Source organism: Schistocerca cancellata, chromosome 8 (genome assembly GCF_023864275.1).
Source record: "Schistocerca cancellata isolate TAMUIC-IGC-003103 chromosome 8, iqSchCanc2.1, whole genome shotgun sequence".
Lineage (NCBI taxonomy): Eukaryota > Metazoa > Arthropoda > Insecta > Orthoptera > Acrididae > Schistocerca > Schistocerca cancellata.
Window position 1 is genome coordinate 161,354,399 of NC_064633.1, and position 576,120 is coordinate 161,930,518.

The following is a 576,120-nucleotide window of genomic DNA, read 5'->3' on the forward strand; positions in this document are numbered from 1 at the left end:
ATGCATTTCCCTTAAATCACGTCTCCTTGGGAGTAGCTGATACACTAACACAACGTCGATTTACGTATTCTGTCAAGAGAGAGCACCATAGTTCATTACGCGAGAGAGGCTTTACAAGATTCTAGAGAATTTGGCTATTTTTCTCGAGATTTTTGAATGAGACAACATCCTGTCCCTGAGTGATAGACTGAATATCACAACTGCTGATGGATTTAAAAATAATACTAGATACGTTTTGTCACCTCTAGTGTGAATACAGAACTCTTTAGAATGTTTAAGGTTGGATTATTTTAATTTTTACATGAATAAGTTAGAAGTAATTAATGCCTTCATTGTAAACTAAGTATTCTTGCACATATGCACACGCACCCACCCACCTGCCTCTTTAGAATGTTTGAGATTGGATTATTTTAATTTTTACATAAATAAGTTAGAAGTAATTAATGCCTTCATTGTAAACTAAGTATGCTTGCACATATGCACATCCACCCACCCACCTGCCCACTCACCAACACACACACACACACACACACAAACACACACACACACACACACACACACACACACACACACACACACACACACACACACACTGTGATGCATACAGCAAAGAAAGGCAGGGAGTGCACTAATCATGAAACTCCAGACTGCTGGCACAATGTAAATTCTGTCTCGAAGTGCAATAGTCATGTGGAAACAGCGCTACCAGAGAGAAGGAGAGTGGGAGAACTGTGCTGCTTGTGTTCAGCATGTTTTAGAATAATTCACAATGGATCTAGTAAACATTCAAACCTATAAAATTTGTGGAAATAATTATGCCAGGCAATCTTACACGCCCAGATTTGAGAATTCAACATTTAAATAAATCCAAAATATCTAATTATGAGAGAATCATGAATTCCACTTAACAATAATAAACTCAGTCACTTTAAAACTATTTGGAAAATCAAAATTAGCTCCATTTGATGCTAAATTTAATCAAAAATGGCTGATTCATGTTGCAAAATGTACTTCCTTTGCCTGCTCAGTAGTATGAAGCGTCTGATGAGTAACAATATTGACCTAAATCTATGGCAAAAATTTCTTACAATTATTTTAGCCATAAGAAGAGAGTTTTAAAAACTGAAGCGTTTGCTGTAAATAAAATAATTTTTGATACTTTAAATGTCGGTTGATGTGACTAAAGGTAAACTTCGTTAAATAGCCTTAATCTCACTCATTCTCTTTCCTTATAATATGCCATACAAGTGATTTTCCGATCATGTAACAGTCACTTACAAGGCATTATGCACCTTTTATGAATCCTTAGGTCCACCTGTAACAGGACTACACAACTATATTTCACCTGTGAATGTGTTTTTCACGTATTTTGAATTGTGTCCATACACTGGTCACACTGCATTTCTCAGACTATAATTATGGTTTATTGTTGAACCTTGCTCTGTTGATATGGACGAGAATTGTGTAGTATACCTATTAAAACAGACTCATAGGTTTGTTGTGAAACAGAACATATATAATTTTAATATGAAGTTGTAAAACGTAATTATTGAGGAATAATCATCATTTTGTTGGATATGCATTGTCAGAGATATGTGTTCTAGCTATAAAATTTCTCTTAAACAGCTTCAAAATATTTGTTGCAAATACGATGGACGGTTAGATAACATAATAGCCAGACAGATATTCTAAGTTGCAAAACGATATTTAGAGTATCCAAGATGATAGATAATGTAATAGCCAGACAGAAATCCTAAAATGCAAAACGATATTTAGAGTATCCAAGACGTCACACTAGAGGTATGTGTTTTACCTCTGAAGAAACTGCTGTGATGAACAGTAATATTAAAACAAAGAAAGAATTCTGAAGTAGAACAGTTAATGTGAGTCATTGTACAGAAAACAGGAAAATGATTAGCCAGGAGGTCTGAAAGTTATATGTTTCTTGACAAAAATCAGAAACGTTTTTAATTATACAGCCCCTCTTATTAAATTTTCGAAATTCATGGCTACTAACAGAAAACGCAAACAATGTTTCTAGCCCCTTTTTGTATTTTTTACATGGATAAATATATACGTTCTGTAAGTTACACATCCAAGGGTGTCTTCTTATGTTCGTAATCCATAACCCTGAGTTCGGTGTGGGGCGGCGGAGGGGTGAAGTGGACTGCGGTAGTCGTCGTGGGGTTGTGGACCACTGCAGCTGCGGCGGGGACGGATCCTCTACGTCGTTTCTAGGTCCCCGGTTAACATACAATACAATAAAATACGATCCATTTGTTCTGTTCAAGAATATTTTTGAAATTGTGCTATACTTTCTTAGTAGCAAATGCTGTAGTTATTCTGTGATCGATATTTCTTTGGCTATGTTGAAACCACATGTTATCATTGCTTGCTTTGCTTCTTGTTTTCACTGTCATGGTGATACAACCAGTACTCGTCCGTAATGGTTAGCATCTAAATTTCCCTGACATGACTGCAATGTTCCTCTGATGCCTCAGTCCAGTGTGTAGCGTATCGACCATATTCAGTCAAAAAAAGTACGCCAGAACAAAAGTGAGTTGCAGCAGAGCCAGCTGCAGGCAGGCAAGGGTGTTATGCACTGCAAAGCAAAACACGGGGGACAGGCATCACAAAGCAGAGACAGCTGGATGCAGTTTAGCCGATGCTGCAAACGTTAGTGGAAAGGTGCAAGCCCTTCGTCACCTGCCACCACAGAAGTATTTAAAGGACATGCCTTAAGCCCTAAACGAACATAGTCTGGAGCGTATAAGTTCTCAGCCATTCATATTCTAAAACATTCTTGTCTCAGTATGACAGCCTTCATCACTAGCTTGTGACACCTGGAGCAACATCCCAGAATGCAGTACAGGGTCTGCTGTTCGACCACTGGACAGGGCAGCTTGCTCTGAGTCACGAGAACAGCCGCCGCAAGAGCAGAGAGCCACCTGCATGCTGGAGGGAGGTCACAGAAGCCCCTGCATAATTGTCAGCTGCGCTGTTGTGCTGTCATCATAGACACAGCCGGAGACGTCACTCGCAGGGGCACTCAAGTGATGCCATGCCGAGCCCCACTCTCTGCACTGTCAGCAATGCCAAACATCTATTGTCCCGCATAAGAGACAACTGGACGCCACCCAGCTGCCCCTGATGTACTACAGCCTCAGGCCGTAACGAAATTAATTAAGCCAAATCTACTGTCGTCATGACATCTCATTCCACTCTCCACAGTTTACAATCCATGGGTCATCTAACACTGATGCCAGATCTTCACATTCTTAGACAAACATTTGAATCCACAGTGTACAGATTGATGAGTACAAAAATTTTGATGGTATTTTGGTCATAGACAAAAGATTTGACGGTCATGCATTTTGTAAAGTAGAATTTATTGTGAGCAGATAACCACAGTTTTAGAGGTAATGGGAGTCACGGTTGGTTAGTTCAATTAGATCTGCACAGTGTAACATTGAGGGCCACTCAGCGCCATGTATGGAATCAGTTTCATTAAAATGTTATACATGTAATATTTGGGGGCATATGGCTAGGCAATTCTGGGAGTCGAAATGGATCATGATTAGACTTTATGTATTTTGTTTTATCGTCTTGTGAGTGTTAGTTCTCAAAATTAGTGTTATCAAGGACGAAACTTTGACAGAACCAGAGCTGAAAATTGTGTTAGAGCTGGAAGCGGTTAGCATATTGTTAGAAAATGTAACACAATTCACTGCAGATAATACAGAAGTGCATCGGTCGGTAGAATCGCGATCGTCACAGCGGAGTGTAGATTTGTCAGCAGCAAGTTTAATTGCTTCTTGTTCTGTTGAGGCAACCGAGGAAGTACAGGCCTTTGTGGGAGACCTTGGAAATCTGGCTGAGATGGAAGGTTTATCGGATAAGGAATTACTGAGTGTTGCAAAATTGGGACTAACAGAGGAAGTTAACTCTTATGTAGGGTATACGGAAGTTCTTAAGGGGGTCACAACAATGGTTCAAATGGCTCTGACACTATGGGCCTTTACTGCTGAGGTTATTAGTCCCCTAGAACTTAGAACTACTTAAACCTAACTAACCTAAGGACATCACACACATCCATGCCCGAGGCAGGATTCGAACCTCCGACTGTAGCAGCAGCGTGGTTTCGGACTGAAGTGCCTAGAAGTGCTTGGCCACAGTGGGTGCGATTCGGTTAAGGAGTGTGCTATATGGAGCTGGTATTTGCAACTCCCTCATGCCACCGCTAGATATTTCTCCAATATTTGTAACACATTCTGTCTCGATGCCACATCAGAGGTCCTGCGATATATCCACTTGGTTATAGGTGATGGTTAATTGAGATCACATACAGTAGATGGTGTGCTGATTGAGGTCGTAAGTAATGTACACTAGCTTTTCAGATCTCTAGTGTTATGCTTTCTGATAGAAATGCTGTCAGTGATTTGGAATCAACTCTTTCCATTCAACCACATACCTGCGTTGGATCCTATGGAGGAGTCCTTTAATGATTACAGCCTCTAGTGAATCATATTTCTGACACTCTCATATCTCAAAATGAGTCAGTCACCTTTTTTGAACCTGTCTGTTACAGTAAAATTACAACATGGTTTTATACATTCCCTATGAATCTCGCAACTGTTAGTCAGCTTCTGCCATGCCATCCCTGCAGCTTTGCACTTATGATCATTCCAATTTAAGTCGGAACTAAGCAGAAGTCGGAGAGAGCTATATCTACCACATTCTGCAATCTGTGTAGAAACAGGCTAAGCTGCGTTAGTGCAACAGGACTGTGTTTTGACCATTCAGTAGAAATGGGCCACATGTTCTCATAGCTCCGCCAACCATTTACAATGTGTAAGGTCAACGCCAAACAAGCCTGCTCCTGCAACACGAGGTAGTATAAAGACGTACGAACAGTTACAGTGGTGTTTTTCGGGAAAATCAGAAAGACTCAGCATCATACAGGTACCGTAGTCCGAAACAGATCTGCATTCCTCAGGTTCCATTCACAGAGAAAAAGAAACGAACTATAAAAGCTCCGCTAACTTCATCTGACAGAGAATGCAGATAAGATTTTTACTGCATCTCTCTCTCCTGATATATTGGAAACATATACCGTATGCATGCCGGCATCGAGCATCTGCGGCGATCCTATTAAATATACAGGTATTGATCCATTGCACAGACCAGTGTAAAGTGTCAATCCCCGTACTGTAGGGGTGATATATCCCACAGACTACCAGTTGGATGGAGGGTCCCTGTGTGATTGTTTGAAACATTGTCTTTTTCTGCTGTAACTCGCTTTGTACACTGCCATAGATTCTGTTTTTTCTGCCACAACTTCGAGGTCTGTATCAGGTTCTGAACTGACATTAACACGTTCTAATCTATTGTCTCTCACGGAAAACTAGACGTTGCATGGTGTAAATCAAGGTGTTGCTGCTACACACACACACACACACACACACACACACACACACACACTGGATGATTTTAAATAAAAGACAGTCACAACATAAAGAAACTGGAAGAGTTTTGCAGCGTCGTGGAGCGTTTCCAAACTGCTGTCTGAAGGTGATTGACGGCCTCTACATTTAAACTCATCTGTCTCAGTGACAGAATAGCTGGTGGTTCAGTGTTCCGTTTCGATTGATTCCTCATGTTGCAGTCATGTACGTGATCACTGTTTCAGTGGTAGTCATCCAGAGAAGGTGTTCCCCCTGCACCAAGACTCTTTCTCCATCTCAGACAAGCGAACTCAGTTAGTCGTTATGTGGTAATCAACAGCATACCGGTGAATGGATGGGATGGAAAAGACACCGTCGATATACTGGAATGATAAGCATCATAGTTGATAGTGTAGACAATTTTACCAATTTTGGCAATTTTACCGTAACTGCAACAGCAACTAATGGCATGCTCCCCAGATTCTGTATCATCGCTAAACCATTCCTTCTCTACTTTACGAGTACCACTGTGAATGTAGATAGATGACTGTGTAGTATGTCCATTCATTGTTAATTCCCGAACATATACATCAAAGTATACCAGACAGCGATCTACATATTTATAGCACTTCGAGCTTAGTGTGTAATTTACGATCTTTCTCTATGCGGTGGGAGTCACAGGCCATCCTCGCATTCTTAGGATGAATTTAGAGATTCAAAGATCTCCTCACACTATCTTTGACCAATCCATCCTGCAGCACTGTCACCGAATTCATCTGCAGCTGACCAGAGGTAGACCGCCACATTCCACGTTTTGTGGAGGAACAGCGCGAACTGAGGCTGTAACTGCTGTCCCACATCCTTCCAAGAGCACAAGATATCTCCAGATGCGCGGATGTCGAGGTTAGCATCACCTATCGGTGTATACTAGTAGATATGCAAGTGTTGTGATGTAATAGCAGTTGGTGGATTTTATGCGTGATGGACCTTCAGACAGACGAAGTTCGAGGCATTTTACGTAAATCAACTACGCTATCAATTGTAAAGTATTGTTCTAGTGTCCGGGATCAGTCCGAAGAAGGTCTTGGTAAGAGAGAACATGAACACATGCGCTCCCAAGGATACACGATTCTGCACATAGAACAAGCTATAATGTTAGATCGTTGCAGTTTCTGACCTGTTAGTCATGTGGAATGCAACGCAGTTAATATGCCAATGTGAGAAATATATTTCCAGCCCATGACATACATCCTTCTGGCAGGTTTCTCTACGATAAACTATAGCGACTAACTGTAAAATTAAAAAACTACTTCCTTAAAATGTCGATTCTGTGTGGTACATGCACAATATAGATTTCCAGAGACGTACAGTGTCCACTGTTCAAGGTCACAGTTCAGGTATTATACTATGCTCGCATCACTCGTATATAAAATGATCGCTAGTAACGGCGAATACCTCTTATAAGGAAACAGATAAACACATAGCAGCGACTTTTGACATGTGAAATTACACATCATGCCGCCACTAACTCTGTAAACAAGACATCTGCCAAGCAGATGTATACACAGGGATTGCAGTGCCTTGCAAACACCTGTCGCTAACTTAGAATCACCGTAGTTATGAAACTTAATACTCTATTTTACAGCCAAGATGCGGTAGTGGGGAATGGAGTACGTTCCATACATCTTCGTTCGTTTAGAGGAATATGTAGAAACAGGTTGGTCACGTTTCATCACACATGAGATGGAAGTCCTCTGATGACCGAGAGGTTTGCTGTTAACGATCGCAAGTAGACAGTGCTCTAATTCACACGCAGAAGACGCAGTTGTATACGAATCATTGGATGTTAGATGGTACAGAATAACGACGATAGAGTGTTGGGGTCACAGATGTGAATGGACCCTGAGGGATGCAGATCTGCTGTATGATGCTGAGTCTTCCTAATTTTCCTGATAAGAAACACCACCACAACTGTTCCTACTGTCCTTTATACTACCTCGTGTTGCAGGAGCAGGCTTCGTTTGACTCTGACCTTACACATCGTAAACGGGTGGCAGAGCTACAACAATATGTGCCCATTTCAACCGAGTGGTCTAAACACGGTCCTGTAGCATTAACTCAGCTTAGCCTGTTTCTAACCAGATTGCAGAATGTGTTAGATGTAGCTGTCTCCGACTTCTTCTCTGTTCCGAAAGCTGCAGGGACGGCACGGCAGAGGCTTAGGAGCAGTGACAAGATGTATATGGACTGTCTAAAACCACTTTGACATTTTATTTTAACAGACAGTTTCGAAAAAGGTGACTAGTTTCGACATATGAGCGTGCCAGAAATATGATTCACTAGTGGCTGTAATCATTAAAGGACACCTCCATAGGATCCAACGCCGGCCGCGGTGGTCTAGCGGTTCTAGGCGCTCAGTCCGGAGCCGCGCGACTGCTACGGTCGCAGGTTCGAATCCTGCCTCGGGCATGGATGTATGTGATGTCCTTAGGTTAGTTGGGTTTAAGTAGTTCTAAGTTCTAGGGGACTGATGACCACAGATGTTAAGTCCCATAGTGCTCAGAGCCATTAGGATCCAACGCAGGTATGTGGTTGGATGGAAAGACTTGATTCCAGATCACAGACAGAATTTCTACTGGAAAGTGCAACACTAGAGATCTGAAAAGCTAGTGTACATTTCTTACGGCCTCAATCAGCACGAAATCTACTGTATGTGATCATTTTCAAACAACCATCGCCTATAACCAAGTGGATATATTGCAGAACCTCTGAAGCGGCATCGAGACAGAATGTGTTACAAATCCTGGAGAAATATCTAGCGGTGGCATGAGGGAACTGCAAATACTAGCTTCATATACCACGGTCCTTAACCGAATGACTTTCTAAATTCGGTGATTTTATTACGAGTTTACACCATCAGTGACATGTAACTGCACCTTCGATCTGTTAATATACACTCCGGCGATCGTCGTCTATAATCAGTCTCACAGTATTCGTACGGAAAAGCCACTTCATTCGGAGGTAATGCCATGCCTCGATTTATAAGTCTTGTATAGTTTTTAACATGGATATCGTTACCAATACTTGTGAGCACCTGTAGAACCAAGATCGCTTGTGGCAGTTAAGTGTTTTTAACTCTGGTTGCTTGTAAGACATTTACGTTTCTCTTTCTAAGACACTGTGGTACCACTCGGAAGAAAAACTTATACACTCCTGGAAATTGAAACAAGAACACCGTGAATTCATTGTCCCGGGAAGGGGAAACTTTATTGACACATTCCTGGAGTCAGATACATCACATGATCACACTGACAGAACCACAGGCACATAGACACAGGCAACAGAGCATGCACAATGTCGGCACTAGTACAGTGTATATCCACCTTTCGCAGCAATGCAGGCTGCTATTCTCCCATGGAGACGATCGTAGAGATGCAACAATGCAATGTGGGGTGAGGCCGCCCTTGCCCTAATACTATCGAGTTGTCGACTGGAATGCAGGGTAAATGGACAGTGTTAGCAGCTAGTATAAAATGTTTCAGGAGTTGGCGGATGTGTCATGGATGGAGACAGTGTCGCCAGCCTCAGGCGGAACCAAATAAAGTAAGAGGAAGTAATAGTTTTAGAAGTAGAGGACTGGGGAAGAATAAAGTGTTAAACACCAACGGGGACCACAGGTCCATCTATGGTCATGTTCAGTAACATTGGATGCTATGAAATCGTATGTGTCCGCCGCTTGTGGTCTCGCGGTAGCGTTCTCGCTTCCCGAGCACGGGGTCCCGGGTTCGATTCCCGGCGGGGTCAGGGATTTTCACCTGCCTCGAGATGACTGGGTGTTTGTGTTGTCCTCATCATTTCATCATCATCCAGGAAAGTGGCGAAATTGGACTGAGCAAAGGTTGGGAAATTGTACGGGCGCTGATAACCGCGCTGTTGAGCGCCCCACAAACCAAACGTCATCATCATCATCAAATCGTATGCAGAGGTGGATTGTGTGATAAGTGGAATAGTAGGAAAAAAGAGTTGTACAGTATTATTGGACACAGGGGAGCATGTGTCAGTCGCCAGCAGTGGTGTGGTGAAACAGAAGCAAAGGGATCCATCATGGTACAGATTGCGTGGATTTCTTGGATAAAGATGTCACGCCATTAGTGTTGGTGACTGTGGTGTGCGTACTGTAAGACCTTCAGTACACACACCATCAGATTATTTGACTTGTCACTCTAACGAAGTAGGTGAGTGTCAGCAATATGTCTCCTGGTCTTGTCGTGGCGTGTTTATCTTCTGCCGTTAGGTCAGACGATAGAAACGCCACTTGCACGCTTAGAGTAGCAGATTGACGGTGACCAAAATTGACAATCTGAAGTTCCTTTGGTATTGGTAGATTAATCTTATTCTCACATATATCTCTGATACTTGACAAACATCACTATGTACAGGAATATGGTAATCTTATTAGGCGCAGACTGAAACTTGACTATAGACTGGTACAGACAAATGTAGATTCGTACAGACTGGTACAGACTAATGCAGATTGATACAGACTGGTGCAGACAAATGCAGACTGGCTAATCGGAGGTCCGTACACTCGTTATAATACCTCAAGCGTTCAGGTATCACTGCGCGAGTGTGATCCGCAAGGAGAAAAGCAATCTCATTGGCTGTGTTACATATTAATACACGGATCGGCGGAAGCAGAATTTGGTCCGTCTCTATGGCAACGCCATCTCGTAGTGCGAAGACCGATGAGCGCTGCGCCTGCGCTGTTGTGCTTAGCGGGGCGCGCTCTAGTGGGAAAGTTGTGTACACGCTGACTACGTGGAACTATGTACACAACATCCCTCCCTTCCGGGGGAAGAAACAAAAAAGCTTTTGAAGGTTGATTGACAAGCCTTTCTTTTCTGCTTCCTTGGTTTCCGGCGTGTGTATGTCTGTGGGTGCACACATGTTGCTCCCCGTGGCATTCGCCCGCGGTCCGCTAGGAAAACCCACTCAAAACCTACGGAACAGGGAACCGGAGACGCAAAAATTTTGTTACATAATTGCATTTCAACATCGGTACATTGGTCATAGCTTAAATCTAATTCTTCTTCGACGTCCATCTTCTCTGGGGATGTCGGCTGTGGACGACTGGTGTAGTCGGCTGCCCATGAAGGTGCTGCGTCGGCGTCGGCGGCGGTGTCTGCGGCGGCGGCGGCGGCGGCGGCGTCGGTGGCGGCGGTGGCGGCTACCGGTGACGGTGTCTGGAATCCTGCGAGCTGCTCGGGGTTGACATCTTCTTCTGAGTCTGCAAAATGAAAGAGCCTAGGAGTTCCGCCTATATGGGACTGCTGTCTTTGCTGCCGTAATTGATTAGTATGGCGAATAACTATGCCGCTTTGCGTTCTTATTCTATACATGACATTTCCAATGCATTCTACAATGATTCCTTGTGTCTATGTACGATTTCCTAATGTAGACAGTTACGAGGACTTTGTCGTTTACGTTGAATCGACGTCCTTTCGACGTTCGTTGATCATGTTCTGTATGCGTTGTGGGTTTTAGGATAGACATCAAAGTCCTGTTTTGTCGCCCATGCAGTTTTTCTGCTGGTGACTGTACCTCATGCGGAGTAGCTCTGTATTGTGACAGAAAAATTAATAAGGAATTCTCTTTGTTGTACTGTTGCACCAACTTTGTCATGTGTGCCTTGAACGTTCGTACGAATCGTTCGGCGAGTCCATTAGCCTCAGGGTGAAATGGTGCCGTCCTGTAATGTGCAATGCCGTTCATCTGACAGAATGACTGGAATTCTTGCGACGTAAATTGTTTGCCGTTATCGGTCACTATGATGTGAGGCAATCCTTCAATTGAGAAGATCTTTGACAACGCTTGAATTGTTGTCGATGAAGAAGTTGTACGCATTTGTAGTACAAAAGGGAATTTTGAAAATGCATCAATGACAATTAACCAAGAAGTTCCAAGAAAAGTACCTGCATAGTCAATATGCAATCTTAACCAAGGTTCTGTTGCCTGTGGCCACGGAAAATATTATCTTGGCGGAGCTGATTGATGCGTCTGACATAATTTACAGTTAGATAGCATTGTTTCAATATCTTTATCAATGTTCTTCCAGTAGCAATGTTCTCTGGCCATGCGTTTCGTGCGTACTATGCCCCAATGACATTGGTGTAACATTTTTAATACTTTATTCCTGAGAGCTTTGGGTATAACTACTCTTGTTTTTCCCGTTTCACTGTGAGCTAATATGACGCCTTTGTGCACTGTAAGAGCATGTCTCATGTTCCAATAAGATTTCACTTCTGGCTGAGCTAACGTGTTCTTATCGGTTGGCCATTCCGTAAGAACATACTGCTTTATCTTTGATAACACTGGATCTTTGGTCACTAACGTAGCTATTAAGGTGGCATTGACGGGGAAATTTTCCACGAATTCCTCACTGGTTACGTCTATCTGAAAACATACGTCCTCTGATTTGTCAAAATGTTCATCTTGACCCGTCGATAGACGTGAAAGTACATCGGCGTTGGCATGTTTTGCCGGCGATCTATATACGATCTCGTAGTTGTAATTAGACAGTAGCAATGCCCAACGTCGTAAACGCTGTGCTGTCTTAGTGGATACACTATTATGTGGTCCGAATATTGTCACCAATGGCTTATGGTCTGTGAGCAGAAGAAATTTTCTTCCGTATATGTAGTCATGAAACTTCTTCACTGCAAAGATAATTGCTAGTGCCTCTTTCTCTACTTGGCTATAGTTTCGTTGACTTGAGTTTAATGTTTTCGACGCGTATGCAATCGGTCGTTCAATTCCTTGATGTTTATGTGACATGACTGCACCGATCCCGTAATCTGACGAGTCCGCTGCAATAGTGATCAACTTTTGCGGGTCATATGTCGTAACACATTTTGCGTCTACTAAACTTTGTTTCAGTTTATCGAATGCGTGCTGGCATTCTTTGGACTAATTCCACGCGATCTGTGCGAAGCAACCTGTGCAACGGTTCGGAAATTTCAGCTGCTTTCGGTATGAATTTCCGGTAATAATTAATTTCACCTAATAAAGCTCTTAGTTGCTTTAAGTCTTTCGGAGCTGGCAATTTCTGTATTGCTTCTATATGCTGTGGTGTCGGACTGATTCCGTTATTTGACAATATATGTCCTAAATACTGAATTTTCTTGACAAAAAATATACATTTGTCCTTGTTGCACCTGATATTGGCCTTTCTGAGAACCTTGAAAAGTTCTTCCAGGTTATCTAGTAAATCTTGTGGAGAGTTTCCCGAGACGATTATGTCATCGAGATAGTTAACTGCGTTAGGACAGTTTCTAATTAATTGTTCCAAGTAACGTTGAAAGATGCTTGGTGCGCTAGCGATACCAAATGATAAGCGCTTGTATCTGTACAATCCAAATGGAGTATTTATTACCATAAACTTTTGTGCATCTTTGTCTAAAGGGATCTGCAGATATGCCTCCTATAAATCTAGTTTGGCGAAATACACACCCCCTGCTAATTTATACATCAGTTCTTCCGGTTTCGGAATCGGGTATGTATCTATAATGCAATGTGAATTGACAGTATTCTTGAAATCTCCACAGATACGTAATGATCCATTTGGCTTTTATTACAACGATTGGTGTTGCCCAGGCGCTACATGTGACTGGTTCGATAATACCATTGCTTTCTAAGCGGTCAATTTCTTGTTTTACGCGTTCTTTCATTGCGTAAGGGACAATTTTGGCTTTGCAAAACTTCGGCACTGCCTTCGGTATCAGCGTAATGTGTGCCTGGTAATCTGTTACACTGCCTGTCGCGGAGGAAAAAATATCTTCGTACTTCTGCAGCACTGTTTGTAATTTTCCTTTCGGAACTTCATGTGCGACCTGTTTCGCTTCATGGATTGTGGAGCCTAATTCGTTAAAGAGATCCAGACCCAGCAAGTTTGATGCCTTATGGGTGTTTACTACTGCTAAAGTAGCTGTCTTGGTAAACTGTTTGTAAGTTACTTCCGTCGTCAGTGCACCTTTGACTGGAATTTGTTCATTACTGGAGCTGTACCGTGAGCTTTCAAAATGCTGCAATTTAGGAGAACCTAGTCGTTTATGCGCGTGCAGATTTATGACAGAGATCGACACTCCTGTGTCAATCTGGAATTTGTTAGGTATTTTGTTCACCAGTAATGTGACATACAAAGATTTGTTCCTGTAGAATAGCATTAACTTTATGTTTAACTTTTGAAACCTGAATATTGTCTTGCCTATTCATATCGTCACACGCATTGGATGTATACTTCTTAAAATTAAGCAGTTTCTTATTGCTAAACTTATTTCTAGACTGTACATTTTTCTTATTACACACTTTTGATTTGTGCCCTTTTCGTTTGCAAAAGTCACAATGTGCGTTACTATAGTAACAATTGTCTCTGTGATGATTGATTTCACATTTAAGACATGATTTCAACTTTAGTCTTTCAGTGTGGGTGTGTGATCCGTTCGTAGATCGCGTGTGCCTAGCCTTGCTGTCCTGTGTACGGCCTTGGGTAAGCGGGCCGCGTTGCCCTCTTTCGCGTGCCTGTGTCGCGAACACGTCACAGCCGTCGTCTTGTGCCACACTCACAGAAGCTTGGCTTTGTTCGTGTACTCGAATGATTGGTAAACAATCTTGCAAGGACGCATTGATTAAACTAAGGAGCTCTTTCCTTAATTTCTCGTCTGGTGAATGCATTATGAGCATATCACATATTAAAGAATCTGCATAGGACTTTTTACACTTTTCGTTTTCACAAATAAATTTGCAGTTCCTAGTTAATCCTTACAACTGTGTAATCCATTCCGTGTATGTCTGCTGTGCCTTTTTCTTGCATAAGTAAAATTTATGCCTTGCAGCAGCGACATGCCTTTGCTTGGGGAAGTATATTTCGAGCAAGTCTTTAATAGCTGGGATTGACAAATTTGTCGGTTCACAAGTCGGATTCAGTTTTAAGATAAGTTTTTAGATAGCTGCGCTGCAATTTGCCAAAAAATAAGATCTTTCTTCTACCTCACCTGATATCTGATGTGTGAGGAAGTGCTGTTTCAAGGCGTGCTGCATAGTCCGGCCATGCTTCTTCCTTGCTGTTGTAAACTGCGAAAGGTGGTGGCGGAAGTTTAATTTGTAGCGGAGAGGCTACGGCAGGCTGCGACTACAAACGTTCCACTCTCGTAAGCAACGACTGTTGCGTCTGTTGTATTTGTGCCATTAGATTTACGATCTGCGCCGTGAGGTCCATGGTTATACGTGGTCATCCGTAATTGTGCTGAAATCTTCTGTTTCCTTAGTACCTCGTCGCCAATGTGGTGTGCGTACTGTAAGACCTTCAGTACACACACCATTAGATTATTTGACTTGTCGCTCTAACGAAGTAGGCGAGTGTCAGCAATATGTCTCGTGGTCTTATCATGGCGTGTTTATCTTCTGCCGTTAGGTCAGACGACAGAAATACCACTTGCACGCTTACAGTAGCAGATTGACGGTGACCAAAATGGACAATCTGAAGTTCCTTTGGTATTGGTAGATTAATCTTACTCTCACATATATCTCTGATACTTGACAAAAGTGTCTATACATTTATCTTCATCGCTATGTACAGGAATATGGTAATCTTATTAGGCGCAGACTGAAACTTGACTATAGACTGGTACAGACAAATGTAGACTCGTACAGATTGGTACAGACTAATGCAGACTGATACAGACTGGTGCAGACAAATGCAGACTGGCTAATCGGAGGTCTGTACACTCATTATAATACCTCGTGCGTTTATGTATCACTGCACGAGTGCGATCCGCGAGGAGAAAAGGTTCTACGTTAGCAGCAATCTCATTGTCTGCGTTACATGTTAATATGTGGATCGGCGGAAGCAGAATTTGGTCCGTCTGTATGGCAGCGCCATCTCGTAGTGCGGAGACGGACGAGCGCTGCGCCTGTGCTGTTGTGCTTAGCGGGGCGCGCTCTAGTGGGAAAGTTGTGTACGCTCTGACTATGCGGAACTATGTACACAACAGTGACAAAGACTTTTGCATGGGTATGATTCAGTTTCAGTGGGGAACAACAATGCCACACCATTAAGATCGGTGAATATAGACGTTTGCCTGGGTGCAATTCAATTTACACAATGTGTAAAAATTGTTCCACACATGAGTGAGGACTATGACATAAGTCTAGGATAAGATTTCTTACATCAGCATTGAGCCATAATCAGTCTTTGGCAACGTAGGGTGGAACCTGATGGGAAACTGTTTCAGGTAGGTGAAGACATTGCTAGTGTAGTAGAGTTGTGAGGGGAGTCTATTGCAAAGGACGATTAAACTGTGAACATCTATACTAAGACTTTATACGTACAATTGTATCTAAGGGTACTGGGAAATCACTTTGGGTCATTAGTAAGTCTAGCTGGCAGTATAAATTTTGTGTGCGGCAGAATTGTTAGAAGAGAATGAAGTATTAGATCAGGTGGGTTGCTTAGTTAAAAGAAGTATTGTATGCATACAAGAAATAAAGGGTGAAAAGAAGGTACCTGTTTCTATAGACAATTTTCGTGCAGAGGATGTAGGAATAGCGAAGAGGTTGTTAATCGCTAATATGGATATCCTGGAGGAAGAAGATTGGGTCATAAGGGAAGTCAGCCAGGCCTGACGCCTTGTAACTGCACTATGAGAAAAAGTGAAGCACCTAGAGGAAAGCAATAGTTAATGGATGGAAAAACTACTTTTGGAATTTAGGGATTTATTTTTTTCATTACCAGCTACACATATTACATAGCACCACATACCAATGGGAAATGCATTACTAGTCTACAGCACACCATAAAGACTGTCTAGGTACTTAGAGCCAATTTTGGAGAAATTTATCTATAAACAGCTGAAAGATAGAATAATTGACGAAAGTAATAATGCAAGGGGGGACAAGAATAGTCGTCATGCAAAAGAAAAAGAAGGTCATCGGATGTAACAAGAAAATAAAGGTTTTGTTGTGATTACAAACATCTACAAGCGAAAACGATACGGATCTCTACCCTTTGCCAAAAATAACACGATCTTTGGATCATTTAGGGCTACGCAAGTGAACCTCAGCAATGGATCTGGAGAGTGGTTATCACCAGATAGAGGTTGCATCGAAGAATCGACACAGAACAGCGTTTTCAGCACAGTGGGGACTCTACCAATTCAGCAGAATGCCATTCGGATTAAAAAATGCACCTGCAACGTTTCCGAAATTGTTGGACAGAGTACTCAGAGGTTTAAAACCACAGAAATGCTTAGTTTATCTCGACGACATAATCGTCTATGGGAGTGATATGGAACAGCATATGCAGCGATTAAGGGAAGTATTCCTAAAATTAAAAGCAGCGAAGTTAATATTGAGTACAGAAAAGTGAATTCTGTGAAACTTGAGAGTCTGTTAAGGAATTTGCCAGAGTGATTAGAAAAATATGGAATAGAGTACGGAGGGCAAATACACGAGCACTGAAGAAACAGGAAGGAGCAGTGGGCCAGACAGCAAGTCTGCCACGTATGAGATTGGGCAGTGGCTGATGCTATCAACTTCGTTTACGCCGAAGGGAAAGACAAAGAAAATTTTTGCAAAGTATCAGGGGCCAAACCAAGTGATAGAGACTATATCACCAGTAAATGTAGGATTCAGCTGGCGAAGAGAAAGGGTGGCTGAAACGTTTTCAAGGGAGTCTGTAAGTTATTCTAGAGATAAGAGATGTGGACCGGAAAGGGATAGTGAGGAGAAATGTATTAGAAGATAAACAAGAGGCTGTGAATGAAACGGTAAAGAGGAACCCTTATGGATTAAGACCTGGGAGATAGTCATTTAATATACACTCCTGGAAATTGAAATAAGAACACCGTGAATTCATTGTCCCAGGAAGGGGAAACTTTATTGACACATTCCTGGGGTCAGATACATCACATGATCACACTGACAGAACCACAGGCACATAGACACAGGCAACAGAGCATGCACAATGTCGGCACTAGTACAGTGTATATCCACCTTTCGCAGCAATGCAGGCTGCTATTCTCCCATGTAGACGATCGTAGAGATGCTGGATGTAGTCCTGTGGAACGGCTTGCCATGCCATTTCCACCTGGCGCCTCAGTTGGACCAGCGTTCGTGCTGGACGTGCACACCGCGTGAGGCGGGCTGCACGATGTTGGCGCGTGAGCGGAAGACGGCCTAACGGTGTGCGGGACCGTAGCCCAGCTTCATGTAGACGGTTGCGAATGGTCCTCGCCGATACCCCAGGAGCAACAGTGACCCTAAGTTGCTGGGAAGTGGCGGTGCGGTCCCCTACGGCACTGCGTAGGATCCTACGGTCTTGGCGTGCATCCGTGCGTCGCTGCGGTCCGGTCCCAGGTCGACGGGCACGTGCACCTTCCGCCGACCACTGGCGACAACATCGATGTACTGTGGAGACCTCACGCCCCACGTGTTGAGCAATTCGGCGGTACGTCCACCCGGCCTCCCGCATGCCCACTATACGCCCTCGCTCAAAGTCCGTGAACTGCACATACGGTTCACGTCCACGCTGTCGCGGCATGCTACCAGTGTTAAAGACTGCGATGGAGCTCCGTATGCCACGGCAAACTGGCTGACACTGACGGCGGCGGTGCACAAATGCTGCGCAGCTAGCGCCATTCGACGGCCAACACCGCGGTTCCTGGTGTGTCCGCTGTGCCGTGCGTGTGATCATTGCTTGTACAGCCCTCTCGCAGTGTCCGGAGCAAGTATGGTGGGTCTGACACACCGGTGTCAGTGTGTTCTTTTTTCCATTTCCAGGAGTGTATTTTTTTAGATTAGGTACAGATTTAGTGTAATTAGTACAAGCAGCTGCAGAGCAGCAGTGTGTTTTAAGGAGAGGAAAGTAATTTGTGTTTCTGCCCTTAGGTGAGATTTAGAGAAGGCGAGATGATGCAGTTCGCAGTGGGACTACTGATCTTCGTCGTGGTGGAAGCTTTATGGAATCAGCATGTGGAAGGGATAGTGCTGTTCGCTCTGTAGGAGGACGCAGTGATCACCAGTCATCCCTGGGTGATACACGTGGAATGCAACGAATGGGAGATGTGTAACGAGGTGAGAAGATTGGAAAAAGCATTCGACAAAGTCCGTCAGGGAACGAAAAGGAACGGAATACTCAAAGGAAGTGCCGGGATGTGTGAGATAATACATGGAGTGTTCGAGAAATTAAGGAGTGAGATGGCCGAAGTACTGGGGGTTATTCTACATACCCGAAGTAGGAGGGGTTGGATCAGTGCAGGAAGTCAGCTTAAGAAAACAATATTTGGCACTGTTGATGAGGAGGACATTCGAAGGATGAACGACACCGTAGAAGAGGTTAAGAGTGGGTGAAACGGAACAAGGACATGAGTGAGTGGCACACTACGCAGGTTGCAAGTCTACAGAAGGACGTATTGAATAACAGACGACTGCTACGACAACTGACTGGAGAGGTAACGTGGTCTGCCAGAGCTATGGAGGAGGGAGATAATCAGAATATCAGAGAACTACAAACCGAAATAGAAGTCTTGGGTAGAGAAGTAGTAATGACAGAATGGTTGCAATCCGTTAAAGATAGTGTTTCGGAAGCAAAAGGAAAGTAACAGAACTACATGAGGCTAAGCAGCAGGCTTTAGAGGTCAGCAGGGGGTAAACTTATTGTCGCCAGAGCGGTATTTAGAGGGTCTAAGGCAAGTACAGAATGAACTACCGCCCGAGTTGGGGTTGGTTTTGCTGCCAGAGCACAAAAACATTCCTTTTTATTTCAAGGCAGCCACATCATCGGTGAGAGCTGATGGAGCGAAAGTTTACATTTCCGTTTCTATACCAGTAGCAGGGAAACAAGCATGTTATGAGTGCTACACAGTTCATGCGTATGTCAAGTGGGAGATATTGAAGAAATTTGTAAGAGTAAAAACACAGCGACTATTGTTAATTGCAAAAGATGAGGGAAGATACCCGATGTAGAAATGAAGAAAGCAAAGTTACAGAAATTTTACCGAGGGGAAATTACAATCTGTTCGAGTATGGTAGTAAGAGAGGGGCAGGATTCCTGCGCAGTGAAATGGCTAATGAGATAGAAAGAGGAAAAACAGTGCAGCAAAGAAGTGAACGAACCGGAATTGTACTTTCAGCAGGTCGAGGCGCATTGGTTGTACTCTGCCTTTGACGGTTGTAGTGGCTAGTTATTTCGGACAGGGAAAGCTTACGTCAGTAAGGAGGCTAGAATTAAACGGGAGTGGTTTGGTATTAAATGGAACAGCGTGCGAGATAATGGGGCCTACTTTCCACCTGCCCCGTCGCGATTTCAGGGATAACTCATCTGAATATTTCTCAGCCTCGTTTGTATTGGCCAAAGGAACCCATAAAAGTGCTAGCTACCACAAATATAACCAGCTTAAATCAAACTCTAGGGCCGGAATTAATGCGGTATATAAATATGCTTCTGAACCAGCTGGTGGAACGAGTCTCCCTGGAAACCTTATTGCATCATGTAAATTTATATCGGGAAAATCGGTACTGGAAAGAGACGACATTGACTGTTGACAAACCAACCATCAGATCGCCACTTGTTGTGCAGAGCATAGTCCTTGTTTTGGTATGTAGAAGACGAAGCACAAGACTGGATTCAGACGCAGCCATGGTTCAGTTTCCAGTGGATTGGATACCCCAAGCATAAAAGCTGCAGAATGATAATGAGCGCACAAGGGGTTAATATTATGGATAATTGATTAATTTTAGCTTGTATGTTTGGAATACAGAATTTATTGTACAAGAAGCCTAGTAATGAAACAAGTTCCATGGTGTTTGACTTTAAGAAACAGGGCAAGGGGCCCTGTATAAATGTGTAAGATTGAGTGATAGGATTAAGGAAACCAACTGTTAGAATAATTCTCAAGAGGTGAAAGAGGGCCAGAAGGACTGGTCGCCAGATGCTCTAGTGTAAAGGATAGTGTTTGCTCGACGCAAAGGACCAGGTCTTGATAGAAAGGAGGGCAATGTAATGTATCAACCACATTCCGTCAAAAAGTACGCCAGAGTGGAAGTAAGTTACAACAGAGCTGGCCACAGGCAGGCAAGAGTGTTATGGATTGCGAAGCAAAACATGGCCGACAGGAGCTGCGAAGCTGAGCCAGCTGGGCACGGTATAGAAACAGCCAAGTATGCTAGCTAGCGGAAGGTCGGAAGCTTTTCCTCACTTGCCACCACGGAAGTGTTTAGAGAACATACCTTAAGCCCTGAACGAACGAAGCCTGGAGAATATAAATACTCAGCCATTCTTGTACCAAAATATTCTCGTCTCAGTGTCACAGCCTTCACGATGAGTCTGTGACACCTGGAGTGACATCCTGGAATTAGGTACAGGGTCCACTGTGCGACCAAGGGATGGAGCAGCCTCCCCTGAGTCACAAGAGAAGCTGCCGCCAGAGCAGACCCTGCTCATCACACAGTTGTCAGCTCCGCTGTCATGCTGTCATCACAGCTGAAGCTGGAGACGACGCTGGCAGGGGAATTCGTGTGACGCCACTCTCCGCCTTGCTCATTGCTTTTTGATCAATACTGGACGCCTATTGTTTCACATGAGACGCAACTGCACGCCTCCACCAAGTTGTTTCTGATGTACTACAGTTGAGGGGCGGAAAGAAGAAGGTAATTAAACCAAATCTGCTGTCGTTCTGATGCCTCATTTTACTCTCCACACGTGACAATACATGAGTCATCCAACAATGAGCTATTTGAATAGGTGTGAGCAGTCGCTCAACAAAGCAGGTGGCGACCTGCGTGATGCTTACAATGTCGAGAAAGTTGTTGAAAACTGATCGGTGACTTGTTTTCTACTATTGCTTCGATACTGATAGGGCGGTCTTTGAGTACCAGGACCACAACTGGTCTGGTGATTCTTCGTTATTCAGAGAGAGAGAGAGATGGTCTGTCACTTTCTACTACATCATCCGTCCTTGTTCAGTGTTCAGGCATACTGGCAGTGTCTACTTCACCTAAACATGGTTTCTTACAATTATGACGGGCATTTGCAGGAACTTTTCCATGGCGGGAGGCAAAATTCTAAAATTTTCCTTTTTGGTATAAATGAGTTGGTCAATTTCGACACATATCGTGCCACAAGAACTAAATTTTATCAGTGATACAAAAAACTTATCACATTCTAGAGACTGTATAATTATCTGCTCAATATATGAATAAAGTCTTTGTACCCTCTTGCCCCTATTGAGGATTGCTGCCACACGATTCCGCCATCTCTATAAAGATTAAGACACAAAAAGAATTGAAGACATTAGTAGCCAATGGGCATTAATTTATACAACTGGGGCAAGCTGAAAATTTGTGCCAGACCAGGATTCAAACCCAGGTCTCTTGTTTATTAGGCAGATGCTCTGACAACTACTGCATCAAGACACAGTGGTCACCACGACTGCATGGACTACCCTAGCACGCGTCCTGTCAGGCCCAAATTCTCGACTTACATAACACACTACAGATGATGTGCCCCCTCATTAGCCTCATTGCTCGCGGCATCTCGCCGATTACAGTAAGAGACTCAGCTCGGTGTGCATCGGCACCGAAGGGACCATTGGCCACAGTCGCCGTGATTGTACACTGATCAGCCAAAATATTATGATGACTGCCCACCACGACATCGAATGCCGCCTGGCGGCGTTGTGGGTACGTGACGTGGTAACAAAATGATGTACGCGAAGCAGACACCCGAACGGGGGATCACCCTAGCAAAGACATGGGTTTCCGAATGGGGAAATCCGTTGAGATACGAGACTTTGACAAAGACTAGGTTATTATTACGCAGAGCCTGTGGACGAGTGTCTAGAAAACGACGAAGCTGGTCGAATGTTCACATGCTACTGTCGCGAGCACCTACAGAAAGAGGTAGTGAAACCACCATTAGGCACGACTCTTCACAGAACGTGGGGTTCGGAGGCTTGCCTGCTCTGTAAAGTAGGAAAGATGCTGACCTGGGGCATCTCTGCCGAAAGAGAACAACGCTGGTGCACGCACAGGTGTGTTGGAACACACCATTCATCACACATTGTTGAACACTGAGCTCTGTGCAACCTTACGTGTTCACATGTTGATCCAACAACATTGTCAATTACGATTGCAGTGGGCACAGGACCGTCGAAATTCGACCGTCGATCAATCGAATCGTGTCGGATCTTTGGGTGGATCACATTTATGCTACTTTAGGTCTTTGGTCTCCACAAATGCTATCATCGAGGGGAACAGCTGCTCGAAACGTGCCACGGACGCAGGCTGGTGGGTTCAGTATTATGCTATGGGAGACATTCTCCCTAACTTGCAATGCGCCTGTGGTAGTAATCGAAGACACGTTACAACTGCGAACCACCAGTATCCCTTCATGGTTGATGTCTTCCCCGACGGCGGTCATCTTTCGACAGTATAACTGTCAGTGTCTCGGACCCAGAAACGATGGTTTAGGGAGCATTATAGTGAATTCACGTTGACGTCTCGACGACCAAATTCGCCTGATGTAAATCTTATGGAACCTATCTGGGTCACTATGGGCGTCATCACTGCGTACGGAAATCATGGCCTGTGCGTAGAAATCTAATGCCACGTACCCCGCCGGCCGCGGTGAAATGGCTCTGAGCACTATGGGACTTAACTTCTGAGGTCGTCAGTCCCCTAGAACTTAGAACTACTTAAACCTAACTAACCTAAGGACATCACACACACCCATGCCCGAGGCAGGATTCGAACCTGTGACCGTAGCAGTCGCGCGGTTCCAGACTGCAGCGCCTAGAAGCGCTCGGCCACTCCGGCCGGCAGGCCGCGGTGACCGAGCGGTTCTAGGCGCTTCAGTCCGGAAACACGCTGCTGCTACGGTCGCAGGTTCGAATCCTGCCTCGGGCATGGGTGTGTGTGATGTCCTTAGGTTAGTTCGGTTGAAGTAGTTCTAAGTCTAGGGGAATGATGACCTCAGAAGTCCCATGGTGCTTAGAGCCATTTGAACCATTTTTGAACCACGTACCTCCACAAACCTACCAACAAACAGTCGGATCCCTGATAAGCAGAATCAATGATGTATTTCATTCTAAAGGACAGACAAACAAGCTGTTAAGCAGGTGGTCATAATGTTTTGGCTGATCAGTGTTTCCACTGATGAGCGAAAACATTGTGACCACTGCCCACCACGACGTTGTATGCCGCCTGGTGAGGCTGAGGGCACGTGACGCGGTAAGAGAAGGACATGAGAGGAGCAGAGACGAACAGGAAATCATTCTAGCAACGATAAGTGGCGCGAATCGGAAATCCTCCGACTTAAGTGACTTAGAGAAAAGTCAGGTTGCCCGCATCTCGTGGTCGTGCGGTAGCGTTCTCGCTTCCCACGCCCGGGTTCCCGGGTTCGATTCCCGGCGGGGTCAGGGATTTTCTCTGCCTCGTGATGGCTGGGTGTTATGTGCTGTCCTTAGGTTAGTTAGGTTTAAGTAGTTCTAAGTTCTAGGGGACTTATGACCACAGCAGTTGAGTCCCATAGTGCTCAGAGCCATTTGAACCATTTTTTGAAAAGTCAGGTTATTGTGGCCCAGTACCAATGAGCAAACATTTCGGAAACGGCGAAGCTGGTCGGCTGTTCACGTGTTACTGTCGATCTGTGGAATACGGTCGAAGAATGCTGAAACCACGAGTAGGCGTCAAGAAGTTGGACGTCCATACTTCGTCACGCAATATAGGGATCGGGGGTTGCCCACTCTCTAAAACAGAATAGGCGGCGATCTGTGGCAGATCTGACGGCAGAGTACAGTGCTAGCGTAGGCACAGGTATTTTGGAGTACACCGTTCAGTGCATAGTGGTGAGCATGGTGTTTCGAGGTAGAGGATCCCTATGTGTTCCCATGTTGACCCAACAACATCGTCAATTGTGATTACAGTAGACTCGGGATATTCGAAATTGGACCGCGGAACGATGGAATCGTGTCACCTGGTCGGAAGAATCCCGCTTATTGTTGAACCAGGTCACGGTCGCGTCCCGGTATGCCGTCTTAAAGGCGAACAGCTGCTGGAAACGTGCAGCGCGCCACGTAGCAGGCCGGTGGGAGCAGTATTATGTTATGGGCGGCATTCAACTGTGCATCCGTGGGACCTGCGGTAGTAATCGAAGGCGCAATGACAGCAGCGGACTGCGTGAACATTATTAGGGACCACCTGTAATCCCCTATGTTTCATGTCTTCTTCAACAGCGGTGACAACTTCCAGCAGTACAAAATTATTAAGGCTTTCGTGGCCACTTGTTGACAAACTGCCAATTGGCTTCTGTCTCGGGTTTTTCGGCCGACGTTCATCTAACGATTTTACTGACATTTCGCCAGCACGAGTGGCTGGCATTGTCAAAGCTTCACCCTCCATTGCCGGTGGTGAACTGGGGCCGAGCTCGCGGCCTCAGACTATATGTACCTGGCGCGCCAACGTCCGAGGGCTTCTCCGCGGTCATTTCCGGTGCGGTTCTCCTCTTGCTACCTGCGGCGGTCGTTCGCTGCAGAACGGGAAGCCAGGATCCGTTTACCTTAAGGCTTTCCTCTTTCTTGTTAAAACCGCGTGTTTTTATATTTCTACAGATTCTCTGAAGAAGCGCGTGTGATAGTGCTTCTCTACAGCCAGAACTTCCGTGTCGGCGAATTTTATTACGTGGTCGGTCTCACTCAGTGCGTGCTCTGCCAAGGCCGATTTCTCCACCTGTCCCAACCTGCAATGTCGTTTATGTTCTTTGATCCTGGTGTTGATTGATCGTCCAGTCATTCCGACATAAACTTTTCCGCATGTGCATGGTATACGGTATGTTCCCGACATTGCAAGTGGGTCCTTTTTCTCCTTTGCCGATCTAAGACACTCTTTGATCTTCCTTGTCGGTTTGAAAATCGTCTTTACGCCGTGTTTGCGCAATATACGACCGATTCTGTCCGTCACTCTGGGAATGTATGGCAGAAAGGCCGTACCCGACTTTTCTTTTTCTGATTCCTTACTTCGCCGAGTGTTTGACTCCGTTACACTTCTAACATAACTTGTGGAGTACCCATTGCTCCTCAGAACACTTTCCAGGTGTTGCATTTCGCGTCTGAGGTGCTGCGGCTTACATATTCGTCCTGCTCGCGTTACGAGCGTATTAATCATGGCTCTTTTCTGGTTCGGGTGGTGGTTTGATAGATTGTGCAGGTATCGGTCCGTGTGTGTCGGTTTTCGATACACGCTGTGTCCCAGGTTTTCGCCATCCCTTGTGACCAGCACATCTAGAAATGGTAGTCTTTTGTCCTTTTCTGCTTTCATGGTAAATTTTATGTTGGCGTGGAGGCTGTTCAAGTGTCTTAGGAAGTCACCGAGCTGTTCTTCACCATAGCTCCACACTACGGAAGTATCATCGACGTATCTGTACCACGCCTTAGGTTTGCAAGTCCCCAAGTCCAGTGCCTGTGCTTCTAATTGTTCCATGAAGATGGTGCCCACCACTGGACTGAGAGGACTACCCATGGCGACGCCTTCCAGCTGTCCGTAGAAATCACAATTCCACGTGAAATAGCTCGTGGTGAGACTTACACCAAATGACATCCTGGTCAGCTTCGATGTTGTTTCTTTGTTTAAGAAAGTGCCTCTGAGTGACGCTCTGGAGCACGTCGGTTCCATTTTCCCGCAAGACATCACAAAGCTCTTCCATGGATGTCTCACCACGAGCTATTTCCTGGCTTCCCGTACTGCAGCGAACGACCGTCGCAGGTAGCAAGACGAGAACCGCACCGGAAATGACCGCGGAGAAGCCCTCGGACGTTGGCGCGCCAGGTACATATAGTCTGCGCCCGCGAGCTCGGCTCCAGTTCACCACCGGCAATGGAGGGTGAAGCTTTGACAATGCCAGCCACTCGTGCTGGCGAAACGTCAGTAAAATCGTTAGATGGTTCAAATGGTTCAAATGGCTCTGAGCACTATGGGACTTAACAGCTGTGGTCATCAGTCCCCTAGAACTTAGAACTACTTAAACCTAACTAACCTAAGGACATCACACACATCCATGCCCGAGGCAGGATTCTAACCTGCGACCGTAGCAGTCGCGCGGCTCCGGACTGCGCGCCTAGAACCACGAGACCACCGCGGCCGGCAATCGTTAGATGAACGTCGGCCGAAGGACCCGAGACACAAGCCAAATAGCACTTTGTAAACTTTCAGCAGGATAACTGGCCTTATCACATTTCCAGAATTGTCCTGCAATGATTTCAGAAGCATGTTAGTGAACTTACGTTGATGTCTTGGCTATCAAATTCGGCTTATCTGAACGGATGAAACTCAATTGGGACGCTATAGGGCGCGATCTCCGGGCACAAAAACCAGTCGCCCGTAATTATGTGAAGTGTCTGACCCGTGCGTAGGCATATGGAGCGACAAACCTCTGGAAAACCATCAAGTACTTGTCGAATCCATGGCACTCAGAATCACTGCTGAATTGCGTTCCAGTGATGGACCAACACGCTTTTAAGTAGATGGTCATAATGTTTTGGCTCATCATTGTATATGGCGCCTGTTCTTTTGGGCATGTATGAAAGAACAGGGACCAGATATACACGTATATAGCTGTATGGATTGTTGCAGCATTGTTCCCCTTAAGGAGCAGGAAACGAACTACCACACGATACTCTACGTTGCCAGTGGCATGGCCCATTTAGTTTGGACTTATCTAGAGGTCTGTTACGATATGTGGGCTCTACATGTCTTACCGTTGGTATCGATGGTCGCGTTAGAGCCGTTAGGACATTGTTTTGACACGCAAGCAGAGTTGCAAAACTACCGTAGTCTTACGTAGACTATCATAAGTAAGCATAGACTACGATATTTTCCCTAGTACCCTTGGTCAGTTAAAGTCGTTACCGTGTTACCTCTACGTTAGGTTAGTTGTTTACCAGTTACCTCATCTCTATCGCTTTTCCTGCGCATGCGATCAGTGTCTTACTAGATTTTCCTAGAAAACAGAAGTATAGAAACGTCTAGAAACGGAGCGAGAGTATATGAAGGGCCGCGTAACCTACTGAACGGTTTTGTTCTGCCTATTTAGCCTCAGATTTGGAAATTTGTGGTAAGGTCTTACGGGGCCAAACTGCTGAGGTCATCGGTCCCTAAGCTTACTCACTACCTAATGTAACTTAATCTAACTTACGCTAAGGACGACACACTCACTCATGCCCGAGGAACGACTCGAACCTTCGACGGAGGGAGCCGTGCGGACCGTGACAAGACGCCTCAGACCACGCGGCAACCGTGCGCGGCTATTTATCCTCATGTCTGTTATTTAAGGATAAACAATATTTATAGCAAAATTGAAATTGTCAAAGTGTAATTAACGTTTTATTCGATAATTGTTCATCAGTAACGTGAAACAGAAGGATGTTAAAAAGAAAATACAGGTTCATGATACGCGAGGGTAATCCCAAAAGTAAGGTCTCCATTTTTTTTATAAGTGCAGAACTCTGTCTGTGTGGCAGTTGGTCACATTGATATTGAAACGTCCCCTTTGTAAAATTATATAAGACTGTGCTTAACCTGACACACAATATTTTTAGCGCAACGCAATCTGACTATCAAAGATCCCTGCAAAAGAATGGCCGTGAGTAACATTAAACTATACCTTTCACGAATAACTTACCTCACAAAAATCTTCATTACTCGAACTACTGCAATACAGCGAGCGCCACTACTGCCAGCTAAATAAAAGATTTAAACTACAGAAGGCACTAACTACTGATAGGGATAGTTAGCAAATGAAAGATATTAATAGAGAACAAACAATGAATTTACCTTAATACGCTCCTGGAAATTGAAATAAGAACACCGTGAATTCATTGTCCCAGGAAGGGGAAACTTTATTGACACATTCCTGGGGTCAGATACATCACATGATCACACTGACAGAACCACAGGCACATAGACACACGCAACAGAGCATGCACAATGTCGGCACTAGTACAGTGTATATCCACCTTTCGCAGCAATGCAGGCTGCTATTCTCCCATGGAGACGATCGTAGAGATGCTGATTGTAGTCCTGTGGAACGGCTTGCCATGCCATTTCCACCTGGCGCCTCAGTTGGACCAGCGTTCGTGCTGGACGTGCAGACCGCGTGAGACGACGCTTCATCCAGTCCCAAACATGCTCAATGGGGGACAGATCCGGAGATCTTGCTGGCCAGGGTAGTTGACTTACACCTTCTAGAGCACGTTGGGTGGCACGGGATACATGCGGACGTGCATTGTCCTGTTGGAACAGCAAGTTCCCTTGCCGGTCTAGGAATGGTAGAACGATGGGTTCGATGACGGTTTGGATGTACCGTGCACTATTCAGTGTCCCCTCGACGATCACCAGTGGTGTCCGGCCAGTGTAGGAGATCGCTCCCCACACCATGATGCCGGGTGTTGGCCCTGTGTGCCTCGGTCGTATGCAGTCCTGATTGTGGCGCTCACCTGCACGGCGCCAAACACGCATACGACCATCATTGGCACCAAGGCAGAAGCGACTCTCATCGCTGAAGACGACACGTCTCCATTCGTCCCTCCATTCACGCCTGTCGCGACACCACTGGAGGCGGGCTGCACGATGTTGGGGCGTGAGCGGAAGACGGCCTAACGGTGTGCGGGACCGTAGCCCAGCTTCATGGAGACGGTTGCGAATAGTCCTCGCCGATACCCCAGGAGCAACAGTGTCCCTAATTTGCTGGGAAGTGGCGGTGCGGTCCCCTACGGCACTGCGTAGGATCCTACGGTCTTGGCGTGCATCCGTGCGTCGCTGCGGTCCGGTCCCAGGTCGACGGGCACGTGCACCTTCCGCCGACCACTGGCGACAACATCGATGTACTGTGGAGACCTCACGCCCCACGTGTTGAGCAATTCGGCGGTACGTCCACCCGGCCTCCCGCATGCCCACTATACGCCCTCGCTCAAAGTCCGTCAACTGCACATACGGTTCACGTCCACGCTGTCGCGGCATGCTACCAGTGTTAAAGACTGCGATGGAGCTCCGTATGCCACGGCAAACTGGCTGACACTGACGGCGGCGGTGCACAAATGCTGCGCAGCTAGCGCCATTCGACGGCCAACACCGCGGTTCCTGGTGTGTCCGCTGTGCCGTGCGTGTGATCATTGCTTGTACAGCCCTCTCGCAGTGTCCGGAGCAAGTATGGTGGGTCTGACACACCGGTGTCAATGTGTTCTTTTTTCCATTTCCAGGAGTGTAGTCATAATATATATAGCAGTTCATGACAAATTTCAAAACTCCGCCATCTCTCTCCCCACATCCACCACTGCTGGCGGCTCACCTCCAACTGCGCAACGCTACGCGCTGTTCACATGCAGCTGCCGCTGCCCAACACTACAATGGCAGACAACAATGCAAACTTGCCACATACTGCACACAGCACAGCCAGTGATTTTCATACAGAGCGCTACGTGGCATTACCAATATAAAAATCTAAACAGCCTACTTACAATAGGAAGAGTGCTTCACGCACTGTGTGTAAACATGCGCACGCCGCTGTGAGGCGGTCTGTCTTGGCTTGGGAGCGGTTGAGAATGGAGCTACCGTTGGATGTTACCGCCAAGTGCGAATTGCGCGCAGTTATTCGTTTTTTGAACGCAAAGGGCACTGCGCCGATTGCAATGCATCGCCAACTGACGGAAGCGTATGGTGAGCGTTGCATGGATGTCCAAAATGTTCGTATGTGATGTAGAGAGTTTGCAGTCTGCCGGTAAAGTCATGACAATTGTTTTTTGGGATCGGAAATGGGTATTGTTGGTCGACTTTAGGCCCACTGGGACCACAATTTACGCTGACTTGTGCTACGAGACTCTGAAATAATTCAAATGGGCAATTCAGAACCGGAGGAATGTTGAGCAAGGGTGTACACATTCTCCACGACAACGCTCGCCCACACATCGCTCGGCAAACCGTTGGTCTCCTGCAACAGTTTCAGTGGAACATAATCACCCACCCACCCTATAGTCCTGACATGGCGCCCAGTGACTATCACCCATTGCGTAGGTTAAAAGAATATTTGGCCGGAAAGCGATTCAGCTCCGACGACGAGGTGAAAGAAGAGGTTCATAACTTTCTGAACAGCATGGCGGCGAGCTGGTATGACATGGGCATACAAAAACTGCCACAGCGTCTACAAAAATGCATCGACATAAATGGTGATTATGTCGAAAAATAGCTAAGTGTTCGAGCTGTAAACTGATGTAAACCATTGTAGAAATAAACAGGTCTATGTACTTATAAAAAAATAGGAGATCTTACTTTTGGGATTACCGTCGTAGCTGTAGAAAACGCAGTTTCCTCAAAAAATGTAGAATTAAAAAAAAAATGGAAAACAAAAACATATCAAACACCGCTTCAGTACTTCGTCAAGTTTATATAAAACGTCTTTCTGTTCGTAATGAACAACTTTCTCACTTATCAGTAATAACACGAAACTGTCACCTTTGATCATGACGAAGAACGTTCTATTGAGTAGAAAGTAACATGTATTCCAGCCGGGCTGATTACGAAGTGGCCGTGCGGTTAAAGGCGCTGCAGTCTGGAACCACAAGACCGCTACGGTCGCAGGTTCCAATCCTGCCTCGGGCATGGATGTTTGTGATGTCCTTAGGTTAGTTGGGTTTAACTAGTTCTAAGTTCTAGGGGACTAATGACTTCAGCAGTTGAGTCCCATAGTGCTCAGAGCCATTTGAACCATTTGAACCGGGCTGTTTACAGGATCAGAATGTGTACGAGGCCGAAAAGGAACGTACCTGAAAACAAACAAGGAAATAACTGAAACTTCCTGGCAGATTAAAACTGTGTGCCAGACCGAGACTCGAACTCGGGACCTTTGCCTTTCGCGCGCAAGTGTACTACCAACTTTTTTTTTATTTTTTTTTTTTTTTGTTCGCTTTCGTTCGTTGTATCTGCTCGGGGCGGACGTCGTAAGACATCCGTTTAAGTTCGTTGTTGATCGATTAACTCAGTTTTTTCATTACAGAGGGCTGTTAACCCTCTGACCGAACACGCTGAGCTACCGTGCCGGCGACGCACAGTTCTAACAGCTTTACTTCTGCCAGTACCTCGTCTCCTACCTTCCAAACTTCAAAAAAATGGTTCAAATGCCTTTGAGCACTAAGGGACTCAACATCTTAGGTCATAAGTCCCCTAGAACTTAGAACTACTTAAACCTAACTAACCTAAGGACATCACACACACCCATGCCCGAGGCAGTATTCGAACCTGCGACCGTAGCAGTCCCGCGGTTCCGGACTGCAGCGCCAGAACCGCTAGACCACCGCGGCCGGCCTTCCAAACTTTACAGAAACTCTCCTGCGAACCTTGCAGAACTAGCGCTCCTGGAAGAAAGGATATTGCGGAAACTTGGCTTAGCCACAGCCTGGGGGTTGTTTCTAGAATGAAATTTTCACTCTACAGCGGAGTGTGCGCTGATATGAAACTTCCTGGCAGATTAAACCTGTGTGCCGGACCGAGCACTTGCTCGCGAAAGGCAAAGGTCCCGTGTTCGAGTCTCGGTCCGGCACACAGTTTTAATCTGCCAGGAAGTTTCATATGAGCGCACACTCCGCTGTAGAGTGGAAATTTCATTCTTGAAGGAAATAACTATTTTATTTAAGTTTTTTGTGAGTGAGGGCTAAAACTTTACTCCTATCTTTCGTATCGTGACAAAAGAAAATTGGTGGGCCTCGATCCCGGATTTCCTGCTTACCACGAAGAGTCTCATTGTACAGTTAGGACTTCCGAGTAGTGCCTTCCTGGGTATTAACTCTCAGCCTTACGTCTTCGCCTTCTTCTACTGAACGCCACAATCTGATAAAAATGTTCATAGTGTCGTCGCTGCCGTCCACGTGTTTCACGGTGCACGAGCGCGCGGTCGGCCTCAATTGGCCCCAACGAGGGGGGTCCGCAACGAGGCTCTCCGCTTCGCAGAGGCCAGAGGGGACGCAGTGGCGTGTCGCACCCGCGCTGGAACGGAACGGCCGTCGCTCTCTGTGCCAGACGTGAGTATTCCGCGACTCCGTCCTTACCCCACCCTGTGGCTGCCCGAAAAGAATTTCATTTGACGCGGAAGGGGCTACTGTCCGGGAGCGGCAGAGTACGCTCCAACTGACAGCTGTAGGACTGTGTAAAGTCGCTCCGCTTGGTTTATTAACTGCGTGTTATAACCGCCCACGTCGTCTTGTGCCGAGTCCACTGTAGCTTGAATGGATTTTTAAGTTTGTTTTAAATGCCCGACTTCTAATTTCACCACACAAGTCTCTAGCGTTGACGACGCGCAATACAGTTTGTTAAAGCGGAGTTCGCCGTTTTTAATTATTTTGCAAAAATAGACATAATGTCTTATGGGATAACAGCAATCAGTGATTTTATAATGTTACTTAAAATCCGTCTTGATTGCAATTTTTTTTTTTATTTTTTTATTATTCGTATGACCGGTTTCGGTTCATTCAGAATCATCTTCAGATCTGATATTTCAGTTACAGGAGTAACCCGTCCAAATCCAGCAACTTTCACATGCTACGTCACACGTTATTAATTATGTTTTTAGATTTAATTTTATTACTCGTACAGAGACTCAACGTTCCTCTGTTTAACAGCACGTCGTCAAAATAAGTATGAAATGCTAATGTCTTTGCAATACATAATGTCGACTATTGAGTTAAAGTTCGTACTTATTTTGCCATTTTTAGACAAGAGAAACCTTAAGCGCTTCTGCTTCTATAGTCTCAGTATCAAATGTTCACTAATTTCAATTTACTTCCTGTCTCGTTCAGTATTTAACACAAATTACATTGTAATTTTTCCTCCTATGTAATTATGTAGTTATGTAGTTCTGAATTCGTTCGAGCAATCAATCACTCATAATAGGAAATACAGTCATAACTCAGTCACTCAAAATGATTCAGAAATTTTACTTGTTAGAATGAAATCAGGCGATGATTCTTCTTCTCTGCAGGCTCGTGCTTTGCGGCAGTCTGCTAATCTGTACAAATAAAATGCCTCGTATTTTTGGGAGCGTTGTATAATCAGTCGGGAAACCTCAGATCAAGCGGATATTTGGCTTTGATGAAGTTTAACCTTCCGAAGAAGTAATGGAGCTCTTGGATTATTAAATGCAGGTTCGTATCCAGCCTTTCGGAAGTTCCCTTCTGATTAACAACTACGCAATATATCGATGAATATCATTAATTCTCAAATGTCAAATAAAGTAAATTGTTACCTTTTGTATGAAGGAGGAAAATATATATCTCCCTTTTAATCGTACAATTTCGTATCAGTTATCTTTTGTCATAAATCTCAATATTCAGATTACAATTCTTCAAACAATGCTGAGGCTAATCGGCACGAAGACAATCTCGGAAGCTTTTTTCTAACAACCACCAGAGAGAATACTACAAAGAATAATTATGCGCTCATGGCATAGGTATTGTATGAAACTACTTTGCGCATGGATTCTGCGAGTATGAAGATAGAAAATTAGTAAACGTCTTTCAAGGGTAGAATTGTATCAGAATAATTCATCGAATATAAAGAGATATTACAATATATCAATGTCATTTTAGAGATATTACGTCGGTTCCACACTAACGGAATAACACGTAATTGTCATTTAACATCACCTATTAATAACCTTTTTCTTATGACGTAAATGTTAATAAATGATCACTATCTAGGACGAAAGACGGATTGATCCTAATAATGAGATAATAGCTTTTAATGAGCCCGCAATCGTTAATTAAATAACAGTCACGTTCAAGGATGATATACGAACAACTTTCGTTACGTCCGTTTTCACGTATCTGTCAAAACTAATCCTGTCGCCCACAATTCAAATTAACACTGACGTTAACCCATTTTGTCGGAACATCTAATCGTAACTATTATGTGACAGTTTATTATAGCCCCCGAATTAATTCCTTTCAGATACGCGCACGACCGAACAGCAGAACGGAACACAAACGACTTGTTTTAACAACCGAACAACGCAATGACGTTACATTACGATAATGTCCGCCCAATGAACATCTCTTTGACTTTATCTTCTCTACTCTGCTTAATTAAATTATTCCTAATTACAGTTTATTCAGCTATTTAACGAAAACATCTAACAAAAAATAAAATAAATTTATCCCAACTTAAAAGACCCGTTATAGTGTCTCCAAGATATAGTCAACGATAATCGTTAAGATATGGAGCATGTCAATTGAACAAATTGTCCACTCACTTAAAAGATTTGAAGGTAGTAACTTTCTTGCCAATGCAGTTCTTTTATCTTGAAAATACTTAACTATCCGATGCTCCCTGGGTATGTATTTATTCCAGTCTTCCATTAACCACCTACTCTTTCTCCTCTCTCTGTCCATCTCCTCCTCCACCTATCTCTGCCTCTCTTTCCCTTCCCCCTCGTTGTCTATCTCCTCCTGCCCCCTTCGCCGGTAGTTCTTAGGCACACGGTAACTAATATGTGTACCACATTTGGTTAAAATCGATCCAGGGGTTTTAGGTTAGCTTTTACCCGTGGCTTTGTCTACGTACGCACATGCCAAATATATTTTAAACGTACTTCTACACATACGTATTTCACTTGGGCCTTTAGCGAATTTCGACCTGCAGTTTCGTTCTCACGCAGCTCAATGTTTATGACGTCGTATCTCCTGAAATATATGTACTACAATGAAATAATTTTGCTGGTTCATCCAGTGGTGTATGTGCCTACTCTCTGAGGAATGTGCGGTGAATAGAATTAGTGGTATAGAAGCAATAAAATTACAATGTAATCCATGATGCAGCAGTTTTTCACACGTATTGGTGTTTATCTCATGAACTACGTGTCGTACGATGATGGACACTGTCTGCGAAATGTGTTGTGAGTAGGGTTAGTGGCAAAGAAGTAATAAATTTAAACGTCTTGCATGATACGGTAATTTTTCACAAGTCTCAGTGTTCATGGCATCATATCTCCTGAACTATGTGTCGTACAATGATATAATTTTTCTCGTACATTCAGTGCATTATGTGAATACTGTCTGCAAAATGTGTCGCGTGTACAATTAGCACTAAGGAGGTAATAAAAGGTCATGCTTCATACTTCAGTTTTGCAGTATGAAAAGCGAAGATAGAGTAAGGAAAAAACGTTTTTCCTTCGTCATTTTGTGGGGGTCGTCAGCGCCAAAAAGTTTCGTAAGGGTTTGAAAACATATGTAAAGTTTGCTGCAAGTCTCTAAGAGCTCTCATCCTGAAATACTCGAGTGGGCTGCACTGTTTTTTCACCCCCTCTCCCTCTTTGACAGGTAGGTGGTCCTCACATCCACAGCAATGATTTCCAGACAGTGATATGTGTACCAAGTTTACTTGCAATCGGTCCAGTGGTTTAAGAGGAGATGTGGAGGTGGAGCATACCTACATACTACATACATACATACATCAATTTTTATATTGTGTGTGAATAAACACTTTATTCTTCTTAACCATACAATGCAGAGATTCACGGCCGGTGTTTACTTGAGTTTCGGGCTGAGAGGCCGCAGTCCATTTACCAAAGTATTCGCTGACATTTCGTCTCTGACTGTGGGAGACATCTCCGTACGTAAAATATGCAGAGGCCTCGGGGATTCGCTGAATTCACAGAGCCGCAGAGAGGACACTATCATTCCCCACGTGATGCTGACTGCGTCAATATCTCTTGCTGCCGCCAACGTTCTCGACTAAAAGTAATCGATTGACATTCTGTTGGCGCCTGACCGATGTCCATATTTTGGCTGACTTAACCCCTTCTTCTTTTATGCTGAAATTATTTTAGTGTTTGTGAGTCTAAACATTATCTCCACAAATACGCACATGATAACACGTCTTTGCTAAAATGCTCGTCTCACAGAATTTTATTTCGTGCTTCCCATCTCGAAAGACATGTTCTGCTACGGCCGATTTGTCAGTATGTTCCAGACGTCAGTTCCTTTTGTGTTCTGCTAAGTGGGTGTTAACACTTCCTTCTGTGGTATCAATGTATGCTTGCCCATATCTACGTGGATTTTGTATACCCCACGTATCGCTGATGTATAGCGTATATCCTCATCCGTTCTTTTATCTTGCTGTGGGTTTTAAGATCGTTTCAATCACATACTTCCTCAAAAATTTCCCGGTGAACGTAAGGGAACAGCTTACTATATCGCCCACGTTCCCCGAGCCCGGATTTTTTAACTAAGAGATCCGTAGAACCATGCTTGTCGCAGATGTGAATTCTGTATGTCAAAGGGAAAAAGGACAGCCTCCATGCATCAAAACTCATTTATGTGAATCATATTTGATTTTAAGACGTTGACTACACCATGCGGTTTTCCACTTAAACAATTACTCTAACGTAATTCGACTCGTTACGCATTGACGAGATGCACATAAAGGTTTCCCAAGGGAACGAAATTAGCTAATTTCTAAATAAAGAAATAAAGTGTTTATTTCAAAATGAAAGAAATATACAGTGATTGTCGACCTCCAATAAGAAAAAAATTGACCATTGCGACTAGCACTCGAGATCTGAGGGTTATGTGCAAACTTAATTACGTATATAGACAGTTCATCCAGTCCGGGAATCGAGAATCTCGATGATTTTTGCCTGTTATCGAGACTGATACGGGCGAGATATCGGTCCCGGATATTCTAGAACTTTCGAGAATGTATCAATTTTACATTTAAAGTCGGATAACAAACGACAGAAGAAATATTTTTCGGTGATATAATTACAGATTAACAGTTTTATGACTTTTTCATTTGCTTGTATTCTGACACCTTACTTCTAGTCAAATTTCATAATTCTAGGCTAACGGGAAGTACGCTATAGGTTTCAACGAGTGAGTCAGTGAATATAAAATAAGTGACATAAATGGCCGGATCTTTTGATTGTATTGTCTTAGAAGCCCCAGTTTTTTAATGCCACCAAGGGACCATTGACGTTCGTATGTGACACGAATTTCAGCTGACAGATCTGCCCGTTCTTGGGAAAAACAGATCTTACCAGAAGGACAGACAGACAGTCAGATAACAGATGACGAATGTTTTTCCGTGTGAGATAGTTACAAATTAACAGTTATCGGTTGTTTTTCTTTACTTTTCCTTTGGAATCTTTTTTACTGCCAAAATTAATGCTTATAGGTCAACGGAAGTTCCGTATCGTTTTGATGAGTGAGTTGGTGCGTCAAACTATGTAACATAATGGCCGTATCTTTTGACTTACAAGCTTAAGTGTTTCACACCGCCAAGGGACTACAGTGTGTGACTTAAATTTCATCTAGATGCATCTGCCAGTTCCTGAGGAAAAGGGGTCTTAACAGACGGACAGCAAAGTGATCATAAAGTGTTCCGAGGTATGGAACCTCTAAAAGACCATCGACACCTAGAACATATTTATGTAGCTAAATGACTTGCAACTACAGATTTCTAAGTGACTAATTCTGTTGAAGAATTTCCCTACAGTATAGAATGAGTTTTTATACTGTTTACGAGCTTTTATTTCCATGGGATGAGTGCGAAAAAGGTTTTTATACTGGGAAACCCAACCCCATCGACAAAATTTTGGAGGTAGCGAGGAATGTTTTCTGAGATTTTTGGTACATGCGGCTCGTTGCCTACATTGGCTCGTTACCTAGTAATAAATTAATTGTAATTTTAACGAAGCGGTGTTCCACATGTGACATGTGTTTCACCACGTATGTTTCATACTGCTGTGCCATTAAAAGTCAAAGTTGCTATACTTAGTGACGTCACTAGCCTGCCCAATGACTGAAACAGTACCATTCGACTTCTCACAGGTGGATTTATTTCGAAACATCAGCACTCTTGCCCAGTTTTTGTGTAACAGTTTCTGCTGTGATCCGTTCGATTTCAGTGTTCTTATTTCATTTTCTTAGTAAAAAAGGTGTCAAAAATGGTTGGCAGGTACAATATCGTAGTTTCTGGAATTATTCAAAGAGCGACCTTGCTCGTGAGACCAAAAGAACGAGTCGTATAAAATACTGTGTTTTGAAAGACCAACCACTGCTAGGAATTTTGAGTTGTTTGCGGGAAATAGGCATAAAAATTTATGTGATCGCCGCGAAAGAAAAAATTACAAGTACTCGAAACACGTACATGCAAGAAGATCCTACGTTTTTGGAAGAGTAGCGCGTCTGCACATGATACTGAAAAGTCAACTGTCGGTTGGTTTGCTATAAAGGATAGTATTTTCGTCTTTCAGTATTAGGTTATTTCATCAGGGAGTTCGTCGCCCTAGTATTATTCCTGAAGAACATCCATTTCCGGATCCAACGTTTCGGTTTTCTTTTCTTTGTATTTACCGCTTGCCTCAGCTCTAAAGCCACAAACTCCACCACAACGTTGATACCCGCCGAAATCATCTCAGCTCATGCCTTTTTGAAAAGTGGCACAAAGTACAATCTGTGGCGTTCTGTGTGAACGGTAGCTCACGGTATGTCCAAGTTGCTACACAGTAACATGTGGTCCACAGTTTGGTTACAACCAATATATGGAAAAACCACGTCGTTGGTTATTCTGAATCAACGAAAGTAAGCCTTCGCCTTTCCGTGTGCCGTTAACAGTGCTGTGAAATCTGATCACCAGATCTTTCGTAATGATTCCTCTTGCAGTCCATTACCATTCTTTCTTCCATTCTTGCAGAGCTGCTTACCGCAACACTTATGACAATTTCATGAAGATATTGGATCGTTTGATGTAGCCTACGACCTCTTATGATGCATATGCCTCTTTTTCCAGTTGATTTGCAAGTTCATTTCCCGAGTGAGCTTTAATCCCAGTGTAGCTACAACGCAGTTGCTCTTTTGCAGTATTCTTATTTTATTTCTTCTTTCTTCAAATATGTTTTTGATATGGTTAGGATTCCTCAAATAATTGAATGTTTTACTCTCCGTCAGTTCAAATGGTTCAAATGGCTCTGAGCACTATGGGACTTAACTGCTGAGGTCATCAGTCCCCTATAACTTAGAACTACTTAAACCTAACTAACCTACGGACATCACACACATCCATGCCCAAGGCAGGATTCGAACCTGCGACCGTAGCGGTCGCGCTGTTCCAGACTGTAGCGCCTAGAACCGCTCGGCCACCCGGGCCGGCCTCTCCGTCAGTATTATTGCTGTTCTTCGTAAGCCACGTAATGTGTTTAGCTTTTCGAAAGACTTTAAAAGGGCAAAGCGCTCTGCCTGATTGACTGAACATTGTATTTCATCACGTATGTTGGCTTTTTGTTGATGAAAACTGCTATGCCTGATCCTACTCCTTGTTCAGCTTTACTTCTGTCAGTGAATATTTCCTTCAAGTATTGCCTTCTGTTATTTATTTCGTTAAGAACGACATTATCATCCGGATGAGGCTACTGTTTATGAAGAACAATTGTTTCTAATGTTTGTTTACTATTTTCAGTTTTAATTTCATTCCCTTTGTTTTAATAATTATTGGTGTTATTCTCGACAGAATAAAAGGCAGAACTTTTAGGCTTTCGCAATTATGATGTTAAATAATCGCTGTACCCGTTTGTTCTTGCCGCAGTCTTACTGCCTTGTTACAGCGTCAATCCACTGGAGATGTATATGATAATATAGGTAATATTGTTCCTATGTAGATGCCTCTGTTGAGCCTCTGAACCAAGTCCCCAGTTGAGTCTTTCTGGTTTTCACAAAGCGTGTATTAATTTTGCACGTTTGTCTGTGACGTCCTGTGTATGGTCGCTGAATTTGAACTTATCGTCAATAATTACTCCAAGAGATTTTAATCTGTCAACTTGCTCTAACTGTTTATTTTTAAAAAAGATACAGACTTTTGTCTTATCTTTTTACTTTTCTTTTTTGTAGTACGACTTTAGATTTTTAATCATTGAAACGAATTTTGTTATTTTGAGTCCGTTCGTCGATTATAAGCGGTTTCAGCTGCAGTTGCGCTGCTTCCTTTTGTCAGTATTACCAAATTGTAAGCAAAGGCTATCGTTTGTATTTGTGTTAATTTAAGTTGAACAGTGAGCTGTACTACATGCTCCAGAATCCTGACCCACGACAGGAAAGCCGGCCGGAGTGGCCGAGCGGTTTTAGGCGCTACAGTCTGGAACCGCGCCACCGCTACGGTCGCAGGTTCGAAACCTGAATCGGGCATGGGTGTGTGTGATGTCTTTAGGTTAGTTAGGTTTAAGTAGTTCTAAGTTCTAGGGGACTGATGACCTCAGAAATTAAGTCCCATTGTGCTCAGAGCCATTTTGAACCACAACGGGAAACTTGAGGGCATCCTTCGGTTATTTTCCTTTCAGTGTTGCCGTTATAGACAGACAAAAATGCCATTTGACAGTCAAAATAAATTTTAAGCAAACTGTATAAGTTTTTAGGATACTGAAATTCCTGTAGAGCATTGAGAATGCTAGGCATCCAAGCAGCTTCGAAGGCTCCTTCTAAGTATCATTAACACGTACTGACTGTCAACAAATTTCTTTTCCGCACCTGCACAGCCCACAGTGCTTTTATGCGGAGTAAATCCCTGTTTCTTCTTGTTCCATAAGTGTTTTGAAGAAATAAAGTGCATTATTCTGTTTATTAGCGGTTTTCCAGGAGTTTCGTTCCTTTGTGCAGGAGATAGGTTGGGCGATGTTTACCAACTTCCGCACTATTCTCCTTGCCAGATTTTACTATTAGTACTACTTTTTCGGAAAACAGTGATGTATTAAGCAAGTGTTGTACAGTGCTGTTACATACTTTGGGAAAACGAGATTCGAAGGCGTGTTTGCCGGCCGGAGTGGCCGAGCGGTTTTAGGCGCTACAGTCTGGAACCGCTACGGTCGTAGGTTCGAATCCTGCCTCGGGCGTGGATGTGTGTGATGTCCCTAGGTTAGTTAGGTTTAAGTAGTTCTAAGTTATAGGGGACTGATGACCTCAGAAGTTAATGCTCAGAGCCATTCGAACCATTTCTTAAGGCGTGTTTTGCCGTTGATTCCTTTTCGCCAGGGCTATTATTTGGGTTCATTCTTTTTATTATTTCAAGAATTTTTATTCAGTAACATTTCCGTCATCACTATGCTCTACAGATTTCTGCGTCTGTTGAATTTGTTTATGTCGCTCGTTATTTATTGTTTCTTCGTCTGCTGGTGCCAAATAAAGAAGAAAGCAGTTGACTGTGTTCCCTAAATTAGGAGCGAAGGCATTATACGATTTATGCGTGATTCCATGTGGAACTGAGGCTGAGACTTTTTTAAATTTAATTTTTAATCAAATTTATGTCATAGTTTCCTAAATCTACAAAAGCTCAATTTGACTATCCCAAAAAACTTAACAGAGTTACAAAATTATTTGAGGAAATATAATGAAACAGATGCGGAACCTTTGCAGATGAGGTTGGAGGACACAAGTTTGCTTTTTATATTGGCAGCCATTTGAATTTAAGATGCTGTTCCACATGAGTCCCAACAGTGACAGTCCTTTGTCCCACCGCTCCCGGTCATCGATTGCAATTTTTATAAGTAAATATTCATAATGTTAAATTTATTTATATTTCATCACGTAGAGAATGGTTTTAATATTGTGAATTCAATGTGTTCAAAAGAAAGTAAGTGCATGATTAACAGAGTTCTTGTAAAATGTTGGTGTACACCAATGCAATATCCATTTACTGTCCCACTCATGACGAGATTTTAAAGATGATTAAAAGTTCACTTTTTAAACATCTGATATTTAGATTTAAAGGGAAGTATTCATACGATCGTCAATCAATCTTTAATTTCTTCCAATTTATACTTTTTTGTTGTATTAGCTTTTAACTGTCGAAAACTGTAATGAAACTGTCCCTCCGGTGACAATGGAGTTCCCCTTTCTTCAAAATTGTCATCTTCGTTGTACTTCAAATTTTTCCTGATGATAGACGATAGACTAGATTCCAAGGGTTTGATTTAGGCATTAGGCTACAACATTCCTTCAATGACTATAATTTTGCGTTTTATATAGCCTTAACATGATCCTTTTCGGTGAAGTACTGTATTGCCTTTTTCTGTGTATCCTAGGTTCATCATCATGTTTTGTCCTTTGATAAAGCTGCCTTAATGCATTTGTGCGTTTCTTCTTTTTTTCTTTAATTCATGTGTCCATCAGGGAAATGATAAAGTTCTGCACGTGTCGCTAAGAACTAGAAGATGGTATAAAATCTTTACTGCAGGCTGTTTCTAATATTTTTTCCAATCCATCAACAATTTTTCCGTTTCTGTTTCTCTTTCAGTTAGTTGGCTCGTCTTGTCATCTGTTTCCCTTGTATTCATTGCGTCGTTGTTTTGAAAATCATCACGAGAAAGCTCGTAAGGTATGTAATTATGAAATTCACTGAATTTTTCTTGTTTCGCGATGAATATAGTTGGAATGAAGTTTTTATGACGCATAGTCAAGTGTTTTCCTATACTAAAGCTAACGATATTATGATCTCAGCAGTTATTTTCTTCGCTACATTCCCACTGATGTCCTATGGGTAGCAGTGAGTGTTTCCTATTTCCTGCCACATATACTTCAGAAGTATTTGTGCCACTGGCTTCGTTCATAATTATTAAATCTCTGACCCATATCTTTACCTCTGTTGTTGGTTACGGAATCGTGCCACATGCCTGACCTAGCATTACTGTCTGTGCCAATGAAAATACCAGTACATTTCTTTATGGACAAAATTTCATCCGTTTTCGTAAATCAGGTTATCTGTTCCTCGCTATATCGAAATACATCATAACCGGATAGAATAGTAAGAACCCCTTTGTTATTTCTGCCACCACAGTATCCTTCTCAAAAATACTGGTTCAACATTATTGCATTTATTCCTTTGATAACGATTATGACCACGGTACGTTTCCTTTTGTTTTGTGCAGTGATAGTTTTGTAATCCCACGATGTTCTAAAGATTTTATTTTGTATTCAGTATCACGTCTAGGCAAATACTAAATCTATATTATTCTTTTCTTCTATAAACTGCAAAAGACTGCGTATTGCGACGCAGGATCGCTGCGGTTTTATCTGAACGCTCTTGATGTCCGGCTTGATGACATTATTTTCTGTTTCCAAGAAAAGAGACAGCCGTTGTAGCTTCTTTCACCCTGCGTCTTTTCTAACTCCAGTTTTAGGGCAATGATGTCATTTGTCAATTGTTTTGCTACAGGAAGTATATCTTTTAGAACGCCTAGTCACTTTCAAGAACCTTGTAAATTCTGTAGGAGAGAGAATTTCGCCTTCTTCGCAACTAGCTTCGTACTTTTGAGTCAGCAGTCATGGTCTCTGATGGTGCAGATTTTCATTCTGACATCGCATTATCCAGTTCACCCTTGTGTCTACTGGCCGTAGCCCGGGAGATGTTGCTTTCTGAAAGAACAGTGTGTACTTTTGGGCTCACTTTGATTTTTGTGTGGCAGTGGGAATTCGTTTCTATAATTTTCTACCAATGAGTCAACGTTCACTACCGATGGCTCACGAAGCTTAGCTGATGATGTCTTATATGTCGGAATTGAGAGTGTTTTGTCCATTGTACTTTTGCAACTTTGATTATCCTGTGCGAGATATTACCGATCAATAATTGATGCTTGAGGATCATTGATAGCTTCTGAACTCCACATGTTATGTTCTGGTGGTTCCATATAGGCAGAAGGGCAACGCTGCTTTGTGTCTTCAGGGAACAACTTCTGAGCTGTAGAAAGAGAGATGTCGAAATCTTGTTCCGTCCTGTGTGATATTTCCGTTGCAGCAAGCAGTTCCCGGACGGGTTGATTTGTAGATGTGGCGTGAAGTGCGGGGAAGGCACTGACGATACTTACGTCATTGAGTAGTTTTTCCTTATTTGTATGTATTAATCAAGTGTTGTACAGTGCTGTGACATTCTTCGCGAAAACAACATTCGAAGGCGTGTTTTGCCGTTGATTCCTTTTCGCCAGGGCTATTATTTGGATTCATTCATTTTATTATTTCAAGAATTTTTATTCAGTAACTTTACTGTCATCATTATGCCCTACAGCTTTCTGTGTCAGTTGTATTTATTTATGGTGCTTGTTATTTAATGTTTCTTCGTCTGCTGGTGCCAAATAAATAAGAATGCACCTGAATGTGTTCCCTAAATTAGGGGCATAGTCATTATACGATTTCTGAGTGATTCCATGTGAAACTGAGGCTGAGACTTTTTTTAAAATTTCGATTTTAATGAAATTTGTGTCATAGTTTCCTAAATCTACAAAAGGTAAAATTTACTATCCCGAAGAACTTAACAGAGTTACAAAATTATTTGAGGAAACATAATTAAACAGATGCGGCACCTTTGCAGATGAGGTTGGAGGACACAAGTTTGCTTTTTATATTGGCAGCCATTTGAATGTATACATCTGGTGGAAAAGCGATAGTGTGGTGTAGTACGAATTGCGTTCCCGCGGTGTAGCCATCACAGCTGACATTTATTGTCAACAACTGAGGCGTCTTGCGGACGCCATCTAAGAACAACAATCATGAAGACTACGTGAAGTGATGGTATTGCACGATAACGTCCGGACTCATTCTGCTAGACTGGCAAATAACCCTGCAAAGGAGTTGGGTTAGGAAGTCATTCCGCTACCACCTTAACCAGCTGATCTTGCGTTCTCAGATTTTCACCTTATCCGCTCTCTATCGAACTACTTTCAGGGGACTTCCTTTATGGATGAAAATGCACACTTACGAGTTCCTCGCCTCAAAACCACGAGATAGTGACAGTAGCGGAATCGAAAAGCTACGCCAGCGTTTGCATACTGTTGTAAACAGTGAGGGAGAAAATATTATTGATGACTGAAGTCTCTATTACGTGTACCTGTTGTGTTTATTGCAACTTAAAAAAAAGCCTTACGAGCATATGTAGACAATCCAATACTAACAGCACGCAATGCTAAAGATGTGAATCTAGCCAGTTGAAGATTGTCATAATGCCTGCAACCGGATACAACTTGAGTAAAAAAGTAAACATTTATTAAGTAGCAATATCTGGCACCTAATTTTCTCCCAAAAATTGACTGCATTTCGAGCAGACGTATGTTGGTGGCTTAGTTAACCATGAACAATGCGTTCTAAAGACTTTGACAGTGCCGGTGGAATACTGATGTGTGTTTAGTACGAGGCCACTGGCAAGTTCCTTGATGCATAATAGAATGGTGAGACTCTATTGGAAAGAAGATTGTATTCAGGGAATAGTTACAGTAGCACAGTATTACAGTCATTGATGATGAAACACAGAAATTGGATCGGGATTCAATACAACAGGCACCATGCTGACTTCTGTCCAGGCGAGTAACGCTGCAAACGGTTTGTGGTTGCAACCTTTCCTGGGAGTCCAGTAGCTGTTTCGGATGCACCACTGCACGTTTACTGTAACCCTTGGACCTTCACGTTGACGATGAAACACAAAAACTGCGTCGGGATTGATTATAACAGGCACGATGCCGACTTTTGTCCAGGGAAGTAACGCTGCAAACGGTATGTGCTTGGAACTTTTCCTGAAAGAACAATAGTTGTTTCCAATGCACCACTGCAGGTTTACTGTAACCCTTTGACCTTCACATTGACGAGGAAATACAGAAATTGCATGTGCTCTGAATACAACAGGCACCATGTTGACTACGGTACGGGGAGGTAACGCTTCAAACAATCTATACTTGGAACCTTTCCTACGAGTAAAGCAGTAGTTTCCGATGCACCACTACACGTTTACTGTAGCACTTGGACCTTCACATTTACGATGAAACATAGAAATTGCATTGGGATTGAATACGGCAGGCACCTAGCCGATTTCCCTCCTGGCATTAAAGCTTTAAATGGACTGTGCTAGGAACTTTTGTTGCCAATCGTGTAGTTGTTTCCCATGCACCACTGAAGGTTTACTGTAACCGTTGAACCTTCTCATTGACGATGAAACACGAAAAATGCATCGCGATTGGATACAACAGGTATCATGCCGTCTGTCCAGTGGACTATCGCTTCAAACGGTCTGTGCTTGTAACCTTTCCTGAGAGTACAGTAGTAGTTTCCGATGCACCACTGGAGATTTATTGTAACCCTTGGACATGATGAATAACGGAAACTGCAGCTGGATTGAATACAACAGGAGAGTAATGCTTCAAATTGTCTGTGCTCGAAACCTTCCCTGGGAGTCCAGTAGTTGTTACCGATGAACCACTGCATGTTTAGGACCTTCACATTGACGATGAAACACAGAAACCGCATCGGGATTAAATACAACACTCACCATGCCTAGTTTTGTCCAGGGGGGTAACGCTGCAAACGGTCTGTGTTTGGAACCTTTCCTGGGAGCCCCCGTGTGCAATGACAATGAAACACAGAAATTGCATCTGGATTGAATACAACAGCCAACATGCCGACTTCTGTCCAGCAGTGCAATGCAGCAAACTGTCTGTGCTTGGAGTCTTTTCTAGAAGTCCAGCAGCAGTTTCCGATGCACCACTGCAGTTTTACTTTAAACCTTGGACTTCCACAATGACGATGAATCACAGAAACTGCATCAGGTTTGAATACAACAGGCACCATGCCATCTGCTGTAAAGGGGAGTAACGCTTAAAACCGACTGTGATTGAAAGATTTTCTGGGAGTCCAATAGTAGTTTACGATGCACCACTGCAGGTTTACTGTATCCCTTAGACCTTTACATTGACGATGAATAACAGACACTGCATCGGGATTCAATCGAACGGGCACCATGCCAACTTCTGTCCAGGGGAGTAACCCTGAAAACCGTCTGTGCTTGGTACCTTTCCTGGGAGTCCAGTAATAGTCTCCGATGTTTTCTGTGGCCCTTGGACCTTGCGTTGACGATGAAACACAGAAATTCCACTGGGATTGAATCGAACAGGCACCATGCCGACTTTTGTCCAAGCGAGTAATGCTTCAAACGATCTGCGCAAACAACCTTTCCTGGGAGTCCAGTAGATGTTTCCGATGCACCACTGCAAGTTTACTGTAACCCTTGGACCTTCAGAATGACGACGAAACACAGAACCTGCATCGGGATTTAATACAACACTCACTATGCTGACTTATGTCCAAGGGAGAAACGTTGCAAAAGGTCTGTTCTTGCAACCTTTCCTGTGAGTCCAGTAGTAGTTTCCGAACCATCACTGCACATTTACTGTAACCCTTGGACCTTCACATTGACGATGAAACACAGATATTACATCCCGATTGCATACAAGAGGTACCATGCTGACTAATGTCCAGGCAAGTAATGCTCAAACGGTCTATATTTGGAACCTTTCCTGGGAGCCCAGTAGTAGTTTACGATGGACCACTGCACGGGTACTGTAACCTTGCATTGGCGATGAAACACAGAAATTGGATCGGGATTGAACACAACATGCACCATGCGGTATTTTGTCCAATGCAGTATCGGTGCAAGCGGTACGTACCTGGAACCTGATCTAGGAGAGCAATATTTGTTTCCGATGCATCACTGTATGTTTAGTGTAGCACTCAGACTTTCACATTGACGATGAAACACAGAAATTGCATCGGGACTGAATAGAACAGGCACAATGCCGACTTCTGTCCAAGCGAGTAATGCTCCAACCGTCTCTGCATCCAACCTTTTCTGGGAGTCCAGTAGTTGTTTCCGATGCACCACTGCAGGTTTACTGTAACCCTTGGACCTTCACATTGACGATGAATAAGTGAAACTGCCTCGGGATTCAATAGAACAGGCACCATACCCACTTCTGTCCAGGAGAGGAACACTGCAAGCGGTCTGTTCTTGGAACCTTTCCTGGGAGTACAGTAATAGTCTCCAATGGATCACTGCAGGTTTAGTGTAACACTTGGACCTCCACATTATCGATGAAACACAGGAATTGCATCGGGATTGAATATAACAGGCACCATGCCGACTTCTGTCCAGACGAGTAATGATTCAAACGATCTGTGATTGGAAACTTTCCTGGGAGTCCAGTAGTTGTTTCCGATGCACCACTGCATGTTTAGTGTAACACTCGGACCTACAAATTGACGATGAAAGACCGAAATTGCATCGGGATTGAATACTACTGGAGAGATGCTGACTTCTGTCCAGGAGAGTAAGGCTTAAAACAGTCTGTGCTTGGATACTTTTTTGGGAGTCCAGATGTACTTTAGGATGCACCATGCAGGTTGACTGTAACCCTTGGACCTTCACATTGACGATGATACACAGAAAGTGGATTGGGGTTGAATGCAACAGGCACCATACCGACTTCTGTCCAGGTGAGTAACTCTTCAAACGGTCTGTGCTTGGAGTGTTTCCTGGGAGTCCAGTAGTTGGTTGGTTGATTTGTGGGATGAAAGGGACCAGAATGCTATGGTCATCTGTCCCTTTTTCCAAAACTTCAAACACAGAATAAAAACGAACAATGGACATGACAACAGACGACATAGGAGAAGAAAGACGCAGACTGAGAGGAGACAAAAGGAAATAAAATCACACAGAGTGTGGCAGTTGTTGGCCAATCGTAGAGACAAAAAAGGAAAACCCAACCACCTAGAAACACACTAAAAAATAACACAGTCTAAAAAGTAGGCCATAGGCCAGACTCATAACAAAAAAGTGACAAACACTCAGATTGATAAAAACCTCTTGCCCGAATATATCGCAAAACTAAGCCTTCCATGGCCGTGTCATCTGTTAAAAGGGCACGGAGCGTATCAGGCAGCGCAAATGTCTGCCTGAGCCCAGCTAAAAGCGGACAGGCCAATAAAATGTGGACCACCATCAAAACCACCCCGGAGCGACAGAGACACAGGTCCTCACGGCGCAGTAAATGTTTGTGCGTCAGCTGGGTGTGGCCAGTGCGGAGCCAACAAAGGACAATTGAGTCCTTGCGAATGGCTCGCGTGGATGACCGCCACACAGTCATTGTCTCCTTGACTGCACGGAGTTTATTAGGTGTGGTCATATCGCGTCATTCAGCGTCCCAACGCGCGAAAACTTTGCGGCGTAAGACTGCTCGCAAATCGGTCTCCGGGAGACCAATGTCCAGAGTTGGTTCACTGGTGGCCTGTTTGGCCAGGTAGTCAACATGTTCATTGCCTGGGATGCCGACATGACCAGGGGTCCACACAAAGAGCACAGTGTGGCCGCAACGGGCAAGAGTATTGAGGGACTCCTGGACCGCCATACCAGATGAGAGTGAGGGAAACACTGGTCAATAGCTCATAAACCGCTTAGGAGTCGCTACAGATAACGAAGAACTCACCTGAGCAGGAGCGGATATACTCTAGGGCACGAAAGATGGCGTTCAGCTCGGCAGTGAAAACACTGCAGCCAGCCGGCAATGAGCATTGTTCGTAATGGTACCCCAGAGTGAGAGCATTACTGACATGACCAGGAACCATCGAACCGTCAGTGTAAACAACACCAGAGCCCTGATACGTGCAAGGATGGAAAGAAAGCGACTTCGGAAGGCCTCCAGAGGGACTGAGTCCTTCGAGCCCTGTGCCAATTCGAGCCGAAGGCAAGGGCGGGGCACTCTCCAGGGGGGTTTACGCAGGGGGGCCCGGAAAGGAGGTGGAAGAGGGAAAACTCCAAGCCCAGAGAGAAGCTCTGATGCGGACCGTGATCGTACAACCCGACCGGGGCCGACGTTCTGGGAGATGGACGACCGACTGAGGGAACAGGGGACGATAATTAGGATGCCCGGTCAAGCTACAAACATGTGTAACGTAAGTGGCCAGTAAACGTTGGCGCTGTAACCGCAATGGAGGGACACCTGCCACCACAAATTGGCTATTCACAGGGATGGTCAGGAATGCTCCCACTGTGAAGGATTAGGTCCAGCACATGCAACGCAGAAGGGGATGCTGAACCATAAGCCAGGCTCCCATAATCCATATGGGACTAGATTAAAGCCTGGTAGAGCCGTAAGAGGGTAGATTGGTCAGCGGCCCCGCCGGTGTGGCTCAATTATCATAGAGCATTAAGATGCTGCGAACACATCTGTTTAAGCTGCCGAATATGTGGGAGCCAAGTCAACTGGGCATCAAAAACCACACCCAAAAACCGATGTCCACACAGCAAGAAGTTCGCCGCCAAGATAAAGCCGTGGCTTAGGGTGAACTGTGCATCGCCGGCAGAAATGCATAACGCAGGTCTTGGCAGCCGAATACTGGAAGCAACCTGATTATACCTCGGACACTGATGAACGTGCCGGACGAAATGCACACCTCGACGCTCAAAGTTGGCGCGCAGCTCGTCATCAGACTGCAAAAGTAGGTCCCTATGGAAAATAATACCCTGAACCATATTTAAACTCTTATGTGGTGTGATGGTAACGTTAACATCCCACAACTTGTCACAAGCAAGTAACCTTCGTGACTGGGCAGAGAATACCGTTTTTAACAAACTGACCCAGAGCGCATTCTGGGCAAGCCCTCCACCTCCACAAACTTGTCCTCTAAATGCTCTACAAACTGAGGTTTTGTGGACATGAAAGAATCCCCATCAGCTCTCGTACAAACTAGCAACCAGGGCGAATAAATGTCACTGCCATCCTGAGACTTAAGCTCATCCCACAGTGTGGCCAGGGAGGGGAACGTTTTCGGATCGTATTTCTGAGCATTAAATTGAGCCCGAGAATGCTTAGAGACTGCTGGCGGCTGACCACTAGCGAGAGATGATGTACCATGTTTCATTGCGGGTCATCCGCCCTCATGCCACCCACTCCGACCAAGGGCCCACTGGCGCCACCCAGCCTCAGCAAGGGCAACATGGCAGGATGGCCATTGCCGGGAGTCCCGATGCTTCAGGCATCTACTCCTTGGCATACGTGGGGAGTTAACGGCGCAAGCATCAGCAGAGCGATCCCGGTGTTGTCAGGGGGCTATACAACCAATAGGGTACATGGTGGCCCCACCACAACGGACTGGCTACCGTGCTGGATCTTAGGTGCAAAAATGTCCAAGGTCGTCGTCTCAGCAAAAAGTAACACTGCACAGTGCATAGTGGTAATCGCACCCAGGAAGGTATCCTCGCCCAAGAGTTGGAAAACGAGCGAGACAGCATTGCGACGACGAGAAAGCCGGCTAAAGGTCTCAACGCACGACGGATACAGTGCACCATGTAAGGCGCCCTTCCCAATTGGCGTGCTCTTCGGAAGAATTTAGAAAGATGAAGGTCAAACCCGAGAGAAGATCATCACATAAGGCCGAAATTTTTGAGACTCCTTTTAGTCGCCTCTTCCGACAGGCAGAGGCGACTTACACCCAGACCCGCGGGAGGGGGTGATGCACCACTGCAGGTTTACTCTAACTCTTGGACCTTCAGATTGCCGTTGAGACACAGAAATTGCATAGCGACTCAATACAAGAAGCACCATGCTTACTTCTGCCCAGGCGAGTAACGCTGTAAAAGATCTGTGCTTGGAACCTTTCCTGGGAGTCCAGTAGTGGTTTCCGATGCACTACTGTAGGTTTACTGTCAACCTTGGACCTTCACATTGACGATGAATCACAGAAACTGCATGAGGATTGAATACAATAGCCACCATGCCAATTTCTGTAAAGAGGAGTAACACTTAAAACGGACTGTGCTTGGAAGCTTTTGTGGGAGTCCAGAAGTAATTTCCGAAACACTGCTGCGTGTTTATTGTTACCATTATACTTTCACATCGAAAATGAAACACAGAATTTACATTGGGATTGAGTACAACAAACACCACGCCGCCTTCTGTACAGGCGAGTAACGCCTCAAACGATCTGAGATTGGAACATTTATTGGGAGTGAAGTAGTTGTTTCTGATTCATCGCAGCAGGTTTACTGTAAGCCTTGGACCTTCACATTGACTTTGAAACACAGAAACTGCATCGGGATTGAATACATCAGACACCATTACGACTTCTGTCCAGTGGATTAACGCTGCAAACTGTCTGTGCTTGGTAGCTTTCCACGGAGTCCGTTAGTAGTTTCCGATGCACAACTGAACGTTAACTGTATCCATTGGATCTTAACATTGACGATGAAACACAGAATTGCATCGGGATTGAATACATCATGCACCAAGCGACTTTTGTCCAGGGCAGTTACGGGGCAAGCGGTATGTGCTTGGAACCTTTTCTGGGAGAGCAATATTTGTTTCCGATGCACCACTGCATGTTTAGTGTGACAGTCGGACCTTCACATGACAATGAAACACAGAAAGTGCATTGGGATTGAATACTAAAGGAGACATGCTGACTTCTGTCCAGGGGAGTAAGGCCTCAAATAGTTTGTGCTTGGATACTTTTTTGGGAGGCCAGTAATAGTTTAGGATGCACCACTGCGGGTTTACTGTAACCCTTGGTCTTTAACATTGACGATGATACACAGAAACTGAATCGGCATTGAATACAACAGGCACCAAGCCGACTTCTGTCCAGGCGAGTAACGCTGCAAACGATCTGTGCATGGAACCCTTCCTGGGAGTCCAGTAGTGGTTTCCGATGCCCAACCGTAGGTTTACTGTAAACCTTGAACCTTCACATTGACCGTGACTCACAGAAACTGCATCAGGATTGAATACAATAGGCACCTTGACATTTTCTGTAAAGGGGAGTAACGCTTAAAACGGACTGTACTTGGAAACTCTCGTGGGTGTCCAGTAGTAGCTTCCGATTCACCATTGCATTTTTACTGTAACTCTTGAACCTTCACATCGACAATGAACCACAGAAATTGCATTGGAATTGAATACAAGAGGCACCACACAGACTTCTGTCCAGACGAGAAATGCTACAAACGATCTGTGATTGGAACCTTTCCTGGGGGTCCAGTAGTAGTTTCCGTTCCACCCATGCAGATTTACTGTGGCCCTTGGACCTTGACATTGACGATAAAACACATAAATTCCACCGGGACTGAATAGAACAGGCACCATGTCACTTCTGTCCAGGGGTGAAACTCTGCAAAAGTTCTGTGCTTGCAATCTTTCCTGTGAGTCCAGTAGTAGTTTCCGAGCCATCACTGCACGTTTCCTGTAACCCTAGGACCTTCACATTGATGATGAAACACAGAAACTGCATCGGGATTGAATACATCAGACACCATGCCGACTTCTGTCCAGTGAAGGTCCAAGGGTTATTGCAAATCTGCAGTGGTCCATCGGAAACAACTGTAGGACTACCAATAAAGGTTCCAAGCACAGACCGTTTGAAGCGTTACTCTCCTGGACAGAAGTCGGCATGGCGCCTGTTGTATTTAATCCCTTGCTTGGACATTAGTCGGCGTGGTACCTCTTTAAGCAATCCCGAAATAATTTCTGTGTTTCATCGTCGATGTGAAGGTCCAAGGGCCACAGTAAATCTGCATGGGTGGAGCGGAAACTACTACTGGACTCCCAGGAAAGGTTCCAATCACAGATCGTTTGAAACATTTTTCATCTGGACAGAAGTCGGCATGGTACCTGTTGTGTTCAACCCCAATCCAGTTTCTATGTTTCATCATCTATATGAAGGTCCAAGGGTTACAGTAAACCTGCTGTGGTGCATCAGAAACAACTACTTCATTACCAATAAATATTCGGTTTGAGGCGTTACTCGTCTGTACAGAAGGCAGCATGGTGCCTGTTGTATTCAATCCCAATACAATTTCTGTGTTTCATTGTCGTTGTGAACGTCCAAGGGCTACAGTAAACATGCAGTGGTGCATCGGAAACTACTACGGGAATCCCACGAGAGTTTCCAAGCACAGTCCGTTTTAAGCATTACTCCCCTATACAGAAGATGGCTAGGTGCCTATTGCATTCAATCCTGATGCAGTTTCTGTGATTCATCACGAATGTGAAGGTCCAAAGTATACAGAAAACATATTGTAGCTCATCGGAAACTACCACTGGACTCCCAGGATAGACTCCAAACACAGATCGTTTGCAACGTTACTCGCCTGGGCAGCAGTCGGCATGGTACCTGTCGTATTGAATCCCGATGCAATTTCTGTGTCTCATCGTCAGTCTGAAGGTCCAAGGGTTACAGCAAACCTGCAGTGGTGCATCAGCAACAACTACTGGACTCCCAGGGAAGACCCCAAGCACAGACCGTTTGAAGAGTTACTCGCCTGGACAGAAGTCGGTATGGTGATTTTTGCATTCAACCCCGATGCAATTTTTGTGTATCGTCCTCAATCTATAGGTCCAAGGGTTACAATAAAGATGCAGTGGTGCATCAGAAACAACTATTGTTATCCCAGAAAAGGTTCCACGCACATACCGCTTGCCCCGTGACTGCACTGGACAAATGTCCACATGGGTCATGATTTAATTAAACCACGATGCAATTAATGTGTTTCATCGTCATAGTTAAGGTCCAAGGGTTACAGTAAACGTTCCGTTGTCTATCGGAAACTGCTACTGGGCTCCCAGGAAAGGTTCCGAGCACAGAGAGTTTGCAGCGTTAATCCACTGACAGAAGTCGGCATGGTGTCTCATGTATTCAATCCTGATGTAGTTTCTGTGTTTCATCATCAATGAGAAAGTCCAAGGATTATAGTAAACCTGCAGTGGTCTATCGGAAACAACTGTAGGACTCCAAATAAATGTTCCAAGCACAGACCGTCTGAAGCGTTACTCGCCTGGACAGAAGTCGGCGTGGTGCAAGTTGTATTCAATCCCGATGCAATCCGATGCAAAATGTGGAGGTCCATGTGTTACAGCAACCCTGCAGTGGTCCATCGGAAACTACAACTGGACTCCCACGATAGTTTTCAAGCACAGTCCGTTTTACGCGTTTCTTCCCCTTACGGGAAATGTCATGGTGCAGTTTCTGTGATTCACCGTCAATGTAAAGGTTCAAGGTTTACAGTAAACCTAGAGTTGTGCATCGGAAACCACTACTGGACTCCCAGGAAGGGTTCCAAGCACAGATCGTTTGCAGCGTTACATGCGTGGACAGAATTCGGCGTGGTGCCTGTTGTATTCAATGCCGATTCAGTTTCTGTGTATCATCGTCAATGTTAAGGACCCAGCTAACCTGCAGTGGTGCATCCTAAACTATTACTGGACTCCCAAAAAAATATCCAAGCACAGACCATTTGACGCCTTACCAATGCAATTTCTTCTTTTCATTGTCGATAAGAAGGTCCAAGGGTAACAGTAAACACGCAGTGGTGCATCGGAAACTACTACTGGACTCCCACGAAAATTTCCAAGCACAGTCCATTTTAAGCGTTAATCCTCTTTACAGAAGATGTCATGGTGCCTATTGTATTCAATCCTGATGTAGGTTCCGTGATTCACCGTCAATGTGAAGGTTTAAGGTTTACAGTTGTCCATCGAAAACCACTACTGGACTCCCAGGAAAGGTTCCAAGCACAGATAGCTTGCAGCGTTACTCGCCTGGACAGAAGTCGGCATGATGCCTGTTGCATTGAGTCCCGATGCAGTTTTTGTGTCTCATCTTGAATATGAAGGTCCAAGGGTTACAGCATAACTGCAGTGGTGTATCAGAAACAACTGCTGGACTTCCAGGAAGGACTCCAAGCACAGACCGTTGGAAGAGCTACTCGTCTGCATTCAACCCCGATGCAATTTCTGTGTATCATCGTCAATGTGATGGTCGAAGGGTTACAGTAAACCTGCAATGGTGCATCCTAAACTACTACTTCACTCCCAAAAACGTATCCAAGCACAGAGCGTTTGAAAACTTACTCCCCTGGACAGAAGTCAGCACGTCAATCCAGATGCACTTTCTGTGTTTAATCGTCATGTGAAGGCCCAAGGGTTGCAGTATACCTGCTGCGGTGAATCAGAAACAACTACTTCACTCCCAATAAATGTTACAATCTCAGACCGTTTGAGGCGTTACTCGCCTGTACAGAAGGCGGCATGATGTTTGTTGTACTCAATCCCAATGTAATTTCTGTGTTTCATTTTCGATGTGAAGATATAAGGGTTACAGTAAACATGCAGTAGTGCATCTGAAACTACTTCTGGACTCCCACGAAAGTTTCCAAGCACAGTCCGTTTCAAGTGTTACTCCTCTTTACAGAAAATGGCATGGTGCCTATTGTATTCATTCCTGATGCAGTTTCTGTGATTCATCGTCAATGTGAAGGTCCAAGGTTTACAGTAAACCTACAATAGTGCATCGGATACCACTACTGGACTCCAATTCTGCGGGTCTGTGGGTAAGAATAAGCCTGCGGTATTCCTGCCTGTCGGAAGAGGTGACTAAAAGGAGCCTCAAAAGTTTTGGCCTTATGTGATGGTCCCCTCTCGGGTCTGTCCTCCATCTTTCTAAATTCTTCCGAAGAGCGAGCCAATTGGGGAAGGCCGCCTTACATGGTGCATTGTATCTGTCTTGCGTTGAGACCTTTAGCCGGCTTTCTCGTCGTCGCAATGCTGTCTCGCTCGTTTTCCATCTCTTAGGCGAGGATACCTTCCTGCGTGTGATTACCACTATGCACTGTGCAGTGTTGCTTTTTGCTGAGACGACGACCTTGGACATTTTTGCACCTAAGATCCTGCACGGTAGCCAGTCCGTTGTGGTGGGGCCACCATGTACCCTATTGGTTGTATAGCCCCCTGACAACACCGGGATCGCTCTGCTGATGCTTGCGCCGTTAACTCCCCACGTATGCCAAGGAGTAGATGCCTATCTCCCTGAGGCATCGGGACTGCCGGCAATGGCCATCCTGCCATGTTGCCCTTGCTGAGGCTGGGTGGCGCCCGTGGGGAGGGCCCTTGGTCGGAGTGGGTGGCATCAGGGCGGATGATGAGGCGTGCGCGCCAACTTAGAGCGTCGAGATGTGCTTTTCGTCCGGCGCGCTCATCGGGTTCCGAGTGATAATCAGGTTGCCACCGGTGCCTTCATCTATTTATGCCCGAGGCAGGATTAGATAGAATCTGCGACCGTAGCAGCATCGTGTTTACAGGCTGAAGGGCCTAGAACCGTTCTGCCACACAGGCCGGCTCTATAGTTATTCTCGCTCACACTCAATTCTTTACATCAGTCACGCGTATCCCCGCGAAGCCAGAAAAAAATGTTCAAATTTGTGTGGAATCTTATGGGAGTTAATTCCTAAGGTCATCAGACCCTAAGCTTACACACTACTTAGCCTAAACTATCCTAAGGACAAACACACACACCCATGCCCGAGGGAGGACTCGAACCTCCGCCGGAACAAGCCGCATAGTCCATGACTGCAGCGCCTCAGACCGCTCGGCTAATCCCACGTGGCGCGTAGCCAGACACCCACGCGACCCGAACTAGTCCGAACATGGTTTCCGCGGACGGCGCCGTGTCATTTTTGTCTTAAATACTAAGTGTAAAATTTTGCTTCCGCCGTTTGCCGTAGCTGTTACGGTTTTGTTTCAGTATGAAGAAAACAGCGGCTGAGTCTCATCAAATGCTCTTAGGTACGTATGGTAAGGACGCTATTAGTGAAAGAAGCTAAAGTGAGTGGTTTCAGTGCTTCAAGAACGGTGATTTTAACGTCGTAGACCGGCATAGTGGTGGAAGAGAGAATGTTTTCGAAGATGCAGAATTGGAGACGTTGCTGAGTGAAGACTCACCTCAAACTCCAGAAGAACTGGCACGATTAGTGAGAGTGACACAGCAAACCATTTCAAAAGTCTCAAGGCTATGGGAATGATTCAGAAAGAAGGAATTTGGGTTCCGTGTGAGCTGAAACCAAGAGACGTTGAACGGCGTTTGCGTGTTTATGAACAGTTGCTTGAGAGGCAAACACGCAAGGGATTTTTGCATCGTATTGTGACCGGGGACGAAAAATGGGTTCATTACGATAACCCTAAACGTAAAAAATCATGGGGACATCCCGACCATGCTTCCACGTCGACGGCCAAACCGAATATTCAGGGCTCCAAGACCATGCTCTGCATTTGGTGGGACCAGCTCGGCGACATGTACTGTGAGGTGTTAAAACCAAGTGAAACAATCACAGGTGCTCGTTATCGAACGAAATTAATACGTTTGAGCAGAGGATTAAAAGACAAACGGCCGCAATACAGCGAGTGGCACGATAAAGTGATTTTGCAGCACGACAACGCTCGACCTCACGTTGCAAAAGACGTCAAAACATACTTGGAAACGTTGAAATGGAAAGTCCTACACCACCCGCCGTATTCTCCAGACATTGCTCCCTCTGACTATCACCGGTTTAAATCAATGGCGTATGGACTGGCTGACCAACACTTCCGATCTCATGAAGAAGTCACAAGTTGGATCGATTCGTAGATTGCTTCAAAAGATGAACAATTTTTTCGACGCCGGATTCGTACACTGCCCGAAACATGGGAGAAAGTAGTGAGCAGCGATGGAAAATACTTTGAGTGATACATGTGTAACCAATTTGTTTCATTAAAGCCTCAAATGTTGGGGAAAAAACGGCGGAAGCAAAGTTGTACACCTTGTAGTAAGATCTAGCTACCGATTATCAGATTCAAAGAAAGCGGAAATTAAAAGAGTCCTTTAACGTTGTTCAAAATTAACTTAAAGTTCAATCCATTACTACAAGTTAACTTAGTTAACAACGATTAAAGCTATGGAGACAAGTTCCACAAGAAGAGTACGACAGTACGACGGCGCCTGGGCACTTTGGACTCTCAATACGGCGACCAGTGATACGGTTTACCTTTATGCGGCGGCTTATTGTGAACAGATGTGCCAACAATAGCGAGGCCAACGACAACACTGTACGACACTCTCCTCATGTTAACACGTGTGTGTCCTGGTGTCTGGTTGTAACAGCCAAACCGTAGCCTGTACGTGAGGGTTCTTGAATGGAGGTGTCCAAATCCGTTACTCCACACAAAAGTTCTCTAGAGGACTCCTATCTGGTATCTTCTAAAGACGCCCGTCAGGCAACAGATGGCAGCACAGCACCAGGTCGTGGCCTCGATGAGCTGTTGTGGCGCTGTTGCGTTAAAACTGTACTAAAGCGAGGAGGAAAGCAGTAAATGCCATGGTTTACAACGGCCTGTAAGTCTTGCAACAGCACTGTCTTCAGACGAAATTACATCTGAACTCTTTGTTTAGGGGGCTCCGGAACGCCCTATACTTGCAATGTTAAAATAACGCTTATAAATTACATCTTTCCTCACAAAGTATTTGAGGTAGGAAGTTGAACTTTTTACAGATTATTTATTGGAATATGGGCTACAACTTAACACAGGGATTTTACAAAATTTTAGTTCAGTTATTAAAGATGATTTTTTTTCAACTGTAATGAAAATTCACAACATTTTTTTGCAATTTTTTATTTATATATTAAAAAATATACAGTTTTTTGGAAAAAGGCTGTGTTAAATTATGCAGAAGGTACTGTGTAACATTTACTGAAAGTTTGAAACAAATATGTTTGGAAGATCCTTAGAAAACATGTAATTAGTATGAGAAAATAAAAGTTTTGGGAATCGAGCGACAAAGATTGGATTAACTTTTTAGTGCATTCCAGGTCCATAGGATGGATTATCTTCATCCTCCTCCAGCTTCCTCTTGTTCCTCCTCCTGTTTACTCTTGGTTGTATTTCTAGACTCTTTACAGCCCTGTCTGCAGCCCGAAGGCGTTCGTTGTCTAAAGCAAGCATCGCTCGTACCATATTAGAACCTATCTTCATTCCCATAATTCTAAATACCTTGCACCTTACAATGTTGCCATCATTGAAAGTCGCAACAGCATCATACACACCAAAGTGAAGTGTTTCTATTCCAACAAATACAGTCTTGGGAATTCTCGACCATATAACACTATTTACACTTTCATTGGGGTTTTAAATTTTTCCGTGAATACACTTTTTCAACAGTTCAGGTGCTGCTAAGTCTCTGAAAATAGGTTAGCCACAACACATACTTTATCTCACATCACTAAAATGTACCTGATGAACACGGACGTTAATAATAACACCATTTGACAGCAGTTTAACAGCGCCACAGTGGATCACGCCCATGTAGAACACATTTCAAAAAAAATTTAAAAATAGTTGTAGTCTTCGGAATTGAATAAATTATATATCTATTAAAAGGTAATAGTCTGCAGATTCAGAAAACGCAAAAAAGTAAAAATTGAACTTTTCATGATTTGGAGCCTTTCCGGAGCCCCTTAATGTCACACCTATCACTTCTTGGTACGTTGATCCAATAATGCCTAATCACATCTTAAAGTAATAAGGTCGTCCTTATCGATGCTTTTGTCAAAACTTATTCCGCGCGGCAGCGCTTTCGGTCGTCACATTCGCGTGCGATTACGATGCGTTTAGTAATGTCATTTTCTATAATAATTGAGTGTTTCCATCACTATTGAAACCGTCTACTTTGTCCGTTGCCCCGATATTCTCTTTAATAAACAATTAATACTATTTTACAACAACTGAGGAGAGCCACCAGTGGTACGACCGTCTACTGCGGCCCCCGCCAACAGCCTGACTAGCAGCCGACACTGCTCAAGCGTCTTAACCAATCACAACAAAGGAAGTTCTGTGCTATTATATATAGCTAAAGTATTGCTGAGAGTGTTGAACAGAAGGCTCTATGGCGCACGGTATAAATGGACTAGAGAGAAAACATCAGATTTAGGGAACAGGAGATGCTATTGGACTGTTAAAATCATAGGCTAAAGGAATACTGAGAAAGGTAGAGAAATTTCTACTGTTTTTGTTGATTTGGGAAAAGCTTTTGACAGAGTACAATGGAACAAGCTGATGGCTATTTCGAAGAGGAAAGGAGTAAATTTGAAGGAGAGACGACTGGTACAGAACCTATGTTTATAACAGAAAGTAGGAATAGGGATCAGAAATGAAATATCGGAAGGACGCCGCACTGAAATGGATATTAGGGAAAGTTGTTGCCTCTCCCGTTTATTGTTATACATGGAACAGATTATTATGATAGGCGTAGATGGAAATATTTGCTGTTGACGCGGTATTAGTGGCAGGAAGTAAACTAACTATAAGCAAAATGCTGAAGTATCTGAATGAAGCTAATGTGAAATATGGGATGAGAATTAATGCAGCAAAAACGCAGTATGGTAATCAGCAAAGGAAGGAGAGAGGCAAATATTAAGATAGGACCAGCTATTATTAGCCGTGTAAGAACGTTTAAATATCACGGAAGTACTATCACTGAAGATATGAGACACAGTCAGAAGGTGAATACTTGCATTGCTACAGCGAAGGAGGTATTCAATAGAAAGAGGTGATTATTATGTGGAAAACCAGATAAAGGGCTGAGCATAAGACTTGGCAAGTGTTTTGCCTGGAGTGTCACACTGTGTGGGCAGAAACGTGGACACTGAGACGAAAGGATGAAAAAAAGAACTAGAAGCATTTGAGATGTAGATATTGAGGAGAATGGAGAAGATAAGCTGAAGGGAAAGAGTGAGTAACGAAGTGTGGAAGGAGATTGAGAGGAGAGAAGAGATACAAGATGGTAGACGACATCAAAGAAAGCGTAAATTACGCGAACCTGAAGAGTATGGCAGGATGGTAGGAGACAGGAGAGATTGGAGATTTATCAAGTGAAAACCTGCCTACGAGCAGAACACTAATGACGATGATTTGATGATGATGATGACGATATATAGCGGAGCCTTGCTTAGCCAATAGCAAACCAGAACGTTGTCTCCATGTGGGTGACACCGGGTCACGACATCAAAATGCCACACTGGAATCTTCTACTCAAGAGTGTAAGTCTTGTGAGATATTTGAGCATATTACGAATATTCGACACCCATTTTATAGAAGTGTTTTCACTGGACACAGGAGTGGCGCCATATGCCGATTCTGCATTCAGCATCAAGATGGACGTGTCCATGTGAGAACCTCCGAGGGGAACGAATATTCTCTGATGACATTCTTATTTCTCATATGGGAACAGCTCATGGTGTTGTGGTATGGGGTGCCACTGGTTGCACAATACGATCACCTTTGGTTTCCATAGCTGTTAATCTGGACAGCGGTAGGCGTTACAATGATGACATATTAAGGAAAGTGGTTGCATCCTATCATTGTGATAATTGCTAACGGAAAATAAGATCGCAACACCAAGAAGGTGTTTGTGACATAAACGAAAGTTGGTGGGTATGTTTCTACACCTGAAAGATGATGTCTGTTCTGATTTCACACCAATCGTATGACAGTGGCGGTTACTGCGCTTGAGGATCCAAAACAGGTTTGCTTTAAATCCATGCTGTAATGATCGTGAGCATTAGTTACCTTTCTGACTGGACCTGCTGAGTTGATGTTAGTCAAGAACGCCTTTAAGACAACGAAGACGCCATTATCGATATCTCACTGAGCTTGAAAGAGCTCGTGTAATAGCACTACGAGAAGCTGGATGTTCCTTCTGCGATATTGCAGAAAGGCTTGGCAAGATTGTAGCCACTGTACATGACTGCTGGCAGCGGTGGTCACGAGTATGTACAGTTACAAGACCGGGTTCTGGACGGTCACGTGGCAGTACCGAGAGGGAAGACTATCGTGTTTGGCGTATGGCTGCGGCGTATCATACTGCGGCTGCAATATTAATCTGAGTGGCAGTTGGCACCACAGTGACCCAAAAAATCGTTAGAAATCGGATGTTTCAAGGACAGCTTAGAATCCCAAATCACTGCCATTTGCCACTTCAGTGGTGTCAAGTGAGAGCTCATTGGGGGTCAGGGTGGAAATCTGTTGTGTTTTCTGATGAAAGCTGGTTCTGCCTCGGTGCCAGCGATGGCCGTGTGTTGGTTAGAAGGTGACCAGTTGAGTGCCTGCAACCAACCTGTCTACGTGGTGGACGCACTGAACGTACACCTGGCGTTATGGTCTGGGATGCGATTTCGTATGACAGCAGGAGCACTCTCGTGTTTATCACAAGCACCCTGACTGGAAAAGTATATGTCAACCTGGTGATTCGACCTGTGTGGTGTCGTTAATGAACAGCATTTTAAAAAGTGGCTCTAGGCACCATGAGACATAACAACGGAGGCCATCAGTCCCCCAGACTTAGAAGTACTTAAACCTAAGGACATCACACACATCCATACCCGATGCAGGATTCGAACCTGCGAACGTTGCAGCCACGTGGTTCCGGACTGAAGCGCCTAGAACCGCTCGGCTACCGCGGCCGGCGAACAGCATTCCAGGGAGTGTTTTCCGACAAGGTAACACTCGCATACTTACCGCTGTTGGAATCCAACATCCTGTATAGGATGTCGACATGTTGCCTTGGCGTGCTCAGTCACCAGATCTGTCACCGATCGAGCACATATGAAACGTCATCAGACGACAACTCCAGAGCCACAGCCCACAAACTGCCATCCGGCAGCTGTACAAGACAGTGAATGCACGTTTTCATGTTAGCATTCAACAGTCTGTCTGTTACAAGGGTTATCATTATACCAGCATTTACATTTGCAGTGGCTTATCTCACGCTTACGTTAACCTGTGATCTTGCAATGTTAATCACTTAAACATGTTACTGTGGTGAGCGTACTGTAAGATCTTCAGTACACACACCATCACATTATTTGACTTGTCGCTCTAACGAAGTAGGCGAGTGTCAGCAATATGTCTCGTGGTCTTATCGTGGCGGGTTTATCTTCTGCCGTTAGGTCAGACGATAGAAATGCCACTTGCACGCTTAGAGTAGCAGATTGACGGTGACTAACTTTAAACAGAACTTGATTAATTTTCACACACATTTATTAAAATAATAACAAGCATAAGAATTACTTAACTTGGTACTGGATGCTATTTACAATTGACAATCTGAAGTTCCTTTGGTATTGGTACGTTAATCTTATTCTCACATATATCTCTGATACTTGACAAACGTGTCTATACATTTATCTTCATGGCTATGTACAGGAATATGGTAATCTTATTAGGCACAGACTGAAACTTGACTATAGACTGGTACAGACAAATGCAGACTGGTACAGACTGGTGCAGACAAATGCAGACAAATGAAGACTTGTACAGACTGGTGCAGACAAATGCAGACTGGTACAGACTGATGCAGACAAATGCAGACTGACTAATCGCCTTGTTATAATACCTCGCACGTTCATGTAACACTGCATGAGTGTGATCCGCGAGGAGAAAATGTTCTACGTTAGCAGCAATCTCATTGTCTGCATTACATATTAATACGCGGATAGGTGGAAGCAGAATTTGATATTAATACGCGGATCGGCAGAAGCAGAATTTGGTCCGTCTCTATGGCAGCGCCATCTCGTAGTGCGGAGACGGACGAGCACTGCCCCTGCGCTGTTGTGCTTAGCGGGCCGCGCTCTAGTGGGAAAATTGTGTACGCGCTGACTACGCGGAACTATGTACACAACAGTTACGTAGACAGATATTTCCCAAAATTTCATTACTCTGCATTAATTATTCTTGCTGTTGCGTTTTTTCCCGACAGTGTTATCTTTCAACAAGAAACGCGCGAACTTAGTCTCGCCATCCAGCATGTTGCTGCCACAGGTACTACATTTCGCACACTGTATACCCCCAAAATCACCTTCAAATTTAGTTTTGTATTCATCCTACTGCAATGCGTATGCACAGTAGATAAAACTTGGTATTTGTCTTGGTATTGGCATTTTAATAGCCGGCATTGCAGACACACTTTGGCTTGTAGCTTCCAATTTACCCAAATGACAGTGGTAACGCGTGGTAAATGGAACCATGGAGACAGGACAAACGTTTGAGTAGCGTTCGTACGCGTTTCCATTTGGCTGCTGATCTCAACTTACTGAAATTTGCTGATGAAGGGTCGTACACTTCTCATGTCTCCTCAGTGCATTCATATGATGGATCGAGTGAGCGGCAGTCTGAGGCTGTTTGCTGATGCCGTTGTGGTACAAGGGAGGATGTCGTCGTTGAGTGATTGCAGGAGGATATATGATGTTTTAAACAAAATTTTGCAGCTGGTGTGATGAATGACAGCTATCTCTAAATATATAGAAACGGAAGTTAATACAGCCGCAGCGGTAACACCGGTTCCCGTCAGATTACCGAAGTTAAGTGGTGTCGGGCTGGGCCAGCACGTGGATGGTGACCATCCGGCCTACCGAGCGCTGTTGGCAAGCGGGGTGCACTCAGCCCTTGTGAGTCAACCTGAGGAGCTACTTGATTGAGAAGTAGCGGCTTCGGTCTCGTAAAATGACATACGGCCGGGAGAGCGGTGTGCTGGCCACTGGCCCCTCCATATCCGCATCCAGTGACGTCTATGGGATGAGGATGACACGGCGGTCGGCCGGTTCCGTTGGGCCTGTTCGGGAGGAGTTTAGTTTAGTAGAAGTTAATACAAATGAGTAGGAAAAAGACTCCCATAATGTTCGAATACCTCCTCAGCAGTGTGCTGCTTGATGCAGTCACATTGGTCGAATATGTAGGCCTCAGGCTGCAAAGCGATATGTAATGGAGCAGGCACGTAAGGACAGTAATAGGGAAGGCGAATGGTCGATTTCGGTTTATTGGGAGAATTTTTAGAACGTGTAGTTCATCTATGAACGAGAGCCTTCATAGAACACTATTTCGACCCATTCTTGAGTATTTATCGACTGTTGGTATCCCCACGAGGACAGAGGCAGGCTGCTAGATTTGTTACAGGTCGGTTCGTTCAACTCTCGAGTATTGTGGAGGTGATTCATGAACTCAAATGGAAATCCTTGAAGGGTAAACGACGTTCTTAACGTGAAACACTGTTGAGAAAAGTTAGAGAGCTGGTATTTGAGGCTGACTGCAGAAAGATTCTACTGCCGCCAACGTACATTTCGTGTAAGGGCCAAGAAGATAAGACAAATTAAGGCATGTACGGAGGCGCATAGACAGTCGTTACCACCTCCCTCGATTTGCGAGTAAAACAGGAAAGAGAATGACTAGTGGTGGTACAAGGTATTCTCCACCATACACCATGCAATGGCTTGCGGAGTAGGCATAAATATGTAGATGAAAAGAACTGACGTCAACTCACCCAATTTGAAAACTTTATTGACTGTGGTTAAATTAGCAGAGTACTGGTCGTGTGCAAGCTACTATCAGCAGTGTTTTATTTGCACATAATTACCCCAATGGAACAGTATATTAAGTTTTAAAATATGCAATCGAAAGTACTTATGTAATAAATAGTAATTGTGATGGTCCGCACTCAGTTCTGCAGTTTATACCGGCGGTACAGATTTCATCGCATGATATCCTACTCCCATCATCCTACTGTTCTGCGCTCATACGAGGGTCTCCTATTTTTTTATAAGTACAGAACTCTGTTTGCGTGGCAGTTGGTCACACTGTTATGAAGAGTGCTTCACGCGCTGTGTGTAAACATGTGCACTCCGCGCTGAGGCGCTGTCTTGGCTTGGCAGCCGTTGAGAATGGAGCTCAAAAATGGTTCAAATGGCTCTGAGCACTATGGGACTTAACATCTGAGGTCATCAGACTTCGAGCTACTTAAACCTAACTAACCTAAGGACAACACACACATGTATGCCAGAGCCAGGATTCGAACCTGCAACCGTAGCAGCAGCTCAGTTGCGGACTGACGCGCTTAGAACCGCTTGGCCACAACGGCAGGCAGAATGGAGCTCCCGTTGGATGTTACCGCCAAGTGCGAATTGCGCGCAGTTATTCGGTTTTTGAACGCAAAGGGCACTGCGCCGATTGAAATCCATCGCCAATTGACGGAAGTGTATGGCGAGTCTTGTATGGATGTCAAAAATGTTCTTAAGTGGTGCAGAGAGTTTGCAGCTGCATGGACCGAAATTCACGACGAACAAAGGAGCGGGAGACCGTCAATATCTGAAGAGACAGTGTTGAAGGTTGAGCAAAGCATGCGTGAAGATCGCCGGATCACCATGAATGATCTCTGCACGTTGGTTCCTGAGGTTTCCCGAAGCACCGCTCACAGAATTTTAACGGAAACATTGAACTACCGGAAGGTGTGCGCAAGATGGGTGCCATGCATGCTAACTGAGGACCACATGCGGGAACGAGTTGATGCTTTCCGCGCATTTCTTAACCGCCTTGCAGCCGATCAGGGTGACGAAACCTGGCCATACCACTTTACACCTAAGACCAAGCAACAATCACGCCAGTGGCGGCATCCTTCTTCGCGAAAGCCGCGGAAATTCAAACAAACACAGTCTGCCAGTAAAGCCATGACAACCGTTTTTTGGGATCCGAAAGGGGTATTGTTGGTCGACTTTATGCTGACTGGGACCACAATTGACGCTGACAGGTACTGTGAGACTCAAAAAACTGAAACGGGCAATTCAGAACCGGGGAAGGGGAATGTTGAGCAAGGGCGTACACATTCTCCATCGCAACGCTCGCCCACACATCGCTCGCCTAACCGTTGCTCTCCTGCAAAAGTTTCAGTGGAACATAATCACCCATCCACCATACAGTCCTGACTTGGCGCCCAATGACTGTAACCTGTTCCCTACGTTAAAAGAACATTTGGCCGAAAAGCGGTTCAGCTCCGACAACGAGGTGAAAGAAGAGGTTCATAACTTTCTGACAGCATGACGGCGAGCTGGTATGACATGGGCATACAAAAACTGCCACAGCGTCTACAAAATTGCATCGACAGAAATGGTGATTATGTTGAAAAATAGCTAAATGTTCGAGCTGTAAACTGATGTAAACCATTGTAGAAATAAACAGGTCTAGGTACTTTAGGAGACTTTACTTTTGGGATTACCCTCGTATTATTGTCATTGCCGTCTCTAAGAACGATTTGTCAGATGAATTATACAGCCGGAATTTATTACTCCAACTCCGCCCGAAAATGCCTCAGAAGGCCCAACGTTACGTATCGATAGTCACGTCATCCTTAGCTATTTAGCGTTAATGGATGTGGATATGGAGGGACATGTGGTCAGCACACCGCTCTCATAGTGGTTGTCAGTTTTCGTGATCGGAGCCCCCACATCTCAGTCAAGTAGCTCCTAAATTGATCCCACAAGAGCTGAGTGCACCCCGCTTGCCAACAGCACTCAGCGAACTCGGACAGTCACCGATCCATGTGCTAGCCAAGGCCGCGAGCATTTAACTTCGGTAATATGACGGGAACCGATGTTACCATTGCGACAAGGCCGTTGGCCAGTATCTATTAGGGGTACGACAAAAGCTTCTTGAGTCCTATTTAGGACGGAAAGGTTCCCTAAAAATCTTTCCCATAACTGCTCACTGAAATGCTATGATGTATTCTCAATCTAGTCCCACAGCAACCTCACCACAGACGCAATAAAAGAAATAACAGATATGCTCAGACTGACAACTGAACAAAACTACTTTCAGTTTGAGAAAGAATATTATCTACAAACTGATGGACTGCCCATGAGATCCCCAATATCAGGGACAATAGCACACATTTTCATCAGTCACCTAGAAAATCAGATATTTGAAAAGATAACCACAAATGAAAGTTTCAAAATCATATATTGGTACAGATACGTGGATGACATTATTTGTCTGGTAGATGAACCAAGTGAAAAAATAGATGAACTCCGTTCAGAAATAAACAAAGCTCATCAGAACATAAAATTCACACTTGAAAAACAAAAAGAAAATCAAATACATTTTCTTGACATTACAATTAAAAAAGAAAATGGCAAACATACATTTTGTTGTGAATTGGCAGGAACCAATTCACGGAGTTTGGAGGAAGCCGAAAGGCACGCGATTAAGCTCACGCAGGCTGGCATGAGGTCTGGAACAGGTCAGAGAAATAAGTCTAGCAAATAAAGTACGTAGTTGCTTGAATACTTAACTTTAATCCTCAATTGTAGAACATAGCTCTTGTTACTGTACAGGCTTTACAATAATAATTATCAAATGCTATGGCGCCTTGCTAGGTCGTAGCAAATGACGTAGCTGAAGGCTATGCTAACTATCGTCTCGGCAAATGAGGGCGTAGTTGTCAGTGATCCATCTCTGGCTAAGTCGGCTGTACAACTGGGACGAGTGCTAGGATCTGTCTCTAGACCTGCCGTGTGGAGGCGCTCGGTCTGCCATCACTGACAGTGGCGACATGCGGGTCCGTCGTATACTAGCGGACCGCGGCCGATTTAAAAGCTACCACCTAGCAAGTCTGGTGTCTGGCGGTGACACCACACATTTAACATCTTTAGAAAACCAACAGCCACAGACACAATAATACATTCCACATCCAACCACCCCCACAACCAGAAACTTGCAGCACTAAGACACATGTTACATAGATTAACCAGAATCCCACTCAGCAAGAGAAACTATGAACAAGAAATGAGTACAATCATACAAATAGCTAGGAACAACGGGTATGACACACATGTGGTACACAGGCTCAGTCAAAAAATAAAAACACAAATAAAAAACAAACACAACATTTCCAGAATACAAAAGAACTCACAAGCTGAAAACTTACAAACACACTCAACAAACACACACAATGACAACACCACACAGAAAAGAACCAGATGGTACACCATGACCTACACACATAAACTAACACACAGGCCTGGGCAAACCCTTCAATCACACCTAAGCCAGCCAGCTACCAAGAGGGACAAATTCCAACAGTCAGGAATATATGAACTTGAATGACAAAGTTGTTATGCAGTATACATAGGCATGACATGCAGGAATTTTGAAACAAGATACAAAGAACATATCAGATGTTGGAAGTATGAAACAAATCACTCCACATGTGCAGAGCATTTAAAACACTACAACCATCATCCTACAAACATGGAACAAGAAATGAAAATAATGAGAATAAGCAACCATGACAAACATCTTATACCTACTACACTTTTTAAAGGAAATGATAACATAAAACAAAAAAACTCTTCCCCACACCATCTGGACACACACACACACAAACACACACACACACATACACAATAAAAAAAATCGTACCACACCAAAATACAGACACACACACACAGCACAAAAAATATATATCATACCAAAACACACACACATACACAAACGCACAGGCAAATGCATGCACGAACAGACCACAGATACTTCAATAGTTACACTCATAAGTTTGGCAATAACATTCGATCTTTGGCAAAAACATTTGACGGTCGACAACAAAAACCAAAACATGGCATTAAAACAAGCGTTCAGTGCATAGTGCTGTGGAATGCCGAAAAAACCGCAAATTGGCGATCATAAGAAGAAGAACAACACCAAAAATGCAACAGGAGCGTAATATGTAAGAAATTGTCCACGCAACCTGCCACTGATGATGCCTTGCAGAAAATAAAGGCGAAACGCGTATGGCACGAAAATTGTGTTTTATTCAGTTGCTGTAAGACGGTCCATAAGTAAAAATTATCAATATACCTAGTCAAAGTATTTGAACATTACCAAAATAAAATGACTGATAACATCAATGGACAGTACTTTGCAATTTCAATATTGTACTTCTCTTGTTCTGTTCCTCAGCAGTTTTGTGGCAGACAGCGACCGCCATGTCCCTCGACTGGTGCACTACAGGCGCCCTGGTGGTTCTGGCAACGTGGCTGCTGTGGAAGTACCTGTCGTGGAACCACGGCTACTGGCAGAGAGTGGGGGTTCCCTGCCCAGAACCATCTGTGCCATTTGGGAACATCAAACATGCAATGATCGGGAAGAAACACATCACGGAGGTCATCAGAGACATCTACTGGTAAGTTCAAGAAAGGACTAATATCCTGCAATTTAAATTTCACGTTTATGGTGTGTCCAACACCTTCTGGGTCAAAATTGCCCAGGCGACAAAGGATCCTAAGCTAAGTGTTTTGAGATAAAGACCTGATACATAACATTTTGTTTTCCATATAGAACTTGCACAACTTTAACTCCGATCCACGCCAGTATCAGTGCTTGCGTGACAACGGTGCACAAAATATTGTCGAAGTTGCTCAGATATACATGTTGGCTGTTGTAGGATGAGGCAGTAAGTTTGAACCCTATATCTCACTTTGCAGCTGGTATCTTGGTGTCATACGCCATTGCCTTCGTGTAAAGACATAGGAGAAAATCCGTAGGAAGGAGATCATTTGGTCGAACTCAGCATTTGATACCCATATCTCCAGAGATAGGTAATTATTTACGAAGTGGGTTAGTGCCTGTCGTGGATAAATTACCATTCTCCAAGAATTGTGGCAGGATTTATCGGATGAGCACTTGTAACGTGCGCTATTCAAATGACTGGCCGCAAATCAATACTTTTTAGTTTATCTTGTGTATCTGAGCCAACAGTTGAGATATTGCTGGTGATCACTCCAGACATAGATGTTGTGGCAGTTGGAAGACTCACAATTTTTGTGAAACCAAAACTATCCTCCTTGAGGATTATCAAACTAGCAGTCTGACAAACTAAACTTAGTTGGTGAGGCATGGGCATTAGAACAACACGATAAGTGAAATACTGATCAGCCAAATAAACTAGTACACCTGCCAAATATCGTGTAAGAACCACCTTTAGCACGCAGAAGTGCCGCAACACGACATGGCATGGACTCGACTAATGTCTGAAGTAGTGCTGGAGGGAATTAGCACCATGAATCCTAAAGGGCAGTCCATAAATATGTAAGAGTACGAGGAGTGGAGATCTCCTCTGAACAGCACATTGTAAGGCAGGTATGCTCAATAATGTTCAATAATGTTCATGTCTGGAGAGTTTGGTGGCCAGCGGAAGTGCTTAAACTCAGAAGAGTGTTCCTGCAGTCACTCAGTAACAATTCTGGACGTGTGAGATGTTGCATTGTCCTGCTGGAATTGCCCAAGTTCGTCGGAATGCACAATGGACTTGAATGGATGCAGGTCATCATACAGGATACTTGCATACGTGTCACCTGTCAGAGTCGTATCTAGAGGTATCAGGGGTCCCATATCATTCCAACTGCACATGCCTCACACCATTACAGAGCCTGCACCAGCTTGAACAGTCCCCTGTTGACTTTCAGGGTCCATGGATTCATGAAGTGTCTCCATACCCGTACACGTCCATCCATGCAAGACTCGTCCGACCAGGCAACATGTTTCCAAGCATTAACAGCCCAATGTCGGTATTTGCGAGCCCAGACGAGGCGTAAAGCTTTGTGTCGTGCAATCATCAAGTGTACACGAGTGGGCGTTCGGCTCCGAAAGCCCATATCGATGATGTTTTGTTGAATGGTTCGCACGCTGACACTTGTTGACGGCCCAACATTGAAATCTGCAGCAATTTGAGGAAGGGTTACACTTCAGTCACGTTGAACGATTCTCTTCAGTCGTCGTTGGTCCCGTTGTTGCAGAATTTTTTTCTGCGTGCAGCTATGTCGGAGATTTGATGTTTCTTAGGTACACTCGTGAAATGGTCGTACGGAATAAATCCCTACTTCATCGCTACCTCGGAATGTTGTGTCCCATCGCTCGTGCGCCGACTATAACATCAAGTTCAAACTCACTTAAATCTTGATAACCTGCCACTGTAGCAGCAGTAACCGATCTAACAACTGTGCCATATACTTCATGTCTTACGAGTATATAGGCGTTGCCGAACTCAGCGCCGTATGCTGCCTGTTTACATATCTCTGTACTTGAATACGCATGCCTAAACCAGTCTCTCTGGTGCTCCAGTGTAGTTTCTTCAGCATAATAATAATTAACACCAACCCATTAACAGCGAAACTGGAGGCTACAACAATATTCGGTTTCTTGGCCAATAATACAAAACCAAAAACTGAAATAGCTTGCAGTCAGTAAATATTAAAAGCAGCCCTCAGACTGAACTGGGCTTTCATACATTTACACTTAAACTAAATACTAGATCTACTAACAACTCCCTTCAGCAGTTATTCACAATTAGCAATACTAGTACCAACCAACTATAACACTACCTACGCAAAATTAGCAATTCCAACTCTCTGTACGACAGCACATTCAGTTCTGGTTACGTTCACAAAGTAATAATACCAGAGAAAGTTAACACAGCTCTCGCTTCGATAAAACAAACTCACGTTCTGCACGCAAGCAAACACAGTAACCTCAGACCACCACATTGTGCACACAGTCCTTTCGTCTGGAGTAGGACTGTCGGTCACTAAAGCTTGAATTCTACAGCTCAGCCACTATTTTTTTAACATCGCCCTAGCCTTATTATTTTGCAGGAGGGACAAAAAAGAAAAGGCACACGTACAGCCGAGATAGTCGAACCGTCACACACCGCGACGGAAACACCTGCTCCTTGACGTTGGGGTTAGACATGATAGGTTTACAGCCCATCACCCATAAAAAAGCCATAAAATGAAAAAAATTCTCATCAGGTATTTCAACTAAAGGAGGAGTATTTAAAGAATTAGAACTGTAAGATATGGACGTAATATCTGTCATAGTGACAGATTTTCCAAAAGAAGAACGATCCTCAGGAAACTTGTCCCTAGAAGTTAAAAAGAAATATAAAAATCTATAAAATCTTGGAACCAAATCAATTACAGACTTTTGCAAATGGATATCGACTTGAGATATCTTTGTTTCGTGATGATAACTGAATATGCCATTACGGACGATACCGTAACTACTGAGAAAGACAATGTCTTTTTTGATCTGATGAGAACTCTGGAAAAGGTTGGAAATCGGAAGGAGGTGCTTCCCATTGGTAACTTAAGTGCTTTCAGAAACCCATTACGCAAAAGCTCCAAGACACACAGAAAACATGCAAATATCAGTGGATGGAGCATCTCTCCAAGTTGTTCAATATGGACGCATCGAACGTCAATGCACGCGTGAAACTCGTTGACAGGAAATGTCTGGGAAGACGAGGCAGCAGCCCGCTTTGCAAATCCGTCTATTGGGTTGCCTAATTGCGGACGTGGACCAATTCGATGCGACATTAGAGAGCGGATGATTTATCTACATGATCCCATAAACCTACCCCTTAGTGCAACTACGCCATGGCTCGTACTACAAATCGAAACTTGGAGAGATGATCTATACAATTATATATGTCATTTTTCTGTCTGTCTTGTAGGTTTTGTAGTTCTTGCACAATCGTTTTATGAAATCCTGGAGGCACTTATGTATAACCCTGTATGTGACCAACTTGTATTGATGTGGGACCTAATTGTCCCAGTGGTAATGATCATCGTGCAATTTCATATAATGTGTATGTGAAAATTCATGTGAGGTGTAAGGTGGGTTAATGATGTTGCAATGGCACCAAATTTCACTACACTTCTGGCCATCTCCACTGCGTACATGTCATACGATGGGACGATCGTCGCACACCCTCTTACCCACATTTTACCCCTTATTTTGACGCCTCAGACGCCAGGGGGTATCATAAAGGGTGTCAATGACACCAGCCGTTCTATTGAGGCGTTGATTCCCACACATTTTACGATCATAAACAACTATTCACAATATGATAAGCATACATGAAGAAAACGGCCAAGGTTCCCTCTAAACAACTACCCCTTTCCCCCCAGTTCAGCAACACCCTGGCCACGGTTGTTGAGCAATTTAAAAATGCACCTCTACAGAGATAGCCTGCAGCGAGAGACTTGGCGCCTGTAGATAGGCAACCACCGGGAAACCTCAGTTCGGCATACTTACTAACAGGTGTAAAGGATGACTCACGTGTTTTTTCCTGTGTAAGTACCGCGTGATCAAAAAGTCAGTATAAATTTGAAAACTGGATAAATCACGGAATAATGTAGATAGAGAGGTACAAATTGACACACATGCTTGGCATGACATGTGATTTTATTAGAAAAAAAAATACAAAAGTTCAAAAAATGTCCGACAGATGGCGCTTCATCTGATCAGAATAGCAATAATTAGCACAACAAAGTAAGACAAAGCAAAGATTATGTTCTTTACAGGAAATGCTCAATATGTCCACCATCATTCCTCAACAATAGCTGTAGTCGAGGAATAATGTTGTGAACAGCGCTGTAAAGCATGTCCGGAGTTATGGTGAGGCATTGGCGTCGGATGTTGTCTTTCAGCATCCCTAGAGATGCTGGTTGATCACGATACACTTGCGACTTCAGGTAACCCCAAAGCCAATAATCGCACGGACCTGGGAGGCCAAGCATGACGAAAGTGGCGGCTGAGCACACGATCATCACCAAACGACGCGCGCAAGAGATCTTTCACGCGTCTAGCAATATGGGGTGGAGCGCCATCCTGCGTAAACATTGTACATTCCAGCAGGTGTTTATCAGCCAGGCTGGGGATGATGGGATTCTGTAACATATCGGCGTACCTCTCAACCGTCACGGTAGCAGTTACAAACCAGAATCATTTCCTCGAAGAAAAAAGGCCCGATAACGGTAGATGTGGTAAATCCAACCCATACCGTGACTTTCTCGTCGTGCAATGGAGTTAGTTCTAGGATTTTCGGTAGCCCAAATTCTGTAGTTGTGGGCGTTGACAGACCCTCGGAGCGTGAAATGAACTTCGTCGGTCCACAACACGTTACTCAACCAATCGCCATCTTCCGCCATCTTTTGAAACGCCCACACCGCAAATGCCCTCCGCTTCATTAAATCGCCAGTTAACAGTTCATGATGCCGATAGATTTTGTGCGGATAGCATCGGAGGGTACGCCTCAGTGCCAACTAAACAGTAGTGTATGAAATGCCGGTGCGATGTGCGACTGCACGAGCGCTGACTTCCCTGTGCATAGACGGCCCCGCTACAGTCTCCATTTCTTCCTGAACTGTCTCAGCAGCATTACGCCTTGTGCTCGGTCGGCCACTACGGGGCCTATCGTCTAAACAACCCGTGGCTTCGAACTTCGAAATCATTCTCGCCACAGCTGCATTTGTCAATGGACCTTTACCCGTTCGAATCCCCTTCCTATGGCCGTGGGATCGTAATGCTGAACTAGCACATTCCCCATTCTGATAATACAGCTTCACTAAAAGCGCCTTTTCAGGTAACGTCAACATGCTGCGACTGCTGGCGCATCTGATTCTCTCTCTCTTTTTTTTTTATTGTAATTTTTGCACCTCACAGAGGCGGGCTGTCAGCAGCATAGTACGCCGCTCTTCAGCCTTAAGGGGTACAATCATATGACAAAGAGGCGACATAGACAATACAATGAAAATGGCGGGCAAAAAAAAAAGTAGAGACAAAAACCAATAAACATGAAGCCGTTCACGCTGGACGATAAAAACACTAACACTTGTTGGCACGGCTCACAGAACACGGAGGACGACGACGGCACATGTGAACAATGGAGTTGTAACTGCGAAAGAACGCGAAACACAAAACGAAGCACACACACGAGACACCGATGGCGATGATCTCCGGCGCGCGAATGTTCACTGAGCGTGTGCGAGTCCGGGGACCTGCCAAGAGAGGAGGAGGAGGAAGGGGAGTGGAAGTGGGAGAGGGGAGAGCAGAGATGCCATGGGCAGGGGAGAGTGGGGGAGGGAGGAAGGGGGAGGGGAAGCCCGGGGGAAGAGGGGCGGAGGAAGGGGGACAGGGGAAAAAGGAAAGAGAAGGGAGGGAGGGTGCCTAAAGGAAAGGAAACAGGAAGTGGGGGGAGGATCAAAGTTGATAGGAGGGGTAAATGGTAAATGGAAGGGAGGAGGACATCATCAGGGAGGGGGAGCTGGCGGAAGCCACCTCGGGAGAGGGTAAGGAGGGTGGGGAGATGGAGACCGGGTGGGACGTGGGAATACAGGCGCGGCAGCGGGCGGGGGTGGGAGAGGATCGGGGAGACGAGCGGGTGAGGAGGATCGAGTTTACGGGAGGTGTACAGGATCCGTATCCTTTCAAGGAAAAGGAGAAGGTGGGGGAAGGGGATGAGATCGTAGAGAATCCGCGTGGGGGAGGGGAGACGGATGCGATATCTGATTCTTTCTCTCATTACAGCTCCTTTTATACACGATTGTCACGCGCAGTCACTAACGTTTTGCTGTCCAGCGCCATCTGTCGGACATTTTGTGAACTCCGTTTTTTTCGGTTCTAATGAAACCCCATGTCATTCCAAGCATGTGTGCCAATTTTTACCTCTCTATCTACATTATTCCGTGGTTTATTAAGTTGTCGAAATTATACTGACTTTTTAATGTGCTCAACAACCACCGCACTAACAGTACTGACAAACTGGGAGGGTCCTAGAAGGACCCTTTCGCAATTCATTCATGCATGTGTCAATGTCGCAGCCCTCTATGATCACGCCACCTTTAAATTTCAACGAATTGCTTTGAACAGCCCCTTGTGGTTGGTTCCCACTCTGTGTACCAGCGTAAAAATTACGGCCGCATTGCACTCCAAATGCGTTTGATTACATTCAGTGGGGTTGATAGCTCACGATGTCCCTAGAGAAGGGCTGGAGAGACCGTGGAGTGTCAGCAACGTCAAGGATTATCAAGAATGTTGTCCTGGTACTCATCGCACTAAGAACTGTCGCTTTCAACTGAAAAATGTGTGCAGATCAACCTGTCATTGATGTCCTTTGTGCTGCTCCTGATACATTTTCGTGTCGGTTCTGAGTAGTGGTACGTCTGAAATATTTTCCTCTGTCACACATAAGAAAACACTTGATACTAATGGGGGACGTCGTGGTGCTAACCTCCTTCGCGGACGCGTCATAAGAAGGGGTAAAATGTGGGTAAGAGGGGTAGCGACGACCTTACCATCGCTTGACGCGTTCGCGGTGGCGTTTGGCAGAATTGTGGTAAAATTTATCGCCAGTGTGACGTACTTAACCCGTCTCACACCTTTTTTTTTTTTTGGTCATCAGAATACTGACTGGTTTGATGCGGCCCGCCACGAATTCCTTTCCTGTGCTAACCTCTTCATCTCAGAGTAGCACCTGCAACCTACGTCCTCAATTATTTGCTTGACGTATTCCAATCTCTGTCTTCCTCTACAGTTTTTGCCCTCTACAGCTCCCTCTAGTACCATGGAAGTCATTCCCTCATCTCTTAACAGATGTCCTATCATCCTGTCCCATCTCCTTATCAGTGTTTTCCACATATTCCTTTCCTCTCCGATTCTGCGTAGAACCTCCTCATTTCTTACCTTATCAGTCCACCTAATTTTCAACATTCGTCTATAGCACCACATCTCAAATGCTTCGATTCTCTTCTGTTCCTGTTTTCCCACAGTCCATGTTTCACTACCATACAATGCTGTACTCCAGACGTACATCCTCAGAAATGTCTTCCTCAAATTAAGGCCGGTATTTGATATTAGTAGACTTCTCTTGGCCAGAAATGCCTTTTTTGCCATAGCGAGTCTGCTTTTGATGTCCTCCTTGCTCCGTCCGTCATTGGTTATTTTACTGCCTAGGTAGCAGAATTCCTTAACTTCATTGTCTTCGTGACCATCAATCCTGATGTTAAGTTTCTCGCTGTTCTCATTTCTACTACTTCTCATTACCTTCGTCTCTCTCCGATTTACTCTCAAACCATACTGTGTACTCATTAGACTGTTCATTCCGTTCAGCATATCATTTAATTCTTCTTCACTTTCACTCGGGATAGCAATGTCATCAGCGAATCGTATCATTGATATCCTTTCACCTTGTATTTTAATTCCACTCCTGAACCTTTCTTTTATTTCCATCGTTGCTTCCTCGATGTACAGATTGAAGAGTACGGGCGAAAGGCTACAGCCTTGTCTTACACCCTTCTTAATACGAGCACTTCGTTCCTGATCGTCCACTCTTATTATCCCCTCTTGGTTGTTTTACATATTGTATATGACCCGTCTCTCCCTATAGCTTACCCCTACTTTTTTCAGAATCTCGAACAGCTTGCACCATTTTATATTGTCGAACGCTTTTTCCAGGTCGACAAATCCTATGAAAGTGTCTTGATCTTTCTGTAGCCTTGCTTCCATTATTAGCCGTAACGTCAGAATTGCCTCTCTCGTCCCTTTACTTTTCCTAAAGCGAAACTGATCGTCACCTAGCGCATTCTTAATTTTCTTTTCCATTCTTCTCACACCTGACGTGAGCTTTTTGACACTGGTCTCTTTTCCGCGTGTGTCGATATCTCGCAGTTTGAAGCACCGCCGAGCCTGCGCTTGATGTCGCAGGGCTCCACTCTTTTGTAACATCACAAAGGAAGGTTGTAGGCACCTTTGAGCCAAATATCAAACTTATGTATCGCAATGGGAAATAATTACAGCGTTTCGAAACATGTTGTGCTCTATCAAATTGATGATAACAAGTATTTTACATTTCGATAGATTATTCGAAATAACAAGCGCTTAATCATTACATGCCAGTTCGAGTGGCCCATGTGACAGTCACATCAATCCTTGTGGTTGTAGTACAGTGTAGAACTGTTTTCCACAAAACAATTTGGGATATGTCACATAATCTTTGTCCTGGTTCCTTCTTCCTCTTAGCACATCCTACAAGCGTTCTTGTTTCACCTTCAGTTTGCAGATGGTCCCCAGTAGTCACCATAGCTTTGTAAACACCACTTGAGCACCCAGCAGCTCTCTTTCTTTTGACAGTTGCACCTTTACTTCCAATGCCATCATTTACTCTGTAAGTCGGATAATAGAGTCAATGAGTGCCATCTTTTATGGCGAGAAATCTAGCGAGCAGTGACAGAACAACCTATATGTGAAAGCTGTAATTACAAGGTGCATTCAAGTTCTAAGGCCTCCGATTTTTTTTCTAATTAACTACTCACCCGAAATCGATGAAACTGGCGTTACTTCTCGACGTAATCGCCCTGCAGACGTACGCATTTTTCACAACGCTGGCGCCATGATTCCATGGCAGCGGCGAAGGCTTCTTTAGGAGTCTATTTTGACCACTGGAAAATCGCTGAGGCAATAGCAGCACGGCTGGTGAATGTGCGGCCACGGAGAGTGTCTTTCATTGTTGGAAAAAGCCAAAAGTCACTAGGAGCCAGGTCAGGTGAGTAGGGAGCATGAGGAATCACTTCAAAGTTGTTATCACGAAGAAACTGTTGTGTAACGTTAGCTCGATGTGCGGGTGCGTTGTCTTGGTGAAACAGCACACGCGCAGCTCTTCCCGGACGTTTTTGTTGCAGTGCAGGAAGGAATTTGTTCTTCAAAACATTTTCCTAGGATGCACCTGTTACCGTAGTGCCCTTTGGAACGTAATGGGTAAGGATTACGCCCTCGCTGTCCCAGAACATGGACACCATCATTTTTTCAGCACTGGCGGTTACCCGAAATATTTTTGGTGGCGGTGAATCTGTGTGCTTCCATTGAGCTGTCTGGCCCTTTGTTTCTGGATTGAAAAATGGCATCCACGTCTCATCCATTGTCACAACCGACTAAAAGAAAGTCCCATTCATATGTCGTTGCGCGTCAACATTACTTGGCAACATGCCACACGGGCAGCCATGTGGTCGTCCGTCAGCATTCGTGGCACCCACCTGGATGACACTTTTCGCATTTTCAGCTCGTCATGCAGGATTGTATGTACAGAACCCACAGAAATGCCAACTCTGGAGGCGATCTGTTCAACAGTCATTCGGCGATCCCCCAAAACAATCCTCTCCACTTTCTCGATCATGTCGTCAGACCGGCTTGTGCGAGCCCGAGATTGTTTCGATTTGTTGTCACACGATGTTCTGCCTTCAGTAAACTGTCGCACCCACGAACGCACTTTCGACACATCCATAACTCCATCACCACATGTCTCCTTCAACTGTCGATGAATTTCAATTGGTTTCACACCACGCAAATTTAGAAAACGAATGATTGCACACTGTTCAAGTAAGGAAAACGTCGCAATTTTAAGTATTTAAAACAGTTCTCATTCTCGCCGCTGGCGGTAAAATTCCATCTGCCGTACGGTGCTGTCATCTCTGAGACGTATTGACAATGAACGCGGCCTCATTTTAAAACAATGCGCATGTTTCTATCTCTTTCCAGTCGGGAGAAAAAAAATCGGAGTCCTTAGAACTTGAATGCACCTCGTATAAGCACTCTGCAAACCATTACCAGGCTGCCATTTTCCAGTGGAAGACTGATGCATAGAACTAACATGCGAAAAATTCACACCGGTTCTTTCAAAACCCAACATGGGACACACACGAGTCAATGGTAGTGGAAGGATTAAGGTAAATCCCTTGAAAGAGCACGGCGATACCCTAGCTCTCTTCCTCCCTTTCTTCTTATTATCTAGAGGCAGCACCTCTTTTTGGGTGCTCCTGTGCCCATCTGCATTTAATGTCTTGATACAGAGCTAAGCGACCGTATAGCAAGTAGGACACTAGTTAAACGAAGTGAGAAGCCTTTTGTTTGCTACAGCCAGATGGAAGGCCAGCCGTTCTGCGGCTTCTACCGCTTCCGGGAACCGCTGCTCCTTGTGAGGGACGCCGATCTGGCGAGGACGATGCTCGTCAGGGACTTCACGTCGTTCCATGACAACAGCTTCCACGTCGACGAGAACCTCGACCCGTTGTTCGCGAGGAATCCTTTCTTTCTTAAAGGCGAAAAGTAAGTATCGCCTACAAAATGATGCGTTTGGCTGAATGTCTTGTAAATCAGAATGCTTCATGTTAAAGGAAAACACTGCTAACTACGTATTTCATTGCACTTTTAATTCTTTTCTTTAATCTGATATTACACTGAGGTGACTTAAGTCGTGGGATACCTCCTAATATCGTGCCGAACCTCCTGGTCAGCGTAGTACAGATACTCGATGTGGCGAGGACTCAACGAGTCGTTAGAAGTCCCCAGCAGAAATACTGAGCCATGCTGCCTATACAGGGTGAGTCACCTAACGTTACCGCTGGATATATTTCGTAAACCACATAAAATACTGACGAATCGATTCCACAGACCGAACGTGAGGAGAGGGGCTAGTGTAAGTGGTTAATACAAACCATAAAAAAATGCACGGAAGTATGTTTTTTAACACAAACCTACGTTTTTTTAAATGGAACCCCGTTAGTTTTGTTAGCACATCTGAACATATAGACAAATACGTAATCAGTGCTGTTTGTTGCATTGCAAAATGTTAATTACATCCGGAGACATTGTAACCTAAAGTTGACGCTTGAGTACCACTCCTCCGCTGTTCGATCGCGTGTATCGGAGAGCACCGAATTACGTAGTGATTAAAGGGAACGGTGGTGGACCTTAGGTACAGAAGAGACTGGAACAGCACATTACGTCCACATGCTAACACCTTTTTATTGGTCGTAAACCTTTTCATATGACCCGAGTACAAATGACGGCTCCACCAATGCACTGCCCTTTTATACCTTGTGTATGCGAGACTACAACCATCTGCATGTTGATATCGCTATCCCAGGACTTTTGTCACCTCGGTCTATATTCGGGCCTTCAGGCTCTCTCTTAAATCAGTCCTCGATTTTACACATACACTATTCGTTTACATCATTGTTAATTATGAAATGACAATTTCATTATGATAAATACAGGCTGATTACAAAATAGTGGTTCATAGTGTTTGGACGAATGTATTTTACAAAGTGTTACATAAAAATAATGAATGCCGCGTTGTTTGAAAAACTAAATTTTTAGATGTCTTGCACATCATTGCTAATGATGTGCAAGACAACGTGCTCCCCTTGTATTACACGACCAACATCTCTGCGGAAGTAAAGTTCGACCCATACACGTTCGAAATGTCCCTATCAAATATTCACCAGCACAGTAATGATGGGATTATGGAATTCAGTCAATGTTGTCGGCAATGGTGGTACGTAAACACTGTCTCACATACAGCCAAAGAAGAAAAATGACAAATTGTAAGATCAGGACGCCTTGGAGGCCTCCTGATGACTGCCAATTCACCCTCAGCACCACTTTGGAAGTTCCTTGTACAAATGGCGACGCGCTCGTCTACAGCAATGAGAGTTCCGTCTTATTGTAATAATGCGTTTGGGATATCCGCTGTCAGTTTAGGAAGCCATACATTTGTAGATATACCTGTCACAGTTTTCCCCAGGAAGAAAGTAGGCCACCACACTGTGCTACGTGAAACAGCATAGAAGACATTTATCTTTCGAAAATCTCATTCAGTTTTCATTGTAATACTGTGATCTGCCTCATCCCATAAGCGGACGTTGCGACGACTCACTTGATCGTTTATGTGGAATTTCGCCTCACCACTGAACGCGTATTGGGGTGGGGGGACGTCATCTTCTATTGCTCCCTGTAGAAGTTCAAAATGCGGTGCAGTCGCTTTGCCATATGCGGCCAGAGTTGGTTGCGGAATGCCCAGTTCGCGATATGCAGATACAGTAGGTTTTTTGACTGCGAATAAACACCTCTTGTACACTTTCCACTGTTTCAACTGCAACAGCCTCGCGGGGTAGCCGAGCGGTCAGGGGCACCTTGTCACGGACCGCGCGGCTCCCCACGTCGGAGGTTCGAGTCCTCCCTCAAGCATGGGTGTGTGTCTTGTCCTCAGCGTAAGCGTTTAAGTTAGATTAAGTAGTGTGTAACCTTAGGGATCGATGTCAGCAGTTTGGTCCCATAAGACCTCACGACAAATTCCCAAATTTAAACTGCAACACCTAGTGTCCGGAGTTTCTGCTGTTACAGAGGTAATCTTTATTCTTGAATTGTCGATACTGCTTCAAAATGTATCAATTCTGAACGTGAGCAAATGGTGGATGGTTCGGTAATCGCGGTAATGGCAGTATTTGGTGTTTCAAGAGACACTGATTCGAAGATTTATATCGCATACAGCGAAAGCGAAAGAGACACCATCTCTAAGTCACAACGCGGACTAAAGTGTGTGTGACAGACGCCCGCTGAATATAATGACGAAAAATAAGGTGAAGACAGCTACAGCAGTCACTACAGAACTCAATGTCCCCTCGTGAACCCTGTCAGCACCAAAACAACGCGAAGGGAGGGGGGGGGGGGGGGAGGTTCATAAGCAGGGAATTGCAGAGCGAGGTGGAATTCCAAAACTCTTCATAAGTGATGCAAATGCCCGCAACAGGAAAACATGCTGCCGAAGCCATAAAACCTGGGCTGTGAAGCAATGGATGAAAGTCATTACGTCAAATGAGTCTTATTTTACACGGTTCAGGATTTATGGCCGAATTTACATGCTAGGAGCGAATCAGAGGAAAGTCCACTGGACCTGACGCGATACCAATTCGATTCTACACAGAGTACGCGAAAGAACTTGCCCCCCTTCTAACAGCCGTGTACCGCAAGTCTCTAGAAGAACGGAAGGTTCGAAATGATTGGAAAAGAGCACAGGTAGTTCCAGTTTTCAGGAAGGGTCATCGAACAGATGCGCAAAAGTATAGGCCTATATCTCTGACATCGATCTGTTGTAGAATTTTAGAACATGTTTTTGCTCACGTATCATGTCATTTCTGGAAACCCAGAATCTACTCTGTAGCAATCAACATGGATTACGGAAACAGCGATCGTGTGAGACCCATCTCGCTTTATTTGTTCATGAGACCCAGAAAATATTAGATACAGGCTCCCAGGTAGATGCCATTTTCTTTGACTTCCGAAAGGCGTTCGATACAGATCCGCACTGTCGCCTGATAAACAAAATAAGAGCCTACGGAATATCAGAACAGCTGTGTGGCTGGATTGAAGAGTTTTTAGCAAACAGAACACAGCATGTTGTTCTCAACGGAGAGACGTCTACAGACGTTAAAGTAACCTTTGGGGTGCCACAGGGGAGTGTTATGGGACCATTGGTTTTCACAATATATATAAATGACCTGGTAGATAGTGTAAGAAGTTCCATGCGGCTTTTCGCGGATGATGCTGTAGTATACAGAGTAGTTGCAGCATTAGAAAATTGCAGCGAAATGCAGGAAGATATGCAGCGGATAGGCACTTGGTGCAGGGAGTGGCAACTGACATTTAACATAGACAAATGTAATGTATTGCGAATACATAGAAAGAAGGATCCTTTATTGTATGACTATATGATACCGGAACAAACACTGGTAGCAGTTACTTCTGTTAAATATCTGGGAGTATGCGTACGGAACGATTTGAAGTGGAATGATCATATAAAATTAATTGTTGGTAAGGTGGGTGCCAGGTTGAGATTCATTGGGAGAGTCCTTAGAAAATGTAGTCCATCAACAAAGGAGGTGACTTACAAAACACTCGTTCGACTTATACTTGAGTATTTCTCATCAGTGTGGGATCCGTACCAGGCCGGGCTGACAGAGGAGATAGAGAAGATCCAAAGAAGAGCGGCTCGTTTCGTCACAGGGTTATTTGGTAAGCGTGATAGCGTTACGGAGATGTTTAGCGAACTCAAGTGGAGGACTCTGCAAGAGAGGCGCTCTGCATTGCCGTGTAGCTTGCTGTCCAGGTTTCGAGAGGGTGCGTTTCTGGATGAGGTATCGAATATATTGATTCCCCCTACTCATAGCTCCCGAGGACATCACGAGTGTAAAACTAGAGAGATTTGAGCGCGCACGGAGGCTTTCCGGCAGTCGTTCTTCCCTCGAACCATACGCGAGTGGAACAGGAAAGAGAGGTAATGACAGTGGCACGTAAAGTGCTCTCCGCCACACACCGTTGAGTGGCCTGCGGAGTATAAATGTAGATGTAGGTGTAGAACATGGAGGGGGTTAGGTAATGATTGGGCAGCCATATTGTGGTATTCCATGAGACCCACGGTTACTCTACAAGGCCGTATTACCGCAAAGGACTATGTGACCATTGCGGATGATTTTCACATGGTACAGTGTTTATTCTCCATGGGTGAGGCTGTGTTGCAAGACTACGGGACGCCTGTTCATACAGCTGGCATTGTCCAGGACTCGATTTGTGAGCACGAGAACCAATAATGGCGTCTCCCGTGGCCACCGCAGTCACCAGATCTCAGTATGGTTGAGCCATTGTGGCCTACCATGGAGAGAAGGCTCCGTGATCGTTACTCACCCCCTTCGCCTTGACGTGAACTTGCCACTATTTTGCAGGAAGAATGTTATAAGATTCATTCGAAATCCAGACAGAACCTGTATTTATGTACTTCGAGGCGACTGGGATCTGTTTTAAATGCCAACGATTTCCCAGCGACATATTAGGAACGATAACGTGTTGTGTTTTTGGTGTTTCTATATTTTTGTCCCACCCACCTGTACGTCTAAGTCTACAGCTGATGTCTTCTGACTTCTGATGCTATACAGAGTTTGCCTTCACAGTATTACGTCACGGATGCTGACGTGGCAGCATTGTATTGAGAGGCGCGGCTGTTTACAGGTGGAGGAAGCTACGCTCGCAGCTGAGTCCGTCCTTCACGGCGAGCCGCCTGAAGCCGATGTTCCTGCTGATGAAGGAGGTGTCCGACGACCTGGTGCGGGTGCTCAAGGACCACTCCAAGGCTAGCGGAGGTAGCTTCAGTAGCTGATACAGTGTTCAGTCTTTCATTTTCTGTGTATTTTCGAATACGCATCACGATTCACATCTCACATATGGCTGGAGCTTTCAGGAAATAGCCTAGCTGTGCCATACTTTGTTGTCATCAGCATGAAAGGTGTGTTTGTGTTTGAAAAGAGGTGTAAACTACCCTCATAGTTAGTAAAAAAGAAACTCTAAGACTATAAGATATTCAAAATTAAATATCTAATGTCGAAGAGAAAAAAGTAGCAACGAGATTTGACTCGAAAATTGTATATGAAAAAGGCACATAACTCAGGCTTTCATAAATTCGCCGCAGCAGAGGGAACTTTACCCCTGAATATCTTAATATGGTTCAAGAATGAATTCCTTCGCGAGTGGTATTGAATACTTCCAAGATACACACGCACACACACACACACACATACACACACATACACACACACACACACACGTCACCTAATTCCCATAAATTCCGGGGAGGGGGACGACGAGCTCTGTCTGCACGTTCAATTACGTCCCAGATGTGTGCGATCGAGATGTGTGCTGTCGAGTTCAGATCTGAGGAGTTGGGAGGCCAGAACATCAATTGGAACTCGCCACTGTGTTCCTCGAACCATTCCATCAAACTCCTGGCCATCTGCAATGGTTTATCTCGCGCTTATATTACTCTGTTATATTACAATGTTGATCGTTAAAATATGTTACCTAGACAAATTTATTCGCGATATGTCATTACTGTACATTAATTACTTTTTGGTATTGCGATTTTTTTTCGTCAATGTAGCATTCAAAGAAGGAACCTGCAGATAATAGCAGTGCAGAATATACTAGGTTGCTAACACAAAAACTATACACATCTAAATCTGCATGATTAATCTGCTGTCCACAATAAAGTGCCTGGCAGAGGGTCCAATGAGCCACCTTCAAGCTGTCTCTCTACCGTTCCACTCTCCAATGGCGCGCGGGAAAAACGAGCACTTAAATTTTTCTGTAGGAGCCCTGATTTCTCTTATTTTATCGTGATGATCATTTCTCCCTATGTAGGTGGGTGCCAACAGAATGTTTTCGCAATCGGAGGAGAAAACAGGCGACTGAAATTTCATGAGAAGATCCAGTCGCAATGAAAAATGCCTTTGTTTTAATGATTGCCACTTCAATTCACGTATCATGTCTGTGGCACTATCTCCCCTATTTAGCGATAATACAAAACATGCTGCCCTTCTTTCAACGTTTTCGATATCATCCATCAGTCCCACCTGATGCGGATCCCTCATCGCACAGCAGTACTCCAGAATAGGCCGGACAAGCGTGGTGTAAGCAATCTCTTTAGAAGACCTGTTGCACCTTTTAAGTGTTCTGCTAATGAACCGTAATCTTTGGTTTGCTCTACGCACAATGTGATCGTTCCAATTTCTGTTATTTGTAATTGTAATCCCTAAGTATTTATTTGCATTTAGGGCCTTCACGTTTAAACGACTTATAGCGTAATCATAATTTAGCCGCTTTCTTTTAGTATTCATGTGAATAACTTCACACTTTTCTTTAATCAGGGTCAATTGCCACTTTTCGCACCATGTAGATATCGTATCTAAATCATTTTGCAATTCGTTTTGGACATCTAATGACTTTACAACACGGTAAATGACAGCATCATCTGTAAACAATCTAAGACGGCTGATCACATTGTCTCGTATGTAGTTTATATAGATCAGGAACAATAGAGGGCCTATAACACTTCCTTGGGGAACGCCGGATATTACTTATATTTTACTAGACGACTTTCCGTCTATTGCTACGAACTGTGACCTTTCCGATAGGAAATCACGAATCCAGTCGCACATCCACTGGCACGCAGTTTGGTTAGAAGACGTTGTGAGAAACGGTGTCGAAAGCCATCTGGAAATCTAAAAATATGGAATCAATTTGACATCCCCTGTCGATTGTACTCATTACTTCGTGAGTATAAAGAGCTAGTTGTGTTTCACAAGAACGATATTTTCTAAATCCGTGGTGACTCTGTGTCAATAAATCGTTTTCTTTGAGGTAATTAATAATGTTCGAACACAGTGTATGTTCCAAAACACTACTGCAAATCGACGTCAGTGATAATTGGCCTGTAATTCAGCGGATTACTCATATTTCCCTTTTTAGGTATTGGCGTGACTTGAGCAATTTTCCAGTCTTTAGGTGCGGATCTTTCTGTGAGCGAGCGGTTGTATATAATTGCTAGATAAGCAGCTATTGTGTGAGCATAATCTGAAGCGAACCTGACTGATATACATTCTGGACCAGAGGCCTTGCCTTTATTAAGGGATTTAAGTTGCTTTGTTACATCGAGGATATCTACTTCTACACACATCAAAAAAGTTTTGTATCACATCGGTTCCCAGAGTTCCGGAACCTGTACAGATAATTGGAATAGATATCAACATAAACATCATTTTCACCCTTTTTATTTCTCATGAGAACCACACATTGCATGTTGTACCACCATACAGCGAGATCTTCAGAGGTTGTGGTCCAGATTGCTGTACACTCTGGTACCTCTAATACTCAGTAGTACGTCCTCTTGAATTGATGCATGCCTGTATTCCTCGTGGCTTACTATCCACAAGTTCATCACGGTACTGTTGGTCCAGATTGTCCCACCCCTCAACTGCGATTCAGCGTAGATCACTCAGAGTGGTTGGTGAGTCACGTCGTCCGTAAACAGCCGTTATCAATCTATCCCCGGCATGTTCGATAGGGTTCATATCTGGAGAACATGCTGGCCACTCTAGTGGACCGATGTCGTTATCCTGAAGGAAGTCATTCACAATATGTGCGCGATGGGGGCGCGAATTGTCATCCATGAAGACCAATGCCTCACCAATATATTGCCGATATGGTGACACTATCGGTCGGAGGATGGCATTCACGTATCGTACAGGCGGTACGGCGCCTTCCATGACCACCAGCGGCGTACGTCAGCCAACATAACGCCACCCCAAAACAGCAGAGAAACTCCACCTTGCTGCACTCGCTGGACAGTGTGTCTAAGGCGTTCAGCCTGAGTGGATTGCCTCCAAACACGTCTCCGACGATTGTCCTGTTGAAGGCATATGCGACACTCATCGGTGAAGAGAACGTGATGCTAATCCTGAGCGGTCCATTCTGTATACTGTTGGGCCCATCTGTGCCGCGCTGCATGGTGTCGTGGTTGCAAAGATGGATCTCGTCATGGACGTCGGGAGTCAAGTTGGGCATAATGCAGTCTATTGCGCACGGTTTCAGTCGTAACACGACATCCTGTGGCTGCACGAAAAGCATTATTCAACATAGTGGCTTTGCTGTCAGGGTTCCTTCGAGCCATAATCCGTAGATAGCGGTCATCCACTGCAGCAGTAGCCCTTGGGCGGCTTCAGCGAGGCATGTCATCGGCAGTTCCTGTCTCTCTGTGTCTCCTCCATGTCCGAACAACATCGCTTTGTTCACTCCGAGACGCATGGACACTTCGCTTGTTGAGAGCCATTCCTGGCACAAAGTAACAATGCGGACGCGATCGAACCGCGGTATTGACCGTCTAGGCATGGTTGAACTACAGACGACACGAGCCGTTATCTCCTTCCTGATGGAATGACTGGAACTGATCGGCTGTCGGACCCCCTCCATCTAATAGGCGCTGCTCATGCATGGTTGTTTACATCTTTGGGCGGGTTTTAATGACATCTCTGAACAGTCAAAGGGACTGCGTCTGTGATACAATATCCACAGTCAACGTCTATCTTCCAGAGTTCTCCGAACCGGGGTGATGCAAAACTTTTTTTGACGTGTGTATGTTTCTCATACTGGCAGTTGTTCTTCACTGAAATTCATGAATATTTACTTCGTCGTTTTTGGTGAAGGAGTTTCGGAAAACCGTGTTTAATAACTCTGCTTTTGCGGCATTGTCATCAATGACTTCACCGTTGTTGCCGCGCAGTAAAGGTATTGATTTCGTATTGCCACTGCTGTGCTTTATGTATGACCAGAATCTCTTTGGATTTTCTGCCAGATCGCGAGACAGAGTTTCGTTGTGTAAATTATTATAAGCATCTCGCATTGAAGTCCGTGCTGTCTTTCCAGCTTCTGCAAAACTTTGCCTATATGGGGGATTTTACGTTCTTTTAAATTTGGCATGCTTTTTTCGTTGCTTGTGCAACAGCGATCTCTCCAGTTTTGTGTACTGTGAGGGATCCCTTATTAATTTATGTGGTATATATTTCTCAATTGCCGTCAATACTATCTCTGAAATCATTACACGCCTTTTCTACGCTTACATGATCAGAACTGAAGAAGTTGTGACTCTCTCTTAAACAGGTGTTAAGAGCATTTTTAACAGCTTTTTTAAATAGATGTACTTTGTGTTTATTTTTGATGGTTGAGGGTGTTACGGTATTCAGCCTAGCAGCAACTTCCTTGTGGCCGCTAATCCCTGTAACCGTCATGGTACTCCCTATTTGTCCACGATTGTTTGTTTGCTAAGAGGTCAAGTATGCTTTCGCAACCATTTACGCTTCGCGTGGGCTCATGTACTAATTGTTCAAAATAATTTTCTGAGCTAGCATTCAGTACTATTTCGGATGACATTTTATGCCTGCGGCTGGCTTTAAACGTATATTTTTTCCAGCATCTCGAGGGTAGACTGAAGTCACCATGAAACGTCCCCTTAGAAAAATTTATGAATTACTGTGCTGATAAACCTCTTAAGTTATTTGCTTTTCAAACAGCTGAGCAAAACTGAACGTACTCAGACATTTCGCTCTTTACCTATTCTGATCAACACTAAACTGACACACAATATTTTTAGCGCAACGCAATCTGACTTTCAATAACACCTACAAAAGAATGGCCCTGACTAACATTAACCTATACCTTTCACAAATCACTTACCTCACAAAAATCTTCATTACTCGAACTACTGCAATACAGCGAGCCCCAATACTGCCAGCTAAATAAAAGATTCTAACTACTGAAGGCACTAACTACTGACAGGCATAGTTAGCATATGAAAGTTTTTGATAGAGAACAAACAATGTATTTACCTTAATAGTGTTCAAAAGTCATAATATGTATATCAGTTCATGACATCCAGTCTTACAAATTTACTGTCTCTGATGGACACACGTCCAGATCATCCGCTCTCAAAACTCCGGGATCTCTCTCCCCACATCCACCACTGCTGGCGGCTCACCTCCAATTGCGCAACGCTACGCGCTGTTAACAGCCAACTGCGCAACAGTATAATAGCGACTATTCCAACAATGCCACCCAGCCACAGACTGCACACAGCACAGCCAGTGATTTTCATACAGAGCGCTACGTGGCGTTACCAATATAAAAAGCTAAACAGCCTGCTTACAACCACAGAGTATAATTGTATGATTGGGGTACCTATTGAAAGTGAGACTTAAGTTTTCTTCGAACTGTTCAGCAACTATATATTCTGAGTCGTGGAGTCAGTAAAATGATCCAGTTAATAGTTTAGTCCAATTGTCAACTATAACCTCTACCTATACTATTTCGCAGGAACTATCTACTTCAATTTCACTACAAGGTAAACTACTTCTGACAGCAATAAATACTGCACCACCAACTGTATTCAATCTATCATTTCTGAACACTGTTTGGTCGTTCGAAAAAATTTCGGTTGAACCTATTTCCGGCTTTAGCCACCTTTCCGTACCTATAACTACTCGAGCTTCAGTGCTTTCTATAAGGGCTTGGAGTTCTCGTTCTTTCCCAACACAGCTATGACAATTTACAAATATAATGCCAATTGTTTCTACAACTGCCTTACTCTGTTATACCTGCCCCCTTTTAGACGGACGTCCTTCTGTGGTTTTCTGAGAGCCTCAAACCTAGAAAACCGCCCAGTCCCTTCCACACAGCCCCTGCTACCCGAGTAGCCGCTTTCTGTGTGTAGTGGACTCCTAACCAATTAAGCGGAACCCGGAAACCCACCACCCGATGGCGCAAGTCAAGGAATCTGCAGCCTACACGGTCACAGAACCGCCTGGGTCTCTGATTCAGACCTTCCACTCGGCTCTGCACCAAAGGACCACAGTAGGTTCTATCGATGACGCTGCAGATGGTGAGCTCCGCCTTAATATCGCAAGTAAGACTGGCAATCTTTACCATTTCCGCTAACAGTCCGAAACCAGAGAGAGTCTCCTCCGATCCAAAGCTACACACGTCATTGGTACCAACATGAGCCACCACCTGCAGTTGATTGCACGCTGGTTGTATAATATATGTCTTGCATGATTTATTATTTTATTTTGCTGCGCGGGATTAGCCGAGCGGTCTGGGACGCTGCAGTCATGGACTGTGCGGCTGGTCCCGGCGGAGGTTCGAGTCCTCCCTCGGGCGTGGGTGTGTGTGTTTGTCCTTAGTATAATTTAGGTTAAGTAGTGTGTAAGCTTGGGGACCGATGACCTTAGCAGTTAAGTCCCATAAGATTTCACACACATTATTTTATTTTGAACCAGCTAATGTTTCAGCAATTAAAATCATCCGTAGTTCAGTTATATTCATGTTATAAGAAAACTGATTGCAGAATGTGGAGGGAATTTCCAATATAAGTAAAATGCTATTTTGTTTGTCAGTAACATATTTTAGTTATTGTTTACCGATTGTGCAGCCTTACATATCACCCCACATAAAGTAGTTTTGTTGCACTACAGTTCAGCCACATACCCAGAGACAGTATAATTTATTGTTATGTAAGTGGGTGACAGCGCTGCAACACCCAGTTTTTCGTAAAAGTGTTTTCTGTATCTGCTCTTTTGAAATGTCTTTAATGTCAACTATCATATGTGTCTTAGTGTTTGTTACCTTCTATTATCATGAACTTAACTGATGAGTCCCTGTGTGACGACTTAAACTGCCTAGATGGTATGTTCTTGAATTTCCATTTTCGTGCAACTGCATTTGACATAATTAATACAGAAATAAATAAACAGTTCTAAAATCAGCAAAAAGAGAGCGCGAAATTGATGCAATTTGGGTTTCATAAGCTCATCTGTGGACCTCATCAAATGTAAAAGTTGATTACAAACGAAACTTCTATGTTTTGCTACGGCACACGTGACGCTAAACACTTCAGACCGCTGCGAAAAAACAATATCGCGTTGTATCCATCTGTAGTTATCAATAAAAGGTGTACAGCTTACGTGTACTGCCACGGTTTGAGGAAATGCTCCTCTCTTATACATAATTTTTTGGTACGAACTGTAGTTCTCCTTATAACTGTCTGGGTTAGTCAGTTCAAAGAGCGGAAGAAAGAAAAGGCTTGTCATCTCCAATAGGAGTATGCCCAGAAGAGCAAAAAGCTTTTGTGTTGAAGACACCTTTACTTTTCTGTTAAAACTTGGTACAACGACTGCTTTAATATATCATTTTATAGATATTATATGTGGTGTCATCGCCAGACACCACACTTGCTAGGTGGTAGCCTTTAAATCGGCCGCGGTCCGTTAGTATACGTCGGACCCGCGTGTCGCCACTATCAGTGATTGCAGACCGAGCGCCGCCACACGGCAGGTCTAGAGTCTTCCTACACTCGCCCCAGTTGTAGAGCCGACTTTGCTAGCGATGGTTCACTGACAAATTACGCTCTCATTTGCCGAGACGATAGTTAGCATAGCCTTCAGCTACGTCATTTGCTACGACCTAGCAAGGCGCCATTACCAGTTACTATTGATGCTGTAAAACAGGTACCGTCAAGAGCGATGTTCACCAATTATGGATTAAAGTTAAGTATTCCAGCAGCTACGTATTATTTTTGCTAGTCTCATTTCCCTGTCCTGTTCCAGACCTCACGCCAGCCTGCGTCAGCTTAAACGCGTGCCTTTCGGGTTCCTGTAATAGTGGATTGGCTGTCTTGCCAATCCACAACATTATACTCGTACATTAAAGTCCCCCCATCGTGTTTTTCTGTCTAGTGAAGGTTGATCTCCGGAACCAGTACAGGGATTTTGATACGTTTTTCACTAATATGTAGAATGATTTACGAGGCAAGTTTGTGTACATAATTTATTACTGCTACATCAGACAAGTCGTCGGTCCGTGGATACTCCTACAAAGTGGGGCGGCTCACTAGTCTTAAATAAGGTAATTTTATAGATGATGACAACGGTGATTAAATGTATTATTGATGATGATATTGATAATATTGTTGATATTGAATTTGATGATAATGATGGCTATTATCAATCGTTACATTACTTTCTTGCTGAGCCTAAATGTAACTGTTCCTTTCATATATCCAAAACACTGTCTTTTCATTGCTGTTACTATTATCATTATTTTCATGACTGCATAAAGCCTAACAACATTTTTTATAATTTATGTTGAGCACTATCCAGTTTTGCAATCCATGCAGCGTAAATGTTACACTTGTTTGATTAAATGTTACATAATGCCTGACACCCCTAATTCGACTAGGTGAAATGAACACATAAAAATTAAAAATGCTACAGTACGTATCCGTATTTGTTCCAATTTATGCGCCCAAGTATTTGTTTACCTCATGCAACAGGAGAACTACCGCTTACTGTGCACAGATTACTCGGACTGTTTCCACTGGCATGGTGATGTCCCTCCTTCACTGTAAGTGCCACTGATTGTTTCAAATGTTTCAGATGGTGTCGAGGCTCTTGGGCTATGTATGCGATACACGACTGACGTAGTGACTTCTTGTGCTCTGGGGATCAAAGGAGGCGCCCTCGATGACCAGAAGTCGGAAATGCTGGAGATGTTCAGTCTGATTTTGGAGCCCAACACCAACAGCTCCATCAGGTTCATGATCACCAGTGCCTGTCCCCGCTTGGCATCTCTTCTCCACCTGAGGTACCACCACTAATTCAAAGACGACGCCTTATACAATGGCGAAAAAAAGGCAACCCCAAAAAATAATTAATAAAGACAACGAAGTTTGGGGAGCACATTTGTCTAGGTAACATACTCGTATTTAAGTGATTAAGATAGCGAGATCACAGCTTAATGTAAGCGCAAGAATTGCCATTGCAGTCTGAACCGTACATTAATCATCGGTGTAACCGCCAGAATACTGAGTGTAAGCACGCAAACTTGCATCCATTGTGTTGTACAGGTGCAGGATATCAGTTTATAGGATGGAGCTTCACACCAGTTGCATTTGGTCGGTCAATACAGGGATGGGGAATGCTGTTTGTGGATGACGCTGGAGTTGTCATCCGATGATGTCCAATATGTTCTCTATTGGAGACAGACCAGGTGATCGGGCAGGCCAAGGCAACATGTCAACACTTTGTAGAGCGTGTTGGGCTACAACAGCGGTATATGGGCGAGCGTTATCCTGTTGGAAAACACCCCGTACAATGATGTTCATGAATGGCAGCACAGCAAGTCGAATCATCAGACTGACGTCACTCAGGATGCGTGGGTTAATCACGAGAGGGCTCCTGCTGTCACACGAAACTGCACCCTACACCACAACTCCAGGTGTAGGTCCAGTGCGTCCAGCACTCAGACAGGTTGGTTGCAGGCCTTCAACTGGCCTCCTAATCAAAACACGGCCATCATTGCCACCGACGGAGAACCAGGTGTCATCAGAAAACACAACCCCAAGCTGCCCTCCAATGGGCTCTCGCTTGACACCACTGACGCCGAACTGGCGGTGTTTTGGGGTCAGTAAAATGCACTCAACGGTGTGTCTGGCTCAGAGCTGTCCTCGAAGTAACCTATTTCTATCAGTTTGTTGAGTCACTGTGGTACAAACCGCTGCAGATGCAATACGAAGCGCCAGAGCCCAACGCCGAATACAGTGGTTTTCGCTGTCGGTAGAGCCACGTGACCGTCTGCAGCCCGGACTTGTTGCGGCTGCACTTTCCCGTTACCACCGCTGGCAGCAGTCATGTACAGTGACTACATTCCTGCCAGGCCTTTCTGCAGTGTCGTGGAAGGGACATCCATATTCTCGTAGCCCTACTACGCCACTTCGTTCAAACTCTATGTGATGGAAATGTCTTCGTCGCTCACTGGCAGCCATTGACAGTGGTGACGAACATCAGCTCACCACGTCCACTCACAAAGTTAAACAACGCTCACCACCGTTGCCGCATGTATTTAAGGCAAACCTGTTTTGCATCCTCATAGTGTCGCTACTAGAGCCACTCCTATACGACTGGCGCGAAGTTTGAATCGGCATCATCTTTCAGATGTAGTGGCCGCCCACCAACTGTGGTTTATGTCGTGCAACTCCTTCTTAGTGTCAAAGTTTTTTTTCCATCCGTTTATGTGTGTGTCTTTGTTTATTAATCGTACTACGAGTACGTCTGATACTATTTCCAGACTTCAAGAGTGTTTTTCTATTTCGTTATATTAAAGACAGTAAAAGGGCCCAAACCTATAGTGGTAAACTTTAATTAAGTAAACTTTAATTAAATATCACTCAGCCCTAAAAACTGGTTATCTACACCATCTGACGAAAGAAATTATGTACCTACAATAGGAGGGGGAAACGAAATGAAATTTCACTCTTTGAGAGGCTATGTGATGTTATTCCAGTCATTACAAAATCGAGTCAGATTTACGAAGGACGTGACAATACGACATTGCACCGTATTTGTCCTGCATGTATGGGATGAGTATCAAAATAATGGTTCAAATGGCTCTGAGCACTATGGGACTTAACATCTGAGGTCATCAGTCCACTAGAACTTAGAACTACTTACACCTAACTAACCTAAGGACATCACACACATCCATGCCCGAGGCAGGATTCGAACCTGCGACCGTAGCAGTCGCGCGGTTCCGGGCTGCAGCGCCTAAACCGCGTGGCCACCGCGGTCGGCGATGAGTATCAGAAGACCGTTGAATCCTTTCCTGAGCAAGCTGGACACAAATGTGGTAAATGGTCCTTTAGGTCCTGGATAATCGCAATGGGATGGAGGTTATGTACGCACTGACCCACCAAATGTTTTGTCTCAGACATATTTGGGGATCTTACTGATTACGGGAGTACCTCAACATCATGCACACGTGTCATTAGGACACATGCTACTGTATGCCTGGACGAACATCGTCCTGACGAAAAATGGCACTACGATATTTTCGCATCAGTGGTACCACGTAAGGACACAGGATAGCGCTAATGCACTGCTGTACCTTTAGAGATCCGCGAATCACTTCCATCCGTGGAAGGCCGGCCGTTGTGGCCGAACGGTTCTAGGCGCTTAAGCCCGGAACCGCGCTTCTGCTATGGTCGCAGGTTCAAATCCTGCCTCGGGCATGGTTGTGTGTCATGTCCGTAGGTTAATTAGGTTTAAATAGTTCTAAGTGTAGGGGACTGATGACCTCAGATGTTCCAAGTCCCATAGTGCTCAGAGCCAGCCGTCCGTGAAGTGAAACATACCCAATTGCTCCCCACACCATGACGCCAGGAATGACATTGCTTCATTTCTCCAAAACACTGAAAAACATTGCCAGAATTGGACTTCACCCGCGTCTCCACCACAGTCGACGACGGTCCATTGCTGAGTAGAAGGCGATGTCATTCATAAGCAGTCCGTGCTTCCCGATCGCGGCACTTCTCCAGACGTAGCTGTTTGCGTTGTGACATTAACTACAGCCTACGCATGGGATGGTAATTCTCCACTCTGGATGCTGCTAGTCTCCGACCAATTGTGCGGGATGACATAGAACGTTCCGGGGAGTTCATTACCAGTTCTCCAAAAAAGGTGGTGGTCAGACGTGGTAGACCGGAAACTTGACGATGCCCTCACGTCGCAAAGCAGTCCAACATCGGACCACCGTGAAATTCGTTTCCCCATAAATCTGGTAATTGCATGATACAACGAGCCAGCCAAATGGAGACCAGCAATGAGGCCCCTTTCAAACTCTGTTACGTACTGATAACGCTGTCTCAAATGCATACTCAGCACTCCGTGCCCTTCATAGAGATCACAAAATATCTGACACAGGTCACGTCCCTTGTATACTCTACCAGGCCTGGTAACAACAAAGACGAACATCGCCAATGAACTCTGGTGATGGGTTCTACCTTTCTTAGAGAATTGCAACTCTAATGATTTACATACCTGCCGTTGATATGTATGTGAACGTATTCTGGGTACTTTACTTTTTGTGTCACGTAGTGTATGTCTTAACTATGATGGCTGCACTTTATCTTTGAAGAAGAACAGGGACCGAACTGGACGTAGACCAGCACTGCCTAAGTCAGAGACAGTAGATACCAGTAGCATTTTTACTGAAATAATATTGAACTTCAGTTGACACTTTATTTTGCTACAATTCTGCAGTGTACAACATTCTGAGAACTGAACATCATACTACAAAAATACTACGTATCAAAATCGGACATAAAGGAAATGGGATTCTCTGATGTACCCCAAAGAGTTCAGAAATCAGAGGCACCCCAGTCGACCTCGACTAGCTATGGGACCACCGATCGGTTGATATTAATATCATTGGATCCATAGTTTTAGGGATGTTGTCATTAAAAGTAAGTAGCTAAATATATGGACCTTGAGTAAAACTGATCATTGATATCATTTATAATTGTACCTTTGTCTCGAAACAGTTAAGCTGTTTGCATGCACACACATTTTTAATGCAGATTGTCTTGTGTAGCTTTAATCGTGGGCAATGGCCTTCTCTGCTGTACTAACTCGTAACTTGAATATTTTGTGTAATTCTCTTTTACATTCCAAATCCTATGGAATCTCTATTGCATACCAAACATTTCGGGAGAGACTGATAAAACTGCAGGTGTTTGCACCATGTTTGAATGTATTCATCCAAAAAATTAGGTAAAGAGTGTGACTTGCAATTTTCCTGTATCTAAAATATGTAAACAATACCCTACACACTCATTCACTCGCAAAGACACACACACACACACACACACACACACACACACACACACACATTTATCCTTCAAAATGATGACTAAACACTATTGTGAACTCTAAGGCAAGTGCTCCAATGCTATTTGCATATAAGTTAAAATAAGGTGCTGACAACTGAGATTTAAACTTAAAGCTAAAATGATGATGTAGTAAAAGTAAATTGACTAGGCTTATAACTGCAGAAAATACATATTGGCTAAAATACTACACAAAGCAGACAAACAAACACACGCCATCTATTGGGGGAATGTAATTAATTCCACTATTAAGGCTTATTCTTTGTGTAAGATACAATGCACATTCAATTTAACTATGTCCACATCTAAATTGCTCTATGATGCTTGTCAAATGTTACAGTTTTATTTCCATATCTAAAATATGCAAAGAATGTTGACGTTTCAATTTGATGCTGTCTCTTGGTGGTTCATAGAACGAGTTGTCAACACTTGACGTTTTAGAAGAATTTCGGAGACAATGACTTCATCCTGATGATGTATCATTTGTTGTGACATCAGCAGCGTAAAATGCATCATGAAAAGAAAGACATACTAGCATTAGCATATTTGAAAAAATAAATAAATAAAGTTGTCCTGTTCCCAGATAATGTTGGCGAGTCTGACCATCATTGGTCATTGTGAGTGGGACCCAGCAGCAGTCTTCCGAAAATAAGAGGCACAGGGTGGACGATCGTAACAGTTTATTTCGGACCTTGAGGGAGGTAGCGTGTTTGTTGTAAGCATAGTCATAGTACAGTTCACAATTAATTGCCTTTTTCACTACTTCTTAACATACTGTTGATTACATCGTATCAAAGTAAAGTGTACTTCGTATCACGTAGTTGTTTATTAACTATTTTTAAAAACATAAGCTAATGGCAGTCACCCTGCAAATAATCTTTATTGTACCACACAACAGTATGCAGAGTAACTGTGATCATCCTGCAAAGTATCATTCCACACCCTGTAAACAGACCATCACTGTCCTAGGAGAAATGTTACTCACCCTGGGGGAACGGTGACCACCCAGTTGGAATGGTGGCCGACCAAAGGGAACTTTGATCACCCTTCAAAATGAACATCTTATGTCTTCCCCTGCACCCATTGAGAATGGTAGTTACTCTATAAAATGGGCATAATTTGCCCAGTGAACAATGTTGGTCAACCAGGGGGAATAGTAATCACTCAAGTGGAATGGTTATCACCCTTTAAAATGACCATCATTGTCCAAGGAGAAATGCTGGTCACCCAAAGGGAATGGTGGTAACCTAAGGGGAATCGTGGCCTTCCTGTAAAATCACCACCATTTGTCCACACTGGGAAAGAGGTCCTCTGGAGGAATGGCAGTCACAGAGGGGAACTAGTAGCCACCCTATGAATTGAATATTACTGTCACAGAGGAAGTAGTGAATACCATGTAAATTGAACATCGTTCTTCACCCTTTAAAGCGACCATCATTTCCCACCCTGTACACTGATCATTATTCTTCACCCTGTAAACAGACGATCATTGCTCTAAGCGAAATTTTGGTCACCCAGGGGACAGCCAAGGGGAATGTTGATGACCGTTTGAAATGACCATAATGTGACCTCCCCCACTTCCACGAAGAAAGATAGTCACTCTATTAAACGACCATCATTTGGCCCAGTGAAATAATGTTGGTCAACCAGAGGGAAAGTTAAAGGGGAATGGTGATGAGCCTTCAAAATGACCATCATTGTCCAAGAGGAAATACTGGTCCCGTAAGGGGAACGCTGATCTTCCTGTAAAATCACTACCATTTGTCCACAGAAGGAATGGTTGTCACCCTGCAGGAATGGTAGGCCTTCAGAGGAAACGGTTGTCACCCTGTAAACTGACTGTCATTGTCCCAGAGGAAATAGTGCATACCACGTAAACTAACCATCTTTCTTCACTCTTTAAAATGACCATCATTTTCCACCCTGTAAACTGACCATCATTGTCTCGTACAATAATTTGCTGGGTATTGGTGGTCTTTCACATATGCATCTACTGCCTAGTCATAAAATTTCATCTCACATTTGCGCACACAACACCAAAAACTGTATATAGTGTTTCCACATCTGCCTCATCATCATCATAATCAGTAAATTTCAACCATCTGACCTATATGTGACAGTAAATTTCCTCTGTTTCTCTGTAATGTTTATTTTAATGTAACAACATTGTAATATATCATAGATGGAATTAAAAAAATACAGATTTTCCTCAGTAGCTGACATTATCTCTTGGATTTATACACCACAGTAAATTTCCAGGTAACAAAATTATAATACAGAGGGAATGAAAGGAATTTAGTTTTTCACAGTAGCTGACATCTCTTCCAGTAGCTGACATGCGTACCAGTAACTGACATTTTCTTGGAGAAAGAAGGTTACAGCAAATTTCAACCATCTGACCTATATGTAAAACTGTGTTATACAGAAACTGACAGCATATTTTACCACACTGAAACTTAAAATATTTATGAGGATATCAGGAGTGATGCTCATACATGAACTGATACTTAAAGTTTCCCTGTAAATAACAGGAACATTCCTCAGCGTAAGAGAGAAGTTAGGTTAATGAAAGATGAATTGAATGTTGAACCTGTTACCAAATTTGTTGGTCTATCAGGAAAAATGCATGCTTTCAAGACAAAGTCTATTTACTTCGCTAATTCTTATAGACATGTGCACATTAGGCTGAAAGTTAGCCCAGCAGTAGCGTTCATGTGTGTTTTACAATGTTATAGAACCAATTTTTTGATGAATTTAAATTCATGTCAGACTGTGGTATTCAACTAACACACAGTTTGTTTCATTAGTGTCAATAAACAGTCTGTGTGTGTTTGAATAAATTATATAGATAATTTAGATGTGGAAATATGTAACTTTAAGGTCGATTGTGCTTGCATAGTTTTGTAAGGCAATCCAACTTTTGTCGTTAACATGTCCTGTATAATTGAAAGTTTTGTCACAAGTGCCAATATGCACTTTATAGAACTGTTAACTTGCAACAGTATGGCGATGAGCGTTTTGTGCTCAATATTTCATATGTTTGAGAAGTAATAAAATTTCGTTTCACAGCAAATTTAGAATTTTTGTTTGTGGTCAGAGAGCTGTAATTATATTTGTCTATTAACTACCTGCACGTGCTTTGTACTTGATAAATAAGATTATTTCAGTGGCAAAGATTTCATTTTCGAAAATATTCACCATCGTATTACGTGAAGTTTCATGTCTGTCTTTTTCCAGACACAGCTTTGGTCGTGGTTCGATGTATCTAGACAGTGCAGAAATTCTGCTTGTGTATGTGAAAATCTGCAGTATAAGTATAAAGATACACTGCAATAATATAAAATCTCCCTTCCTTTCTAAAATGGTGTTTCACCTATTCATTTGTCTTTTGGCTTTGTTGTGTGTGGATGTGGTATTTTTACATTGTTCGTTTTTATTAGATGTTGCTGTTGTTTAATATATAGTTGTTAATGGGAAATACAGGTTTAGAGAGGCTTGTCACCGTAGTTCTGATTGGTAAATATTGCACCCTTGGTCGAAAGTTCTTGTTGAACATGACCTCTTTTATGCACAACCGTTTGTAAGCAATTACAGCCAATCGGTATCATTGATTATATTTTTTTAGTGTAAAGCATGACACATTACGTTTGTTTCCCATCTATCTCAAAATTGGCTGTTGCTAAGATAAATCGTTACTGAAAAACTTGTAAGAACGTCAAATGTTGACTGTTCTATGAACCACCAAAAGACAGCATCAGATATAAATGTCAACATCTTCTGTGTATTGTGGATGTAGAGGTATTATTGTAACACTTGAAAACCATCACAGAACAATTTAGATGAGGGTGCATTGTGACTTGATACCAATAACAGGGCTAAATAACAGAATTAATTACATTTTTCCAGTAGCTGGCCGTAATTAGACTTTATTTTTCTGTGTGTCTGCTTAGCGTAATACTTTAGCTAACATTTGCGTTCTGCCATTATATGCTTGGTCAGGTCAGTTTTACTACATCGCCCTTCCTGCTAAACTTGAAATCTCAGCTGTCAGTTTAGCATATCATCTATAACTATGTAGACATGGAAACAGAACTGGAGGACTTGCTTTAGACTTCACTACTGCATTTTGGTGGATTGTGTGTGTGTGTTTGTGTATGTGTGTATATTGCTATCATATTTCCAGTATGTAAGTACTTCAAGACACACCCTTTACATAATATTCTAAACAAACACTTTCTACGTTCTTCTAATAATTTCAGAAGTCACTTTCTACGTTGCTCACATAATTCAGATAATTCGGATACATTTGAGCACAGCCAAAATGTTTGCTTTCGGAATACAATGTGATCATTTTAATGCCTGATAAAATACTACAGTCTGGTTTATTTAAATGTGCATAGTCATAGTTAAGTTACTTGATTATAAATTAAATTATTATAATAATGTAAATCATGAGTGACATAGTTGAAGGCTTATCAAATCATCGATCATGATGAATGAAAGTGACGGTTTCATTTTAATAGTGCGCTGATTTAGGCTGGAGAGGTCCAGGGGAGAAAGAAAGTGGACGGGGATGGGCATGAGGTTCATCGCCCTTTATGTGATAATGATGATATCACTGCTAAAGCTGATGACTTCACTGATTGGAGTGATGATGCTACTGATAAAGGTGCCTCGCTAGTGACGTCGCGAGTGGGATACGGTCGTGAGTCACATGTTTTATGGAATACTGCAATTTCGTATAAAATGCATGAAAGCCTCCACTAACTTAGCAGGTTAGCTCTTCGAGGTTCCTTATTCGAACATCTGTGAAATTTTGAAGTATTCATGAAGATCCTTTTCTACAGCTACCAGTCGTACATCACTATCCTCTATCGAGCCTTTGACGTTCGCGAGTGGGATACGGTCGTGAGTCACATGTTTTCACAGATGTTAATGAAGTGGGCGGGTTGGGGTCTTTTATGATCCAGAATGCCTATAGCACGCCTACTTACGTCTCTGTACTAATAATGATGCAGCTTAAGATTTAATTACTTTAAATGTTGTACCTGCAAGTCCAATGTAGTAACCTGCTGTTGCATTTTATCGCCTACCAGAACTCTTGTTTAATTTAAGCCCTAAGTCTACTGGGCTGGACCGATGCAGAAACCAATAGACGGTGGATGCATAAAGATGATGCGAACACTACCATTTAGTACACACTTGACACTCATACTAAGACACACGGACTGAAGCGTTCTGCAGAAATTACAAAATTTCAGATTTGATAATCAAACTATCATCAGCTACCGAAGATCTGGTTGTCCTCGAAGACTTGACATGCTGCATTCTCGTCCGTTTTTTGACCGTGTGATACACCAGAAGGAACTCAAGTAAACGGTAATGTGTTCCCCTTTATTTTCTAGGTGTTAGAAAGAAGTTAGCTATTATACGAATTTTGTGTTGTAATCATTTGTATCTAGATAGGTCGTTTTGTCTACATTTGTTGTTGCCTGAATTATTATCACTATAATTACCTTATGTCAAGAAAGAGCTATTTCACTTTCCCCGCTGACATCAGAATTAGCCTTATTTTTCGCAGGATTAGTTAATAATTCTTCTGTTTCTTTTTCTATTAATTTTTATTCTCTGCTTCTTTTCCCATTGCTGTCAATCTTTGTAGAACTACAGCGGAGTGACAAAACCCGAAAGAAAGTAACAGAAATAACTCTAAACTAGGAAGCATTTATTTATTAGTATAAACGCCTAGTTACATGAGCTAGAGCGTTCGCCAGCTTTGATTTTATCCATGCATCTCGAATCGGGTCAGACGACTATTAGGGAACCTGACACGTGGCGACATGTGCGCTCTAGATCAGAAGCTGTTACACATCGTTAGCCTAACAAGCAGCATGTTAGTAGAGCACACGGTTCGTTGACAAGCGTAGATGGTGGTGTCTATGAATGTATCCTGTCGCCAACAGCTTGTGTCGACATCGTCCGTTTCGCTACTGAGCCTGTGGTAGCGCATGAGAGTGTAAGTAACCTACAACCTGACCTCGCTGTCATCGTTGTATTGGATGGCTCTGTTTCCGTGTGGAACTGCCCAGTCTGATTCTCAGTTACGGCACCTGGCTGAGTCTGTTGTTGGTACTCCTTCCTGGATACCAGCGCTCACTGGCTAACTTATAATTAAAATAGTCTTTGGCATACCAATGATTTTATTACACCTTCTGCGACTTGATGGAAATATGTCGGACACGTAAGCTAATTTACAAATGAAACAGGAAACTGTTAGGAGGCATTTATGTCGCGAATAATTTCAGTGCCTAACACACCAGTACGATCATTATTTTCCCAGCTGTTAAATGACATCATCTGCTGTCTGTCACAGACTTTGTCTATTTTTGACAAATGGACTCCACGACGTTATATTTTGTTCGTCGCTTGAGTGTGACAAGTATTTTAGTGCATTTCCCATGAGTATCGAGTAAAAGCACTGCCTTCGTGATAAATACAGGCCTTAGCGGAAAGATAGGGGCAACAGAGTCAGCTACTCCACTGAGTCGGCGGATTGTGCTGACTAGCAGGTATTCATACAAAGTTTCGTGTTCTTTTCTGTTGGTATAATACCTATAAGCTGGCTGCAGAACTTATTATAATAAGGGGGAACTTGTGCCAGTTTTTTCCTTCTAATGAAGGATAGAGGAAGAGAGGGATGAAAAAATTTCGAGGGAAGTCTGGTAGTTACTTAGGATACAGGAGCCTGCATCCTACGTTTTCATGAGGACCAGATTTTTTCGGGAAATCGGAGAAACTCCACCTGATGGTAATTGTTGCTGGGGGCATCCACAACGTCTCGTATAAGTACAAATTGTAGCATAGATATTGGTGCTGCAGTTAGGCTTGTTCTGTTTTGGATTCTTTACTAGCAGTTCCTCGTAAAATCTTCAATTTTTAAAGTAATGCTGTTCCGTGCTGATTCCCAAAGTTGTCTATGTATTTATCCTCTCCCGACACTTTTCAGTACATACATCCAGTAGTTCAAAGAAAAGTCTAAGCATAAGTAATAAGTGTCTGTTTGCATCATTGTATAGGTGTGCCTACCAGTACCGGTTTGAAATGTAGCTTACTGGTGGAATCATGTGGTACTTTACTTTATGGTACTGTCTGTTAGTTCACAGCAGCTGTAACTATATACTTGTAATCCGTCTTTTTAATTTCGTTTGTGTTGAAATGCTACCTGAGACATTTGTTGCAATATCCCTTATCTGGAGAGTATACGTATGATAACGATGTACAGAATCCTGTTAGCAAGTTACTAGAATAATTTAGAATAAATTTGTCATATAAGGATACAAATAAATGGTTATTAGCTTCTCCTGAAAAACTGCGTTTTTTGTATGTTTGTGTTTTACCTGACTTCCTAACGACTGTTCTGTATTTATTTTATTTATTTAGCGTATGGCTCATAACATCACAGTAAAAATTACAGAAACAACACGATTAAAAAAAATCACATATGTATAAACAGAGCAATAAATTGTGTATCATACATTTTCATGTTCATTTTTTTAATGTGTGCATATATGTATGTATATGTATGCAATATTAAAAAGTATATTACCACGAAAACTAACTACAGAGTCGTTTTAAGTAATATACGTGTTTCCTATGTATGAAAAAAAGGGTGTGGTACAATGTCTAGCATTTTAAATTTCTGTTGTTAATTTCTTGTGTAAATCATTTAACAGCATTTTAAAATATTGGAAAAACAAAACTATATAAGTCGTGTTTAATTTCATATTTTTCACCAGGAAATACAATCACATATGTCGAATTTAATTTACGTGTGCTTCAGAATCTGTCGCGTCACTGCTGAGTGAAAGCATGGCGTCATAAAAGTTATGCTACAGCCTTGAGTTCACGAAGGTAATGGTACGAGTCATTGGATATGACCTCTATTTCTCAGGCAACTGAGGTAGCGAGCAAGTTGTTTTCTTTGACATATGTAACTGCCAGTTGTAATAACATTTCTTCTATTCTGCGTTCATAACAAAATTGTACAAAATTGTTTTAATGCTTGATAAAATACTACAGTCTGGTTTATTTAAATGTGTGTAGTCATAGTTAAGTTACTTAATTATAAATTAAATTATTATAATAATGTGAATCATGAATGACGTAGTTGAAGGCTTATCAAATCATCGATCGTGATGAATGAAAGTGACTGTTTCATTTTAATAGTGTGCTGATTTAGGCTGGAGAGGTCCAGGGGAGAAAGAAAGGGGACGGGGATGGGCATGAGGTTCATCGCCCTTTATGTGATAATGATGATATCACTGCTAAAGCTGATGACTTCACTGATAAGAGTGATGATGCTACTGATAAAGGTGCCTCGCTAGTGACGTCGCGAGTGAGATACGGTCGTGAGTCACATGTTTTATGGAATACTGTAATTTCGTATAAAATGCATGAAAGCCTCCACTAACTCAGCAGTTTAGCTCTTCGAGCTTCCTTATTCGAACATCTGTGAAATTTTTATCTTACAATTTGAAGCATTCATGAAGATCCCTTTCTACAGCTACCAGTCGTACATCACTATCCTCTATCGAGCCTTTGTCGTTCTTAAACGTATCTTTACAGATATTAAAATTCTTGTTTCGCGAAAGATAACTTGTTTTTAAGACAGCTCAGTTGTTTTCAAAACAATTGTAAGTGCGATAGCAACATTAGAAATCGATGATAGTGAGATAAATTTGGTTATATATGCGAATGATACCTTTTTGATGGGTCTAACACGTCTGAAATTTCATAACTTAATTCTCTATGTGCCGTCATCTCGTTGAAATTCAAGACCATCAATTTTTTGCTGAAATAGTACCCTTTCCTAAATTAAAAGGGAATTTAATGCACTGTTTAGTCATTTCTTAGAATTCAAATAGCAAATTGAATTCATTATGAAACTGCTACATATTTAATAATTCATTCTAAATTAAGTCCAGTTTTGTCTGTGCATGCATTAAATAAAACTATATTCTGAGTAATTCTTTTGGATTCTTAGAGTTTTTGGTCTTTCGTAATCTGTATGTTGTTGTTGTTGTTGTTGTCTTCAGTCCTGAGACTGGTTTGATGCAGCTCTCCATACTACTCTATCCTGAGCAAGTTTCTTCATCTCCCAGTACCTACTGCAACCTACATCCTTCAGAATCTGCTTAGTGTATTCAAATCTTGGTCTCCCTCTACGATTCTTACCCTCCACGCTGCCCTCCAATACTAAATTGGTGATCCCTTGATGCCTCACAACATGTCCTACCAACCGATCCCTTCTTCTGGTCAAGTTGTGCCACAAACTTCTCTTCTCCCCAATCCTATTCAATACCTCCTCATTAGTTATGTGATCTACCCATCTAATATTCAGCATTCTTCTGTAGCACCACATTTCGAAAGCTTCTATTCTCTTCTTGTCCAAACTATTTATCGTCCATGTTTCACTTCCGTACATTGCTACACTCCATACAAACATTTTCAGAAACGACTTCCTGACACTTAAATCTATACTCGATGTTAACAAATTTCTCTTCTTCACAAATGCTTTCCTTGCCTTTGCGTCTACATTTTATATCCAATCTACTTCGACCATCATCAGTTATTTTGCTCCCCAAATATCAAAACTCCTTTACTACTTTAAGTGTCTCATTCCCTAATCTAATTCCCTCAGCATCACCCGACATAATTCAACTACATTCCATGATCCTCGTTGTGCTTTTGTTGATGTTCATCTTATATCCTGCTTTCAAGACACTGTCCATTCCGTTCAACTGCTCTTCCAGGTCCTTTGCTGTCTCTGACAGGATTAGAATGTCATCGGCGAACCTCAAAGTTTTTATTTCTTCTCCATGGATTTTAATACCTACTCCGAATTTTTCTTTTGTTTCCTTTACTGCTTGCTCAATATACAGATTGAATAACATCGGGGAGAGGCTACAACCTTGACTCACTCCCATCCCAACCACTGCTTCCCTTTCGTGCCCCTCGACTCTTATAACTGCCATCTGGTTTCCGTATAAATTGTAAATAGCTATTCGCTTCCTGTATTTTACCCCTGCCTCCTTCTGAATTTTGAAAGAGTGTATTCCAATCAACATTGTCAAAAGCTTTCTCTAAGTCTACAAATGCTAGAAACGTAGGTTTGCCTTTCCTTAATCTAGCCTCTAAGATAAGTCATAGGGTCAGTATTGCCTCATGTGTCCCCATATTTCTACGGAATCCAAACTGATCTTCCCCGAGGTCGGCTTCTACTAGTTTTTCCATTCGTCTGTACAGAATTCGCGTTAGTATTTTGCAGCTGTGACTTATTATACTGATAGTTCGGTAATTTTCACATCTGTCAACACCTGCTTTCTTTGGTATTGGAATTATTATATTCTTCTTGAAGTCTGAGGGTATTTCGCCTGACTCATACATTTTGCTCGCCAGATGGTAGAGTTCTGACAGGACTGGCTCTCCCAAGGCTGTCAGTGGTTCCAATGGGAGGTTGTCTACTCCCGGCGCCTTGTTTCGACTCAGGTCTTTCAGTGCTCTGTCAAACTCTTCACGCAGTATCATATCTCCCATTTCATCTTCATCTACATCCTCTTCCATTTCCATAATATTGTCCTCAAGCACATCGCCCTTGTATAGACCCTCTATATACTCCTTCCACCTTTCTGCTTTCCCTTCTTTGCTTAGAACTGGGTTTCCATCTGAGCTCCTGATATTCATACAGGTGGTTCTCTTTTCTCCAAAGGTCTCCTTAATTTTCCTGTAGGCATTATCTATCTTACCACTAGTGAGATAAGCCTCTACATCCTTCCATTTGTCCTCTAGCCATCCCTGCTTAGCCATTTTGCACTTCCTTTCGATATCATTTTTGAGACGTTTTTATTCCTTTTTGCCTGCTTCACTTACTGCATTTTTATATTTTCTCCTTTCATCAATTAAATTCAATATTTTTTCTGTTACCCAAGGATTTCTACTAGCCCTCGTCTTTTTACCTACTTGATTGCTGCCTCCACTATTTCACCCCTTAAAGCTACCCATTCTTTTTTTACTTTATTTCTTTCCCCCATTCTTATCAATTGTTCTCCCTGAAACTCTTTACAACCTCTGGTTTAGTCAGTTTATCCAGGTCCCATCTCCTTAACTTCCCATCTTTTTGCAGTTTCTTCAGTTTTAATCTACAGTTCATAACCAATAGATTGTGGTCAGAGTCCACATCTGCCCCTGGAAATGTCTTACAATTTAAAACCTGGTTCCTAAATCTCTGTCTTACCATTATATAATCTATCTGAAGTCTGTCAGTATCTCCAGGCTTTCTCCATGTATACAACCTTCTTTTATGATTCTTGAACGAAGTGTTAGCTATGATTAAGTTGTGCTCTGTGCAAAATTCTACCAGGCGGCTTCCTCTTTCATTTTTTACCCCCAATCCATATTCACCTATTACGTTTCCTTCTCTCCCTTTCCCTACTAACGAATTCCAGTCACCCATGACTATTAAATTTTCGTCTCCATTCACTATCTGAATAATTTCTTTTATTTTATCATACATTTCTTCAATTTCTTCGTCATCTGCAGAGCTAGTTGGCATATAAACTTGTACTACTGTAGTAGGTGTGGGCTTCGTATCTATCTTGGCCACAATAATGCGTTCACTATGCTGTTTGTAGTAGCTTACCCGCATTCCTATTTTCCTATTCATTATTAAACCTACTCCTGCATAACCCCTATTTGATTTTGTGTTTATAACCCTTTATTCACCTGACCAGAAGTCTTGTTCCTCCTGCCACCGAACTTCACTAATTCCCACTATATCTAACTTTAACCTATCCATTTCCCTTTTTAAATTTTCTAACCTTCCTGCCCGATTAAGGGATCTGATATTCCACGCTCCGATCCGTAGAACGCCAGTTTTCTTTCTCCTGATAACGCCATCCTCTTGAGTAGTCCCCGCCCGGAGATCCGAATGGGGGACTATTTTACCTCCGGAATATTTTGCCCAAGAGGACGCCACCATCATTTAACCATACAGTAAAGCTGCATGCCCTCAGGAAAAATTACGGCTGTAGTTTCCCCTTGCTTTCAGCCGTTTGCAGTACCAGCACAGCAAGGCCGTTTTGGTTAGTGTTACAAGACCAGATCAGTCAATCGTCCAGACTGTTGCCCCTGCAACTACTGAAAAGGCTGCTGCTCCTCTTCAGGAACCACACGTTTGTCTGGCCTCTCAACAGATACCTAAGGTACGGCTATCTGTATCGCGGAGGCACGCAAGCATGCCCACCAACGGCAAGGTCCATGGTTCATGGGGGGAGGTAATCTGTATATCGAACTTTAATTCTTTCTAGCGTATAGGAGAATGCAATCTCATAATTCTATTCTGAAACCAAGATCTTTGTTCTTCTATCACGAAAAATTTAACCGTATCTAGCCGTGTGTACCAATTTAACAAGTTCACTCAAAATATTGAGTCGTTCATTTATGTTGGAGTGAGAGGATTACAATTTTTTTACGGTCTTAGTTTTTACGGCAACATTGTTCTGTGAAGCGAATGAACATGGAAAGCTATGTACAGTACAAGGAACATTGAGGTCAATGTAGTGTGTATCATCCATTACATAGTTTAAACTATTCACTGATTTGCTAAATTATAAACTCAGAAACCTCAGCGTGTGACTTCTGCTTTCTCACTTTGTGCTCATAACTTCAAGCGTAAAGTATGATACTAACTTCTTTAAAAAAAATTGAGCCATTGACTAACAAAGTGATTACTTTTCGAATTTCAGTCACCACATATTGTTCGCGCATTTCAGTTACAATTGTTGAGTTGCAGATTTCATAAATATTTCTCTGGTTTATGTTACGTCATATTAGTCTTTATGCTGTAACTTTCGACGAGGTCCTCTGTCATCATCGCGAACCGAGCGAGGTGGTGGCGCAGTGGTTAGCACACTTTACTCGCATTCGGGAGGACGACGGTTCAATCCCGCGTCCGGCCATCCTGATTTAGGTTTTCCGTGATTTCGCTAAATCGCTCCAGCCAAAGGCCGGGATGGTTCCTCTGAAAGGGCACGGCCGACTTCCTTCCCAGTCCTTCCCTGACCCGATGAGACCGACGACCTCGCTATCTGGTCTCTTCCCACAAACAACACACCAACACACTCAACATCATCGCGAGGAGTTATCTGTCGAACAAATTCACATGGTAGCACTTTCGTATGTAGTTGGCGGAATTATGTTTTGGAGACATTACAGAGTCACGGAAGATCTTCATGCTACCAGAAATTATGTCGATGTCTGGGACGAACGAACATTAGTAGCGATGCTGCGTCCGTTAGATCATCAGCCTATAGCACTTCTTCCTTTCTTCGGCACTGGATCGCATAAAATAGGCAGAATCCTGGGCAGGCAAGGCATCAGCCCGTTTTTCGTTCAATTAAAGAGATACCGTAACTAACAAAATTAAAGAGATACCACAACCAATGAAACAGAGCCTTTGTCTTAGTGTTCCTAGAATTTTAAATGAGGCATTCTAGACGTACTCTTTGGGATCGTTGCACAGAGCACCAACACCACATTAAATATAATGAATTAGACAAATCTTTAGTTTTTGAAGATAGCCTTCTAAACAAATACACGATTATGTATGATGAAATGAAAATCTAATCTCATGAGTCTATAGACTGGGAATCTGTCATCAAAGACATTACTGAAAGCACCTTCGAGAAATTTTAACCTCTTCATAAAAAATCACATAAAAACAAGAAAATAGTGGTTGCTCGTGATTTTCGTGTGGGTTTATTGAATATCTCTGCCAATGAACAGTTATTGCAATCAGTAACACTGACATTCAATTTAATTCTTGCTGTGAACTTTGCAACAACGGGATGTAAATGTTCTTAACTGCTATTGATAATATTTTTGTGACAAATATAGGGAAGAAAGTCATGTCATAAAACCAACTATAAATGGTCTACATGGTCATGACGTGCAGTATCTTATGTGAAATGTTGAAACTTGTCAGGATATAAAATCTATGGAATCTGAGTACAGGAGGGTAAAAAAAACAGTCAAAAATTGAGAATTATATGAAAGTGCTCAAAGACTTGAACTGGATACACGTTTACAATACTTCTGACTCAAATGGAAAAAGCAAAGCATTCATTAATAAAGTTACTTTCTCCTTTGAAAATTGTTCTCCCCTGAAGATAAATGACTAAACTATAGATTGCATAGAAATAAAGGTTTCATGTGAGACAAAAAGGAAACTGTTTCTACTATCTAGAAACAGTTCTGATGGTAGCACTGTAATGCATTACAAAGAATACTGAAAAACTGAAGCAAATAATCCAGGAATCTAACACTAAGCAACTATATTATGAGAAAAAAATAATTTCATCAGGCAATAAAATTAAAAAAGAAATTTAAGGGGTATAGTGAAGACAGAGACATGTAGGGCCAGAAAGGAAGAGGAACATATAGCTCTAAAAATAAATGAGACATCGGTAACAAGTAAATGTAATGTTGCAAACCTGATATACGAGTACTTTGCTTCCATTACTGACAGCTTGTGTTTATCAGGTTCAGTAAACAGTTCTTTATGATATCTGAGTCAAGTCTCTACAAATAACTTCAGTGAAATGGAAATGACATTCACTTCTCCCTAAGAAGTAGCATTCATAATGAAATCCTTAAAATCAAACTATTCTAGTGGTCACGATAACATATCAACAAGTTAATCAAAGAGGGTTCATGTGAGTTCGGTTCTGTCGTTAGTTATTTGTGTAATCAATCTCTTATGATCGGAACATTTCCAGGCTGGCTAAAATATGATAAAGTTAAGGGAGACAAAGAGATACCATCAAAGTATCGACCAATTTCAGTTTTGTCGACTTTGTCAAAAATATTTGAAAACGTTCTGTTCAAGCGTATTCTTCAGCACTTCATTACCTGTAAGAGATTTCCTTCCAGCAGATATATAACATATGAAGACATGCACATAGAAGGAGTTGACAGAGTTTAATTCCTAGGATTACAACTCGATAAGAAATTTAGTTGGAAAGGCGTACCACAGAACTGCTGAAGCACCTAAACAAGTGTGTAGCTGCATTGTGAATGATGTCAGATGTAGGAGATATGAATATTTAAAAAAATTCATGCTTTACTTACTTTCATTCTGTTATGTCGTATGGGACCATACTCTGGAGTAACTCTTCAAACCAAGCAAAAGTTTTTAGAGTCCAAAAGCGTGCAATAAGACACATTTCTGATGTAAATTCAAGAACATCATTTAGAAACCTGTTCAAAGAACTGTGTATTCCAACCATTGCTTCTCCATATATTTATTCGTTCATGAAATTGGTTGCAAATAATATTTCTCTATTTACAACCAACAGCTCAATAATATTATCGATACCAGGAATAAGAACAACTTAAAGTCACTTACCTTGGTCGAAAAAAGGAGTCTAGTATTCAGGAACATACACTTTCAATAAATTGCCAGCAACCATTAAAAACTTGGTTTAAGATAAAGTACAGTTTAAACAGAGTCCGCAAGACCTCTTGCTAGGAAACATCTTCTACTCTGTAGATAAATATCTTAACTGTCAGATCAGCTTAAGTAAAAATTTCTGTTAGATTTCAGTTTTGACGGTATTCAGTCGCAACAGTCAAGATAGGTTATTTTGTGTATTATTAATGTGCTAAAGATGCATAACAATGTTTCATTCTGACAGTGTATTAATTCTGTAAGTATTGTCAGTTAAAGTTTATTCTGATGTATTCATATATCTCGACAATCTCCTGACAAATGATCAAGGAAATGAGTATTATACTCACTTGTTCTATGTTTTTTATGTTATACTTTCTGACATGTTCCACACCCACGAGAATCATCTCGTTTTTGTGTCTGTGGACCGGAAACTGAATCTAATCTAATGTGAGATCAGAGTGAGCAACAGCAACTTTAACTGCCACAATTGCTATGTCCGTAGTAGTGGATGCAAACCAGCGGTAGACATTCAAAGGATATTGAGAAAGAAACTGAGTTGTCTGTCATCTAGCGGAATCAGCATCTCTGCTGCTAATGGTCCTCCATCAAGGACCTCAGTATAATCTCTGGTAACATATGGAAGTCCTATAAATTCGTGTCGTTTCCATGACATAATACACTAAGTACCTACGAAAATACGAGACGATCTATTACTCCGACAGTTATCTTTGAGGATGACGACAGTGGCACTTATTGAAAGCTTTAGTGTGCAAAAAAATCTTACACGACCAGAAATTCAAGAAGTATATATCTAAGAATGTCGCCTCAGATAACTACGCTCTACATCATAGATTACCGACCTATTTTGCGCATCGGAAGCAACCGAGTCCTTCGTGATAATAGTAGCAAAGGAGAGTAATGGCGTAGGAAAGATTCGCGTTGGGAAGGGGTATCGCCAAATGTTGGAGAATATTATCAAGAAGAACAGCACAGCTAAGCGACACTTATCTCAGAATTTAATTACCACATGAAAAATTCGTTTTTAAAAGTGTAGTGAAGTTGTATAGCTTAGGTTCCAGGGAAACTCCGATGGGTTGTTCACTTGCACGATTTACAACGTTTTCCTAGCTCTTACACACTGAATTTCTTCTTGCGGATCGTGACTGTTGCGTGTCATGTTTCGCAGTTTAGCGTAGCTTCTTAGTGTCTTGACTGAGACATTGGGGATGATGAGAGAGATAACAAATAACTTCTCTAGCATATGAGGAACACGTCGCGTACAGTACCAATCAGGGTGCCGTGTTTCACGTCTCCATCAAACGAACGGGTCAGCATTTACAATACCACATGCTCTCGCTCCATGAGATCCTGTGAAGTTGATTGGGATCTAATTCAAGAGACTAGTGTTTACTCTGTTGATCATTTATAGATCACAGGTATGGAGATACGTTCTGTTTTTGTAATCATAGAGCAACAGGCGTCGCTGAAACAGTGCATTTCGGTCCATCACCAATTCGTTGATCACAATAGAGGACGCGTTAGCATAGCGGAAATTAGCCGACCACATGGTTTGACGTCTGTGTATTCACTTCTTTCCAGAATCATTGCTAGTTGTATACAATGCTAGATTACCTAAGCAGGGACTTTGAGATGGAAGATCAGGTAGTTACAGCTGGGGGAACAGGAAACAGCGTGGCTATCAATCTAAGATGTAGTATTACGAGTGACCTGGATAAAATAGGAGCAGAAACTGGGCTTGCAAATGTGGGGTTTGTGGAGGTCTTTCAGCGCCATGATCGGCCCTGGGTAAACACTGCTGTAAGGCATGTTAACACTGCGCTGAACAGGATGCTCAAGACATCGGTAAAATCTCACGTAAGTGTTGATCCAGTGGATTCTACTGGTAGGTGGGAATAAACTACTCACACTCTGCACCTAAATAGAAGGGGGAAAGATAAATTAGCTTCTCTGTTAGCAGATACTGTATGGAGGGTCACAGTCACACAAGGGATAACCCATGTAGTTAATCTACATCTACATCAAAATTTATACTCCGCAAGCTACCCAACGGTGTGTGGCGGAGGGCACCTTACGTGCCACTGGCATTACCTCCCTTTCCTGTTCCAGTCACGTATGGTTCGCCGGAAGAACGACTGCCGGAAAGCCTCCGTGCGCGCTCCAATCTCTGTAAATTTACATTCCTGATCTCCTCGGGAGGTATACGTAGGGGGAAGCAACATATTCGATACCTCATCCAGAAACGCACCCTCTCGAAACCTGGACAGCAAGCTACACCGCGATGCAGAGCACCTCTCTTGCAGAGTCGGCCACTTGAGTTTGCTAAACATCTCCGTAACGCTATCACGCTTACCAAATAACCCTGTGACGAAACACGCCGCTCTTCTATGGATCTTCTCTATCTCCTCCGTCAATCCGACCTGGTACGGATCCCACACTGATGAGCAATACTCAAGTATAGGTCGAAGGAGTGTTTTGTAAGTCACCTACTTTGTTGATGGACTACATTTTCTAAGGACTCTCCCAATGAATCTCAACCTGGTACCCGCCTTACCAACAATTAATTTTATATGATCATTCCACTTCAAATCGTTCCGCACGCATACTCCCACATATTTTACAGAAGTAACTGCTACCAGTGTTTATTCTGCTATCAAATAATCATACATTAAAGGATCCTTCTTTCTATGTATTCGCAATACATTACATTAGTCTATGATAAGTGTCAGTTGCCACTCCCTGCACCAAGTGCCTATCCGCTGCAGATCTTCCTGCATTTCGCTGCAATTTTCTAATGCTGCAACGTCTCCGTATACTACAGCATAATCCGCGAAAAGCCGTATGGAAATTCCGACACTATTTACTAGGTCATTTATATATATTGTGAAAAGCAATGGTCCCATAACACTCCCCTGTGGCACGCCAGAGGTTACTTTACCGTCTGTAGACGTCTCTCCATTGAGAACAACATGCTGTGTTCTGTTTGCTAAAAACTCTTCAATCCAGCCACACAGCTGGTCTGATATTCTGTAGTCTCTTACTTTGTTTATCAGGCGACAGTGCGGAACTGTATCGAACGCCTTCCGGAAGTCAAGGAAAATGGCATCTACCTGGGAGCCTGTATCTAATATTTTCTGGGTCTCATGAACAAATAAAGCGAGTTGGGTCTTACACGATCGCTGTTTCCGGAATCCATGTTGATTCCTACAGAGTAGATTCTGGGTTTCCAGAAATGACGATACGCGAGCAAAACCCATGTTCTAAAATTCTTCAAGAGATCGATGTCAGATAGTTTTGCTCGACGACCCTTCCTGAAGACTGGGGCTACCTGTGCTGTTTTCCAATCATTTGGAACCTTCCGTTCTTCTAGAGACGTTCGGTACACGGCTGTTAGAAGGGGGGCAAGTTCTTTCGCGTACTCTGTGTAGAATGGAATTGGTATCCCTTCAGGTCCAGTGGACTTTCTTCTGTTGAGTGATTTCAGTTGCTTAATGGGGCCAGGCAGACAGGTTTTTTAGGTTAAAGCCAATAGAATAAAAGAAGCTTCATGTAAAGTAAATAGGAATAAAGCTAAGGGTAGTATCAATTTACTTCATCAAAATATCAGGCGTATGAAAAATAAAGTAGATGAGCTGTAAGTGTGTTTAGATTATTTCAAAAATAAGAATGAAATTGATATACTTTGTCTATCTCAACACTATGTAACTGTGGGGATGGAAAGTGTCGGTATAAACAGATTTAATTTAGCATCTTACATTTGCAGATATAACATGGAGAAAGGGGGAGTTGCCATTTACAGGAAACAAGGATATTAATACAAAACTGTAGAAGTAAACAAATTTTATTGCAAACAGCACTTTGAAGTATCTGCATGTTAAATATAGTTAGGCAATGTAGTGTTGATATTAACAACAGTGTAAAGATCACCATCACGGGATTGGGAGCTTTTCATAAAAAAATGACTCCCTGTTATGCTGTCTGTCAGATCAAAAGAAAAAGTTATTAATCTGTGGTGGTTTCAGTGTAAACTTTATAAACAATTCTGATACGAAAAGTGAACTAGAAGTGTTATTAATGACATAGAATCAGTGATCAATTTCCCTACATGTGTAACTCACGATAATGGCACTTTAACAGATAATATATTTGTGCAGCAAGAAGATGTAAAACTAGTACATGCTTTCCCTGAGATAAATGGATTATCAGACCATGATGCACAACTGATTAACTTACAAAATCTTGCAGGATGTACAGTATAGAAACAAGTAAAAGTGTAAGGTTGCTCAGTCAAGTATCTATAGAGCACTTCAGAGAAAGTTTAAGAAATGTTAATTGAGGAGATGTATATAATGAGCCAAATCCTAATGATAAATGCAATATATTTCTTGAAGTTTCAATATATTTCTTGATAAATTTATATTCATTTTTGAACATCATTGCCAAAAAAATAGTAAATGTGGCACCAAACAATTTTCAAAGAAATCTTGGATTATTACAGGTATCAAAGTGTCTTCAGAAAGAAAAAGAAAACTGCATGAGACAGCAAGAATCATAAAAAAAGTTGTCAGTAAATCAAGAAATATGTATGTTAGAGATGAAGTTAACAACATGGACAATAAAATTAAATCAATATGGAATGTTATTGGAAGGGAGACAGGAAAAGTAACCATTGGGGTAGGTAGTATTACTATTAAAGAGACTGAGATCATCTTAACTAACAGTATACAAGTAGCTAATGTATTTAACAACCATTTTTAAGTGTAGGGGAAAAAACTGGTGAGAATAGTGTGGTGTCACAGCCAGACACCACACTTGCTAGGTGGTAGCCTTTAAATAGGCCGCGGTCCGTTAGTATACGTCGGACCCGCGTGTCGCCACTATCAGTGATTGCAGACCGAGTGCCGCCACACGGCAGGTCTAGAGAGACTTCCTAGCACTCGCCCCAGTTGTACAACCGACTTTGATAGCGATGGTTCACTGACAAAATACGCTCTCAGTTGCCGCGACGATAGTTAGCATAGCCTTCAGCTACGTCATTTGCTACGACCTAGCAAGGCACCAGTACCAGTTACTATTGATACTGTAATCATGTACCGTCAAGAGCGACGCTCATCATTAATGGATTAAAGTTAAGTATTTCACCAGCTACGTCCGTTTTTCTAAAGTCTAAATTCCTTGTCCTGTTCCAGACCTCACGCCAGCCTGCGTGAGCTAAAACGCGTGCCTTTCGGCTTCCTCTAGTACCCGGTGTTGGCTCTCCTGCCAACCCACAACAAATAGTTCAAAAGAAAAAGCCAAGAAGTACATGGAAGAGTCATTTTTGAGAAATTCAGATTATTTTTCACCTAACAATCTCTTGTGAAATAAGGAAAATCATTAAATCTTTGAGAAATAGATGTTTTATTGGAGTAGATGACATCTCAAACAAGATATTAAAACAATGTGGAGCAGTTACAGCTGATGTTCTGAGTCACATATGTAATGTATGACTAACTCAAGATATTTTCCTAGACAGTTTAAAATACTCCAAAGTGAAGCCTTTCTACAGAAAAAGGGATACCACAGACGCCAATAATTACTGACCAATATCATTACTTGCAGCACTTTCAAAAATTGTAGAGAAAGTAATGTACTCAAGAATAGTTTGCCATCTCAACAGTAATGGGATGCTTAGTGAATCACAGTTCGGATTTAAAAAATGCTGTTCCACTGAAACAGCAGGATACAATTTCACCGCCCTCATAATACATTCTTTAAATAGTAAAATGTCACCAGTAGGAATTCCCTGTCACTTAGCCAAAGCATTTGATTGTGGGAACCATGACATTATATTACAGAAAGTACAACTCTATGGCATAAATTGAACAGCATATGAGTGGTTTACGTCATATTAGAGAGCAGGAAGCACGAAGTTTCTTTATATGGTTCAAGTGATTTAAAAAAGTTTGCCACTTCATCTGACTGGGGTAAAATTACATCTGGTGTCTCACAGGGCTTGGCATGGTCCCCCTCTGTTCTTAATATATGTGAATAACCTTCCTTCTTATTTGAAATAAGAAACTAAACTGATACTGTTTGCTGATGATACAAGCATAATTATTAATCCAGTAAAAGAAACTCCAATAGAAAATGATACAAATAATGTCTTTGGAAAAGTTATTAACTGGTTTTCTGCATATGGGCTTACCCTGAATTTTGAAAAAAAAAATCACAGTACATCTAAGTTTCTGCTGATAGGAGCACAGTTCCTTCAATCAATATAACACATCAACAGAAGTCAGTAGCCAGGGTAGAGCGTACTACGTTTTTTGGGTGTACATATAGTTGAGAGTCTTAATTGGAAAATCATAGAATAATATTTTGCAGTAACTCAACACTTAGGGAAAAAGTATTCACTGCTCAAAAGAAAGTGGTTACAATAATGTGTGGGTCTCATAGCCACACATCTAGTAGGCATATGTTTAAAAGGTCAGGAATTCTTACAACAACCTCACAGTACATTTAGTCAGTAATGAAATTTCTTCTCAACAACATGGACCAGTTTAAAAATAATAGTGACGTTCATGATTGTAATATCAGAGGAAAGAATAACTTACACTGTCATCTACTTAACCTATCTTTGTCACAGAGAGGGGTAAAATATGGTGCTGTAGAACCACTGGCGTCTGAGTTATCCTTACGGTAAATATTCCAGTCTGAACTTAGGATTTCGTTGCTAGTCACTCCCCGTTTCAACCAGCTTTCTGTTCCTAATACCATCTGAGCATTATAACATTCAATAAGCGATACTAATTCAGGAACCTTTCCTTGGATATTCCTGCAGTTTACCAGTATCATATTAACCTTTTCTACGGCCCGCATCTCGTGGTCGTGCGGTAGCGTTCTCGCTTCCCACGCCCGGGTTCCCGGGTTCGATTCCCGGCGGGGTCAGGGATTTTCTCTGCCTCGTGATGGCTGGGTGTTGTGTGCTGTCCTTAGGTTAGTTAGGTTTAAGTAGTTCTAAGTTCTAGGGGACTGCTGACCATAGATGTTAAGTCCCATAGTGCTCAGAGCCATTTGAACCATTTTGAACCTTTTCTACATCTGATCTGCGAGGACGTGATTTCTCTGAGAACATTGTGGCTGATGAAAAATCGATTGTGGCAGGCATTTCGCCTCTGACCCCAAGCGGTGATTTCTCTAACCTAAAAAGCTCCTAAGTGCACGCCAGACTTACTCACTATCCAACTAACCGCTTCCTGCGTGTCTTACTCTCATGACCTATTAAGGGAAACCCTACAATTCTCCATCAGATAGCGGAGGTCGAGGAATTCGCATTCGACACCGTCGCAGAGTAGTCTGAGCCTCTGATTGAATTATCAACTCCACTCCTAACCAGAGGACCGCGATCGGCCATGGGTACTCTTCTATAAATAGTAAGCTTAGCCTGCACCTCGCTAGCAAAAATGGCTCTGAGCACTATGGGACTTAACATCTATGGTCATCAGTCCCCTAGAACTTAGAACTACTTAAACCTAACTAACCTAAGGACAGCACACAACACCCAGCCATCACGAGGCAGAGACAATCCCTGACCCCGCCGGGAATCGAACCCGGGAACCCGTGCGTGGGAAGCGAGAACGCTACCGCACGACCACGAGATGCGGACGCACCTCGCTAGCTGCACCCTGCTAGTTGCCTTCACAAAATCAGCTATCTGCCGAGAGGAGCCGAGGATAGCCTCGGAATCCAAGCCGCAGGAGTCATTCCTGCCGACATGTGCCACTATTTGCAGCCGGTCGACCCAATGTGCTCGATAGACGCAGGCAGGGTCTCCTGTGCGTTATGGACGAGCCCCCCGGTGAACATACCGAGTGCACAGGCATTCTTTCCTGCCCTACATACTATTTCCCTGACGCGCTCTATTATGTGCATAAAGTTGGACCTCTCAATGACTAGAATACCCGCCTTCCGCACTTCTCCGGACTTGACAGAAATCGGCCGCTGGCTCAACAGGAGAGGCCTCCGTTGCTCTCTCAGAAGTACTAACAGTGGGTAGTACCTCGCTAAGGCGTAAGGAGCCAGCCTTGCGGTGAGTTATCTCTTTTGCCTTCCGCCCAGTGATGCACAAACCCACCACTGCCCCCACTCACTCTCGAATGAGGACGGACTGGTCAGAATTCCCGGAATTGAATTAGCGTGCAATAAAGTATAATATTTCGGTACACGATAACCACGTAACTGCGAAGTCCCAATGCGTCTCAACTAAAAAAGAATGTAGTGAAATTCTGCTAAACAGGTGTTAAGTCGGGCAGCCAAATAATCAAATAAAATTCGGGTACCATAGTAAAAAATTCACGCGACTTTTTCCAACACTGAAACCAGCAATAAATACGGCAACGATCGAAACACGCGAAAATATTCCTAATTTTGTGTCACAATTTAAATTTAACAAGAAAATTTTTTTGTACTTTACCTCAGAAGTAGAGCCTTCGACGCTGGTCGCTCTTTGACCTATCAAATGTGCATACAGTAGACAATACCTAAAAATCTCTAAAAACTATAAATCATGCGTCATCGCGACAGGCATAAAAATACTAGATTGCCACATTTAAAGTGCAACAGCGGTAACGCAGTGGTAACCGGTTCCCGACAGATCACCGAAGCTAAGCATTGTCGGGCTGGGCTAGCACTGGGATGGGTGACCACCCAGTCTGCCGGGCGCTGTTGGCATGCGCGGTGCACTGAGCCTTTGTGAGGCAGACTGAGGAGCTACTTGACTGAGAAGTAGCGGCTCCGATCTCGCAAACTGACATACGGCCGGGAGAGCGGTGTGCTGACCACATGCCCCTCCATATCCGCATCCAGTGAAGCCTACGGGCTGAGGATGACACGGCGGCCGGTCGGTTCCGTTGGACCTCCTTGGCCTGTTCGGGAGGAGTTTAGTGTTTTTTTTACAAATAAAGTGCAGGTTCCCAGCTCCCCACGGAAGTCTAGTGTGGGCTGTAATTATCATATGGCAGCGAAACTTGGTAGAGATGTTAATGCGGAACAGACTTACGCTGGAAAAAAATAGTTCAAGTTCTAGCCACCAGGTGCAAATCTAGAGCTGCTGATCACGTAGTTTTACAGATGCAGCATTTCGTCAACGCCTCCCGAGCTCATATTGAACCAACTGTATAAGCGCCGGTTAATAATAAAATAACATCATGCCTTTCTCACTTGTTTGACTTTTACTCCCGCATCCCCTTCTCTAGATATTGCATGTGAAACATTCTTTAATTCTCCCTTCCATTAACAGCGCCAGCTTTGCACAAGGTGGCCACAACTGGAACAAATTTTTTCCAGCGTAAATCGGTTCCGCATTAGCGCATTAGAATATTTATCAAGTTCCGCTGTCATACGATAACTACAGCCGAAACTGTATTTCTGTGAGTAGCTGCACTTTAATTATAAACAACCACTATAAATAGCAAAGCAATTGAAAATAACGTTTGCGTCTCTTTGAGCTACATCCACTCATGCCATCAAATTTATTGTGAGAAGAAACAAAGTTAATAACAGGCATTTTTATTATTGACCTGTTATTTAATCATTAATTTTATTAGTGATAATAACTTGTACATGCTATTTGGAAACGCGAGGAGAAAGCTGAAGTAGCTCGTTACAGATCTGATGTCATAATATGCATGTTATGGCTTAATCATTGATTCCATATTGAGTAAAATGGCTTTGAAGGCGAAACTAGCCATGGTACAAGTACGTGACTTCTGTTAGCAACTGTAGCGTCTGTCTGCTGCCTGTAGCTGTTATACCACGCTCATAGCTGTGCGCATGCGTACACAGATATGCTTTAAACATTTTTGCATAATTTCAAGAGTCGTAAGGATGATTTCCACGATACTGGTCATAAAAACAAATTAAAAGGCGTAATGAATTGGTCTCATCAATGTGAATAGTATGTTGTTATAACGTAGCCCGTCGGGAACATGTAGCTCAACTGTATTGTCGATAGCTCACCACATAGGAAAGCACACAACTCAATGGCCGCTAACTTGCTAAATCGCACGTAAACCAGTGGCGAACAAGCGACCGAATTTGCGAAATCTCACAGCCTCTCTTACAACAATTGCCAACCAAGTTTGATGGGCATCTCCATGACATTTACGCGTTTACTAATTGAACACGTGTCGAATCGCTCTCATTTTTTGAATGTTTTCTACATTCTCAACTAATCCTTTCCCAGACTGGTGCGCAGTACTGAAGAATCGGCTGAAGGAGTGTTTCTATGAGCCATTCGTTGCGTGATTGTTTCTTTGTTCATGAAGTTTGCAGGTATCGTTCTATCGAAAGGTGTTTAAAGTTATCAGTCTGTAGAATGGTTTGATACAAGCGTTTTCTTTCTTGTGTTAATCTTTCCATCAGTATGTACATATTACATCCAGCATTCTCGATTTTCACAACTTACTTCTTATTTATTGTCTCTTCTGTCTCTTTCTTTTTCCTATTTATTGCTCATTTTACTGCCACATTAACAGTTCTTGGAAGCTAATGCTAATGCTAACCAATTTCTGCTTCTGATAACTTGTTAAGAGTTGCCAACGTTCAATGCCCATGTTTCAAATACCTACCTATTTTGTACTTCAGCAGTCTGTTTAATTTTTAGCACTCTTCTGCAAAACAACATTTCAAGCGGTTCCAGTTTCTTTTTCTCCATATTTTACACAGTAAACGTTTTATTCCCGTGCAACCCTGCATTAGGGACCTCCCTCCTAGTTCTTCCCCCGTTAGACCCATGACCGTAGCAGTCTGGTCCCTTTAATCCCACAAACCTCCACCTTCCTTCGTTAAGTGAGAATAACTTCTGCTTGTAGAGTTCTTTGTCGTTGCAAAAACCATTCTTCACCTTCGTCTATCTACCTACAGTATCCTCCTTACTCTAGCCATCTTTTCAGTCTTGGTTTCTACGTAAGAAACTTCTTCTTCCTCTTTTTCTTTATCTTCTATGCTTCTTTCCCTACATCAACTTATCTTTAGTTAATTCACGCTTCGTTCGGACCCTCTATGTGCCAGTGGTTTCATAGTTTTTCACCATTGCTATCTACATCTTTTACTGGTAGTTCTTCATCTTCCTTTCTTCTGCTCTTCTCGTGTAGGATCTTTTCTTCTTTACCTGCTCTTCACCCAAAGCATGAAAGAAAAACCAGCTGAACTAGTTGACCTGTGTCTAAATTTACTTCTTCGTCTTACGTCACTCTCCACAGGCATTTCGGCTCCATTTACCTTTGCTTGAAGAGCACGAAAATTGTATTCGTTAGTTAGGCTTCGACTAATTCTTAGAGAGTGAACATAAATCAGGAGACTTCATGTTATATATTTGTAGGTTAGCTTTCTTCTCGCTGACTTTTTCGTTGAATATGAGGATTCTGGAGTATTTTTCACTGTTCTCCTGATGACATCCAGCCGTTTCTCTACGATTGTGTGTCACTTTTCTGCTGCTACCAAGAACTCAGTTTTGACAATTGTATCAAGATGTTGTAATTTAGACCCATAACACAACTGTTTATTGTTATACGGGTCCTTAGTTAGCTTATAAACGATTTTCATTTTCCTCTCACGCATTTTATTTGGAACCTTATCCGATTTGTTATCTTCTATCAATTCTCCTAGGTAAATGAATATCTCTATTATGCAGACTTTCCCTTCTCTAAAATCTAAAGTGTGTGGGGCATTTTCAGTGTTGATAATAAACTCAATGGGTCACTATGAGATTCGTAGTCCATCCCCTTTTGTCTAACTTTGAAGTTAGTTAGATTTTTCCTTTGTTGTTTCCAGGTAATTGAGAAAGATAGTCAGCCTGCATTCTCTCTTCGAACACAAAAATCTCGTTTACGTGAGATTTGTCCTCTAATTCTCACATAATTTTTTTCCAGAAGACATTTAAACAATACTGGACATAGCCTATGTCCTTGTCTCTCTGTTTTGCTATCCATTCTTAGCTCTCTAGGACCACGAAATGGGTCAATCTCAAAAAATTAGAGAGCCCTACATGTAAAAAAAGCCAACCGCCATACCACAGTGGTAACGCCGGTTCCCGTCAGATCACCGGAGTTAAGCGCTCTCAGGCTGGGCTAGCACTTGAATGGGTGACCATCTGATCTGCCGAGCGCTGTTGGCCAGCGGGGTGCACTTGTGAGGCAAACTGACGAGCTACTTGATTGAGAAGTAGCGGCTCCGGTCTCTTAAACTGACATACGACTGGGAGAAAGGTGTGCTGACCACATGCATCTCAATATCCGCGTCGAGTGACGCCTGTGGGCTGAGGATGACACGGCGGCCGGTCGGTACCGTTGGGCCTTCCAAGGCCTGTTCAGACATATAAAAAAACTACACGAAAAACCATATAAAATTTATGTTTTGCGGTTCCGTCAACTTAAGGACACTACATTTCGAAAAGCCATGTCGCCTTAAGTCAACCTTCCTTTACGATTTTTAGCAGTAGATGATATCTGTACTAGGTTTTATAATTTATGTAAAAATTTCAAACAGGCAGTAAGTCAATTCGTGTCAGGAATTTCTCAGGTGATAATCAATGGCTTAAAAAACAACAAGGAGCGGGAAAAGATTGAACTACATTTACTGTGTTGTATGTAATGACAATGTAACAAAACAGGATACATTTTTGTAGAAACATTAAATAAATCTTTATGCCGTGTAGTGAACTGCGATGAAATATCTTCCAGTTATTCTGAATTTTTACAAACAAGAAGTATATAGTAAAACGAGTCTCTCACAGCAGTTGTCACAGTACATTTTCTAAAAACGAAACTCTCAGTGCCCAAAATCTTTTCAAGCTTTGATGGGCTTTGTCTCCAATACCCAGTGCTCCCAGTTCCCAGTATACTATATTTTACACCAATAATCTGATATATGGCTTTTTAGCCTATGCTTTTGCTTTGCGTACGAAGTCCTGTTCTACTTCAAATTTCCCGTCCTTTAATTAATTTTTTCTTTACTGAACCAGTGAAAAATAGATTAAGCTACTAGTTTAGGACCTCCAGGGCTGTAGCAGGATTTTAAGAGACCATCGTAATTTTTGGCTGTTTAATTTTTTATTTATATAAACTGGTATTGCAGTTTCGGTGTTTTCAAGTGAAACACACAAAAAATTTCGTTTCAATACACTTTCAAAAATCTGCTCAAGCACTAAATTTTTGCTGTTTTTCACTCGAAAACGACTGAAGACCGAAATTGCCGCGGTAAATAAAAAATTTTAACTATCAAAGGTGACAGTGATGTCCTTTAAAAGGTTTTCTGTTATGCAACAATCCCTGTATAAGAAAAATTGCGGTGTGGTTTTTGTGACAGATTGATGCCGGAGGAGGTGCACAATTTCCTACGCAGCGTCGTGGGCCAGACGGTGGCTCGCCGCCAACATGACGGTGTCTACCGCAACGACTACCTGCAGATGCTGGTGGAGCTCAAGACAAAGGGATACCTGGACGGCGCGGGGCAGGTGCTCGCCGACAAGTCTTGTGAGTGTAAATCTTACAGTCTACTACGTTCTAGAACACAGTACAATAACACTAAGATACTAAGATGTAAATGTTTCCTAGGAAACACTTTATGCTACATATCAGTGATACTGAGTTGGTCACACACGTTAAGCCTCTGATTTGGAGTGTTTCTCTTCTATATGTGCTACATGGTCCACAACCTGTTGGATAGCAAAAGTCAGGCTTTCACAAAATTGTTTCTGTACTCACTTCAGTTCTAATATACTTTGTTATTTTGGAAGATGGATATCAACTGTAGGAGATCTCTGACAGGGTAGTAAGATCTACAGAGCGTACGTCCGGAAACGCGTGGTTTCCCCGCTGGAAGTTATTTTATTCATACAGTACATCAGCGGACAGCACGATATCTTGTGATCAAGAGCAGGTGTTCCAAGATGCGCCGATGGACCTAGAGGCGTCCAGCACACGCCACAACATGCTCAACCGTGCACCTGCAAATGCACCAGTTTGCGCCCAAACGCACAGTGGATAATGTGAATAAGTTTTTCTAGCGTATGAAAATGGTGCTTGGATTGGGTTGAATGTTACGAACAACCGGACTGCCTCCAGTAATCCATCCACTTCCTAAGGTGTTGTAGATGTCGCTTTTTACCGTAATGTAGAGTTGGACTCAGCATTGCCATGTAGGAGGAATGTCCTCCATAACAAATTCCTGGTAGCTTGTTCCAGCAAGAGTGAAAGTGACTGAAATCAGATACGACGTTTACGTACACTGCATATGGAGGATCATGTGTGATGAACACCTGCGCTACTCTCAGGCAAGCCAAGTGACCATGTGGAAAATTCTCCATTGAAACTGTTACTACCTGTATCACGTACATCACGTGTACGAATTATTGACGTACATTCATGTGTAGCATCAGTCCACTGGAAAATGCAGTGGCAGTTCAATGAAGAACGATTATTCCCAGCAGAAGATACCCAATAGCTACCGCTCTGACAATAAGGTCAACTGATACTGCTGATTTATGTCCGACATAACAGAGGAATTCTGTGCGGGCACAAATCAATGATGTAGAAGTTGATTGTCTCTCTTCAATGTGTATCATCTGAGAATGTGGTGTATGGCAGGAGTCCCAGGATTCTGGATGCATGATGAAAAAATCATCATAAATGTTCCTACAGAGAAAAGTGAGTCAGCAATGAATCCTTACACGTTGTGATACAGGTAGTAACACTTTGAATGGACGAAGTTCCACAAGATCGTTGGGTTCACCCAATATTACTTGGCCGTGTGACTGAGAATATCACAGGTGTTGAACCTACATGATGCAAAACATACGTTGTAAGTAGGTGTAGCTGATTTTGATGGTCATCCACTCCCACAAACTCGCCTATCTCCCGAAACGCGAAAACAGTAGGAGAGGAGGGCGAGGGTCTACTTGTTAATGTCACACTGAAGGCGAACAACCATCTGTCCCTTGTAATTAGATAATCGGTCGTATGAATGGTTTGGTGAAATTTCCCGCGACTTTCTCTCCTGCGCCAGTTTTTTTCATCACAGAGTCTCACTTGCACCAAATACCCTCAATTATTTGTTGGCTACACTCCAATCTCTGTCATCCTCTACAGCTTTTTTTTCTCTCTACGGCTCGTTATAATATCAGGAAAGCTAATTTCTAACTCCCTAACACATGTCATATCATCCTTTCCTTTCTTCTAGATAGTATTTTCTACATCTTCCTTCCTTCGTCTTATCTTACAGTCAACTTAATTTTCAGTATTCTTTTGTAATACCACGCGTCAGACTCTTCGATTCCTTTCATTTTCGGTTTTTACGTAGTCTAATATCGTATTAAGGTGCAACGATCGTATTTGATTAGTTCCCTATTCGAATTCTAGGTCATCGTCAACTACACTTTTATTTGAGTCAGTCAACCAATAATAACAAACATGCAGCAGCTCGAAGCCGTTGCAATCTAGGGAAACAGTAACGTCCTCTGGCAAGAAAACAGCGTCTCGTCCCATTGGAAGATAATTTACAGGATGTCGGTTGGTGTGACCTTGGTACAGGAACCACGCAACTCCGATCTTCATTGGACCTTATTAGTTATTTATCTTCTCAACAATCACTCCCTTGCAGTTTGATTGTACTTTTAAAAATCATACTGCGTATCAGAACATTTATCACTTCAGATGTTTGAACATTATCGTACTCATAGTTCGCCTAGAAGAGACGTTTAGATGAAGTCGTTTTCCACTGTGTGCTGCAAATTTCTTCACTTATACACTCCTGGAAATGGAAAAAAGAACACATTGACACCGGTGTGTCAGACCCATTACACTTGCTCCGGACACTGCGAGAGGGCTGTACAAGCAATGATCACACGCACGGCACAGCGGACACACCAGGAACCGCGGTGTTGGCCGTCGAATGGCGCTAGCTGCGCAGCATTTGTGCACCGCCGCCGTCAGTGTCAGCCAGTTTGCCGTGGCATACGGAGCTCCATCGCAGTCTTTAACACTGGTAGCATGCCGCGACAGCGTGGACGTGAACCGTATGTGCAGTTGACGGACTTTGAGCGAGGGCGTATAGTGGGCATGCGGGAGGCCGGGTGGACGTACCGCCGAATTGCTCAACACGTGGGGCGTGAGGTCTCCACAGTACATCGATGTTGTCGCCAGTGGTCGGCGGAAGGTGCACGTGCCCGTCGACCTGGGACCGGACCGCAGCGACGCACGGATGCACGCCAAGACCGTAGGATCCTACGCAGTGCCGTAGGGGACCGCACCGCCACTTCCCAGCAAATTAGGGACACTGTTGCTCCTGGGGTATCGGCGAGGACCATTCGCAATCGTCTCCATGAAGCTGGGCTACGGTCCCGCACACCGTTAGGCCGTCTTCCGCTCACGCCCCAACATCGTGCAGCCCGCCTCCAGTGGTGTCGCGACAGGCGTGAATGGAGGGACGAATGGAGACGTGTCGTCTTCAGCGATGAGAGTCGCTTCTGCCTTGGTGCCAATGATGGTCGTATGCGTGTTTGGCGCCGTGCAGGTGAGCGCCACAATCAGGACTGCATACGACCGAGGCACACAGGGCCAACACCCGGCATCATGGTGTGGGGAGCGATCTCCTACACTGGCCGTACACCACTGGTGATCGTCGAGGGGACACTGAATAGTGCACGGTACATCCAAACCGTCATCGAACCCATCGTTCTACCATTCCTAGACCGGCAAGGGAACTTGCTGTTCCAACAGGACAATGCACGTCCGCATGTATCCCGTGCCACCCAACGTGCTCTAGAAGGTGTAAGTCAACTACCCTGGCCAGCAAGATCTCCGGATCTGTCCCCCATTGAGCATGTTTGGGACTGGATGAAGCGTCGTCTCACGCGGTCTGCACGTCCAGCACGAACGCTGGTCCAACTGAGGCGCCAGGTGGAAATGGCATGGCAAGCCGTTCCACAGGACTACATCCAGCATCTCTACGATCGTCTCCATGGGAGAATAGCAGCCTGCATTGCTGCGAAAGGTGGGTATACACTGTACTAGTGCCGACATTGTGCATGCGCTGTTGCCTGTGTCTATGTGCCTGTGGTTCTGTCAGTGTGATCATGTGATGTATCTGACCCCAGGAATGTGTCAATAAAGTTTCCCCTTCCTGGGACAATGAATTCACGGTGTTCTTATTTCAATTTCCAGGAGTGTATGTAAAATTGGTCATTTTACAACTTAAGGTAAATCTTAAACGAACATTGCACAAATTATTAATGCATACATTGGGTATGGCATTAATAAATACAGTTTGTTAACATTATATATAATAAGTCTTGTGAAATGAGAACACACCTCAGGCAAACAATGTAAAACAGTTTTATTAACAAATGCATCAACCAAAAGCTCCTCTTTGGAGAAAAGTTGATCACTACAATAGTTTGTGAAAGTTCGTGACTGGCACTGAATGTACACATGACTGAACTGAGGCTGAAGCCCTTAATGATGGAAAGTGGAAGTCTGATATTCACTTGGTTGCAGAGCAAGGTACAACGTAAAATTCAGTTGCTAGAAGAACAATGTACGAAGATAAAGCTGACGTCTGCTTCCCAAGTCATGCTCGTTCCTAATGCTTAAGCCAAGTCCTGGTGACGATGGCGACAGACATTAGCGGCTTCCTCGGTCAGCGGTGGCTGGCGAGCGGCATGGCGTCAAGCACAGCGAAGAGATCTCTCCAGACCTCAACGAGAGTCTGGCTTGGAGTGGAATTGCTGCACCCTTAGTACCCAGGCCCCACAGAGATACAAGAGGAACTGTTCACGACCACGTGGGCCACGGAAGCAAACAGGTCGCAGGAGCGACGACCGTTAGCGGCACACACGTTGCTTGCTCTGACGCCTTTAATGTTAGGCAGCTCGCATGCCACAGGTATGAGAAGGATTGCAGGTCTGCCAGGCGAGCGACCCCTGCATCGCAACACAGGATGTGTCTACGTCGGGGCTCTTGGCAGGGGGGGGGCAATTTCAGGAATATTATTGTCCACAATCCATTGCCTCACAAATGGTGCTATGTGAAAGGGTGCATTGTCATGTTGATACAAACAATTATTGTCTCCGAACTGGCCCTGTACTACATGCAGCACATGGTGCAATTAAATATTTTCTTGTCCTTCCGAATTTACCGTTTTCTTATGCACAATAAGGGGACTACAGGTTTACCGCGTAAAACACCCCAAAACTGTAAGACAGTCTGTTCTGTACTTTATTGCTTGCACTACACACGATGGCAGGTAACTTTCTCCAGGCATTCAGCAAACATAAACCCTTCGTCGGATTGCCCCAGGTTGGAGCTTGATTCATTACTCCAAATCACTCGTTATCAGTCATTTTCTATCAGTGGATTCGCTCTTTACACCGCCTCAAGCGTCGCTTAGCACTGAATACAAAAATATGTCACTGCTTCTCTGTTGACAACACGATACTCCCCGGCTCCTTTTATACTGGCGAGTGAGCTTCTAGTGACATTTAGTCGTCAGTTCCGTATTACGTGAGGGTCTCCGCGTACGTTTTATCAGATAATGTACTGTGTTGACTTGAAAATCATGTAAAGAGCTAAACTGACGAAAGGCACTTACAGGATGAGTGAATTTCAATGGTCAAACAGACACAGGCCCACAGAGAAACCATTTGTGAGACAACTGACTACGTTGTTTATATACTCTGAAAGCATACTGTAAAACTTCTAAAGTCGTGTTTGCAAGTTTCTCGTTGGTATTTGAAAAATTGGCATGAAACTTATTTTGATATCGAAATACGTAAATCTCAGTGCCGGACGACAAAACTGTGTTAAAATTAAAATTTGACGGCACGTATGTGATGCTCATGCTACACAATGGGAAATCCAGACTAGCCAGTACATCAAACAACTTGTACGTGAGAGAGTAATTCGTTTTCGACGAAATTTGCGTACGCTATCTGACTGCAAAACAAGTTACTCAGATTAAAATGTTGTTCCTGAACACTGTTAATCTTTATCTGTGATCTTGCAAACAATGACTCTACCAGAACTGTTCATTTAATTACACAGCAAATGAACATAACACTTAAAGCACCTACCTTTCAAATAAAACTGCTTGAAAACTCACAAGATACCATATTTCTGAAATCTTTAACTGACTTAAAACCTCTGAAACGATAATTTTACAAATACACTTCAACAATTATTGCACCTTACAGTGGACATGAATTGTGATGATGGTTCAATTTGTTGCCTTACCTGTGCGCACGGAACGCTCGTGTATTCTGCATCCTGTTACTATTAACATAATGATGAAACTATCAAAAATCTAATTTCATTTACCGTACTTGCGATGTGCAATGCAAGACGGTATCTTATCACTCTCTATAAAAATGATTCTAGAACACACAACTCGCGATGTGCAATGCGAGCTTACAGAACACGTTCATAAACGTAAAGAAAGAAAAAATGAGAAACTAAACTAAACGACTCATAAATGAGAAGAAGACTCCAAGTTAAACTACGCTTCATTAAGCCAGAACAGCTACACACATTTTCATGAAGTTCTCACAACTAGATAAGTTAGCAACATATTTCTTAATAATTTTCCTGTGCACGATTACATTCCTTGACACTTGTTTCAATTATAAGACAAATTATATAAAACCATATACTGCATTATAATATTTCTGTAGTAAACTTCAGCCGTACGCAATGTTCCAACAGTCGAAATTACACACTTACAAATATTACCCTGAAATTTCCCGTTTTAACATTCTTCTACTGATATAACCTCGTTTTCTTTACTCAAAATATGTTAGTACAAAATTCTTCTTAAATAAGGCTGCCTCCACTACACGGCAGACCAGCTTCCATCCTTTTCAAACCGAGTACATAGCCAGTCTTACACACTCAACTTTGCTACTCTCTTCAAAAGAAACCTCTCTGACCAACAAGTGTGCTCTCAAGAACAGACAAAGAATATAACTGTATCGATACTACAGAGGCTGAGTACATTTATCAAGTTCGCAATTACATTCGAGTTCATGGCCAAGACTTCTTGAAACTCGACACGGCAAATACGACAGTTACCTTTCAATGAAATGATAATTAAATCAAGAGCCTAAGCTGTCGACAGGCGTTGATATAATCAACGGGGACAGTTAAAAATATGTGCACCGACCGGGACTGGAACCCGGGATGTCCTGATTATACGGCAGACGCTCCATCTATCTGAGCCACCGAGGGGACAGAGGATAGTGCGACTGAAGGGATTTATCCCTTGCACGCTCCCCATGAGACCCACATTCCCAACTTAAATGTCCACACACTACATTCGTAGTGCCCCTGCCCATTACACTCATTACTCACGGCAGACAATCTTACCGAGTCCCGTAAGAGTTCGGGCAGTGCGTGTGTATCCAGCCTGTAAGAGTTCGGGTAATGCCTGTGTATCCAGCACGGGACTCGGTAAGATTGTCTGCCGTGAGTAATGACTGTAATGGGCAGGGGCACTACGAATGTAGTTTGTGGAGATTTAAGTTGGGAATGTGAGTCTCACGGGAAGCGTGCAAGGGATAAATCCCTGCAGTCGCACTATCCTCTGTGCCCTCGGTGGCCATGTAAGTAGCAGATCCCGGGTTCGAGTCCCGGTCGGGGCACATGCTTTCAACTGTCCCCGTTGATGTATATCAACACCTGTCAACAGCTTAGGCTCTTGATTTAATTATCATTTGATTCAAAGAGAGCCGCATGGTCACCGATGGTATCTGTGCTTTCGGACATGTCCGAAAGAACAGTTACCATCTTCATACAGTTACCTTTCAGCTCTTCCTAACTACGAAAATCGTAGAGATGTGAAAAAATTACTGTATATTTCGGCAGAAGCGCAGCTGCCTCATCGACCAGGATTACTTAAGGATACTCCATTCGAGCAGCGTCAAGATGTGTCATATAACCTGACAGAAAGTCGGCAAATTTTGCTGCGACTATGAGAGAACACGACGAAATATTCGACTAGACAGCTGTAAACGTTGGTCAAGAAATAGAAAAGAAATCGAAATAATTCGAAACTCATTCAGGATACGGTATTGCATGCAACTGCAGGACCGACACATCCTTCAGCGTCGCTTATCGCCTTCCTTAACAGGTGCGAGAGTCCTGTGATTGCAACATGTAACTGTAATATACTAAACTACTAGTAGAACTGCCTTGCACTTTCATTAGTAGCAACAGTATTTATATCGACTACCACGCAGTTACTCTTTTAAACTATCGGTATTTTCCTAACGAGGACAGTTTTACATAGAATGAAGACCGATGGCCACAAATTAGCGATTATTTCATAGACCGTTCGTTTACCATGTTTACGAAGTACAATTTGCTCCTAGTGTCTTGAACTGTCAACTGTGTCGTCTTGCCCCATTAATTTCGAACAACCCGTACACATAAAGAAATTTCAGATCAAAGCAGGCGTTGACTTCATTCTACCGTTTCATACTTTGTCTGTTGGAAAACTAATGTGTCACGTAACTCACACAGTCCTGCCATTGCAGTTTTCACGGACGTGGACATCGCGGCGCAGGTAACGACTTTCATGACGGACGGCGTGCACACCAGCTCCACGGCCATGTCGTTCGTGCTGTACGAGTTGGCGCTCCACCCAGACGTGCAGCAGCGGCTGCGGCAGGAGCTGCGGGAAGCTCTCAGCAAGCACGGAGGACAGCTCGGCTACGACGTCATCCAAGAGGCCACTTACCTGGACATGGTCATCTCAGGTCAGCGCCTGCCTTACCTGCTTCTACGCATACCACTTTTGTCTTCGCAAAGTACACGTAGCTTTATGATACAGGGCAGTCCGAACCTAGAGAGTCAGAAGTACACAAACCGTAGAGTATTCCAAACTGGTTACCTTGACGTAAGGAACTAATGGTTGGAAACGAATATTTAGTTTCTATTAATATAAACGTCTAAGGTTATACCAAAAACTTCAACACACAGCAATTGTCTGAAAGGACAACCAGCAACCTATTAAAGACGATTGGTGCTTGTTGACAAATCTTCTTCTTCTACTATGCAGCATCATCCCCTCAAATTCTGCTGCACTATCCCATATTTGTCGAGAAACTTGACAAGCTTTCAGAGGCTTGAACGACACAGTTTCTCTTAACTTTGTATCCGCAGTGATGAACTGCTTTCATTCTTTTATATTGGTTTATCATCTCGCAAAATCATATGAAGTTTCAAAAGTATATTTCCACTTTCGACTGTTATTAGCCATCTTACGGTCATAAAAGCAGTGGTTGACTTAGAAGCATACTGAGAAAAACACGTTCTCACTGTGCTTGTGGCTGAATTTCTCCTCCCTTTTTCGATCTGAATATAACCAGTGATTGTCATGCGTAGTAATTTTCATTTGAAATTTTGCGATTATTCGAGATAATAAACCATTTTGAAGAGATATTCTCAATTACAGGAAGCCTCCATAATTATTTAAATATCGTTTTTTACTAAAAGTTCTTTGAATTAGCGATGCAAATGTTGTGGAAGCTTTAATTTGTATTGGCAGTAGAACCACAATCCCCCCCCCCCCCCCCCCTCTCCTCCGGTCCCCATAGAGAAGTTCTGGTATACAGAGTATCCCAAGAGGAACTGTCAATATTCAGGGATATCACGGGAATTATCAATCGAAGAGAAAAAAGTCGAGTAAACATGACTGTCAAATGCATACCTTCGGAACTAGGAGTACATATTAATCTTCAGTACGGTGAAACACATCTATCCTACTGCAAACTCTTTGATTTCCACATTTAGAGAGGTGGTAGTACTAACCAAAACAAGAAGAAAATGTTCAGCAAACGTGGGATGACGTGCATATTTTAAGACCAATGAGCACTTGTTAACAAGTGCTCATAGCTCTTAACGTATACATTTCAGAGCCCATGTTTGCACGAGTATTTTTGCTTCGAATGATCGTTCCTATCACATCGGTGAATACTGAGCCCCCCTCCTGGGACACTCTGTACGTGGGATACAGCGAACATTTCAGTGCAATTGTATGACTTACACCTCATCATCATCATTTTCTTGGGCCTTCGTCCCACTTCAACGCGGGGTCGGCCCTGTCTGTTACTATGGATGCGATGGTGTTAGTGTCAGAGGGTGGACAGATGCCCTTTTCGCCACCTCATACCCCTGGGACGGAAGTAGCGTCCCCCAGCTGTCTGTGTCTAGTGTAACATATGGAATAGTGCAAATGTTTTCAAATGTCTGCGAGTCGTGTAACTGAGGCGGGACGTGGGACCAGCCCAGTATTCACCTACTGGCATGTGGAAAACCGCCTAAAGATCCCATCAAGGCTGGCCTGCACACCGGCTATCGTTAATCCGCCGGGCGGATTCGATCTGGGGCCAGCGCGCCTACCTGGGTCCAGAAAGCATCGCATTAGCGCCCTTGGCTAACCTGGCGGGTAATTGTATGACTTACACCTATAAATCATTTATGAAAAATTTTGACACAAAAATTACGTAACTATAGTTTGGTATAACAAACAAATAGTGTTCATTGGTTGTTTCTTTTGTTTTATCTTTGAAAGTCCATCTTCTCATCTTTTATTAGTCTAATTTATATTTCTTATCTCCTTTGGCTAAATCAACTTTCATTGTCATGTTTTTCCGATTTCCTACAATATTTGAACACAGCATAAAAATCACTGGCGGGTTGCTTAATACAACATATACATAAGGTACTCATAACCTGTGATGGAGACTGCACAGGTAAGAGTCTGTTGAAGCCTTCAAGTTAATACGCAACTCACTACAAATTAACTTCTATAATAAAATCACGCAATTGTTTGTTTCGTATCCTGATCCCATGTAAAACATTTTTATTTGTCATAAAAAATCTAACCTAACCTAAACTAACCAAGCAATGCGAATGATTTGTTTATTCGTACAGTTTTAATTTTAATCAGCATAATAGTAAATATTCTTTGATATACCTTTTCCTTCGACATTTCTGCTGTTGATCTCTTGGATGCCAGAAGCATCTATTATACGTACAGGGAGCGGACAAAAATATGGAAATACCATGTGTAATACGTTGGCATTCAAAACAGCTTCAATTCGTCTCGGAGAGGACAAATGCTTGTATAGTATGATTCTCAAGGGCATTTTAAACCAAGCTTCCTGAACAGTAGCGGGAAGTATAGGTAACGATAATGGAAGTGGACAGCGATCAAGCACACTTCTCTCCAAAGCAGATCACAAATTCTCAATAATTTACAGGTCTTGTGACTGTGATGGCCAGGGCAGATGAGAAAATCCACCGTCGTGCTCACTAACCCAGTCCTGAAGGATGCGAGCTTATTGAATAGGGGCCCTATTGTGTTGCAATACAGCACCATCATTGAGGAATAAACACTGTACCACCATATGGACGTGACCAGCCAAAATTGTCACATAATATTTTCGAACTTGTAGATCAAACATGGGGCCCATGGAATACCGTGAAATGAATACCCAAATCAGCACCGAACCCTCGCCATGTTTCATTTTTCGGACACAAACTCAGACAGAGTTAATGTGAAAGAAGATTCATCCGAGCAAATAACTTTCTTCCTTTGCTGCATAGTCCAGGTTTTATGGCTTCGACAGCACGTTTTCCTGTTACGGGCACTTGCATCACTGATAAGTAGTTCGGAATTCCAACTCGCCCTGCAGTTCGCAGTTTATGGAGCTCTCTTCGTATTGTTTTGGTACGATAGAATGGCGAACGCGACATTAACTTCTGCAGGGACTTTTTCACCTGTCACACTCATTTTTCGTTACAATCCTCGTCAAGTACCTCCTGACACAGTCACTGAACACATACTTTCCTTTGCGTTGTGACTTAGCAGATAATGTTATTCCGTCTTCCTGTATATGGTATAAACTTCGATATGGTGCCACTAGAACTCAAAAACTTCAGCTACCTTGGTTACGGAAGCAGCCACCATGCAAGCATCAACAATTATCCCACGTTCTAAGTCACTTAGATCCGACTCAGTACTACACAGAACACTGTTCTGGCCACGGCTGATACTTGCAACGTATCGAGGACATTCCACGGTTGGTCAAATACAACAGGGAACCTGCAAGCTTGGCTAGTATCAGCACTTATGTTGAAGCACGCATTTATCGCGCTGTTTCGATATTTTTGTCCATGTGCTGTATTGTCTTCTATCAGTAACATGACATTCTCTTCACGCCAGTCCATCACTCACGTAATTCATGTCAACAATAGAAGCAGACATGGGAGCAGATGCAATCCTTCTGCAGTGCTAGCGGTGAAGTGGAGACCACGTATAGCTCCTTTGATTGTTCTCTAAAAGACCGATAGCCAGTGTAATACGAACGACTACTAGCGAATGCCATTCGAACGCGAACGAACTCTAGTGAATACCAGCTGAACACGAATGGAAACTTCACGAAGTTCCCTGAGATATCATCCCCTCCGCCCCTCCGCCCGCACTTTCTGTCATTACCTATAATTTGAAATGTGCTCTGTGAAGATAAGCTCGGGAACCACTGAGTGTGACGTCACAGAAAGACCCATGCCCGCGCGTGTGCAGAGACGCTGCGGCTGTTCCCTCCTGGAGGGCACCTGGAGAAGACGTGCACGGCGGCCTACCCACTGACGACAGCTGCCGGTCGCTCCGTGACGTTGCAGCCCGGCACCACAGTGGTCGTCTCCATCTTCGGCCTGCACCGCGACCCTCGCTACTTCCCGGAGCCGGACGTCTTTGACCCTGAACGTTTCTCACCAGACAACAAGGACCGCACCTCGATGCAAGCGTTCACACCTTTCGGATTGGGACCACGCTCCTGCTTGGGTGAGTTTGCAGAGGAAGTGCTGTGTTTTTAAGGCTCGATGCACGCGAGAGATTTATTATCGCGAGCTTGCAGCGTAATTTTCTTGTGCGGTTCAGTGTTAAACCAGTAATTCCCCCCACGATCCTTTAAAGAAGAGTGTACAAAATAGCTTAAAACTCTACAAAGTAGTTAATGTGTCAAGTAACTGACCCTAAGCATGTAAAACCTTTAAGACTCAGAACCATAATTACATTGACGGAAAAAGTCACAACACCAAAAAATAATTAATGTAGAATAATGAACCTTCGGGAATACTATACCGGGTGACCAAAAAGTCAGTATAAATTTGAAAACGGAATTAATCACGGAGTAATGTAGATAGAGAGGTACACATGCTTGGAATGACATGTGGTTTTATTAGAACCAAAAAAATACAAAAGTTCAAAAAAATGTCCGACAGATGGTTCTTCATCTGATCAGAATAGCAGTAATTAGCATAACAAAGTAAGAAAAAGCAAAGATGATGTTCTTCACAGGAAATGCTGAATATGTCTACCATCATTCCTCAACAATAGCTGTAGTCGAGGAATAATGTTGCGAACATCACTGTAAAGCATGTCCAGAGTTATCGTGAGGCACTGGCGTCGGATGTTGTCTTTCAGCATCCCTAGAAATGTCGGTTGATCACGATACACTTGCGACTTCAGGCAACCCCAAAGCCAATAATCATACTGGGGACCTGGGAGGCCAAGCATGACGAAAGTGGCGACTGAGCACACGATCATCACTAAACGACGCGCACAAGAGATCTTTCACGCGTCTAGCAATATGACGTGGAGCGTCAACCTGCATAAGCATCGTACTTTCCAGCAGGTGTTTATCAGCCAGGCTGGGGATGATGCGATTCTGTAACATATCAGCGTACCTCTCACCCGTCACGGTAGCAGTTACAAAACCAGAATCACGCATTTTCTCAAAGAAAAAAGGCCCGATAACGGTAGATGTGGTAAATCCAACCCATACTGTGACTTTCTCGTCGTGCAATGGAGATTCCACGACAGTTCTAGGATTTGTCAGACCCTCAGAGCGTGAAATGAGCTTCGTCGGTCCACAACACGTTACTCAACCAATCGTCATCTTTCGCCATCTTTTGAAACGCCCACACCGCAAATGCCCTCCGCTTCACTAAATCGCCAGGTAACAGTTCATGATGCCGATGGATTTTGTACGGATAGCATCGGAGGGTGCGCCTAAGTGCCAACTAAACAGTAGTGTACGGAATGCCGGTGCGACGTGCGACTGCACGAGCGCTGACTTCCCCGTGCATAGACGAACCCGCTACAGTCTCCATTTCTTTCTGAACTGTCTCAGCAGCATCACGCCTTGTGCTCGGTCGGCCACTACGGGGTCTATCGTCTAAACAACCCGTGGCTTCGAACTTCGAAATCATCCTCGCCACAGCTGCATTTGTCAACGGACCTTTACCCGTTCGAATCCCCTTCCTATGGCGATAGGATCGTAACGCTGAACTAGCACATTCCCCATTCTGATAATACAGCTTCACTAAAAGCGCCTTTTCAGGTAACGTCAACATGCTGCGACTGCTGGCGCATCTGATTCTCTCTCTCATTACAGCTCCTTTTATACACGATTGTCATGCGCAGTCACTGACGTTATGCTGTCCAGCGCCATCCGTCGGACATTTTGTGAACTTTGTTGTTTTTTGGTTCTAATAAAACCCCATGTCATTCCAAGCATGTGTGTCAATTTTTACCTCTCTATCTACATTATTCCGTGGTTTATTAAGTTTTCAAATTTATACTGACTTTTTGATCACCCGGTACATTTGTCTAGGTAACATATTTAAGTGATTAACTTTTCAAGGTAACAGTTTACTGTAAGGGCAAGATAAGCCATTGCAAATGTCAGACATCGGTGTAACTGCCAGAATGTTGCATGCAAGATGGAAACGTGTGTTTGCATGGTGTTATACAGGTGCCAGATATCAGTTTGTGGGATGTAGTTCCATGCCTGTTGCCTGTTGCACTCAACACAGAGTCGGTGAGTGCTGGTTGTGGATGATGCTGGAGTTGTCATCCGATCATGTCCAATATGCCCTCGAATGGAGACACATCTGGAGATCGAGCAGGGCAAGGAAACATGTCGACACTGTGTGGAGCATGTTAGGTTAGGACATCTGTATGTAGACGAGTGTTATCCTGTTGGGAAACCTCCTCTGCTATTCACGAATGGCAGCAGAGCAGACCGAATCACTAGACTTACGTACAAAGTTTGTCAGGGTGTGTTGGGTAGCCACGAGATTGATCCTGTTGTCGTACGAAATAGCATCCCAGACCATAACTCTAGGTGTAGATTCAGTGTGTCTGGCACGCAGACGGATTGGTTGCACGCCCTCAATTGGCCTCCTTCTAGCCAACACAAGGCCATCACTGACAGAACCAGCTGACATCGGAAAACACAACGGACCTCCACCCTGCCATCCAACTCGCAAATGGCGGTGGTTTCGGTATCAGTGGAATGCACACGCTACGGAGCATCGGGATGGGAGCTGTTCTTGAAGTAGCCGATTTTTAACAGTTCACTGTGTCACTATGTTGTCAACTGCTGCTCAGAATGCAGCTGCAGTTCCAGTACGATGCGCCAGAGCCGTACGCCAAACACGATGTCTCCCTTCTCGGTAGTGCCACGTGGCCGTCCGTAGCCCGGTCTTCTTGCGACCGTACTTCTCGTCACCTCCGCTGCCAGCAGTCATGTACAGTGGCTACATTACTGCCAAGTCTTTCTGCAATATCGCAGAAGGAACATACAGCTTCTCGTAGTCCTATTACACGATGGCATCTCTGTCGCCTTAAAGGAATTGTTGACTGACATCAACTCATTGGGTCGAGTATCAAAGATAATTAACGCTCGTTACTGTTGCACCGCGTATTTTTTTTTAAAAAAGAAAAACCTGATTAGTGACTTCATAGTGGCGCTAATAGTTCCACTTTTGCTGGACTGGTGTGCAATTTGAATAGACATCTTTTTTAGATGTAGAAACATGCCTACCACCTTCTTCTTGGTGTTGCGATGTTTTTCCCGTCAGTGTATGTTAGTTATATTAGTTTTGAATTATTCACCCACACACTAATGAAAAGTCAAAACCAAAACTCAGTGAGTATCGTCTCGACAAATTGCCCTCCCCTTTAAATAACAACTAATTTTTCATGCAACTCAGTGTTTGTGACATCACGTGTCCTGAACCATGTGTCATACAATGCTACAATGTTGTGGTACATTCAGCGGTTTACATGAATATTGCCTGAAATGTGTAGCAACTAGAAGCAGTAGCAAAGCAGTAATAAATCAAAAGATTATGCCTGGTCCTGAACTTGAATAGCGAAAATGTACTATGTGATAAACTTTTCCATTTATTTATTGTGTGTGTGTGTGTGTGTGTGTGTGTGTGTGTGGAGAGGGGGGGGGTTAGGTTTCAGCGGGAAAATGTTTCGATAATCTTTGAAATAATGTCTGAAGTTTGTAGGACCTCGCTAAATGTTCTCATCCATAAATACTGGATGAATACAGTCTGGATATTTTGCTCGCCGTGAATTACGCTGCCTCACGGTGTATACACAGTTTGTAACTGTAATAATGATCTTACTGTTTTTATCTTTTCACCTAAGATTATAGCCTCTTAATCTTTAGATTATGACAACATTTTAGATTTAAAAATCCGACCACTGCTTATATGAAATCCAAATGTACATCTCCATCTATAATCCGCAAGCCACCTTACGGTGTGTGGCGGAGGTTACTTTGTGTGCCAGTGTCACTCCCACCTTTATCTATTCCATTCGCAAATGGTTCGCGGGAAGAACCGTTGCTGTTATGCCTCCGTGTGGACACGAATTTTTCTCTGAGTTTATCTTCATGATATCTGCGCGAGATGTACGTGGGGGATAGCAATGTACTAGCTGACTCTTCTACGAACGTACTCCCACGGAAATTAAACAGTAGACCACACCGTGATGCAGAACGTCTCTTTTGCGTTGTCTGCGACAGCAGTTGGCTCAGCATCTCAACTAAACGCGCTGCTCTTCTTTTGATGTTTTTCTCTTTCCTCTATCAGTCCTGTCCGGTACAGATGAATGATGAGCGATATTCAAGTATTCATCCAACGAGTGTTTTGTAAGCTATATTCTTTGTTGACGGACTGGAATTTCTGAGGTTTCTTCCAATGTCTGACCTTTGCATTATTCGTGATTAGTTTTACGTGGTCGTTCCACATCAAAACTTTCCCTACAAGTGTTACTAGGTATTTTATGGAAGCAACTGCAATTGTATAATTCTGCAGTAACCGGTCTTTGTGCGCATGTTTTCGTAAAATTTTAGATTTGCTCGTGTTGAGAGACAATTGCCTCTCTCTGCACAAAGCGTCGATCCTCTCCAGGCCTTCCAGAACTTTAGTACAATTTCTTAGCATCACGACGTCTCTGTATACAACAGCGTCATCCGCGAAAAACCTTGTGGAACTTCCGACGTTATTTATTAGGTCATTTATGTACGTATTGTGAAAAATGGTGGTTCTACAGTGTAATGCATACATGCATTCCCTTCACGTGTTTAAGCCAAGTATTACCCACATTTATGCGATCGGTAATGCTCAGCAGCCGCCAGGCTACATGTACATTTAACAATTAAGCGTCAGCAAGGAACATTAATGATGAAATCATAGGAGGCAATGTTGTGCAACCTTAGTAGGGACAAGATCCGACTATTCGGGAGTAGGATCCTACAATCTGAGACGGTGTTCCGAGACAAACTTCCGTCACAATGTCCGCAAAGGTGACGTCAGATCCGCCTTTTTTTTTGGTCATCAATCTACTGACTGGTTTGATGCGGCCCGCCACGAATTCCTTTCCTGGGCTAACCTCTTCATCTCAGAGTAGCACTTGCAACCTACGTCCTCAATTATTTGCTTGACGTATTCCAATCTCTGTCTTCCTCTACAGTTTTTGCCCTCTACAGCTCCCTCTAGTACCATGGAAGTCATTCCCTCATGTCTTAGCAGATGTCCTATCAACCTGTCCCTTCTCCTTATCAGTGTTTTCCACATATTCCTTTCCTCTCCGATTCTGCGTAGAACCTCCTCATTCCTTACCTTATCAGTCCACCTAATTTTCAACATTTGTCTATAGCATCACATCTCAAATGCTTCGATTCTCTTCTGTTCCGGTTTTGCCACAGTCCATGTTTCACTATCATACAATGCTGTACTCCAGACGTACATCCTCAGAAATTTCTTCCTCAAATTAAGGCCGGTATTTGATATTAGTAGACTTCTCTTTGCCAGAAATGCCTTTTTTGCCATAGCGAGTCTGCTTTTGATGTCCTCCTTGCTCCGTCATTGGTTATTTTACTGCCTAGGCAGCAGAATTCCTTAACTTCATTGACTTCGTGACCATCAATCCTGATGTTAAGTTTCTCGCTGTTCTCATTTCTACTACTTCTCATTACCTTCGTCTTTCTCCGATTTACTCTCAAACCATACTGTGTACTCATTAGACTGTTCATTCCGTTCAGCAGATCATTGTATTCTTCTGCACTTTCACTCAGGATAGCAATGTCATCAGCGAATCGTATCATTGATATCCTTTCACCTTGTATTTTAATTCCACTCCTGAACATTTCTTTTATTTCCATCATTGCTTCCTCGATGTACAGATTGAAGAGTAGGGGTAAAAGGCTACAGCCTTCTCTTACACTCTTCTTAATACGGGCACTTCGTTCTTGATCGTCCACTCTTATTATTCCCTCTTGGTTGTTGTACATATTGTATATGACCCGTCTCTCCCTATAGCTTACCCCTACTTTTTTCAGAATCTCGAACAGCTTGCATCATTTTATATTGTCGAACGCTTTTTCCAGGTCGATAAATCCTATGAAAGTGTCTTGATTTTTCTTTAGCCTTGCTTCCATTATTAACCGTAACGTCAGAATTGCCTCTCTCGTCACTTTACTTTTCCTAAAGCCAAACTGATCGTCACCTAGCGCATTTTCAGTTTTCTTTTCCATTCTTCTGTATATTATTCTTGTAAGCAGCTTCGATGCATGAGCTGTTAAGCTGATTGTGCGATAGTTCTCGCACTTGTCAGCTCTTGCCGTCTTCGGAATTGTGTGGATGATGCTTTTCCGAAAGTCAGATGGTATATCGCCACACTCATATATTCTACACACCAACGTGAATAGTCGTTTTGTTGCCACTTCCCCCAATGATTTTAGAAATTCTGATGGAATGTTATCTCTCCCTTCTGCCTTATTTGACCGTAAGTCCTCCAAATCCGATTCTAATACTGGATCCTCTATCTCTTCTAAATCGACTCCTGCTTCTTCTTCTATCACATCAGACAAATCTTCACCCTCATAGAGGCTTTCAATGTATTCTTTCCACCTATCTGCTCTCTGCTCTGCATTTAACAGTGGAATTCCCGTTGCACTCTTAATGTTACCACCGTTGCTTTTAATGTCACCAAAGGTTGTTTTGACTTTCTTGTATGCTGAGTCTGTCCTTCCGACAATCATATCTTTTTCGATGTCTTCACATTTTTCCTGCAGCCATTTCGTCTTAGCTTCCCTGCACTTCCTATTTATTTCATTCCTCAGCGGCTTGTATTTCTGTATTCCTGATTTTCCCGGAACATGTTTGTACTTCCTCCTTTCATCAATCAACTGAAGTATTTCTTCTGTTACCCATGGTTTCTTCGCAGCTACCTTCTTTGTACCTATGTTTTCCTTCCCAACTTCTGTGATGGCCCTTTTTAGAGATGTCCATTCCTCTTCAACTGCACTGCCTACTGCGCTACTCCTTATTGCTGTATCTATAGCATTAGAGAACTTCAAACGTATCTCGTCATTCCTTAGTACTTCCGTATCCCACTTCTTTGCGTATTGATTCTTCCTAACTAATGTCTTGAACTTCAGCCTACTCTTCATCACTACTATATTGTGTTCTGTGTCTATATCTGCTCCTGGGTACGCCTTACAATCCAGTATCTGATTTCGGAATCTCTGTCTGACCATGATGTAATCTAATTGAAATCTTCCCGTATCTCCCGGCCTTTTCCAGGTATACCTCCTCCTCTTGTGATTCTTGAACAGGGTATTCGCTATTACTAGCTGAAACTTGTTACAGAACTCAATTACTCTTTGTCCTCTTTCATTCCTTGTCCCAAGCCCATATTCTCCTGTAACCTTTTCTTCTACTCCTTCCCCTACAACTGCATTCCAGTCGCCCATGACTATTAGATTTTCGTCCCCCTTTACATACTGCATTACCCTTTCAGTATCCTCATACACTTTCTCTATCTGTTCATCTTCAGTTTGCGACGTCGGCATGTATACCTGAACTATCGTTGTCGGTGTTGGTCTGCTGTCGATTCTGATTAGAACAAGCGGGTCACTGAACTGTTCACAGTACCACACCCTCTGCCCTACCTTCCTATTCATAACGAAGCCTACACCTGTTATACCATTTTCTGCTGCTGTTGATATTACCCGATACTCATCTGACCAGAAATCCTTGTCTATCTTCCACTTCACTTCACTGACCCCTACTATATCTAGATTGAGCCTTTGCATTTCCCTTTTCAGATTTTCTAGTTTCCCTACCACGTTCAAGCTTCTGACATTCCACGACCCGACTCGTAGAACGTTATCCTTTCGTAGATTATTCAATATTTTTCTCATGGTAACCTCCCCCTTGGCAGTCCCCTCCCGGAGATCCGAATGGGGGACTATTCCGGAATCTTTTGCCAATGGAGAGATCGTCATGACACTTCTTCAATTACAGGCCACATGTCCTGTGGATACACTTTACGTGTCTTTAATGCAGTGGTTTCCATTGCCTTCTGCATCCTCATGTCGTTGATCATTGCTGATTCTTCCGCCTTTAGGGGCAATTTCCCACCCCTAGGACAAGAGAGTGCCCTGAACCTCTATCCGCTCCTTCGCCCTCTTTGACAAGGCCGTTGGCAGAATGAGGCTGACTTCTTATGCCGGAAGTCTTCGGCCGCCAATGCTGATTAGCAACAGCGATCTGAACGCCGATTGGCCGCAAGTTTGGATATATATAGGGAACGAGAGAAGTGTCCTTATTGGCTGAGGGTGAAAGGTGGCGTGGTCTCTCTTGTCCTTCGGGAAGACAGGGTGAGTTAGTCACGAGGAGCCACGCGAAACGCACGGTCGAGTAACCAGGGCGGCTCTAAAAGAACGGTCGCAAGTGCATATTTCACATGTTAAACAAGATATAAAGTGAAGTTATTAGTCATAAGAACGCCACATGTCGTGGGCTGTGTCTATCATAATGTAAAGTCAGAAAACTGTGTTAATGTGTGTAAAGGGTCGAATACAACGGCGTAATCCAGAGCCGCCATGTTGCGAATACTGATTCTGTGACGTGTGTGACAAAGCAATTTCTGTATTAAAACAAGTGTAGTACAAACGTTGTTGACAATTAACAACTGGCATCCCTAAACACTCCACTTCAGCAGGATCACCACTTAGATGGAACCTGAGTACTGAGCGCTACTACTGTGCTATGAGGGACTTAACCGAAGCAGCAAGACACCACATTAGTGATACCGCCCAGAGAAGTACTTTCTTCTCGCTACAATGCCAATGAGGGTGTTGTAACAGGGCGGGGAAAATAAACGTTACCAGGAGAACAGCTCCAGGTGGAATATTCGTCCACATGATCGAAGTGATATGCCTATCTCTAGCGACGGGTATCGGATTGATTTGGTAGGTCTCTGAAGTACTTTCTGGTAAACCTGAGACACATTTTCTGGTGTGCGGATACATTTCACCATGTTTTTTGACTTGTTCAAAACGGATCCTCTCTGACGCCATTTTCGGAGTAAGCCTTGCATGAGACACTTTTTTGGCTCTCTGACACCCTTAAACTTCTCAGCGAACAAATGAACACCGTTTCCACTACTTTGTTGTCACGTAGCTTTACACAGAAGCACCCGCTGCTCCACTGTGAGTACCCTCCTTCGCTTTGCCTGCTCCACTCGCACTGACACAACCTGAACTATGCTCTGAACCCATGTAGACCGCGTGGCGGGCATACACGTGGTGTACGCTCGTGGGGTGTGGTTACGTTCATACACTCACGTCCAATCGTAACCACTCGTCCAGTCCACTTTTATTTGTCCCACCCTGCATAGCACTCCCTTACGTCTGTAGACTTCTCTCCTTTCAGAGTGACATGCTGAGTTCCGTTTGCTAGAAACTCTTAAATCGAATCACACAGTTGGTCTAATATTTTGTATTCTCGCATTTTGCTCACTAGGTGATGCTCGGACCTTTATCGAATGCCTTATGGAGGTCAAGGAACGCAGCATTTATCTGGGCCCCTGCATCTACTGATTTCTGGGTGCTGTGCACTAACAGAGCGACTTAACTTTCATACGATCATTGTTTTCGGAACCAATGCTAGTGCCTACAGAAACAATGAAAACAAATTTTTGCTGTTCCTGGAAGCCGTTAGATAAGCTATCTGCCACTGGGATTGGGTCCCTTGCCCCAGGATAGAGACAGGTGCTTAGTAAGATAGACCAGCAGAAAAATGTTTCTCTATTCGAGCACAAAAAAGGCGAATATGCTCCTGTTTAATAGACTTTGACTGAAAAGTGGGATACCAGCTGCCTCATTCTATCTTCCTCGGTACCACTAAAAATTTTTCCAAAAATTTTTGTATGTGAACATATTCGCGCTCTTTCTAATGTGTAACTTACATCTCACTCCCACAAGCTCCCCTTACTCTAATTCGCTTACAACTATTCCATCGCTATAAGTCGTTCTTTCACTCATTAATTTCGCCTAACATATTGTCATTATCTCTTTGTGTCTATCCGTCACTGTCTTCAGTCTCACAGCCACGGTCTCCTTCTTTCTGTCCTACCACTACAGTTCCGTCCCACTGTCACTGTGACCTGTTGCTCTCTCTTCCTGCTACTATCTGATCCATTCCTTTCCATTGCTGCTCTTTCTCGATATTGTCACTATCTTTCTATCACTGGCTCTCACCCACTTCCACTTTCTCCTTTATTCCTCTCTCACTGGCACTGTCTCCTTCACTCTTTTCCTAGCACTGTTCTGTCACTGAGTGCCTCTCTTTCTCTCACATTGCCATTGTCTCCTTCGTACCACAACCACTGTCTTCTAGCTTCCAGTATTTATTACTGTTGCATCTCTTTCCCAATGCCACTGTCTCCTTCCTCAGCATAAAAAGTACGAATACTTTCGAGTGCCAAATTTTTTGGGAATAATTTTAAAAGTGCTGAGTCTGGGGAACTATTGTAGAGATTTTGTTTGATACGGTCTAGTAATTCCCTGGACCGATATCTTGCCAGTATCTACATCGGAAACAGCCAACAATCATTTAGCTTCTCGATTCCTAGGATTGATGATCTACATATAGATAGATAAATAAGTTGGCACCGAAGCCTCAGTGCGCGAGTCTTAGTCGCACTTGGCCAATTATTTTGCCTTTGGAGCAACATAAATTCTGACATTTTCAGGGAAAAGACTGGCTAACACGTAACTATAACAGAAGTTACTCAGCTCGAAGTATGCTACAGAGGTCGCTTCAAAAAACTGCAAATGTTCTCTATTTGTGAGACACTTCTCTGCTTTTATTCATACGAAAGCGGAGCATGTCCTTTGTTTTCAATACTCACTGTGAGGACATTCTCAGGTGAGGTATATATATCCTCCGACTGGCTTTATCCATGCGAACCTGATAACGTTCCCCGAAATTCCGAGTACAAAGAATATTCTCAGTTTAACTCGTACGACGCATTAGTTAGTGCTTGCTGTCGTATGCGTACTGATTTGATACAATGGAGCCACACACGATACAACTGCGAAGAGCTGTGAACTCATCACGAAGACACGCGAGAGAATTGTATTCGCCAGTCACTGCTGCTTCACAACCATTTCCCCCGAGAAGAAGTTGTCTTAGTGCGAGAATCGAGCGGTACACAAGAGTTCCCCTAAGATACTTCGTTGTGGCGAGGGCAAACCAGGATTATAGAGAACGGCGGTTTTAAGTACTCATAAAAAATTCCAGTTCAGACCCTGTTAAAAACCTTCGTAACACCGACTTTCAAATCATTTTTATTGAAAGAGAAACATCTGATCACTTCCCTCTGGTAGCGGGGCCCTTGGCAGTATACACTTGTTCGTAATCATAGCAACAGTTGCCGTCGGCCTGCCATGGAAGCTGCCGGTTTGGTCGTTGATTGCTTATTGAAAAGGTGAAGAAATATTGTGAAATATGGGACATATATCACAAGGAGTACCAGATAAGGTTAAGATGAGAGCAGAATATTTATGAAAAGTTTTGTGATGGTTTTGCTGCGAAACGGGATCACAAGGGAAATGGTAAGAGCAAGTATCACTATTCAACGATTTTGTGTTTGTATTGTAATGGTGGCGTCATTGCTTCATTGTCGATATTCACAACTTGAAATAGCCATTAGCAGCAAGTGATTTGCTTCCTGACGATAGACTTTCGTCTGAATGTACCCATCTTCACCCAATAATAACCGTTTAAAATATAAACTGCTATTTCAACTGGTTCAGTATATAGCAATCACAGAGCCTGCTCTCTTCTGCTTACGTTCGTACAGTGTAGTATACACTGAGGAGACAAAGGTCATGGGATAGCGATGTGTACATACGTGGACAGTGGTAGTATCACATTGTTATTGTGGTCTTCAGTCTGAAGATTGACTCGGTGCAGCTCTCCATGCTACACTATTTCGTGCAAGCCTCTTCATCTCCAAATAACTACTCCAACCTACATTCTTCTGAATGTGCTTACTGCATTCATCTCTTGGTCTCTTTCTACGATTTTTACCCCTCCCCCATCTTCCACCCACACTTCCCTCCAATACTAAATCCGAGATCCATTGATGTCTCATAATGTGTCTCATAAACCGAGACCTTCTTCTAGTTAGGTTAGCTGCAACTTTCTTTTTTCATCAATTCTATTCAGTATCTCCTCATTACTTACGTGACCTGCCCATCTAATCTTCAGCATTCCTCTGTAGCACCACATTTCAAAAGATTCCATTTTCTTCTTGTCTAAACTGTTTATCGTCCACGTTTCACTTCCAGACATGGCTAAACTCCAGACAAATACCTTCAGGCAAGAGTTCTCAACATTGTATTCGATGTTAAAAAATTTCTCTGCTTCAGTAACGCTTTTCTTGCCACTGCCAGTCTACATTTCACATAATCTCTAAGTCGGCAATCATCAGTTATTTTGCTCCAAATTTTGTTGAAACAGCAAAACTCGTCTTCTACTTTAAGTGTCTCATTTCCTAATCTAATTCCTTCAACATCACAGGATTTAATTTGACTACATCCCATTATGATTGTCTTGCTTTTGTTGATGTTATTCTTGTGTCCTCCTTTCAAGACACTGTCCATACCGTTTAAGTGCTCTTCCAAATCCTTTAGTGTTTCCGACAGAATTTCAGTGTCACCAACAAACCTTAAAGATTTTATTTCTTCTTCATGAACTTTAATTCCTATTCTAAATTTTTGTTTGCTTGCTTGTACTGCTTGCTCAGTGTACTGATTTAACAACACCGGTGATAGGCGGCAACCCTGCCTCATTCCCTTCTTATTCCCTACTTCCCTTTCGTGTTCCTCGACTGTTATAACCGCTATGGTTTGTGTACAAGTTGTAAATCCATTCACTCCCTGTATTTTACCCCTGATACTTTATAAATTCAAAGAGAAGATTCCAGTCAACTTTGTCAAAAGCTTTCGCTAAATCTACAAATGCTGTAAATGTAGGTTTGCCTTTCCTTAAAGTATCCTTTAAAGTAAGTCCAGTAACGCTTCACGTGTGGTTACATTTTCCCGAAACCCGAACTTATGTTCCCCGAAGTCGGCTTCTACTAGTTCTTCCGTCCTTCTGCAAAGAATTCGTGTTACTATTTTGCAATCATGACTTATTAAGCCGATAGTTCGGCAATTTTCACACCTGTCAGCAACTGTTTTCTTAATAAAGGACAGTGCGTTGACGAAACTGTCATTTGTACTCAGATGAATTGCGTGAAAAGGTTTTCGACATGATTGTGGCTGCACTACGGGAATTAACAGACTTTGAATGCGGGATGATAGGTGGAGCTAGAGGTGTGGGACATTCCATTTCGGAAAGAGAGGAAATCGTAATCGACATGCGGACAATGTACGTGACGAGTACAACGATGATGATACGTGTTTAAGAAGTAAAAGTGATATTGAAACAGTTGACGAGCTGTGTAGTTCATCATCCTTGTCGGACAGGGGACCATAAATCCCGTCTCCAATGAAACGTAGTAAAGGACAATCGTTGTTGAAGGAGCGGGTGCTAAACATAATTACGTACAGGAAAGATAATCTGAACATAGTAAAAAAAAAAAAATTATGAACAGATCTGGATTAAGTCCGCAGCAATATGACATGTAGTGCGTAAGAAAAACATGAATATTCAAGGGAGGACAGGGCCCACTTGTTACAAAAATGCAGTTCTAGGCGCTACAGTCTGGAACCGAGCGACCGCTACGGTCGCAGGTTCGAATCCTGCCTCGGGCATGGATGTGTGTGATGTCCTTAGGTTAGTTAGGTTTCATTAGTTCTAAGTTCTAGGCGACTGATGATCTCGGAAGTTAAGTCGCATAGTGCTCAGAGCCATTTGAACCATTTGTTACAAAAATTTATATTTGCTCGTTTGGAGGAAGCTCAATGTAATTTGCAGGATGTGAATCATAGTGACCTAATAAGTTATGCATATCAAATTGCACGCAACATAAATTACAGTGATTTTAAGGGAAGCAGTGGATTATAGCCTAACTTCAAACAGTGCTACATAATTGGAAGAAGTAAGATAACGAAATTTCAAACAAAGTGTCACCTTGACCATGTTCAGGAAACTACGGAATCGGCCTGAAAATTGTTTAGATAACCTACTCAGTTGTAAGGAGGCCCGAAAAAGAAGAGAAAAATCAAATACCCGATAGACGGCGAGTCGTTGTTGCAGCAGAGGGCAGTTGGTATATGCGATTCGGAACAACAGTACAAGAATAGTTTTATTTACTGATTTTTGAGGCTTTATTTTGTGACGGCTAAACAGTGCTGCTTCATGAGACCCACTATTTGTCCACATGTGGCTACACATCAGAGGTGTAAAAGATTTTGAGAGTTGGCGAAGTTCTCTGGAACAATAACGTGTTTTAGACAAGAAGATGATTTTTAGTTCATTTCACTTTAACCATTCACAGTATGGTTTGAGATTCTAATCTATGATTTCATTTTATATTGCCGGCCGAGGTGGCCGAGCGGTTCTAGGCGCTACAGTCATGAACCGCGCGACCGCTACGGTCGCAGGATCGAATCCCGCCTCGGGCATGGATGTGTGTGATGTCCTTAGGTTAGTTAGGTTAAAGCAGTTCTAAGTTCTAGGGGACTGATGACCTCAGAAGTTAAGCCCCATTGTGCTCAGAGCCATTTGAACCATTTTGTTTCTACATGCTGACGGAAGATTGGACTCTAACGGAGCTCCTGGCATTGTGCAAAAACAAACACAAATTTTTCAGAGATGTTCATTGGCTGCACGGTATTCCCTTGGAATTATTAAGATAGTTGGAAGTACCATCAATGAAAGAACTATTCAAGCTGGTGTGCAGGACGTGTGAGGATTGCTATATAATCTCAGACTTAAAGAAGAGTAGAATAATGACAGCATCAATGAAAAAAGTTGCTGACAGACGTAAATATTACCAGAGTATCAGTTTAATGAGCCATAGTTGTAAATTCTGTTGAGAACTACTTACATAATGATAGAACTGCTGGCAGAGGACGACCTAAAGATAGAGCAAGTCAGTTCCTTAGAAATTTAGGAACATGCGAGGCAATAGCGCCCTTATGATTCGTATTAGGAAAGTCGTGCAGAGGGGCCAAGTGTTTACTGGAATACGCTACACTGAGGTAACAAAACTCATGGGATACCTCCTAATATGGCGTCAGTTATCCTTTTTCTCGGCGTTCTGCAGCAACTCGACGTGGCATGGAATTAACAAGTCGTTGCAAGTGCCATGCAGAAATATTGAGGAATGCTGCCTCTACGTCCGTCCATTATTACGAGACTGTTACGGTGCAAGGTTGTGTACACGAACTGACGTCTCGATTATGCCCCATGTCGATCCATCTGGGTGGCCAAATCTTTCGCTCCAATTGTTCTTCAAACCAATCTCTAACAGTTATGGCCCGGTGACCGGGAGATCCTCATCCATAAAAATTATATCATTGTTTGCGAACATGATGTCCATAAATGGTTGCAAATGGTCTCCAAGTACCCGAAACAATCATTTTCAGTCAACGATCGTCTCAGTTAGACTAGAGGGCGCAGCCCATTCCACGCAAACACAGCCCACATCATCATGGAGACACCAACCAGCTTGCTTAGTGCCTTGTTTACAATTTGGGTCCATGGCTTCGTGGGGTCTGCGCTACACTCTAACTCTAGCATCAGTTCTTAGCAACTGAAGTAGGGACTCGTCTAACTAGGCCACGGTTTTCCTGTAGTCTGGGATCCAACCATCACGGTCACGAGCCCAGGAGGGGCGCCGCAGGCGATGTCGTGCTGATAGCAAAGGCACTCGCGTCGGTTCCCTACTGCCATTCTGCATTAACGCCAAATTTCGCGTAACTGATACGTTCTTCGTTCGTGTCGCATTGATTTCTATGATTACGAGGTGCATTCAAGTTCTAAGGCCTCCGATTTTTTTTTCTCCGGACTGGAAAGAGATAGAAACATGCGCATTGTTTTAAAATGAGGCCGCGTTCATTGTCAATACGTCCCAGAGATGGCAGCACCGTACGGCAGATGAAATTTTACCGCCAGCGGCGAGAATGAGAACTGTTTTAAATACTTAAAATGGTGACGTTTTCCTTACTTGAACAGTGTGCAATCATTCGTTTTCTGAATTTGCGTGGTGTGAAACCAATTGAAATTCATCGACAGTTGAAGGAGACATGTGGTGATGGAGTTATGGATGTGTCGAAAGTGCGTTCGTGGGTGAGACAGTTTAATGAAGGCAGAACATCATGTGACAACAAACCGAAACAACCTCGGGCTCGCACAAGCCGGTCTGACGACATGATCGGGAAAGTGGAGAGAATTGTTTTGGGGGATCGCCGAATGACTGTTGAACAGATCGGCTCCAGAGTTGGCATTTCTGTGGGTTCTGTGCACACAATCCTGCATGACGACCTGAAAATGCGAAAAGTGTCATCCAGGTGGGTGCCACGAATGCTGACGGACGACCACACGGCTCCCCGTGTGGCATGTTGCCAAGCAATGTTGACGCGCAACGACAGCGTGAATGGGACTTTCTTTTCGTCGGTTGTGACAATGGATGAGACATGGATGCCATTTTTCAATCCAGAAACAAAGCGCCAGTCAGCTCAATGGAAGCACACAGATTCACCACCACCAAAAAAGTTTCGGGTAACCGCCAGTGCTGAAAAAATGATGGTGTCCATGTTCTGGGACAGCGAGGGCGTAATCCTTACCCATTGCGTTCCAAAGGGCACTACGGTAAGAGGTGCGTCATACGAAAAACGTCCGGGAAGGGCTGCGCGTGTGCTGTTTCACCAAGACAGCGCACCCGCACATCGAGCTAACGTTACACAACAGTTTCTTCGTGATAACAACTTTGAAGTGATTCCTCATGCTCCCTACTCACCTGACCTGGCTCCTAGTGACTTTTGGCTTTTTCCAACAATGAAAGACACTCTCCGTGGCCGCACATTCACCAGCCGTGCTGATATTGCCTCAGCGATTTTCCAGTGGTCAAAACAGACTCCTAAAGAAGCCTTCGCCACTGCCATGGAATCATGGCGTCAGCGTTGTGAAAAATGTGTACGTCTGCAGGGCGATTACGTCGAGAAGTAACGCCAGTTTCATCGATTTCGGGTGAGTAGTTAATTAGAAAAAAAATCGGAGGCCTTAGAACTTGAATGCACCTCGTATTTCACGTAGTACTTCTTGTCTGTTGCCACTGACAATTCAACGCAAATGCCACTGCTCTTGTTTGTTAAGTGAAGCCCGACGTCCACTGCATTGGTCGTGGTGAGAGGTGATGCTTGAAATTTGGTATTCTTGGCACATTATTGACACTGTGGATCTCGTAACATTGAATTCCCTAACGATTTCCGAAATCGAATGTCCCCTACGTGTAGCCCCTACTACCGTTCTGGGTTGAAAGTCTGTTAATTCCCGTCGTGCGGCCATAATCACGTCGGAAACCTTTTCACATGAATCACCAGAGTACAAATGACAGTTCCGCCAATGCATTGCTCTTTCATACTGTGTGTTCGCAATACTTCCGCCATCTGTATATCGCTATCCCGTGGTTTTTGCCACTCAGTGCATTCCAAATCCTGAACTTAATAAGGATAAAAGACATGATTCACAACTTATACAGAAACCAGACAGGAGTTCTGAGAATCGAAGGATTTGAAAGGAAGCGGTACGTGAGCAGGGACTGTGATATCTTTGCAAGTGATTCATTCTGTAGTTTGAATGGGATTTAAGGTAAATCAATGACAAATTTGGAAAAATGAATTAAATTTCAGGGAGAAGAAATAAAAGCTGTTTGATGTTTGCCGACGACAGTGTAATTCGGTCAGAGAAGCCAAAGAACTTTGAACGTAGTTAAATGGTATAAATATGAGGATTAGCATTAAGAAACAAAGAGGTTTTTAAACAGAGAAAATTGTTAGCATCTAACACAATTCTAAGTGTTAGGCAGTATATGCCGTGTGTGTAGCCTTGTATGGAAGTGAAACGTGAACGATAAATACAGCGGACAAGAAGAGAATAGAAGCTTCTAGATCTATATAACATATATACTCCGCTAGCTACCAATTGGTGTGTGGCGGAGGGCACTATTCGTGTCAAAGTCATATTCCCCCCTCTGTTCCACTTGAGGATCGCGCGAGGGAAAAACGACTGTCTGAACGCCTCAGTACGAGCTCTAATATCACTTATCTTTGAATGGTGATCATTGCGCAGTTTGAAAGTTGGTGGTAATAATATATGCTCTACATCCTCGGCGAAGATAGGATTTTGGAATTTAGTGAGCAGCCCCTTCCGTTTAGCGCGTCGTCTATCTGCAAGTGTGTTCCACTTAGGGGAGAGAGATTCTGAAATTGGCGTTTTTCTTTAGCTGATTTCGTGAAATTGATAATGTATCGTGCCCTAAGAGCCACACTTGTAGTACACCGAATTATTGTATGTCAAGCAATTAATACGTATCCAGTTGATGTTTTTAATAGATTACATTCATTCCTAAACGATATTCAGCTACATGAAAGTAGGATACCTCCGAAAACCACCCTCCAATTAGCCGATGGAGTAGATTTTCAGTAGCCTGGAACCGAACCAAGATGCTCGTTTTCTTCCTCTCTGACACATTATTAAATGACCATGTCCACTGGACTGCTAGATTCGTAAGTCTACGACTGCATTTTGCACTTTGTTGCATCCCACACAGTTTGACAAAGTATCAACTTTTGGAGAAGACATCTTTTCGATCATGAAATTTTTCAGTTTTTTTCTTCCTTCACTACAGATGCATATAGATGCACAGATGAACAGACTCACCAAGAATACGAAACGACCTTGTTTTTCCGGCGACTAGCGATTTTGCCTCTTTCCTAATGATGCAAGGTGTAAAGTGTAGCGAGTGCCCAATGAGGGGTTTAATCGACAGTAAGTGAATGATGTGCTGGGTAGTTATTGTGGTGTCACCGCCAGACACCACACTTGCTAGGTGGTAGCCTTTAAATCAGCCGCGGTCCGTTAGTGTACGTCGGACCCGCGTGTCGCCACTATCAGTGATTGCAGACCGAGCGCCGCCACACGGCAGGTCTAGAGACACTTCCTAGCACTCGCCCCAGTTGTACAACCGACTTTGCTAGCGATGGTTCACTGACAAAATACGCTCTCAGTTGCCGAGACGATAGTTGGCATATCCTTCAGCTACGTCATTTGCTACGACCTAGCAAGGCGTCATTACCAGTTACTATTGATACTGTAAAACATGTACCGTCAAGAGCGACGCTCATCATTAATGGATTAAAGTTAAGTATTCCACCAGCTACGTCCGTTTTTCTAAAGTCTAATTTCCTTGCGTGAGCTAAAACGCGTGCCTTTCGGCTTCCTCTCATACCCGGTGTTGGCTCTCCTGCCAACCTACAACAGTTATAACTTAGGTGCAGATACTCACAGAGTCCAGTGTGGGCTGTAATTACGGTATAGCAGCGAAGATTGGTAGATATGCTATGGGGTTTAAGCGGAACCGATTTACTCTGTAAAAAAAAAATTTTCAAGTTTGGCCACCAGGTACAAATCTGGCGCTGTGAACGCAAGAAAGACGTATACAAAAGTTTCAATATATAATGAATTAGGAACGTACGTGAGCATAAAACGCCAGACAAGTGAGAAAGGCATTATGTTGATTTTATTATTAAATGCTGCTTACATAATTTGTTCGATATGAGCACCAGAGACGTTGACGAGAAGATGTACAGCCCCAAATTTGGGCCTGGTGGCCAGAATTGGAACTAACTTTTTTCTAGCATAAATCATTTCCGCATTAACGCATTAACGCAGCCAACACTGGAGCTCCGTAAGTAGCTGCACTTTGATTGTAACCACATGGCATGTAGAGCAGGTCACAAGTGGTTCTGCGATGTTTTGTTGGTGATTATCGATTCATGACGTGACGTGGACCAGTTTATCGTGAACTTGAATCAAGACGTTTATTCCAACGTTCTTGTTGATCAAGTGTTACCCTTTCTCCTACATCCTCATCATGAGTGTGCTGTGGTCGTTCCCATCTTCCAAGACGACAACGGCTGTGTTTGCAAGCTGCGCCCGTACGTTCCGGCTTTTTTGAGCTCTCAGGCAGTCTATCGAACCTAGACTCTCCTGCTAAATCATCCAATCTCAGTGCCACATAAAATGTTCGGCACTATTTTGAAGAGTGGGTGAAACGTAATACCATATATGTAATTTCATACCTTTACGGGATCTAGCCATTGATGAGTAGCTTCAGCTGCATATGACATAGCTGAAGAAACTCGTGGATTCTCTTCCCTCCTGAATTTAGGCCATTAACAAGGCTACAGGTGGTGTTACACGGAATTAGCACGAAGTCTCGTGGAAGTCACTAATTTTTAATTCGGTGTGTTCGTGTTTCTGCGGGCTGTTGTGACTGTGGATTAAATCTGCCTCGTGATGATGCTGACACAGTATATGAGAAAAGAACAGAATAATGATGAGCGATGGTCACCACTGCAGTCTGCATTCTGTACAACCAATTTTCCTCTCCGGCTGGAGGAACTCCATGTCCTTGCTTGAGCTGTTACCAGAACTTCCTGGAAGGATGGATACTTGACTGTCAGTGCTGGAGCGTCTATCTCTCGATGGAATCAACAAACAGCTATGTAGACCAGCGAACTTGTGAGCGATTGTCGCCACTAAGGGTTAGATGAGACAAAATGACAACGGAAAGTAAGCCCTCTCTAAACGTCATGTTAATCCCTACAAGCTTGCGTCGGTAACTTCTGCTGCTGTGGGGATTCTAACATAATAAATTACGAAATGTTTTTTCTGCATGAAATATCATGGTATGCAGTCCATAAATCCCAAATTTGTGGGAAAAACGAAGATCCGAAGTCAGATGGTGGCTTTAATTTTCCGTCATAACTTATCAGGCGAAAATGATGGCTTTTCCACATAAACATAGCCTAGTTAGAAACTTATGTACATTGATTTCACTACATTTAATTAGCTCCAACAGAATTTCTTTAGTTGAATAATAATAATACTCCATTTCATTGCTTACGTTGTTCACGCTGCACAACGCGCTAACCTTCTGCTGATACCTTCTGCAATACGGTACGTACGAAATGACTGATGTAAAAGGAAGATCTAATTACTGTGACTGCCATAAACACTACAGTCAGCTGATTATGTAAGGATGCAAACCTCATAAAAAAAGCAAATTTCGTCAGGTGGACAGTCTACACCATTAACGGAAGTGCGTGGCCTTGATCACTCAGAAACGCAGAAAGTGTTCTTACAATGTAAATCGCTCATCGCAAAAACAATGATAAGAACCATTCGCATACAAATCTGCATGTGTTATCACGAGAGCCATTTGAATGCTCATTATTCAAGATCCAAGAAAGAAATTCTGGTAGCGAGAGGAAACAAAATATCGATGTAATGGGACCAAATCCACACATATTGCAATGTCATGACATATCGCTACATTTCCCTCTGTTTAAAATAATTACGCTGTCTGAACAACAAACACAGGTGAGCGATTTCGTTGATGTGGTCGAAGCAAAATGAAACTTTACCATACGACATGTGGCTAAAACTACTTTTTCACATTCAGCATCACTTCTTCATTAAACCAGTCCAATATCAAACGCCACAATAATTACATTTTTAAGCGATGATATTGGCACGTCAATGTCGCAACCCCTCTTTAGCCAAGCATAGTGCAACATAGCCGCGTACTTCGGTGAAGAAAGTCGATTGTATAGAACAGAAGGAAATCTGATAATGAAATGAAAATCATGTAGTTTTACTTGTGGTTTTTCACATTTTAGTCTTGGGAAATAGACTATCGTTCTTATCTAGAGCTTATACTGCATAAAGAAGCACACATCAAGAGGGCAGCATTATTTCGTTGTCTAAGAGTGTAACATCCCTGTTAGGAAAATGTCAATCTAATGTAGTACGATCTTAATGGCCTGTACGAGTATTGGCATCGTTGTTTTACATAACCTGTATTTGCAAAGAAAAATATACACCGTTATACACTAGGAAGTCCTACTTATATTACAAATATTTGTGAGATATGATGGCACGAAATTAACTTGAAGATGACGGTGGCTGTAAGTACTAATGAGAACTTTATTCCTAGAATAATCAATTATTGTTGACATTTGGGTCTAGCTAAGATAACCATTTTTAACATTCATATTTTAAGGGCGACTCTATCCAGCATAACTGCAGAGGCACAGCAGTAACTTGACAATTGTAACTAATTAATGTCCAGATTGTTTGGAAAGGGTTATAATAAATTCGTTCAGTGTATTTACTACGACTGCGAGAAAAATTATTTGTAATAAATATGGGTATTTCTCAAAGCAACATACCTTAATTCGGGAACGCTGTGGACTTTCCTAAGTCTTCACAGATTTTCTCAGAAGCCAACATTGAAGATAATTGACACCGAACATCGATGAAAACAGTTTAGGACGGAGATCCGTGGGAGGCATTAGAGGAGGGTGAATAGTGTCTCAACTTTACTTGGGATCATGTTATTCTCTTATACAGGTAATTGCAAAAGAATTAAGCAAATTAGCTGTTGCCGAGAAGTGTCTGGAGTAAACTATTGACACAAGATCCGACAAAATCAGCCTCTTGGTGCATGCTTCAAGTTTCTAAGGCAGCGTAATAAAGGAGTCTGTAGAAATACAAGAATTTCAACACTTTTAAAACGGAAAGGATTTTTCAGTTTAATAAAAACTTCGGATTTGGTATTTAGTTCATTAAGATCTTGGCGGCCATCTCATATGGTAGAATCGGAAAACACCCAGGTAAAGCGAGTTACACGAAATAATGACAAGGATAATGGGAAAGAAGAGGACGTCCAAGAGCATGTTGGGTGGGAAGAAGATAGCACACACAGCCCGTACTTGGAACATTACGTCAAATGACAAAATACTGTGCACAAAAATGGAACCGGTAAGTAGCACGAAATTTTAAAAATACCATTAGTTATGCTGAGACAGTCACGAAATCACAAAATTAGTACCATGTTCATCTGGCGAATAGATTCCGATACACGACTCCTACACTATTTGCTTCAAATTGTACTAGTGCTTGAGGACGCTGTTTTCTCCTTATGATTTTTAGACTTTTTATTCTGCTATTGTAGTTTAGGCACTACGCCATTGTCAAACATAAATATTCAGATTTTTTATTTTCCGTCTTGATTACTTTGAACCGAAACCGATCAGTTTACAAAATTAGAAAGTTAAATCCAGACGGATAATAAAAAATCCGATTTACAAATTGTGATTGCGGACTTTCTCCAAGGACATTATGTCAGTTTTTGCATGAATATTCGATTCCGTGTCATGGCACATTCACATACAAGTAAGTAACACGCGTTTGGGCCTTACGTTACTTGTATCAGTTGTAGCTGCTGTTGTCTACATTGCTGTAAATTGGGTCACAATTTCACCAATAACTTGTATCTGTTCCTGTCACAACAACGTGTATATGTCCTTGATAACGCAGCAGAACAAAAATTTCTCCATCGATAAGCTGAAAATCACGTTCCTTACAAAATTCGGATTACGAACACATATTTCTCCCTTAACCATTTCAGTTCGCCTATAAGATATTCGCGGTCTGAAGGCGAACAACGCTGTCCACTGATTCTACTCACAGCCGAGTTAGAGTCCTTGAACATCACGATTTTAGTGTTCAAGCTGGAGGTCTATGTTGGAACAACAGGAGGGTCCATTGGGATTTACGTTTCAATCTACATAATACTTAATGTATAACGTCTGAGCTGCAACTCCAGGTGAACAGTAACGTTTTACAGTTGGTGTTAAAATACAGCTGATAATCACCCAGAAGAGTTTCTTAAGGGCTGTAGCCATCCGACTTGGCAGGAAAAGCTTAAACACACAGGACTGACCCAGATGCAGAAAACTGACACCAAGAACTGAGATTCAGAAACTGGAAGCCTCTGATTATGAACAGCTGCTACCAGGAATGCCATTTAAAATTATCACATATATACAACGAGTACAGACTCTTAATAAATTTGAATGCCAATTTGCTGATCATGAGAGTTGGGAGTATGCCATTTTCATCTCTGTGTGTGTAATAACATACTGGATCTTATAAATGGTAATATCAATCCAAGATAACTCTCAAATACTGAGGAGTAGACAGTGCTTCTGTACTCCACGTCGGTTTTTGAAATGAAGTGCACACGTCTGAAGCAACATAGGATCTTATAGTATCGAGTTGTTATGGTGATACGCTTATGTACCATAAAGTGCAGTTGTTTGCAATCTTTCATCTGTCTGAAAGCCGTTATATTGATTTTTTTAAAACTCTGTCACTATGCGTGGGGTAAACATCTTGGGAATTATTTGTGAATAACAATCATATTATGGCGGCTATGTTGGAACAGTTTGAGACTCTAGATATATTTGTCTTTGTCTGTGATTTGTGGAGTCCTTGTATACAATACTTCCCTTAAAAATTCCGTTTATATTTGTTTTGACCTATCATACAATTCTTGGAATAGTGACAATTCTAGTTATTTGGAAATTACTTGTCTGAATGTGGTTTTCAGTTTTTATACTGTTGTGGTAGCATAGCCTACTATACGATGTATGATCATTTGTTAACGACTGTGAAGCTACTTAATTTAATGCCGCTTTTCAAGCGAATATTTGATATTGTTATTACTTTCCTCCAGAAATATTTACAATAATATCTAAGAATGGAAAATCCGGGTTGGAACAGCAACATGAAAGGGGATTTATTACTGCTCTTCTCATGGAGGAGGCGGTGAACAGCGGACAGGCGCATTTGGAAGTAGACAGTTGGATATTTTTTAGCTGTTGGACAAAGTCCGTCATCAAATGAAGACTCACACACATGCACAATTGCACACGCAAAGTCACACACATACAACTCACAAACTCTCATAAATATGACCACTTTCATCTCCATGCCCTGTGGACAGGCTATGTGTTTCTTCATCTGAAGAAGGACTTTGTCCGATGGCTAAAACGTCGAACAGTCTGCTTTTGAATGTGCCTGTCTGCTGTTCAAGCATCCTCCATGTGGATCATAGCAATCTATCCTAATTCATTCTATAGTAATGTCGCCTTTATTTCCTTATGTAAATGGACTCTATGTCTTTATAATGTGCATTGAACCTTTTGCAGGTCAGCGATTTGCATTGTCACAGGTCAAGATGGGCTTGGCGGCCATAGTTCTCAGTCTGGAAATATGTTGCACACCACTTACCTCCAAGTCTATCGAGATGGATCCCAAGTCTCTTCTGACTGCCAATAAGAATGGCTTATGGCTTGCTTTCCGACCTCTCACTACATAGGCGAAGAAGACTGACGAAGAAAATTAACGTCAAATTGTTCATGTTGATTTGTATATCTTTGCATGAGTTTAAAAAACTGCACTTCAATAAAAGAGCTCACTTCGTTCGAGTTTTTCTCTTGAGAACATTTTATGTCTGGTTTTCTTCAAATAGTGTATAGAAATCATTAACATCGTCAGATTATGACGTATTTTTAACATAATGTCGGAATAAAGATTGCTAACTTTGGACGACATGACTATCTTAGAGCGTAATTGCAGCAAAACTGATCTACTGGTGTAAATGAATAAATAACAGATGGTGATGAATAGCTTTAATCATCTGGTTAATTATTTACTAAGAACAATTATTTTGTAACAGTTACGTTGGAACAGCTGCAGATTCTACATTTATGTGTCTACCAGTGATTTATGAAGTTTGTTTTCAATAGTTTAGGACTTCTGTACATATTTATTTGGACCTGAAGAAGCATTGAGAGTATTTGATATAATAGAAGCTACAGCAGAAAATTGTTTCTGTTCCTTAGGGCTGGATTAGATATTTCCCAAGAGGAGAAGGTGACTGAAAATTTTAGTTCTCCTCATAAGAAACCACTTATTTTCGAAAGTCAGCTTAACATCTGTTTTTTTCATATTGTGGGGTAAGTTTTACCTGAAATGATGTGGATAAAAGTATGATTCAGAGAATGAAAAATCAATTTTGCAAGAGAGTGTGTATTACAATGTAACTTCTTGGCTGATTAAAATTACTGTCTAAAACTGGTCAACAAATGAGATAATGATAAGTGAATACATAATCCATTTTATATTATTGATTCAACAAAGTGACTGGACACTTCATGTCTATCTGACAGTTAAGGAACACAGAAGTCATCAGTGATGAAATTGTATGGTATACTGATTACCATTTAATATTACAACCACTATATCATAACTTACTATGTCGGGAATATATTAACACTTCGTCTGCCACATGCTTAGTGATGGATGTTGCATTGCCAGGCCAAGAGGGGCTACAATGTTAGGCGTGAGACTCTGTTATGGGTGACAGCAGCCACACGGCAATCAACATATTGAATGAAAACTTTTTTTAGTTCTGATTTTTGTGTCATATACATATGAAATTGAATACTAAGAACTTTCTTATGAGTTTTAAATGGAGATGATCTATATATTCAAATGTTGTATTTTCCATTAATATATGATTATATATTTATTATACTTTCAGAATAATTTAATCAAAGGCTGAACAGTGATTTATTTCGGTTACTCCATACATACCATAATAATATGGAAGTGTTTCAAATACAGAGGTCCTTATTTCTTAGGTATTATATGTGAGATAAATGTTTTTACATATTCTGGAAAATCTTACACTTGGTATTTCAGTTACTCTATACTTCTCATTTATAGTTTTAACACATGTAAAAACAAAAACTTGAGATGTCAGTCTTCATTGGGAGTTTTTGTAGTTTTCCAGTGTTTTCTACAACTGATTTATTTTTACTCTCAGAGTGTATGTATCAGTGGTATATAGCATTTGTAATTACCAATTGTGTCAAATTTCCTTAAACATTTGATTATTTTGATTTTGGATGCAAACAAAGCATTCATGTCTAGTTGGTAGAAGAGTATTTATTCTGTTGGTAAACTGTGACAGTTTTAAACATGACTCTAGTCTGTTAAAGAGTTTTATCTTAATACTACTAATAAATATATAACTCAATTCTTATGTAATTTTCTTCATATCTGAAGTAACTGCAGACATCTGCATGAAAGAAATCAGAAAGCACAGAGAATAAAAATCCAAAATTTATATCTACCTGTGTAGCTTGTTATGGAATATTCCACTAACCTTCAGTTTCTTCATTTCTTATAATGATAGTATTACTGCAAATACATTCATTTCCACTGCATAAAAATGAAATATCTAAGCTCCACAGAACAGATTGTTTCATTATTTTCATTGAGCACACATAACCAACATATTTTATGTACTCAGCATCTAGGCTAAAAATAGTATCTGAAACTTCTGGAAAAATGATTTACTGAGTTTAATATTGTTTCCTGTGCTTGTTTGGACTATCTCATTTCACGTTCCAGACATGGCCTGATCTTGATGATGTCTCTATGAATGAGAACTCTATGAAACTTTTATATGGTTTCACATTTATAGTAACAAATTTTCTTGAACACATATGTTTACACAAAACTTTCTAAACTTTACTGAAGAGAGAGAATAGCAAATCCTGTAATATTGCAAAATAATATGACATCTCTGTTATACTTTGGGATAAAATGGTGTATAAACTGTAACCATATAAGATATACAGACTTGGAAGTTAATGAATTGCTCAATGTGTTCCTTACCATAGAAAATTTCTGTTTGAAGTGAAATGATTTTTAATATATGGCCTTCAGTGATTGCTTATAATAGATGTCATGTATAGCAAAAGTATCTAACATTCAAAACAAATTTTTATCTTTGTAAAACCAATATTCTGATTGAATTTGGGATAGACATTTCGTTGCAATTTAAATATATTACATCTGCTCAGTCAATTAACCACAGATTTCTTACAAAAGCCAATAGCAACAGAAGCATCAAATAACCATGTGAGAATGTACAAATTTAGACTGGCAGCCGCTGAAAACTGCTTATTGAAAATAACTACTAATTTAAGTTCACAGGAAAATAATTCAATTAAAATTATCACCTATCTTTTGGCTTACAAATGTTTATTTTGCTTCATGAAACCATAAAAGGACAGCCTGTTATTATCTATGAAAAAGAAAAAAAGCAGTATCTAGTTCACAAATAGTTTCAAGACACAATAAAAATTTGAAAAAGAGTTTATAAAACTGTGGATGCAATTTTTAGATACAGCCAGAGAAAAGAGAAAGACTATCAGTTTGAACACAATATAAAGTAGCTAATAGTGTAATAGCAGGAAATATGCATAACAGAAGGGCTGAATGAGAATGAAGGCAAGATGTATATTTTGTATCTATTGAGTATCATGTTTTACGTTTTCTTTCTTCAAGTGAGAAAGTATTTACTTCAGTAAGAAGGTGGAACTGTGTAAAATAGAGTCAAAGGAAAAATGTCATACCATACATAACAGTTGTATGATATGCTAGTAAGACGTTTATAGGAAAGATGTATTAGATGAGTAGCAGATATGGGAAATGGGAGCACATGACTTGAGACACTTGTGACTCTCAAGAATGAAAACACCCTTTTGACGTCAGAATTTAGCTATGCTATGAGAGTCTGAGGACAATACTCTTGGACTCATGGAGAATAGGCCTGTAGGCTCTGTCATAAACCGAGGTGTAGCTGTCTATTGACATTGAATAGCTTACATGCAATACAGTTGGCCTGCAATGTTAAGCAAGGCAGAAAGAAAACTACAGTATTTCATTTGAGCTGACTCACTCGTTTGATGTGAAATGGGAAGAGCTATACTAAAAGTATATAGTGAATATTGATGCCAACGAAGATGAAATCGTGGGTCTGATAATATTTCGCGATATCGTAGAAAGTAATGTGTAATGCCGTATTTATTCCCAGTGAATTAGATCCGAAACGCAAAAACCAAGGGGCTTGGTTCGCTATTTTCAAAATAGGCTGGCAACTGAAGATTAAAAGTGTTATTTGACTAATAATGACATTGCGTTACTCTCACTTTTTGGAGCTAAAAGATTTTGTATTATACGTAGGTTAGTTATAAAACCTTTTGGCTAAGTCTTCATTAGTATGGTCTCTATTAGATCGGCTTTTCTTACATCAGCCTTACGTCTCCATTTCCTTATGTCTTCCTCACACGGAACGTAAAAGCCGACGTGGATGTAGAGTTATGTGACATTAATCCCTGTTGTTTCACGTTGAGGAAGTATTGCCGCACACGTTAACAAATTCTACGATATCTCGGCAAAGCGCAACGAACCGCTTAACCAGTAAGATTCAAGAACACACTCTACAGCACAACCTGAACTAGGGATACGCTATGTTGGATTTCGTCGTTTTCAGTTGAAGTCCATTTTTTGTGAGTTTTATGTTGTAACTTACGTCTTACGATTATGTGACATTTCGAAGCACCAGCTCAATGACGATCTCTCGGAAACACGACGTTGATTGTACGATCTTCTGCAATAAAATGACGGGGAACATCACCTTCTGGGTTTATTAAAAAGAGAAAATGAAGAAATAATTTTATGTTACGTGGAAGACTATCGTAAGTTTGTATCACACTATTTGAATAGCAATATTGAGAAATTCCACATGTCCAAAAAACTAAACTTGGCAGGAGATACAAGAAACATTTGGGGCCTTATAATTGTGCTGAAATTCTGGATTTTTCTCATTTTTCGTTCAAATGAATGTAGAGTGAAGAATATTAGTGAACTGAACACAATCATGATACGTTTTCTTGACGTTAAGATAAAATTTATTTTGTAATAAATATTCATAAATCATTACTTAGCTCATAAATCATTACGGTAATGGACAGAAATTAACCGACTTGTGCCTGTTTTCCATTCTCTTTGGAATTATACTCCACACACTCTTGTTACATATTTATATAAATGATATGCCCTCCAGTATTACAGGTAATTCTAAAATATTTCTGTTTGCTGATGACACTAGCTTTCCAGGAAATGATGTTGTGTGCAACACTAGTTCTGTTTCAAATAGTGAAGTTCATGACAAAAGTTCATGGCTTGTAGAAAATAAACTAATGGCAAATAAAAGTTCATGGCTTGTAGAAAATAAACAAATGCTAAATCACAGTAAGACTCAGTTTTTACAGTTTCTAACACAGAATTCAACAAAACCCGACGTTTTAATTTCACAGAATGGGATGATTAATGAAACTGAACAGTTCAAATATCTAGGTATTCAGATAAATAACAAACTGTCAAGGAAAGCCCACGTTCAGGTTCTTATTCAAAGAATTAATGCTGTTATTTTTACTATTCGAACGGTTTCGGAAACAAGTGATCGTTCGACACAAAAAGTAGTCTACTCTGCATATTTTCGTTCCCTTATGTCGTATGGTATTATATTTTGGCGTAGCTCTTACAATTTTCAAAGGATAAAAAAATGGCTCAAATGGCTCTGAGCACTATGCGACTCAACTTCAGAGGTCATCAGTCGCCTAGAACTTAGAACTAATTAAACGTAACTAACCTAAGGACATCACACACATCCATGCTCGAGGCAGGATTCGAACCTGCGACCATAGCGGTCACGCGCTTCCAGACTGAAGCGCCTAGAGCCGCACGGCCACACAGGTTGGCTTTTCAAAGGATATCTTTGCTCAGAAACGGGCGTTTCGGGCAATAAGTGGTGTAAGTTCGCGAACATCTTGTCGAACTGTGTTCACTAGTCTGGGTATTGTGACATTGACCTTTCTCAGTATATATATTGCCGTTTCTTGTTGACAATATAAGCTTACTCCCAAGAATTAGCAACTTTGACTCAGTTAATGCTAGGCAGAACCAAACTGAAGAGTTTCCTTATGGGTCACACCTTCTTCGAGGAGGTCCTTGAAAAATTAAGCTGAATCTTATGTTATATTGTTGATTGCGTTTACTTAAAGTTGTGGCTTGTCCTTTTTAGAGTTAATAAACATTTTATTTTATCTGTTATTACTTTTATGCTGTAATTTCACATACTGACACGTTCCAGGACATTGGAGATTTGCTCTTCAATTTGACCATACGAAACTAGACGTGGAAAATAAAAAAATAGTCTCAATCTTTGACATATGTTGACCAGTTGTGTATGTCAGTGTAGAAATACTGTTTGATTTCTTCTTTTGGTAGGAATAGCAGAAATTGCCTTAAGTGGTGCATGTATAGGCGCATATCGATTATGCTATCTGTTTAAAGCAGTGCTGGTAACATACAATTTTGAGAATGCCCACAACTTTTGTACATGTGAAGTTTCTCTTCGTTTTAGGTGTACAATGACTGCACAACAACAAAAAAACTGCCAGAACTTACGGAGTTTCTCTGTATTATGGTCAGCCTACGTATATGTTAAAAAGTACAAAATCACAGGTAACTTCGTCAAAAAAATGGGCGTGTGGTGTTTCTCAATATTGCATTTATTTTTAATGGAACTTCTTTGTATCATCATCGGCTTATATGTTTAAATTTCAAAATCACAGGTAACTCAATTTTGTCAAAACATGGGCATGTAGAAATTCTCAATATTGCAATTCTTTTGCAATGGAAGTATTATAAGGTGATGTCTTTACTTACTGAACAGGAACTTCCCTTTTTACTTTGCAACATGTCCATGGATATGTTTTTATTCGTATTTGCCACAGACAGAACAACATGATTAGCATATGAACAAGGGGAGGAATGTGTGTTTTAATAGACGTAACGTGGGAATTTACGTCCGTCCATTTTAGTAAACAAACTGTGTGGTTTGTGGGCCTGATACAGGCGACATCTGCAACTGGAGAAGGCTGAAACTGCAAATCACTTTAAGCAGGCACTGTGTCTCATGCGGTTGGTTTTAGATGCTTCGTTCACGTCGATGTCAACTACCTCGTCCCGTTTGAGAACAGCTTTACTTATCCTCTTCAATCACAAGATATCATATATGATACTGCCAGATTTTTTCTTTCCGGACGCATACGCAGCTGAGTCGTTTCTGGCCTGTGGTACCATGTAAATATACATCGCACTTGCACAGCTCACTTGCTCATCCTTCAGCCGAGCACCAAGAGGTGTCAGTATTAACTACAAATTCCGGATCCTGTAACTGCGCAGCATGTCTCGGCGAAATTGAGATATAGACAAAATTTTTTTGTAATTACAAGTGTTTTCAGATGATTTACTAACTTACTAAAGCTGTACAGATACTCCTCAGTCAGTGGCGAAGCATAAATTAATGTTATAACCGGTTTATAAGCTTTAAACTGTTCTGCATAATTTATGATACCTCGAGACCCAGTCCCAACTCTACGTCAGTGGAAGGGGGGCTATATTGTTTTTTGCTTGATTTCTCCAGCCTTGAGTGCCATGTTGAAAAGAATACCTCAAAATGCCGGGCACTTGGTTGCAGACGGCTTACCTTTGCAGGGCGAGAACAGTGCAAAGTGCTTCCCTGTTTCACTACTGATATGAATTGCATTACACATCTGATAAAAAGTAAAGTTAAATTAGGGCAAGTTGTGTCAACCTAATTCCAATCCATGTAGTAATATTAGAAAAAGCTAAAATACCTTGAAAAATTTTGCTATGGTAATTTTGTTCAAGTATTTCGAACTGCTTACTTACATTTGTTGAAAGTTTTGATACCAAATGTGTATTTTGATCTACCTTGAAATCTACAGCAAATATGAGAAATATGTGTAATATATATGTTTTCTTATAAAGCAACAAGAAGCTGTTAAGTTGTGTGTCTACTTATCTTTCTTAAGTCCTGAGGTATCATATATTATACCATTTATAAAAAGTGTAATATTGTTTCAAAACAAGTTTTGACTGCCATTCATTGTCAAATAGCATTAACACAAACCAGTTAACACAATAATAGCCCACATGTACTTTTAATATGTGCTCAGGACTGAAGAGGTTGTTTGTCTCTACTCTGTCTTTGTGTACACCATATGTAAAGTGTATTTGGGCACCTTGACATTTTGTTTTTGAAGCTGTTTAGGAGATGAATCGCTGCCAGCAACAATTTGTGGTACAGATGCTGTAATATTTATTTAACATACGAAGAACAAAAAATAATTAAAACCGCACACTCTGTCAAACAAAATAAAATTTTAAGCAGTCGTCTGTTTTAAACATACATGTATTTGCACACTTAATTATTTCACCAGTTTCTATAGTCCAATTCTGGTGCTAACATCGGCACATCGGCAGACAGTATTTGAAAACTTAAAAAAAAAGTGTTCTGGCGCAAACGCACTTTGACGTTGAAGGTTTTATGGGGATGAGTTAATATGATATCAACATGCAATGAAAGCTGAAAATTCGAAATTGTGAACTTTATTTAAACAATTAGCCACAAAGAACTTAAAAAAAAAACACATTGTGCCATACAAAGCATAATCGTACATAAATAGTTTATCTTGTTTCTTCGCTGTAAGAGGGCTACTCTTTGGAAGCGTTTATTGATTCTATCACTTTGATGTCTCCACTGGGATTTTCCCTAGGCCTCTCGAAGGGGTTTCACAACAGTGCTTTTTATTTAATTTGATTTCTTTCAGTGCAAGATTCAAGACATTCCACATATTTCCAAAAAATGTAAATTAGGATAGTGGGTTTTCTTTGGCTGTTTTACAGTGTTGTACATCAACCACATTACAGTCTCTATAACAGTATGGATATCACTACTACTCTGTTGAAAAACAATTTACCTACATTTCTACAGCGCAGCACAATACAAGGTTTGTATCAGAGTGTAGTGCATGTACCACTGTCTGCGGTACATGCCTAGTTTTTCGCGTTCACTCACATTTGCCTTCGACCGGTACTTGAGTATATCATGTCGCCTATTATTCCCTCACGGAAGTTTCTGACCGATAACAGCTTATTATGCTCCTCTGGACTAGCACTGAGTCATATTTGTGGTTGGAATTGTTATACACGTTTGACCAACAGTTCCATACCTGGGAAGTATTTTTATTCAGTTTGTGCGTTATTTTGGGTGTTGCAATGCCTTCAGCTCTAGTATCAAACTTGTCTGGTGCCCTGTAGTAAACAATTAATGATTTCATCCACTTTAGAAATATTTTACGTGTCCGCAGGGATGCTCTTGCTTATAATTTATAAAATTTGAGCAATTGCTACAACATGCTTGTATACAATAAAGTACTATTGGAACTTTAACCATAACAAATTCGGTAGTGCCGTTCAGCTCAAGTGTAACCAGCACTTAGGTACCTAAAAAGACCTTTCTTTTACTTTCATTCCTTCAGTTTTTTGTCCTGTATCAGTCGAGGGGCTTGAAGGAGAGCCAGAGTCCGTCCTTGGAATTGTTGAGTATGAACTTCGGGTCCATCTCGATAGGGTCGGACGTGCGTGGAGTTCGCGAGACATCGAGGTTCAAAACAACAGCGGCGACACCCATTTTCACCTGAGACAGCGCGAATCTCTGACCTGAAAATTTTTAAACAAAGATATTGGTTGCAGCACACCGTCTCAAGACTCTGTAATTTGAGTATACGTATTCCAAAATACAGTAAAGGCTGTCTATGAATATTCTCGACGTATATTCAGTGTTCAACTTTATGAGCATATGCATATGGTTAACCATAAATAAATTACGTTGTTGACGTGCTTATTATGCATAAGTAATGCATGACACATATTTTTGAAGGTGCTTACTATGTTGTTGACACGCTCTTTATGCATTATTTTTGAAGTTGCTTTCTACGCTAATCCTTACGGATACATGCACATCGTTAACCATAATTGAATTCTGTTGTCGACGGACTCTTTATGCATAACTAATGCATGATACACATTTTTGAAGGTGCTTACTACACTAATCCATATGAACACACGAATAGCGTTAACTATTAATGAATTATGTTGTTGAATCACTCTTTATGCATAACTAATGCATGGTACCTATTTTTGAAGTTGCTTTCTACACTAATCCTTATGAACACATGTATATCGCTATTGATAATTGAGTTATGTTGTTGGCGCACTCTTTATGCATAACTAATGCATGATACACATTTTTGAAGATGCTTACTACACTAATCCTTATGAACACGTGTGTATCGTTAACTATAAATGAATTGTGTTGTTGATACGCTCTTTATGCATAACTAATGCATGGTACCTATTTTTGAAGTTGCTTTCTACACTAATCCTTATGAACACATGCATATCGTTAACCACAATTGAATTATGTTGTTGACGCACTCTTTGTACATGACTAATGCATGATACACATTTTTGAAGGTGCTTGCTACACTAACCTTACGAACACGTGCGTATCGTTAACTATAAATGAATTATGTTGTTGATACGCTCTTTATGCATAACTAATGCATGGTACCTATTTTTGAAGGTGCTTACTACACTAATCCTTATGAACACATGCATATCGTTCACCATAATTGAATTATGTTGTCGACGCACTCTTTGTGCATGACTAATGCATGATACACATTTTTGAAGGTGCTTACTACACTAATCTCGTGTCTTCCTCTACAAGTTGAATCGCAACACGACAGCTGTGGACTGAGTTGCACCTTACACCACCGTACTGCTGAAAGCGCTGAATTCGCAAGTCCAGCAGTCAACAGCTGTGGCACTGTTAGTTAGGCAAGCCTATCCAGAGTATTCACACCAACAGACGCGCGGCACGCCGCTGTTGCTCAGTTTACGTCTGAGTCGCCCAACGTGACTTCCTCCTTGAAGGATCGCGCGCTACTGGCAAAGCTCTTTTAAAAGAACGGTGACCGTGCGCCAGTAGCCCTGCCGAAGTTCCGGACACTCAAGGGTATGAAAAAAAAAGCCATTGTTCCGATGTCTGTTAAGGGTCTGAATAAAATGAGTGCATAATTAAAAAAGACGAGTTCTTTTGAAATGCAAGTTGGCAGAGGGAGTGTGCCCACAGCATTGCGGGAGGAATCGAGCAGTGGCGTGCAAACTTGCAGTGCTCAGGGAATTGCCCAAACGTTGGACAAGCTGCGAGCACGGTGCGTAAAATCCTGTGAAACATCCTGCGTTGCTTTCCCCAGAAAATCAGCCATGTTCAGGAATAGCTTCCTGCTGACCTGACGGTAAAACGGTCGCTCTAGAATTTCAAGCTCGCATGAATGGCCATGGAACGCTCTGTGGACAGACGAAGCCCATTTCCGTCTTCAAGGACAAATCAATACGCAGAATTGCATAATATGGGCAACGAAAAATCCGCACGTACAGCAACCTGTACCGCTTCATTCTGCAAACGTGCCTCTCTGGTGCGGGTTCACAGCATCGTTTATCATAGGGCCGTAGCTTTTCGAGAAAATTAGTCCTGCGACTCCTGTTACCTGTACCGTCACTGGTAAACGCTGTGAGAGTCTGTTGCTCACCAATGTCATTCCAGCCCTTCAAGAGAGTGGATGTGTGGGTGGGATAATTTTTACGCAAGAAGGCACTCCCTCGCACACTGCACAGCCAGTGAAGCGGAAGCTGCAGTGGTATTTTAGACATGCTAGAATTCTCAGCCGCCATTTCCCTACAGCCTGGGCCTCCAGATGACCTGATCTTAATCCGTGTGACTTCCGGTTGTGAGGTTATCTGAAAGATGTGTTCAGTGCTCCAAATACGAACGTAGCTGAACTGAAGGCACGCGTCGTGCAACGCATTCTGAGCGTGACCTCTGAGACACTCAGGTCTGTTGTGGAAAATGCTATTTCTTAATTTAAGCTTATGGCAGCATATTGAACATGTCTTGCGCCAGACTCACGACAATTAGAAACCGATGTCATTCTGATTTTTATGCTTTTTTTTGCTCAGGACAAAACCCGATTTTTACCATCCGAAGTGGTACGACCTTGCCTTGAGGGATCGGCTTACCTAGCTAAAACTGCCACAACGGTTGACTGCCGAACTTGGGCCGTCGTACACATTCAACAACACGGGTGGTGTAATGTGCAACTCAAACTATAGCCATCGTATTGCGATTCATCTGTTATTTGTAGCCGATCCCACGTTTACGTTAAGACGCTTACAGCATCATCTATCGGTCAAATTTTCGTTAATTTTTTTATTATTGTTCCATGATGGTTAACCCTACGTCAATAATATGCTGTTAATATTTGACTTCTACAGCGTTTTTGAACTGGAACGTTAATTATGGACACACTGTGCATGTTGTTACTTGAAATGGTTTTATACGAGGTAATCTTTCAAATCGCTGTAGAAGTAACACCACTGGTTAGAATGCAACGGAATGTTATCAGAGAAGGAGGAAAACGTATGGCAGAATAAAAATAAATAGTTACAAAATGTAGCACGTTGCATAACTGATAGAAGTGGTTCCGGTGTCACGTTCAGAATGTGTTGCGCAATGCGTGCCTTGAATGCAGCTAAGTTTTCAGTGGGAACACTGGACACAGAATCTTTCAGATAGCCACACAGCCACGAGTCACACGGGTGATATCAGGTGATCGGGACGGCCAGGCTTTAGGGAAATGGTGGCTGAGAATTCTAGCACTTCCTATATGTCGCTTCAGCAGCTGTTAACTGGATTTGTAATGTGGGGAGGTGCGCCATCTTGCATAAAAATGATCCCATACACATCTGCGCTGTTGGAGAGCTGAAGTGACGTGGTTGCGCAAAAGACACTTACCAGTGAACAGGACCGGAAGCACTTGTCTCTTCGAAAAAATATGGCCCTGTGATAAATGAAGCCTTAAACCCGCATCGCTCACTGGCCTTTTCAGAATGAAGTGGTACTGGTTGATTTGTGTGTGGCTTTTCTGTTGTCATATTCGACAATTCTGTGTACTGACATATCCTTTCAGATGGAAGTGGGCTTCGTCTGTCCACAAAATCTTCCACGGCCAATCATTGTCCACTTCCATGCGAGCAAGAAATTCTAAAGCAAAGGCCTGTCTTGCTGGAAGGTCAGCAGGAAGCAAGTCGTGCAAACGGGTAACTTTGAATGGATAGCAAAGAAGGATGTTTCGTACGATATTACGCTCTGTGCTCACGGGTATATCCAATGTTCCGGCAACTCTCCGTGCACTACACGTTTCCACACCACAACTGGTCTTCTCCTGCATTGCTGTGGCCACTGCTTCCACTGACGTCGAATCAATTCGTTTCTTCCCTCTACCAGACTGCACACCAAAAGAAGCCGTCTTTTCGAATTTCCGAATCATTTTCTCCAGACCCACGGCAGTCATCGGACCAACGTCTTCTTTCAAACCCTTCAGTGTCCGGAACTTCTGCAGAGCCACGCGTGCACAACCATCATTCTTTAATACAGCTTTACAAGCAGAGCGCGATCCTGCATTGAGACGGCCATGACGAACGTAGCAGTCGCGGAAGGACGAAAAGCCGTGTACCCGGCGTGTTTATACCAACTTCAATGGGTCGTGTGCATGACAGGTGTTTTCATTTACGTATTCTGACACATAAAGCGCCATTTATGGATCAATTTTCACACTATCTTTTTTCTTCTGCCATACGTTTTCCCTTTCTCCGATAATATTCAGTAGCAATTTGACGTCATTCTGGCCAGTGATGTTATTTCTACAGCGCTTTCAAAGTTGTGTATTCCTCGTCCCGCGTTCCTGGGCAAAGGTTTGGTCAGATACGGCGTGTGGTATTGCCTGAAAGAGGAGCAGTATCTCGAAACCTTGAATCACATTAATATAGTGGCTACTGTTCATAAGAAGAGAAGTTCAATAAATCTGGTACCAGCAGTATGAATAGTTGAAATAATCCTTTACAGGAATATTACAGACGCTGTCAGTACACCACGTCTACACTTGCTCGTGGTAATCCAGCGCACTGAGGCATCTGGTCTGAAGCAAGCATGAACACCTGATACAAAGCTTTCATCGGAGATCACAAGGCGGCAGCTTATAATGCCTATGACTGTGCATGTGTTTGTTTGACAGCAGCATAAGTAACAACAACAGTGCAGCTGCGCAAATGGTCACAAGCGAAAGCGCAACGCATGGTTTTGACTTTTACTGAAGATTGGGCGTGGATCACTATCAGCATGAGGAGCGGAATGTGCCAGAGCGTTTCTGAAACACTCCAGGCGCCGACACATTGAGAACATGGGGTGTCGTGGAAAACTCTTTCGCGAGAGCTAATTTACAGTCTACTAAGGAACTATTATTTTTCTACCATTAGTGTAGTCCCGGAAGAACACCAACGCAATAGTCTTTCCGTGCGGCTACGCTCAGGTTAACGGTAAGCTGCTGCAAAAATCGCTCGTTGAAGCCAAATTGTAAACAATCCCAGTGAATTGCGAGACCCCTCTCACTTTTGCAAATCCTTTCATTGGGTCCGCGTCGATTAATTGGGCAGAGATAATGAGCCAGTTATCAACATCGCAGTTATAAATTAGCGTGTGAGTGACATGATAAAGGCGGATAAAATGAGCCATAGAAAATTAAACACAATTTTGTACAAGAACTGCTATTTTCTCTCTAACACCTTGTAGTCAGTTTCATTGCTTGTCGATGTATAGAAAATTATATTAATTGTTGATAATAGTTACCTGAGCAGGAATGAATACAACCTATGTTTAAACAAATGCAACAGACTTCAACGTAATAAGCATATAATTAAACAAATATTTTCTCCATAACATTTAGGTCATTTCTTGGATTCTGTATGAATGGTTGAGTCTGTCGTATTCTATTTGTTTAACGAACAAAAGTGAAACTAGTATTTCACGTATGTGGCGTAAGAAGAACTCTGACAATTAGCGATGTTGCTCGCTTCCAGCTATATAAGTACCGGTAATAGCTGCATGCGAAAACAACAGCCGTCTATAAAACTCTACGACATTGTCCAGTCAACGAAGACCGAAAAAGGTCGAGTAGGGGAAAAAATCGTGTAATCGCAAATTTTTGCACAGTGCTGGGGGAGAATGTCCTAAACAACATACGAAAAATCCAGACAAGTCTGGTATAAGCGTTGGGGTGGATGAATGTTTAAAGGTCACCTTTTCAAGTTTTTCTCGAATAACTCGAAAATCGCCACTTTTAGCGAAAATGTTTCGCAGTACAAAAGTAAACTACATTAACTTTCGTACAAAAAAGCTCCTTTTTTTCTCTAGCACTAATAATTTACGCGCAGCAGGCATGGGAAAATAGTAAATTATTAAAATAGTGTTTTAATGATATAAAATTAATGTTTATTCGGCACAAAATGCGTTAGCAGTACTCGGAACACTGACGTCGGTGATGCATATGAACAGAATCTACTTAAATCTCCGTTCACTGTGTAAGGAATGTGGCAGAACTCTCCATTACATTGAAAACAATATAGTCAACTTAACGCTGTTCTTTGCATTGTGTAAACACTCAGATATCGATAGTAACAACCTCAGGGCGAAACATGGCAGCGCGTTCTAAGCATTGTTGTGAGGCGAGGTCTGTCTGTGAGAGTGGAAGTAGTAGTGTCGGTCGAGAGCTCGGAGACAGAAGACAGAAGACTGCCCTCACGTCGGTGATGGCAGATCTCACCACACTCAAGGCCTGATTTCATTTATACAGCCAGAAGAGATTTAGATGGCTTAACTATGCTTGAAGATGGAATTCAAGGTAAAATTTGGAAGCATAGCGCAAAAGCAATTGCAGGGTTAGGCTCGTGATTGTTGGCCCGAGTTTCGCTTGTCAGTCAAGGAAGCCTCCTTATCGTCCAAATAATAATAATTATTCTCCATATCTAAATAATAAATAAATTCTGCGGTCATTAAATGTTAGTGTAACTTTGAAATTGAAATAATTTGTTAATTTGGCGCTCAGCCATTATTGACACCTATGTCATTCTAATTTTCATTATTAATACTTAGTCATGATGATTTATGAAGTGTTAAATAGACTTAATTTATGAAATCCTTTCTCACAAGTTATTTAGTAGTTAACAGGACCCAAGAAAACTCCTTTTTATTAAATTCATTCTTAATAACAATAAGCTTTAGCCGCTGCTGCTGCATGCTGGCGCGAATTGCTGTACACCACATGGAAAAAGGCAGTCATCTAAAGAGGTGAGTGCAAAACGTAGGGCCAAAACAGAGACACTGACACACCACAACATGTCATGTACTCTAATCTAGTAAACTCCGTTGCACAAGCCAGTTCTGTATCACTTGTAAATTCTTATCCAAAAAGGCAGCCAGATAGCTCAGTATCCATTGTTACAGGTTCATTTGTTCCTGCAATTTTTCATATTCGAATGCACAGTCAGATAGCTTATCCAAATGTCAGTACGAAGTTTTTCATGTAACGATCTCTTGAGGGCTTAAAGGACAGCGAAACTGACACTCATACAGCAGGCACGTAGTGTTATGCAGGTTAGATTCAGCTTACTGTTGGCTCAGGTGGCTTATCGACTCCACAGACGAACATAGGCATATATTTCTTGTAGCTACATTACATATTGGTTGCATATACGTTACAAGTGTTCCACATTGCCAGAGGAGAAAGTGTTTCTTACTGATACTATACGATAGCTGTAGTGCTCCTCTGGGAAATGCAGCTTCCCTGTGAGGGCTGCTCTTTTTTCAGTTTATAGATTATACATCCTCAGAATTTCCTGCCATACTCTCTCACGGGATTGGACAAAATACCTTCATTGAGCTCGTTCTTATGTGGTGGAGTTAATTTCAGTTTATTAAGTGAGTATTTATTTGCAGCTTTTAAGTGTGCTGTTATGTAATATATGTTCCTGTGTGTTTCATTTGTAGGTGTAATGTTGTCAGTGAGCTTATAGTGTTGGAGGAAAAGGGATTGGACTGGCAAATGTGGCACCTTCCTGCTGTCTATCATTGATATCTGGTTGCAAAGCTGTGTAATCGTGTTTCAGTCACTGGGCAATGCATTAATGTTTGACCAGGAAGCCCGGAAGATACTACACTTTTTTCGTCGTTAATTGCGTTATTGCATAAAAATTACTGTTGAGAAGCTGCTGACACTTGTAGAGTGAGCTGCTCTGTGAGGAGATTAGCAAGACGTCCACTGAGTATGTTAGAAGATGGACGTAAGTATTTCTGAATGGGACTGATCGTGTTCTAATCTAGAACAACGATCTGCTGTTATGCATTGCTTTCCGTACGTCGAAATATCTGAAGTTCTGTAGCACCTAGGCGACGTACTTCTGCCGCAGAGGGAGACAACGTAAGTCTCTGAGCCTCTTGAGATTGTGGGAGAACTGAGGCTGGGGCGATGCATTTCATACCCTCCATGCTGTCAAACGTATTCCAAACAGTGATAGTAGTGACTATCCTTCCGGATTTAGCGGCTTCTTAAGCGCAATAAGGGCTCCACACGCTAACTAAAGATCTTAATACCACCTCCTCCGTATTCACTGTTGGCTCTTCACGCGATGGCAGGTAACATTCTCCAGGCATTCGCCAAACTTCAACCACTGCCTCGGATTGCCACATGGTATAGCGTGAATCAACACTCCAGTCATCCACTGCATAATGGCATCGCCACCTAAATCGTCGCTTAGCAAATGTTCAAATGTGTGTGAAATCTTATGGAACTTAACTGCTAAGGTCATCAGTCCTTAAGCTTACACACTGCTTAACCTAAATTATCCTAAGGTCAAACACACACACCCATGCCCGAGGGAGGACTCGAACCTCTGCCGTGATCAGCCGCACAGTCCATGAATGCAGCGCCTCAGACCGCACGGCTAATCCAGCGCGGCGTCGCTTAGCGTTATGTGTTATGTGTAGCTTACGAGAAGCTGTTCCACTACTGTATTCCACCTCTTTCTGCTTGTGCACAGTCACTGTGCTAGCTGGACCGTTAGCAGCGCTATTGATCTCACGAGTGATTGCTTCCGCTGAATTGAAGCTACACTAATGGCCATTAAAGTTGCTACACCAAGAAGAAATGCAGATGATAAACGGGTATTCATTAGACAAATATATTATACTAGAACTGACATGTGTTTATATTTTCACGCAGTTTGGGTGCATAGATCCTGAGAAATCAGTACCCACAACAACCACCTCTGGCCCTAATGACGGCCTTGATACACCTGGGCATTGAGTCAAACAGAGCTTGGATGGCGTCTACAGGTACAGCCGCCCATGCAGCTTCAACACGATACCACAGTTCATCAAGAGTAGTGACTGGCGTATTGTGACGAACCAGTTGCTCGGCCACCATTGACCAGACGTTTTCAATTGGTGAGAGATCTGGAGAATGTGCTGGCCAAGGTAGCAGTCGAACATTTTCTGTATCAAGAAAGGCCCGTACAGGACCTGCAACATGCGGTCGTGCATTATCCTGCTGAAATGTAGGGTTTCGCGGAGATCGAATGAAGGGTAGACCCACGGGTCGTAACGCATCTGAAATGTAACGTCCACTGATCAAAGTGCCGCCAATGCAAACGAGAGGTGACCGAGACGTGTAACCAATGGCACACCATACTATCACGCCGGGTGATACGCCAGTATGGCGATGACGAATATACGCTGCCAATGTGCGTTCACCGCGATGTCCCCAAACACGGATGCGACCATCGTGATGCTGTAAACAGAACCTGGATTCATCCGAAAAAATGACGTTTTGCCATTCGTGCACCCAGATACGTCGTTGAGTACACCATCGCAGGCGCTGCTGTCTGATATGCAGCGTCAAGGGTAACAGCAGCCACGGTCTCCGAGCTGATAGTCCGTGCTGCTGCAAACGTCGTCGAACTGTTCGTGCAGATGGTTGTTGTCTTGCAAACGTCCCCATCTGTTGACTCAGGGATCGAGATGTGGCTGCACGATCCGTTACAGCCGCGCGGATAAGATGCCTGTCATCTCGACTGCTAGTAAAACGAGGCCGTTGGGATCCAGCACGGCGTTTTGTATTACCCTGCTGAACCCACCGATTGCATATTCTGCTAGCAGTTATTGGACCAACGCGAGCAGCAATGTCGCGATACGATAAACCGCAATCGCGACAGGCTACAATCCGACATTTATCAAAGTGGGAAACGTGATGGTACGCATTTCTCCTCCTTACACGAGGCATCGCAACAACGTTTCACCAGGCAACGCCGGTCAACTGCTGTTTGTGTATGAGAAATCGGTTGGAAACTTTCCTCATGTCAGCACGTTGTAGGTGGCGCAACCGGCGGCAACCTTGTGTGAATGCTCTGAAACGCTAATCACATGCATATCACAGCATCTTCTTCATGTCGGTTAAATTTCGCATGTGTAGCACGTCATCTTCGTTGTGCAGCAATTTTAATGGCCAGTAGTGTATTTTTTATGATCACCGTCTGCAGTGCTCGGCGGTCCCTGTGCGCCAGTACATGAGGTGTCCAGCAGGTGAAGTCTGGCTGGTCTTGGTTTGTCTGTGGTGGCTCCTTCGTGTATGCACAGCAGCAACAGTCAGTTTGTGCAGCTTTAGAACGTTTGAAATGTTTCTCAGGAGACAGCCAATGACTAGTCTACATTCGATGTCGTTGAGGTCTCCTGACCGACCCATTCTGCTGTTACTACTATCCCACTGACAACATAATACTCCCCGCCTCACGCCTCAACTTCTATTGCCGGGCAAGAGTAATAGAAGGCAGATTTCAGACTACCTAACAGATCAAAAAGGAAAATTTCTATTCCGACACTGACAATGTTGAGTGTTTATGGAAAAAGTTCAAGGCAATCCTAAAATGCGTTTTAGACAGGTACGTGAAGAGTAAAACTGTGAGGGACGGGAAAAACCCACCGTGGTTCAACAACAAAATTAGGAAACTACTGCGAAAGCAAAGAGAGCTTCACTGCAAGTTTAAACGCAGCCAAAACCTCTCAGACAAACAGAAACTAAACGATGTCAAAGTTAGCGTAAGGAGGGCTATGTGTGAAGCGTTCAGTGAATTCGAAAGTAAAATTCTGTGTACCGACTTGACAGAAAATCCTAGGAAGTTCTGGTCTTACGTTAAATCAGTAAGTGGCTCGAAACAGCATATCCAGACACTCTAGGATGATGATGGAATTGAAACAGAGGATGACACGCTTAAAGCTGAAATGCTAAACACCTTTTTCCAAAGCTGTTTCACAGAGGAAGACCACACTGCAGTTCCTTCTCTAAATCCTCGCACGAACGAAAAAATGGCTGACATCGAAATACACTCCTGGAAATTGAAATAAGAACACCGTGAATTCAATGTCCCAGGAAGGGGAAACTTTATTGACACATTCCTGGGGTCAGATACATCACATGATCACACTGACAGAACCACAGGCACATAGACACAGGCAACAGAGCATGCACAATGTCGGCACTAGTACAGTGTATATCCACCTTTCGCAGCAATGCAGGCTGCTATTCTCCCATGGAGACGATCGTAGAGATGCTGGATGTAGTCCTGTGGAACGGCTTGCCATGCCATTTCCGCCTGGCGCCTCAGTTGGACCAGCGTTCGTGCTGGACGTGCAGATCGCGTGAGACGACGCTTCATCCAGTCCCAAACATGCTCAATGGGGGACAGATCCGGAGATCTTGCTGGCCAGGGTAGTTGACTTACACCTTCTAGAGCACGTTGGGTGGCACGGGATACATGCGGACGTGCATTGTCCTGTTGGAACAGCAAGTTCCCTTGCCGGTCTAGGAATGGTAGAACGATGGGTTCGATGACGGTTTGGATGTACCGTGCACTATTCAGTGTCCCCTCGACGATCACCAGAGGTGTACGGCCAGTGTAGGAGATCGCTCCCCACACCATGATGCCGGGTGTTGGCCCTGTGTGCCTCGGTCGTATGCAGTCATGATTATGGCGCTCACCTGCACGGCGCCAAACACGCATACGACCATCATTGGCACCAAGGCAGAAGCGACTCTCATCGCTGAAGACGACACGTCTCCATTCGTCCCTCCATTCACGCCTGTCGCGACACCAATGGAGGCGGGCTGCACGATGTTGGGGCGTGAGCGGAAGACGGCCTAACGGTGTGCGGGACCGTAGCCCAGCTTCATGGAGACGGTTGCGAATGGTCCTCGCCGATACCCCAGGAGCAACAGTGTCCCTAATTTGCTGGGAAGTGGCGGTGCGGTCCCCTACGGCACTGCGTAGGATCCTACGGTCTTGGCGTGCATCCGTGCGTCGCTGCGGTCCGGTCCCAGGTCGACGGGCACGTGCACCTTCCGCCGACCACTGGCGACAACATCGATGTACTGTGGAGACCTCACGCCCCACGTGTTGAGCAATTCGGCGGTACGTCCACCCGGCCTCCCGCATGCCCACTACACGCCCTCGCTCAAAGTCCGTCAACTGCACATACGGTTCACGTCCACGCTGTCGCGGCCTGTTACCAGTGTTAAAGACTGCGATGGAGCTCCGTATGCCACGGCAAACTGGCTGACACTGACGGCGGCGGTGCACAAATGCTGCGCAGCTAGCGCCATTCGACGGCCAACACCGCGGTTCCTGGTGTGTCCGCTGTGCCGTGCGTGTGATCATTGCTTGTACAGCCCTCTCGCAGTGTCCGGAGCAAGTATGGTGGGTCTGACACACCGGTGTCAATGTGTTCTTTTTTCCATTTCCAGGAGTGTAGGTGTCCAAGGAATAGAGAAGCAACTGAAATCACTCAACAGAGGAAAGTCCACTGGGCCTGACGGGATACCAATTCCATTCTACACAGAGTACGAGAAAGAACTTGCCCCCCTTCTAACAGTCGTGTACCCCAAGTCTCTAGAGGAATGGAAGGTTCCAAAAGATTGGAAAAGAGTACAGGTAGTCCCAGTCTTTAAGAAGGGTCGTCGAGCAGATGCGCAAAACTATAGACCTTTATCTCTGGCATCGATCTGTTGTAGAAATTTAGAACATGTTTTTTGCTCGCGTATCATGTTATTTCTGGAAACCCAGAATCTATTCTGTTGGAATCAACATGGATTCCGGAAACAGCGATCGTGTGAGACCCAACTCGCTTTATTTGTTCATGAGATCCAGAAAATATTAGGTACAGGCTCCCAGGTAGATGCCAGTTTCCTTGACTTCCGGAAGGCGTTCGATACAGTTCCGCACTGTCACCTGATAAACAAAGTGAGAGCCTACGGAATATCAGACCAGCTGTGTGGCTGGATTGAAGACTTTTTAGCAAACAGAACACAGCATGTTGTTCTAAATGGCGAGAAGTCTACAGACGTTAAAGTAACCTCTGGTCTACCACAGGGGAGTGTTATGGGGCCATTGCTTTTCACAGTATATATAAATGACCTAGTAGATAGTGTCGGAAGTTCCATGCGGCTTTTCGTGGATGATGCTGTAGTATACAGAGAAGTTGCAGCATTAGAAAATTGTAGTGAAATGCAGGAAAATCTGCAGCGGATAGGCACTTGGTGCAGGGAGTGGCAACTGACCCTTAACATAGACAAATGTAATGTATTGCGAATACATAGTATGATTATATGATAGCGGAACAAACACTGGTAGCAGTTACTTCTGTAAAATATCTGGGAGTATGCGTGCGGAACGATTTGAAGTGTAATGATCATATAAAATTAGTTGTTGGTAAGGCGGGTGCCAGGTTGAGATTCATTGGGAGAGTCCTTAGATAATGTAGCCCATCAACAAAGGAAGTGGCTTACAAAACACTCGTTCGACCTATACTTGATTATTTGCTCATCAGTGTGGGATCCGTTCCAGGTCGGGTTGACAGAGGAGATAGAGAAGATCCAAAGAAGAGCGGCGCGTTTCCTCACAGGGTTATTTGGTAGTCGTGATAGCGTTACGGAGATGTGAAGCAAACTCAAGTGGCAGACTCTGGAAGAGAGGCGCTCTGCATCGCGGTGTAGCTTGCTGTCCAGGTTTCGAGAGGGTGCGTTTTTGGATGAGGTATCGAATATATTGCTTCCGCCTACTTATACCTCCCGAGGAGATCACGAATGTAAAATTAGAGAGATTCGAGCGCGCACGGAGTCTTTCCGGCAGTCGTTCTTCCCGCGAACCACACGCGACTGGAGCAGGAAAGGGAGGTAATGACAGTGGCACATAAAGTGCCCTCCGCCACACACCGTTAGGTGGCTTGAGGAGTATAAATGTATATGCAGATGTAGATGTAGATGTACATCTCTCGTCACATCTAGTAGTCAACTCCACACAACTTAGGGGTGTCCACATACTTCTGAACTGATACTGTAAATTTCTCATGGAATACTGTTCGTGGAAAAAATATTTTCGTCGTTTCTGGTTGTTTTTCATGTAACCCTGTAAATTACATTGCATTAAGAAAAATAGAAAACATCGCAGATGTTTAGGTATTGTTTAGCAGTGTGCTCACCTATGCAGGACCGCGGCCCAAGACCGAACGGCATGTAAGCCTTGAGCGCGGTGCGGTCCTTGTTGTCCGGGCTGAAGCGCTCGGGGTCGAAGCGCTCCGGGTGTGGGAAGTATCGCGGGTCCAGGTGGAGGCCGAGGATGGAGACGACCAGCAGGGAGCCGGTGTGCAGCGTGAAGGGGCGGCCGGCGGCCGTCGTCAGCGTGTAGGCGGCCGTGCACGTCTTCTCCATCGTGCCGGCCGGAGGGTGCACCCGCAGCGTCTCTGGACACGCACCACGAGTGGGCCACGTCAGAGAGTTGGCGGTGAATATGAGGAGGTGGACACAGTGTAGTTTGCCACGATCAACAGAAAACTTATTTCAGGCAACATTTGAATGAAAGTAACATATTGCAGCCCGCCCGGTTAGTCATGCGGTCTAACGCACGGCTTTCCAGATTGGGAAGGAGCGCCTGGTCCCTGGCACGAACCCGCCTGGCGGACTTGTGTCGAGGTCCGGCGAGCCGGCCAGTCTTTGCATGGTTTTTAGGCGGTTTTCCACCTATCTCGGCGTATGCGGGCTGGTTCGCCTATTCTGCCTCAGCTACACTATGTCGGCGATTGCTGCGCAAACAAGTTCTCCACGTACGTGTACACCACCATTACTCTATCGTGCAACAAACATAGGGGTTACACTCGTCTGGTGTGAGACGTTCCCTGGGGGGGGGGATCCACCAGGGGTCGAACCGCACAATAACCCTGAAAGAGTGGTTCGGTATCGGGTGGCGGAGGAGTGAAGTGGACTGCGGTAGTCGTCGTGGGGATGTGGATGTGGACCACTGCGGCTGCGGTGGGGACAGAGTCTCTCGGTCGTTTCTAGGCCCCCGGTTAACATACAATACAATACAACATACTGCAATGGAAATGCGTTTACTTCTGTGCCAAAAGGCAGTTCACATCTGCAAATCAAATCTGCAATGAAAATATTCCTTTAAAAAGTACATTTAAATATGTACATATTCTGATTTTCATGAACCATTTGCAGATGCTCGCCTCTGAATGGTACATATTCTGATTTGCATGAACCATTTGCAGATGCTCGCCTCTGAATGATTTTTAAAAAGCAAATATCTTGTTTTTTGAATGTAACGAACGTGTTACTGTATAATGCTTGCTCGTCTATATCATATTACGTATTTGTAACAGTTTAGTATGTGATAACACGAAAAAAAAATATGAATCGGCAACTGCAACATTGATGTTAAGTGTTTCACCGAAAGTTCTGATTTAATTGTTGTTTCACAATTATCTAAAATATATCAAATTACCATAACAGGATACAAAGGTATTACGATATTATCTTTTTAATTTTATCCATATTCTGCAGCTTAAAACGTAACTGTATTCAAAACATTGGATGACATGTTACTGCGAACAATTTTCGGAAAAGACTGGCAAAGACAAGAGGACCTAAGCTGGTATACAGCCATCACTGACAATATACCAATGTTGTTCAACACACAGCTAGAGAAAATTGCTTGTGACTGGTTAGAAGAAGCTTCTGGTTAACATGTTTAAGTGTAACAGCTACCTCAAAGAACCGTTCGCATAATGGATAACATCGCTGGAGGTAGGAATTAAACAACGCCTTCAGTCACAACATTTTCGTGTTTTATTAACTACACGATGCATTTCGGACCCTGTGGGCGCATCTCAGCTGTACTTTGTTTTAATACATGTTTAATTTCTTCTCCTGAATGATGTGAAATGCATGTTCCTGCCATGAAAAGGTTTAATGTTTAGGTTATGAATTTCGTAAGTCGAACGCGGAAAATATGTGCAAAATAGTAGAAAATGAACAGTGTAAACTTACCACATAATCCAAGGAAAGCAAAAGCTTGCAAAACGTTGCAACGTTTTGCACATATTTTCCGCGTTCGATTTACGAAAATCATAACCTAACATTAAACCTTTTCGTGGCAGGAACATGCATTTCACTTCATTCAGGGGAAGAAATAAAACATGTATTAAAACAAAGTACACCTGACGATGGACCCACAGGGTCCGAAATGCATCGTGTAGTTAATAAAACACAAAAAAGTTGTGACTGAAGGCGTTGTTTAATTCCTACCTCCAGCGATGTTATCCATTATGCTAACGGTTCTTTGAGGTAGCTGTTACACTTAAACATGTTAACCAGAAGCTTCTTCTAACCAGTCACAAGCAATTTACTCTAACTGTGTGTTGAACAACATTGGTATATTGTCAGTGATGGATGTATACCAGCTTAGGTCCTCTTGTCTTTGCCAGTCTTTTCCGAAAATTGTTCGCAGTAACCTGTCATCTGAGATTGGATGACTGAGAAGCACTTCATCTCTAGGTTAAGAAAAGAGTTTCGTAATGGTCCATCAGCGCTTCTAACGAGACACCGCCAGAGTGTAGTCGCCTCCGTAACTTGTATGTGAAAATTCGTTTAATTTCAGTCATGTGATTTCATTTTCGTAGACTTTAAGATAAGTGTTTCAAGTCTATCACTCCCCAGTCTTCACAAGGTTATCTTACGTCATCCACTGACTGGTAAACCTTATTATATTCTTTAGTTACAATTGTTGACCTTTTTAGTAGGGGTATCTCTACTATACCGAAAATACGGCCAGAAAGGAAGTAACTGTGTCTTTGTAATAATAATTATTAGTACTAGGTGCATTCAAGTTCTAAGGCCTCCGATTTTTTTTTCTCCGGACTGGAAAGAGATAGAAACATGCGCATTGTTTTAAAATGAGGCCGCGTTCATTGTCAATACGTCCCAGAGATGGCAGCACCGTACGGCAGATGGAATTTTACCGCCAGCGGCGAGAATGAGAACTGTTTTAAATACTTAAAATGGCGACGTTATCCTTACTTGAACAGCGTGCAATCATTCGTTTTCTGAATTTGCGTGGTGTGAAACCAATTGAAATTCATCGACAGTTGAAGGAGACATGTGGTGATGGAGCTATGGATGTGTCGAAAGTGTGTTCGTGGGCGTGACAGTTGAATGAAGGCAGAACATCGTGTGACAACAAACCGAAACAACCTCAGGCTCGCACAAGCCAGTCTGACGACATGATCGAGAAAGTGGAGAGAATTGTTATGGGGGATCGCCGAATGACTGTTGAACAGATCGCCTCCAGAGTTGGCATTTCTGTGGGTTCTGTGCACACAATCCTGCATGACGACCTGAAAATGCGAAAAGTGTCATCCAGGTGGGTGCCACGAATGCTGACGGACGACCACATGGCTGCCTGTGTGGCATGTTGCCGAGCAATGTTGACGAGCAACGACAGCATGAATGGGACTTTCTTTTCGTCGGTTGTGACAATGGATGAGGCGTGGATGCCATTTTTCAATCCAGAAACAAAGCGCCAGTCATCTCAATGGAAGCACACAGATTCACCGCCACCAAAAAAATTTCGGGTAACCGCCAGTGCTGAAAAAATGATGGTGTCCATGTTCTGGGACAGCGAGGGCGTAATCCTTACCCATTGCGTTCCAAAGGGCACTACGGTAACAGATGCATCCTACGAAAATGTTTTGAGGAACAAATTCCGTCCTGCACTGCACAAAAAAACGTCCGGGAAGGGCTGCGCGTGTGCTGTTTCACCAAGACAACGCACCCGCACATCGAGCTAACGTTACGCAACAGTTTCTCCGTGATAACAACTTTGAAGTGATTCCTCATGCTCCCTACTCACCTGACCTGGATCCTAGTGACTTTTGGCTTTTTACAACAATGAAAGACACTCTCCGTGGCCGCACATTCACCAGCCGTGCTGCTATTGCCTCAGCGATTTTCCAGTGGCCAAAACAGATTCCTAAAGAAGCCTTCGCCGCTGCCATGGAATCATGGCGTCAGCGTTGTGAAAAATGTGTACGTCTGCAGGGCGATTACGTCGAGAAATAACGCCAGTTTCATCGATTGCGGGTGAGTAGTTAATTAGAAAAAAATCGGAGGCCTTAGAACTTGAATGCACCTCGTATTAGTGCTAGGCAATATTATTACGCTGGAGCACAGGAGCACAAACTGTTGCTAATAGCTGCTCTGCGCTGGGACGTCTGGCCGTGACTGGAATGGAAATCACATGTCTCGAAACAGCATCTCCTACTGGCCGTAATGGACTGGTTCTCCTTTGCACGATATGTATATGTGTAGAAGTTCGTGTTTGCTGTGAACCATAAATTTTCACAAGCTTGTATCATGACACATATTCGAGTTCATTTACGTTGCGTGATGTATGTAGATTCTGCTTATTCTATATGGACCATTCCATTCTGTATCTCACTTTTTTTTTAGAATATGAACATGTTCACCTTTGCATGTCACCTCTTCAATATGTTCTGATTAACTCACTGTGAGAAACATTAGTCATCCTGTTAACGGAAGACGCTGGTCGTCTTGGAGCACAGCATATGATGTGTATCAGACAGTCGTGTGACCCTTGACGATGACTTAATTCACGGCAGTGAAGTTGTGTGTATGTGCCAGTCGGATGAATGGCATCAGCCTAGTAGTATGTGTTGACGTGGATGGATGTGTGACAAAATGGCGAAAAGGAGATATCGTGTTTCCATGAGCACAAAACGAATGAAGTTCCAGTTAGTTGGTATGTCAGTGCGGACTGTCTTGTGTGTCTACAAGGAACTGTGTACCACTCGCAGCCATGTAAGACGGTGTAATGGGCGATGTAAAAAGATGCTAACCAACAGGGACCGTAGGCGATTGTCACGCCTTGTGAATGACAATCGATTTCAAGCCTCACAGGAATTGCTGTTGTCAGTATATGCAGGTCCATCCCAATCAGTTTAGCAGGGAAAATTGTGAAGGGAGCAGTAAGCAATGGATTTTGGATTCGGGTATGTCGCAGAAGGCCATTACTCATAGCAGCGCTTAATGCCATATTTGTTCCGTGGGCCAAACACAGAAACTGGACCACCGGCGACTAGAGTCACAAATAGGTATGGCATTTGTTGCTGAAATAAATGGTTTTCAGTTGTATTGTTTTCTTTCAACGCCCGTTTAACAGGACTTTTACAACCGCAAAAAATAACTAGTTTATGAAATAACCGATTTTTCGTTTTTTATTCCCATTATTTCCTGTAGATACCGAACAAAGATTAAAAAATTTTGACTCTCTCAGTTTCAAGATACGTAGAATCAAAATATAAAATAGAGAAATAAAAGGAAACATAATCCTCCACCGTTTTTTGCTTACCTTGGTGGACAACTACAAAAATCACCAGCATTCTCCTATTGAATCTAATTTTTTTACTCTGCTCAAAAACCGTCTTGTAATCGGAGATCATGCCATTATTTACATACTACGAACAGTCAGTGCTAAAGGGTGAAAACTGAGGTTGAAGGACTCTATTTTTCGTGTTAATTTGTCCGTTTTCAAGGGCTACAAGTAGGTAAGGGCACGTTATATAGACACAGGCAGGGCATAAGCTGCTTTCTATGTTTCTTGTGAACTATGACTCAACTGTTAAGTTATAAGTTCTCTCCTTATATTATGTCCGAAATTTGTTGTGGCTTCTTCCGTTTTTAATCTCTTAAAGCATAGGAAACATGGTATTTCACTGATACCGCACGTTGTAAAATATTTCCGGACTAGGGGTGGACCCATTCTGAAATATAAGAGGCGTTCGATAACTAACATATAGAAGAGAGGGGGCTAGACTTTGCACATTGCACGTACACGTGTGCCTTTTAATAGGCCACACCACGTGGTAACGCTGTACCAATTTATATGCCAAGTGTTTGTTGCTCGTTACTGTTGACATTTCTATTAAAATAGCACTTATCGCTTTTCCCATCTTCTATAATAACGCAATATTTCAAATCAACGCAAATTTTACGAATAAAAATTATTCGTTCTTTAAAAAAGTTTTACTTAAAAGCAAAAAAAATTAGCACTGCAGCTATGGCTAATTGATTTTCGTTTTTTTTCACCTGGTTATTGGTAAAAAAATAAAAACAGGTTTTGTAATCCAGACCAAAGAAATACCGGAAAATATCGGTTATTCAGAAAAGAAATTCCGGTATCGATTTTAATCGGTCCGTTTTTCCCATCCCAAGCCGCAGAAGGCGCAATGAAGCGTCTAATCTGCAGTGTGTCTACAGTTCAGGCCAGATGTGGTTCTGCGAGACTTTGAAAGTGTTTTCTATAACATGACTGAAGTTTACGCATTCAGGTCACGCTTATAAGTAACTAGCGACCCGTCTCGGCCCCAGACGAACATCTCTAACGTGGAGAACACGGCAAGTGCCACAACCCGATTTCTCAGAAACTTCTCTCAGTGGAAGAGGGGTCAAATTAAGCGACCACGTGTCCCGTCTTATCCGTAGATACTCGACCGTTTCTGAGAAATCGACGGTCAACGTATTCGAAGTAATTCAGATGTCTTTTAGAACGCATTACTCTCAGCCGTAATGGAGACACAGTGGCTATATTTTTTTCTTCATTTATTTACCCAGTCTGTGGAAGATTACTACACAAATGTGTCTTATGAAGTAAAGGGATGCAGGGGCGTTATATTAAATGTTAAATTACAACTGGGTTTTGAAATAAGCGTCATATATGCACTATACAATACATGTATGTATGGTACTTTAAGGAGTTATAATCTTTTTAAATTCTCATCTTATTATCTGTCATTCTTTATATCAATATTTATATTTCATTCATACGTTTATTCTTCAGGAAGATTTGGTGCATTCCTTTGTATGATACCGTCCGTAGAAACATTCTAAAGAGAGATCTTCCGAACACCACGAGCATCGCACGAAGGCAGGTTTGCCACACCAACATTTCTTCGTATGAATCTCACTCGGGGAAGAAACTTTGTTAACATTGCTTAAAATTTCACCCGTTGAAAATAATTTTGCGGCAAATGGACCACTTTACCGAAACCGGCACTTGTTTTTGAGTATGAATCAAGATGCACTACAAGAATTTCGACGAGAACAATTTTAAATAATTTTCTCGTACATTTAGTGTTGTTTCTTTACCGAAAACTGGCACTTGTAATTGAATAGCAATCAAGATATCCTACAGGTTTTTCACCGGAAACGATTTCAAATAATTTTCTATTTCATTTAGTGTTTTTTTTCTTTTCTCGTTTTATAAAATTCATTCATCAGACATACAATCAGTGGACGAATAAGGACAACGCTATTTAAATACATATTGAAAGTATTCTTGCAGTAATATCTACGTACACAGGTAGATAAATGGAAAATAAAAGCAACAACCTGATTTCGAACACGGAGCCCAAAAGTGTGATGCTACGGCACTATCATAGCGGACGACCGAGTTACCCGCTAAAAGGCACATACGACGAAAACTTTGAGCCTCTTTTTTTCAGAAACGGTCAATATCTATGGATAAGTCGAGAAAAGTGTTCGCTTATTTTGACTTCCCATCCACAGAGCGAAGTTTCTGTGAAATCGGGTTATGGCACTTGCCGTGTTCTCCTTATAAATATCTTCGACCGGACAACTTGCCTGACATAGAGGTAATTTTGTTTCTGGCCAAATGTGAAGAGTTATGATTGAAATTCATAGAACAACGTTAGATAATTGAATATCACCATTTTCATACAATTTAAGCGATTGAAGCAGTGCACGACTAAAAAATTCTCACGGGGCACGAATGATACCTGTTCCATATTTAATTGGCGTTTCGAGTGACATCTCGAGGCAGTGATAGGAGGAGAGAGCCACCACGCCAGCAGGTTAGCACGAGTGCAAAGCCAGTTTGGCGGAAGTTGCAGCCATTTGCTGACCTCCAGAATACAGCGCCAGCACAGCATTTTTACCTACTGAGGTACAGAAACCAAACATCTGTTCTTATCAGCTTAATATCTGGTAAGTCCTGCTTCGCATATCGTTCAGCAAATCGGCTTCTTGTTAATGCTAGCTTGGCGTTGTAAGTCGAGCGGCCAGTATTTATGAATGATTCCGAGTGCTGCCAGTAACCATTATATGGCAACTGCATCGTTTTCACAGCAGCGGGGAATTTAATTCATCATAATTCAATAATCTACTCAATATATTTATATGGAAATGAGCGTACTGCATTGTGGGTCGGGAGTCCCACATTCGGGGAAGTTCGGCCACTGAGGGCAAGTGCTTATTGCATACGACGCCACATTGGGCGACTTGCGCGCCGGAGATGGGGATGAAATGATGATGAGGAATCGAACCAGGCCCCTTGGCGTGGTAGGCGGTAACGCTACCGCTACGCTAGGTAGGTGGACGATATATTTATAAAGTATGTGTACAAACATTCCTCGTGGATTAGTCTCTCTACTAGTCAAAACCGTATCAAAATCCCCACAGTAATTCTTGCGATTAGCCCAAACATACAGGCAGAAAGCACGGTGGGGGACTTCAGCCAGTTCAAAAGCTGTTCAAAATGAAGTATTAAATACTTCGACGGGTGGTCGTATGAACCAAAACAAGAAAAATAGGTCCAGTAAACATGGGCTCTAAAATTCATATCATAAAAACTATGAACACTAGTTCATTTTCGCTACTGTGAAACACATCTCTTCTATCACAACTTTTTCTGTATTGCGAACGACCTACAGAATACAGCAAACAAATGAGAACACATTACTCTGTTACTGAGCGTCTAATGCGATCTTCTTTCTATTGCATACGAACAGAAATTGTGAGATATCGCTAAAGGATGCCCGACGTCTTATAGAATCATGCACAATCTCTAAAATTTAAAGGTGGTCACGAGTGCTGACAACCTGCTCCTATATGTTTTGTATATATTGATGGGGCTTGCATATATAAAAGATTTCAAGTTTCCCCACAGTCACGTATCCAAGGTATTAAGGTCGGGAGAAAGAGCTGGTCAATGTACTGGATCGCCCTGATCATTCCATTGCCCATTAAATGTCTATGTGAATTTTTCTCGGACATTTTGGAGAAAATGTGCTGGTGCTCCATCACGCATGAACCACGTCTTCAGATGCTGTTCATATGGTATCTCCTCTAGCAGCGGAGTCGAGTCGTTTGATAGGAACTGACGATACTTTGCACCAATTAACCTGATATGCAGTATTTAAGATGCTACAAGTCTATCACCAATAATTCCTGCCTAAAACATTAACTGAAAATCGGCGCTGATGCCTTGGTCTTTCAAGTGCATCTGGATTTGCATCAACCCACACTGTTGGTTATGAAAACTGACAATCCTATCTCGCGTAATATGAATCTGGTCTGCGAACAGTATTTTTGTCGTAAAAAGTGGATCTTTACAACATCTCTGCTAAGGCCATTGGCAGTACTACATTCTGGAAGGCTGATATCGTGGCCGAAGGGCTTGGACACGCTGTACATCATATTGATATATCAACTGTTCCTGCAGGGTTGCTCAGGCTAGAAGATGACGAACTCCGAAAGATTCGACGTATACTAGTTCTGGGGTCTTCTTTCGCTCTCTCCACAACAGGAGTATGAATGGTACGACGTCCTCCAAGATTCATCGTTGTTGGAATTACGGAGCAAGAGTCTCTTAGTCTCTGAAAAAGATGATCGAATACTTGTGTATATGATGCTCCGAGTTTTTTTGCAGTATACAGGACATGATGTCGAAGGCTGCTTCCATTTGTCGTACCATAACAGAAGACCATATCTGCTATTTCCCGTGTGCAATAATAGGCCCCCATAATCCTGGTAAGTGCAAACATGAAAACTACAATGCAAAAGCTTTTCACAAATTTATCACAACACAAAGCGGTTCCATTACAGCTAACGTCTTCGCTGCACTTACACACATCTGTGTATACAGTTTACAGTGAGAACACTAACAGATCATTCATACCCGGGTTCCCGGGTTCGATTCCCGGCGGGGTCAGGGATTTTCTCTGCCTCGTGATGGCTGGGTGTTGTGTGCTGTCCTTAGGTTAGTTAGGTTTAAGTAGTTCTAAGTTCTATGGGACCGATGACCATAGATGTTAAGTCCCATAGTGCTCAGAGGCAGCCAGATCATTAATAAATGTCGTATCCATGGACAATAACAGAGGAATGTTTCCTCATTCTGTAGGTCGTTCGTAACAAAGAGCTCGCAGTCAAACAGATGTCTTTCACAGTAGCGAAGATGATCAGGCGCTCACAGCTGTTAAGGTATACGTCTTAGAGCTCATTGAACATTTTTTTCTTGTTTTGCTCCGTACTGTTGTTCCTGAATATCTGGAATACATCTTTTTAATACTCTGTGTATGAATAGAAGATATATGGAAAACATAACCATTGGCTTCTGCTGTAGCTTTCCCTGATTCACTTCAATATAATGAGGTGACAAAAATCATGGGTTAGCTGTATGCATATACATAGATGGTGGTATTATCGTGTACACGAGGTATAAAAGGGCAAGGTATTGGCGGAGCTACCATTTGTACTGAGATGATTCATGTGAAAAGGTTTCCGACACGATTATGGCCGCACTACGATGGCGGGAATTAATAGACTTTGAACGCGGAATAGTAATTGAAGATACACACTTAATACATTCCATTTCTGAAATCTATAGGGAATTCAGTATTCCGAGGTCCGCAATGTCAGATTTTAGACGTTACCTCTCACAGGGACAACGCAATGGTCTATGGCCTTCACCTAACGTCCGAGAGCAGCAGTGTTTGTGTACAGTTGTCAGTGCTAACAGACAAGCAACACTGCCTTAAATGACTGCACAAATCAATGTGAGAGCTGATTGTAGATTTCGAGTGTGGTGCAGACCCCTCCGAAGCCGTGGACCCAAGTTAAACAAGGCACTGTGCAAGCTGGTGGTGGCTCCACAATGGCGTGGGCTGTGTTTATATTGGATGGACTGGGTCCTCTGGTCCAACTGAACCGACCATTGATTGGAAATGGTTATGTTCGGCTACTTGGAGATCATTTGCACCCATTTATGGACTTCAAATTCCCAAATAACGACGTCATGTCACCGAGCCACAATTGTTCGCGATTGGTTTGAAGAACATTCTGGACAATTCGAGCGAATGATTTGGCCGTCCAAATCACCCGACATGAATCTCATCGAACATTAATGGGAAATAATCAGTTGGTGCACAACATTCTCCATCGGCAACACTTTCGCAATCATGGACGGCTAAAGAAACAGAATGGCTCAATATTTCTGTAGGGGACTTCCAATGGCTTGTTGAGTCCATGTCACGTTAAGCTGCTGCACTACGCTGGTCAAAAGAAGGTCCAAGACGATATCAGGAGGTATCCGATAATTTTTGTCCCCTCAGTGTATCCCAATCTAAAGATTTTACCTCACCTTGCTCCTTCAGTGTCATTATAATGTAAGTTATTCCTTAATTTCTTAACATGTGCACTATCGTCCTGTCGGTTATTCTTGTCAGTGTTCTCCACATGTTCCTGTTTTGGCCGATTATGCGGAGAAACTTCCTTTAATTTACAACATCCTTCTATGGGAGCACACCTCAAATCTTGGATTCTGTTCTTTTTCGGTTTTCTGACAGTCCATTATTTCCATGAATTCTTATCCTAGTGCAAATCGTTTTTCAGCCTAGTGTTCTCTGAGTGGACATTGCACTTTCTTCGTAATGAGCCAATATTGTCAACAACAAAACCCATGATGGAGGACGTGTACAGAGTGACAATTCACACATACACAATGTCCTACACGAAGGTCGTGAATTACTGCTCCAGAGCTGCCTGGACTCTGAAAGTGAGCAAAGTGAGAAAGCTATCATGTTTCATTTTCGGAGATCGTGGCGACTATTCCTATAGTGAAGATAGTAGCATTCAGTCTCTGCTCAAGCGTGATACTTCCAAGGAAGGATTTAACTCACCACCGTTATTATTTATTTATTTACTTGCTATTTTGTTTTAGTCTATTATCTATATAAAAGTACAGATCGAATGTTGCACATAAATTGGCATGAATATAGCACATAATACTTTTAACAACATTTAACAATATTTCAAAAGTGTTAGTAACAACTAACCATTATGCTGTTTAAGGAGGGTGGAGGAATCTACATAGAATATTTACATGAATAATAATAACAACAATTAACTAAGTCTACATGCTGCCATGTGACTATCAGTCACAAATATATATGTTCATCTCGAATCCAGAAGGAACACGCTATTGGTCTGTTACAGTTTACTGCATTGGTAGATCACAAACATTGTAATTTATAAATCTGGGCTACACTACGAGAATGCTACACTTCGGCGACTTGCGCGTCGATGGGGATGAAATGAGGATGATTAGGACAACACAACACCCAGTCCCTGAGCGGAGAAAATCTCCGACCCAGCCGGGAATCGAACCCGGGCCCTGAGGATTGACAATCCGTCGCGCTGACCGCTCAACTACCGGGGGTAGACACTACAGTAAAACTAAAAGACACTGCACTACTATACATGGTATCAGAGCCAAGTGGGATATCTCAATTGTCTAAATGGTTAGGCCATGGTGCGCTAAGCCGCAATTCAGGAGTCACAGGGGTTGTGCTGCTGTTCCACCCGAAGTGTAGAGATTGAGAGATTGCCGTCAAGGTCTCAGGAAATCCTTCTTGGATGTGCTATGCCTCATGGATGCCCGCTTCCACTATTTGATAAAATCAATGCTTCAGATTATTGAAGTTATAAAAGGTGCGAATATGAAGTAGAGATGTGAGAATTTCATTATCTTTATGATTATTATTATGTTCCAAAATTATAAAATTCTTTCGTGATTCAAACCGGTTAAGGTCACTCAAAGTACCTACTACTTTCATCGCAGTCATACAAAGACCAGTTTGTTTCCATATGTTTGAAGAGATATAGACAGCGTAAAGCCTATTTGATGAATGAGATATCTGATTGCTAAACCAGATCATAAATCAGAAACTGTACGTTGATCGAAACCGCAAGCGTCACTCTGCTACTCTTACGATTAGATTAGAGATTAGATTACATTAGTACTCGTTCCATAGATCATGAATACGACACTTCGTAATGATGTGGAACGTGTCAGGTTAATAAAAGGTGTCTATACAAGACATTACATTATACAAAATATTACACGACACTCAATAATTTTTAATTTCTTTTTTTTGTGGAGGTTGGGAAATTACCCACTTACTATATCCAAAAATTCGTCTAATGAGTAGGAGGAGTTGCCATTAAGAAATTCTTTTAATTTCCTTTTAAATGCTATATGGCTATCTGTCAGACTTTTGATGCTATTAGGTAAGTGACCAAAGACTTTTGTGACAGCATAATTTACCCCCTTCTGAGCCAAAGTTAGATTTAACCTTGAGTAGTGAAGATCATCCTTTCTCCTAGTGTTGTAGCCATGTACACTGCTATTACTTTTGAATTCGTTCGGATTGTTAATAACAAGTTTCATAAGTGAATATATATATTGTGAGGCTACGGTGAAGATTTCTAGCTCTTTAAATAAGTGTCTGCAGGATGATCTTGGATGAGCTCCAGCAATTATTCAGATTACACGCTTTTGCGCAATGAACACTCGTTTACTCAATGATGAGTTACCCCAGAATACGATGCCATACGAAAGCGGAGAATGAAAATAGGCGTGGTAAGCTAATTTACTTAGCTGTATGTCGCCAAAATTTGCAATGACCCTAATAGCATAAGTAGCTGAACTCAAACGTTTCAGCAGATCCTCAGTGTGTTTTTTTTTCCAGTTCAACCCCTCATCAATGCATACACCTAGAAATTTCGAATATTCTACCTTAGCTACCGATTTATGATCGAAGTCTATATTTATTAATGGGGTCATTCCATTTACTGTATGGAACTGTATATACTGTGTTTTGTCAAAGTTTAATGAGAGCCCATTTGCAGAGAACCACTTAATGATTTTCTGAAAAACATCGTTTATAATTTCACCAGTTAATTCTTGTCTGTCGGGTGTGATAGCTATACTTGTATCATCGGCAGAAAGTACCAGCTTTGCACCTTCGTGAATATAAAATGACAAGTCATTAATATATATTAAGAACAGCAGAGGACCCAAGACCGAACCTTGCGGCACCCTATTGTTGATTGTTCCCCAGTTTGATAAATCACCATTTTCTTGCATATTATGTGAACTGTTTATTTCAACTTTTTGCACTCTTCCAGTTAAGTATGATTTAAACCATTTGAGCACTGTCCCATTCATACCACAGTACTTGAGCTTATCTAGAAATATTCCATGATTTACACAGTCAAAAGCCTTTGACAGATCACAAAAAATCCAAACGGGTGACTTTCGGTTACTCAGAGCATTTAATATTTAATTAGTGAAAGTATATATAGCATTTTCCGATGATAACATTGCCAAAGCAACCACATATAACGTCCACAACTTTTACACGAAATTTACCCAAAGTAATGTAACTATGCCAGACACCTCTCGATAATATATCGATAATCAGACAAAGCTCATAATGTGTAATTAGTATAAACAGCAGTGAAACAAATATTGCTCTCTTTTGCTGTGCTCTTTCGCTCTTTTCTTTTTGCTCTTTACTCTCTTGCCATTGTGCTCCCTGTGTATGCTTGATTCATGTTACGCAATTAATGCTGCGGAAATGGTCATATGATGTCTTCCTTGGACTGTTACTTGATTATTTGCAACTGGAACTGTTATTAGATATCAGAATATCAAGTGCGTGCATGTGAATATCGAGCGTTTCATGTAGATGATCTTTTGTTTTAAATATTCGGCATCAAATGTCTGCTGTGTGGAATAGTGTAAGTTGACCTTTATATCTTTAAAATATACTGTTAAGATTTAACCATATTCATTTACAAACCTGTCCTTCCTTAAAGATTCATAATTTTGCGTGTTTTCTCAAATACGGAAGCATTTCTTTTTGTTGTTATAGTTTGCGTGCGCCGTTTCATCCGCCATAGTATTTTTTTGTGAAATGCGAATAGTACCTGCAAATCATCTTAATATTACGAAGTTCGATAATCAATTTAATACTAATTTCCCCTAGGAAACATACTTAAATTCACGGTCAGTAACAAATTTTACCAAAAGATTTGCTCTCCAAGCCAAAACTGTGGGCAGTTGCTACTTTCAGAGGAAATTACATCAACTTTCATAAAAGTTCAGAATTAAGTTAGTCGTTTAATGAAAGAGGCCCCAGTTGCTTTTAACGTTGCCGCCATTGCTTTTCATTTTAACATAAAAATAGTTTACAAGCCATAATTTCCTTCCATATTAATTGCACATAAAGTAATTAAATCACTATTAACAGGCGGTGACGTTACACATACTGTTCCAGTATATTTCAGCAGGTTGTGAAGAAAATAAACACATTGCCATCTGTTGCAGAATGGGTGCGTAGACAGGCGTTGTACGTGCTTGCCATAATCACTTCGTCAATACAAGCCCACTGATGCTTTCATGCAAGGCTCCTTCCCTTAATCCCTGCGTTAAAGCAGTCACACTCATTATCGAATCACAACAGTCGCGAGCAAAGCACGCCTCCCCCCCCCCCCCAGCGCTGCCCAAACGGAATAGACTGAAGCAGAACGCTTTGCTTTCCTTCAAAGCGCACCATGTATGGCGACCATGACATCGCTAAATATTGGCCGTAGCCACAGGCGACGTCTCAGAGACCTCACGTAGATACACTATGTAACCGAAACAGCCGCGAAGATACGGAACTCGATCAATGTGTCACTGATGCAATAGCGAAGATGGCTCCCGAAACGAAGCTACATACGAACAGAATATAAGGACGATGGACGATTATAATGGAGATGTTCAAATCACGACATTTGCCTACTACGACATTGCAAAGAGGGTACGTCAGGGAAGCTGTGAACATAAGTGTCGTCCTGGTAGGACTAAAAAATTAGCTGAAAGGGCCAAGAAACTATGAAGTGTAATCAGTGGTCAAGTAAACCATCAAGCAGGTCATCGACGGCTTCTCGGGTAAAGAGTTCAGCGACAGTAGGATCTGTCGATAAGTGACAGGCCTCCGTTATCGTGGCATTTTTGTTACCCTGTTGCCTGTCAGTTCCTTGCTGCCCGATGATCATAGTTGTGATAGTCATCGTCATTATGAATAACTGCGTTTATTACACTTCAGAGTTAGAGCACACTTCGCTATACACCTTCACTGTTCAGAAAGGGTCTTCCCTACAACTCCTCATAGAACGTTTAGAATATGCCACGGTCAATCCTTCTTGTACCTGCTCCCTGTCCCAGCTCGCAACATGTCAGTGCACCCTGTCCTCTACATGGAATAAAATCTTCCGGACTGGAACGGAAGTAGTTTGATAAGTTAACCTGAGAAATAAGCCAAGTGGCTTATTGATGTGGTCCCACGACGTACAGAAATCCTTAACTCTGTGACTATAAGTGTTTGAATTTTGAAAGCAGAACGAAACTGAATAATGTCTGCCAAATTCTACATGTCGAACAACCAGGAAATCCATATGGCCCTCCTGTTACGCGCTCTCGCGGACGCTGTTTCAGATTTTTATTTTGGAAAAAAATATCATATTTAACAATGCGTAAACATCAGTGGTATCATAAACTGAATCTTAGTTCCCTCAGACGAAAGTGAAAACTATGCACTGAGGTGACGAAAGTCACGGGACATCTACGTATTATCGCGTCGGAACTCCTTTAGCCCAGTGCAGTGGAGGAACTCGACGGGGCATGGACTCAAGAAGTCTCTGGAAAGTTCCCTGCAGAACTATTGAGTCATGCTGTCTCTGTAGTTGAGCATAATCGCGAAAGTGTTGTCGGAGCAGGATTTTGTGCTCGAACTGACGTCTCGATTATGTCCCATAAATGTTCGACGGGACTTAATGTGGGGGGTTCAAATGGTTCAAATGGCTCTGAGCACTATGGGACTCAACTGCTGAGGTCATCAGTCCTCTAGAACTTAGAACTACTTAAACCTAACTAACCTAAGGACTGCACACACATCCATGCCCGAGGCAGGATTCGAACCTGCGACCGTAGCGGTCGCGCGGTTCCAGACTGTAGCGCCCAGAACCGCTCGGCCACTTCGGCCGGCTATGTGGGGGGTTCCCAAATCATTTGCTCAAATTGTCCAGAATGTTCTTCAAACCATCGCGAACAGTTCTGGTCCGGCGAATGGAGCATTGTCACCCATAAAAATTCCGTCGTTATTTGGGAACATGAAGTCCATGAATGACTGCAGATGGCCTCCAAGTAGCCGAACATAACCATTTCTAGTCAATGAGTGGTTCGGTTGAAACATAGATCCTCATCCATAATTATGGAGCCACCATCAGCTTGCACAGTGCCTTGTTGACAACTTGGGTCCATGGCTTCGTGGGGTCTGCGCTAGAGTCGAATCCTACCCTCAGCTCTTACCGGATGATATCGGTACTCATCTGATCAGGTCACAGTTTTCCAGTCGTTCAGGAGAGGCGCTGCAGCCGATGTAGTGCTGTTTGCAAAGGCACTCGCGTCGTTCGTCGTCTGCCATAGGCTGTTAACACCAAATTTCACCGCTCTTTCCTAACTGATGCCTTAGTCGTACCTCCCACACTGATGTTCAGTTGGACCATTCCATGTAATCACAGCCGACACCATTATGGAGCCACCACGAGCTTGCTCAGTCCCTTGTTGCAACTTGCGTCCATGGCTTCGTGGGGCCTGCACCACGCTCGAATCCTACCATCAGCTCTTACCAACTGAAATCGGTACTCATCTGACCAGGCAACCGTTTTCCAATTGTTTAGGGTCCAACAGATACGGTCAAGAGCCCAGGAGAGGCGCTGCAGGCGATGTCGTGCTGTTAGCAAAGGCACTCGCATCGGTCGTCTGCTGCCACAGCCCATTAGCGCCCAATTTCATCGCATTGTCCTTACGGATACGTAAGGATTAAGCAGGTATAATAGCGCGCTGTTGCTTGTATATTAGCAATGACAACTGTACGCAAACGCCGCTGCTCTCGGTCGTCAAGTTAAGGCCGTCGGCTACTGCGTTGTCAGCGGTGAGAGGTAAGGCCTGAAATCTGGTATTGTCGACACACTCATGACACTGTGTATCTCGGAATATTGAATGCCCGAACGATTTGCGAAATGGAATGTTTTATGCGTCTAAGCTACTACTATTCCGCGTTCAAAGTCTGTTGGTTCCCGTCGTGCGGCCTCAATCATGTCGGGAATCTTTTCACATGAATCACCTGGGTACAAATGACAGCTTCGCCAGGGCATTGCCCTTTCATAACTTCCGTATGCGACACTACCGCCGTATGCATATGAGCATATCGCTATCCCATAACCTTCAGTGTATATCCAGCAAATAATAATGGGAGATATTGCGTGCAAATGGTAAGCACTACTCTGAGGTAAGAATTCGGGTGGGCCGCATCGAACTATTATCTGGAATGCGTTATTTATTCATATACGCTCTTATAATTATTTTAGTGATTTAAAAAGAAATTCAATTTATTTTGTATATAGATTGTGAAGTCAGTATTCTGTAAAATACGAATGGACTAGCTCCGATCTCCGTTGGCTTTGGGTTCCATTGTTCCACGAAATATGATAAATAAATGAAATACAAATAAAATAACCAGGAAACAATTGGTAATCGAAAATCAACAGTTGCCTGACAGATCCCGAAGCACATCAACGTCGTTAACGCATTCACGCTGGCGATGAGAATTGTGTGTCTGGCTGTGGGGCGGAGAGAATATTCGTGCTTTCCTTCATCTGGACGCTATGCTCTTTCTGTTTACCGACGTGGAGAGATGGTCGTATTGAAACACTATAGGCTGCTGTTCTAATGAGGTGACCTTGTTGTTGTGAAAGTGGCTTAATTCCAGTCTTTTATGACTATGAGAGGTTACATAAAATAATTTTACTATAAATTAATCACAAATTATGTGGTACCTCATTTGTTCAGAAAACTCTGTCGCTGAAAGGCCACATAAAATGGTAATAAACAGTTCGTTGCACCAGGATGAAAGGTAGTACCTCGTACCTCACTATACAGGGTGAGTCACCTAACGTTACCGCTGGATATATTTCGTAAACCACATCAAATACTGACGAACCGATTCCACAGACCGAACGTGAGGAGAGGGGCTAGTGTAATTGTTTAATACAAACCATACAAAACTGCACGGAAGTATGTTTTTTAACACAAACCTACGTTTTTTTAAATGGAACCACGTTAGTTTTGTTAGCACATCTGAACAGATAAACAAATACGTAATCAGTGTCGTTTGTTGCATTGTAAAATGTTAATTACATCCGGAGATATTGTAACCTAAATTTGACGCTTGAAACCTCCGACGTTCAGTTGCATGTTGTAACAAACACTTCATTGCAGGGGCCCAAACAGCTGCAACATACATCGCATTTCTACAGAATGATCTGCCAACGTTGCTCGAAAATGTCCCACTAGAAACGCGTCGACGTATGTGGTATCAGCATGATGGTGCACCTGCACATTCCGCAATTAACACTAGGCTGACCCTTGACAGGATGTTCGACGGGCGTTTCATTGGACGTGCAGGACGCATAAATTGGCCAGCCCGTTCTCCTGATCTTACTCCTCTGGACTTCTTTCTGTGGGGTACTTTAAAGGAGAATGTGTAGCGTGATGTGCCTACAACCCCAGAGGATATGAAACAACGTATTGTGGCAGCCTGCGGCGACATTATACCAGATGTACTGCGGCGTGTACGACATTCATTACGCCAGAGATTGCAATTGTGTGCAGCAAATGATGGCCACCACATTGAACATCTGTTGGCCTGACATGTCGGGACACACTCTATTCCACTCCGTAATTGAAAACGGAAACCACGTGTGTACGTGTAGCTCACCCCTCATGGTAATGTACATGTGCGTCAGTGAAAAAGACCAATAAAAAGGTGTTAGCATGTGGACGTAATGTGCTGTTCCAGTCTCTTCTGTACCTTTGGATCCCTACGTAATTCGGTGCTCTCCGATACACACGATCGAACAGCGGAGAAGTGGTACTCAAGCGTCAACTTTAGGTTACAATATCTCCGGATGTAATTAACATTTTACAATGCAACAAACGGCACTGATTACGTATTTGTTTATATGTTCAGATGTGCTAACAAAACTAACGGGGTTCCATTTAAAAAAACGTAGGTTTGTGTTAAAATACATACTTCCGTGCATTTTTTTATGGTTTGTACTAACCAATTACACTAGCCCCTCTCCTCACGTTCGGTCTGTGGAATCGATTCGTCAGTATTTGATGTGGTTTACGAAATATATCCAGCGGTAATGTTAGGTGACTCACCCTGTATTGCTGGTAGCACAAAAGCTGGGGTCGAGCGTGGGCCACCGCTGGTACACGAAGGCGTCACCGTATTTCACAGATCTTGTACGCGAAAACAAGAAAGCGTTATTTTGTAAGTTTTTATGCTGTTTGTTACTTTCCATGCCTAATTTCGTGATGAATCATTACATTGTGACTGAGTGTACGTATTTACCTCTTTACTAGAATGTCTCACTTGTTATTAATTCATACCGTTGATTTTGTATACTTTTAATTCCCCGACTTTTTATTATAATTTTCTTATATTTTTCTATTAATATCCACCAATATCTGATTTTATGCTTATATTACTATAGCTCGTTTGCACATCTAATGCTATACACCTGTTCATGTATATGTTATATACGTTTTAAAAACATTTTATTGGCTTTACTTTGCCGTTATAGTATCATCGACGGTTGTATGCTGGACTGTTGTACAGAGGCCTGAAGATGATGCTAATGAAGCGTCGAAAATGGTTGCTTGATTTAAAAAAATTTGGTAGAATTACGGCTGTTGGTACCGTTTACCTTCGATTTATTTATCAGCTTCTGTTCCGCATTCACGCCTACAGGGTCCTCTAAAATTCCCCATACAAATTTCTATGACTTTTAGAGGGTACTGAGTAGACAATATTTTGAAGTGGAACCCAAGTCCGGGAACGTAGCGTTTTCGCGCTACAGCCGTTTGGAAACGTGTTTGCTAGGTAGGTATGCAACAGGGTAGTTGTGGTGGGGAGTGATTACGTCGGATCGGCTTATGTCATTGGGCGTGTTGTTGGATGCTGTGCCACTGAAAGTCCGTCAAGACATGTGGTTTCAGCATGACGGTGCATGCGCTCACTTTTCACGTCGTTACGGCAATATCTGGACTAACGTTTCGTACACAGATGGATATAAAGTCGTCCAATCACATGGCCTCCACAGTCACCAGATTTGACTCCGTTGGACTGATTTTTCTGGGATCGCATGAAGATTAGTTTAGAAGACTCTCGTAGAGACAGAAGAAGGTCCGATGGCACGAGCTGTGGTCACTGCAGGACAGGCAGCAGAGATATCATGTGTGACAGAGCGTGTGTACCACATCATTTGTCGGTACAATGTGTGCGACGAACTTGGTGGTCGCCATTTCGAACCTTCCTTCTGATTGATCAGACTTCTAATCCTCCTTTGAAAAGGACGAAAACGTTTTAAGTGTAACTGTTAAGAACAGTGTTTCTGAAAATTAATTAAGTTTTCTTTTCGTTTCTTTGGTTATTAATGAGTCGAATTGTAAAACAGGTTATGTAGTGGATTATGTTTAATAAATTACTAGTTGTCACACTACCATCTCGTTTTCAAATGGTTGTAGACGAAAATGGTACGTTTGCACACATGACTTGCAATTCAAAATATTGTCTACTCAATTCCCTCTACAAGTCCTAGAAGTTTGGAATGGCCTGCGTATGATGGATCTACAGAAACTATTATGTAACTCGTCGAAAGCAGAGTTTTTCGGACGACAGCAGGCAGAAAATCAAGACAGTGTATCCAATGAAGAGAGTAAAAAATGGGTCAACGAAAGAAAGCGTGGAGGTTTGAAGGAAAGTGCAGGGAAAGGAAGCGGGCAGGTGCAGTGATGGGACATACAATACGCGGACCCACGCTGACCTGAGACCACCATGTCGAGGTAGGTGCACTCGTTGATGGCGTCGTACCCCAGCTGGCCGCCGTGCTTGTCCACCGCCTCGCGCAGCTCCTGGCGCAGCCGCTGCTGGATGTCCGGGTTGAGCGCCAGCTGGTACAGCGTGAACGACATGGCCGTGGCGCTCGTGTGGATGCCGTCAGCCATGAACGTCATCACCTGCGCCGCTATGTCCACGTCCGTGAAGACTGCAACAGGATTCGCCAACAAGGAGGCGCAGAGGTTGAAACGGTCGAGTAATTGGCACAAACTCTTTTCTCAGTGTCCGAATTACTCAGTGTCAGAATTAAAATTCCTAAATTAATTCGTGCAATGATTTGGATGGTTTGCTCTACAAGGGCTCTGTCGATTCCTTCCCCCATAAATACTGAAGCTTTTGATACCAAGATCGACTTTCAGCTGTGACATCATCAATGTGCCGGCCACGGTGGCCGTGCGGTTCTAGGCGTTGCAGTCCGGAACCGCGGGACTGCTACGGTCGCAGGTTCGAATCCTGGCTCGGGCATGGATGTGTGTGATGTCCTTAGGTTAGTTAGGTTTAAGTAGTTATAAGTTCTAGGGGACTGCTGACCTCAGATGTTAAGTCCCATAGTGCTCAGAGCCATTTCCATTTCATCATCAATGTGGCGAATCTCATGTACGAGGGGCGTTTGAAAAGTCCGTGCAAAAATAAAAACTACTTACGTGTTTGGGGTAAACCTTTTTTATTTTTCGACATAGTCTCCTTTTAGACTTATACACTCCGTCCAACGCTGTTCTAATTTGTTAATCCCTTCCGAATAATAGGAATTGTCCAAGCAGGCAAAATAGCTATTAGTTGCTGCAATCACCTCCTCGTTTGAATAAAATCTTTGTCCCGCCAGCCATTTCTTCAATTTGGGGAACAAATAGTAGTCCGACGGAGTCAAGTCTGGAGAAAAGGGAGGATGTGAGACGAGTTGGAAGCCTATTTACATCAAATTTGCGACCACAACTGCTGAGGCGTGTGCTGGTGCATTGTCGTGATGGAAAAGGACTTTTTCGTGGTCCAATCGCCGGCATTTTTCTTGCATTTCGGTTTTCAAACGGCCCAACAACGATGAATAATATCAACCTGTAATAGTTTTACCCTTTTCCAGATAGTCGATGAGGATTATCCCTTTCGAATTCCAAAAGACAGTCGCCATAACCTTTCCGGCCTAAGGAATGGTCTTCGCCTTTTTTGGTGCACATTCTCCCTTGGGAACCCAATGTTTAGATTGTTCTTTGGTCTCAGGAGTATAGTAATGTATCCATGTTTCATCCACACTGACGAAACGACGCTTAAAGTCCTGCACAGTTTTCCTGAACAGCTGCAAACCATACTTGCAACACTTCATACTATTCCGTTTTTGGTCAAGCATGAACAATCGTGAAACCCATCTTACGGGTAGCTTTCTCATGTCCAAATGTTTATGCAAAATATTACGTACCCGTTCATTCGAGATGCCCACAGCACTAGCAATCTCACGCAACTTAACTCTTCTGTCAACCATCATCATATCACGGATTTTATCAATGATTTCTGGAGTCGTAACTTCTACAGGACGTCCAGAACGTTCAGCATCACTTGTGCCCATATGGCCACTCTGAAAATTTTTAAACCACTTATAAACTATTCTAATCGAAGGTGCAGTGTCACCGTAATGTTTATCAAGCTTCTCCTTAGTCTCCTGAGGGGTTTTGCCTTTCATAAAGTAATGTTTAATCACCACGCAAAATTCTCTTTCGTCCATTTTTTGACAGTCACTCGACATCCTTGATTCACGCCGGCCGGGGTGGCCGAGCGGTTCTAGGCGCGTCAGTCTGGAACCGCGTGACCGCTACGGCCGTTAGTTAGGTTTAAGTAGTTCTAAGTTCTAGGGGACTGATGACCTCAGCAGTTAAGTCCCATAGGGCTCAGTGCCATTTGAACCATTTTTGAACCTCGATTCACACGCATGCCAAACACAAAGAAATAGACCAATATGGCTGAAACTTGGTGTGCGTTCTTTCCAAAGATGCTACTAACTAAACATGACCTCGATACACGCCATGTCTTGGACTTTGGACTGACTTTTCAAACGCCCCTCGTACATTGAATATGGTGACTATTACGTCACTCACGGAAAGGTGGCACACAACAACAACAACAAAAATATCAACAACAATTTCGTTTCACTAATATATTTGAAATTATCTAAAAACGATGATAAAACTAACGTGACCCCCAGAGAATTTGGAGGTTATGGGTTGGAGCGAATCGAACAAATGACTTTCCGTCCAGTCACATACGAATACGAATCAAAACAAAAATTAAACAAATCCCCATTAAACTATCTTTTAGGAGTACAACCAGGCAACTGGGTGATGTCTTCGGCAGCCGTCGATATTTCTGCAGGTGCACAGCCTGTCATTCTCAGAGGACAAATGTAACGAGAAAGCCCCCCCCCCCCCCTCCACCCCTACACACACACACACACACACACACACACACACACAGACACACACACACACACGCACACACACACGCTCTAAATACCAGCGCAACAACACAACCAAAGATGACCAACGTCACAAGTTATCGATAAAGAACAGCATTAACTCTGTCCCTTTGTTGTTTGACCAGGGAGAGGGCAGGATTCCACACAGAATCTAAGCAAACTCTTCCATATCTATTTATAAGATCACTTGCTAATTTAACCACAACTCCTCTCTATTCGGGGATAACATTTACTCAGCATTTTAGGAGACTTTTGGCACACATTCCATTAAAGTGTGACATAGTAGGCCTCAGCCCGCACTGTCGTCAATGTCCTAACTGCGCTGTGGACGCCACACTTTCATCCGCAGCTTGTGATAGGACACCTGCTGGGACGCGGTACACTTTCAACATAATGGCGAGCCCACAGCAAGCAGCCATCATTCGAGCTGCACTAACATAACTGGGAATAGCGACAGCATTGAAGTAAAATCAGGTCTTTTCGCATCAACTTTTTCGTGTGAACTTGCCGTGCCTAATGCAGAGTCTTTGACGTAATTTTCAGTTACTTCAGAACACGCGTTGATCGATATCTGCCTCTGAGAAATCCGCCTGTAAATTCAACATCTACTCTCACTCGAAATTAAATTTCTAAACAGTTTATAAAGTTATTTTTATGTAATCTTGTAGTATGATGTTGAGAAGGAATGTTCAATATTCTGACTTGATGTCTGCTTGTAACCATAACGACTAACTTGTATATCAGATTTGTTCATGTACTGCACAGCGTTTTTCATACATTTAGACTTCGAGAATTCATTATCTTACATCATTTTATTGACAAATTCTACCACATGTACCTTGCCTTCGTGTCTGAGTTGTTTCATGCAACTTACATTGTATTTTGATCATGTGCTACGTAGCACATTCTTGCCACGTTAGCATTTATCTTTCGTAAGAAATTTCAGCAGCTTAAGTAAGACGATGATGATGATGATGAGTCCCATACTCCTTTACAGAGCATAGGGGAGCGACGTGGGAGACCCGCGCCGCCTTACTAGGCAAGGTCGTAGTGGAGGTGGTTTGCCATTGCCTTCCTCCGACCGTAATAGGGATGAATGATGATGATGACGATGAAGACGACACAACAACAATACGATGTCATCCTAAATTATTCCTTTCAACACACAAGCTCTCTATTTTCCTGTCATCAGATGGTGTGGGCAATAGATTACTAAAACGTCTGTCCTGCACAAATTTACATCTACATCTACGTGATTACTCTGCTATTCACAATAAAGTGCCCGGAAGAGGGTTCAATGAACCACCTTCAAGCTGTCTCTCTATCATTCCACTCTCTAATAGCTCGCGGGAGAAACAAGCACTAAAATTTTTCTGTGAGAGCCTTGATTTCTCTTAGTTTATCGTGAAGATCATTTCTCCCTGTGTAGGTGGGTGCCAAATGAATGTTTTCGCAACCGGAGGACAAAACTAGTGATTGAAATTTCATGAGAAGGTACCGACGCAACGAAAAACGACTTTGCTTTAATGACTGCCACTCCAATTCACGTATCATGTCTGTGGCACTATCTCCCCTATTTCGCGACAATACTACAGTCTGATACCATAACGAATGAGCCTACAGTCTTTGTTCTAGTTCAGTTCTCAATTATATTACTTCCGAGTAACCCCCACCCCCCACCCCCCTTTCTCTTTTGTTGTGCTTTGCGCAAGGTTCGTCATTTCCAAACTAAGCTATCGCAGTCATATTGTGTTATTAACATTACAGATTTACTATTTGTAATATATTTCAGAGCATAAACTAAGTTCAACCTCTTTTTATGAACGGTGAGCTATAGTTTAGAAAGGAGTAGCAGGCTTACAACCAAAAGAGCATATGTTTTAATTTATGTTAACGTACAGAGAGCGTAAAAAGTACAGCAGCAGCTTTGTTGGGCAAGATCGCACTGCTAGCCACACGCAAACACATTGGCTCCCAATTTGCAAGAGCGCTAGATACGCTGTGGTGATCTGCTGCTGTTTTCACAGATGCACCAACAAGGCAGTCACCAAAAAAAGTATCCTCTTTGAGCACCTCATTGCAAACACGTGCAGCATTGCAGTACATTCACACACTTTCTGAACAATCACCCACGATACTACGTGGTCGTGAGATGAAACAGAACAAGAGGAAAACATGGTTATAGATAATTAAGTTGAGGAACTTAACAAATGAGCTGTTTACAACAGTGCTGTACATACACAATGTTTGGAGAAATGTTGTCGAATCTACGAGGGCGTTCAATAAATAATGCAACATTCTTTTTCTCGGCCAATTCTGGTTGAAAAAAATTTTAATACTGTCTGCGATATCCTCAGACATCACCGCGTCACCTCATATACATTCAGTAACCTCCGGTAGATGGCAGCGCTGTAACTAGTCTGCAACTGAGGTGCCTTCCAAGTAAAGAGTGGTTATTGAATTACTTTCGGCGGAAAACCAGACAATCGCAAATATTCATAGTCGTTTGTACAATGTCTACAGACACCAGGAGGTGGATAAATGCATGGTAAGCCCCTGGGTGTTGTATGGCTACGAAGTCTTTCGCGACGTATTTCTTGAATGAAAGTCTCTCGGTGTACATGCCGCGTAGCACCCCTCCCCCCCTCTTATGGGTCCTCATCCCCCATCGGCTACTTTCCCCCCTCCCCCCTTTCGCTTTTCCTGTCCTTCCCCCCTTCCCCCTTTTTTTTATTTCCACATCATCTGTCCAGTCCCCCCCCCCCCCCCCACCTGCTCTCGGTTGTGGTCTGTCGTCTGTCACATTTGCCAACCTTTTAGTGCAGTGTTCCAGTGAATGTTCAATGTAGTTCGTCTTTCTAGTGTTGCGAACAGAAACCATGTTGTCGCTGGGTGTGAATTTTATGTCTTTTGCGAACAGAAACCAGACTGTCGCCGTGTTTTTTAATTGTCTGTCTATTATTTTACCAGTCTGCTTCGTATGTATTTTATTCGCATCATCACCCCTTTGGTCTATGTTTTAAGTTCCACGATTTTTTCGCCATGTTACTATTTACGTCTCCGATTTTATCGCCTGTTTTTATTATTTATTCTCATCATCTTTTTAAAACAACGTCTGTAGGCTGAAGAGCGGCATAGTAAGCTGCTGCCAGCCCGGCCTCCTTCGGGGTGTGGGTGGGGGGTGGGGTGGGGGTGGGGGTGAATCGAAATTCAATAAAGAAAAAAAAAGTGCTGCGTCAATTCAGGATAAAACTCCAAGCGTTCGACCACTTCCCTGGGCGTTGTGTCTGTCATCTACAGAACTAGGTGAAGGAAGTCTGTGTGATCTCCCATGACCACGCCGACCACACAAGTCTGTGACGCCTGCAATGTTACAACATGCGTGCTCTCTTATTCCAGATGATCAATGAATAACAGCGCAGTGCCAGATTGACATCTCTGTTAATAGTGATGACACACTTGTCCACCAATTAGTGTATTCAAAGGTCTGAGCCCGTTGGGATCTTTGCAGTCTAACTGAACAGCATAAAGGGGAAAAAAAGAATATTTGTGCCGAATTGCTAGCTCGTTATCAGTCTGTCGGTGACGATCTCCTGTCACACATTGTCAGAGGCGATGATACATGGATTCGCAACTTCGAACCTGAAACAAAATGGCAACCCATGGAGTGGCACCACACAGTGTCTCCTTCAAAGAAGAAGTTAAAACTCTCAGATGGTAAAGTCACGGTTACAGTGTTTGAGCCGTGGCTGGCTCATGCTATGCATTGGATTAAACCTTGGTTGTTATTGTGTTGCTATGCTGTTATCCTCTCTTTCCGCGCGTGGCAGCAGCGGCGTGTATCGATATGAGCACCTTTGACTATCTTTGGCCTGGCGTTTATAGTTTGCAGCTGGGCTGTGTGCGGGCAGTTGGTCGGTTGACGTGGAGCAGCGAGGAAATCTCCACCGCGCATAGTTTGGCTGGGCCCCGCTGGCGGCCTCTATGCGGTGTCAGAGAGTGTGGTGCTGTTCCCATTGCTACGAGGTTAGTGGCTCACCGATCCTGGACATGAAAGTTGATTTCTGACTTAATCTACCAGCAAGTCACGACTGTTCACATTGTGTCGTTTGGAGTTAGTCAGCTGTTGGGATATTCCCGAGAGCAACAACGTGTGTTTTCATGTTGGCAAATTTTAGCCACCCTCCAGTGGAGTTTAACAGTACTTGGTTATTTAAACTGAAGTGCACCAGTGGAATCTTAGCCTGTCGGTGGGTCCGTTGACTGCCTGTCGGTTGGGTTGTCGTCGGATTGACAATGTTTGGGCCGACTGTCTGTCTCACCTAAGCGAGCGTCAGTGTTTAAATTCCAGGCCGACCCTCTGAACTTCTGAGTGCCCTTGGGTGTACTGCCTTTTCTTGTTTGTTCTTGTTGTTTGTACTTGTATGGCTTCCAGCCGATTTTTAGATTAAGGTTGTTTTGCCCTTAAAGCCGTCAGACGCTTTGGGCCTTCAGCCTAATTTAAGAACTGTTTTACGTAAAGCCTTTGACATTTTTAAAATTAATGTTATTGAGTCTTAAGTGTTGGGCCTTCAGCCGATTTTCAATTTAAGTTATTTTGAATTTAAGTTGTTTTGCTCTTAAGGTGTCAGATTCTTTTGACCTTCAGCCTAACTAAGGAACTGTTTTAAGATAAGGCCGTTTTTAATTTAAAGCGGTCTTTCCCTTAAGACATGAGAGTGTATGGCGCATTCAGCCGCTAATTAAGTTCCAAAACTAAAACTGTGTTTTTTTTAAGAAAAAATTGTTCTTGGCTCTTGTGATGTTTGATCAAATAAAAGGTTGTTTGTTGAGCGTAACTGACAGCCGCTTATTTTGGCCCTTTTCCATAACTTAAACTACCTGTCCTGTCCTGCAGGTTTAGTAGGGCGTTTCAGTGTTCTGGGTCTCTGAAGTTGTTATTATGTTCGATGTCCTCTGTAATGGTCAAACGATCAACTGCAATCTACGATGTGAGTCTCTTACAAAACTAATGAAACGATTACAGCGCCTTCGTGGCCATGCTAATGCCCTCCTCCTCCACGATAATGCAAGGCCACACACAAGTCTGTGCATCCGAGAGGAGATCACAAAACGCCGGTGGACTATTTTTCCTCATCCACCCTACAGCCAAAGTCTAGCACCTTCTGACTTCCATCTCTTTGGCCTGCTGAAGCGTGGGCTCCGTGGTAAGCACGACAGAAACGGTGGTGGAATTATAGATGCTGCAAGAACTTGGTTGAAATGCAGACCAACAGAATGGTAACATGATGGTATCCAGGTCCTCACATTAAGGTGACATAAGTGCATGTAACAGAGAAGATTAAGTTAAGAAACAGGGTTTCATAGCCAAAGAATTGGGGAAAAATAGTGATACAAATCGTGAATAAAATAGTCCTGCTAAGAGAAAAAATGTGCTGCACTACTTATCGAACGACCCTAGTACAATATCGTCTGTAGACAGTAGTGTAAGTCTAGTGTTTATGTAATCCTTGGCCTCGTAACATCTTGGCAATGTCTGTGGAGATCCACAGCTGAGTATACTTACAGCTCCTGTCGGCGAGCACCTGCCCCGCGCCGTCCAGGTACCCCTTGGTCTTGAGCTCCACCAGCATCTGCAGGTAGTCGTTGCGGTAGACCCCCTCGTGCTGGCGGCGGGCCACCGTCTGGGTCACCACAGTTTGAAGGAACTTTTCGAGGTCCTCGGGCATCAGCCTGCATTGTAGAAGCGTAAGCAGTTAACTTGCCGCGACGTTCACGAACGAAAAGTTGCAACGACGAAGTGGACACCGACAGTACTATTACACTACTGGCCATTAAAATTGCTACACCAAGAAGAAATGCAGATGGTAAATGTGTATTCATTGGACAAATATATCATACTAGAACTGATATGTGATTACATTTTCACGCAATTTGGGTGCATAGATTCTGATAAATCAGTACCCAGAACAACCACCTCTGGCCGTAATAACGGCCTTGATATGCCTGGGCATTGAGTCAAACAGAGCTTGGGTGGCGTGTACAGGTACAGCTGCCCATGCAGCTTCAACACGATACCACAGTTCATCAAGAGTAGTGACTGGCGTATTGTGACGAGCCAGTTGCTCGGCCACCATTGACGAGACGTTTTCAATTGGTGAGAGATCTGGAGAAAGTGCTGGCCAGGGCAGCAGTCAAACATTTTCTTTATCCAGAAAGGCCCGTACACGACCTGCAACATGCGGTGGTGCATTATTCTGCTGAAATGTAGGGTTTCACAGGAATAGAATGAAGGGTAGAGCCACGGGTCGTAACACATCTGAAATTTAACGTGCACTGTTCAAACTGCCGTCAATGCGAACAAGAGGTAACCGAGACGTGTAACCAATGGCACCCCATACCATCACGCCGGATGATACGCCAGTATGGCGATGACGAATACACGCTTCCCATGTGCATTCACCGCGATGTCACCAAACACGGATGCGATCATCATGATGCTGTAAACAGAACCTGTACTCATCAGAAAAAATGACGTTTTGCCATTCCTGCACTCAAGTTCGTCGTTGAGTACACCATCGCAGGCTCTACTGTCTGTGATGCAGCGTCAAGGGTAATGGCAGCCATGGTCTCCGTGCTGATAGTCCATGCTGCTGCAAACGTCGTCGAACTGTTCGTGCAGATGGTTGTTGTCTTGCAAACGTACCCATCTGTTAACTCAGGGATCGAGACGTGTCTGCACGATCCGTTACAGCCATGCGGATAAGATGCCTGTCATCCCGACTGCAAGTGATACGAGGCCGTTGGGATCCAGCACGGCGTTCCGTATTACCCTCCTGAACCCACCGATTCCATATTCTGCTAACAGTCATTGGATCTCGACCAACGCGAGCAGCAATGTCGCGATACGATAAACCGCAATCGCGACAGGCTACAACCCGACCTTTATCAAAGTCGGAAACGTGATGGTACGCATTTCTCTTCCTTACACGAGGCATCACAACAACGTTTCACCAGGCAACGCCGGTCAACTGCTGTTTGTGTATGAGAAATCGGTTGGAAACTTTCCTCATGTCAGCACGTTATGTGAATGCTCTGAAAAGCTAATCATTTGCATATCACACATCTTCTTACTGTCGGTTAAATTTCGCATCAGTGGAACGTCATCTTCGTGGTGTAGCAATTTTAATGGTCAGTAGTGTACATCTGACTGAAGAAAGCTGACGAATGTCTGGACGCTGCAGCGGGTCTGCGAGAAACCCCTGGGTAGAATGCAGCCCTCAGTTATCAGTCTATATGTTACACTGATATCCATTAAAATTGCAACACCAAGAAGACGGCAGGCATCAAATGCTGAAACAGCATGGAGCGTATTAGCTGCTTGGATATGCAAATGATTAGCACTTCACCACCTCCAGACAAAGTAGATAGAAGTAATGCTACTTACGTTATGTGAAGAATTAAATATTACGCTGCAGATATTTTTTTTTCTTTCTGAGTCGTCAGTATTCTGACTGATGTGATGCCGCCCGCCACGAATTCGTCGTTTGAACCAACCCTTTCATCTCAGAATAGCACTTACAACCTACGTCCTAAATTATTTGCTGGATGTATTGCTCTACAATTTTCACCTGCTACAGCTCCCTCTAATATCCTGGAAATTATTCAGTAATATCTTAACAGATGACCTACTGTACTCTCCCTTCTTATTTCAATGTTTTCCATAAATTCCTTTTACCGCCGATTTTTCAGAGAACCTCCTCATTCCTTACCTTACAAGTCCACCTAATTTTCAACATTCTTCTGTAACACCTCACCTCAAATGCATCGATTCTCTTCTTTGCCAGCTTTCTCACAGTCCACACTTTACTATCATAATATGCTTTGCTCCAAACGTACATCCTCAGAAACTTCTTCCTCAAATTAAGGCCTACGTTTGATGCTAGCAGACTTCTCTTGGTCAGGAAAGGCCTTTTGCCAGTGCTAGTCTGTTTTTTATGTCATCCTTGCTCCGTTTGTCACGCGCTATTTTATTGCCTAGGTAGCAGAATTCCTTTACTTCATCTACTTCGTGAACACCAATTCTGATGTTAAATTCCTCGCTGTTCTCATTTCCGCTACTTCTCATCACTTTCATTTTTCTTCGATTTACTCCAAGTCCTGATTCTGTACAAATTAAACTGTTCGTTCCCTTTAGTAGATCCTGTAATTCTTCTTCACTTTCACTGAGGAGAGCAATGTCATCAGCGAATCTGATCACTGATACCGTTTCACTCGGAACTTTAATTCCACTCTCAAAGCTTTCTTTTATTTCTGTCATTCTTTCTTCGTTGTATAGATTGAACTGTAGGGGCGAAAGACTACATTCCTGTATTAAACCCTTCTTAATCCGAGCTCTTCGTTCTTGATCGTCCACTCTTATTATTCCCTCTAGGCTCTTGTACATAATGTATATTACCCGTCTTTCACTATATCTTACCCCTACTTTTCTCAAAATTTCGAACATCATGCCCCATTATACATTGTAGAATGCTTTTTCCAGGTCTACAAATCCTATGAACGTGTCTTGAGTTTTCTTCAGTCTTGCTTCCATCATCGTCCGCAACGTCAGAATTGTCTCTCTGGTGCCTTTATCTTTCCTAAAACCAAGTTGATCGTCATATAACACATCCTAACTTTTCTTTTCCATTCTTCTGTATATTATTCTTGCAAGCAACTTAGATGCATGAGGTGTTATGCTGATTGTGCTATTAACTCCCTCACTTGTCAGCCCTTGCAGTCTAGGGGATTATGTGGATGATATTTTTCCGAAAGTTGAATCGTACGTCGCCAGACTCATACATTCTACACACCAACATAAACAGTTTTGTTCCCATTTTCAACAACGATTTTAGAAATCCTGGTGGGATCTTATCCACCCCTTCTGCCTTATTTTATCTTAAGTCGTCCAGTGCTCTTTTATATTCTGATTCTAATACAGAATCCCCTATCTTATTTTATCTTAAGTCGTCCAGTGCTCTTTTATATTCTGATTCTAATACAGAATCCCCTATCTCTTCCCTACCGACTTCTGTTTCTTCTTCTATCACTCACGAGACAAGTCTTCCCCGACACGCCTTCAATGTAATCTTTCCACCTATACACTCTCCTCCGTATTTAACCTCGGAATTTCCATTTTACTCTTAATATTACCATCCCTGCTTTTAATTTCACCAAAGATCATTTTGACTTTTCTATTTGCTGATGCAGATTCCGTTATCAACCGCAACTTCAGAATTATCTCTCTGGTGTCGTTACCTTTCCTAGCGTTCGCTACACTTTCAGCCATTCAGTGAATGTGGAACGTAGGAGGCTTATATGCAATGTAATATCTACATTATTCAACGCACCAGTTAAGCCACCACAACTGTAGCTTAGGGAAAGCTACACAGGTGCGGTAATAAATCGTCAGAAGCAATCAAACTTTTTGCCAACACAGAAGAAACCAATTCCACAATTTTTGCTAAACCTAAGCCATAAATGGCGAGAATCTTCAACAGATTCGTTTTCGAGGCAAATGTAATTGTATTTACAAAATATTCGTGTATTAGAAAGTCGTATGATATGTAAGAATGAGCAAATCGTTAGACTCCATAAAATTGTATTAAGTGTCCAGGGAAGTACCTATGATAATGACAACAGAGAATAAAAGAAATGTACCCTTGTCTTACGTGAAATCGCCGGCCGATGTGGCCGAGCGGTTCTAGGCGCTTTAGTCTGGAACTGCGCGACCGCTACGGTCGCAGGTTCTAATCCTGCCTCTGGCATGGATGTGTTTGAATGTGTTTGATGTCCTTAGGTTAGCTAGGTGTAAGTAGTTCTAAGTTCTAGGGGACTGATGACCTCAGATGTTAAGTCCCATAGTGCGCAGAGGCATTTGGACCATACGTGAAATATGTGTTTATATTCTCTTCATTTTAGCTCAATAAGGTGCAAGTAGACACATATTCAAAGGTATTTGTTCATGAATAAGTTGTAGCTTCTGTCACTGAATGAGTGTTATTCGGCTGTTTTTACATGTGTTTCACGACAGCTCACGTCCCTTGTTAATTTGATAACGTACGTAACGCAAAGATATAAATATTATTTCGTTAATTAAGTGATTGTCTGCGTTCTCACGCTTGGAGCGCTAGTGGCTCCTCAGCTGTCAAACAGTAACAACTTTCGCACCAGAGAGTTCGTGACTGTATGTGTTAGACTCTGGTACATCATTAGATCCCGCCTCAGCTCAATTCGAGACTTCATCAGTCATACGTGAGTGATGGTGTTCCAGTCTCTTGACAACCCGTGACCATTAATTTTGTTTTCAGTCGGGGAGAGATATGTAGGACGTAGTGCCCTGGAGAACAGTCGAAATAGAATCTGTATCGAGGTAGAAAGACTTCGAAGATAGTGTACAGCCACCAGCCTTAACATATCATAACACTAGCGGCTGCTGTTAAATTATCAGCTATGAGAGCTAGAGGAGACTGTGTTGGTTACCCAGTGGCACACCATACCATTGCGCCTGATGCTGAGGCTGTGTCACGATGTCGAATGCAATATGGCAAAGTCCATTCGCCTTGGAGACGCCACACATGGATTTGTCCACCGTGATGGTGAAGACGTCTTCACGGCCGCAGTACTTCCAGCGCGCCTCTCTCTGCTACTTCGCCGTATTGACAATCAGTGGTGCTCCAAACGTCGTTGCTTGTGTTGTTGCAAACATATCAGTCGCGTGGGACCGTTGAGATCCTGCATGGCGGTGAGTTCGGTGCTCCCAAACCCATTGGTCGAGGGATGCTGAACAAGCAACCATTAGTATCGCAGAATGGCAAACCGCAGTTTCAATATGGTACGTGTTGTGGCGTAGCAAGACAGCCACGCCACTCGGAAGTAGCCGAAATGCACGCGTACACACACGCCGGCTGGCGTGAGGTCTGAAACAGGATACTTAATGAATGCTATAAAGAAAAGTACGTAGCTCCAAGAATACTTAACTTTAATCCATCATTTGTATACAGCATTCTTGATGATACAAGTGAGACTCTCTATAGAAATGGTTAATGGCGCCTTGATAGGTCGTAGCCATGGACTTAGCTGAAGGCTATTCTATCTCTCGGCAAATGAGAGAAAGGCTTCGTCAGTGTAGTCGCTAGCAAAGTCGTCGTACAACTGGGGCGAGTGCTAGTACGTCTCTTTAGACCTGCCGTGTGGTGGCGCTCGGTCTGCAATTACTGACAGTGGCAACACGCGGGTCCGACATGTACTAATGGACCGCGGCCGATTTAAAGCTACCACCTAGCAAGTGTGGTGTCTGGCGGTGACACCACAGTACGCTCCTGCCGGTGTCGTATTCCGACACATGCTGGTAGACGTTTCTCCTACACGTTGCATAGCACAATCCTCTCATTTGCATGTACAATCATGTAGCATATTCATCCAAATTTAACATTTGTTGCATGTAGCCATTAAGCTATTTGCAGTGTCAATGGATAGCAACGTAAATTAAAACAAAGTGCTACATCTGAAAATCTTAGACAACAACAACACAGGTAACGGGTGATACGGACACCCCTAAACACCGCCTTTGCTAGCCAACGCCGGGACCTACTCTCTAAGAGACGGTTTAGGTGTTGATACTCCAGTCCTTTCATGGGCAAAAGCGATGAGAGGGTCTCGTGGACTCCTTGCAGACGTCGCAGGCGCTGTATTTCGCTCACTCGATACGGGCCAAACAAGAGTCCATTGTATTCAGATTGACACTAGCCAGTCCCTCGACCCACGTCTTCAATGTATCGATCACAGCACGTAGTCCGAAATCTGCTACCGACGTGCCAGTTGCAAGCTCTGCAGATGTCTTGCAGACATCACTGGTTTAACTACTCCTTAAGGTTTCGTATGAGTATGGTTGGTTGGTTGGTCTGGGGAAGGAGGCCAGACAGCGAGGTCATCGGTCTCATCCGATTAGGGAAGGACGGGGATGGAAGTCGGCCGTGCCCTTTGAAAGGAACCATCCCGGCATTTGCCTGGAGCGATATAGGGAAATCACGGAAAACCTAAATCAGGATGGCCGGACGCGGGATTGAACCGTCGTCCTGCCGAATGCGAGTCCAGTGTCTAACCACTGCGCCACCCCGCTCGGTCGTATGAGTACGCTCGTGGAGTGTTTTATGTTGGTGGAACTCGTGTTAGCCCACGACAAACATTTTATTGTGAGTATGACGCAGTCTTGAAACCGCATTTTGTGGCACATTAAACTCTAACCCCCAAGTCTCTTGCGTGCATCTGTTTTGCTATTTAGGATAGGATTTCCCACACATAGACGCCAGACGCCATATGTGGAGTATGCTGGAAAGCAGGTAGTTTGGCGTTGGTTTGTGATAGTCGGCGAGCAGCACGGTGCTCGTCGGAGGGCCCAGCGTTTTACCTCGACTCGGAGGCTGTGTCCGACGCCCCGACGCCCCAGCATATTCTGCTATCTTTCGGTTTGGATGGGCGAGCAATTGAGTTTCAGGGAGATATAACAGAAGGTGCAATGGTCGACCTAATTAACTTAGACACACACCGCCGCCTGGCGCTGTAACGGTCTCTGTATCAAGTAATATCTTATAGTAAACGGCCTATTCCATTATGGGGTCAATTCTCCGCTCAGTACGTTATAAGAATGTAAATCGGCAATTTACGTTATTAGTGGTAAATTCGCAATTTGTGCAAAATATTTTGGGCTAGGCGATTTTTCTGGTCTTGGATTCCAGATCGTAACAAATCCATTTAGTGTCTCAGTCAGTGGGTCTCTTTTCATGAGTTGGTCTCTTTAAAAATGGCTCTCAGCACTATGCGACTTAACATCTGAGGTCATCAGTCGCCTGGAACTTAGAACTAATTGAACCTAACTAACCTAAGGACATCACACACATCCATGCCCGAGGCAGGATTCGAACCTGCGACCGTAGAGGTCGCTCGGCTCCAGACTGTAGCGCAGGGCCGGCCAAACGCTGCACAATGTGCAGACGTGCTGCACATGTGCGCACGTGTGCGACAGCGAGCGACAGCGACATCTGTTATTAGACATGTGTCCTAAATGAACGGCGGCGGCTACACTTCCCTGTGCTACAAGCAAGAGCGCAACATATCCAGTCTCGTTTGCCCCTGGTGACCGTAACCTTAACAGAGAAGTACTGAGAAATGGCAAGTACTGTGAAAAAGCAAAGGACGGGAGATCTATGTTCTCAGTCATTTAAAAATTACTGGGAACTGCAATTCTTTTTTGCAGCCGTTGGTGAAAACTCACAGTGTTTGCTGTGCCGCTGAATAATAGGCGTCCAGCGTAAGTTTTCAATTGAAAGACACTACAATACATATCACAAAGACGAGTGTAGTGTACTCAACAGTGAAGAACGGCAAGCAAAATTAAATGTCCTTCAGAAAATGGATGAGACACATCAACTCGATTTTACTGTACATCAAAGTAACTGATACTTCTTGAACTCTTAGTTTCTTGTGTTATATTTATGTCTGTTTTACTGTACGCTGTACAATGTACTGTTTTCCATTTTCCAGAATGACAACCACACTAAATCTTCACAGCGAGCAAGTTTTAAAATCGCATTAAGAATTACACAATCTAGGAAACCCTTTTCCGAAGGGGAGTTTGTGAAAGGGTGTCTGATTCTGCAGAACTTGTGCGTCCCACGAATGTTACCAGGTTTCAAGAAATCAGTCTATCCAAACAAACAGTGACAAGACGTATCATTGCTATGGCCGGCGATCTGCACAGGCAGCTAATAAATAAGGCTAAATACTTTGTTGCTTCCTCTGTAGCGCTCGATGAAGCAACAGATCTTACAGATACAGCCCAGGTTGTGATATACATACGAGGTGTGGATAACGCACTTTGTGTAACAGAGGAGCGACATCTGTGCGTAGAAACATGCACTACATGAACGCTGACGGCTGCGGCGTGCACGCTGTGACCCGGAAGTTGCACATGTGCAAGAGCACCGCACGCGTACAGAATTTCTGGCCGGCCCTGCTGTAGCGCCTAGAACCGCACGGCCACTCCGGCCGGCCTGGTCTCTTTACTAAGGTCATACAGCCAGCTGTTTGAGAACATCTTGGCTGAGACAGAACATTTCGAGGCCCAAGTCTCCCTTACGTCATCAGCAATACCTGAATTTTGTCGCCATCATCCCATTCCTTTCGTCATGTGCGACAAGGTCAAGGGCGAGATGTAGTGTTGGCAGGAACTCACATTGCTTTTCCGGTTTTGTATAATTAGTGAGCCACCCCTCTGGCGATCATTCAGAGGTTAATTGACGCCATTCACCTTTATGGTATTTTAAACAGACTGTGAACATGCAATTGGTCGTGAACTCGTATCTGATTCCATTGCGGGAGAAGCTGTTGGCGAATTTGTCAGGGGGCGAGTATTTTTCCCACATCGACTTGCACGATTCATCCCTGTAGTTGCCATGAAACATTGCTTCTTAGCATTTCTTAATGCTCAACATCCCCTTTGGGATTTACCAGTTTGATCGTTTGCCCTTTGAAATTTCATCTGAACCAGGAATTTATGAAATATATTTGGAGCATTAAGGCCATTCTCTGTTCTGTCAGCTACTTTGTTGACATGTGAATCGTGGGCTCCATGTGAGAGGAGCATTTACGAAATTTCTCACGCAGTTTTCCATAACCTTCTCAAGAACAGCTTTTGTTGCATACTGGAAAAAGTAGTTATTTTGCTCTAAATGTTTATTTTTTGGGGGAAAATGGGCTTAGCAAATATAGCTTCATCCCCACCCAAGACTGCATCAGATCCATTGTCAACTTGCCAGTGTCCAAGAACCAGAAGACATTCCAATCCTATTGGGCAAGATTTCTTATTATGCTCAGTGTATTTCTCAGGCCATGCATGTCAGCCATCCTCTTACCCGGTTTCACCAAAAGAAGTCAAACTTGTGTGGTCTGTGGACTGTCAACTTACTTTTCTGTCCTTCAAACAGTGTTCGTACTTCCCTTCCTGTCTGACCTCTTGTACACCGGGTAAACCACTAACACTCGCCACCGATGCGCCCAAGTATAGCATTGGTATAGTCCTGCCATTTCGGAACCCAGGTGGCATTGAGCAACCCGTTCCTTACACGTCCAGGTGGAAAAGGAGGCACTGGTTATCATTTTCACAACAAAAATTTCATATGTTTTATGTCTGGAGTGAAGCCATTGATTTTATCACTGTGCCTCCGTCCTAAGCTACCAGATAGAACTGCTCACGAGTGGCAATATTTATTGCTATGACATTGTTACCAGTCGTCCTGCAGGAGGGGATTTGGCATGCCATACGTTTTTCTACTATGGGATCGCCTCACTGTTGTCCAGGGGTCCCCATGCTTGCCATGGAGGAACAACCTGCCAAGTAGCCATCTCTCAGGTGTTGCATTCTTGCATACAGCAGCTGCTGCATGTGTCACACCGGTGTATGGCTCGTATGAAGGGTATAGCACGGCGACACATCTACCGGGCAGTGATTGATCGTGACACTGGACACCTTGTGCAGGCTTGTGAAGCATGTGCATAGCATCAGGCTGTGCTGATGTGACAATTTTCTCCGCGGCCAGTCTTGGAGCACCTCTGGGACAGTGTGCACGTCCGCTCCGTCGGCCCTATTTGGGGAAAATGTGGTTGTCGATGGTGGATGGTTTGTCAAATTTCCCTTGTACAGCAGACTGTCCCCTGTGACATCAACAGCAACTATTTTTGCGTTGTCAGTCATTTTTGCTGTCGAAGACCCCTCCCCCTCCCCTTTTAACTCAGAAGTGGAGCAATATCAGCAAATTTTCAAGACCCAAATGAAGAAGGCTATGCTTTCCTTTCCAGCCACATACCTGGCGACACCGGTTAGTGGATGTAGAGCAGGAGAACGTTAGTGTTGGCGTCAACCATGGGGCCTCTAGGATTTGTTACACTGAGTCGCATGCCCCTAAACGTGGTGGCTCGCTACATTTTCCTCGTGGACCGTTCTTTGTGCCTAGTCCTTTGGCTGGCAGCATGAGTAGCTGTTGTGTGTAGTGTTGGGCCATAAAGTTCAGCATTTGTTTGCGGTGAATGTCAGTCAGGAGCAGCTAACCAGTCGTTCTAATAAGTTATGTTCACTACGTGTTGGACCCACAATTCGACTGTCTCTGCACAAGTCGGGCAGTGGGGTTGGTCGTGGCAGTTTACTGGTAACAGGCTCCAAATTGTGGCAGTGTCACGCCCCCACCGCACCCTACACCTTCCTACTTTCGCTCACGGATTAGGGTACAGCCAGCCACCACTCCCGGGATTCCCGATGCTGTTCCCCTGGAAATGGATCTTCCACCCTCCTTTCCCTACTCGCCTGCGGATGAGACCTCATCCCACCAGTGCAGACAGATCAGACGTTACGTCAGCCTCTTTCGCCATTCCGGCAGAGTCAGCTGGCTCATCATTGTCTACTTCAGCTGTTGGCCCACTGTTGGGGAATCTCGCAGCACCTCCAGTTTTGTGACGGAGATCTCAGCAGAAACTATCCCATTTTTGGTTCTGCAAGGCCTTTCAGCGTGGAGGGATCTGGTATCCCTGCCATTAGACGTACATATGGACGTAGTGTGGGTCCCGTAGCAGAGAAATGCAGAAAACTGTAATGGGCAGTACGTGCAGAGCGTCATAAAGGGCAGGACCACTGACGCAGGTGTGTCCTTGCAGATGGCATTAGGTTTTCAGTTAAATATCAGATGAACTAGTAGTGGAGTAAACGAAGTCCCGACAGGGAATATTTGGAGGGGGGAGGGTCCAGTTCCGATATTTGTTTTAGAGCTGAGGAAAACATAAAACATTGATCAGAACCGTGTGTCGTAATGTATACACTGACGAGCTATCAGCCATCCAAAGGAATTTTATGGTTTTACCCAGGATTCTTAAGTTGGGGGAAGATAGCTAACCATTTGAACAGCACGTGGATGACGGGACTGTCCCTAAAAATGGCGAAAATCGCAATATGGCCGACGGGGAATACTTAGAAATACTTCATAAGTACCCAGTAGTTCACAGTTTCAACGTACATAAAAACTGATCAATCAGAGTAATCCTGGCACTAAGGTGCATGTTTTGAAACATTGGTACCATGTACATCACAAATATTATAGAAATAGCAGTACATACCCTTACAAAAACCATTAACAATTAATATCCATTGAACTCATAATACAATTTTGACAAACATGGCATAAATGCTAGAGTAGGACAGTAGAATTCATTACTAAAAGCCACACACCTATATATATTTTATTCACGGAATTATTAAGTGTTTTATATGTTTTTAATTACGTAAATGTGACAGATTAACGTATTCTCCACGCTTACACAGAATATGAATGCAGCATGACTTTCCTTGTATCTTTCACTATGTGCCCATATGCCATATACATAGATTTTTATGTGTTTCCTCGTTTGTATAATTAAGTACTAAATTTGGCAATTATTAAACTTTTTCGTCACTGAAAGTGGTAATTTAAATGTAACGTTTGATACCACCATTGACCTGAGCGCAAAGAGACACGTTTATTGAACAGACCACCTTCATTGCTACGATTTTTTAATAACAGTTTCATGGTCATTCATCATAAGCATATGTGCACAAATTTAGTGTTTTATTTAATTGTGCATAGATGATTAAATGTAGGACAATGTGTATGGCGCAAGACAGACCGAGAAAGGAAGACCTTTCGTTTGACATACAAGGTGTCAGCGTGCGAAACATTCAACGAAACATCATCGATATGGGCTTTCGGAGCCGAGGGCCCACTCGTGTGCTCATGATGACTGCATGACACAAAGGTTTACGCCTCACCTGGGCCCGTCAACACCGACAACGGACTGTTTCTGGTATCGCGCGCCGCGGAATTCGAATCCGCGCCAGACGTCATGGACGTCGAAGACCCCTAGAGGTCGCTGCACCATCGCGCCGTAAGCTGTGGTGGCGCGTGCCTCCTGGCCCGCTTTTAGTGTGAGGGCGCCACAGTGGAACACGTGGTCCCAGCGGCCAATAGCGGCGCCCCCGATAAAGTATTTACGCGCCTGCCTCTCGCTCAGCCAGAATCCGTCTCCCCTCCCCTACGCGGATCCTGTACGATCTCATCCCCTTCCCCCACCTCCTCCTTTTCCTTGAAAGGATACGGATCCTGTACACCTCCCGCAAACTCGATCCTCCTCACCCGCTTGTCTCACCCATCCTCTCCCACCCCCGCCCACTGCCGCGCCTGTATTCCCACGTCCCACCCAGTCTCCAGCTCTCCACCCTCCTTACCCTCTCCGCCAGCTCCCCCTCCCTGATGATGTCCTCCTCCCCTCCATCTACCCCTCCTATCAACTTTGATCCTCCCCCCCACTTCCTGTGGCCTTTCCTTTAGGCACCCTCCCTCCCTTCTCTTTCCTTTTCCCCCATCCCCCTTCCTCCACCCCTCTTCCCCCGGGCTTCCCCTTCCTCCCTCCCCATATCTCCCCTGCCCATGGCATCTGCTCTCCCCTCTCCCTCTCCCACCCCCCTCCTCCTCTCTTGTCAGGTCCCCAGACTCGTACATGGTTAGCGAACATCCGCGCGCCAGAGATCAACGCCTCGTGTTATGTGTGCTGTCGTTTTGTGCTTCAGTGGATCAGTGTTATTTGTTCTGTGCACCTACGTTCACGTGTGACAATTTTCCTCTATGTATGTGTCCAAGTGTCTGAACAAATTTTATCTTGGACTCTACGTCCGTGAACAGCTCCATGTATTTTACAAAGTGTTTGTCTCTGTTTATATGTCCACCTTACTTTTCTCTCACATTGTCTTCATTTGTATCTTTTGTGTTTCTCTGAGGCCAAAGAGCGGCGTAGTATGCTGCTGCAGGCCTGCCTGTAAACAGGTTTAAAAATAAGAATAAAGGAAAACAAAATCGCTCAGCCAGCGAGTCTCAGGACACATCACCTAGCCTTAGACAGCTTATTTACTTTCTTGTTCTGTGTGCGAGTGGAGGTGGTTGTTAGGTTTTCTTGTGACTCTGTCGTTTCAATCTTCTTGTTGTTCGTTCTGTCGTTCGTTGGTCGTGTCTGTCCTCTCCTGTTGTGTTGTTGTTCGCGGGCCGCTCCGCGGGTCCCGCCGCGCTTTCCGTCACCTCAACCCCGTGACCGTTCCGGTCGCCGTTAACAACACTGTTGATGACTGGAAACGTGTTGCCTGGTCGATCGAGTCCTGTTTCAAATTATATCGAACGGATGGGCGTGTACGGTTACGGCGACAAGCTCATGAATCCTTAGAGCCTGCATGTCAGCAGGGGACTGTTCAAGCTGGTTGAGGCTCTGTAATTGTGTAAGGCTTGTGCAGCTGGAGTGATATGGGACTCTTGATACATCTAGATGCGACTCTGAAGGATGACACATATAAGCATCCTGTCTGATCGCCTGCATCCATTCATGTCCATTGTGCATTCCGGCGGACTTGGGCAATTCCGGCAGGTCAATGCGACACCCCACACATCCAGAATTGCTACAGAGTGTCTCCAAGTACACTCTTCTGAGTTTAAACGCTTCCATTGGCCACCAAACTCCCAAGACATGAACACTATTGAACATATCTCGGGTGCCTTGTAGCGTGCTGTTCAGAAGAGATCTCCACCCCGTCATAATCTTACGGGGTAGCCCTGCAGGATTCATGGTATCAATTCCCTCCAGCTCTACTTCATATATTAGTCGAGTCCATGCCACGTAGTGTTGCGGCACTTCTGCGCGCTACACGATATTATGCAGGTGTACCAGTTCCTTTGGCTCTTCAGTGTAGTATTGTAATTTATATCATGACTAAACAGTACTTGTTAGTCTTCTATTTAAAGCTATTTTCGTGCTTAACTGATTGAGTAAATCATCATTTCATTGCGATATAAATCCTTTGGTGTTGGCTACGTCAACCATTCAATATTATGTATATAACCTTTTTTATTGTTTTATTATTTACTGCATTGCAATTAGTGTTATTTAAATTCGCATTACTTGCTGATGTTTGGGTAAATTCGAGTAAAGGATTGCAGGATACAACTATTTCTGCGCCTGATTAGCTGCTGGGCATGAAAGCAGACATGTACAGCTCGAGCCTATGATGTTGCACGAGTCAATATTCCTAACAGAGCCGTCATTGCGAAACTGTCTCTGACACTTAATCTCGTCAAACGGATTTATATTTTAAACAGAATTAGGCAGGTCCATTCCAACTGAAGGCTGAGAAATATTTTTAATTTTATTCTGGACAGTATGCCACAGACAGAAAATGAATGCCTAGTGTGTGTAAAAGTACATTCGTCTATGAGTATATAAAGTTGACGACATCCTCGATATATATGGCATATCTGTGACGCTGAACTAGTAGGTTTATTTCGCATCAGACTATTTGTATATTTTATTGTTACTTTATGGGCTGACCTCTCAGCTACAGCAGCGACAGAAGGAGGCAACCTACCTGAGGCGTAGCATAATGGCCAAGGACGGGAATGTTGTGATGAACATGAACTTGAGGAAGGTCACGAAGCCCGGCTGGAAAAGCTTGCGGAACAGCTGCAGCATTTGCGCCTTCGGGTCCTCCAGGGCGTCTCCTTTGATTCCCAGCGCGCAGGAGGCCACCACGTCCGTCATATATCGCAAGCACACTTCTCTTGCTTCCATACCATCTGAAACATACATCGATCTTTTTTACATCTGCTATTGCGAGAAGACAATTGTCACTTCCATCAAAATAAGGGGTTATTTCAAGAACCAGTTACGAATCACATAGTAGTTTATCCACATCAAATGGACACTGGGAATTTTTTATTCCGTCGCAGAAATACCAATACAAAGAAAAATGTACAGAATACAGGAAGATTACTCCATGAATGACCAATTCAGATAACCTCAAAAACATTTGGAGTACAATGCCTCACAAAAGTAGTTAAGCACCGGAACATAAGGTAAGATGTCAGAGTAATTTCTGAAACATACGCACCATCGGTGGGTATGTAAATGATTATGGTTGCAATTTTCTGTGACTGATAGAATGGCCACTAGTGTTGTTCCCACGCCTGGTAGGGTATATAATCGGCGTGACGAGGTCAGATGATGAACGGTGACTGTGAAGGATACGAACATGCCTTGCACTTGTGTGAGGCAGCATTATCAGTATCTGGAAAAGTTTTAAAGGGTATGAAACGTCCCCTTAGAAAAATTATGAATGACCGTGCTAGTAAATTTCTACGTTGAAATTTCCTGGCAGATTAAAACTGTGTGCCGGACCGACAGCTTTAATCTGCCAGGAAGTTTCATATCAGCGCACACTCCACTGCAGAGTGAAAATCTCATTGTGGAAACATCCCCCAGGCTGTGGCTAAGCCATGTCTCCGCAATATCTTTTCTTTCAGGAGTGCTAGTTCTGCAAGGTTCGCAGGAAAGCTTCTGTAAAGTTTGGAAGGTAGGAGACGAGGTACTGGCAGAAGTAAAGCTGTGAGGACGGGGCGTGAGTCGCGCTTGGCTAGCTCAGTTGGTAGAGCACTTACCCGTGAAGGTAAAGGTCCCGAGTTCGAGTCTCGATGCGGCAGACAGTTTTAATCTGTCAGGAAGTTTCATATCAGCGCACATTCCGCTGCAGAGTGAAAATCTCATTCTGGAAACTTCTACGTTATTTTATACACAGAACGCTGGCTAAAACTGAACATATTCAGACAGTTCTCTCTTTACTTCTTCTGATCATCACTAAACTGGCACACGATATTTTTTTAGCTCAACGCAATCTGACTTTCAATAATCCCTACAAATGAATGGCCCTGACTAACAATAACCTATACCTTTCATGAATCACTAAACCTCACAAAAATCTTCGTTACTCGAACTACTGCAATAAAGCGAGCACCAATACTGCCAGCTAAATAAAAGATTCTAGCTACTGAAGGCACTAACTACTAATAGGCATAGTTAGCAAATGAAAGATTTTGATAGAGAACACCTAACGTTACCGCTGGATATGTTTCGTAAACCACATCAAATACTGACGGACCGATTCCACAGACCGAACGTGAGGAGAGGGGCTAGTGTAATTGTTTAATACAAACCATACAAAAATTCACGGAAGTATGTTTTTTAACACAAACCTACGTTAACACAAACCCAGCGTAAACACAACATTGAGTACCCCAGCTGGTGGACTTGCGTGTTAGCACCACCAACAGAGGCGTCCAGTTGTGCAGGGGTGTGTTTGATTGTGATCCGTCGATCACCTTGAATGAGAGTGTCCACACGTTCCAACATTGCAGGACTCACAGCTGTTTTTGTCCGGCCGACGCGTGAGAAATCGAACAGGTTGTTCGCGACCTTGTTGCGATGATGACAGACGCCTCACCCAACGTAGATATTCTGCAAGAGCCTATCAATATCTGCGATGCTCTGGTTTTCCGCCAAAAGAAACTCGACGACAACTCTGGCTTCGAACGCACCTTCGATACAGACTCCATTTTGAAGGCTAGATATAGCGACACAAGCTATCAGAACTTCATGAAACTACAGGGGCTAAAGTGGGAACATTCCATGATGTCCCACAACAAATACCTCATTTTTTCGACCGTAATTGGCCGAGAAAAAAGTGTTACATTACTTACTGCACACCCCCGGTGTTATGTTTTCGTCTTGCATTACATTTCTTATTTTTCAGTTACGGTCGTTCGTTAATAACAATATGTATAAGAGAGTCTAGGTACCGCTAGGCTAGTTTTAGGGTCCGAAGTACTCTGGTGGATTATCAGTAAGCATTCTGTTGGTATGCATGTTTGTATTATGCTTACTTTGTATTTTCATACAAAGTTCTGTTTTAGTACATGATCTACAATTATTGCAGAATACAACTCGTTAAAAACTACTGAATGAAAATACAGGAGCTATACTTAATGTCGAGGCAAGGACCGAACTCGGACATTAATGAGAATAGTTACATGGCTTACTATCCAACGTTTTGGCCACTCGCACAGGGAAAAATACTGTAAATTTTATTTCACTACTTTATTGTACCTCAGTTATGTTTTTACTGAAATGTTACGGTTCTTTTATGTTTTCACTTTTTATTTCGTTATTTTTTTTCCCACTGTGATTCTTATAGTATGCTTTAAGGCAAGTTACAGTGTACCTATTGAAATTTAACAAATAATTTTGGTTTAAATGTAATTTACTGCTTATTCTGGCTATGTATCTAGTGTAGTGAGTGTGTTGTGTATCCAATCAGAAGAAAATTGTCTAGTGATTTTATTAAACACTATTACATATTGCTTAATGCAACAAACACAAAATAAAAGCCGAGCGAGTTGGAATGATGGTTAAGACAATGGGTCTCGGATTGTCGAGAGGCGGGGGATTAAGTTCCGTCCAATCATCGGGATTTAATAGGTCCCTAAGTATTGTCTACTCTTGATAAAATGGTTAGCCCACCTTAAAGTTTCCCGATCTGACCGTAAACTTAACCTTTAGCTTTATCGCTGTATTATGTTCAAGCTGCTAACAGAAATAAAATACAGGAGTGGAGATTACAAAAGTTCACTTAACCTGTTCAACAAGTAGCACTGAAATGACTTGCGAAGTGTGTTTAAACTGTTCAGTTTGTATAGTTATTGGGCGATCAGCTGCAGCTCAGTCAACAGGAGATAATCACACACAACAAATGCTGAAATATACGATAAATTAAGGTGGAAGGGAGATTTTGTAAAATCATAATAGTACGGTAGCACAACTTTCACCATTACCTACAGGCAGTAGGGTGACTCAGAGGATTGTCAGGTATACTGCTACATGGCGAGCCTAAACTGTTCATCTACATGGCCTGGAGGCTGACTACCCATCGAGAGGGGGGGGGGGGGGGGCGGGGCGGTCGTGCTTGACGACATCTTGACAGGGGATCAAAACGTCAGAAAATAAGTCACAGTATGCTTTGCGTGCTGTTTGAAACGTCAAACTCTGTCTTTAGGAGCAGTTCTGATAGGACCATTATGGACCTTAAATTGTAGGGTACTGGCGTCTTCGTAAGTTCATCTTGGAGGTGTATCCCTACCAGTACAACCGTTCAAGCTCATAAAAGGCTTGGTTTTAATGGAAAGCGTCATCTTAGTGATAGTCCGGAACTTTTATCACCACTGGTTATCGACTCGCAAAAATCAGGGTAATATTACAATTTTGTATCATCATTATCTAATTGTGATCTCTCGATCACTCTCACGTCATACATAAAATGGATGTGATAATTTTTCCATCATTACACAGCCCAAAAGTTGTTTGGGCGCCGCGGTATTTGGAGCTAATTTGATTGATTCCCTGAATTTAATATGGCATTAGTTTTGGCTAAGAGCTCATATTTCTAACAGATAACATTGCAGTGAAATATATCTTATTTTGGTTTAAGTTCAATCAATGGACTAAAAAATACACGGAATTTTTATTATTATTTTATACAAATACTATTATATACGAAAATGAAGGACACTTCGGAATGTTCTTTTCCGTGACATTCTTTAACATATTTCTGAATAGGCTTTTTAAACTCCAGCAATAATCTGTCTGCTTATCCCATCTTCCTTGATAACAGCTCTTCGTAGCTTTAATGCACCGGTGAAATTATTCACCTTCTTCGTCACTGATGACTTCTAAGTTTTCAGGAAAACGGTCTAATTGGCTGTGTATATAGTGCATCTTAATACTCGCGTTACACTCAAGGGATTTGAAAAAGTTATACATCATATTTACTACTTTAGCATAGTTCACAACTCTGAATTTGTCGAGAAAACTTCCTACAACTTCAACAGATGAAGTCTTGGCTGTGCGCTCAGCCCCTGTCATAGAATTTACGAAGGCGGAATCCTTAATGAATTACCTCATTTGTGGGCTGTCAAATATTCCTGCTTTAATTCTTTCCGTACTCAAGTGAGGCTTGATATTGCAGTGGAGGAAAGACGTGCTTCTTTCTCTTTCAACAAAAGGTCGTTAATAACACACTTTTTCACTCTTAGGCCACTATCTACTAACCCAGTGCTGTGTTTTACTTTTCTATCCCAGAGGCACAAGAAGCAAGGATATTTGGTGGACCACTTTAGTCAACACAAATCACTCACTGATGGTTCAAATCAAATGGCTCTGAGCACTATGGGACTTAACATCTATGGTCATCAGCCCCCTAGAACTTAGAACTACTTAAACCTAACTAACCTAAGGACATCACACACATCCATGCCCGAGGCAGGATTCGAACCTGCGACCGTAGCTGTCGCGCGGCTCCGGACTGAGCGCCTAGAACCGCTAGACCACCGCGGCCGGCCACTCACTGATGTTCATGATTATTTCTGCAAGACAAAAGCTATGATGTTATGGTCTTCTTCCATTTTCATTGATTGTGGAAATGGTACTGAACTATTTAGTTCCCAATTTGTAAAAGGACACATTTAGAACTTCGTTTTGAGATGTCAGTAAATATGCCCCAGTCATCAGGAAGACTCATTCTTTCCAGAAATCCTCTGATTTGGTGAAAAAATAAAAGACTGTCATTTTGACAGGGGAAGAGTAGCAGACCCTTTTCTCTTGTCCAGTAAAAGATAATTCTGGTTCCTTGTTCCAGGAAATTTTTATCGTTCAACCTCGAAGTTAGTAAATCAGCAGCAGGCTGAGATCTCTGGTGATGTCATTTAATTCACCCTGGTTTGAAATGTTAAGGCATTCTTGACATCCCTCATAATCACTGTCACCTTCATTAGTATCATAATGAGAAAACTCGTCCTCATGGAACTCTGGTAACTGATGAAATACTTTTGATCGGCAGTTCCTCAGAGTGAGGAACGACTTGGAGAGACTAAATCAGAATGAATCATCTTACAGCGGTTGTCTAGATAGGTTCCATTATTATTTACTAGGCAGAAATAACAGTAATCGAAATCGTTTTTGGGTTTTTCTCCAATCTTTCGGCACGCCTTTTCCTGGTAGTCCACTGTTGTAAATATTCTGTACAAGTTTTACAGATCAGAAGCAGTGCCAAAGTTTTATCCTGATCAGCAAGCCTAACACGAAATTATCCAAGATAAACTCACTTTACAAAGTCACTAGCAGTTTTTCTGTTTAATTTGAACGTACATTTTTCCGCATATGTAGTAGGTCATGTCAGGATGATTTACAAAACTTCTTCCACTTGAACTCTTATATTTTATTCCAGAAGAATCTTCAACACAGTACGTTTCAAGTTAACTTTATAACAACTCTTTCCTAAATACATGTATCACCCGAGGCCAACTTCGCTCTACCGAGTACTGGAAGAACTGAAAAACTAACGCTGACTCTAGCGTTGAAGAACACTTAACCCTAAAACTCACTCTGGGGTCATAGGTGACCCCAATCATCTTTACTATGGATAAAATAATATTTCTATTTCTTGTAAAAATCCAGAATTTTATGACTTTCACTACACAGTATTGTAGTTCTCTCACAAAAATTTTTAGAGCGCTTGACGCAACATTTAAATCAATAATTAACAAAAACTACTGTTGGGGTCAATTATGACCCCAGATAGATTATATGTAACATTCATAGAATCTATAGATTATCAACTATCAATCTCTTTCTTAGGTATTTTGAGTTGGTAACAGTGAATTTAGGTGTTATTCACGTTTTACTCAGAACTAACCTCAAACTGGAAGTTCGTTTGTACGTTTGTTGTACGTTTGTTGTTGCAGTGTAATTTCAGCATGGGTGGAATTCGTTTTGCTCCTGGCTATAGTGTAGAACAAGCTATGGAAGACTTATTTCGTAGCAGTAGTGATTCATAAGGTAGTGACGCCGAAGATGATGGAACAGACACATGTAGACCAAAGTGATGAAATTTGTTTACATGAATTAGAAGAAAATGATATTCTTGCTGAAAATGATGACAGTGGAGAAGATGAAAGTGCAGTACTGGTAAGCAGGGGTCGGGATATTGCATGGAGTACAAAAGAACTATCAATCCGTAGATTTCTAATCCGCAACATACAACGATTTTCAGCATGTATTCCTAGTACAGTTAATGTTAGCTCAGCTGTTGACTGTTTCAGGCAGTTTATTACTAATGAATTGCTGTATATAATAGTTCAGTTCACAAATCAACGAGGAAATGAATTGAAAGTGTCTGAAAAATTAGTTGACTGGCGTGATACAGACAGATGCGAGCTTGTTTCATTTTTAGGCTTGCTGATTCTGTGTGGCGTACAGAAGAGCCGGGGGAAACCTATTGACGAATTTTGGGACTCTGAATATGGCACTCCTCTATTCCGTGCTACAATGTCGAGGAGGCGATATCAGGACATTCTGCGTTCACTTCGTTTTGACGACCGCATCACAAGACTTGAAAGGAAAGAGAGGACTGGAAATAAGGCTGAAGCTGTACAGGAAATATTTGATTTGTTTGCCGTGCAATGTCAAACATCATTTATACCTTCCAGCAACATTACTGTTGATGAACATCTTCGCGTATACAGAGGTCGGTGCAGTTTCAAGGTCTACATTCCTTCAAAGCCAGGAAAGTACGGCATCAAGATATGGTGCGCAGTAGACTGTGAACATGGTTATCTGACAAATCTTCAAATGTACACTTGAAGGAGTGATGATGTGAGAGAAGTGAATCAAGGCAAGAGAGTGGTCTTAGATTTAGTGCGTCATCTGGTTGGCAGTGGTAGGAATATTACCACTGACAATTTTGTCACGAGCTGTGACCTTGGCCAAGAATTGTTGAAAATGAAGTTGACACTTGTAGGTACTCTACGTTCTACAAGAAAAGAAGTCCCAAAAGAGTTTTTGCCTTCGAAAACTAGGGAAGAATGCACTACCAGATTTGCATACAGTGGTAAAACCCTATTAGTTTCGTATGTTCCAAAAAGAAATAAGGCTGTGCTACTCCTGCCAACACAACATCAATCATTTGAAGTGCCCAAAGAAAACAACTTGAAACGAAAACCAGAAATAGTGTTGTATTACAACTCAACAAAATCAGGTGTTGATACGCTAGATCAAATGAGCTCTTACTATTCTGTGAAAAAGGGTACAAAACGTTGACCATTAGCAGTATTTTATGATCTTGTCGATCTAGCTGCTCTCAGTGCCTACAGACTGTTCTGTGTTGCTGTTGAAAAAACAGAGAGACGTCTTTTTCTAATGAAGTTGGCCAAAGAAATGGCGAAGCCCCAAGTGGAACATCGTTTGAGTTTACCACAAGCAAGGAACAAGGATATTATTAGCAGTATCAAATGGTGTGGATTTGATGGTCTGTTAGACAATGGACATCCAGACGTAATACCCGACAATCAGAAGAGAAAGCGAGGCAGATGCTCCATTTGGCACCGATCAAAGGACACAAAATACAGCTCAACACGCAAAAAGTGTAACAAATTTGTTTGCAAGAAACATTCTGAAATAGTTGCTACTTGCAAAATATGTGCAGATGACTATGGTACGGATACCGGTTAGAATTATGTTTCCTGTTGACTTGTTCATCACATTTTCTGTAAATTTGAAGCCATTCTGAAACATTTATGAGTGAAACAAATTATGACTTAGAGTAATATTGTAACTTCTGATATGTAATTACTCTGCCATATGTAATTTAATTCTACTATGTACATACCTGTTAAAAAACCTGTGATGTGTGTCTAATTAATAAATAAAATGTAAACAAACAGTATTAAACGACAGTACGTTGTTCTCTGAATGATTATTACACACAGTCAATTATATATTGATTGAGGTCATGTATGACCCCAGATGGAGTACTAGGGAAATTTTAGCAGAGTGAGTCCTAGGGTTAAGTTACCAGATGCCTACCGCATCTGACGGATTTTCCTGGAAATAACTGGACGGCCGACTGACAATAAAGCCAATACACAGAAATCAATGCGTGTACAAGTTATTTAGAACTGCGCAAAATAGAGTTTGAACTGCACATATCGTATAGAACTGCACGCCTTTCTTTTTTAAACTGATCTAAACAGTAGAGCAGCTGCTTAAAAATTGATTTAATTTCACATTCAGCTAACCAAATACAGCTAAAATCAGTTCTAAAACCCCAGGGACAAAAAACTTTCTTATAGGCCTAAGTTATTCATTAAAGATGCCGAATTACGTTTTAGGCTCAAGCGCTTCGTCTTCTTCAGTCTAATTAATTCTAAGGTTTTAACGACATGCCTTGAGGTTGTGGTTCCACACCAGGGTGGTTTTCCCGAAAACGATGTGTCTGATTTCCTTCCCTATCCTTGTGTATTCCGAGCTTGCTACCCGGTTCTTTATCTCCAATCTGCATTTTATCGCCTTCGAAATAACGAAAAATTTTTTGTCTGGTCCTGTCTGTAATGTGCTAGCAGTTAACAGTATTACACATATTTTATAGGGCTCTATCGTAGGGAGAGGAGTATACTGTAGTTTTGAATCACTTTCATTCAGATTTCTCTTTTAAAATAAAAATCATCGTTTTCTTCTACTGGAAAAGTATGTAACTATTACCACTTTTTACTTAGTTGAAAGATATTTCCTTTATCTTCAGTCGTACGATTGCTTATTACCATTGAGATGACAAAAAATTAGCAACAGATTGTAATTTACAACGTGCTTCCAGACCGGAACGTCAACATTGGTTAAAGTATCCGACAGGTTGACAGGTATAAAAGAAATCATCATAACTTCTGAACGGTTTGCGTGAGGACGTTCAAACTGCAGTGTTGGCCGCATGCCATGATGGGAATTAGTATGCGCATTGTTGTTTGGTTTAGCGACGAAGCCCACTTTCATTCGGATGGGTTCGTCAATTAGCTAAATTGGCGCATTTGGGGGACTGAGAAACCGCATTTCGCGCTCGAGAAGTATCTTCACCCTCAACGGGTGACTATGTAGTGTGCAATGTCAAGTCACTGAATAATAGGTGCGGAATTCCTCGATGGCACGTTGACTGTGAAACGTCCCCTTAGAACAATTTATACATGTGAAACGTCCACTTAGAACAATTATACATGTGAAACGTCCACTTAGAACAATTTTACAAGCCTGTGCTTAACCTGACACACAATATTATTTAGCGCAACGCAATCTGACTTTCAATAACCCCTACAAAACAATGGCCCTGACTAACTTTAACCTATACCTTTTACAAATCACTTACCTCACAAAAATCTTCATTACTGGAACTACTGCAATACAGCGAGCGCCACTACTGCCAGCTAAATAAAAGATTCAAACTACAGAAGGCACTAACTACTGATAGGGATAGTTAGCAAATGAAAGATATTAATAGAGAGCAAACAATGTATTTACCTTAATATTCATAATTGACATCCAGTATTACAAAACTCCGCCATCTCTCTCCCCACATCCACCACTGCTGGCGGCTCACCTCCAAGTGCCCAACGCTACGCGCTGTTCACATCCAGCTGTAGCAGTTCATGACAACAATGGCAGACAACAATGCAAACTAGCCACATACTGCACACAGCACAGCCAGTGATTTTCATATAGAGCGCTACGTGGCATTACCCATATAAAAATCTAAACAGCCTACTTACATAGCCCCCATGCTCCCCACAAAAAATTTTACAAAATATTTTTGGGCAGTGGCCAATAAAGATTTGATAAAATTTTTCATAATTACAATAACAAAGATATCAAATGCACACACTTATTGATACAATGTTGGTCAACAGCTAAAATTTTTTCACAGTCAATAAAGACAGTCCTGATCATTCATCATAAGAGTAAACCTGCAGTTTGTTTGCTCAAAGTCTGAGCAGTAGAATACAATGCACACAGAAGTAGTGGATTTCCATGCAGTCTTGAAGAAGTAGTATTGTCCTTCCAACAGTAAGACAGTGCTGACTCTTGACATGCTGACAGGTAATGGGCCACAACAGAGCAAACCCACAGCAGAGTCAGTCGACGTTTCGAAGAATATTGGTAGGTAGGTCATCACAGAGTAGACCCACTGTAGTCCTGGTAGAGATTGTGGTATTGGTGGACCACCAGAGGTGCAGACCCACTGTTGTCCTTGTAGAAATTGTGGACAGGCCCACTGTAGTCCTGGTAGAGAGTATGGTATTGGTGGGCCACCAGAGGTGCAGACCCACTGTAGTCCTTGTAGAGATGGCCAGCAGCCATCTGTTGCGACTGTGCAGGTGCACAATCACCATTGAAGAGTCTTGCGGATAATAGAGCAAGTCCATAACCACCACTTGTGCACTCACAAAGTTTTTGGAATTGTCCTTAGAACCAGCAATGCTGTTATCCAGTCCCTTGCTGAATTATTAACACACGTGCAAACACTAACAGTCCCTACTTCTCACATATTGTCCATATACTATGACCAACAGAAACGTGTGCAGTGAAATGGAACTTACAAGTTACTTGATGAACTGCTGTCAATTAAAATTTTATAACATAAGAATACGATTACAAAGGTACAAAATACATCATTAAAAACATAACAATACAGATAACATTTGTAGTACAGGCTTTACAAAACAATAGAAATAAACATATACATCAGTGTTACAGGAATGATGACATGAGTACATACATAAAAGATCAGAATCACTTTTAAAAAATTCAACTTCACACATCTATGTAAGTAGGCTGTTTAGATTTTTATATGGGTAATGCCACGTAGCGCTCTATATGAAAATCACTGGCTGTGCTGTGTGCAGTATGTGGCTAGTTTGCATTGTTGTCTGCCATTGTTGTCATGAACTGCTACAGCTGGATGTGAACAGCGCGTAGCGTTGGGCACTTGGAGGTGAGCCGCCAGCAGTGGTGGATGTGGGGAGAGAGATGGCGGAGTTTTGTAATATTGGATGTCAATTATGAATATTAAGGTAAATACATTGTTTGTTCTCTATTAATATCTTTCATTTGCTAACTATCCCTATCAGTAGTTAGTGCCTTCTGTAGTTTGAATCTTTTATTTAGCTGGCAGTAGTGGCACTCGCTGTATTGCAGTAGTTCCAGTAATGAAGATTTTTGTGAGGTAAGTGATTTGTAAAAGGTATAGGTTAAAGTTAGTCAGGGCCATTGTTTTGTAGGGGTTATTGAAAGTCAGACTGCGTTGCGCTAAATAATATTGTGTGTCAGGTTAAGCACAGGCTTGTAAAATTGTTCTAAGTGGACGTTTCACATGTATAATTGTTCTAAGTGGACGTTTCACATGTATAAATTGTTCTAAGGGGACGTTTCATAAGTATGTATTGTGGCTGCCAGCGGAGTGAGTCATTGCCTATTGTCTCTTTGTTGGCACGCGTCGTTATTGGGATTTGGAGACCTAACTTCTACAAATTCATCGTGACGAGAGTGCTCTGCTCTGTTTAAATCTCGCCAGTTCTGATGCAATTCAGGTCTGTCGTTACGATTATATCGTCTGTCGTCATGTCGGTAGATTCGATAGTATCTTTCTTGTCGGTCACGTGGTCGAGAATTTCTTCCTGAATCGTAACTGCGCGCTGGACCGTTGCGTCTGAAGTTATCCTGTCTCCCTTGATAATAATTATTTTGGTTCCCATATTGTCTGTTTCTCTGATTGTCTCTGTGATAGTCATTACTGCGGAGAGGTGATCTTTCCCTGTAATTATTACTACTCTGCCAACGGTTGTCATACGGGTGGTGTCTATTTTGGTCACGATTTGTGTGGTGAGAATAGCCTTGTCGCGTCCAGTTATCGTTTCTGTCGTCACGGAATTGTGACGGATGTGACCTGTAGTGATTGTTTTCCTGTTTTCGCATCCCGCGACTGTCTGTGTCAATTTCTAATTCTTGTAACAGTCCCTGAAAAGCTTCAATGTCGTCTTTGCAACGTCCTGCCAAAATAATATGTCGTAAATGTTCAGGCAGTTTGATTAAGCAAATGCGGATGAGTTCTGAGGGGCTGTATGGGTTTGATAGGTACTGATTCTTGTGCAACATGTCTTCAAAATATTTGACAAGACTGGAAAATTCAGATTGTTCAAAGTGTTTCATCATCATGATGCTATGTTTTACGCGATCTTGTGTAGCTTGTGACCAATATGCTGAGAGGAACGCATGGTAAAATTCTCCTTCACTGTGACAATCGTGAATGACCGATCGCATTCTTACAGCTGGTTCATTTTCTAAGTAGCCACACATAAATTCTAATCTGTGTTCTAATGACCAGTTGGGAGGAAAACAATGAGAGAATTGATGGAGCCACGCTTGTGGATGAATGTCGTTGGCAGAATTCTTGAATGTTTTGAATTTACGTGTAGTAATGAACAGCTTATAGTCAAAATCATCATGTCGGCGAGTCACATATCGGTCATTGTTACGTCGTTTCGGCGGTTCCATCTCAAAATTCGGTGTACCTTGCCAATTTCTTTCATAATTACCGAAATGCCCTGTGCTATTATTTTGTGGCTTTTCCGTGTTTCTAAGTTCCTCTTCCCGTGTTGGAGCGCGAGTATCCTCTGAAATATGTAATTCTTGTATTACCTGTGTCAACTGATCTTGTACTTCCCGGATTTCTCTTTTGTACTGTGTATTGATTTGATTTTGATTTCGTTTGAATTTTCTAATTTGTTCATAGTCTTCTGTGTCAGTGAAGGCTACGGGTCTTGTGTCATTCAGATCATCATCTACCTTTGTAGATAAGTTAGTGACCTGATCCGAAAGTTCGGCTACTTTCTCCGATAGTGAACACATTTCCTCAGTGTGTTTTTCTGAACCAAGTTTCAGAGTGTCCATTTGTGTTGAAATCGAATCTACTGTGTTCTTTAAGTTTTCCTGAGTTTTTGCCAGTTGCGTAACCGAATCGGTAGATGCAACTGAGTCAATTTTAGCCCACAAGGTCTCATGATTTTCATGAACAATGGTTTGCAGCTCTTTTATGGCTGCTTCGTGATTCTGTAATACATTCTCATGACGCGAAAAAATAGGTTGGAAATGCTCACAAATTTGCGTTTTTACGTCATTACAGACTTTCTGACATTTCGATTCTATTTTATGTAACTCAGTAGTTAAATCTTCACGTGTTTGTTCAAGCATATGTTCCACTGAGTCTAACTTTTGAAGCTTTTGTTCCATTGTGTCTAACTTTAGAAGATTTTGTTCCATTGTGTCTAACTTTTGAAGATTTTGTCCCATCTGTCTCTGATTTTGTTCCATTTGTTGCATTAATTGCAATAATAATGTATTAGTGTCTGGAATCTGTTTCTCTATGCTTTTTGGCAGTGCGTTTTCACCGGCAGCATTCACATTTTGACAAGCAGAAAATGTGTCTTGACTCATTTGAGAAAACGGTGAGGACGCAAAACCTGAATCTACAGTATTTGCAAAATTGTGTCCTGTCATTTCGGATTCCTGAGGCGAGCTGTTGCCGACCGATCGATCGATAATGCTTCCCTGTTCACTACCTGTTTCACTGCCTACGCCATTGTCTGACGCCCGCTCCATTTCCCTATGCACAGTTACCAAATTACTACTTTGAATATTAGTTAACTCATTACATGGTGGGGCCAACACACTGCTTTCGTCTTCACTGTCATTTCTCAGTTTACTTTGGAGTCGAGTGTTACGTTTTTCACACGCCATTATTTTCACAATATTTCACACGATAACACAGAAAAGCACAATTTGAATAGCAAAAATAAGAGAACACATTAACATAGCACTGAAAATAATATCTAGTTAATTGCAGCTGCGAAATACTTGGTGCAAATCTACATGCATGCCACAACTGTTTTACTGTGCAACAATGAAAGTCTGCAACTACCCAGGAGATTCTCTCTACAATTACGCACTAGCAATAAACAAAAGCTACATTAAATACACAAACTACAAGAAAAAATCAGAAGATTCCAGTGAGGTATCCTAGGCTAAGGGTCGACATATGAAACGTCCCCTTTGAACAATTTATACATGTGAAACGTCCACTTAGAACAATTATACATGTGAAACGTCCACTTAGAACAATTTTACAAGCCTGTGCTTAACCTGACACACAATATTATTTAGCGCAACGCAATCTGACTTTCAATAACCCCTACAAAACAATGGCCCTGACTAACTTTAACCTATACCTTTTACAAATCACTTACCTCACAAAAATCTTCATTACTGGAACTACTGCAATACAGCGAGCGCCACTACTGCCAGCTAAATAAAAGATTCAAACTACAGAAGGCACTAACTACTGATAGGGATAGTTAGCAAATGAAAGATATTAATAGAGAACAAACAATGTATTTACCTTAATATTCATAATTGACATCCAGTATTACAAAACTCCGCCATCTCTCTCCCCACATCCACCACTGCTGGCGGCTCACCTCCAAGTGCCCAACGCTACGCGCTGTTCACATCCAGCTGTAGCAGTTCATGACAACAATGGCAGACAACAATGCAAACTAGCCACATACTGCACACAGCACAGCCAGTGATTTTCATATAGAGCGCTACGTGGCATTACCCATATAAAAATCTAAACAGCCTACTTACAACTGCCGAACGGAATGTGAAGGTTTTGGAAGATGATTTCATCCCCATTATCCAAAGTGACCCTAATTTCGACAAGATGTGGTTCGTACAAGACGAAGCGAGGTCCCACAGAAGTAGGAGAGAGTTTGATGTCCTTGAGGAGCACTTTGGAGACTGCATTCTGGCTCTGCGGTATCTAGAGGCCATTGCCATGGGCCTCGATTGACCGCCGTATTCTCCGGGTCTTCTTTTTATGGGTCTACGTTGAACACAAGCTATACAGCAATAAACCCAACAATTGCTGAGCGGAAAACAGCCGTTCAGGAGGTCATCGATAGCATCGGTGTTCCGACACTGTAGCGGCTCGTGCAGAATTCGTCTACGCCACATCATCGTCAATGTTAGCAGGCGTATCGAACATGTCGTAACATAAATCCGAATGTCTGTAGTGACGTTCATATGTTGAATGAAGTGTGCGCACGCCGTAGTTTTCTACTAATTTACGTTTTTTTCATGTAGTTCAATAGTTGTCACCCTGTATCTACGCGGTACATCCAAACGTTTCGAGACTGATTTTATTCCTGGCGTACCAACGATCTCAGCATAGTCACTAATGTGATAGCTTCAATCAACAACTTAGAAAAAAAAAAGTTGTGCATTCGCCAGTCAGTTGCAAGCGGGCAGTGTCAAAGGGTGTACATGTGATCGTAGTGTGTCAAACTGTTATGCTATAAGTCGCAGTGAAGGAACATCTTTAAATAAAGTGTTCGACTTATTCTTCCGAATGTTTGGGAGAAGAAAAAAGTGTTTGGAAAGCTTGTCTCGCTCACATTACACCTTGGCTCCTGAATAAAGAAAACGACGCGTGGACGCCTGCAGCTATTTATCTCAAATGCAAAACGTAGAAAATTCTTTTCTGTGAGAAATCATTAAAAAACGACAATGTGCAGAAAGTCACACGAAGGGCCATCACTTTCAGGGCACAACCGGCACTTAAGCCAATTGGATGTGTGAGCCTGGCAATATCTGAAAGAACGACTTTTTTGGCAGTTTCATATAGTTGCATGAACTTTCCGTGCGTCGTACTCAAGCAAACGGAGACGATGTAATACACCTAAGGCTTTAAAACCACCATATTAATTTTTCTCTATTTTTTTACGAATCCAGTGTAGGCACTTTTTGGACTGATAACAATGCACTGCTATTCTTTCCTCGCCAGAGAAATTATCACTGTGGCACGCCAGGGCTGTTCCTTACCTTTTCCAGCATTGGAGCCCTCCTTCTGCAGGGTCCGCACCAGCACGTCACACACTTCCTTCATCAAGAGGAACATCGGTTTCAGGCGGCTCGCTGTGAAGGACGGGCTTAACTGTGACCTCAGTTTTCTCCATCTGCGACAAACAACATTTGTTACCAGCTAAAAAGCCTCTCATTGCTCAATTACAGACTTTTCCCTTTCAATCAAGTCTGAATAAGACGCAACGGTAACCAGCGAGGATCTATTGCATAAATGAAGTAAAAGGTTTGAACGTACATTCAGTGTGATAAAACACAGAAACAATGTTAATTTATCGACTTCAGTGGTGGCTAAACCGTGTGGCTGTGAATTAAATTATTCGAGAAATACAGCAATCAGCCACTTTTTATACAACTCTATTTAGGCCAAAGGCCTTTCTGGCTTTGACCCATCTTCAGTTGACATAACACATTTGTGCCTTCATCAGCACTACGTTAGTATCCAGTCCATTGTGAACGCTGCAGCTGCCCAGTGCCAAATAACAATCCGTTTATCTATTATGTTTCCCAATTTTTAAATGCATTTAATTGATAGTTAGACGCTCTTACTTTTAATCTGCAGCTTTTATTTCATTTTGTCATATTTATATGTATAGCACACACACTTTTAGCAACACTGCTTCACTGACGCACCGAATAATTCACTCTGCGATCGACATATGTGCTTGTTTACATCGGAAATTACACTTAAAATTTTCTTATATATTCCGAAACGAACTTCTGAAGTTAGTTCTGCTTATAGACTTAATATTGTCGGTAGGACTGAAAATGAAGTATGTCTGATTACTTGCTTAATATCCATTGTATGTACAGTAATGAGTCGCGAGAGGTCGTTTGATAGGTAGTTTCTTAGGTAAATTACATAGATTAAGTACATTAACAATTACCATAAATGTTTAGCTATCTAGCTGGGTAATGACTCGCTAGCATTAACAGAATGTTAGTTAAATTAGACTGGACATTAAGAAAGTAATGTACAGTGTGAAGCATCCGAAACTTGTACCGCAAATATTGCGGATATGGAAAGTGCTATTGATGTGCGGGTTTCACAGAATGGTAGTCAGGGCCTCGTACTTTTAACAAATAAACAATGTGATAATACTTAGAAAGGGTATTTTTGTGGAAACATACAATTTTTAAATACAACATTGCCTACTGACGCTAACAAACTAAAATAGGCTAAATTAGAATGTCAGCAGTGTTTATTGCAGTAGTCTAGTGCGAGTCATTTACGAGATGTCGCACTTTGAAAAGCTCCCATACCGACACATGTACAAAACCTGTGGTACCACACACTAAAGAACACCACAAGTGCATACACTGGTTACTTGGATTCTGACCAGTAACAAGACAACTGCCCTTCCCAAGCTGTGTTCAAAACGACCATCGGCAGCGGCAGTGAATGCTTCTAGTCTAGCGGAGATGTCCGAGAAGGCAGCAGTGATACGTCGTTGCCTACCATCGGGTGTAGGTGATATGTCCTTGTAGACAGCGTCTTTCAGACTTCGCGTAGAAGGAAGTCTACATGCGTCAGATCCGGGGAAACAATTCTGGTTGGTACCAAAGGTTCCTCCTAGTCTGCAGAGGAACGCCTTGCAGCACACGTGGAACATGGTCTGTTAGGAGGCTGTGATACTTGGCACGATCTGTGTTCCGTCTATGAAACACGGGCCTATGACTTGATAGTTCACTATCGCACACCACACGTTCATATTCCACGAACGCTGACGTTCGACCTGGCGAAGCCAACGGGGATTGTCAACTAATAGTACGAGGTGCATTCAAGTTCTAAGGCCTCCGATTTTTTTTCTCCGGACTGGAAAGAGATAGAAACATGCGCATTGTTTTAAAATGAGGCCGCGTTCATTGTCAATACGTCCCAGAGATGGCAGCACCGTACGGCAGATGGAATTTTACCGCCAGCGGCTAGAATGAGAACTGTTTTAAATACTTAAAATGGCGACGTTTTCCTTACTTAAACAGCGTGCAATCATTCGTTTTCTGAATTTGCGTGGTGTGAAACCAATTGAAATTCATCGGCAGTTGAAGGAGACATGTGACGATGGAGTTATGGATGTGTCGAAAGTGCGTTCGTGGGTGCGACAGTTTAATGAAGGCAGAACATCGTGTGACAACAAACTGAAACAACCTCGGGCTCGCACAAGCCGGTCTGACGACATGATCGAGAAAGTGGAGAGAATTGTTTTGGGGGATCGCCGAATGAATGTTGAACAGATCGCCTCCAGAGTTGGCATTTCTGTGGGTTCTGTGCACACAATCCTGCCTGACGACCTGAAAATGCGGAAAGTGTCATCCAGGTGGGTGCCACGAATGCTGACGGACGACCACATGGCTACCCGTGTGGCATGTTGCCAAGCAATGTTGACGCGCAACGACAGCATGAATGGGACTTTCTTTTCATCAGTTGTGACAATGGATGAGATGTGGATGCCATTTTTCAATCCAGAAACAAAGCGCCAGTCAGCTCAATGGAAGCACACAGATTCACCGCCACCAAATTTCGGGTAACCGCCAGTGCTGAAAAAATGATGGCGTCCATGTTCTGGGACAGCGAGGGCGTAATCCTTACCCATTGCGTTCCAAAGGGCACTACGGTAACAGGTGCATCCTACGAAAATGTTTTGAAGAACAAATTCCTTCCTGCACTGCAACAAAAACGTCCAGGAAGGGCTGCACGTGTGCTGTTTCACCAAGACAACACACCCGCACATCGAGCTAACGTTACGCAACAGTTTCTTCGTGATAACAACTTTGAAGTGATTCCTCATGCTCCTTACTCACCTGATCTGACTCCTAGTGACTTTTGGCTTTTTCCAACAATGAAAGACACTCTCCATGGCCCCGCACATTCACCAGCCGTGCTGCTATTGCCTCAGCGATTTTCCAGTGGTCAAAACAGACTCCTAAAGAAGCCTTCGCCGCTGCCCTGGAATCATGGCGTCAGCGTTGTGAAAAATGTGTACGTCTGCAGGGCGATTACGTCGAGAAGTAACGCCAGTTTCATCGATTTCGGGTGAGTAGTTAATTAGAAAAAAAATCGGAGGCCTTAGAACTTGAATGCACCTCGTATATGTTTCGGTGGTTTACCTGGCCATGATTGGTAAATGTCTTCATAGCTAAACGAGATATATGATACATCTGGAGTATCCCGCCTTAATGCGCATGTACAGAAGTTAAGATGATTTTCATAATCGTTTCCATGCAGCTCTTCGTGAACAGAAAGGTAATAGTGATGGAACCTACGAGGTGCGACAATAAAGTAATGAGACTGATTTTCTTTGCAAGATGTGGCAACCCTGCAGGCTTGCGTAGACAGAATGTCTTTGACCTTGGTCTATAAGCTGCTTCTAGTCCAAGTGGCACATCGATGCAACTGCTCAGTTGTGAGTTATGCTGTAATACGTTAACACGTGTTTGTGTCTCTAGGCACGGAAAAGAACCGCATAATATTGCGCAATTGTTTGCCATTAATTTTTGCGTTAAATTGGGTGAAAACGCGACGACAACTTACGGTAAGCTTCAGAAGGCTTTTGGAGAGAAGGTTATGTTAAGAGCTCAAGTTTTCCGTTGACATAGATTGTTTACGTGAAGGCAGAACGAATGTTGAAGATGAAGACCGCAATGGACGACCATCAACTTTACGGACGGATGTCTACTTTGTCAGGGTGCGTGAACTCGTACGATCTGATCGAAGATTATCCATGAAAATGATTGCTGAAGAACTGAACATCAATCGAGAAACAGTTCGTCTAATAATAACTGAAGTGATAATTGGATTCTGCTTCGCGATAATGCGCCATATCATACTACTCTGTCAGTACTGCAATTTTTAACCTCAAAACAAATTTCAGTACTACCACGGCCACCTTATTCACCAGATATCGCTCTGTGGAACTTTTTTCTATTTCCAAGAGTCAAAACGGCGGTCAAGAGACACCATTTTCGAACAACACATGACTTCCAAAAAGTTATGACGAGGGTCTTGGAGGATATTACAGAAGATGTGTTCCAGAAACGTTACCATCAATGACGGAAGCGCTGGAAGAAGTGTGTGCAACCAGAAGGGGACTACTTTGAAGGAAATAACACTAAACTTGACTAAAATGGTAAGCAACATTTTTTTTCACATCAGTCTCATTTCTTTATTGTCGCACATCGTATGTCGATGACGAATGCGTAGAACACCTACTTAACTCATGCCACTTCCTAGTGTGATTCCGCGGGATCTAACTTGCGATTTAACTTCAACAGCAGCAAGAACAGTAATTTCCCCCTCTTCTGTTGTCAGTTGTGTCCTTCTGTTATGTTGTCTAGGTGTTGCATTACCACTTTCACGTATACACTTTCACGTAACTGCTTGGACAGGTTGATACATAATTACCAAGATAGTTGGCATTTATTGGGATATCCTGCTGCATGCACCGTTCAAGAACGAACTGCATTCTTCCTACACTCTCCATACACCATGAGCATGTCGGCTTTTTCTGCATTGGTAAATCCCATCGTTCACTCACGACCTACAGCTTGGACTGTGTAACGGGACGTCCTCCTCTAGCATTACTTTTCCTCGACAGTAGTTGTCGATACCAGTAATATTTTTCGAATTTTGGACAGGTCAATATTATTTCAGTTGCTGTTCTGAAAACTTTCATGTAATTTTATACACAGTGTGTTATATTTGAAGCTAAAATTTGTGAAAATGAATTACTTTATAAAAAAATTTAGTTTCGATGTTATAATCGGTAAGTACTAGATCTGAATGTACATTTCAAATTATTTCTTGAGAAACAATTGAAATTACGAATTACTGATACACTTAAAATTTCTATTATTAATTACGCAATCCTGCACTGTTTACTATATTTATTCGAATACTGTTATTTCCGCTGAGTGAGACAGTCGTTAGCATGCCTCTGATGCGATCGGACGTACTTTTGTATTTTGTGCGAACTATGTAATTTCGGCTTTGTTAATGTGAAAAATCAAAAGACTGTATGATATACTAAAGTGTGACAACATAACAACATAAATTCGGCAACAACAATCTTCAAATTTATTTAGATCAATCAAACAGTGAGGATCTAAAACGTGACTTTTTCAGCTTCAAGAATCAGAATCCTACACAAGAAGAACTGGAGTCAACTCCACGTAAAAAGCTAAGAAAACTAGAAAGTTTATTGTAATGTTACTCCTCTCAACTCTTCAGAAAAGATTTCGCTTATTGCGGACAATAGCTGCAAGTAGGAAGGAGAGGATAAATTATAACCGCCATACACTAACTGACTAGCAACTCGCAATGAACTAAAGGAAGAAACAAGCACATTGTAAGGAAACACAAAAATATCGTACCTAGCAACTAAGCAGGTTGTATGGCATTAAGAATATCAGTGTGGAAGCTTTTCAAAATACGATATCTCGTAAACGACTCGCACTAGACTCCTACAACAAACGCCACAGACATTCTAATTTACCCTACTTTTAGTTTGTTAACGTCAATAGACATTGTTCCATTTAAAAAGAGTATGTTTCCACAAAAACACACTTTTTAAGTATTATCACAATGTTTTTATTAGTTAAAAATACGAGACGCTGAATAGCAATCCATTCTGTGAAAACCACACATCAGTAGAGCTTTCCATTTCCACAATATTTGCGGTGCAAGTTTTAGGTGTTTCATCCTGTTTAAAATATGTTCCCACTTGGCTGAAACAAACCTGTGACCATACGTGCTGTCCTACTTTGGATACGTTAAATGTTACCTGATAGCTCCATTTGGTATAGGTTGCAGGCAGCTGATCAATTTTCAGAGATGGGTACGAAATTTCATTTATAGACTGATTGCATTTTTCCATCATCCTACCACCAAATCCAAGTATACCACTTGCTCCATGTACCCTGTGTGATTATTCTATTTCGTATCCCTGTAAAAGTCCGCAGCTCGTGGTCGTGCGGTAGCGTTCCCGGGTTCGATTCCCCGCGGGGTCAGGGATTTTCTCTGCCTCGTGATGACTGGCTGTTGTGTACTGTCCTTGGGTTAGTTAGGTTTAAGTAGTTCTAAGTTCTAGGGGACTGATGACCATAGATGTTAAGTTCCATAGCGCTCAGAGCCATTTGAACCATTTTTTTATCCCTGTAAATATGTATACCCAGGTATTTGTATGAGTTAACTGACGCCACTCGTGACTCACTGGTATTGTTGTCGCAAGATATCACTTTCTTTTTTTTAGTTCTGAACATTTAAAGCGAGTCGATAATATTGCCACCATTTTGAAATTTTTGGAAGATCTGACAATATTTGTACAGCATTTTTCAGACTATATTTAATTACAGGAAATTGGATAATCAGCAAAATTTCTGAGGTTATTATTTGTATCGCTGGCAAAGTTATTGATTTTCAACATAAACAACAAGTGTTCCTTCCCTGCCGTACACCTGAAGTTACTTATAGATCTGTCGCTCACTCTACAACCAAAGAGAAATTACGAAACGGTAAAACCGCTTCCTGCCCTGACTACACCTAGAACATCGTATTCACCTTTTACTACAGGCGTACTTTGACCTTGTCTTCAAGCACTCACTGGAGTAGACAAGACATGACAATACACTAAGAATGGAAGGAGTAGCACGTCTCCACTTAAACAAGGTTTGACAACAGTCTCAATTACATATACATATTTTGATAAACACGCGCGGTGATGAAGCTCACAAGACTGAACATGGTAAAGAGACAAGAAAATAGGTGACATAAGTTGCCTGAGTACAAGATAGTTACTACTGGACCAGGAGATGACGCTTAATCAGCTAAGGAAAACCACACAGAACACGTATGAAACTTAAGAAATTAAGCCCGTAACTGTGGGCGAACGAGAGAGATACTGTCTAATAATGGCAGATAAGAATTAGGTTAATTAAACATTAACAAGCCTGATTATGATATTACTGAGTTACAACGTTCCCCTTGTGTTAACAAGTATGTGCTCAAGTGTCTCGTTGAAACGGACAAGCAACACAAGCGAAGACTGTGGTTGGAAATTTACAAATCCGTCGTAGCTCGCCCAAGTCTTCTAGAGGACTCTTTCCATGATATCTTCTAAATATGCCCCTCTCGCAGCAGACAATAGCACAATATTGTGGAGAGATGTTGTAGCGGTGATGAATTAAAAGTGCAGGAAACTGAGGAGCAACTCTGCAGCAAAGAGCGCATCATATTTTTTACAGGATGACAAATTTTACTACCGTCTGTAAGTCTTGCCACAGATCCTTGTTCAAACAAAATTTATATCTGCTCTCTTTGATTACAGTCATACATATCAGTTGCTGGTACATTAATCCGATAATGCGATATTCCGTAACAACTGTTTCCATCATCATTGCAACTGTTTATTTTGTCTATAATTTCGATATTCTCTGTAATAAACATTTAAAATTATTTTAGAGCCGCTGATGACAGCCAACACCGATACGACTTCCTACTGTGACCATCACTAAGAGACTAGCGATACCAGCAAAGAAAGCACGAGTTCCTAATGACAGAAGGGAGCTTCTGCCTCGAACGTTTTAGCCAATCACAGCATAAGAATTTTTGTGCTACTACATGGCTATTACAAATGATTGAAGCGATTTCATAAATTCACTGTAGCTCCATTCATTGATCGGCCGCGGTGGTCTAGCGGTTTAGGCGCTCAGTCCGGAACCGCGCGATTGCTATGGTCGCAGGTTCGAATCCTGCCTCGGGCGTGGATGTGTGTGATGTCCTTAGGTTAGTTAGGTTTAAGTAGTTCTAAGTTCTAGGGGACTGATGACCACAGATGTTAAGTCCCATAGTGCTCAGAGCCATTTGAGCCATCCATTCATTGACATATGGTCACGACACACTACAGATACGTAGAAAAACTTCTAAAGTTTTTTTCGGTTGAAGCCGCACTTCAGGTTTCTTCCGCCAGAGCGCTCGAGAGCGCAGTGAGACAAAATGGCGACAGGAGCCGAGAAAGCGTATGTCGTGCTTGAAATGCACTCACATCAGTCAGTCATAACAGTGCAACGACAGTTCAGGACGAAGTTCAACAAATATCCACCAATTGCTAACTCCATTCGGCGATGGTATGCGCAGTTTAAAGCTTCTGGATGCCTCTGTAAGGGGAAATCAACGGGTCGGCCTGCAGTGAGCGAAGAAACGGTTGAACGCGTGCGGGCAAGTTTCACGCGTAGCCCGCGGAAGTCGACGAATAAAGCAAGCAGGGAGCTAAACGTACCACAGCCGACGGTTTGGAAAATCTTACGGAAAAGGCTAAAGCAGAAGCCTTACCGTTTACAATTGCTACAAGCCCTGACACCCGATGACAAAGTCAAACGCTTTGAATTTTCGGCGCGGTTGCAACAGCTCATGGAAGAGGATGCGTTCAGTGCGAAACTTGTTTTCAGTGATGAAGCAACATTTTTTCTTAATGGTGAAGTGAACAGACACAATGTGCGAATCTGGGCGGTAGAGAATCCTCACGCATTCGTGCAGCAAATTCGCAATTCACCAAAAGTTAACGTGTTTTGTGCAATCTCACGGTTTAAAGTTTACGGCCCCTTTTTCTTCTGCGAAAAAAACGTTACAGGACACGTGTATCTGGACATGCTGGAAAATTGGCTCATGCCACAACTGGAGACCGACAGCGCCGACTTCATCTTTCAACAGGATGGTGCTCCACCGCACTTCCATCATGATGTTCGGCATTTCTTAAACAGGAGATTGGAAAACCGATGGATCGGCCGTGGTGGAGATCATGAACAGCAATTCATGTCGTGGCCTCCACGCTCTCCCGACTGAACCCCATGCGATTTCTTTCGGTGGGGTTATGTGAAAGATTCAGTGTTTAAACCTCCTCTACCAAGAAACGTGCCAGAACTGCGAGCTCGCATCAACGATGCTTTCGAACTCATTGATGGGGACATGCTGCGCCGAGTGTGGGAGGAACTTGATTATCGGCTTGATGTCTGCCGAATCCCTAAATGGGCACATATCGAACATTTGTGAATGCCTAAAAAAACTTTTTGAGTTTTTGTATGTGTGTGCAAAGCATTGTGAAAATATCTCAAGTAATAAAGTTATTGTAGAGCTGTGAAATCGCTTCAATCATTTGTAATAACCCTGTATATGTAGCAGAGCCGTGCTTAGCCAATAGCAGACGAGGACGTTGTTTCCAGGTGGGTGTTGCCATTTCACGTCAGCAAAATGCCACGCTTGAACTTTCCGGTACAATTCTCCCCAGACTTCACGTCTTGTGGTATATTGCATCGTATCAGGAATATTCGATACCTATTTCAACACAAGCGTTACAACGTGATTTAAGTTTTACTATGATTCATGATTTTATGTGTATTACAATGGCGGACGAGAGACCGCAGACTGAAAGTAATTATGCCCCGGTGTGCAGGTGCTGAAGACAATTTTCGCTGGTCGTAATTACAATTAATTTAAAAGTTAGTGATTTTCACCAAGACCTCTGTTCCCGTTGTAAAAGAGCTCTTTGTGCTAACCGCAAATGGTCCTTCGCTCATGAATGTACCAGGGTTTTCTTTGAAACCTCACAGCAAGAGCTCGACCTCACTTCTTCTGACGTCAAGACACACTTTTAGCAGCTGACTAAGTCAGTCTCCAGACCACGTGGTCCTACTATTTAGGCGGCATTTTCAGACATTTTAAATGAGTGCTACAAGCAACAGCATGTCGGTAAAAGTTTGACGGTTGCTTGGAGAAACAGTTATTGATCTCAAATGTAAGCATAGGCTTCCGCGGCCATTGCACAGTCAATAAAATTCTTTTGGGTCTGTAACCGCATTGTCGGTGTGTAAAACCTCGCCCATTATTGCAAGTGGCCTTCCTCATGACGCTCGTTTTCTTTGCAAGCTGTGACAGAAACGTCGGAAATTTTATACAATGACAATACGGTCACAGACCCAGAAAATTTTATTGGGAGCTGATTATCTTGTTGCCTGCTTGTAGGCACAATAAGATCACCCGTAAATGCAATGGCAAGTAGTAATCGCATCCGAACCACTGAAGCCTCTGTGTCGCCACTGACATAATTCTGACTGTCTGAAGAGAGTGGCATAACAAGATGCTGCAACCTCTCCACCAAGAAATCTTAAATGCAGACGAAATTTAGTTTGATACACCACATCGTCGTAACTAAACATTGATTTGAACTGGCTCATATGCATTTCCCAAGTCAAGAAAAATACTGCGCCCACTAGATTCTACATCTATCTCTATATACATAATCCATAAGCCACCATACTCCGCAAGCCACCTGACGGTGTGTGGCGGAGGGTACCTTGAATACCTCTATCGGTTCTCCCTTCTATTTCAGCCTCGTATTGTTGTATGGTACGTGACGGAGGGTACCGTATATCGCTACCAATCATTTCCTTTCCTGTTACAATCACAAACAAAGCGAGGAAAAAACGACTATTTACATGCTGCCGTGTGAGCGCTAATTTCTCATATCTGATCTTCTTCGTCCTAACGTGAAATACATGTTGGCGACATTAGAATCGTTCTGCACTCAGTTACAAATGCCGGTTCTCTAAATTTTTTCAACAGTATACCTCGAAAAGAACGTCGTCTTCTCCCAGGGATTTCCATTTGAGTTTCCGAACCGTCTCCGTAACACTTGCGTGTTGTTCGAAACCACCGGTACCAAATCAAGCAACGTGCCTCTGATTTTTTTCGATGTCTTCCTTGAATCCGACCTGATACGTATACCAAACACTCGAGCAGTACTCAGGAACAGGTCACACCAGAGTCCTATATGCGTCCTCCTTTACAGATGAACCACACTTTCCCAACATTCTCCCAATAAAGCTAAGTCGACAATTACTCTTCCCTATTACAATCCTTGCATACTCGTTCAATTTTATATCGCTTTGCACGTTACGTCCGTATTGCTGTATCCGAACATTATGGGTTTCTTTTCCTACTCATATACATTAATTTGCATTTTTTCACATTTGGAGCTAGCTACCATTCATCACACCAAATAGAAATTTTATCTAACTGTCTTGCATCCTCCCACAATCAGTCAACTTCGACACCTTACCGTACACCACGACATCATCAGCAAACAACCACAGGTTGTTGCCCACCCTGTCTGTCGGATCATTTATGTATACAGAAAATAATAGCGGCATATAACACTTACCTGGTGCCCTCCTGACTATACCCTTGTCTATGATGAACACTCTCTGTCGAGGACAACACACTGGGATGTATTACTTAAGAAGTTTTCTAACCACACACATACCTGGGAACCTATATTCATTAACAATTTGCAGTGGGGCACCATGTCAATTGCTCTCCGGAAATCTACAAATATGGAATCTGCTTGTTGCCCTTCGTCCATAGCTCGCAGTATATCATGTGAGGCAAGCTGAGTTTCGCACGAGCCATGCCTTCTAAAACATAGGTGATTTGTGGACATAAGTTGCACTGATCCTGACTGGCAGGGCGTCATATGTGAAAACTGCGATTTCTGTTCCGGAACCCATACGAATCAGCCGCGAGAAAGTCCTTCTGTTCGTCATAACTCATAACGTCTGGGCTTCGTAAATGTTCTAAGAGTCTAATATTGTACAATAGATTCGCGGATCTCTTCTGCTATACTTCTTACAGAAAGGTCTGATCTGTGCTTTCTTCCAACAGCTAGGCACAGTTTTTTGTTCGAGGGATCAACGGTATGTTAAGGTTAACAGAGACGCTAAATTAACCGTAAATTCTGTGCAGAATCATACGGGGATTCCGTCAGGCTCTGGGGCATTTTTCAGTTTTAGCAACTTCAGCCGTTCCTCGACGGTAGCGGTCCTAATATTTATGTGTATCTCTGATCTTTACAGTGATGTGACAATTAAAATAGAGCGGTACCACAAGATCTTGTTTTGTAAAGGAACATTTGAAAACTGAATCCAACATTTCTAATTTTGCTTCGCTATGTTCAACTCCAGATTTTGTAGCGTGTGTGTGTGCCTGGATACACTATTCACAGCCTTTATTTATGAACGGTATTTCTGTGGGTTTTATGGGAGGTCTTTCTGAACGATTCTGCTACAGTAATAGATGAAGGCTTGCCGCATTGCTCATTTGACATCCAAAATCGTTTCTGAAAATGTATTCGCAATTTCGAATATGAACCACCATCGGCTATATATTGGAATGAGGACAGCGAAAATTTGTACCGGAGTGGGATTCGAACGTGGATTTCCCACTTTACGCGAGCAACCGCCTTAAATGTTTTTATTTTTTCGTTGTATTTGGTCATAGCGGACGTCACACGACATCCGTTGAAGTTAGTTGTTGATCCTTGTGGTGTCACCGCCGGACACCACACTTGCTAGGTGGTAGCCTTTAAACCGGCCGCGGTCCGCTAGTAAACGTCGGACCTGCGTGTCGCCACTGTCAGTGATTGCAGACCGAGCGCCGCCACACGGCAGGTCTAGAGAGACTTCCTAGCACTCGCCCCAGTTGTACAGCCGACTTTGCTAGCGAAGCTACACTGACAAATACGCTCTCATTTGCCGAGACGATAGTTAGCATAGCCTTCAGCTACGTCATTTGCTACGACTTAGCAAGGCGCCATTACCAGTTTATATTGAGATTGTTATTAACGTACCGTCAAGAGCGAGGTTCTCCAATTATGGATTAAAGTTAAGTATTACATCAACTACGTACTTTATTTGCTACTATAATTCCCTTAACAGTTCCAGACCTCACGCCAGCCTGCGTGAGCTTTAACGCGTGCATTTCGGCCTCCTCTAGCAACACGGTGTTGACTCTTCTGCCAACACAAGAATCCTTTCACTCAGTTTCTTTTATTACAGAGGCCAGCCAGCTCTCTGACCGCACACGCTGAGCTACCACGCCAGCAACTGCTTCGGTCATCCGTGCACGAATCTTGGCCATACCCTCACTACCATATGTAGTCGCTCATGTGGAACGAGCTGCACTTATACGTAACCTATATTGCTGTCCAGGGAGGACATATTTGTTGAGAGTCGTGGGCCTGGTACAGTCGAGTAAATACGAAATAGCAGTACCCGTATTATTAAGAAGTGCGATGCAATGTTCCCTCGAACATGCGTGACCGAAGGAACATGCATTGTGTTCTTAGTAACACAGACACTGCTGTTTCGAACAAAACCGTTTCATTTAGCATCTATATGTAGCCTTTTCCATTGTTTTACATGTATTGTGCCGTATTCGCTGTTTCCTAACAACTTACTTTGCAGAGACTGTTAACACGGAAAATTTTACTCTCACGAATTGTCCTAGTAGGCTTATACCTATTCCTCCACATGCTCCCGCCCAGACATAAACGTTTCAGTTACAGGAATCGGTCTAAATTTGGCTGCCATATACTTCTTAAAACATATGTTTCGTTCTGATGAAAATAAATGAAAGGAAATTGCAATAAACAATACTTTGAAGCGTCCTGCTTTGTACCATTGTGGTGAAATGTAACATACCCTCACCGTTTTTTTCATTTTTTGGATTTAAAAAAAAAGTTGTTTATTTGACCCAACTTAGAGATGTGATCTACATTTGGGCTAGTCCTAAAAATAAAGATGTAACTGAAAAAAGAAAACTAGTAAAATTCATGAAAATTATTTGTTTATAGAAGAAAAATTAGAAACATTTTATAAAGTGATTGAAAAATAATATGGCATTTTTTTCTTATATCATTGTAGATTCTCAAAAAATGTGCTCACATAACGTCAAACATGCTATTCCCTTGACAAAAGTCATATACATAAATGTTTCTGTCAGCACTTGCCCATTTGTTGTGCGCCCACTTTTTACACAGACTGTGCACAAAGCACAAATCTCCGCACACGCCATCGGAAAAGTTTCCTTCACAAAAAGTTCATTCTACATCAGTGTCTGGCTTGTTTTCTCCAGTAGGAAAGTGTAAATCACTCAACTCCTCATCAACGAGTGCCGTGGGCGGTTCATCTATCTGTGACTCTTGTGAACTATAATCTTGCTTTTCTTCGTCCATTACCATTTGTACTTCTTCTTCTCCTTTTATTCTCTCAACCTTCCCTTTCTTGGACGAGATTTCAAACTCTTTTTCAAACTTAATTTTATTTTTCACAGCGTTTCGTTTCGGAGGATTAGTAAATATTTTTCCCAGTAACACCCTTTTGTAAAATCGTTTAGAAAGGAGTGCCAGTTATCAGGACAGATCGTACGGCTTTACGTATATTGTTGCTTTTACATTGTTTGCCAATGGAACAGGAGCGATGTCGCAAGTCGTAAGTACTAACAGCGATGAAGTAGATCTGTTTGGTTGAGGTTAATAAATGAATCTGGCTGACACGTCAGATATTACTAGGATAGGACTATCTAAAGTGGATGGGAACTCTTTGAGAGAATTGTCCCCACAGTTTGATCTGTGGCTGCGCTAATCGCCTTGGTCATACCTATTTAGTTGTTTTGTTCCATTTTTCCCCCTTGCCGTACAGGATATATTTTGCCTTTGTTTTCGGTGTTCTAGATCAAAAACGGCACAGGACAGTCATATTGACAAAATGGTCCAGAATTTGGCTATAGGTCAAGAATCAGAACCTTAGACAAGAAGCCAACTCTACATAAAAAGCTAAGTAAACTAGAAAGTTTATTGTAATCTTGCGCCTCTCAAATCTTCAGAAAAGAGGAGAAGAGTTTGCTTATTGTGGACAATAGCTTCAAGCAGGAAGGGGGAGGGGTTAAATTGTAACCGCCATACACCAACTGTTTGGCAACACGCATTGGACTCAAGGAAGACACAAGCTCATTGTAAGCAAACACAAAAATATCGTACCTAGCAACTACGTAGGTTGTATGGCACAAAGAATATCAGTGTGGAAGCTTTTCAAAATATGATATCTTGTAAACGACTCGCACTATATTCCTGCAACAAAACACCACAGACATTCTAATTTACCCTACTTTTAGTTTGTTAACTTCAATAGACATTGTTCCATTTAAAAAAGAGTATGTTTCCACAAAAATCACACATTTCAAGTATTATCGCAATCTGTTTATTAGTCAAAACTGTGAAAACCGAACATGTAGCAGTCTTAGGTGTTTCGTACTGTACAAAACATGTTCTCACATGGCTGACACAAATCTGCGACCATACGTGCTGCCTACTTTTGATACGTTAATAGCTCGAATTTAGACCATTACTACAACGTATTTTTTACATTAATTACAAAATAACAATGAATTTTATTGATCAGAATTAAAGATATTCTACAAGTTGAGTTTACCCTTAACACAACATGCTAGAAGAAGACTATTCGGATACACATAAAATGCAAGAAAAGATGCATGTCTGCAAATATGTTAAGATGGTCGAACTTGATTTTATGGTCAGTACAGTCGCATGAGATAATGAACTGTCAAGGCGGCTTTACAGAACAATTGACTTAACCTAAAGGACTGTTTTGCATTGATTCCGCTAGGCTGAAGGACATCCCAGTACCAAATATCTAGCCAGTCCTAATTTAGACCCTAAGATATGACATTACTGCCTCTTTATCTAGTTAGCAGACAATGTAAATCGTGAACTAGAGTATTACTCCTAAATCCACGATTCTAAAGGAACATTTGAAAATCGTGTTTCGGTATTTCTGCTTTCCTGATTATTTTAGTTCCCTTCTTCTGCAACCATTGTTCCGACAACTGCCTCGTGGTTACTGATACCGTTTCTATACGAACATCTTCAAAAGCGATATTGCAGTGCATGTCCGCAGAAACATGGCATCGCTCTTCTTAACAGCAAAGACACTGCAATATCATATTTATCCGCCGATACCAGGCAAAGACTTTCAATTAAAATGTCCCTCCCCCCTCCCCCTATACGGTAATTACACAATCTGTGTATGAGTACAGCTTGTGACGCAGGAACGATGACAAATGGGTGTTTGAGCCTGGCCGTGAGTCGTGCATGGATAGCCAAAGCCGTTAAGGCGACCGCTTTAATAAGCGGTAAATCCAGGTTCGAGTCTCGGTCTTGCACACATTTTCATTGTTGGCATTCCCTTCGTGATTCAGGTTACAGAGAGCCGAGTGGTAGGGACTAACCGCCAGGCAATCGTAGTTTTCTCTAGAGTACCAAGTGCTCGTCGTGTTGCCTGTTTCGTAGGTACGTCCTGCTTGTTGTCAAGTGTGACTGGTTCCGGGCTGGCAGCGCTGCCCCTTGCCGCTGAGATCTGTGAACCACGAAGTTATTTCATTGGAGATATAAACGTTTCTCCTTCGTACAAGAGGTACGACACTAGATCTCACGAACAACCACGTTCTAATACAATTTCTGAACGACGAACCCGTTGTGTAATGATTCCACATGCACTCCAACGTACTTAGTGCGGTTGCACTGAAATGTTAATACACTACTGGCCATTAAAATTGCTACACCAAGAAGAAATGCAGATGATAAACGGGTATTTATTGGACAAATATATTATACTAGAACTGACATGGGTGCATAGATACTGAGAAATCAGTACCCAGAACAACCACCTCTGGCCGTAATAACGGCCTTGATACGCCTGGGCATTGAGTCAGACACAGCTTGGATGGCGTGTACAGGTACAGCTGCTCATGCAGCTTCAACACGATACCACAGTTCATCAAGAGTAGTGACTGGCGTATTGTGACGAGCATGTTGCTCGGCCACCATTGACCAGACGTTTTCAGTTGGTGAGAGATCTGGAGAATGTGCTGGCCAGGGCAACAGTCGAATGTTTTCTGTATCCAGAAAGGCCCGTACACGACCTGCAACATGCGGTCGTGCATTATCCTGCTGAAGTGTAGGGTTTCGCACGGATCGAATGAAGGGTAGAGCCACGGGTCGTAACACATCTGAAATGTAACGTCCACTGTTCAAAATGCCGTCAATGAGAACAAGAGGTGACCGAGACGTGTAACCAATGGCACCCCATACCATCACGCTGGGTGATGAGGCAGTATGGCGATGACGAGTACACGCTTCCAATGTGCGTCCACCGCAGTGTCGCCAAACACGGATCCGACCATCATGATGCTGTAAATAGAACCTGGATTTATACGAAAAAATGACGTTTTGCCATTCGTGCACCGAGGTTCGTCGTTGAGTACACCATCGCAGGCGCTCCTGTCTGTGATGCAGCGTCAATGGTAACCGCAGCCACAGTCTCCGAGCTGATAGTCCATGCTGCTGCAAACGTCGTCAAACTGTTCGTGCAGTCTTGCAAACGTTCTCATGTGTTGACTCAGGGATCGAGACGTGGCTGCACGATCCGTTACAGCCATGCGGATAAGATGCCTGTCATCTCGACTGTTAGTGATACGAGGCCGTTGGGATCCAGCACGGCGTTCCGTATTACCCTCCTGAACTCACCGATTCCATATTCTGCTAACAGTCATTGGATCTTGACCAACGCGAGCAGCAATGTCACGATACGATAAACCGAAATCGCGATAGGCTACAATCCGACACTTATCAAAGTCGGAAACGTGATGGTACGCATTTCTCCTCCTTACACGAGGCATCACAACAACGTTTCGCCAGGCAACGCCGGTCAACTGCTGTTTGTGTATGAGAAATCGGTTGGAAACTTTCCTCATGTCAACACGTTGTAGGTGTTGCCACCGGCGCCAACGTTGTGTGAATGCTCTGAAAAGCGTATCATTTGCATATCACAGCATCTTCTTCCAGTCGGTTAAATTTCGCGTCTTTAGCAAGTCATCTTCGTGGAGTAGCAATTTTAATGGCCAGTAGTGTAATAATTTAGGAGGACCATTCAGTAAATAATGCAACTCACTTTCTTTTCTCAACCAATTTCTGTTGAAAAAAATGTGAAATATCGCGGGAAACCAGAGCATCGCAGACGTTCACAGGCGTTTGCAGAATGGCTACTGAGACCTGGCAGTGAACAAAAGCACGGTGAGTCGAAGGCGAGGTGTCTGACATCATCGCAACAAGATCGCGGAAACCTGGCAGATCTCCTGTGTGCCGGCCGATCACACACAGCTGTGACTCCTGCAATGTTGGAACGTGCGAACACTGTCTTTCGATGTGACGGATGAATCAGAATCAGACACCTTGCTGCAGTTGTGGACGTTGTCGTTGGCAGTGCGCCAGTTGGGGTACTCAGAGATGTGTGCCATCTGGGTTCCTCGCTGACTACCAAACCATGAAGAGCAACGAGTATGACTCAATATAGAATGCACTCCGCGGGAAGCAACACGTGTATTTTAGAGAGGTTATTGATGTAGCAACACGTTCGCTCCGACCTCGACCAGTGGAATGGTATCAGGTGGGCATGCAGGCCCTCCTAATAAGGTGACGTAAAGCCGTCGCATTGAACGGAGATTATGTTGAGAAATAGGGTTTTGTAATCAAAAGAGTGAGGACAAAGCTGACGTATTGGAAACCTGAATAAAACCAATCTGCTTTCGGAGAAAATGGGTTGCATGAGCTATTGAACGCCCTCGTATAAATGCAAGCATGCCAGTTTCACGAATGTCGCAAGACGCCATCATGGTACTGCAATATTAATGACTAGCAATGTACAGATTTCCAGGGTTCCTTTTTGTAAGTGGAGTCAGAAGTAATACCCAGTTTAAGCTTTACAATCTGAAGAGCTGGGAAAGAAGCATTTTATGCTAAGACTGTACATACAGAAATTTTCGATACTCATTTATTGCCACATGATACAGTGCGTCGAAACATAACTTCCTTCTTAAACTTCGTGCAAGAGACCAATATTCGTCTTATGGGAGGCATAGTAAATTGAACGTTTATCTAGAAATTTCATTTGAGAAAAAATTAGTGTAATTATAAAAATTTTCACCTTTTTTCCGCTGAATAATACAAACAAGTTTTATTTCTTTCTGAAATCATCCCTAATTTCTTCACTGACTCCTCAGTATACAGGCTGAATAACAGGAAAGATCGGCAACAACTCTGTCTCCATCTCTTCTCAGTTACCATTTACATCTCATGTCCTTCAACCTTTGGGGCTGTGCGCTGTAGACTGTACAGGTTGTACATGTCCTTCCGATCTCTGTGTTTTATCCTTTAACGTTTCACTCCCTGAAATGCGATCAAGGATTTTGAAGTTTTCGATACTCAGGTGAGTTCAAGGTCGAGATTCGTAACATTTTGATTGCTATTGTTTTGGATATCGAACACTTGGTGGTCACTTGGTTGTTCGGAAACTAATCCCGCGATCACCACGGGTGAGATGGTGACAGAAGGGAGCAGAAAGGGAGGGGTGAAACTACTGCATGTGCAGAGGTGCGCTGTTAGAGGGAAAGGCAGGTATTGTCGCTTGGACGACCTTGTACGTCGTAAAAGCTTCTGTATAGTGACAATCTGTTAACTTATTTAAGGGAATTTCTTTGGCTCGTGTATCAGTTTATTTACTCTTCCTAAACTTTAAAGTTAATTACAAAATAGTCACAAATGGACCAATTAAAACATATTCTGTACTTGCGATCATAGAGAGTCATAGGGACTTCATGTAGTACAACTGGCAACTCCAGGGTTTGTCATATCCTTCACTTTCGGTCATTGTCCGCAAATACAATATGAAACAGTCATAAACTGAAAGAATTTCGTCTAATTGCATCATAAGTCATCGTTTCGCAAAGAAGCTTGAAAAACTGGAGATAACTGCAGTAGCTGAAACGGTAAGACATGATCTCCTGCTTGAACATCTGCGTGTAGGATCCCCTCGGAGTTGGCAAGATTGATTGGGGAAGGAAAATAAGGGCTCTCCTCCCGCCATTTGAAACTTACGATATCGGATTGTTTTAATTGATAGTGTGTATTCTCTGTAGAGGACAAGTGAACTATTTGAAAATATTCCCGATGAAAATCTATCATTTGTGGAGCCGTCTGTCTTATCTTGCCACGTGGTGCCATCACTGGTATCGGTGTCCATATTGCTGCACTGCTAGTGCTGATGACGTAGTATAAATAAAAGGCAAATCTTCATATGATATAATTATTTACTCATTATTCGAAGACTATCTGGTGAGTAACCTCCGTTGTCTAGTAGCGGGGGGAGCAGTGGGAATACTGTGCAGTCATATTAATGTGGCCAACTGTAAAAAGCATGAATAACCACCTTTTGTAACGCGGAGCGCTGAAAGATGTGCAGGTATGAAGTCTGGAAGTACCGACTGGGATGTAGATCCATACCGACTTCAGTGGCGTGGCCAGCTGTTGTAGGTTTCTCGTTTGAGGACCCATGGTGCTTCAGCCAGATAGAGATGGTCCGTAGATACTCGATTGGGTTTAAATCCGGGGAGTCTGGTGGTCAGGGCAGTATGATAAACTCATCCTGGTGCCCTATGAACAACGCACGTGCAGAGCGAGCTGTGAGACACGAGGCACTGTCCTGGTGGTAGATGCCACTATGCTGAGGGAAAACAAACTGCATGTAGGGGTGGACATGGTCGCCAAAGATAGGTGCATACCTACGTTGACCGAAGAAAGGCAGAAATACTGAATTCAGTGTTCCGAAACTGTTTCACTGCGGAAAATCGTAACACGGTCCCTGACTTCAGCCGTCGCACGGACGCCAAAATGGAAAATATTGAAATAAACGATATCGGAATTGAAAAACAACTGCTATCACTTAGTAGCGGAAAAGCATCCGGACCAGACGAGATAACCTTAAGATTCTACAGTGATTATGCTAAAGAACTTGCCCCCTTTCTATCAGCAATTTATCGTAGATCGCTGGAAGAACGTAAAGTACCTAGCGACTGGAAGAAAGCGCAGGTCGTTCCCATTTTCAAGAAGGGTCATAAATCAGATGCGAATAATTATAGGCCTATTTCGCTTACGTCAATCTGTTGTAGAATAATGGAACATGTTTTGTGTTCTCGTATTATGACGTTCTTAGATAATACAAATCTCCTTCATCATAACCAACATGGATTCCGCAAACAGAGATCATGTGAAACTCAGCTCGCCCTATTTGCCCAAGAAATTCACAGTGCCGTAGACACTGGCGAGCAGATTGATGCCGTATTCCTGGACTTCAGGAAGGCATTTGATACGGTTCCGCACTTACGATTAGTGAAAAAAATACGAGCTTACGGAATATCGGACCAGGTTTGTGATTGGATTCAGGATTTCCTAGAAGAAAGAACACAACATGTCATTCTTAACGGTTCGAAATCTGCAGATGTAGAGGTAATTTCGGGAGTACCGCAAGGAAGCGTGATAGGACCTTTATTGTTTACAATATACATAAATGACTTAGTTGACAACATCGGTAGCTCCGTGAGGCTATTTGCAGATGACACGGTTGTCTACAAGAAAGTAGCAACATCAGAAGACTCGTACGTACTCCAGGAAGACCTGCAGAGGATTAATGCATGGTGCGACAGCTGGCAGCTTTCCCTAAACGTAGATAAATGTAATATAATGCGCATACATAGGGGCAGAAATCCATTCCAGTACGATTATGCCATAGGTGGTAAATCATTGGAAGCGGTAACGACCGTAAAATACTTAGGAGTTACTATCCGGAGCGATCTGAAGTGGAATGATCACATAAAACAAATAGTGGGAAAAGCAGGCGCCAGGTTGAGATTCATAGGAAGAATTCTAAGAAAATGTGACTCATCGACGAAAGAAGTAGCTTACAAAACGCTTGTTCGTCCGATTCTTGAGTATTGCTCATCAGTATGGGACCCTTACCAGGTTGGATTAATAGAAGAGATAGACATGATCCAGCGAAAAGCAGCGCGATTCGTCATGGGGACATTTAGTCAGCGCGAGAGCGTTACGGAGATGCTGAACAATCTCCAGTGGCGGACACTTCAAGAAAGGCGTTACGCAATACGGAGAGGTTTATTATCGAAATTACGAGAGAGCACATTCCGGGAAGAGATGGGCAACATATTACTACCGCCCACATATATCTCGCGTAATGATCACAACGAAAAGATCCGAGAAATTAGAGCAAATACGGAGACTTACAAGCAGTCGTTCTTCCCACGCACAATTCGTGAATGGAACAGGGAAGGGGGGATCAGATAGTGGTACAATAAGTACCCTCCGCCACACACCGTAAGGTGGCTCGCGGAGTATAGATGTAGATGTAGATGTAGATTGTGCCTTCCAGAATGACGTAATCATCCAGAGAATGCCATGAAAACATCCCCCACACCGTAAAGTTGTTGCAGGGTGTTTGCGTACAGACGATTGAAGCTGTACGCACCTGCGGCCATCTGTCGAATGGAGCATCTGAAGAGGCCATCCGTCGCCACTCAGTTGGCGTTTATTTGCGGTATTGGGCGTGCAAATTCCAGTCTTCGGCGCACATGAACATCATCCAGCATGGGTGCATGAACCATGCACCTGCTTCGGATGGCCATACGCAGCAACGTCCGTTGAGTATTCATTGCGGAGACACTGTTGGTAGCCCATTGGGTCATCTGGGCGGTCAGATGCTCAACTGTTGCACGGCTATTCGGCCGTACACATCTCCGCAACCGTCGCTCAACTGTCATCTATGGCCTGTGCTGCACCACAGTTGTCTGGGCTCTGGTTTTGGATAGCGCCATTTTGTCACGCAAAGAATACTGTAATCACGGTTGGAAAGCGAACAGTTTACAAACATAGCCGTTTCGCAAATGTTTCCATCCTCGGCCGGAAAGCCGATGATCATGCCCTATTGCAGTTCAGATAAATTGCTCCGTTATCGCATTACAATTATAACTGCCGTTTCTTGTTAACATTAATAAGAAACATTGGACCAACTATCAGACTCCTTCAACTGAATATCGAAAGCATTAGCAGGGCAAAGTGTGACTACCTGTCAAAATTTTTGCTGGACAACAATATCGATGTCGTCGCCATTCAAGAAACTCGTGTTTCCAGCGAAGAAATATTCCGAAGCCGAGGTCGAATTCCTGGATATTCTGCACTTGGTGTAACTTACCACGAGGTGTATGGATGCTACGTATGTCCGTAACAACATAAACGAAGCTTCACTGATTGCTGTAAGTGTGGAGGCAGATATACATACAGTTGTCATACAATTGCATGGCATTTCTATTACAAATGTTTACAAACCACCCAAAACAACATGGCCCGATTTTGTCCTACACACAGCAGAACATCCTGCAATTTATATAGGAGACTTCAATAGTCACCATGAACTTTGGAAGTACTCTCAAAATGATGAAAGTGGGAGCATGCTTGCAGAATGGATCGAAGAGAATAATTTCATCTAGTGTTTGATGCCAAAGATCAAGGCACTTTCAGGTCAGCTGCTTGGGACAAGGATTCAAATCCTGACTTATGCTTTGTTAGCTGCAACGAAACTGGCTTTCCTACAAGGAAAGTGATAGGTGCCTTTCCTCACAGCCAACACAGACCTGTAATAATACAAATTGGCTGCACTGTTCCTGTCATACGTTCAACTCTGCAACCTCGATGGAATTTCCAGAAAGCCGACTGGATGAAGTTTTCAACGGAACTGGATAAGACCATTCGATGGATACCTCCATCACATAATAACTATCAACGCTTCATTCGTGCAGTAACAGCAACAGCTAAAAAGTGTATGCCAAGAATATGTTCCAGGATGGAATGAGGAAAGTGAAACACTGTACCAATACTTCCAGCAAAGTGGTGACCCAGAGATAGCTACGGAACTATTGTCCAGCTTGGACATGTCACGGAGGCAGAAATGGGCAGAAACAGTCAAAACTATGGACTTTACCCACTCGAGCAGGAAAGCATGGAGTCTTCTGAGAAAACTGGGAGGAAGTGCACCAGCATGCAGAAAAAATTCCGAAGTAACACCAGACCAAATTGATCCCACATCATTACTACATCAAGAGTACCTCCTGACAAGAAACATACAAGACATATCAGACGACAGCTTCGTGACCTGAAAAAGAAGGCATCTCCCTCATCTGAGTATACTCATCCCTTCACAGTTTCAGACATTGACTCTGTACTGAAGGACCTCAAACCTCTTAAGGCACCTGGATTCGATGGTATCCATCCAGAATTCCTGATCCATATGGGAGGAAAAGCTAAGAAATGGCTGGCAGAATTCTTCACTGACATCCTGCTGACTGGTCAACTTCCATCTGAGTTTAAAATGGTGAAGATAATATCTGTTCTGAAACCTGGCAAACCCAGCAACAAGGTAGAAAACTATCGCCCCATTTCCCTACTCAGCTGCTGCTACAAGCTTTTTGAAAGGCTAATATATAACAGAATAAGTAGCGCTATCTTAGAGAACGTTCCAGTTGATCAGGCAGGCTTCAGACCAGGGCGTAGCTGCAGCGAACCTTTAATTGTCTCTCACATCCTTCATAGAGTCAGGATACCAAATGAAGCAGAAAACATCTGTGGCATTTGTTGATCTAACTGCCACCTTCGACACTGTGTGGAGGGAAGGCCTTGTCTACCAATTTCTCCGCATCATACCCTGCAGAACAATGGCTCGACTGATTAACAGCATGCTAAGTGATCGGAAGTTCCAGGTAATCAGTGGAAGCAACATAAGTAAGGAGAGGAAGCTGAACAACGGATTGCCTCAAGGATCAGTTCTCTCACCCTCACTGTTCAACCTATATCTATCTGATCTACCTGACACTTCGTCCAGAAAATACTGCTATGCCGATGACCTGGCTCTAGCCGTCAAACACCAGGAAATGAAGACAACAGAAGAGATTTCAGCCAATGACCTATCTGCATTAGACAATTACTTCAAAATCTGGAGACTCCAACCCAGTGTGACTAAAACAGAAGTGTGTTGCTTCCATCTAAATAACCAGTTGGCGAACGTAAAACTGGAAGTAAGTTTCAGAGGCAGAATTCTTCGTCACAATTGGAACCCAAAATATCTTGGTGGCATCCTGGATCGTACACTATGCTTCAAACAACACCTTCTTAACTTAGCTCAAAAGCTGAGGACTCGAAACAACATCCTCCATAAGCTATGCGGAACTACCTGGGGATCTTCAGCAACCACCCTGCGAACTTCAGCTCTGGGCTTGGTATACTCAAGTGGTGAGTATTGTGCACCTGTTTGGATGAATAATCATCATACAAGGCTTGTTGATACCCAGCTGAATACGACAATGCGCATAATATCTGGCACAATCAGATCTACTCCAGTTTATTGGCTTCCACTGTTAACCGGTTAACTTCAAAGCAATACAGATGCAAAGGTGCATAGAGGTAATAAAAGAAACTATATGCAGTTACTCGGTAACGAGTCATTGCAGAGTATGCTGGCGAGGTGGTGCACTGGGTAGCACACTGTATTCGCATGCGGCAGGACGAGGGTTCAAACCCCTATCCGGCCATCGTCATTTAGGTTTTACGTAATTTCTCTGAATCGCTTCACGCAAATGCCGGGTTGGTTCCTTTGAAACGGTATAATGCCTCCTGATCTACGCAGATGTACTGCCCTTATGAGAGAATTCCACAAGATCTCCAGGAATTCTAACCGACCCGTGCATAGCGACCTGCCACTTTTAAATCGCAAGAGACTGAAATCACGTCATCCAACTCTGTGCGATGCTGCTGACATGGTTGCTAAGAATTTCAAACCTCTTGAAGAATGGAAAGGTCGGTGGGAAGCAGTGACAGATGTGCACCAGCATATCTTCTCAGGTGCTAAACTTCCAAGTGGATTCGACTTACCACGCAAGACCTGGTCTAGTCTCAACAGAATCCGTACCAGCCATGGGCGATGCAGGGACGCTCTCTTTAAGTGGAAGAAGCTGCCTGACCCAGCTTGTGACTGCGGGGCTCCATACCAGACTGTTCAACACATTGTCAGTGAATGCAGGATTCGAGCCTATCACGGCGCCAAAGAGGACTTCCTGCTAGCAACTCCAAATGCAGTGCGCTGGATTGAATTACTGGATATTCAGTTGTAAAGACAAACTTAAGTTTCTTGTGTGTCAATATGTACATATGTATATGTAATTTCATGATATGTCTGTATTAGCCATACGCTAAATAAAATATAACTGCCGTGTTTTCCACGTCCCCCGAAACGCTTTATATAGCATCCACTGGAGTGCAGCCTCCTGCCGCCTGCGAGTAGTTATTGCAGGTTGACGTCGAACATATGCAGTGATCAAATTAATGTTATTGGACAGTATATGCACTTGTAATAGTTTGGAAAATACAGAGCTGTGAAATCGATGACCCACTTATTGTAGCCCTCTATATATCTTTGGTTTTACTTAGTGTTGGATGCTTTGGCGGGAGATGTGATCGTAATACAGTTATTGTTCACGGGCTAGCATAGCGGACAGTAGAAGTATGTAAAGTGGGGGCTGAGCAGACATAGTAGAAAGATCTTTTTTAAATGTTACTCGTGAAAGGAAATAAGGATGAATGAAAGAATTAAAAAATTGAATGTTACATTTATTTGAAAAATTACTAGTTACGTATGGTGAGTGCAAAATAAGAAAATTCAGAACTTTCGTCAGATTACGGAATGACTCCGGTCGACAATTGTCGAGACCATCGATCATTAAAGGTAAGTACAACTAAAGTCTTCATTCACAATTAAAGTATTTGTGTAGATTGCAACAAACTCGCCATTTTTGTGTAAACTACAGCTACAGTTAGACATTATCTAAATTCAGTCTTCGTTATTCAGTGAGTGCAGGGTCGTTAAAAGTTGCAGAGATAAAAATACGTCTCTATTGTAACATAGCACAGTACTGCTATGCCCCTCTTCCATTGTATTCACTGAACTCATACAAGAAGTGCGAATCGACCAACACTTCATCAACTACTCTATCCGTACTCGTGGGTAACGCTGTTGACGTATAACTGATTCTGTAAGAAAAACAAACCCGAGACAGAAGTGAGTAATACCGAATGCAAGCTTGAGGGTGACGCGTGAAGAGGAAATTACTCTTATTAACAGGAAATAACGTGAGTGAACAGACGACGTTCGTTTCTTAGCAGACACGCAGCGCATACCGTCGACATGCACACTGTTGTTAGGATATTTTCAAAGCAATACAGATGCAAAGGTGCATAGAGGTAATAAAGGAAACTATATGCAGTTACTCGGTAACGAGTCATTGCAGAGTATGACTCTCAGTATCACCTTCTCAGAAACCGAGCGAGGTGGTGCAGTGGCTAGCACACTGGATTCGCATGCGGCAGGACGAGGGTTCAAACCCCTATCCGGCCATCGTCATTTAGGTTTTACGTAATTTCTCTGAATCGCTTCAGGCAAATGCCGGGTTGGTTCCTTTGAAACGGCACGGGCGACAAAGTTCCCCATCCTTCCCTAATCCGATGGGACCTATTACCTCGCCGTTTGATCCCCTCCCACAAATCAACCAACCATTCTCATAAAATATCCCCCAACAACTTCAGAAACTGTTTCCGTGGATTTCGTGTTCACCCTGGACTCTAAAAATCTGGTCTGCTTCTCGACTCTAATTACCTGAAAGTACGGAAAGTTGACCTCCACAATAGGAAGGGATGTCCCAGCATGTAATTCACTACATTATTGAACTGGAGGTACTCACTTCTCGCCCTTAAGCACGAACGGGTTCCTGGCGAATATGGGGTCGACGTCTTCGTTGGTCTGCACGTTGTTGTCGTGGAAGGACGGGAAGTCCCTGACGAGCATCGTCCTCACCAGGTCGACATCCCTCACCAGCAGCATCGGCTCCCGGAAGCGGTAGAAGCCGCAGAACGGCACTCCTTCCATCTGGCTGCGGTGCAGAAACAACAAGTCAGTCTCTATATTATTCATTTCACAGTAGGACTTACACTCAGGTGGTGACAGTAATGGGATACCTTCTAATATCGTGTCGTAGCTTTTGGTAGGCGTAGTGATGCAGCTATACGTGGCATGGACTCAACAAGTTGTTGGAAATCCCTTTCAGAAATACTGAGCCATACTGCTTCTACAGCCTTCATAATTGCGAAAGTGTTCCCAGTGCAGGATGTTGTACGCAAACTGACCTCTCCATAAATTTTCGATGTGATTCATGTCGGACTATCTGGGTGTCCAGATCATTCCCTTAAACTGTACTTCAAACCAACCGCGAGAAATTGTGTCCCGGTAACGTGACATCGTTGTTCGTGAACATGAAGTTCATGAATGGCCGAAAATGGTCTCCAAATAGCCGAACATAACCATTTCCAGTCATTGATTGGTTCAGTTGGACCAGACGATCCAGTCCATTCCATGTAAACGGAGCCTGCACCGTTATGGAGCAACAACCAGTTTGCACAGCGCCTTATTGATATCTTAGGTAGATGACTTCGTGGGGTCCGAGCCACACTCGAACCCTACCGTCGGGCCTCATCTGACCAGACCACGGTTTTCCAGTCGTCTAGGGCCCAACTAACACATTACGACCCCAGGAGAGGCGCTGCAGACGACGTCGTCTTCTGCTCTCTTAGCCCATTAAAGCCAAATTTCGCCACACTGTCCTAACAGATACGCTAGTCATTGGTTCAAAATGGCTCTGAGCACTATGGGACTCAACTTCTGAGGTTATTAGTCCCCTAGAACTTAGAAGTAGTTAAACCTAACTAACCTAAGGACATCACAAACATCCATGCCCGAGGCAGGATTCGAACCTGCGACCGTAGCGGTCTTGCGGTTCCAGACTGCAGCGCCTTTAACCGCACGGCCACTTCGGCCGGCTGCTAGTCATTGGTCCCACATTGATTTCTGCGTTTATAATGTTGCTTGTCTGTTAGCACTGGCAACCCTACACAGTCGCCAGTGCTCTCGGTCGTTAAGTGAAGGCTGTCGGCTACTGCGTTGTCCGTGGTGAGAGGTAATGCCTGAAATTTGGCACTGTAGGTACACTTTCGATACTGAATCTCTGAATATTGAATTTCCTAACGATTCCCGAAATGGAATGCCCATCCATCTAATCTCATGCTCATAAATGCTGATACATGGGAAAAAACGCTCTGATGGGCGGTTTGCGAGTTTAAATCACCTCGGGGTATGACCATGTGGTGCATTTGACCTGCGGTAGTCGCACGGTGCTGTTGGCAGCAGTCCATATACGCAGAGGTGTGTTGGTGCATGTCAGAGTATGGTGCAGCGAGTAAGTGTGCAGACGTTGTCAGACGTGCTAATGGTGACTGTGTGTTGAAAATGAATCAAAGAACACAACACATTGATGACGTTATGAGCGGTAGAATACTAGGGCGACTGGAGACTAGTCAAACAAAGCAGATCGTAACACGGGCCCTCCGTGTGCCACAAAGTGTGATCTCAAGATTATGGCAACGAATCCAGAAGACAGGAAACGTGTCCAGGCGCTAGAGTACGGCACGTCCACAGTATACAACACCACAAGAAGACCGATATCTCACCATCAGTGCCCGCAGAGGACCACGGAATACTGCAGGTAGCCTTACTTGGAACCTTACCGCAGCCACTGGAACAGTTGTTTCCAGACACAGAGTCTACAGACGACTGAACAGACATGGTTCATTCGCCCGGAGACCTGCAAGGTGCATTCCACTGACCCCTGGTCACAGGAGAGCTCGTAAAGCCTGGTGTCAAGAACACAGTACATGGTCATTGGAACAGTGGTCTAGGTCATTTTTACGGACGAGTCCAGTTGTAGTCTGAACAGTGATTCTCGCCGGTTTTTCATCTGGCGTGAACCAGATACCAACCCCTTAATGTCCTTGGAAGGGACATGTATGGAGGTCGTGGTTTGATGGTGTGAGGTGGGATTATGATTGGTGCACGTACACCCGTGCATGTCTTTGACAGAGGAACTGTAATAGGTCAGGTGGATCGGGACGTCGTTTTGCACCAGAATGTCCGCCTTTTCAGGGGTGCAGTGTGTCCCACCTTCCTCCTGATGGATGATAATGCACGGCCCCACCGAGCTGCCATCGTGGAGGAGTACCTTGAAACAGAAGATATCCAGGGAATGGAGTGGCCTGCCTGTTCTTTAGACCTAAACCCCATCGAGTACGTCTGGGATGCTCTCGGTCCACGTGTCGCTACACGTCTTCACACCCTAGGACACTTCAGGAGCTCCGACAGGCACTGATGTAAAAATGGGGGACTGTATCCCAGCAGCTGTTCGACCATATGATCCACAGTATGCCAAGCCGTTGTGCGGCCTGTGTACGTGAGCATGGTGATCATATCCCATATTGATGTCGGGGTACATGCGCAGGAAACAGTGGCGTTTTGTAGCACATGTGTTTCGGGACGGTTTTCTCAACTTATCACCCATGCTGTGGACTTACAGATCTGTGTCGTGTGTGTTCCCTATGTGCCTATGCTACTAGCGGCAGTTTAGTGTAGTACCACGTTGTGTGACACCACATTCTGCAATTATCCTTAATTTATGAGCATGAGTGTACTTCCAAGTATCACTCCGCGTTCAAAGTCTGTTAATTCCCGACGTGCGGCCATAATCACGTCAGAAACAGTTTCACATAAATCAAGTGAGTACAGATGACAGCTACTCCAATGCACGGCCCTATTATATCTTGCGTACGCGATAATATCACTATGTGCTTATCACTATCCCATGGCTTTTGTCACCTCAGTGCATGGGAGTCAGTGTCTACGAGGCTTCCGCTGTACTCCTATATCATCCTACCGGTGGAAACATACGCATTTGAGACCTAGACAGTATCAGCAAAATCGTCACAGAAACTCAATTTTTTTCACAAAAAATGATTGAGGCGAATTTCGAAAATAAGCTATCGCGACAACTTTTCAAATGAAGAAGTGCTGAGAAAAAGTGATCTACGCAGCTTGCATAAAATCGTTTCTTAAAGAAGACTGAAGCTTGCAAATGGGACATGTTCTACGCATTAAAGGTGGAGAATCCCCAAATCAACACTGTTACAGAAACCAACACATGGATACAGAGGTAAAGGAAGACTACGTAACAGCAGGGAACTAGTTTTTGCAAAGGATCCTCAATGCGTGGGCATGAACGGGTTGAAAGCTGAAAACCTGTCAGCCTATCTACACTCCTGGAAATGGAAAAAAGAACACATTGACACCGGTGTGTCAGACCCACCATACTTGCTCCGGACACTGCGAGAGGGCTGTACAAGCAATGTTCACACACCAGGAACCGCGGTGTTGGCCGTCGAATGGCGCTAGCTGCGCAGCATTTGTGCACCGCCGCCGTCAGTGTCAGCCAGTTTGCCGTAGCATACGGAGCTCCATCGCAGTCTTTAACACTGGTAGCATGCCGCGACAGCGTGGACGTGAACCGTATGTGCAGTTGACGGACTTTGAGCGAGGGCGTATAGTGGGCATGCGGGAGGCCGGGTGGACGTACCGCCGAATTGCTCAACACGTGGGGCGTGAGGTCTCCACAGTACATCGATGTTGTCGCCAGTGATCGGCGGAAGGTGCACGTGCCCGTCGACCTGGGACCGGACCGCAGCGACGCACGGATGCACGCCAAGACCGTAGGATCCTACGCAGTGCCGTAGGGGACCGCACCGCCACTTCCCAGCAAATTAGGGACACTGTTGCTCCTGGGGTATCGGCGAGGACCATTCGCAACCGTCTCCATGAAGTTGGGCTACGGTCCCGCACACCGTTAGGCCGTCTTCCGCTCACGCCCCAACATGGTGCAGCCCGCCTCCAGTGGTGTCGCGACAGGCGTGAATGGAGGGACGAATGGAGACGTGTCGTCTTCAGCGATGAGAGTCGCTTCTGCCTTGGTGCCAATGATGGTCGTATGCGTGTTTGGCGCCGTGCAGGTGAGCGCCACAATCAGGACTGCATACGACCGAGGCACACAGGGCCAACACCCGGCATCATGATGTGGGGAGCGATCTCCTACACTGGCCGTACACCACTGGTGATCGTCGAGGGGACACTGAATAGTGCACGGTACATCCAAACCGTCATCGAACCCATCGTTCTACCATTCCTAGACCGGCAAGGGAACTTGCTGTTCCAACAGGACAATGCACGTCCGCATGTATCCCGTGCCACCCAACGTGCTCTAGAAGGTGTAAGTCAACTACCCTGGCCAGCAAGATCTCCGGATCTGTCCCCCATTGAGCATGTTTGGGACTGGATGAAGCGTCGTCTCACGCGGTCTGCACGTCCAGCACGAACGCTGGTCCAACTGAGGCGCCAGGTGGAAATGGCATGGCAAGCCGTTCCACAGGACTACATCCAGCATCTCTACGATCGTCTCCATGGGAGAATAGCAGCCTGCATTGCTGCGAAAGGTGGATATACACTGTACTATTGCCGACATTGTGCATGCTCTGTTGCCTGTGTCTATGTGCCTGTGGTTCTGTCAGTGTAATCATGTGATGTATCTGACCCCAGGAATGTGTCAATAAAGTTTCCCCTTCCTGGGACAATGAATTCACGGTGTTCTTATTTCAATTTCCAGGAGTGTAGTTCGCTGGAGGAAATTTGCTACCCGATTTGGTACCTAGCATTTGGGGAACAAAATCTAAGTACGTCATGAACTTCCTTACCAGAGTTGCTCAAGTTCTTAGTACTCGTAGATGATGCATTCAGTGAACAAGCAGAAGTTAAAGACAAAGTTAAAGAGACGAATACTTATTTCGTGGTAAACGGATTCTCAGATCACAATGCACATTTTTTTTTTTTTTTGTCATCAGTCTACTGACTGGTTTGATGCGGCCCGCCACGAATTCCTTTCCTGTGCTAACCTCTTCATCTCAGAGTAGCACTTGCAACCTACGTCCTCAATTATTTGCTTGACGTATTCCAATCTCTGTCTTCCTCTACAGTTTTTGCCCTCTAAAGCTCCCTCTAGTACAATGGAAGTCATTCCCTCATGTCTTAGCAGTTTTCCTATCATCCTGTCCCTTCTCCTTATCAGTGTTTTCCACATATTCCTTTCCTCTCCGATTCTGCGTAGAACCTCCTCATTCCTTACCTTATCAGTCCACCTAATTTTCAACATTCGTCTATAGCACCACATCTCAAATGCTTCGATTCTCTTCTGTTCCGGTTTTCCCACAGTCCATGTTTCACTACCATACAATGCTGTACTCCAGACGTACATCCTCAGAAATTTCTTCCTCAAATTAAGGCCGGTGCTAGATATTAGTAGACTGCTCTTGTCCAGAAATGCCTTTTTTGCCATAGCGAGTCTGCATTTGATGTCCTTCTTGCTCCGTCCGTCATTGGTTATTTTACTGCCTAGGTAGCAGAATTCCTTAACTTCATTGACTTCGTGACCATCAATCCTGATGTTAAGTTTCTCGCTGTTCTCATTTCTACTACTTCTCATTACCTTCGTCTTTCTCCGATTTACTCTCAAACCATACTGTGTACTCATTAGACTGTTCATTCCGTTCAGCAGATCATTTAATTCTTCTTCACTTTCACTCAGGATAGCAATGTCATCAGCGAATCGTGTCATTGATATCCTTTCACCTTGTATTTTAATTCCACTCCTGAACCTTTCTTTTATTTCCATCATTGCTTCCTCGATGTGCAGATTGAAGAGTAGGTGCGAAAGGCCACAGCCTTGTCTTACACCCTTCTTAATACGAGCACTTCGTTCTTGATCGTCCACTCTTATTATTCCCTCTTGGTTGTTGTACATATTGTATATGACCCGTCTCTCGCTATAGCTTACCCCTACTTTTTTCAGAATCTCGAACAGCTTGCACCATTTTATGTTGTCGAACGCTTTTTCCGGGTGGTCAAATCCTATGAAAGTGTCTTGATTTTTCTTTAGCCTTGCTTCCATTATTAACCGTAACGTCAGAATTGCCTCTCTCCCCCCTTTACTTTTCCTAAAGCCAAACTGATCCTCACCTAGCGCACTCTCAATTTTCTTTTCCATTCTTCTGTATATTATTCTTGTAAGCAGCTTCGATGCATGAGCTGTTAAGCTGATTGTGCGATAATTCTCGCACTTGTCAGCTCTTACCGTGTTCGGAATTGTGTGGATGATGCATTTCCGAAAGTCAGATGGTATATCGCCAGATTCATATATTCTACACACCAACGTGAATAGTCGTTTTGTTGCCACTTCCTCCAATGATTTTAGAAATTCGGATGGAATGTTATCTATCCCTTCTGCCTTATTTGACCGTAAGTCCTCCAAAGCTCCTTTAAATTCCGATTCTAATACTGGATCCCCTATCTCTTCTAAATCGACTCCTGTTTCTTCTTCTATCACATCAGACAAATCTTCACCCTCATAGAGGCTTTCAATGTATTCTTTCCACCTATCTGCTCTCTCCTCTGCATTTAACAATGGAATTCCCGTTGCGCTCTTAATGTTACCACAGTTGCTTTTAATGTCACCAAAGGTTGTTTTGACTTTCCTGTATGCTGAGTCTGTCCTTCAACAATCATATCTTTTTCGATGTCTTCACATTTTTCCTGCAGCCATTTCGTCTTAGCTTCCCTGCACTTCCTATTTATTTCATTCCTCAGCGACTTGTATTTCTGCATTCCTGATTTTCCCGGGACATGTTTGTACTTCCTCCTTTCATCAATCAACTGAAGTATTTCTTCTGTTACCCATAGTTTCTTCGCAGCTACCTTCTTTGTACCTATGTTTTCCTTCCCAACTTATGTGATGGCCCTTTTTAGAGATGTCCATTCCTCTTCAACTGTACTGCCTACTGCGCTATGCCTTATTACTGTATCTATAGCGTTAGAGAACTTCAAGCGTATCTCGTCATTCCTTAGTACTTCCGTATCCCACTTCTTTGCGTATCGATTCTTCCTGACTAATGTCTTGAACTTCAGCCTACTCTTCATCACTACTATATTGTGATCTGAGTCTATATCTGCTCCTGGGTACGCCTTACAATCCAGTATCTGATTTCGGAAACTCTGTCTGACCATAATGTAATCTAATTGAAATCTTCCCGTATCTCCCGGCCTTTTCCAAGTATACCTCCTCCTCTTGTGATACTTGAACAGGGTATTCGCTATTACTAGCTGTAACTTGTTACAGAACTCAATTAGTCTTTCTCCTCTTTCATTCCTTGTCCCAAGCCCATATTCTCCTGTAACCTTTTCTTCTACTCCTTCCCCTACAACTGCATTCCAGTCGCCCATGACTATAAGATTTTCGTCCCCCTTTACATACTGCATTACCCTTTCAATATCCTCATACACTTTCTCTATCTGTTCATCTGACCAGAAATCCTTGTCTTCCTTCTACTTCACTTCACTGGCCCCTACTATATCTAGATTGAGCCTTTGCATTTCCCTTTTCAGATTTTCTAGTTTCCCTACCACGTTCAAGCTTCTGACATTCCACGCCCCGACTCGTAGAACGTTATCCTTTCGTTGATTATTCAATCTTTTTCTCATGGTAACCTCCTCCTTGGTAGTCTCCTCCCGGAGATCCGAATGGGGGACTATTCCGGAATCTTTTGCCAATGGAGAGATCATCATGATACTTCTTCAATTACAGGCCACATGTCCTGTGGATACACGTTACGTGTCTTTGATGCTGTGGTTTCCATTGCCTTCTGCATCCTCATGTCGTTGATCATTGCTGATTCTTCCGCCTTTAGGGGCAGTTTCCCACCCCTAGGACAAGAGAGTGCCCTGAACCTCTATCCGCTCTCCGCCCTCTTTGACAAGGCCGTTGGCAGAATGAGGCTGACTTCTTATGCCGGAAGTCTTCGGCCGCCAATGCTGATTATTTATCAAAATTCAGGCAGTGGCGGGGATCGACCCGAGACCGAAGACGTTTTGATTATGAATCACAGACGATACCCCTAGACCACGGGTATTATGCACATTATATAACTTATGCACATTATATAACTTGTATATACAGCTAATGTACAGCTCGGAAAGTAAGAAAACAGTGACGCTGATTATTTTAAAGAAGATTTTAAAGCAAGACTGGGGTGAAGTTTACAACGAATCTAACGCTAACTCTAAAGCCAAGACCTTTCTGAATTACTTTGTACCCATACCTGAAAGATGTTTACCTAAAAAGATAATTAAATATAATAATCACAAGGCATTAAGGTAATCTTGAATCACCACGGATGTCAGAGTCTCTTCACATCAAGAAAAGAGCTTGTACAAAATAGTGAGAACAAATAATGACCCAGAAATACTTCTTTATCATAAGAATTACTGCAAAATACTAAAACAAGTTGTAGAAATCCAAAACTATGCTCAACTTCTCAGAAACTGACATATCAGATAAAAATAAAAAATCAGTATGGAATACTGCTAAAAAAGATAGAGGGAAAGAAGCCCTAGAAGAGGACGCGATTTCTATTAGACAGAATATGACCATTGTAAAAGACAGTTCATGTGAATCAGATATTTTTAATATTTATTTTTTAAAATTAGGTGAGAAAATTGGTACAAATAGTTCAGAAGAGAACGCAAAACAGCACACAGAAGTAAAAATATGGACACTTAGTGAATTAAGAAATTAATCACACATCCCCATTTAAAATAATGAAAACGATCGTGACTCCAAAAATTAAAAGTTCATTTTTGTCACACTGTAACATGTAATGTTCTTAGACGCTTAGGTAATGGATCATTATCTCGAAGTGTTTTCCCACAAAGACTGAAATATGCTATTGTTTGGCCTCTCCATAGATATCAACAACTCCATAGCTATCAACAACTAGTGCCCAGTGTCATTCCCTGCATTATTTTCTAAAATGTTTGACACAGTAATTTATTCAAATGCTTTCATCAACCTGTTACTCATGGGATACTTAACCAGTCACAGTTTGGATTTCAAAAGGGCCATTCTATTTATATATTTACTGAAAACACAATGAAATCTTTGAATAATAAAGTACCAACAACTAGGATGTTCTGTGACTTATCGAAGGCATTTGATAGTGTCAGTCATATAATTCAATTAGATAGGTTAAGTTTTTATGGAATATGTAGACCAGCAAATGCCTGATATAGTTCTAATGTAATGAATAGAATGCCGAAAGTTACCTTATGGTGTTCAAGTAATAGAAACAGGGACGCAACATCATTTGCACATGGAGAAATTACAATGGAAGTCTCATAGGGTTCCATCATTGGCTCACTACTTGTTCTTGCTTTATGTTAATAATCTGCCATTTTATTTCAATCAGGAGGTGGAATTAGCCCCTCTCTAGACAATATATACATTGTTGTGAACCCGAGCAAGGAAGCACCACTATAGATAGTAGAGGAAGTTTACAAAGTCTGGGTACATGGGAATTCTAACAAATTCTAATAAATAATCTATGTTATATAAATATTAATAATTATGGATTATTATAATTATAATTAATTATAACATATAATTGTATAAAAAAAGAATAACATAATTAATAATTTTAGTATAATATAATGTAACTACAAATAATTACAATGACTAATCTTTTTTTGGGGTGTACTGAAAGAGGAAGTATACCAGTCTGTGTATTAAAATCGACGGCAATTCGTACCTATTCCATCGAGTTCTTCTTACTCTTTCAAAGTGGCTCAAATTATATATTGAATAGCATGGAGATGATGTTGAAAATATTATTTATTCATTAACATTAAAATGACTAAAATGTGCTTTTTAATTATTTGTGAGAATTCTCCATGTAGTGGGAGTTCATGGACACCCTGTATTAAATGAATTTTTTGTGATAATTGAAACGTCCCCTTAGAACAATTTATACAAGACTGTGCTTAAACTGACACACAATATTTTTAGCGCAACGCAATCTGACTATCAAAGATCCCTGCAAAAGAATGGCCCTGAGTAACATTAAACTATACCTTTCAGAAATCACTTACCTCACAAAAATCTTCATTACTCTAACTACTGCATACAGCGAGCGCCACTACTGCCAGCTAAATAAAAGATTCAAACTACGGAAGGCACTAACTACTGATAGGGATAGTTAGCAAATGAAAGATATTAATAGGGAACAAACAATGTATTTACCTTAATAGTCATAATATATATAGCAGTTCATGACAAATTACAAAACTCCGCCATCTCTCTCCCCACATCCACCACTGCTGGCGGCTCACCTCCAACTGCCCAACGCTATGCGCTGTTAACATCCAGCTGCCCAACAATACAATGGCAGACAACAATGCAAACTAGCCACAGACTGCACACAGCACAGCCATACAGAGCGCTACGTCGCATTACCAATATAAAAATCTAAACAGCCTACTTACAATAAAAATCTAAACAACCTACTTACTTGTGAGAAGTCTCCATGTAGCAGGAGTTCATGGACACCCTGTATTAAATGAATTTTTTGTGATAATTACTGAATGGTTTCGCACAAATGGACTCCCTTAAACTGTGAAGAAACGCAGTTCACCGTGATTAGTGCTGGCAAAAAGTCCCACGTCCTATTAAGATAGTATACCAACAGTAAATAATAAATAGCATACAAAATTGTAAGTTCTTACATGTATATACTGATAAGTTCAGCTAATTTTCCTATAAGAATAACTGCTAGCTTTGGAGATACGGAGTCAGTAAGTTAACATATGTTGCATGTTTTTGTTCACTGGTATCTCATAAGATAATGTTGTGGGGTAACTTCTCGCTTAGGAAAAAATTATTCATTGCACAAAAGAAAGTAATTAGAATTATCTGTGGAGTTCACAGACATACATCTTGCGGGTGTCTCTTTAAGCAACTGGGATTATTAACCACAGCCTCTCAGTAGATTTATTCACTTATAAAATTTGTTATCAACAATTCACTTGCAGTTTGAATGTAACAAAGATATTCCAGGTACAATTCTAGAAGGAAAATGGTCCGCGTTTCTCTTTAATGATTCTAACTTTGGAAAAGAAATGGGTTAAATAAGCAGTTACAAAACCCTTCACCATTCTACCCACGGAAATAAAATATCTGACAGATAGAAATGCTTTCAGATACAGATTAAATAGCTTTCTCTTTAACAGTTGCTCTATACCACAGAGGAATTGTTGAGCAGAGATAATTAGTTATTAAAAGAAACTGTAAATGATAAGCATGGAGCCATATAAATTTCATTATTTAGTTTTCATTTAATGTACGAGATGTGTGATAAAAATAAGGAAACTGCTATTTTATTTTTTTCAAACAGAGTCCCAAAAGATGTCCTTTAAAAACATTTTTTCAATTGTGGCAAAAGAAATAAATTACATGGAACAACAGGAATGCCTTATACCTTTTGAGGTCAAAAATTCCATGATGGAAGCATCCCCGTGACATGGGACGTTGTCACGATGCAGCATCCACTTTCTGCAATGTCCGGTCTCACTCAATTCACACTTTTCCTGAACCTTTCAAGCTCATCTTTGCAAAACATTTGGTTAACAGTTCGTTCTGGAGAAACAATCTCGCAGAGCACGCGCAAGTTCGACGCTTTCGTCGTTTTTTGAAGTTAAAGATCTCCCTGAGCGAGATTCATCTTCAGCGTGTTCTCGACCTTCGAAAAATGATTTGTGCCAGCGAAAAACTTTTGCTCTTGGTAAGGAGTGTTCCCCATAGGCCTGTTTCAACTTTCCAAATGTCACACTCGCGGAGTCCCCACGTTCACATTTCATCTACGTGTACGTCTACATGGATACTCTGCATTGCCTGGTAGAGGGTTCATGATAATTCACTATTATTCCACTCTCGAAAAGCGTGTGGAAAAAACGAACAATTATATTTATTCATGCGAGGTCTGATTTCCCTTCTTTTATTATGCTGAGCGTTTCTCCCAATATAGTCGACAGAAATAAAATACACTCCTGGAAATGGAAAAAAGAACACATTGACACCGGTGTGTCAGACCCACCATACTTGCTCCGGACACTGCGAGAGGGCTGTACAAGCAATGATCACACGCACGGCACAGCGGACACACCAGGAACCGCGGTGTTGGCCGTCGAATGGCGCTAGCTGCGCAGCATTTGTGCACCGCCGCCGTCGGTGTCAGCCAGTTTGCCGTGGCATACGGAGCTCCATCGCAGTCTTTAACACTGGTAGCATGCCGCGACAGCGTGGACGTGAACCGTATGTGCAGTTGACGGACTTTGAGCGAGGGCGTATAGTGGGCATGCGGGAGGCCGGGTGGACGTACCGCCGAATTCCTCAACACGTGGGGCGTGAGGTCTCCACAGTACATCGATGTTGTCGCCAGTGGTCGGCGGAAGGTGCACGTGCCCGTCGACCTGGGACCGGACCGCAGCGACGTACGGATGCACGCCAAGACCGTAGGATCCTACGCAGTGCCGTAGGGGACCGCACCGCCACTTCCCAGCAAATTAGGGACACTGTTGCTCCTGGGGTATCGGCGAGGACCATTCGCAACCGTCTCCATGAAGCTGGGCTACGGTCCCGCACACCGTTAGGCCGTGTTCCGCTCACGCCCCAACATCGTGCAGCCCGCCTCCAGTGGTGTCGCGACAGGCGTGAATGGAGGAACGAATGGAGACGTGTTGTCTTCAGCGATGAGAGTCGCTTCTGCCTTGGTGCCAATGATGGTCGTATGCGTGTTTGGCGCCGTGCAGGTGAGCGCCACAATCAGGACTGCATACGACCGAGGCACACAGGGCCAACACCCGGCATCATGGTGTGGGGAGCGATCTCCTACACTGGCCGTACACCACTGGTGATCGTCGAGGGGACACTGAATAGTGCACGGTACATCCAAACCGTCATCGAACCCATCGTTCTACCATTCCTAGACCGGCAAGGGAACTTGCTGTTCCAACAGGACAATGCACGTCCGCATGTATCCCGTGCCACCCAACGTGCTCTAGAAGGTGTAAGTCAACTACCCTGGCCAGCAAGATCTCCGGATCTGTCCCCCATGGAGCATGTTTGGGACTGGATGAAGCGTCGTCTCACGCGGTCTGCACGTCCAGCACGAACGCTGGTCCAACTGAGGCGCCAGGTGGAAATGGCATGGCAAGCCGTTCCACAGGACTACATCCAGCATCTCTACGATCGTCTCCATGGGAGAATAGCAGCCTGCATTGCTGCGAAAGGTGGATATACACTGTACTAGTGCCGACATTGTGCATGCTCTGTTGCCTGTGTCTATGTGCCTGTGGTTCTGTCAGTGTGATCATGTGATGTATCTGACCCCAGGAATGTGTCAATAAAGTTTCCCCTTCCTGGGACAATGAATTCACGGTGTTCTTATTTCAATTTCCAGGAGTGTGTTTTCACATTCGTGGTAAAAAGTTGATGATTGAAATCTAGTGAGATGATACCTGCCGCAACGAGAAATGCTTTGTTTTAATGATGTCCTCTCCAAATCCTGTATAATGTGTGTAACATTCTCTCCTCTATTTCTCGATAATACAAAACGTGCTGCTTTTCTTTGAACTTTCTCGATGTACACTGTTAACCCTATCTGGCAAAGATCCCACACCGCGCAGCAGTACTCCAAGAGGACGGACAAGCGAAGTGTAGGCAGTCTCTTGGTTGGTGAGTGACCAAAGAAATGCAGTCTTTGGTTCGCTTTCCCTACAGCGTTTTCTGTGCGTTCTTTCTAATTTAAGTCGTTAATTACGATGTTACATTTTCACCGCGCACAACAAAGACACATCTTTACTGATGGCTATCTCCAAAATTACGTAATGGCTGCATGGAACTGAAACTCGGCCAGAGCATCTGGAATGAATGAAAACACCGGTCTACACAAGTGGAACAACACAGCGTTGCCAAATCGATCACAGTGTTGTCTTGTTTCTTTTCTCACACACGTCGTATGTACGTGTTCTATGATTGTTCTGTCGACACGTCCCACATCATAACGCCTATCGTGAAGTTGATTCTTGGTACAAGTAACTAACAAAGCTTTTTGTTTATTTGATAAAGCAACAGTCAATCGTTAATCATCGTTTTACAGCTCTGCGTAACAAAGGCTTAGTAGTAGCCAGCACTTACCAATAGATGTCTCTGACGGCCTCTGAAACATGTTTCTTGCCTAGCATGGCGTCTTTCATGTTCCCAAACGGCACGGAAGGCACCGGGCAGCGGACTCCCAGTGTCTGCCAGTAGCCGTAGTTCCACGACAGGTACTTCCACAGCAGCCACGCCGCCAGAACCACCAGGGCGCCCGTAGTACACCAGTCCAGGGACATCGTGTGGCGTCGTCACTGTAGGAGATATGAACTCTTTTATGGTCTTTCAGCATTCACGTACGTGAATTATCGGTACCTATGTGCCCACAAATATAATGTAAGTAGCTGCAGTGCCCAGCATTGACCGGGATGTTTAATATCTGCCACACAACGTAAGTGGCCCTATACCTTGTTGATAATCATAGCGAATGCAAATCGACTGGGAAACTAATCGCTTTAAATAGAATGGCATATTTGAATGATTGGCGTCAACGAAATGCGGTGAATAAATACGTCTTCAGCTGCGGCATTAGGAAAAATCAGGGTCAAGGGTACTGGTTGGTTGAAATGGCTCTGAGCACTATGCGACTCAATTCTGAGGTCAGCAGTCGCCTAGAACTTAGAACTAATTAAACCTAACTAACCTAAGGACATCACACACATTCATGCACGAGGCAGGATTCGAACCTGCGACCGTAACGGTCGCTGGCTCCAGACTGTAGCGCCTAGAACCGCACGGCCACTCCGGCCGGCCAAGGGTACTGGTTCTGACCTTTGCAAATATACACCAATTTCAAACAAAAAGTTTAGTAATAAAAATGACATCATAGATTATGCTTTGATTCCTTTTTAATTACAAATTAAAGCAATGTAACTGTATTGCATAAAATACCTCAAATGTAAAAGTAAAATAAAGATTTTTATCATTTCAGTACACTCAGTTTCCTGCAAGAAATATTCTGACTTTAAAAATACGTGCATATGCCAAATGAGCAAATATTTCACATGTTTATCAATATTTTGTACAACACATCTTTACAGTCAGCAGGTGAGAAAAACCCCTGATTTCTTCAAAAGCCGGCCCAGAGTGGCCGAGCGGTTCTAGGCGCTACAGTCTGGAACCGCGCGACCGCTACGGCCGCAGGTTCGAATCCTGCCTCGGGCATGGATGTGTGTGATGTCCGTAGGTTAGTTAGGTTTAAGTAGTTCTAAGTTCTAGGGGACTGATGACCTCAGATGTTAAGTCCCATAGTGCTCAGAGCCATTTGAACCATTACTTCAAAAGATAAACCGATTTAGCAGTTTCTACACTCAAAGCTTTCACGAAAACATAATGAAAGTGTATTGACAGGCAGCAAAGATATAATTGCACCAAGCTCGAACCGTGAAATAAAACTCGTATCGTAAAACTTGTGTTACACAATATTCTTCGGTTGCCCGTCAGTAGTGTAAACAAACCAACTATAGAGCCGCCCATGCCCGTGTGTTCGATCAAGCGCGTTTAGTGTCCTTTTATCCTTTATGTATTTATACACTGTCTACACTAAAAAAATAACCTTTGTCCGCCCAATCGCTAATTAGGGGAGCGTGGAGAAATTTGAAGTAAATGACCAAGAACTTATAGAGATTTTTGGTAGCAATCTTTCTCCTTTATATATTACACACATGCATGATTCAAGTGAGATTGTGAAAACTTATGTAGACAGTGATCTTCCTCTTGCCTTGGAGGTAAAGTGTGCAAAATTTCATCAAAATCGGAATAAAACTGTAGATTTGTATAAATTATAAGCAAACAAACGAACATTCTTCTATATATATTTTACGCCAAACAAACGCATACTTGAAAAACCGCAGAACGTATAAATTTTTATAAATATATGGATGTACAGCCGCGCAGAGTGGCCGCGTGGTTAGAGGCGCCATGTCACTTACTGCGCGGCCCCTACCGCCGGAGGTTCGAGTCCTCCCTTGGGCATGGGTGTGTGTGTTGTGCTTACCATAGATTAGTTTAAGAAGTGTGTAAGTCTAGGGACCGATGACCTCTGCAATTTGGTCCCTTAAGAACTCACACACATTTGAACATGGATGTACATTCATCAGCAATAGCGTGATCTAAAGAGAAAACAATGTGGGACATACGACTAGCGTATCCGTTACGACAGTGCAGGCAATTTTGGCGTTAATGGACTATGGAAGCAAACAATCGACGCTAATGCCTTTACTAATGAGATCGCCTGTAGCGCCAGCAGTTGGACCCTAGACGATTGGAAAATCGTGGCCTGGTCATAGGAGTCCCGATTTGATATGGTAAGCGCCGATGGGACGATTCGAGTGTGGCGCAGACCCCACGAAGCCATGGACCCAAGTTGTCAACAAGGCACTATGGAAGCCAGTGGTGGCTCCTTAATGGTGAGGGATGTGTCTACACGGAATGGACTGGATTCTCTGGTCCAATTCAACTGATCAGTAACTGGAAATGGTCATGGCCGGATATTTGATGAGCACTTGCACCCATTCATGAACTTCATGGTCCCAAGAAACGATGGAATATCTATGACTGAGAATGCATTATGTCAATGGGCCACAATTGTTTGCGACTGGTTTAAATACCATTCTGGAAAATTCGAGTGATTATGGGACATAATCGAGAGCTCTTTTCGTGCACAAAAACCTGCACCAGCAACACTTTCACAGCTATGGACGGTTGTAGAGGTAGCATGGCCCAATATCTCTGCAGGGGAGTTCCAACGACTATATGAGTCCATGCCAGTTCGAGCTGCTACACTATACCAGTCAAAAGGAGATCCAGTACCAATGTGGGACGTATCCTAGGACATTTTTCACTTCAGTGAAGGTAGCACATCTATACCTGACATATCTGACACCAAGTTATTTGCTTTCAGCGAATTTATTTCAAATTAATTGGCATTTTAATTGTTCGACTTTGAGATTAGTGTATAGCATTCATTTCCTTCCCAGTGTTTTAATACTGTTTTGGGAACTCTACATTTTGTGCGGTTCCTTTTGTTTAGATTTACATGTTTCGTGTAATTGTGATCCACTTGGTCCATCATAGGACAAAAGTAATTTTGTTGCCACTGCTCATTGAATTAATGAACAACACACTATTATTATAAACTGCCTTCGATTTGTATCGCACAGAAATTTATTAAACTCGCTCTCATATATTTACGTGAAGGGATATTTGATCTAAGAACAAGCTATTAAGTGCGTTCTGCTTTCAGCAGAATTATCATTCAAAACGAGTTTTCATCTGCTGAAATATTTTTAGTTCTATGAGTGCACATCATAGTCAGTAAAGTAAGTCAGTGTTGGCGAAAACGTCGAGACGTAGGACTGATCCTGGGTATGTTAGATAGACTGTATTTCATATTCATTTGTGAACAGGTGTTACGCTTACAAAATGAAGTCTTACGTCATCACTGGACGTGATCAGCCAACAAGGAGGATCCAACACTACCCGACTGCAAGACCAGTGGTGAACATTTTGAGCTCGTCACACCACATAATCATTTAGAGTTAATACTAAGAAGCGTTACGAAATGGGTCCAATGTGTAAAATCAGTGTTAGGAAAGGAGACTGGCAGATATACTGTGTTGGAAGCGTCCTGGAGAAGAGCAGTTCATCAGTAGCGGAAATCGCGCGAAATATACGCTAATGTGGCCGATTGTAGGCTACTCTACAGACGTTTGGAACTCCTTATGGAATAGAGATAACCACAGATATCGAACGAATCCAGACATTCGCAACTAGGATCGTAACGTGGCTGGACGCTGTGGTGACAAAGTCATGAGGTAACGATATGCACATCAACAGTTGGCGGTAATTCCGTGTACACAAGGTACAAAAGGGGAGTGCATTGGTGGACCCGTCATTTGTACGCAGAATGGCCCACAGTGTCAAGATGTTGCCGAGGATACCAAATTTGAGGCATTGCTTCTCACCATGGACAACGCAGTGGCCGACGGACTTCACTTAACGACCGAGAGCAGCGGCGTTTAGGTAGAGTTGTCAGTGCTAACAGACAAGCAAAACTGCGTGAAATAACCGCAGAAATCAATGTGTGACGTACAAGGAACGTTTCCGTTAGGACAGTGCAGCGAAATTTGTCGTTACTGGGTTATGAAGGCAGACGAACGACGCGAGTGCCTTTGCTAACAACTGATTGTCAGGTTGGAGTATGTCGCAGACCCCACGAAGCTATGGACCCAAGTTGCCAAGAAGACACTGTGCAAGCTGGTGATGGCTGCGTAATGGTGTGGATTGTGTTTACATAGAATGGACCGGGTACTTTGGTCCAACTAAACTGATCATTGACTGGAAATGGTTATGTCTGTCTACTTGGAGAGCATTTGCAACCATTCATGAACTTCTTATTCCCAAACAAAGATGAAATTGTTATGGATCTCAAGCCGTCATGTCACGGGGACACAATTGTTCGCGATTGGTTTGAAAAAGATTCTGGACAATTCGAGTATATGATTTGGCCACCCAAGATGCCCGACAAAAACTCAACGAAAATTTGTTGGACGTAATCGATAGGTCCCTCCGTACACAAAATCTCGCAACGGCAACTCTTCTGCAATTATGGACGCGTGTAGAGGCAGCATGGCTCAGTATTTCTGTAGGGGACTTCCAAACACTTGTTAAGTCCATCCACGTCGAGTTGCTGCACTACGTCTTGCAAAAAAAGGTCCGACACGATACTGGGAAGTATATATCAGTGTATAGCCATAGGAAAATGTAAGGCTGCGGTCGCAGTCGAAGAGACGACGCGCGCCAGGCATCGTCGCCAAAGGTCTTCACTGTGCGTGGAGGCGAGTGCTGCACTGCGGCTTTAGGTATTGAAAAGACAACGAATGCATATGAATGAGCTACATCTATGTCTAAAAGAAAATGGTGAGTGCTCAAAATTCTTCCTCAGTTATTGGAATAACCAAACAAGTTTTAGAAATACGTGTGATAAGGAAAGAAACGTTTTATTACATAGTCTATTCCTGACTGTAACACTTATATTCACGATCGACTATATATCTTTCATGTAACTTTTAGTGTCTTATGCTTAATGTGATATCTGTGTAATTAAGTTCTCTGGTTGAGCATCTATGTAAATGTTTATTCATATTTCCTGTAAGTCTGTATCACTGTAATAGATTTGTTAATATAATTTTCAAATCTGTGTTCTGCTCAAATGCTGCTGTTTCAAAATAGAATTTGTAGAGCTAGTTCACGTTTAGGTCATGAAGGTTTGTAATTATGTAAAATCTGGATGGAAGGCAATCTGCTACGTAGGCCGCATGATCGGAATAGTAAAGGTGGATTTGGCGGAAGAATCGGATGCAGTGTTTGAGGCACAGTCTGCCGATGGTTAACGTGCAAACAGTTCAGATTTTCTGTGCTGAATGATGCTAGGAACGTAACAAGGTTGATGTGATAATGCCTCGGATGTGGACGATAACGACTAATTATTCGTGAGATTTACTGGTTGGCTCTGAATCACAAAAATTCGGCGCCAAGAAAACAATTTTCAGAGCCTTTATGGATCAAGAGCCGTGAGTTAGTTTTCTCCCTTAATTAAGCCAGAGAAGGTAGCCACAGCCAACACTCATATCTCAAGTAAAGTGTGAATATTGTTTTAGGTTGGTGCATAAGTTCGAAGAGTTTTCGTTTTGTTTGTTGGTATTCCGGTTGCTATAGGTTTATTTATCGAGTGATATTTTATATTTGTAGTTTACTGTAGCTATTTGAGTTTATGTATTGTCATTTCCTCATTCGGAGATAGTGAGTGGAGCTGTTGACGCTAGGAAACGGAGTGCCAAGTCGAGAAATCGGAACATTTCCGACATATTCCTGCATTTGAGTTCAATAAAAGGGTGACAGCAGCGGAGTCAGCCACAAAAATTTGCGCCCTTTATGAGAATAATGACAATGTACAGAACATGGCAAGAAAATGGTTCTATCGTTTTAAGGAGGGATCGTTTTGACACTAGTGACTCTGCACGTTCAGGTAGATCTTCGGGGCTTGATGAAGATCGTTTAAACGCATTAATACACAACGATCCACGTCAATGTACTGGAGAACTGGCATATGTGATGAACTTTGTTCATTCCACAGTTGTGAGACGTTTGCATACAACGGGGAAGGTTTAAAATATGAAAATCAGCTGGTGGTCTCTTAAGGTACGCTGCTTGTTCGTCATCAATTGGCTAGCGAACAACACGACCATTTCTATCCTATATCGTTAATGGTAACGAGAAATGGTGTCTTTATGCTCACATAAGGAAAAAAAGGAATGGTTGAGCCCAAACAAGGCAGCAACTCCCAGTACAAAGACCTGTACGCATCCACAAAAGATAAAGTTATGCATCTGGCGGAATAGCGACTGTGTTGTCTATTATAAATTGCTTCCCCAAGTTGAAACTATCATTGCTGACATTTACTGTCAGCAAATTAGACGTCTTGCATACGCAGTCCAAGACCAGCGACAAGGTAGATTGCGTGAAGTGGCGCTTCTCCACCATAACGCGTGCCCGCATTTTGCTAGACTGTCACCGCACCCACCTTCCTTACCTGAACTTGCGCTCTCAGATTTCCACCTTTTCCGCTCTCTATCGGAAAACCTTCAAGGAAGTTCTTTTCCGGATGAAAATGCGCTTCAGACATGGGCCGACGAGTTCTTCGCTTCAAGACCATGTGGTTTATATAGTTTAGGAATCGAAAAGTTATCCCAGGGTTTGCAGACAGTTGTAAATAGTGAAGGAGAATATATTATTGATGACTGGAGTCTCTGTTGTGTGTACCTGTTCTGTTTATTAAACTTACGGTAAAAAGCTGCGAACTTATGAACCATTTTAATATTTACTTGCAAGGAACGATTACTCGCTTTATTTCCAAATATTAATTGTTTTCAGTTGAACTTAGTGTCGAAAACCTTGGCTTACTCCTTTGTCCAGTTTTCCTAGTGAGGCAGTATATCCGACTCTCCTCTTTCTTTGAACAGCGAAGTAGCTATCGCTTTAATGGTGCTCATTAACTTTTGTGGAGTAGTAGTTTTCTTAAGTGTTGTTTCTAAAAATACATAACGTAAACTTGCTTAGATGCATAGGTCAAGTTTTCGAAAAGCCTAAAATCAAGTAAAAGAACTAATTACGTTGTTCAATTTTCATTCTTGCGAAAAGTTTAATTCAGAATTAAAAGTAATTGAACAAAACAGTGATTATAATAAGTTCTTATTGGCCATTGCAGTTTAAGGGCCACACGGATCTGTAAAAGTGTTTATATTCTCGTATTTATGTTTAAAATTGTTTTCACGCCGTGTCTTACTAGTCGTGTTCAGGTCTGACCTCAGTCAAGTGATAGAATAGTTTCTGGGTAGCCATTGAGCCATCATCACAATAACTGAATTTAGACAGTGAACGTTAATGAGCTAAGTTTGTTGCCAAAACGTTTTAAGTCTACATCTGTGTAGCTCATGAGAAATTGCTGCTCTAATGCTTCCTAAATTATGCCCTATTTGCAAAACAGTTCAGTGTCAAACAAAGCCATACAGAATAATTACTTTTAATAATGACAGTATAATATTTTGGTAACACTTTGCTGTATTAGGCTGGCGACTGTTTTTCTTTCCTTTAATTAAAGTTTACTTTATAAGTACCAGAGCCTTGGTTCGATTCTTACTATTTCAACTACTGCTCCCTACCAAATCGTAATCTTTTGGATATCGAAGTATAGTTTGACATCTTAACGAACAGCACACGTTCACGGTAAAAAGTAAATTACTTTCCTACAAGTAACATATTCGGTGAACTACTGTTATAATAGTAGCCGGTAGTGTTATATGACGACACTGAAAAACAAGATGAGAAATAAAACTTCAAATAACTTCAGCGAATAAGACATTTATCTATTAAGTTTCGTGACTTTGCATGATACCTGTCAAGTACAGGCGCAACACAGTTAAAACGTGTTTTGAATACCCGTAACTGTCCCGTATTGCGATGCAGACGTTTGAAATTTGGCCCCAAGGTGCCTACAATATTTCTCTAAACTGACGCAAAAGTGTGGCACCTTGAGACGACACTCTCGTGCCCGAAGACGTATCAGACAGCAAGGTATCGACCAACGTGAAAAAGACCAGAGATCAAGAGTTCATGTGAGATGAAAGGTGGGTTAATGATGTCACATTGGCACCAAATTTCACCAGAATTTTGTCCAACGCCACTGTGGACGAGCCGCGCCAGGGGAGCGTCATCAGACCCTCTCTCAACCACATGTCACCACTTCCCTTGATGTCTTTGCGAATAAGGTCAGAACTGAGACGCACGCGTTGAAATCCCACAGTTCTGTTATGGGGGCCGAGGAAAACATTTCAGACTCACCGCTGCTGGGAATCGACACGAAAAGGCCTCAAGAGGTGGCGCAAAGGGCGTCAAAGACACCACCCCTTCCCTTGGAGGTTCATTCTCACACATCTGACAGCTAAAAACGACAGTTCCCAGTGCGGTGGACATCAGGACGACGTTCTTCACAACGTTTGACACTGCTGACAATGCACGAGCGATTCAATCTTCCTCTGAGGGCATCGTGGGGCTGCAAGCACAATGAACGTAATCAGAACTCTCTGGAGTGTAGCATGACCACAGGTTTCCCTCTGGTATGCAGGATGGAACCACTAGGGACCATTCAAAAGCATTCGACGAAATTTGAAAGTGATCCAAACTAGCAAAAGTTATTTTTCTTCAGCCCTCCGTTTCACACCTTCTTGTTGCGTCATGATGAGAGAGTGTAACATTGACAAATATTTGAATAAAAGAACAAATGGTCTCTCTAAGACGCCCAGTTTGGCAACACCCATGGTGCCTTCACTGCAAGTTGTTGAGCACATCAAAAATGTACCCATTCAGCGTGATTGGCGCTGTAATTCAGCTCTAGCACCTGACGGCAGGCAACCCCTTCAACTCCCTTTAGATTCCGATGCCTACAAGTAGGCACTAGAGCGTTATTCGAGAGCCAGTTGTCAGCTGAATGGGTGTCTAAATCTCTGTACAGGTACGTGTTTAAGATGCTCAACGAATGTGCACAGGACGTACCAGGCGTGTTGCGGAACTGGGGATCTTAGAGGGAGCCTTAGCCCTTTTATTCATGGATGTGTCAATGTTAAACCCTCTCGTGATCACGCCACAGGAGGGTGTGAAACAGGAGGGCTGAAAAAGTAGGAACAACCTTTACTTTTCTGGAACACTTTCCAGTTTCGTCGAATACTTTTGAACAGTCCCTAGTGGTTCCATCCTGTATACCTGCGATATATGTGCGAATCAATGCCCAAACCGAAGAGGTGGGTTTCTTGATCCCCTTTATGCAGCCTCCTGGGGTTTTTCGCGTCGCTTCTGATCGACGATACTAAAATGTTTTCGGTGGGGCACGATAGGGGAACAGCAGGTTTTCAACACTGCCCATCGTGGTTCCGACTTTCATTGGAGACGTGTCAAGAGAAGGGGTGAAATGTGGCTAAGAGCGGGTATGGCGGCCTTCCCACGTTGGGGGTTGGGCAGAAGTTTGGCGAAATTTGATACCGTAACGTCAGTGAGCCACTTTATACCTCACATTAACTTTTGAGGTGTGACCGTTTTTCGCATGTGGGGGCGCTTTGCTGTTTGAAGCGTCGCTGAGCGCGAGGGTTACGTCGAGGGTACCGAGCTACTGTACCATTATAGAGGAACGCTGTAGGTATCTTTGAGGCAAATTTCATAATTCTGCGTCTCAATAGGAGACAATTCCGGGATTTCAAAGAAGAGACACTTTAATTGTGCTGTGCACTGTACAAAAATAAATTATAGATCAAAGTACCTAAAGCTCTGAGAAGTGGAAACTGATAACACATTTACAAACCACCTGATATAACAGAATTGCCTCCCTCCTGGCATGTAAACGCCATTAAGCAGTAATAATAACTCGTAGATAGATAATGCCCACTTTCGCCAACACAAAGAAGATCCACAACAGAAATTTTAAGCATTAAAATGGACACACGCCATCCTCCTCACTTGAACACATAATCATACAAGTTTATAACCTAGGACTAAAACTTCCGATAACGATTTTGCCTGTGCTGCAGATGACAGGCTGAATTAAGTACAGATATGAGGCTGAAAGGGGCGGGCATTCATACAACGTGCTTAGTCTAATATAAGGTACCGTTCAATAATTTTTTTAAGTTATTCGAAACTTGTGGTTTGGAATAAAATAACGATTTCAGACCGTAGATTCTGAGACACATCCCTATTATTATCTTTCGCATCCTCAGGATGCCACAGACTCCTTTCTTGCACCAAACTTAAACATTTCTCACAATTCATGTTTTGCATGAGGACACGTAGGTCAATTCAGGCGAAGAAAACAAACGGATATAAATTCCGCCGACCGTCGTACGGTGTCCGTAGATTTGGGCATTGAGATCGACTGCACGGATACCGTGCACATACTGGCGTGTTGCGTTGAAAAGATCGATCGTCTTCGGTCGACGCCGGCCACCGGCGGAATCCACCGATGTCGCTGCCACTGTGACTATAGCTTAACAGAGAAGCTAGAGGAACGTAAATAATAACTTCTGCAACAAAGGGCGTCGTAGCTCTAGCAAAACCATGTTGTGTAAATCTACAGATTGTGTGGCCATTCTGCCGTTACTGTCGTACATCTCAGGGGAATAAGATAAGAGCAGGCACACGCGAAAATAGTGGGATGGGAAAACGCTAATATTTTTACGAATTATCCACCACTAGGCGGTGTACCGTGGCCTGTAAAATACCTTAAGACTGATGAGCACTTGTTCATTAGAAAAAATGTGTTTCACGGTAGGAAACATAAACAAGCGCACATAGCTTTAAAGGTATACATTTTGGAGCCCTTTTGCTAAACATTTTTTCGTAGCTGATTCATGCTACCTCGTCCCAACAATATCGAATGCAAAAAAGTTGCAACAGAAGAGGTTAACTGACAGAAATTTCAAAACCAAACACTGATCAACCAAATTTTATGAACGCCTACTTAAAAGCGTGTTGGTCCAATTCTGGAAAGCAATTCAGCAGTGATTCTGGGTGCCATGAATCTGACAAGCACTTGATATATTTCCAGAGATTTGTTTCAACACGATGCCTACGTACATGTGACAACCTTTCCGTTATTTACGGGCAGCTGGATTAAGGGATCGCTGATGGCGCCTGACAGCGTCCCAGTTGGGTTCCATCGGATTCAGATAAGTCGAATCTGATGACCAAGACATCAACATGAGTTCACTGTCATGCTCCTCAAACAATTCCCGCACGATTCTTGCCATGTGGCATCGACGCTCTGCTGGAAGATGCTATCGCTGTCGAGGAAGACACCAAGCGTAAAGGGTTACAGGTGGATCCTAACAATATTTACGTAGTCCAAAGCTGTCATGGTGCGTTCGATTACTTCCGCAGGTTCCATGGAAGATGAAGTGAAGGTCCACACACTACTTCCATCAGCCTGCGCCCGTGGCGCGCTGCATGTTTAGAGTAGCCGTTCGCCTGGATGACGGCTAATCTCGACACGACCATCGACCTGGTTTAATAATACACTACTGGCCATTAAAATTGCTACACCACGAAGATGACGTGCTACAGACGCGAAATTTAACCCACAGGAAGAAGATGCTGTGATATGCAAATGATTAGCTTTTTAGAGCATTCACACAAGGTTGGCGCCGGTGGCGACACCCACAACGCGCTGACATGAGGAAAGTTTCCAAGCGATTTCTCACACACAAACAGGAGTTGACCGGCGTTGCCTGGTGAAACGTTGTTGTGATGCCTCGTGTAAGGAGCAGAAATACGTACCATCACGTTCCCGACGTTGATAAAGGTCGGATTGTAGCCTATCGCGATTGCGGTTTATCATATCGCGACATTGCTGCTCGCGTTGGTCGAGATCCAATCACTGTTAGCAGAATATGGAATCGGTGGGTTCAGGAGGGTAATACGAAACGCCGTGCTGGATCCCAACGGCCTCGTAGCACTAGCAGTCGAGATGACAGGCATCTTATCCGCATGGCTGTAACGGATCGTGCAGCCACGTCTCGATCCATGACTCAACAAATGCGGACGTTTTCAAGGCAACAACCATCTGCACGAACAGTTCGATGACGTTTGCAGCAGCATGAACTATCAGATCGGAGACCATGGCTGCGGTTAGCCTTGACGCTGCATCACAGACAGTAGCGCCTGCGATGGTGTACTCAACGACGAACCTGGGTGCACGAATGGCAAAACGTCATTTTTTCAGATGAATCCAGATTCTGTTTACAGCATCGTGATGGTTTCATCCGTGTTTGGCGACATCGCGGTGAGCCCACATTGGAAGCGTGTATTCGTCATCGCCATACTGGCGTATCATCCGGCGTGATTGTATGGGGTGCCATTGGTTACACGTCTCGGTCACCTCTAGTTCGCATTGACGGCACTTTGAACAGTGGACGTTACATTTCAGATGTGTTACGACCCGTAGCTCTACCCTTCATTCGATCCCTGCGAAACCCTACATTTCGGCAGGATAATGCATGACCGCATGTTGCAGGTCCTATACAGGTCTTTCTGGATACAGAAAATGTTCGACTGTTGCCCTGGCCAGCACATTCTCCAGATCTCTCACCAATTGAAAACGTTTGGTCAATGGTGGCCGAGCAACTGTCTCGTCACAATACGCCAGTCACTACTCTTGATGAACTGTGGAACAGTGTTGAAGCTGCTTGGGCAGCTGTACCTGTACTGGCCATCCAAGCTCTGTTTGATTCAATGCCCAGGCGTATCAAGGCCATTTATTACGGCCAGAGGTGGTTGTTCTGGGTACTGATTTCTCAGGATCTATGCACCCAAATTGCGGGAAAATGTAATCACATGTCATTTCTAGTATAATATATTTGTCCAATGAATACCCGTTTATCATCTGCATTTCTTCATGGCGTAGCAATTTTAATGGCCAGTAGTGTAAACGGGATTCATTCGATGAGGAGACACGATTCCATTGACACGCAGTCCATTCTAGATGATCCCGTGCCCACTGTAATCGTAATTGACAATGTTGTTGGGTCAACATGGGAACACGCAGGGGTCCTCTGCTGCGGAACATCGAGTTCAACACTGGGCGCTGAAAGGTGTGCTCTAAAACACTTGTGCCTGCGCCAACGCTATTCTGTCGTGAGATCTGACACAGATATCCGCCGCCTGTCCTGCATTAGAGCGCGGGCAAGTCTCCGATCCACATTTCTGTGATGAGGCATGCAACGTCCTACTCGCCGCCTACTCGTTGTTTCAGGATTCTTCTTCCACTGTCCATAGATCCTCACGGCAGTACTACGCGAACATCCCACCATCTTTGCCGTTTCCGAGACGATCGCTGCCAGGCACTGGGCCCCAACAATCTGGATTTTGTGGAAGTCGCTTAAGTCGGCGGATTTTCGTATTTTCGCCACTTATCGTCTCTGGAATGATTCCCCACTCGTCTGTGCTCCACTCATACACGTCTCTTACGGCGCGACGTGCGCTCAGTGCCGCCAGGCAGCCTACAACCAATCGTTGGGTAGTGGTGATAATACACTACTGGCCATTAAAATTGCTACGCCAAGAAGAAATGCAGATGATAAACGGGTATTCATTGGAGAAATATATTATACTAGACCTGACATGTGATTACATTTTCACGCAATTTGGGTGCATAGATCCTGAGAAATCAGTACCCAAAACCACCACCTCTGGCCGTAATAAATGGCCTTGATACGCCTGGGCATTGAGTCAGACAGAGCTTGGATGGCGTGTACAGGTACAGCTGCCCATGCAGCTTCAACACTGTTCCACAGTTCATCAAGAGTAGTGACTCGCGTATTGTGACGAGACAGTTGCTCGGCCACCATTGACCAGTCGTTTTCAATTGGTGATAGATCTGGAGAATGTGCTGGCCAGGGCAACAGTCGAACATTTTCTGTATCCAGAAAGACCTGTAAAGGACCTGCAACAAGCGGTCATGCATTATCCTGCCGAAATGTAGGGTTTCGCAGGGATCGAATGAAGGGTAGAGCTACGGGTCGTAACACATCTGAAATGTAACGTCCACTGTTCAAAGTGCCGTCAATGCGAACTAGAGGTGACCGAGACGTGTAACCAATGGCACCCCATACCATCACGCCGGATGATACACCAGTATGGCGATGACGAATACACGCTTCCAATGTGGGCTCACCGCGATGTCGCCAAACACGGATGCGACCATCACGATGCTGTAAACAGAATCTGGATTCATCCGAAAAAATGACGTTTTGCCATTCGTGCACCCAGGTTCGTCGTTGAGTACACCATCGCAGGCGCTCCTGTCTGTGATGCAGCGTGAAGGCTAACCGCAGCCATGGTCTCCGAGCTGATAGTTCATGCTGCTGCAAACGTCGTCGAACTGTTCGTGCAGATGGTTGTTGCCTCCAAAACGTCCGCATCTGTTGACTCAGGGATCGAGACGTGGCTGCACGATCCGTTACAGCCATGCGGATAAGATGCCTGTCATCTCGACCGCTAGTGATTCTAGGCCGTTGGGACCCAGCGTCTGTAGCACGTCATCTTCGTGGTGTATCAATTTTAATGGCCAGTAGTGTATTTTGGCTCATTGGTGTATTCGTCTATTATTTTCGGCTCAGTCGTTTTCTGACCAGATTCTCTTACCTCGAAATGATACATTTATCTTTCTCCCTCATTCCTGATAGTTTGTTGCATCACCACGGAATCACAGTATATGTGAAGATGTGGATGTTGTCCACCCCTTGTAGTATCCAACTGAAGTTCTCTTGAGTGAGACGTCAGCTCCAGCAGAGAATACTGGACTATACTAATTTTTGCCAGATCCACTTTGCAGAAAATTGGGAATAGGGAGTGGTAGTTCAGAAAATCAGGCTCAACAGGAACATAAAAGCCGAGGCAAAAAAAAGATGTAAATCATAAGTCCTTAGGAATGTAACTACAGAATATTACTAGGCGGCTGAGCTAGGGCACGTTAACCCAATCCCAGTTTCAGTTTGTCTACCTAACGCCTTCCAGGGGCAGCAATACTTTAATTTTCAGTATTCCACATTATTAGTGACCACATTTAAAAATTTTAAATGCTGTCATAATCTACTCTTTAAGAGGTACAATCAGTTGTTACAGTTTTGACGCAGTAAGTCAAGTCTTACAGTTAGGAACTGTGTATGTCTTGACGCTACATAATTTACGTCGTGCAAATACCCGAACTTTATTCATCCAAATTTGAGAATGACAGCTCTTAACGACTTGCAACAAATTTAACACTCCACACAAAATGACAAAAGGAAAAAGGAATACTGCGTAGTACGTTTTTGCTGTTCATGCAGCCAGACCTCAGCATCGGCCATGATGTTTCAGTTCACTACTTCTTCCTTATTACACTACTGGCCATTAAAATTGCTACACCACGAAGATGACGTGCTACAGACGCGAACTTTAACCGACAGGAAGAAGATGCTGTGATATGCAAATGAATAGCTTTTCAGAGCATTCACACAAGGTTGGCGCCGGTGGCGACACCTACAACGTGAGGACATGACGAGAATTTCCAACCGATTTCTCATACACAAACAGCGGTTGACCGGCGTTGCCTGGTGAAACGTTGTCGTGATGCCTCGTGTAAGGAGGAGAAATGCGTACAATCATGTTTCCGACTTTGATAAAGGTCGGATTCTAGCCTATCGCTATTGCGGTTTATCGTATCGCGACATTGCTGCTCCCGTTGGTCGAGATCCAGTGACTGTAACAGAATAAGGAATCGGTGGATTCAGGAGGGTAATACGGAACGCCGTGCTGGATCCCAACGGCCACGTATCACTAGCAGTCGAGATGACAGGCATCTTATCCGCATGGCTGTAAGGGGTCGTGCAGCTACGTCTCGATCCCTGAGTCAACAGATGGGGACGTTTGCAAGACAACAACCATCTGCAGGAACAGTTCTACGACGTTTGCAGCAGCATGGACTATCAGCTCGGAGACCATGGCTGCGGTTACCCTTGTCGCTACACACAGACAGTAGCGCCTGCGATGGTGTACTCAACGACGAAACTGGGTGCACGAATGGCAAAGCGTCATTTTTTCGGATGAATCCAAGTTCTGTTTACAGCATCATGATGGTTGCATCCGTGTTTGGTGGCATCGCGGAGAACACACATTGGAAGCGTGTATTCTTCATCGCCATACTGGCGTATCACCCGGCGTGATGGTATGTGGTGCCATTGGTTACTCGTCTCGTTCACCTCTTGTTCGCATTGACAGCACTTTGTACAGTGGACGTTACATTTCAGATGTGTTACGACCCGTGGCTCTACCCTTCATTTGACCCCTGCGAAACCCTACATTTCATTTCAGCAGGATAATGCATGACCGCATGTTACAGGTCCTGTACGGGCCTTTCTGGATACAGAAAATGTTCGACTGCTGCCCTGGACAGCACATTCTCCAGATCTCTCACCGATAGAAGACGTCTGGTCAATGGTGGCCGAACAACTGGCTCGTCACAATACGCCAGTCACTACTCTTGATGAACTGTGGTATTGTCTTGAAGATGCATGGGCAGCTGTACCTGTACACACCATCCAAGCTCTGTTTGACTCAATGATGGCCGTTATTACGGCCAGAGGTTGTTCAAAAATGGTTAAAATGTCACTGAGCACTATGGGATTTAACTTCTGAGGTCATCGGGCCCCTAGAACTTAGAACTACTTAAACCTAACTAACCTAAGGACATCACACACATTCATGCCCGAGGCAGGATTCGAACCTGCGACCGTAGCGGTCGCGCGGTTCTAGACTGTAGCGCCTAGAACCGCTCGGCCACCCCGTCCGGCCCAGAGGTTGTTGTTCTTGGTACTGATTTCTCAGGATCTATGCACCCAAATTGAGTGAAAATGTAATCACATGTCAGTTCTAGTATAATATATTTGTCCAATGAATACCCGTTTATCATCTGGATTTCTTCTTGTGTAGCAATTTTAATGGCCAGTAGTGTACTACTACTACTACTACTACTACTTCCGCTACTACTCCTGCTTACAGCATTCGCAACAAATTTGGCAGACAGTATCCACATATATAATCGAAAGTACCCGCAAAATTATATGATTGTACCACATATAATTCAAGAGATATTGAGAAGCTTGAAAAACTAGGGTTTTCTTAAAACGGAGCTCAAATTTCCCATACTATACTGATTTAGTGTTTGATAACGAGAGCACTTAGCAATTGCCAACGAACTTGAAACGTAATTTCAAACGTTTTCTTAACTATTTGTCACTTAATGTCAAATATTTAATACGGTAACTCATTTGTAAAAAGTCAGAAGTATGTTTTTTTGTAGAAGAGAGATCGAGTCAGTAAAGAATCGGGGCTTACTGATTTGCTAATAGTATACAGGGTGATTCAAAAAGAATACCACAACTTTAGGAATTTAAAACTCTGCAACGACAAAAGGCGAATGAAGGGAGCTATAAAGTTTCATTTAGTTGTACATTTGTTCGCTTGAGGCGCTGTTGACTAGGCGTCAGCGTCAGTTGATGCTAAGATGGCGACCGCTCAACAGAAAGCTTTTTGTGTTATTGAGTACGGCAGAAGTGAATCGACGACAGTTGTTCAGCGTGCATTTCGAACGAAGTATGGTGTTAAACCTCCTGATAGGTGGTGTATTAAACGTTGGTATAAACAGTTTACAGAGAATGGGTGTTTGTGCAAAGGGAAAAGTTCTGGACGGCCGAGAACGGGTGATGAAAATGTAGCACGCATCCAGCAAGCATTTGTTCGCAGCCCAGGAAAATCGACTCGCAGAGCTAGCAGAGAGCTGCAAATTCCACAATCAACTGTATGGAGAGTCGTACGAAAAAGGTTAGTTATGAAACCTGAACGTCAACTACCCGAGGCGATGGATCGGCCGCCAGGCAGCCCGTGACAGAGCACTTCATCACTGGCCTCCAAGAAGCCCTGATCTTACCCCCTGCGATTTTTTCTTATGGGGGTATGTTAAGGATATGGTGTTTCGGCCACCTCTCCCAGCCACCATTGATGATTTGAAACGAGAAATAACAGCAGCTATCCAAACTGTTACGCCTGATATGCTACAGAGAGTATGGAACGAGTTGGAGTATCGGGTTGATATTGCTCGAGTGTCTGGAGGGGGCCATATTGAACATCTCTGAACTTGTTTTTGAGTGAAAAAAAACCTTTTTAAATACTCTTTGTAATGATGTGTAACAGAAGGTTATATTATGTTTCTTTCATTAAATACGCATTTTTAAAGTTGTGGTATTCTTTTTGAATCATCCTGTATTATTGAATAAACTGCTGCACTGGTACAAGTATACTGAAAGATACTGTTCTGTTCATCATACACTGGTACAAATGTACCATGCTCGAGGGTACTGTTCTCTTAATAGAAAGTATGAACTTGAACTAGCAGAAAAAAAATTGGAAAAAAATGAAATTGGATTATTAGTTTGTCTTCCTGACATTTATTATTAATTAGATTGCCTACAAAAAAGCCTTAATGCAAAAAGAAATGGATAAAATACGAAGTAAAATACGCGTAATAAGGAATCGTATGCTTTGAATTTATGAGAATACTAATAAGATTGACTGATGTGTAGACTTTCTGCTATAATTAATTAGTGTACAAAACGAGCTGTGATGAAAGTGTTTGCATTTATCACGTTTCGAAATAGATACATATTCGATAAATTACCTACCAGTCGTATTTCCACCGACCGAATGAACTGAACGTCCTCATCTTGTGGCTTTGTGACTCCGGCATGGTAGCTCAGCGTGTTCGGTCAAAGAGTTAGCCACTCTCTGTAATAAAAGCTGAGTGAACGGATGAACGAAGAACCTGAACGGGTGTTGTCAGACGTCCGCTCCGAATAAATTCAACGTGCAATATAAAAAAAGAGATAAAAAAAGTGGTTAGCGTTGCTGCCTCTCGATACGGGTTTCCGTGATCAATTCCCGCCCGGGTCGGGGATTTCCTCCGCCGGCGGACTGGGTGTTGGTGTTTTACTCATTTAAAGCCAAGTGCCTCCCCCATTCCACTTCTCACTAAAAGCGAAAGCGCGAAACTAACAACGGGGCGCCAACGAGAGGCGCTCAAAAAATGGCTCTGAGCACTACGGGACTCAACATCTTAGGTCATAAGTCCCCTAGAACTTAGAACTACTTAAACCTAACTAACCTAAGGACATCACACACACCCATGCCCGAGGCAGGATTCGAACCTGCGACCGTAGCAGGCCCGCGGTTCCGGACTGCAGCGCCAGAACCGCTAGACCACCGCGGCCGGCCGAGGCGCTCACCGCCGTGGAATGAAAGCAGTAGTTGTAAGAGCAGTCGCGACCACTCATTGGCCGAGAGAGGGGCGGAGACTTACACACTGTTCAGAAAACAGCGGCGTGGCTGTAATAAAACAGAAACGGAAGCCACGCGTTGTAGAAATAATTTCGGGCGTGCATTGAGGCATCCCTTCAGCTCACCGGTTGACGACGACCCCCTGGCAAATGATTTCTTGTTCGATGGGCTCAGAAACTCATTTTGGAACTTTAATGTACTTGACTATTTTTTAAGTGAATACGCATTCCATTTCCTATTGTTAGCAGTTCCTAGAAGTTGGAACGTATGGCGTCCCTCGGAAGGCTTTCGTGGTGCGGTTCGCGATACACCTCGAAATCGGGATATTCCGCGAAAATCGGAACGTGCGGCAGCACAAACTATACGTACCCTTATGCGGGGCCAAAGCAGTGGAGCCGACTGTGCGAAGCGACGCGCTGCGCGTCGTTGCCTAGCAGCGACTGACCCCACTGGCCCGCCTAATAGAGCAGTTAGGCCCAATCGAGACCACTCGCCCTCGTGTCGCAATTCCTCCATCACCATCTCTGTTGTAGGCGTCACCGCTCAGCGTTCCTACACTGGCAATGGAGATGATTGCAGATTTACTTATCTATGCAATGTAGTTTTCATCACGACTACTGTGAGACGAATTATGGTATCGCAGCGACGGTCAGTTCCTCCAAATGCGTACAGGGATGTCATGTGAAGTGCGACGTTACCACAGATCGTTAACTTAACAAATATTTCTCAAACGAGGCAAAGTGTGTTGCCGGTTAGCTAGTCTTTGCCACTATAGTATCTGAAGTGTTGGCAGAAGAGCCAACACTGTGTTGTTAGGGTAGGCCGAAATGCACGCGTTTAGTTACACGCTGACTGGCGTGAGGTCTGGAACAGTTAAGGGAATTAATAGTAGCAAATAAAGTACGTAGTTGATATAATACTTAACTTTAATCCACAATTGGAGAACATCGGTCTGACGGTACAGGCTTTAATATCTCAATATAAACTGGTAATGGCGCCTTGCTAGGTCGTAGCAAATGACGTAGCTGAAGGCTATGCTAACTATCGTCTCGGCAAATGAGAGCGTAGTTGTCAGTGATCCATCTCTGGCTAAGTCGGCTGTACAACTGGGGCGAGTGCTAGTACGTCTCACTAGACCTGCCGTGTGGCGGCGCTCGGTCTGCCATCACTGACAGTGGCGACACGCGGGTCCGTCGTATACTAGCGGACCGCGGCCGATTTAAAAGCTACCGCCTAGCAAGTGTGGTGTCTGGCGGTGACACCACAGTATCTCAGTAGCCATGGTCAGTATTTAGGAGCAATCGTTCAGAGGAAAAAAGTCCAGGAAATATGACTCTAAAGCGCATACCTTCTTCATTTTCAATGCTGTGAAGCAAAGCTCTTCTACTTTAAGTTCTTTGCTTTCCATATTTTGAGAGGTGATAGTTCGAACCAAAATAAGAAAAAAATTGCCTAGTAAACATTGGCTGTAAACTGAATACCGTAAGAGCTATTAGCACTTGTTCATCTTCGGTACAGTGAAATACATCTTTTCTGCTGAACAAGTGCCCATAGCTCTTAAGGTACTGGTTTTAGAGCCTATTTTTACTAGACAATTTTTTTCTTGTTGTGGTCCACATTATCTGCTTCCAAAACTTGGAAAGGAAAGAGCTTGCACTAGAACAGATATGTATCACAGTATCTAAGATGAAATAGTGCTCATAGCTCTTAAGGTATGCAGTTTAAAAACCATGTTTACTATATTTTTTTGCTTCGAAAAATCGTTCCTGTCATATGTTTGAATACTGCCAGTCTCTTCTGTATTTCCTCAATAATGTGTATTTACTTTACGTTTTCTTAATTTTTTGATACTTTATTTACCTTCTTTCTTCCATATAAAATTTAAATGATCATGTATCGTGTAGCCTCTGACTTGGAAACACTATTTTGCATTAGCAAGGCAGAGATATTAAATGTAAAGTATAAAAAGCTAAGCTCTTTCAACTTGTTACGCAAAAATGACATTGACTCCATTTCTGCATTTTAAAAAGTCTGGTATTTAAATTTTAAAGTTCTTTGACTATTGCTTCTGACATTCAGTCATTTGACTAAATCACTTGCGATTCTAAGCAGTTATTTGACAAAGACAAGAGGAGAACATATTAATTCTTACAACGAAGAGGCAGACATAAGGAAAAAGTGTCTACTTTGAAAACATAATGCTGCTAATATGTGGAGAGTCTCAGTTTTTCATCCTTACCACGTAGTTTTGCTACGAAGTTCATCAGAGACGAACATAAATGTTTGTCTGTACATGTCAGCACACGCACTCTTACAAGAATATATCTTTCCGATACATTGTTCGTTTAAAATAATTTTTTTCAGAAGCAATACATAAGAGAACGAACACAGTGCACAAACATATACATAATTGCATGTTATGATTCTTATTTTAAAGTCCAAATTCAGTTCTCTTTCTGCATTCGTACACATTTGTTTCAAGTACACGGTCTAAGCCTTGTTAATAGTTTTGTTTCAATACTTTAATCAGTATGGTGTCTTCCTTTTTTATAAATAAGTTGACAACACATTGTTTTTTAAAAATTGATACGAGGAATTAACCCAATTGAATTTCGTTGGGATGGACCTCTTAATCTTCGTCCCGTAGCTGCTGGATAAGCATCCCAAAAACCTGCAGCAGAGTGCCTTCTGGCATCGTTGTCAGATCTTGATACATTATTTTGCGGTACAGGTTTGGCATCAGGCAAGTAGGATGTCTTGACAACAGCAACGTGGGATGACAGGATGAACTGTCAGTAGGAATGTGGCTATGCATTCTTGCGATGATATTACAAACTTAAATATTGTATGTCACATCATCTATTACGAATGATGCCACAAAACAGTTTTATGACGACCATGAGATGAATTTCACATTGTCGCAGAGCAAATGTCATGGTGTCGATTGTCAGAACATGTTTTCCTACACGAGATAATCAGAAAATCACGGTATCGCACCCACAACGTGTGTTACATGAGCCCTCCTGACAATGTTTTGTTTCTTAGCAGCACGTATATTACTATTATTATTACTGTTAACGTTTACACCTATGCTGGATGTAGGATCTTCATCCAATATCGATATACCAAAGTTGAAATATTTTAAATTATTTTTTTGTTTCAGTTATATCATGGTGCAGGTATTTCATTTCTTGCTGAGGTTTTCAATGTTATCATCATGGCCAATGAGTTTTACTTAATCATTTTTCCATGAATCCAGAAATACAACTACGAATGAAATGGATTTTCCGGGAAAAAATCCACAGAAATACCACTTGAGTAGAGCTACACCGCATTGCTAAGCCATGCGCCTTTCTTAAATCATCATCCCTTCATAAACACAGCCCTCTCACCCTCCTTCCCACCCCTTCCCTCTCCTCCAATCACAGCCCCATATTTTACCAGTAATTAAAACAAAACTGTCAATTAGTGTCTAGTATCTTATCGGCCACTGAAACAACAAGTCAGTATGTAATCCTAGTGCCGCTATCTTTTTCTGTTGGCACCATGCTGACAAGTATCTCAGCAACTTGAACTGCTCAAAGAATGAAGTATCCAATCAGTATGTAAGCCACAGAGCCTCCATCTTGTTGCGTTAACATCATGAAAATGAAATGATCATATGGCTTTATTGGCTAGGAGACCCCATTTGGGGTTGTTCGAGTACCCTTTGGAAGTCTTTTGAGTTTACGCCACTTTTGCAACTTGTACATGAATGAAGAGGTGTTGAAATAATTAGTATAATACGAACACCCAATCCAGTAACTGAACTCGGGAACCTGCAATCTAGAGGCAGCACTGCTAACCACTAGACCACGAGCTGCAGACTATTAGCATCATGTTCAATAGTATCCGCCCGACCTGAATTGCATAAATGAAAAAGTCAATCATTGTGCAGCCTCAGAGGCAAAATCGTGTCCATGTAGAAAAGTACCTGATCGACGTGGGTTGTGTAAATTAAACAGCCAGTCTCTAAGTATTCCAGTAACAGCACATGATTGATTGCGTTTCTGAAAGCTAACTGTGGCAGGTGGAGGCGTGATGCTTTGTCAGCAGAACCGAAGCTTTATCATCCAGTCTCGGCTTGTCTGACTTCGTAGAAACCAGACACACACACACACACACACACACACACACACACACAAACACACACCACGCACGCACAGCTTCATCAAATCTCGATTTATCTGAAGCTTCGCTGACATTGCAGAAACCTGAAACAACTTACACACCCGCACCCACCCTCCCACCCACTCACCCACCCTCACACACACACACACACACACACACACACACACACACACACACACACACACATATATAACACACAATCACACAAACACTTAGATCTCTCAATCACAGAACTTTTCTCATCTCTCAATCACAGGACTTCACTAGCCACTTGAACGAAACCAGCCAATCACACCCCAGTATATTCCCAGCTATTAAAACGAAATAGGTAATCACAGTCTAGTGTTTTACGAGTCATTAAAATAAAACAGCCTATCAGCGCGTACCCCATATTGTCCTCTGTACCTCCCACTTGGCAATGTGCAAAGTTAGGTCTTGGTACCACACTTGGCGCGAGGCACGATGGACCCCCAAGTTAAATAATTACAGGTCTAAATTGTTTTATAGTTGCAGGAAACATATTCGGCGAAAGTAACGTGCTAATCAGACAAGGCAGTGAAAGTTGCCTTTTACAACTAAATGACGCTATATTACTGGCGGTATAAAAACGAACTTCCATCATCTGACCAAGAACCATTTTAGGGATAAGAAGGTAATGCATAATGTCCTAAATTAGATAATGTAACTAACTTTATTGACTAACTAATATAGTTTTCTTTGTTATTTTTGATCTTGGGTCTACCAGTGTTTATGTTACGCTGGTGTAAAAAAATTAACTTTCGAGGAAGGTTAAGATATTTAAAGCTCGAAGCTATTGTGTCAAGGCTGTTTACAGACTGCACCTCAAAAACCAACAATTAATAAAGTATGTTTATCTCTTGACGTTACGTTTTCCAACACTTTAGTACAGCAACCTTTTCCAACGATAATTTGTTTTGAAACGTCTTTAATGAGGTGTACCACCTAAACTGCGATACAGAATTAAAACTTTGAACATCACCAATTACGATACGATTGCTTCATGTATCTCTTCACTTTACTTATGTGAAAGATGATAATGGGCAAGGTTCCACACAGGCGGAACTATGATGTCTCATTGTTACTAAAAATTCGACCTTTTTAGCAGATTAAGACAGCGCTTAAAATTGATTCTATTTATTCCATAACCGTTGAAAATACATGTGGCACTATTGTTAAGTAACGTAATTGTTCTGCCACAGTAAAAACTACGTATGGCTCACTTATAGGCACTACTAATCTAACTTGCAGGCTAAGCTGCACTGGCCAATGAGCAGCGTTCGACATTTGTACTGTTGTGACTTGGCAAGACAGCCAAGCCACTATGATGGGTAGCCGAAAAGCACGCGTTAAAGCTCACGCAGGCTGGCGTGAGGTCTGGAACAGTTATAGGAGTTTATAGTAGGAAGAAAAGTACGTAGCTTCGGGAATACTTAACTTTAATCCATAATTGGTGAACATCGGTCTGACGGTACATGTATCACAAGATAAATAGCAAATGATAATGGCGCCTTGCTGGGTCGTAGCAAATGACGTAGCTGAAGGCTATGCTAACTATCGTCTCGGCAAATGAGAGCGTAATTTGTCAGTGAACCATCTCCAGCAAAGTCGGCTGTACAACTGGGGCGAGTGCTAGGAAGTCTCTCTAGACATGCCGTGTGGCGGCGCTCGGTCTGCAATCACTGACAGTAGTGACACGCGGGTCCGACGTATACTAACGGACCGCGGCCGATTTAAAGGCTACCACCTAGCAAGTGTGGTGTCGGGCGGTGACACCACATGTACCACGGACCCACCCAAAATTAAATATTACCCCATCTAAACTGTTCTGTAATAGTAAAGGAACGAGTGCTTTGTTTACTGGCACTGCCGTTCTAATTTTCGGGTTAAGGTGCTGGCAGCGAACAAAGATCGATATTAATGTTAAAAAATATATCGGCTCAACCACTTGTTTATAGTGTAAAACTCTGATACTGACGCGTTTCGGAAGTCAACAGGTTCTTTTACTTTTTATTATTCTGATGATGGAAGCTTGACTACCGAAACGCGTCAATCATAGTGTTTTACACTATAAACAAGTGGTTGAGCCGATATATTCTTTAACATTGACATTCACAGCCACGACCTCTCATCCAGTATGGATAAAATCAAAGTTAGATATTAGTGTCAGACATGGTACAAAACACAATGTCCCCTATAATTAAAGATTTTCACATATAAATCGGTCAATAACAGCAAAAAATACGCGTGACACTACAGATCTAAAACTTCCTGGCAGATTAAAACTGTGTGCCCGACCGAGACTCGCACTCGGGACCTTTGCCTTTCGCGGGCAAGTGCTCTACCATCTGAGCTACCGAAGCACGACTCACGCCCGGTACTCACAGCTTTACTTATGCCAGTACCTCGTCTCTTACCTTCCAAACTTTACACAAGCTCTCGAGCGAACCTTGGAGAACCTCGTAAAGTTTGGAAGGTAGGAGACGAGGTACTAGCAGAAGTAAAGCTGTGAGTACCGAGCGTGAGTCGTGCTTCGGTGACTCAGATGATAGAGCAACTGCCCGCGATAGGCAAAGGTCCCGAGTTCGAGTCTCGGTCGGGCACACAGTTCTAATCTGCCAGGAAGTTTCATATCAGCACTCACTCCGCTGCAGAGCGAAAAATCTGATTCTGGACTACTGATCTAATTTGCAACTTATTGCACACTTGGCAAAAAGCAATGTTCAATCGTTGTACCACACTTCATGTAAGACACAAAGGACCCTCAAATTCAGTATCACAACTTTATTTTCATGTCTAAATTTTTATACACTGTTCAGCCACGTTAATGTCACCACCTGTCAAAAGCCTGAATAACTATCTTTTGCAGTGTGGATTATTGTGAGGCGTGCAGGAAGGAAGTGAATGAGGTTCTGGAAGTTACTGACAGGGATGTGGAGCCATGCCAACCCAGTGCCATGGCCAGCTACACTAGGATTCGAGGTTGAGGATCCGTGGTTCGAACAGCCCGATTGAGGTGAATCCGCAGATTCTCGACTGGGTTTGAATCTGAGGAATTAGGTGCTCAGAGGGGTACAGTAAAATCTTCGAACCATTTACTTACACCGTGACCTGTGTGGCACGTTGCTTAGCTCTGCTGGTAGATGCCATGCTGGCTTTGAGAAACAGACTCTCCCTAGAAACGGACATGGTCCCCAAGGATAGATACTTATGTTGATCCATTGTGTCTTCCAGAGTGCCTATATCACCGAGGGAATTCTATGAAAATATTCAATAGACCAGATCGCTGTCTCCTCCTGCCTGGACCCCTGAGCTTTCAGAGGTTTCACGCTGTACATGCCAATGGCCACGCGTCTGAAGGAGCATAAAAAGTGACTCATCTGAAAGACCACCTGCCGTCACCCAGTGCATGTCGAGTTGTGGTAATGGCATGCAAATTCCAGCGTTGGTATTCGATGAACAGGTTTCAGCACGGGTGCATGAACTTGTCGCCTGCTGCGGAGGCCCATACACTGTACTGTTCGCTGAACGGTCGTTGATGACACTGTTGATAGCCCTTGGTTCATCTGTGCGGTCTGTTGCTCAACGGTTGAACGTTTATTTTCCCATACATATCTCTGCAGCCATCATTCGCCCCTGTCATCTATGGCGCTAGTGAATCACAGTTTCCTCAGTGCCGGTTTTGAATAATGCCATTTTTCTAACCACAGCGGCATGTGAGCAGTTTACAAACTTAAGTGTTTCGAAAGTTCTTCCACCCTTGATCCAAAAATCAATGATCGTGACCTTTTGGACTTCACATAAAGCACCTCGTATCCGCATTACAACAACGACTGCACTGTTTTCTATTTCCCCCGAGACACTTTATATACCCTCGACTTCCAGTGCTACCACCTCCCTTGTGTGAATGGTTATTACACGTTGATGTCGAACATAGATGTGGCGACGTTAATGTGGCTGGAACGTGTGTAACAGCAAAAATACGTGTTGCACTGCTGATCTAACCGACAGGTTAAGCTCCACTGAGCAATGAGCAGAGTTCAATCTTTGTACCACATATTTGATGAAAGGTTAGGTCAGGGAAATGAATATAGATACTAAGAATGCGTCTCTATCACTACCTGATGACATCAGTGAATGACATTCAGCAAATGGTACAGAACGACTTTTAAAAAGACAGGAAACTTTCCAAGTTTACCGCTATGATCGGGAATTAAAATAAATTATGGAACTTGACGTTAATGTGAAGATAAATAAAGCATTTTATGGGAGAACCCACAGAAAATTGTCAAAAGTGATTGCAGACGAAAAAGCAGTGATAAATGTTGATTCGAAGTACAGTGATTATTGCTTCATGTGGTCAAATACAGTGTGTTTCTCCTCCAGCAAATGATAACGTGAGCAGTGTATCTCGTTATCATCCGTAATCACATGCATTCAACTTTGCAAACATTTCATTTCCTATCGAACTGAAATAAGCGGAGATAATAGAGAAAAACAATGTAAATCTATTTGTTAATGAGTACGATAGTCAGTACTCTGATCACTAGTGAATAGGTGCGGTAGGGACCTAAGAACATGAAGAGAAATAGTTTAAAGTGATGCCATTATTTGTCTCGAAACATCATAATCGTGAGAAACTTGTGAATCTCTTAATGCTGCCTGCTGGAAACGGGGGAATTTACAAGTTCTGTTAGATAATAATCATTTTAGGCTAGCTCTTGGTAGCGTTTTACTTCTCATCTTTGTATGTACCCTGATACTGACTGTATTGAATGGTTTAGTAAACAGCTGTCTCCGATTGCTGGGTGCACTAAAATTATTTGTTTCAATACAATCAAATGATCATTTGTCCCAAAGAGCAAGAAGCGTTTCAAATAGCAGGAATTTGTTACGTCTGCAAGGAATGCTACCAAGAAAACTGAAGTGAAACATGGAGATCATTGTCATTTTAAAGGCAGATTTCGTGGAGCTACACATGATAGATGTGATTTAAATTGTACATCTGATATCATGATGACTGTTGTGTCCCAAAATCTAACGAATTATGATGCTCATTTTATAATAATGAACCTATGTGAACGATTGGAAAAATCTGGCCACAACAAAGCAACAAAATAAATGCAGCACTATGTTTTTGTGATCGCGCCAAGCATAGAAAAGCGTAAAACACTCACTAAATTTGTTCCAGTTGATACTGTTGCGTCACTGAATTTCTATTTATAAATTCTATCAACTTTCGGACGTGTTGAGCAGAAAAATGTCCTCCATATTTAAGGCCAGTTTGCTGAGCGATTAAACAACAATTGGAATACCAAACAGCGTGCAAATTGTTCAGTTTGTTTGAATGCAAGACAACTTAATTTGAAAACCGAAGTCTTGCTTTCAGCCAATGCTTGAAAATTTCCGCGCACTCTGTCTTGAAACAGATGAATAGTGTCCAACACATTATGTGACTTCACATGGCTCAGCGTAAGATGCTTCTTTGAAAACTACTAAAAGAATTGCAACTTATTACGTACATAGAACAATTACAGTTCGATAATCATGGCATCAGAGTTGTGATTCTTCATTGTTTACATAGACATGTAACTGCAAACAATGGGTTCATGGCTGATTATAATGAAAATAACGATGCCGTTTTATATACCTCGATGTTAACAGTTTCTACAGCTGCGTTATTATGCAAAATCCACCGGTCTCTTATTTTGCATAGATGTCTGTGGAAGGTTTTGGGCGTTCCATATGATTTAGACATGGGTTACATTCTAGAAGTAGATCTTCAGTCTCCAGGAAATTTACTTGAGCTTCACTCTGATTTACCATTACGTTCTGCGGAAATTATACCACCATCTAGCATCAACAAACCAAGAATTCCAACGAAGCTAATCTCCAAATGTGATTCACTACGGAAATTTAAAGTTGTGTTTCAACAAAAATCTTATTATAAGGTAAATTCGCCAGATACTGTCATTCTGACAAGCTTCCTGAATAAATCAGATATCCATTTTGATGTTGAGAAATGTTTGAATGCAAAATCTATTTTGAAAAGAACTCCTTCCAACTTCTGAATAACAGTGTTTTTTGCAAAGCTACGCAGAAGGTGCGAAAATGTGTGGTGTGACACTACTAAGAAGTTTCGAAGGTAGATATGAGACTGGTGCTCTGATTGCAAGACCGAATTTCAGGTATACTGTCGTATTTAATAAAACCTTGCTTGCTATTTAATTAAGTAAAATGAACAATGTTTTCGATGGCCCTATAGTTGCACGAATGGCTACTTTAGATATTTCTAAGACGCTGCTTCTAGATTTCCGTTATGGGTATGTGTTAAATTTGAGCCAAAAAATATTAAATTATGTTAGATGACATTTGATTTACCAGTTACCTAATGGTTGTAAATGTAATTGTAACCTATATTTTGTATATAAAATATTCTCGGTATTCTTGCCGCGTCAGTTCTAGATAAAATCTCGAGCTTTCGACGATTACCTCCATCGTCATCGTCAGGAGCTGACTGTCTCTACTGCTGCTATGGTAGCCTCTATATAGCCCGAAGACGGCTTCTGATTGGTCGGCTTCTGATTGGTTGGCGATTACGTGCTGCTGTCTCAGACGGTGTCACTGTGTGCGCCGGTGGCGCCACCGCTTCCGTTTAAACGTAAACCTTGGAAGGAACGCCTCTGCTGCTTCTCTGCATCAAGCGCTCGTTTCCACGCACAGCTCAGATGGTATCCGCTATCGCGGTTAAAGTTCTTTTGGCTCATTCTGATTTCAACAGCCTCCTTAATAACCGAATCCCAGTACGTGGAGGCATGGGACAGAATTTTAGTTTCATCGAACAATATTTTGTGTTTGTTCGTGAGGCTGTGCTCCGCAATTGCCGATTTCTCAAGCTCTCTATTTTTAATGTGGCGTTGGTGTTCTGCGCAGCGTTCGGAAACGGTACGAATAGTCTGACCTATATAATTGCTTCCACACTCACAGGGTATATTATAAACACCGGGGACCCTGAGGTCGAGATTGTCCTTAACAGGGCGCATCATCTCCTTAATTCTCTTAGGAGGACGAAAAATCGGTCTAATACCACGTCTACGCAGGACTCTTCCTATTTTGCTGGAAATTGCGCCACAAAAAGGAAGAACCGCAATTGGTGTATCATCCTGTGAGGTTGCAGCATTATCACGTTTCCTTCTTTTGGAGAACGCTGCCTTTATATCGCGTGCACTATAGCCGTTCTTTCGGAACACGTTCTTTAGGTGATTAATCTCGAACCTTAAGTGGTCCTCGTCAGAAACAGATTTGGCTCTATATACCAACGTGTTCAAAACGGCTCTCTTCTGAGCAGGGTGATGGAAACTCTGTGCGTTCAGGTATAAATCGGTATGCGTCGGCTTACGGTATACAGAGTGGCCAAGACGTCCGTCCGTCTGTCGTTGTACTAAAACGTCTAAGAAAGGCAGTCTCCCTTCCTTCTCCATCTCGACAGTGAACTGGATGTTCGAATGGATGCTGTTCATGTGTTCAATGAATTCTTTAAGAGCATCTTCGCCGTGTGGCCAGATCATAAATGTATCGTCAACGTAACGATAAAATAAGGACGGACGGAGGGGAGCCGAATTTAGTGCACGTTCTTCAAAATTCTCCATAAAAAAGTTAGCCAGTGATGGAGACAACGGAGAGCCCATTGCCATACCGTCTGTCATTTCATAAAATTTATTACCATACAAGAAGTAGGTGGTCGTCATCACGTGCCGGAACAATTTTATAGTTTCAGGAGGAAAAAGATCCGCCAGCATTTTCAAAGTGTCCTCCACAGGAACTTTTGTGAACAGCGACACCACATCCAGGGTGACTAAAATGTCATTTGGACCAACTCTAATATCTTTGATTTTCTCAATGAACATCTGGGAGTTTTTGATGTGATGTTCACACCGGCCAACTATAGGAGTCATCAACTTTGTTAAGTATTTGGCCAGCTTATAAGTAGGAGAACCAATTGCACTGACAATAGGTCTCATGGGAACATTCTCCTTATGGAGCTTCGGTAGTCCGTACAACCTGGGCGGTCGAGGAGCTCGGACTCTGAGATTTTTTGTAATATCGTCTGGAAGCCCGGAATTTTTCAGTAACTTCATGGTTTTTCTGCTGTACGTCAAAGTTGGGTCCCGTTTAAGACACTTATACGTACTGTCCTCCAACAGTGAAGTCATTTTTCTATGATATTCGGTAGTATTAAGGACCACGGTGGCATTTCCTTTGTCAGCTGGTAATATGACAAGATCTTCATCCTTCTGAAGTAAACGGAGCCCCTCCCTCTCCTCTCTACTGATATTAGACCTGGGAGGCTTAGCTGATGCCAAAAAGCGACTGGTAACAAGTCTCACTTCGTCGGCGTCGTCCTGTGCAAGATGCCGCACAGTCTGTTCTACTCCACTGATAAGATCCACGATGGGTATAGTACGTGGTGTAGGAGCAAAGTTCAAACCTTTATTAAGGGCCGAGATGGCTCCTCGACCTCAGGGTCCCCGGTGTTTATAATATACCCTGTGAGTGTGGAAGCAATTATATAGGTCAGACTATTCGTACCGTTTCCGAACGCTGCGCAGAACACCAACGCCACATTAAAAATAGAGAGCTTGAAAAATCGGCAATTGCGGAGCATAGCCTCACGAACAAACACAAAATATTGTTCGATGAAACTAAAATTCTGTCCCATGCCTCCACGTACTGGGATTCGGTTATTAAGGAGGCTGTTGAAATCAGAATGAGCCAAAAGAACTTTAACCGCGATAGCGGATACCATCTGAGCTGTGCGTGGAAACGAGCGCTTGATGCAGAGAAGCAGCAGAGGCGTTCCTTCCAAGGTTTACGTTTAAACGGAAGCGGTGGCGCCACCGGCGCACACAGTGACACCGTCTGAGACAGCAGCACGTAATCGCCAACCAATCAGAAGCCGACCAATCAGAAGCCGTCTTCGGGCTATATAGAGGCTACCATAGCAGCAGTAGAGACAGTCAGCTCCTGACGATGACGATGGAGGTAATCGTCGAAAGCTCGAGATTTTATCTAGAACTGACGCGGCAAGAATACCGAGAATATTTTATACATAAGTGCCGCCGCGAAAAACTTCGTTCTCATATATTTTGTAGATGTAGAAAAGATGTAAACTGAGAATGTAAGATATATGTTGTAGATGTAATGTAGCTGTGTTATGCAACCGAAACTGTAATCTATATTTTGTAGATACAGAAAAGATGTAAACTGTGAACGTAAGTTAAATGTTGTAATTTATTGTGATCTATGTGTTGTAATACAAAATTAACATTGTACTCATTATGTTAAAGATACAGTAAGAAACAGAAACTGTAATCTGTATGTTGCAGACGTATTTTTAAAATGTGATTATTCTCTACTGATTGTGTATGCGATATGGAAGAGATATTGTAATCTGTATGTTCGTATGTAAACTACCGGAAAAAAATAGTACACCCTTTTAGAGATTTATAATTCATTCAATGTGTATTATGGCAACAGTGCACGTGGGGTACATGAAATGATTACATTTACAGATCAGTATTACAAGCGGTTCCGAGGTACCAAGTAGCGACCCATAATGAAACACCCATATTAGTACGTAGCGTAGTCTCCACAGGTGATAATGCAGGCGCTGACTGGCATACGATCGATGGTTTAGATGGCGAATATTGTTCTGTGATTCGTTATGCCTCGCCTGATCGACCTGTTTTCGTAGTTCTGTAAGAGTTGTTGCTTGGGGAGTCGCACGAGTCATTTCTCCTCTCATCAGATCTTACACGTGCTCGATTCGAGACAATCCCAGAGCTCGTGCTGGTCAGGAAAGATGCTGCACGTCTTGCAGAGCACGTTGAGTTTCACGGGCAGTGCATAGGAGAGCATTATCCTTTTCTAACAGCACATTACCTTCCTGTTGCAAGAACGACGAGAGAACGGGTCTAACAACATTCTGCAGTTACCGAGCACTGGTTAGCGTCCACCCTAGAAACACCAAGGGTGAAAGAGAGTTGTAGCTTCTAGTACCCCAGACCACAAAGCCTTGGGTGGGGCCAGTGTGTCTTGGACAAATGAACTCTATAAGGCAGCGCTCACCTCTTCTACACCGTACGCGCAAACGTCCATCACTTGCGTGGAGGAAGAGTATACTTTCATCGCTGAAGACCACGAAGCACCATTCGATCTTCCAAGTGATCCTCTGACGCCATCAGTCGCTTCTGTGGCGTAAGTGGAAGGCGGGCCAGAGGTGTGCGTACCCATAGTTCCTGTTGACACGTCTGGGCTCAAAAACCCTCTTATCTGTGCTCTGGTAGCTTTGCAATCTACCGCTGCTGCCCTTACAATACGAACATCCTGGAAGGTGTCTGTGCTGCGTGAACGTCCAGAACCTCGTCCGCGACCACTCACACTAACTTCATTGCACAAATGACACAGCACGTTCAGCTTGTGTCGCAGTTTTCCGAAAGGACCATCCCACCATCGGAAGGCCAAAATTTGAACCTTTTCAAACTCGCTCAGTTGGCTGTAGGAAGCACGAGTTCATGTCCATGACATGGTTGTCTGCTTGCTTCACACGTTTGCATCTCATCATTATGGCTGCGAGAACTTCCTATTAAAGAGTAAACACAGATGGCGCTCTGGTAGCTATGCTACTACGCCATCTGTTGTGGCATGACGCTGAAGCCATTATCAGTACATCTGCTATCCCCTAGGTGGAATATGCTGTCATCTAATCGAAATAGACGTCGTCTTTCCAGCTGTACTAATTTTCTTTCAGTAATGTGTATGATTGTGCCTTTGTAAATTACTGGTTGTATATGTGTTAAGACAATATAATGTTCCATGATATATCGAGCTACGTATCTCAGTGTTTTTCTTTTGATCCATGTCTATTATGCCAGTTTGAATTCGTAACGCTGTGTTCAACAGTGGAACACACGTGTCACGCACTCAATTACAAATACCAAAATTTACTGAAAAATCCAAACAACTACAGTTAACTAAATTGCTGTTTGTCACCTTTACTGGAGTAAAACTCCTGTAGCAGGAACAGAATTTTCTAATGCAATGTTCAGGTCACTTTCGCATGTTTCCGATGTAAAATTTGTATAGTTTTCGTTGAGCGTTAGGTAAACATAAATGTATTCAAAATTAGATAAAACTAGTACTGGAACCTCCTTGATTTCCATGACTTTAGTTATGTGTGTTATCTGTAGATCGCGGGACAGGAAAACAATAGAGTGCGATAAGAGACGCAGGTCTAATGGAGTAGAAGGTCGCTATGCGTGCTTTAACCCCTCAAGAAACTATTTGTGAACTTTTACCCCATTAACCTGTATTTCTTGCGTAGTCCCTTCAAACGTAATCAAGCGTTTTTTATTGGTGTTTATGTACCTTGGATGCCTCATTATTCACCTTAGATAACTTGAATTAATTTTCCGTTTCTACGATTTATCTTTCGTTGAGTAACCGTTTGTTCAAGACATACCTGCCACTCAGACTCACTTCGAATATAACCACTTCTTCCATAGCGTCATTTCTTTTTCCAGAAACCGAAAGAGAACATCAACTCGACGGCCTTTAACAGAGCCGCATTACAGTTAAGCTCTTGTCCTTACTAAAAACGGAATCTCAATACGGCAAGTGTTCAAAGCTACTGTGTTTTCAGAGGCTGACGCTTTTTTCGTTAGTGTCCATCTGTCTGCTTCCATTTTGATGGCCAGTTGGCATATCACTTCACACAATTTTTCATAGTCTGTATTCATTTACACTGACAACGAGAAAAGCCGCCCATACTGTCGCAGTAAGCAAAAACTAAACTCATTTCGACAGATAAAAAATTGTCATGGCTATACATTTTCTAGTCACATTGCGAGCAACCAGCATTATGCTAGAAATAGTGATGTGACTTCCAGAAACTATCTTAAGATGAACCTGACAAGGTTCGAAAACCGGTTCATGGATAATAATAACTATTCAAAAAGTTTTACGTATTTGCATTCAATTAACAGTCACGAGGTCTAAAATATCTGTAACGGATAAACTTAATCTAGAACATTTATTTCAAAACTAGCATAGCGCCCGCTGTTTCACTCGCGTGGAGTGCATCTTCCGCTCAGATTTCTTTTGTTTTCTTAAACCGAATTTGTATGTTGTTATGCCCATTGCTCATGTGTAAATCTACACACACAAAAAGTGTTAGTGAACCTTTACATGGCTGCCAGTCTTTCTACAATTAAAGTGTTCCAACGGATTTAATAGAGTTAAAAAAGAAAGAGACAAATCTGGTCAGTGCCTCCTGGTACTGAATTCTCTCATGTTAAACGAATGTTCTTGTACATAGAATGACATTTTAACATGGTATCTATTTTGTCATGAGCAATGATTAATTTGGGTAGTTATTACAAGAAACATAGTTTTATAATATACACTCCTGGAAATTGAAATAAGAACACCGTGAATTCATGGTCCCAGGAAGGGGAAACTTTATTGACACATTCCTGGGGTCAGATACATCACATGATCACACTGACAGGACCACAGGCACATAGACACAGGCAACAGAGCATGCACAATGTCGGCACTAGTACAGTGTATATCCACCTTTCGCAGCAATGCAGGCTGCTATTCTCCCATGGAGACGACCGTTGAGATGCTGGATGTAGTCCTGTGGAACGGCTTGCCATGCCATTTCCACCTGGCGCCTCAGTTGGACCAGCGTTCGTGCTGGACGTGCAGACCGCGTGAGACGACGCTTCATCCAGTCCCAAACATGCTCAATGGGGGACAGATCCGGAGATCTTGCTGGCCAGGGTAGTTGACTTACACCTTCTAGAGCACGTTGGGTGGCACGGGATACATGCGGACGTGCATTGTCCTGTTGGAACAGCAAGTTCCCTTGCCGGTCTAGAAATGGTAGAACGATGGGTTCGATGACGGTTTGGATGTACCGTGCACTATTCAGTGTCCCCTCGACGATCACCAGTGGTGTACGGCCAGTGTAGGAGATCGCTCCCCACACCATGATGCCGGGTGTTGGCCCTGTGTGCCTCGGTCGTATGTAGTCCTGATTGTGGCGCTCACCTGCACGGCGCCAAACACGCATACGACCATCATTGGCACCAAGGCAGAAGCGACTCTCATCGCTGAAGACGACACGTCTCCATTCGTCCCTCCATTCACGCCTGTCGCGATGTTGGGGCGTGAGCGGAAGACGGCCTAACGGTGTGCGGGACCGTAGCCCAGCTTCATGGAGACGGTTGCGAATGGTCCTCGCCGATACCCCAGGAGCAACAGTGTCCCTAATTTGCTGGGAAGTGGCGGTGCGGTCCCCTACGGCACTGCGTAGGATCCTACGGTCTTGGCGTGCATCCGTGCGTCGCTGCGGTCCGGACCCAGGTCGACGGGCACGTGCACCTTCCGCCGACCACTGGCGACAACATCGATGTTCTGTGGAGACCTCACGCCCCACGTGTTGAACAATTCGGCGGTACGTCCACCCGGCCTCCCGCATGCCCACTATACGCCCTCGCTCAAAGTCCGTCAACTGCACATACGGTTCACGTCCACGCTGTCGCGGCATGCTACCAGTGTTAAAGACTGCGATGGAGCTCCGTATGCCACGGCAAACTGGCTGACACTGACGGCGGCGGTGCACAAATGCTGCGCAGCTAGCGCCATTCGACGGCCAACACCGCGGTTCCTGGTGTGTCCGCTGCGCCGTGCGTGTGGTCATTGCTTGTACAGCCCTCTCGCAGTGTCCGGAGCAAGTATGGTGGGTCTGACACACCGGTGTCAATGTGTTCTTTTTTCCATTTCCAGGAGTGTATATTCGACCTAGTGAAAAGTTGGTGAATTGAAGTTCCATTTCTTTTTCTGTGCAATTCTGACAAAGCCTTTCTTTAATTTAATTTACGAACTGTAAAATCTTCTAAACTTTTCATTCTAATTAAGGCCATAGAAGCATGGTCTTTTCCGTAACTACTACTGACCAAAAAGTGATTCTGCTTCCATAATGAAATATGTTCATAAAAATTTTCGTCCCCTATTTCACCCCATTAGGGGCAGAATTTCCAAAAACACTGAAACACGTACTTTTTTTATTTCTAACGGAAAAATCAAATACCAACTTTCATAGATGTAGCTTTAAAATGCTTTAGTAGTTCTTTAATAATGATTTATTGAAATAAACTTTCACCCACTATTTCATCCCCTTAGGGGTTGAATTTCGAAAAGGCTAAAACACGTATTTTTTCTTCCTGACTGAGAAATCAAACACCAATTTTCGTAGTTCTAGCTTCTAAATTTCCTTTATAGCAACGTACTCGTATTTTCAAGTAATCTTTCAGTCCCTGTTTCACCCTCCTAGGGGTGGAATTTTAATAAATCCCTTCTTATACGATGCCTGCAGTATAAATCGTCTCCAGATTTAAAGTTTTCGTACTTAGCGGTTTGCTCTTGGTGATGATGATTCACTGAATTAGTCAGGACATTTTCTGTTACATCTAGTGAAGATTATGAGTGGCGAAGTGTTGTTCTTTTTTGTACATCATGATGATGAGTATTCTGTTGCCACCCCCCATTTTCCAAGAAGACAACAACGATTTTCAAAGTTCCTGCTTTAATGTACACTTAGGTATCCTAGTTCACTCCGCCAGATCCGCTAAATCAGCCAATATTAATCTACTAGAAAATGAATACGACTATTTGGAACAGCTGGTGGAAGATACCAGCATCCCTGCAATTTGGTGGCTGCACAGAGTCTATTCACCAATGCATGGGCACAGCTGAATATGGCGTATCTGAAAAAACTTGTCAACTCTCTTCCTCGTCGAACTGTGGTGATTGTCAGAGCGACAGGCTGTATCACATGCTATTCAAAAATGGTTCAAATGGCTCTGAGCACTATGGGACTTAACATCTGAGATCATCAGTCCACTAGAACTTAGAACTACCTAAGCCTAACTAACCTAAGGACATCACACACATCCATACTCGAGGCAGGATTCGAACCTGCGACCGTAGCGGTCGCGCGGTTCCAGACTGAAGCGCCTAGAACCGCTCGGCCACGCCGGCCTGCTTCACATGGTATTACATCGATGTCTACTGGTGGTAAGTAATTTATTGTCTGGTAGCTTATCCTGCTGACATAAATACTGGTGATGAGTGCCTTGCTTGTCAATGGCGCGACAGACGTTTTGGCATGTAGATTCCACAATGTGACTCAGTTTAGTTAAGTAAGCTTCTGCTCAGAAAATTGGAAAGTAAAATTGAGGAAACCAGTGAGGGGGGGGGGGGGGGGAGATCAGCTAGATGCAGGAGTGGATGTCTGAAGACGATAACGCAAAGAATTCTAGAAGTTAACAGGGATAAAAGAGCTGCACACAACACAAGAAGTTGTTGTAAGGATTGGTAATGAGATGACTTCATAGACAAAGGTGTTGTTTGCTTCTACGCTACTCGGTATTCGTGCTGAGATACTAAAAGAAAGAATTAGGAAAAGCAAGGAGCAAACTAATCGGGGAGAAAGGATAAATACAATTTAGTAGCAGCTGGTCGAGCAGTTTTGGTTAAATCAGAGGAATAATTACAAATTTCGGAAGGAGAGACGCTTATAAATGTGTGTTGTGAGCATGGAGGTAAGAATAGAGGGAGACGCCGTGACGTCACAGCTGTGAAGCCGAGGGTAGCCATCTCAATCCGACCAAAACATTGCTGCTGTAAGCTTGTGTGCGTAGGCTTGTCGCTCGCTTTTGGAAGGATTTTGCGCTATTATGGTGACTTGTGTGGTGTTCTGATGTACGAATCGTTCTGATTGTGATGCGAAATCGAAGGGAATAACATTTCATGTGTAAGTTGTCTCGTTAAGTGTGATTTTACAACTTCATTGTGAATGAACGTGTGCTACATCGGTACTTGTACTATAGCGTGTTTTTCTCCTGTATGATTTTAGATTTCCTAAAAATGAAAGTCGGAAAGCTCTGTGGGAGAATGCAGTGAGGAGGAAGAACTGGCGTGCGTCTAAATGGAGCACTATATGTTCTCAGCATTTCCGAGAAGAGGACATAGACCGAACTTCCCTTTCAACAGTAAGGCTCCGAGAAAAAGCTGCTGTACCATCAGTTTTCCCTACACACCCAAAACATTTGCAAAAGGTATGTTAATTCAAAGAATTAAATTCTTAGTTTTCAAGTTCACGTTTCAGTATAATACGTACGTATCGTCGATAATCGAAGTGTTGAGTAACTCACTTTGTCTTCTTCATGTACCATATTAAAAGCTAACACTACATTAACTGGCGTAAAGTATAGGCCTAAACAGGACACTGCGTAGATTTGCCATTCTATGTACAGTATTTCAGTAAATATTGGTGGTAATCAACAGTGTTTCCCAGTAGTGTAACGTACCTGAAATGTCCCAGTACGTATTACAAACAACATGTATTTATGGGGCTTTGGAGGGAGGGTATAGGTAACTTAGTTTTCAGTTCCTATTATTTAGTTTGTGATACACGTTTATTACTGAATTAACCAAATTGTATCGTTTACATTGAAGGCTAGCTATTCGTAATACTACATTAAAAACTATTTTTAATCAGAAGAAACGCGGAATTTCGCCTTTACGAGATTTTATTTTAAACAAAAACTTTGAAACAACCAATCTGATGACGTTACATGCGTATATGGTGCAATTAGCGACTGTAATACACGCAGCGCTATAGCACACTGGCAATGTTTTGGTCAGAGTGTCTGGCAGCGAGCCACGCCCCCATGGCTTCAAAACGTAGTACGGCTGGGATACGTAGCGCCATCTCCCCTAATTCTTACCTCCATGGTTGTGAGCATGCGTCTCAACTCCACTCCAGACTATCCTTTTCTCTAGCAATGTAAGTTGCACGGGACAGCCTACTCGCTAGGCGGAGCGGATCCTTTTTGCAGTTCGAGCGGCCTGTTGTACAGAACTTACGGTCGAAAGTAAGTTTTGCGTCGTGTGTTACTGCCAAACAACGTAGCTCGATGGAACTTGGACCGTACATAAAAGGTCCTGTTACGGTAAAGTACAGAAAGTAACAGTAAAAAGTACGCAATCAGAAGAGCATAAGTTACACTTTCATTGAAAAACAGTGATTTATAATGATCCCCTGCACATTACGATAGACGGTAAATGGTTCTTAATAGAATGTATGATCACCACGGATGGCCATATATACTCCCGTGCTATCCACACGGGTGTTAAGCAGTTCTCGTGGTAGGGCGTTCCATCCCACTACTGGATCGGATGATAGCTGCTGGATGGTCGTTGGTGAATGCGGACGTGTTGTAATCCGACTCACCAACGCATCCCATACGTGCTCGGTGGGATTTAAGAATGGGCAGGTCAGTCAGTACGCCGAAATGCTCCTCGAGCGCTTTTCGATGCAGTAGCGCATTGTCGTCCATAAAAATGAACTTAGGGATGAATGCGCCCGTAAAAATACTAAAGCGAGGAAGGAGTTCAGTGTCAAAATAACGTTAACCGATGAGCGTACCGAGTTCAAAAATATGGAGGACATGAAACCTTATGCCGCCCCACACCGTAACGCCTGGACCACAAGAATGGTCATATTCGACAATGCTCGACATATCCTGGTGAGAGGTCGGAATACGAAATACGCCCAGGAACACTATCGAACGCGGTAGTTTTGAAGGTCCAAGTGGTAGGATGTGGGGAGACATAGTGTTGCATCGCTTATTTATCTCCAAAACTTTTAACACGGTACTCTCACTAGTCGGTGTTATTGTGACATTGTACTCCTTCTCTATGTTTGTCTTTTCAGAGTTACATTCCATCCTCACTTCATTTTTATGGATGACAATGTGCGAACGTCCTATCACGATAGCTCATTACCACACTTGTGGCCAGCATGGGAGACGCTGGAAATCATACGCTACCATCCTTTGTGATCACGCAACCTATTAAAAACCACTTCCCGCCTTTCGTCATGCCCAGAGGATCACCATGAATCACGGTGGCTTCAGCGCAATTATTATTTTTAACAAAAGTGTCATTCCTGTTCGTACCATTGGTATTTCTCTCGGTTACCTTCTGTACTACACTACAGCAGTTCTTTCTAAGTATGGTAAATGTTTCATCGAGCTATGTTAGCTGGCAGTATGACATCATGCTTTATTACAGTCGTCCTTAGGTTTGCCCGCATCTCGTGGTCGTGCGGTAGCGTTCTCGCTTCCCACGCCCGGGTTCCTGGGTTCGATTCCCGGCGGGGTCAGGGATTTTCTCTGCCTCGTGATGGCTGGGTGTTGTGTGCTGTCCTTAGGTTAGTTAGGTTTAAGTAGTTCTAAGTTCTAGGGGACTGATGACTGTAGCAGTTGAGTCCCATAGTACTCAGAGCCATTTGAGCCTTAGGTTTTGAACACCAGTACATGTTGCAAGTGACCAGTCACGCGGAGCAAATAGGCCGTAGTTACATATCACTGCGCAAACCAGTACATCACCTCTTTAACAGTTTTGAAATGTGGTTCTGAAGCAATACACTAAAACTGGAATGCAGCGATAGAGTGACAAATGGTAGTATTTCTAAAAACTAGAAAGGAAATTAGTGGAAATGAGAAGAATGAAGTAAACATCTTGGTTGGGACATATAGTGCGAAGAGATTGCCTGAAACAAAGAATCATCGAAGGAAAGATTGCTAGAATGAGAGCATGAAGAAGAAATAACTTGGAATGCTAAATGACATTAAAAATGGAATAACTTAGTAGGAAGTTAAGGAAAAAACACAGGACAGAAGAAATTGGAAAGTATGCGCTCGATTATCTGTCCTTAGACACATATACAAAAGAAGAAACAACATATTGTTTTCAACATGCCGTTTATAAGTAATGCACATAAACGAAGCTAAGTCCTCATAGTATGATAACGCCGTCTTTAACTAGTAATTATTGTACTCCTAAGCCTTCAGTGCGCCTTACTTGTTGTTAACCTTAACGTGTGAAGTTTTGGTCAAGTATGAGCTCGACATCATTTACGCGGTGATGTTTTATGGTGAGCTGACAATCCTTTTCTTACAAGGGAACCTCCCCATCGTACCCCCTCAGATTTAGTTATAAGTTGCCATAGTGGATAGGCCTTGAAAAACTGAACACAGATCAATCGAGAAAACAGGAAGAAGTTGTGTGGAACTATGAAAAAAATAAGCAAAATATACAAACTGAGTAGTCCATGCGTAATATAGGCAACATCATGGATAGTGCGAGCGCCGGAGCGCCGTGGTCCCATGGTTAGGGTGAGCAGCTCCGGAACGAGAGGTCCTCGGTTCAATTCTTCCCTCGAGTGAAAAGTTTAATTTTTTATTTTCAGACAATTATCAAAGTTCAGGCAGTCACACATAATCACCTTCGCTCTCCAAAATTCCAGGACATGTTCAGATTTACTTGGACATATGCAGGATTTGACGGTCTACACACGGAAAATTTTTAAAACGTTAAAAACATATGTTTTGACAGAGCACAGGGAAAGCTGTGCGACTGTGATACTGTTACATTCATTCGTTGCAGTTTATGTGACAAACTCACATCATCACTTTTCATCGCTTTTTTGGGAGTGAATATCACATCCACAAGAAAACCTAAATCGGGGAAGGTAGAAGAACCTTTTTGCCCATTCGCCAGTGTACAAGTTAGGTGGGTCGACAACATATTCCTGTCATGTGACGCACATGCCGTCACCAGTGTCGTATAGAATATATCAGATGTGTTTTCCAGTAGACGAATCGGTTGAACTATGACCTTGCGATCAAATGTTTTCGGTTCCCATTGGAGAGGCACGTCCTTTCGTCTACTAATCGCACGGTTTTGCGGTGCGGTCGCAAAACACAGACACTAAACTTATTACAGTGAACAGAGACGTCAATGAACGAACGGACAGATCATAACTTTGCGAAAATAAAGAAAGTAAACTTTCCACGCGAGGGAAGACTTGAACCAAGGACCTCTCGTTCCGCAGCTGCTTACGTTAACCACGGGACCACGGCGCTGCTAAGCTCACGGTATCCTTGATGTTGCCTATCTGCGCATGGACTACTCAGTTTGTATATTTTGCTTATTATTTTTCATAGTTCCACACAACTTCTTCCTGTTTTCTCGTTTGATCTGTGTTCAGTTTTGCAAGGCCTATCCACTGTGCCAACTTATAACTAAATCTGAGGGGGGTGCGATGGGGAGGTTCCCTTGTTAGGAATGACAAGAGAAACATTTACATAAGGAAATTCCACCCTTAAAAGTGTTTACTGTAGTAATGCGCATCATTTTATAATTTCTTAAGTCGCCACGCTAAATAGCCAACTGCACTCTGAAAGGGAATGTGATTAAAATACGTTTCATAGAAGCATCGGTCACAGACATCGCGTCAGTTACAGTTAGAGGGACCACACAGCAAGAAAACTCCTCCTATCCCCTGTTTAATAAGTGATTGAATTCCTAGTTACATGAATCATTCTGGCCTAAGGCGAAAATACACCAGCAGAGCTTTTTACTGTAGCGTCATTATAGCCCGATCGGGATGAAAAAAATAATTCAAGTTAATCGGTACAGAGTATCACCAGATGTTTCTGGACTAACTCGGTAGTCATTGCTTTCACTTTAAACAACCTAGCCAAGAGTACTGTACTATCTTTGAAGCTATACAAGGAGATACGTCCTCTAACTTTTATTGAGTCCAAGGATTATGTACTGAATGAAGTTCTAATGCCTTCACTAGTGTGATGGAAGTGCGTTAAAAACAGGGTGTAAAATACATTATGGCGGGAACACGAGCTACGCACGGCTTACCCCTGATTAAGAACTTGTAATATGTTACAAAACCGATTTACTTTCCGACGCAAGCGAAAACGCGAGAACTGTGGCTATTAGATATTAAATAAACACACAGAAATACAAGAAACTGAACTATTAAATCACACAGATGATATTATAAAATTCGCTCCTGGTTAGGAACTCGTAAAAGTCACAAATCGGTTACTTCCTGTAGTTGCTTGTGTCACGGCCGGCTACCACTACCTGACTCCATGTTTTGGTTTGATATCATATCCCAATGTTATGGCGGCGTCCTTCTTCCTCCGAGCACTAACTTTACTATGGATAGGTGGTTTCATCAACCAATCAGCCCACAAGGAACCTAGATACATCCCCTAGTTCGAGTTACAGGCCTAGGGAGACCTCACACGAATCCGGGTCCTGTACAACAATCCCCGTAATTGTCCACTGTTTCACAACAGTATCTCAGTCCCGCTTTGCTATATCTGACTACACAGAGATTGATGAGAGCAAATTTGAATGTGGCAAGTCTGGCGTAAAATTGCAGCTTCCTCGGATAAACTAAATATTGTTTACAAAAGTACAAAGCTTATTCTCCGTCCAGAAATAGACCTGATCACTTCAACACTAAAATTCAATAATAAGATATCACTATCGTTCCACAACATAAACCAGAAAAATCCAGTATACTAAATCACTTGCAAGAACATTTAAAATGCACGACATCATATTTTGTCATAACTCACACAGACAAGCACCATTTGAAGTCACTAGCGAGTCTTTGTAACTATTCAGAACAGTCACAGAAACCGTTCTAGTCTATTCGGCGCGGAATCCATCAACAGTAAAGCGCATGGATATTGTTACAGAACAGTAATTTCACTTCACACATTTTTAATGGTGGTAAAAAAAAAAGAAGGGAGATGGCACTATAAACGTATGGTGTACGATTTTTGAACCAGAGTGGGCGGGACCTACCGCCACCTTAAATAGCCCAAAAAATTAGCGTACTGCTGTTTACGGTTGCTTCTTGTTCATTATTTCCGCCGTGTGCACGCAACAGCTGTTTTAAATCCTAAGAAATACAATGCATACATGAATAACATAGTGTCAGAAAGGCTTGAACGGTTCCACTTACAAATGAAATGTAATTCCTTTAAATTTTAGATTACGATCGGATCGATAAGTACATCCGTAAGCGACACAAGCTGGCATTTTTTATGAAACAACAACGTCTCCACACAATAACAGCACCAGATGCTATTTGGGATACGTCCTCGAAGACGATGGATATCCTCCACGGTCGAAACTGGGCTCGGGCATGTCAGAAAGATGTCAGGGGAAGTTACATTGCGGTCAACCGTGGACATATAAATGCGGTGAACCTAATGTTTTGGCCTATTTAAGACGACGAACGTCGGCTTCAAGTTTCTGACGTAATGACAGCTCCCTTCTTTCCTGACCTCCATGTATGTTTGAAATTAGTTTTCTGCGCCAGGATTCTTTCGTGGCTTTTCATCCCCACCCGACCGCCGACTACTCGCTGCTACTAACCAGCTACTCAGTCCACTGGTTGTTTAGCTCTAGCATCGCTCCATAATCTATACTAATCTTTATCTAACAGTTTACAACTTACATTGGTACAAGAACCCCCCCTCCCGGCTTCGGACAGTGTTTGCCCCTTCCCAGTAATCCTTATAATTTCTTATTACAACATGCCGCTACCTACACACATAAAAAAAAGTTTTGCATCACCTCGATTCCGAGAGTTATGGAACCTGTACAGAAAATTGGAATAGAGATCAACATAAACATCATTTTCACCCTTTTTATTGCTCATGAAAACCACACACTGCATGTTGTACCACCATACAGCGAGACCTACAGAGGTGGTGGTCCAGATTGCTGTACACACCAGTACCTCTAATACCCAGTAGCACGTCCTCTTTCATTGATGCATGCCTGTATTGGTCGTGGCGTATTTCCACGAGTTCATCAAGGCACTGTTGGTCCAGATTGTTCCACTCCTGAACGGCAATTCGGCGTAGATCCCTCACAGTGGTTGGTGGGTCACGTCGTCCATAAGCAGCCCTTTTCGATTTACCCCAGGCAAATTCGATAGGGTTCATGTCTGGAGAACATGCTGGCCACTCTAGTCGAGCGATGCCGTTATCCTGAAGGAAGTCAATCACAAGATATGCACGATGGGGCGCAAATTGTCGTCCCTAAGGACATCTACATATACATCTACGTGGATACTCTGCAAATCACATTTAAGTGCCTGGCAGAGGGTTCATCGAACCACCTTCACAATTCTCTATTATTCCAATCTCGTATAGCGCGCGGAAAGAATGAACACCTATATCTTTCCGTGCGAGCTCTGTTTTTCCCTTATTTTATCGTGGTGGTAGTTCCGCCCTATGTAGGTCGGTGTCAACAAAATATTTTAGAATTCGGAGGAGAAAGTTGGTGATTGGAATTTCGTGAGAAGATTCCGTCGCAACGAAAAACGCCTTTCTTCTAATGATTTCCAGCCCAAATCTCGTATCATTTCTGTGACACTCTCTCCCATATTTCGCGATGAAACGAAACGTGCTGTCTTTCTCTGAACTTTTTCGATATACTCCGTCAGTCCTACCTGGTAAGGATCCCACACCGCGCAGCAGTATTCTAAAAGAGGACGGACAAGCGTAGTGTAGGCAGTCTCCTTAGTAGGTCTGTTACATTTTCTGAGTGCCCTGCCAATAAAACGCAGCCTTTGGTTAGCCTTGCCCACAACATTTTCTATGTGTTCTTTCCAGTTTAAGTTGTTCGTAATTGTAATACCTAGGTATTTACGGCTTTTAGATTAGACTGATTTATCGTGTAACCGAAGTTTAACGAGTTCCTTTTAGTACTGATGTGGATGACCTCACACTTTTCATTATTTAGGGTCAACTGCCAATTTTCGCACCATTCAGATATCTTTTCTAAATCGTTTTTCAGTTTGTTTTGGTCTTCTGATGACTTTATTACTCGATAAACGACAGCGTCATCTGCAAACAACCGAAAACGGCTGCTCAGATTGTCTCCCAAATCGTTTGTATAGATAAGGAAAAGCAAAGGGCCTATTACACTGCCCTGGGGACCGCCTGAAATCATTTCTGTTTTACTCGATGACTTTCCGTCAATTACTACGAACTGTGGCCTCTCTGACAGGAAATCGCAAATCTTGTCACATAACTGAGACGAAATTCCATAAGCACGCAATTTTACTAGGAGCCGCTTGTGTGGTACAGTGTCAAAAGACTTCCGGAAATCCAGGAATACGCAATCGATCTGAAATACCTTGTCAGTAGCACTCAGCACGTCATGTGAATAAAGAGCTAGTTGTGTTCACAGGAACGATGTTTTTTAAACCCATGTGTGTCAATAGAGCGTTTCCTTCGAGGTAATTCATAATGTTCGAACACAATATACGTTCTAAAATCCAGCTGCATATCGACGTTAACGATATGGGCCTGTAATTTAGTGGATTACTCCTACTACCCTTCTTGAATATTGGTGTGACCTGTGCAACTTTCCAGTCTTTGGGTACGGATCTTTCGTCGAGCGAACGGTTGTATATGGTTGTTAAGTGTGGAGCTAATTCATCAGCATACTCCGAAAGGAACCTAATTGGTATACAGTCTGGACCAGTAGACTTGCTTTAAGTAAGTGATTTGAGTTGCTTCACAACTCCGCTATTTACTTTTACGTTACTCATGTTGACAGCTGTTCTCGATTCGAATTCTGGAATATTTACTTTGTCTTCTTTTGTGAAAGCATTTCGGAAGGCTGTGTTTAGCAAATCTGCTTTGGCAGCACTGTCTTCGATAGTATCTCCGTTGTTATCGCGCAGAGAAGGCATTGATTGTTTCTTGCGGCTAACATACTTCACATACGACCAGAATCTCTTTGGATTTTCTGCCACGTCTCGAGACAAAGTTTCGTTTGGAAACTGTTATAGGCGTCTCACATAGAACTCCGCGCTAAGTTTCGAGCTTCTGTAAAGGGTCGCCAATCTTGGGGATTGTGCGTCTGTTTAAATTTGGTATGTTTGTTCCGTTGTTTCTGCAACACTGTTCTGACCCGTTTTGTGTACCAAGGAGGATCAGCTCCGCCGTTTGTTAGTTTATTTGGTACAAACCTCTGAATTGCTGCCGATACTATTTCTTTGAATTTGAGCCACATCTGGTCTGTACTTATATTATTAATTTGAAATGAGTGGAGATTGTCTCTCAGGAAGGCGTCAAGTGAATTTTTATCTGCTTCTTTGAATAGGTATATTTTTTCGCTTATTTTTCGAGAATTTGGGGATTACAATATTCAATCTCGCTACGACAACCCTGTGTTCACTAATCCCTATATCGATTTTGATGCTGGTTATTAACTCAGGATTATTTGTTGCTAAGAGGTCAAGTGTGTTTTCACAACTGTTTACTATTCATGTAGGCTTATGAACTAACTGCTCGAAATAATTTTCAGAGAATGCATTTAGCACAATTTCGGAAGATTTTTTATGCGTACCTCCGGAATTAAAAAATGTATTTTCGCCAACATATCGAGGGTAAATTAAAGTCACCACCAACTATAATCGTATGAGTCGGGTACGTGTTTGAAATGCAAGTTTTCTTTGAACGTTTCAGCAACTGTATCATCTGAACTGGGAGGTCGGTAAAAGGATCCAATTATTATTTTATTCCGGTTGCCAACAATGATCTCTGCCCATACTAACTCACAGGAAGTATCTACTTCAATTTCACGACGAGTTAAACTACTACTGGCAGCAACAAACACTCCACCGCCAACCGTGTTTAACCAATCTTTTCGGAACACCGTTAGGTTCTTCGCAATGCCAATATGCTGCCGATATGGTTGCACTACCCGTATGAGGATGGCATACACGTATCGTACAGCCGTTACGGCGCCTTCCATGACCACCAGCGGAGTACGTCGGCGTCACATTATGCTGCCCCAAAACAGCAAGGAACCTCTACCTTGCTGCACTCGCTAGACAGTTTGTCTAAGGCGTTCAGCTTGAACGGTTGCCTCCAAACACGTCTCCGACGATTCTCTGGTTGAATGCATATGCGACACTCATCAGTGTGATGCCAATCCTGAGCGCTCCATTCGGCATGTTGTTGGGCCCATCTCTACTGCGCTGCGTGGTGTCGTTGTCGCAAAGATGGACCTCGCCATGGACGTCGGGAGTGAAGTTGCATATCATGCACCCTATTGCTCACAGTTTGAATCGTAGCACGACGTCCTGTGGCTGCACGAAAAGCATTATTCAACATGGTGGCATTGCTGTAAGGGTTCCCCGAGACATAATCCGTAGGTAGCGGTCATCCACTGCAGTAGTAGCCTTTGAGCGGCCTGAGCGAGGCATGTCATAAGCAGTTCCTGTCTCTCTGTGTCTCCTCCATTCCGGAAAAACATCACTTTGGTTAGCTCCGAAACGCTTGGACACTGCCCTTGTTGAGGGCCCTTCCTGGCGCAAGGTAACAATGCGGACGCGGTCGAGGAGCGGTATTGACCGTCTAGGCATGGTTGAACTACAGACAACACGAGCCGTGAACCTCCTTCCTGGTGGAGTGACTGGAACTGATCTAATGTCGGACCTCCTCCTTCTAATAGGCGCTGCTTATGCATGGTTGTTTACATCTTTGGGCAGGTTTAGTGACATCTCTCAACAGTCAGAGGGACTGTGTCTGTGACACAATATCCACAGTCAACGTCTAATTTCAGGAGTTCTGGGAACCGCGGTGATGCAAAACTTTTTTTGATGTGTGTACGTGTATTAGAATTAAAGACCACCGATATAGCCAAACCGTCAGAATGTCAGACACCTCAACGCTGTCGAGGGTAATTTCAGGAAGGTACAGTATCGAAACCGGATGCGTAACGTATTGTTCTTCCCCACACCCAATATTTCGGCGGTCGGTTTGTCTACCCAAACGACGATGCACGATACAGTGGCGTCTGACTTGTTCACTTTTTCCTCCATGATGCAAGGATCAACCAAATGCGATCTTTTTAACCACTCGCACCACATTCTTGTTCATCAACACAGCGGTGCTACTTAGTGTGACCTCAAGAGTTTATTGTCGTTACTTTTACGGGTTTACACGTTGTCGAACTTTCTATCGCATGATAGGAAAAATGCTTTTCTACTGCGTGAACAAACAGAATTTCAATTTTCAAGTAACTTATTAACACATTTGAATATAGATTTCCTTATAGTCTTATCTCGTTAATAGACGCTGTGGTTTCTATTGCTTTCTCTACATTAGATTATTGGTCTTTTTCTTTTAAACTTTGTCATTTACCATCACAGAGAAAATGTGAAAAACTTATTTACATAGAAAATTAGGCTGTTGGGGTTTATATTATCTTGCTCTTCGTGAGAGATAGTGTGTGTGTGTGTGTGTGTGTGTGTGTGTGTGTGTGTGTGTGTGTGTGTAAGATTGCGTGAGAATGAGTGTGTGGAGAGAGAGAGAAACAATAAAGAGAGATGCTTCAGATTTTCGTTTCCCAGTCGTACAAAAATGTGTACTTCTTAACTAGCTGCCATTGTTTTCGTTATTGTTTGGTTTTATTTTGCAGTAACATTACATTTTTAGTTTCATAATGCTTATTTAAATACCAATACCATCTAACTCTAAATCTACACAACAAGATGTGCAGGTGCTGCAGAACGTTTTTTGAGTAGTTCGTTTGGCCCTTATTTCTTTTGTGAATAACTAGCAATTAAAATTACACTCCATTTTTTAATGTTGTCGGACCTGTTTTGATGGTCAAATCAGGAGATCCTGTGGTATACCACTAACCTAACAAACAAATAACTGCTGATAGATACTAACGCATTGGCAGCGAAAATCGAACGCTTGATACTGCTACATTTGTAATGGAGCACAAAACGTTTCATCCACAACTACTGACTCAAAGTAGCCATGTGAAAGTTGGGCTGCTCCTGAGGCGTGACCAGATAATGGTGCAAGTGACATCACGGCCCTCTCATTTGTAGGCTGTTATCTTCAATCAAGTTCGACACGCGTGACAAATTACGTCACATCCTGTTGTTGCTCCGACGGAGAAAGCATCTTATTCAGTCACAAGACTCCAAGATAAGAGACGTCACCCTTATCATCGAAATACTTATCGCCTGCAACACGTGCGTGTTTGTCAACACGACACTGCTACTTAGTATCACTTGATACTCTGTTAATCTTTAGGAAATAGAAACCATTACACTTACTGATTTTAGACAGACTAACACAGGAAATTTTCAACGGCGTTTGAAAAAGTTATTAAATGGTCTTCGGCTATCGACTAAACTTCAGCCTATCAGATGGTTTATGTTGATACTAAGACCAGTCACTGTATAATCCCTTTTTAAACTAGTTTTATTATTCCAGAATGAAATTTTCACTCTGCAGCGGAGTGTACGCTGATATGAAACTTTCCTTGTAGATTAAAACTGGGTGCTGGACCGAGACTCGAACTCGGGACCTTTGCCTTTCGAGGGCAAGTGCTCTGGAGCAAGTGCTCTAAAGCAAAGTTTCAGTTTGATTATTTCATTAACTAGTTTTCGAGGCATAGTAGGTTCATCTTTAGATGTTACACTTTGACACGCACTTTACGTTTTAGTTGGTTGCTGGAATAGAGACGCTGGTAATATAGAAGGCATAAAGGTTTTTGGCTCACTTTTCTTTGCATATTGCGTGTTAATTTCAACAGAGCCCATTCATCCTGTTAACCATCAAATTGCTCAGCCCTCCAGTGAATGTTTTGAACATTACATAACATGCTCCTCGTTTAACGTTTCTGCACATTTCCATAACACCGTAACTCAAGTATCTGGATAGTTATATTAAATCTCTTGTAGACTTTATTAAGCAAGAATATCCAGTTAACATTTTGTAAGATGATTCTATCCCTTGCCTGAATCTTTAGAATGTGATCCCTACTGCATAAGCTTGTAACAAACTATTCCTACCTTACTATCACGTCTATAAACTCCTGGTATCAGTCTCTCGCCATCTCTACCTATGTGTTGGCTGACGTTTTGAAAGTAAAAATAAACAATAAATTTAAAAAATAGTATCAATAGATAAAAAAACATTTTCCGCATTGAGATCTTTAGGCGGCTTGCTTGAAGTGAATCAGATAAAGCTGCGCCCGATTACATTAAAACTAAGGCCTTTTATTTCTCTATCGTAAACTAAATCGTAGTACTGCAGTGAATTGCACTTATGCTCTAAATGTCCGCATATTTAATGTCACAACATCATATATATCTTCAGCTAACCTTACATGAAATGGTTTTGACGTAGCTACAGATTATATCTTTCGACAACCGACTTCAGAATGCTAAAGTATGTGATATAGTAGAGTGTTGTACCACAAAATTAAACACTCTTTGCGCATACGGCGAGCGTCTTTACAAAAGTTGTGGTGTGTTAGCAGGTCTCAAATCAGTCACTCGATATAGAGACTTAAAAATGTCACTGACGGCAGAACTAGAGAAGTTGACACTGCTCCTTTAGGTCGTCTTCGCCTGAAGAAACGTTAATTTCTAAATCCGTGTGTGACATGTCTCGAATTCCTTTTGCCGGCCTATACGCTGCCACTAGACACGAAGGCGTTCACAATATTGCAAAAGAAGGAACGAGAGCGAGCTATCTCCAGAACAATAGTCGACATGCAAAGCAATAGGAGCCTTAATATTTGTCCTACGTTCTACGTAAATAAGTATCATTTCAGTTGTTTCTTCTATGGTTGCAACATTCATCGTCCACTTACACGTCTGTTCTCCAATTGACAGGTGGATGTGCAGGTAATAAAGGCTGTGCGAGTATTTTATATTCTATGTTTCTCCCAGGAACTTGAAGATGTATCCAGTTGAAATTTACGTCATATACTAAGGTATCTAGGAGGTATGATGAGGGTTAGCATCCAAGTCAATGTACAAACATTTATGTCACATATTTTGAAACTCGCAAACTCACTCAACAAAACCTATAGGGTAGTTTCTTTCGATTTACAATGATGAAATTTGGCGTGAATTAAGTCTTCACAGTACAAAAAAATCCGAAAATCGTCAATTTGCAATTATATCACACAAAATATTGCTTCTTTCATTTGTCATCCGAATAAACCTCGAAATTAAAACAATCAGTAGTGCTCCATTCAGACTCACAGGATTGCAACTGTAAAAGTCAAATATCGCTGCTGGATATGTGACGTTGGATAAATTGAGAAACGCCTCATATGAGCAACAGTCATTCCTTGCCTGATATTGGGCTTTTGCTACTGAGGACCACTCAGGATAAATGGAGAACTACCGATTATTACACTAATGGTCACCTGCGTCCTGCATGCCTATGTTACATTTATATTACTGGAATCAAAACACTCTCGAAAATCCTGGGATTCCTGGGAGCGATATCTCGCCAGTATCAATGTCGATAACACGTAAAAACGGTCGAGACTCTTGATTCCCAAACTGTTTATATACAAAAGTTTGTATGGAAACCTCAGTGCCCGAGACCTTCTCCCTCCTGGCCAATTTTTGATTTTTGCAATGGTTTTATTTTTTATATGATCTAATCTGACTTCGAAAGGAAATATTAGCGGGAGAACCTCCGACACGCAATATTTATTCCTGAGCACTGCATCGCATAGACTTGTGTTATAAAGTGTGTCATGATCCGTCATCCATGCCTGAAGAGATGGTTTCCGGAACATTCCAGTAATGTGCTCCGTTTTACCTGCAAGGAGGTGGCGAGTCCTGGTGTCGCGAGTGTGTCGCTCCGTTTGTTGTGTGTCGTAAGGTATGAAGATGGAAATGAGCGTTTGGCGTCATTGGCCGGGAGGCCCGTTACGGGGCAGGTCCGGCCGCCTTGGTGCAGGTCTTATTACATTCGACGCGACATTGGGCGATCTGCGCGCCGGATGGGGCTGAAATGATGATGAAGACAACACAACACCCAGTCCGTGAGCAGAGTATGAAACTCTAGAATTTATTTAATTTGTGAAAAAACGAATGAACTATTATATTTTAAACTTCATGTTTAGAAAAAACACAAATTTTATACTTAATTACCTCAATTTTTACCACAGTTTTTAATAGATTTGGAAAATTCTAGAGTTTCATAAACCTTTAAGTATGGTTTCTATGCTGTGCAAAATTCATCGAATAATCTCTCTTACTTATGAAGAAAAGTGTACCTATAGCAACAAATGCTGCCATTAGTAAGTGAAAAAATGATGAAATTTCACAAGTACAAAAATTACTTCGTTATGTTTTGGAACTTCCGCTGCTATGAGTGTGAATTCTGAATCATTCTTGGTCATGCTGACAAAGTTTTATGAATTTAATTGTAAAAGTATAGACACTGGAAATTGAAATATCCTGTGGTGCCTCTCCTGCTTCAAGTCGGCCCGTTTGACGTCCTACCCCCCTTAAAGAAGAAATCCCAACATTTTGTTTTGAGTTGTAAATTATTATTGTTAATTTCGCATTTTCTTCACCAACTGTTAATATACAAGACTAACACCGACTGTACAACCTTGATCAACCATATTAGATATTTTATCGGACCTTGGCATCACATCTGTACTTATTTCATTATTCTTACTTTTAATACCGGTATTTTTCTTGTACCTTCGACATTCTTTCCCAAATGCTAATTTCTTCAGTACTTTGCATGCACTCTCACGTCTCATGTCGTCCTTTGTCGTTCCCTTCCCTGACTTACTTGGGTACAGGTCGGCAAAAAGTAGCGTTATAGATAAAAATCACAACTGATTGAGAAACCACGGTTTTCGCAGTTACAACGTATAAGCATCTGGCTGTTGTATCAAATGGTTCAAATGGCTCTGAGCACTATGGGGCTTAACTTATAAGGTCATCAGTCCCCTAGAACGTAGAATTATTTAAACCTAAGGACATCACACACATCCATGCCCGAGGCAGGATTCGAACCTGCGACCGTAGCGGTCGCGCGGTTCCAGACTGTAGCGCCTAGAAACGCTCGGCCACACAGGCCGGCGCTTTGGTATCAATCACAACTACAACGCGCACCTTGTGTTTTATGGCATTCATACTACCATGGAACTCTCAAGCTGTTTCAACTATTCTCAAAAAGAGTATAAGTAAGAAGTAGCAACTAAAATTGTAACATGCCGTTCCATTTGGCATGTATCATCTGTTGGCCGAAGTTCGTACTTTTCTTCAAAGAAACTTTAGTTATGTCATCGTGTATCAGCTAATGTTAATATTATTTCGACTGTTCTCAAGAACAGTATAAAGGCCCTCAAATGCTATCAAACCTACTGTCAAGTTCACTCTTATCTATCCACACATTCGTCATACAAGCCCGTACATGATCCGGCTTGTTTATTTAAACTCACGTTTGAAGCACAAGCTGTTCGTGTATGCTGTATTTGGACACTAGTGGGAAAGGCTACAACTGCAGATCAAGCCAAGTGTGCCCACAAGATAGTTTGTGTGGGGGTGGTGCTGGACCTGGTGGTACTGTATATTTGTAATATTTTGAAAGACGAATGGCGACTAGTATGCAACAATAAAATTTTTTTATACCCGACCATGTTGAAAATATATGTAATACTGACTTTTAAATCTTTTTTTAAAGAAAAACACCTACTATACCACATTTTTTTTTCCTTTCCTTGAGAAGTAGAGACGGAGAGGGACGGAGCGGCACCTCCTTGTTAATAGGTAGGGGTGCCCTTGGATCAAGCGTTTCTAGAATTGACTCTAGTACTCTGTTTAAAAACCAAGAAGAAGATGAAATCAAGATGTTGCTCTAGGCAATTATTTAAAATGAGAGAAATAATCACATGAAAATCTATTACACCACTGCCCATTGAAACTGCTACACCACGAAGATGACGTGCTACAGACGCGAAATTTAACCGACAGGAAGAAGATGCTGTGATATGCAAATGATTAGCTTTTCAGGGCATTCACACAAGGTTGGCGCCGGTGGCGACACCTACAACGTGCTGACATGAAAAAAGTTTCAAACCGGCATTGCCTGGTGAAACGTTGTTGTGATGCCTCGTGTAAGGAGGAGAAATGCGTAACATCACGTTTCCGACTTTGATAAAGGTCGGATTGTAGCCTATCGTGATTGCGGTTTATCGTATCGCGACATCGCTGCTCGCGTTGGTCGAGGTATAATGACTGTTAGCAGAATGTGGAATCGGTGGGTTCAGGAGGGTAATACGGAACGCCGTGCTGGGTCCCAACGGCCTCGTATCACTAACAGTCGAGATGACAGGCATCTTATCCGCATGGCTGTAACGGATCGTGCAGCCACGTCTCGATCCCTGAGTCAAAAGATGGGGACGCTTGCACGACAACAACCATCTGCACGAACAGTTCGACGACGTTTTGCAGTATCATGGACTATCAGCTCAGAGACCATGGCTGCGATTACCCTTGACGCTGCATCACGGACAGGAGCGCCTGCGATGGTGTACTCAACGACGAACCTGGGTGCACGAATGCCAAAACGTCATTTTTTTCGGATGAATCCACGTTCTGTTTACAGCATCATGATGGTCGCATCCGTGTTTGGCGACATCGCGGTGAACGCACATTGGAAGCGTGTATTCGTCATCGCCATACTGGCGTATCACCCGGCGTGATGGTATGGGGTGCCATTGGTTACACGTCTCGGTCACCTCTTGTTCGCACTGACGGCACTTTGAACAGTGGACGTTACATTTCAGATGTGTTACGACCCGTGGCTCTACCCTTCATTCGATCCCTGGGAAACCCTACATTTCAGCAGGATAATGCACTACCGTATGTTGCAGATCCTGTACGGGCCTTTCTGGATACAGAAAATGTTTTAATGGCCAGTAGTGTACGTTACTGGAGTGTAGACAATCCTCACTGGTTATGGAAAGTTGACCAGCAACGTCCTTGGTTGGTTAACGTGTGGTGTGGCATCATGGGGAATAAAGTCATAGGTTCGCATTTTATCGACGGGACGTTGAATGAACGCAGATATTGAACGTTTTTGGAACAAGAACTACCAGTACTGTTTCCATTGACGTTCGACAAGAAATGTAGTTTCAGCCTTACGGTTGCCCAGCGCAATACGCAACTGAAGCACGGGAGATATCAGACCGTTTATAAACGTTCGGTTCATCAGTGGAGGTGGCCCTATCAACTGGCCCCTTAAGTCACGGGATTTGATGTCGCCAAACTTCTTTCTGTGGGGATATTTAAAAGGAAAAGTGTCCCAGCATGTGCCAACAGACCGTGAAGACATGGTCGACCGCATCAGAAACGCTTGTGTTGACATTCCCGCAGATATGCTTCTGTCCTGTGTATGGTCATTTGAAAAGTGGATCACTAAGTGTATTGAAGTTGGCGGTACTGCGTGTGAACACTTACTCTGATTGGAAAAGCAGAGCAGCGTTTGCCTCGAGCCATGGCTACAGTGACCCGTCGAGTAGTCCCCTGTTCGATATGTCGGAGAAATAGAATGTTGCGAATGGGGTTTCCAATCAGAAGTTATCAAATACCATACCCTCGCAGCATGGAGTCTCACGTGCCATTCGATATTCAAGGGCCGTTGAGTAGCATTCCGTAATTGTGCTTCTGTACCCATTTATACTCCTCTGATTACAGAACCATCTATGCCGATACGAAGAAAATGCTTCTGATAAAACATACGTAGTTTTTGCCGTAGCGTAGCATTATGTAATAAAAAAACAGGGTTTCCCACTGAAGATTTCAAAGTTGCTCCTCGCCACCCATACATGTGTTGGGTTGCCGAGGGGGGGGGGGGGGGGGGGGTGCCGAGTGTGGCATCATTGGATGTCCCCCTCCGAGACAAACAAATTGTAATTATAACTTTTTTTGACCGGATGTGTTAGTTTTAGAGATATTTCAACGTCTTCCATTAAAATGAACAGCCTGTATAACAAGTTTTAAAACTGCTGTCTTAGGTCTAAGAAAGTCAAAGACATTCATGGCAGGAGCTAAGGAAGTGTGTGACTGTATATGTGTTGAGGTAGTGGACAGATATTCTTCTTCTGAACACTTAGTAGCTGCTAAATTGTTCTACAAGAAAAGGTTCATTTGTTTTAAGAATGAACACCCGACAGACAGATAGTATTGGCCATTGCAGCAAATCCCATGACTGACAAACAAAGGCCTGAAACTGAAATAAAACTATTCTGTTGTAGTCTGATAGTCAAGAGTAAAGTTTCGAAAAATTTATGCTGGAAATTCATATAGATGATATTCTTTCTGAAATTACGAAACCGACAGAGAAACTTGTTGACAATTCCCATGATGCATTAGAGGCAGAACGTTGCTTTTCAACAACGAATAGGATAAAAACTTTTCTGAGAAGTGCTAAGAACTTGGGAAGTCTAAATACGCTTCTTGTTTATTCAATGGAGAAAAACTTCGTCACTTGTCATCCACAGATCAGGGAGAAAATTATTGACCATTTTCATTTTTAAATGAATAGATAAAGCATGAACTGTAAACATCTAGGTTAAAGTAAAAAGGAAAATTTGATTTTGTTCTTTTAGGATTTTGTCAAGTTTCTGAATAAATTTGACTCTTACACGTGTTTCTTTAGTTACATAATTTTAAAACAAAGGCTAGCAATTTTCTGGAGTAGCGGCCCACTGACTTAAGCTATGAGGTGCCACTGACTGATGGGCTGAGATTGTCTTATATTTCCTCTCTCAGGTTATTTGCTAATACTACATAAACGAGATATTTATGCTGTCTAACTTACGGTAAGGTCACATCAGGAAATGAGAAAAAAAGCTGGTCGTAGGCTGTGTTCCAAAAATGAACAGCATAGAGACAGAAGTGATGACATTTTCTACAGGACCTGACCATCATTTTGCAGGACAATGCTCAAGCACGTACTGTGCAAGCTGTTACTGATTTGTTTGACTAATGGGGCTACTAAGTGCTATACCACCTACTGCACTCCCCTGACTTAAGCCCTCTTGAGTTCAACTCTGTTTCTAAACTGAAAGAAACACTTCATGTCATTCGCTTCAAGACTGCTACAAATTCGTTGGGCAATAGACCACGCCCCTCAAACTGTCAACACAACTGTCACTGCTAAGAGTATCCTACGACTCCCACACCGCTGCCAACGGGTTATACGCAGTGCTGATGACTACTTTGAAGGTCAGTAAAACTTTGAAACAGGTATCCATTGTGTACGAGCTATAAATAAATAGTTGCCACTATTAAAGTTCCAACCCTCGTGTATTTTCTCAGTCTCAGAGGGCCAAGTGCCTCTCCCAAGATCTCCACACGACATCTTCTCCTCAGAATCCCCTGGTGAAGTTCTCTCTTCCGAATCCTCAGACCACGAGATCCGTACGCAAATGGACTTATCTCCCCTCTCTTCAAGTCCACACACCTCCTGTCCACATACGAAAAAGGATCTCCAAAATGCTGTCAATAATATTTATTTAACAAAATAACTAAGCCCCACTTGGAAAACGTTTTATAAGGTTAACCAAATGTACCTCCCGTAAATGTAAATGTCGTGTGACTAGGGCCTCCCGTCGGGTAGACCGCTCGCCGGCTGCAAGTCTTTCGATTTGACGCCACTTCAACTACTTACGCGTCGATGGGGATGAAATGATGATGAGTAGGACAACACAACACCCAGTCTCTAACCGGAGAAATTCTCTGACCCAGCCGGGAATCGAACCCGGGTCCTTAGGATTGACATGCTGTCGCGCTGACCACTCAGCTACTGGGGGCGTACAGAACTCCCATGTACGCAGGTATTAACCAGTTTCTGTTACACTCACATTCTTCATGTAAGTTTTTCACTTCAGCCACTACGCTTGTCTCCAAGTCTGAGTTCCTCAGATACTGGGGTGCCCTCTTACAACTTTTTAGACAGGGACATGGCTTTCGCCCAACACTAAACGGCGCCAGAATGTCGGCTCATCCCCATACAAAGACGGAAAAGAACCACTGAACGAAATACAGCTGTATCGCTCCTCAAGGAATACTGTGATCTGCATCTGTCACTGATTACCCCCTCCACAGCGTTCTAGCAAGACCAACCGTCAGCGAAAAACAAATTTTTTTGACTAGATGGCACAGCTTGTAAGAAACCAAGACAGTGCACAAGCATAGGTACTTGTCACAGTACGTAACAGTGTTGTAGATGCTGTAGAGGCACTTGACTTGGAGTCAATGCCCAGTGCCCCTCTTTCTACTCTGGCACATCGTGGCCTCGGCTAAACTACAGAAAATATTACATGCAAATCTGCCAGTAAGAAAGAGAACAGCATAGTCTTGACAGTCACTGAGGTTAGTTACAAGCGTTAAATATTTATTAATTGACAGGAATAGAACTCAGATTGTGATGAATTTAAAACAATCATGAATGAAACATGAGAGGCACCAGACCAGTAATGGATGGTCGCATTTGAAACGGAATGCATACGAAAATGTTGTGAGTGCCACACATGAAGAAGGAAGTCGGAAACGTGTTGTAAATTTTTACAATACTTTTCCCAAATGCGGCAACTTGGCTGAAAATATTATATGTCCACAATTTAGGTACTTTGTGAGAATCCTAAAATCGAGCAACGTGGGTTCGACGTAGCTGCACTGCTGGCTAGCCCACCTGCTCTGTACACCCCCCCTTCCACTTTATATGAGATGCATCCGGAGCGGGCCACACACAGTATGTTTTTGATTTTCGCAGTCCTTGTAATAGTCAAGCATTCGCATAATGAAACATCAAATCACATACCACAATCCCATTTGAGCAGGTATGGTTTCTTTGAAATTTTTCCTAAAAAGGAGACCATTTACTTTCTTCCCAGTGCACAGAGTACCTTCCCACCTATGAAACTGTGTTTGTGTGATTTTATGCAACTGCCAAAATTTTTGCTTTTACGACTTCTATAAGGTGTATCAAAAACTCCTACACCTGGCGTCGATCTGAAGGCCTTCAGGCAAGAGACAGCTTCATAATCTAAACTGACTTTCATAATATCATTAACAACTTTGACGGCTGGTGAAAATGGTTGCCGGCCGTTGTGGTCGAGCGGTTCTAGGCGCTTCAGTCTGGAACAGCGCGACCGCTACGGTCGCAGGTTCGAACGGCCATGGATGTGTGTGATGTCCTTAGGTTAGTTAGGTTTAAGCAGTTCTAAGTTCTAGGGGACTGATGACCTCAGATGTTAAGTCCCATAGTGCTGAAAGCCATTTGAACCATTTTTTGAAAATGGTTCCTAAATAAACTGCAGTGACCAGGTCAAAAATGGAAGCAAACACGAAGTACTGAACAACTGCGACGATCACAACATGGCACCAGCTCCATGAATGTAATGTATAACCAAATTTACTGTTCATACGTTTAATCTATGGCAAATCTCAATTTCAATTAAACATCTCTGCTAAAACGCGGGCTACTGGTTACAGTGGCATGAATCTCCGGCTCCTAGGTATTTATATATACGAACACATATCCGTAATGAAAAGAACGGGTCATCATAAAATGCAGTTTCAGTACTCGACTTACTTTTAACAGTGGGGTCACGAGTAACTGCTCGTTGGTAGGCTGCAGGGGTGGGACGCTCCGAAGTAACTGCCAAACACACCGACATGGCAGTCTTCAAGAAACTGGAAATGAACCGAGATGTTCTACGTTTATACTCGTATGTACTGAGCAATACAAATCCACTGCCAGAAAAAAAAAAATTAGCACACGCTTTTAGAGATTTCCAATTCAGTCAAGATTTACTGTGGTAACAGTGCATATGGAGTACATAAAGTGATTACATTTACAGATCAGTAGCACACACCTGCTCAACCTGTTCATCCAGTTCGGTAAGAGATGTATGTTGACGAGTCGCAAGAGTCACCTCTTGTCCCATCACATCCCACACGCACTGGACTGGAGGCAAGTCCAGGGATTGTGCTGGCCAGGGACGTTGCAGCACGTCTTGCAAAGCACGTTGAGTTTCACAGGCAGCGAGTGGGCGAGCATTATCCTGTTGGAGCAACACATCACCTTCCTGTTGCAAGAACTGCAAAAGAAAAAATGGTTCAAATGGCTCTGAGCACTATGGGACTTAACTGCTGTGGTCATCAGTCCCCTAGAACTTAGAACTACTTAAACCTAACTAACCTAAGGACATCACACACATCCATGCCCGAGGCAGGATTCGAACCTGCGACCGTAGCAGTCGCGCTGTTCCGGACTGAGCGCCTAGAACCGCTAGACCACCGCGGCCGGCTGCAAAAGAACGGGCCTAACACCACTCTGCACATACCAAGCGCTGGTTAGCGTCCCCTCCAGAAAAGACAGTGGTCAACGAGAGTTGTAGCTTTTTTTTTTCTTTTTTTGGGCATCAGTCTACTGACTGGTTTGATGCGGCCCGCCACAAATTCCTTTCCTGTGCTAACCTCTTCATCTCAGAGTAGCACTTGCAACCTACGTCCTCAATTATTTGCTTGACGTATTCCAATCTCTGTCTTCCTCTACAGTTTTTGCCCTCTACAGCTCCCTCTAGTACCATGGAAGTCATTCCCTCATGTCTTAGCAGATGTCCTATCGTCCTGTCCCTTCTCCTTATCAGTGTTTTCCATATATTCCTTTCCTCTCCGATTCTGCGTAGAACCTCCTCATTCCTTACCTTACCAGTCCACCTAATTTTCAACATTCGTCTATGGCACCACATCTCAAATGCTTCGATTTTCTTCTGTTCCGGTTTTCCCACAGTCCATGTTTCACTACCATACAATGCTGTACTCCAGACGTACATCCTCAGAAATTTCTTCCTCAAATTAAGGTCGGTATTTGATATTAGTAGACTTCTCTTGGCCAGAAATGCCTTTTTTGCCATAGCGAGTCTGCTTTTGATGTCCTCCTTGCTCCGTCCGTCATTGGTTATTTTACTGCCTAGGTAGCAGAATTCCTTAACTTCATTGTCTTCGTGACCATCAATCCTGATGTTAAGTTTCTCGCTGTTCTCATTTCTACTACTTCTCATTACCTTCGTCTTTCTCCGATTTACTCTCAAACCATACAGTTGTAGCTTATCGCACCCCAGACCAGAAGACCTGAGGTGCGTCCTGTGTATCTTGGACGAATGCGCTCTACGAGACAGCGCCAACCATCAGCTGCGTGCAGGCAGAATCTGCTTTCACCAATGAAGATCACGGCGCAGCATTCCATTTTCCAAGTTAGCCTCAAATGGCACCAGTCGAACCGTAGATGTCGGTGCTGTGGCGTGAGTGGAAGATCAGCTAGAGGTGTGCCTGCCTGTAGCCCCACTGGCAATAACCTGTTTCCAACAGTTCGTGTTGATATCTCTGCGCTCACAACCTCTCTTATCCGAGCTGTGGTGGCTGTACGATCTGCCACTGCTGCGCTCTTACAATTGGACAATGCTGGTGGACGTCTATGGTATGTGGACGTCCAGTGTGTTTGCCGATGATGCTGTAGTCTTTAGGAAAGTAGTATCACACGAGAGTTGTGAAAAAATCAATGAGGATTTACAGAAAATAAATGTGTTGTGTAAAGACTGGCAGTTATCTCTTAATATTAGTAAGTGTAACCTACTGCGTACAACAAGGCGAAAATCCCCATTAATGTACGAGTACTAAATAAATGCCCAGTCTTTGGAAGCGGTAACATTCGTCAAGTATCTGGGTGTGACTATTCCAAATGGAGTGATCAGATTACACAAGTAACGGGCAAGGCGAACTCTAGATTGCGGTTTATTGGTAGAATCCTGAAGCGATGCAGTCCTTCAACAAAGGAAATAGCTTACAATACGTTAGTTCGTCCAGTCTTAGAGTTTTGTTCGTGTGTATGGGACCATTACCAGTTGGGTCTGATCCAAGAGTTTGAGAAAGTCCAAAGAAGAGCGGCAAGCTTCGTGACTGGTACATTTAGCCATCGCGAGAGAGTTACAAATCTCATAGAATGTTTGAAGTGTAACACACTTGCAGATCGACGGCGCTCGAAGCGAAAGGGGCTGGTCACTAAATTCCGAAATCCGATCTTCGCCGAGGATGTAGAGCATATATTATTACCACCGACTTTAAAATTGCGCACTGATCACCATTCAAAGATAATGGAAATTAGAGCTCGTACTGAGGCGTTCACACAGACGTTTTTCCCTCGCGCGATCCGAGAGTGGAACAGAGTGGGGAAATATGACTGTCGCGAATTGTGCTCTCCGCCACACACCGCTTGGTGGCTAGCGGAATTTATATGTAGTTGTAGATGTAAATGTAGATGTAGGTGTAGAGTATTTTCACTTGACCACTGATACCAGTATTGTTGCACAAGTGACGCAGCACGTCCAACTCCTGTAGCAATTCTCCGAAAGGACTATGCCGCCACTCGAAAGGCTATGATGTAACTTCTTTCGAATCACTCAGTTGGGTGTAGGAAGCACGAGCGCGTCTTCGTGGTATGGTTCCCTGCTTTCTTCACACGTTTGCACCACACTGAGCCTTCTGGCTGTGAGCATTCCCTATTAAAGGGTGGATGCTGATGGCGATCTGTACCTGTGCCACTGCACTATCGGGCATGGATGTGTGTGATGTCATTAGGTTAGTTAGGTTTAAGTAGTTCTAAGTTCTCGGGGACTTATGACCACAGCACTTGAGTCCCATAGTGCTCAGAGCCATTTGAACCACTGCACTATCTGTTGGCGGACGACGTTGAAACCATAATCAGTACATTCACTATCCCTCAGCTCCCATATGCCGTCAGCGGATCAAAATCGACGTTGCCTTTCCAGGTGTAATAACTTTTTTTTCGGCAGTGTATGTAAAATATCTAGAACAGTGCTCATCAAAACTATTTTGCCCGAGAGCCGATACTGACATTGTGGGGCGGGACCGTGTGCCGTATATGTATCGATCTGATTATTAATTCATAACCTACATAGACTGGTATTTATGAGCTCCTAAGAGTCTAGCTACAATACGGGCGCAGAAAGTTGACCGGCGACTACCATGTAGTGATCGTCCAAAGTCGGCAGCATTCGGGACATTCCTGTCGATTGTTCTCTGTTTCAAATTGCTACCGCCTTCGGTGACCCAAAAAGTAGTGATACTATATTTGCCTGACGAAGTGCTGTTGCACTGTCTGTGAGTGCGCATGATCGATTAATAACAGTATTTGTACTTATATTTTAATGCATTATTCAATTTGAGACTTGACCACAAATCATAATTTTAGATAAATATATTGCGAAATACAGATCTGTCATTTAATAACGGCATCAGTCACATTGGTTCCCGAAAAGTACCAAAAAAAATATTTTCCTTTCTTATTAGAAATAGTCAGATCTAAGAATCTGATGATTCGTTGTTTTTTGCGTTCAGTTGCGAATGTCAAATTTGGATGCATATTATTTCTAACGCAAATTATTTTTAACGCAGTTTTATACGTCGACTTTACTTCTCGAGATAAAAATTTACGAATTCCAGTTTTGATTTCAGTTTAGCTTTAATAAACTGGTCTCTTCGCTGCAAGCATCGACTACAAAATTTCAGCACACAGGTGCGCCACTTCTGTTAGTAACGCCATTCTCTTTCATATTTGACAGTGCGCATCGACCACTGTCGTTAAGGCAACACACGGCGTCCATTGAATTCACCTTTGCCAACGGACAGCCATTTCAACCACGATGTCTCCTTGGAAACGGCATCCTTAGGCGTTCTAAACGATGACACGAGAAGGAGCTCGTACACCAAAAATCTTATAATTTTTCGTACTATTCTGAAGTATTTTTAACAAACCAATTATACTAATGTCAATATCTGTGTAATTAATCGTTATTTACGTACTTTTATGTCTTATTCTATTACGAATATATAAGTGATGACTTAACAGCAGTTACTATGGATACAGCGTCTACGTATGCTATTACCTCCAGACGACGTTCTGGGTTACAGTTTACCCTATCGCGTTGGCTTATTATTTAATGTCTTATAAAATCGATTTTAACGTACACGGTATCCCTAGGGTATTGAAATCCCTGTTTATTAGCCGTTTATCGTTAAACTTGTATACATTTTTGAAAATGGAAGTTCAAATCTTAACATACGACATATAAATCTCTTCCCATTGGCTGACATTGACGTCGTGCGGCTCATGCGCGCCCTCTTTCACTCTAACCCGTGGCTGATCAGCTATCAGCATTTTTTCTTTTTCAAAGCTAGCAACAGCAGTTTTGCGGAAAGGGTCAACATAGCTGTTCCAAGCATGTTCGTTAGCTGGATGGGTAATGATACTTCATTGTAACATGTATGCTTTTTAATGTTTTCTGACTTTCTTATGTAAATCAGTGTTTTCAGTTTTTATATTTACAATGCATTATCTGAGGATGATCTACTAATAAATAATTGTGCGATTCAGATTGTTTTTTACTAATTGTGCGATCACGAATGTTTACTAAATGTACTGAATAACATTTTTCTTCTACTCACAGTGCTGAATTAAAGAGTCTTAATTTAATTTCATATTCCTTGCGACGAATATGTGCCGCATTTGAAGATGATCTTTTATAATTCATATGCACGGATTGATGTTGCTTCCGTGACAATTTATACAGCAGCATCTGATAGGTACAAGTCGCGCATGCCCATGCGTTGTCCGTACTGGAAGACAAACAGTAAAACATTCCCACTTTCCACACCCTCTAACCCCCAAACAGCGACTTTCTTTGTTCCTCTTGCCCTTGAGGTAAGCGGTCAACTGTACTTATCTCAAGACCCAATTCATCAAAGTCAGTTTAATATGAACACATTTTAAAATATTGTTGACTTTGTATTTTTGTTTGTTACTGAGCAGGAAACGACGCTTAAGAATCACTTAACAATAGTGGATGTCTTTGAACTTGTTTGTTAATTGATAGATACGTGTTGTTACACAAGATGTTACTGAAAACGTTCGGTGAACGATTTCTGAAAATAAAGGAAACGAGAGTTACAAACAAAATACCTTTAGTGGGATTCAAAGTAATCATCATTAGTGAGCCGTGGTAAAATTTGCTGTTTTGAAGAGCGCGCCGCAGCGCGTAGTGTGAAGCAGTCGCTCTCCGTTTCTGGCGGTGGCGCCGCTGTGGCAATCGCAGCTTTGGTGTCTCCCCCTGGTGTGAAAGGGGAAAGGAAGCCTGTTCACGTGCATTTAAGGGACGCTATGAGCTCGCTAGGGGGAGTCTGGTCAGTCGGTCAGTCGGAGTGAGTCTGGGTCAGTCACCCGTCACCAGTTGGTGGTCTCTCTCTCGTTCGCATTTGTCCGGCAGTTAGTGTCTGTCTGTCGTTCTGAGTGCTAGTATGTGTTAGGCCGCCAGTCTGCTCGAGTTTGTTCAGGCAATGGTCATTGGCCGTTGGATCGATCGGTTGGTCGGTCGCGCACTGGGACACCAGATGACTTGTCCGTCTTAAGCGTCGGCGCATGTGAGGCCGCCACGTTAGTCCAGTGGACCGCGCCGTATAGCGAGGGGTAGTGGCTTCGCGGCCGACGCGAGAGCAACAGGAGCCAACCCACGACATCGGTCTGGCCGGTGCGAGCTGCGAGGCCGTGAGACGGGAGATCGGCACGCCTTCCTGCGTCCGTTGTAGCGGCTGGCAGCGGACGGTTCGGGAGAGCGTTTTGGGGGTGCTGGGCCAGATCCTAGCCAGACATCGCAGTTTATTAGAAGTTCAGAGATTCGTGATATGTTGTTTCATTTACTTGTTCAATTCTACTTGTTTTCTTGGTCAGTCTCTCGTCCCCAGCTTGCTCCTCTGTCTCCCGTCCGCATTTGTTAGGCAGTTAGTGTCTGTCTGTCTGCCTCTGTCATGTTTGTCGGATTCGGTGTTAACGAATTAATTGCTTGAAGTGTAACGGCCGAATTCCTGAAATATGTTTTTATCTTGCCTATCGTCTTGAGAAGCGGTATATGTGTAATGTAGAGCATGTTTGTATATTTTATGTAAGACTGCATTTCATGGGTATTTATTTAAATGTTCATTTTAGTATATAAAGTTGCAACCCTTCCACCGTAAGAGTTCTTTTTTTTTAAAATCAAGTTGCACTTTCGGTGGCAAGTTAATTTTCTTAATGTTAGTGTTTGTACCATTTCCATCCCTCCTACGGGGTGCATAGTTTATGTGCTTGTGTGAGTTGTTAAAATTTTTAGTTTAAAGTAATCTGGTGTGTAGCAGATTTGCACCTGTGTAGTCTTTCAGAGGTTGTTGTAAGCGGTCGTGACTATGGCCGTGTCAAAAGGCAGCGGCAAGGCTCTCAGCCGCCGGCCGGGGTGGCCGAGCGGTTCTACGCGCTACAGTCTGGAACCGCGCGACTGCTACGGTCGAAGAGCCATTTGAACCATTTTTTTTTGTTCTCAGCCCGAAAGCTCATACTGTCAATATTTGTTCTTTCTGCCCCTGAATAAAATTGTAACTTGATATTTTGAGGGTGCCTCTGACTACAATTTTAAATCTGTTTTTTTTTTTTTAAAGGGCTTTTAGGAATAAAATTTCCATTTGTTGAAAGAAATTTAATTTATTTTTTATCAGTTACTCACTGGCAACTACTTCCACGCTCACATAGTGTGATTAAATGTGTTAATGTTCTTGATGAATAGTTAGTAAATAAAGTAAATTCTTAAGAAAAGGTTTTGAAGATAAATGCACCGTTCAATTAGCTACAACACAATTCTGACAGCGGTTGTCAAGATGTAGGAAACTGCCAGCAAACGTTTCTTGAGGAATCGCTCGAAGCACCGTGGTCTTGTGTTGCTGGACATCCGCAACGTCTGCGGGCCCAACTTCCCCACTCAGCGCAAGGTGACTGTTCTTCAACACCCTAATTATTCCCCAAATTTAGCCCCAGCAGACTTCTTTTTGTTTGAGTTGAGCTGAAAATGGTCGGCTTTAAGCAATGGGAATTGTAAGGAGTTAAAAATTCTGTGGAGTCCGTGACATACTACAGTGCAGCGACCAAATGACAAAAGAATAAGACTGGACGTATGCCACTATTTCAGCTCGCCTCCTAACTGAAGACGCTGATGGCAGCTCGTAGCGTTACTGCAAAGTCATGTTGTACTTCAGTGGAAACTTTTAAGGAAATGTAGATGTTATGGGATGTGGATCATTTAGCCTGACCATTGTCTTTCGGATTCCAGAAACAGTGCTGGCGATCGTAAAACAGACAGTATCTGTTTCGAAGTACGGTTTAGCAGAGAAACGACCAAGATCATAATTAGTAAGTAAGTAGTATGTTGATAAAAGAAATTAATACGTAATCTTAACTTAATAATTAGTAAATTATCCTGAAATATTTTATTCTATAGAAAATAGTTATTAAATAAAAAACAGTGAAATACTTATTGTAAGCAATAAAAATTTACAGTCTCCTTTAGTTTATAAGTAGGAGAGTGACACTATAGCAGCAATAGATAATTCGAATAGGTGTCCAGTTGTCGAGAAAACCTGGAAGTGTCTTCTGACACATCCCATACAGAAAGGTGGGTATTCATAACTCTACCAAGTACTACTGAAGATTTATTAATTCATTGATAGTGCCTACTAATGGACGAGTTGCTACGACTCTTCTCTGTGCTCCGTGCACCTCAACAACGTTGACTGTACCACTTGCAGTACATTAAATTGCACATACTTCCTGAAGAGGCGTATCTAAGTTATTCCGTATGAGTAGGGTAGTGTATTCAGTGCCTTATTAAAAGTGCGCTCCCTTCGAAAAAGTACTTTATACTGGTAGAAATTATATCCCAGGTTTGTAGGTTTGTGTAAGTATTAGTTCACTTTACAAACTTCGGTAATGTAGCACCGACGGTTCAAAAACTGGTTCAAATGGCTCTGAGCACTATGGGACTTAACTGCTGAGGTCATCAGTCCCCTAAAACTTAGAACTACTTAAACCTAACCATCCTAAGGACATCACACACATCCATGCCCAAGGCAGACTGTAGCGCCTAGAACCGCTCGGCCATACTGGCCGCGCACCGACGGTTAACGGGAGTCTGTATGCTCCTATTACTTCTGATGGATTATGTATTCTATTGCAGAATTATGTTAACCGTTATGGAAACTCACGTATGTGTATCGAATCAAACGATGCCTATGGCTGCAGTGGTGCTGTCCCCGCAGTCAACGGTCCATAACGGCACAACACACACTCAGCAGAGAAACAACTCCGCGCTCCCGTCTACTTCGGAGAGACAACGCGTAAGTCTTCGGACCTCGCCACTGTAAGTAAGTAGACTTTATTTGTGGGTGTGGTATCGTAAATACAAACCTGGGAATGTGAGCTGACGACCTAAGAGTGCTACTGAGCTCAAAGCCACATTAAATTGAAAATAATTCTGTGTATGTGAAAGCCGATCTCATTTCGAAGCAAATAAATAAGCAAACCAATAATTTCACGCTCAATAGACTTGGTCAGTCTGTACTGTTCGAAAAAAAGTAACTGTACACAAAGAACAAACCAAACTGTAATGTCGACCTCTATAAGAACGTAACCTGAAACACACGAAAATTTCTGCACCGACATGTGGCGCTGGTAAAATAAAGAAACTTACAGAACCTACATTACAGAAAGGAAACGACGCAATCACGTATTATGAATCTCACCTGCAAAATGAAGTACTGGCAGAAACAGCTGGACTCCGCAACAGCTACAAAAATACTGCTAAAAACTAACTAGAGTTGGTCCGGGGAAACTGGGTTCATAATCTTGACATAGAATGCCAATGAAACACATGACTCAACCTTTAAGTCCTGAAATTTCAGTTAGGAAGGAACTTATCAAAGGAAACAATTATAGACTATAATATGAGGATTCATTTAATCTAGTAACTTCCATGGTACAGTAAATTAACGCAGTAGATCAATCAATAGAATAACTATTAAAATCTCGACTGTGACGAGGGCGAAGTGGACCAAAAATATAAGTCTACAACAATAAAAATAAACTTTTTGTTTCATGAAATAACACCTTGTTCTTTATTTCAAAATATTTTTATGTCCATATGCTATCCAACCATTGTTCTGAGTCATTATTCCTCCTCATAATAAATCTTCAACTCACATAGTTCCAAAAGTGCATTAATGCATTGCACTGTACACTCAACGAACCCGTGTATGCTGCACACCGCAGCGATCCACTACTGTCTGTGAACGATTCTATGACTCCACAGTGCTGCGATCGCAGACACAGATATTGTTGCCTAACAACTGTTTATCTGACCTCAGTTCTTCAAATATATCATGTTACTTTGCAAATATTACGACATATGATAACATCATCAAAAAATTGCCATCTTACGCCACACTTCAAGAAATTTCTGTATAAGAATGTGGCTGTGCTACCACACAACATAATCAGCCACATGACACCAGTATTTCTATCCCCTGAGGCCAACTAGAAACCGTCGGACAGCTGGGGCTACGATTTGACGCCCAACCCGTGAGGATGCTGCTGTCAAGACAACGACGTACATACGAATCAGCAGCCAAAACTGCCATCGGGCTTCGAAGCCTTGACTGCTGCCTAACCGCCCAGGCTTTTGGTAGGCCTGTGCTCTGTTGACACCACGAACCACTAGCTGGGATCCAGCTGCCCCCCCCCCCCCCCCCCATGTTCCGGCACTTGAACTAAGGCCTCTCCAGGCGTGTGCCGTTGGGGCCTTACGCAACTATACGAGGTGCATTCAAGTTCTAAGGCCTCCGATTTTTTTCCTCCGGACTGGAAAGAGGTAGAAACATGCGCATTGTTTTAAAATGAGGCCGGGTTCATTGTCAATACGTCCCAGAGATGGCAGCACCGTACAGCAGATGGAATTTTACCGCCAGCGGCGAGAATGAGAACTGTTTTAAATACTTAAAATGGCGACGTTTTCCTTACTTGAACAGCGTGCAGTCATTCGTTTTCTGAATTTGCGTGGTGTGAAACCAATTGAAATTCATCGACAGTTGAAGGAGACATGTGGTGATGGAGTTATGGATGTGTCGAAAGTGCGTTCGTGGGTGCGACAGTTTAATGAAGGCAGAACATCGTGTGACAACAAACCGATACCATCTCGGGCTCGCACAAGCCGGTCTGACGACATGATCGAGAAAGTGGAGAAAATTGTTTTGGGGGATCGCCGAATGACTGTTGAACAGATCGCCTCCAGAGTTGGCATTTCTGTGGGTTCTGTGCACACAATCCTGCATGACGACCTGAAAATGCGAAAAGTGTCATCCAGGTGGGTGCCACGAATGCTGACGGACGACCACATGGCTGCCCGTGTGGCATGTTGCCAAGCAATGTTGACGCACAACGACAGCATGAATGGGACTATCTTTTCGTCGGTTGTGACAATGGATGAGACGTGGATGCCATTTTTTAATCCAGAAACAAAGCGCCAGTCAGCTCAATGGAAGCACACAGATTCACCGCCACCAAAAAAATTTCGGGTAACCGCCAGTGCTGAAAAAATGATAGTGTCCATGTTCTGGGACAGCGAGGGCGTAATCCTTACTCATTGCGTTCCAAAGGGCACTACGGTAACAGGTGCATCCTAGGAAAATGTTTTGAAGAACAAATTCCTTCCTGCACTGCAACAAAAACGTCTGGGAAGGGCTGCGAGTGTGCTGTTCTTCGTGATAACAACTTTGAAGTGATTCCTCATGCTCCCTACTCACCTGACCTGGCTCCTAGTGACTTTTGGCTTTTTACAACAATGAAAGACACTCTCCATGGCCGTACATTCACCAGCCGTGCTGCTATTGCCTCAGCGATTTTCCAGTGGTCAAAACAGACTTCTAAAGAAGCCTTCGCCGCTGCCATGGAATCATGGCGTCAGCATTGTGAAAAATGTGTACGTCTGCAGGGTGATTACCTCGAGAAGTAACGCCAGTTTCATCGATTTTGGGTGAGTAGTTAATTAGAAAAAAAATCGGAGGCCTTAGAACTTGAATGCACCTCGTATGTTGCGGAGTTGGGGACACTAGGTTGTCCTGATGTTGCTTGGCCACTTTTCCCAGGGCAACAGCGGACGGCGCGGCCAGGTCTGCTGTGGACTTGGTTATACGAGACATCCACGGAGCCTGACGCAGCATCAGCGGGCGCCAGCGATGTTCTGCTGCTGACAAGAACGAGGCGGCGAGGACAGCTACGTTGTTAGACGTTGCAGTGCTGTATTTACCGCATTCGCACAAGTCTCAGAGATCGAAAACCGTGGTCAAGAAGACTGAATGATTGTAAGTAATAAACAAGAAAGGGCATCTGTTATCCATGGGCTGCCTCCTCCTGCTGCACCCACATCCATCTCCGGCAGGGAAACTTTTATTCACTCCTTACTACCACAGCACCCTGCCACAAATGCTAACAATCTCAATGTGTACTGTTACGAGTTGGTGAAGTCCAATGCTCACACGATCCACTAATTCGACAAAACACTCTCCATTGTACCCACGACGAGCCTCCTGTGCACCTAGTAAAATATGTAACAGTCGTTACAAACTTGAATTCTGTGAAATGGCTTCTATGAGAGCTGGCTATATCGGAAACTGCGTGACAGTGCACTGCGGAACAATATACATACTACAGTTCCTCGAATTTTCGCAGATGTTGCCTCAGGAGGCCAGAATACTGGAGCCGATTGATTGTCAGCGGCCGGCCGGTGTGGCCGAGCGGTTCTAGGCGCTTCAGTCTGGAACCGCGTGACCGCGACGGTCGCAGGTTCGAATCCTGCCTTGGGCATGGATGTGTGTGATGTCCTTAGGTTAGTTAGGTTTAAGTAGTTCTAAGTTCTAGGGGACTGATGACCTTAGAAGTTAAGTCCCATAGTGCTCAGAGCCATTTGAACCATTTGATTGTCAGCGAATGGTAAGGACACCTAACGGTGCTCTGTGCAGTGGCCAGCCTAGAGTGCGCGCCAGATACAGTCACAGAAAATCAGGAAACAGAGATAGTTACGTTGACAAATTATCAGTTACAAGTTAGAAGAGAGGAACAGAAGCTTAAGATCGAGACAAGGTTCCCTGACAAACAGAACCCAGACAAATCTGAGTAGCACTCGCCCCCTGATTGTTCTAAATAAACTTAATCCATAAATATTATAAAAGTTGGTGTATGTATTTATGAATGTCTGTTTCACATCGCCTCCTAAACCTCTGGATCGATTTCAGACAAAGTTGGTACGCCTATTACTATCTGGAAAGAAACACTGCACGGAAACAACCAGCAAAATAATAACGTTGTGGTGTGATAAAGTGTGGAGACAATGAGGAAGAGATGGACATGCAGAGAGGGGGAAGGAGAGGATGGAATATATATATATATATATATATATATATATATATATATATATATATATATATGCTGGGAAGCGGAGGACATGGACAGAGTGGGGACAGGAGGCGACAAAGCGAGGGGTGGGAGGAGATGGACTGAAAGTGCAGCAGGGGGAGATGGACTGAGAGAGGGGGAGGAGGAGATGGAGAGAGAGAGGGGGGAAGAAAGAAATGGACTAGTAGAACTAGAGTAAACACATACCTGCGCAATGCTGGGTACTCGTCAAGTTTATATACACTCCTGGAAATGGAAAAAAGAACACATTGACATCGGTGTGTCAGACCCACCATACTTGCTCCGGACACTGCGAGAGGGCTGTACAAGCAATGATCACACGCACGGCACAGCGGACACACCAGGAACCGCGGTGTTGGCCGTCGAATGGCGCTAGCTGCGCAGCATTTGTGCACCGCCGCCGTCAGTGTCAGCCAGTTTGCCGTGGCATACGGAGCTCCATCGCAGTCTTTAACACTGGTAGCATGCCGCGACAGCGTGGACGTGAACCGTATGTGCAGTTGACGGACTTTGAGCGAGGGCGTATAGTGGGCATGCGGGAGGCCGGGTGGACGTACCGCCGAATTGCTCAACACGTGGGGCGTGAGGTCTCCACAGTACATCGATGTTGTCGCCAGTGGTCGGCGGAAGGTGCACGTGCCCGTCGACCTGGGACCGGACCGCAGCGACGCACGGATGCACGCCAAGACCGTAGGATCCTACGCAGTGCCGTAGGGGACCGCACCGCCACTTCCCAGCAAATTAGGGACACTGTTGCTCCTGGGGTATCGGCGAGGACCATTCGCAACCGTCTCCATGAAGCTGGGCTACGGTCCCGCACACCGTTAGGCCGTCTTCCGCTCACGCCCCAACATCGTGCAGCCCGCCTCCAGTGGTGTCGCGACAGGCGTGAATGGAGGGACGAATGGAGACGTGTCGTCTTCAGCGATGAGAGTCGCTTCTGCCTTGGTGCCAATGATGGTGGTATGCGTGTTTGGCGCCGTGCAGGTGAGCGCCACAATCAGGACTGCATACGACCGAGGCACACAGGGCCAACACCCGGCATCATGGTGTGGGGAGCGATCTCCTACACTGGCCGTACACCACTGGTGATCGTCGAGGGGACACTGAATAGTGCACGGTACATCCAAACCGTCATCGAACCCATCGTTCTACCATTCCTAGACCGGCAAGGGAACTTGCTGTTCCAACAGGACAATGCACGTCCACATGTATCCCGTGCCACCCAACGTGCTCTAGAAGGTGTAAGTCAACTACCCTGGCCAGCAAGATCTCCGGATCTGTCCCCCATTGAGCATGTTTGGGACTGGATGAAGCGTCGTCTCACGCGGTCTGCACGTCCAGCACGAACGCTGGTCCAACTGAGGCGCCAGGTGGAAATGGCATGGCAAGCCGTTCCACAGGACTACATCCAGCATCTCTACGATCGTCTCCATGGGAGAATAGCAGCCTGCATTGCTGCGAAAGGTGGATATACACTGTACTAGTGCCGACATTGTGCATGCTCTGTTGCCTGTGTCTATGTGCCTGTGGTTCTGTCAGTGTGATCATGTGATGTATCTGACCCCAGGAATGTGTCAATAAAGTTTCCCCTTCCTAGGACAATGAATTCACGGTGTTCTTACTTCAATTTCCAGGAGTGTATATATATATATATATATATATATATAACTTGATGAGTACCCAGCATTGCCCAGGTATGTATTTACTCCAGTTCTACTAGTCCATGTCGGTTCGGTCCTAGACGACTGGAAAACCTTGGCCTGGTCAGATGAGTCCAGATTTTAGTTGGTAAGAGCAGATGGTAGTGTTGGAGTGCGGCGCAGACCCAACGAAGCCATGATCCCCTATGTCCGAGAGGAGAAAATGTCTGACCCAGCCGGGAATCGAACCCGGGCCCTTTTCGCTTAGCTGACCACGCAGCTACCGAGGAGGACTATAATTTACATTAAATACTTAACTTCTGTGTTAGAGAGATAAGTTCGCTCACAGAAGCACACATATGATCAGTTTTCCCTTCCTTGTGCGCAGAAGGCATAGCCAAGACGGATTTAGAAAATGTGGTTGTTTTCCAAAACAACTTGCTCTTTGTTCTCACGAAGTGATGAGTGATATCGACAGGGGACGTAAAACTGTTTCCATGTTCTTAGATTTTCGAAAAGGCTTGTCAGACTGTCCCTCACAAGCGGTTTCTAATTAAATTGCTGCCCTATGAAGTATCGTCTCAGTTGTCCAGCTGTGTGAGCGGCCCTCTTAGAGTGTTTGCAAATGATGCTTTCACGTATTATAGTGTAAAGTCATCAGATGATCAAAACGAATTTCAAAATTATTTAGACAAGATATCTGTATGATGCAGAAAGTGGTAGTTGATTGCAAATCACGAAAAATGTGAAGTAATACACATGAGCACTAAAAGGAACCGGCTAAATTTCAGTTACACGATAAATCACAAAAATTTAATGGATGTAAGCTTAATACTTGGGGACTAAAATTACGAATAAATTAAATTGGAACGATGACATAGATAATGTTGTGGGGAAAGCAAACCAAAGACTGCGATTTATCGGCAGAACACTTAGAAAATATTACAGGTCTACGAAAGAGGCTGCTTGCACTACGCTTGTCCTCCTTCTTCACGAGCACTGCTGTGTGGTTTGGAATCCATATCAGACAGATACTAGATGGCATCAAAAAAATGGCTATGAGCACTATGGGACTAAACATCTTAGGTCATCAGTCCCCTAGAACTTAGAACTACTTAAACCTGCAAACCTAAGGACATCACACACATCCATTCCCGAGGCAGGATTCGAACCTGCGACCGTAGCAGTCCCGCGGTTGCGGACTGAAGCGTCTAGAACCGCACGAGAACCGCGGGCGGCCTAGATCGCATCAGATAGATTATATAATGCTAAGACAGAGATTTAGGAACCAGGTTTTAAATTGTAAGATATTTCCAGGGGCAGATGTGGACTCTGACCACAATCTATTGGTTATGAACTGTAGATTAAAACTGAAGAAACTGCAAAAAGGTGGGCATTTAAGGAGATGGTACCTGGATAAACTGTCTAAACCAGAGGTTGTAGAGAGTTTCAGGGAGAGCATAAGGGAACAATTGACAGGAATGGGTGAAAGAAATACAGTAGAAGATGAATGGGTAGCTCTGAGGGATGAAGTAGTGAAGGCAGTAGAGGATCAAGTAGGTAAAAAGACGAGGGCTAGTAGAAATCCTTGGGTAACAGAAGAAATATTGAATTTAATTGATGAAAGGAGAAAATATAGAAATGCAGTAAATGAAGCAGGCAAAAAGGAATACAAATGTCTCAAAAATGAGATCGACAGGAAGTGCAAAATGGCTAAGCAGGGATGGCTAGAGGACAAATCTAAGGATGTAGAGGCCTATCTCACTAGGAGTAAGATAGATACTGCCTACAGAAAAATTAAAGAGACCTTTGGAGAAAAGGGAACCACTTGTATGAATATGAATATCAAGAACTCAGATGGAAACCCAGTTCTAAGCAAAGGGGGGGAAAGCAGAAAGGTGGAAAGAGTATATAGAGGGTCTATACAAGGGCGATGTACTTGAGGACAATATTATGGAAATGGAAGAGGATGTAGATGAAGATGAAATGGGAGATATGATACTGCGTGAAGAGTTTGACAGAGCACTGAAAGACCTGAGTCGAAACAACGCCCCGGGAGTGGACAACATTCCATTAGAACTACTGACGGCCTTGGGAGAGCCAGTCATGACAAAACTCTACCATCTGGTGAGCAAGATGTATGAGACAGGCGAAATACCCTCAGACTTCAAGAAGAATATAATAATTCCAATCCCAAAGAAAGCAGGTGTTGAAGATGTGAAAAATTACCGAACTATCGGTTTAATAAGTCATGGCTGCAAAATACTAACGCGAATTCTATACAGACGAATGGAAAAACTGGTAGAAGCCGACCTTGGGGAAGATCAGTTTGGATTCCGTAGAAATATTGGAACACTTGAGGCAATACTGATCTTACGACTTATATTAGAAGAAAGGTTAAGGAAAGGCAAACCTACGTTTCTAGCATTAGTAGCCTTAGAGAAAGCTTTTGACAATGTTGATGGAATACTCTCTTTCAAATTCTAAAGGTGGCAGGTGTAAAATACAGGGAGCGAAAGGCTATTTACAATTTGTACAGAAACCAGATGGCAGTTATAAGAGTCGAGGGGCATGAAAGGGATGCAGTGGTTGGGTAGGGAGTGACACAGGGTTGTAGCCTTTCCCCGATGTTATTCAATATGTATATTGAACAAGCAGTAAAGGAAACAAAAGAAAAATTCGGAGTAGGTATTAAAATCCATGGAGCAGAAGTAAAAACTTTGAGGTTCGCCGATGACATTGTAATTCTGTCAGAGAAAGCAAAGGACTTGGAAGAGCAGTTGAACGGAATGGACAGTGTTTTGAAAGGAGGATATAAGATGAACATCAACAAAAGTAAAACGAGGATAATGGAATGTAGTCGAATTAAGTCGGTTGATGCTGCGGGAATTAGATTAGGAAATGAGACACTTAAAGTAGTAAAGGAGTTTTGCTATTTGGGGAGCAAAATAACTGATGATGGCCGAAGTAGAGAGGATATAAAATGTAGACTGGCAATGGCAAGGAATGCGTTTCTCAATAAGAGGAATTTGTTAACATCGAGTAAAGATTTAAGTGTCAGGAAGTCGTTTCTGAAAGTATTTGTATGGAGTGTAGCCATGGATGGAAGTGAAACATGGACGATAAATAGTTTGGGCAAGAAGAGAATAGAAGCTTTCGAAATGTGGTGCTACAGAATAATGCTGAAGATAATAATAATAAGGGCGTGTGACGAGGGTCTCCCGTCGGGTAGGCCGCTCGCCTGGTGCAAGTCTTTCGATTTGACGCCACTTCGGCGACTTGCGCGTCGATGGGGATGAAATGATGATGATTAGGACAACACAACACCCAGCCGTGAATCGAACCCGGGCCCTTAGGATTGACAGTCTGTCGCGCTGACCACTCAACTACCGGGGGCGGACTATGCTGAAGATTAGATGGGTAGATCACATAGCTAATAGAATTTGGGAGAAGAGGAGTTTGTATCACAACTAGAGAAGAAGAAGGGACCGGTTGGTAGGACATGTTCTGAGGCATCAAGGGCTCACAAATTTAGCATTGGAGGGCAGCGTGGAGGGTAAAGATCGTAGAGGGAGACCAAGAGATGAAAACACTAAGCAGATTCAGAAGGTTGCAGGTTGCAGTAAGTACTGGGAGATGAAGAAGCTTGCACAGGATAGAGGAGCATGGAGAGCTGCATCAAACCAGTCTCAGGACTGAAGACCACAACAACAACAACATCAGACAGGACTGATGGAGGACATCGAAAAAGTTCAGAGGAAGTCAGCTCGTTTTGTATTATAGCAAAATAAGGGAGAGAGTGCCACTGATATGATACACGAATTGGAGTGACAGTAATTAAAACAGAGGTGTTTTTCTCTGTGGCTGGAACTTCTCATGGATTTTCAATCACCAACTTTTTCCTCAGAGTGTGAAAATATTTTGTTTGTGCCCACCTACGTAGGGAGCAATAATAATTGTATTAAAATAAAAGAAATCAAAGCTTTCCCGGAAATATTACGTGTTCGTTTTCCCGCACGCTGTTCGAGAGTGAAACGGTAGAGAAGTACTCGTAGCTTAAAGGTAGGTCGATGAACCCTCTGCCTGGCACTAAATTGTGAATTGCAGGGTAATCATGCGGATGTAGATCATGATGATGTAGACGAATAAATATAAGAAATTTCCTGTACCGCTACTCCACACTGTCATCTGGATTTATATTTTATTGCAGATATAGATCTTATCGACAGTTTTGTCACTAGGCTGCAGTAACTGTAACTCAAAAGTCTATGCATTCAGCTAGCTCATTTCCGACGACTTTAGAATCTGAAAATATAAAATTGTTTCTTTTACTTCGCATGGCAACGACAAACTAAATTCAAAACATAAGAATTTGTTCAACCTTATAATGTTTTGACGTTGTATTTTGTTTCTGTTTAATTCATCTACACCTCCGTTTCCTATGCAGACATCTACTGCAGATCCGTAGCCTGGACAATTTCATTACATTGTTCCGAATTTCATTTAATTTCCTATTTTTGTTATTTATTTTTCGATACTTTAAAGATGCAACGTCTGTTTCAGAGCGTATAGAAATACGCAATATTGCTAATTTCAGGCAATCAAGTCTTCCAAATCGAAGTGCATCTTTACTATTCGAGAGTTACTATTTCTACGAAAACGAGTTAATTTTCCCGCCCGGATCGCTTTTCATGTTCTCAGTGAAGTATTGTTTCGAGCCTGGCGCCTTCACTCCCGATATCCTGCAGTTTTCCTCGTCCTCTTCCAGATAATTTGATTACGTTACCATATCTTACAAGGTCGCAAGTTGCCGCAGGCTGAAGATATGATCTGCGATCGATTCTCTCTATAGGATTAACGCAGTAAAAGCTGTTTACGTATATCGAGCAGGCTCTGTGGTGTAACCCTGCTGACCGCAAGGTCGACTCACGTGACTACGCATGTCACATGATTTCCATCGTGTTTACCAGCGGCGACGGCACAGACCACACACACAGACGGCCTAATCACTTAGCGTCACTGACTTCTAACGTAATCCTCGCGGCTCATATGCTTCGGAATCACATGCCTCTGATAACAAACCTGGCTTGTCATTCTTCACACTTAGCGCTCATCCTGGCGTACGACACTGCAACCAGCGCAAAATAAGAATATACACGCGTTATTCAACTGACCGCTTTCCAGGAAGAATTTCATACTGTGCCTATTCAGAAAAGCGTCTGAATTTCGTCTACGAGCCGCATCAGACAGAATAAGGAGCTAACGAATGTATGCAGCACGACACGAGTTTAGGACCGTCTAAATGGAGAAAGAAGTTGGACGGTTGGGCAGGGGGGCCGCAGTGTGGTCTGCAGAAATTACAAATGGTGCGTGTTTCCCGTGAGCCGTCGTGGATCCTCTAAAGCCTAAGCTAAAATTTACGTCAAATAGATACTAGGGGGCGTAGAATATACTGTAAATGTTAAAAAAAACAATTACTGAGTCGCACCTGATACTTAAATAATACTTTCCACACAAAACCCTACTAAATTTTCTGTGGGGTAGAATAGAAAAAAACTGGTAGAAGCCGACCTCGGGAACGATCAGCTTGGATATCGGAGAAATGTAGGAACAGAGGAGGTAATACCGACCCTACGACATTTCTTAGGAGACAGATTAAGATAACCCATAATTATGTTTGTAGCACTTGTAGACTTAGAGAAAGGTTTTGACAATGTTGACTGGAATTCTCTCTTTAAAATTACGAAGATAGTGGGAGAAAACACAGAGAGCGAAAGTCTATTTACAACTTATATAGAAAAAAGGCGGAAGTAATAAGAGTCGAGGGTCATGAAAGGGAAGCAGTGGTTGAGAAGGCAGGGAGACAGAGCTGTGGCCTATCCCCGATGTTATTCAGTCTGTATATTTACCAAGGAGTAAAGAAAACCAAAGAAAAATTTGGAGTAGGAATTAAAGGTCAGGGAGAAGAAATAAAAACTTTGAGGTTTGCCGATGACACTGTAATTCTGTCATAGACAGCAAAATACCTGCTAGAGCTGTTGAACGGAATGGACATTGTCTTGAAAGGAGAATATAAGATGAACATTGACAAAAGGAAAACAAGATAATGGAATTTAGTGCAATCAAATCAAGTGATGCTGAGAGAATTACAGTAGGAAACGAGACACTTAAAGTAGTAGATATTTTTGCTATTTGGACAGCAAAATAACTGATGAAGGCCGAAGTAAGCGGATATAAAATGTGGACTGGCAGTGGCAAGAAAAGCGTTTACGAAGAAGAGAAATTTGCTAACATCGAGTGTCGACTTAAATATTAGGAAGTGTTTTGTGAAGACATTTGTCTGCAGTGTAGCCATGTGTGGAAGTGAAACATGGGGGGCTCAACCGGGGGCCGAACCGCACAATAACCCTGGGTTCGGTGTGGGGTGGCGGAGGGGTGAAGTGGACTGCGGTAGTCGTCGAGGGGTTGTGGACCACTGCGGCTGCGACGGGGACGGAGCCTGTCCGTCGTTTCTAGACCCCCGGTTAACATAACATAACATAACCAAGTGGAGAAATCAGAACATTTCCGGCGTATTCTTCTGTTTGAGTTGAGTAGATGGTTCACAGCAGCGGAGGCAGCCAGAAATATTTGCGCCAAGTGTGGGGAGATAATGGCATTGGACAGAGCACGGCAAGGAAATTATTTTCTCCTTTTACGGAGGATCGTTTTGACATTAGTGACTCTTCATATTCAGGAAGACTTTCGGGGTTTGATGAACTTCCTACAAACGCGTTACTCCATAATGATTCAAGTCTCTTATGTGCATCTGTTGTGTTTATTAAACTTACGGAAAACTGGTACGAACTATGCACCAATCCAATTTTTCCCTCACTTTTCCAAAATTGTGCTTCGTGTGCTACCAGTCCCCGTACAACCAGCTACAGATGCCGCAGGTCAGTAGTGAACAGACAGCAATTGTACAGGGCGAGCATAAAGTCTTTCTTTGATTACAAAAAAATGTATGTCTAAGAAATTATGCTAGATACAGTACTGTATTTTACGGACTATAAGACGCACTTATTTCTGCGAAAAATTGTCTCCAAAATTCAGGTGGGTCTTATACTCGAAATTAATACAAAAATGTTCAGCGTTTGATCTAAAATTCCCGCCAGACTTAAGAATGCCCATATATTCGATGCCGCGGGAAACCTATGTCTACCTGGCGACGCTGAATTATACTGGCAGCAGCAGTGCACCGATGCGACCAACCTGAGTTGCGGGGATTCACAAGCTTGCTAGCACTGTCTCCCTCCAGCCGCGCCGTCACCAACCCAGAACACTGTGTACCCTATGAAGCGTCGTTGCAGTCTACGGTGTCACTGAACGTGAATTAAAAGTGGTTTGTGTCATCGGTATTTTTGCTAGTAGGTAGTTCCGTAGCTATTCGTACGAGGCGGGCTATAAATTGAGAGTAATAGCAAATGCCGAAGAACGGAAAGAGAGCAGCTGAGGGGCATTTCGACCCTCCAGCAACAGAAAAAAATCATTCGCGATTGGCGGACTAGTAAAGAAGAACTGGAAAAAAACAAGGAAGACTAAATGTGTAAAGAGAGGACTGAATGCATAATGGCCAAAAACAGATGATGACATAGCGAAATGGCCGGCCGAAGTGGCCGTGCGGTTAAAGGCGCTGCAGTCTGGAACCGCAAGACCGCTACGGTCGCAGGTTCGAATCCTGCCTCGGGCATGGATGTTTGTGATGTCCTTAGGTTAGTTAGGTTTAACTAGTTCTAAGTTCTAGGGGACTAATGACCTCAGCAGTTGAGTCCCATAGTGCTCAGAGCCATTTGAACATAGCGAAATGGATTCAAGAACACTGTCAAAATGGCACTGGAATTAATACAAAAATTATTCAAATACACGCTGGTATGCTAGCGCTACAGTGGAACTTAACAGACTTTAAGACTAGAGTTGGTTAGTGATGCGGGTATGTGAAGTGTCATTCACTTGGCATGCGAACCAAAATCGAAATATCTCAGAAAATTCCACAAGATCATAAAGAGAAAATATTGTCTTTCCAGTGCATCATTATTCAACATCGAAAGCAAACTAGTCTGGAACTAAGCCATATAGCGAATATGGAAGAAACTCCTCCCACATTTGATTTGCCGAGTAACAGAACTGTTGCTGTGAAAGGTCCTAAAACTTTATCTATAAAAACAATTGTACATGAAAAAATTCACTAACTGTTGTCCTTTCATGTTGTGCTGATGGTACAAAACTTAATCCAATGATCACTTACAAGCGTAAAACAATGCCAAAACCTTCTGAACTACTGTCAGGTATTGCTGGCAGAGGGTTGAATGGACGAAGCTGGTATGGAATTATGTATTAAAAGAGTGTGGGAGAGAAGGAAATGTGCTTTATTGAAGAAGAGTTCTCTTCTTGTGTTAGCCATTTGAAAAATTCTCTGAAATAGAAATTCAGACAGGGAAGTAACAGAGCATGATGTTCCGGCAGGACTTACTTCGCCATTGCCACCTCTTAATGTCTCGATAAATAAACCATTTAAAGTGTACATGAGAGAGGATGAAACAAATGGATGATGGATGAAACCCGTCATGAATTCGCGCACAAGGGAGCTTTAAAAGACCTACAATCAAACAAGCCTATCGGTGGACAAACCAGTCGTGGTTTAGAGTGAGAGAAGACATTATTGTTAAGTCTCTAAAGAAGTGCGGCATTAGTAACGGTGTACAAGTAACGGCAGTGAAGGCATCTCGTTTATGACGAGAACGACTATGACGATGAAGAGGAAAAGGAAGTCGTGGACGAAGAAGAAGAAGAAGAAGTTCTGATGACGATTTTCAAGGATTTTAAAGGTAAGTCCCGTTTTATAAACTAAGACCATTTTTAGTCTGGCTTTGCAGTCTAATAATAAAAATAGTAAAATGCTATGTTTAAAAAAAATTGGTTAAAAATTAAGGTGCGTCTTATAGTCCTTAGCGCCTTACAGTCGTAAAATACGGAAATGCATTTTCTTGAAAATGGTAGCTTAACGCATGAACTTCCTGAGAATACACCTGAACATGTGTTCTGACAGCATCGGATTTCTTTTCTCATTTTCGCTTGCTACAGAGTGCATAATTTAGGAGTGCTGCTGTCAAATTGCTGTCTATACAGGAGAAAGCGCAATATGTTTTGTATTTTCATAAAGCACGGTCGCCTATTACAGTTCAGAGACATCCCCGATATGCCTATGGCCGAGATTCGTCAGAGGTCAAGGGTATCAAAGGATGGTACCAAAAGTTTAAACAGAGTGGCAGCGTTGGTGATTAGGCAAGATGCAGCAGACACTGAATGAGTGACGGCACTATTGATACTGTGCGCAAAATATTCCAACACAGTCGGCAGAAATTAACGAGACGTGTTTCGAGAGAATCGAGCATACGCCAGAGCACTGTAATGAAGATTTTGCACAAACGGTTGCATTTCCATGAATACAAAGTGCAGCTCCAATAAGCCATGAAACCAAATGATACAGTAGGTGCAGACGTGGGAAGTTTGCTAGAAACATTCTGGAACGAACAGATGCACGGGCAATGACTACGTTAAAGTTTATCTTTCCGGCGAAACGACTTTTCACATCTTCTGGAAAATAAACAGCCATAATGTTCGCATCCGGGGGTCGGAGAACCCACGAATCGTGATACAGCAGATAAGGGACAGCCTGAAAGTGGATGTTTGGTTTGGCTAAATGAACAACATAGTTTTTGGATCGTTCTTTTCATCGAGCCTACCATTTGGGCAACAGTTTACCTGGACATGTTGGAACATTGTTCTGCTCCTCAGTTTGAGGAATTTCAACCACGGGTAGAGTTCCAACAAGATAGTGCGCTGACATACTGAGGTTTATTTGTTCGCCAGTTCTTTGATGAAACCTTTTCAGACATATGGATCGGCAGCACCATGGATACCACGTTCACAAGACATAACACCACTTGATTTTTTTGTGCGGTTACGTTAAGCGTAAAGTGTTCAGTTCATTAGTTACTGAGATAGAAACTCTTACAACACGAATACGAGGTGCTGTAAAGGTGGTGACGGAAGAGACTTTGTCACAGACATGGAGAGAGAAAAAAGCCTTATGAGCTAAGCTACCATTTGCAACAATCCGCATATCTAGTGTAGATCCTTATAAGTAAGTTTTAGTAATCAGAGCAAGACTTTACGCTCACCCTGTATACCTGTCATGAACCACTGGTACATGAACACTGGTACACAGCTTACTCTGACGCCGTGTGTGTTTATCAGTTCTTGAGTAGGACCATCTGTCCTGACTGCCCACAACGTATCCTTCTCGAATTTAATGTAATTGCTCAGTCTGAAACCATGGTTACAGTTCTAAAGTGTCTGCGGTGTTTCCTGACGTGATACAATCCTCTAAACGATAGGCCATTCTTTCAGCAAGTGGAGTTATATTTGATCGGGGCGCAGACTTTTCACGTCCGGTACGTAGTTGTATTCCATCTGCAATACAGAGCTATAGATCATTCTCTGTACTTGAAAATGCATTTTATGTACACATCAGAACACTGTTTTTTTTTCAGGAGTTGTACAGTTAGGTGATAAGCTTTTTTTGCCTGCCTTCCTCCATTCAAGCGATCTGCAGTTATATAGCACTGTTACTATATACAGTTTTTACGTTGTACATGTGACTGGTTTTGCAACAGCGAGTAGAGTACTTACTTGCATATCTATCTCATTGATGACGTTGTAGCTGTCAAATAATTCCACGTATTGTATTTGTTTATAAGTATATTTTCTCAACATTAGACGTTGTTGTTGAATATGGAATTGTGTGGTGATTATAGACTCTTTGTGTAGGTTTGTGTGAGTAGTCTTTCCTTATCATGTTGTCTACTAACGCGTTCTAAAATTTTGACGAAATTTGAACAAAACTTTTATGCTTAAGTTCCGTTTTCTCGTTTAGAATTTGGCTGGGTAGTTTCGTATGTGTATGTATATATCCATTTCTTCGAAAAGTGTTATTTTTGGGCCTTTAGGTGTTACGTGTAGAATTTCCGTTGCGTAGTCGAACTAGTTTACACTGCAGGCTCTGAGGAATATAAAATTCTCTTTACTATGACTTTCATTGGCCTTCGATGATTTACTAAAACATGTTGCCTCACGCCACGTCCTTGTTATTCTTTAGTTTTCTATGAGTGTATATTAAACAATTGGCCTATTAAAGTATGTATGCAGATTTTTTTGACTCCGTAGCTGTACCTCAGGCACGTTCAGATTCGAAACAGGTGTACCTAACACCCCAATTATATTCACATAGTGAACATCTTCCGCCGTTGACAAGTGGCAGCGTTATGTAGAGCAGAGGCAACGGGGCAGCTTCCGACGTCACGCGTGTAGATAATGGGCGGCCTATAAGAGGATCGCAGTGTCTCACGAGGAGTCAGTGCTGTGGGGACGCCCGTGAGCAACAAACACTCTTCTCTCTCGCTGTGGCTACTGCAGCAGATACCTGCCGGCCGCAAGACTGCACCTACAACTGTACCAACTGACCACTGTCTGTGACGTCGCGACCTTTCGCCTACGTCAACGTACAGAAAGGAGTTGGAAGCAGGTATGTCCGGCACATGCGTACTGGTTATATTTCCAGCAGTGTACACAACAGCCCACATTTCTACTGAGGTAGGAGTCAGGGGATACCTCCCAGTATTGTGACGGACCTTGCTTTGCCCGGCGTGGTGCAGCGACTCGACGTGGCTCGGACTCAACCAGTGATTGGAAGTCCCATCTAGGACTATTGAGCTAATCTGCCTATACAGCCGTCCACAATCGCGAAAGTGTTAGCGGTGCAGGATTTTTGTGCACGAACTGAGCTCTCGATTATGTCCTATAAATTTTCCATGGGATCCATATCAGGCGATCTGGGTTTACAGATCTATAGTTCAAACTGTCTAGAATGTTATTCAAAACCAATCGTGACCAGTGTGGCCTGCTGATTTGACACAGTTGCTTGGAGACTTGAAGTGCATGAATGGCTGCACATGGTCTCAAAGTAACCAAACATAACCATTTATTGTCAATGATCGGTTCAGTTGGATCAAAGCAGCCTGGCCATTCCATGTAAATACAGCCCACACCATTATGGAGCCATCACAAGCTTGCAAAGCGTCTTGTTGAAGACTTGGGTGCATGGCTCTGTGGGGTCTGAGGCACACTCGAAGCGTGCCTTCAACTCTTCCAAATGAAATCGGGACTCATCTGACTACGCCACGGTTTTCCAGCCTTCTAGGGTCCGACTGGTGTGGATACGAACGTAAGAGAGGCGATGCAGGTGATGTCGTCCTGTTAGCAAGGGCACTGCTGCTATAGCCCATTAACGACATATTTCGCCGCACTGTCCTAACGGATACGTTTGTGGTACGTCAGTCCCACAGTGATTTCTGCGGCTATTTCACGAAGTGTTGCTTGTCCGTTAACACGGATACCTCTACACAAACGTCGATGTTCTCGGTGACTAAGAGAAGGCCATTGGCCACTGAATTCTCCGAGGTGAGAAGTAATGACTAAAATCTGGTGTACTCGGCACACTCTTAACGCTGTGGATCTTGGAATATTGAATTCCCTAACGATTTTTCGAAATGGAATGACCCATGCGCCCAGCAGCAGCTACCATTCCGCTTTCAAAGTCTGTTAATACCCGTCATGCGCACATAATCACGTCGGACACCATTTCACACGAATCACCTGAGTAAAAAATACAGCTCTGCCAATGCACTGCCCTTTTATACCTTGTGTACGCGATACTACTGCCATCTGTATGTTTGAATATAGCTATCCCATGTCTTCTGTCACCTCAGTGTGTACTCTCCATCTGCAGTGGTTAATTGAAATAGAAATTGAGGGGCTGGGAGTGTAAGTGCTGCAAGTGACATTTCACAAGAAACTGACCTAAATGCACATTTGGTAAGCTAAAGCACGAATCTCTTCTGAGTGAAGAAGTACACGCGAGATTTTGCATAGTGCCCCACTCTTTGATGATGAAGTTTAAGCTCTAAGCCATTCGCTGGACTGCACTTTGAATACAACCAGTGTAAGTGAAATGGTGGACAGAAGGAGAATTGCTAATATCTTTAATGAAAGTCCGGGTATGTTTTTTTTTTAAGTACAGAAATAGTCTAATGCTTATGAGTATAAGACTATTTATAGTACTGTTTAATATATGTTTCAATAGCCATATTTTGAAATACCACACGTACATCTTAAGGCAAAATCAACATATTTACACCATATATCATAAAGTCCTTGGACCTGGCCATACGTGGTTATCACCGTTAGCTTTCAACCGCGATTCTTACACATATATTTTAACAACGCGTTTCAAGAGACAATGCTCTCATCATCAGGCTGTAAAGTCTATGTCATGAAATTAAGCGGACTAAAAAGACAAAATACCAACACAAATAGTTGGGAAGTCCATAGAGTAAAACAGAATTGGACTGCGGGTCCTCGTCTTACATTGAAATTGTTGACACAAGTCAATGGCCGTCCCATAGCTACTGCGCCGGCTCGGGAGCTGTTGTGGACTGACGTGCCTAGGTGTTGTGGCGTGGTTACAGCCGTGTGCTTGACGGTAACGCTATGCTACTGGGCGCCTGATTTCCTTATTGCATTGGTCTGCCATCGTTAGCCTCTCGCAACTCCGTCAGTGACATGCTACAAGTTTAAAGTCGCATACCTGCCCTAAAATAATTCTAAAAACCCGCTAAAAAATCTCATTTCTTTAAAATTATCTTGTGCATTTAGAATATTCCTTTGTTTCTTTTCATGGATAGCTATCTCGAATTCCTCTAGTAAATCAAGTTTCCTCCCTTTCTTTTCTACATGCAGTATTTCTACGTTGTCTTCTATGCTATTAAGGGGATTGCGTGTTTCATGTATATGGTTCGCAACAGCTGATTTGTTATAATTTCCTAACCTGAACGCATCTTTATGTTCTTTATACCGGATCGCGAATGATCTTCCTGTCTGCCCTATATATTTTGCATCACAAGTTCTGCACTGAATCTTATAAACTCCCGATCTTTCAAACTATTTCTCTTCTCGCCAATATCGTGCTTAAGGCTATACCTCCCCTTATCCGCTTTCGTGGCAATAGCTTTCACTTCATTAAGCTTTTTATTGATAGAATCGACAGTTAGTCGGCCTGCTCTAGTCTTACGATTAACACTATTTCGCTTATTTAGTTCATTTTTTACTATTTTATGTAGCTTATGACCGACATGACCGGTTTCATTATTATTTAATTTGGCAATTTCTGTTGTCATTCTATAAATAAAAAACTTAATGAAGTGAAAGCTGTTGCCACGAAAGCGGATAAGGGGAATACGGTCGTAATATTAAAAGAGGAGGAGTACGTTTCGAAGACCTTAGCGTTTTTTGTCGAAAATAGCATTACGGAAATTCCGAAAGACATAACAGCCAATTCCCAAATTAAACTAAAAATGTTCTTAAACGCAAACACTTCCTGCTGACAGAAGCCGAAAAAAGAAGATGTGTTATCATGAATCCAACGGCCCCCAAATTAAGATCACAGGTGAAGATACATAAAGATCTGCATCCGGTTCGTCCGATTGTTAACGGTCGAAATAGTGCAGCATATAAAATAACGAAAATGTTGAACCAAATTCTGAAAAAGACTTACGTGTATAAAAATAACTATTCGGTGCGTGGTAGTATGACCATGATAGGTGAAATTAAAGATACGCCAGTCACTGACACTTCCCGTTTGGTTTCGTTGGATGTTAAGAACTTATACTCCAGTGTTCCGTTTAACGAAACTATAGAAATCATTAAGAGAAATTTCCTTAAATACGGTAAAATTTCAACGCAAGAGACAATTGAGTTTATTGAACTCCTACAGCTCATTACAAGTTTTAATTATTTTACGTTTAATAACAAATTTTATATTCAGGACGATGGGTTAGCCATGGGGTCCAGTATTTCAGGAACTATGGCGTACATTTTTATCAATGACCTTGAAGATAAAGTTCTAAATTCTGACGATAACATTATGGATAAAATTGTTTATTACAAACTTTATGTAGACGACACTCTGTTACTTGTCGATGGCTCCCTGAGGACATTGAGGAAATAGTAAAAAAGTTCAACGACGCACATAATAAAATAGAATTTAACGTGGAGTATGAAACTGACAATTGTTTACAGTTCCTGGACCTGAATATAAAAAAAGCAGGGCAACAAACATGCGTTCTCCGTTTATAGAAAACAAACTACTACTGATGCCGTGATCCCGAATGATTCATGCCATCCGCAGGCTTATAAAGAAGCTGCTTTCCGTAGTCTCGTGCATAGGGCAGTCAATATACCTATGAGTGAAAAAGATAGGGAGACTGAAATTAATACCGTTAAGAGAATAGCGATGAATAACGGTTACAGAATAGATATGGTTAAAAAAAACTGTTACGGAAAAGTAATAAGCGCAAAATGAATAAATCTGATGGAGAGAAAGTGAAAATTATCACGATGCCATACTACGGAAAAGTCTCACAAAAGATAGCAAATGTTTTTAAGCCATACGATGTCAAAATAGCTTTTCAGACTAATAACCTAGTGAGGTATAGCCTTAAGCACAATATTGGCGAGAAGAGAAATATGTTTGAAAGATCGGGAGTTTATAAGATTCAGTGCAGAACTTGTGATGCAAAATATATTTCGCGATCCGGTATAAAGAACATAAAGATGCGTTCAGGTTAGGAAATTATAACAAATCAGCTGTTACGAACCATATACATGAAACAGGCAATCCCCTTAATAGCACCGAGCGAGGTGGCGCAGTGGTTAGACACTGGACTCGCATTCGGGAGGACGACGGTTCAATCCCGCGTCCGGCCATCCTGATTTAGGTTTTCCGTGATTTCCCTAAATCACTCCAGGCAAATGCCGGGATGGTTCCTCTGAAAGGGCACGGCCGACTTCCTTCCCCATCCTTCCCTAATTCGATGAGACCGATGACCACGCTGTCTGGTCTCCTTCCCCAACCAACCCCTTAATAGCATAGAAGACAACGTAGAAATACTGCATGTAGAAAAGAAAGGGAGGAAACTTGATTTACTAGAGGAATTCGAGATAGCTATCCATGAAAAGAAACAACGGAATATTCTAAATGCACAAGATAATTTTAAAGAAATGAGATTTTTTAGCGGGTTTTTAGAATTATTTTAGGGCAGGTATGCGACTTTAAACTTGTAGCATGTCACTGACGGAGTTGCGAGAGGCTAACGATGGCAGACCAATGCAATAAGGAAATCAGGCGCCCAATAGCATAGCGTTACCGTCAAGCACACGGCTGTAACCACGCCACAACACCTAGGCACGTCAGTCCACAACAGCTCCCGAGCCGGCGCAGTAGCTATGGGACGGCCATTGACTTGTGTCAACAATTTCAATGTAAGACGAGGACCCGCAGTCCAATTCTGTTTTACTCTATGGACTTCCCAACTATTTGTGTTGGTATTTTGTCTTTTTAGTCCGCTTAATTTCATGACATAAACTTTACAACCTGATGATGAGAGCATTGTCTCTTGAAACGCGTTGTTAAAATATATGTATAAGAATCGCGGTTGAATGCTAACAGTGGTAACCAGTATAACGACAACTGCTACCTCGACTCCATAATGGATTATATTAAACTGGCCATACGTATATGGAATGTGATAAAGCTTTTGGTTTGTCTGAAAAGGCAAAGAAAGACTTCAGACATGTATTTGTTCCCCAACACAGGGTGGAAGCAATGAAGCAGATCAGCAGCAAGCTTTCTGTGGTGAAAACGGAAACGGAAATCTTTCTTTCAATTAAAACCATGGATGCCATAGCAAAAGATAAAGGTGCTAAAGACACAGATGGTAAGAAAATGCAAAGGTGGTATACCAGGTGGATCTTCTAGCTATGCAGCTCAAGTATACACTAAACCGTTCAAAAATGGTTCAAATGGCTCTGAGCACTATGGGACTTAACATCTGAGGTCATCAGTCCCCTAGAATTTAGAACTACTTAAACCTAACTAACCTAAGGACCTCACACACATCCATGCCCGAGGCAGGATTCAAACCTGCGACCGTAGCAGTCGCGCGGTTCCGGACTACAGCGCCTAGAACCGCATGGCCACTGCGGCCGGCCACTAAACCGTGATCTTCAGTTTATGCAAGTGGATTATAGGAGGCCCAATACTGGTGCCCCTCAATACTTTTTAACCAGCCTTTGCATCGAGACGAGTTTGAAATAACATTTGAGAATTGGAAAGACCATGAGGAAATGAAGAACTAAATCTCTCCACTTTCCCACGAGTTCTGTAATAATATATCATATTCCCAGACATCAGTGTAAGACGAAGGAGTGGAAAAAACGGACATGGTCAAAGAAGAAGACGAAGAAACTGAAACATGAACAACACAATTTTTAAGCATCACGAGTGTTGCCTAAGAAATTATTATCATTCTGTAGACACTGACTGTGAGGGGATTATAGGAAGTGACTATGAATAATCTCTTACACGTGTTAGAACCACACGAATATATTTTCGTTTTTGTACTTTCATTTTATTATTATATTGTTTTTCAGATTGTTGTATAAATTTCACTCTGATTACTCACATATGTTTGTTTTACAACAAACTTGTATTTTGCTACGTACATCACGTGTGTTGTAAAATAAACTTCAAAATATAGCACAATAAATAAAATGTTTCTACACTTCCACTTGTTTTATTCTACAAAGATTTAAGACGATAGATGTATAAGTATTTTTAATAGATGGCTTTAAGCACTATGGGACTTAACATCTGAGGTCATAAAAGGACAACACACACATCCATGCCCGAGGCAGGATTCGAACCTGCGACCGTAGCAGCAGTGCGATTCCACACTAAAGCGCCTAGAACCGGTCGGCCACAACAGCCGGCGTGTTTTTAATACATTATAAAAAATAATGCAGGGTCGCTACACTCTCTAAGCATGCCTGCAACTGTAAACAGACTGACCATTAGGGAAAAATATTTGATGTTTCGATAGTAACTCATATAATTTATAAATAGCATATTTACTTCGGCAGTCATTTAGTCAGGTTGTTTCAGCAGACACTTGTACTGCTTGTACTCTGTTCGGCAGTTGTTTGCATATCGAAGTATGGCGAATGTACGAACCTGTTTGCAAACATTTTCGTAATGACAAATTTAATTATTATTTCTGTGTTTAGAAACTAAGAAGCTTTTCTTTAATTTTATAACATTGATGAGTTATTGTTTAATAACGTCGAATTAATGTGTTAATGTGTTTAAAAAATTTATTTTTCCAGTTGTAGATGGTCAAATAGTGTAATTTTTGGGGACTAAATAGTGTAATTTTTTATGACGAAACCAGGGGAGTCCATCCTTTGAGCTTACCTGGGCCACTTTGGAGGCGCGTATTTTTGGGACGCATATAATATACTTAACTCTAAGAACAGCCGCCGGTAAAAAGCAAGATGAAATTAATTTGACATTTTATATGAAATTTCATGAATAATTTTACATATAAGTAATTACAGTTGCAAGTACTTACTGTCAGTACCATGTCTCTGAGACGTCATTAAAATTATGGCTAACGACTGTACATCACTTGTGGTCTCTCATCTTCAGTCACAGTATCAAACACGCTGGCCTCTGGCACCTTTTATTCTAGCCCAGTTGACAGTCTGTATGCTGAAGCTGCTGAACTACCACCGTCCTACCGCCGTGACTTCCTCCTCAGCAGTTATGCATTCCGTCTGTCTGCCATGCGTGGCCATCCATCATATACCTCCTTCTTCGATGATTCCTTTGATCGCCAGTATGGGGCTCGTCCCTCTTCTCTGCCAACTCCTGGTGTGCGCTTTCGGCGCTTGCTTCGGCAGTTTAACTTCACACTACCTGCAACTTTCCTAGTGGGTGTGAAACCCTCACCACCTTGGCTTCGTGAAGTTGCCCGTGCTAACCTTGGCCTTCATTCGCTTCCTAAGTTCACTACTCCAGCGTCGCTCTATCGCCTTCAGTTTCACGACCTTGACATGTTATTCCGCGATAGTGCCTTTGTGTACACTGATGGCTCTCGGACTGACCGTGGTTCGAGTGTGCCTTCGTTGTTGGCGCCCACGTCTTCAGATATCGGCTTCCGGCACACTGCTCAGTATTTACAGCCGAGCTCCTCGCCCTGTATCAGGCCACAGAGTACATCGGGGGACTCGGATTTTTCCTTTGTGTCCTCTACTCAGACTCTCTCGGCGCCCTTCAAAGTCTGTGTGCGCTGTACACCGCCCATCCCTTAGTGCAACGGGTCCAGGAAAACTGTCACTTGCTCACTCTTGGTGGAGCGACTGTGCAGTTTCTGTGGGTTCCTGGTCATGTCGGTCTGCCAGGATACGAGGCTGCTGACGCTGCTACCAAGGCTGCAATCCTTGTACATCAGCCCAGTACTTCCTATATTCCCTCCAACGATCTCTGTGTTGCCGTCTCTCAGGAGGTGGTGCCCCTTTGGCGTCGCCATTGGTCCTCCCTTCATGGGAATAAGCTCAGGATTATTAAGCCTCTCCCAGCCGCTTGGATGACCTCCTCTCGGCCCTCCCGCTGGCAGGAGGTCATTTTAACTACGTTGCGCATTGGGCACTGCCTTTTTATCTATCGTCATTGGTAAGTGGCATTCCCCCACCACTTTTTCCGCATGCCGAACAAGTTTTAACTGTCTGCCACATCCTGTCGGAATGCCCATTTTTTAACCGTTTACGCCCCTGCTTGACCCTTACACGACACATGAGCAATTAAAAAATAATGCCACGTAACACAAAATTCACTCATTTTTCACGGTTCTAGGCGATTCAGTCTGGAAACGCGCGACCGCTACGGTCGCAGGCTCGAATTCTGCCTCAGGCATGGATGTGTGTGATGTCCTTAGGTTAGTTAGGTTTAAGTAGTTCTAGGGGACTGATTACCTCAGAAGCTAAGTCGCATAGTGCTCAGAGCCATTTGAGCCACACATTTTGCATATGCAAGGTACAAATCACTTGTCTCCCTTAGATTAACTGACGACAATGACGTCATGAAGGGCATCTGAAAGCAAAGTTAACATAAATTTACCAAATGACGGAAACCTGCTGACTCCGTATTACAGGATAAAAACGAGGAAGCAGAGACGGTAAAACACCATTCCACCAACTAGAATTTGTTCACACAATTACGTAAACAAACTTGCTTTAAATTGTTATGTTACATAATACACGTTCACCTTACTAAACTAGAAACGTGTAGAAGATATACGTAAACAAAATGAAATCTACTGTGTGCTCATGCCTTGTAGCCTGAATATTTTAAGCAGGCTTGTATGATGTAACACATTTTTATGTCGTTAGTTCCTAAAAATGTTGTGATTGTACCTTTAGATTAAATTATAGGTATTGTTTTGTTCGTTACATTCGGTTTTTGGTGCATGGTAATTTTATGGATTGACTCACGAACAGCTTAGGGGTTCACGTCAAACTTAAGCCCACTTAAATGTGGACCTAATTGAATAGTTTACGGTTCAAATGCATTAGTACTAAGTGGGTCAGCATGTTATACTGTACTTTGGAGTCATGATTACTATAACGTGTTTGCTTCTGTTCTCATACACTTTGATCTGTGTCAGTTTTCGCTATCAATTCTGACATACCATGTATACTGTATGTAGCATTTTTGTATCATTTCTCCAGATTATTCGCGATTACATAGGCGTTACACAATTTCTATTACAGGTGTCTAGAGGTCGTAGAGGGAATGTAGTAGGTAAGGCTTTTATAAGGAACCTAGTCTGGAAATGTACCGTTTTAAAATAAAATTAGTCTGAAAATCGGACCTCTCTAAAATCTCCCGCTTCACGCTACGCACACAATCTGAGAAGAGGGGCCGGCCGCTGTGGCCGAGCGCTTCTAGGCGCTTCAGTCTGGAACCGCACGACCGCTGCGGTCGCAGGCTCGAATTCTGCCTCAGGCATGGATGTGTGTGATGTCCTTAGGTTAATTAGGTTTAAGTAGTTCTAAGTTCTAGGGGACTGATGACCTCAGATGTTAAGTCCCATAGTGCTCAGAGCCATTTGAACCATTTTTGAGAAGAGAGCTCCAACGTCAGTCCCTGTTACAATTATGACGTCACTTACACTTCCGTTCGACTACAATGGCAGGGACACACTGGTACGTTCGTAACTGCGAGGGTGGACTGGGGTGCTCCATGGACGCGACACACTCTCGTCTTTGAACAGGACGTACTTCCTCACGTAGAAACACCTCGAGATACTGTCCACGCCATGGGATCCTGTAAAGCATGCAAGTCAAAGTTCGTTGTCTCCACTGTGTGCGTACGGTGGAACAAGAGATCTGAAAGTGAGCCAAACCTCAAACATTTTTCACATTCAAACGGTGCATTTGCGGACATGGGTTCCTCATCAGAACTTTGTCTACTAAATCCCCTCTACAACCCTGGGAAGCCTGCAGTAGGAGCTCTGAAACATCCTGTGTATTGAAAAGCATTACTATGCACCACGATTTAAACTGCGAGATGTACAAAATATTCCCGGTGTTTCGTATCACACAAGAGAAACGCCTGCAGATACGAAGAAAATGCTGTTATTCAGCTTGAATGTAATCTCCTCTGGCTACAGGAGACCTTTTTCTAACTTTTGTACAACTGTCGCAAAATGGAAAGCGACAACGGATATTCCTTTTGGAGTCTAAGTAATGATGTCACACTTCTTTCATGTCCGTTGAAACATTGGATTGCTGCGTAAGTTCGTAACGTCTTTCCATATATTTAATAAACACAACAGATACACATAACAGAAACTTTAGTCATAAATTATATATTTTCCTTTGCTATTTGCAACTGCCTGCCAACGATGGAGTAACTTTTCGGTTCTGCGACTGTAGAAATCACGTGCGTTTGAGGAGAACAACTCGTCGAGCATTGTTCGGAGCGCATTTTCATCTGAAAAGAAAGTTCCTCGAAGGTTGTTTGATCGAGAGCGGAAAAGGTGAAAATCTGAGGGCGCAAGATCAGATGAATAACTTCCACATAGCATTTTTTCTCAGTCTAACAGTAAGCAGCGGACATTATCGTGCAGTAGCATCACTTACTGGTCGTTGTTCTTGGATTGCGTCACTTCACGCAGTCTTCCTGGTCGTTGTTCTTGGATTGCGTCTACAAGACGTCTCTGTTGTTGACAATAAATGTCATCAGTGATGCTTACACCTCGGACACGCAATATGTAGTTCACCATATCGTCGCAGTTTCACCAGATACATAACATTATATTTTGTTGATGTGCGCGAGTCTTTGTGCAGGGAGTTGCTGCGTTGTTTGGGCTCGACCATTCCTTTCTTTTCCCTTATGTTAGCATAAAGACACCATTTCTCGACACTAGTAACGATACAGGGTAGGAATGGTCTTGTTGTTCACAAACCAATTGATCACGAGCGAGCAGAGATCATATATGGACACCAGCTGATTTTTGTGATTTGCGGTGCCTGTATACCTGATCTTTGAACGTTCCCCACTGCATGAAAATTCGCACGATTGTGGAATGATTACGGTTCTCGAGTACACTTGCGTGGATCATTGTGGGTTAATGCGTTTAAAAGTTCTTCATTAAATCCGGAAGGTCTTCCTGAACGCGGAGAGCCACTAAAGTCATAACGATCTTCCTTAAAAAGAGAAAACCGTTTTCTTGCAGTGCTCTGGCTAATGGTATTATACCCACACAGGGCGCAAATGTTCTGGCTTCTTTCGCTGCTGTCACTCTTGTACTGAATTCAAACGGAAGAATATATCGGAAATGTTCAGATTTATCCACTTGGCAATCCATTTTCTGTCGTCCAAAGCTCCGTTCACTATCTATAAATAACAAAATGACGATATGTAAACGCAAATAGGAACATTGAACTACAAGTACAAAATGACAATCGATAAATAATCCCATGACAACCGAAATATCAACATGCAAAACAAGAACTCTACTAACTTATGCACCAAACTAATATGTTACAAAGAGCTGTGCAATACAACCGTGCCTATACTTCACCCGGATTGACCTTACAGATCCAGGTGCTAACTAATGAGACGTTAGGTACAACATATGGCATATTTCGGCCACAGGTGTCAATAGAATGTGCAACAGTTCCATCTGCGTTGCCTGCTGCTCTGCAAGCAACTTCCATGGCACAAATCACGAACAGTCCGATCGCCTACCTATCTCCGGTTTTATCGACGGCGTAAACACTTGCCGTTTGTCGCCACTGTGTGAGACTGTCGCCAATTTTGTGACAGCATTTGTCGTTGTTGGTCCGTGCTGTCTGACATTTTGAGGAAGATAAACGCGAACATGCCGCATCTTCAGCAGTTTGTACTTCGGCCCAGAAGTTCTGAGCAGGATTAAACCTCATTTCCTGTTTACGAACTGCAGGAAGATCGGCAAAGGATCGACGCTTGTTGCAATGATTGGCAGATGACTCTCGTCGTATGCAGTGTAACGTACTGCGCTTAAGTGGCCTGGAGGCCCATTACTGAATACATATCCAACCGTAGAACAGTCACTGAAAACAGTCACATACATAAAATATCTAGGTATTTGCGGACGGAGCGATTTAATTTGGAACGGCTACGTAAAACTAATCACATGTGAGGCAGATGCCAGACTGAGATTCACACAAAGAATCCTCACCCAGATAGGAAGAAGACAACAAAACTCTCGTTCGACCAATATTGCTCTTCAGTCGGGAGCCAGAAGCAGATACGACTGACAGAAGAAATAGAAGAGTGCAAAGATGAGTAGCGCCCTTCGTCACGGGTTCAATTAGTAAGCACGAAAGCGTGGCAGAGCTGCTCAGTCGACCCCAGCAGCAGAAGTGGCAAGACAGGCGTTCTGCATCATTGTGTGGTTTGCAAATTTCCGAGAGGCTACGTTCTACTTCCAACAGCTATGTATATCTCCAGAAAAGACTGTGAACTTAAAAATGGAAAGTTTCCAGCTCAGATAGCTGCTAACCAACAAAATTCCGCGAAACATTAACGTCCGGAGTAGGAAAGGGAAGAAGGGGGGAAGATGACAACAGAATACAATGTGCTCTCCGCCACATAGCGTAACATGGCTTGCGGAAACAGGTGTAGATATACATGTAGTCTGTGTTGCCTTTTTTCACAACTGTAACAAAACTACATGTTCATGTCAGCAGCAGAGATACATACTCCAGCTTTGAGTGTTCCTCCCGCTCCGTGTCATTTTCCCCACCATCATCAGTGATCACGCCTGTACACGTGGTACCATTTAGATATCAGCACAGCCAACGAACGTTCGAGGTGCTCTTTATACAAGGTGGTCCATTGATCATGACCGGGCCAAATACCTCATGAAACAAGCGTCAAACGAGAAAACTAGAAAGAACGAAACTTGTCTAGCTTGAAGGGGGAAACCAGATGGCGCTATTGATGGCCCGTTAGATGGCGCTGCCTTAGGTCAAATGGATATCAACTGCTTTTTTTTTAAATAGCAACCCCCATTTTTTATTACATATTCGTGTAGTACGTAAAGAAATATGAATGTTTTAGTTGGACCACTTTTTTCGCTTTGTGATAGATGGCACTGTAATAGTCACAAACATATGGCTCACAATTTTAGACGAACAGTTGGTAGCAGGTAGGTTTTTTAAATTAAAGTACAGAACGTAGGTACGTTCGAACATTTTATTTCGGTTGTTCCAATGTGAAACATGTACCTTTGTGAACTTATAATTCCTGAGAACGCACGCTGTTACAACGTGATTACCTGTAAATACCACTTTAATGCAATAAATGGTCAAAATGATGTCCGTCAACCTCAATGCATTTGGCAATACGTCTAACGACATTCCTCTCAACAACGAGTAGTTCGCCTTCCGTAATGTTCGCACATGCATTGACAATTCGCTGACGCGTGTTGTCAGGCGTTGTCGGTGGATCACGATAGTAAATATCCTTCAACGTGCCCCACAGAAAGAAATCCTGGGACATCAGATCCAGTGAACGTGCGGGCCATGCTTCAACTACCTATGCACCTGTCATGAAATATACTATTCAATACCGCTTCAACCGCACGCGAGCTATGTGCCGGACATCCATCATGTTGGAAGTACATCGCCATTCTATCATGCAGTGAAACATCTTGTAGTAACATCGGTAGAACATTACGTAGGAAATCAGAATACATTGCACTATTTAGATTGCTATCGATAAAATGAGGGCCAATTATCCTTCCTCCCGTAATGCCGAACCATACATTAACCCGCCAAGGTCGCTGATGTTCCACTTGTCGCAGCCATCGTGGATTTTCCGTTGCCCAATACTGCATATTATGCCGGTTTACGTTACCGCTGTTAGTGAATGACGCTTCGTCGCTAAATAGAACGTGTACAAAAAATATGTCATCGTCCCGTAATTTCTCTTGTGCCCAGTGGCAGGACTGTACACGACGTTCAAAGTCGTCGCCATGCAATTCCTGGTGCATAGAAATACGGTACTGGTGCAATCGATGTTGATATAGCATTCTCAACACCGACGTTTTTGAGATTCCCGATTCTCGCGCAATTTGTCTGCTACTGATGTGCGAATTAGCCTCATCAGCAGCTAAAACACCTACTTGGGCATCATCATTTGTTGCAGGTCGTGGTTGACGTTTCCTTAAATAACGTAACTATCCGGCGAACGGTCCTGACACTTGGACGATGTCGTCCAGGATACACAGCAGCATACATAGCACACGCCCGTTGGGCATTTTGATCACAACAGCCATATATCAACACGATATCGACCTTTTCCACAATTGGCAAACGGCCCATTTTAACCCGGGTAATATATCACGAAGCAAATACCGTCCGCACTGGCGGAATGTTACGTGATACCATGTACTATACGTTTGTGACTATTACAGCGCCGTCTATCACAAAGCGAAAAAAGTGGTCCAACTAAAATGTTCGTATTTCTTTACATACTACACGAATATGTAATAAAATGGCAGGTTATCAAGATTTAAGTGAGTTTGACCGTGGTGTTGTAACAGGCACATGAGCGATGGGTCACAACATCTCCGAGGTAGCAATGAAGTGGGGATATTCCGGTACGACCATTTCACGAGTGTACCGCGAATATCAGGAATCAGGTAAAATATCACATCTCTGACACCACTGCAGTTGATATCCGTTTGACCCTTGGCAGATCCATCTAGCGGGCCATCCATTGCGCCATCTAGTTTCCCCCTTCAAGCTAGACGAGTTTCGTTCTCTGTAGTTTTTTCGTTTCATGCTTATTTCGTGAGATATTTTGCCCGGGCACTATCAATGGACCACCCTGAATAAAATTCTGCATACTTTGCAATCGTAGCAATAACTGTGTACTTCAAAGGAATTTTGTATTTCCTATAAACAACATGTTTGTATCACTAAGAGACATTTAAATTAATAGCTAAAAAGCTTTTGTGTCTTCTACTAAATCTTTCAGAAAGTGAGGCCTTTTTTTTTTTTCATTCTAGATAAACTTCATGGCCGTCGACTGGTTTACTACCTGCGCCCTGGTGGTGTTGGCTGCTTGGCTGCTATGGAAGTACCTGTCGTGGAACCACAACTACTGGCAACGCCTGGGCGTGCCTTGTGTGGAACCCTCGGTGCCTTTCGGCAATTTCAAAGACTTATTTCTTGGCAAGACATCGCCAACAGAATCGTTCCTAGAGATTTATCGGTAAGCGAAGGAAGAAACTCCTAAAAGAGTAACACAAATTTCTTGTTCAAACTTGTTCGTCCACTTGCATAATCACGAACACTATCAACAGAAGGCATTTATTTCGGCCGTCTTTGTCGCTTGTAAAAGACACATAGAAATTCACATTGTCAGCTGACAAACTATCAATTTCTGTTAAAGCTTTGAGTAATTGTGCTAGGGAATAAATACTGTGAATAGATAATTTTGTCTCTAACATTTTCTGTCGCCGCAGTTACCCTTCGGTTATATCCGTACACACATCAAAAAAAGTTCTGCATCACTCCGGTTCCCAGAACTGCTGAAGATAGACGTTGACTGTCGATATTGTATCAAAGACACAGTCCCTTTGACTGTTCAGAGTTGTCACTAACCCGCCCAAAGATGTAAACAACCGCGCGTGAGCAGCGCCTATTAGATGGAGTCGGTCCGACAGCCGATCAGTTCCAGTCATTCCACCAGGAAGGAGGTACACGGCTTGTGTTGTCTGTAGTTCAACCATGTCTACACGACCAATATCGCGGTTCGATTGAGTCCGCATTGTTACTTTGTGCCAGGGAGGTCTCTAAGCAAGGGAAGTGTCCAGGCCTCTCAGAGTGAACGAAAGCGATGTTGTTCGGACATGGAGGAGATACAGAGACATAGGAACTGTCGATGACATGCCTCGCTCAGGCCGTCCAAGGGCTACTACTGCAATGGATGACCGCTACCTACGGATTATGGCTCGGAGGAACCCTGAGAGCAACGCCATCATGTTGAATGATGCCTTACGTGCAGACCCAGGACGTCGTGTTACGTCTCAAACTGTGCGCAATAGGCTGCATGATGCGCCACTTCACTCCCGACGTCTATGGCGAGGTCCATCTTTGCAACCACGACACCATGCAGCGCGGTACAGATGTGGCCAACAGAATGTCGAATGGACCGCTCAGAATTGGCATCACGTTCTCTTCGCCGATGAGTGTCGCTTATGCCTTCAACGAGACAATTGTCAGAGACATGTCTGGAGGCAACAGGGTCAGGCTGAACGCCTTAGGCACACTGTCCAGCGAGTGCAGCAAGGTGGAGGCTCCCTGCTGTTTTGGTGTGGCATTATGTGGGGCCGACGTACGCCGCTGGTGGTCATGAAAGTCGTCGTAACGACTGTGCGATACGTGAATGTCATCCTCCGACCGATAGTGCAACCATATCGGCAGCATATTGGCGAGGCATTCGTCTTCATGGACGACAAGCACCCCCCATCGCGCACATCTTGGAAATGAGTTCCTTGAGGATAATGACATCGCTCGACTAGAGCGGCCAACATGTTCTCCAGACATGAATCCTATCTGCCATGGCTAGGATAGATTGAAAAGGGCTGTTTATGAACTACGTTACCCACCAACTACTCTGAGGGATCTACTCTGAATCGGCGTTAAGGAGTGGGAGAATCTGGACCAACAGTGCCTTAATGAACTTGTGGATAGTATACCACGACGAATACAGGCTTATATCAATGCAATAGGACGTGCTCCTGGGTATTAGAGGTACCGGTGTGTGCAGTAATCTGGACCACCACCTCTGAAGGTCTCGCTGTATGGTGGTACAACATGCAATGTGTGGTTTTAGTGAGCAATAAAAAGGGCGGAAATGATATATATGTTGATCTCTATTCCAATTTTCTGTACAGGTTCCGGAGCTCTCGGAACCGAGGTGATGCAAAACTTTTTTTGATGTGTGTATATGTGATAAAATTCCCATTACAAAGATGCAGACGTCATAAGGTTTTATTTGCAAAACAATTGAATAAAAACAAAGTCTGACGACCTCAGAAGAGCCCTTGCCGTGTATTCACTATGTCAGTTAAAACTACATTTACACCCCAGACCGGATTTTATATTAATATATTACGTAGCTTTGAACCTCTGGATATTGGTAAAGGATAATGATATGCAAAAATCTTTCAAATTTCCTCGAGAGTAACATCTTAAGAACATATAGCAAATATTTTGTCGTTTTATCATGTGTAGAATTAGTAGAAGTGGCCTTAACCATAAATCATGTTTTTTAGGTGTATTTTCACAGTAGATACCGATTTTCGAAAACCGGAATGCATTTCAAGATGAAGGTATGAAGAATGTACAGTCAAAAGTTGAGCGGTTTCCTATTGTTTGCTATTTAGATAATTGTGAGCCACAGGGCGAAAACGTCTAAAGATCCGTTTGCACAGATTTCTGCATGAGTTCACTCTCTAGATCTCGGTAACGAACAGCGATATCAAAAAAAGTTTCGAGGTTCCCCGAGAACGTCATCTTAACATCATACGATAAAAATTTAGATGGTTATACATAAATATGATTTGTAGAACTGGCCAACCCCACCACTGGTACTTTTCATACCCAAAAATAATGGTTTTTTTGGTTTTCTTCAGGAGCTGCCTATAAAAAATTGTGCTTTTATAAGCAGCCTAAGGTTCATCCAACATCACAGCTAATGCAAAAATACTGAACCAGTTACTCAATTTGTCTGGAGTGGAGGAAGTGTTTAATGTTTAAATTTTCGTCATGTAATGTAGGATAGCTACAGTATACCCGTTATTCGAGGGCGTTACAATGGTCGCTAGCTCAAGGGTTATTCAAAATACTTAACAGCTGATCGCTGTGATCACGAGAAGCACAGATATGACCTCCTGCAAAACTGCGTTTTCGCCCGCTGCTTTTCAAAACATATTGTTGCCCTGCACTACAACAGCACCTCTAACCACTGTCTCGCAATCAGCAGAGAAGGTCCCGCGAACCTCTGCCCCATAGCACCAAATTTGATAAAACACTCTCGTATTGTTCGTGTATTTATCTATGTACTTGAAGCCCAATATTCTTTGCTCCTCTGTTGCAGCTATCGGGTAACTTGCTTGCAAATCGTTCCAGACTTTCACAATGCATGAGACAGTCAAGAAATTAGATATAGTATATGGTTTTCATTTGCATCAAGTGCGCCAAATGACGGAGCAACGGTGCGACTGAATGCTGAAGTGCCAAGCCCTCGCGATTCTGCGCAGCACGCTTACCAGACCTCACGTATTTGGACTTTGACCTGTGGGGAAAATTAAAATAAGAGGTCCAAAAGGAACTGTTGACGTCTGCCGAAGACTTTAAATGCTGTTTGACACGAGCCTGTGCTAAGAAGAGTCAGGATGAAATTTAACATGCAGTACTGTCTGTCCGGAGTCGCCTAATGGCACGCGTAAATGTTCAGGTCAACTTACCATCGGCTACCTTATACTGCCATAAGTAAGCAAAAACTACGGTATGAATTAAAAAACGCCCTCAGTTACAATTTTTCGTGTTTTATTCAATACACGATGCATTTCGGACCCTGTGCGTCCATCTTCAGGTGTAATTCGTCTTAATATAATTTCTTTTTTTTCCAGTGAGATGAAATGCATATTCCTGTCAAGAAACAGGTTTGATGTTAGGTTACGCAAGTTCAAATGGTTCAAATGGCTCTAAGCACTATGGGACTGAACATCTGAGGTTCAAATGGTTCAAGTGGCTCTGAGCACAATTGGACTTAACTTCTGAGGTCATTAGTCCCCTAGACTTAGAACTACTTAAACATAACTAACCTAAGGACATCACACACATCCATGACCGAGGCAGGATTCAAACCTGCGATCGTAGCAGCAGCGCGGTTCCGGACTGAAGCGCCTAGAACCGTTCGGCCACAGCGGCCGGCTATTTCATAAGTTAGACGCGGAAAATATGTGCGAAAAATAGTGGAAAAGATAAACCGTGTAAACTTACCAAATAACCTAAGAGAAACGTTTTTAACGTTTTAGCAACGGCATACGTTTTTCTCTCCATCATTTTCAAACATATCACTTCATTCGGGAGGTACATTTGCAGACACATGTTTGTAAACACTTCACAAATGTTTTTGTACATAGTGTCATCAAAGATTAATTTTTCATAGTGCTAAAGATATAATTATTAAACAGTTGACATATGCATGAAACAAATTGACATATGCAGGATATAATTTTAGAACAGATCTTTAAAATTACTGAAATAGCTGTGGCTTGTGAAATCTGTTTGTTTATTTAACATCGATTCTGGTTTTTTGATTTTGTGGAGGTGTATCTCCAACTGTTCTAATAGATTTACGGGAAAAACAGAAACGATGTTAAATGAATAAACATATTTCGCAAGCCGCGGCTATTTCAGTAATTTTAAAAATCTATTCTAGTTATTTCCTGCATATGTCAATTTGTTTCCTGCTTATGTCAATTGTTTTAATAATTGTATCTGTAGCACTATGAAAAATTCATCTTTGATCACACCACGTAGAAAAACATCTGTGAAGTGAAACACACTGGCAGATTAAAACTGTGTGCCGGACCTAGATTCGAACTCGGGACCTTTGCCTTTCGCAGGCGAGTGCTCTACCAACTTTTTTCTTTTTTTTGCAGCGCGTTAGCGCTCTTTTTTTTTAGGCATTTGAAAAAAAAGGAAACAAAAGTAGCATAGACAGGTCTCGAACCAGGGTCGCCTGGACGGGAGTCTCACTCGCTTGCCACTTTTTTTTTATTTTATTTTTTTATTTTTTTATTTTTGTTGTTTTATTTAATTTTAATGGCCCAAAAGAAAAATCATACATAAAAAAGAAGGAAAAGAAATATAGGACTGAAGTGACATCCTCGTCACTTCACTGGGAGTACATCCTATCCCTCGAAACATCGTAAACCTGGGACTCCCCACCGCTTCGGGGGGTTATGAAACATGCTGCCTAGAAAGTTCGCAAAATTCGTTTTATATTTAGAGTGGCGTCGGATGATTTCGTGTTGTTCTAGTAGATAATGCCAATAGTCCATGCCCGATATCAATGTCCGCGAGAGCACGTAGTGCGATGCGTGTCCACCAATCCATCGGATTGCTGAAGTTTTTTGTGAGGGGAAAAATACAGCGTCAGGGAAAAATAAAGCGTCCGTCGTGATCGTTGATTCGTCGGTGCGTCTGAGGAGGGCCATGATGCGTTGCGTCAGCCGCCAAACATCCTTTGTCTCACCGCACTGCAGAGATGTTCGTCGGTGTCCTGCATGCCACATATAAGGCAGAGCGGGGAATCTACCATGCGAATGTCGTACAATCGTTGGCGGTTGACTGTCTTGCGGTTGATTAGTGTATACCACGACGATCGCGCTGCTGTGGTGAGGAGAGGTGTATGGACAGCTCGCCAAATCTGTCGCCAGTTTCGTGTTGGGTATTTAAGTTCGACAACATTGCTGCCATGATGACGCCGCAAGTATCGATATATCTCACGGGTAGTGGGGATTCTTGTAGAAGGTATCTGTAACTGAACACAACTAAAATCAACAAAAAATCGCGCGACGTGAGAAAAAGAGGGCGAGATTGTGCCTACCGCCACCGGTGGTTCAAAGGACGCGGGAAGAAGCACATCGAGGATGGCCGACGTGATGGCGTGTTGCCGTTGGTTCCAAGTGCGTAGCGTCGCTCGCAGGTATAGAGCTAGAGCCTTGTTCCGCACATCCGTGAGGTTAAGTCCTCCAGCATGGTGTGGGAGAGTTAAAGTCTTGTATTTGACCTTAAACAACATTCCTTGGCTGACATAGTATCCAAAGGCCGCCATTAATCTGTCAGCAATACCATGTGGCATTGGCAGTACCTGTGCCAGGTGCGGCAGTCGCGAGGCCAGGTGAACATTAGTGTAGTCCACCCTTTGGGGCAGGTCGTGCGTTCGGAGTGAATTGTTGCGTATGTGCAGTCGGACGATCTGGAGGAGACGTCGATAGCTCGCCGCCGCTGATTGCCGTAGCGATCGGGTGAACAATACACCTAAGCATCGCAAGATGTCCACCGTCGTAAACGGACTGTGCAGATCGTCCAGCCCTGGACCGATGTGCATGATCTTGGTTTTATTCATGTTGACCCTGCTTACCGCAGCTACTCCATACGTAGTAAGAAGGGTAACCACCTGACTTACTTCGTTCTCCGACCGGACGAGTATCATCAAGTCGTCGGCATATGCACGACATGTGAAGGAGCTCGCACGGAGTCGGACGCCTGTGAGAGTCCGTCTAAGAGTCTGCATCAATGGTTCGAGCGCTATTGTAAACAGTAACATCGACAAGGGACATCCTTGCCTAACTGAGCTGCAAACAGGAATCGGTCCTACCTCCCTGCCATTGACTCTCACCGTCGAAGAAGCGCCGCGAAGGAGGCGCATGAGGACGGTAATAAAATCCTGTGGTATCGCCATGCGTCGCATGGTCAAGGAAATCATGGTTGATCCTGTCAAAGGAACGATCAAAGTCCACCGATACGAACGCCGCTCGCATGCGACAAGCTTCCGTCAGGGAAATTACGTCACGGTATTCGCCGAGGATAGTATGTATGTTTCTCCGAACCCCTAGACAAGCCTGGTCCGGTGGTATTGTCTTGGATATTACAGTCTTGAGCCTTGCCGCCAACATTCGCGCAAAGATCTTATAATCAGTATTGAGCATCGTGAGCGGTCTAAATTGATGGGCGCTGACACTCGCTGTCGATTTCGGTATTGGTATAAGCAGTTCCGCCATGAACTGCGACGGAACGTCCGTGTCAGGGCTCAATAACTCATTATACATCAATACCAACTGGGACATCATTAAATCCGCAAATGCGCGGTAAAATTCGAGTGTCAACCCATCTGGCCCACGGGATTTATGCACCGCACCCTTCGCAAGTGCGCCCCGGATGTCATCTTCCGTTAGGGGTTCCAATAGCGCCTCTGCATCCGAACCATCCACCTCCGTTTGCATCTGTCGCAAAATTTCTTCTCCTGTCCGATTGTCCGTCGGCGTCCCAGTGAAAAGGAGGCGATAATGCTCCAGAAACTCAGCAGCAATGTCCTGTTGTGACGTCAAGGGCCGACCATCGTCATCATGGAGAACTGTGATTAGGGATCGGCGATTACGCGCATGTCCCTTGGACACATGATGCATGCCAATACGTTCTCCATCGACGTTGTCCAAGCACCGAGCACGGATCGAAAGTCCCTCCAGTCGACGTCTCGTGATCGATAAAATACAGGCCTGAATGCGATGGACTTCCGCTTGACGCTCGAGCGATGGGGCCATGGAGGACAGGTCGCAGAGCACCATGTAGAAATAGTCAAGTGTATCTCGGAGCCATTTCGCTTTTTCCTTGCCATAGTGATGAGAGCTCTTCGTATCGCCGGTTTCGCACACTGCAGCCACCACGAAAGAACCGTACGGTGCAGCAGCAGACGGCGACTGCAAGTCTGCCATGTTTCTTCGATCCGCTGGCGACATTCGAGATCCACCAATAAGGATGAATTGAGTTTCCAGGAACTACGACTCCGCCAGACCCTCTGCCGTGGGAGGGTTAACGTGCATAAATATGCAAGGTGATCCGTAAAAGCTGTGGGCCAACGTTCAGCAGCCAACACGTGATCTCTTAATCCATCAGAAACATAAATCCGATCCAGCCTGCTCGCCGAGTGGCTAGTAAAATACGTGTAGCCCTCTCGCTGCCCATGGATCTTTTCCCACGTGTCCATAAGGGCCATGTCCCGGCAGATCGTGTTCAATGCATGGCATGAGCTGAAATTAGGAGTTTGATCCTTCGGGGCGAGTACACAGTTACAATCCCCCCTACCAAGATGTGGTCATACCTCCCATGGAATAGGGGGGCAACCCCCTCCGAGTAGAATCGTGCACGCGCCTGTCGATTGTCAGATCCGGAGGGTGCATAGATGTTGACGATTCGAATGACGTTCACGGTCATAGCCATACCCCGAGCCGAAGGAAGGTAATCGAGGTCACACATCGGAATCCCTTCCCGGACTAGTATCGCTGTGCCACGTCCTCCATCTGGAGTCGGCGCTAGGTAAGTGTTGTATCCGTGCACGTCGGGAAAAGCAGCATTGCAGGTTTCCTGCATCAGCAGAATATCAACGTCAGTGGCGTAAATCATGTCCCGGAGAAGTTGCATCTTTGCAAGCGAACGTGCGGTGTTAATGTTCACTGTGCCCACCTTATATGCTTGGTTCGTTGTCGTTGTCATGCTCGTGTCATGTCACTGAGAACTCCAAGAGCGTTAGTCCACTATTCGTGCTCAGAGGGGTGCCCGCCAACGGGCTGCCCTCCTTTGTTGTCGTTCCGTGGTGTGCATCCTGTAGGTGAGTGGTCATCATTAGGGGGTGACAATTCCTGTATGTCCTCGACTGGTTCCGCCGAGTCGCAGTGGTCATCCATCCGAGAAACGTCCTCTGATGTATTTCGACGAGGCTGCTGGGACATTGGTATCCCTGACTCCTTCGTCGGCAGCGCTGGGTCAGTCGGTGTCAATGAAGAGGGACCATCTGAAAGGCAGGACATCCGGTCTCCATCTGACGGAATCCTGTCAGCGTCCTCTAAAGGCACGTGTTCCGTGTCAGACAGTTCTTCGGCTAGGATACCTTCCGTGTCCCCTAGGCTAGGGGGGGACGTGTCACCCTAACTATGGCGACGCTTTTTGCGACGCTTCGGCGATCGCTGTTTGCGTGCCCTGCCCTCTGCTGCCTCACTGTGTTCGTCGATCGTTCGTTGGTCCGTTGCCGGTGCCACTGTCTCGACCTCTACTTCCACGTCGCGTGCTTCATGTGAGTTGTCGGAAGGTTCCTCCCTCAACCGACGTGACGTGGGCGTAGGGACATTCTCCGAGTCACCTCCATGCTACCGTAACTCGGTCGGCTCTTGCATAAACACGTCCTTGTCACGCTCCGAACTGGGCAACACCTCCCGGCGAGCCACCGACACGTACGTCATCGGCAGTTGCGTGGGAACTTCTCGCTGTGACGCGTCTCCATGTGGCAGTTGCACGACGCGGCGTTGTATGCACTCCGATAGGATATGTCCTTCTCCACCACAGCCAGAACAAGTGCGTGGCTGGCCATCGTAGATCACAATAGCTCGACACCCGCCAATGTATAAATAAGACGGGATATGTTTAGTAAGGACGACCCGCACCTGTCGCACGCGGTTTAGCACAGGATAGGTACTAAAACTTGCCCAGCGTTCAGGCGTATGACTAAGTACCGTTCCATATGGTCGCAGCGATTCAGTAACCATCTATTCTGGCACCTCAAACGGCAATTCAAAGATCCGAATGATCCTCACACCCAATCCTGAAGGAGCTACTGTTACATCGCTGGTATGGCCATCAGAGTGTCGAAATTTAAATCCTCTTCGAGCAGCGGAGAGAGTTCTTTCACACGCAGCTTCATCGGTCATCTTTACGTACATTGTACTGCTTACAATGGACAGGTGTATTCCAATTATGTCTGTAGCAGGTAAACGAACTTCTTCCCTCAAAAAACGCTCTATTTCGAAAGCTTTGGGTCTGGCAAATTCGTTGTCGAACGTAAATTGCAGCGTAGTCTTTCGAAAATTGTGTGCCATGGCGATCGAGTCAGACAACAACACGGCGAGTGAGTGACGTGCGTTAGCTTGGCTCGCAAGTTTACGTGAAATCTGGAGGTGTTTTAAGCAGTTAGGCTAGTCTACATATACTAAAGCCGTATATCTACTGCCGATTGTCGTATTTTACATCACATACTGAGCACCAATTACACGGAATCGCACTAAAAATGGAAAATCGACGAACAACGCGCAGTGCAGCCAACGGCCAGGCCGGCGACACCGCAGGCGTGGAGTCTACACGGGAGCTGCGGCCGCTCCGCCCGGCATCGCAGACATCGCCGCACTCGTGAAGGCTGAGGTGAGTGCCGCGCTGCAGGCTAAGGAGACGCTCGGGCTCGTTGTTCAAACCATCACTGATGCTGTCACTGCAGCAGTGACGGATAAAATACAGAACACTCTGGAGGCGAATGCGAGCGAGATCCGTGCACTGGACGAATCGTTAAAAGCAAGTGAGGAGAAAGCACGACTGCTCGAACAGAAATTGATCGAGAAGACGGACGAGCTCGAACAGTATCAGAGACGCAATAATCTCAGACTGTTCGGCATTCCAGAAAGGAGCAGAGAGAACACAGATGAACTTGTGATAAACCTTGTCCAAGAAAAGCTAGGCGTGCAGGTGACTCTGAGTGACATTGACAGAAGTCATAGAGTGGGTCGTAAGTCGCCAGGTTCTACAAAACCAAGACCTATAATAGTGAAATTTATGTCGTATAGGAAAAGATCTGAAATCTTCAGAGCAAAGAAGAATCTCGCGAAGTCGGGTCTGACAGTACGCGAGGATCTGACCTCTGAAAGACTAAACATTTTGAAGAGCGCGATTTCGAAATTTGGGCTACAGAACGTATGGACAAATGACGGCAGGATAATGGTTAAGACCGAAAACGGAAAGAAAACAATTTGCTGTGTTAATGAACTCGAATGCCTGTGCTTTAGAAGCTAAATCATGTCTAATCTTGCTGCCACTAACCTGTATGTTTATATTGTTTACACTGTCCCCCATATCGTAACTAATGTATCATCAAATTGTTCGTTTCTCTACATAACTATTTTTTTTATCTCTAATTATTTTTCTTGTGTAATATTTGTTATTATTTCTCATGTAATTTTTGTTAATTATTACATAAGGTAGTCTCACTTCCATCCTTAATTAGCGACCCACCGTCATACATTAGTTGTTATCCTCATAAGTGAAATTAATATCACATTCTGCCGTAACGTGCAGATTACCCCCGTTGTGTTTAGCGAAATTCCTTCCCCTGCCAGCCCACGGCTACTTCCAGAACCGTTGCAGACCTCGCTGGCCTTGGCCGCAGATCCCGTTGTCTCCCCGGGGACCTACCCCCTCCCCCTCCCGACCGCTTTCACTGCACAGAACTAGAACTGGGAGGACACTCCCTCACCCCCCCCCCCCCCCCCGCTCCTTCACACGCCTTCCGCATTCCTCATGCCAGACCCTCTTGTCACCGCCAACCACGACCCGCAAACATCGGTCGGCAGTCTCCTCGGGCAATCAACACCAGAACGCACCAAGCTGCATATTGCACATGCAAATGTCCAGTCTCTGCCAGCTCACTTCGACGAGTTCAAATGTATATTTCAAACTGCTGATATACACGTAATACTTTTGTCAGAGACTTGGCTCAAACCAAGTATTCCTACAACTTCAGTAAACCTAGATGGCTATATCTTTCTCAGGCACGACAGATGCAACAGACGAGGGGGCGGAGTAGGGGCGTACATACGCTCTGATTTGTCACCTACAGTACTACACACATCCGACAACAATGTAGATAAACAAGTGGAATATATGTTCATAGAGATCAAATCACTTAACAGAAAGTGCTTAATATGTGTCCTTTACAAACCTCCTAAAGTAGGTGGGTTCGCCTGCTTCGAAAATGCCCTCTCTAGTCTCGAATCGTCATATGAACATGTAATTATAGCAGGTGACACTAACATTAATTTTCTGTGCAAAAGTCCTTCCACTGGGAAATTTAAGAAGATGCTTTCTTCCTCAAATATGACGCTACTTCAGCTGGCACCTACTCATCACACGACTACCAGTCACACTTTCATAGATATATTCGCAACGAAATCTCCGAACAGAATAATCCGCACCTCTCAAATATCTGCGCCTGGCATGTCTGCCCATGACATCATTTCCATGACGTATTCACTAGAATGCCCTAGAAAGAAACAAAAACTGTCTACATACCGAGACCTCAAACGCATAAATTTGCCTGAACTCGAAACTGAGGCACAAGAAATAGTTTGGGGGGTTACCTCTACTCCCCTCATGGACATAAACGACAAAATCCAGGATTTCACTAACAAAATTACTCAACTATATGACAAACATGCTCCAATAAAGACTAGAAAAGTAAAAAGGCAACCTGCACCTTGGCTGACTGATGAACTAAAACAGCTCATGAATCTCAGAGATGCTGCACATCGAGCATACAAGATACACCCTACAACTGAAAATCATGCTGTATACAAGCAGAAACGAAACAAAGTCAGTCAAGCGGTGAGAAACGCTAAGCTCAGACATGCCCGTACATTAGCTGACAATAGATGTAGACCAGCTATCCTGTGGAAAAATCTCCGTAGTCTCGGTTTAGGCAAAATAAAAGTTGCAGAAAATCCCATAGTCCCAGCTGAAGAACTAAACCGATTCTTCACATTACCTACAACCAAAATTGATCCGCAAAGAAAACAGAGAATCATTGATTACTTCATGGGGATGAACGACAGTAGCAAAGAAAAATTCTATCTACAGCACGTCACTTGCAGTACTGTCAAGAAAGCCATAATGCGGATTAGATCAGCATCTACTGGACATGATGGTATCACTATCCAGATGGTAAAACTTATTATTGACCAACTACTGCCCTCTATAACAGACATTTTCAACGATTCATTAATCACAAGTGTTTTCCCTGAAGCCTGGAAACTGGGACAAATTAAGCCACTCCCTAAAAAGGACATCGCCACAGCACCCTCTGACTACCGCCCCATCTGCCTTCTTCCTGCACTATCAAAGGCCTTAGAATATATAGTTCATGACCAGCTCACCAACTACCTAACTACTAACAACCTACTCGACGAATACCAATCAGGTTTCCGTAAACATCGAAGCACAACATCCGCTCTGATAAAGGTGACAGATGACCTGAAACTTGCCATGGACAGACAAGAAGCGACTATCATTTGCTTCTTAGATTTCAGCAAAGCATTTGATACTGTCGACTTCGACATCTTACTAGCCAAACTTAGCGGTCTAAATTTCTCACCAAGCGCAGTGCAATGGTTTCGCTCATACATGACGTCTCGTCAGCAACGCGTCCTGTCTGGGAATATAAAATCACAATGGCGGCAGGTAGTGTCAGGCGTTCCCCAAGGCTCAGTATTAGGTCCTATACTCTTCTCTCTTTATGTCAATGATGTGTCATCGGTCCTGACCTATTGCAAATACCATATGTATGCTGATGACCTTCAGTTGTATCTATGTGCGAAACCAAGCAATCTCAAGAAAGCTATTGAAAATTTCAATACTGACCTCGATGCACTGTCAAAATGGGCACAGGACATAGGTCTAAAACTAAACCCATCTAAAACCCAAGCGGTACTTGTTGGTCACTCTAAGCTCATTAGCCCAAAACATCGGGAATTCGTACCACCTCTTATCCTAAATGGAACAAATATTAACTTCTCTCCCTCAGCAAAGAGTTTGGGAGTAATAATAGATGAAAATCTAAATTGGACAGAGCACGTAACTGCAGTGTGCAAAAAAGCATCAGCATCCCTTCATGTCCTACAAAAATATAAAAAACTCTTCCCTTTCGATCTGAAAAAAAAAAAATTAGTACAAACGCTTATACTCCCAATCATTGACTACAGCGATATTATCCTACAAGGCCTCTCTCAGGAAAATTCCCGACGCCTAGAACTGGTCACGAATGCCTGCGTCCGATATATCTGTGACGTTCGACTTTTTGATCACATTTCACCAGCATATGCAAAATTGTCCTGGCTGCGTGCAGACAAACGCAGAGATTTCCATACACTCTGTCTCATCTACTGCCTTATAAATGTACACTGCCCCTCATATCTCTCTTCGTCCCTAACGCTCATGTCGGATCAACATGACAGAAACACACGATCCCATTATAATAAAATCCTCTCCGTTCCACTGCATCGCTCAGTCACCTTCTCCAAGTCCTTTACAGTAGCGGGAACCCGACTCTGGAATAACCTCCCTCGTTATGTTAGAGAACTTAAAAACATGACCGGCTTCAAAAAACAGTTAATGACGTATCTACTTAAGCAACAGTAGTGCCTTCCTCTGTACATGAGTGCACTTCACCTCATTACTTCCCTCTTTCCCCCTCCTTAAATCTCCCTTACCCAAAACTCGCTATACTAGTAAACATCTACTTTACACACCAAGATATTAATGTACATCTGCACAAACCTTCATTACTATTACCAATCTTTCTCATGTTTGTCATTATTATTTGATTTTTTTTACTGTTATTATTATTGCTTTCACCATAATCTGTATGTATAGCACCTGATGTAAAAATACTGCCAGCATTTACTTCATTAGATCTTAGTCATGTTTATCATTATTATTTGATTTTTTGTTTTACTGTTATTATTATTGCTTTTATCATAATCTGTATGCATAGCACCTGTTGTAAAAATACTTCCGCATTTATTTTATTAGGTCTTAGTCACTACTCTTTATTCATATTGTCACTAGAGTAAGCTAATTTTCTCTTTTAAACTATGTTCGTGATGTAACTTTGATGTGTGAAATGCTGCATGTGTGGAACACTGGTCCGATGTAAGAGAGGGCCTGATGGCCCTAATCTGATCAGGTTAAATAAATAAATAAATAAAAATAAACACTTCCTCGTCCACGCGCGCCCGCGGCCGGGACAGCAGGTCCGTGCCGCGTCACCGCCTAAAGCAGACTGTGCCAACTGAGCTACCAAAGCACGACTCACGCCCCGTCCTCGCAGCTTTACTTCTGCCAGTATCTCGTCTCCTACCTTCCAAACTTTGCAGAAGCTCTACTGCAAGGTATCTCGTCTCCTACCTTCCAAACTTTGCAGAAGCTCTACTGCAAGGTAGGAGACGAGATACTGGCAGAAGTAAAGTTGTGAGGACGGGGCGTGAGTCGTGCTTGGGTAGCTCAGTTGGAGCCGGCACGGTAATCAGCGTGCTCGGTCAGAGATGTGGTGGGTCTCTGTAATAAAAAACTGAGTGAAAGGATCAACAACGAACTTGAACGGATGTCATGTGACATCCGCAACGACCAAATACAACGATCAACAATGAACAAAATGAAAAAAAAAAGTTGGTAGAGCACTTGCCCGCGAAAGGCAAAGGTTCCGAGTTCGAATCTCGGTCAGGCACACAGTTTTAATCTGCCAGGAAGTTTCATATCAGCGCACACTCCGCTGCAGAGTGAAAATTTCATTCTGGACATCTTTGAAGTGTTTACAAACACGTGTTTGCGAATGTACCTCTTGAATGAAGTGATATGTTTGAAAACGATGGAGGAAAATATGTATGTCGTTGCCAAAAAGTTAAAAACGCTTTTCTTATATTATTTGGTAAGTTTACGCAGTTCATATTTTCCAGTATTTCGAACATATTTTCCGCGTCTGATTTACGAAATTCGTAATCTAACATCAAACCTTTTCGTGACAGAAATATGCATTTCATCTCATTCAAGAGAAAAAAAGGAAGGGTACAAAGATGGACGTGTTGACGAAATGCTGTGTTGGCTAATTAAAGCACATAATACTCTTGCACAGCCACATGCCACTATAACAGCTTTATTCACACAAGTACCTCTCTCCTGATTTCCGAATTTCGCATTAGCTCTCCAGCACATGCTGTTGGATGATCACTCCAGGAAGGAAGGATACTGGAGAGGAATGCTTAGCCACACCCAAGGTAACTGTTTGTAGAAGTGCCAGCAGAGGTGAGTGCAAGCCATGAGTCGCGCCTGGATAGCTCAGTCGGTAAGACCACTGCCTGTGAAAATTAGGTTCAGGATTCGAGACCCCAACCAGTACACAGTTTTAATTCGTCTGGAAGTGGGTTACTTGCCAATTATTTACGAAGGTGTACTGGAGATAGTCTGGAGGGGGGTGGGAAGGGGGGGGGGCAGCCTCCATTCTGAAACTGCAGTCCTAAAATACAAAAGCAAATAAATTAATCATGCATCATTAAACAGTAACGAAGCTGCGAATGCCAATGCTCTCACCTGATATGTTATTCCGTTTGTTTGCAGCAAGATGGATGGTGTGCCGTTCTGCGGCGTCTACCGTGTGCGGGAAGTAGCGCTGCTCGTGAGGGACGCCGACCTGGTACGTCAGATGCTGATCAGGGACTTCCCCTCCTTCCAGGACAACAACAGCTTTGTCGACGAAAAACTAGATCCCGTATTCGCGAGGAACCCATTCTTTCTCAAGGGTGAAAGGTCAGTACTTTCTGTGACAAAACATAATATAGCGTGATTGCTGCAGTTATTTCTTACATCACTGTTACACAAAGTTATCTAGTGGACAGAGACAATTTCAGACTGTATAATATACAATAGCTCTTGCTACTCAAAAGCACACAAAGAGATATATGTTTGAACCTCTGTAGAGAGACTGATAAGATACCCAGTGGCAAAAGAAAACATAACATCTTAATTAAAGACACCAAGAAGAATAACAAAAATCAAAGGTTACAACTGCACCCTCGTCGACAAAATTTAAAACGCGAGATTACACTCTGATGGAAAAAAAAGAAGCAAGGACAAATTATAGCAAGAATACACAGTTTGCTGTCATGTCATATTTGCGAAATTTTCAGATAAAATCAGACTTGCACTTCAAAAAAACCTACATACAAATAAACTTCAGCAAGAACAACATATGAAAATTAAAAATTTCTCATAATATAGAACAATCCTGCAAATTTGTCCATTCGTATTTACAAGTTAAAAAGCGATAACTGTGAAAAAATACTCATAGAGGAAAACGGGAATAAATTTCAAAGCAAGATTTCAAGAATGTCTGAATCTCACTGACACAAACCTGAAACATTCTGGCAAATTAAAACTGTGTGCCGGACCGACACTCGAACGTGGGACCACTGCCTTTTGCGGGCAAGTGCTCTACCATGAGGGCTACCAAAGCACGACTGACAACCCGTCCTTACAGCTTTACTTCCGGCTCTACCTCGTTTCCTACCTTGCAGACTCCACAGACGTTCTCCTGCCCTGCAGAAACTCCTGGAAGAAAGGATATACATTCTTCCAGGAGCACTAGTTATGCAAGGTCTGTGGGAGAGCTTCTGTGAAGTTTGGAATGTAGGAGACGAGGTACCGGGGAAATTAAAGCTGTAAGGACGGGTCGTGAGTCGTGCTTGGGTAGCTCACATGTTAGAGCACTTGCCCGCAAAAGGCAAAAGTCCGGCGTTCGAGTCTCGGTCTGGCACACAGTTTTATTCTGCCAGTAAGTTTCATATAAGCGCTCACTCCGCTGCATAGTGAAAATTTCATTCTGGTGATACAAACCTGTCTAGATTTAGGTCACACTTAGAAGAACAATATCACAAGGCCAGTGATACTATACAGTGCGTATCAGTCTTGCATATTGCCAAAAATGGAAGTTTACTAAATGTTATGGAGCAAATATAAATCTTCGTATGTATATAACGAAACCTCCCGAAGTTATTTTAAACGAAGAGACCGATCTTAAAAAAAATTCGTCGAAAATTTCATTAGTATGCTTTAGCGCTCCACACATTTCTTTGTTCTGTTAACAGAGATAATCAGAAGTAAAACTGTATATAGTCTATGGTTTGCAACAATTACTGATGCTTGCATGTACAGTAATTGTCACTGACAACGACATATTCTGGTAAAAATTTCTTATACTGATTGCATGTGCGGGGTGATTCAGCTGCCCTACCTACGGGTTTTATGCAATCCACAATGCATTCAGAAACCACGTGCAAAGTTTCCATATTCTCTCTCATTATGCGCAGATTATTAGTTCTACAGAAAAATTAACAGGAACTTTTTGCAGAAAATTTAATGTAGTTGAATTTTGTACTGGGATACGTTTTCGCTGGAGGCTACTGTTTTCGAGTTACTCAAGAAAAACGTGCAAAAGCGATCTTCAAACGTGATTTTCTTTAATAACTCGGAAACTGTTGCCTCTAAAGGAAAAGTATCCCAACACGAAATGTAACTACACTAAGTTTCTTACAAAAAGGTCCTGTTCATTTTTCTGTAGGACTAATAGTTTGTGCAAAACGAGCGAGAGAACATGAAAATCTTGGACGTGATTTTTGAAGGCGCTGAGGGTTGCATAAAACCCATAGGTAGGTATCCTGCATATCTATATATGCATATAAATCACCTAATAATGCTGTTATATGATTACTACGAAACACCATTTTTGACATATAGTAAAAAGTACTACATACAAGGCAGGTCACATACAACAATACACAAAACCAAATACTCACAAAACACTATATACAACAAATAACATGTTTCATGAAGTGCAAAGAGGAGCAAAACGTAAGCACGAAAGTGACTTTCGCATGATGTGTCATGAGAAGCAAGGTTGACGAAACTTCCACCATACGTAGAACTGCTACTATATAACGCAGTAGGTAACATAAGGAAATACACAATGACACGAACAGAAATGACAGTTTTATTCTTTGTATCCGGATCCCGCTCCAGCTACTGCCGAGTCTGGGTGCTGACGAGTCATCTCCATTTGGCTCGGTCCTCCCACTACTTTTCTTCCTCCACTTGCTGCCAGCTCACACCTCTCCTTTCCACAGATATTCTCACTCCCATTTTCCACCGTGTTCTTGGGCACCCTCTAGGTCTTTTCCCATCCATCTTTAGTTCTTCCATAATTTTGGGGAGTCTCTGCCCATGCATCCTCTTAACGTGCCCATACCATATTAATCTCTTTTTTTTTCAATTTCTTCAATTTCTTCTGTCATACTTTCTTGTTTAAGGTCCTTTCTAATCTCTACATTCCTTACTAAGTCCATTTTTGTTTTTCCCTTAACTGCTCTGAGAAATTTCATTTCATCTGCTTGCAGTCTGCTCCAGTCCCTTTCTGTCATTGTTCATGTTTCTCCACCATAGGTGACAATAGGAAAGTATTAATTCTTGTACATCAGGAGTTTTGCTTTTTCTAAAACTTCCTTATTCCAAATCAGGTGTTTTATTGTTTGGTAGAAATTGCCTCGATTCTGTAACCTCCTATTAATTTCGTTAGTTATTCTTCCATCCCTAGATATTTCACTCCTTAAATAAGCGAAACTTTCTACCACTTTGAGAGCTTCTCCATTCCAGGTAATACTTCCGTTGATCCCTTTCTCTCTACCAAATACCATTACTTCACTCTTATCTTTATTTATTTTTAATCTTTCCATGCATCAAGTTGTAACTGTACATCTACCTCTTTATCACCCCATATTACCATATCATCTGCAAAAGTCATCTTTTTGTCTTTTTCTTTTACTATATCTTTAACTGCCCTATTCATTCCCTCCATAACAACATTAAAAATTGCAGGAGATAGAATACTTCCTTGCTTAAGTCCTTGTCTTATTTCGAAGTATTCAGAGTTCCCCAGTGGTTTTCTAATTCTACAATTGTGTCCTCTGAACATTGTCTTTATTACACTAATGTATCCATCTTCTATATCTATCTTCTTCATTTCCTCCCAGAGTCTTTCCATGTTAACTGAGTCACACGCCTTTTCTATGTCTATAAAAACCATTATCACCCTTTTGTTATACTCCCAGCTTTTTTTCCATCAGTTCACGGATACAAAATATCAGCTCGATCGTGCTTCTTCCTTTCCTAAACCCATGCTTTTCTTCACTCAGCTCCTTTTCTATCTTTTCACTTATTCGATTTAGCAAAATTCTTTCAAAAATCTTGGCTGTGTGACTCATGAGGGTTATTCCTCTGTAGTTTTTACAAAGTCTTTTATTGCTTTTTTTGAAATAGTAGGGTCAAATCCTGAGTGGTTCGTTCCGAGGCTCGTATGTGTTTTGAAATCTATATATAAAGACTTTCCTATTGGTTGCTAGGCCTAACGCAAGAAAGGATTTTGTGTTGGGGTTGTCTCCCTTAGCCTTTGGAGTTTCTCCTCCACCACAAGGCAGTGGTTCGCTTCTCGTTTAATTCCCAGAAAGGAGGGTTGCCTCATCTACCAGCTACGCCGTTCCGAAGTATTCCTTCTCCGCCGTCGCTGCCATTAAGGTATTCACCCGTAACCCTAGGCATGGGTTCCGTGTTATACCCCACGGGATTGGGTCCCTGCCTAGCACTCCGGCCTACTGAGGTGTAGGATGCCCACCCCCGCGACGTGGACGCGCCAGACAGGAACTACCCCAGTGGAGGAATAGGGAAGGGGACCCTACCTCCCTGGTGCCGGGTTAATGATTGTGTATGGTGCCACAATCAAAAGTGACACTTTTATTCAAAGACAATAATTACACTGAAGTCTCCGCGATTTATGATGGTATTCTTGACATTACAAAAGGTGGTATATTTTTCTCAATAGGATGTGTGATCACCGCAGAGGGCAGTCCATGCTGTGCAGCGTGCTCCCATACTGGACACGAACGCTGGTAAGGAGATCGTGTGGTAGGGCGTCCCATTTCTCTATCATCAAGGTTAACAGCTGCTGGATAATCGCTGTTGCATGTGAACGTACTGCAATAAGTGTCTCCCCAACGCACCCCACATGTGCTTGATGGGATTTAACTCGGGGGAACGGGTAAGTCAAACCATTCGCCGAATATCAGCTGCTCCACCTGCAATATTCGATGCGCTCGCACATTGTCCTCCATAAAAATGAAGTCACAGCCGAATGCACCACTGAACATGCAAGCATGGGGAAGGAGTAATATGTCACATGAACGTTGACCAGTGTGTGTACCTTGTTCAAAGATACAGAGTTAAGTACGCCCATGCCTTCCCACACTATAACACCTGCATCACCAAAATGATCAGGTGGTGAAAATATTCCAGCGTGCATTACGCACCTTCGTATGGCGAGAGATGTGGACACGTAATACACCCACGAACATTGGCAAATATGATTTTTGTGGTAGTCCAGCTGTTAAAGTGCGGGGAGGCATAATGTTGCGGCAGTATACTGACCTACAGATCTTTGAACATGGTACATGTCATTGTGTCACTATACTTCTTCACCATGTTGTCTTTTCAGGGGTGTCTCGACCCTGACGTCATTGTAATAGATTACAATGAGCGATCACATTGAACTGCGCATGTGGAGGAACTCCTGGAACGAGAGGATATTCGGCGGATGGACTGCCCTGCCCTATCCCCCAACTTAAGTAGCATTGAGCACGTGTGGGATGTGTTGAAGAAACGTACTGCAGAAACAACAGTCCAGCAGCTCTCAATTGCGCTGGTGGAAGAATAGAATGCCCTACGCCAAGAACTCCTCACTGAGATTATGTCGAGCATGGGAGCACATTTCAGAGCACTGTCGTCCTTGGTGGTCACTCACCCTATTTAGAACCACGTCCCGCCTTTTATAATGTGCAGGGGACAATCGTATGTCGCGGTGACTTCAGTGTAATTATTGTCTTTTAATAGAAGTGTCATTTCTGTACCTCTCATTGCGTGTTTCTTTCAGGTCCACGTTTCACCGAGCTACGTTATTTTGCAGTGACACATCATGCGAAAGTTACTTTCGGCCTTACGTTATGCACACCAGTGTATTTGTCTTGCTTAATAAGTGTACCGACAATGATGAGCGAACGGCCGGGAGCAGCCCAATAAAATAAACCCAAAGAACTGCTTACGTCAAATACGTAGGGTAAGAGTTAGACCATTGGGTGAGACGGACCAGTGGCAGATTTCACAAATGCGCCACTGGAGAGCGGATCACACTATTTGTGAGGAAGTTCTGTTGTGAACAAAGGTGATGCGGAAGAGTTGCTGTCACTTTCGTGTTAGTTCTGGAAAAAAATCACATTCTCTCTTCTGGTAAACAGAAAAGCGTTATTGTGTTGTTACATAACTTTAGTATTAAGGCTCAATTTTCAGAGTACCGATACAGTTTTTTTTTTTTACTGCAAGTTTGAGAAATGTGTAGGCATGAAATTAACCTAAAATGGCCACCGAATTCGCTGCCTACAGACAGAAATTGGTGAAGTCCATCTCTCCTAGACAATCGGGAGAGATCGACCACTTGTTTTTATGTGGGAGAGACGGAGCACAATTAAATTTAGCTTCAAGGCATGTGTAATAATGCCACTGATGATAGCCGCAGTTTCAGGCTATACTTATTTGTCGGAAGATATATCTGTGCCAGCAAATGCAAGAGCAGAATCTTGCACTCAGGCCAACCAACCACCTCAAAGCTCATCAAAGGACTTGCAGATCCCAAGCACACCAAAAGAGCAGAGTTATCTGCCTAAGTCAAAACTAGAACTTTCAAGATTCCAGAATGAGATTTTTCACTCTGCAGCGGGGTGTGCGCTGATATGAAACTCCCTGGCAAATTTAAACTGTGTGCCGGACCGAGACTCGAAGTCGGGACCTTTGCCTTTCGCGGGCGAGCAGACGAGGTACTAGCAGAATTGAATCTGTGAGGACGGGTCGTGAGTGGTGCTTGGGTAGCTCAGCTGGTAGAGCACTTGCCCGCGAAAGGCAAAGATCCCGAGTTCGAGTGTCGGTCCGGCACGCAGTTTTAATCTTTCAAGACTATCACCTCAAAACTGACTACTCCTAAGCCAGCACAGACAATACTTTTTCTTCTATTGACAAAAACCGTGAATTAAGAGGAAGGCAACAGTTGTATCCAAAGGGCTAAACTCTGCTGAAAATATTGTAACTGTAGGGAAAAATAGGGAAAAGAGGAGAAAGGAAACAGAAAAAGGCACAAAAAATTATCAATGAATGATCAATGGGAAATGCCAGTATAGTAGTGAAGAGGAAAACAGACCGAAGAAGCTCAGTAACAAAAATACTGCAAATACCTCTCTGTGTTAATCAGGTGCAGACACTATAGAAGATTACGGAAATAAAAATTTGATTAATAAGATGAGGATGAATGTGTTGGCTGTGGTGAAATTTACTACCAAACGTAAAAATTACTATTGGATTGAGTGTGTTTCCTGTTCACGATGGTCAAAATATTTCTAATAAGTGTAACTCACGATAGTCAAAATTTTAATAATAAGTGTAACTGCTGTGATGAGAGAAAGCCAGGGTAATGCTTGAACAAAACCAAGAACTAATTAGAAAAGCCTTCGTAATAAACTGATAAAATTATTCTGAACTAAAATATTTAATACTATAATTCTATATTCATTAAAACATATTCAAAACAAAAATATGAATTTTTAATTGACTTCTTTCTTCATGTTTATCCATTTTTATATTGTTCATCTCTCCCAGTACACTGGTTCTCTTACCAATACACCTAACACCAACGTGCTGCCACACGTCAAAAAAAGTTGAAACACACACACACAAATCTTATCCTGAGGAAAAAAGAGTGGCCCAAAAGTGGTCATTATTAATATGATACACTTCCAGTTCCACTACCGCTGCTGACATCTTTGCAGCTCAACTGCAATCGGATAATTATCACTTGAATGTCTTTTTCCCTTACACTGACTGAAATGGAATGTGTTACGCTATGTACTTTGTACATAATGACAGCACGATATCAAACTTATGGCCCATTGTTTCCATGTCTCTGAGATATGTTGACAAAAATTTCATCCTTATGGGAGATAATTTTAAGTGTTTTCAGGACAGAAAAAACCAATCCTATACAGGCTGGAGAAAAATTGTGTCACGTAATTTTAACCCTGGATAGCTGATGCCAGTGGGAACCAAAATCACTGACGTTGTGTAGGGCGACAACGCACCATTTTAAACTACGGAAACTTGGCGCCAAACGATCCGATTGGTCGCGGGATTGCCCTGTTGCCGGATGCTCTGGACAACGCAAGACCGCGAATGCTGGAGATCGGGATGTATCCAAGGCGGCCCGCACGCGCGGTGGTAGCGAGAACCATAGCACTGCCTGTCAACTGACGAACGGCAACAGGGCAATCCACGGCCAATTGGAGCGCGTGCCGCCAAGTTACCGTAGTTTAAGAATGGTGCACAAATTTAGTAAATTTGATTCCAACTGGCATCAGCTATCCAGGGTTAAAATTTCGTGACACGGTTTTCCCCACCCAAATTATGGGAGTACATTTCGGATATTAGGTGTGTCTAACGTTAATAGAACATCGTTGTCGCCTTCTTTCGGACTTTAAGAAAGATCGGATCATTGGCATTAGGAGCATGGAGGCAGATCACATTGACATTCGGCTGTAGTGCAAAGACAGCAGAACAAGTGGTTCAAAGTGGCTCTGAGCACTATGCGACTTAAATTCTGAGGTCATCAGTCGCCTAGAACTTAGAAGTAATTAAACCTAACTAACCTAAGGACATCACACACATCCATGCCCGAGGCAGGATTCGAACCTGCGACCGTAGCGGTCGCTCAGTTCCAGACTGTAGTGCCTAGAACCGCACGGCCACTCCGGCCGGCAACAAGTGGTGACGACACGACTAAGGACAACAGTGTGGCACGGTCCTTCAACGACGACCACACCACGAGGAGATCACAGAATTGTGCGACTGGCTCTGCCGTATAGACAGCCGTCAAATCCTGAAATCCGTGCAGGAGTTACAGACAGATTGGTGCCACGAGCCGTCGGGAAGAAATCCCAGGAAGCTAGCGGCCACGCATTCTTTAGAGATGACACCATGCCACACATTATAGTGTAACACTATCCATTGCAGTCATTTGTAACTGAATCTACGAGGGCTATTCAGAAAGGAAATGTTTCCGTCTGACGCCGCTAGGCGCGCGCCGACCGCGTATATTTTGGTATGTACGTGTTCAGCAGCTCAGTCGGCATCCATCCGTGACAGCGGGAACGTCTCTGCGTATCTGGTTGTTTCGATATTCGAATTTGAAATGTGCGCTGCAATCGAAAATCCCTCCAGTTGTGAGGTGCGGTCTGCGATACGGTTCTTGTTGGCGAAAAACCTAAAACCTATAGAAATTTATCATGAACTGTGCGAAGTGCACGGAAACAACGTAATGAGTGAATGTTCCGAAGGAAATGGTGCACTCTGTTCAAAAATTGCCGAACCTACGTTCATGATGAAGAGAGGAGTGGACGCCCGAGCATTGTGACTGACGACCTTGTCGCTGAAGTTGATGAAACGATTCGTGAAAACCGTCGCTTCACAATAACGGAGTTTTCACTTTCTTTTCCACAAGTTTCACGGACTTTGTTGTTTGAAATTGTCACTCAAATGCTAGGCTACCACAAATTTTGTGCACGACGGGTGCCCAAAATGCTTACAGAGCACCATAAAGAACAGGGAATGGGGTCAATGTTGAAATTTCTGGAGGCCTACCACAAACATGGTGATTCATTACTGGATCGAATCGTAACCAGTGACGATACTTGGGTGAAACACGTCAATTGCGAGACAAAATTACAGTCCATCGAGTGGAGGCACACAAGGTCCCCCCAAAAACCAAGAAAATGTTTGCAAACCTTGTCAGCAAGGAAGTTGATGGCGACATTGTTTTGGGGTAGGAAAGGTGTGCTTCTTATTGATTTTCTCGAACGTGTAGCAACCATAAATTCTGCCTGGTACTGCCAAACTTTGCACAGCCTTAGGAGAGCAGTTCAAAACAAAACACCGAGAAAAGCTGACGTCCAAAATTTTGTTTTTGCACGGCAATGCCAGACCTCAAACGGCAAACCGCGCTAAAGAACTCCGTAATTCATTCAAATGGGAAATTTTCCCTCATTCGCCCTACAGCCCCGATCTTGTAACAGGCGACTTCCACTTGTTTCCCAAGATGAAGAACTGGCTTGCAGCGCAGCGCTTTGATGACAATGCCGAACTCTGGGAGGATGTGACTCACTGGCTGAAGTCTCAGGCGGCAGAATTTTACGACGAAGGTATTTCAGAGCTTGTCCACCGCTATGATAACTGCCCCAATGTGTTTGGTGACTATGTGGAAAAGTAGTATGTCAGTCGCTCTTTGAGATGTATATAATAAAATGTATTTCTTGTACTTAGTTTTTTTATGCCAAAACGTCCCCTACTTTCTGAATAACCTTCGTAATTAAATAAAACATTTCGTTTTCTCGTATATATGTTCTTCTGAGCAATTGAATTACAAACCGTAGCGTGGAGCATCCTTTGTTTCCCTGTTGGTGAAGATGCGTCATGGCATGCATCTTTTGAAACACCACAAGCTTTGGGAAGCCATCTGACCACTTCATAGCTGCTCGTAACTTATCTACGTGCGATGGAACAACGTCCAAGGCTAGCACATTTCACTCCATGGCCTCCTAGATGCGCTCAGTAGATTTGACGCCAGGTGATTGGAGGATGATGTGGCAATAAGGGTAGCGGTGACAAGAATTTTCTTGTCTGTCAGCTGTTCTCAAACCATTACGACTCTCTTGCAGTATGTTGCAGGCGAACAAACGGGTGCACGGGAGCGGAGAATTCCAACAGTGCTTTGTTAGCAAGCCGATTGTAGTGCGTCATGGCGTATTGAGTCTGAGAATATACTCAGAGGTTTCAAAAAACGAATACGAAATCTGTAAACGGTGTTAAATGTTCGGTTGCCCAACAATACCTCATTTTAATATCTTTCTTCGTAAATCACCGGTCTTGTAAAGATCTTGACCAAGAAAAAAGTGAAGCAAAAGAGCAGGAGGAAACGCAATGGAAACTTCATGGATCGAGGTGATATGTGATGTTCCTTCAGTGATTACAAAATCAAGTCAAATTTGCAAAGAACTTCAAAGTATGAACACAGTTATCAATTTGGCCTGGATGTAAGTTGGCTCAGAACTGTTGTCACTGGTCTTTGATATAATGCGTAACAGCACTGAGATGCAGCCGGCGTAAGAGTTGGTCCCACAGATCAGAGGATCTTGCAGGCCACCAGAGTTCCTCTACATCATACAGACACTTCATAGAGACACGTAACATGTGTGGACGAGCATTGTGCTGTTGAAAAATGGCATCACTATACTGTAGTGTAAGATGTAACTTTTAAGAGGACGCAGGATGTTCGTAACGTACTGTTCTGCCGTTTTTTACTCAAAAACTACCAGCCGTTACCAAAAGTGGTACGCGATGGCTCCCAACAATTTGACGGCAGGAGTGACACGAGTGTGCCCAGATCGCCGACGATGGCCATCCGGCATAATGCAAAACAGCGATTCACTGCTAGACACAATACGACGCCGTTCATCCTTTCTGGTGAAGGCACCACTTGAATTGCAGCTGTTTTTGTCGTGGTGTTAACGGCAACCTACCCTTCGGATGGTAAATCCCTATTCCAGCCGCTGCTACTCTCTGACCGGTGGTGTGGGATGATACAGAATGTTGCAGTCAGTGCAATACTTGTTCTCGGATGGCAGCAGCAGACGTAAGGAATTAAATTGTGCTTAGTGCATAGAACGACGATCCTTCCTTGTGGCGGTCAGACGTAGTCCACAAGAACCTTGATGACCAGTATACCTGTCCCCACATTCGCATGCTGTCCAACATCGGGGCACTGTCATATCCAAATAATCCACAAATCTGGATACTGCGCTATTCGATCAGCCGGCCAACATGCTGATAACGCTGTCTCACACTCGGACGCAGCATCTTCTTGTCACTCAGAATGATCGCTCAACGTCTGACATAGCTCATGCCCTTGTGTACCCCACAGTGCCTTGTAACAACACAAAAGACGAACAACACGAATGCACTGTGGTGGCCACTGTACCTGTCGCAGACAACTGCAATCATCTACATATCCGTCAACTGTGTGTATGTGACGAAGTTATATGTTGACATCCGAGCTTGTCTTCCGAGTGTGTATACAAACACAGTGGGTTTACAATCTATTATGATTATCTTCGATAAATAGCTAGATGTTGGACCCTACAGATTATCGAAAACATAAGAGGTGGTTGTTTTAATAACAAACGTAAACGTGTAACTCTTCAGGCTTTCCCGGCGAGATCTTGACATGTGGAATAATCGGGTCTACTGCAGGATGTTTGTGTCGCTCTGTCACCGGAGAAGAGATAACACATTACAGGCAGCGCCAGGCGGGCGCGGACGGCAGAGAGAGCACTCAGCGCACTCTGGGCATAAATACTGGACAGGATCCTCCAATACGGCAGTCTCAGGTAGCACCTGAAGAAGGCAACGAGTTACGTGGCCGAAATATTGTGCCAGAGCGACACAAACATCCGGCAGTAGACCCGATTATTCCACATGTCAAACTAAACGTGTTATTCTTTTTACACTATTAATGTTACAAGCCCATTTCACAGCTGACATGCTCATGAAATTATCAACACATGTAAATACATTTGCCTTCTGCATCACACTTGATTCTAATTTTTATTAAAAATGTTAGCTGTGGACTAGAAGTAATTGTCCAGACAAAAAGTTACCTCTCCGTCTTCCAAATTTGTCTGAGTAGTACGGTGTAGTTTTGTGTACCTCTGTCCGTAGCGTAAGCATCTTGTTTGCAGGTGGAGGAAAGTCCGGTCTCAGCTGAGTCCGTCGTTCACAGCTAGCCGCCTGAAACCCATGTTCCTGCTGATCAAAGACGTCTGCGATAACATGGTGCGAGTGCTGAAAGAAGAGGGGCCAAAAGCTAGTTCAGGTATTTCATGCAATCATTGTGGTTTACAGCCACGATCCAAATGTAGCCAACAAGACCTACTACTTAAACGAAATTAGAACTAATTTAATACTTTCAGCTGCTAACGGGCGTTGCTATAGATCAACGGACAGGTGAAAATGTGTGCCCCGACTGGGATTCGAACCCTGGATCTCGTGCTTACATGACAGACACTCTATCTATCTGAGCAACCGAGGGCACAGAAAATAGCGCGACTGCAGGGACTATCTCGCGCACGCCTCCCGCGAGACCCACATTCTCACCTTGTATGTCCACACACTACATTCGTAGTGTCCCTACCCAACACACTCATTGCTCGTGGAAGACATTCTTACCAAGTCCCGTAAGAGTCCGGGGAATATGTGTGCATTCGCACAGAAGAAGGAGGTCATGGCCGGTACTGCCAGAACTATATACTTATATGGATACGGTGTCTGTTCCTTCGGACATCTTCGAAGGAACAGACACCATATCCATATAAGTATATACTACTTAAACGGTTGTGAAACGTAGCAGCGTGGCAGTAAGAATACTGATTAGACCTAGATAAACGTTTCGGAGTCGTGATGGCCTAGCAGTTTGTGCTTTTGGTTCACTTTACTGGTGTTGTCACTGTGACTAAGTGTTACACTCGCTGTTGCGATCCTGGACACATATTTGTTACTTGGCATAACTCGTACAGTTGTATATTTATTTATTTTTTATACAGCAGTACATTGTTACTAGAAAAAATATTGCCACTATTCACAGTAATGTCAAACTGATAAGATCTACAGACAGAGCATTATAATTATTTTTCTATTATACAGAATTTCATTCCCCCACCATGAGGGCAGGCGATCATCTGTCCGTAGAGCAATCTTCTGCCAACATGATGTATTTTCGACTTACAGCTCTGTTTTAAAATACTGCACGAGGTTACAGATAAAGGGTTAATATGTCTAAAGTCTTTTTATAAATAAACTGTGTTTACTATTTGATGGCTGTGCACACAAGTGAATGAACAGTTGCTCGTGGTAATTGTAGGTGGATAAATGAGTGGATATGTTGGAATGAAACAAAGCAGGTAACAGGAACTTGGTATTACGTTCGCGGAAGCGCTTTAATGTATATTTGAGAGTCGGATATGGAGTGGGAGCTGTGAAATGTGGTATTGAGGGGTAGATAACAGAGCCTTGATTTACGGGAGAAAGAGGAAAAGGTGAAGGAGATCATAACACAAAATTTGGTTAACGTTACTTTGAGACATGAAGTGTGTGGTGATGAATAGAATGAAGTGCGTGTTGATAGTTGGCAGCGACCCATATTGGAAGAGGAGTAGGAACAATGTAGGATTCTGCCGATAAAGTTTCTAGGGTGCGTTGAATTCCTGCAGCAATTTGAGAAGGGATGAGAATTTAATTAGCTGCTTAAGGTTTCGTATAGGCAACGATTGGCTGGTGTGGGATGGTAAGCGAGTAATAGCACGTTACAGAAACTGTTGTTGTTATTGTTGTTGTTGCTGCTGTAGTCCTCAGCCCGAAGTCTGGTTTGATGCAGCTGTTCTCACGAGTCTATCCTGTGCATATCTCTTCATCTCCAATTAACTACAGCAACGTGCATCTATTTGAGCCTCCTCAACGTATTCGTCCCATGGTCTCCCTCCACAATGTTTAGGCACCATACTTCACTCCATTACGAAACTAATCCCTCAGGATGTGTCCTATCGACAGATTCCTGCCATAATGTTTCTCCCCAATTCCATTCAATATCTCCTCGCTATTTACTCATCTACCCATCGATTTTCAACATTTCTCTGTGGTGCCACATTTCAAAAGCTTCTATTCTCTTCTTGTCTGAGCTACCTGTCATCCTTGTTTCACTACCGTACAAGGCTACACTGCACACAAATACCTAACACTTAAGTTTATATTCGATATTAACAAATTTCTCTCCTTCAGAATCGCTATGTTCTGCCATTTCCAGTCTATATTTTAAAGCCTCTGTATTTCGGTCATCATCCGGTATTTTAACTCCCAAATAGTAGAACTCGTCAGCTACTTTTGGTGTCTCATTTCCTAATCAAAGGTCCTCAGCATCACCTAATTTAATTCGACTGCATTCCATTACAATTGTTTCTCTTTTGTTGATATCCATCTTAAATCCTAATTTCAAGACACTATCTATCCCATTCAATTGCTTTTCCAAGTCCTTTGCTGTCTCTGACAGAATTACAATGTCGTCGGGAAACCTCAAAGTTTTTATTTCGTCTCCGTGAACGTTAATTCCTTCTACAGTTTTTCTTCGGCTCCCTTTACTGCTCGCTCAATGTACAGATTGAATTACATCTGGAATAGGCTACAACCCTGTCTTACTCTCTTTTCAACCATTGCTTCCCTTTCATGCCTTCGATTCCTACAACTGCGGTCTGTACAAGTTGTATATAACATTCCTCTCCCTGTATTTTACGGCTGCTACTTGTTGAATTTGAAAGAACGTGTTCTCGCCAACAGTGACAAAAGCTTTCTTCATTTCCAAATACTAGAAACGTTGGTCTGCCATTTTTATTTATTTTTCTACAGTATGCTGTAAGGTCGCATTGCCTCGCGTGTTCCTACTTTTCTTCAGATGCCAAACTGAATTTCCCCAAGGTCGGCTACCAGCATTTTTTCCATTTTTCTGTAAGTAACTTGAGTCAGTATTTTGCAACTATAACTTACTCTACTATTATTTCGGTAATGTGCACAACGTGTCAGATCCTGTTTTATTTTGAACTACATTCTTCTTGCAATCTGAGCGTGTTCTCTTGTCTCATATGTTGCGAAGTAAGTGGAACAACTTGTCATGGCTGGCTCTTATGCGGGTCCCAGTACTTCTGAGGAAGAGCTGTCGAATTCAGCTATAAAAAGTATACGGTTCCATTAAAAAAATCGTACATGCTTCAATATCTTTGTTGATACTAATGTCGAAAACATTAACCAAACAAAAAATACGTGCCCCTCGACGTTCTAACATTTGCTGTAAACCGAGTTTCGATCTGTGTAAGCGGTACGAAATAAAAGGGGCTTTACATCTTGCGTGACTCCCCCTGTATATTTGCTGTGTGGGGAAAAAATATTGAACCAGGCTGGTATTAACATGAATGTTGACAAGTAGCGTTACAGGAAATTCAGGCTCAGAAAATTCAAAACTTGGACGTAAGATGCTGCATTGTCTCTAATCTTACGTTACATGACCTTGAGTTATTGCATTATGGCCGATGTAATAAAAAATAACATCTTCTAGTTGACAGATCGCGTCAAGTTACTGATGGGTGAAACAGCTGTCAATACGTGTCATTGTTTTTTTTTTAATGTTTTAACCAAAGTTACACAAGAACTATAATTTGGTAGATTACTGGCAGGTACAAGCACAGTAAAGTAACGGTTGCGGGGGGGGGGGGGGGGGGAGGGGTGAGTGGGCGGGTTGTATGATTAGCTGTTCGCTATAAACCTTAGAAGTACTGCGCCAAAAATTTCTTCTCATTTTCAGTTTGATCATTGAGAAGGTATTCTTATGTTATATGTGTGTTGATAAAAATTTAAATTTGTTCAAGAAGCCTTTGTGAGCAAGATGAAGTGCTTGAAGATTCTGGTCTTTGCTATTTGCGGAACGGCTACGTTGGGTAAGATGTATAGCAAAATTGGATTTCTGCAGGTTGTTAAGATGGAGTACATCAGTACGCTCAAAGAATCTTGTAGCGAAGTTTCTGTCAGTTTGTCAAATATAGAAGCTTGGACACAAGTTGCATATAAGTTTGTACTTGTATTATTACACAGTGTTTGATACTATAAATAATTTTATTTTGTATCTTACTGTTGGTGTGGAAACATTCTTACGCCACATGTCTTAAAGAGCTTGGCGATTAGCTAAAAAACCTTACCTCAGAAAGGCAGCTTTGCAAAATTGATTTCTTGTTTGTGAGTGGCCGTTCACAACTGGTTCGTCTAATTCTTTTTTGTAAAGTATTTTATGTATTAAAGCAGAATAGTATCTAATGCTGAATGTAACTGAATTTATAATTTTTATTTTTAATGTATTTTAGTTTTATTCATTAATATATGAGCTTACAGTTAATTATGGATTTGAAGCATGCCATTTTATGTTGGTCTCGCTGGCGGGAAGACTTTGAGATGACTCTTGTTTTGGACGCAATTTTATTTTCTAAATTTTTCATTTCACTGGGGCTCTGCAGCTAGTAGAAGTAATACGCTGCCTTACGCAGTGGTGCAGAGTACGTTAGCACCGAATTAAAAGCTGGTTCTCACGGAGCCACTGGAGACGAATAAATCGTACGGCACAGTAGCGAGCCACTGGAATGGGCAAAGGTACGCGGGCTACGAGGAAAATTTTGTTTGACGACCGATACGTAGGGAAACCACAGGCGTTCCAGTGCGAAACTCAACATTTTGTTTATTAAATATTAGTTACCCGTTTACCTTTGTCATTGCAAATACCACGATGAGCCTAAGAGTCGTCGTATCTTTAATTCGACAGTACCACTATGCAGTAATCCAGTTTAATTAGTAGACAAATGAATACTGTTAAGACACGACGATGTACGAATAGCTGCGAAGTTTTACGAAGTATGCAGGAGATTTCGACTGTGCACCAATCTATTCAGACGACGATAAGACGTACTCAAAGCGTGTTCTTCTGTAATAGTCGGTTTTACCAAGCTCTCGAATTTCATTAACTTTCTGAGACGAATTGTTTTAAACTGTTTCACTCTAACTGTTTTACGGCGTTCGCTAATAAATGCTTCGTAATGGCATCCCCGGACTTATTTCAAGTAAATTAGCTACCCGCACAACCACTTATAATCGCAAGCCACCTGCTTGCACCTTCTAATGTATCCAATGCGCTAAAAATAGCTGCTTAGAGAGACTTCATCTACAAGAGCTTGTAAGAAAACTGGTAGGAGGAAATCTTACATGCCGAATCATTAAGAGGGGTAGGACGTCAAACTGGCCGACTTGGAGCAGGAGAGGCACCACAGGACATTTTAATTTCAACTGTCTATACTTTTATAAATAAATTCATAAAACTTTGTCAGCATGACCAGGAAGGGTTCAGGATTCAGGCTCATAGCAGTGGAAGTTCAAAACTATAACAAAATATATTTTTTACATGTGAAATGTCATTTTTTCACTTACTATCGGCTGCTTTGTTGCTATAGGTACACTTTTCTTCATAAGTAAGGGAGATTCTTCGATGAATTTTGCACAGCATACAAACCATACTTACAGGTGTATTAAACTCTAGAATTTTCCAAATCTATTAAAAAATGTGCTAAAAATTGAGATAATTAACCATTAAATTTGAGTTTTTTCTAAACATGAAGTTTAAAATGTAACAGCTCATTCATTTTTTCATTAATTAAATAATGATAAATATTTTTTTACCTGTGAAATGTCATCATTTTTTCACTTACTATTGGCTGCATTTGTTGCTATAGGTACACTTTTCTTCATAAGTAAGGGAGATTCTTCGATGAATTTTGCACAACATACAAAACATACTTACAGGTGTATGAAACTTTAGAATTTTCCAAATCTATTAATAACTGTGCTAAAAATTGAGATAATTAACCATTAAATTTGAGTTTTTATAAGCATCAAGTTTAAAATGTAACAGCTCATTCATTTTTTCATTAATTAAATAAATTCTAGAGTTTCATACACCTGTAAGTATGGTTTGTATGCTGTGCAAAATTCATCGAAGGATCTCTCTTACTTGTGAAGAAAAGTGTACCTATAGCAACAAATGCAGCCAATAGTAAGTCAAAAAATGATGAAATTTCACACGAAAAAAATAAATTATTTTGTTATACTTTTGAACTTACATTGCTATGAGTTTGAATCCTGAATCCTTCCTGGTCGTGTTGACAAAGTTTTATGAATTTATTTGTAAAAGGATAGACAGTGGAAATTAAAATGTCGTGTGGTGCCTCTCCTGCTCCAAGTCGGCGCGTTTGACGTCCTACCCCCCTTAAGATAACTCAGGAAGGGGTTAACGTAAGTAGCGTAGTCTCGGGTGGTAAGCCTGAGCACTTATACTGAATGTCACCTACACTAATTTCTATGGTGTCGTGGCTAAACCGAGAAACTTTTACGGCCGCTTGGCAAGGGGTCTTTCAATATCTAGTTCACAGTTCTTGGCTTTCTGTGAATTTCACAACTATGTTTCTTGTATCTATTAGAAATTCTAAAATTGAAATAATTAATTCCACTTGGTGTTTCGTGTTCTACAGCGACTTATTTTTGTGTTGTGTCTTATTTAGTACTTATGCATTATTATTATTATTCTTTCTCTTCTCAGACGTTATGTCTGGTCAAAAATGGAAAGTGACGCGGACCTTGATCAAGCGTGACTTCCTTTTAACTGTACGGTATTTGTTATATTGCATTTAGGAACTTTCTGGTGATTGAACATGTATCAATAATTTCGGATTTATTGTATATATAAGTTTGGATGTAGCTGTATTGCGTTGATGTACTGGTGGATACTGTGTGGTATGACTCCTGTAGTTGATAGTATAATTGGTATAATGCCAACTTTATCCTGATGCCACATGTCCTTGACTTCCTCAGCCAGTTGGATGTATTTTTCAATTCTTTCCCCTGTTTTCTTTTGTATATTTGTTGTATTGGGTATGGATATTTGGATTAGTTGTGTTAATTTCTTCTTTTTATTGGTGAGTATGATGTCAGGTTTGTTATGTGGTGTTGTTTTATCTGTTATAATGGTTCTGTTCCAGTATAATTTGTATTCATTATTCTCCAGTACATTTTGTGGTGCATACTTGTATGTGGCAACGTGTTGTTTTATTAGTTTACGTTGTATGGCAAGTTGTTGATGTATAATTTTTGCTACATTGTCATGTCTTCTGGGGTATTCTGTATTTGCTAGTATTGTACATCCGCTTGTGATGTGATCTACTGTTACTATTTGTTGTTTGCAAAGTCTGCATTTATCTGTTGTGGTATTGGGATCTTTAATAATATGCTTGCTGTAATATCTGGTATTTATTGTTTGATCCTGTATTGCAATCATGAATCCTTCCGTCTCACTGTATATATTGCCTTTTCTTAGCCATGTGTTGGATGCGTCTTGATCGATGTGTGGCTGTGTTAGATGATATGGGTGCTTGCCATGTAGTTTCTTTTTCCAATTTACTTTCTTCGTATCTGTTGATGTTATGTGATCTAGAGGGTTGTAGAAGTGGTTATGAAATTGCAGTGGCGTAGCCGATGTATTTATATGAGTGATTGCTTTGTGTATTTTGCTAGTTTCTGCTCGTTCTAGAAAGAATTTTCTTAAATTGTCTACCTGTCCATAATGTCGATTTTTAAGGGTCGATAAATCCCCTTCCTCCTTCCTTTCTGCTTAATGTGAATCTTTCTGTTGCTGGATGTATGTGATGTATTCTATATTTGTGGCATTGTGATCGTGTAAGTGTATTGAGTGCTTCTAGGTCTGTGTTACTCCATTTCACTACTCCAAATGAGTAGGTCATTATTATTATTATTATTTCAGACGGGTTGGAGGCGTGGCGTCTGTGCATGCGGTACACGGCCGACGTGGTTTCGTCGTGTGCGCTGGGCGTCAGAGGACGCGCCCTTGAGGACGAGCACTCGCCTTTACAAAAAATGTTTGAGAAGCTTCTTGAGCCAACCCTCATGACCATTTTGACGATCTTTGTCACGGCTACGTCACCGAAATTGGCTGCGCTTCTCCGTCTAAGGTACTGTTATTATTATTACCGAAGCTTCTTCGAGAAGCATCTTGAGCGCTCATAAATATCTACAGACATTATTTTCTCTATAATCTCCAAAATGCTGTGTGGTATTTGGTCTGACTGGTCTGGAAGATTATTCGTTTCTATTGGCGCTCACTGGTGGTGTGTCTTGTCGGCATGAAATGTGGATTTACTCCCTTAGATGGAACATGGCATTTATGAGGGAGAATAACATTTATGCGGGAGAAACTGCCTCAGATCAGTCTCTGGGCATTCTGAATAAGGCATTCTGTTATTTTCCTAAATAGACTCAAATGGATGACTTGCTGTTTCTTAATCTGACAATAGACCCTTGAAACTTCCTGGCAGATTAAAACTGTGTGGCCGACCGAGACTCGAACTCGGGACCTTTGTCTTTCGCGGGCAAGTGCTCTACCATCTGAGCTACCGAAGCACGACTCACGCCCGGTCCTCACAGTCTTACTTCTGCCAGTATCTCGTCTCCTACCTTCCAAACTTTACAGAAGCTCTCCTGCGAGTTCGAGTCTCGGCCGGGCACACAGTTTTAATCTTCCAGGAAGTTTCATATCAGCGCACACTCCGCTGCAGAGTGAAAATCTCATTCTGGAAACGTCCCCCAGGCTGTGGCTAAGCCATGTCTCCGCAGTATCCTATCTTTCAGGAGTGCTAGTTCTGCAAGGTTCGCAGGAGAGCTTCTGTAAAGTTTGGAAGGTAGGAGACGAGGTACTGGCAGAAGTAAAGCTGTGAGGACCGGGCGTATGTCGTGCTTCGGTAGCTCAGATGGTAGAGCATTTGCCCGCGAAAGGCAAAGGTCCCGAGTTCGCGTCTCGGTCGGGCACTCAGTTTTAATCTGCCAGGAAGTTTCATTTCAGCGCAGTCTCCGCTGCAGAGTGAAAGTCTCATTGGAGAATAGAATCTTGTTTTCCAGTTCTTCTCTAAGTATGCTTGGCCGTCGCCCGTAATGACCTCGACATGACGTTGTCCACTGTAGTTGCTTAAATATTTCAATTTAGTATGCAAGATACCCATCTGCTTCTATCTCGTCGCATCTAATGCCATTCATGACAGACTCCAGCTCTTCTAATGCACTTTGCTATCGCCATCAATGGTATCGCAAGTGCAGTGGGCCACACAGACCCTCCGTCACTGTAAGTGGATGACCTTCGCCTCTACTATGTTTCTGCATCAATGCGAACCGCTGAGCGCCAAATTCATGGGGCTGCCTGGAGAGTCCATGATCGGGCCCTGAATCACGGCTATCAGTTTTATGCTGCGAAATCACGAGTTACGCGTTTTTGTCGACTCTGGACTGTGCACCCACACCCTGAAATTCATCTTGTTTATCTGGTCCCTTATTATTACTGATGCTTAAGGAATCCAATTCACTGTTTCTTTTTCCCTTTTTTAATAAGATGGTAACGCGTGCTTTAACCAATTCGGTTAATGAATCCTGTAAAACGTATAACAATGACTAAAATTGTTTTACAGCAAAATAATAACAGCGAGTGCTATATGTGTCACCTGCGTTTTTGCATACACATGTTATAAGAACAATTTAAAATTATAGCCTGGTAGAAACGATGTAGCTCTTTAAATTTAATGTGGGCATGGTGCCCACCCAGAAGGAATCAATTCAGTATATCCACTTGCAGATGAGGTGAATGATGATGATGATGATGATTATATGTTTAAAGGTACTAAACGCCTGTGTCATCAGTCCCTCCTTATCATGAGCGAAACATCTCTCTCTCTCTCTCTCTCTCTCTCTCTCTCTCTCTCTCTCTCTTCTCAGTGATCACAGGCCCTGTAGTCCACGCGCTGCATCAACGATCTGCTTCCACCGCCTTCTAACCCTCGCAGCCTCTCTCCACCCTGCGGAAATTCCTAATGCTGCGATGTCCTTCTCTATGTCATTTTTCCACCTTTTACGAGGTCGGCCTAATGGTCTTGTTGACTGGAGAGTTCCTTCAAATGCTGTCTTGGTGATTCTGTTGTTTTCCATACTGGTCACATGTCCAGCCCATTGCAGTCTCCTACTTTTTAATTTCTGGATGATAGTGGGTTGCTTCATTAACTGATAAATTTCATTGTTCTTTCGAATTCTCCATATGTCATTCTCCAACACAGGTCCCCAGATTTTTCTCATTACTTTTCTTTCAAAAACATTCAGTTTTTCTCTTTCATTCTTTGTAAGCGTCCAGCTTTCTGAACCGTACAGTACTATGAGGCAGATAACAGTGTTGTATGTCTTCATCTTTGTGGTGATTGACAAAGCTTTACTTTTGAGTGGGTTGATTAGTGAGTACAGACATCTCGACCCTGAGGCTATTCTTTCATTTATATCCATTGTTATGATATTTTTACTGTTGAAACGTGATCAAAGGTATTTAAACTGGAGAACTTTTCTGAATTTAGATTGTTGATCAATTTCAAAGTAAGGATTTGGGTTTATGACTCGACTATTTCCATATATTCGGTTTTCTCTTGGTTAAACAAAAGCCCGATTTTGCTGGCACTCTGCCTGAGATATCTGTATATGTCTTTCAGTTCTTCTTCAGTTTCACTCAGCAACACTATATCATCTGCATAAGCCAGGAGTTTTACTTCACTGTGTTCGAATCGGAGACCATTGTATAGATGTAAATTACTCTCCCGAACCACTTTCTCTAATGCAAGGTTGAAGACGACACATGAAAGAGCGTCTCCCTGTCGTAAGCCTGTTTTAATTGGAAAGGTGGGGGATATGGATCCTCGGAATTTCACTGCTGCCTGGGAGCCATCCATGCACAGTTGTATCATCCTAATGATTTTACTGGATACACTAAATTCTCGCAAGGTGTTTTAGAGGCTACTTCTGTAGATGCTGCCGTAGACTCGCTGGAAGTCAATGAAGAGACAGTGGATGTTTTAGTTAAATTCCCAGTATTTCTCAAATATGTGTCGTATAGTAAACAAATTATCAGTTGTGGAGCGGTTTGTTCGAAATCCAGCCTGGTAATCTTGAATAATGTTTTCCGCATAAGGTTTAAGTTTTTCCAGAATGGTCATTGACAGGATTTTGTATGTTACGTTCAGCAAACTGAATCCTCTGTAATTTCCACATTCCATTCTGTTTCCTTTCTTGTGTGTGGGACAAATTATTGCAGTTTTCCAATCTTCAGGCAGCGTTTCAGTTTTCCAGATCATTGTGATAAGGTTATAAATTTCTTTGTGTAGTTTGCTTCCACCTTCTTCTAACATCTCTGCTGATACCTGGTCCTCGCCTGCTGCTTTGTTGTTTTTGAACTGTTGAATGGAGTGGATCACTTCCTGTTCTGTGGTTGGCTCTGAGCACTATGGGACTCAACTGCTGAGGTCATTAGTCCCCTAGAACTTAGAACTAGTTAAACCTAACTAACCTAAGGAAATCACAAACATCCATGCCCGAGGCAGGATTCGAACCTGCGACCGTAGCGGTCTTGCGGTTCCAGACTGCAGCGCCTTTAACCGCACGGCCACTTTCCTGTTCTGTGATTCTACATTCGTCGTTATTAATGTTGTCACTCTCAGACATTGCGTAATTGAGGGCTATGTTCGAATCAGTGCAATTTAATATTTGTGAGAAATACTCTTTCCATCTTTCTAGGATGCCTTCCAGCTGCGTTAGCATATTTTAATTTTTATCTTTTATAAATAGGTTTTCACTTTGGTAACCTCTCTTACTTTCCTTTATTTACTGAAACAACTTCTTTGAGTTTCTATTCCTGCTTTCCACTTCTATAGATTCTAGGACACCAGTTGGATATTTCCTGTTCTCTGTTGGCAGAACTCTTGCTGTTTCTCTTCCACCGCATTGAACTTCTCCCTCCTGTCCTCACTCTCTTTATTATGCAACCATAGCATCCTGTCTTCTTTCCTCCTTTCTGCTGCTCTCTGACACTTTTCGATGAACCATTTCTGTTTCTTCGTTTTCTTTTTCTTGCCCAGTGTTTTTTCTGCTGCGTCTGTTACTACAGTCTTTATTCTTTCCCAAGCCTTCTCGACACTATTTTCCTCCTCAGCTTCTTGCAATGCTGTAAATCAGTTATTTATTTCAATCACATAGGTTTCTTTAACAGACAGTTCCTTAAGCCGTTCGATGTCTAAATTAGGTTTTGGTGTGGCTTTTGGTTGTTGATTCCAAATCATCTTGATTTTCATGTTTCCTTCAACGAGGACATGCTCCGAGCCAATTTCAGCTCCTCTATACGTTCTGACATCTCTTATAAATGAAGTGAAACGTTGATCTGTCATAACATGGTCAATCTGATTTACTGTTTTACCATCTGGAGAGCACCATGTACTTTTGTAACATGTCACATGTAAAAAGGTAAAAAGCGAAAAAATGGAGACCTGGTTGCTCAAACTATATAAGTAAATTAAAGTTTAAAAAAGTGTGAAAGTGGCTGTAACACGACAGGTAAAATAAAACAGAGATAACCCAGGCATTAAATGGTTCAAATGGCTCTGAGCACTATGGGACTTAACTTCTCTGGTCATCAGTTCCCTAGAACTTAGAACTACTTAAACCTAACTAACCTAAGGACATCACACACATCCATGCCCGAGGCAGGATTCGAGCCTGCGACCGTAGCAGTCGCGCGGTTCCGGACTGAGCGCCTAACCCAGGCATTACTTTGCACAGGAGAGTCTAAAGACACAACAATCCGAGAGTGGCAGAAAGTAACCTGTGGTTTCTCGGTGGGTACCCGTCACAGTGGGAGGCTCTCGTCCCCACGACCACCCCTAACATTGGAGGTGGAAGAGTATTAAAGGTTAGAATAACATTCGCTCTCCCTCTTGAAATGCAACACTTTGGTAGTGGCTGTCACGTCATCCGTATGCACCCCAGGTTGCGAGGTTGGCAATCTGCGAGTGTGCCGCAGATCGGCCAGCAAGGCACACTCAATGAGAAGACGCGCTGTCGTCGGTAGACAACTGCAGCTGCAGTCAAAAGGGTCGTCCTGAGGTAAAAGAAACTCGTGGAGAAGTCTCGTGTGGCTGCGTCTTTAGCTAGACAGTCGGCGAGTCCTTTCCCTGGAATGCCTATCTGGCTCGGTGACCAGATGAAGGTCACTGTCTTTCCAGAGCTCTAGAGGTCAGTCAGTAGGTCCTGGATAGCACAGAGTTATGCCTTTTAAGCAAATTATGGAATCGCTACAGATCAGAAAGATCGTCTTGGCGTGGGCTTTAGCGTACCGCAAAGCCTGAGAGATGGCAACCAACTCTGGAGTGTCCACTTGGCAGATAGTGCTTCTCGTTTCCCCTTGCATGTGGAAAACTTAACCCACCCTGTCGTTGACTTTCGACTCATCCGTCTAGATGCTTATTGAATTAGAATAATCGTGACGGATTGAAGGAAACAGGTGACGGAGAAGGATAGATTCAGCATCCTTCTTGGGGCCACAAAAGAGGTCCATCCGTATGACAGGACATGGTATAGCCCACGGGGGATGCACAGAGGGAGCTCTAGGAACCCAGACTAACGGATACTTTTACATCTACATCTACATCTACATCCATACTCCGCAAACCACCTACGGTGTATGGCGGAGGATACTTTGAGTACCTCTATCGGTTCTCCCTTCTATTCCAGTATCGAATTGTTCGTGGAAAGAAAGATTGTCGGTATGCCTCTGTGTGGGCTCTAATCTCTCTGATTTTATCCTCGTGGTCTCTTCGCGAGATATACGTAGGAGGGAGAAATATACTGCTTGACTCCTCGGTGAAGGTGTGTTCTCGAAACATCAACAAAAGCCCGTATCGAGCTACTGAGCATCTCTCCCGCAAAGTCTTGGAGTTTATCTATCATCTCCGTAACGCTTTTGCGATTACTAAATCATCCTGTAACGAAGCGCGCTGCTCTCCGTTGGATCTTCTCTATCTCTTCTGTCAACCCTATCTGGTACGGATCCCACACTGGTGAGCAATATTCAAGCAGTGGCCGAACAAGTGTACTGTAACCACACTCTTTGTTTTCGGGTTGCATTTGCTTAGGATTATCCAATGAATCTCAGTCTGGCATCTGCTTTACCGACGATCAACTTTACATGATCATTCCATTTTAAATCACTGTTAATGCCTAGTTCGCAGCACATTACACTTGTCTACATTGAGATTCAATTGCCATTTCCTGCACCATGCCTCAATTCGTTGCACATCCTCCTGCATTTCAGTACAATTTTCCATTGTTATCACCTCTCGATGTTCCACAGCATCATCTGCAAAAAGCCTCAGTGAACTTCCGATGTTATCCACAAGGTCATTTAAGTATATTGTGAATAGCAACGGTCCTACAACACTCCCCTGCGGCACACTTGAAATCACTCTTACTTAGGAAGACTTCTCTCCATTGAGAATGACATGCTGCGTTCTGTTATCTAGGAACTCTTCAATCCAATCACTCAATTGGTCTGATAGTCCATATGCTCTTACTTTGTTCGTTAAACGACTGTGGGGAACTGTATCGAACGCCATGCGGAAGTCAAGGAACACGGGATCTACCTGGGAACCAGTGTCTATGGCCCTCTGAGTCTCGTGGACGAATAGCGCGAGCTGGGTTTCACACGATTGTCTTTTTCGGAACCCATGCTGATTCCTACAGAGTAGATTTCTAGTCTCTAGAAAAGCCATTATACTCAAACATAATGTTGTTGTTGTTGTGGTCTTCAGTCCTGAAACTGGTTTGATGCAGCTCTCCATGGTACTCTATCCTGTGCAAGCTTTTTCATCTCCCAGTACCTACTGCAACCTGCTTCCTTCTGAATCTGCTTGGTGTATTCATCTCTTGGTCTCCCTCTACGATTTTTACCCTCCACGCTGCCCTCCAATGCTAAATTGGTGATCCCTTGATGCCTCAGAACATGCCCTACCAACCGGTCCCTTCTTCTTGTCAAATTGTGCCACAAACTCCTCTTCTCCCCTATTCTGTTCAATACCTCCACATTAGTTAGGTGATCTACCCATCTAATCTTCACCATTCTTCTGTAGCACCACATTTCCAAAGCTTCTTTCTCTTCTGGTCCAAACTAGTTATCGTCCATGTTTCACTTCCATACATGGCTACACTCCATACAAATACTTTCACAAATGACTTCCTGACACTTAAAACTAGACTCGATGTTAACAAATTTCTCTTCTTCATAAACGCTTTCTTTGCCATTGCCAGTCTACATTTTATATCCTCTCTACTTGGACCATCATCAGTTACTTTTCTCCCCAAATAGCAAACCTCCTTTACTACTTTAAGAGTCTCATTTCCAAATCTAATCCCCTCAGCATCATCCGACTTAATTCGACTAAATTCCATGATCCTCGTTTTGCTTTTGTTGATGTTCATCTTATATCCTCCTTTCAAGACACTGTCCATTCCGTTCAACTGCTCCTCCAAGTCCTTTGCTGTCTCTGACAGAATTACAGTGTCATCGGCGAACCTCTAAGTTTTTATTTCTTCTCCAAGGATTTTAATACCTACTCCGACTTTTTCTTGCGTTTCGTTTACTGCTTGCTCAATATACAGATTGAATAACATCGGGGACAGGCTACAACCCTGTCTCACTCCCTTCCCAACCACTGCTTCCCTTTCATGCCCCTCGACTCTTATAACTGCCATCTGGTTTCTGAACAGATTGTAAATAGCCTCTCGCTCCCTGTATTTTACCCCTGCCAGCTACATAATTTGAAAGAGAGTATTCCAATCAACATTGTCAAAAGCTCTCTTTAAGTCTACAAATGCTAGAAACGTAGGTTTGCCCTCCCTTAATCTAGCTTCTAAGATAAGTCGTATGGTCAGTATTGCCTCACGTCTTCCAATATTTCTACGGAATCCAAACTGATCTTCCCCGAGTTCGGCTTTTACCAGTTTTTCCAATCGTCTGTAAAGAATTCGCGTTAGTATTTTGCTTCCGTGAATTATTAAATTGATTGTTCGGTAATTTTCACATCTGTCAGCACCTGCTTTCTTTGGGATTGGAATTATTATATTCTTCTTGAAGTCTAAGGGTATTTCGCCTGTCTCATACATCTTGCTCACCAGATGGTAAAGTTTTGTCAGGACTGGCTCTCCCAAGGCTGTCAGTAGTTCTAATGGAATGCTGTCTACTCCCGGGGCCTTGTTTCGACTCAGGTCTTTCAGTGCTCTGTCAAACTCTTCCCGCAGAATCGTATCTCCCATTTTATCTTCATCTACATCCTCTTCAATTTCCATAATATTGCCCTCAAGTACATCGCCCTCTATATACTCCTTGCACCTAAGATTTGGAATTTTTCAACGACTTCAGGTAACCAGTTCTTCCTTTTTGAAGCGAACCCGTCAGCGAGACATTTTTGTACATTTTAACACGAACTGCAGCCTTGTACAGCGAGAGCGTGCCCCAGCGACAGAAACACGTGATAATCGGACGGAGCCAAGTCTGGAGAATAAGCCACATGCCCTAGTATTTCCCAACTGAACGCCGCGATCGTTTCCCTGACCCGTTTTGCTGTTTGTGATGGAGCGTTATCTTGGAGCAATATGACCTTGTGTTGCCTTCTTCCACATTCCGGCCGTTTTTCACTTAATGCTCGATTCAAATCGATCATTTGCTGTTGGTAGCGATCAGTGTTAACATTTTCACCAGGTTTTAGCAGCTCATAATAGATGACACCTTTCTTATCGCACCAGACACAGAACACTGTCTTCTTTTCAAAGCGCTTTGGTTTTGCAGTGTATGTCGATAGTTTGCCTGGACTCACCCATGATTTACGACGCTCAAGATTCTTGGAAGAGCAGTTGAACAGAATGAACAGTGTCTTGAAAGGAGGGTATAAGATGAACATCAACAAAAGCAAAACGAGGATAATGGAATGTAGTCGCATTAAATCGGGTGATAGTGAGGGAATTATATTAATAAATGAGACACTTAAAGTAGCAGAATGTAGACTGGCAATGGCAAGGAAAGCGTTTCTGAAGAAGAGAAATTTGTTAACATCGAGTATGGAAGTGAAACATGGACGATAACTAGTTTGGACAAGAAGAGAATAGAAGATTTCGAAATGTGGTGCTACAGAAGAATGCTGAAGATTAGATGGGTAGATCACATAACTAATGAGGAGGTATCAAATAGAATTGGGGAGAAGAGAAATTTGTGGCACAACTTGACTAGAAGAAGGGATCGGTTGATAGGACATGTTCTGAGGCATCAAGGGATCACCAATTTAGTATTGGAGGGCAGCGTGGAGGGTAAAAATCGTAGAGGGAAACCAAGAGATGAATACACTAAGCATATTCAGAAGGATGCAGGTTGCAGTAGGTACTGCGAGATGAAGAAGCTTGCACAGGATAGAGTAGCATGGAGAGCTGCATCAAACCTGTCTCTGGGCTGAAGACCACAACAACAACAAGATTCTCAAAATATATCCATTTTTCATCATCTGTCACTATTCGATGGAGAAACGACTTTCTTTCGTATTTGGCGAGCAGCATTTCACAAGTGGTCTTTGGATTTGCTTACTGTCTTTCATTCAGTTCAGGCAGAACCCATTTTCCTTTGTTCTGCACCTTTCCCATAGCTTCCAACGGAAGAGAAACGGCTTTCTGCGTCACATTCAGAACTTGTTTTTTGGCATGGCATTCACAGCCCGCCGGAAAGGTGAGAGAAATATATAAATAGCAATGGGGTTCATTTTGAATAAAATGTTGTTTATCAGTTTCAAAGAAGAGACGTGCAATGACCGCAACCAAATTTCAGTTTCATACTTCTACACTTGGTGGGTCCTGTCCATTCCATCCGCTGCCTTCGCCGGTTTCGCTTCGGAGAGTTCTTGTATTTTTGTTATCGCTGCAACCCATGCGGTGCTAGTTGGAAACCGTTATCTCGATTGACAATGTTATCATGGACTCATATCTCTACGGCCTCTTTAAATAGAATCCCAGAACCCGTTCGCCCTGCACAACAGCTTTATTTGTTCGAAAGCTGACGGTTTTCGTTGAGACTGTGTTCCGCCACTGCAGATTGTTTGCTCAAGTCTAGGCGAACGCTCCTTACGTGTTCTGAGCAGCGCTGCTTTTGGCCGATGTACTGCTCCCCACACTCGCAGCTGATGCTGTAGACTCCATGTGTCTGTATTCCTAGTTTACACTTCACCGAGCCCAGCATGTTGTTGATTTTGGCGATGAGCGAAAAATGCTTCTAACGTTGCTCTTTTCTAAAATGCTAGCAATCTCTGCCGTGGGCGGTCCAGCATACGGAAGGAACGCTGAGCGCTTGCCTTCTTCACCTACGTCTTCTCTTCTTCTTCTTGCTCTACTGAAAAGCGCGTCTTATCTGAGTCTCAGAAGAGCCATTCTCGAGGAAAGTTTTATTGACTCGGCTGATAACCCGAGAAGACTTCATCAGTGATTACTATTGTCCCTGTACACACTCGTTCCTCGTGTATATCCTTCTTTCCAACCATATAATCTTTATTTCCCATTATTCTTAGTCGGTGTAGTCTCTCAAAATTTCATTTTCCCAGAACTCGCTATGTTTATTTTGCACACCTATAAATTCTTTTTATATCTGTCTCCATTATTATTATTATTATTATTATTGTTGTTATTATGAGTGCCAACAGCAGCAGGAGTAGAAGTACTGCTAATATAAACTGTATTAGATCATAGTCAGCATTATTTATTCACACTGTCACTACAGACACTCAAATCATTTTCATGATATTTGTCATATTGAAATTGTTATTTATTTCCTAAGTAAGATGTAAAAATATGCTGTAGGTGTGAAACTATATGACGCCGTAGTTAAGGTCTTGTTTCCGACGCCCTTTGAAGTACATGCTGGCGTGCTTATGTCGTAGGTTGATGCCTGTGGAGGTCCATAAGTTCGTGCACAAATTGGTGACGGACACAATCGCCCAGAGAGAAAGTGGAAACGTGCAGCGCAGAGACTACCTGCAGCTGCTGGTTGACCTCAAGACCAAGGGCTTCCTCGACAGTGAGGGGCAGGTGCTCGCCGATAAGTCGAGTGAGTAACACCCGTAATGCAGTCGCAGACGCCTCACGATTTTGCCACGGGAAATGAAACGTGAAAAGTATGAGGATTTCTGCATTCCTGCTTTCTACATCCCTTGGTCCCGCATAAAGACAGACCAATATCCATAATATCGGTTTGCTGCAAAATGCTTGAGCGTAGCCTAAGTTCCAATATGCGAGGGTCACTCCAAAAGAAATGCTCTCTATTTTTTTTAATCCATGTTTTATTCTACATGTTTGAAAGATTTACAGTGTGTAGATACATCCTTTAGGAACAATATTTTAATTTCTCCACATAATTTCCATCCCTCTCAACTGCCTTACGTCATCTTGGAACCACCGTCTGTATACCCGGACGTTAAAATTCTCGACCAGCCAGTTGGAGCCACTGTTTGGCAGCGTGCACAAGAGAGTCATCATCTTCAAACCTTGTTCCACGAAGAGAGTCTTTCAGTTTCCCAAAGAGATGATAGTCACATGGAGCCAGGTCAGGACTGTAAAGCGGGTGTTTCAGTGTTGCCCATCCGAGTTTTGAGATCGCTTCCATGGTTTTTTGACTGACATGTGGCCGTGCATTGTCGTCCAACAGTAAAACATCCTGCTTTTGCCGATGTGGTCGAACACGACTCAGTCGAGCTTGAAGTTTCTTCAGTGTCGTCACAAATGTATCATAATTTATGGTGCTTCCAATTGGCTTGATGTCCACAAGCAAGAGTCGCTAGGAATCGAAAAACACCGTAGCCATAACTTTTCCAGCAGAAGGTGTGGTTTGGAATTTTTTTCCTTGAGTGAATTTCCATGATGCCACTCCATTGATTGCCTCTTCGTCTCTGGTGAAAAATGATGGAGCCATGTTTCATCACCTGTCATAATTCTTCCAAGAAATTCATCCCCACCATTCTCGTATTGTTCCAAAAGTTCGCTGCATACCGTTTTTCTTGTTTCTTTGTGAGCAACTGTCAACATTCTGGGAACCCACCTGGCACAAACCTTTTTTAATGCCAACACTTTCAGTATTCTGCAAACACTTCCTTCCCCTATCCCAACGTAGCGTGACAATTCGTTCAGTGTGATGCGTCTGTCAGCAGTCACCAATTCGTTAATTCTCTGCACATTGTCTGGAGTATGTGCAGTACGAGGCCTGCCGCTCCGAGGACAATCCTCAATATTGCCGTGCCCGCTTTCATCACGTAACCTACTTGCCTACCGACTGACTGTACTGCGATCGACAGCAGCATCTCCATACACCTTTTTCAACCTCTTGTGGATGTTTCCCACTGTCTCGTTTTCACAGCACAGGAATTCTATGACAGCACGTTGCTTCCGACGAACGTCAAGTGTAGCAGTCATCTTGAAGACATGCTGTGACGGCGCCGCTCACGGGAACAGGTTGAAAACAAGCGGGAAGGATGTATCTACACGCTGTAAGACTTTCACACATGCAGAATGAAAACTGTATTTTTACAAAAATAGTGTGCATTTCTTTTGGAGTGACCCTCGTAACTAATTTCCTTGAGAAAACAAAGCTTCTGTCCAGAGATCAACAGATATTTAGAAAGCATCACTCGTGCGAAACTCAGCTCCCTCCCCCCCCCCCTTTTCTCGCATGATATCCTGTGAACCATGAATGGAGGGCGACAGGCAGATTCCATATGCCTAGATTTCCGTAAAGCGTTTAATGCGGTGACCCACTCCAAATTGTTGCCGAAGGTTCGAGCTTTTGTAGTAGGTTTACACTTATGTGAGTGACTAGAAGACTTTTCAAGTAGTAGAACCCAGTACGTTGTGATGGACTGCGAGTGTTCATCGGAACACAGATCTCCTCAAGCCCCAGGGAATTGTTGACAAGACTGCTCTTGTTCTCTGAAGACATAAACGATATCACGGATGGGGTGAGCAGCTGTCTGGGACTGTTTCCTCAGGAAGCTGTATTGTACAGAAAACTCTCATCGTTGTGTGACTATAGGAGGATCTACATCTACATACATACTCCACAATCCACCATACGGTGCGTGGCGGAGGGTGCCTCGTACCGCAAGTAGCATCTTCTCTCCCTGTTTCACTCCCAAACAGAACGAGGGAAAAATGACTGCCTATATGCCTCTGTAGGAGCCCTAATCGCTCTTATCTTATCTTTGTGGTCTTTCCGCGAAATGTAAGTTGGCGGCAGTAAAATTGTACTGCAGTCAGCCTCAAATGCTGGTTCCCTAAATTTCCTCAGTAGCGATTCACGAAAAGAACGCCTCCTTTCCTCTAGAGACTGCCACCCGAGTTCCTGAAGCATTTCCGTAACACTCGCGTGATGATCAAACCTACTAGTAACAAATCTAGCAGCCCGCCTCTGAATTGCTTCTATGTCCTCCCTCAATCCGACCTGATAGGGATCCCAAACGCTCGAGCAGAATAGGTCGTATTAGTGTTTTATAAGCGGTCTCCTTTACAGATGAACCACATCTTCCCAAAATTCTACCAATGAACCGATGAGGACTATCCGCCTTCCCCACTACTGCCATTACATGCTTGTCCCACTTCATATCGCTCTGCAATGTTACGCCCAAATATTTAATCGACGTGACTGTGTCAAGCGCTACACTACTATTGGAGTATTCAAACATTACGGGATTCTTTTTCCATTCATCTGCAATAATTTACATTTATCTATATTTAGAGTTAGCTGCCATTCTTTACACCAATCACAAATCCTGTCCAAGTCGTCTTGTATCCTCCTACTGTCACTCAACGACGACACCTTCCCGTACACCACAGCATCATCAGCAAACAGCCGCACATTGCTATCCACCCTATCCAAAAGATAATTTATGTAGATAGAAAACAACAGCGGACCTACCACACTTCCCTGGAGCACTCTAAATGATACCCTCACCTCCGATGAACACTCACCATTGAGGACAACGTACTGGGTTCTATTACTTAAGAAGTCATCGAGCCACTCACATACTTGGGAACCAATCCCATATGCTCGTACCTTAGTTAGGAGTCTGCAGTGGGGCACCGAGTCAAACGCTTTCCGGAAGTCAAGGAATATGGCATCCGTTTGATACCCTTCATCCATGGTTCGCAAGATATCACGTGAAAAAAGGGCGAGTTGCGTTTCGCAGGAGCGATGCTTTCTAAAGCCGTGCTGATGCATGGACAGCAACTTCTCTCTCTCAAGGAAATTCATGAAGTGAGTGCATGCGGCACTGTTGCTTGTGATACATGAGGACGTGAAGGCTCGGTGGCCACTTGGTGCTACTGAAGAAGAGTACAGTATGTGCCGAGGCGGCATCGGACTTCACTTTCTCCCTTCTCTATCATCATCCATCCAGCACGAACATGAGACCACACTACACACACACACACACACACACACACACACACACACACACACACACACACACACACGCTTATTATAGTCACCTACACTTATTAGATACGCTTGAACACACCAGCCTCACATTTCGCGAAGAAGAGGTGCCATTGTGCCTTTCTAGCTACGCGACTGATCTTGTCCTTTGGGGTTTTCCATCCAGCAGTGCCATACTAATTTACATTTTTGACCTGTTTTATCAGTGTTGAATATCATGTCCACTTTTCTCATCATTTGAATAAATCAGCACTCCATCTTCAGGTCACAAGTGGCCCATCGGGACCATCCGACCGCCGTGTAATCCTCAGGGGAGGATGCAGATAGGAGGGGCGAGTGGTCAGCACACCGCTCTCCCGGTCGTTATGATGGTTTTCTTTGACCAGAGCCGCTACTATTCGGTCGAGTAGCTCCTCAATTGGCATCACGAGGCTGAGAGCACCCCGAAAAATGGCAACAGCGCATGGCGGCCCGAATGGTCACCCATCCAAGTGCCGGCCACGCCCAACAGCGCCTAACTTCGGTGATCTGACGGAAACCGGTGTAGCCACTGCGGCAAGGCCGATGCCTTGAATTAATCAGGATCCCCTCTAAATAGGGACGAAGTCGATTGCAACCCATGGTTAACATTGTATAAGACATCAAATATATCCCTTGTTTCTTGTAAATTTCGTCTCCATAGGGGAGAGTCAGCTGCTGTCTTGAGAACTCTAGGGAGATCTGTTTACAGTTTGCTACTTTGTACATGCAAGAAGCATAACGACAGCAGAAAGAAACCTAAAAATTTCGTAAAGTGAAATATTTTCTTCTTCTCAGACCGCTGATATGTAAGTCGCGTCCAGCAAGAGCAAAAGGCCAGGGTTCAATTCAGACGCTGTGCCACCTTGTCGGTTTTTCTCCTTTCACATGCAGTAATAATCACACGTTACTCCACGATTAGCGAATTCACGGAGGTTCGTGTCGACTGCTCCCTCTCTAACATAGAATCCTGCATGTGGGAGTGTTTTACACGTGCTATCTTATTCCCTGATGTATTTTTTTCTTAATTGTAGGGATATTCTGGGCACATATTGTGTCATACAGAAAGGCGAAATGTGTTCGTTTTCATTAGACTAAACAGCTCAGCAACAACGAAAACTATATAAGAAGGTAAATTATTCCTGAAGGTGGACTCATGGGGCAGAAATAGATCGGGGAATAAAAAGCAATACAGATACTTGTAAGTGAAATCAGTTTTTGTAAACAATCTGTGTATGGGTGTTTCTCGTCAAGGCCGATAACAGTAATGCTTGGGTAGCTCAGATGGTAGAGCACTTGTCCGCGAAAGGCAAAGGTCCAGAGTTCGAGTCTCGGTCCAGCACACAGTTTTAATCTGCCAAGGTCGGCCGGGGTGGCCGGGCTGTTCTAAGCGCTACAGTCTAGAACCGCGCAACCGCTACGCCCGCAGATTCGAATCCTGTCTCGGGCATGGATGTATGTGATGTCCTTAGGTTAGTTAGGTTTAAGTAGTTCTAAGTTCTAGGGGATTCATGACCTCAGAAGATAAGTCCCATAGTGCTCAGAGACATTTGAATCAATCTGGCAGGAGGTTTCATATCAGCGCACACTCCGCTGCAGAGTGAAAATCTCATTCTGGAAACATCCCCCAGGCTGTGGGTAAGCCATGTCTCCGCAATATCCTTTCTTCCAGGAGTGCTAGTTCTTCATGTTTCGTAGGAGAGCTTCTGTGACATTTGGAAAGTAGGAGACGAGGCATTGGCGAAAGTAAAACTGTGAGGACGGGGTGTGAGCAGTGCTTGGGTAGCTCAGATGGTAGAGCACTTGCCCGCGAAAGGCAAAGGTCCTGAGTTCGATTCTCGGTCCAGCACACAGTTTTAATCTCCCAGGAAGTTTCATATCAGCGCACACTCCGCTGCAGAGTGAAAATCTCCTTCTGCATTTAAATTATTAATCGTGAATAAATTCATTCTATTTTTATTCTGTTATAAAATGAAAAGCCGCAAAAATGTAATTTGGCATACTGATAAAAAATAAGCAAAAATGGCTTTTGAAATAATTCTAAGCAGTCTGGACTTAAGTTTACGTCAAATAGCGCATATAATATTTATGTGGTTTGAAAACTGATGCGCTGCTTCAGCGTGAGTAATATCTGTCAAAGACATTTACGAATTCCTGCTCTTTGTGCTTTGCCAGTAAAAGTTCGTGACTTTGTTTCAGGCTTCACAGACATTGACATAGTGGCGCAGGTGATGACATTCATGACGGACGGAACCCACACCAGCGCCACGACCATGTCGTTCGCTCTTTACGAGTTGGCTCTACATGAAGACATCCAACAACATCTACGGGAGGAACTGCGAGAGGCGGTGGACAAGCACGGCGGGCAGCTGGGATACGACGCCATCAACGACTGCACCTACCTCGACATGGTCTTCTCAGGTCAGCGTCAGCGAATCTTTAATATTTCCGCTGGCTGTGTACTTCATGCTTAAACTTGCAGGAACCAGATATTACCTGCAATATCGAATGTAACAGTAACTTCAGATGGCTGCAGTATATGTACACAGATGATGATGATGATGATGATGATTAGTGTTTTAGGGCGCACAACAGCGAGGTTATCAGCGCCCGTTCCCAAAAGTTCAATTCAGAGCCGAAGTGTGAGAGAATTGGTATTGTTTAAATTGCAAGATTGGACACAGCACTTCAAAACAGGGAGATAAAACTAAAAATAAAAGAGCAGTACAAACAGGTAAAAATAATTAACGGTGGCTGAGTGACCACTTACAAATAACGGGTGACCAAACCACTGGACAGCACATTAAGACTTAAATCCCAATATTTTGGGAAGAAGGCCAGACATCACACAAAAACGTAAAACTCTAACGACACTCGCCTCATTATTAGTTAAAAGAGAGGGTAGGTCTGGTGGGAAACTGAAATCTTCCCTCAAACCCGCATATAAAACACACTCAGTTAAAATATGTCGTATCGACAGCTGTGTCCCACATGTCTGACACGTTGCTGGCTCCTCACGACGTAACTGAAAACCATGTGTCAAAGGACAATGTCCTATTCTAAGCCGTGTAAGGGCTACTTCCTCAGCGCGTCGTTGTCGGAAGGAGGTGAGCCACGGTCGGACAGAATCCTTCACCGCTCGCAACTTATTATCCCTCACGTCCAGCCACTGAGCCTCCCACCAACACATGATCTTCCGAGTCACGAAAGACGTAATAGCCTGCAGGGGGACGGAACAGCGAGCAGGAGGTGGGATGGAACAAGCCTCCTTGGCAGCCGCATCTGCAAGTTCATTTCCAGGAATCCCTATGTGCCCTGGAACCCAGCAGAAAATTACATCCTTACCCTGCTGTTGCAAGAGCAGAAGTGCGTCCTGCACCTCTTGCACACAGAGCTGACAAAAATTTTTGTATCCTGCCTGGAAGGCGGCGCGCGGGTCTGCTCCAGTAAACTGAATGGTTGGCCGAATGAAGGAAGTGAGTAGGAGCAGGAAAAGGTAATACACCTCGGTACTGCAAGAAAGTAATACTGGGTTACTGATGCATGAATATATACATGGCATACATAACCTTGTACTGAGGTGCGAAGCCTTAAATCCGTCGTAAGTAGAGCAAAGTATACGAAGCGAAGCTGAAGCGAAGTGTCCCGTCTGCTCTTGATCAAATGGGAAGAATCTCCAGCGGCGCTCGTAGACCTCAACAGCGCCTGCTAGAGGGCGCTGTCCTCGGTGTCTGTCGTAGTGCCAACTTAACTTGCACCTACGCCGTGGCATCGTTGCTATCGATACCACAAAAATCATGGGATATCTCCGAATCTCTTATTGGACCTCCTTTTAACCGGCGTAGTGCAGCAACTCTACGTGGCAAGGACTCGCCAAGATGTTCCCGGCGCAGCACTTTGCGCACCAACTGACCTCTCGATCATGTCCCATAAATGTTCGAGGGGATTCATGTCGGACGATCTGGGTGGCCAAATTAATCGCTCGAATTGCCAAGAATATCCCTCAAGTCATTGCCATTCATAAAAATCCCGTCATTGATTTGGAACATGAAGTCCATGAACGGCTGCAAACGGTCTCGAAGTATCCGAGCATAACGATTTCTAGTCAACGATCGGTTCAGTTGGACCAGAGGATTCAGTCCATTTCATGTAAACACATCCCGCACCGTTACGAACCACCACCAGCTTGCACAGTGCCTTGATGATAACATGGGTCTGTGGCTTCAGGGGATCTGCACTACGCTCGAAACCTACCATCAGCTCTTAGCAGCTGAAATCGGGACTCATTTTACGAGGGTGAGTCGAATGAAAACCTTAAATTTGTAATAACAAATCGAAATTTCTCGCCGTTATCCTGTAAGTTGGTAAGAGTGCTACAAACAGCGTGCAGAATGGCCTGTAGGTGGCAGCATAGTGCTGATGCACACATACCGTCGCAGTATCAGTATAAAGATGGCTGCCCCACTTGCGACTTGCACCAGGGATGAACAGCGTTCTGTTATTCGGTTTTTGCGTTGTGAAGGTGTGAAACCTATTAAAATTCATCGACGAATGAAGGTTCAGTACAGTGATGCATGTTTGTCACAGCAGCAAGTCTACGAATGGAGTAAGAAGTTCGCAAATGGTGTCACTTCAGTGGAAGATGCTCATCGTCCATGTCAGGCACAACGAGATGTGACTACACAGAACATTGCAGCAGTTGAAGCCGTAGTGAAGGAAAACCGCCGAGTGACACTGAATGACATTGTAGCATGTTTACAGATTAGTGACGGGCCAGCACACCACACTATGCATGATGTGCTCCAGTTTCACAAAGTGTCTGCAAGATGGGTGCCACGGCAGCTGACTCCTGAAACGACGTGTTGACACTTGTGAAGAACTTCTTTCTCTTTGAACGAGAAGATGATGGCTTCCTTGCAAGAATCGTTACTGGGGACGAAACCTGGGTTCACTTCCACCAACCGGAAACGAAGAGAGCGAGCAAGGAATGGCACCATTCCTCATCACCAAAACCAAAGAAGTTTCGAACAGAACCATCAGCAGGGAAGGTTATGCTGACTCTCTTTTGGGCTTAAAAAGGCGTCATTTTGGAGCATTACATGCCTAGAGGGACCACTGTCACCAGTGAATCATTCACAGATCTCCTAAAAAACTCATCTGCGGCCTGCAATCAAATCAAAGCGACGTGGATTGCTGTCAGCAGGTGTCCTTTTGCAACATGACAATGCAAGGCCCCACAATGCCCGTACAACAGTTGTAACAATCAAAGACCTGCATTTTGAGTGTCTTCCTCATCCACCATACTCCACAGACTTTTCCCCAAGTGATTTCCATATGTTTGGACCACTCAAAGACGCAATGGGAGGAAAGAAGTTCCGTTCTGATGAAGAGGTACGCCTCGCGGTGCATGAGTGGTTGCGCAGACTACCAAAAGAATTTTTTTCTACAAGAATTTATGCACTTTGTAAGCGCTGGAGGACTTGCATTGAGCGTGGGGGAGATTATGTTGAAAAGTGATACAGCTTTGTACCACTTCTGCACAGTAAATAATATTTAAAAAATATTTAAGGTTTTCATTTGACTCACCCTGGTGGCAGGTCACGGCACTCTAATCATCTAGGGTCCAACCAGTACGGTCACGATCCCAGGAGAGGTGCAGTAGGTGATATCGTGCTGTTAGCAAAGGCATTGCAATAGCCCATAACTCCAAATTTCGCCTCGTACGACGAACGTATCCCCTTCCCACAGTAGGAGTACTTGGGTAGGTTAGTCGCTAAAATGGCGTCGAACTGAAAGGCCCACGTAGCGACGAATAGCTTTTAATACAGTCAGATGCTAAATCTACGTTCGTCGTACGTCCCGCATTGATTTCTGCGGTTATTTCACGAAGTGTTGCTTGTCTGTTAGCACTGACAATTTTACTCAAACGTTGCTGCACTGCTCTCTGTCGTCAAGCGACAACCATAGCGCTGCTCGTCAACCGACGAACGGCAACAGGGCAGTCCCACGGCCAACCGGAGTTCGTGGCGTCAAGTTTCCGTAGTTTGAAAATGGTGCGTTGTCAACCTACACGACATTAGTAATTTTGGTTCCTGCTGGCATCAGCTATCCAGAGTTAAAATTTCTTGACACAATTTTTCTCCACCCTTTTAATAAAAACGAGCAGGAGTGTCATGTCGAATGCATTAGGCTCTGAGACTGCGGAAAACTACCGAAAATAAATAACCACACTGTCATATGAATTTAGTCTTGAAATTAAACCATTGAGCACTAAACTACAAACGTGACACATTTTTCCAATAATATCACAGGCAATGCGCTTCTTGGAACTAACGTCCCAAGAGTCTTTGAAAAATATTTTTGATCGCTGCAATGGCCCTGGCGCAATTATGCATCGTGCAGTTCAAAGATGAATACAACGACTATCACAATTTCATATCTGGTTTGATTTTTCTGAGACAAAGGCGGGATACGGATGCCGTGCCTCCTATATCATTCTTCCGCTCCTCTACCGCACGAAATCGGGTTTCTCTGGAGCTGCATTAAGAAAAAAAAATCCCTATTTTTCGCCCTCTCCCACTACTCAAATACTGTTTGACATTTGTTATCCCATTTTTTACATTTGAAAATAATGTTTTAGCTGAGAATAAAATTGTTGTGGGTTGGCAGGAGAGCCAACACCGTGATACTAGAGGAAGCCGAAAGGCACGCGTTTTAGCTCACGCAGGCATGCGTGAGGTCTGGAACAGGACAAGGAAATTAGACTTTACAGAAAACTGACGTAGCTTGTGGAATACTTAACTTTAATCCATAAATGGTGAACGTCGCTCTTGACGGTACATGTTTTACAGCATCAATAGTAACTGGTAATGGCGCCTTGCTAGGTCGTAGCAAATGACGTAGCTGAAGGCTATGCTAACTATCGTCTCGGCAAATGAGAGCGTATTTTGTCAGTGAACCATCACTAGCAAAGTCGGTTGTACCACTGGGGCGAGTGCTAGGAAGTCTCTCTAGACCTGCCGTGTGGCGGCGCTTGGTCTACAATCACTGATAGTGGCGACACGCGGGTCCGACGTATACTAACGGACCGCGGCCGATTTAAAGGCTACCACCTAGCAAATGTGGTGTCTGGCGGTGACACCACAAAAGTAACTTACGTTTTTGGACTTTTTTATAAAATGTTGAAAAACTTGAAATGGCAGATTCTCGAACATAGGGGGCAACTATATACATCTACATCTTCATGATGACTCTACAGTTCATATTTAAATGTTCATTGAACAGTTCATTCTATTTCTCTACCATTCCACTCTCTAACAGTGTGTGGGAAAAACGAACACTTAAATCTTTCCGTGCGACCTCTTGTTTCACTTATTTTATTACAATGATCAAAGTAGTGTGGTGTCAAAAAATTTTTCGCATTCGAGGAGAACGGTGTAAATTGGAATTTCGTTAAAAGATCTCGTCGCAAACAAAAGCATTTTTGTTTTAATGACTGCCACCCCAATTCGCGTATCATATCCGTGACACTCTCTTCCATGTTTCGTGATAACACAAAACGAGCTGCTCTTCTTTGTAATTTTTCTATGTCCTCCGTCAAACCTATCTGATAAACATCCCACTCCGCACAGCAGTACTGTAGGAGAGGACGGATAGCGTAGTGTAGGTATTCTTTTTAGTAGACCTGTTGCATTTTCTAAGAGTTCTCCCAGTAAAAGGTAGTCTTGGATTTGCCTTCTCCACAACATTATCTATGTGATCGATCAAATTTAAGTTGTTCGTAATTGTAATTCCTGGGTGTTTAGATTGTGTGATTTATCATGTAACCGACATTTAATAGATTCCTTTCAATAATCATGGGGATAAAATCACACTTTTAATTATTTAGGGTCAATTACCACTTTTCGCACCATACAAATACCTTGTCCAAACTATTTTGCACTTATTGGCTTGATAAACTGATGAAATTATTAGATAGTAAACGACTGCATCATCTGCAAACAATCTACTCGTAAATTGACTGCCCAGATTGTCTTCTATATCATTTATGTAGATTAGTAACAGCAGAGGGCATATAACGAATCCAGTCGCACAACTGAGGCGATATTCCGTATGCACGCAGTATGATCAGAAACCGCTTGTCATGAACGGTATTAAAATCCTTTTGGAGATCTGGAAATATGGAATTGTTTGAGATCCTCTGTCGACAGCGCTCATAACTTCGTCAGAATAAAGGGCTAGCTGTGTTTCACGAGAAGCATATTTTCCAAATTCGTGCTGACTGTGTGTCAACAGATCTTTTTCCTCAAGATAATTCATAATGTTTAAACACAGTAGATGTTCCAAACTTGTGCAAATCAGCGTCACTGAGACGGGTCTATAATTCATCCATCCTTGAGTATTGGTGTGACCTGTGCTACTTTCCAGTCTTCAAGTATGGATTTTTCGTTGAGCGAGCGGTTGTATATGATCATTAATTAGTGAGCTATCACATCAGTGTACACTAAAACGAAGCTCATTAGTATAAAATCTGGACTTGCCTTTATTAAGTGAAACAACCTGATTTTATATATCGGGAATTACTGCTGCAACAGTTCTTGTATCGTATTCTGAAATATCTATTTCGTCTTCTTTGGTGAAAGAATTTAGAAAACCGTACTTAGTAACACCGATTTAGTAACACTGTCATCGTAACATTACCATCACTACTGCGCAGTGAAGCAATCGATTGTGTCTTGCCGCTGATGCATTTCACATACGACCAGAATCTCTTCACATTTTCATCCAGATTTGGAGAGGGAGATTCGCTGCGGAAACTATTAAAAATATCTCGCATTGAAGTTCTCGAAACCCAAATTAAAAAATTGAAGGGAGGACTCTAGGAATTACAGGAACCTCCAATGTATCGTTCCAGTAGTGACCACAAAGATAAATGTACACTACATACAGTGCTAACAGAGGCGATTAAACAACCATTATTCCCGAGTTCTGGAAGCAAATGGAACGGGAAGAAGTCCTATAAAATGATGCAGTGGAGGTACCTCTGCCACGCACTTTGTAGCTGTTTCCAGAGTGTGGATATACACTACTGGCCATTAAAATTTCTACACCACGAAGATGACGTACTACAGACGCGAAATTTAACCGACAGGGAGGAGATGCTGTGCTATGCAAATGATTAGCTTTTCAGAGCATTCACACAAGGTTGGCGCCAGTGGCGACACCTACAACGTGCTGACATGAGGAAAGTTTCCAATCGATTTCTCATATACAAACAGCAGTTGACCGGTGTTGCCTGGTGAAACGTTGTTGTGATGTCTCGTGTAAGGAGGAGAAATGTGTACCATCACGTTTCCGACTTTGATAAAGGTCGGATTGTAGCCTATCGCGACTGCGATTTATTGTATCGCGACATTGCTGCTCGCGTTGCTCTAGATCCAATGACTGATAGCAGAATATGGAATCGGTGGGTTCAGGAGGGTAATACGGAACGCCGTGCTGGATGCCAACGGCCTCGTATCACTAACAGTCGAGATGACAGGCATCTTATCCGCATGGCTGTAACGGATCGCGCAGCCACGTCTCGATCCCTGAGTCAACAGATGGGGACGTTGGCAAGACAACAACCATGTGGACGAACAGTTCGTTTGCAGCAGCATGAACTATCAGCTCGGAGACCATGGGTGCAGTTACCCTTGACGCTGCATCACAGACAGGAGCGCCTGCGATGGTGTACACAACGAGGAACCTGGGTGCACGAGTGGCAAAACGTCATTTTTTCGTATAAATCCAGGTTCTGTTTAGAGCATGATGATGGTCGCATCCGTGTTTGGTTGGCGACATCGCGGTGAACGCACATTGGAAGCATGTATTCGTCATTGCCATACTGGCGTATCACCCGGCGTGATGGTATGGGGTGCCATTGGTTACACATCTTGGTCACCTCTTGTTCGCACTGACGGCACTTTGAACAGTGCACGTTACATTTCAGATGTGTTACGACCCGTGGTTCTACCCTTCATTCGATCCCTGCGAAACCCTACATTTCAGCAGGATAATGCACGACCGCATGTTACAGGTCGTGTACGGGCCTTTCTGGATACAGAAAATGTTCGACTGCTGCCCCGACCAGCACATTCTCCAGATCTCTCACCAACTGAAAACGTCTGGTCAATGATGGCCGAGGGACTGGCTCGTCACAATACGCCAGTCACTACTCTTGATGAACTGTGGTATCGTGTTGAAGCTGCATGGGCAGCTGTACCTGTACACGCCATCCAAGCTCTGTTTGACTCAATCCCCAGGCGTATCAAGGCCGTTATTACGGCCAGAGGTGGTTGTTCTGGGTACTGATTTCTCAGGATCTATGCACCCAAATTGCAGGAAAATGTAATCACATGTCAGTTCTAGTATAATATACTTGTCCAATGAATACCCGTTTATCATCTGCATTTCTTCTTGGTGTAGAAATTTTAATGGCCAGTAGTGTAGATGTAGATTTAGAACTTGTTGATACACTTGTCCGTGGTTGTCATGACCTCCATCACCATTGCAGAGGCGCTGCGACTGCACCCGCCTGTCGGACACCTGGAGAAGACGTGCACGGCGGCCTACTCCATGAGGACACCCTCGGGCCGCACCTTCACTCTGCAGCCGGGCACCACGGTCATGATCTCCATCGCTGGCCTGCACAGGGACCCGCGCTACTTCCCGGAACCGGACGTCTTCGATCCTGAACGCTTCTCGCCGGACAAGAAAGATCGTAACGCCATGCAGGCGTACATGCCTTTTGGACTGGGTGCGCGCTCTTGCATAGGTGAGTCGCTGATTCAGTGACGCTGTCAATTTATAATTCAGTAATGTGTGTGTGTGTGTGTGTGTGTGTGTGTGTGTGTGTGCATTTCAAAATAGTGTTATTTACAAAATACTCTACATGTCATATTTTGGAAGCCAACTACATTACTTATCCGTTACTCGCATAACCTATCGAGTACGCTGGGACATCAGCCGGACATGAAGTACTTGAATAAGATAATTCAAACAACAGTTGTGTTGTAATCCAACGTCATTTATTCAAAACATGCTATCAGTTTAAAAGCCAAAAAACGTCGTCTTCAGGCCCAAAACGTAGACAAAACGAAGACAAAGACCAACGGAGTCTTCAAATAGAAAGAAAGTAGATAAAAACTGTGTGACGGACCGAGACTCGAACTCGGAACCTTTGCCTTTAGCGGGCAAGTGCTCTACCACCTGAGCTACCCAAGCACGACTCACGCCCCTCCTCACAGCTTTACTTCTGCCAGTACCTCGTCTCCTACCTTCCAAACTTTACAGAAGCTCTCCTGCGAACCTTGCAGAACTAGCACTCCTGAAAGAAAGGATATTGCGGAGACATGGCTTAGCCACAGCCTAGGGGATGTTAGCAGGATGAGATTTTCACTCTGCAGCGGAGTGTGCGCTGATATGAAACTTCCTGGCACATTAAAACTGTGTGCCGGACCGATACTCGAACTCGCAGGAGAGCTTCTGTAAAGTTTGGAAGGTAGGAGACGAGGTACTGGAAGAAGTAAAGCTTTGCTTGGGTAGCTCAGATGGTAGAGCACTTGCCCGCGAACGGCAAAGGTCCCGAGTTCGAGTCGCCGCGCGTGATTAGCCGAGCGGTGTAGGGCGCTCCAGCCATGGACTGTGCCGCTAGTAGCGGCGGAGGTTCGGGTCCTCCCTCGGGCATGGGTGTGTGTGTTTGTCCTTAGGATAATTTAGGTTAAGCAGTGTGTAAGCTTAGGGACTGATGACCTTAGCAGTTGAGTCCCATAAGATTTCACACACATTTCACACACTCGAGTTCGAGTCTCGGTCCGACACATAGTTTTAATCTGCCAGGAAGTTTCATATCAGCACACACTCCGCTGCAGAGTGAAAATCTCATTCTAGAAAAAAAGTAACTTATTAAGGAAGTTACGCCGGCATATACAACCAACGAAGTCGGGTGCAGCGAGGCCAAAACCAAGAGGATTCCGCATGTAGCAGTAACACGCCCACCAATGTTCAGACCATTGGTGGGCTTGTTACTGCTACATACGGAAAACGTTTGGAGCCTGGAGATGACGGTTTTTGGCGTCGAGACTGTGGTATGGTTTGAATAAACGTCTTTGGATTGCAATACACCTTAAAAAATGGCTCTAAGCACTATGGGACTTAACATCTGAGGTCATCAATCCCCTAGACTTGGAACTACTTAAACGTAACTAACCTAAGGACATCACACATATCCATGTCCGAGGCAGGATTCGAACCTGCGGCCGTAGCAGCAGCGCGGTTCCGGACTGAAGCGCCTTGGACCGCTCGGCCATACAATACACCTGTTGGTTTCAATTATCATTATTCAAGTTACTGATTTTTTAGTTCCTAGGGAAAGGGCTAACCAAATATACGGACAGGAAACTACATTTGGACGTATTACAAAAGCAGCGTCTCCACATTTACCTGAAGGTGAAGAGGAGAACAATGGCTAACGAAATATACGGACAGGAAACTAGCTTCGGACATATTACAAAGGCAGTGTCTCCACATTTACCTCAAGGTGAAGAGAGTAATAACTAAAGAATTCAGAAAAAGTGAATCACTCAGAAGACTTGGTCAGGTGTTAATGCAACTTCGTACACGTTCACGCTATCGGCGGATATGAAAACGATTAAAGCTGCAATTCTCTGTTAAAGGTGGAATTGCCACTAGAGTGTATTAGTGCTTTTCGTGTTTAGTGTTGTTAATAGGCTTGTAGATTGCATAAGGGGGCGAGAACAGCGTCGGATGTTGGGTGATCACTGTGAAGTAAATGGAGATGCCGCGTAATCTTGTGAGAGAGCGTTATCGGCAACTGACAGAGTTTGAACGGGACCACATTGAGGGCCGTCATTTGATCGGCTGATCGAATCGAGCTACATCGAAATTTATGGGGCATTTGGGTGTGACAGTGGCCTGATGTTGGACAGCCTGGTAAATTGGGGGCTGGCACACTCGTCATCAAGAGTCCAGTCGACCACATCTGTTCACCACAGGGGAGGGACGCCGTGTTGAGCACCAAGCACATTGTAACCGCCTCACATTTGCGCCTGCCAATGGAAAGCCGGTAGTGCTCTCCCTGAAGCAATCTGTGACATCGTGTGCCATTGGTCAGACACTAGCAGCAGCCAGACTAGGGAACCATCGTTCGATACGCAGGCTGCCACTGACACCGCAAGACAAACGGTTACGTCTGGTGAACTCACATGACTAGCAAGCATGAACAGTTGAGCGGCTTTATATTGTGTTCAGCGACGATTCGGGATCCTCCACTACCCCAGATGGCCATAGTCGGAGAGTGTGGCAGCGACCTTGGGAGAGGTCCCATTCTTCCAGTGGTTTGGAGAGGCTCAGCGGTGTTACTCCTGCCGTCATGGTGTACTGAAGCACCGGCTATGATTTCAGGTCACCATTTATGATGACTGAGGGAACTCTGACGGCGCAACGATACGTCATGGACATCCTGCATCCTCACGTGAGAGTATCGTGCTGCCAGTTTTCAACAGGACAATGCTCGTCCACACTTCACGCGTCCCTATGAAGGCGTGCTGGATGCAGAAGTACTGCCGTGTCCAGCAAGATCCCCAGATCTGTTTGTGACAGACCATCTGTGGAGCCAGCTCGGATGTCAACTATGCCCCAGTGGCAGTATCCAGGATATCACGGACCATTTACAACAGTCGTGCAACTGTTTGCCTTAGGAGAGCATACAACTGTTTTATGACAAACTTACTAACTAAAACATTTCGTACATCCGGGCCAGACGGGGTATAACTTCATGCTAATAATACTGTTAAGTGGGTTCATACTGGCAAGTTCTTCGTAAATCTGACGAAATTTTGCAATCACTGAAATTTCATAAAGTACCCTTTCAACCTGTTTCCTCCTCCTCTTCTAGCTGCTTCTCTTTTTTTTTTGGCCGACAGCGTATTTCGGCGATATCCCATAGTAGGACAGGGGCCACCATTGTATTCCGGCGATAAAACATGTGACTCACGCATACTGATGTACTCTGAACGGAAACGTTCTTTCTAATTATAACAGAATACTTCAGGGTTGTTTTTATTTTTTCAAAATTTGCCAAGCTCTGCACAAATAACCCGTAAACCGAGTAACTCATATTGAGATAATTGGGAATTCGTTGTACTCATTTGCACGTTCATCATTGAGGTAGAAAGTGCATCTGTTGAGAAGGGCGAGAATGGCTTGCCAGGCGTGACCAAAGATGCCAGGCAATTACCTTTCAGTTCCTGAAATCCCAGCCACGAGATGCTTCGCTGCCTCCACTTGCCTGGAATACACCAAGTTTTTCACATGATCGCACAGAAAGTTGGTCACAAATGCCGAAAGTGGTTTACTTAGGCCAATAGTTTCGTGTCTTCTGGAACACCTCTCATCAACTATTGTATCCAGGTGGTCTCGAAGATACTGGGGCTCCGTCTATGCTAGAACCATATGCCTTCAAGGATTTGATGAGCCAGATTTTCTAGCATATCTGGTTGTGCATTACTGTAGAAAAATAACGTTGTTGCTTTCGTTATATATGCAACAAACACCAAGAAAAAATGTCTACAGTACATGTCCAAAGACCACTGGAAATATCTACAAACAAATGTCGCATGATAGTTGGCATCTTAAAGCCCTTGTCTGTTCCGTTCTTCTCTGGTTAGGTGAATTTACTAAAGAAACACAACGAATCATCGGGTAAATTTAGTAAATACTGTCAACCATGCAGAAATCACGCTTCTACCGAGACCTTCCCAACAACCGTTCAGTAAATTTCTGCTTGAAGAGAAAATACTGTCTTTGGTAGTTGAAGGAATGTAGCTGAACCTCATCTGTAGCAGTGGTTGACAAATGTTTTCTGCTCAAGAGCCAATACTAACATTTTGTGCCTCTCATTTATTAATTGGTAACTTACATGTATCTGTATGTTATGAGCCCCCAATAGACCAGCTGTACACTCATGTGACAAAAGTCATAGGACAGCGACATCCACATATGCAGATAGCTCTAGTATCGCCTACACTAGATTAAAAGGGCGTTGCATTGGTGGAGCTATAATTCGTAATCAGGTGATTCATGTGAAAAGGTTTCCGTCTTATTATGGCCGTACGATGGCAATTAACAGTTGGAAAGCGGAATGGCAGTTGGAGTTAGACGCTTGGGACATTCCATTTTGGAAATTCTTAGCGAATTCAATATTCTGAGATCCACAATGTCAAGAATGTACCGAGAATACCAAATTTCAGGCATTAACTCTCACCAAGGACAACGCACTGGACAAGCAACATTGTGTCAAATAACCACAGAAATCAATGTGGGCCGGCCGTGGTGGCCGAGCTCTAGACGCTTCAGTCCGGAACCGCGTGACTGCTAAGGTCACAGGTTCGAATCCTGCCTCGGGAATGGGTGAATGTGATGCCCTTAGGTTAGTTAGGTTTAAGTAGTTCTAAGTTCTAGGGGACTGATGGCCTCAGATGTGAAGTCCCGTAGTGCTCAGAGCCATTTGAACCATTTGAAATCAATGTGTAACGTACGACGAACGTATCCGTTAGCACAGTGCGCTGAAATGTGGCGCCTAAAGGCTATGGCAGCAGACAATCGACTCGAGTGCTGCCGGCCGAGGTGGCCGTGCGGTTAAAGGCGCTGCAGTCTGGAACCGCAAGACCGCTACGGTCGCAGGTTCGAATCCTGCCTGGGGCATGGATGTTTGTGATGTCCTTATATTAGTTAGGTTTAACTAGTTCTAAGTTCTTGGGGACTAATGACCTCAGCAGTTGAGTCCCATAGTGCTCAGAGCCATTTTTTTTGACTCGAGTGCTTTTGCTGTCAGAACGACATCACCTGCTGCGCCTCTCCTGGACTCATGACCATATCGGTTGGACCTTATACGACTGGAAGCTGTGGGCTCGTCAGATGAGTCCCGTTTTCAGTTGATAAGAGCTGATAGTTGGGTTCGAGTGTGGCGCGGACCCCACAAATCCAAGGACCCAAGCTGCCGACAAGACACTGTGCTAGTTGGAGGTGTCTCCGAATTAGTGTGGACTGTGTATACATGGAATGCACTGGTTCCTCTGATCCAAAGGATCATTGACTCGAAATAGTTAGCTAGACTACTTGGAGACCATTTACAACCATTCTTGGACTTCATGTTCCCAAACATGTCACTGGACCACAATTTTTTGCGATTGGTTTGAAGCACATTCTGGACAATTTGATCGGATGATTTGGCCACCCAGATCGTCCGACACGAATCCAATCAAACATTCACGGGAAATAATCGAGAGGTCAGTTTGTGCACAAAATCGCGCACCGACAACACTTTCGCAATTATGGACGGCAACAGAGGAAGCAGGGCTCGGTATTTCTGCAGGGCACTTTCAACGACTTGTTGAGTCCGAGCCACGTCGAGTGGCTGCACTGTACCAGACAAAAGAAGGTCTGACACGATATTAGGTGGTATGCCATGAGTTTTTGCACCCCAGTGCAGCAAGTGCGGAATAAGTTGGCCGCCATCTTACCTTGTGGGGTCGTTAAAGGTCGATACAATTCGGAAAACCTAGCTTCGATTGTTCTCTGCCACGCTCAGCGCCCCAAGGTTGTGGCACTGCAATTCCCTGACGAACTTTTGTTGTGTTTTCTATGCAAGTGGATGATTAATTCATTAATAACAGCAACTGTATTTATATTTAAATGAATTATGCAATGAGACACGATCGCAGATGAAACTTCCTGACAGATTAAAACTGTGTGCCAGAGCGGCACTCGAACTCGGGACCTTTGCCTTTCTCGGGCAAGTGCCCTATCAACTGAGCTACCCAAGCACGACTCACGACCCGGCCTCACAGCCTCAGTTCTGCCAATACCTCGTCTCCTACCTTACAAACTTAACAGAAGCTCTTCTGCGAACCTACCAAAACTAGCACTCCTGGAAGAAAGGATGTTGCGGAGATATGGCTTAGCCACAGACTGGGGGGTGTTTCAAGAATGAGATGATCACTCTGCAGCGGAATGTGCGCTGATATGAAACTTTCTGACAGATTAAAACTGTGTGCCGGACCGAGACTCGAACTCGGGACCTTTGCCTTACACGGGCAAGTGCTCTACCAACTGAGCTACCCAGGCACGACATCTACGAACACAGATGTTTGCTAAATTCTTTGAATGTCATTTTTGCTCGTTGCACTAGAACAGCCTTAATTTAATCTCAAATTCCTTGCTACAAAGGGAATGTACCGCATTTGAAGATGGCAGTCTCTGTAATTCACATTGACGAATCCATGTTACTTTCGTGTCAAAATTAATACCACAGTACGAATCGCAAGACAAACAAGTAAACCTTTCCCCCGCTCACGTCTTCTAATCTCGCAGTGGACGCGCTGTTTTCCCTTCTGCCCCCGGGCAGGAGGCCAGCTTTACTTTGCTGACCACCGAATTCACCGTTGTCAATTAAATTTAAGCACAGCTTAAAACATTATTGCCTATGTAAGTATTTTGGTTTGCTACTGAGCAGAGAAACTACACTCTTAAGAAGTTCGTAACGTTAACTAACGTTTTTGGATTTCATTCCATTCCGTTTAAAGCGTTTCATGACGGCACTATCAATGGTCGTGGAATATGACGTTGTTCTAGAACATTACTTGGATTGTAGACTGCCAACAGCAGAGTCTTCTGGAATCAGTCATGAAAATCGGCATCCTTTTATTGATCCATATGGAAATACGCCTTTTAACCATATTTTATTGACAGCCGCTTTTCCCACGAGTCGTATGCAAATGGGACACAGAAGGGCGAAACTAAAGCGGCTTGCGCAGTGTAGATGTAGCTGTAGATGCAGATGAAGGTTTCAAAGATTTGAACTATTTCCAACCATACTTCCTTACGTGAACTAATGTATCGTACTCAGAAGTATATAAAAACTTTTTTTTAATTTTGGAACGTAAAAGTAAGAGACAAAGTGTGGTATGGTACATCATTGTAATCTGTCACTAAGTTTCCCAACAGCATACATTCCGTATGGAAAAAAATTCATTTTCCACACAGTGATATAAAACGCTTATTTAAGTTGTGCTCCAGAGATATCACGCCTTTGTCTTCCGAGTGTTTATCTGACACAGAAAACCAAAAAACAAGATTTTTATAGAAATTAAAGTTTCTGCGAGAATCCTAAGCTTTCCCTTCTTTACATTTTATTTCGACTTTGACCGTATTGTCGTAAGATTGTGGAGGTTACATAGAACTTGTACCTCAAGCACTTAAGTCACCTTGTCCACCTGTTCCTCCTTTTAAAACAGTAACTTTTTCAACGGGTAGTGCAGAGAAAAATAAAATAAAGTGGGCCAACAGTGGGATAGATTGGCGGGAATTGGAAGCCACAGGTGAAGTAGTTCGTGCAACAACAGAGATGTTTTACAGTGTTACGTCAAGGTCGCAGTTAGTACTGACTACTGACAGAGCAAAACTCTATCAGGCAGAAGAGAATCTCTGTGTCAAAATGAAGAGTAGGAAAGTAGGAGACAAATGAAGAGCCATATTCTGGTGAAACTTTTGCTCTCAATTTTCAGAGAAAGAGAGAGTGTGATGTATTGTATACATGAAGTACTTACGATGAAGATGCCGTTTGTTTAAACTCCGTGTAAGTAGATGTGAGGAAAGTGTAAAGAACACTGTAATTTGTGGTCCTGCTGGGACGGAGGTTATTAGATGTGGCGGAAAAGCTGGGACTGAAGGATAAATTTGGTAAGGCCTCGTTTAATAAAACATTTGACTACGGGATTCCACGATAAACTATTGCTCTAACCACTGCAGGAGCTCGATCAGTACCTGAAGCTTATCCATAAACTCTCACGCATCATGTTTCATAATGCTGTACGCACATCGACACGGTCAATGCAGTCGGACCGTCTAACGCTGCATAATAAACGCAAAAAGTATTCAATACCGCCAGTGACTGCACCACTAACTTAGTACTTCTCTTACCTTCTTTTTATTACGTTGGTGGGCCTGTCATTCTCTGCAGCCTTGGAGAGTTTTTTTCTAGCTGATTCACAGCAAAGTAGTTTACTTAAAAGGACCAGGGAAAGTGATACATACCGAGGTGACAGAAGTCCTAAGATAACGATCTGCACACATCTAGATGGCGGACGTATCGTGTGCACAAGATACAAAAAGGCAGTGCATTGGCGAAGCTGTCATTTGCACTCGGGTGACCCATGTTAAAATGTTTCGGACGTGATAATAGCCGCTCGACGGGAACGAACAGACTTTGAACGCGGAATGGTAGTTGGATTTAGACGCATGGGACATTCCATTTCGGAAACCGTTATGGAATTCAATATCCCGAGCCCCGAATGTCAAGAGTGTGCCGAGAATACCAAATTTCAGGCGTTACCTCTCACCAGGGACAACGCAGTCGATTTCACTTAACTACCGAGAGCGGCGGCTTTTGCGTAGATTTGTCAGTGCGAAAAGACAAGCAACATTGCGTCAGATTGCCACAGAAATCAATGTAGGACGCACGACTAACGTATCTGTCAGGACAATGCGGCGAAATATTTCGTTAATTGGCAACAGACGACCGACGCGAGTGCCTTTGCTACCAGCACGACATCGCTTGCAGCACCGCAGCATCGCTCCTAGGCTCGTGAGCTTACCGGTTGGACCCTGGACGACTGGAAAACCGTAGCCTGGTCAGACGTCTCGATTTCAATTGGTAACAGCTGATGGTAGGATTTGAGTGTGGTGCAGACCCCACGAAGCCATGGGCTCAGGTTGTCAACAAGGCACTGTGGAAGCTGGTGGTGTATCCATAACGGTGAGGGTGTATTTATATGGAATTGACTGGCTACTCTGTCGAACCGAACCAACTATTGTCTGTAAATTGTTATGTTCGGCTACCTCCAGACATTTTGCAGACATTCATGGACTCCATGTTCCCAAACACCGATGGAATTTTTATGGATGACAATGGCGCCATGTCACCGGGCCACAATTTTCCGCGATCCAATCCCAAAGAAAACAGGTGTTGACAGATGTGAAAATTACAGAACTATCAGTTTAATAAGCCACAGCTGCAAAATACTAACGCGAATTCTTTACAGACGAATGGAAAAACTGGTAGAAGTCGACCTCGGGGAATATCAGTTTGGATTCCGTAGAAATGTTGGAACACGTGAGGCAATACTGACCTTACGCCTTATCGTAGAAGAAAGATTAAGGAATGGCAAACCTACGTTTCTAGCATTTGTAGACTTAGAGAAAGATTTTGACAATGTTGACTGGAATACTCTCTTTCAAATTCTTAAGGTGGCAGGGGTAAAATACAGGGAGCGAAAGGCTATTTACAATTTGTACAGAAACAAGATGGCAGTTATAAGAGTCGAGGGGCATGAAAAGGAAGCAGTGGTTGGGAAGGGAGTGAGACAGAGTTGTAGCCTCTCCCCGATGTTATTCAATCTGTGTATTGAGCAAGCAGTAAAGGAAACGCAAGAAAAATTCGAAGTAGGTATTAAAATCCATGGAGAAGAAATAAAAACTTTGAGGTTCGCCGATGACATTGTAATTCTGTCAGATACAGCAAAGGACTTGGAAGAGCAGCTGAATGGAATGGACAGTGTCTTGAAAGGAGGATATAAGATGAACATCAACAAAAGCAAAACGAGGATCATGGAATGTAGTCGAATTAAGTCGGGTGATGCTGAGGGAATTAGATTAGGAAATGAGACACTTAAAGTAGTAAAGGAGTTTTGCTATTTGGGGAGCAAAATAACTGATGATGGTCGAGGTAGAGAGGATATAAAATGCAGGCTGGCAATGGAAAGAAAAGCGTTTCTGAAGAAGACACATTTGTTAACATCGAGTACAGATTTAAGTGTCAGGAAGTCGTTTCTGAAAGTATTTGTATGGAGTATAGCCACGTATGAAAGTGAAACATAGACGATAAGACAGAAGAATGCTGAAGATTAGATGGGTAGATCACATAACTAATGTGGAGGTATTGAATAGAATTGGGGAGAAGAGTAGTTTGTGGCACAACTTGACAAGAAGAAGGGACCGGTCGGTAGGGCATGTTCTGAGGCATCAAGGAATCACAAATTTAGCATTGGAGGTCAGCGTGGAGGGTAAAAATCGTAGAGGGAGACCAAGAGATGAATACACTAAGCAGATTCAGAAGGATGTGGGTTGCAGTAAGTACTGGGAGATGAAGAAGCTTGCACAGGATAGAGTACCATGGAGAGCTGCATCAAACCAGTCTCAGGACTGAAGACCACAACAACAACAACAACAGGTTTGGAGAACATTCTAGAAAATTCGAGGGAATGATCTGGCCATCTCCCGACATAAATCCCATCGAACATTTATGGGACTTAATCGAGATGTCAGTTCGTGCACAGAATCCGGCACCAGCAATGCTTCAGCAATTACGGACGGCTATAGAGGCAGCACGGCTCTGAATTTCTTTGTAGGAGTTCCAACGACTTGTTGAGTTCACGCCGCGTGGAGTTGTTGCACTACACTGGGCAAAATGGGGTCTGACTAGGTATTAGGAGCAATCCCCTGCCTTTTGTCACCTCAGGGTACTTCTTCAGAACTGAAAACCCTTCTTGAGACCAGGTAAGTGATGCAGAACTCACTTCGTTCCACCTCCTTTCACCTATCTGCCATAAAACAGTACTGTTTGAGACACTGGGATGAATCTTTCAAATGCTCAAATGTATGTGAAATCTTACGGGACTTAACTGCTAAGGTTATCAGTCCCTAAGCTTACACACTACTTAACCTAAATTATCCTAAGGACAAACGCACACACCTATGCCAGAGGGAGGACTTGAACCTCCGCCGGGATCAGCCGCACAGTCTATGATTGCAGCGCCACAGACCGCTCGGCTAATCCCGCGCGGCGATGAATCTTTCTTTGAAAGATAAAATCTAAGTCAGTTGTAGCCTTCAGAAATGGTAGAGCATGAGACCCGGCATTCTTCTTGGCAGCCACGCTACAGAAGAATGTTCATTTAAAATCCTTGCCTCGGGCTTCCTAATTGGCTCATCATATTTATTTCTGTAGAACGCGCACTTTCTCGCGTGTGTTTCCTTGTGAGCCCTTACATTCATCAGATTCGGAATCCTGTCAAGGGGTGCGAGAGAGTTTCTGACTCCCTCCTGACGCCACGCCAGCATTGGCTAATCATAAAAAATTTTGAAGGAGCAGGAGCTTTTCAACTTATTCACAAAATTTTCGGGCAATCGTTTTCTGAAGCTCGAGAGTTTCTTATGAATAACACAGTAGTAAAAATTCTTAAAAGAGTTGAGCTAGAATCAAGGAAGGACAATAACTCACAGCATACACAAAACACAAGTGAAGTAACAAAAGTGGTCGCACCTTATCACTCCTGTTGTTCAAGTTCTATGCCGAAGTCACGGTTTCCGAAGAGGGATGAAGGTTCACGAAATAAGATTCACATACGATGTAGCCCTACTGGCCGGATCTAAGGGGGACCTAGAAGGCAAGATTAAAGAAATGGACGACGTACTTAGTGTGCAATATGGCTTAAGGATACACAGAGCGAAGGCGAACACGTTGAGGACTAGTATAAAGATGAATAACGACTTACTTGTCATCAAAACTGTGAACTGCACAGTAGTGGAAGGAGTGAAAGTAAGGTAACACTGGATAGCCGAAGCCATGGAAGATAGCAGAAGCATAATGGCCATAAAAACTATCCATTGGACTGCGTTGATGCAGTGTATATGGAACCCGCCGCTATTCCGATGCTGGTAAACAAGCAGCAGTATGTAGGCAACAGGTTAGTGTGGTCTTCGAATGGAAACTTATTTGATTGTCCCTATTGCACAAGCGAAGAAAGCTTTCATCGACGTAAGAGGTCTACTGCTGTCATTGACATGGAGTTGACGAAGAAGTTTCTGGATGTGTACGTCTAGAGCACACATTATTGGAAGTGTGCTGTTTTCTGTGCCTTCGGATGCCAGTTGGGTTGAAGTGTGTTCTCGTTGTGTTGCAGGACAACGTTTCGCACAGTCACAGGTGAAGATGGGCCTCGCCACCCTAGTACTGAACTTCAAGATCACCACCACCCCACGAACTCCAGTGCCTCTCGAACTGGATCCCAGAGGGTTCCTGAGGACCGCCAAGGGCGGATTATGGCTCCGTTTCCAACCTCTGGCTCACTGACCGTGTCAATCAAAGCGGATGTAATTAATTCTAATCCTCGAGGTTTCATATGTGCTGTGCTGAGTTGTACATGTGACATGTGACATTTCACTTATGACCAATGTGGATAATTATTATTAATAAACACTCTTACATTTACAACAATGTGGACTTCGTTTTATATGTTTTTCTCTTCTGTTTCAGTGCCTTTGAATGTTCTCGAACAAGTGGTGTGGGTGATAAAGTCTATTTTTATTTGTTTAACAGTGAGTAGAAATTTGTTTTAATAAACTGCCTCTGATATGTCATTAACATGCACTACAAAGTAAAGCTTTAGATTCAGTAATCATATTTGCAGTTTAACTTCTGTAACATCATCTAAGTTTAAAGATGAACGTTTATACAACAATAAGTGACATAATTTCTGTCAGAAGATAAAGACCCAAATTCTGGAGTAACATAAAATTTTAATTACCTTGGAAGAAGAGAAATATCAATAGACTGCAGTGTTGGAAGTATGGCAACCTCAAACATGTCAACACAATAGTTCCTATTTTGCACTGTGGATGGGTTCCTAACTCTTCATATGAACCAATTTACAACAAATTCATCATATAAGATTTGGTAAATAATCACTTAAATGTGTCGTTTAGTTGTATACTGTAATGTGGCATCAGTCTTGAACATAAGCATACAAGTGCCAAGATCTGCCTGAAGGATAAAACTAGGTGAAATAGCTCATATAAATCTTACAAAACTTGCAAAAAGGGATATAAAAGCTAGGAGGGAGTAATTGGATACCCCCTTCCTACAAGTGTACTATCACATTAGCATAATTCTTCTTTAAAGGTCACCGAGTACTTAGAGATCCATCTCTCTAATTAATAACATTCTAACAAGACGTGGCGTTCATGTAAATGTACCAATATATACAAACATTTAACTAGCATTGGTGACAATCATCCTTTGACTGTACATTCAATGTATCATACGACAACAATAATCAAAAAATTCAATAGCTGGTTGTGTTAATTTGTTACAGAAAGTACACCCAAAAGTAATGATAATGTAGAGATAAATATACAACATTAGTACCCAATGTTAAGGAGCATACACATCTGTAAATACAGTCAGCAGTAAGTGTTTCTTACAAAATTTCAGCAAGTGGATGTGTCAGTTTCTTTGACAGAACACACACACAGAAATAATAGTAACAGACAGATAAGTGTAAGACATACGTTTAGTGGCAGTGTCGAAGATGTAGGAAAATATATTTATACAAACTGATATAATTCTCCTGGCTTTCTAACTTGGCGAAGGGGGAACTCATTGACTGACTGTAGTACAGTGTTAATTTATTCTCAGTAATAAGGACAAGTGAATGAGGATTCTCAAAAAGGGACTGCAACTATGTACGCTACCTAAATCACACCATAACATGACGGGAAATAAAATTATTTAAAAGGAGGTTATAGACACAGTTATGATCGATACGTCTCTTTGTGATGACAACTGAGAAGTGATGAAATGCATAATACAAGATAAACAAACAAAAAAGACATGATACATTAGTGAATGGGTGGATACATAACACACAAACCATGTCGTAGTTAGGAAAAAACTATGAGCGATTGAGTGACATCAGAAACTGGACAGTTGGATGAAACGCAGAGTGACATAATAAATAAATAAGAAAAACGCATAAACCACAGAAAAAACCTTCAGATTATCATTTGGTGATACATAGGCTCACAGAGCACTCGACTTCATAGTCCTATTTGTGCACAAAAAAGTTAATATCTTTTCACACAGTATTAAAGGTAACTCCACATAAATGACTATGGGTAACATTAACCGATTTGCTGTGTTGGTCTGAGGCACTTCACACAATCTTTCTTATGATGTTTTATGATGACAGTCCAAGCTTTTCCTCTGCACAATATTAGTTGCTATTCTCTGTCAGGTTTGGTAAGCCCCCCCCCCCTTCCCCCTCATTACTTTCTCAGTGGACCATATCTTGACTCATAGTCTGATAACAATATGTTGTAGTATAGTAGAGACACTGTATTGTGCGTATTGAAGTTACCAAAGGAAAATGAGAAATTAAATGAACCACAGTGATTTCCTTGCAGGAGTGTGATATGCATACATGAGTTACGGGTTGAGCAGATACTGTTGGTAAAGATAAATTTGAGACCACAGACGTGGAATTATCCAGTGGATTGATAGTCCACAAGTAGGAGACGATTTAGACAGGGCAAATTCGGACGATAAACGTAAGTAGCCTGCAAGTGTAGCTGCATTACCGGAGAAAACACCACACTTGGAACGGGTAGAGAAGGTAGTGATGGAGCAATGATCGTCAAACAACGAAGCATGTTCAGTCATCACAGGTCTTTTCTAGCGACCCCAGACACAGTGCAAAAACCAACTGGGAATGAACTGCCTGTGTACTGTTAACGGTACTGTATACCACATGATCTGCAACCAAGGACGAATGAATTTAGTGCCCAGTTGACATGAGTTGCTATTACTGCGAAACATTCTAGGCCCTAGGAAACAGTGATAATCATTTCAAACAAAAGTGCAGATAATACGAGGGAGTATCGCTTTTGTTGTGACTATCGATACGTTAACAACGGTACAGTGCCAGATGCTTATCCAATTCTGATTATAGTAGAAACTTCGGTTAATCTGGTGCAATGAATATACTTTTTACCACGAATCAGCGGAGTGGCTGTTACTATTTAGAGATACCAGTAGAATATTAGTCAAAGACAGCATTTACAATCCTTTGACTACATTATCAGTATTAGCATATGTTGTTTGGGCTGAAAAACGCATCGCCAATGTTTCGGCGCCTCTTAGAGTATTGTAAGGATTGAAATCAAAGCATTGTATGTATTTAGGTGACGTAATACGAAATAGCATGTACTGCAGACAAGGGAAATGTTAAACGGCTGCAAATTGTACATCTAACAGTCAACTTGGAAAAGTGTCAATTCGTGCTGAAAGAAGTACATTATTTGGGGTACATAACTAATCACAAAAGCTTTGGGATGGAACACCAGAAAAATAAAAACTGTACAGCATTTTCCAGCACTGTGCACGTAAAGAGAGTTGTAGTCTTCCTTGAGCCTGGGGATATATTACCAGAAGATTGCACCGAAATCTGCAGAAATAGCATGGCTGCTCTATTGAAGAATGAGAGAAGTTTCACAGGTTAGTAGAGCGTGAATATGCATTCAGAGTTGAAGGAATTGTTAACAACTGGACAATTATCAGTTTTCCTAAATTTTGGAAGACATTTGTGCTGCCATGCAATGTAAGCGATCATGCACTCAGCTACGTTTCAAGTCAGGAGGTGGTCAGGGCCTAACATACGAATATGTTCGCCCATGGCTCACAGCATTGAAGATAATGGAAAGTATGGTGAGTCTCAACAGAGCATTACTCATTTTCGATGTTAGCTGTGTGGGAGAAAATTCAAGGACAGAAAGCGTCATACAGCTTAAGATGTCTATTAGGTTCAAAATATTCGCCAACACAGTAAACAATCTGGGCACTGAAACTCTAAGAATGAATTTGATTTTGAGGTGATTCATCGACCGAGCAAATCACGTGTGCTAGTATCCTGAGTCAGAAAATTTGTGCGATACAAAATGGCAGAAAGAACAATCAGCTGATGCAGATTGCAAGCTATTTTGCAACGTAACCACAATTCATTGTGTACGATGGAGAGTTACGTAAACAGACAGAACTCCGTCCTCATGTGGTGGTACCAGCTACGTTGGGAACTGAGATATCAAAATATGTGCAAGATCTTGTATAGGTGGAGGATGTAGAACAACAGAATGACGTGTAGACGAAGAATGTTTGTGGTAAACACGAAAGTAGAATGTAGAATAGTACACAGTGAACTGTGTACCTTGTACACAACAAGCCAAATCAATGTATCTGCTGCAGAGATGGGAAGCCATTAAACAGTTTGAGACGATTGGTTTCGACAAAGTCTAGACATTTTAGGTCCTTTCGGGAGGACACCGGCAGGGGATTGCTAGATGCTAACAGTAATAAATCACTATTTTATGAGCAATTTTCTTTGTAGGCTGAATGATTTTCGTTGTGTTCTACCAATAAACTGAAGTCATCTGATTTACCTACCACTCAGGCTATGTGGTCGTTTTACTTCTTATCCCTACAAATTGCTGCACCTTACTGCTTCTTCGAGTTTTTTGTGTTCTTTAGTATGACACCCAGATCTAAATCGTTGAAATTTAATAACAACAGAATTGTGCTCGTGATCTAGTAGTAATAATAGCAGTTTTATTCAGCTGCGGATCTCTTATATAAGGATATTCAATATGCCGTGGTATTAGTTTGAGAACAAAAAAATTAACTAATTCACATACACGGGCATTTATAAGGGGCGTTCAAAAAGAAACGAGCCGGAGTTATAATTACAGAAACCATTACCTGTATGTTAGAAGTATTGACCACGGCTGTTGGGACACTTGTCCCATTGTGACGCAAGGTGGTGAATGACTGTCTCATAAAATACCCGGAGCTGTGATGTTACCCAGTTCCGCACGTACAACTGGATGTCGCCGTCCACATGAGTGCAGAATAGGTCATGCTGACGTTCTTCGTTGATCAAGATGGCCCCCTTTTGATTCACTTCCTGCAGCACGGGACAACATTGACTGCCCAGCGTTACTCGCAAACCTTGACCACCCTTCACCAAGTGATCAAATCAAAACGACCAGGCGTGTCACCCGTGGGGTCATTCTGCCCCACAACAGTGAAAAGCCCCATTCGGCCAACACAGTCGCGGCACTCCTGCAGAAATTCAAATGGGAGGTTCACGACCACTCTCCATACAGTCTGGACTTCTCTCCCTGTGATTACGCCACTTTTGATCTCCTTAAAAAGGCTCTGAGGGGCAAACGTTTCACCTCGGACGACGACGTCCCGCTGTACGTGCGGAAATGGTTAACATAGCAGTCCCGGGAATTTTATGAGACAGCCATTCACCGCCTTGTGTCACACTGGGGTAAGTGTCTCAACAGCCAGGGACAATACTTCTAATATACAGCTACTGGTTTCTATAATTATGCCTCCGGCACGTTTCTTTTTGAACGCTCCTCATACATACTTACTGGTCTACTATCACAAGGATGGTTCAGGTAGTTGGCTGTGGCCTCATAATAGGAATCGTCCCTGTCTTTGCCTGGAGTAGTTTAGGGCCTGTAAGAATGCCGAATATCGTGGTGATAACATCGAATAAAAAGTTCTCGGGTCACCGCGGCAAGCAATTAAAATTCCACGAGCTTTCGGTCAAATAATCTTTGGCTGTTGTACCACACGACATGACAATGGCCAGGGAGACTCGGCCAAAAAAGCTCGTGCAGTTTTGATTGCTTGACGCGGTTGGAAATCCGAGAAATTTTGTTTAATTTATGATCTGTTAAATCAGACTATGGTTTCCTCACCCACGCCAAACATTCAGTTGTATATTGACAACATTTAAAGATGGTAGAGTATTGGCACCTAATGTCCAGAAATGTCGATGAATGAAAACTGTGCACTTCACAAAACTAAAAAAAATTAGTATGCCATGACTATAGTCACAGTCGTAGTCTGTGAACTCATACAAATACCTGCTTGTAACAATTACTAGCGATATGAAATGGAACGATCACATAGACACATTCTACATCTACATCTACATGATTACTCTGCAATTCACATTTAAGTGCTTGGCAGAGGGTTCATCGAACCACAATCATACTATCTCTCTACCATTCCACTCCCGAACAGCGAGCGGGGAAAGCGAACACCTAAACCTTTCTGTTCGAGCTCTTATTTTATTTTGATGATCATTCCTACCTATGTAGGTTGGGCTCATCAAAATATTTTCGCATTCGGAAGAGAAAGTTGGTGACTGAAATTTCGTAAATAGATCTCGCCGCGACGAAAAACGTCTTTGCTTTAATGACTTCCATCCCAACTCTCGTATCATATCTGCCACACTCTCTCCCCTATTACGTGATAATACAAAACGAGCTGCCCTTTTTTGCACCCTTTCGATGTCCTCCGTCAATTCCACCTGGTAAGGATCCCACACCGCGCAGCAATATTCTAACAGAGCACGAACGAGTGTAGTGTAAGCTGTCTCTTTAGTGTACTTGTTGCATCTTCTAAGTGTCCTGCCAATGAAACGCAACCTTTGGCTCGTCTTTCCCACAATATTATCTATGTGGTCTTTCCAACTGAAGTTGTTCGTAATTTTAACACCCAGGTACTTAGTTGAATTGACAGCCTTGAGAATTGTACTATTTATCGAGTAATCGAATTCCAGCGGATTTCTTTTGGAACTCATGTGGATCACCTCACACTTTTCGTTCTTTAGGGTAGGTCGTAGGTAAGACAGTTGTCAGACCTCAGTTCAGTGGTATAAACTAGCGAAATTGAATCACTCTACAAAGGAGACTGCTTACAAAACACTCAAGTGTGTGAGACACGCACCAAATACGATTAACAACAGCCGGCCGCGGTGGTCTAGTGGTTCTAGGCGCGCAGTCTGGAACCGCGGGACTGCTACGGTCGCAGGTTCGAATCCTGCCTCGGGCATGGATGTGTGTGATGTCCTTAGGTTAGTTAGGTTTAAGTAGTTCTAAGTTCTTGGGGACTGATGACCACAGAAGTTAAGTCCCATAGTGCTCAGAGCCATTTTTTTTATTAACAACAGGTACTGAAGCATAAAACGGAGTACAGTACAAGTGGTGATAGCTTTGTTTCACCCACAGGGAAGTGTCACGAAGATGCTGAAGAAACTTATCTCACATGTGCTCGAAACTATCCGAGAAAGGCTACATACAAAGTTTCAAAAACCAGGTTTTAAGTTACGAATCTGGGAATATACTAAAACCTCCTATGTATCGCTCCCATAGAGATCATGAGGACAAGGTCAGTCTTATTACAGCACACAAAGAGGTGTTTAAACATTCTTCCTGCGCGTCGTAAGTGAACGACCGGAAGGAAGTCCTAATAACTGATACGTAGGAAGTACCTCCTGGCAGTTCACAGTGGTTTTAAAGTATGAATGTACGCGGGCATGCTGAAGAGTAATGCCTCCTACATTTTTATGCTAAAACTCTAAAAGGTTTTTAAATGAAAGAACTCCTAGTAACAATCTACATCTTTATTCTTCCTGTCCACTCATTTGCAACCCCCTGCCACTACAGGACTCCGAGTTGTACCGTGTAACATGGCGGTGTGGAATGTAACCTTGTCGACGCGGAAGAAACAGCGTGCTGTAAGCGAGTGTCGGATTTGAAGATTTCGCTCACCATGGCAATGGCATACCACACACGAGCGCTGACGCATCTGCAACAGCCCGACGCCTTTGGTTAACTGTCGTCCATCATCCTCCATACAGTCCAGCCTTGACCCCATCCGATTTTCTTCTGTTTCCAAAACTTACTGAATACCTTCGAGATTATTTTGATAATGATAAAGCGATGTACTCAGAGATGTATTTGTGGCTCCATCAACAGATTCAAACACTCTACAGTGACGGTATCAATAAATTGGTCTCTCTTTGTGAGAAATGTGCTCGTCCCCAGGATGACTATGTTGAGAAATAAATATGCACACATGAAGAATAAAGATATAGAATGTAAATAACGTTTATTTTTTTTAAGAAGCATTAAGATTTTTCACTGAAAAAATTCGGAGCCCTAATTTTAAGCACTCGCTCATAGTTTTAGATGCAGAAACTCGTCCATGTACATCTTAGGTATCCTCTTTTTGCTGGCTGTGGTTGCTTTTGTGAGAACGTCGTCTCAGTTGCGATTGATGACGCAATTCTATGAGAGATGAATCAGCACGAATCCTATTTAGTTAATAGTCTATGCGTACTATGCTAAGTCAGCGTGATACTCCTGCAGATGGCAGGACGTTTCTGATTGGCCATAACGAGGGCTCGTAAAAGCCGCCGCTCCAAGTGCGCGCCGCCGACCGCTAGTGCGCCACGCCGCGTCGCTGCTTCTCTACCGAGACACGGCCAGCCTTAGTAAGTCTCCCAGCCCTGCCAATTACTGATCGTTTCCCGGTGCAAACACCTGTAATGTACTGACACGGCTTTTAGCTGGCGAATAACGAGTGCGTACACAATAATGACTACGAATTAGTACTCACAAAATGCCGACTCTAAATAAACAACGATTCAAATACGCGGCCCACCATCCCGATTCAGATTTTCCTGGTTTCCCTAAATGGCTCTAGGCCGGTCGCCGGCGAACTCATTAGTCGATGGAGCCAAATACACTCCTGGAAATGGAAAAAAGAACACATTGACACCGGTGTGTCAGACCCACCATACTTGCTCCGGACACTGCGAGAGGGCTGTACAAGCAATGATCACACGCACGGCACAGCGGACACACCAGGAACCGCGGTGTTGGCCGTCGAATGGCGCTAGCTGCGCAGCATTTGTGCACCGCCGCCCTCAGTGTCAGCCAGTTTGCCGTGGCATACGGAGCTCCATCGCAGTCTTTAACACTGGTAGCATGCCGCGACAGCGTGGACGTGAACCGTATGTGCAGCTGACGGACTTTGAGCGAGGGCGTATAGTGGGCATGCGGGAGGCCGGGTGGACGTACCGCCGAATTGCTCAACACGTGGGGCGTGAGGTCTCCACAGTACATCGATGTTGTCGCCAGTGGTCGGCGGAAGGTGCACGTGCCCGTCGACCTGGGACCGGACCGCAGCGACGCACGGATGCACGCCAAGACCGTAGGATCCTACGCAGTGCCGTAGGGGACCGCACCGCCACTTCCCAGCAAATTAGGGACACTGTTGCTCCTGGGGTATCGGCGAGGACCATTCGCAACCGTCTCCTTGAAGCTGGGATACGGTCCCGCACACCGTTAGGCCGTCTTCCGCTCACGCCCCAACATCGTGCAGCCCGCCTCCAGTGGTGTCGCGACAGGCGTGAATGGAGGGACGAATGGAGACGTGTCGTCTTCAGCGATGAGAGTCGCTTCTGCCTTGGTGCCAATTATGGTCGTATGCGTGTTTGGCGCCGTGCAGGTGAGCGCCACAATCAGGACTGCATACGACCGAGGCACACAGGGCCAACACCCGGCATCATGGTGTGGGGAGCGATCTCCTACACTGGCCCTACACCACTGGTGATCGTCGAGGGGACACTGAATAGTGCACGGTACATCCAAACCGTCATCGAACCCATCGTTCTACCATTCCTAGACCGGCAAGGGAACTTGCTGTTCCAACAGGACAATGCACGTCCGCATGTATCCCGTGCCACCCAACGTGCTCTAGAAGGTGTAAGTCAACTACCCTGGCCAGCAAGATCTCCGGATCTGTCCCCCATTGAGCATGTTTGGGACTGGATGAAGCGTCGTCTCACGCGGTCTGCACGTCCAGCACGAACGCTGGTCCAACTGAGGCGCCAGGTGGAAATGGCATGGCAAGCCGTTCCACAGGACCACATCCAGCATCTCTACGATCGTCTCCATGGGAGAATAGCAGCCTGCATTGCTGCGAAAGGTGGATATACACTGTACTAGTGCCGACATTGTGCATGCTCTGTTGCCTGTGTCTATGTGCCTGTGGTTCTGTCAGTGTGATCATGTGATGTATCTGACCCCAGGAATGTGTCAATAAAGTTTCCCCTTCCTGGGACAATGAATTCACGGTGTTCTTATTTCAATTTCCAGGAGTGTATTAACACTGCTATGAATGAAATTTATTTTCGGAACCAAAAATTAAAACTTAAACTTCAGTGACGGAAAAAGAAATCGCAATGCCGAGAAGGAGTTTACGACATAAACGAATAGTTGGTAAGCCTGTTAATGCATCTGAAAGATCTACATCTACATCCATACTCCGCAAGCCACCTGACGGTGTGTGGCGGAGGGTAGCTTGAGTACCTCTATCGGTTCTACCTTCTATTCTAGTCTCGTATTGTTCGTGGAAAGAAAGATTGTCGGTATGCCTCTGTGTGGGCTCTAATCTGATTTTATCCTCATGGTCTTTTCGCGAGATATACGTAGGAGGGAGCAATATACTGCTTGACTCCTCGGTGAAGGTATGTTCTCGAAACTTCAACGAAAGCCCATACCCAGCTACTGAGCGTCTCTCCTGCAGAGTCTTCCACTGGAGTTTATCTCCGTAACGCTTTCGCGATTACTAAATGATCCTGTAACGAAGCGCGCTGCTCTCCGTCGGATCTTCTCTGTCTCTTCTGTCAACCCTATCTGTTACGGATCCCACACTGGTGAGCAATATTCAAGCAGTTGGCGAACAAGTGTACTGTAACCTACTTCCTTTGTTTTCGGATTGCATTTCCTTAGGGTTCTTCCAATGAATCTCAGTCTGGCATCTGCTTTACCGACGATTAATTTTATATGATCATTCCATTTTAAATCACTCCTAATGCCTACTTCCAGATAGTTTATGGAATTAAAGCTTACAGTTGCTGACCTGCTATATTGTAGCTAAATGATAAAGGATCTTTGTTTCTATGTATTCGCAGCACATTACACGTCTACATTGATATTCAATTGCCATTCCGTGCACCATGAGTCAATTCGTTGCAGATCCTTCTGCATTTCAGTACAATTTTCCATTGTTATAACCTCTCGATATACTACAGCATCATCCGCAAAAAGCCTCAGTGAACTTCCGATGTTATACACAAGGTCATTTATGTATATTGTGAACAGCAACGGTGCTACGACACTCCCCTGCTGCGCACCTGAAATCACTCTTACTTCGGAACACTTCTCTCCATTGAAAACGGCGTGCTGCGTTCTGTTATCTAGCAACTCTTCAATCCAATCACACAATTGGTCTGATAGTCCATATGCTCTTACTTTGTTCATTAACTTTGTGGGGGACCGCATCGAACGCCTTTCGGAAGTCAAGAAACACGGCATCTACCTGGGAACCCGTGCCTATGGCCTATTGAGTCTCGTGGACGAACAGCGCGAGCTGCGATTCACACGATCGTCTTTTTCGAAACCCATGCTGATTCCTACAGAGTACATTTCTAGTCTCCAGAAAAGTCATTATACTCGAACACAATACGTGCTCCAAAATTTTACAACTGATCGACGTTAGAGATATAGGTCTATAGTTCTGCACATCTGTTCGACGTCCCTTCTTGAAAACGGGGGTGACCTGTGCCCTTTTCCAATCTTTTTGAACGCTAAGCTCTTCTAGAGACCTACGGTACACCGCTGCAAGGAGGGGGGGGGGGCAAATTCTGTTCAGATTTTCCGCCAGTAATATAAGAGTGGAGCTCTTAGCGCTACAATGAGGATGGGTTTGCTTTAAATACACGCAGTAGCGGTCTAGAGCGTCAGTTACCTGTGAGACTGAAGGCGATGCGTTGATGTTAGGTAAGAATGCCTGTACGGCGACGAAGACGTATTATCAACAGCTCATTGAGTTTGAAAGCGGTCTTTCAACAGGGCTACAAGATGCTGGGTGTTCTTTCTGATAGACTGCAGAAAGGCAGGGCAAAAATGTATCCACTGTACATGAGCGCTGGCAGCAGTTTCCACAAGAATGTACGGTCGCGAGAAGACAGGGCTCCCGTGGCACTACCGAGAGGGACGATCGTTGTCTTCGCTGCGGCACTCTGGCGCATCGTGTTGCGTCTGCAGCAGCATTTGGAACAGCAGTTGGTACCACAGTGACACAACGAACTGTTACAAATCCGTTACTTCAAGGATGCTCTGAACCAGACGCCCTGTAGCGTGGACTCTACCGACCCCAAACCACTGCGACTTCAGTGGGGTCAAGCGAGGCCTCATCGGAGGGCAGGGTAGAGGTCTGTAGATAGGTTGAATAGAACATGATTCTACACTTAACATCGTTATTATATTTGATAAAATTAAATTGTAAGATACCCATGTTGTTGTTGTGGTCTTCAGTCCTGAGACTGGTTTGATGCAGCTCTCCATGCTACTCTATCCTGTGCAAGCTCCATGCTACTCTATCCTGTGCAAGCTTCTTCATCTCCCAGTACCTACTGCAACCTACATCCTTCTGAATCTGCTTAGTGTATTCATCTCTTGGTCTCCCTCTACGATTTTTACCCTCTACGCTGCCCTCCAATACTAGATTGGTGATCCCTTGATGCCTCAGAACATGCCCTACCAACTGGTCCCTTCTTCTTGTCAAGTTGTGCCTCAAACTTCTCCCCTATTCTATTCAATACCTTCTCATTAGTTACGTGATCTATCCATCTAATCTTCAGCATTCTTCTGTAGCACCACATTTCGAAAGCTTCTATTCTCTTCTTGTCCAAACTATTTATTGTCCATGTTTCACTTCCATACATGGCTAAACTCCATACAAATACTCTCAGAAACGACTTCCTGACAAATCAATACTCGATGTTAACAAATTTCTCTTCTTCAGAAACGCTTTCCTTGCCATTGCCAGTCTACATTGTATATCCTCTCTACTTCGACCATCATCAGTTATTTTGCTCCCCAAGTAGCAAAACTCCTTGACTACTTTAAGCGTCTCATTTCCTAATCTAATACCCTCAGCATCACCCGACTTAATTCGACTACATTCCATTATCCTTGTTTTGCTTTTGTTGATGTTCATCTTATATCCTCCTTTCAAGACACTATCCATTCCATTCAACTGCTCTTCCAAGTCCTTTGCTGTCTCTGAGAGAATTACAATGTCATCGGTGGATCTCAAAGTTTTTATTTCTTCGCCATGGATTTTAATACCTATTCCGAATTTTTCTTTTGTTTCCTTTACTGCTTGCTCAATATACAGATTGAACCATATCGGGGAGAGGCTACAATCCTGTCTCACTCCCTTCCCAACCACTGTTTCCCTTTCATGTCCCTCGACTCTTAGAACTGCCATCTGCTCTCTGTACAAATTGTAAATAGCTTTTCGCTCCCTGTATTTTACCCCTGCCACCTTCAGAATTTGAAAGAGAGTATTCCAGTCAACATTGTCAAAAGCTTTCTCTAAGTCTACAAATGCTAGGAACGTAGGTTTGTCTTTCCTTAATCTAGCTTCTAAGATAAGTCGTGGGGTCAGTATTGCCTCACGTGTTCCAATATTTATACGAAATCCAAACTGATCTTCCCCAAGGTCGGCTTCTACTAGTTTTTCCATTCGTCTGTAAAGAATTCGTGTTAGTATTTTGCAGCTGTGACTTATTAAACTGATATTAAACTGATAGTTCGGTAATTTTCATATCTGTCAACACCTGCTTTCTTTGGGATTGGAATTATTATATTATTCTTGAAGTCTGAGGGTATTTTGCCTGTCTCATACATCTTGCTCACTAGATGGTAGAGTTTTGTCAGGACTGGCTCTCCCAAGGCTGTCAGTAGTTCTAATGGAATGTTGTCTACTCCCGGAGCTTTTTTGTGACTCAGGTCTTTCAGTGCTCTGTCAAACTCTTCACGCAGTATCCTATCTCCCATTTCATCTTCATCTACATCCTCTTCCATTTCCATAATATTGTCCTCAAGAACATCGCCCTTGTATAGACCCTCTATATACTCCTTCCACCTTTCTGCTTTCCCTTCTTTGCTTAGAACTGGGTTTCCATCTGAGCTCTTGAACTTCATACAAGTGGCTCTCTTTTCTCCAAAGGTCTCTTTAATTTTCCTGTAGGCAGTATCTATCTTACCCCTAGTGAGATAAGACCCATAAAATTAAATAATGGCAATGAGTGACGGACACTAATGTGAACAATGGACTTGCATTTTCTTGGAAAGTTAGGGAAGTCACGTTTTTATATAGAACGATTAGAGGCTCTCATCAATGAGATATCTTCTCAGTTTACCCTTGGCAAGGTTCGGGCTTCTGACCTTACTTCAAAATAGACTCCCCCGGCCGAAAACCGACTTCTGCGCATGGACCACGAAGTTACAGTGGCACTGTACGTGAGAGACCGCACGTAGTGTTTTGTGGAAGAGTCGTACTCAAGGGGCCAAAGAGCAGCTGTTTACGGACAACTTCTCTAAGAAAATGCCGGGATTGTTCCTTTGGAAGCGCACGGCTGATTTCCTTTCCCATCCTTGAATCATTCCAAACTTATGCTCCGTCTCTCGACATCTTAATGTCTACGGGACAGTAAACCCTAATCTTCTTTCCCCCTTTTAAATGAACGAGGCGTTTTCTCATTCCTAAGTTACGGTTTTGCTGTCATAAAATATTGTCTCAGTGACATGCTGTCAATTTACAAGGTACTCGAAAGTCTTTTTCCTTCATATAGTGATTTCTATTACACCATGTAATTACTTTCGTATTTCTTCGGTTTCCTCTCAGTCCATATTCTTCACACATTAGACTGTTCATCCCATTCAACAGCCTCTGTATACTTCTTCACTTTCACTGAGGATAGCAATGTCGTCAGCGAATCTTATCATCAATACCCCTTCACACCAAAATTTTAATCACATTCGTGAACCTTTCTTTTATCACCGTCATTGCTTCTTCGATACATAGTGGGAAAAGTTGGCGCGAAAGAGTACATCGCTGTCTTACGCCCTTTTTTAATCCGAGCATTTCGTTCTTCGTCTTCCAGTCCTTTTGTTTCCTCTCGGTCCTTCTAGGTATTGTTTATTATCCGCTTCTCTCTGTAGCTTACCCCTACTTTCCTGAGAATTTCGAACATCTCGAAAGATTTTTCATGTGGAATGCGTTTTCAACGTCGATAAATCCTATGAACGCGTCTTGATTTTGCTTCAGTCTTGCTTCCATTATCAACCGCAACGTGAGAACTGCTTCTCTGATCTTTTGCCTTTGCTGAAGCCAAACTAATGGTCATCTAACATATTCTCACTTTTCTTTTCCATTCTTCTATTATTGGAGGCAGGACGGTATGTTGTCAGTCTCATACATTCTCCTCACCACTGTGAATAGTCGTTTTGCTGCTTCATTGAATTGCAGATTACTGACGCATGCTTTCAAAAATGAATTCACGTGTTTTGCTGTTATTGACTACACACTGAATGAAGATTTCAAAGTGAGAAAATATGTGACCTACAGAGACACTGACGCACTGACAGTCTAATGAAACAACAATTCAATTATGCATGGAAAATATACCTCTATGTAGTTTTGTTCCTTCTACATTTTAAGAATGTATTTCACTTTATTGACATCCACAAGTCATGACTGTATGCCTTGCTTATTTATATTCTCATTGCACACATTTATGGCCTAGCAAAGAAACATTAGGTAAGTTTTCTTTGTTTGCAAACGTGAACATAAAACATGTTATGGATATGATTTAAAAGATGATAAGATGATAAGCAAACAAGCATTATTGTCAATGTTCAAGATTCATCAGCTGTCGACACAAATACGGTAAAAGAGGAACTAAGAAACCACTCTATTCGTATCACATACTTTTCTTCTTTGTTATTTTAAATGTATAAACAAAAAGTAAGCTACATTTACGAGGGCAAATGCGTCATATTATTGGATCAAATGCACCGCTAATAACAGAGAAACATTTGAAAATGGCTTCCTGGGGTTATTTTTTCACCGTAAGCACTGAACATCTACTATTTAAATGGACTCTTATGACCACACGACAGAAAGAGTGAACAGAACATAATCGTAAGCAGTCTCCATGTAAACTATGCTCTGCTAATGTTTTGGGGTGCCTAAACCGGCGGCGCCGTCTTCAAAACAACACAGAATAATGTCTTAGTGTGTGTAACTATTATCACTGAAATTTCGCGAATATGAATCGTAGCTTGGTACATATGTGATTCGAGAGTACTGTGCTGTCAAACGAAATTAAGAGCAAACAGAAAAGTGCACAGAATATATAAACTTGTGACAAGCCTTAATAGCACGGAAACTGATAAACAATCTCAACAAACACTCCAAGACGCTGTCTTGTGGCACATAACTATGTAAATATCTACGAAAATAGACGTAAGCCATGTAACATATTTTATGATTTTATACAGAAAACTTTTTTGTATTGCAGAATTGCTTGTAAATGACACACAGTCGATAAGAGATTTGTCGTACGTAAATGACGAGCTAATGGAAATCATTGTGCAACAGAAAACTGGAAAATATGTAATATGTAATTCGATCCTTTCTCTCCGTTACCAAGGGTGCGTGACGGACACTGTAAGTCTTATTTTCTTCTTGTGTAATAATTGCAAATGTCACTGATGATTTTGAACTGCGATTGTTGACAACTAACTTCATAATGGAGTATACGGACTGTGTGGCGTGTGATAGAATACCCAACTACTCAAAAAGCTGTTACAAGAAGTTCTAGAGTGGATACGACTTCGATATCGGCCGCCACTCGGTCGGCCTCTCTTTAAAACTCGCGCGTCACCAGCCACGTTTCCTGCAACCGACACCGCAGCACGAGGGTGCAGCCACGAACGCTTACGACGCTACTAATGATATGCAAGCAGCCCCTCTCCGTATACTCCAGGACGAATCTATTTAAGTTGCAACATCGATGGACACACCCCATTTTAAGTGTTTGCCATGTCATAACATTTATAAATTTCTGTAGCTATCACGGCTCGTATCTAAGGAGTAGTCAATGTATTGAAGACTGAATGATCGTAAACCTTTGCATCTGTATATATTTCAACAGTCCAATCTACTGTTAGCAACTGAGCTGCAGCTACAGCAAACAAAGTTATGTATTACTTCTACTATTTGACATTTGATGTAGGATAAACTAATAGACGAACTATCTGTCAACGAATGGCGTCTGTTCCTCGCACCTGTACCCACTAACGAAACAAAAAGCGTAGAAAGGAAGTTACAACATCGACATTACACTTATAACGCGATTCTGTGCAGCAAACACTTTTTCCCTCAGAGTTATAAGGCATTTGTGACTGAAACTGGAAAAATCAATCCAACCATGTGATATTTATGTCCTTCAAAAAGTCTAAAGTTTACGATCTGTATTGTGTGTGGCTTCTGGTTTAGGTTATTATCAGTGTAAACAGGTGTGAATTTAGAGTATTCTGTTTCATTTATTGATTTAACGTTAAACGATATTTATAACGGTGGGATCAGACCTTGTGCAGTATAAAATTACAGTTTTGTATTTTATCTAAGTCTGGTTACAATCCATTTCCAGCAGACCACAAACTAATTATTTTATTTAAATATTAAATTTGCTAGTGTTGAAGTTCCCCCAAGAAGCATGATTATAATAGATGCATCGGCAACAAAGTGAACCATTTCTTCCTTCTGAATATATGATAAAATCAGCTATACATACATATCAAGAACAAGAGTGCGCCGAATATTTACACCTGTCGTAAACATATAGTGGTTATTCCCCTTTATGAAAATGCTATGTCTTTGTGCGTTCTCCCTCGGTTTGTTAATGCACTGCTGTTTTTCATCCTTATAATACGACCTTGACGCCGTGACAGATGTCGGAGGAAGGAAAGAAGGAAGGAAGGAAGTCTGAGTTTAGCGTCCCGTCGACATCGAGGACATTAGAGACGGGACAGCAATCGCAAAAGTTCATAAACTCATTTGGAGCGGAAGAGGAATTCTCTAAAGATGGGATCTTGTGTTCTGAAAGGAAAACTTGTGTTCGGTAACTGACACCAAAGAAATGAGAATGATGCTACAGTTTCGTGTATGTACCAGTTACGTTTAATTAGGCGTGGTCACTTCCAAAGTAAGGATCATTTCAGTGCTTACATGTTTGCAACCTTTGCTTGGAGAACATTTGTGCAAGTCGTTTCCTCTAATACTGCGCAGGGTTCCGCCGGTTTTGGCTTCCCGCTGACCGCATGACCACAACTCTAGTAAACTGATGACCTGTGCCACTGCGCCGATCTATTGTGGTGAAATCTGTCACACTGTAGGAAGACAATTACGGTAACTTGACTTAAGAAACAGCAAACACCAATTCATTTGTTTTATATTTGGAAATTGTGGAGGTTCAGGATCTTACGGTCCTATACTCTTTACCAAGCGGGCTTTCACTTGGTATAGCGTTATTTTTCTGGAATTCTCTGTAGGAGTGCTGGAGCTACACGGCCAGGAAAAAAAAAATGTTCACTATTCCGACACATGGTCCTGAAGTTCGGATCACTAACAACTATTCATGATTTTACAGTTGTGAGACACAATGTCCTCGTTGCTCCGTTGTGATAAACAGATACTTGTGACCAATTCTGTTCTGGATCAGCAGTCTTTATTTGCAGGAGCGCGTCGTATCAGCTCCAGAGGTCATGGTCGGTTCCTGCTCGTTGATGTTGTTGTTGTTGTCAATGTTGCGGTCTTCAGTCCAAAGACTAGTCGGGTGCAGCACTCCGCATTATATTCTCCGCAAGCCTATTCATCTCTGCATATCTGCTGGAATGCACCTCAACAAATCCCGCCTCCCACCTGGCAACCTCTCACATCCCATTTCATCACCATACAGAAAATACGTGATGTCTTAGGATGCGTTCTATCAACCGATCCGTTCTTTTAGTCAACCTCTACCTCAAATTTCTTTTCTCCACAGTTTGATTCAGATATTCTCCACTAGTTACGCTCCTCTAAGGTTCAGCATCCTTCTGTCGCACCGCATTTCGATCCTTCGTTTTCTTATCTAGTGTAAACAGTTTATCATACACGTTTAACTTCCGTTTAAAGCTACACTCAGAACAAATATCTTCGGGAAACAATTTCTAACATTTAATTATTCTGTAGAAATATTGGCACAGGTGAGGCAACACTGACCCTACGACTTATCTTGGAAGCTAGATTGGACAAAGGTAAACCTACGTTTCTAGCATTTGTAGACTTAGAGAAAGCTTTTGACAATGTTGACTGGAATACTCTCTTTCAAATTCTAAAGGTGGAAGGGGTAAAACACAGGGAGCGAAAAGCTATCTACAATTTGTACAGAAACCAGATGGCAGTTATAAGAGTCGAGGGGCATGAAAGGGAAGTAGTGGTTGGGAAGGGAGTGAGACAGGGTTGTAGCCTCTCCCCGATGTTATTCAATCTGTATATTGAGCAAGCAGTAAAGGAAACAAAAGAAAAATTTGGAGTAGGTATTAAAATCCATGGAGACGAAATTAAAACTTTAAGGTTCGCCGATGACATTGTAATTCTGTTAGAGACAGCAAAGGACTTGGACGAGCAGTTGAACGAAGTCGACAGTGTCTTGAAAGGAGGATATAAGATGGACATCAACAAAAGCAAAATGAGGATAGTGCAATGTAGTCGAATTAAGTCGCGTGATGCTGAGGGAATTAGATTAGGAAAAGAGACACTTAAACTAGTAAGGAGTTTTGCTATTTGGGGAGCAAAATAACTGATAATGGTCGAAGTAGAGAGGACATAAAATGTAGACTGGCAATGCCAAGGAAAGCGTTTCTGAAAAAGAGAAATTTATTAACATCGAGTATAGATTTAAGTGTCAGGAAGTCGTTTCTGAAAGTATTTGTATGGAGTGTAGCCATGTATGGAAGTGAAACATGGTCTACAAATAGTGTGGACAAGAAGAGAATAGAAGCTCTCGAAATGTGGTGGTACAGAAGAATGCTGAAGATTAGATGGGTAGGTCACATAACTAATGATGAGGTACTGAACAGAATTGGGGAGAAGAGGAGTTTGTGGCACAGCTTGACTAGAAGAAGGGATCGGTTGGTAGGACATGTTCTGAGGCATCAAGGGATCACCAATCTAGTATTGGAGGGCAGCGTGGAGGGTAAAAATCTTAGAGGGAGACCAAGAGATGAATACACTAAGCAGATTAAGAAGCATGTAGGCTGCAGTACGTACTAGGAGATGAAGCTGCTTGCACAGGAAAGAGTAGCATGGAGAGCTGCATCAAACCAGTCTCAAGACTGAAGACCACAACAACAAGAAATATATATTCAATGTCAACTAATTTCTCTTTCTCAAATGTGGTTTTCTTGCTATTGCCAGCCAGTTTCTTATATCATTTCTTCTTCGGCGACAGTGATTTTCCTTCTCAGAAAGCAAAACTGATTAACTACTTCTAATGTCTCATTTCCTGATTCCCTTACCATCGGTAAATTTAATTCGACTGCATTCCATTACCCTTTCATTGATATTCATTTTACAGCCTCTTTCCAGGAGCCTAAATCTGCCATTCAAGTGATCTCTCAAATCCTTTGCAGTCTCTGACGGGAATACAGTGTCACTGGCAAATGTCCAAGTTTTTTTGTTTTCTTCCTGAAATTTAATGCCCTTTATATATTTCACCTTTGTTCCCGCTACTGCTTGCTCAACGAACAGATAGAATGAAATCGGAGATTGGCAATCACTGTCTCATTCGGCAATCACTGTCTCATTCATATGTCGTCTATTGTCAGCTTTTCATGTCCGCCTACTCTTGTTGCAGTCTGGTTTCTGTAAGAGCACCCTGTATTTTATCGCTGCTACCTTAAGAACTTTAAAGTGTAAGTTCCAGTCAAAATTCTTAAAAGTGTTCCGCAAATTTTGTTACTCTGCTATAAAGATAGATTTATTTTTCTTTTTCTGATATATTGCCCAAGATCGGCTTCTGCGTCTTTCAGCTTTTCGGTTTAAAATTCCTGTCAGTATTTTGTGTAAGATGAAGAGTACACTTTTTCGCAATTTACACACACACATTCGTATATGTGGCTGCCGCTTGAAAATGAAGTTTCTCCGAAACTGATCATGCTTCGGAATGAAATAAAATATAGTAATAAAAGTTAATCATGTGGGATCTTCTTTAGTACTTATGTAACACTCCCAAAATGGACGATTTATTTTTTGGACGGAAAATGTGTTGTAGAGGATCTGACTCTCCACTCACATTCAGCAAAAACACCCTGTGAGTGCGTTAATGTCATTAGAATAAATTACTGGGGTTAGGTTCAAATGGCTCTGAGCACTATGGGACTCAACATCTTAGGTCATAAGTCCCCTATAACTTAGAACTACTTAAACCTAACTAACCTAAGGACATCGCACACACCCATGCCCAAGGCAGGATTCGAATCTGCGACCGTAGCAGTCCCGCGGTTCCAGACTGCAGCGCCAGAACCGCACGGCCACCGCGGCCGGCACTGGGGTTAGGAGTGGACCCTTATTTTATCACAGAACACATCAATGTGTAGTTGTAAAATTTGTTTAATTTCTTTATTTTTGTCAAAGAAGCACATGGGTTTGCATAGATTGTGACATGACAATTTCAGGACAGTTGTCAAGATAACGTGTTACGTTTTGTTTAGCAGGAATAACACTGAACACGGCAATATCAAATTTAAATAGAAGGTTCTGTACAAGATTTTTATTACTCCTAGGCAGTGAAGCGTTGTCCGTGTTGGTCAATATTACAACAAATCATCCGATTCCGGTTCCAAGGTTGGTACTATTTAAGATGACAATCAAGTCTACAGAGGATGGTTAGTTTTGTGACGAAATGAGTAAAAGATTACTCAAAGTTGCTCATGTTCGCAGTGGACGCAAGCTGGTGATCCAACAATTTTACGCCTCTGCCAACGGCATTTACCTTTAGCTGCGACATACTGTCGGATTCATGGCTGCTCTTGCCCCCAGAATATTCTATAAAAAGCTAATCAAAATCTTTACAGATTTTATCAGCTGCAACTGTCCCATGTTTCTCGTTAGATGAGAAAACGTGCACTCATCCCTAGTCTGGGAAAATATGGCGGTATACACGTGCACTGATGGAGCAGTGTGTATACTTCAACGCCCTCTCAGTTCTTGCAAGAACAATTCACTACGTGGCTGTTTCTTTTCTCAGCTATCTGAGCTCAACGACTCTTCAGCTAATTTCTTGCTGAATGTCAGCCAAAGTGAAAGCAGTGTTCACAAAAGTTCCTCTTTTGGCATCTTAAAGACCGTGATCCGCCCTGTTTTACACTGGACACTTGTTCAGAATGAGTGTCCCCGAAGTTTTCGGTACTGTGTCTTTCGCAGCAAACTGTCCCACACCTGTGTCCTTTCGTGCTTCACGTCACGACTTTTTCAGACCAATGGGAGCGTTCCTTTCCTAGTTTTCGAGGAATAGTAGGTTTATCTCTATATGTTGCACTTTAACTCGCACTTTGTTTTAGTTAGTTGCTGGAATAGAGACATTGGTAAGATAGATGGCACAAAGGTGTTTGGGCCACTTTTTTTGCTTCCTGTACGTTAATTTCAACACAGCCTACTAATCCTGTTAGCCATCAATTTATTTAGCCCTCCAATGTATGTTTTGAACAGTACATAACCTGCTCCCTGATTTAATGTTTCTGCATGTAAGACATATTTCCGTAACTCACTATCTGCAGTATCTGGGTAGTTACATTAAATCTCTTGTTGGCCTAACTAAGCAAGAATATCCAGTTAACATTTTCTATGATGCATCTATCTCTTACCTGCGTCTTTAAAATCGGTTCCCTACTGCATGAACTTGTAACAAACTATTTCTACCTTCCTATCACGCCTATAAATTCCTGGCATCTGTCTCTCGCCACCCCTACCTATGTTTTTGCAAAAGAGCAGCTGTATTTGCTGACGCTTTGAACGTAAAAATAAATAATAAATTAAAAAATAGTATCAATAGACCAAAAAAATATTTCCCACATTGCTTGAGGTCAATCAGAACATGCTGTCCCCGATTACTTAATTAAAACTAAGGCCTTTTACGAGGGTTGGAACTTTAATAGTGACAACTATTTATTTGCAGCTCGTACAAAATAGATACGTGTTTCGAAGTTTTACTGACCTTCAAAGTAGTCACCAGCATTGTGTATAGCCCATTGTCAGCGATGTGGAGGTCGTAGTATACTCTTAGCAGCGCCAATTGTGTTGACTATTCGAGCGGCGTGGTCTGATACCCGACGTATTTCTAGCAGTTCTGGAGCGAATGCCGTGAAATGTTTCCTTCAGTTTAGAAATCGAGTTGAACTCACGAGAGCTTAAGTAGGGGGAGTGCAGTAGGTGGTATAGCACTTACAAGGGAACCTCCCCATCGCACCCCCCTCAGATTTAGTTGTAAGTTGGCACAGTAGATAGGCCTTGAAAAACTGAACACAGATCAATCGAAAAAACAGGATGAAGTTGTGTGGAACTATGAAAAAAATAAGCAAAATATACAAACTGAGTAGTCCATGCGCAAGGTAGGCAACATAAAGGATAATGTCAGCTCAGTAGCGCCGTGGTCCCGTGATTAGCGTGAGCAGCTCGGGAACGAGAGATCCTCGGTTCAAGTTTCCCCTCGAGAGGAAATTTTAATTTTTTATTTTCAGACAATTATAAAAGTTCAGGCACTCACACATAATCAACTTCGCTCTCCAAAATTCCAGGACATGTTCAGATTTATTTGGGCATATGCAGGATTTAACGGTCTACACACGGAAAAATTTGAAAACGTTAAAACCTGTTTTGACAGAGTACAGGGAAAACTGTGCGACTGTGAAACTGTTGCATTCATTTGTTGCAGTTTATGTGACAAACCGTTATGTTTTCATCACTTTTTCGGGAGTGATTATCACATCCACAAGAAACCCTAAATCGGGCAAGGTAGAAGAATCTTTTTACCCATTCGCCAAGTGTACAAGTTAGGTGGGTCGACAACATATTCCTGTCATGTGAAGCACATGCCGTCACCAGTGTCGTATAGAATATATCAGACGTGTTTTCCTGTGGAGGAATCGGTTGACCTATGACCTTGCGATCAAATATTTTCGGTTCCCATTGGAGAGGCACGTCCTTTTGTCTACTAATCGCACGGTTTTGCGGTGCGGTCGCAAAACACAGACACTAAACTTATTACAGTGAACAGAGACGTCAATGAACGAACGGACAGATCATAACTTTGCGAAAATAAAGAAAGTAAACTTTCCACTCGAGGGAAAACTTGAACCGAGGACCTCTCTTCCGGAGCTGCTCACGCTAACCACTGGACCACGCCGCCCCTGAGCCCACAGTGTCCTTGATGTTGCCTATCCTACGCATGGATTACTCAGTTTGTATATTTTGCTTATTTTTTTTCATAGTTCCACACAACTTCTTCCTGTTTTCTCGATTGATCTGTGTTCAGTTTTTCAAGGCCTATCCACTGTGACAACTTATAACTAAATCTGATGGGGGTGCGATGGGGAGGTTCCCTTGTTAGCAGCCCCATCAGTCAACCAAATCAGTAACAGCTTGCACTGTTCGTGCTTGAGCATTGTCCTGTAAAATGATGGTCAGGTCCTGCAGAAAGTGTCATTACTTCTGTCTCTAACTGGTCGTAGGTTGTGTTCGAAAAATGAACACAACTGGCACTGTTAAGAGTATCCTGCGACTTCCACATCGCTGGTAACGGGTTGTCCACAATGCTGGTGACTACTTTGAAAGTCAATAAAACTTTGAAACACGTATCTAGTTTGTACGAGCTGCAAATAAATAGTTGCCACTATTAAAGTTCCAACCCTCGTATTTCTCTATAATAAACGTAATCTTATTACTTTAATGAATTTTACTTATGCTCTAGACGTCTACACATTTAAGGTCGCAACATATATATCTTCATTTAACCTCACATTAAACGATTTTGACGTAGCTACAGATTATATCTTTCGAGAATTGACAGCATGCTGAGGTATGTGATGTATTAAAGTGTTGTACCTCAAAACAAATTATTCTTAGCGCATAAGACGAATGTCTGAACAGAAGTTGTTATATGTTGTTATCAGGTCTCAAGGCTGCGGGGAGTGAAAGGACCAAGTCCATCGAGGATTGTCAATGACAAAATTTATTTACCACAACATAATAGCACGGAACACTGGTATCAGCATGGATATTCAGTCGATAGCAACCGGTTCTTAGCCGGTAAACTTTATTTAAATAAAATGTAACAGCAGAATGAAAAACTAAAACAGACAACATATTGAATTTATAGATTAAAGTCACCGGCTATTATCCCGTGATATGTAACAAGCACAGAAATTAAAAACGTAGATTCTTAAGGAAAAACAGAACGTCTATGCGTACCTCAATGTAATACAAAATCACTGCGAGGCATGGGTAGAGAAGAAACTGAATTTAAACTTCAGATTCATATATCGCAATTCCATAAAAAATTAATCACAAGGCTATACCCAATCCCTTGTCAAGGGGAGTTCAAGCAAAGCAATTTTACAGTATTTATTTAAGAGGAAAGTAGAAGGACACAAAATGCTTCAAATGGCAATTTTAGTTTACCTATTCTGCAGCCTGATGGGCCCAGTAGAATCTGATTCCTCTACTTTCTCTTACCTAAGACATCAAGATTTACAACTGAGCCGGCCGAAGTGGCTGTGCGGTTCTAGGCGCTACAGTCTGGAACCGAGCGACCGCTACGGTCGCAGGTTCGAATCCTGCCTCGGACATGGATGTGTGTGATGTCCTTAGGTTAGTTAGGTTTAATTAGTTCTAAGTTCTAGGCGACTGATGACCTCAGAAGTTAAGTCGCATAGTGCTCAGAGCCATTTGAATCATTTTTTACAACTGAAAACTTTTCTTTAAAGAAAGTACTTTCTGATCAGCTTTGTGCTGTTGCACTGCTGCACCTTTGACTGCACCCGACGACGACAGCGTTTAAGGCCGCCCCGGACGTCGCAGACAAACAAGTTGCACTCTACAACATATGGAAAAACCAATAAATTTATAGCCAATCGTTGTGACTCTTGTGAAGCCATGAACCTTTACGTAGCACTAAATTATGGTACCAAACACTGAATTCACCGATCAGAGGAATCAGTTATTCGGTAAATACCACACAACTCATGTTGTGGTTCATAAATACCAACTTTTAGACAGGGAGGTGAAAATTAATTATGACGAATAGGATTCTACCTTTTATGTTTGCATAATCACAATGAAAAATGATAGCATATCATTATTTGATCACATAATACAAGTTATAGAAGCACTGGATGATGAGGGGGCTTAACTAACCGAAGTAACAGCAGAGAGATCTGAAAATTTCAGTGTTCATAATGACAAAATCCAAATTGACTGTAGCTTAAGAATCACTAACAGAACTAAACGTACTTAGCTTTTATTCACTGGCTTCACATTGAAACATTTTATATGGTACGTGGCTGGCACAACCATATAAATTCATTCTTACGTCACAACGCCTAACACTGGCTTCATGAACACTTACTACAAACTGATTTAAATATGAATAACAGTATAGAAGAGGCAGAATCCGAGCGCAAGTGAGCGAGAAAGTAAATCAGTGCAGTCGTAACACAGTATAACATTACAGGGCCGTATAACATTACAGATCGGGATTGATCATGAGGTCTGTCAGTTGGTATGGATAAATTGAGATTTGGAGGATTTCTTTATATAGTTTTGCGTGATTAAGTCCCGACTCTATGCAAAGCTGTCATTTAGTTACGTGCGATTTGCGATCTGTTATGTGTTACTTTCCGATAATAAATCATATTTTTTCTGATTACCGTTAAAATATAATGACGATAAATGTTTGAGATTATTTGGAACAATATTTTAATAACTATATAGATGACGTGACGTCATTCGTTTACTCTTTAAAAAAAGTGTTAATTGTGCGTTTATGGACGGTCAGTGTCGGGATCAGTGATTACAATTCCAGATGTAATTGACTGGACGAAGTTCTGTTGCACACAGTCGTGTCGGGCGAATTATGACCTTGAAACTGGTTGTAGATGCATGCAGGTCAATTTCGTGACAGGCTAGTAAGCGCCGCGAGTGTGTAGCTGTATCAAGACTGCTTTCGCGCCGCCAATGGTTTGCTTTAAACTCGTGAAAATACAATTTACGCGAATTCTTAACTGTCGCGAAAGAGTAGAATATTTGATGAGTCATTGTGGACGACGTAAGTTCGGATAGATAGATCGATTTCAAAATCCAATTTAAATCCCGTTGATCGAAGTAGCGTAGCAACCCAATAGCTCGTACGTGGTTATCAGCAGCAAAAATGTACTATTTTTCATGCACACGTTTACACTCTACATCGAGGTGTGCAAGATTTGTGGGCGTGAAATAAATATTTGAAAGCATTTGATTAAATAAAAAGGAAAAATATAAAGAAGTTTATTCGTTTATTTTGTTATTTCATGAACAGTGATATATTCTTGTAGTGGTGAAGAGCCTTACGTATTATTGGCTCTGAGCACTATGGGACTTAACATCGGAGGTCACCAGTCCCCTAGACTTAGAACTACTTAAACCTAACTAACCTAAGTGTGGTGTCACCGCCAGACACCACACTTGCTAGGTCGTAGCCATTAAATCGGCCGCGGTCCGTTAGTATACGTCGGGCCCGCGTGTCGCCACTATCAGTGATTGCAGACCGAGCGCCGCCACATGGCAGGTCTAGAGAGACTTCCTAGCACTCGCCCCAGTTGTACAGCCGACTTTGCTAGCGATGGTTCACTGACAAATTACGCTCTCATTTGCCGAGACGATAGTTAGCATAGCCTTCAGCTACGTCATTTGCTACGACCTAGCAAGGCGCCATTACCAGTTACCATTGATGCTGTAAAACATGTACCGTCAAGAGCGATGTTCACCATTTATGGATTAAAGTTAAGTATTCCACAGCTACGTCCTTTTTTGCTAGTCTCATTTCCTTGACCTGTTCCAGACCTCACGCCAGCCTGCGTGAGCTAAAACGCGTGCCTTTCGGCTTCCTCTCATAGTGGGTTGGCTCTCTTGCCAATCCACAATACTAAGGACATCACACTCATCCATGCCCGAGGCAGGATTCGAACCTGCAACTGCACCGGTCGCGCGGTTCCGGACTGAAGCGCCTAGAACCGCTCGGCCACAACGGCCGGTGACGACAACAAATAGGTAAACACTAACATAAACATTTCTCATGTTCTGATACCGACGAGGGAAAGAAGAGACGACAACGACGACAACGACGACAACGACGACAACAACGACAACGACGACATACGCGTATACGTATAGAAACGGTATACATGGCGCCTTACAATACAACATCAAAACAGACGTCACGATATAACAGTAGGGTTTCCAACAGAAAAATGACCGCCAACAACTTGGTTTTCTGAGCACAGAACTTAAAACGACTAACCCTCTAGAAAGGACGCCTCAATAACAGCAGCACGAGGGTTGAAGATCCTGCGTGACGCCGCAGGACGGGTCTCAGCCACACCCAGGCCTAAACCGCCCACGGACAGCAACGGCTTCCACAGCGCACACTGCTAACCCCAGTTCCGCTACGACAACCTGGCCTCGCCTCACCGACCTACTCAGCTGTGTCGCTCCTCCGCGTCACGCCAGACCAACGAGCAGCCCCGCACTGCTCCAGCGCTGACTGGCCGCTGCGGCCGAAGAGGCCGTTCCACACTCGTTTTTTTTTCGTTATTGTATTTCGATTCCCCCGAAGGGGGCGAGCTGGCAGCAGCTTAGTATGCCGCTCTTCAGCCTACAGATAAGATGAAGATAATGAAGAATGAAAACAGGCGACAGAATCGGAGACAAAGTGTAACATGGCGAACTTAAAACATAGAAAAAAGGGATGATGATGCTAATAAAATACGTATGAAGCAGACAGGTAAAATAATATACAGACAATTAAAAAACACAGCGACAGTCTAGTTTCTGTTCGCAAAAGACATAAAATTCACACCCAGCGACAGCATGGTGTCTGTTCGCAACAGGGAAAACAGCGAAACGACACTGAACAGTCACTGGAACACTGCACTAAAATGTGACATACCACAGCCGAGAGCAGGTGGAGGGAAACTGGACAGATGATGGGAAAATAAAAAAGGGGGGAAGGTGAGGAAAAGCGAAGAGGGAGAGGGGGGTAAGGAGCCAATGGAGGATGAGGACCCATAAGAGGGGTGGGGGGGCTGGGCAAACATGACAGGGAGTGGGGAAGGCAGAGGATGGGAAGACTCGAGGGGGGGGAGAAGGGAGGTAGGGAGAGGTTAGGCGGGGAGAAACACAGGATGGAAGGGGGGAAGAGGGAGCCCAGGGAAAGGCTGGAGGAAAGGAGGGGGGTGGTGAGGATCAGAGTTGATAGGAGGGATAGATGGAGGGAGAGAGGGCATCACCTGGGAGAGGGAGTTGATGGAAGCCACCTTGGGAAAGGAGATGAAGGGCGTAGAGATGAAAGGTAGGGGAGACACAACAGGGAAAGTGTGGCAGGGGGTGGGGACGGGAGAGGAGAGGGGCAACCAGGGGGTGAGAGGGATCAAGGCGGCAGCAGGTGTAGAATATGGGGATATGTTCGAGGAATAGGAGCAGATGGGGGAAAGGAATGAGGTCTTAGAGGATCCGCGTGGGGGCACACTTGTTACACGTAGAGAGCCTATATAGGGACAGAGTGACCAATCGGCCCGTAGCCGCCATGTTTTTACCAAATTGCGCGCGGGACGTGCAATTAGGTAGCGACGCAAGCAGAAAGCTAGCCACTTCACGAGTAAAATAAGGCATGTGTTTGACGCATGAGCGTCCGCAGCTCGTGGTCGTGCGGTAGCGTTCTCCCTTCCCGCGCCCGGGTTCCCGGGTTCGATTCCCGCCGGGGTCAGGGATTTTCTCTGCCTCGTCATGACTCGGTGTTGTGTGAAGTCCTTAGGTTAGTTAGGCTTAAGTAGTTCTAAGTTCTAGGGGACTGATGACCATAGATGTTAAGTCCCATAGCGTTCAGAGCCATTTGACGCATGAGACCAAAGCAGACCTTTTAGCTTAATACTCGGTACATGATTAAAGCAAATGTCATTCGTCTATTTTTATATAGGCCTAATAAATATGAGAGCAAATGGAAGTATCGTGAAGCAGTGTGTATATCTGCTGAATTTCAAGAGCTGTATTTTATGGCTAATGGCTCTGAGCACTATGGGACTCAACATCTGAGGTCATCAGTCCCCTAGAACTCAGAACTACTTAAACCTAGCTTAAGGACATGACACACATCCATGCCCAAGGCAGGATTCGAATCTGCGACCATAGTGGTCTCGCGGTTCCAGACTGTAGCGTCTAGAACCGCCCGGCTACACCGGCCGGCCTGTATTTTATGATGCTATATAAACATTGACAACTGATTAATGAGAAAAAGAAGTTTCATTTAATGTATCTCAGAGTACATGATGCTATTTCAGATTTTTCCTTGCGGATACTCATCGCTGAAACTGGTAAACTCTTGTCTCTTTCTGTCCCCACATGATGCATTTTAAGTGTATGTCGATCTTATAACATGCTGGCAAAACATGTCATTCTGTACACACTTTAAGGAACTTTATACCACAGAAAATCGGAAAAATATCAATACTTAGGTACTCTCCTGAAACAGCAGAAAGTAATTCAAAATAGGTAACTGAATATCCACACGATTATTATAATTTACAGGAATATGAGTAGCCATGACTACAGAGCCCAGTGCGAGTCACCAGTTGGTAGTACGTAGACTTGGAGTTCCGTATACATGTTAAAACACATCGTGTAGCATGAATTGTCACTCTAGAACCATTAAAAGTCTAGAAAATAACGTTTTAAAAAAAACAGACTGTGCAGGATTCGAACTCACGACCTTTGAATTATAACGTCAAAACTCAACCGATGTGCTACAAGCCCGCATCGGTAGTACTGCAGCGTTCATATACTTTTACTTTCATGGAGGGGATGTATCAATAAAAAGGTTTATAATTTATATAAAAAACAGCTACCAGCCACATGTATGGTTTAAAAAGGTTTATTATCTTCAGACCATGACCGGTTTTGGATTTTTCTTTACAAATCCATCTTCAGATGGCAGATTACAAGCATTCTTAGTTGGACCTAGTTTTGTTTATGTTATTCATTTGCTGCACTGGGAAAGAAAAGAAATATTTTTGTTGTCATATCGGTAATGGTATTTTTACGAAAGATTTACTTCTTTTACAAGATCTAATTGCTCAGAGATGGTTTTTATAAACATTAGTAAACTTGCAGGTTAGTGTACTTACGAGCTGTGTAGTTCTGCCTGACGAAATATTCGTGCGTTTATGTTTCCGAACGCAAGCTTGATACACTTTCCAATATGCACTATGTGAGTGCTATTCCAGTCAATGGACGTCACTTTCAATCTCATCATCTTAATTACACACGCAGCACACACGTTTACAAAACGTGGCCCAGCTTCACATTACAAACGAGAACAATATTTGCAAAGAGCTACAGTCATAACGATGTTAACTTACAGATGCTGTATAGTCGATATGGGTACAGTAAAATATCACTTTGCTATTGTATGTAATTAATCTAAAACGGAATAAATAAAATTACATACAAATAAGATTACAAACATTATATGTAGTACAGAGTTACTGTGTGTTACTAATTAGTTGTTACTTTAGTAGGAGATAAATTCTAATACATGACATAATATGCAATGCACATGTTTTCATTATGCAATTTTTCAATGACATATAAACAGTTTTTGGGGCCTGTATACTGAATGTGTTTGATGGAATATTGGGCTTAAGTTATTTTAAAAAATGTAAAAGCTTCTTCAAAGTTATTTAAGAAGGGGGTGTTAACTGACTCTGTCTGTTCATTCAAAATGAGATCAGGGAACCTGTTTTTATGTGTATGAATCTCAATCTCCTCTAGGAGATTCAATGTGAAACCTTTGTCTTTGAGGTGTAATATCTGCAGGTTGTTTTCTATATTCTCAACTGTATGATTGTTTTCTGCAAGATGGGTGACAAAAGCAGATTTGCTTAGGTTTTTCAGACGTAGGGCATGAAGGTGTTCCTTGAATCTTGTTTCAAAAGCTCTACCTGTTTGGCCTATGTAGAATTTAGGACAGTTGTTACACTTTAGTTTATAAATTCCAGATCTTTTATGGGGTATTCTATTGTGTGGGAGTGAGTGTATGACTCTTTGTTGGAGTTTGTTATTGGTAGAGAAACTAATTTTGACATTCTTCTTCTTGAATAAGTTGGAAATTTCATATGAAAGTGGGCCTATATATGGTAGGGCTACAAATTTAACTGATTTTTTGTCTTTCATAGCTATTGTGGCTGTTGGTTGTTGCAAAGACTTATTGCTAGCAATTTTTACTTTAGTTTTTTGAGAGTGTGTGTCTATGATTGAAGCATCATAGCCATTATTTTGGGCAATTGATTTGATTATGTTGATTTCTTTGTGCTGTTCAGTGGGGGTGAGGGGTACTTTATGCATACGATGTAGCATTGACCGGAAATTAGCCATCTTATGTTGGTTCGGGTGGCAGGATGTGTTACTGATGGTAACATCTGTGGTTGTTGGCTTTCGAAAGATACTATTTCATGCTCCACTGTACATTTGATGTTGTTGTGTAATTTGCTCAGATCTTCAGCTACGGCATCAATTTCGCTGCTGTTACCACCAAAAAGTAATAGAGTGTCATCTACATAACTATTGTAGTAAATTATTTTACTGTTCATTTGGTTATTGGATGAGAAGATGGTTAATGTAAATATCGGCTAATAATCCAGCAAGACTGCTACCCATTGCAAGGCCATCATTTTGTTTATAGACTTTATTATTGAAGGTGAAGTAATTATTAGACAAAATCAGTGTGAGGATCTCTATTAACTCATATATTTCTGGTAGATTGATCTTTTTGTGTTTTAAAAGGTTACTTTTAATAAAAACACAAGATGGTTTGTATTTTAAAAGTTTACTTTTAATAAAAAGTACTGCCCTTTCCCGGACGAGCTCGTAGCTCCCTCCAACCTCACTGGAGACCGACTTCGTTTGAATCGTATGAAGACGGTATGTGTTCTTTCGGACATGTCCGAAAGAACAAACATAAAGAACAGATAAAGAACTGATAAACAGATAAAGAACAGATATATAGATACAGACATATCTTCATACAGATAAAGCTTACCGGCCAATGATCTCCTTCGGTGCGGAAGCACCCATATTGCCCGAACTCTTACGGGAATCGATAGATTGACTGCCGCGAGTAATGAGTATAGTGGGCAGGGCCACTACAAATGTAGCGTGTGGACAATAAGTTGAGACTGTGGGTCTTACTGGGAGCATGCCAGAGATAAGTCCCTGCAGTCGCACTATCCTTTGTGTCGTCGGTGGCTCAACCGGAGTGAGCGTTTGCCATGTAAGGAGGAGATCCCGGGTTCGAGTCCCGGTCAGGGCACACGTTTTCAACTGTCCCCGTTGATATTTATCACAGCCTGTAAGCAGCTAAAGCTCTGTATTTCATAGTCATTTCGTTTGAATCGTTCCGCTCGCGCCTTAATAGACGATCACGACCAACTGTAGCGCGGCAAAGCGTGCGCACGAGAAAGAGCCGACACACTAAACGTTTCAGAGCTAAGTTACGGCTCAAGTTGTGAACTGAATATATATATCAGAGCACTGTCTCCCGTGCTTGCATGTAATAGAGGTTTCGAAGTGTTAATTTAAGGTATAAGTAACAAAATAACTCCACAATCCTTTATTTATGTGCATAAAACTGCAGAGTCTAAATACTGTAGTACACACCAACTATTTTCACTAGCGCCACGATTAGAGTCATTAGCTGCACTTGATATAGAACATAAAGCACCCGTAAATACCTACCATCTGCTGATGCACTGGTTGTGTATCGAAAGTTAATTAATTGAAGAATAAAACTGTTTTGAAAAACGTTATGAACTGACTGCTTGTAGTGTCAATACGAAACATCTGACGCATCTGCGAAGATGATCAAAACTCTTTACCTGTAAACAATAATGAATATATCAATACCACACTGAAGTTAGTGCCCCTTTGATGTAACTGTTTGATCGTGAACATAAAGGGAAGGAATTGTCCAGAAGAGCACTGCACTTCTCTGACGATCACGAGACCAGAGAAGCACATACTTGATTGCTGCCAACCCCAGCGTGTTGTTCACGTGGTAACAGCGTGCGACCCATGCGGCGGGAGGGACGCTGTCATAAGGGTGGCCTAAACTGTGACTTTTCGAGACAGTGATTACTGTTAATGTTACTTTTCGGCAACTAGAATTTATAGTTATGATTGTCACAGTTTTATAAAATTTACGCATTCACAACCTTGTGACGACAAAACTGGTCAGATAATTAAGATACAATCACTTAAGAAGACTAGTGTTGTAAGTTTGGCTTTGTTAACCTTTGTTCGGTTCTCTTTGTTTCTTCTATGTGGTCGTTCGCTATTGTATTGTGTGCTCCACTGTGTGTTTCTTGCAGAAATTAGCAATAAATCCTTTTCATTTATATGTATCAGTTGTGATTCATGATACCACAACCTTTATCCCTCCACTCTCTACCAACATTAAAATGTATCTTTTGTTTATTATAACCGTAACACAGTGATTTGCAACAACTGTCAAATATATCTGCTCACTAGTATCTCTGGCCAACTGAACTGTGTTAACTCAACGGAAGTAGTATGTTCTCCCCTGTAAAGCTAATTATCTGGCAGGAAATTAAGTTAGCCCTTTTAGTAGCACAACAGACCAAACGTTGCGTGGAATGATACTTTTAATATTAGCACCTATTCCTCCTCATTTGTTACACGATAAATGTAAGTTACGTGAGAAGTTGACACACCTGTGTAGAGAGGAAAATTCATACCGACAGACAGACTGTAGTTTGGTTACATTTGTTCGTCCTTTCCTTTTAAATATTGTAGTAATGAAAGGAATGTAAAAATATTAATAATGTGATGTGAGAATCAGGACATGGATTGGCACACAGTAAAACACGAGTGCGGGTTTAAAATACGATATCTAACGGCTTTACTCTGTTCACAAATGTCTGCAACACAATTTCAGCCACTTAATATAGAGAATTAAATATTTCACTAACAGCAGAACTGGAGAAGTTCACACTGCCCCTTTAGGCCATCTTCGTCCAAGGAAACGCTCATTTTTTAAGTCTATGAGTGAGCTTAAATGAGATTGTTTATTGCAGGCGGGAAGACTTTCTCCACTCAACTGTTTTCCTTACTGGAACAACACTAAAAGAAAACCAAGAAAAAAAAGCACTCACCACGAGGGAATTATCGGAAAGCGACGGAAATCCGTAGATGTGACGCATATGTACATATAAACAAAGAGTTGTTGGGTCTCCTCCTGAGGGACATCGTGCCAAATTCTGTCCTATTTGCGCGTTGGGTAGTCAAAATCTCGAGAAGGTTAGAGGGCCTTGTCCATAAAGCTGCAGACGTTCTCAGTTGGGGAGAGAACCGGCGACCTTACAGGCCAAAGTAGGATTTGGCAAACACGAAGACAAGCAGTAGGAACTCTAGACGTGTGTGGGCAGCCATTTCTTGCTGAAATGTAAGCCCAAGATGGTTTGCCATGAAGAGCAACAACATGGGACATAGTATATATTCTACATACCGCTTGAAACTTATCTGAAGAGCTAAAATTTTTCTGAAGTACTCTGTTTCTGATTGTAACACTGAGCTGTGATAATAAATCAACTGCAGTATTGGATAAGCAAAGCTGCACTGTAATAATATTTAGTTGTAATGAAAAGGGAAGTCTTTCATAGTGTAAAAATTTTCAACAGTGTAACTGTATAACTTGGACATGAAACCTAGATTAATTGGTTTTGGAAAATTTTATCACAAAACTGTCCCTGAATAACGTAAGTTGGCCCTGATTGAATAAATAAAACACTCAAAATATTTTCCCCTTACCTCTAATCTGCGCAAATCTGGATAACGCGCTGCAGTATAGTATTGCCCTGTCTTGCGCGCCACTGTCCTAATGCTGCAAATTACTCTATTGCAGAGACACTCGAGAGTTAATTACAAATCGAACATACTTGGTTGGATCATCCATTAAAAAGAATTGTAAGACAAGGGTTGGTAAGAAAATGAAATATGCTCATAAATGACAACATATATATATATATATATATATATATATATATAGGGAAAGTGCTAAAGGCAGATTTTAAATTTAATGAACTTATCAATACACTTTCCTATCTCACAAATGTCAGTACAGTAACCACGTTCGTTCGATGGCGCAGCAAAAAGAAAAGAAAAAAGAAAAAAATCTATCATTATTGTATTTGCCTCACATGCCACTAGATTTCTTCATTCACAAATCAGTTTCGTTATCATGTTGACTGAACCAAAAGATAAATTTTAATTTGAATCATAATATTTCCATAGCTTCCTCACTAGCACTGCTTAAAATTATCATCTTAACTCTAATACACTTTTACTCCGACTCCACTCGCATTGTCTGCTGTACTCAAACACAGCTAAACTTCGACTGCTACCATGCGCCCTCTCGCAGGTCAAAGATGATAGCTTAACTTCTGCAGTACATATTACAACATCGCTGCTCGCTCACAATCGATTCAGATACCAAAAATTCACATACCAAAATTATACATGACACCTATCTCACTATACTACAACAGTGCCGCGGATGGCAACCAAAGGGGTCCTGCTATAAGAAGAAATGGCGTCCCAGACCATCACTCCTGGCTGGCGGCCTGCATGGTGGGCAACACTCAGGTTGATATCTCACCGCTGTCTGTGGCGTCTCCAGCCACGTCTTTGCTGGTCATCGGGGATCAGCTCGAAATAGGATTCATAACTGAAGACAATTCTGCTCCAGTCAATGAGATTTCTCTCTATAAATGTGTCTGGAGACACCCCTGCCGGTGGTGTGATGTCAACCTGATCGTCGCCCGCCATACGACTCGACCACCAGTAGTGATGATCTAGGATGTGATTTCTTATCTGCGGCACAGCGGTATGTCGACTATATTCTCCTCCCCCCCCCCCCCCCCCGTTCCCCGTTTTTATGCCGTTCATGGCAAGCCATACTGGGCTTACCTTTCAACAAGATTACACCCCCGCGCAGACGATGAGAGTTTCTAATGCTTCTTTTCGTGCATGTCAAACGCTATATTCTCCCCCCCCCCTCCCTCCCCGTTTTGATGCCCTTCAGGGCAAGCCATACTGGGCTTACCTTTCAACAAGATTACACCCCCGCGGAGACGACGAGAGTTTCTAATGCTTCTTTTCATGCATGTCAAACGCTATATTCTCCCCCCCCCCTCCCTCCCCGTTTTGATGCCCTTCAGGGCAAGCCATACTGGGCTTACCTTTCAACAAGATAACACCCCCGCGCAGACGACGAGAGTTTCTAATGCTTCTTTTCATGCATGTCAAACGCTACCTTGGCCAGCAAAGTCGCCGGATCTATCCCCAAATGAGAATGTTTGTAGGATTATGGGCGATCTGATGCGCCAGTTGGACAGAATTTGGCGCGATGTGCCTCAGCAGGACATCCAACAACTCCGTCAGTCAATCCCAATCCCAGTTACTGATTGCATAAGGGCTAAAGGTGGGCCAACGCGTTGTTGACTTGCTCAGTTTGTCACTCTCCGTCTCTTGAATGAATCATGCAGTTTTTCTGAAATTGTAATCATCTGTTTGTCTGTACACTTACATCTACCGATTTCCGTCCCATTCGGATAATTCCTTCGTGGTACTGTAACAATAATGTACCTATAATAATTTTTTTCTTTATGCATTTAGATAAATGTTCCTTTCTGAATTTATGTGAAATAATGTAAATATTATTTTAGATTTTTTTCTTTTCGTGTCATGTTAAAGAAACTGTACACAACTTTTGAAATGAATGTCATTATTTATGTTAGATTTTAAGCAATTTGATAACCAAAGGAAAATGTATTTAATGTTAAAACTATTGTAAAATGTGTAAATTGTAATTTAAACAGTTGGTCCATACGTAGGTAATGCATTAGAATATGTGTAGTAGAAAACCTGTGGTGAATACCCTACCTGTAGGGGCGCGGGAAAAGGTGGATGCTGGCGAGTGCGGGAAAACGCACACTGGCGCGGATCGGCACAACGGGCTCAGTCTTACAGTCGGAGTTGAGCATCGGTCAGAGGAACAAGTACTGTACCGAGGAGGCTATCTAGGAAAAGTGGATTCCATTGAGCCTCGGATGGGCCGATTCCGACGACTACTTGGCATGGCTATTTCCTCAGGCACAAAAATTGGAAAGATTACGACGCTAAGAAGAATGAAAGTGCCGATACTGTGAGAGCCTTAGCCGTGCTTGTATGTGTGCTGTGCTGCCCGCTATCTCGCTGCCCGCCATCCGCCGCAACGACGTGCACAGGTCAAACATTTATTTCATCTTTAGAAGTGTATCTGTGTGGACCAGTGTTGAAACTGTTCTAACTGTTCAATAATAACGTGACTTTTACCAGAATTGCCTTAGCCATCACTTATCCTTATCATTGACCTAGACAGGGTCCTTACCGCATATTGTGCAACCCGAGTATCCCGAATTGAAAATTACAGTTAGTACTAAATTATCTGCAGACCAATTCATGCTATAAAGACGTTCAAGGATAGGAGTGCAAATGTAAATGTTAGTAGAGAACAACAGTGTGATTAAATTGAAAGATAAATTTTGAATTGAGCTAGCAATGTTATTTATTTGATTTGTGACTGAAATAATAATAACTAATTAATTCAAAATTAAGAAAAGAAAAGTAGTTATCCACAGATTGATAATTTTGAGCGGTAATTTACCTTCAGGATTTACTAGTTGCAGTATAACAACCATAACAGTTTCAGGGCCCCCCCCATTCTCTTGCCTATTCTTGCACATTTTGAAGTGTACTGATCAGAATTGAACAGTAAAATTAATTTCTATATTAAACCTAAGTGTATTAGTGTTTTTTCCAATTTTAATAGTGACATTGTATGTGTGTTTTCAAAATTGCTGATTCTAGGGTAATCTATGCCCGATTTCAGTCTGATCAATACACAAAGTGCAGCTCGTAGTAATCATTACTGTGTGGTGTTGTGTAAAAGTAACTCATCCAAACTAATACAAAAGAAGAAAACCTTAGTTCAGTAGATTCTTTTAGGTTCTAAATTTTGCCATAAAACGCAACATTACTACGTGTCATTATGCTTGAATATGCTACCACTTGTACAGGGAAAAACTCACTCAATGCCTAATTAGGCTGGCGACCGTATTATTAATCATTGGTAGTATCTACTGTGTGTACTTCTTGTCCATGCGAACGCGCAATTATACTTTACATTTGCTTGACGCATCACTGTAGTTATTGACTGAATATAAGTCCGAATTGCTTCCATTAGGTACACGCGGTCAACTTATGTACTAAATCCTTGTTTACAAGGTGAAGCCCGTGAACTTATTACAGTACAGGCTTTATTGAGCTAACGCACGTCCGAAAGGGCGGAAGTGTTACAGTACGTCTACTTTTTTATGGCGTATTAGCAGTTGCAGCCTGAATAACAGAGCTAGTAATCAGTTGTAGTAGAAAATTTTAGCAATTCTCGTAATTTTCCAGACGCATTTCCCACTCTGAGTATCGGATGTCGTACGTATCCGTCCACATGTAGGAGAGAGACTCGGGAAAATTAAAGATATACACCCTCTGCATGAGGCACAAGGATCTTAGAACGATTTACGCCGGCCGTTGTGGCCGAGCGGTTCTAGGCGCTTCAGTCTGGAACCGTGCGACCGCTATGGTCGCAGTTTCGAATCCTGCCTCGGGCATGGATGTGTGTGATGTCCATAGGTTAGTTAGGTTTAAGTAGTTCTAAGTTCTAGGGGACTGATGACCTATGATAAGTCCCATAGTGCTCAGAGCCATTTAAACCATTTTTAGAACGAATTACAAACATCGATCAACAGATGGCACACGACATTAAATGTTATAACCTACTTTTAGTTGTTACTTGTCACTTAAAGGCCCCTGTACATGTACAAACAATTTGTCAAACATCGTTACGTCTAACTATTATCTTGCCCGTACCGAGCTACTGAGCGTCTCTCCTGCAGAGTCTTCCACTGGAGTTTATCTATCATCTCCGTAACGCTTTCGCGATTACTAAATGATCCTGTAACGAAGCGCGCTGCTCTCCGTTGGCAACATTCAAGCAGTGGGCGAACAAGTGTACTGTAACCTTCTTCCTTTGTTTCGGATTGCATTTCCTTAGGATTCTTCCAATGAATCTCAGTCTGGCATCTGCTTTACCGACGATCAACTTTATATGATCATTCCATTTTAAATCACTCCTAATGCGTACTCCCAGATAATTTATGGAATTAACTGCTTCCGGTTGCTGACCTGCTATATTACAGCTAAATGATAAAGGATCTTTCTTTCTGTGTATTCGCAGCACATTACACTTGTCTACATTGAGGTTCAATTGCGATTCCCTGCACCATGCGTCAATTTGTTGCAGATCCTCCTGCATTTCCGTAGAATTTTCCATTGTTACAACCTCTCGATATACCACAGCATCATCCGCAAAAAGCCTCAGTGAACTTCCGATGTTATCCTATTATTGGCCCTATTAAATAGCCCGCTAGCTCACCGGATTTGACGTCGCAGGACTTCTTTCTGTGGGGATATTTTAACGATACAGTGTTCCAGCATGTGCCAACAGGCCGTGAAGACATGATCATCCGCACCTCCTGACTGCATTGACGTAGAAGCTAACATTTACTACACTGCCAAGGTACCTTAATATATGATATAAATTTCAACTTGATACGTTTACACGTTTCTGGGAAAAGAGAAAATATACTTGCGCAGTCTTTATTGCCTGCACAGCTATCTATCATTCGGAGAACAGTGCAAGTAGGCGTTGCAACCACAGTAGAAAAAATTGAAGTGATACTTATTTATGTAGAATGTAGGAGAAATGTTTAGGCTGCTACTGCTTTGTGTGCAGACCCGGTTCCCGGAGAAAGCTAGCTCTCGTTCCTCCTCTTGTAAGGCTGTGAACGACTTCATATCTGATGGCAGCATACAGAGAGGCAAAAGGAAACGAAACAAACGTGTTAGAGGGAAAGATAATGAAATAGCTGTACTGGCGGCAGCGTACTACAGCCGACGGATACGCGCCCGGCAACTAAACTGTGATTCCGTTATATCCGTAGTTAGTATTGACGCACTACTGCATCGTCATAAGTATCACCCATATCATGTCACCGCATCAAAGAACTTCATGGCACCGATTTCCAGAACCGGATAGTGTCTTCTGAATGTGCACGTCAGCAAATGCAAACGACTCCACGTTCTTTGCCGAGGTACTATTTTCCGATGAGTCTACATTGACAAACCATGGTAACATTCATACAATGTAAGCTTTCACGGCCGGTATTGTCTTCACTTAAAACTTCCGGGCTGACAGGCCGTGGTCGAAGTATAAAACTCTCCCCTGACGTTTCATCTCCGACTGCGGGAGACATGCTCGGAGGTACAGCGGCGAACTGCGAAGAGAACTCCAGGAAGCGCTGTCTGTGATTAAACGGCGGGACGGAACGTTGGGCCATAAGGTGTATAGAAAGGCCACACATACTGATCGTTATCTACATAAAGATTCAAACCACCACCCTAGACAAAAAAAGGTGTAATGAAAACCTTGGTAGACAGGGCGTACAAAATTTGTGAACCTGTTTATTTAAAAGATGAGATTGAACATCTACGGTCAACCTCCGTGAAGAATGGCTATTCTAGCCAGGATATAGACCGAGCACTTCGCTCTAGGCTGAGAACCAGGAGTAACGACGAACAACAGTCACCCAAGGGCAAAATTTTTCTTCCGTTCATTAGTAAGGTCATAGATCGCAATGGGAAAGTTTTAATCAAGTATGAGGTGGAAACTTTCAGTCCCACCAGGAAAACAAAAGAACTTTTAAGATCGGCAAAAGATGCACGACACCCTTTGGCTACACCGGGGGTATACAAAATTCCTTGTAATTGTGGACTGGTTTATATCGGTTCCACAAAGAGAAGTGTGAACACCCGTCTTGTTGAACATAAGAGGAATTGCGCCTGGGTCAAACGGATAAATCGGCCGTAGCGGAACATGCTTACCAGGAAGGTGATCATGAAATAAAATTCAGTGAGACGAGCGTCATATCAAAAACTTCGCATTATTACGCACGCTTGTATAGAGAGGCAATAGAGATTGATAAACACCGTAATAATTTTAACAGGAAAGGCGAAGGTGTTAAACTGGATAAAATTTGGATGTCAGCGTTGCACCGCAAGCCTGACGATCGATTACTTTCAATCGAGAATGTTGGCGTTACCAGAGAATCTCATAGCCGACGCCACGTGATCGACAGTGGCGCCCTCTGTACTGCCTATATAATCAGCGCTTCCTTGAGTTCTCTTCGCAGTTCGCCGCTGTACCTCCGAGTATGTCTCCCGCAGTCGGAGACGAAACATCAAGGGTGAGTTTTATACATCGACCACGGCCTATCGTCACGGAAGTTTTAAGTGAAGACAAGGCAACATTAACCGGCATAGGATACATTACTGGAGTGTAGACGATCCTCACTGGTTACGAAAAGTTGACCATCAGCGTCCTTGGTCGATTAATGTATAGTGTGATATCATGGGAAACAAACTCATTGGTTCGTATTTTATCAAAAATGGTTCAAATGGCTCTGAGCACTATGGGACTTAACTGTTGAGGTCATCAGTCCCCTAGAACTTAGAACTACTTAAATCTAACTAACCTAAGGACGTCACACATATCCATGCCCAAGGCAGGATTCGAAACTGCGACCGTAGCGGTGACGTGGCTCCAGACTGAAGCGCCTAGAACCGCACGTCCATATCGGCCGGCCGTATTTTATCGACGGCACTTTGAATGAACGCAGATACCGAACGATTCTGGAACAAGAACTACCACTACTGTTTCCCTTGACGTTCGACAAGGACTGTGGTTTCATCTTGACGGTTGCCCAGCGCAACACGCAGCTGAAGCACGGGAGATATTAGACCGTTTTTAAACGGTCGGTTCATCAGTCGAGGCGGCCCTATCAACTGGCCCGATAAGTCACCGCATTGGACGTCACCGAACTTCTTTCTGTGGGGATATTTTAAAGATAAAGTGTTACAGCATGTGCCAACAAGCCGTGAAGACAGGGTCGACAGCATCAGAAACGCCTCTGTTGACATTCCTGCAGATATGCTTCTGTCCTATGCACGGTCATGTGAAAAGTGGATCATTAAGTCTATTGAAGTTGGCGGTACTACGTGTGAACACTTACTCTAATTGGAAAAGTAGAGTAGCGTTCGCCTCGAGCCATGGCCACGGTGACTCGTCGAGTAGTCCCCTGTTCGATATGTCGGAGGAATACAACGTGTAAGTAGGCTGTTTATGTTTTCTTATTGGCAACGTTACGTAGCGCTCTGTATGAAAATCACTGGCTGTGCTGTGTGCAGTCTGTGGCTACTTTGCATTGTTGTCTGCCATTGTAGTGTTGGGCAGCTGGATGTGAGCAGCGCGTAGCGTTGCGCATTTGGAGGTGAGCCGCCAGCAGTGGTGGATGTGGGGAGAGAAATGACGGAGTTTTGAAATTTGTAAGACTGGATGTCATGAACTGCTATATCCATTATGACTTTTGAACACTATTGAGGTAAATACATTGTTTGTTCTCTATCAAAATCTTTCATTTGCTAACTATGCCTATCAGTAGTTAGTGCCTTCAGTAGTTTGAATCTTTTATTTAGCTGGCAGTAGTGGCGCTCGTTGTATTTCAGTAGCTTGAGTAACGAAGATCTTTGTGAGGTAAGTGATTTGTGAAAGGTATAGGTTAATGTTAGTCAGGGCCATTCTTTTGTAGGGATTTTTGAAAGTCAGATTGCGTTGTGCTAAAAATATTGTGGGTCAGTTTAAGCACAGTCATGTATAATTTTCCTAAGGGGACGTTTCATATGTCGACCCTTAGCCGAGGATACGTCACTGGAATCTTCTGATTTTTTCTTGTAGTTTGTGTAATTAGTGTAGCTTTTGTTTATTGATAGCGCGTAATTGTAGAGAGAGTGTTATTACACTGTGTGAATTTGTGTTTTTCCTGTCTGTACGTGTTTAGCTAATAAGATTTATGTTGTAGAATTTTTCTGATAACATGTTATTTACCTTGTAAAGATGCTTATACATTATTTATTCTGTTTTGTTTCAATGCTCATGTGTGAAATTAATGTTTCGAAAACTATTCTCATTATTTTATATATTTACTTATAATTCCTGTAACACTGATGTATCTGTTTATTTCTATTCTTTTGTAAAGCCTGAACTACTACAAATGTATCTGTATTGTTATGTTCTTTAATAATGTATTTTGTACCTTTGTTATTGTATTCTCATATTATAAAATTGTAATTGACACCAATTCATCAAATTAAGTAACTTGTAAGTTACATTCCACTGCACACGTTTCTGTTGGTCATAGTATATGGACAATATGAGAGAAGTAGGGACAGATAGTGTTTGCACGTGTGTTAATAATTCAGCAAGGGACTGGATAACACCATTGCTGGTTCTAAGGACATTTCAAACAAATTTTTTGTGAGTGGACAAGTGGTGGTTTATGGACTTGCTATATTCTCCGCAAGACCCTTCGATGGTGATTGTGCACCTGCACAGTCGCAACAGATGGCTGCTGGGCGTCTCTACAAGGACTACAGTGGGTCTTGACCTTTGATGACCCACCAGTACCATTATCTCTACAAGGACTACAGTGGGTCTGCACCTTTGATGACCCACTACTACCATTATTTCTACAAGGACTACAGTGGGTCTGCACCTTTGATGACCCTCCAATACCATTATCTCTACAAGGACTACAGTGGGTCTGCACCTTTGATGACCCACTAATACCATTATTTCTACAAGAACTACAGTGGGTCTGCATCTTTGATGACCCACCAATACCATTACCTCTACAAGGACTACAGTGGGTCTGCACCTTTGATGGCCCACCAATAACATTATTTCTACAAGGACTGCAGTGGGTCTGCACCTCTGGTAGCCCACCAATACCATACTCTTTACCAAGACTACAGTGGGTTTGTTCTGTGATGACCTACCTACCAATATTCTTCAAAACTTCGACTGACTCTGCTGTGGGTTTGATGACTATTAAGGTAAATACATTGTTTGTTCTCTATTAAAATCTTTCATTTGCTAACTATGCCTATTAGTAGTTAGTGCCTTCAGTAGTTTGAATCTTTTCTTTAGCTGGCAGTAATGGCGCTCGCTGTATTGCAGTAGTTCGAGTAACCAAGATTTTTGTGAGGTAAGTGATTTGTGAAAGGTATAGGTTAATGTTAGTCAGGTCCATTCTTTTGTAGGGATTTTTGAGTCAGACTGCGTTGCGCTAAAAATATTGTGTGTCAGTTTAAGCACAGTCATGTATAATTTTTCTAAGGGGACGTTTCAAACGTTGCGAATGGGGTTTCGAATTAGTAGTTATCAAATACCTTACCCTCGCAGCATGGAGTCTCACTCGCCATTCGATATTAAATAGCCGCTGAGTAGCATGCCGTAAATTACGATTGTGTACCCATTTCTATTATTCCTATTACTGCACCATCTGTACCGAGACGAAGAAAATGCTTCAGACAAAACGTACCTAGATTTTGCTGTAGAGTCGTAATTTGTAATAAAAAAAACAGGGTTTCTCAGTTAAGATTTCGAAGTTGTTCCTCGCCACCCACGCACAGGATGGGTTGGGGGAGTCGAGTGTGGCATCATCGGATGTCCCCCTCCAATACAAACAAATTGGAATTATTACTTGTTTTGACTCAATGTGCTGGTTTGAGAGATATTTCAATGTCTTCAGTGAAAATGGAAAATGAACAGCCTGTATTACAAGTTTTAAACTGCTGTTTTAGATCTGAGAAACTCAAAGATATTCATGGCAGAAGCTGTGTGTGACTGTATGTGTGTTGATGTTCAACTGAACACTTAGTAACTCCTAAACTGTTCAACAAGAAAAGCTTCATTTGTTTTAAGAATGAACATCCGACAAAGAGATAGTATTGACTATGGTAGGTAATCTCATGACTGACAAACAAAAGCCTGGAACTAAAATAAAACAATTCCGTTATAGTCTGATATTCAAGAGTACTGCAAATTAGTTGAGCTGCAAAAATTTACGCTGGAAATTAACAAAGATGATATTCTTACTGAAATTACGAAACCGATAAAAAAGGTAATTGACAATTCCCATCACTATTTTAGAGACAGAACGTTGCTTTTCAGCAATGAAAAGGATAAAAATTTTCTGAGAAGTGGTAAGAATTTGGAAAGACTAAACATGCTTGATGCTTATTCAATAGAGAAAATTTCATAATTTGTCATCCAGAGATCAGGGAGAAAAATATTGGCCATTTTCATTTTTAAATGGATAGATCAAGCCTTAACTGTAAACATCTAGGTTAAAGTAAATAAAAAAATTTATTTTGTTGTTTTAGGATTTTGTCAAGTTTATGAATAAATTTTACTTTTACACGTGTTTCTTTGGTTACATAATTTTAAGACAAAGGCTAACAGTTTTCTGGAGTAGCGCCCCACTGACTTGTCTATGAGCTGCTACTGACTGATGGACCGATACTGTCTTATATTTACTCTCTCAGGTTATTTTCTGATACCCCATAAACAAGATATTCATTGTCTAATTTACAGTAAGGTCACATGAAGAAATGACAACAAGAAGAAATGCCTAGGCAGAACATTCAGACCTGCACTAAATTTTGCTTATCAGGATGCGCATTATGATGTAGGGTTGTAAATGCAAACATTGTTAACAGTCAAACAATGCAGTCTCTCTGTAAAACACCAGCTCTTATTCGGAACAACCCAAAAACAGCTATCAAAATCCTAAGATCCCATCACTTGGGAAGGAAAAAAATCGGTAGAAGTACAGAAAATGTTTAGTTACGCTACAACATTACGAATCGGAACAGTCCGAAATACGTTAATGCTGTCTCATGGATTGTGTGACACGGAAAATATGAGTAATCAACTAAGTTTTAGAGATACCTTTCTGAATCTCGGATGACCCGCATCTACTGTACTGACCAATAATTAGATCACTCTTCATGGACTCATATGCTTTAATAAAAACTGTAACCCAACGGATTAATTACGGGAAACGGGTGGCCCTATTAAATATGAGACATGGGTGTTGTACCTCACAAAAGACAAAAGTCGAGCCATATAACTATGAAATGAAACACTTGTGCAAAGTAACCTCCATGCATTATAAAGTCCTCTACTAAAGTACATATGAACAAGAATTAATCACAAGGCCCATTCCATCTCGAAAAATGCAGTACACGTAAACTGACAATTACTAACACAGAGTAGTTCTAATCTATCACTTAAGTATGATAGATTAGCTGAATGGGACAAAGCCGGGATGTTACAAATAACTTATTGAAAGACAAATCTGTGATGGACTCGCAGTGATTGTCTGGGTGAAAAACTACGAGAAACAAATAACGCCACTGAACGAGTTACGTACAAGCTCTGATCACTCGGAGAAGTACAAGATTTCTGGAACCAATGTGACGCTAACAACATGCCTACAAAGCTTAGCAAGTATTGTACCTGCTATTCTAAGCTGCAGTTTCTCACAATATTCTGCATATAGCAGTGCAGAAAGTCGCCAGTACACATCCTTTCTCCACATCTGCAACTGAAGTATATTTTATCAGACGCTGAGGACGAAGTGTCTCTCTCTAGATGTTCTGCTCATAATCCCCTGGCGAATTTCTCTCTCCCGAATCTTCAGACCAAGTGCTCCCTACCCAAAAGGTAGGGAGGACTCTTCACGTCCACACAGTTCCTGTACACCTATGAAAAAGGTTCTGCAAAATGCTGGCCAATAATATTATTGTTAACAAAATAACTAAGCCCCATCTGGGAAACGTTTTATAACGATAACCAATCATATAATTCCCATTTAACAGTTATTAAATGATTCTGTGTTACACTCCCACTTTTCATGCAAGTTCTTCACTTCAGCCACTACGCTTGTCTCCAAGTCTGAGTTCCTCAGATACTGGCATGCCCTCTTACAACTTTTTAGACAGGGTGAGGGCTTTCACCCCACGCTAAACGGCGCCAGAATGTCGGCTCATCACTTTACAAAGACTGCAAAGAATCCTGAACGAAATGCCGCTTCATCGCTCCTCACAGAAGGCAGTGACCTGAAATTGTGACTAATAACCCACTCCATAGCGTTCTAGGAAGACCAGCTGTCAACGAAATACATATTTCTTTTGACTAGATGGCACACCTTGTAAAAAACCAAGATTGTGCACAAGTACAGGTACTTGTAACAGCACGTAATACGACTTCTTTGTATAGAGACATGGACCTCACGCTGCGCGGGCACATTATGAGAAAAACTACCGGAATACGACCGCCAGGCGCCCGAGCTAAAGAATGGCTGGAACGTGCCTCCCATTGCCCGATCTAAACAACGCTTGGGCCATACTGTTGCACGTCCTGTGGGAGGACACTTCGACCCATCTCCTAGCTTTTGACTGTGAAAAGCGAACCGAAACTCCCAGGTGTGCTCGCCTCGACACCGAGGCACTGCCCTGTGCCTCTGTGCCTACCCTGGCTCATCGTGGCCTTAGGTGAACCACATAAAATGTCACATGCAAAAGTGCCACTAAAAAGGGGACATCTTAATCTTGGCAGTCACTGAAGCTAGTTATTACAAACGTTAATTGTTATAGAAGCTAGACTGTGATGAATTTAAAATAATCACGAATGAAACGTGAGACGTGTCGCTCCAGTAATGGGTTGTCGATGTGAAGCTGAATGCATACGGAAATGTTGTGAGTGCCACACATGAAGATCTAAGTGGGAAACGCGTTGTAAATTTTTAAAGTACTTTTCCTACACGTGACTACTTGGCCGGAAAATATTCCATGTCCACAATTTAGGAACTTTGCGCGGATCCTAAAATGGAGCAACGTGGATTCCATGTAGCTGTACTGCTGGCTAACTCTCGTGCTCTGGATCTCCACACTTTATACAAGATGTAACGGAAAAGGGTCACATTCGGAAAATTTTTGTTTTCACGACTTGCACAGACCTCGTAATGGTCAATAATTCACATAAAGAAACATTAAAACACTTACTGCTATACCATTTGGGCAGCTATCGATTCTCTGAATTTTTCCTAGAATAGGAGACCTTTTGCTTTCTTCTCAGTGCAAATGGTTCAAATAGCTCTGAGCACTATGGGACTTAACATCTATGGTCATCAGTCCCCTATAACTTAGAACTACTTAAACCTAACTAACCTAAGTACATCACACACATCCATGCCCGAGGCAGGATTCGAACCTGCGGCCGTAGCGGTCACGCGGTTCCAGACTGAAGCGCCTAGAACCGCACGGCCACACCGGCCGGCTTCTCAGTGCAAAGCGTACCTTCGTACCTACAAAAATTTTTCTATTACGACTTCTATAAGATCTTTCAAAAACTCCTACACCTGACGACGCTCTGAAGGACCTCAGCCATGGCACAGCTTCATCATCTAAACTGACTTACATAGTACCGTTAACAGTTTAGACGCCTACTAGATAATCTACAGTGATGAGGACAAAAGTGGAAACAAACACGAATTACTAGAAAACTCGTACGTGATGTGTTATTCCTTTCGACACATCGAAATTAATCGCATAACCAGTTTGTAGTTGCTATACACTTCTTTATTACAAACACATGCTCTTAATGAAATTAACAGTAACAACGATTATAATAAAAGGCCCCTGCCCTACCGAACCAGGACTCAAATTAAAACATTAATGCATTTAAGTCCGATAGACACAGATCTTTCAAATTTTACTCAACCAATTTTCAGTAATTAAAACGATGTTCATAAAACCACTATTAACCAAATTTAACTGACATAACTGAATCACACAAACATTTTAAACATTCTTCATGACGTACATAGAAGTGGCTTTCACATAACTCATATCAAATTCTAAAACTATTTCCAACAACTAAGACATCATCCATGGACTAATCCTCAGCAATTCTAACAAATTAAAAGTATTATCAGATTAATACACTCAACTAGGCTTCTCGTTAGTATTACTTACAGGTACGATGTTCACATACATTTCATCCCTAGAATATAATAATAGCATATTAAATAGTTTTAAAAAGGGGCCGTTTCAATTTTACGTTGAAAATTAGCGATGGAGGCGAGCAGACCCAAAAGTTCTAACAGATACAGGAGATTCACGGACCAGAAGGTGAAGTAGAACTCTACTCAACCTTGAGCTACAATTAAGCTTCCGGAAAACCACAACAATCCACCAGAAAGATGGAATTGCAGGACACCAACAACGTAACCATAGATACTTATCCAGGTCCTTAAATTTCCCTCTTCCAGCGTGATACCCCGATCGGAGTTTGCTCGCGTCGACCACTGCCAATTATCTGAAACATAAAGACATTAGCGGCAGACAACAATCTGGCTCATCAGATACACAAAAAGCCGGCCGCGGTGGCCGAGCGGTTCTAGGCGCTTCAGTCCGGAACCGCGCGACTGCTACGATCGCAGGTTCGAATCCTGCCTCGGGCATGGATGTGTGTGATGTCCTTAGGTTAGTTAGGTTTAAGTAGTTCTAAGTTCTAGGGGACTGACGACCTCAGATGTTAAGTCCCAGAGTGCTCAGAGCCATTTGAACCATTTTGATACACAAAACATAACTGGTTATAAATAAACCTTTAATTATACAGGGCACAAAATGAACTCAAACAGAACTAACCTACGTGACCACTCGCCGATTAACGGCTCTTAAAATTTGATTAGCCAAATCTCTAGAACAAACAAATAAAATAACAACACGGAAAAAGGAAATACGGAAAATTATTTCGGCCCGCTCTCGAACGCCAGGCACAGACTTACGGTTCAAAATGGCTCTATGGGACTTAACATCGGAGGTCATCAGTCCCCTAGACTTAGAACTATTTAAAACTAGCCTAAGGACATTACACACATCCCTACCTGAGGCAGGATTCGAACCTGCGACCGTAGCAGCAGCGCGGTTCCGGACTGAATCGCCTAGAACCGCTCGGCCGCAGCGGCCGGCCACAGACTTACGCACTTCTTCGTATGACCTCTAGCTACACATTAAGCACGTCTTCATGTCTATTTATTGTGCGTAGCTAGCACTCCCTTAAATGCCCTCAACATATCAGGAGGCCAGACCAAATACAGTGACAAGTAACTGAAACAATCAAGATAGTTTTCAGTGCACTCGGGTACTCAATTAACATGAACAGAACCCACCATGCAACAATTCGACGACTCCAGTTCATTCACTTCGAGTAACATGTAACAGACGCGAAGGGAATCTGTCCTTCAAATCACAAGGAAATCCCAATCACCATCGGCAGCGGATCTGCATTCCAACGGCTAAACACGCCGCAGCAGCTGCCCACGCTCTTCCGTCATAACGGCTCGACCGCTCGCCACACTGCATACATCCACAGCGCCACACGTCACTGTCACACACGCAGCTGATACCCGAACTCAAGCCCCCAGCGGAGCGCGCGCGCCGCTGTCAAACAGCTATCCGCCAAAGATGCGGAGAAGACAAGCAGGGATCGAAAATCGACTCCCAATGGTCGGGATGACAATCGATGGAGACTGGCACCAGCAGCGCACCAGCTCACTACGATCATAACATGCCATAAACTTCTTGAATATAATGAATAACGAAACCGTCATACCAAATTTAGAGTTCATACCTGTAATCTACGGCAGATCTGAACATCAATTAAACGTGGATAAAATGCTGACTCGCGGACTACCGCCTGCCATGGTATGAATCTCCGGCTCCTAGGCATTTATACGAGGGTTGAAACTTTAATAGTGACAATTACTTATTTACAGCTCGTACAAAATAAATACCTGTTTCAAAGTTTTACTGACCTTCAAAGTAGTCACCAGCACTGTGTATAGCCCATTGCCAGCGAGGTGGAAGTCGTAGGATACTCTTAGCTGTGCCAGTTGTGTTGACAGTTCGAGCGGCACGGTCTGTTGCCCGACGAATTTGTAGCAGTTCTGAAGCGAATGCCGCGAAGCGTTTCCTTCAGTTTAGAAATCGAGTTGAACTCACGAGGGCTTAAGTCAGGGGAGTGCAGTAGGTGGTATAGAACTTAGCAGCCTCATCAGTCAAACAAATCAGTAACAGCTTGCACTGTACGTGCTTGAGCACTGTCCTGCAAAATTATGGTCACGTCCTGCAGAAAGTGTCATCACTTCTGTCTCTATGCTGTTCATTTTTGGAACACAACCTACGACCAGCTTAGAGACAGAAGTGATGACACTCTCCGCAGGACCTGATCATCTCATTGCAGAACAGTGCTCAAGCACGTACAGTGCAAGCTGATACTGATTTGCTTGACTGATGGGGCTGCTAAGTGCTATACCACCTACTGCACTCCCCTGACTTAAGCCCTCGTGAGTTCAACTCGATTTCTAAACTGAAGGAAACACTTCACGGCATTCGCTTCAGAACTACTATAAATTCATTATCCTGCTAGAACAACACATCACGTTCCTGTTGCAAGAACGGCAACAGAACGGATCTAATACCATTCGCCACATGCCAAGAGCTGGTTAACGTCCCCTCCAGAAACATCGAAGGTGAACGAGAGTTATAGTTAAGCGCACCCGAGACCGTAATGCCTCGGGTGGGACCTGTGTGTCTTGCACGAAGTCATATCTGGCGTTCCCAAGGAAGTGCCGTAGACCCTCTGATCTTCCTGATTCACAACGAATTAGGGAACAATCAAAGCAGCCCTCTTAGAATTTTTTGAGATCATGCTTTCACGTAGTGTGGTGAAAATCATCAGATTCTTTTTTTTCCTTTTTTTTGTCATCAGTCTGCTGACTGGTTTGATGCGGCCCGTCACGAATTCCCTTCCTCTGCTAACCTCTTCATCTCAGAGTAGCACCCTCAATTATTTGCTTGACGTATTCCAATCTCTGTCTTCCTCTACAGTTTTTGCCCTCTACAGCTCCTTCTAGTACCATGGAAGTCATTCCCTCATGCCTTAGCAGTTGTCCTATCATCCTGTCCCTTCTCCTTATCAGTGTTTTCCACATATTCCTTTCCTCTCCGATTCTGCGTAGAACCTCCTCATTCCTTACCTTATCAGTCCACCTAATTTTCAACATTCGTTTATAGCACCACATCTCAAATGCTTCGATTCTCTTCTGTTCCGGTTTTCCCACAGTCAATGTTTCACTACCATACAATGCTGTACTCCAGACGTACATCCTCAGAAATTTCTTCCTCAAATTAAGGCCGGTATTTGATATTAGTAGACTTCTCTTGGCCAGAAATGCCTTTTTTGCCATAGCGAGTCTGCTTTTGATGTCCTCCTTGCTCCGTCCGTCATTGGTTATTTTACTGCCTAGGCAGCAGAATTCCTTAACTTCATTGACTTCGTGACCACCAATCCTGATGTTAAGTTTCTCGCTGTTCTCATTTCTACTACTTCTCATTACCTTCGTCTTTCTCCGATTTACTCTCAAACCATACTGTGAACTCATTAGACTGTTCATTCCGTTCAGCAGGCCATTTAATTCTTCTTCACTTTCACTCAGGATAGCAATGTCATCAGCGAATCGTATCATTGATATCCTTTCACCTTGTATTTTAATTCCACTCCTGAACCTTTCTTTTATTTCCATCATTGCTTCCTCGATGTACAGATTGAAGAGTAGGGCCGAAAGGCTACAGCCTTGTCTTACACCCTTCTTAATACGAGCACTTCGTTCTTGATCGTCCACTCTTATTATTCCCTCTTACCCCTACTTTTTTCAGAATCTCGAACAGCTTGCACCATTTTATATTGTCGAACGCTTTTTCCAGGTCGAAAAATCCTATGAAAGTGTCTTGATTTTTCTTTAGCCTTGCTTCCATTATTAGCCGTAACGTCAGAATTGCCTCTCTCGTCCCTTTACTTTTCCTAAAGCCAAACTGATCGTCACCTAGCGCATTCTCAATTTTCTTGTCCATTCTTCTGTATATTATTCTTGTAAGATGCTTCGATGTATGAGCTGTTAAGCTGATTGTGCGATAATTCTCGCACTTGTCAGCTCTTGCCGTCTTCGGAATTGTGTGGATGATGCTTTTCCGAAAGTCAGATGGTATATCGCCAGACTCATATATTCTACACACCAACGTGAATAGTCGTTTTGTTGTCCTTCCCCCAATGATTTTAGAAATTCTGATGGAATGTTATCTATCCCTTCTGCCTTATTTGACCGTAAGTCCTCCAAAGCTCTTTTAAATTCCGATTCTAATACTGCATCCCCTATCTCTTCTAAATCGACTCCTGTTTCTTCTTCTATCACATCAGACAAATCTTCACCCTCATAGAGGCTTTCAATGTATTCTTTCCACCTATCTGCTCTCTGCTCTGCATTTAACAGTGGAATTCCCGTTGCACTCTTAATGTTACCACCGTTGCTTTTAATGTCACCAAAGGTTGTTTTGACTTTCCTGTATGCTGAGTCTGTCCTTCCGACAATCATATCTTTTTCGATGTCTTCACATTTTTCCTGCAGCCATTTCGTCTTAGCTTCCCTGCACTTCCTATTTATTTCATTCCTCAGCGACTTGTATTTCTGTATTCCTGATTTTCCCGGAACATGTTTGTACTTCCTCCTTTCATCAATCAACTGAAGTATTTCTTCTGTTACCCATGGTTTCTTCGCAGCTACCTTCTTAGTACCTATGTTTTCCTTCCCAACTTCTGTGATGGCCCTTTTTAGAGATGTCCATTCCTCTTCAACTGTACTGCCTACTGCGGTATTCCTTATTGCTGTATCTATAGCGTTAGAGAACTTCAAACGTATTGTAAGTAGGCTGTTTATGTTTTCTTTATGTAAGTAGGCTGTTTATGTTTTCTTTATGTAAGTAGGCTGTTTAGGTTCTTATATTGGTAACGCCGCCGCCACGTAGCGCTCTCTGCATGAAAATCACTGGCTGTGCTGTGTGCAGTCTGTGGCTAGTTTGCATTGTTGTCTGCCATTGTAGTGTCGGGCAGCGGCAGCTGGATGTGAACAGCGCGTAGTGTTGCGCAGTTAGAGGTGAGCCGCCAGCAGTGGTGGATGTGAGGAGAGAGATGGCGGAGTTTTGAAATTACATATATTATGACTTTTGATGATATTACGGTAAATACAGTGTTTGTTCTCTATTAAAATCTTTCATTTGCTAACTATCCCTATCAGTAGTTAGTGCCTTCAGTAGTTTGAATCTTTTTTTAGCTGGCAGTAGTGGCGCTCGCTGTATTGCAGTAGTTCGAGTAACGGAGATTTTTGTGAGGTAAGTGATTTGTGAAAGGTATAGGTTAATGTTAGTCAGGGCCATTCTTTTGCAGGGATCTTTGATAGTCAGATTGCGTTGCGCTAAATAATATAGTGTGTCAGATTAAGCACAGTCTCGTATACAATTGTTCAAAGGGGACGTTACATATGTCGACCCTTAGCCTAGGATATCTCACTGGAATCTTCTGATTTTTTCTTGTAGTTGTGTAATTAGTGTAGATTTTGTTTACTGCTATTGCGTAATTGTAGAGAGAATCTCCTTTGTAGTTGCAATTTTTCGTTGTTGAACAGTAAAACAGTTGTGGCATGCATATAGATTTGCACCAAGTATTTCGCAGCTGCAATTAACTAGATATTATTTTCAGTGCTATGTTAATGTTTTCTCTTATTTTTGCTATTCAAATTGTGCTTTTCTGTGTTATCGTGTGAAATATTGTGACAATAATGGCGTGTGAAAAACGTAACACTCGGTTCCAAAGTAAACTGAGAAATAATAGTGACGACGAGCGTAGCTTATCAGCACCACTGGGTAGAGAATTAACAGACATTCGAAGTAGTAATTTGGTAACTGTGCATAGGGATATGGAGCGGGCGGCAAATAATGGTGTAGACAGTCAAACAGGTAGTGAACAGGGAAGCATTATCGATCGATCGGTCGGCAACAACTCGCCTCAGGAATCCGAAATGATAGGACACAATACTGCAAATACTGTAGACTTAGGTTTTGGGTCCTCACCGTTTTCTCAAATGAGTCAAGACACATTTTCTGCTTGTCAAAATGTGAATGTTGCCGGTGAAAATGCACTGCCAAAAAGCATAGAGAAACAGATTCCAGACACTAATACATTACTATTGCAATTAATGCAACAAATGGAACAAAATCAGAGACAGATGGGACAAAATCTTAAAAAGTTAGACAATGGAACAAAATCTTCAAAAGTTAGACACCACACTTGAACAAACACGTGAAGATTTAACTACTGAATTACATAACATTGAATCGAAATGTCAAAAAGTCTGTAATGACGTAAAAACACAAATTTGTGAGCATTTTCAACCTATTTTTTCGCGGCATGAAAATGCATTACAGAATCACGAAGCAGCCATAAAAGAACTGCAAACCATTGTTCATGAATATCATGAGACCTTGTGGGCTAAAATTGACTCAGTTGCATCTACCGATTCGGTTACGCAACTGGCAAAAACTCAGGAAAACTTAAAGGACACAGTAGATACGATTTCAACACAAATGGACACTCTGGAACTTGGTTCAGAAAAACACACTGAGGAAATAAGTACACTATCAGAGAAAGTAGCCGAACTTTCGGATGAGTTCACTAACTTATCTGCAAAGGTAGATGATGATCTGAATGACACAAGACCCGTAGCCTTTACTGACACAGAAGAGTATGAACAAATAAGAAAATTCAAACAAAATCAAAATCAAATCAATACACAGTACAAAAGAGAAATCCGGGAAGTACAAGATCAGTTGACGCAGGTGATACAAGAATTACATATTTCAGAGGACACTCGCGCTCCAACACGGGAAGAGGAACTTAGAAATACGAAATGCCACATGACTATTGAATGATATTTTTATGCTTTGGTTTGCGTAATTGCTTATTTCATTTGATATCTGGTTTCCAGCTGTGTTTCAGCATTGCTTTTATAAAATAAAATGCATTTGCTAATGTTAACACTTTCTGTCAACAGATCTATTAAATAATTATTTTATGATCCACATTCTTTAAAAAAGGAGCGCTTGGAAAGGAAAGAACAATAAGAAGGAACTAGTAACAGTAACACATAATTTTCTTTTCAAGTACATGGTAATATTTTTTTACAATAAGTTGTTGTGGTGCACCACTTTAATTACATAGACATTAAGATGTGAATATACATTTCCCTTATCTGCATTGTTGTTTTTACTGTAATATTTTTTCTGCTTGAGCTATGTCATGTTTAGGTATAAGTTGCTGCTGTTTGCCAGGCATAGTGTTATTGAATTTGACTTTTGCTAATTTCTTAATGCTGCTTGCTTCGCAAATCTGCGTTTTTTTTCATTGCTGTTTATATTAACTGTTTTATGTGATGCTGCATTGCCTCGTCCCTTGGTGTATATATCTGAGCTCAGTAGATTTAAGTTAGCTTAAGAGGGGTAGACTATATAAGAAACTAACTATGATGACTTGGAAGAAATGTATTGAGAAGCTATATGAAAATGGTTTGGGCGAAAAAGAAGGATACTGTACAGTGGAGAAAAACTATTTTTGACAGAGGATGTGAACAGAATACAGAAAGCAGGCTTAGATAGGACTTTTGGGAATAATGATGAACGAAGGAAGATCTCCATGCAAAATACTGCAGTAAAACAAACCCTGTCCTTTCCTTTTGTGTCATCCCACTATATGTCTGTGTACCCTTGTGTATTTGTGTTTTTCCTGTCTTTATGTGTTTAGCTGATGAGAGCTATGTTGTAGAATTTTTCTATGTTATTTACTTTGTAAAGATGTTGAGACATTATTTATTCTGTTTTGTTGCTCATATGTGAAGGTGATGTTTCAAAAGTTATTCTGATCTTTTATGTATGTACTCATGTCATAATTCCTGTAACACTGATGTATATGTTATTTCTATTCTTTTGTAAAGCCTGTACCACAAATGTTATCTGTATTGTTATGTTCTTTAATAATGTATTTTGTACCTATGTTATTGTATTCTTATGTTATAAAATTGTAATTGACAGCAGTTCATCAAATTAAGTAACTTGTAAGTTCCATGTCACTGCACACTTTTCTGTTGGTCATAGTATATGGACAATATGTGACAAGTAGGGACTGTTAGTGTTTGCACGTGTGTTAATAATTCAGCAAGGGACTGGATAACAGCATTGCTGGTTTTAAGGACAATTCCAAAAACTTTGTGAGTGCACAAGTGGTGGTTATGGACTTGCTATATTAACTGCAAGACTCTTCAATGGTGATTGTGCACCCGCACAGTCACAACAGATGGCTGCTGGTCATCTCTACAAGGACTGCAGTGGGTCTGCATCTTTGATGACTCACCAATACCACAATCTCTACCAGGACTACAGTGGGTCTACTCTGTGATGACCTACCTACCAATATTCATCAACTTCGACTGACTCTGCTGTGGGTTTGCTCCATTGTGGCCCAGTACCTGTCAGCATGTCAAGAGTCAGCACTGTCTTTCCGTTGGAAGGACACCACTACTTCTTCAAGACTGCATGGAAATCCACTACTTCTGTGTGCAATTTTTTTACTAATGAGACTTTGTAAAAAAAAAAAAACTGTAATTACTATTATGATGAATGATCAGGACTGTCTTTATGGACTGTGAGAAAATTTTAGCTTTTGACCAACATTGTATCAATAAGTGTGTGCATTGTATATCTTTGTTAGTGTAATTATAAAAAATTTTATCAAATCATTACTGGCCACTGGCCAAAAAAATTTGTAAAATTTTTTGTGGGGAGCATGGGGGCTATGTAAGTAGGCTGTTTATGTTTTCTTTATGTAAGTAGGCTGTTTATGTTTTCTTTATGTAAGTAGGCTGTTTAGGTTCTTATATTGGTAACGCCGCCGCCACGTAGCGCTCTCTGTATGAAAATCACTGGCTGTGCTGTGTGCAGTCTGTGGCTAGTTTGCATTGTTGTCTGCCATTGTAGTGTTGGGCAGCGGTAGCTGGATGTGAACAGCGCGTAGCGTTGCGCAGTTGGAGGTGAGCTGCCAGCAGTGGTGGATGTGGGGAGAGAGATGGCGGAAGTTTTGAAATTGAACTGCTATATATATTATGACTTTTGATGATATTAAGGTAAATACAGTGTTTGTTCTCTATTAAAATCTTTCATTTGCTAACTATCCCTATCAGTAGTTAGTGCCTTCAGTAGTTTGAATCTTTTATTTAGCTGGCAGTAGTGGCGCTCGCCGTATTGCAGTAGTTCGAGTAACGAAGATTTTTGTGAGGTAAGTGATTTGTGAAAGGTATAGGTTAAAGTTACTCAGGGCCATTCTTTTGCAGGGATCTTTGATAGTCAGATTGCGTTGCGCTAAAAACATTGTGTGTCAGGTTAAGCACAGTCGTGTATAAATTGTTCTAAGGGGACGTTTCAGTATCTCGTCATTCCTTAGTACTTCCATATCCCACTTCTTTGCGTATTGATTCTTCCTGACTAATGTCTTGAACTTCAACCTACTCTTCATCACTATTATATTGTGATCTGAGTCTATATCTGCTCCTGGGTACGCCTTACATTCCAGTATCTGATTTCGGAATCTCTGTCTGACCATGGTGTAATGTAATTGAAATCTCCCGTATCTCCCGGCCTTTTCCAAGTATACCTCCTCCTCTTGTGATGCTTGAACAGGGTATTCGCTATTACTAGCTGAAACTTGTTACAGAACTCAATTAGTCTTTCTCCTCTTTCATTCCTTGTCCCAAGCCCATATTCTCCTGTAACCTTTTCTTCTACTCCTTCCCCTACAACTGCATTCCAGTCGCCCATGACTATTAGATTTGCGTCCCCATTTACATACTGCATTACCCTTTCAATATCCTCATACACTTTCTCTATCTGTTCATCTTCAGCTTGCGGCGTCGCCATGTATACCTGAACTATCGTTGTTGGTGTTGGTCTGCTGTCGATTCTGATTAGAACAACCCGGTCACTGAACTGTTCACAGTAACACGCCCTCTGCCCTACCTTCCTATTCATAACGAATCCTACACCTGTTATACCATTTTCTGCTGCTGTTGATATTACCCGATACTCATCTGACCAGAAATCCTTGTCTTCCTTCCACTTCACTTCACTGACCCCTACTATATCTAGACTGAGCCTTTGCATTTCCGCTTTCAGATTTTCTAGTTTCCCTACCACGTTCAAGCTTCTGACATTCCACGCCCCGACTCGTAGAACGTTATCCCCTCGTAGATTATTCAATCTTTTTCTCAGGGTAGCCTCCCCCTTGGCAGTCCCCTCCCGGAGATCCGAATGGGGGACTATTCCGTAATCTTTTGCCAATGGAGAGATCATCATGACACTTCTTCAATTACAGGCCACATGTCCTATGGATACACGTTACGTGTCTTTAATACAGTGGTTTCCATTGTCTTCTGCATCATCAGATAATCAAAACGAATTTCAAAATGATTTAAATAAGATATCTATATAATGCAAAAAGTGGCAGTTGATTCTAAATCACGAAAAGTATGAAGTCATACATATGAGCACTAAAAGGAACCCGCTAAATTTGAATTACACGATAAATCACAAAAATTTAAAGACTGTAAGATTGATTGCTTAGGGACCAAAATAATGAATTTATTAAATTGGAACGATGACATAGATAATGTTTTGGGGAAAACAAACCAAAGACTGCGATTTATCGGCAGAACACTTAGAAAATGTAACAGTTCCACGAAAGATACTGCTTACACTACGCTCTTCCGCCCTCTTCACGAGCCCTGGTGTGTGATTTGGACTCCATATCAGATAGGACTGACCGAAGATATCGAAAAGGTTCAAAGGAGGGCAGCTAGTTTTGTATTATCCCAAAATAAGGGAGAGAGTGCCACTGATATGATACACGAATTGGAGTGGCAGTCATTAAAACAAAGGCGTTTTGTGCTGCGGCTGGAACTTCTCATGGAATTTCAATCACCAACTTTTTCCTCAGAATGTGAAAATATTTTGTTGGCGCCCACCTACATATGGAGTAATAATCATCGTAATAAAATAAAAGAAATCAAAGAACGCACAGAAATATTATGTTTTCCTTTTTCCGCACACTGTTCGAGAGTAGAATGGTAGAGAAGTACTCGTAGCTTAAACGTAGGTCGATGAACCCTCTGCCTGGCACTAATTTGTGAATTGCAGGGTAATCATGCGGATGTAGATTAAGATGTAGAAGAATAAATATAAGAAATTTCCTGTACCGCTACTTCACACTGTCATCTGGATTTATATTTTATTGCAGATGTAGATCTTATCGACAGTTTTGTCACTAGGCTGCAGTAACTGTCCTTCAAAAGTCTATGCATTCAACTAGCACATTTCCGACGACTTCAGAATTTGTAAATATGAACTTGTTTCCTTTATCTCGTATGCAAGCGAAAAACTAGGTTCAAAAGTTAAGAATTTGTTTAACCTTATAATGTTTTGACGTTGTATTTTGTTTCTGTTGTAATTCGTCTACACCTCTTCTCCGTTGCCTATCCAGACATCTACTGCAGATCCGTTGTCCCGGCAGTTTCATTTAAATTGTTCCGAATTTCATTTAATTTCCTACTTTTGTTATTTATTTTTCGGTACTTTAAAGAAGAAACCTCTGTTTTAGCGCATCCAGAAATATTCAATATTGCTAGTTTCAGGCAATCAGGTCTTCCAAATCTTTTCTAATATACAGCTTTGCTCTTGAGGGAGTTACTATTTCCTACGAAAACGAGTTAATTTATTTTTTCCCTTCCTGGTGGGCTTTCATGTACTCAGTGAGGTATTGTTTCGGATCTATTGCCTTCTCTGCCGAAATCCTGCAGCTTTCCTCGTATTCTACAACATAGTTTGAACACGTTACGATCTCTTACAAAGCCGCGAGTTGCTGCAGGTGGAAGATATGACCTGCGATCGGTTCTCGCTATAGGATTAACGTAGTAAAAGCTGTTTGTCGTACATCGAGCAGGCTCTGTGTAGTAGCACTGCTGACCGCGAGGTCGAATCACGTGACAACGCATGTCACATGATTTCCATCGTGCTTACCAGCGCCGACAACACAGTCCACACACAAACAGACGCCCTTATCACGGAACGTCACTGGCTTCTGACCTAACCACCTCGAGGGTCACATGCTTCGGAATCACATGCCACTGATAACAAACCTGGCTTGTTTTTCTCCGCACCAAGCATTCATCTTAGGGTACACACTGCAACAAGCGCAAAATAAGAATATTCGACCATTATTCAGTTTACCGCTTTCCAAGAAGAATTTCATGCTGTGTCCGCTGAAAAAACCGTGTCAATTTCGGCTACAAGCCATATGGGCAAAAACAAGGAGCTAATTTGTCGGTCTATCAGTGAGAGAGACGGATGGCGATGTGCTGCCGTTACTTGGTCATGAACGGTCTAGCGTATCAGTAGAGCACGACACGAGTATTAGGGCCACCCAAACTGTGTAAGAAGTTGGTGGGTTGAGGGCGAGGGGAGGGGGGGGGGGGGCACGAAGTGTGATCTGCAGAAAGTACAAATGGTGCGTGTTTCCTTTGAACCACCGTGGATCCTTGAAAGGATAAGCTAAACCGTGTGTCCAGTAGATACTAGGGACGGAGTATACAGTGTGATTGTTAAAACTATAGCGTTACTGAGTTGTACCTAGTACATAGATAATACTGTCTACCCAGGACCCTATTAAATTTTCAGTAAGGGAGAATGGAAAAAACTGGAAGAAGCCGACCTCGTGACGACCAACTGAGATTTCGGAGAAATGTAGGAACACGGGAGGTAATACCGGCCCTGCGACTTTTCTTAGAACATAGGTTAAGGACAGCCATACTAACGTCCGTACCACCAATAGACTTGGAGAAAGCTTTTGAAAATGTTGACTTGAATTCTCTTTTTAACATTCCGAAGGTAGCAGGAGAAAACACAGCGAGTGAATGGCTATTAACAATTTATACACAAAAAAGGCGTCAGTAATAACAGTCGAGGGAAATGAAAGGAAAGCAGCGGCCGAGAAGGCAGTGAGACAGAGCTGTGTCCTGTCCCCGATGTTATTCAGTCTGTATACTGAGCAAGCAGTAAAGGAGTCCAAACAAAAATTTGGAACAGGAGTTAGAGTTCAGGGAGAAGAAATAAAAACTTTGAGGTTTGCCGATGACACTGTAATTCTGTCATAGACAGCAAAAGACTAGGAAGAGCAGTTGAAGGGAATGGACATTGTCTTGAAAGGAGAATATAAGATGAATATCGGCAAAAGGAAAACAAAAATAACGGAATTTAGTGTAATCAAAGTAGGTGATGCTGAGGGAATTAGAGTAGGAAACGAGACACTTAAAGTAGTAGGTAGTTTTGCTATTTGGCAGCAAAGTAAATGATGAAGGCCGAAGTATAGGGGTATAAAATGTAGACAGGCAATGGCAAGAAAAGCGTTTATGAAGAAGAGAAATTTGTTAGCGTCGAATGTAGACTTAGGTGTTGGGAAGTGTTTTCTGAAGATATTTGTCTGCAGTGTTGCCATGTATGGAAGTGAAACTTGGACGACAAACACTGTAGACAAGAAGAGAATAGAAGCTTTTAAAATGTGGTGCTACAGATGAATGTTGAAGATTAGGTAGATACGCCACGCAACTGATGAGGCGGTACTGGTTCAAATGGCTCTGAGCACTATGGGACTCAACATCTTAGATCATAAGTCCCCTAGAACTTAGAACTTAGAACCTAACTAACCTAAGGACATCACACACACCCATGCCCGAGGCAGGATTCGAACCTGCGACCGTAGCAGTCCCGCGGTTCCAGACTGCAGCGCCAGAACCGCTAGACCACCGCGGCCGGTATGACGCGGTACTGAGTTGAGCTGTTGAGACAAGACATTTGTGGCACAACTTGACTAAAAGAATGGATTGGTTGACATAACACATTCTGAGACATCATGTGATCACCAATTTAGTATTGGAGGGAAGTGTGGGGCGTGAAAATTGTAGAGGGAGACCAAGAGATGAACACAGTAAGCAGATTCAGAAGGATGTAAGTCGCAGTAGTTATTCGGAGATGAAGAGGGTTGCACAGGATACAGTAGCACGGAGAGCTGCATCAAACCATTCTTTGGACTGAAGACAACACTGAAAACTGGACTGACCACTCACCTCGTTTTTAGACAGTAATGACAACTGGTCTCTTTTTGTTACAAAGCTCTTATTCTTGCTGTTAAAACTTCAGTAATTTAAACAAATCAGTGCCATTCGTCATTTGTCACCACAACAGGCACTCTCAAGAGTTTCGTCTCGCACTGATAGTTCTATGAAGTCAGGGCGTTACTCGCGCACCTGCAACGTATGTCTATGGGTGCCATACCTCCGGGTTTCTCCGAATCTGTCCTAGTTTTGCGGGGGTCCGTGGGCGTCTTCTAAGAGAGGGGAGAGGGTGTCTATACAACTGTTCATGGGAAATCTGAACCTTCTTGTGTCTGGAGGTGTTCTGCTGATTGGAAATAATAGGTTTTAATGAAGGTTAGTTAAAAATCACAAATCCTTTAAGGAACCTAAAATCAGTTACATACTATGTAAAAATGAATAGGCAGCAGATAATGAAGGTGTAAGGGTTGAAAGGCAAACAGAATGTGTTTCCGACCAGTTTAGTTACTTCAAAAATTGCTTTTCCAATTAAAACCAAAATAAAACAGGAGAAGAAAGAGAATGATGATGGAAGTAGAACTACGGTGGATCCAAAATATAAAATACATCTTCAGCAAGGAGATTAAATCTGAGATTCAATGCAGTAGAGAAGTGCTAATAAGCTATACGGTTTCGCGAAACAGTGCATTACGGGAGCAGCGGAGGTGGCCTTAGGAAAGGAAATGTATAACATATGGTTAATCTCTGGGAGTGAAGAGGATTGGAACAGGTATGGGGTATATGAAAAGAGGGTTGAGAAATTATCAAGAAAGTGTAAGGAAGACGAATTGGGAAAGAGTATGTGGGGAAACTGGGCATCCGCTTGGACATAGGATATCGGCACAGGCATGGAGGATGATAAGGAAGATGGAAATGCCCAGCAATCGTACAACCACAAAAAACAATATATATTAGACAGTGGAAAAGGCACTTTGAAGAACTGCTGGCAGAAAAAAGAAGTGATCATGTGACAGGTGTCTACAACAAAAGCACTACATTACGAAATGCAGAACATGTACTAGAGAAAGAAGTAGAAGAGATGCCGAAAAAGGCAAGAAATGGAAAGGCATGTGTACTGGAAGGAGCTGCGATGGAATTGTGGACATATGGGCCCCCTCAAATGGTAAGACTTATATGTATATTGTTCAGTCAGATTGTGGAGGGAGGGGAAATACCAAGAGAGTGATGTGTATCACATATTTTCTGCTGTCTATAAAGCAGGGAACAAGAAGCATCCAAATAATTCTAGGTGGAATAGTGTTTCGCATCTATCAGCAGACTTTTTAGCGCTGTATTGAAAAATAGGTTGGAGAATGACAATGAGAGAAAGATGTGAAAGGAACAGGAACGTTTTATTATTGGACGATATTGTGTGTAACGTGTTTTTAGCGTTAGACAAATAAGTGAGAAGACGTATTCTAAGGATCAGAAAGTACGCCTAACATTTGTGGATTTAGAAAAAGCGTGTGATACTGAGCCCATCAATGAACTATGGGAAAGCGATGGAGTATAAATGTGTAAAAGCACGACAAATACCCCTAATCTGGAGAATAGTTAAAGTAGGGAGAAAGTAGAGTGAGACATTCCAAACATCTAAAGGTCTTAGACAAGGCTGCAGTATATCGCCGACCCTGTTTAAAATATATACGCATTATATATTGGAACGATAGAATCACTCGTGTCGAGGAATGGGAATTCATTTCCAGCATGGTACTATGCACTCATTATTATTTGCAGATGATCAAATACTGATATAACAAAGAAAGAATGTCAAATTGACGCTAAAGAAGGTGATGGCAGCATTTGAACGAGGTGGGCTTAGAATAAACATAAGCAAAACAAAATATCTAGTAGTGAGAGGAGATGGAAGGTATATAATACCGCCGCGAGTAATTATTAAAGCTGTGAAGCAGTTTAAGTACTCAAAATCGATTATCCATTCCTCAGGAAACTGTGAAGCAGATGTGAAACTCAGGATCCAGAAAGCAAGAGGAACAATTAAAATTCTAAATGGAGTTCTGTGAAGCCAGGTAATATCAAAAGAAACAAAGAAGAGGATTCTGCAAATACACTCCTGGAAATTGAAGTAAGAACACCGTGAATTCATTGTCCCAGGAAGGGGAAACTTTATTGACACATTCCTGGGGTCAGATACATCACATGATCACACTGACAGAACCACAGGCACATAGACACAGGCAACAGAGCATGCACAATGTCGGCACTAGTACAGTGTATATCCACCTTTCGCAGCAATGCAGGCTGCTATTCTCCCATGGAGACGATCGTAGAGATGCTGGATGTAGTCCTGTGGAACGGCTTGCCATGCCATTTCCACCTGGCGCCTCAGTTGGACCAGCGTTCGTGCTGGACGTGCAGACCGCGTGAGACGGCGCTTCATCCAGTCCCAAACATGCTCAATGGGGGACAGATCCGGAGATCTTGCTGGCCAGGGTAGTTGACTTACACCTTCTAGAGCACGTTGGGTGGCACGGGATACATGCGGACGTGCATTGTCCTGTTGGAACAGCAAGTTCCCTTGCCGGTCTAGGAATGGTAGAGCGATGGGTTCGATGACGGTTTGGATGTACCGTGCACTATTCAGTGTCCCCTCGACGATCACCAGTGGTGTACGGCCAGTGTAGGAGATCGCTCCCCACACCATGATGCCGGGTGTTGGCCCTGTGTGCCTCGGTCGTATGCAGTCCTGATTGTGGCGCTCACCTGCACCGCGCCAAACACGCATACGACCATCATTGGCACCAAGGCAGAAGCGACTCTCATCGCTGAAGACGACACGTCTCCATTCGTCCCTCAATTCACGCCTGTCGCGACACCACTGGCGGCGGGCTGCACGATGTTGGGGCGTGAGCGGAAGACGGCCTAACGGTGTGCGGGACCGTAGCCCAGCTTCATGGAGACGGTTGCGAATGGTCCTCGCTGATACCCCAGGAGCAACAGTGTCCCTAATTTGCTGGGAAGTGGCGGTGCGGTCCCCTACGGCACTGCGTAGGATCCTACGGTCTTGGCGTGCATCCGTGCGTCGCTGCGGTCCGGTCCCAGGTCGACGGGCACGTGCACCTTCCGCCGACCACTGGCGACAACATCGATGTACTGTGGAGACCTCACGCCCCACGTGTTGAGCAATTCGGCGGTACGTCCACCCGGCCTCCCGCATGCCCACTATACGCCCTCGCTCAAAGTCCGTCAACTGCACATACGGTTCACGTCCACGCTGTCGCGGCATGCTACCAGCGTTAAAGACTGTGATGGAGCTCCGTATGCCACGGCAAACTGGCTGACACTGACGGCGGCGGTGCACAAATGCTGCGCAGCTAGCGCCATTCGACGGCCAACACCGCGGTTCCTGGTGTGTCCGCTGTGCCGTGCGTGTGATCATTGCTTGTACAGCCCTCTCGCAGTGTCCGGAGCAAGTATGGTGGGTCTGACACACCGGTGTCAATGTGTTCTTTTTTCCATTTCCAGGAGTGTAGTAATGGAAAGTAACTAACGTACGGTGCAAAAGGATGGAAGCCGGCGGAGCAGTAGAGAAACAGAGTACGGGCAATAGAGATGTATGGAATTAGGAGAGCAGCCAGAATACCTAGAATAAAGCGGAGAAAAAAGTGATGAAATTATGGAGACGCCGCGAGGGAGGAGATTAAAATGGGGAATGGGAGTAACTACAAGGATGTGAAAGAGAGATCTGAACGAGGAGGACTGCTACGATCGTGAAAACTGGCGAATGGGAATACAGCTGAAGAGTGGAGAATCCATTAAAAGTAAAAGTAATCAAATTAAAAATCATTAAATTAGGGTTGGAGCGAGGGTAGGTTAGTTTTCAATGAAAGAACCATGTGTCCGAGAAAATAATCCGATTTGAATCAAATGTCCAGGTTTTCGAAGGCTTTCTACAGGGTCGGAAATTTAAGTGATGGCAGACCTGTTGATGGCTGGAATGAATTCACTCCTTCGGTAACGATTAACAAAAGCGGACTGCTCAGTACCGTGTAGTTAATACGTACACAGCTCCGAGTTCCCAAATGTACTGTCAGTTCCTGACTGTAGTCCTATGATGGTGTACTATACACCAGTTTCGCAGTCATTTGAAAAATTCTGTGAAACAGAAGTTCAGACAGGGAAATACAGAGCATGCTGTTCCGGAAGGACTTACTTCACAACTGCAACGATGTCTCGATAAATAAACCGTTTAAAGTGTACAAGGGAGAGAAAGGGAACAATCAGATGATCGATGAAACCCGACAAGAATTCACGCCGAATCGAGCTTTAGAACGACCTACAATCGAACAATCAAACAAGTGTGTCGCTGGACAAAACAGTCGTGGTTTAGAATGAAAGAAGACGTTATTGTTAAATCTTTCAAAAAGCGCGGCATAAGTAACTGCATAAGGGATTTTAAAAGTCAGTTCGGTTTATTTTTTTACTCTTGCTTTCAGTGTAATAATAAAAATGGTAAAAATGTTGTTTAAAAAAAACTGCTTGAAAATCAAATTGCGTCTTATAGTCCATAGCGTTTTATAGTCCGTAAAATACGGAACTGCAGTTTATTGAAAATGGTAGCTAAACGCATAAACTTCCTGAGAATACATCTGAACACTTATTATGACAGCATCGGGTTTCTTCTTTTCTTTCTCTCTCTTACTACAGGCAGCATAATTTAGGAGAGCTGCTGCCACAGTGCTGACTATGCAGGAGAAAGCACAATGTGTTTTGTATTTTCATAAAACACGGTCGCCTGTTACAGTTCAGCGAGAGCTCCTAAATGCCTATGGTCTAGATCTGCCAGATGTCAAGGGTATTAACGATGATATGAAAAGTTTAAACAGAGTGGCAGCGTTGGTGACGAGACAAGATGCGGCAGACACTAAGTGAGTGACGGCAATATTGGTACCGTGCGAACAATATTCCAACACAGTCGGCAGAATTCAACGAGACGTGTTTCGAGACAAACGGGCGAACACCAGAGCACTGTAGTGAAGATTCTACACAAGCAATGAATACAAAATCCAACTCTAGTAAACCGTGCAACCAAATGATAGCGCCAGACGTGATAAGTTTGCAAGAAACATACTGGAACGAATCGATGCGCAGACAATGACTACGTTTAAGTTCCTTTCTTCGCCGAAGCGACTTTTCACATCTTCGGGAAAGAAGACAGCCATAATGTCCGCAACTGGGGGTCGCAGATCCCACGAATCGTGATACAGCAGACAAGGGACAGCCCGAAAGTAAACGTGTTGTTTGACTAAATACACGACATATTTATTGGATCGTTCCTTTTCACTGAGCCTACGAAATGGTTCAAATGGCTGAGAGCACTATGGCACTTAACATCTGAGGTCATCAGTCCCCTAGAACTTAGAACTACTTAAACCTAACTAACCTAAGGACATCACACACATCGACGCCCGAGACAGGATTCGAACCTGCGACCGTAGCGGTCGCGCTTTTCCAGACTGAAGCGCCTAGAACCGCTCGGCCACATCGGCCGTGAGCCTACGATTTCGGCAACAGTTTACCTCGACGTCGTGGAACATTACACTGCACCTCAGTTACAGGATTTTCAACCACGGGTAGTATTCCAGCAGGACAGTACACTACCACTTTAGAGGTTATTTATTCATCAGTTCTTGCACGGAATGTTTCCAAACAGATGGATGGCAGAGACGGTGCAGCATCATGGCCACCATGTTCACCATACACAACCCCTCTTGACTTTTTTGTGGGACATCGTTAAGCACAGAGGTAGAGAGAGCTCTAGAGGTTGTGACGGAAGAGATTTTGTCGCGGAAATGTAGAGAAATTATGTATCTCCTAGACGTTCTACGACCAATAAACGGAGCACATATGGAAGCGTATAAATAAAAAATCTTTATGAGCTAAGCTATCATTTGTAACAAACCGTATAGTTGTATCTAGTATAGATCATTAGGAGTAAGTTATAGCAATCAAAGAAAGACTGGCGTCGCATGTGTTCATCAGTTCATGAGTAGGACCATCTGTCCTGACGGTCCACAACGTATTCTTCTCAAACTTAATGTAATTGCTCAACCCGAACACATCGATATTGTTCTGAAGTTTCTACGGTGTTTCCTGATGTGATACAATGCTCTAAAGTAGGCCATTATTTCAGCAAGTTGAGTTACACTATGTGATCAAAAGTATCCGGGCATCCCCAGAAACATACGTTTTCCATATCAGGTGCACTGTGCCGCCACCTACTGCCAGGTACTCCATATCAGCGACCTCAGTAGTCATTAGACTTCGTGAGAGCAGAATGGGGCGCTCTGCGGAACTCACATACTTCAAACGTGAGCAGGTGATTGGGTGCCATTTGTGTCATATGTCTGTATGCGAGATTTCCACGCTTCCAAACTTCCCTAGGTCCAATGTTTCCAATTTATAGTGAAGTGGAAACGTGAAGGGACACGTACAGCACAAAAGCGTACAAGGCGACCTCGTATGTTGCCTAACAAAGACCGCCGACAGTTGAAGAGGGTCGTAATGTGTAATAGGTAGACATCTATCCAGACCATCACACAGGAACTCCGAACTGCATCAGGATCCACTGCAAGTACAATGACAGTTAGGCGAGAGGTGAGAAAAATTCGATTTCGTGGTCGAGTGGCTTCTCATAAACCACACACCACGCCAGTATATGCCAAACGACGCCTCGCTTAGCGTAAGGAGCGTAAACATTGGACGACTGAACTGTGGGAAAACGTTGTGTGGTGTGACGAATCACGGTGCACAATGTGGCGATCCGATGGCAGGGTGTGGGCACAGCGAATGCCCGGTGGACGTCATCTGCCAGCGTGTGTAGTGCCAACAGTAAAATTCGGAGGCGGTGGTGTTATGGTGTGGTCGTGTTTTTCATAGAGGTTGCTTGCAGCCTTTGTTGTTTTGCGTGACACTATCACAGCACAGGCCTACACCGATGTTTTAAGCACCTTCTTGCTTCCCACTGTTGAAGAGCAATTCGGGGATGGCGATTTCATCTTTCAACACTATCGAGCACCTGTTCATAATGCATGGCCTGTGGCACAGTGGTTACACGACAGTAACATCCCTGTAACGGACTGACCTGCTCAGAGTCCTGACCTGAATCCTATAGAACACCTTCGGGATGTTTTGTAACGCCGACTTCGTACCAGGCCTCACCGACCAACATAGATACCTCTCCTCAGTGTAGCACACCGTGAAGAATGGGCAGCCATTCCCCAAGAAATCTTCCAGCACCTGACTGAACGTATGCCTGCGAGAGTGGAAACTGTCAACAAGGCTGAGGGTGGGCCAACACCGTATAGAATTTCAGCATTACCGAAGGAGGGCGCCACGAACTAATAAGTTATTTCCGGCCAGGTGTCCGGATACTTTTAATCACGTAGTGATTATCTGATTGGGGCGCAGACTTTTCACGCTCGCTTCGTGGTTCCATTCCATTCTTTATAATTAGAATTGCGTTTCATGCATGCTACACCAGCACGCTGCTATTTTTTTCTTAAATTTTATTCAGGAGTTGTACTGAGAGGCACCCACATGCCTTGCTCATACTGTGGCATCAAGCAGTCAGGCCTGCAAGATGAGTGGTCTGCCAAGCGAAGGGATTCATTTCTTATTTATCAAGTAACATGAACTCTAGTACTCACAATTAAGTTAAAAGTTATTCTCCTGCTTGGATATTACGCAACGGAAACGCACATCTGGCTATTAGTAATTTACACAACACCGACTGTTCACTACGCACTGGCAATACCACATTTTCTTTCTTATTTAACGGCTTTTATCAACACGTGGCCATCGCACTGAATATGAATGGCGCACACATTATAAAGTCTGGATATCATGACAACGTACAATTCGAAGGAAAAGGCCACCAATCTTTTTCTTTTCACTATCTTATTTATTCCGATAAATTCTATAACCTAAACACACAAATTCTATAACCTACAACAATAACACATGAGAAATTCCGCCCAGAGGGGTTGGCTTTACATTGGTGATTCTCTATCTTATGGTCTCGTAATTCTTTAACGCTACTGTGCACTTTCTGGATAGGATGGTGGATCTTTTGCTATATCTCGCACTTCGACTCTCACAACCATCATCACGAAACTTTCCTCCAGACCGAGCGGTACAAAAGGAACATGCATAACCCACTACCTCTGAAACTACCTTGCTACTCTCCCATGCAAACCACACATACTTAAATTACATGACATACACCACACTGCAACATGGAATACAACATAAGGAATGGTCACAACATTATAATAACATCACTTTCAGCTTTCCCACTTCAATTAGTATTCATCCCAGTTCCACACGACACTGCCCCACTTCATAACTTTTCTTTCCTACTACGAACTCTGGACGATATATGCACGTCTTCCTGTGCAATGCAAGCCAAGTGGCGTTGCTGGATAGACGGCTGACTCACCTTGCTTCTCTCTCAGAGTATTATAGTTTGAATCAAGCGTCACACGGAAACACAACACGCAAAGTAATATTAAGAACATATTCACCACACACGCGAGTCCTCAACTGATACCATGGACGAGTACTTCTCTTTATCCTTTGTCTCATACACAGATTGAGACTCACACAGTACTCACCACGTGGACGTACTCGTCTCTAATTTCAAGTCCTGCAGACGCCATTTCTTAAATATTTCCAACTTATAGTACACACGCTAGTAATTCAGCTTAACTTAAGCGCTCGGAAGTATTTCAACTTATTGCTACACGTGGTTTCACAGTGACCGTTGGTCACTTCCGAAGATTACTACGATCCCATTAATATTACCTGCTTGACATTTAATTCTCCCCACAAAAGTTCCTGAAATAGAGAAATTATTATTCCAAACTACTCTTCAGTATTTCACATGCATACCATGTCTCCACTCTTTCGTCCTTACGGAGCACGCCTAAGACAGGTCTTACCAACACTAGATCCAGCGGCACAGTGCTGAAACATGGCCGTTCTTCAGGTCCTCTCGCACCTCTGCCAAAGTGGGGGAAGACCATGCTACCGTATTGGTCAGCCACATTTCAGGCGCTCAAAGCTCCGGTAAGTTTCATCTCTTTGGTTCCACCAAAGGTGGCCAAAGGATCGTCTCAAAGATGATCATATATTCACATTCGCTATCTGCGGTTAGCAGACGCCCATACATTCATTCATTTCACAGATCTCACTAAACTAGATGTAGGGATTTATTTTGTGGGAGTTCACATGTGATCAATTAAATAAATAAATTATCATTCTTTGCCCGCATCACGTGGTCGTGTGGTAGCGTTCTCGCTTCCCACGCCCGGGTTCCCGGGTTCGATTCCCGGTGGGGTCAGGGATTTTCTCTGCCTTGTGATGGCTGGGTGTTGTGTGCTGTCCTTAGGTTAGTTAGGTTTAAGTAGTTCTAAGTTCTAGGGGACTGATGACCATAGATGTTAAGTCCCATAGTGCTCAGAGCCATTTGCACCATTTGTCATTCTTTCCCACACTGGTATCCGGCTTCGCTGTATTAATTGAAATTGAGTTATTTTTACAAAAAATATGTTGTACCGACAAGAATAACGAAGAATGTTGTACCTATTTTGAATGTCGGGTGGTACTGTATCCTTTCAGTAAAGTTTTGCGATAAGTTTCTTTCGGCTGCATTTCCGTTATCAAGCGTTCCTCAGTTATAAAGCGCCATTAGCATATACAATTTTTACGTTCTACATCTAGTTTTATAACAGCGAGTCGAGTACTGACTTCCATACCTCATCGATGACACAGTAGCTTTCATGTAACTCTATGTATTGTATTTGCAACGCAGATTCCGTTTGTTTTTGTTTGTGTGTATATTTCCATAACATTAGACGTTGTTGTTAAGTAATTTTTGTTGAAATTTTCGTTTTCTACAAATTTGACAGCTTTACTTGACAGAATATATATAGATATACCACCACACACAGGTCTTACCAACACTAGATCCAGCGGCAGAGTGCTCTTTCCTTATCGTGTTATTTACTACCGCACTCTAAAATTTCGACGACATTTTTAATGAAACTTTTATGCTTACGTTCAGTTTATTCGTCTAGAATTTGGCTTGGCATTTTCTTATACGTGTGGGTACTTTTATTTCTTCTAAAAGTTTTATTATTGGGCCTTTATGTATTATATGCAGGATTTTCATTGCGTGGTCGAACTGGTTTACACCACAGGCTCTGAGGAATACAAAATTCTCTTTAATGTGACTCGTTGCTTCATGTCACGTCCTTAGAGGCGTTATTCTTTAGTTTTCCATCAATTTATGTTAAATAGCTGACCTATTAAAGTTTTTGTTGTTGTGGTCTTCAGTCCTGAGACTGGTGTGATGCAGCTGTCCATGCTACTCTATCTTGTGCAAACTTCTTCATCTCCCAGTACCTACTGCAGCCTACATCCTTCTGAATCTGCTTAGTGTATTCATCTCTTGGTCTCCCTCTACGATTTTTACCCTCCACTCTGCCCTCCATTACTAGATTGGTGATCCCTTGATGCCTCAGAACATATTCTACCAACCGATCCCTTTCTTCTAGTCAAGTTGTGCCACAAACTCCTCTTCTCCCCAATTCTATTCAATACCTCCTCATTAGTTATGTGATCTACCCATCTAATCTTCAGCATTCTTCTGTAGCACCACATGTCGAAAGCTTCTATTCTCTTCTTGTCTAAACTATTTATCGTCCATGTTTCACTTCCATACATGGCTACTCTCCATACAAATACTTTCAGAAACGGCTTCCTGACACTTAAATCTATACTCGATGTTAACAAATTTCTCTTCTTCAGAAATGCTTTCCTTGCCATTGCCAATCTACATTTATATCCTCTCTACTTCGACCATCCTCAGTGATTTTGCTCCCCAAATAGCTAAACTCCTTTACTACTTTAAGTGTCTCATTTCCTAATCTAATTCCCTTAGCATCACCCTACTTACTAAATTCCATTATCCTCGTTTTGCTTTTGTTAATGTTCATCTTATACCCCCCCCCCCCATGAACCATGGACCTTGCCGTTGGTGGGGAGGCTTGCGTGCCTCAGCGATACAGATGGCCGTACCGTAGGTGCAACCACAACGGAGGGGTATCTGTTGGGAGGCCAGACAAACATGTGGTTCCTGAAGAGGGGCAGCAGCCTTTTCAGTAGTTGCAGGGGCAACAGTCTGGATGATTGACTGATCTGGCCTTGTAACATTAACCAAAACGGCCTTGCTGTGCTGGTACTGCGAACAGCTGAAAGCAAGGGGAAACTACAGCCGTAATTTTTCCCGAGGACATGCAGCTCTACTGTATGATTAAATGATGATGGCGTCCTCTTGGGTAAAATATTCCGGAGGTAAAATAGTCCCCCATTCGGATCTCCGGGCGGGGACTACTCAGGAGGACGTCGTTATCAGGAGAAAGAAAACTGGCGTTCTACGGATCGGAGCATGGAATGTCAGATCCCTTAATCGGGCAGGTAGGTTAGAAAATTTAAAAAGGGAAATGGATAGGTTAAAGTTAGATATAGTGGGAATTAGTGAAGTTCGGTGGCAGGAGGAACAAGACTTTTGGTCAGGTGATCACAGGGTTATAGATACAAAATCAAATAGGGGTAATGCAGGAGTAGGTTTAATAATGAATAAAAAAATAGGAGTGCGGGTTAGCTACTACAAACAGCATAGTGAACGCATTATTGTGGCCAAGATTGACACAAAGCCCATGCCTACTACAGTAGTACAAGTTTATATGCCAACTACCTCTGCAGATGATGAAGAAATAGATGAAATGTATGACGAGATAAAAGAAATTATTCAGGTAGTGAAGGGAGACGAAAATTTAATAGTTATGGGTGACTGGAATTCGTCAGTAGGAAAAGGGAGAGAAGGAAACATAGTAGGTGAATATGGATTGGGGGGAAGGAATGAAAGAGGAAGCCGCCTTGTAGAATTTTGCACAGAGCATAACTTAATCATAGCCAACACTTGGTTCAAGAATCATAAAAGGAGGTTGTATACCTGGAAGAATCCTGGAGATACTAAAAGGTATCAGATAGATTATATAATGGTAAGACAGAGATTTAGGAACCAGGTTTTAAATTGTAAGACATTTCCTGGGGCAGATGTGGATTCTGACCACAATCTATTGGTTATGAACTGCAGATTGAAACTGAAGAAACTGCAAAAAGGTGGGAATTTAAGGAGATGGGACTTGGATAAACTGAAAGAACCAGAGGTTGTAGAGAGTTTCAGGGAGAGCATAAGGGAACAATTGACAGGAATGGGGGAAAGAACTACAGTAGAAGAAGAATGGGTAGCTCTGAGGGATGAAATAGTGAAGGCAGCAGAGGATCAAGTAGGTAAAAAGACGAGGGCTAATAGAAATCCTTGGGTAACAGAAGAAATATTGAATTTAATTGATGAAAGGAGAAAATATAAAAATGCAGTAAATGAAGCAGGCAAAAAGGAATACAAACGTCTCAAAAATGATATCGACAGGAAGTGCAAAATGGCTAAGCAGGGATGGCTAGAGGACAAATGTAAGGATGTAGAGGCTTGTCTCACTAGGGGTAAGATAGATACTGCCTACAGGAAAATTAAAGAGACCTTTGGAGAAAAGAGAACCACTTGTATGAATATCAAGAGGTCAGATGGCAACCCAGTTCTAAGCAAAGTAGGGAAGGCAGAAAGGTGGAAGGAGTATATAGAGGGTTTATACAAGGGCGATGTACTTGAGGACAATATTATGGAAATGGAAGAGGATGTAGATGAAGACGAAATGGGAGATAAGATACTGGGTGAAGAGTTTCACAGAGCACTGAAAGACCTAAGTCGAAACAAGGCCCCGGGAGTAGACAACATTCCATTTGAACTACTGATGGCCTCGGGAGAGCCAGTCATGACAAAACTCTACCATCTGGTGAGCACGATGTATGAGACAGGCGAAATACCCTCAGACTTCAAGAAGAATATAATAATTCCAATCCCAAAGAAAGCAGATGTTGACAGATGTGAAAATTACCGAACTATTAGTTTAATAAGTCACAGCTGCAAAATACTAACGCGAATTCTTTACAGACGAATGGAAAAACTGGTAGAAGCCGACCTCGGGGAAGATCAGTTTGGATTCCGTAGAAATACTGGAACACGTGAGGCAATACTGACCTTACGACTTATCTTAGAAGAAAGATTAAGAAAAGGCAAACCTACGTTTCTAGCATTTGTAGACTTAGAGAAAGCTTTTGACAATGTTAACTGGAATACTCTCTTTCAAATTCTGAAGGTGGCAGGGGTAAAATACAGGGAGCGAAAGGCTATTTACAGTTTGTACAGAAACCAGATGGCAGTTATAAGAGTCGAGGGGCATGAAAGGGAAGCAGTGGTTGGGAAAGGAGTAAGACAGGGTTGTAGCCTCTCCCCGATGTTATTCAATCTGTATATTGAGCAAGCAGTAAAGGAAACAAAAGAAATATTCGGAGTAGGTATTAAAATTCATGGAGAAGAAGTAAAAACTTTGAGGTTCGCCGATGACATTGTAATTCTGTCAGAGACAGCAAAGGACTTGGAAGAGCAGTTGAACGGAATGGACAGTGTCTTGAAAGGAGGATATAAGATGAACATCAACGAAAGTAAAACGAGGATAATGGAATGTAGTCAAATTAAGTCGGGTGATGCTGAGGGAATTAGATTAGGAAATGAGAAACTTAAAGTAGTAAAGGAGTTTGGCTATTTAGGGAGTAAAATAACCGATGATGGTCGAAGTAGAGAGGATATAAAATGTAGACTGGCAATGGCAAGGAAAGCGTTTCTCAAGAAGAGGAATTTGTTAACATCGAGTATAGATTTAAGTGTCAGGAAGTCGTTTCTGAAAGTATTTGTATGGAGTGTAGCCATGTATGGAAGTGAAACATGGACGATAACTAGTTTGGACAAGAAGAGAATAGAAGCTTTCGAAATGTGGTGCTACAGAAGAATGCTGAAGATAAGGTGGGTAGATCACGTAACTAATGAGGAGGTATTGAATAGGATTGGGGAGAAGAGAAGTTTGTGGCACAACTTGACTAGAAGAAGGGATCGGTTGGTAGGACATGTTTTGAGGCATCAAGGGATCACAAATTTAGCATTGGAGGGCAGTGTGGAGGGTAAAAATCGTAGAGGGAGACCAAGAGATGAATACACTAAGCAGATTCAGAAGGATGTAGGTTGCAGTAGATACTGGGAGATGAAGAAGCTTGCACAGGATAGGGTAGCATGGAGAGCTGCATCGAACCAGTCTCAGGACTGAAGACCACAACAACAACAACATCTTATACCCTCCTTCAAGACACTGTCCATTCCTTTCAGATGCTCTTCCAAGTCCTTTGCTGTCTCTGACAGAATTACAATGTCATCGGCGAACCTCAAAGTTTTTATTTCTTCTCCATGGATTTTAATGCATACTCCAAATTTTTCTTTTGTTTCCTTTACTGCTTGCTCAATATACAGATTGAATAGCATCGGGGAGAGGCTACAACCCTGTCTCACTCCCTTCGCAACCACTGTTTCCCTTTCATGTCCCTCGACTCTTATAACTGCCATCTGCTCTCTGTACAAATTGTAAATAGCCTTTCGCTCCCTGTATTTTACCCCTGCCACCTTCAGAATTAAAAAAAAAGAGAGTATTCCAGTCAACACTGTCAAAAGCTTTCTCTAAGTCTACAAATGCTAGGAACATAGGTTTGCCTTTCCTTAATCTAGCTTCTAAGATAAGTCGTAGGGTCAGTATTGCCTCACGTGTTCCAACATTCCTACGGAATCCAAAATGATCTTCCCCGAGGTCGGCTTCTACCAGTTTTTCCATTCGTCTGTAAAGAATTCGCGTTAGTATTTTGCAGCTGTGACTTATTAAACTAATAGTTCGGTAATTTTCACATCTGTCAACACCTGTTTTCTTTGGGATTGGAATTATTATATTCTTCTTTAAATCTGAGGGAATTTCACCTGTGTCATACATCTTGCTCACCAGATGGTAAAGTTTTGTCAGGACTGGCTCTCCCAAGGCTGTCAGTAGTTCTAATGGAATGTTGTCTACTCCCGGGGCCTTGTTTCGACTTAGGTCTTTCAGTGCTCTGTCAAACTCTTCACGCAGTATCATATGTCCCATTTCATCTTTTTTACCTCATAGCTGTCCCTGAGGCACGTTCAGAGTCGAAATATGTATACCAAACACCCCAGATACATTCACGTCGTGAATCTTTTGTTGTGTCAGGTAGCTCATCCCACAGGGCTTTTGGGCCCTGTGGTGAGCGTAGTCATTGTTCCATCAAAGCTGTCTGTGAAGCTAGCGCCAGTTGCGGCATCTACCGCCGTTGACAAGTGACAGCGTTACGTAGCGTAGAGGCAAAGGTGCCGCGTCTGACGTCACACGTGGAGATAATGAGGGACCTTTAAGGAGCGTAGTCCCGTCACGAGGACTGTGGGGCTGCCCGTGTGCAACACTCTTCTGTCTCGCTGTGGCTACTGCAACACACACCTGCCGGCCGGAAGTCTTCACCTACCACCGTTGCAGCTGGCCACTGTGTGTGACGTCCCGACCTTTCGCCTACGTCAACGTTCAGAAAGGCGTTGAAAGCAGGTATGTCCGGCACATACGTTCCAGTTATATATCCAACAGTGTACAAAAACACATTTACACTGAGGTGACAATAGTTAGGGGATACATCCCAGTATTGTATCTGACTTCCTTTTGCCCAGCCTAGTGCAGCAACTCAACGTTGCTTAGACTCAATAAGTCGTTGGAAATCCCATCCAGAAATATTGAGTTAAACTGCCGCCATAGCCGTGCATAATAGCGAAGGTGTTGCCGGTGCAGGATTTTTGTGCACGAGCTGACCTATCGATTATATCTCATAAATTTTCCACAGGATTCTTATCAGGCGATTTGGGTTGCCAGATCAATCGCTCAAATTGAATTTTATTCCAACCAGTCGTGAGAAGTTGTGGCCTGGTGGCCTGACACCGTTGCCTGGAAATGCTAAGAGCATGTATGGCTGCATATAGTCTCCAAATAACCAAACATAACCATTTCCAGTCAATCGGTTGAGTTGGATCAGAGCACCCATGCTATACCATGTAAATACAATTCACATCTGCTTGGGGTCACCACCAGCTTGCGTAGGGCCTTGTTGACAGGTTGGGTGTACGGCTTTGTGGAGTCTGCTCCACGCTCGAACCCTACCTTCAGCTGTGAATAAACGAAATCGGGATTCATCTGACCACGCCACAGTTTTCCAGTCGTTTAGGGTCCAACTGCTATGCTCGCGAGCCCGGAATAGGTGATGCAGGCCAAGTCGTGCTGTTAGCAAAGGCGCTCGCTTCGGTCATCTGCTGCCGTAGCCCATTCGACACACTTTTCATAGCACTGTCCCACCGGGCATTCGCCAGATCCACATCCTGCCATCAGATCGTCGCATTGTGCACCGTGATTCGTTACTCCATACAACGTGGTCAGGTGATTGGGTGTCACTTATGTCAAACGCCTGTACGCGACAAGTACCGGCCAGCGACAGCACAATACAAAAACTTGTTATAAATAACTTTATTTGTTGTGACTAGGGTGTGAGGGCAATGAGCATGATGATCGCTGCGGGCGACAATAGGCAAGAGAAGCAACCATCACGTGCACTGCTGGCACAGTTTGATCTGTACTGATTATCTGCTATGGTAGAAAGTGCTCACGAAAGTAAAAAGAGTTCTTGAATGTCCTTTATAGTATGCTAATGTTCGAATGCGGTTATTTCGAGGGGCGTTCAATAAGTAAGTCATCATTTTTTTTTTTTCACGGCCAATTGCGGTTGAAAAAATGCGGAATTTGTTGTTCATCATCGTGGAATATTCCCGCTTCAGCCGTTATAGTTTCACGAAGTTCCTATAGGCGGCGGCGCTGCACGTAACCTTCAAAATGGCGTCTGTAGCGGAAGTGTGTTCCAAGCAGAAAGCAGCCGTTGAGATTCTTTCGGCGGAAAATCAGAGCATCGCAGATATTCCTAGACGCTTGCAGAATGTCTATGGAGACCTGGCAGTGAACAAAGGCACGCTGAGTCGTTGGGTGAGGCGTGTGTCATCATCGCAACAAGGTCGCACAAACCTCTTTGATCTCCGGCGCGCAGGACGGCCGCACACAGCTGTTGACTCCTGCAATGTTGGAACGTCTGAACACTCTCATTCGAGGTGATCGACTGATTACAATCAAACACCTCGCTGCACAACTGGACGCCTCTGTTGGCAGTGGTGACACAGCCGAGAGGAGCTCACAAAATGTCATTGGACTGTTTTCCTCATCCACCCTACAGCCTATATTCCACCTGCTTGGCCTAATGAGGATGCACTCCGCGGGACCAGTGCGTGGATGATGGGGAGGTTACTGATACAGCAGGGCATTGGTTCCGACGTCAACCAGTAGAGTCCCTCCCTGTAAGGTGGCGTCAGGGTGTTTCATTGAACGGAGATTATTTTGAAAAATAGGGTTTTGTGAGAAAAATAGTGAGAAATAATATACAATTCTGAAAAAAAGAAACAAGCCTGTTTTCAGAAAAAGAATGTGTTGCAGTACTTACTGAATGCCCCTCGTATTTGTAGCAATGCTCATAATATCAATTTAAACCTTTTATAATAGAATTACGATACTGATAGCAAACATTGGCAGTAATTGCGACCACCTGAAGATTTATATCTTCTGCCGACTTTTGGTGATTACAAATACGGTGAAAAACGTTCTTCATCGGAATTCCACGGAAATAACACAGCATTTCCTTCTATGTACATAAATTAATTTCATTGCACATCTCTAAATCTTTAGTTTCGCAGTTGCAACTAAAGTATCAGTAAGATAAGAGAGCAGCGCATCTGACGGACTGGCCGGATATAAGTACGGGACTCTAGGGGTTTAAATATAGCACTGGCGGCAATGTTAACAACAGGAGGGACCAGTGTGAGAACTACATTGTGTGGCGGTACTTTCAAACTGAAAATATTTAATTTGTAATAACTCTAAATAAATGGAATTTTATAGACCGATCTTATGGAAAGTGTTCACTTCTTGGGCAGCACTGATAACTTTCTTTGGGCCGTGCGCCGTGGGACACCCCTGGGCTAAGCAGTGTAATAATCACACACAATGTAAGGCGACCCTTTTCTTACCTCTGGAAGTCTGTAGACTTCGGGCCACTACGGAATCCTTACCCTCGCTCTATATCTGCATCCATATACTTACTCCACAACTCACTATGTTGTGCGTAGCAGAGGGTATCTTCTACCATTACTTGTGTTTTTTTTTTCGTGTTACAGTCGCAAACAGAGTGAGGGAAAAACGACCATCTATATGCTTCCCTAAGAGCCGTAATCTCTCTAATCTTATCTTCATGGTCCATACATTAAATGTACGTTGGCGGAAGTAGAATCGAATTGCAGTTAGCATCAAATGGTGGTTCTCTACAATTTTCTCAATAGTGGTCTTCGAAGTGAACGTCACCTTCGCTTCACCGATTCCCATTTGACTTCCAGAAGAAGCTCCGTAATGCCTGTTTGTTGTTCGAACCTACCGGTAACAAATCTAGCAGCCCACCCCTGAATTTCTTCGATGTCTTCCTTTAATCCGACCTGATGCGGACCCCAAACACTCGAACAGTACTCAACAGCGGGTCGCACCAGTCTCCTGTATGCGGTCTCTTTTACAGATGAACAGCCTTTTCTAAAATTCTCCCAGTAAACCGAAGTTGACCTCTCGCCTTTCATACTACAATCCTTGTATGCTCATTCCATTTCATATAGCTTCACAACATTACACCTAGATATTTAGTCGACGTAAGTGTCTCAAGCTAATGCTGTGCTCGAACATTATGGGTTTGTTTTTCCTACACATCTGCATTAACTTTCAGTTTTCTACATGTAAAAGCTAGCTATCACTCTTCACATCAGGTAGAAATTTTGCCACTCAACGACGACACCTTCACATATATCACAGCATCATCGGTAAACAGTTGCTTTCCACGCTGTCCGCCACATCATTTATGTATATAGAAAACAACAGCGATCCTATCATACTTCCATGGGGCGTTCCTGACGAGACACTTGTCTTTGATGAATACTCGCCGTCGTGGACAACGTACTGGGTTCTGTTACTTAAGAGGTCTTTGAGTCACTCACGCACCTGGCAACCTGTACCGTATGTTTGTGTCTAGGTTAATAGTCGGAAGTATGGCACCGTCTCATATGCTTTATGAGAATCTAAGAATATGGAATCCGCAGTTACCCTTGTTCCATGGTTCGCAGGACCTCATGTGAGAAAAGGGCAAACAGAGTTTGCATAAGCGATGTTTACTAAAACCTTGTTAGTTTGTGGACAGAAGATTTTCCTTGTCAAAGAAATTTATTACACAAAATTGTTAAGGCATTCGTGGCTACTTGTTGACAAACTGCCTATTGGCTTCTGTCTCGGGTTCTTCGGCCGAAGTTCATCTAATGATTTTTCTGACGTTTCGCCAGCACGAGTGGCTGGCATTGTCAAAGCTTCACCCTCCATTGCCGGTGGTGAACTGGAGCCGAGCTCGCGGCCGCAGACTGTATGTACCTGGCGTGCCAACGTCCGATGGCTTCTCCGCGGTCATTTCCGCTGTGGTTCTCCTCTTGCTACCTGCGACGGTCGTTCGCTGCAGTACGGGAAGCCAGGATCCGTTTACCTTAAGGTTTTCCTCTTTCTTGTTGAAACTGTTCGCGTGTTTTTGTATTTCTACAGCTTCTCTGAACAAGCGCGTGTGATAGTGCTTCTCTACAGCCAGAACTTCCGTGTCGGCGAATTTTATTACGTGGTCGGTCTCATTCAGTGCGTGCACTGCCACGGCCGATTTCTCCACCTGCCCCAACCTGCAATGTCGCTTATGCTCTTTGATCCTGGTGTTAATTGATCGTCCAGTCATTCCGACATAAACTTTTCCGCATGTGCATGGTATACGGTATATTCCCGACATTGCAAGTGGTTCTCTTTTCTCTTTCGCCGATCTAAGACACTCTTCGATCTTCCTTGTCGGTATGAAAATCGTCTTTACGCCATGTTTGTGCAATATACGGCCGATTCTGTCCGTCACTCTGGGAATGTATGGCAGAAAGGCCGTACCCGATATTTCTTTTTCTGGTTCCTTACTTCGGCCGTGGCAGAGCACGCACTGAATGAGACCGACCACGTAATAAAATTCGCCGACACGGAAGTTCTGGCTGTAGAGAAGCACTATCACACGCGCTTGTTCAGAGAAGCTGTAGAAATACAAAAACACGCGAACAGTTTCAACAAGAAAGAGGAAAGCCTTAAGGTAAACGGATCCTGGCTTCCCGTACTGCAGCGAACGACCGTCGCAGGTAGCAAGAGGAGAACCGCACCGGAAATGACCGCGGGGAGGCCATCGGACGTTGGCACGCCAGGTGCATATAGTCTGCGGCCGCGAGCTCGGCTCCAGTTCACCACCGGCAATGGAGGGTGAAGCTTTATACACGGGAGTCACCTGCGCTTTTTTCCAGTCGCTCGGGACTTTCAGCTGGGCGAGAGAGTCGCGATAATGTAAGTAAGGAACAAATGCTATAGAACACTCTTTGTAAAACTGAACTGGGATTCCACCAGCACCTGCCGACTTACTAGCTTTCAACTCTTTCAGTTGTTTCTCGACACCAGATGTGATTATTACTATTTCGTCCTTGCGATGGTCAAACGACGGTATGGTTGTACGATTCTCCTACGTGAACGATTTCTTAAATGCGAAATTTAAAGCTTCGGCTATACTTTTCCAAGTGTCCCAGTCTTAGGTGCGTAAAAATACTGTGTGCACCGTAGCAATAAACAGCCACTGCGAAAATGGTGTTTATTCGTGTGCGTTTTTGTAATCGCGGTTATTATTATGATACAGGAAAAGGGCGGAGAGGCTAATAATAAGTCGACTCAGTGTTATTGCACCTTCGGGTGAGGGAGCTTCGCTCCGCTCATCAGGAATTAGCCCGTAATCTGAGGTGATATTATATACGCAAGACTTGAAAGCATTCACTGTGCGATGCGATTTGGCGTCGCTATTGTGCTTGCTTACCGCAACTTCACCGCGTGTTTCCGATAACGGCCAGGTATAATAATAACGTGGTCGAGCAGCGCCTGTGCCTTCTACCGGCTCGCTATCACCTTCCGTGTCACTCCTTCGCCACATTGATTACCTTTTCTATTCTTATACACTGCTAAGCGAAAACATTATGATAACTGCGTAACGTGACGTTGGACGCCGCCTGGCGTCGTTGCGAGCATGTGAGGCTTTAACAAAACTATGTAAGCGGAGCAAACAGGGGACCGACCTAGCAGAGATATGGGCTGCAAATGGGGAATCCATTGAGATAAGCAACTTTGAGAAAGGGTAGATTATTATTACGCAGAGCCTGTGAACGAGTATCTCGGAAATGGTGACGCTGGTCGAACGTTCACGTGCTACGGTCGTGAGAATCAACAGATATAGGTAGAAGGACATTGAAACTACGACTAGACCGTGAAGGATGGTACGGAAATAAAAAAGGAATAAAAGTGAGATAGTGTTAATACTTTCATCCTTCTTTACCTCCTCTGCATTACTGCAGATGACGTGTCACTGAGCACATTTGTACTGTGCATGCAGTACACGTGAGGTGCCTAGTTGTTTCCACTGCCCTGTGTGGAATACATAAGATCTTGTACACTTCACTAACCTGCTGTCTTCGTGATGATGATGTCCCCAGCGCAGAAAACAGCACGCAGGTCGTGGATTCTTTTTCTTGAGGCTGAAATTAACTTCGGAAGGAACTGCTGCTACGACTAAACTATAACTCATTTGGGATGCCACTCGAGTTTTTATTGATATAGACACGAGAAACTATTCTTGATCACAACGTATTGAACATAGCTTTCCACAGTCATTATATCTGGCTAATATAACATGAAATACATCCTGCCACAGACAACATGTCTGTCTACTGGAACCGTCAGGACTGGAGAATAAAATTACATGAATCAAATACTACTATTACAGACATGTCTGTACCTAGCGACGGTCGGAACCTTAGTAAATAAAATTGCATGAAACAAATACTGCTATAACAGACAACATGTCTGTCTACTGGAACGGTCAGAACTGGAGAGCCGGACTGTCCGAGACACTTCGCGCGCCAAGCCAGCAAGGCGTGACCCGAACGCCACCGAAGTGCATCGGCAGGAATATCGTCAGTCTTTTGTTTTAGTAATATTTTGATTTTAATAATTTTGAAATGACTGATTGATAGCTGGCTGTTGAGAGACGTTTATTTTAAAAAAATGAAGTAAGTGGATGACAGGTTTAATTAATAATGGCAACTAAAGTTTAACGTTTCGGCGCCCTACCGCCGAACACAGCAGCCAATCACAAAGCAGCGTCATCATGCAGGCGGTCTTTCTCACGGGAATGGTACCGAATCTAACATCTGTCACCGGTACCTCATCCCACATTGCGCCATCTATATGCTTCTTGCAACTCCACTGCCCTGGGAATAGCTTCCTGGAGCCTAATATGATGGCTGAATAAGCCAGAAATATTACAATGGACGTCCACGAATCTTCACAGAACGTGGAGTTCGGAGGCTTGTCTGCTCTGTAAGGTAGTACAGATGGTGATCCTGACATCTCTGCTGGAAGAGCACAATGCTGGTGACCCTCAAGTATTTCGGAGCACACCGCTCATCGTATATTGTTGAGCGGGGAGCTTTCAACATTGAGCTCCGCAGCAGACCACCCCGACGTGTTCACATGTTGACGCAACAACATCGTCATGATTACAGTGGGCACGGGGCCATCGGGTTACGACCGCTGACCAATGGAAACGCGTCGGTTCTTCGGTGAATCACATCTTTGGAACACTAGGTCATTGATCGTTTCCACAAACGCCGTCATCGAGGTGAACGGCGGCTCGAAACGTGCAGCGCGCCACAGACGCAGGCTGGTGGGAGCAGTATCATGCTATGGAAGACATTCTCCTGCGCTTGCATGGGACCTGTGGTAGTAATCTAAGACACGCTTACAGCTGCGAACCACCCGCATCCCTTTATGCTTGATGTCTTCCCTGATGGCGGTGTCATCTCTCAACAGAATAACCGTCCGTATCTCGGAGCCAGAGCCGTGCTACAGTGGTTTGATCAGCATTATAGTGAACTTACGTTGATGTCTCGGCAACAAAATTTGCATAAAAGCTCTCTGTTGTGGGTTGGCAGCAGAGCCAACACAGGTTTACTAGAGGAAGCCGAAAGGCACGCGTTTTAGCTCACGCAGGCTGGCGTGAGGTCTGGAACAGGACAAGGAATTTAGACTTTAGAAAAACGGACGTAGCAGGTGGAATACTTAACTTTAATCCATTAACGATGAGCGTCGCTCTTGACGGTACATGATTACAGTATCAATAGTAACTGGTACTGGCGCCTTGCTAGGTCGTAGCAAATGACGTAGCTGAAGGCTATGCTAACTATCGTCTCGGCAAATGAGAGCGTATTTTGTCAGTGAACCATCGCTAGCAAAGTCGGTTGTACAACTGGGGCGAGTGCTAGGAAGTCTCTGTAGACCTGCCGTGTGGCGGCGCTCGGTCTGTAATCACTGATAGTGGCGACACGCGGGTCGACCGGCCGAAGTGGCCGTGCGGTTAAAGGCGCTGCAGTCCGGAACCGCAAGACCGCTACGATCGCAGGTTCGAATCCTGTCTCGGGCGTGGATGTGTGTGATGTCCTTAGGTTAGTTAGGTTTAACTAGTTCTAATTCTAGGGGACTAATGACCTCAGCAGTTGAGTCCCATAGTGCTCAGAGCCATTTGAACCATTTTTGACACGCGGGTCCGACGTATACTAACGGACTGCGGCCGATTTAAAGGCTACTACCTAGCAAGTGTGGTATCTGGCGGTGACACCACATTCCTCCCCCGCAAATCGGCGCACGGTTGTGGCATAAGGCTTCCGCCCGCCGTGGAGAGGACCCCATGTTGACGTATGCGACGAGGTGGGGAGCCTAACAACAGGCGAGGCTGTGCCACCCGCACCCTGCCATTCGGACAGCGGGGAGCTAGGAAACGCCTGAAAACCTGCTCCAGGGTGCACGCCGACATGCGGTGTATGCGCCCGTAGAGAGACAGGAGGCGCCGAAGGGTCGACCTTCATCGGACCGGGGCACCCGACGGGCGAAGACGACATATGGTCCAGAGCGGGCAAGAGTTCCATGTCGGAGGACAACTGGTCACGGGAAGCGATCGGCGGCGCGTGACCCAGGGAGGCGCCCGGCGGTTGCAGCGACGCGTCCACTGCGGGCGTCGCCGCCGGGAGAACAGGCGGCGGCGGCGGCGGCGGCGGCGGCGGCGCGTCGCCATGCGGCAAAATGGAAGGCAGCGTCGGTAACACCTGGGGCTGAGGCGAGCCAGTAGATGGGTCCCCAGGACGCTGACCGGACGGCACCGTCGCTGAAAGCAAACGGGGAGCGGCAGATCCCGTGCGACGACAGAGGCGGAGCTGAGTGAGATGCCGACGCACCTCACCAGAGGCCCCCAAAACCAGATACATAGCGCGGCCGAGGCAGCGAAGAATGCGCCCTTCGAGCCAACGCCGTGTACCTCGATAGTTGCGGTAGTAGACAACGTCGCCTGGGGAAAAAGCAGGTGTCTGCCGCTGCACAGGAACCTGATGCGGCGGATGTAGCAAAGACATCAAGGTTCGATGAGGGCGACCGTGGAGCAACTCAGCCGGCGAGCGACCATCTCGGGGCTGAGAGCGATACGAGGACAAAAAGAGCAATAACACGTCCTCCCGAGAATGCGACTCTTTCAACTTCAACATCTGTGACTTGAAAGTCCTGACCAATCGTCCAGCAGCACCGTTTGACTGTGGCGAAAACGTCGCGGACGTCAGATGTTGAATACCATTGGCCTTGCAGAATGACTGAAATTCTGCGGACATGAATTGTGGGCCCATTGTTCAAATGGCTTCAAATGGCTCTGAGTACTATGGGACTCAACTGCTGTGGTCATAAGTCCCCTAGTACTAAGAACTACTTAAATCTAACTAACCTAAGGACATCACACACATCCATGCCCGAGGCAGGATTCGAACCTGCGACCGTAGCGGTCGTGCAGGGCCATTGTCAGAAACAATAGTCTGTGGAAGACCTTCAGCGCAAAAGATAGCAGATAACGCTTGGATGGTGGCAGATGACGTCGTGGAAGACATCCGGACAACAAAAGGAAAATTACTGAATGAATCTACCACAACCAACCATCGAGCATTCCAGAATGAACCAGCAAAATCGATGTGTAAGCGTTGCCAAGGGGAAGTGGCTTTTGGCCATGCAAAGAATTTCCGCGGTGGTGCTGATTGTTGTTCGGCACACACCATGCAAGAAGAGCACATATTCGTAATCGTACAGTGCTGACGAGCAAGTTGTTTCGTTCTCATTATACCCCAATGTCCTTGGTGGAGAAGCTGTAAGACAGAGGACTGTAACGAACGTGGGACCACGACCCTGGACTGATCAGTACCAAAACGCAACAGCAAAACACCACGTCATAGAAAAAGTCTCTCCTTGTGAGCAAAAAATCGGCGAACCAACGGATCCCCGATCCGTGACTTTGACAAGGGCCATTGCGTAGCAACAAAACGCAGAACGCTAGCAAGGACAGGGTCGGCAGCTGTGGCTGCAGCTACACGACGAAAACCAATCGGAAACGATTCGACCACGTCATCGGTTTCCGAATCCTCAGCAACAGGCAAACAGGACAACACATCGGCGTTTCTGTGCTTAGCAGTGGACCGATACAAGATATCGTAGCGGTACTGCGAGAGGAAAATTGACCAGCGAATGAATTTCTGCGCTGTACGTGGAGGTAGAGGCTTGGTCGGATGAAAAAGCGATGTCAAAGGTTTGTGGTCTGTGATGATGGTAAAGTGACGACCATACAAGAAATCATGAAACTTTGTAACACCAAATACGAGTGCCAATGCTTCTTTCTCGATCTGTGAATAATTTCTTTGCGCAGACGAGAGCAATTTGGACGCAAAGGCAATAGGGCGATCGTGCGAACCATCTTTGTGCGCAAGCACAGCACCGATCCCGAAATCCGATGCATCCACCATCAACAAAAGAGGCTTCCGGGGATCGAATGGCGTAAGGCAAGTATTGGAAAGCAACGCCGATTTCAACTGGCGAAAGGCGCGTTTGCATTCCGTCGTCCAGACGAACGGAACACCTTTACGGCGTAAGCGATAAAGTGGAGCTGAAATGGAAGAGGCATGTGGCATATATTTGTTATAGTAATTTATTTTTCCTAGCACACTCTGTAGCTGCTTCAAAGTCTGCGGCGAATGCAAGTCTTGTATGGCACGGAGGTGCTCGGGATTGGGATGTATGCCTTGGGCATTGAGTACATGTCCCAGATAGGGCAAGTCACGAGCAAAAAACACACATTTGTCCTTCCATAAGCGAAGACCATTTTGTCGCAAGACCTGAAATAATGTTCTGAGATTGGCTAAATGTTCTTCTTCCGTCTTTCCGGAGATCACAATATCGTCCAGATAGTTTGCTGCAGTAGGGACCGACGCACAAACAGTTTGTAGATATTGCTGAAACAATGCAGGGGCGGATGCACACCCCAATGGCAGTCGTTTGAATCGATACAAACCAAGATGCGTGTTAACCACCAAAATGCGCTGGGATTCTTCGTCCACCGGTATTTGCAAGTACGCATCTGCGAGGTCCAACTTCGAAAAATACACTCCTGGAAATTGAAATAAGAACACCGTGAATTCATTGTCCCAGGAAGGGGAAACTTTATTGACACATTCCTGGGGTCAGATACATCACATGATCACACTGACAGAACCACAGGCACATAGACACAGGCAACAGAGCATGCACAATGTCGGCATTAGTACAGTGTATATCCACCTTTCGCAGCAATGCAGGCTGCTATTCTCCCATGGAGACGATCGTAGAGATGCTGGATGTAGTCCTGTGGAACGGCTTGCCATGCCATTTCCACCTGGCGCCTCAGTTGGACCAGCGTTCGTGCTGGACGTGCAGACCGCGTGAGACGACGCTTCATCCAGTCCCAAACATGCTCAATGGGGGACAGATCCGGAGATCTTGCTGGCCAGGGTAGTTGACTTACACCTTCTAGAGCACGTTGGGTGGCACGGGATACATGCGGACGTGCATTGTCCTGTTGGAACAGCAAGTTCCCTTGCCGGTCTAGGAATGGTAGAACGATAGGTTCGATGACGGTTTGGATGTACCGTGCACTATTCAGTGTCACCTCGACGATCACCAGTGGTGTACGGCCAGTGTTGGAGATCGCTCCCCACACCATGATGCCGGGTGTTGGCCCTGTGTGCCTCGGTCGTATGCAGTCCTGATTGTGGCGCTCACCTGCACGGCGCCAAACACGCATACGACCATCATTGGCACCAAGGCAGAAGCGACTTTCATCGCTGAAGACGACACGTCTCCATTCGTCCCTCCATTCACGCCTGTCGCGACACCACTGGAGGCGGGCTGCACGATGTTGGGGCGTGAGCGGAAGACGGCCTAACGGTGTGCGGGACCATAGCCCAGCTTCATGGAGACGGTTGCGAATGGTCCTCGCCGATACCCCAGGAGCAACAGTGTCCCTAATTTGCTGGGAAGTGGCGGTGCGGTCCCCTACGGCACTGCGTAGGATCCTACGGTCTTGGCGTGCATCCGTACGTCGCTGCGGTCAGGTCCCAGGTCGACGGGCACGTGCACCTTCCGCCGACCACTGGCGACAACATCGATGTACTGTGGAGACCTCACGCCCCACGTGTTGAGCAATTCGGCGGTACGTCCACCCGGCCTCCCGCATGCCCACTATACGCCCTCGCTCAAAGTCCGTCAACTGCACATACGCTTCACGTCCACGCTGTCGCGGCATGCTACCAGTGTTAAAGACTGCGATGGAGCTCCGTATGCCACGGCAAACTGGCTGACACTGACGGCGGCGGTGCACAAATGCTGCGCAGCTAGCGCCATTCGACGGCCAACACCGCGGTTCCTGGTGTGTCCGCTGTGCCGTGCGTGTGATCATTGCTTGTACAGCCCTCTCGCAGTGTCCGGAGCAAGTACGGTGGGTCTGAAACAGCGGTGTCAATGTGTTCTTTTTTCCATTTCCAGGAGTGTATTTACCCGGGCACAATTTGTCAAAAAGATCTGCCGGGCAGGGTAAAGGAAAAGTTGCAGTCACTAGTTGTGGATTCACTGTTGCCTTGAAGTCTCAATTTTCCTGAAGGTTTTGGCAAAATTACTAAGGGTGATGCCCAGAGAGAAGCCTGCACACGTTCAATTACACCTTGTGATTCCAAATCGTGTAATGTTTTTGCGACCTCATCACGCAATGTGTGGGGAACATTGCGCGCTCTGAAAAATTTCGGTTGCGCGTTTACCTTCAATTCCAAATGTGCTTTATAGTTCTTAGCGGAACCGAGGCCCGGTGCAAAAATGTCTGCAAATTCTTCACATAGACGAGAAACACTTGTTGAAGGCACAGTCTGGTTCACTGATAGGACCTGATTTACTATAGACAAGTTAAACAACTGAAATAAATCGAAACCAAACAAGTTCACTGCAGAAGAAGAATGAAGGACGTAAAATGACACAAGTTTTGTTTGTCCCTTGTATGTTGCAAGAAGGCTGCATTGTCCTAACACAGGAATCTCTTGACCTAAAAAGGTACTTAACATTTGCGGCACACAACGGAGGTGTGCCCAGGAGTTTGTAAGTGTCTTGATTGAGCAGTGAAACTGCAGCCCCGGTATCGAGCTGGAATGGTGTCACTTTGCCGTTAATGTCCAAGTCCACAAAAAGTTTATTGTCCTGCTGACAAGAGCGACTGTCTCGTGAAACGTGAACTGACACTGGTACAAAATAACTTGCGACTTGACGGGAGTTCCTGCGATGTCGACGCACATTATTTGTGGGACGAACACCGTCACTGGTAGAGAGAGTGGTACTGGGCGGAGTGGCATGAACTACAAGAATTTCCATGGGCGAAGTTTTGCGAGCCTGAATATCCTTGGTTTGATTCCGATTCCGGCACGAAGCAAAGGACCTGGAATGGTTTTGAGCTTCTGATCTGAGCTTTTTCTGGCAAACACTTTGAACATGTCCTTTTTTATAACAGTAAAAGCAAATAGCTTGGCGTGGTGGGCAATTCTCACGCGAATGTCTAGTAGCACACCACGGGCATGATTTTAGCACTGCATTTGCTTGCCGGCGTGGTACACGTGGCTGATAGCCTGGCGTCATTGGCGCGGCCGGGTGCGAGGACTGTTTACTGTTCCGTGCAGCTCGCCCGGTGGGCCGGTGAACCTGACACGCGGGTGGCGAAGGTTCAAATGAGTCCTGAGCAAAGTCAAGTGTGTCCTGCCGATCCAATATGTCCATCACTTGTTGAAGGGAGGGATTGACTAGTTTCAAAATCTGTTCCCGTATACGAACATCAGAAACGTTCTGTGCAATTGCATCACATACCATAGTATCTGAATAAGGGAGTCCACATTGACACTCAAAAGCACAATCCCTAGTAAGGCCTTGCAAGGTTGCAACCCACTCCTGATTAGTCTGACCTGCCGTATGTTTTGTACGAAAGAAGGTATACCGTTTGGCAACTACATTGACTGATTCTTTGAAATATGCATCTACTGCAGACAAAATTTCGTCGTAGGACAGAGTTGCTATGTCGCGTCGGGGAAATAATTTGACTATCACATGGTACGTGGTCACCCCGACGGAAGATAATAGAAAAGGCTGCCGCTCGTTACCTTGAATTCTGTAGGCGGCGAGATGGAATCCAAATTGGCGTGACCACTCCGTCCAGCTTTCTAGTGCAGCATCAAAAGGACGAAAAGTAGGTGCAACTGCGTGTTGTGGCTGTGTTAGCGGTGGAGCGGCGGCTGCCGCATTGTGTTGCAGCGCATGTTGACACTGGATGAGCTGTCCCAAGGCATCCAGTAAGGCCTGCATCTGCTGATTCTGTAAGCGATAAAATTCGGACAGTACATCTGGAGATGGTGGCGAAGCCATTACACAAGTAAATCAGGGCAGTATAGTTACAAACGCGGTGTTGCCTCATCGCCAATGTTGTGAGTTGGCAGGAGAGCCAACACAGGTTTACTAGAGGAAGCCGAAAGGAATGCGTTTTAGCTCACGCAGGCTGGCGTGAGGTCTGGAACAGGACAAGGAATTTATACTTTAGAAAAACGGACGTAGCAGGTGGAATACTTAACTTTAATCCATTAATGATGAGCGTCGCTCTTGACGGTACATGATTACAGTATCAATAGTAACTGGTACTGGCGCCTTGCTAGGTCGTAGCAAATGACGTAGCTGAAGGCTATGCTAACTATCGTCTCGGCAAATGAGAGCGTATTTTGTCAGTGAACCATCGCTAGCAAAGTCGTTTGTACAACTGGGGCGAGTGCTAGGAAGTCTCTCTAGACCTGCCGTGTGGCGGCACTCGGTCTGCAATCACTGATAGTGGCGACACGCGGGTCCGACGTATACTAACGGACCGCGGCCGATTTAAAGGCTACCACCTAGCAAGTGTGGTGTCTGGCGGTGACACCACACTCTCTGGGTCGCTATTGGGCGCCGTCATAGCGTACGCAAATCGCCAGCCCGTTATTTACGAAAATTACATGGCATGTGCGTAGATATCTAATGCTGCATACCTCCACGAACCTACCAAAAAACTGTTGGACCCCTGATACGCAGAATTAGTGATGTATTTCGTTCCAAATACGGACAACAAGCTAGTAAGCAGATGTTCAAAATGTTTTGGTACGTCAGTGTATAGAAGGCCGGAGTGGCCGTGCGGTTCTATGCGCTACAGTCTGGAGCCGAGCGACCGCTGCGGTCACAGATTCGAATCCTGCCTCGGGCATGGATGTGTGTGATGTCCTTAGGTTAGTTATGGTTTAATTAGTTCTAGTCTCAGAAGTTAAGTTGCATAGTGCTCAGAGCCAACCATTTTGAACGTCAGTATATAATCTACAAGATGATTGTCGTGGGAGAAAGAGGGCAATGTACTACGAACCGATAGCAAGTTTTAGCTCCCAGAATTCTCTGCAAAATGGCCACCTTCAAGTGTGTGATTAGTACCCTCGCTGAACGCAAAAGATAAATAAAAAATAAAATAAATCTCTAAAGTAGTCTTCAGAGGAAAAACTGTGGTAAATGCGAGATGTCTCCTGTAGATAAGAAAGAGACGCTAGTGAACATTTTTATACTTCGACCAAGACCTCTCAAAACACAATTTTTAGCAAAAGTATACAGCAGCAGTGAAAGCGGCCCTTTTGTTGCTAGCAACTTACTTCAAGTAGAACCCACATTATCGCCGTTGTTTAAGGATAGGTTGCCGATCCAGTTCCCAGTGACGACGTACACTGAGGTGACAAGAGTCTTGAGTTAACTCCTAATATCGTGTTGGACCCCCTTTGCTTTGAGTATTGACGTGGCATGAACTCTACAAGTCGTTGTAAGTCCCCTGCAGAAATAATGAGCCATCTACCTCCATACCCGTTCATAATTACGAAAATGATATCGGTGCAGGATTTTTGTAGGAACTGACCTCTCGATGATATCCCATACATGTTCGATGGCAGTCATGTCGGGCTATCTGGGTGACCAAATCATTCGCTCGAATTTTCCGGAATGTTCTTCAAAGCAATCGCAAACAGTTGTGGGCAGGAGACATGGCGCATTGTCGTCCATAAGAATTCCATTTTTGTTTCGGAACGTGAAATCCACGAATAGCTGAAAATAGTCTGCAAGTAGCCGAACATAACCATTTCGAGACACAGTTCTGAACATGGGTGTCTTTCAGCAAACGTATGCAAGTTTCAACGGAGAAATGACACAGCCAGTCAGTTGCAAATAATTTTATTTTATTTATTTATGCATTTATTTTACCTGGCAAGATTAGGGCCTTCAGGCCCTCTCTCACACCTAACCAGTCATGCTCAGATTGAACGAGTTACAGTTTCTACAGAACATTAAGGACATATAACGTGTTATACAGTATTAATGTAAAAGAAAAAAAATAGAGATTATAACAGTAGTACAATGATAATTATAACAATAAAAAAATAATTATAGCAATGAAGAATAATAATGATAATAATAATAATAATAATAATAATAATGACTATGTATATGAAACATATTTTTCTTTTATGAATGTCAGTCCTATTGCTAGTTGGGAATTTTCTCGTTAAGTTCTTGCAGCTTGTGAGTTATTCTCATCGAGCAGAGACATAAGACTATAGAATGGGGAGAAAGAGATATAGAAGAGGTAGATAGGTTAGAGGAAGAGAAATAGAATAGTAAAATTCGAAGCTGTGATGGAGAGGAGAAAGAAAGAGATGAGAGGGGCACAACAATGGTGGCTATACCGTCCCTAATATGTAAGTTTTGAGTTCCCTCTTGAATGTTGAGTGGTTCTGGATAAGACGCAGATCACAAGGGAGCGCGTTCCATAGTCGTATGGCTGAGATGGAGAATGACGCGGAGAAAGATTTTGTGTTATGTAAAGGTACAGCCAAGATGCTAGACGTATCCGGTCTGGTATTGCGGTTGTGGAATGATGATAGGTGTTTAATGTGAGAAGATAATTATTTGGGGCACCAGTGGCTAAGAAATCGATGAAATAAGCACATCGTGTGGAGATCGCGTGCCTTATGTGGGCGTATCCAACCTAGTTGGGAGTATGAAGGACTGATATGATCATACAACCGAATATTGCACACGTATCTAACGCAAGCATTCATCACTAGCTCGAGGCATCTCGAATTTTCACTATTTGTGCCGTGCTGAACTACATCAAAGTAGTAAAGATTAGGCAAGACTAGTGTTTGGACTAATTTTTGTTTAACATGGGTTGGAAATATTTTTCTAAATTTTTGAATTGCATGTAAGGAGGAGAGCGATTTCCGGCAAGCTGTGACTGTTTGTTCTTCCCAGTTTAGGTGTTCATCCAAGTTTATTCCAAGGTCTTTTACTGTTTTTTGGTATGGTAGTTGGGTACCATTGAGGAGTATTTGAGGGACTGTTTCGCGAAAGTACCGGCTGATTAACTTTGGATGAGATATATGTATGACCTGGGATTTCTTGGGGTTTAGTTTCAGACCTAGGTTCTGTGCCCATCGAGAAACAGAGCAAAGATCTGCGTTCATACTCGCTACTGCGTCAGCAATGTCCTTGGGGCTTGCACTTATGTACAGTTGGATGTCGTCGGCATATAAATGGTAGTTGCAGGAGTGAATCACTGAAGAAATATCATTAATGTACAGTGAGAAGAGTAATGGACCAAGGACGGCGCCTTGGGGAACTCCAGAGCGCACGTTTTTCCATGATGACTTTTCCGACCCACAAATGACTTGTTGACTTCTGTTTTTGAGGTAGCTGTCGAACCAGTGTATTGCGCTGTTTGAGAAATTCAGCTGTTTCATTTTAATTAGTAATATATCAAAGTCAGCTGTGTCAAAAGCCTTGCTAAAGTCAAGTAGTGTTAGGATGGTAGCTTCACGTCTGTCCATAGCATGTTTAATGTCATCGGTTACTTTGATTAATGCAGTTGCTGTACTATGGTGCTTTCGAAAGCCTGACTGATATTTGTCATGGATGTTATGAGTTTTGAGGTAATCCGTCAGCTGTTCATGGACGATGTGTTCTAGGGCTTTAGATATTGCAGGTAGTATGCTGATCGGCCTGTAGTCACCTGGCGACTTACGGTTGTCAGTCTTGGGTATAGGTTGAATTAAACTTTGCTTCCACTCAGTAGGATACGTACTACTGACAAGAGACAGGTTGAAGATGTCTGTGATAACTGGAATAATAGTGTCTACGACGTTCTTAATCATGCCAATGCTCACTCCATCATTTCCTACTGCCTCGGAAGAGATTCTCATAATTGCCTTGTGTACTGTGCCGGTAGTGACATGTTTTAGGAAAATCTTGTCTCGCGAGAGATTGTTATCTTGGGGCTGGTAATTTGTCGCTGCATGGCAGTTTACAGCTGTTGAGAAGAAATCGTTTAATTCTTCTGCAGACGCTTGATAAACAGCGTCAGATCTTCGCTTCCCTATACCGAAACTGCGCAGCTTTTTCCACAGTGCAGCAGGTTTTGATATGCCGCATACGACAGAGCGGGCATGTCTGATTGTGGCATTCCTCACGCTTTGCTTGGTTCTGTTTCGGAGTTTCCTATAAGCTTCGTATGCCTCGGGAGATGGGTTACGCTTGAAGGCCCTATGTGCAGCATCACGTTTATTCATTAACTGGCGTAATGCAGTGGTGAGCCACGGAGCGGGAGCTCTCTTTACCTTGACAGTGCGTTGAGGAGCATGTTTATCATACAGTGCAATAATTTTGCGACATAATTCCCGAATTTTTCCGTCTAAAGTCGGTTCATTGCTTATATCATGCCAAGGCATGTCTGAGAAATCCTTTTGATGAGCGTCATGGTTAACATTTTTTAAGTTTCTTTAGGTTACCAGGTGAGATTTTTCTTTGGTAGTACGCATTGAGTAATTTAAGAATATCACATCATGAGCAGAGAGTCCCAGAGCGGATGTCTGATTGGCGCGAATTATTTTATCTGATCGCTTTGTTGCTATTATACCTATGAGTGTGTGGCTGTGTGGCGTGTGATGAGTTGGGTCCAGCGGTGTTAACCTCATATCATTGGAGTGGAACAGTCTCCTTAGTTCTTCTGCAGAGGGAGATTTTAACTGTAAGTCGATGTTTGTGTCGCCCATGATTATGTGTTCATACTGTGTCAGGAGCGAGGACAGGGCAGACTGAAAGGAGGACATGGCACCGACGTTTGGAGATCTATAGATTACTCCAATTAGCAATTTCTGATTTGATGTATTTATTTCGAAAAACAAGAACTCTGCTTCTCCTTCGCCCTTTGCATCCGATGTGCATAGTACAGTAGGTGTCAGATCAGACCGAACATAGGCACCCACACCACCCCCGCGTCGTGTTTCACGATCTGCCCTTAGGAGAGAGTAACCAGTGATTCGGATAGCGTCGGAAGAAATGTTTGGTTTCAACCAAGTTTCAGAGACGAGGATAATATGGAACAGCGATTGACAGAACAGGTCACAGAACTCATCAAGTGAGCCGTTAGCGACTGCGCGTTCGCGTGGGCCACAAAGAGCCCGCCACCGGAACCGGTCCGTCCCATTGTGGCCGCCTATAGGACCGAGTGCGCTCCGTTTACCTGCTGGCCGGAAGAAGGACAAAAGCTGGATTTCGCGGGGGAAGACATATTTACATGTGTGTCCAAGGTCACGGCTGACTCAAGCGTCTGTGGGCTAAAGGTGAAAAACAGGCTGGAAGTATCGGAGAAGGGAGTGAAAAGAAAGATGGAAAGTGGCAGTAGTGGTTACGAAAAAGATAATAGTAGTAGTAGTGGTAGTGACGAGGATGAAAATAACAGATATAGAAAGGCGGTTGTAAGGAGATTCCTGTTAATAGATAATGTTAATTCCCGTTTGACTGAAAATATGAATATACACTCCTGGAAATGGAAAAAAGAACACATTGACACCGGTGTGTCAGACCCACCATACTTGCTCCGGACACTGCGAGAGGGCTGTACAAGCAATGATCACACGCACGGCACAGCGGACACACCAGGAACCGCGGTGTTGGCCGTCGAATGGCGCTAGCTGCGCAGCATTTGTGCACCGCCACCGTCAGTGTCAGCCAGTTTGCTGTGGCATACGGAGCTCCATCGCAGTCTTTAACACTGGTAGCATGCCGCGACAGCGCGGACGTGAACCGTATGTGCAGTTGACGGACTTTGAGCGAGGGCGTATAGTGGGCATGCGGGAGGCCGGGTGGACGTACCGCCGAATTGCTCAACACGTGGGGCGTGAGGTCTCCACAGTACATCGATGTTGTCGCCAGTGGTCGGCGGAAGGTGCACGTGCCCGTCGACCTGGGACCGGACCGCAGCGACGTACGGATGCACGCCAAGACCGTAGGATCCTACGCAGTGCCGTAGGGGACCGCACCGCCACTTCCCAGCAAATTAGGGACACTGTTGCTCCTGGGGTATCGGCGAGGACCATTCGCAACCGTCTCCATGAAGCTGGGCTATGGTCCCGCACACCGTTAGGCCGTCTTCCGCTCACGCCCCAACATCGTGCAGCCCGCCTCCAGTGGTGTCGCGACAGGCGTGAATGGAGGGACGAATGGAGACGTGTCGTCTTCAGCGATGAGAGTCGCTTCTGCCTTGGTGCCAATGATGGTCGTATGCGTGTTTGGCGCCGTGCAGGTGAGCGCCACAATCAGGACTGCATACGACCGAGGCACACAGGGCCAACACCCGGCATCATGGTGTGGGGAGCGATCTCCTACACTGGCCGTACACCACTGGTGATCGTCGAGGGGACACTGAATAGTGCACGGTACATCCAAACCGTCATCGAACCCATCATTCTACCATTCCTAGACCGGCAAGGGAACTTGCTGTTCCAACAGGACAATGCACGTCCGCATGTATCCCGTGCCACCCAACGTGCTCTAGAAGGTGTAAGTCAACTACCCTGGCCAGCAAGATCTCCTGATCTGTCCCCCATTGAGCATGTTTGGGACTGGATGAAGCGTCGTCTCACGCGATCTGCACGTCCAGCACGAACGCTGGTCCAACTGAGGCGCCAGGTGGAAATGGCATGGCAAGCCGTTCCACAGGACTACATCCAGCATCTCTACGATCGTCTCCATGGGAGAATAGCAGCCAGCATTGCTGCGAAAGGTGGATATACACTGTACTAGTGCCGACATTGTGCATGCTCTGTTGCCTGTGTCTATGTGCCTGTGGTTCTGTCAGTGTGATCATGTGATGTATCTGACCCCAGGAATGTGTCAATAAAGTTTCCCCTTCCTGGGACAATGAATTCACGGTGTTCTTATTTCAATTTCCAGGAGTGTACATGAGCACTTATGATAGACAAATAAAGAAGCAATATTTATGTGCAACAATTGACTGATTTTAAATAGAGTACTTATGGTACTTATAGAAATAATGGAGCAATATTTAAGCTAAAAAATGAGAAGAAAGAATAAAAATTAACTTATATTAGACAGAGTACAATATGAGACTTTGTGTCTCGCGAGATTTCGCTCAGTCTTTCAGTTCGAACATGTTCGTCACCGTTTTCCTCCCTCCCTCCGTCTTGACTACGATCCTGCCATCCTGGGTCCATACATTTTGAAGGCCGAATTGTGTGATCGCAGCGTTCAAAACTTTTAGTCTTTCGCGCGTCAGATCTTCCCTCAGGGTAACCCCACTCTTGGCGAGTTTTCTTTTCTGAGCAAACACTTCAGCTCTTTTCCGGTATGACACAAATTTAATTATTATGGGCCTGGGTTTCATGGCACCTGGTATCCTGCGCCCAACACGCTGGCTTCTGTCAATATCGGCCACGTCGATCTGCACGCCAAGTTTCTCACGCACGAGGATAATGGCCAGGTCGTCGGTGTTTTCACGATCGTTTTCAGCTACCCCGAACAAGCGCAAGCTGTTCCTTGGCTGATACTGCTCAGTTTCATCGGTGGCCGCAGACAATTTAGCTTCTAGGTCGGCGGCTTTTTTCTCTTGTGCGGCCAGGAACTTTCTAAGAGACTGGATTTCGGTGCTGTTGCGCCCGACAGACTCTTGCAGTTTGTCCATGACCGCGGCCGTCACAGAGTCCGTGATGGATTGCACGATTACGTCTAGCGTGTCTGTACTGTGCAGCGCCGCACTCACCTGGGACCGGACGAGCTCCCCGATGTCGGGAACGGGGCCTCACCTGCCGCCGGAGACCGGGCGCCCCGCGCTGCCCGCGCCCCTGTAACCTCGCCTGCTGCCGCTTACTCGTGCTCTTCCCATTTTTCACTCACTTTCTAATACATTGACTTAGGTTTCGACACCTCTAAGGACGTCTTCATCAGAATGAAAATTTAACTACCGTAACGTTACATTGCGAGAAAGCAACAGTCAAAGTTTCGAGCAGACATGCTCAGGCCAAAAATTAAAAGTTAAAAATGTTCCAGCCTTGGTACGTATACGTACGACGACCGCATCCATGAGAACAGTTGATAAGAGCTGATGTTAGAGTTCGAGCTGTTACCAACTGAAACCGGAACTCTTCTGACCAGTCGTCTCGGGTCCAACAGATATGGTCACGAGCCCAGGAGAGTGCTGCAGGTAATGTCGTGTTGTTAGCATAATGCACCCGAGTCGGTCCTTTGTTGCCACACCCCTTTAACAAATGGTTCAAATGGCTCTGAGCGCTATGGGACTCAACTGCTGTGGTCATAAGTCCCCTAGAACTTAGAACTACTTAAACCTAACTAACCTAAGGATATCACACACATCCATGCCCGAGGCAGGATTCGAACCTGCGACCGTAGCGGTCGTGCGGTTCCAGACTGTAGCGCCTTTAACCGGTCGGCCACATCGGCCGTGAGCCTACGATTTCGGCAACAGTTTACCTCGACGTCGTGGAACATTACACCAAATTTCGCCGCACTGTCCTCACGGATACGATCGTCGTACGTTCCACATTCATTCCTGAGTTTATTGCACGCAATGCTGCTTGTCTGTTAGCACTGAGAACTCCACGCAAACGCTGCCGCTCTAGATCGTTGCCGGCCGCTGTGGCCGAGCGGTCCTAGGCGCTCCAGTCCGGAACCGCGCTGCTGCTACGGCCGCAGGTTCGAATCGTGCCTTTGGCATTGGTGTGTGTGATGTCCTTAGGTTAGTTAGTTTTAAGTAGTTCTAAGTCTAGGGGTCATGACCTCAGATGTTCAGACCCGTAGTGCTTAGAGGCATTTGAACCATTTTCTTGATCGTTAAGTGAAAGCCGTCAGCCAGTGCGATGACTGTGGAGAGAAGTAATGCCTGAAATTTGGTATTCTTGGCATACTATGGACACTGTGGATCTCGCAATATTGAATTTCCTAACGATTTTCGAAATGGAACGTCCCAAGCGTCTAGCTCCAGCTACCATTCCCGTTGTGCGGCCACAATCACATTGGTAACCGCTTCTCCTGAATCATCTGAGTACAAATGACAACTCCGCCAATGCACTGACCTTTTATACCTGGTTCACGCGATACGACAGCCATCTGTGTATCTACATATCGCTAAGCCACGAGCATCGTCACCTGGGTGTAAATTTCGTTTATCAGGATTTGGCCAGTCGAGGAAGAACGGGCAATGGAACGAGACAATACCCTGTCTCGTTATTTATTTACTCGTTCGGCATCACAGAGGCATAATTTACAATATTCTTATCACTAAATACTAAAAAGAAAACAATATAATTCTACACTATATTAGATATGTTTTTGAGCCACTCTATGGCTGAGTCACTGAGTCTATGTATGTCCATGAGTTCACCACCATAGCCATACACTTTGCACACGAGTAGATGGTCCATTGTCTGTATTTCACCGCACTCACATAAAGCGCTGTCTGCCAGGCCCCACTTGTTCATCAGTTGTTTAAATTTCCCAACACTCGTTCTGACCCGGTTTAGAGCTGTCCACACTCTTCTTGGTAGGTTGAAGCCATCAATCTTCTTGTTCGGATCGTGTACTAAGTTTTTGTTCTTAAATTCACTTGCCGACCATACTTCGTTCCAGGCCGTTCTCGGCTCAAAGGCTTGTAGTTCTTCATCGATTTTCCAAAAAGGTGATCTGGATTTAAGCCTGTTTGTCGGTGTCAGATCTTGGTGGATAGGGAGGTCCGGGTTGTCTATAATTTTCCTGTAGGTTTTTAGGGCTAGCTGTGATCGCCTGATTTCTGGAGGCTCTATGTTCGCTAGTACAGGAAGCCATGCACAGGGGGTGGCCCTGAGTGTTCCCGAGATTATTTGCATTGTCTCCCTCAGCTGGACATCCACTTTAGATACGTGTGCACTTCTCCTCCAGACTGGTGAACAGTATTCAGCTACACTGTAGACAAGGGCTAGTGCTGAAGTTCTCAAAGTGCTCGCTCCACATCCCCATGTTGTTCCAGCGAGTTTCGAAAGGATAGCATTGCGGGATTTTAGTTTTTGCTTTGTGTCTTCGAGGTGTGAGCTGTACGTTAGGGTCCGATCTAGTTTCACTCCCAAATATTTAGGCTTATCCTCATGTCTTATGCTTTGGCCATTCGAAAAGATCTGTAATTTTCTGTGTGTCTCTCTGTTGTTGAGGTGCTGTTCAGGACTTCAAGGTCTGCATTCAGTGTTTCGTCGAGATCGTTGTAGTTTTTACTCTGATATGCGATGGCCGGGTCATCTGCATATGCAAATTTGCGTGATTTAGTTTCTGCCAAGTCAGCTATATATAGATTGAAGAGTGCGGGTGCTAGTGCCGAATGCTGCGGCAGACCATTATTCAGAACCATGCTCTTACTGTTCGTACCATGGAGTGAGACCTTGATTTTCCTGTTCGTTAGTATGTTCTTGAGTAGTTTGTAAGTCTGCTTGCAATTTATGATTCTAGTTAGCTTCAGCAGTAACCCTTCAATCCATACTGTGTCGTAAGCTGATGTGAGGTCTATGAGGACCAGGCCAGTTTTCATCTTGTTCTGGAAGCCTTTCTCAATATAGGTTGTGAGGGACAGCACTTGATCGCAGCAGTTTCTACCTGCTCGGAAACCCGCTTGGTATGTTGGGAGGTTGGCTTCGATGTATGGAGTTAATCTAGTCAGCAATATTCTCGCGAATAATTTATAGGAGGTACATAGCAGGGATATTGGTCTGTAATTCCTAGGATTATCTCCAGTCTTTCCGGGTTTCAGCACTGCGATGACTTTTGCTTCTTTCCATTCCTTAGGCACAACCCCCGTGCTTATGCATTCCGTACAAAGTTTGGCCAGCCACCTTCTTCCTAAAGTTCCCAATTCCTTTAAGAATTCTGGTAGGATGTTGTCGGGTCCGGCTGCTTTTCCTGTCTTCATTAGCTTCAAGGCCTGGGATATCTCTTCTGTCTCCACTTCTTTTAAAATGCCCATGTTGGTTGGGTTATTAAGCAATAAACTGCTTAGCTCTTGGGAAATTTCTCTCTTTTCGGCTGTTTTTAGCTGGATTTTGGAGGTCTGTTTCAGGACAGCTGCAATCTCAGATGCGCTGGTTCCAAGAGTCGGCCTGTTAGGCGCTGTGGCACCGCCTAATTTCCTCAGCAGGCCCCAGCTCTTCCTGCTGGAGTGGGTAAAATCTAGATTTTCCACCGCCTCCTTCCATCTACTCCTACGTTCCTCATTCATGGCGTTGATCAGTTGGCCTGCAGTCTCCTCGTCCCCAGTCTTCTCATATTCCTCCAGTAGTGTTTCACACTCTTTCGTGCAGCAGGGGGTGTATTCCTTTCTCGATCCTCGTGGAATTGCATTTAGGGCCTGTGTCGTGATGTGGGAGTTGTAATGTCGCTCCATTGGCCACTAGAAAAATTATTAGGTATTCCTGATAAGAACAAAAACAACAAAGAGACAGGCAGCCTCGAAACTTTCCACTGCAAAATCGATTGTAACAACTGTTCCCTACTCTTACCAGGTCCTCCTTTCTTTTTAAATATATCTGTCCTTTGGTGTTACTTTCGAATATGAAAATTGAAATTGACATTTTTATTAAAAATAAAATATTTAGTGCTGTGGATCTTAATTACTGTCTTCTTGGCTGAAAAAGAGTAAATTATTAATTTTGCAATAATGCGTGGCGTCTCCGGAGTGCAATCGGGCGCACCCAAGGTTGAAGTTCTTCTTAGCAGCCAGCGTAAGAATCAGCTTTCCAAGATTTACGTCGTAATGTAGCTCTGAAAAATTCTTGACGCTGTTAATTGAAGAGCAAGTCAGACGGATACGATTCTGAACAACTGTGATACTCTGTGCCGGTAGGGCAAGTTCCACAAATTTTCGCTTTTCACAAAAGAGAATCTGTTCATTCCAAAAGTTCATGTTACTAAACAGGGATCGCACAGAACTACCTAGCATTCAAAGTCGTAAGTCTTCTGCTTGCTTGCACTTTGCATCGTAATCGCTAGGAGAGGAAAGATGAGCATAATATTAACTTCAGAAATGAGAAAAATTTTACCTTTTAAGGTAACAATTATTATTTCATAAAAACGTTCTTCTCATTGCTCAACTATTGCAGTATATGTTCAGCTTTCTTACAAGAGCATA

At 43.2% G+C, this 576,120-nt stretch overlaps 3 protein-coding genes, 1 non-coding gene and 1 pseudogene across 6 annotated transcripts; 3 read left to right on the top strand and 2 right to left on the bottom strand.

Moving 5' to 3' along the window:
* The first annotated feature begins 32,500 nt into the window (after positions 1 to 32,500).
* LOC126094468 (probable cytochrome P450 6a20) lies at positions 32,501 to 168,999 on the top strand. Of its 3 annotated transcripts, none has more exons than XM_049908857.1 (9): positions 32,501 to 32,557; positions 70,957 to 71,179; positions 81,745 to 81,933; positions 86,671 to 86,801; positions 95,475 to 95,682; positions 128,634 to 128,800; positions 136,852 to 137,073; positions 140,907 to 141,167; positions 166,282 to 168,998. In XM_049908857.1, exons 2-9 carry the CDS (start codon positions 70,983 to 70,985, stop codon positions 166,449 to 166,451), a joined length of 1,545 nt encoding a protein of 514 aa, XP_049764814.1. In that variant the 5' UTR covers positions 32,501 to 32,557; positions 70,957 to 70,982; the 3' UTR covers positions 166,452 to 168,998. The 3 variants fall into 3 exon arrangements, with proteins under 3 accessions (XP_049764814.1, XP_049764815.1, XP_049764813.1); XM_049908858.1 differs by having other exon boundaries at positions 32,502 to 32,557; positions 70,960 to 71,179; positions 166,282 to 168,999; XM_049908856.1 differs by lacking the exon at positions 32,501 to 32,557 and adding an exon at positions 33,471 to 33,676 and having other exon boundaries at positions 166,282 to 168,999.
* On the top strand, positions 127,326 to 127,443 carry LOC126096142 (5S ribosomal RNA; annotated as a pseudogene).
* A 5,279-nt stretch (positions 169,000 to 174,278) lies between the features above and the next one.
* Positions 174,279 to 312,509, bottom strand: LOC126094467 (cytochrome P450 6j1-like). Its single transcript, XM_049908855.1, has 9 exons — positions 312,437 to 312,509; positions 292,640 to 292,851; positions 278,321 to 278,509; positions 250,693 to 250,826; positions 234,422 to 234,629; positions 219,467 to 219,633; positions 211,366 to 211,587; positions 189,408 to 189,668; positions 174,279 to 175,585 (listed from the first exon to the last, which is right to left on the bottom strand). The coding sequence occupies exons 2-9, from the start codon at positions 292,834 to 292,836 to the stop codon at positions 175,419 to 175,421; spliced, it is 1,545 nt and encodes a 514-aa protein (XP_049764812.1). The 5' UTR covers positions 292,837 to 292,851; positions 312,437 to 312,509; the 3' UTR covers positions 174,279 to 175,418.
* A 68,108-nt stretch (positions 312,510 to 380,617) lies between these two features.
* LOC126094466 (cytochrome P450 6a2-like) lies at positions 380,618 to 469,864 on the top strand. The gene is made up of 9 exons (XM_049908854.1): positions 380,618 to 380,772; positions 395,768 to 395,973; positions 411,762 to 411,950; positions 424,130 to 424,263; positions 431,839 to 432,046; positions 442,910 to 443,076; positions 448,669 to 448,890; positions 457,025 to 457,285; positions 469,551 to 469,864. Exons 2-9 carry the CDS (start codon positions 395,777 to 395,779, stop codon positions 469,718 to 469,720), a joined length of 1,548 nt encoding a protein of 515 aa, XP_049764811.1. The 5' UTR covers positions 380,618 to 380,772; positions 395,768 to 395,776; the 3' UTR covers positions 469,721 to 469,864.
* Positions 463,582 to 463,656, bottom strand: Trnat-ugu (transfer RNA threonine (anticodon UGU)). Its single transcript has one exon. It is a non-coding gene; the product is annotated as a tRNA-Thr (tRNA).
* Positions 469,865 to 576,120: the final 106,256 nt, after the last annotated feature.

Coding starts and splice junctions, on each gene's coding strand:
- LOC126094468 (XM_049908857.1), top strand. CDS start 70,983: ATGTCCCTCGACTGGTGCACTACAGGCGCCCTGGTGGTTCTGGCAACG. Junction 86,802..95,474: donor CCACTCCAAGGCTAGCGGAG/GTAGCTTCAGTA, acceptor CAAATGTTTCAG/ATGGTGTCGAGGCTCTTGGG. Junction 95,683..128,633: donor GCATCTCTTCTCCACCTGAG/GTACCACCACTA, acceptor TTTTTGTGACAG/ATTGATGCCGGAGGAGGTGC.
- LOC126094467 (XM_049908855.1), bottom strand. CDS start 292,836: ATGTCCCTGGACTGGTGTACTACGGGCGCCCTGGTGGTTCTGGCGGCG. Junction 211,588..219,466: donor GGTGCTCGCCGACAGGAGCT/GTAAGTATACTC, acceptor ATCCTGTTGCAG/TCTTCACGGACGTGGACATA. Junction 189,669..211,365: donor CCTCGACATGGTGGTCTCAG/GTCAGCGTGGGT, acceptor GTGCGTGTCCAG/AGACGCTGCGGGTGCACCCT.
- LOC126094466 (XM_049908854.1), top strand. CDS start 395,777: ATGGCCGTCGACTGGTTTACTACCTGCGCCCTGGTGGTGTTGGCTGCT. Junction 395,974..411,761: donor TCGTTCCTAGAGATTTATCG/GTAAGCGAAGGA, acceptor GTTTGTTTGCAG/CAAGATGGATGGTGTGCCGT. Junction 457,286..469,550: donor GGGTGCGCGCTCTTGCATAG/GTGAGTCGCTGA, acceptor GTTGTGTTGCAG/GACAACGTTTCGCACAGTCA.